Source organism: Aythya ferina, assembly GCF_964211825.1.
Source record: "Aythya ferina genome assembly, chromosome: 2".
NCBI classification, from domain to species: Eukaryota; Metazoa; Chordata; class Aves; order Anseriformes; family Anatidae; genus Aythya; species Aythya ferina.
The window spans coordinates 53,707,820-54,284,535 of record NC_140297.1 but is presented as its reverse complement, the minus strand read 5'-3'; the positions used below and the strand labels follow the sequence as shown (position 1 = coordinate 54,284,535).

At 38.6% G+C, this 576,716-nt stretch overlaps 3 protein-coding genes and 2 long non-coding RNA genes across 19 annotated transcripts; 1 reads left to right on the top strand and 4 right to left on the bottom strand.

Annotated features, from left to right (window-relative positions):
* Window positions 1-226,321: 226,321 nt before the first annotated feature.
* Window positions 226,322-473,702, bottom strand: TNS3 (tensin 3). Of its 7 annotated transcripts, none has more exons than XM_084510042.1 (32): window positions 473,374-473,605; window positions 406,270-406,381; window positions 391,690-391,727; window positions 374,523-374,561; window positions 360,849-360,890; window positions 345,707-345,756; window positions 344,703-344,874; window positions 340,026-340,076; window positions 338,654-338,776; window positions 336,460-336,524; window positions 333,534-333,617; window positions 331,052-331,164; window positions 329,843-329,903; window positions 329,642-329,717; window positions 324,434-324,563; window positions 323,412-323,477; window positions 321,063-321,167; window positions 300,783-302,042; window positions 281,233-281,405; window positions 280,805-280,919; window positions 280,634-280,717; window positions 252,336-252,507; window positions 249,117-249,760; window positions 248,406-248,492; window positions 245,392-245,523; window positions 242,825-242,920; window positions 239,559-239,636; window positions 238,062-238,139; window positions 233,821-233,989; window positions 232,407-232,475; window positions 232,225-232,251; window positions 226,322-230,460 (listed from the first exon to the last, which is right to left on the bottom strand). In XM_084510042.1, exons 1-32 carry the CDS (start codon window positions 473,458-473,460, stop codon window positions 230,316-230,318), a joined length of 4,743 nt encoding a protein of 1,580 aa, XP_084366168.1. In that variant the 5' UTR covers window positions 473,461-473,605; the 3' UTR covers window positions 226,322-230,315. The 7 variants fall into 7 exon arrangements, with proteins under 7 accessions (XP_084366168.1, XP_084366170.1, XP_084366169.1 ...); XM_084510044.1 differs by lacking the exon at window positions 473,374-473,605 and adding an exon at window positions 455,062-455,077; XM_084510043.1 differs by lacking the exon at window positions 473,374-473,605 and adding an exon at window positions 438,637-438,789.
* Window positions 473,703-477,923: 4,221 nt separating this feature from the next.
* LOC311432035 lies at window positions 477,924-516,619 on the bottom strand. Of its 6 annotated transcripts, none has more exons than XR_014689788.1 (4): window positions 516,495-516,619; window positions 510,853-514,303; window positions 486,581-486,699; window positions 477,924-478,602 (listed from the first exon to the last, which is right to left on the bottom strand). It is a non-coding gene; the product is annotated as an uncharacterized lncRNA (long non-coding RNA). The 6 variants fall into 6 exon arrangements; XR_014689793.1 differs by lacking the exons at window positions 477,924-478,602; window positions 486,581-486,699 and adding an exon at window positions 508,762-509,487 and having other exon boundaries at window positions 510,853-512,989; window positions 514,040-514,303; XR_014689789.1 differs by lacking the exons at window positions 477,924-478,602; window positions 486,581-486,699 and adding an exon at window positions 506,565-508,424.
* Window positions 516,620-528,210: 11,591 nt separating this feature from the next.
* Window positions 528,211-535,638, bottom strand: HUS1 (HUS1 checkpoint clamp component). Its single transcript, XM_084510054.1, has 8 exons — window positions 535,304-535,638; window positions 534,898-535,025; window positions 534,130-534,306; window positions 533,409-533,516; window positions 532,441-532,515; window positions 530,328-530,427; window positions 529,487-529,618; window positions 528,211-528,556 (listed from the first exon to the last, which is right to left on the bottom strand). Exons 1-8 carry the CDS (start codon window positions 535,353-535,355, stop codon window positions 528,474-528,476), a joined length of 855 nt encoding a protein of 284 aa, XP_084366180.1. The 5' UTR covers window positions 535,356-535,638; the 3' UTR covers window positions 528,211-528,473.
* Window positions 535,639-538,620: 2,982 nt separating this feature from the next.
* ICE1 (interactor of little elongation complex ELL subunit 1) lies at window positions 538,621-570,640 on the bottom strand. Of its 3 annotated transcripts, XM_084511457.1 has the most exons (21): window positions 570,542-570,609; window positions 570,331-570,374; window positions 569,629-569,668; window positions 568,006-568,040; window positions 567,507-567,525; window positions 566,607-566,718; window positions 565,530-565,606; window positions 561,057-561,094; window positions 559,334-559,416; window positions 559,024-559,063; window positions 558,880-558,936; window positions 557,739-557,828; window positions 557,596-557,649; window positions 551,351-551,703; window positions 546,008-550,759; window positions 544,999-545,167; window positions 543,574-543,734; window positions 542,642-542,832; window positions 541,207-541,313; window positions 540,398-540,496; window positions 538,621-539,485 (listed from the first exon to the last, which is right to left on the bottom strand). In XM_084511457.1, exons 6-21 carry the CDS (start codon window positions 566,682-566,684, stop codon window positions 539,304-539,306), a joined length of 6,531 nt encoding a protein of 2,176 aa, XP_084367583.1. In that variant the 5' UTR covers window positions 566,685-566,718; window positions 567,507-567,525; window positions 568,006-568,040; window positions 569,629-569,668; window positions 570,331-570,374; window positions 570,542-570,609; the 3' UTR covers window positions 538,621-539,303. The 3 variants fall into 3 exon arrangements, with proteins under 3 accessions (XP_084367583.1, XP_084367582.1, XP_084367584.1); XM_084511456.1 differs by lacking the exon at window positions 570,331-570,374 and having other exon boundaries at window positions 569,629-569,687; window positions 570,542-570,640; XM_084511458.1 differs by lacking the exons at window positions 557,596-557,649; window positions 557,739-557,828; window positions 558,880-558,936; ... (8 more) ...; window positions 570,331-570,374; window positions 570,542-570,609 and adding an exon at window positions 555,560-555,618.
* Window positions 561,101-565,521, top strand: LOC311432878. Of its 2 annotated transcripts, XR_014690398.1 has the most exons (4): window positions 561,101-561,977; window positions 562,287-562,354; window positions 562,877-562,931; window positions 563,333-565,521. It is a non-coding gene; the product is annotated as an uncharacterized lncRNA (long non-coding RNA). The 2 variants fall into 2 exon arrangements; XR_014690397.1 differs by lacking the exon at window positions 562,877-562,931.
* Window positions 570,641-576,716: the final 6,076 nt, after the last annotated feature.

The window sequence follows — 576,716 nt, the reverse complement described above, 5'->3', positions numbered from 1 at the left end:
TTAGGGAAGTAGCAGGCACAGTTTCCCCTAGAGGGATGCAAGAAGATTCTGGATGGGGTATTGGGGATATAACCTTCTCCGAGGAGCTCTCGGATGATCCTATGGGACAACTCAAAAGTTTTTCCCTACTATCTTCAACAGCAACAACATCCCCCAGCCCTTCTCTGTCACTTCTAACTCCCCTCCCTTCCCCGGTCGAATTTAGTTTAAAGCCCTGGTAATAAGTCCAGAGAGCTTGCTCCCCAATACTCTTGTGCCCCATTTGCTGAGCCAGAGTCCATCAGCAGCCCACATACCTGGCTTCTCAAAGGGCTGGCCAAGATCATAAAACCCAAAGCCTTGGTCCAGACACCATCCCCTCAGCCAGTCATTTACCTATCCCGTTCTCCTCCTTCTTTCAGGAGGACAGATGAGAATACTACCTGCACCCCCAATCCCTTCAACATCCTTCTCAGGAATGCAAACTCCTTTTTAATATTACTCATTTTTCTTGTTGCAGCTTCCCAGGGATGATAGATAGCTAGATAGGGCTTTAAACTAGAGTTGAAGGGGGAAGGGGATAAAACCAGGCACGCTGGTGATGAGCTAAGGGATGGTGCACTAGAATTAGAGGGACTGTGTGCCAGTGAGGCCCTTCAGTCAGCTCCACAAGGTGCTGTGTGTATGGAAGCACATTTGGAGTACTTCTATACAAATGCACACAGTATGAGGAATAAAATGGACGAGCTAGAAGTCTTGGCCCAGTCCCACAGTTATGACATCATCGGCATAAGTGAAACCTGGTGGGATGAGTCCTGTGGCTGGTGTGCTGCAATAGATGATTACAGGCTCTTCAGGAGGGACAAGCAGGGTAGACAAGGTGGCGGGGTGGCAATGTATGTGAAGCATGGGCTGGACTGCATGGAATTTCAAGTTGGGGATGGCAAAGTTGAGAGCCTCTGGTTAAGGATTAAGGGATGAACAAATAAAGGGGATGTCATTGTGGGAATCTATTACAGACCACCCAGCCAGGACGACAACACCGATGAATTATTCTTTGCAGAACTAATAGATACCTTGAGGTCAATTCCCCTTGTCCTTATAGGAGATTTTAACTTGCCAGATGTCAACTGGGATCACCACACGGCTGACATGAGCAAGTCCAGGAGGTTCATAAAGCACCTAGATGATAACTTCTCGGTGCAGGTGCTAAGGGAGCCAACTAGGAAAGGTGCCCTCCTAGATCTGTTGCTGGAAAACAGAGAGGGTCTTGTGGCAATGCAGCAATTGGCAGCCGTCTCAGTCATGGTGACCATGAAGTGGTTGAGTTTAGAATTTATGGTGACAGAAGGAAAAGTGCCACCAAAACTTCAGCCCTGGATATGGGGAAAGCAGACTTCAGGCTGCTCAGGGAACTAGTCATCAAGGTACCCTGGGAAGCTGCTTTTGAAGACATTGATGTCCATCAGTGCTGGTCAATCTTTAAGCTCTGCCTCCTAAAAGCACAAGATCAGGCAATTCCAAACTATCGGAAGGCAGGCAGGTGGGGCAGAAGGCCGGCCTGGCTGACCAGGGATCTTCTACTTGAGCTTAGATGGAAAAAGAAAGTGTACGGCTGCTGGAAGGAGGGTCAGGCAATGAGGAAGGCATACAGGGATGCTGTTCATGTTTGTAGGGAGAAAATTCGTGGGGCCAAAGCCCAACTAGAGTTGAAGCTGGCCATGTCTGTGAGAGACAATAAAAAAGGTTTTTTTAGATATGTTAACAGAATAAGGAGAACCGAAGAAAACATAGGTCCAATAATTGACGGGGAAGGTCTCCTCACAGACAATGACATAGGCAAAGCAGAGACATTTAATGCCTTCTTCACCTCTGTCTTCAATGCTGATGATGGACTTTGGGACCCTGGTTGCCCTGAGTGGGAGGACCATGACAGTGGGAATGACAAACTTCCAACTGAGCCTGAACATGTGTGGGATTTGCTGTTCCACCTGGATCCATACAAGTCCATGGGTCTGAATGGGATCCGTCACAGGGTGCTTGAAGAGCTGGCTGATGTAATCGCAGGAACACTCTCAACCATTTTTCAATGATCTTGGGAATCTGGAGAGGTCCCAGTAGACTGGAACCTGGCAAATGTTGTCCCAGTTTTCAAGAAGGGTAAGAAAGAAGACCCTAGAAATTACAGGCCTGTCAGTCTCACATCAGTGCCTGGTAAAATTATGGAGAAGATGATTATTAAAGTTATTGAGGTGCACCTGGGGGACAATGCAGTCAGTGGTCCCAGCCAACATGGGTTCATGAGGGGTAGATCCTGCCTAACAAATCTGATTTCCTTTATGACAAGATCACCCATCTAGCTGACCAAGGGAAACCAGCTGATGTGATCTTTTTGGACTTCAGCAAGGCTTTTGACACAGTTTCCCATAGGATCCTACTGGACACAATTTCCAGCATACAACTTAAGAAAAACATCATACGATGGGTGAGCAATTGGCTGACGGGCGGGGTTCAAAGGGTTGTGGTTAATGGGGCCACATCAGGCTGGCAGATGGTCACTAGTGGTAGGGCCAGTCCTCTTCAATGTCTTTATAAATGATTTGGATGTAGGACTAGAAGGTGTTTTGAGCAAATTTGCCGACAACACCAAACTTGGAGGAGTTGTGGACTCTGTTGAGGGTGGAAAGGCCTTTCAGAGAGATCTGGACAGATTGGAGGGCTGAGCAATCACCAACCACATGAAGTTTAGCAAAGGTAGATGCCAGGTCCTGCACCTGGGACGGGGTAACTCTGGCTATACGTAACAGACTGGGTGATGAGAAACTGGAGAGCAGCCCCGCAGAGAGGAATCTGGGGGTTGTGGTTTACATCAAGTTGAATATGAGCAAGCAGTGTGCCCTGGCAGCCAGGAAGGCCAACCGTATCCTGGGATGCATCAAGCACAGCATCGCTAGTTGGCTGAGGGAGGTGATTGTCCCTCTCTATTCTGCGCTGGTCTGGCCTCACCTCAAGTACTGTGTGCAGTTCTGGGCACCACAGTACAAGAAAGACATTAAACTGTTGGAGAGCATACAGAGGAGGGCAACGAAGATGGTGAAGGGCCTAGAGGGGAAGACGTATGAGGAGTGGCTGAGGGCACTGGGCCTGTTCAACCTGGAGAAGAGGAGGCTGAGGGGGGACCTCATCGCAGACTTCCTTGTGAGGGGGAGTGGAGAGGCAGGACCTATTCTCTGTAAACACCAGTGACAGGACCCACAGTGTTAAAGAACAGTGTTAAGCTGAGGCAGGGGAAGTTTAGGCTGGACATGAGGAAAAGGTTCTTCACCGAGAGGGTGGTCGCACACTGGAACAGGCTCCCCAGGGACGTAGTCATTTCACCAAGCCTGTCTGAATTTAAAAAGTGATTGGACTGTGCACTTAGTCACATGGTCTAAACTTTTGGATAGACCTGTGCGGTGCCAGGAAGTGGACTTGATGATCCTTATGGGTCCCTTCCAACTCAGGATATTATATGATTCTATGATTCCCAGGACCCAGCCTGAATGACAACAAGAGGATAGTAGTCCTCTGATTTAGTGAGTTGTAGCAGAGCCTTCCTAAGGTCTCTGACACATGCTCCAGGAAGACAACACACCTCTCTGGAGAGGTTATCTGGGCAGAAAATGGGATCTTCTGTGCCCCCCATCAAGGAGTCCCCAGTCACTAAGACTCTCTGCCTTTTTTTTTGTGGCACTGGTTTTGATGCAGTGCCCCATCCAGCCCCACTCCTTGTGCTTGTTACTTCCCTCATCCTTGACATGCTTCTTGGGGCCCAGGTTCCAACCAATGTCCAGACTGTCATCCTTCTCCTTTTCCTGCCCGAGAACCTTGAATCTATTACCCAGGGACACCATGGGGATTACTGGCACCGTCAGCGTTTGAGGAAGATGCCTCCTGCTTTGAGCTGAGACGAAGGTCCAGCCCCTTTCCTCTTGTGGACGGTCAAGCCCTCTGTACTGCAGGTGAGCAGCTGGATTGGCTACTACCCCTTGCAGGGACTTAGGAGGGGGCTGCTGGGCCTCAGTAGGGGCACGTTGACACTTCCTATCCACCTCCCTCAGAGACTCCCAGGAGCCCCTCAGGCTGCCAATTTCTCACTGCAGCCTGGCCATTTCTTCAATCAGTTCCTTGAGCAGGACACACCTGCCCCCACGACAGCCCTCTCTTCCCTCAGGAACCAGGGGGCCTGAGATTCTGAAGCTCTCCACAGTCTCTATTCTGGACTGCCACCTCACCCCTCAGGGGATCCACCTGGGTGCCCATGTGAGGCCAGAGAGGCCACATCCCCTCAGTTTGGGTTACTGCCACTGTGATTAAAAGGTAGAGTTCCCAGAGGAGAGGAGAGGAAGAGGAAGAGAGGTGGGAAAAGGAGGGGATCCTCCCTGCCCCACCTGAACTGTCTGAGCTAACTGCCAAAGTCTGTCCTGTCTAGGCGTCCTGTTGGCAGCACTCCTGGGTCGTGGCACTCCCTGGGGACTGCTTTTATACCACAATGGGGCTGGCTGCTGTCACCCCTTGCTCCGCCCTCAGCACTTCAGTGCCCGTGGTGGTACAAGCACAGCTCCTGCCTGCGAGGGGGTGAGGGGGCTGGTGCTGCGGTTCTGACCAAACGGCTCTGTGCCGCTTTATTGGGGGGAATTTTAGGGGTTGGCTCCATTGTCTCCCTGCCAGGAGCCCTCGCTGCTGCCAATTCGCATGAGGTCCTTGTTAAAATGGCGGCAATGATGAACTTGGTGGGCTTTTTAAAGCCAGTGTTGTCACCCCTGGCTCAGCCATCAGCATGTCACTTAAAATTATTACACTCTGATATACTCTGGCATGAATTGTGTACCTATACTCTTTATTTTCATATTGTTTGTGAGGATAAACTATGTTCATTTACAATTCAGTTTTATATGAATTGTTAAAAAAAAAAAAAATCTGTAAAAATGGACAAACTGTCGTGTTCCTATAGAAAAACCTGTCTTTGCATAAGAGTGCTACACCTATCTGAATGTAGAAGCTGATATGTGTTTCACAGGAAAACATATTAGTGTTAAAACTGAACAAGGTTCCAGTCTTCGACTTCCTTGTTCTAAAACTTTCTCTGAAAAGTCTGGAGCTTATTTGCCTTCATCTCTTTTCATTTAGCCTTTCCTCACTATTTTTAACATGCCTACAGCCTTGTAGCTTGAGAAACTGGCATTCTAATTGTCATGATTCTGACACTGGTTCATTTTCTTTTCTATTTTATTCTCCAAAATAGAATCACATGTGCCTGTAACATTTGCTTTCATTAACTTTTTTGGTGCTTAAAAATGTAAATACATCAAATATTTTAAAGAAGTACAAGTTTAGGATTACAAAGGAACAGAAGTTTGTCTGAGAATCTAACATATTCATAAAGCTATGTGAAAGTGTTGTCATGAATATGAAAAAATAGTAAGAACAAAAAATCTCTTGTGAAAAAATCTTAGTGAAAATTTTCAATAATTCAACCACCCTTTTCATGTTTTCTACCACTGCAAATTTTCAGTTTGGTATTCAGGATGGAATTGCAAATACTATTCCAGTTTTGTACTAGAAATTGAAGAGACATATCTTCACTGGCCTTTTTGATCATTAAAGATCCAAGCACTGAATTGGATGCACTGAATAAAAAGCAGAAAATATGTACATATTTATAGAAATGATGAAACACATGCATACATCCATTTGTACTGTGAAACAAACTATGTCAAACAGTGAGATGAAAGTCTTCAATCAGTCTACATGGAATCAACAAAGTAAATGTTTATCCAACTAATGAACTTGGTAGCTAAAACAAGAGCATTGCCTTGAGCTTGGCAAAAAACAACATGATGACAAAGAAATAAAAGATGAAGTGATTCTCAGGCAATCCAAGAAACATTTTGTTTTGATTCAACTTGCTTTTGTCTCATTTTCTCTTGTCAGGAAGATAGTCATCTGTTTTTGGATGTTCTCCAGCTTCATTTGCATGTGGTTTCTAGAAAAAGGAAAGTCCGATGCTTTTCAGATGTCTATTTTACAATGGTAAAAGTGCAGGCAATTTATTTAGTCCTTGGTGCCCATGTCTTTTCTTTGTAAAGCATTAAAATATATGCTGAAGCCATTTTTTTGACCCCAGAATTGTTATTATTTTTCTTATACTTAACCAAAGACAAAGCAAAAAGACATGCATGTGTGGATGTGTGGAACATATAATAGTTTCAATAGAAAGAACTTGATCTAAAAAAAAATATATATGATTTTTTTCTTTTTTATTCATATATATCAAACCAAAAGCAACCCTTTGTGCAACTCCAGAAATTATTCAAGAAAAGATCTCTGAACTAATGTGCTTAACTTCTCTCACCTGTGCATAAAAAGGGAACAGAAGCCAATCTCAAAATATTTCTGTCATTTTTGCCAAGTCACTTAACAGAATATGCAACAGGGTGAAAGGATAATGCCATAGCTAATGCATTGACTTTTTGTGTTTGTGTTTATAGGCACATTAACAACAATTGCTTTGAAGCTAAGAAAATAATAGGTAATTTTTGTATCATTTAGAGATGACTAAACTGCTCTCTGATGAAAAACAGCAACAACAACAAAACACTAAAAATTAATACTGTCTCTATCTAGACTCCTACTCTATCAGATGTTCCCTAAAGAACTCTCTTGAACCAGATGGCCTCACTAGAAGTTAAAAAAAAAAAAAAAAAAAAAAAAAGACATTTTAGTTCAACAGCTGTGATCTGTTGATCTGGAAGTGGTAGGAATAGGAGGAAAGGAAAATTCCAAAGTTCACAGAGGTCATGTCTTTGTTTCGAGATTGTAAGCAGATATCCTTATTAACAGCTACCATTTTAAGCATTTTGGTAGTTTTGCCATCTTAAATACTTACAACATTGAATTTTGTTTTCCTTGCAGCTAATTCAGTAGCAAAGATATCAGCCAATTTAAGGAAAAATGTTTCTTTTAATCTCTTAAATGTTATATCCTTTTACATACTGTCTGATAACAACAACAAATCTACAGTAATATTTTAAAATTATTGAGACTTGTCACTACACATTTTTGCAACCAGCTCCTCTTTAAGTATCTCTGCAAGGTTACAAAGCAAAGACATTGCTTTCAATGTCTTGCAAGTGACATTTGTATTCTATCAGTACAGTGTCTGCAAAAGATAAAACCCAAAATGTAATAAATACTTTCTCATGTTTATATTTTTTCTCAGCTATAATTATAATAATGATCTCCTGTCTTATTAAAGTATCAATAAAGAGATAACTAGGCAAATATCATCTGTAGTCTGAGCTGGAAAGTTTGTTTGGCTCACCTTGAAGGTTGCGGAAGCTTTAGCACTATTTACATGACAGTAACGCATGTTTTATATGACTGTAAAAATCATTTACAGTCCAGAATTTAAAGTACAGAACAAATGTTCAGTACCAGAAGAATGAAAGAGTAAAAGTGAATTAAGCTTGTTCTATCCTTTTTCTGAGGTTGTTTGTTTGTTTGTTTGTTTGTTTTCTTTATTTGTAAGGAAGATCATAAAAAGACAAAGTCACATGACGTTGCAGAGCAGGAAAATGGACATGATGCTTAAGAGAAACATTTGATCCCTAAAATTCATGACACTAATGCTCTTTCTGCTGGTCGCATGAAATCCTGTGATTACAACAGCTTTCATAAAAGGAAAAAGTTTTTGCTTGCTATAGTTAGAATGAGGAAATTAAAATAAAATAAAATAAAATAAAATAAAATAAAATAAAATAAAATAAAATAAAATAAAATAAAATAAAATAAAATAAAATAAAATAAAATAAAATAAAATAAAATAAAATAAAATAGGTCAAAGCCCTGCCTCAAAATCTGAACAATCTACCAAAGAAATCCAAAATATTTAAAAAGAAGTTTGGAATTACTGATATGAAATACTGTAAATAAGATGAGAAAATTTAAACTGAGACGTAGTTAAGTCTTATGGAATTTTCATTTCTCAAAGAGTCTTGCCTTAGGCTAACACACATAAAGTCACTCATTGTTCATTTAATCTTATCATTACTCATTTAATCTTAGTCCTACTACTATGCATTCCAAGAATTTTGTACCCTAGAGACTTCTTTGAGCTTTTTGCCCAGCTATGACAACCTCATCTGCTTCATCAGGAAACAAATACTAAGTAATGTTACTTACTATAACTAACATATTTCCATATTAAAGATTCAAAACTCCTTTCAATTTTTGCCATTATGTTCATGAATTAACAAAATGTTTATAAATGTCAAGAATTTTTCATGTTACATTTTTCATCACTTTTTTGATGATTTTCTAGAAACAGAAAAACAAATAAAAACTCATGGAGAAAAATGTACCAAAATCAGATGAAAACCTTTTGTGAAGGGAGCCCGATGAGCCCAAATAATAGCATGGGTGGTTTGCAATAGTTTTCCTTTTAAAAATAATGTCTAAAACCAACATTTTTACTGATGAGATTTTTGAGATTGTAAGAATAAACCTAGTAATTCCTACTTTGTAAATAGTTTCCAAAGAGTAGTAATAACATTTATCTTAAAAATTGTACTGAGGGTTTTTTCATTTTCTCTCACACAAAAATCAAGCACCTGCAGAAACTTGATCAATAAAAGCCACTTGCCTTTTGTCTTGATGCATACTGTAATTTGAATTCATAGAATTAATATTTTTTTCTTTTTCTCTTGATTCATTTATGTCTACTCTAAAATTATTTTTTAAGCACTTGACCTGCTTCTGCACTCTCTTTTCACTTACTTTTGTACAATTTATTTTGGGGTAGTTTTGTTAATTGTAATAAAAGATATTTCTTTGTCGTCGTTTAACCCATCAGGCAACTAAGCACCAGACAGCCATTCACTCAGTCCCTGTCAGTAGAGATAAATGGATGGGAGAGAGAACTGGAAAACGGAAAAAAATAAAGACAGCATAATAAAGCAATAAAGGAAGGGAAAATAATGAAAAGAATTATGATAAGGGAGTATACAAAGCAAGTGATGTACTTAGCAAATTTTCAGCACATATTGACTGATGTCCAGCCTGATCCCAAGTCACAGCCAGACCCCTCAGCCATTCCCCCCACTAGTTTTATTTTTATTGTTTTGCACAATTTGTTTTGGGATAGATTTACTAATTGTAAAAAAGGATTTTTCTTGATTTCATTTTCTTTAAAGGAAATATTTATTTATTTATTTATTACCTCATTGCAGTTTACAACTTCCTCACGAGGGGGAGTGGAGAGGCAGGTGACCTATTCTCTGTAAACACCAGTGATAGGACCCACGAGAATGGTGTTAAGCTGAGGCAGAGAAAGTTTAGACTGGACATCAGGAAGAGGTTCTTCACCAAGAGGATGATTGCACACTGGAACAGGCTCCCCAGGGACATAGTCATTTCACCAAGCCTGTCTGAATTTAAAAAGTGATTGGACTGTGCACTTAGTCACATGGTCTAAACTTTTGGGTAGACCTGTGCAGTGCCAGGAGGTGGACTTGATGATCCTTATGGGTCCCTTCCAACTCAGGATATTATATGATTCTATGATTTATTTATTGTAAATAATACAAAGCCACAGGCACTATAATGGCATGTAGGTTTTTTATTACTAATACTCCTTAAATGTGTGCATGAACATATTGGATGTGTCTTTAACTCAGTTTAAAGTTCAGGTAATTAGCATAAGTGGGGTTTCCAGCATTAGTTCTTAGCTCAGTCTTGATTAGTATCCTATCTTAACTTAAGTATTCTACAAGGACTGATCAGAAATGCTGAGAAATGCTTAAAGATTGAGCTACAACATTCAGAAAAAAAAAAAAAAAAAAAGACAAAAAAAAAAAAAGCAGGGCTCTTGTGAGTTAGAATAGCTGCACAGTTTGAAGGTTAAGGAACCCTGCTTAGGTTCTTTGCTCAGTAGCTGACAGGCTTTAATTCGCATTGAGAAGAGCAAATCTGCCTCTTTCTAGTCCTTTGACTAGTCATTTAGGCTATTATCAAGCCTGTAATTTTGCAGCTGTTTGCTTTGATCTTATCTGATTGGAAAGAAAAAACAACAACAACAACAAAAAACAATAACAACAAAAAAACTACTATTCTCAATAATACCAAACACACAGAAATAAGAATGCTACATCTGTGTACTGACACAAGACCGTAATGAAAGCCAATAAAAATCTCAAGACAGATAGTGATGAATTTGAGTTAGACAGTTTTAGTATACAAATAAATGTTTATTTATCTCTACTAAGGCAGGAATCCCTTTTATGAGTGGATTACAACAAACAAACAAACAAACAAAAAAACCTTCTATATTACATGCATAAGGCCATCAATTTAAAAGTGGTGCCTATATTCATTATTTAAGAACAGTATCTAAAACCATGGTTATATAATAGTTAACTTTCTGTGCATTTCTCTAAGTCAGTTCCAAAACAACCTAAATCAAATCTTTCTAAATGGTCTAAAAGAGCTATGTAACTACTTCATTTTCTCAAATCTAACACTTCCAATAACCTCTGAGTAAATCTTTCTAGCTGAAACCTGCAGCTTTTATAAGCATTATTTATTAACATAGTACCTCAATATAAAGTAGCTTAGTAGATCTTTCCTACAGGAACTCATTTTTCCTTTAAGTTGTGACTCATATGCCTTCTGCATTTTCTACACCACTTTCTGGTATTTTAAAGAAGTCCAAACCCCCCAAGGGCCATTAAAATTTCTGCTTCTCTCAAGATCACGAAAGGACTGGTGGGAGATGTGGTGGTAAGTTGTCTTGGGCAGAGAAACCAGGAAATGGTAGAGTTCTCTACCCTGGGTGAAGTCAGGAGGGCCGTCAGTAAAACTGCAACCTTAGACTTCTGGATGGAACACTTCAGGACACTGGTAGGGAGGGTCCCCTGGGAGCCAGTCCTGGAGGGCAGAGGGGTCCAGGAAGGCTGGACACTCCTCAAGAAGGAAGTCTTAAAAGCACAGGAACAGGCTGTCCCCATGTGCCATAAGATGAGCTGGCAGAGAATAAGACCAACGTGGCTGAACAGGGAGCTTTTGCTAAGTGTCCAGGGGAAAAGAGACTTTATGTCCGGGGGAAGAAAGGACAGGCAATTTGTGGAGAGTACAAGGAAGCTGCCAGCATATACAGAAAAAAGATCAGGAAGGCTAAGGCCCAGTATAAGCTCAACCTGTCCGCTATGGTTAAGGATAACCAAAATGTTTTTATAAATATATTAATTGCAAGAGGTCTAAGGAGAATCTTCATCCTTTACTGGATGCAGAGGGGGAACATGACTACTGAGAATAAGGAAAAGGCTGAGGTTCTTAATGCCTTCTTTGTATCTGTCTTTACTAGCCAGACCACTTATCCTCAGGGTAATCAGCCTCCCCACCTGAAAGTCTGGGACAAGGGGCAGAAGAAACCCCCCACAGTTCAGGTGGAAACAATTAGACATGCTGCTCCACCTAGACTGTCACAAGTCCATGGGGCCAGATGGGATCCACCCAAGGGTGCTGAGGAAATTGACAGATGTGATTGCTGGGCCACTTTCCATCACCTATCAGAAGTCTTGGTAGTAATTGGAGACTTTCTAATGTGATGCCCATGTATAAGAAGGGTGGTAAGGAGGACACGGGGAACTATAAGCCTCTCAGCCTGACTGGGGTGCCAAGAAAGGTGATGGAACAGGTCATCTTGAATGCAATCATGCATCACATGAGGGACAAACAGGTGATCAGGCCCAGTCAGGATGGGTTCATGAAAGGCAGGTCCTGCCTGACCAACCTATGACCAGGTAACCTGCCTGATGGATGACGGAAAGGCTGTTGATGTAGTCTACTTAGATTTCAGCAAGGCCTTTGACACGGTCGCCCATAGTATTCTCCTGGAGAAACTGGCAGCCCATGCCTTAGACAGGTATACTGTTTGCTGGGTTAAAAACTGGCTGGACAGCCAGGCCCAGAGGGTAGTAGCGAATGGAGTGAAATCCAGCTGGTGACTGTTCACGAGTGGTGTTCCCCAGGGGTCAGTGTTGGGGCCCATCCTCTTTCATATCTTTATTTGTGATTTGGATGAGGGAATTGAGTGCACCCTCTGTAAGTCCGCAGATGACACCAGGTTGGGGGAAAGTGTTGATCTGCTGGAGAGTCGGAAGACCCTGTAGAGGGACCTGGACAGGATGGGTCAATGGGCAGAGGCCAACAGGATGAGGTTCAACATAGCTAAGTTCTGGGTCCTGCACTTTGGCCACAACAACCCCATGCAAAGCTACAGGAAGAGTGTCTCAAAAGCTGTGTAGAAGAAAAGGATTTGGGGATGTTGACTGATGCTCACCTGAACATGAGCTGGCAGTGTGCCCAGGTAGCCAAAAAGGCCAACGGCATCCTGGCTTGTATCAGGAATAGTGTAGCCAGCAAGACCAGGTGGGTGATCATCCCTTTGTATTCTGCTCTGGTGAGGCCACACCTTGAGTACTGTGTTCAGTTTTGGGCCCCTCACTACAAGAAGGACATTGAGGCCCTGGAGCACATCCAGAGAAGGGCTACAAAGCTGGTGAAGGGCCTGGATCACAAGTTCTGTGAGGAGCAGCTGAGGGAACTGGGGTTGTTTGGTCTGGAGAAGAGGAGGCTCAGGGGAGACCTCATGGCTCTCTACAACTACCTGAAAGTAGGCCTCTTCTTGCTGATAACTGGTGATAGGACTAGAGGGAATGGCCTCAAGTTGCACCAGGGGAGGTTTAGGGTGGAAATTGGGAGACATTTCTACTCAGAAAGAGTAGTCAGGCAATGGAACGGGTTTCCCAAGGAGGTAATGAAGTCACCATCTCTGGGGTTGTTTAAGGAAAGGTTGGACATGTTGCTTAGGGACCTGGTTTCGTGGGTGACACTGGTAGCATGGTGATGGTTTGACCAGGTGATCTTGGAGGTCTTTTCCAACCTTAATGATTCTATGAAAAGTTCTTGGCCCCTAAAAGTACTGGTGACTAGGTAACCCTCACTCATCAATTTCTTCCACAGTTAAATAGTCAGTCACACTGTTATGTACACTAACTGGTTAATGTCTAGGTACATTCAAGGAGGGACTTTCTGTAGGTTATGGTACTAGAGGTTCTTCCAAGTGAATTAATGTGCAGGTTCTTCCAAATGAGTTAACATGCAGGACCCTCTTAACACTTTTACATTCAGTAATGTTAAACTTTTTTCTTGCTGTCAGCAAGCAATGAGCTGCAATAAGATGAATTCAGCACTTAGAAAAATTATTTGTAGCAATTGAAATAGGTTGGCACATTTTCTGTTTTCAATTAAACATTAATATTCAAATCTTAACACAAACCAGATGTTTTGTTGTTTTTTTTTCCTTAACCTAAAATTATTTTTGGTGGGCTGAATTGGCTCAAAGCTCTTAGAAATATGGTTAGGCAGACTAAGAAGGTAAGAGACTACTAGTATTGCAATTTCAGCATAGGTAAACCAAAGCAGATTTTTATATGAATTTCCAGAAGTTCTATCTACACAGTTCAATTTTATGCAGGAAGGGTATATTTCCTATTAAGTAAAACAAGATTGCATTCAAAACTACTGTTTCAAAACTAAAAGCTTGACAGAAATGCCATGATTTTTAAATCTTATTTGCCTTCCTACTATTTCTTCGCTTCCTTTCTCTATGTTCAGTAATGCTCTACTTCTGCCTCCCAGTTATTTTCATCTACTTTCAGCTTACTGTCTAATCCCCCATTATATAACATCTCCATTTTGTCTCTTGTGCTGGCTTCCGTAACCAAATGACCTCCGTTTCTTTCACTGACTTTGCTCTAATAACCTAACTAGTGTGACTCAGTTCTTTATTGCCTTACTGTTTATAAGGAATATTACAATTTCCAGTAATATTATCACTTTCTTGGATCTTTTCCTTATTCTCTTACACAAATGTGTATCACCTAACCATCAGGTACAAGAGCACCTCTTTATCTATCCTCTAATAATTCCTTATGGCGTTCCCACTGCTCTCCTTTTTGTCTTTTTCCCTCTGTCCACACATTCTCTGTCCCTTGCTCAGAATGGATTCTCTTATCTCATTTCCTAAATACCAATTATTAAAATAAACTGTACACTCCATAAGTCTGTTTCTTAGATCAGTTGGTTTTCTTTGTTTGTTTTTTCCCTGCCAAAATAAATAAATAAATAAATAAATAAATAAATAAATAAATAAATAAATCCTAATCTACTGGTCATGCTAAGAAAAACCCATAGACACTGCTACTTGCCTCTAATATCACAGAATCACAAAATTGTCTAGGTTGGAAGAGACCTCAAGATCATTGAGTACAACCTCTGACCTAACACTAACAAGTCCTCCATTAAACCATATTGTTAATTTCAACATCTAATCATCTTTTAAAGACCTCCAGGGATGGTCACTCCACCACTTCCCTGGGTAGCCCATTCCAATGCCTCACAACCCTCTCAGAAAAGAAGTTCTTCCTAACATCCAACATAAAAAAAACCCTGTCACAACTTTAACCCATTCCCCCTCGTCCTGTCACCAGGCACGTGGGAGAATAGACCAACCCCCACCTCACTACAGCCTCCTTTAAGGTACTTATAAAAAGCGATAAGGTTGCCCCTGAGCCTCCTTTCCTCCAGGCTGAACAAACCCAGCTCCCTCAGCCACTGCTCGTAAGACTTGTTCTCCAGGCCCCTCACCAGCTTCGTTGCCTTTCTCTGGACTCGCTCGAGCAACTCAATGTCCTTCTTGTAGCGAGGGGCCCAAAACTGAACACAGTACTTGAGATGCAGCTTCACCAGAGCTGAGTACAGGAGGACAATCACTTCCCTAGACCTGCTGGCCACACTGCTTCTTATGCAAGCCAGGATGCCGTTGGCCTTCTTGGCCACCTGAGCACACTGCTGGCTCATATTCAGCCGACTATTCACCAATACTCCCAGGTCCTTCTCCGCCTGGCAGCTTTCCATCCATACGTATATGTTTATGTGAAATAAACTGAACCTTGCAATTGCAAAAGCTAAGTTAATACACTTTAAAATATGCAGATGTGTGTTATTTATTTTCTCTCTTTTGACAGACAACTTTTAAAAATAAGTTTATTTTTATAGTTCACAAGAAGCCACACACAGTATATATAAGGGACTTTATATATATAAGGGACCTTTAAGGGACTGGCAAAGGAACTTTGTGCCAAATTCGTAAATTAATTCAAAGTTAAAACTTTTTTTAATTCAAATTCATAGCGCTTTTTTTTTTTTTTTTTTAACATACAAATGAAACAAACATGGAAACTCCTTTCTGACTCTCCAGATAGAAGAGATTTGCATGAGCTTAGCACAAAGAATTTGTTATGTTTACTGGACCTAATTAAAATTTTTAGCTTTGCAGTATTAGGATAGAAGATGAGGAAGCCTTCTGCGTTAGATTCTTGGTAATTCCTGTTTCTAACCAGGCTGTAAAAATCACAAGAACAACATTTTATTGTTGGTTTTTGGCCAAAATTATAAAATATAAAGCTTTTATAGATCTAGGGAAAAAGTAATACTGGATTCTCTAAAAAAAGATACATTGATGTCTCCTATTAAAAAAGACAAGATTGTATTTAAGACGGTGTAAAAGCCTGACAAAAATGCCATGATTTTTAACTGTTGCTTTACTTTAACATCTTGCTTTATTTAATATACTCAATATTATCCTTCCAGGAGACAAAAATCCTCATAGATTTATAACAAAGAAACAAACAAACAAAACAATAATAAATAAATAAATAAAACTACATCAAACCTTCATCAAGTTCTGCTTCCATTTTCATATGTGGATACATATTCTGAGATCAGAAAATACTTTATAAGTGTTTGAAACAGATGGTAGGAAACAGTCTGACCCGAGATAACAGGAGGAACATTGGACTTTCTGCTCTTAGTACTAGTTTTCACCTGTACAAATGAGAAAAGCAAACTAACCTAATAATTCACAAAGAATTACCTTATCAGCAAGTGATCTGGACTGTATTAATGTTTTTCAGACTTGTAGGAAGAGAAAGGAAATAAAGGAGATCCTAATCTAGAGTTGATTCAGATAAAAATATTTTAGTCAGATTAGGAAGGAAAGTTTTACTTGTGTTTGTTCACATGATGAAGCTTGATTTCTAAGGATCTCAAGGTATTGAAGCAGTTATCTAGGCTTCCACTTTAGGAAAACATTCTTTGTATTTATAATTATCATATCATGATTTCTTTACTATTAACATAGTCTCTAATTTTTTCTTTAATCTGCCTTTTAATATGTTAATACTTTCAGATGTGTTCAATTTTGTTTTGGTTTAATCCAGTCGGCAGCTAAACACCACACAGCCGTTCGCTCACTCTTCCCCCTCTCTTTCTGGGATAGGGGAGAGAAATAGGAAAGTGAAGCCTGTGAGTTGAGATAAAGACAGTTTATTAAGACAGGACAAGAATAATAACAATAATAACAATAATGATGATAATAGTACTACTACTAATAATGTGTATAAAAGACATGATGCACAATACAATTGCTCACCACCCACTGACCAATGCCCAGCCTAACCCCAAGCAGTCCAACCCCCTCCTCCCAGCTAGCCAGCCCTATATGAAGTCTGATGGTATGGAATACCCCTTTGGCTAGTTTGGGTCAGCTGTTCTGGGTCTGCCCCCTCCCAGCTCTTGCTGCACCCCCAGCCTGCCTGTTGACAGGACAGAGTGAGAAGTTGAAACATCCTTGGCTTGGTGTAAGCACTGCTCTGCAACAATTAAAACATCAGTGTGTTATCAGCACTCTTCTCATCCTAAGCCAAAACATAGTATTCTACCAGCTACTAGGAAGAAAATTAACTCTGTCCTAACTGAAACCAGGACAAATCTTCAGCCAGAAACTCAGACCAACACGTGTAACATCAGATTGCATTAGCATGAAACTTCTGATGCAAACACGTTTGCATTCTTTGTGTGTATTTGCAGAGAATAGATACCATAGAACAGACATACAAAATGCTATTTATCAATATTTATACTAGACGCTATATTTATACTATAAATATATAATGTTACATTTATATTTATCAACATTATCCTTGACTTAACATTTATATTAGACACATCAACATTTATAGTAGACGTTTATACTAGGCATCGATATTTATACTAGGCTTTTGGCTTTCTCAAAAAAAAAAAAAAAAAAAAAAAAGTTGAGATCAAAAATTAATCTAACTGGATTATTGGAATGCCTAATAACACTCTGAAACTATTAGTCTGAGGAAACAGCTCAATGGAGCACATAAGAATTCCACAGATGTGAACTGAGATCAGCCAGAGAAGTATGATGGAGGGTGGGATCAGTTCTGTGCGTTAGAAGTTCTGTTGGAACTGGGAAACCTCTTCTGGAAGTGTTTCATAGGATAAACACAAAACTATTTCTTTAACAGATTGTATATTCTTTCCAGAATTTAAAACCTAAAATTAATGGAACGTGGATAATAAATATAATGGCAACATTGGAAAGGATTCTCCTAATGCTAATATGGCATTGATTGAAAAGTATATAATGTTCAAATCGTATAAAAAGCATTCTCACCCTTCTATTGTATTTTGTATTGTATTAATTTAAGGCTGATGTTTTTCTGTTACTTAATCTGGTATAAAATATTAGTATAACAAACTATTCATCTCTAGTTTGGACAATATTAGAAATTAATAGGATTGTTAATTGGGGTAAGAAAGAAGAGAATAGGAGGCAGAAAACGAATTCTCAGGTTGGTATTTCTTCCTAGCATAATACCAAAATATTGCCTTAATTGTATTGCACTCTTATAAGGAAGATTTACTGATACACAAGAATGTTCTACCCTGCATCCAACATAAGACTGGAGACCCAGCTGTGCTGGACATGGAATAAAAGAAATATTAATTTTCTTGGAAAAAAAAATACGAGTACAAATGCAAATAAATCCTGAAGTCACTGCAGCTATTTAGAATATATTGATGATAGCCGATTGCTTTTGAGCAAGTACAAGATGCCTAGGAAACATGGGTTATATAGCTATATCATTAGTATCCTAGGCACAATTTTGTTTCAGATTTAAGAATGAGATATCTGACTATTATACTTAAACAAATGGGAGAAGTTAGCTTGTATAGAAATTTTTCTCTAATTTTCCTTCATTTTTTTAAGGGGAAAACAAACATTAGAGGAGGTCTGCCTTTGTTATTTTGAGTTGTTACACTTATTAAATAGTGTAAGCACTGTGTAAATAGAAATTGAAAAAAGGAACAGAGGGAGAGAGAAATAAAGGGAGAAAAACAAACAAACAAACAAACAAACAAAACAAAAAAAAAAAAAAACAAGTACATTAACATAAATGGCAGTCCTGTTCCCTTATTTTCGTGTTCAAAACTTGACACAATGTTCCCTGAGAAGACAAGCATATTGGTTTTATAGGACTTCACCTTTATGTTCTTCCATTAAAGCAGTAGATGCATTCGTATTTGAGGTGCATGATTTTGTGTTGTCCTCATAGCATTAAAGAAAACTTTCAATTCCCTGGAAATAATAATAATAATAATAATAATAATAATAATAATAATAATAATAACAACCCTTTTAAAATGTCAGATAAATGCAAATACAAATATAAAATGCAAAATATGAACGTAGACTGCAGTATGCAATACAAGTATGAAATTTGGCTCTGAATTTGCTAATTTCATATACCCAGCCAAAACGCCTACGATACCAGTGAATGTAGAGAAGGCTTAGAGGGAGAGCTTATAGCAGCCTTCCAGTACTTGAAGGAAGGCTATAGGAAATCCGTGGAGGGATTCTTTATCAGGGAGTATAGCAGTAGGGCAAGGGACAATGGTTTTAATCCAAAAAAGGTGAGATTTAGATTAGACATTAGGAATAAATTCTTTTCTAGGAGGGTGGTGAGGCACTGGAACAGGTTTTCCCCAAGAAGTTGTGGCTGCCTCATCCCTAGAAGTTTTTAAGTCCAGGTTGGGTGGGGCTTTGAGCAACCTGGTCTAGTGGAAGGTGTCTCTGGAATTAAATGATCTTTAAGGTCCCTTCCAATCCAAACCATTCTATGATTCTAAGGTTAATTTTATACTCTGATAATCTTATATTCTGATACTATGTCATTATATGATGAAATGGTTTAAAGAAATTCCTGTCCTGCAAATATACATTTTCTAGATAAACATGCATTAATGAGGCTGGTTGAAGTAGGGACAATTCTGGAGAAGTAATCTACTATGTTAATTAATGTTTCCTTTCCCCAAAAGAAAGAGTTACACAAGTTTGTTGTTACCTGAAGCCCAGGATAACAGTGCAGCTTTGTAGAGTCAAGATTTTATATTTTGATGTTGCACCATTCATATATATATTATACACTTTCTTGTGCCAAGTAAATCATATAAATTGTGTTTGTGACCTTCAAGCAGATGTCCCATAGTGCCATTGGTCAGCTCCAGAGAACTGTTTCTTTCCAAATGCAGGCTAGAAGTCATTTGAAAGTCATTCTGTTTCTGTCAGTTTACCTGCATGTAAGGATAACATTTCAAGAATAAGTCCTTTGACCTAATACTTTTGGCTGAATTGATTGTCTTCTGGGAAATATCACTCTTTAATTGGTTATCTATAGTGTTCTGAACTCTGACAGATCCTGGAACTAGCATCAGAACAAGTTCAGTCTAGATGGCACTAATGACAACCTTTTCTCTTTTACCATTTGCCATTTTATCAGCACCACAGGTAGACTGATTGTTTATAGAGGTATGTACTTGTTCTGTTGCTGCTAGAATTACAAAAGGAAAATATCTTACCATCAAAATTCTCTCTTACAGTCTTCTTAGAATTATTAAGGTATTTATTCACTTACCACCTTTATTAGCATGACATCTGGAAGAACTACAGAAATACTGATGTCTAATGTCTACAACTACCACAGCTAGCAGTACATTCACACCTCATTCAACACATAATCTTTTCCTTTTGGAAACTCTGAGCTAATAATTAGTGATTATGATATTTATTCTCGATTTTAGTATCACATAATAAATATGACCTTTCTGCCTACCTATGAAAAAAGCATTGGAAGTTAGTTTCATTTCATTTGATCCAGGAAACACTAGCATGCAGGGGATGCCAACAGAAAGATTGCCATAGAAAATACACAGCATTTTTCCTAGTACCGTTTGTTCTTTTGTTAAACTGATAGTCATCAGACATCAGACATCTAGAATTGGCAAGACCAGCTGCCTCACAGGCTAAATAATGTCTGTTAAAGAATCATTTTCAAGACAGAATATAGTCTCTTCATCCCACTATTCTGTCTTTGACAGAAATATCAGATGTTATTTAGAGAAAATTTAAGCCTGGACCCCAACATTGGTCACTCACTCATACTTCACTGTGGTATGTGATTATGGACCAGTGCATCTAAATCACTTCATGAACATAATGATACTATCTGACCTACCTATGTCCTTTTTTTCCTAATTTTGTGGAATTTGGTTAACAACAGTTTTGCATTCACTTCATTCACTGCTTTATGATTTTCTACATCTCAGGCACATCCTCACAAAACTTTTCCTCCCTCCCCCTGGACTTTTAGTCACACTAAAGAATCCCACTCTTTTTAGTATCCTCTCATTCCCTTGCCTTGTTCTGTACTTTCTTTGACTACTGTTCTGAAAATGAGAACTGCAAACAGTACCAAAAAAAAAAAAAAGGTGCATTAAAGTTTTAAACAGGCTAAAAATTATGGTTTCTCTTTCATACTTTGTAGGATGACATCCAATAGTATTTCAGGATACTGAATATTTTATTGGCCTTTCTGGCTAACACTACATGTTGCACAGATTTCAAAGAACTGGAACTGATTGTTTCAGGCTTTCATTCCTGGTTTGTAACTGTTATTTCCAAATTCAGCATAGGGCAATCATACTTAAATTATTTTCCCCAACATGCACCTTCCTACAAATATCTAAACTGAAGTTCAACTGCCACATTTCTACCTGTTCATTCATTTCATAATTTTCTTCCAGCATTCCTCACCATCAGTGTGAAATACCTTAGCTTCCCTTGCAGCTCAGAGATTTCACTCTGCACTCCCTTCTACAACCAACTGATGAAAATGTTGAACAGAATAGCATAGCACTCTGGAAAAAACACCACTGATTCTTCTCCACCCTGAAATGTGACCATTAAACCCTGTCTTTCATTTTCTATCCTTTCAACAGTTTTCCATACATAAAAAAATCCATTTTCCCCCTTCCTGCATCTATTTGCTTTCCTTAATCATCATTAGGTGACTTATTCATTACTTGTGGTTTCACAGTTGTCTAACAGCTACATTTTGATAAATCATAGATGTATTTACTTCACTAAGTTTTATACCATTGCATACAGTAGTAGTATTAAGCTGCAACTGTTGTATGAAGTTCTGTTAAATTCAGAGTTTATTAAAAATTACCATGTATGCCTTACAGAATCACAGCTGATTTCCTCACAGTCCAGTAACTGAAGGGATGATAAAAAGTCACACCATAAAAATATTTTTATATTTTTATGTAATACATTAGAAAGGGATATTAACAAATATACTATGAATACATTAATATCTTCATTATAAATTCAAGTATTGCAAGGCAAGAATAACAACTTTTCTAAAGCACATTTATCATGGAATCATAGAATGGCTTGGGTTGGAAGGGACCTTAAAGATCATCTAGTTCCAGCCCTCCTGCCATAGGTAGCCAAGACCCCATCCAACATGTCCTTGAACACCTTCAGAGATGAGGCATCCACATCTCTGGGCAACTTGTTCTAGTGTCTCACTACCATTACAGTGAATAATTTATTCCTAATGTCTAATCTAAATCTATCCTCTTTTAGTTTAAGACAAGTGGTGGAGTCACCATCCCTGGAAGTCTTTAAAAGACATTTAGATGTAGAGCTTAGGGATATGGTCTAGTGGGGACTATTAGTGTTAGGTCAGAGGTTGGACTCGATGATCGTGGGGTCTCTTCCAACCTAGAAATTCTGTGATTCTGCGAAGACCATTCCTCCTCGTCCTGTTGTTATCTGCCCAAGAGTCCCTCTCCATCCTTTTTATAAGACTCCTTTAAGTATTGAAATGCTGAAGTGTGGACTCCCCAGAGCCTTCTCTTTTTCAGGCTGAACATCCCCAGCCCTGTAGGAGAGGTGCTCCCACCTTCTGATCATCGTTGTGGCCTGCCTCTGGACTCACTATAACAGGTCCTTATATTTCCTGTGCTGGGGGCCCCTAACCTGGATGCAGAACTCCAGATGGAACCTCACAAGGGCAGAACAGAGGGGGAAAATCACCCCCTCAACCTGCTGGTCATGCCTCTTTTGATGAAGCCCAGGATGCAGTTGGCCTTCTGGGCTGCAAGGGCACACTGCCAACTCATGTCGAGCCTTTCATCCATCAGAATCCCCAAGTCTCGCTACACAGGGCTGCTTTCAATGAGTTCTTCTCCCAGTCTGTACTCCTGTCTGAGATTGCCCCAACCCAGGTGTAGCACCTTGCACTTGGACTTGTTGAACTTCATGCAGTTCATGTGGGCCCATTTCTCCAGCCTGTTCTAATCCCTTTGAATGTCATCCCTTCCTTCTATGACATGAACTATACCACTCAGCTTGATGTCATCTACAAATTTTCTGAGGATGCACTGGATCCCATTGTCTACAACATTGATGCAGATATTGAAAAGCACCAGTCCCAAAACAGATCCCTAAGGGACACCACTCATCACTGGCCTCCACCTGGACATAGAACCATTGACCATTACTCTCTGGATGTGGCCATTGTGGCAATTCCTTATCTACCAGATAGACTACCCTTCAAATCCCTATCTTTCCAATTTAGAGATTAAGATGCCATGTGGAACTGTATTAAAAGCCTTACAGAAATCCAGGTAGATGACACTGGTCAGTCTTCCCTTGTCAACTGATGCAGTCACTCCATCATAGAAGGCCACCAGATTAGTCAGGCACGATTTGCCTCTGGTGAAGCCATGCTGACTGTCCCGGTCCACCTCCATGTCTTATATGGGTTTTAACATTGCCTCCAGAAGGATCCATTTCATGATCTTGCCAGGCACAGAGGTGAGTCTCACCTGTCTGTAGTTCCCTGGGTCTTCCTTTCTACCCTTTTTAAAAACACAAATGATGTTTCCCATTTTCCAGTCACTGGGGACTTCATCTGACTGCCATGATTTTTTGAATATGATGGAGAATAGCTTGACAACTACATCAGCCAATTCCCTCAGGAGCCTGGGATGGATGTTATCAGGCCCCATAGACTTGTAGTCGTTAAGTTGCATCAGGAGGTCCCAAACTTGATCTTCACTTACAATGAGTTGGACTTTGATCCCCCAGCCCCTACCTAGAGGTTTGGGGACTTGAGAGATGTAGGAAGCCTGACCACCAGTGAAAATCGAGGCAAAGAAGTTGTTAAGTATCTCAGCCTTCCCCACATATGTTGTTACCATATCCATTTGTGAGAGTGGGTTTGATCTCCTTAGTCTTTTGCGGCCAATGTGCCTGTAGAACCCCTTCTAGTTATTCTTTACATCCCTCTCCAAGTTTAGTTCTGTCAGCGCCTTGGCTTTCCAGATCCCATCCGTGCACCTCTGGACAGCATCTCTGTACTCTTTCCAGGGCACATGGACCTGTTTCTATTGTCTGTGCATTTCTTTCTTTTGCCTAAGTTTGACAAGCAGGTCTTTGTTGAGACATATGGTTTACCTGCCTTCCCTATTGCATTTATTGCATTTATTGCTTGATTCTATTGTTGTCTAAGGAAAAAGAGTTGCCATCTCTGATAAGAAGCTCTGTCCCTAAGGACTGCGTCCAACAGGATGTTGTCCACTAATTCTTTGAACAGCTGGAAGTTAGCTTTTCTGAAGTTCAGGGTCCTGACTTTGCTCTTAGCCAGGCCCATATACCTTGAGATCACAAACTCAACCAGGGCATGATCACTGCAACTCAGGCTTCCTCCAATCTTAACCTCTTTAAAGAGCTTCTCCACATTGGTAAGCATCAGGTCCAGTAATGCTTTTCCTATGATTGGTTTGTCTAATACCTGGACAAGGAAATTGTCCTCCATGCACTCCGGAAGTTTACTGGATTGCTTACTGCCTGCCAAGTGGCTTTCCCAGCAAACATCCAGGTGGTTGAAATCCTCCAGGAGGATAAGAGCTACGTGAGCTATGGTTCTTGTAGTTGGAGCAAGAAGGCTTCATTCCCAGGTTCCCCTTGGACATTTATAAGAAATGCATAGCTTGCATTCATATATGGAAATATAATCATATAGATGTCATATACAACCTGTAAGAGTGAGCAATTACCCTAATTATGGCCAAAGTAAAATGTACGCCGAAGGCTTCTTTAGTAAGAAAGAGAAACTCCAGATAATTTAGTGCAACTTGTAGATTACTTTTCTGATTCTATAAACAAGAAATTAAATTTTAAATTCAAGTAATTAGAGTTCATGAAAATTATAAACCAATGGTTTCTATTGAAGAATATATTAGGTAGCCATAATTGTTTTCATTGTTTAAGATCTTTTATTTTATTTAATCTTTGTTAACTGATGACATGGCATTTGTCTTAAATATCTTGTACTGTTTTTACCACAGGACTAAAGATGTTCCATCCAACCTCACTAAAATAATGCCAAGTGGGCTGCATCACATAGTTTTCGCAATCAGTCTCTCTCTTCTGCTTATTTGAACTGTTGCAGAAGCCTTTGAAATGAAACAATGGTAAATCCATGCCTGTGGAATTAAATCCATGCCTGTGGAATTTGAATCTGCCCTTATATTTCAATACTGCATTAATAATCCTATTTTAGAAATTCTAAATGAGCCTACTTTGACCAAGACAAAGCCTCAGCCCTACTCCTTTGACCATAAATCTCTTTTTAACATTATTTTTACTTCCAGAATTATAGTGTGATACTTAGGACTGCAGAGAAGTATTTGCCATACTTATTTGCACACAGTGTTAATTCACAGGAACTTGGCTGTCTCATCTGATTTCTTGTATGCTTTGTTTTCCTCTGCACTAGAAGTATCCACCAGTGATTTAACATTTCCTGTTCTTTATATATAATATGAGCTAGTTGAAAATGCAGAGGAATATAATGGGATATGATTAAAAAAAATTAAAAAACAATTTTTTTATGTATTTTCCATGACAATTTATTTGAGAACTGACTGAAATAAATGTATTACCGAAGAGTAAAATGTATAGTTAATGAACGTTTTCTAGATTATCATAACATTTTTATAAACATAGAAAATGTTCTGTCATAAGCTAAATTCTTTCTATTTTCTTCTGAAAAAAAAAAAAAAAAAGGCAAGCACCATTCATTTCCTATTCTGGTAGTCAGAACAGTACTATCCTTTTAGTTTCCATGTTCAGAAAAAAATTTATTTTCCTCGATAACATAACTACAGAGTCAACAGAAATATTATTTTATAAATCTAACCATCTCCTTTTCCTCCTTTTTTCTTCATATTCTGTAGTTTATAAACACACTATCTCCTTCACACTTTTTCTCTACTCTTTCCCTAATAGATGTACACTTGATGATTTCTTCCTTTAATTCACAGCTTGTTTATGCCAAATACTTTTTTTTCCAGACAATTATCTACTTTAACTGACTATTGAGTTTTCTACTTCTGATTTAATACTACAAAAGGACTTACGCCCAGAAAATCTGTGCTTTATCCAACTGCATTAACTGATCTAATAAATAGTGTGATGTAAAATGTAGAACAGTTTTTCTGTTTAAAATCATCAAAGGCATTTTCTTCCTGGCCTTTATCAAAGTATATGTTCTAGATTTTTCATGGAGCTTTAGAATCATTAATATGTTCACAGCAGGTTTTGTTTGTACCAGTTATACCTGCACTGACATTAACACACAATAAAGCAATATAAAAACACTGGGAAAAAATAAAAAGAAAACATTCATAACAGAATTCTTATTAATTAATACATAAAAATACAAATTCCCAACTATCTCTGATTTTAATTTGGTAGTTTGAACTATTGTCATTCCACTATTTATGCCCATCCCATGATTTATTAACCATGTCCATCATAATAGATTAAAAATTATAATTTAATTGAACAATCCATAGAGTACTACTATACTAAGGGTACTACTTAAAATTATGACTGTGAAATACAGAAGAATGACACAGCATGCTACTCCAAAAGGCTTAATCAAAAAGTTTTATGATAAATGAAATTAGGTGGCAATGCAAGCAATTTGAAGGCACCTATAGAACTGCAGATCAAGCAAATGTTTATATGCATTATGAATGCATGAAGTACTTGTATACAGCCACATTTTTATTGCTGTCATATCTAAAGAAATATTAAAAATTTTAACTTTGAAGTTTGAAGACTTTCATTTTCTTTGAGCCCTGGCAAAAAGTAACGAACAAAATACAACAAACCATTAAAGCAACTGTTTTACGTCTGCAATGCTGATTTACATCAAGCAACTATGAAGAAAACTAACTATCCCAGACAAAACAAGGTCACACAAAAACCTTAGAGATATTTTTAACCTTGATTAAAGCATCAGTGACACTGAAATCAAGAGGACCTTTTCCATACTGGTAGTTATTTAGATGTTAGCATTATGCTTTCCCCACCTAAGGGCTATCTTTAGCCCAGATGTTCACTGTAAAACTAACTGCCCCATAAAATATTTGAGAAATCTTTAGTCAATTCCTCAGTAACAGCTGCTAAGATTTGTTTAACAGAATGTGTTATCATCACTTTTTTATAGCAGAGAAAATTGACTTTAAGATGAAGTTGAATATCACAACTGAGAAGCCGCTGCTTCATGAAAAGGATAAGTGAATATAAGGTGACTTCAGCTTTCCAAGTACTTAGCATGATTATAGAATCATAGAATATTCCCAGTCGGAAAGGACACACAAGTCCAACTCTGAGTCCCCAAAGGACCACCCAAAAAATTAGACCTTGTGTCTGAGAGCATTATCCAAACACTTCTTGAACTCCACCAAGGAATCTAGCTTAACTAGTTGTTTTCTAATTCTGGCTTTTGACTACGCAGTGACAAATGGATTTGCCTGAAACCTGGAAACAATTTACACTTCCTCTGTTTACACTTCCATTTAACTGTTTCATACACATAGCAATTCAATAAATATATGTTTCTAAAAGTCATGTATGATTTCAGTACCCTCATTCTCCTACAGAAATGACAAAAATTGATAAGCAATGACAAAAATTAGAATAAATGATTTGATGACCATATGTAAGCCTTGCAAAACTGTTGACATATTTTGTAAATTCTTTAATTATATACAAAATAGGAACACCAAGGTTCCTTTAGTTTCTCAGTAGGTCTCTTCTGTTCAATAGGACTATAACATTATCATTCTTCCTAGAAAGCAGAAATCTCTCTTACTTTTCTTCTAATTAGTCAGTCAGTACCAGGAGCTGAAACACAGCAGTGATAACAACTGTCTAACTACTATACAATCAAAAGTAAATCCTATCAATTGTAATTGAAGATACATAGATTTCTTTTCATAGTTAACATATTTTGGTACTACAGAGTACTAATGCTGAGACACAAGGATTCAGAGATTCAATTGCCAAAAAAGCAACAGTCATGTGTTCATAGTCCTGAAAAGTAACTTAAAATATCATATAGTCTGATAGTTTAAAACTGCAGACTCCTAAGAATATTCCAGAGTCACCATGGACCTTGATGTAGTAAAATCAAATCTACTGATGCTAAGGTTACTGTTGTCATATTCAGTTCTTCCTGTGGAAGAAGGGCCACAAATTAAAACCACAACCTAAGGCAACTCCTGCTCCTTTTTAGGTCAAAAAATACCATCATGATGTTCGGTGCAAACAATGTTAATATTTTATATATCACATAGAAACTTCACACTCCCACTACCTCAAACATGATATGCCATAATATATTTTTTGTTTTGTTTTAAAGGTGTAACCTCAGAAATTCAGTGACAAATCTGAGGATTCCTGCTTTATAAAGAGATCCTCTTCAAATAAAATCTGCTTTTGACCAGTGACCAGAAGTCAGTAATTAAGATGTCATACAATAAACATATAGCCTTGGAAACAAAGTTATCACTGCCTTACCAGCAGCTCCAGTTGTTGTTAACCACAGTCACACTTTTTAACATGAAACAATGTGCAAAGATTTTTGCTGTAAAGTTTATAATTGAAGTGTGCAAATGTTATGTACCAAATACAATGCATTCTACTAACATGTTTTTTCTTTTAAAACACAAAGAATTAAGTTAAAAGTGGGAACAGCTTCCAACCACTGATATGCCATGGACTCAGTTAAACCAATTACTTAGTTTACAATGTCTGCAATGCATTAGAATGTAATTGGAAAAGATTGCCTAGAAAAACACAGTCAAATGATAAACTGCATTAACCTAATTCTTGTGGAAGAGACATAGTGTTTGGATATTATCTTGAGTTAATAGTAAATCAGAGACTTGCAAAAATTGGAAAAAGCCAAACAGATACCAACAACTCCTAAAGTCCACCTGCTTCTCCACTTTAGGTTTTGTAAAACAGGTTGCATAAATCTGAAAGGTTAATTAAAAATCCAGTAGCAGCAGGTTTATGCACAGCAAGACAACTAATTACCATAACTTCCCCATCTGCAGATGTAGTCCAGAACTCTTCTCAGCTTGGCATTTACTCCAATCAATTAAGAAAGAAAAACAGACTACCATGTTTAAGCTCATTTTCTGCTAACTCAGGAAGCAGACATAAAGCCCATTATGCATTTTCCACAATCTTACATATGTTACTGTCCCTCAGAATGCAGAAAATACTTCTGACTAAACAGAAACTGTGACAATCAATTCAACACAGGAGCTTTTTTTTTTCCTTTTTTTTCTTTCTTAGTATGCCTGAAGTTATCCCAAAGTAACAGGGATAGTAGTAATTGAAGAATTACAACCAACTTTCAATAAGCTTTGTTTCAGAAGTTTGTCAACTTCTGCTGGAGAAACATCATCATCCCTCACATAGCTCCTTATTAGCATTCTGGCAACTGATACATGGTATTTCCTGATAAAGTCACTATTAATGATCTACAAGGTTTGTTCAAAAATTAAGTGCTGGCTACTCTTAAGTGTTTCCACATGTTTTGTGCGAGGCAGTAACAGGATAGAAAAGTGTCATTCTGCTAATAAGCTCAGCTCTCTCTAAACATTGGGAGTTTCACTTTCACTGACCAGAAAGCTTAGAGAATACTAGAGGACTGGCATTAGAAATTGTTATATAAATGTATCTTTGAATGTAGGTCTGAATTTAGTTTACCTTTTCAACATACATGCAAGAGCTAAGCTAAGAGGAATACAGGAATGAGAGAAAGAGGATTCCTGATTCCCTTAAGCTTTTTTTTTTTTTTTTTTTTTCTTCCTTTTACAAAGGCCTTAAATACTTGGGAAATTCACTATGTCATGTATACAAGTGTTTTCATATTAGATCACTATTGTTACAGAAAGATTCATAGTGCTACTGTCACAAAAGCTACACTACAGGAACAAAGAGTACCAGATTCTAGATTCCATGCTAGGAATTGCTACACTAGGCCCAAGAAGACAGATTCAAATTCATGCATCTAACTAAAGCTACAGTTTAGAGGCACGCTATAATATTATTCCTATAATATTATGATGGTGAGCCAAATTGCTGTTGCATGTGATGAGATCCTCTGATGATGATACACCTAGTGTAGTAAATACAGTTGGAATAAATTCAGTCTTTGTTTATTCCCAGTTTATATAGAATATATATAAAACACAGTCCCATAACACATTAAGTTGATAAGGAACAGTAAAACCCCTCAACTGCTGTGACTTGTTAATCACAAGCCCAAACTACTGCTTGCAGTCTAATTTCTTTTTTATTAGTAAACATCTATTTTTTCTCTAAAAATAACTCATATATTTTCTATAAGTTGTTGAATGTCATATTGTCATATTTCAAATCAAAATAAGCCTTTTGTGCCTTATCAAACTTAATTCTTTTTCAGTCAGACATATTTGCATGGAATCCAAATCCATTGCTCATATGATATCAAAACTTGCTATAAAACTTTAAATTTACAGTATATCATTAGATTTAAGATTAAACAAACAAACAAACAAAAAAAAAGATTTATCATTGAGCAGTACTTAGCACAAAAAAAAAGCAACATTAGTATATGATCTTACTGTAATTCTAACTCATGTCCTAAGAGCCTAATGATCTCTAGAATGTTATTAAAAATGTAAATATTCCTTTGCTGTGAAAAGCCAACAGATGGATTAGCAGAATCATAAAATAACTGACTTTTCAATGCTTTTCTAAAAATATCTAAGATAAATTCTGCTTTATGGCATCTTTTCAAAAATGATTTGAAGTATGCTGAAGAGTAAGCCAGCCAACTTTCATTAAACTACTGTTCTTGTCCTTTGCATAAAAGCTGTATGCTACAATCTTTCTTCCGTTTAACTCATCACTTCAGTGACAACTTCTTTTGGTCTGTACTGAACAGACTGGAGCATTACAGAGACCCACATTACATTGTCTAAGAATTCACTGTCATAACATTCTCTAAAAATTGTATCTTCCACTGGCACTGTAGCTCTGGAAATAAAATTAACACCTTTTGAAAGAAGAATATCTCTTTAGCTTGTTTTTCATGGAGGAAAGAAAAGGCAAGAGAGAAAATGAGTAAATTCCCACCCTTTGTCCTCATTCTTTGTCAACTGAGAATAGCTGTTTGGAAAGGACAGGCAAGACTTTCTGGAATTCTCAATATTCAAACACCATCAATTTTTTCCTTTATCAGAACACCTTGGAATATTCAACATTTAACTAACAGATACATAACTGTGCCTCAACCAGTCTGCATTGAAACTCCTTGTGCACAGCTGGTTTATTCTGTTCATGTCCAGGTATATATTTTGTTTTATTGAAAGATAAAGCCAGTTAAGTTTACGTGGATATATGATTGCAACCTAACTTCACAACTCTTGGTTTACACTGATACAAACAGAAATTGCTCAATTAAATTTAATCAATTAATGTCTTCTTTTATATTCAGTGCTCCTCTAAAATTAATTAATATTATTTTACTAGATCAGGTAAAAAAAAGCCCCACCTAACTTGGCCTTGAACATTTCCAGGGATGGGGCATCCAAAACGTCTCAGGACAAACCTATTCCATTGCCTCACCACCCTCCTAGTAAATGATTTCTTTCTTATATCTAATGTAAATCTCCCCTCTTTTAGTTTTAGTTTTTCAGTTTAAAACCATTCCCCCTTGCCCTACTGCTACATTCCCTGTTAGAGTCCCTCCCCATCTTTCCTGTAGACCCCTTTAAGTACTGGAAGGCTGCCATAAGGTCTCCCTGGAGCCTTCTTTCACTAAACTGAACAACTACAACTTTCTCAGCCTGTCTTCACAGAACATGCCTCAGCCCTTTAATTATTGTTGTGGCCTTCCTCTGGCCTCACTGCAACAGGTCAATGTCTTTCTTATATAGGAGACCCCAGAGCTGAACCAGGTTGGGTCTCAAGAAGGCAGACTAGAGGGGGAGAATCACCTGCCTCGACATGCTGGTCATAATTCTTTTGATGTAACCCAAGATACAATTGGTTTTCTGGGTTGAAAGTACACGTTGCTGTCTCATGTCAAGCTTTTCATCCATGAGTACAATCAAGCCCTTCTCCACAAGGTTGCTCTGAATCCAATCGTCTCCCAGTTTATATTCATGTTTGGGATTGCCCTAGCCCAGGTGCAGGACATTTCACTCAATCTTCTTGTTCCTATGGCCCCACCTCTCAAGCCTGTCAAGGTCCATCTGGACGACATCCCTTCCCTTCAGTGTGTTGACCACACCACACAGGTCAGTGTCATCAGCAAGCCTGCCAAAAGTGCACTCAATCCCAGTGTCCATGTCACCAACAAAAATGATAAATAGTACCAATCCTAATACAGACACTAGTCATCACTGGTCTCCACTTGGACATCGAGCCATTGACCACAACTCTTTGAATGTGGCCATCCAGCCTGTTCCTTGACCATCAAGTGATATGTCCACCAAACCCACTTCTCTCCAATTTGGAGACACAGCTATTGTGCGGGACAGTATCAAATGCTTTGCACAAAATGGTGTAGATGACATCACATGCTCTTCCCTTATCCACCAATGCTGTAACCCTTTTATAGAGAGTCACCAGACATGCCAGGCATGATTTTCCCTTAGCAAAACCATGTTGGCTGGCAACAATTACCTCTTTGTAATTGTTGTACTGTTGTGGTTTAACCTGTCCTGGAGCTAAGCACCACACAGCCATTAACTCACCCTCTTTCCCCCACCCTCCAGCCCAGTGGGATGGTGGAGAGAATCAGAAAAAAGTGGTGAAAGCTTGTGGATTGAGATAAAGCACCCTCAGTAAGTTCGCAGATGACACCAAGTTAGGTGCGTGTGTCGATCTGCTTGAGGGTAGGAAAGCTCTGCAGGAGGATCTGGATAGGCTGCACCGATGGGCTGAGGTCAACTGCATGAAGTTTAACAAGGCCAAGTGCTGGGTCCTGCACCTGGGGCGCAATAACCCCAAGCAGAGCTACAGACTGGGAGAGGAATGGTTGGAGAGCTGCCAGGCAGAGAAGGACCTGGGAGTGATGGTTGATAGTCGGCTGAATATGAGCCAGCAGTGTGCTCAGGTGGCCAAGAAGGCCAACGGCATCCTGGCTTGTATTAGGAACAGCGTGACCAGCAGGGCTAGGGAGGTGATCGTCCCCCTGTACTCAGCTCTGGTGAGGCCGCACCTCGAGTACTGTGTTCAGTTTTGGGCCCCTCGCTACAAGAAGGACATGGAGGTGCTTGAGCGGGTGCAGAGAAGGGCGACGAAGCTGGTGAGGGGCCTGGAGAACAAGTCCTACGAGGAGCGGCTGAGGGAGCTGGGCTTGTTCAGCCTGGAGAAGAGGAGGCTCAGGGGTGACCTTATCGCTCTTTTTAGGTACCTCAAGGGAGGCTGTAGCGAGGTGGGGGTTGGCCTGTTCTCCCACGTGCCTGGTGACAGGACGAGGGGGAATGGGTTTAAGTTGAGCCAGGGGAGTTTTAGGTTAGATGTTAGGAAGAACTTCTTCACTGAAAGGGTTGTGAGGCACTGGAACAGGCTGCCCAGGGAAGTGGTTGAGTCACCATCCCTGGAAGTCTTCAAAAGACGTTTAGATGTAGAGCTTAGGGATATGGTTTAGTGGAGGGCTGTTAGCGTTAGGTTGGAGGTTGGACTCGATGACCTTGAGGTCTCTTCCAACCTAGGAAATTCTGTGATTCTGTGAAAGACAGTTAATTAGGACAGAAAAGAAAGGCTAATAATAATAATAATAATAATAATAATAGTACTGCTAATAAAAATGTCTACCAAACAAGCGATGCAGAGTGCAATTGTTCACCACCCACAGACAGATGCCCAGCCTATGCCTGAGTGGTCCCCCCCCACCCTGACCAGTCATCAGTTGGTAAAGGTAGGCACCATTAATTGCTCAGCATACCATATGGTATGGAATATCCCTTTGGCCAATTTGGTTCAGCTGCCCTGGTTCTGTCCCCTCCTAGCTCTTGCTGCACCCCTTGCCTACTCACTGACAGGACAATGTGAGAAGCTGAAAAGTCCTTGGATTAGTGTAAGTACTGATCTGCAATAATTAAAACATCAGAGTGTTATCAATGTTTTTCTCATCCTAAATCCAAAATACAGCACTATACCAGATACTAGGAGGAAAATTAGCTCTATCCTAACTGAAACCAAGACACTTTTCCACGTGCCTTAGGATAGTTTCCAGAAGGATCTGCTCCATGATATTTCCGGGCACAAAAGTGGGACTGACTGTCCTGTAGTTCCCTGAGCCTTCCTTTAAAAATGAGGATTATGCTTCCCTTTTTCCAGATACTGCCAACTTCACCAGACCACTACAACTTCACAGATATGATGGACAGTAGCTTTGCAACTTCAGCTGCCAATTCTCTCAGGACCCACAAGTGCGACTCATCAGGTTACATGGACTTGTGCACATTCAGGTTTCTTAGATAGCCTTGAACCTCATCCTCAAGTTTGCTTGACTGTCAAGTTCTAGCACCTCATACCTGGTGTGTAAGGGTAGATGGCAAGGTGAGGTAGGCAGGGAGGGGGCTCACCTACCACCCTGAGCAGAAACATGCTTCCATTCTCCCTCTTATCCTAGGTCCCCTCCTGCTGCCTGGTGGTCTGGGGGAACCTTTGTCTTTTGTGTAGTGGCTACCTGGTGGGATAGGCAAACCTTCATTTCTTGTGTGGTGACTGGCTCATGAGTCTGTCTCAGGGATGGTAGAGTACATTTCCACCAGTCAATTTCCTTCCCTGCATGAGCTACCACACAAACTGCCATGCCACGCCCTAACTGACATCAATATTTTAAGTTGGCTATTAATAATAGACTTAACTAACTCCTTCTAAATGTTTACATTTAAACTGACTTCTCTACTCTCAGAAAATAATTGGGAAATTTGTTTTTTCATTCTCTTGAAGAGTTTAATCAGAATCCTGATGTCATTTGCCTTCTGAATTCTAAAACTATTTTAATGTACCTCTCAAATATACCTTCACTTTACAAAATGTCTCAATTCAGACTTTATAAGACAACTATTGTCCCAGAAACAGAGCAAAACAACTGGGTTACAAATTATATGAGCTAAAAACAAGTATTTTTCTAGCATCTTAAATTTTCTAGTTTGTTTGTTTGCTTTGTTTCATTTTTTCTTTCCTGAATGTCCCACCTCTGCATGTGAGCAGACTGGAAATCTGTTTTACATCTCTTACACTTGGACAGAGATTGTACAATAGTGCAAAAACCTCATGGTGCATACATTGCCTCCTCCTCATCTGCTCCTTGAGACCTGCTAAGGCCTGAGGAACTGGTGCAGGGTGAGGGGAAGAGGGGCCAGCAGCAGTGGAAACCCCAGGCAGGCAGTAACACTTACTGGAATGATCTCCCAGCCCCCGCCTCTCTCTCTCCCACTCCTCTACATCTTCCCTGGCCTCTCCAGCCCTAACACCTGCACCCTTGAGTCCTGGCCTCCACAGTCCTGACACAAGCACAGGCTTGCAGAGAAAGAAAGCCTACAATGTGTGCAGTATAATGAGACAGATTAAACAGTTTCCAGAGTAATCGGGATTTGTGTACACTTTATACTGCAACATTAGAAGACTGTAAGTACTGTACCACCTCCCAGAAATATTTATTGCTTGGGGTATTGCTACAAGTACTGTTTTTAGCAAAACTTACTGAAGAGTTTACTTTGCACTGACAAATGTTAGTTGTTATGCTAAAATCTGCTATGCATGCTTATGTGTAAAGCCACTTATTGCTCGTATTTCTCTCTCATCAAATTTTAAAAAAAATTACTATTGTCACAACATATTACTATTTCCAAGATTAATAGACAAATGTTTTCTCTCATACTCATCTGTACAGTTTATCTGTTTCATTTAGTACACCAGTCTAAGAAAATGTACAAAATTAATGGAACAGTTGGACTCATATGTTTCTGTTGTTGTTATTGTTGTTTTTTTCAGAGATGTGACATTGTAATTCCAGCAATTACATGTTTATGCTTTTGGACATGCTATATCTTTCTGCTATCTTTACTTGTCTTTACATTTTTTTAAAAGGATCTGAGCCTGTTGCAAATGTACAACAAATTTCCCTAATACACTTTAAGCTAATAATAATTTGTGATCTAATGTGATATTGAACATTGTCACACACATCACATAAAATTACTGGAAATAAAAATAATGTATTAATTCTTATTTCACAAATAAAAAAAAATAAAGTTATTCATAAAAGAAAAAGCAAGTTACTTTTATTGGGGAAAAAAAAAAAAAAAAACAAAACACATTTTGTTTTGACTTTTCATCCATTTCTATAGAAAATATATAATTGTGGCTACAGAGAACTATGCAAAATTGCAAAAGAAAAAAACAACAACAAAACCCTTATTGAACACAAAATAGTTGTATTTTTAACAGGAAAAGTGCCTTATATTAGGTCACACAGAATTTTGGAAGTAACTGTTCAACTTTGTATGTTATTCATACACCATATCATCTCCATCTGATGCCACTTCATACAGCCTGCAGGATATTTATTTAGAATTTTTCTATTTCTATATTGTGAAATACTATTTTTGTTATTGAAGAAGCAGAAAAAAGGCATACTGTGAAATAAAACTGGACACAAAGGCTGTCCACACAGTCTATTCCTGTGCTGACTAATGCAAAAAATACTCAGCCAAAACATAAAACACTCATATTACTTCCCTCTCTTGTCTTTATACGCAAACAGTGTTCCGTGTCCGTGACCTCTTGGTACAATGGCACAACACCAAGAACTTTGCATGTCATTCTGTCAGTCTGTCATGCTCACATATCATAATATCAGAATAGAATGTTCTTCAGGGTTTGCTGAATTTGTTCATTTACCATAGCACCTTTCCGTGACCAGTAGGTCTTGACTGCATTTCTGGCTGCCTTATTAATACAAGGCTATTTGAATCTCATTCAGCTTTTATGTTATTATGTGCTTGTGTAGGAAAGAAATGGGTTGCAAATACAAGGTATTCCAGATGTCATCTAAAGAACGTTGAATAAGAGTAACAATCACTTTTGTTGGTCTATGGGAAGATACTTCTGTCAGTAAAACGCAGAAAGCTGTTAGCTTTCATTGCTGCCAAAATGCACTGCTGAGTCAGGTTTAACCTACTGTCAGGTTTAGCTCACTTGATAAGTAGCAGACTATTGGTGGACAATAGGTCATTTCCAGCAGAGCTGTTACTTAGCTGGTCAGTTACTAGCACTACCAAGCTTCATTGTTTCTCTTTGATATCTTTATCTATGATCTGGATGAGGGCATCAAGTGCACCCTCAGTAAATTCGCAGATAACACCAAGTTAGGTGCATGTGTCGATCTGCTCGAGGGTAGGAAGGCTCTGCAGGAGGATCTGGATAGGCTGCACCGATGGGCTGAGGTCAACTGCATGAAGTTCAACAAGGCCAAGTGCCGGGTCCTGCACCTGGGATGCAATAACCCCAATCAGAGCTACAGGCTGGGAGATGAGTGGTTGGAGAGCTGCCAGGCAGAGAAGGACCTGGGAGTGATGGTTGATAGTCGGCTGAATATGAGCCAGCAGTGTGCTCAGGTGGCCAAGAAGGCCAACAGCATCCTGGCTTGTATAAGAAACAGTGTGGACAGCAGGTCTAGGGAAGTGATTGTCCCCCTGTACTCGGCTCTGGTGAGGCCGCACCTCGAGTACTGTGTTCAGTTTTGGGCCCCTTGCTACAAGAAGGACATCAAGGTGCTCGAGCAAGTCCAGAGAAGGGAGACGAAGCTGGTGAGGAGTCTGGAGAACAAGTCTTATGAGGAGCTGCTGAGGGAGCTGGGGTTGTTCAGCCTGGAAAAGAGGAGGCTCAGGGGCAACCTTATTGCTCTCTATATGTACCTTAAACGAGGCTGTAGCGAGGTGGGGATTGGTCTATTCTCCCACATGCCTGGTGACAGGACGAGGGGGAGTGGGCTGAAGTTGCACCAGGATTTTTTTAGGTTGGATATTAGGAAGGACTTCTTTACTGAAAGGGTTGTTAGGCATTGAAATGGGCTGCCCAGGGAAGTGGTTGAGTCACCATCCCTGGAGGTCTTTAAAAGACCTTTAGATGTAGAGCTTAGCAATATGGTTTAGAGGAGGACTTGTTAGTGTTAGGTCAGAGGTTGGACTAGGTGATCTTGGAGGTCTCTTCTAATCTAGATGACTCTGTTCTTTTCTGACATGCAGGCATTGACATACATAATGCTTGTCAAAGAAATGCCCCAACAGTCTCTTGGTCAAGGGTCAGAAAAAATATGACTATATTTAATATTTTAAGATAATTTTTTTTAATATTACTGTACTACAATTCAATGACTATATCACAAATAATGTTTCTTCTCAAATTAAGATGATAAAATTGAGGTGAAATAAAGTACTTTTGTAACAAAAACCATTTCCAGTATGTCCTGGTTTCAGTTAGAACAGAATTAATTTTCTTCCTGGTAGCTGGTGGAATGCTGTGTTTTGGCTTAGGATGAGAAGAGTGCTGATAACACCCCGATGTTTTAATTGTTGCAGAGCAGTGCTTATACCAAGCCAAGGACACCTCAGCCTTTTGCTCTGTCCTGCCAACAGGCAGGCTGGGGGTGCAGTAAGAGCTGGGAGGAGACAGACCCAGGACAGCTGACCCAAACTAGCCAAAGGGGTATTCCATACCATCTGACGTCATGCTAAAAAATATATAGGGGTGGCTAGCTGGGGGAGGGGGCCGGACTGCTCGGGGTTAGGCTGGGCATCGGTCAGCGGGTGGTGAGCAATTGCATTGTGCATCACTTGTTTGTACATATTATTAGTAGTAGTACTATTATCATCATTGTATTATTATTATTATTATTATTATTATTATTATTATTATTATTATTATTATCCTGTCTTATTAAACTGTCTTTATCTCAACTCACGGGCTTCACTTTCCATTTCTCTCCCCCGTCCCAGAAAAGGAGGGGGGAGGGTGAGCGAACGGCTGCGTGGTGTTTAGCTGCTGGCCGGGTTAAACCACGACAGTCTTTTTTGGCGCCCAACGTGGGGCACGAAAGGTTGAGATAACGGCAGATCTGACCAGAGTGTGTTAAACTAAAATTGGTATAAGTATTAGACCTGCTTAATAGTCACTTGTCATAATGCTGATTGCTTTAATCTCAACTCTGCTGCGCCTGTTTTCCAAATTGAGTATTATAGCATGTTATTTTCCGTATGTGCTCTCTGTCATGTTGTTTATCCTCTCCGGGCCCTGGTTTCAGACCATTATGGTACTGTGTGTTGTATCAGTGGCTTATGAGATGATGAAATATCTGGCCATGACTCTAACCTGGTATTTGTACTCAGTAACATCTTCGACTCTATACTTTGGAAACTGTATTTTGGAAACTATTAGCAATTATATCTGTTGCCTTTTTTCATTAGGGAGTCAATCTGTGGAGGGGAAAGGGGAAGATAATTTTTCTTACTTGATCACTCTCCCTTTCTCCTTCACCACCCCTGTATCCTCCTTGATCACTCTCCCTTCCTCCTTCACCACCCTCTTATCCTCCGAGTTTATTACAATAGCTCTCCAAGATATTGAATATTCTTGGGATACTCAGACCAGCATAGTCTTGTTGTTCTGCCTCCTGAATGCACTTCAGATTCTGCTTAAAGTTAAACAACTACTTAGGAAGCTCATCCGGAGATCTGCCCGGAGGCAGTATAGTTGTGGGTGGCAGGGAGTATGGGAGGATATGGGCAGGCATCTAGAGCAGTTGGCACCCCCAGTGTTTTGGAAATTCACCCCTGAACAACTGCAAAATCCTAAAAAACTGGCAGAATGCTTGAAAAAAAGGTGTCACGATTCTGGAAGTTCCAAAGTAACACAAATCATTGTAACGTGCTGGGGCCTGGCTCATGCCTATCGAGCTGCCATGGATACTGCTATCAACTTAGTGACAGACCCTGTGGCTACTCCAAGCCCTGTGACAGATTCAACGGCCACTGTGACCCCTACGGTGGACTCTGCAGCCGCTCCAGTCCCAGCTTCTGCAGATGCTCGAATCCCAGCTCCTGCAGCCACTCCAGTCCCAGCTCCTGCAGCCGCTCCAGTCTCAGCTCCTGTAGCCGCTCCAGTCTCAGCTCCTGCAGCCAGTCCAGTCCCAGCTCCTGCAGCCGCTCCAGTCCCAGCTCCTGCAGCCGCTCCAGCTCCAGCTCCTGCAGCCACTCCAGTCCCAGCTCCTGCAGCCGCTCCAGCTCCAGTTCCTGCAGCCGCTCCAGCTCCTGTAACAGGGTCAGGGAAACGAGCTGTAGCAGTGCAAGTTGACCCTGCAGAGGGTATTCCAACCCCTGTGGCAGACCCTGTAACAGGGTCAAAGAAACAAGCAGTAGCAGTGCAAGTTGATCCTGCAGAGGGTATTCCAACCTCTGTGGCAGACCCGGTAACAAGGTCAGAGAAACGAGCAGTAGCAGTGCAAGCTGCCCCTGTAGAGAAGGTGAAAAAATGGTATAGAGATTCAGGTCGTTTAGAACGCAGAGAGTCTTCTGCCAAATCTAGGTATAGAGACAACGGAGACGACGACGACGCTGGGCCATCAAGGGTTCAGGAGGAGGAAGATGAGGATGCCGAAAAATCAACAGTAACTACCCGAAGCCTAAACGAGCGTGAGTTACGAGATGTGCGAAAAGATTTTGGCCACTGTATAGGTGAGCAGCTTGTCACCTGGCTGCTCAGATGCTGGGACACTGGAGCCAATTGTGTGGAATTAGACGGCAGGGAAGCCAAGCGACTGGGATCCCTTGCTAGAGACACGGGCATTGACAAAGCAATTGCAGATGGAGCACAATCTCACAGCCTCTGGAGGCGTCTCCTCTCAGCTGTGAGGGAAAGGTATCCCTTCAAGGAAGAACTTTTATGTCTACCAGGCAAGTGGACCACTATGGAGAAGGGAATCCAGTACCTGAGAGAATTAGCCATACGGGAAGTGATTTATGAGGATCCAGACCTCAGACAAACATCCAAAGATCCAGATGAAGTCAGGTGTACACGACCCATGTGGCGGAAGTTTGTACGGAGTGCACCATCATCATATGCCAGCTCATTGGCAATAATGGCCTGGAAAGAGGATGAGGAACCCACAGTGGATGAAGTGGCTAAACAACTCCGGCAATACGAAGAAAGTCTCTCCTCTTCCTTACAGGCCTGTGTCTCAGCTGTGGAGAAACTTTCTGAAGAGTTCCACCAACTTAAAGAGAATCTATCTTCCTCCCCACCTGAACCAACCAGTGTCCAACGACCGAAAGAGAACACCTGGGAGAAACTTTCTGAAAAGGTTCACCAACTTGAAGAGAGATTATTTTCCTCCGTACCTGTACAGAGCAGTGTCTCAGCTATCAGGGGTAGTCGTTCATCCACAGAAGGAAGACGATATGGTGGGTACTCACCCCGTGCCACCCTGTGGTTTTACTTACGAGACCATGGAGAGGACATGAGAAAATGGGATGGAAAATCTACCGCGACCCTAGAGGCACAGGTACATGAGTTGCAAAAGAAAACAATCAGGAGAAAGGGATTCTCTGAAAAGTTTGCTGCTCCAACTTCCAGCAGACAGTCCTTCAAACACAGAAACGAAGAAGATTCTGACCAGGATTAGAGAGGCCCTGCCTCCAGCCAGGGGGAGGAAAGGGATAATCGAGTTTATTGGACTGTGTGGATTCGATGGCCTGGCACATCAGACGCACAGAAGTATAAGGCTTTAGTAGACACCGGTGCACAATGCACTATAATGCCATCGAGCTATAAAGGACCAGAGCCCATCTATATTTGTGGAGTGACAGGGGGATCTCAGCAGTTGACTGTATTGGAGGCTGAAGTGAGTCTGACTGGGAATGAGTGGGAAAAGCACCGTATGGTGACTGGCCCGGATGCTCCATGTATCCTTGGCATAGACTATCTTAGAAGAGGATATTGCAAGGACCCAAAAGGGTTCCGGTGGGCTTTTGGTATAGCTGCCTTAGAGACAGACGGCATTAAACAATTATCTACCTTGCCTGGTCTCTCAGAGGACCCCTCTGTTGTGGGGTTGCTGAGGGTCAAAGAACAGCAAGTGCCAATCGCTACCACAACTGTGCACCGGTGGCAATATCGCACTAACCGAGACTCCCATCCATAAGCTAATTCGTCAATTGGAGAGCCAAGGAGTGATCAGCAAGACTCATTCACCTTTCAGTAGTCCCATATGGCCAGTGCGAAAGTCTAATGGTGAGTGGAGACTAACAGTGGACTATCGTGGCCTGAATGAAGTGACGCCACCACTGAGTGCTGCAGTGCCGGACATGCTGGAACTTCAGTACGAACTTGAATCGAAGGCAGCCAAGTGGTACGCCACAATTGATATCGCTAATGCATTTTTCTCCATCCCTCTAGCAGCAGAGTGCAGGCCACAGTTTGCTTTCACTTGGAGGGGAGTCCAATATACTTGGAATCGACTGCCCCAGGGGTGGAAACACAGCCCTAACATTTGCCATGGACTGATCCAGTCTGCGCTGGAGCAGGGGGAAGCTCCTGAACACCTGCAGTACATCGATGACATTATTGTGTGGGGTGACACAGCAGAGGAAGTTTTCGAGAAAGGGAAGAAAATAGTCCAAATCCTTCTGAAAGCCGGTTTTGCCATAAAACAAAATAAAGTCAAAGGACCTGCACGAGAGATCCAGTTTTTAGGAATAAAATGGCAAGATGGACGTCGTCAAATCCCAATGGATGTGATCAACAAAATAACAGCTATGTCTCCACCAACTAACAAAAAAGAAACACAGACTTTCCTAGGTGTTGTGGGGTTTTGGAGAATGCACATCCCAAATTACAGTCTGATTGTAAACCCGCTCTACCAAGTAACCCGTAAGAAGAATGAGTTTGAATGGGGCCCTGAGCAACGACAAGCCTTTGAACAAACCAAGCAGGAAATAGTCCATGCAGTAGCCCTTGGGCCAGTTCGAACAGGACCAGATGTAAAGAATGTGCCCTACACTGCAGCCGGGGAGAACGGCCCCACCTGGAGCCTCTGGCAGAAAGAACCTGGGGAAACTCAAGGTCGGCCCCTGGGGTTTTGGAGTCGGGGATAAAGAGGATCTGAGGCCCGCTATACTCCAACTGAAAAGGAGATATTGGCAGCATATGAAGGAGTTCGATCTGCTTCGGAGGTGGTCCGTACTGAAGCGCAGCTCCTCCTAGCACCCCGATTGCCGGTACTAGGCTGGATGTTCAAGAGAAGGGTCTCTTCTACGCATCATGCAACTGATGCTACATGGAGCAAGTGGGTTGCACTGATTACTCAGCGGGCTCGAATAGGAAACCCCAGTCGCCCAGGAATATTGGAAGTGATTATGGACTGGCCAGAAGGTAAATACTTTGGGATATCATCAGAGGAGGAGGTGGGTCGTGCTGAAGAAGCCCCACTGTACAACCAGTTACCAGAAAATGAAAAGAAATATGCCCTGTTCACTGATGGGTCCTGTCGTATTGTGGGGAAGCATCGGAGATGGAAGGCTGCTGTATGGAGTCCTACACGACGAGTTGCAGAAGCTGCTGAGGGAGAAGGTGAATCGAGTCAGTTTGCAGAAGTGAAGGCCATTCAGCTGGCTTTAGACATTGCTGAACGAGAAAAATGGCCAGTTCTCTATCTCTACACCGATTCATGGATGGTAGCAAATGCCCTGTGGGGATGGTTACAGCAATGGAAGCAAAACAACTTGCAGCTTAGGGGCAAACCCATCTGGGCTGCTGCATTGTGGCAAGATATTGCTGCTCGGGTAGAGAACCTGGCTGTGAAAGTACGCCACATAGATGCTCATGTGCCCAAGAATCGGGCTACTGAAGAACATCAAAACAACCAGCAGGTGGATCAGGCTGCTAAGATTGAAGTAGCTCAGGTGGACCTGGATTGGCAGCATAAAGGTGAATTATTTATAGCCCGATGGGCCCATGACACCTCAGGCCATCAAGGTAGAGATGCAACATACAGATGGGCTCGTGATCGAGGGGTGGACCTGACCATGGACGCTATAGCACAGGTTATTCATGACTGTGAAACATGTGCTGCAATTAAGCAAGCCAAACGGTCAAAGCCTCTTTGGTATGGAGGACGATGGCTGAAATATAAATATGGAGAGGCCTGGCAGATTGATTACATCACACTCCCTCAAACTCTCAATGGCAAGCGCCACGTACTTACAATGGTGGAAGCAACCACCGGATGGCTGGAAACATATCCTGTGCCTCATGCCACCGCCCGGAACACTATCCTGGGCCTTGAAAAGCAAGTCCTATGGCGACATGGTACCCCAGAAAGAATAGAGTCAGACAATGGAACTCATTTCCGAAACAATCTTATAGACACTTGGGCCAAAGAACATGGTATTGAGTGGGTGTATCACATCCCCTATCATGCACCAGCCTCCGGGAAAGTTGAATGATACAATGGACTGTTAAAGACTACATTGAAAGCAATGGGCGCTGGGACATTCAAAAACTGGGATACGCATTTGGCAAAGGCCACCTGGTTAGTCAATACTAGGGGATCTGCCATCCGAGCTGGACCTGCCCAATCAAACCTATTACGTACTGTAGATAGGGATAAAGTTCCTGTCGTGCATGTAAAAAATATGCTGGGTAAAACAGTCTGGGCTACTCCTGCCTCAGGAAAAGGCAAACCTATTCGTGGAATTGTTTTCGCTCAGGGACCTGGATACACTTGGTGGGTGATGCAAAAGAACGGAGAGGTCCGGTGTGTACCTCAAGGAGATTTAATACTGGGTGAGAATAGCCCATGAACTGAATTGTACCATGTTAATTACTATATAATACTGTATGTTATCACTACCATGACTACTATAGGTGACTAATTAGAATGTATGGAAAAGAGTGTAACCCGAGCATGACATAAATGGTATGGAATAAGGGGTGCATCATTTTGTACATATTATTATTATTAGTACTATTATTATTATTATTATTATTATTATTATTATTATTATTATTATTATTATTATTATTTTCCTGTCTTATTAAACTGTCTTTATCTCAACTCACGGGCTTCACTTTCCATTTCTCTCCCCCGTCCCAGAGAGGGAGGGGGGAGGGTGAGCGAACGGCTGCGTGGTGTTTAGCTGCCAGCCGGGTTAAACCACGACACAGTAAAAGAAGGCTACACCCAAGGATGATGAGAACTGGGGAACGCTAAAATATATTCTACCAAAAAAAAAAAAAAACTGTGCTGTTTCCATGGGCCAGGTAATGATTCAATGGATTGGATGGCAGGGAAAATGTAGTCCTATTGACATTAGCCTGATTAGAGGTTGAATGTCAGTGTTTATAGAATTTTTAAATTCTGTAAGTCACACTTAAAACAGCTTCTCTTGTTTTCCCAAAATGCAGAACTTTTTTTTTTTTTTTTTAAACTGTATTTTTGCTTATGTTTTCCTCTATGGAGTGGTTTAGGGAAAGATTTAAAAAAAAAAAAAAAAAAAAAAAAAGAAGGAAATTTTAATAGTTTACCATTCGTTTTAATCTCAGTCCCTGCTTTAAAAAATCACTTCTTTGGATTCTTTGGAAGAGCTCAAGAGTTCAGTCAGTACTTTTAAAAAAAAAAAAAGAAAAAAAAAAAGATAACTGTTATGCTAGTTCTTAATATTTTGATGAAACTTTATTTTTTCTTGGGCTTACCCTGACAGATATGTTTACCTAGCTTTTTCTTTCAGAGAAGGCAAGATGATACAGATGACCTGTAAATTGAAATACAATTAACACATTATTATATCTGAAGTTTTTCCACTAAGTACTGTTACACTGCAGAAGGTCGTTATGTGGTCTGAATACCACCTTAGTAACCTTATCTGATATTTTATGAGGAAAAATAAATTTGGTGCACAATTCAATTAACAGACTGGTAAAAGATAGATACATTCTTAGATTATTAGCCAACAAATTTCTATAAAGTAGGTCTTTCCAAGAAGATTTGTTTTCATATTTTAATAGGATTATAAGTTATCAATAAAGATGAAGAAATAAAGTAAAAGTGACATACTTGGATTTTGTAAAGGTCTGTTCTATAATGATTCTTTGCCTGGATATTGTAATGGTCTTTGACTTTATGCCACGTGGCATGTGAATTGAAAATTGTCACCACGGAAACAATTAAACAAATAATAATTAAAGATATCTTAAGTAGCTGAATAAATCTCAACAGAACCCAAAAAGTAAACAGCAAAGTCAAAAGAAGAACAAATGTTACATTTTTAGTGGGATTCAGTAGAAAATAGAAGTCAACATTTTTATTCAGGAATCGCAATAAACAATCTTGCTAGTGATCTTTCTGGACAACATAGAATAGCAAACCAACAAAGAATGTGTGAAACAGGTTAAACACAAAATATTTTTTGTTTAACTTGATAAATCAGACACTCTAAAACAAACCAACAACAAAAAAACTATCTTAGAGCAACCAATGGGAGATCTTAGATCTTTAGAAAAAGAAAAGAAAAGAAAAAAAAAAAAAAAAAAAAAAAAAAAAGAATGCATAAAAGAAACTATTTCAACAGTGATTCCCTTTTTTCTTGGCCATTGAAAGTAAGATAACCTATTTTCAGAGCTCCCTGGGCAGGATATTTTCAGTTGTCTAAAGGATTTCGTATACAGTGAAATCTAGAATGCTACATAGAAAACAATTTCTCTTGGCCTTTAATTTGAGTAGGAGCAATGTGGAGGACCTTGCTGTGTTTTTTAGATACAGAAAGGAAATTTATATCTAGAAGGCAAACAAACAAACAACTTTACTTTTGTTTATTCTTATTGAGGCATTTTCTTTTATTCCTTTTGTACTGTGTGGGAAGTTTATAAAATCCATTTTATCAAAATCTGGCAGATATTCAGTGTGAGCGAAAATACAAGAGGGAGCCATTCAGTAGATTAGAAGTCATCTCCAAATGTGTGGGACAGGACTGGGACTCTGAATGTTACAACAGAGAATCTCCTTCTTGAGCCCTTGCATAGGTATCAGTGCTGATGCTGGCAAACAGGGAGAGATGCTGGCAAAAACTCCCCTCCAGACAGTATAAATTATGGAAGAATGGGTTATTTTAAGTGACTTCCATTGCTTAAGCATATTCTCTGTTGTCAAATGCATATTTTGTTCTTTTCTACCTTCCCATGGTGCTCAGTGCAATAGAGGATCAAATTTCAAAGTAGAGTTAATTGAATAATGCTTGTTGGTCTGTTTGGTTTGGGAAATCATATTGAGATGTGCAGTTAGAACCAGTATTCTGGTCCTAACGAGGAATACTCAAGAACTGAGTCTCTCATTAGAATAAATAAAAATACCTCTGCAATTAGCAACAAATATCAGTCAGATATTGGAATATCAGTCACTATCCTTCTTTATTTACCAAAAGCTCAATTCCTCCTTTGGAAGGAGAAGCAGATGTGCAGAAATTAAAGACTGTGATTGAAATTTTCTTTCAACCTAAAACACATTTAAAATTTGCAACTAAATAGTATTTTGTCAATTAATCCTACTTATTAGAAGGAAAGGAAACTGGGAAAAAATAACAATGGTGGACATTTATCTAATAAATATCTATGACATCTGTTTATTATTGCCCATTTTTTCAAATGGTTTTGCCATATTAGATCAAAACAGGAGATTCTTTCATCCAGTTTCATGTTATATAAAGTGATTGATGCCTCAGAAAGATTAAGGGAAAAAAAAAAACAGAACATAAAAAATGTTCACTATGTAGCTGTTTTATAGAACTTGTTCTGAATAAATGGGACATTTTAATTAATTTAATTAATCTAATTTAGAGAACTAATTCTGGCTGTAAATTAATTTTCTTCTTTTAGAGGATCACATTTTTTTCCCTAGTGGAATGGGTCTCCCCAGGTACCCAAGATTCACTCAGAGAGTCAAATCTTAATTAAAGCAGTGAGAATTTAATGGTAACCATGTATCAGCTTGAGCTGGGTGCCTCCAAGGAGAGTCCACACTCAAAACTTTCCCCGGGTTCTTATACCCATATAATCTTCATTTTGTCAGTAAATAGGGCTACATCAGGGTGATGGACAGTCACCAGTGGGGTCCCCTAGGGCTCCATTTTAGGACCAGTTCTTTTCAATGTTTTCATAAACTATTTGGATGTAGGACTAAGTGTTTTGGGTCAATTTGCTGATGATAATACACTGGAAGGATTGATTGTTGACTCTGTTGAGGGTGGAAAGGCCTTGCAGAGAGATCTGGACAGATTGGAGGGCTAGGCGATCACTAACCTTATGAAGTTTTAACAAGAGCAAGTGTTGGGTCCTGCACCTGGGAAGGGGCAACCCTGCCTATACTTACAGACTGTGTACAAAATGCTGGAGAGCAGCCCTGCAGAGAGGAATCTGGGAGTTTGGGTTGACAGCAAGCTGAACATGAGCCAGCAGTGTGCCCTGGCTGCACTGAGGGCCTCCTGTATGCTGAGGTGCATCAAGCATGGCATTGTTAGTTGGTCAAGGGAAGTGATTGTCCTACTCCATTCTGCACTGATGCAGCCTCACCTTGAGTACTGTGTGCAATTTTGGGCACTACAGTACAAAAAGGATGTGGAACTATTAGAGAGTGTCCAGAGAAGGGCTACAAAGATGGTGAAGGGCCTAGAGGTGAAGACATACAAGGAGTAGCTGAGGTCACTTGGTCTGTTCAGCCTGGAAAAGAGGAGGCTGAGGGGAGACCTCATCATGGTCTACAGTTCCTCATGAGGGGGAGTGGAGGGTAGGCGTCAACCTATTTATTCTCTTTAGTGACCAGTGATAGGACCTGAGGGAATGGCATCGAGCTGTGACAGAGAAGTTCAGGTTGAATACCAGGAAAAGATTCTTCACCACGAGGGTGGTTGTGCACTGGAACAGATTCCCCAGGAACATAGTCAGGGCACCAAGCCTCTCAGAGTTTAAGACGATTTTGGACTATGATCTCAGTCATATGGTCTGGATTTTTGGGTAGACCTGTGTGGAGCCAGGGGTTGGACTCAATGATCCTTATGGATCCAACTCGGGATATTCTGTGATTCTATAGTCCAATCAGTTCTAAACATGTATACATTTTGTTCCTTCAGATTTGTAGTTCTTTTTGAAGGGGTAGGATGGCTTCTTTTATCTCTCAGGACAGGATGGCTTCTGTTATCTTCCAAGGAGATTTCTGTTATCAGGGCAGGCTCTGATCTGGTGCTGCCCTTGGTCAACACATTCTCCCTTCCCCATTGGCGCCACCCAGGCCACCACACAATGTCTTTTGCTGTTGCCCAGTTGCCACTCCATACCAGTTTCAGGTGATGCAAAGCTCATGCTATGGTCTAAGGATTCACAAAATTTATTCTACTAATGTGAAACAAATCCCAAATTCCTTACATACCAGTGGCTTGTTTCTTTTTCAGTGTTGTAAACTGTCACTGAATCAATAAGGAACAAAAAAAGTATTACTAGTATTTCATCTTGTTTTTTCACTACCTTAATCTATAATGAATCTATGTTTGTTGTTCTCAAAGGCTTTTCAAATGTTGTGTGTATGTGTTATGTAGGTTTTTGTGTCAGAAAAGAGAAAAAATCCTGATTTTTTGTGGAAAAGAAAAAAAAAAAGAAATAAACTAGAAATTCTTACATGAAATAATCACCACCTACCTGATATTTGGCTTATTTCACAGAATAACTGATAATATTTCAACACAAAATTAAGTGAAAAGAAATTGATAATTCTGTGTTAAACAATTAGCAAGATAATTAATACTAGTTGAACGGTTAGCATTTTGAACATAAAAGTTTTTATATGTTAATTGCAAAATTGACAATAAAAATAGAAATGCAAAGATTCAGAACTAATATTATAAAAGTCTTCCCAATTTAATTACAGTTTATCTGGAGTAACTACTTTCAAATAATGTTCTCCAAACTTTCATTAATTTTCAGTTAAATAGAAATGATAAAACTCTGCAAATAAATAAGAGTTTGTAATTATACTAACTTCCTTGAGATGCATGCCTGGAAGTCTATTTTCTGTAAAAAAGGAAATAGAAAGTACAAAAAGAAAGTCAATTCTGCCTGTACAAAACTCACCATCTGCACTTATCTATGATATATGCAAGACTTGAGCAACACTTGTTGATGTCTTGAAGCATGAACTAAAACTCATCAGCTGTAAAATTTCATTTGTGCTTTTTATTATTATTATATTTTTCAATAAATAATTGCCATATTTGTTTCATAGCTTGAATGATTTTTTTTAGAATGGCAAGAATATGTTGAAGAAATGGTTAATTTCTTCAGGTTGAAAGGTTGAAATAAAGAGTTGCTTTTTTTAAAGCTTACCTAATAAAACCAGATTTCTAGGAAAATATTTGAAATAGTAAGTAATTGGCAAGGGGCAATTATCTCATTGTCAGTGTAAAAGACTGCTAATATGGTAAAAGTAAATAAATAAGATAAAAAATTAAACCATGATTTAAAGTCACATAAAATTAAACATCAGTTCATGATACCTTATATTTATGAAAGTGTAAATTCTTACATAGGAAGACTTTTTCTGTATGGCTATAGATGAGCTCATTGCTTATTTTGACAATGAGAATGTGCAAGCATTTATGCTGAGCAAATTTTAAAAGTTCCTCTTCAAGACTGTTGAATTCTTTGAATTCAGCTTTGTATTCCTCTTCTATTTTCTAAAAGCTTGATTCTAATATTACAAAATTGAATCATATAAATTTTGTAATACAACAATAACAAAATATAAGTTACATCCTCTGTTGCTCAATATTTTGCTAATTTCTCACACTTTCATTGAAAATATGTAATATATTAAAATGTGTTGTTTTTTTTTTAATTAAATAAGCATCTAAATCACAAGCTGATCATAACCAAAATACATAGTGAAAATACATAATTTGTATCCTATTGAAGAAAAAGAATTTACATTATTTCACGCTTGCTAATTCACAACAAAAATCACTACATCTTGTTTTGGTTTTATTCTTATGATTCATGGAGATATTCATCTGTAGCACAACATTGCTAGAATTTTCTTAACCTTGATGGGAAATGATTGTTCTGCTCTACTCTGTACTGGAACAGCCTCACCTTGAGTACTATCTGCAGTCTAGAGTACCACAATGTAAGGATAGAAAGCTGATAGAGAGTGTCCTATGGAGGGAAACAAAGACAGTGAAAGTTATAGAAGACAAGATCTATGAGGAGTGCCTGAGGTAACTTTATTTGTTTACACTAGAAGAGACTGAGTGGGGGGGAGGGGTAACCTCATTGCGGTCTACAGCTTCCTCATGAGGAAGGGGTTGTGCTTTAGTGACTAGTGATAGAACCCAAGGGAATGACATGAAGCTACATCAGGGGAGGTTCAGATTGGATATTAGGAAAAGGTTCTTTACTGAGAGGGTTCAAGGAGCACTGAAACAGGCAAATGGTAGCAGCAGCAAGCCTGCTGAAGTTCAAGAAGTGTTTGGACAACATTCTCAAACATATGGTTTGATTTTTGATGATCCTGGGTGAAGCCAGTCTTGATGATCCTTGCCTGTCCCTTCCAACTCATGTCATTCTGTGATTCTATGATATACACACATTTACACATTTACATTATTTAATTTATCTGATCATTAAGTGATTATGTCATCACAGATGACAAGGATTGAACTTGTGTTTTATTTTTTTTTCTTTTTTTAGTAGACATCATTTGTCTTTTGCAATCAAATGTATATTGCAAATAATAGTAAAAATATATATAAAAATACTGATTTTCAACCATTTCTTAGTCAATTCTTGTACTGGGTTTACATGGCAAGATTTTGGTAGCAGGGGACTGCAGCGGTAGATTTTGTGAGTAGATTTCAGAAGGTGTCCCATGTTAGAAAAGAGCCAGTTTCAGCCAGCTCCAAAAGGGACCTGCTGCTGCCTAGAGCCAAGCCAATAAGCCACATTGGTTGCACCTCTCTGAAAGCATATCTAACAAAGGGACAAACTGCTCCACACCAGCAACCAGGAGAGTGAGGAGTGAGAAAAAGCCCTGCAGACACCAAGGTCAGTGAAGGAGGGGGAGGAGGTGCTCCAGGTGTCAGAGCAGAAGCTCCCCTGCAGCCTGTGGAGAGGCCCATGGTAGGCTATCCCCCTGAAACCCGTAGGGTACCACGGTGGAGCAGATTTCCATACTGCAGTCCATGGAGGAGACCACAGTGGAGCAGGTGGATCTGACCTGAAGGAGGTTGTGGCCTATCAAGATCCTCTGCAGGAGCAGACTCTGAGGGGAAGGAGGTGCTCCAAGCTCCAGAGCAGAAGTTCCCCTGCAGCCCATGAAGAGGAGCCCATGAAGAAGCAGGTGATCTGAGGGGAGCTGCTGCCCATGGGGGACCTGTTTTGGAGCAGTTGGCTCCTGACAGTTGAACCCCATGCTACAGACCCATATTGGAACAGTTCTTGAAGAGCTGCAGTCTGTGAGAAGTCCTTGTGGGATCAGTTCGAGATGGACAGCATCCTGTGAGAGGGACCCCACGTGGAATAGCAGAGAGTGACCATGAAGGAGTGGCAGAGACGAAGTGTAATAGACTGACTGCAACCCCAATTGACCATTCTCCTGTGCCACTTGGAGGGAGGACTTAGAAGGAGGGTGTTTTCATTATTATTTTTTTTTTAGTTTCTCACTGCTCTAGCTTGTTAGTAATAGATAATAAATTAATAAATTTATTTCATAAATAATAAAGCTGACAAATAAATAAACAGTGATTATTTTGTAAAATAAGGCAAACAGATGTTTTATGTCATAATGTTTGTTATGATAAAGCAATTAATGAAATTAGGTAGTCCTTGTTATCTTTCATCATTAAAGTGTATTGTCTAAGAATTCATAGATCCTTAGTGTCTCACTCACATGAGTGTATCCCCTAGAATGATATTTTTATTTTAGGCAGCAATTAAGCACCAAAAACTTATTTAGGAACATTCCTTGTATAAAGTATTCCATAATTATTTCAATATGAAATGAAACAGAAGTGTATGAAAATTTTGCTTCACTAAGAATTCAGCTGTATACATACAGATCCTCTAAATTCTGAGTAATTCTTTAGCCATAACAGCTAAGCTGCATTCTGAATTTGGAAATCACTTTGGTCGTTTAGGTGAGAAAAGTTATTTAGGTCAGAGTGGTATTCCCTAAAACTCTTTATTTCAGATCATAGACACTATAGACAAGCAAAAAGATTAACTGAATATTTGTGTACATTTAAAGAAGTGTGTGAATTTTGTTTTGTTTCATAACTTACACCATATTTTTTTCATAACTTACATCATTTGTAGGTATTGACCAAAAACTACTCACATGGAAAGAAAGGAAGAAACAACGGGAGGAAGGAAGGAAGGAAGGAAGGAAGGAAGGAAGGAAGGAAGGAAGGAAGGAAGGAAGGAAGGAAGGAAGGAAGGAAGGAAGGAAGGAAGGAAGGAAGGAAGGAAGGAAGGAAGGAAGGAAGGAAGGAAGGAAGGAAGGAAGGAAGGAAGGAAGGAAGGAGGGAAGGAAGGAGGGAAGGAAGGAAGGAAGGAAGGAAGGAAGGAAGGAAGGAAGGAAGGAAGGAAGGAAGGAAGGAAGGAAGGAAGGAAGGAAGGAAGGAAGGAAGGAAGGAAGGAAGGAAGGAAGGAAGGAAGGAAGGAAAGAACAACCTTTAACAGGTATACAGATATAGATTTAGGCGTTAATGCAAGTTATTATTTCTGGAAAGTTAGAAAAATAAAAAAGGATTTTTTTAAATCAAGGAGTGAAAGGAACATCTCAAATAACACTTGGAGTTGTTTCTCAAGTCACCAGATCTGTAGGTGAGAAGATTAGAACACCTCTCAGTCCTTCGTTACAGGAATTATCTAGGCCCAAAATAAGTACCTGATCTGGGAAAAAAAAAAAAAAAAAAAAAAAAAAAAAAAAAAAAAAAAGAGAGAGAGACAGAGAGAGAGAAAAGAAAAAGAAAGAAAGGAAAAAAAAAAAATAACACCCAATGTGTCTTTCAAGTTTCACAGGGAAGATGTAGCTATTTTGAGTTAAACATATCTTATAAACTGAACACCTAGTTGTTAGTGACAGAAGTTCAAAACTGATATATTTTAAAGAGTCAGCTTTTAGAGCACAACTGCACTCAAAAGAGAAAGAGTTAATCAAATTTGTTCATGGGCTTTTCCATGTACTCATTTGTACCGCAGGCAGCAGTTATTGCTGTTAGTGTTACCATGCTGTGCCTTGTTATTCATGCTGGTGAAATTCATTCCAGCACACAAACACAAGGATACATGCACCATCTGAAGCACTATTTAAGACTTTGTGGTTTAGAACGAGAGCATTTGTGGGCCCCATTCAAGATGATGTTTTTCATCCTGGATGGTAAACACATTTTTGAACAGAAAGCATCTGCATCTTATACTAAGCTAGTGACAGAATTTCTGCTAACTCCTTGAAAATATAAAACTGCTTTTGGCGGGCAAAATATGGAAGCCATAAAAAACTGTGTATACTTGCAAAAGACAAAAATGTCATTCCAAATGCAAGTAATAGTTGTTTGGAATTATCAGTGTTTAGCATCAGTTAGTAGTTACCCCAAAAACTGCAGATGTTAGATGTTTGGAAAGGGTCATCAACCTAACAGAAAACTTGTTAATTTCATTAATGAACTATATATTAGTCACCTTAGTGTGTTCACTATTCACAGAAACTAAGACAGAAATGCATGACAAGATAATATTTTATGCTGCAAGATGTCATCACGATGCAATAAATAAATAAATAGATAAATAAATAAATAAATAAATAAATAATAGTGTAAGGTATCAGACTCAGAGTAAACTCAGAGCTATCATTTTTTCTGAAATAATTTGCTGATGCCAAGACAGTGTTTTCATTTAGCAATAATGAAGAGAAGTGCAGTTTAGAAATCAGAGCAGAGGGCCAAAGAGAATCTGAGGAGGGCCAAAGAGAATCTCCATTCTTTTCTGGATGAAGGGGATATGACTACAGAGGATAAGGAAAGGGTTGAGGTTATTAACGCCTTCAATGCACCTGTCTTTACTAGCCAGACCACTTATCCTCGGGGTACTCAGCCTCCAGACCTGGAAATCTGGCACAAGGAACAGAAGAAACCCCCAACAGTTCAGGTGGAAACAGCTAGAGACCTGCTGCTCCACCTGGACTATCACAAGTCCATGGGGCCAGATGGGATCCACCCAAGGGTGCTGAGGGAGTTGGCAGATCTAATTGATGGGTTGTTTTCCATTATCTATCAGCAGTTTTGGCCATCCCAAGAGATTCCAGATGACTGAAGACTTGCTAATGTGATGCCCATCTAAAGAAGGGTTGTAAGGAGGAGCCAGGGAACTGTCAGACTGACCTCTGTGCCAGGAAAGGTGATCGAACGGGTCATCTTGAATGCAATCCTGCATCATATGCAGGACCACCGGGGAATCAGGCTCAGTCAGCATGGATTCATGAAAGGTAAGTCCTGCCTGACCAACCTCATCTCCTTCTACGATCAGGTGACCTCCCTAGTGGATGACGGAAAGCCTGTCAACGTAGTCTACCTAGACTTCAGCAAGGCCTTTGACAGAGTCTCCCATAGTCTTCTGGAGAAGTTGTCAGCCCATGGCTTAGACAGGTACAGTCTTTGCTGGGTTAAAAACTAGCTTAATGGCCAGGGCCAGCAAGTGGTGGTGAACGGAGTGAAATCAAGCTGGCCATGAGTGGTGTTCCCCAGGGGTCAGTGTTGGGGCCCATCCTCTTTAATATCTTTCTTGATGATTTAGATGAGGGAATTGAGAGCACCCTCAGTAAGTTTGCAGATGACACCAAGCTGGGGGGAAGTGTCAATCTGCCAGAGATCAGCCTGAGAGAGAGACAGAGATCAGAGATCAGGAAGGCCCTGCAGAGGGACCTGGACAGAATGGGTTGATGAGCAGAGGCCAATGGATTGATGTTCAACATGGCTAAGTGTGGGGTCCTGCACCTTGGCCACAGCAACCCTATGCAGCGCTACAGGCTTCGGGGAGAGTGGCTTATTGATGCTTGCCTGAACATGATCCGGTAGTGTGCCCAGGTGGCCAAGAAGGCCAAAGGTATCCTGGCTTGTGTCAGGAATAACGTAGCCAGAAGGACTGGGGAGGTGATCATTCACCTGTACTCAGCTCTGCTGAGGCCACACCTTGAGTACTGTGTTCAGTTTTGAGCCTCTCACTACAAGAAGGACATCGAGGCCCTGGAGTGTGTCCAGAGAAGGGCTATGAAGCTGGTGAAGGGTCTGGAACACAAGTCTTATAAAGAGTGACTGAGGGAACTGGGGTTGTTTAGTCTGGGGAAGAGGAGGCTCAAGAGAGGCCTTATGACTCTCTACAACTACCTGAAAGGAAGTGGTGGGGATCTGGGGGTCAGCCTCTTCTCACAGGTAACTAGTGATAGGACTAGAGTGAATGGCCTCAGGATGCAACAGGGGAGGTTCAGGTTAGAAATTAGGAGACATTTCTTCTCAGAAAGAGCAGTCAGGCATTGGGATGGGTTGCCCAGGGAAGTGGTAGCATCACTATCCCTGAGGGTGTTCAAAGAAAGGTTGGACCTGGTGCTTAGGGACATGGTTTAGTAGGTGACATTCATAGTAGGGTGGTGACTGGACCAGATGATCCTGAGGGTCTTTTCCAGCCTTAATTATTCTATGATTTTTCAGTTCTTATATACTTTCATGTTAACAAATTAAAAAGCAAAGTAGTACACTCAGCTTGGGAGAAGGCAAGATTATCCCTAATGTAAGATTGTAGTCTCAGTATCAGAAATATTTATTTCTTTTTGTTCCTCATATTTAAAACCACTAAATTATTGGACACTTGTAAATGGAACAATAATTTAATAATTAGGAGTGAAAAATAACAGAATATATCACCTAGGTCTTGATTGTGATTTCTGTGATGTGTTATCTGCCATATCTACAATGATGTGAATCTCAAACTGTAGTCACTATTCACAGTTAATGTTTTCATAAAAATATAAATCTATGCAAAGGTTGGAACAGGCACTACTATACTTTAGTAAGTGTAGTAAGTACTGCCTATGTACATTATAAAGGAATTCCACTTTTCTGAACTATATTTTAATGCCTTTCCATTTTAGGCATTGTTCTAAGTCACCTTTGCTTAGAGAAAATTTAGAAGACAGAGAACTGTTTTTCTGTGGATTTTTTTTCAAGAGCTATTTAAGCAAAAATAGTATCCATAAATAGCTAGGTTGATTCGTTAACATAAGGAGCCTGAAGTTTAAGCTCATACAGATCATATAAGATTGATATGAAGTAATATGACTAAGGTTTCAGGTAGGGTACAGGGAAGGGTGTATAAATGTGAAAGAGAAAGGGAATAAGGAACAAGTTTATTCTAAATGAGGTTAGGAACTTCTACACCCATCATAGCTTTTTCATTGTCTAATTTAGTATCAGACTTGTAAATGTTGCCATCTGCCAGCACCATTCAGTTTGTTTCCCCATTGTTAAAAAGAGGAGGATGGACGACATTTTAAATTCCCACACACATTTTACTGTGTATTATATGATTGTCATGTGCCTTTTGGAATACCAGTTGGACTCTCAATAGGATGTCCTCCGCCCATATGTATACAGACTGCTTTCAAATAGTTAAGTATTTGTGATACAGTGCTTCCATTGCTGATTATTCCCCGTTATACAGTACTAATGATTTTTATAATTAACAGTAAATCACACAGTATTATAAACTTCAGAATCCTTTGGAAGTGTTCCTATAGTTGCTTGGACATCAGACATAGATTTATAATTTGCAACACTTTCCTTCACCACCTTTTAGAAACCACAATTATATTCTGCCACTGAGGAAGTTTTTATTTCAGCTCATTTTCCTAGTTTCTCTTCGAACTTGAGTCTCTTGTTAATTTCTCATTTTCTTCTATAAATTTTATAATGGTTTTGAATTTGATCTCCAGCATATTCCTTATCAAAAATAGATCCAATGGTGGAATCTTCCGAGTTTATTTATGATGAACATGGATGTAAAACATATATTTTTTTTCTTCCTTTGTTGTTCACTAGGTCTTGTCAAACTTTCAACGTTTTCTCCTCCTAACATTTTTTAAGAGAATGTATTGCTTGTTTGTTTGTCCAGCCTGTTGTAGGTACTAGGATTTAGATTCAGCAAAACATAGATTAGGATAGATTTATTTATTTTTTTAATTCCTCACATGTAACACGTAAAGAAATGCAAGCTTTCTTACCCCAGATTTTTAATTTTTGTAAGGAGCTCCATTACATTAAAAAAACTGTTTTTCTATTTTCACACAAGCATGACTTAAGTAATGTCTATAACTCTTATGTTTTGATTGTTTAGCCATAATATTAGTCTGTGTCTGTTTTAAAAATGTGATATTATGAAACCCAGAAAGAGCCATGATGATAGCATTCGGGTTTTTAAGGTCTGTCTTTCAAACAACACACTGTATGGGTTTAGAGGTGTTTTAAAGGCAGTAATAAAACTCAAATGATTTTGCATTGGTTTGGCAGCCAGATAGGTAGCTGCCCTAACTTCTTATCTTGTCTCCTACATCTGGCAAAAAAGGAAAAAGTCATCAGGATTTCACAAAGCAAGAGTAGCCTAACACTATAAAAATTGTCATGTCATGTACAAGCATGAATCAATATGTACTCATTCACAAAGTATGGCATAGATATTCTTTTCTTTGGGGGTTTAGGCTCCATTTGCCGTGTTTGAGTGTACACTTCAGTATATCTGCCTGTGAATACTATTCTTTTGAAACAGATGAGCAAAAAGATGATCTCAGACTACCAAAATCAGTGTCCCTCAGAAGAGATCTTACAGGCTGACAGACTCAAAATAAAAACCTTTCAATGGCTGGCCTTACAGGTCAGAAATATTTTGAAGATTGTGAAATAACCACAATATTTATTGTATTGTATTGTATTGTATTGTATTGTATTGCATTGCATTGCATTGCATTGCATTGCATTGCATTGCATTGTATTGTATTGTATTTATTTACTATGGAAAACCACTCATCCCTTTTGCATTTCTGGAAATTGTTCAGACACTTCAGAAATAAGAGAGCAATTTTTTTTGTGTGTGGTTTTGTGCAGGGGTATTGTAGTAGCAGGATAAAAGCTCTCTTGGATGTTGTTGTATATTCTGTTATTTACATATAATCTGTTCTGTACACACAATAAACCAAAACTGTACATTTATGTGGCTTATGTGGCAAGATTTTGGTAGTGGGTGAGGTGGGGTGGCTGCAGGGGTGGCTTCTATGAGAAGAGTCTAAAAGCTTCCCCACGTTGGATAAAAGACAGTTCCAGTTAACTCCAAAAGGGAAATGCTGCTGGCCAAAGCTTAGCCAATGAGCGACACTCGCTGCACTTCTGTGAGAGCATATTTAAGAAAGAAAAAACCTGCTGCAGCATCTGGGGGGAAGGAGTGATAAAATGTTCAGAGAAACAACCCTGCAAACACCAAGGTCAGTGAAGAATGAGGGGGAGGAGGTACTCCAGGTGCCAGATCAGAATATCCCCTGCAGCATATGGAAAAGGCCACAGCAGAGTAGGCTGTCCTCCTGCAGTCTCTGCCCCGTGGTGGAGCGCACACAAGAGCAGATGGATATATGGCCTGAAGTTGCCTGAAGTCCTTGCAGAGACCACATGGGAACAGACACCAGGCCAGAACTGCAGTCCATGCAGAGGAGCCTACACACAAGAAGATGACCCATCAGGTTCTGTAGGCCACAGGGGACCCATGCTGGAACAGTCTTCCTGAAGGACCTGACCCCATGGTATGGACACATATTAGAGCACTTCTTGAAAACTACAGTTTGTGGGAAAATCCACATAGGATCAGCTTGTGAAGGACTGCATCCCATAGAAGGGACCCCATGCTGGAGAAGGGAAAGAGTGTCTCTGCTGCTTCTTCATGGTCAAAGTGTTATGGATTATCTACAGCATTCATACTCAATTCTCCTGTGACACACAGGGAGGACACAACAACACTGCACTTTCCTTTATACTTTGTTGTAATGCTGTTATCCATCAGCCTATTTTTCTTTTTAAAAATCTACATTTAATTCTTCCTGATTTTTTTTCCAAATGCCAGTATCATCCATCCATATTTTTTGTATTACTGAATGTTTAAAAGTATAAGTAAGAATTTATTCAGTGTCCATGGAATATAACTGGAAACCATAGCAGACTGTTGAAGAATTTTGGTCTATTCCTCTTCTGGAACTGCCATAGAACCATCCCCTGATGTGATGAACACACTATGGGAAGTGAACAGAGTTAGCAAATGAATACATAAAATGTTTGTTAATCAAACTTCTAAAATCATAAATATTGAAAAGATTTTCTTCTTTTCCTCTCTAATTTTTAAATTAAGGATAAAAATATACTGTATACAGACTATTTTTAAGAAAGGTGTAAAAACTTCCTTATACATAGTGAAGAAAAAGGAGAATAAATTTCTGATACCTCTATTACAGAACAGAAAGCCAGAAAAAGAAATTTCTTAATTAGTTAATGTATCACTAAGTTGGAAAAGACTTCAAAGAACATCTGGTCCAACCATACCATCAGTATTACCCACTAAACCATGTCCCTAAGAGCACCCTGTCCAACTTTTCCTTAAATACCTCAGGGACAGAGACTCTAACACCTCCTTGAACAACCCATTCCTATACCCGACTACTGTTTCTGAGAAGAAATGTCTCCTAATTTCTAACCTGAACCTTCCCTGGTGCAAGTTAAGGCCATTCCCTCTAGTCCTATCACTAGTTATCTGCAAGAAGAGGCCAACCCCCACCTCCCCATAACTTCCTTTCAGGTAGTTGTAGAGAGCCATAATGTCTTCCCTGAGCCTCCTTTTCCCCAGACTAAACCCCAGTTCCCTCAGCTACTACTCACAGGACTTGTATTCCAGACCCTTCACCAGCTTCATAGCCCTTCTCTGGACACACTCCAGGGCCTTGATGTCCTTCTTGTAGTAAGGAGCCCAAAACTGAACACAGTACTCAAGGGGCAGCCTCACCAGAGCTGAGTACAAGGGGAAATTGACTTATTGCTTTTCATTGAGACTCAGTGCTGTTATTCTTCAAAGCATTCCAAATGCTTGATTGATTTTCATAATTTCTTTGAGATCATATTTGAATACATGTATAAATTAGAACCCATGTGGATAAACTTCTTTTAATTATTGTTATTCAATACAATCCATAAATCAGATCTATATGGCACTTTATAACCAACTTGAAAAATTAGGTTATTCTTTGCTACAGAAGAAAAAATAATAGAAATCCTCTGTTGCTATCCTGCGGTTTATGAGCACGTTTTACAGTATAATTGGATATAACACTATTTCAGATGCAAAGCCAGACTAAATCATATCAGCATTAGAAGGAAGACTTGACAAATCCAGACAGTCCATGTTACACATATCTGGACATTACATTACATTTCCAAGCAACGGGGGACACCAGTAAGCTAACAAGCCTGATGACTCTATTTACAGCGAGCCTAACCTACTTATAACAATCTGTAAAAGGGAAAAAAAGTATTGCTTATCAATCAACACGTTTCTTATTTATTAGCAGTACTAACAGTGTCCTACAATTTCCTTCAATTAAGGAAATGAAACCCACTTCCAGTCCCTAGAGCCTCATGTTTATTGCTATATTGAAATATCAATTTTATTTTTTTAGGATTTTTTTTCCAACATTCTGAAGGTAAAATTCTCGATATTCATAGTTTGCTTTGGCTATAAAATCAGTGAGTATAAAAAATAAAGAACTATTTTATTTCCCTCTAATTTTGGTTGTCTATAGAATCCAGAATTTACAAAAACTTGGGTAACCAAGCTCTTAAACCCTAATCTCTATACATTTTAGCACTAATACCTGAATTTATGTATCGTATCCTAGATACCTGGAATATACAAATAGAAAAAAAATACAGTTCTTTCATCTTCTTTTTTCAGTTAGACCTCTGCACTGTTTCTGGAATACAAATTTATTTTCAGTGCAACCATGCAGAAGAGCCTGACTAAAGTCTTGCTGAAATCTAGTGCTAATTTATTACACCAGGAAAAAACTCGGCTATTGAAAAATTGTAGTGTGATCACTAGTTAAATATCATTTTGTCCTCTACCCACAAATGTTAATGATAATGTGCTTATAGGTACTAAAACAGGTTCATTACATATACAGGTTCCCCTCTAATGACAGGGCCACAGAAGAATATATGTGGATCTACAGACTAATAGTCTCTTGTTCTTATCTCAGTGTAGGAGGATTACCCTTGCTTCTTGTAACCTGGAGTCTCACATTAAAAGCTAGTTTCATATGTAAACTGTTCGAAAAATACTCACGTGATTAATACTACCAAGATCTCACTCTTAAAGGCCAATCTTATTGCTTAGTCTATCCTGCCTCCTGCCTACAACCTCAAGTCTCCTGGAATGGACACAAGTCAAATGAAAATAAATAGGTAAATACAGCCATACTTTAGCAAATATGAAGCATCTGTTGAGACTATAATTTTAATAAAGCTTTTTTTTTTTTTTTTGGAGGGGGGGGGAGGTGGGGGAAGTGGGGAAGTAGCAGGTTATACAACTGCCAAAATAGACCTACATCTACATTGTTAAAATGCGCCCTGATGTGATTTTGGAAATGTCCACATGGTGCGTGAGGAGAGAAACTGTAAGAGACTAAGAGACTTTGAACAAGTCAGCCTAAGTACCAAAAATGGATGTTAGTACATCAGTTAAAACAATGCTCTGTCTAGAAGTCAGCTCGCCTGGGAAGGCAGATTTCCAGACTGTTTGAGGCTTCTGTTTTTGTGAAGTGCTACCTGATTCACATACAGATCAGACGTCTCTGCAAAGCACAATACCCTTTAAAACAAAAGAGAAAAACAAACAAACAAACAAAAAAGTCTTTTTAAACAGCAAGCCTTATAGAAAATATCCCCTCAAATTTTTCTGAAGGTTTTGAAAAACCAAATACTTCATAAAAACCTTCATGTTTTTTAAACTTGGTAAAAACTGTTTTACAGATTTATTGTATGGCTTGTTCAAAACTCTTCTTTTTTTTTTTTTTAGTTTCTCAGACTTTTGTTCATATTATGCTAGCAATTGGGCCTAATTTACATTTGATTCTGAAGTACTTTTGCCAGTCCATCTCTGTCATAGATATAACTCTAATAAGACTATCATAAGCATAAATTCAAATATGAAAAGTATTACCATAATATTAAGAAAAATATGCTTTAATTAAGAAATACCATGTGAATATAAATGTATGACTTACTAAGGTACAATAAACAGGTAAACACTTCTTATGTATGGTTATGGTAATTTTCACTATGTACAGTTTGTAAGCACATTCATTCATGCCTTAATTTAGGAGCATAATTGCTTCTAAAACTTGAAATTGCTAAGAGATTACTTTATTCATCTGTTTCAGTAACTACATGTCCAAATCACAAGATGTAATTCTAAAATCTTTAAAATTGGCCCAGAGATCTACAATAGGAGTAGTTGCCATTAAATATGGCAAGCTTTTGTCCAAAATATACCCTAAACATGCAAAGAAAATATTTGCATTAATAATTAAATTATGTGCTCACATGTCATCAGCTTCTGTTAACTTTAACATTAATCACAAAACAAGGAAAAGAATATCAAGACACAGTAGCCTTGCAGCACAATATTATTACTGTTTATTTATTTTGACTTTTACCCACAGAATAGAAGGAATTACAATCCTTTGCTCTGATTACTTACTGGTGATCATGAAACTAGTGATTCTTATAATCACATCTTCCAAGGCAGCCAACAATAGTTTCCAGCAAAGCTAGTATTTGAGACTTGCTTCTCTATGTCCTATAGATAGGAAAAACAAGCGAGTTTTCCACCATGGTCTGACGACCTTTGCCCTGTGCTAACAGAGATCTAATTTCTAAATCTTTGATTCTTGTAAGAGAAATCTGGACTATCTTTAGTGCTCCTTCCTGGAACGGGCTCATCGCTCTTAATCCTAATGAAGTTGAACTGTCACCCTGCTTCTCAACAGTTCCACCTAGATAGTGTAAATGACTCCCAGTGGAGGAAATTGAAAGTTTCCCTTTCCCCAGGTTCTGTCTAGGAAAACTTGGCATGTTATGTTGATGGTTTCTTCTATGTGTTAGGCATTGCAAGGTTGAGATTAAGCTTCAGTATGGAACCAGTTTCAACACACATTTGATTTGTCCCTTCCATTTCTGAAGACATTTAAAATAAGAAAAAGAAAAGAAAAAAAAAAAAAAGAAAAAAAATAGGAAAACTATAATACATATAAGCAGCTAGTATTAAAAATGTGCAATTGGCACATCTCTGCGAGTGCAACTGGCAGAGAAATTTCAACTGACACCAGAGAGAGCTACTACGTATCATTTGGGCATATAATAAACAATCTAGAATGGTGGAGATCCCTAAGAAAACAGGTGTTGTCTTGTTGTCTTTCATTACAATTCTGAATTTGTTTTAAATTTTCTTCATTGCTTTTGCAACTTCATAGCATCACTGAATGGCTGAGCTTGGAAGGGACCTCTGGAGAGTCCAACACCCCTGCTCAAGTAGAGTCACCAAGAGTCAGTTGTCCAGGAGCATGTCCAGGGTGCTTTTGGATAACTCTAAAGAGGTATTCACAACCTCTATGGGCAACCTGTGCCAGTGCTCCATCATCCGCACAACAAAGAATTGTTTTATAATGTTCAGAGGGAACCTCCTGTGTTTCACTTTGTGCCCATTGCCTACTGTCCTATATGAGGCACTACTCAGAAGAGCCTCCTTCTTTGCACCCATACTTCGGGTATTTATATATATTGATAAGGTTATTCCTGAGCCTTCTCTTGAAGCTGAACAGTCCCAGTTCTCTCAGCCTTTTCTCACAGGAGAGATGCTCCAGTTTCTTCATTACCTGGTGACTCTTTGCTGGACTCTCTTCAGAATGTCCATGTCTCTCTTGTACGGGGAAACTCACAACTGGACACAGTACTCCAGGTGTGGCCTCACTGGGACTTCCTCAACCTACTGGCAATACTTTGCATAATGCAGTCCAGGATACCATTGGACTTCTTTGCTGCAAGGTTTAGTATCTGTTTCATGTTCAGTTTGGTGTGCAACACGGCTCCCAGGTCTTTTTCTGCCAAGCTTCTTTTCAGTTGGGTAGACCACATTAGAGCATGGGGTTGTTCCTTGCTAGGTGTAGGACTTTGCAATTCCCCTTGTTGAACTATAGAAGATTCCTCTCATAACATTTCTCCACTAATTCATTTCTCATTAATGAAAATATTAAACAGGACTGGAGCCAGTATTGATCACTGTGGTACACTGCTAGTTATTGACTAGACTTTGCATCACTGATCATGCCAATCTGGGCTCAACCATTCTTCCAGTTTTCAACTGATATCACTGTCTACCTACCCAAACAACAACAGCTGGGTCTACATCAACAGCTTGTCTACAATCTTATGGAAGAACATTTTAAAGGCCTTACTGAAGCACAGAAAGACAATATCCACTGCTCTCCTACTGCACTACTCCTCTACTGCCAGGCCAGTCTTTTCATTGTATCAAGTTGGTCAAGCAGTACTTCTCCCTGGAAAATCCATGACGAATACCCCTGATTATTTTCTTGTCCTTCATGTGCCTGGAAATGGTTTCATGATTATCTGTTCCTTCCCGGGGATCAAGATGAAGTTGACTGGCCTGTAATACTCTGGGCCCTCCTTCTTACAATTCTTGAAGATAAGAGTGGCATTTGCTTTCCTCCAGTCTTTGGGCACTTCTCCCAGTCACATGAGGAAGCAGCAGCAGAAAACAAAACAGTTATTCTCTACTTCCCATCAGCAAACAATGTTTGGCTACGTCCTGGGAAGCATATCATCAATATGTATAATGGTTGCTTGGGAAAACAGACGTTTTCATAAAAAGAGTCCCTCCTTCCTCAGCTTTTATTACTGAGTATGAATGTCAAATGGTATGGAAGGTCATTTTAGGTCAGCTGTCCTTGTTGCATCTACTCAAAACCTTTTCCCCTCCCCCAACCTAGTTTTTTTTTGTTTGTTTGTTTGTTTGTTTTTGTTTTAGTTTGTTTGTTTGTTTTTGTTTGTTTGTTTTGTTTGTTTGTTTTTGTTTTAGTTTGTTTGTTTTGTTTGTTTGTTGTCTTTTTTGTGTGTTTGTTTGTTTGCTTTTTGAGTGTTGGGAGAGACACAGTCTTGATGCTGTGCCAGAACATCTCAGCAACAGAAAAAACATTAGAGTATTATCAACACTGTTCTAGCTACTTGTGTAGAGCACAGCACTATATGGGCTGCTGTGGGAAAAGTTAACTCCATCCCAGCAAGACCCCATACAGAAGCAGTAAATTAATTCATTGTTTTGCTTTGCTTGTACACCCAGCTTTTGCTTTACCTTAGTTGGTTTGTCTTTATCTCAACCCACAGATTTCCTCATCCCACCATGACAGGAGTGAATGACTGTGATGCTTAGCTGCTTCCTGGATTTAAACCCCAACTGCCCTTTTTTGGCACCCAATATAAGGCTTGAAGGCATCAAGCTGATGATTGATTTGGAGTGTGGGGTGTGCTAGACCAAATTTATAGAAGTTGTGGCTGTTTTGATGTTAATTTACATGCCGTGATGCTTGCTAAAGGGCTTGCTTGCCTTAGTGTATATCTACAAGAGTCTAGTGCTTCTTAGGGGCTGATTTTGCTTCTGCTGTTTGCTGTACTTCTTATAATCTTATTTTGCTGTGCCTAGGAATGCTTCGATAACAGCTATTGCCATGCACCTGAGCTGGAAGACAGCCAGGTCATTGCTGTTTCTATGCTGCTCTATGGTACAGGCTGGAACTCTGGAGTGAACTTGAGTCAGAGAGACTGTGATCTGTGGATACATCTACATGGGAGCATTTACAACTTAAAGCATCTGTGGACACAGTTAAGTCCACTCCAGAGCACGTACACTACACTTTGAAGCATCTGTGGCCATGGATAAGTGCTACAGGAAGTATACCTTATAGTGGTGTGTCTGCAGATTAGGCCATGCTGGAACACCTCTAAGTGTCTGTGGTCATGGATGAATCCACAACACAGCAGTTGTCTGAAGGGATTGTAAAAATCAGGAACAAAAAAAGAAAAAAAAAAAAAAAAAGGAAAAAAAAAGGAAAAAAAAAAAAAGGAAAAAAAAAAGATTCAGCAGAGAAAAAGTGATATCACACTAACGAGATAAGCTGCGATCAGAAAAGAGAATCCTGCAGAGGTGGGATAGCATTTTTGGGGGTCTATTTCCTTATCTTGTGTAACAACCTGAGAAATATTGGGACCACTGTTTCTGGTAGATGGGGGAGGAAAGGCATTAGCCTTTCCTTAACCCCACCAACTCCCTTTCAAAAAGGTCTTGGGACATGGGCTAGGAATAATTAGCGTACAAAATGAGAGCTTGGGTAGGGATGGATTCATAAATAGCACAACACATAGTGGCCATGTGTGTACCCACCACCATGGCAGACATGACAAGAACTGGACCAGAGATGTTTCTGGAACCTGGGGTGGTGATCCAAACCTTTCCTTTCCTTCTACCTTTCTCACTTACTCTCTGTCTTATTTTCTCTCTTACTTTCTTTCATCGTATGTTACAGGCCGTTCAGCCCTTTCTGAAAAAAAAAAAATAATAATAATAATGTTTAAATAACTCCTGTTATAAACAATAAGATTTAGTTTGTGCCAGAATAGCTTCTGCCTTCAATAAAACCTATCAATCAATCATTAAGTGTTATGTCACCTTAATTTAGTCCAGGGGTACTTTGAACATCGGAGGCCTCTAAGTGGGTCATCCAGGATGTCTCTCTCTGTGCCCCCAGAGGGATGTCTGAAGAGATTGTGGCCCTTGAATAAGTCCCCTCTAGAGCAGGTACAACTCAAAGCATCTGTGGCCTCTTGTTTGTCCGTAACATACAAGGAGAGTCTGAGAGAGCTAGGCCTATTTAGCTTTGAGAAGAGCAGACTGAGAATGGATCTTATCAATGTGTATAAATATCTGAACGGAGGGTGTCAAGAGGATGGGTCCAGATTCATTGCAGTGGTGTCCAGTGACAGGACAAGAGACAACAGGCACAAACTGAAACACAGGAAGTTCTATTTGAATATGAGAAAACACTTTTTACTGTGAGGGTGACAGAGCACTGGAAAAGGTTGCCCAAAGAGACTCTGGAGTCTCCTTCTCCAGAGATATTCAAAACCTACCTGGATGCAATCTTGTGCAATATGGTAACCTAGGTGACCCTGCTTGGCAGGAGGGTTGGACTAGAGAATCTTCAGAGGTCCATTCTGACCTCAACCATTCTGTGATTCTGTGATAACATAAGTGTTAAAAAAAAATCCATTTTACAAGTTGATTTAATTGTTAACAATGATAGCTGTTAAAAATAACTTTTTTTTTTTTTTTTCAAAGTATGGAAGGATGGTTCTTGAAGACTCATGTTATTTGTATACCCATTATTAATTAATTAATTAATAGGAAGCCTTAACGACTGCAGTAACATTTAGTATCATGCGAGGTTTTTTATTATTTGGAGAATTCTGACTAAATGCAGAGGATCTCAAAGCATTCTTTTGTTGCTGTCAGTGTTAGTGTAAAAAAATGTTAGTAGAAAAAAAAAATGTTCAGTCCTCCCAGTTTCTGTTTTGGATGAGAAGCCATGTATAGGCCACTTCTAAAGTATTCTCTAGCAAATGAAAATATGACATTACCAAGAGTGAGGATGTCCCTGAATTCTGCCTGTGATGATTGTTCCTTGAGGAACAAAATTGACTTGTTGCACTGTCTCTTAAGAACTTAATTGATTGGAAGTAAACTCATTTGCAATGACTAGAGATCCATCTTGCAACGCTGCTTTAAGGATAATGAATCCAGTGAGTTTAGGAATGACAAAATCCCATATTTAATGAACAAACCATATAACCTGTAAATCAAGCATCCATCATTATGTCAAACAAATCCCTGAGTTCCTATTAAGTGGATAGTCCACCACCTTGCCAGTTAAACATTTTTTCTCGGCTTTCTCTTTTACTCTCTTTCCTCAGAATAAAAGATTTCTGTGAAATTTTAACCTTTAGATAAAAACAGAGGCAACCTTGCAGCACCCTCCTGTGCTAGCAAAATTTCACCACATAAACCCAATACACTAAACTACTTTTACTGGGAGATGGTTTCTTTGATATCAACACTAGACAAAGATGTACTCCTTATTTTATAGTGTCTTATTATCTTCAACTAATGAATTCTCTTCATTATTAAAAATGTAGTCAGCCAACACAAATTAATAATGTCCACACATCAGATTATGAAGACATTTACTTTATAGGATGCTTACTCAAGAAGATGAGAGTGGTTCAGCCTACACAAGAAATTCCAGTCTGCAGATGGTTCAGGTTTTGAGCTAAAGTCAGTGAAGTGTTTCCAAGGCTAGTCATATTGTCACTCTGATCTTTCTCTGTTAGATTCGTATTTATTGCCTTACAAACACAATTCTATTCCATTTCTGCTATCTCTGAGGACAATTTCAGCTACAAGGCTCTTTCTCACATTATGAATATTTTTAACTCTCCTACGTGTTGACAAGGGTCCTGGTATAAACATCTCACCTAAGGAAACAATTTACAATTTACTTTACAAGAAGAAATTTACATAACACATTCACAGAAAGAAAAAAATAAAAAATTAAAATTAAAAAAAAAAAAAAAAACACAAAAAAAAAAAAAAAAAAAAAAAGAACATAACAGAAGGAGAAACAAACCCAAGGACTGATCAGTCTATTTGCCAGGCAACAGTTAGGGGTTATAAAGCTCACATAGGAGTAATTAAGGTTGTGGCTACATGACTGGGGCACAATAAGAAAAATAAAGCAAAATAAAACAAAACTTCAAGCCTACCCTGGGAAAACTGCCACAAGAGACAATTCAACATATGGTGTAGTTCCAAGTAAGAGGACTGAAAAATGATAGTTCTAAGCTGGTATGGGTACAGGGGGGAGGGGACAGATTGTTCTGAACAGTTTAGACCACACAAGAAGGAGAATATGGGATTTCATAATTTTACAATGCTTAAAATAAAAATAAATAAATAAATAGGTATGATGTCTTTTAAAATTGAATCAATCATTCATTATAAACCCTCAGAAGACTCTGTATTATTCCTAGCTGAGCTCATGAATCAACAAACAAATTCAACAAATACCATCTTAAACTATATATTTAATTGCTATAAAGACAGCTATGTAAAAGCTATCTTGAAATATTCTAGGCTTAGCAACACTGCTTAATGCATGAACTGTCTTGTGTTAGTATTGATATTGACACAATTCTGTAAGTCTTCTTAGAAAAACAGACTGAAAAGTCCATCTATACACGTTCATGAAGGCAAAATTTTCTTGAGTTGTAATGGAAGATTACCCTAACAGTAAAACAAACAAATTATTTTCTATTCTCTATACTTTTACTAATTTGAAATAGTTTGTGGTGGTTTTATTGCATTTTCATTTTTTTCCTCAGGTGATTATTTTAGTTTTATATTTATTTTCCTTAAGTCATTATTTTATAAAACAAAGACAAAACAAAACAAAACAAAACTGTTCATATTGTTCACGTGTTAGGAGAATGCTCTACCCAGAACAGAATCTTTAAGACATATCTTTGGAAGACTTTCCAGTTTAACAGTTGACTTTTTTTCCTTGTATTTCAAATTGTTAATTGAACTTAATGCATCTAGGACCTACTGAGCTGACTAGTAATTATTCTGACAAAAGCACTAAAGATAGGGCTTTATAAAATACCAGGATGCTTGGCAGGAAAATAGGTCAAGTAATAAAATTAATTTTCCAGAAACAGAAATGGTCTCTTTGGTAAAGACTCAAGTACTTGAAGTTATAATCTAGTCTTGTCCATATTCTTGTAATTTAAATACTAAGAGTCATTGGCACTTGAATTCATCACAGCCAATGGTTGAATCACTAGTCAAACTGACTGTGAGCATTGAATTTACAGATTAAGTAGAGACCTGTTGAAAATAAAATGTGCAAATGTTCATACCTGCATCCCTTCAACAGCAGAACGCAGCTGTCAAGATCTGGTACATTAATACCAAAGCCTCTGGATCAGAAAGTCCAAATTTACATAAATTCAGTAGATGGACTTAAAGAATACTTCCTCCTTTCTTACAAAATTTCAAAGAAGCACCGATTTGTAAATAAAAATAATAATTTCTTAAAAATATTTAAAAGATAAGAATATAATCTTTTATCAAATGATTATGAATTGCAGTAAATAATTATATTCAAAGTTGGATAACAGAAAAGTCCAAGGATAAAATTGAAAAGTTCAAAGACCAAGGATCCATGTCCATAGATACTTAAGGCAAGAAGAGGAAAAAACCTACCTTCTTTTTTAAGATCAAGTGAGAAAAAATACATAATTCTTTATTCACTGTCCAAGTTTTCCTCAGGTACTGGTGTTTTCAAACTCTGAATTCTGGTCAGAACCAATTAGAGAAGTCAGACTGCACTAAGGGATGTGGATCAAGGATCAACAGCAGAATAAAGAGGATGGAGTCCCAATTTCAGTATAATACCTGGTATAAAGTTATATATAATACCAGAGAACTCTGAAGATGTGCGTAAATGTTCTTTTCCCAATCACAGTCACTTTTGCTCATGCTAAATAGATATCCTCCAAGAACGATATCAGAAAAGAAGCATTTTTTTTTTATACTTAGTGTAATATTTTTCAAGTTCTTTCTTCAGCTGTATTATCAGAACACTATCTAGAACATTTTGTACAATATTCTGAAAACTGTTATTTTTACTCTGAAATGTTTCTTAGAAATATATGTTTTTGAAACAAATTTCATCAGAAAAATAGTATGTCAACATGATTGCTTCCTCTCAGTTTAATTATTCAATTTGTCTGAATTTAATTTCAACAACTCAGCAATTTCAAAGCCAAAAAATTCCAAAAAACTGTTCAAATTGAGTTGTATAAATATGTGATTAATTTATTCAAGGTAATACAAAAATTCACTTGCTCATCTGTCATCTTTATTCAATTAAGAGTCAGAATCTGCAGGTTTTTTACATATTAGATTTTCACTAATAATTTAGCATATAGGACACTTAAAGTTTAAATACAAAATATAAAAGAAATATAAATTACTAACTTCTCAAAAGTACTACTGAATGCAGTTTATTAAAAACAAATAAACAAATCTAATGTCACATATTTTTCATGATTTAGGGAAGAGGGAGGGAAAGCTACTTGCGGCTAATTGTCCAAATCAAGAATTAGACTTAAGTGTTGCCAGGATGAGTCTCCCAAGTCCTTATGCAATATATGGGGAAGAACAGAATGTTCCTAGAATAAGATTTGTTAAAATCAGTATACTCAGTTGTCAATATAAATATGGAAGCACAATGTGGGCCTTAACTCCTAAACTTCTGTGTTAAGGTCAAGTTAAACCCTCACTGTATCTCCTGGAGTCTGTTGCTTAAAACTATGAGAAATTTATCCACATCCAATCTTATAAAGGAGTGGTAGTGATATAATAGGATGCCTAATTCGATCTCACTCATTCACTCACTCACTCACTCACTCACTCACTCACTCACTCACTCACTCACTCACTCTCGGTCTCTCCCTCTCTTATAATTCCTCCCTCTTACCACATAACACAAACTGTATAAACTACTTGGAAACATGGACCAGAATCAACTAGCCATACCAGATGAATGATATAACTATTAGGCTCCAGAATGTAATCTTGTTAATAACTCCTCTTATTAAAGAAATACAAGTTCTTAGCTTTATGTTATCACTTTCATTTAAAGGAATGTCATCCTGTTGCTTGACACTACTGTTCTGCATAGAATTGCCTTTCTTTTTTTTTTTTTTTCATGATGTGTTTAATCAAACCAATCATATTATCAAAAATGCATGAAACACACACTTCCTGCAACCGTGTTTTTAAATTATAGTCAATACAGCTGTCAACTTTTATGCTGATCCCAGGGCTGATATGACTTCAGAAACTGTGAGCACAGTAGTAATATGAGTTGCAATATGGCTTCACCAGGGTCTTAAACAAAATGAAAAAGCTCCTACTGGGTTGTAGGCCCACCTAGCAGTTTAACAGAAAAAGCTATGGACATCAAAGTGTTCTGCAGATGGTTTAAATGCAACACTAAACAACCAACATTAAATTATACCTTAGTTTTACTTTATGGTCCAGTTCCTTCTACAGCTCTGAAACCCTCAGAAGCAAATTCTGAGAAGCAAATCCCAAGAAGCAAATCCTTCTTATTACCCAGTTACTATTTTCTTTCTCTATCTGAGGCTGGTGGCTACACCTCCTTTTTCTCCTTAGCAGACTATTTATTTTATTGTGTGTTTTTGTTATTTTCAGGCTGTACTCCTCCTCTTCTCTCTCTAAGAAAATAAATAGATAAATAAATACATGTTAATTTTTTCCTATGGCCTTATAGAGAAAGACCTTTGGTGGACTGATGGCTCCTGTGATATGCCTGGGAACAGGCAGGGCAGGGTATTGTTTGCGTTTCTCCCACCTGCTATTGTCTCTCTGTGCTACATTGTGGGTATACTTTTGTTTTATTTATTGCATAACCTGTCATTTTCCTAATGCTGTGATATTCTGAATCTGGACTCATAATCAAAGATAACATTGACTTCCATTTTTTTTGTTTCCAAAATTTCTATGAGTTAATTGCTTTCAGAATACCAAAGCTGTCTGAGTACCCTCGATGATCAAATTTCATCCCAAACAAAACAAAACAAAAAAAAATCCCAACCAGCATGTCAGTGATCATCCAGTACCACCCTGGAAAAGAATTAGTCACTTATTAATTTACACATATGAAATGTATTATCATTCTTTTCAAGCACTTCTCTCCCAGCACCTTCTGTTATGAAATCATTTCCAGATGTCAGAGTCATCAGCATTTTGTTTGAAATACTACCTGCAGAAGCATGTGACTTGCAGGCAATAGCATATTTACAGTCTCTCATCACAGGTAACCTTGTTTACTTTAATTGTCTTGAACTTCCACATTCATTTTTCTCCTCTCTGAAGACATCATGACTAGCTCAGTTTTGATGTGTTGCTTTGCCCTTGGCAGAACTCCAGCCTCCACCACTGCTCCACCATCCTTACCCTGATTCTTCCTTCAGTATAGCCAACTGCAGTCCACTGTACACCATGTTTTCATATTGTAGGAGTCATTCATTCTGTCCCAAATCATATTCAAGTTTTTACAAGTTAGCAAAGAAAGCAATCTTCTTTTCAGTCAGGACTGAACAATTTTATGATTTAAAATGAAAATTCATGTTTCTTAAAACTGTATTTTTATTTCACAAATTCAGCCTACATTTACAGCTACTACAGACCTCTGACTTAAAAGAATCTCAGTGGAGAACTTTAAATGTTATCTTTTCTTTATGACCCTCCTCACTATAATCCCACACAGGCTTTTTACAGATCATTTTTCCTTGCTTCTTTATTTTTTGATGGCTACAGCACCCACCAATTTTCCAGAAAGTAACTCAAGCTTTATATTTGGGTAAGTCATCATAGGAATTATGCTATGGGTAGGAAGAGAGGAATTAGATGTTAGAGAGAACAGAAAAATAAATAAATAAATAAATAAATAAATAAATAAATAAGAGAGAGACTGCAAGTGTCACATTTTTATTTTAAAGAGGAAAGTTGTTTTGTTTTTTTTTTTTTTTTCCCTGACCTAATAACCTAATACATACCACTTCCTTTAGCAATTACCTGAGACACAGACCTTTCAATATAAAGTCTGTTACATTGTTACAAATTGTTATACCCAGGAACAAGTTTAAAGAACCTCATTTCTTGGAGCATTGTAATCAGATCATATGAGGGATGGTTTTATGTATCCATTTATATAAAAACCCAACTCTAGCAACCTCCACTGAATGTTATATTTCACATTCCCTGTGTAATATAACATTCACATTAGCTTGCTCAGGCTAAACATATGTCATGGTTTCATCTAGGATAGACTTAATTTTCCTTCTATTAGCAGGTATGATGCTGTTTTAGATTTAGGATGAAAATGACGTGTTGATGTTTTAGTTGTTGTCGAGCAGTGCTTACAGCAAGTCAAGGACTTTTTAGCTGCTCATAGTACCCTGCCAGCAAGAAGGTTGAGGATGCACAAGAAGCTGGGAGGGGACAGAACTAGGGCATCTGACCCAAACTGAACAAAGGGATATTCCATAACATATGACTTCATGTTGAACAATTAATATGGAGTGGCTGGGGGAGGTGGAGGAGGGGACACCAATTCTTGGGGACAGGCTGGGCATCGGTGAGCAGGTAGTGAGCAATTGCATTGTGCATCACTTGATTTGTACATTCTATTATTATTATTATTATTACTATTGCATTATTATTATTTCTCTTTCATTTTATTTTATGTCCTATATTAAACAGTCTTTATGTCAACCCACGAGATTTTACTTTTTTTTCCTCACGATTCTCTTCCCCATCCAACAGTGAAGGGAGCAGTAAATGGCTACATGGTGCTTAGCTGTCTGCTGGGTTAAACCACAACACTATATTCAAAACTGAATATAGTATAGTCTCTTACATTTATCCTACATACTGCCTATGCATTTATGTTTTTTCCACTGAGAAATCATTTTTGATTAAAATAACTTACTTAAAGTACAGAATTTCTTTGAAAAAATGTCTTATATTTAATGTGAAATGTGTTCATCTGATTCATGTCAATACAGAACAATGCTAGGGCTGCATGGTATGATGAATGTGACCTTACATACCCTTGTACAACCACTGGTCTAAGAAAAACAGAGTGGTTAATGTATATGGTTCTTGTATCTTGCAAAGGAATGTTTTAGCTATTCACATCAATAGAGAGCTTGAAGGGGAATGTATTTGTAGGCTTTTTCTTAAAGTCTCTGATATCTGGGGGAGGTTCAGAATAACTGCTAACTATTATGACTATTGCATGGGACACTATGCAAGTCTCTGATATCTGGCCAGAAGATTAAGGAGAAGGCGAAAGCTGAAGAATGACTAAAAGACAAAGCTTGCAGGGGACACTGCACAAGTCTCTGACATACAGCCAAGTTGGACAAAGGAGAAGGACAAGAGGGAGGAAGACTATGAGCCTTCAGCACGAGAGACCCCCAGACTGATATGCATGCTCCAGTAGGAGGGTTTGTATTCCTGAAACTAATTATAATAACCCTGTTTTTTTTAGAAGTAGTAATGAATATGTATTAGTCTAGGAGCATAAAAATCGGCTGCTTGATGTAACTGGTGTGCGTCTTGGTGGTGCAGAGATTCCTGGTGCACCCGGCACTGTTTGCTTACCTCTATTCCTTTAATAAATTGTAATCTTTGATTATAGTCCTATTTTGAAGACTGAGCCATTTATTACAGTTAACTAAAATGAAATTTTAAATTTAATATTCTTTTTATCATAGAAAAACCTGATAGAGCTTATTTTTCTCTTTTGTATTACAAACGTGACAGATGGTCAACTAGTCATAGTAACAGATGCAGTCTTTAGAATTTTAACAAAATCCACCTTTTTTTTTCCATGATGAATATAAGTGAAATGGAAAATAAGATTCTCCTTGAGACTTAGTTGGATCATAGATTACATTAATTTAAAATCTAAACTTTGGAAAAAGTTTTATTTATTCAACAAAATACAACTAACGGCTTCATGAAAGGGCAAATTGTGCCTGACAGAACTGGTGAATAAGGGAAGAGCAATCGACGTTATCTACTTGGGCTTTTGCAAAGAATTTAATGCTAACATCCTTGTCTCTAAATTGGTGAACCATGGATTTGACAGATGGACCACTCACTGGATAAGGAATTGGTTGGATCATCACAATCACAGAGCTAATGGTTCAATGTCCAGGTAGACACCAGTGATGAGTGGTGTTCCTCAGTGGTTGGTATTGGGACTGGCCCTATTTAACGTATTTGTTAGTGACATGGGATAGACTGCACTCTCAGGAAGTTTGTCAATGTTCCCAAGATGAGTGGTGCAGTTTACATGCATTCCTTCTACAGGGACCTTGACAAGCATGAGAAGTAGGCCCATGCAAAACTCATGAAATTCAACAAGGCCAAGTGCAAGGTCCTGCACTTGGGTTAGGGAAACCCCAGGCAGAAATACAGGCTGGGCAATGAGTGGATCAAGAGCAGCCCTGCAGAGAAGGACTTGGGAGTATCAGTGGGTGAGAAACTGAATATGACCTGACAATGTGCACTTGCAACCCAGAAAGCCAACTGTACCCTGGGATGTATCAAAATAAGCATGACCAGTAGATTGTAAGAGGTGAGTCTGCCCCTCTACTCTGTTCTTGCGAGATTGCATATAGAGTACTGCATTCAGCTCTGGGGCTTCCAACACAAGAAAGACATTGAGCTGTTAGAATTAATTCAGAGGGGGGGGCTATGAAGATGATCAACATTCTGATGGATAAGTTATGATTATGGAAAATGTACTGAGATCTTATTACATGGATAATAAATTATACTCTCATTATATGGATAATGAATTATACTAAAAGATTAGTTTTAAAGCACAAATAATGTCTTGTGGTAGCCCTGAGTTGGCTGTGAAAGCAAAGAGGATGACTGTACAAACAGGTGTACATGTATGTGTCTTAGCAACTTGTTTATGTGAGAGAAAAGAAAATCTGGTTGGTTTGGTTGCATTTATTGGTGTGCTGTCTGTTCACATGACCTACCCCCTACCCCCCAGAATAGATTTATCCCTTTCACAAGAGTTTTTCTATAATAAAACATTTTGTATCAGTTATACTGTTGCAGAAGATGTGCCACCATCTGTGAAGATTTTTGACTTCTCTAACTATATACTAAATTTAGTTCTAAATTTATGCAACATATCACTCTAACACTCTTAAAAAGAAATATTTGAAAGAAGTTGTTAGAAAAAAAATAAATAATTGGAATTTGCTCATCATACAATTCAAGATCTAAAAAGGTTATAAAAGACAAGGGGACTGTTAATAATGTACCTCTTGTAGCCCTTATATTACCTTCAATTCAGATTGTTTTAAAGGCTTACTATCAGAATCTCAGTCCTATTTTCATTTAAGACTGTGACTGATCTTTAATTGACCTCAGATGAAAAAATAAAAAATTAAAAAAAATAAAAATTGAGCCTACAGTTAAAATATTAATTTAGAAGGAAATAAAGTGAGATGGAAAGTCTGTTTCCACAGAACATCTCCCACCAAAGAAGGCCTTTCCCCCTAGCGGATACAGACGTTGTTTTAAAGAGAGACATATGGTCATATCAAACAAACATTCTAAATATAGTGCTAAAAGGCAAAAGAAACAGGAATGTATGACAATTACATACTTGCAATATTTTTTGTTGTTATTGTTGTTATATTCTTTTCCCCCTTATGGAGGAGCTTCTAAGAAAAAGAACAATGTTTCCTGTAATTTCTTTGCATGTAACTTCATCATCTGCAGCTGCAGTTTTAAGGAAAAGGCAACAGATGCATAGTCTTGGAAGCATTACCTAACTAGAACAGCTGTTTCATAAAAAAAAAAACTTCAGAAATGTAGTTGCTCACTTCAAGAAAAAATACACCTAAACACAACACAGACTTTGCTTAGTCCAAAATACTTCAGCAGTATGTGCCATACCACTGCTAGCCCAACTCATTTTGCAAAGCATCAGCCTCCTGACATGAGCTTTGGTCCTTTCATTTTTCATCCTATGAAGAAGGACTCCTACAACTTTTGCATCTATAAATGCTGGAAATGTAAATAATTGAAAGGCTGCAATTAGATGCAAGCCTGGGCCACATCATCTGAACATAAATTTTCCTCAGGCAATGGGAGAAATTAGACACCTGACTTTGGTTTTGGCTTGTCCTGGAGCTAATGATAACATTCAGATCAGGGAATGATTTTCCTCATAACTCAGGTGTGATGACATTCAGGAATTTGGTTTAGTCAGGAACTGCAAAGTAGGCCAGACCAGAATGTAACAGTTATGGCTTATCAAATCCAGATTCTAACCTCCATCTGCTCTGACAAACAGCTTACATATTATTACAAATTATATTTGAGAGTGCCTTCAAGCAGAAAGGCAAACTTGTCACTTCCCTCGTCCTGGCAACCACTCTTGCAGCAAGTTTGTTGTGGGAAACTCAAAATTTTTGGAGTGAAGCATGTGAGCTGCCACCTCATTTGCATGACACCTGATCATGGGTCTAAGGATAACCACAACACCAAGCCTCTCTAAATGGACATTCAAAACAAACACAATCCTGGTTAGCAATGCTGAGAAATATACCTGTATATATATATATATATTCTTGCACTGTCTTGTGTGCCTGAGGAGCTCAGAGGTAAACAGTTGTGTGAACATCAGAATAAATGAAGGCTGACTTTCAATGACTTTGTTGAATGACTTTTTAACAGCACTGTGTTCTGTGATCGCACCATTCATTATGGATCAAAAAATCCAAACGGGGAAGAAATGCTGCAATGTCCCACCCACATGAAAAGTTGTCCCATGTCAATTCTTCCATGTCTAGTAAGCAGAGAGCTTCTATGGGTGCTTTCTTTCAGATGATGAATAGCCTCCTACTTTCACAGACATCCTGAATTTGAGCATGCAGACAGGATGGTATAGGAAGAAAAGACCAAGAAAAAAAAAAAATAGCTCAGGTGGGAAGGGACATTAAAGATCATCCAGATCCAACCCCCCCTGCCTTGGACAGGGATGCCACACACTAGATCATGTTACCCAGGGCCTCATCCAACCTGGTCTTGAATACCTCCAGGATGAGGCATCCATAACTTCTCCGAGCAACCTGTTCCAGTGCCTCACTACCCTCTCAGTGAAGAACTTCCTGCTAACCTCTAATCTAAAACTCCCTTATTTTAGTTTAAAACCATTTCCCTTGTCCTCTCATCAGCAGCATGAGCAAAAAGTTGCTATCCGTATTTTTTATAACCCCCTGTAAGTATTGAAATGTTGCAGTGAGGTGTTCCTAGAGCCTTCTCTTTAGACTGAACACCCTCTGTTCTCTCAGCTTTTCTTCATAGGAGAGGTGTTCCAGGCCTCTGATCTTCTTCATGGCTCTCCTCTGCACCCACTGTAACAGATCAACATCTTTTTTGTGCTGGGGGCCCCAGACCTGGATACAATACTCCAAGTGAGGCCTCACAAGGACAAAGTAGAAGGAGACAATCCCCTCCCTCAAGCTAAATGGACACTCCTCTGTTGATGCAGCCCAGGATGTAGTTGCTTGTCTGGGCTGCAAGCATGCACTACTGGCTCATGTCAAGCTTTTTGTCTATTAAAACCCCCAATTCTTTCTCTCCAGGACTGCTCTCAATATGTTCTTCACCCAGTCTGTACTCATGTCTGGGATTGCCCTGACCCAGATGCAACACCTTGCATTTGGACTTGTTGAACTAGTTTCATAAAATTCTTTCATTGGTTTGCTCTTTCAATCAATGTTCTCTCTTCATTTTCCAGCTACGGTATATCTTATATTTCATTTATGAGGAAATTTTTACTGGTATGTTAATATGCTGAGACCAAAGCAACATATTCTAACACAGTTCTGTCATTGACTTTCTATGTCATACAGAGTCTTATGCTAACATTTCTTAAAATCACATTTATTCTTTAGCAGGAATGCCAAACACTGCAATCCAAATTAATCCAAATATTTTGTAGCTACCACTACAAAGCAAAATATAACAGTTCAACCAACTAGGCAAAATGGCAGAGATCTTCTTTTAGTAACTATTTTTTGAAGGGAATTGTTTTCCAGTTTCAAGGGCAGCAACAAATTTGATGTAAAGCAGACTTGCTGAGACTTTGATTAAAAGGTTATGGTTATCAAAGAGCCTAAAATGGACAGGTTTTTCTACACTGAGACTCAAGTAATCTCCACTTTATCACATACTGCATTTTAGTGTTATACTGTGATTAATTTTATTGCTCTCTTGTTCAGTAAACTGTACCACAAAAGAAATAAAAAGTGACTGAGTAGAAGTTAGTGATCTTGAATAAAAATTATAAGCCTTTGCTCCCAAATTTAACTTGATTTCCCTGTACTTTCTTTCTTTCTTCATTGTACAAGTGAGGCTGTCTTTCACTGCAGAAAAATTGAGAAACAAGTAGTTTACATAAAGTCAATAAGAATATTTAGAGCTTCTTAGTTTGGCCTCTCTGTTGATAAAGAAAAGAAAAAAACTTCTGATTCTATCTGCATGCATATATACCACTTCTATCCATCTGGTAAAATGTCTGCCCAGATGTTTTACAAAATCTATTTGTCTACAGTTTTTTTACAGTATTTGTCTACAGGCTTTGGGGACCACAATTCATCACATAAATACTCTGTAGGAAACAAATAAGACTCTCATGATAATGTAGAAACTTCTGTAGGTTACTTTACAGTATCTGGGCTGAAATAAATAAATAAATAAATAAATAAATAAATAAATAAATAGCAACAAATATTTCTTACTGCATGCTCAGAAGTCTTGTAAAGCTGAAACATTTTTTTCCCCACAAGTTTCACAATCATTCCATGGTTTCACAATTTAATGACTAAACTGTCCTACAAATTACAGTCAAACATTATCCCACTTACACAACTGAATATACTGCCTTACTCTGAACAAACCTCTTTTTTCCACTCAACACTACCAGTCATTTATAGGTCTTTCTATGTTATCTGAATACAGCAACCAAAGTCCACACAGTTTCTCATATCCAAAACCATGATCGTAGGCCTGAAGGTATACCACTTTGGATAACTCATTTAAGCCAAGACTATCTCTTTAAGTCAAATTTTCAATGCAAAAAAAATCAACTTTTTGCCTGTGAACTAATCTAATTAACTGTACATTGATCTGCACTGCTCCCTACTGCTGGCCAAAGAAACTTAGCATTATTGTTTTTGAATATCTTCTTTCTTCTGACAAAGAACTTAATGCTCATAAAACAGTGTTGTGATCTGTTACATAGGCAGGCCAACACCTTGGTACAGCATCTATCAGTTAAGAAAAAAATGGAATATATTTCTGTCAAAAAAATAAAAAGGTACATTTTCATAGATACACAGAATCACAGCTTCATCTAGGTTGGAAGAGACCTCCAAGATCACCTAGTCCAACCTCTGACCTAACACTAACCAGTCCTCCACTAAACCATATCCCTAAGCTCTACATCTAAACATCTTTTAAAGACCTCCAGGGATGGTGATTCAACCACTTTCCTGAGCAGCCCATTCCAATGCCTAACAATCCTTTCGGTAAAGAAGTTTTTCCCAGAAAAAAACTTCAGACCAAAAAATTTCAGACCAAAGAGGCTTGATGCTCTTTATATGATTACAAACTCACCCATGACATTTTTGAATCTTAGAATCAATTTTGCAAGGAGCTAAAAACTGTAAAAAAATATACAACCACCTTTTTGTGGGACAACAGAAATAAGAGATGAAGTCTTAAGAAAAACAAATAAAATCAGTACACAACTTAAGCGATTATTTCATATGCAGACAGTCTCCTCTTGAAATCTGATCTCTGGGACCAGTCCTAACTTACTGAGTTGCCTGAAGTGGTTTTGCCTCAGGCCAAGGATTATGGATTGGGCCTTGAAAAAAGTTTCTGAGAGAGGTTCACTTCCTGGCTTATTTCATTGCAGATTGGAAATAAACATAAACAAAAGCTGTGATGCTTCAAGTTCCAAAGCATAGGCAAGCCAAGAATTGTATTACTTATTCAACAGCCACTGTTGAATAAAAAAATAAATAAATAAAATTTCATCTCTCTGCAAATGAATTCTTCAGTTCAGTTATTCCCAAAAGACACTCACTTTAGTCTCATGCCTTTCTGATACTCTGTCACAAGGTAACAGATCCTTCTTACTTTTCTCACTCAGCATTGTCTACTCTTGTCCTTTACTTTTTTTTTTTAAGAACTGTGCAAAAGGCAGTTTAGATTAGATTAAGAGGATAGACAGGCAAGGAATTGATAACAGCTGTAATTCTTGCCCAAGCAGATTAATTGTGCTGTTGGCAATACTGATGCATATGAAGAGGCCTTCCCAAACAGCTGCATGGCAGATGCTAAGAGACTGATGTTGAGTGTTTCACCATGTGGTAAAAGATTCACTGTGACTTCTCATACAGCTCTGTAGGAACACCTCTTTGGTTGGATGCAAAGATCCCCTTGGGGCTTTGGGTGGTAAAAGAAATAAATTTTCATCACTACCTCTACTGTAGTGACTTTTAGCTTCCTGTAGCAGATGCTGAATAGAGCATAAGAAATAATTTGTCTATGGTATTTTCCCTCTTTCTCTTTTGTGGCTTAACCTCTATGCACATTGAACTGTCGTTCTTACAGCAGTTGTTTAGTACCACCAAGTCCTCTACTACTTGTCATAAAATTGTCATAAAATTACTCTTGCTGTCTTGAAGTGTTGAAATTAGAATATGGCAAACAGAGAGGAAACTAAGGCGTATTATGTTTATAGGCCTTTCATATTGTAATTCTCTGATAAATAATCTGGATCTCACAGTTTGGTGATTAATATTTAGAAGAAAAACAAAAAGAAATTTTGAATTATTTGTTCCAGATAATCATGATCCACCAGTGCTATGAGAACTGTTCCTTTCCTTGCTTCACTTTGGAGTTCATAATCTACAATTTCCAATAATGTACTCATATGTCAACAGGTAACAAAAGCTTTCAAACTCTTTTTTTAAATCAAATATATATCAAAATATAAAGTTTAATTTGTTTATGTTTACCATGTTAAGAATATATTGCAACTATTTACATTTATTTCAATGAGCAGCTGTTTAACAAAAATAGAGTCTTTAACAGACTCTATGTTCCTAACTGGTTCTTTCAGTGAGCGTAAAAAAATATCGGTAGCATATAGGATTAAGTTTTCATTTTTTTAATTTTGTTTTGTTTTGTTTTGTTTATTTAATCCAGCATGACTTTCTGAAACAGTAGTACAGGAAATAGAGTTCCCTGAGGAAAAATCCTTATTTGTTAATAGATTATCTTTTGCACATGATACCCTGGCAGAAAGCTGCACTGAGTTTTTCGGCTAGTATCCTGATGTAGATCTCTGATCAAGTCTTTGAGTTGCTGTGCTTTCATTGGCAGTACTTAATCCTGTAAGAGTCAGTCAAGTCACTTTATGGAACATTTCTTTGGGATGCGTGGTGGCCTGTTGTAAATTGGTCTGTTTTGTGGCTCATTTCATTACATTTCTGTTTCATTTATACTACATAAGAGAAATCAAGTCACGTCTTTTTGTGTTAAAATTATTCTCTATCCATATTCAGAATGGAAGAAACAGGGAAAAGCTATTATGTTGTTCTAGAGTTTCAGAAATAAAAATAACAATCCTCAAATGAAATTGGTTTTGACTTTGTCTTTAGTCTCATCTTGCAAAACAAAGAAAACTATTTTCTCCTATAAAGAAAAAAAATCCAGACCTCTGAAGCAGAAGGTATTCTATATGCGTATAAAATGGCATTAAAACTATTTTATATATCTATATAATATATAGATATAGATAGATGTAGAAACCGTAACAGTTTAGAAGTATTTGAAATCTACATCCAAATCTCTCTTTAGTCTCTAAGCTGAATCTGATACTCAAATGGAAAGAAATTATACTGTCTTTGCCCAAAATGGGTCCAATGGTAGATAACGAAAAGATGAACTCCTCACAGAACCAAAGTACTCTGAGAGAACAGTAGCAGCTGAGGAATGGCTTTAGGCCATTCAACCTCAGTTGCATCCCAGTTAACAGCTGTGCAAACCACAGAATTTTTACTTCCCATGGGTTTAATTTTTTTTTTTCTGTTTTGATACGTTGTTTATATAAACTCATATGACTTTTGATTCAAATGAATCTCAAAACTCAAGAATATCCCTCTTCTGATTTCACCTGCATCATGAATTATACACTTTATACAAGTTTCATCTCAAGAAAAATAAAAAGGCTTATCCCTGAGAAATTATTTTAAGAGAAAATATAGTTGACTGCTCTGGAAGTCTGAATGTATTAAAACTTTCCAGAAACAGCAATGTTATTGCTAGGTGCTGATGTTCATTGGTAAAAGACCCAAGACTGCTCCCCTTAAAAACAGTATAATTTCTTGAACTGAAATCGTAAAGCCAGATGAATTCAGAAATAACTATTACAAATGACTGAAAGTTTTAATTAGAAAACACTTTGGGTGTGACAGCATTATTTTTCCAAGATCTCAATACTTAGCAAATAACCAAGAAAAAATAAATCCTTTTCATGATTTACATACACCATCAGAAGTCAAATTACATGTTTCATTTATAAAGGCATAAAACAGTTAATTAATTATGTTATCTGCTGAATGGATTGCTATGCTTTACCAATGCTTTACTTTTTATTTTTCCTGCATAAGCTTGCAAACCAATCCTTTCCAATTTAAACTTCAGTACATTGATCATGCTTTCACGTGTCCTTATGTAACACCTATCACGATGAACTACAGTTCAGTCTGATATATTAATATAATACACATCTTAGTAAGAGTGCTGGTCCAATTTGCATGATCCAATGATTTGCATTTTAACATCTTCTGAAGGAACAATAAGTAGCTTTTTGAACCCTACTTGACCTGGCTGGCTGTTAATAAACTGTTTTTCAAATACCACTGTAAGTACTTGCTATAAAGTAAGTCCCGAGTCTGTCCAGAATTCCTACTGACTCTCAGAAATTGCCTCTGAAGTAATACTGGGGACAATGTAGCCTTCCTTTTCGCTCTATTTAGGAGCTGAAAGGAGCAGTCCGCCATATGATGTTTTTACACCCTGGAACCCAGGATTCTCTAGACAGCTAGCTCAGGACAGCAGGGAGGGAGTTATTTCTGTCTGTGAAACTTTGTTTGTAATTGGAACTACCTGCAAATGACAGTGAGAGAGGCAGACGAGACTTTTTGTCTAGTCCTACAGTTCATCACCTTCTAGGTAACGTGGTTTGAATGAAAGATAAATTCTCAACCAAATCTGGATTCTGAACCAGACTTAAATTATAAAAGGAATGTGCTCAGTCTTCTTGCTTTGCAACTTATTGCCAGCAAGTAGTGGACATACTAAACCAAGTGATTTTAAACATTAGGAATATAAGGAAGGAGACTGTGGGTAATGCCTATGAACTCAAGAGGACATAGGTGATAAACTTAAGCTCACATACCATACATGAGAATGAATGGAGAAAAGACAAACACTAAGCAAGCATGCAGAATGAAGGTAGAGAAAGAAACATGATTATAGGCAGACATGCTGCGAACAGAAATGAATGAAGATCAGTGATGGAGCACGATGATGCATGAAGGAAAGTTCAACTATTTGATGTGGGGAAAAAAAAAAAGAAAAAAAAAAGGGGGCAGGGAAGAGAGAGAACTGAGCAGATATGCCAAGAATGAAGAGAAATAAGGGAACATGCAGAAAAGCTCAAGCAAAATGAAGAAAAATGGAAAAACAGAAGCATGGTGAACGACTCCCAACAATTGCTTAAAACATACAGCTTCTCAGAGAAAAAGAAATACAACTTTTTTTTTTTTCAAAGCTTAAAATTTAACTTAATATAATATATGATCAAAATCAAACTAAGTCTCAAGGAGGATCTTATTTTCCATTTCACTTATATTTATCATGGAAAAAAAAATGTTGGATTTTGTTAAAATTCTAAAAATCGTATCTGTCACTATAACTATCTGACTGTCACGTTTGTAATGCAAAATAGAAAAACAAACACTACCAGGATTTTCTATGATGAAAGAAATATCAAAATAAAATTTCATCTTATTTAAATATGACAAATGTTTTTTAAAGCAATTCTGTTGTTTAAGAAGTTTATTAAGAAAAAAAAAAAAAAAAAGACTTTTCAGTGTCAAAACAAGATGTATAGACAGTAGAGGAAGGGTTATCCCTGCTGGGAATATTATAGGGTACTTTTGTTTCCTTCAGCAAAGTTCTAAAGACTAATTCATTTTAAAATGTTTGTTTTACTGTTTATTGTGAATTTTTGCTTTCCTTTTAGTTTTCTGTAGCTAACTGAAAAAAAAAAAAAAAAAAAATCAGAGGAGATAACGACACATACCCAAAGCCAAAAATTCAGATTCAGATCAAGACCTTCACTGCTGATGAATATTTTGATGCAGCTTAATGAAAATTTTATCTCTAACTGAAAACTGCTGCTGTAGCTGGCATGAATGGTACTTTCTGTTCCCTTTTGTTTGTTGAATTTAACCTTGTTAATTAAGGCATGCAATATAAAAAGGAATTGATAATAAAAAGAATGTTATGTTACAATTTGTATAGAACTATAATTTTCATCTGAAGAAATAATTAAACAGATTCCCAGATCAAAATAAATGTTACATCCTCCTTTTTAATAGATAGAAAAGAAAGCATAATTGTTACTCTTCTTGTTTTAAGAGGAGATGCATTTTCCAGTTTGGGATTACAAGAATGACTACTGTGTGCTGCAGAACATCATTTGGTATGTCATTGACTCAGATTCATAGGTCAAGTCTGTAGATTTCAAAGTGTAACACTTTGAGAAACATATCATGTGAAAATGGCATGAGAACCATAGCAAAAACCTTTCAACAGTATATGATATAGAAACATAGAATCATAGAATCATTAAGGTTGGAAAAGACCTCAAAGATCATCTGGTCCAACCATCCCCATATCGTCGATATCACCCACTAAAACATGTCCCTAACCGCCATGTCCAATATTCTCCTAAACACCCTCAAGGACAGTGACTCTACCACCTCCCTGTGTAACCCACTCCAATGCCTGACTACTCTTTCTGAGAACAAATTTCTCCTAATTTCTAACCTAAACTTCCCCTGCTGCAACTTGAGGCCATTCCCTCTTGTCCTATCACTAGTTACCTGTGAGAAAAGGCTGACCCTCAGGCAGTTGTAGAGAGCCATATGGTGTCCCTTGAGCCTCTCCTTATACAGACTAAACAACCCCAGTTCCCTCAGCCGCTCCTCACAGGACTTGTATTCCAGACCCTTCACCAGCTTTGTAGCCCTTCTCTGGACATGCCCCAGGGCCTCGATGTCTTCCTTGTAGTGAGGAGCCCAAAACTGAACATAGTACTCAAGGCGCAGCTTCACCAGAGCAGAGTAGAGGGGGATGGTCACCTCCCTTGTCCTTCTGGCTACATTATTCCTCATAGAAGCCAGGATGCCATTGGCCTTCTTGGCCACCTGGGCAAACTAACAGCTCATGTTCAGGTGAGCATCAACCAACACCCCCAGATCCTTCTCTTCTGCACATCTTTCCAGACACTCTGCCCCAAGCCTGTAGGGTTACATGGGTTTTATCTATATCTTTATTATGGTTTTATTTGCAACTCTCCTTCTCATCATTTATTTAAAATTTTGGTCTGCAATTATGAATTTTTACATTAAAAATATAATGCTTCCTTTATATAAAAAGATCTCCAACACAATTCTTTTCTTTGCTTTATATATATATATATATATATACATGTATATATACATATACATATATAATTATTTTTTTCCTCGATGAGAGTCTTAACAAAGAAATCAAGCATCTGTCATATGGAAACAAACACCCCTAAGACTAGTAACAATGGCAGTCAGCAACAGCAACAGCTGCTGCACTCCAAGAAAAGTTCAAGGCTTGCCAGATCCCAGGAAGTGTTTGAGGCAGCAAATGAGCAGTCCTGTTAATGAGTCCAGCCAGCTTGCTGCCCAAAATGCTCTTGCTGCACTTGATCAGGTGCACCTCATCCCATGTCAGCATGCCTTGATCTCTCATAATCACACCTAAGATTATAAAACCTGAAAACCTGAACAAGGCACCAGCTACGCAATCATCCACCTCATCTGTTTGCTGCCTCCTCCTTGGGTCCCAGTCTCCAACTAAAAGGACTTAGAAGAATACTACTTGTGCTCCTGATCCCTTTAGCATCTTTTCAAGGGACATAAAGTTTGTCTCTATATAAAAGAGCAGAATGGGTGACAGTTCACTGACTTAACCAAGCTTGGTAGCCTCTTTGTGATGTCACATATATGGGCCCCAGGCAGCAAATGGGCACCTCAGTACCTCTCAGAGGGGAGACTCCAATTACTAACACTCTCTGTGCTTTTTTTGTGGCAATGGTTCTTATACAAGTGGTTTGCTGGTCCACCTTTTTGCAGTTGCCCTCATGGGTCTTGACCATTATCATTGTTATTGTTGAAACCCTCTCTTTTTCTGAGCCCCAGAGCATCATATCTCTTGCATAGGGGTGCTTCAGGGGCAAGGGGGAGATTCTTCACTCTGCTCAAAGCAGAGACAATGGTCCAGCCTCCCTTGTCTTGCAAGTCTGTTGATTCATCCAGTTTCAGGTTGGAAGTCATTTTACTACCCTCTTGCAAAGACTTAAGGCAAAGCTGTTGCACAGCCCACACCAGCGCATGATACCATGCATCAATCTCTTGCTCAGATTCCTGGATGTATCACAGTCTGCCAAGCTCCTCTTGCAACCTGGCAACTTGCTCAGAGAGTTCATCTATCTGGTCACACTTGCACCCACGACACTAACTCTGCCTTCTGGCCCTAGGGGACCTCCAGATTCTGGAACTCCCTGCAACTGAGGGTCTGGGCAGCTCTTTCAATCCTTGGGAGGTCTGTTTGAGTAGAGGTGTCTGCTGCAGAGGTCTTGGCCCCTCTTATCTGAGTTTCGGTCTCAGCCCAGCAGGTGCAACACATGGACACCATTTTTGCCTCACTGGAAAGCCACTTCATGCTGCTCCCAGAATAGAGGGTCTACTTCCCACCCTTCCTGCTTGCCCTGCCTGTGTGAACTGCTGTGCAAACTGCTGCACCATGCCTGACTGACATGCCGCTCCCTGTTTGCCTGCTCTGGGTCACTTGTGCACCTTTGTACAACAAATGAGGGGCAATCCTGGCTCTGTGTAAGCCTCATCAGCTGCTCTCTCTAGGGTTGCTGAGTCCTGGCAGCTCCTTCAGCTGCCTCAAATAGCTTTGATGCAGGAAAACACCTGCGTGCTGCAATCCCCCACTCTGCTGCAGAATGCACCTGCCCCAGAGCTTCATAGAACTCACCCTGTAGGACGCACCAGTGACCAGGAGTGCCACAGCCAGGGACAAGGCAGTTTGTCTCTGCCAGAATTTGGGGCTTTATGATCATGGCACAGCCTTTGAGACACAAGGTCTGTTGAGGCCTGACGGGAAACACCTCTCTTAAAGGGGGAAATATTTCTTGGCTATTAACCTGGCAAGATTGAGTGAGACAGCTTTAAACTAGGATTGATGTGGGAAGGGGATACCACTAGGAACAATTAAGTTAAGCCAACAGAAGGTACAGAACTGTCATAGTGGCAAGGCTAATGGGAGCATCTATGCCACTCCAGGAGGCACTGGGGGTTTACAAGCTCATCTGAAATGCTTGTATGCAATATAAGGAACAAACAGGATGAAATGAAGGCTTTGGTCATTTCCCAGAGATATAATATCATTGATGTTAGTGAAATTTGGTAGAATGAATCCCAAAACTGGATTACTGGAGTGGAGGACTGTTAAGGAGTGACAGGCAGGGCAAGTGAGGTGGAGGTGTTGGCACAGTATATAAGGGAGAGATTGGATTGTACAACTCTTGTAATTAGGAATGATGAAGTAGAGAGTCTCTGGATGAGGGTTAAGGGGGTGGATAGCATATCAGATGTCATTGTGAGTGGCTATCATTGTTGATGATAGCATGTATCAGGCTATAGGCAGTTAGGAGAAAACTCTGGATCAGTTTCCTGTATCCTTATGCAAGATTTTAACTTCTTGGATATCAACTGGAAAAATCATTTTGCTGCAGCAAACAAATCTGGGAAATTCTTAAAGTATGTTGAAGATAATTTCCTATCACAAACACTCAGTGTGCCAACTAGGAAGCATGCCCTCCTAGATCTGTTGTTTGAGAATAGAGAAGGCTTTGAGGGAGATGTAATGGTATGTGGTAAATCTTGGCCACTGTGATCATGAAGTAGTTCAAAATCTGGGGTATAATGAGAAAAAAAAAAAAAAAAAAAAAAAAAAAGGTCATCAGAGTTGACTCCCTGGATTTAAAGAGAACAAACTTTAAGATACTCAGGGAGCTGGTTAGCTGTGACCTCTGGGAATCTTATTTAGGGGTTTTAGGAGTCTTTGAGAACTGTCCATTTTTTAAGAACTATCTGTTAAAAGCACAAGAGCAGGCAATCCTCTTGAGATGCAAGTCAAGCTAACAGGGCAGAAGACTGTCCTGTCTGAACAGAGAACTCCTAAAAGAAATCAAGCAGAAAATAAAGTGTTTAATGTCTCTAAGAAAGGTCAGGCTTCACAGGGAGATTACAGAGCTGTAGGTCACAATTCTGGAGAGAAACAAACAAAAAAAAAAAAAGAGAGAGAGAAATAAAAAAAAAAAAAAAAAAAAAAAAAAGCCAATGGAGTGGTGACTTTCCATTTGTGGTGACCAAAACTTGGGCCAGCTGTATCAATTAAATGTTCATAAGTCCATTGGGCCTGACAGGATTCACCCTGGAGCACTAAGGGAGGTGGTAGATATAGCTGGACTCCTCTCAACAAATTTCTGAATGTCTTGGGGGTCTGGGGAGGTTCCCTGTGATTGGAAGCTAGGCAGCGTTATAGTGATCTACAAGAAGGGTATGAGAGAAAATCCAGGAAACCACAGACCTATTAGTCTAACCTGCACAGTGGATGATGGGAAGGCAGTGGATGTAATCTTTCTGGATGTTAGTAAGGCCTTTCATACTGTCCCTCAAAGTATCCTTCGGGACAAGCTGTCCACCTGTGAGATAAAGAGGTACACACTACAGTGGGTGATGAACTAGCTGAAAGGTAGGGCTCAAAGGATTGTAGCAAGTGTGGTCTAGATGGTGATTGTTCACATATTTAGGTTTATATGATAAGGTTTTGGTAACAGAGGGCTGTGGGGGTGGCCTCTGTCAGAAGAGTCCAGAAGCCACCCTATTTTAGATAACAGTCAGTTCCAACCAGCTCCAAAAGGGGCCTGCCACTGGCCAAAGCTGAGCCAATGAGTGTTGCTGGTTGTGCCTCTCTGAGTGTTTATTTAAGAAAGGAAAAAACTGCTGTACAAAAGCAGCTGGTAGAAAGGAATGAGAAAATATATGGAGAAACAATCTCACAGTCACCAAACTCGGTGAAGAAGGAGAGGAAGGAAGTATTCCAGGCGCCAGAGCAGAAGATCCACCATGGAGAGGACCATGGTGGAGCAGGTTTTCCCCTGTGGTGTACCACAGCAGAGCAGGTCTTCACACTGCATCCTGTGGAGGAGCCCATAGTGGAGCAGGTGGATCTGACTTGAAGGAGGCTGCAGTTCATGGAGAGATGACACAGGAGTGGACTCCAGGCCAGAATTGTAGCCCATGGAGAGGAGCCCACAGTGAATAAGGTGATCTAGCAGGAGCTGCTGCCCGTGGGGGAGTTTGTTGAAGCAGTTTGTTCCAGAAGGATGGATCCTGTGTTATGGATCTATATTGATACAGTTCTTGAAGAACTGCAATCTGTGGGATGCCCATGTAAGATCAGTTTGTGCAGGACTGCATCCTGTGGAAGGGATCCCACAATGGAGCAGAGGAAGAGCATGAGGAGAAAGTAACAAATTGTTATGGACTGAATGCAACCCCCAATGCTCATCCCCCTGCACTACTTGGGGAGGAGGTAGAAGAGGATGAAGGGGAGTGAGGTTGGGGGTGTTAGTTTGCTTTTAGTTTCTCACTGCTCTAGTTTGTTAGTAATAAGCAATAAATTATATTAATGTCCCTGCATTGAGTCTGTTTTGCCAATGACAGTAATTGTTGAGTGAAGTCCCTATCCTTAACTCAACCTTTGAGCCTCTTTCTATCATATTTTCTCCTTTTCATTTGAGGAGGTGGAATGAGAGATGTTTGTAGGGGAGTTTAGCCATTGATCAAGGGGAAACCACCACAGTTCACTGGTAGTGTTCCCCAGGGCTAAATTCTATGTCCAGTTCTGTTCAACATTTTTATCAGTGATCCACATGCAGGAGTTCAATGCATCCTTAGCAAGTTTGCTGATGATACTAAACTGGGAGGTGCTGTTGACCCTTCTGAGAGATGACATCCCTTGCAGAGGGATCCGGATACATTGGAGCATTGGGCAATCATCAATGGCATGAAAATTAATAATGGTAAATGCTGGGTTCTACACCTGGGATAGTGTAATGTCAATCACAGGTGCAGAATGGGAAATGAGTGGCTTGAGAATAGCTCAGCAGAAAGGGACCTGGGATGTTGGTTGCCAGTAGGCTCATCATGAGCTGGGGTATACCCTGGAAGTCAAGAGGACAAACCGTATTTTGAATTTGGGGGAGCATTAAACACAGCATAGCCAGCTGGTTAAAAGAGGTGATTTTATTTCCCACTTTATTTAGCATTGGTGTAGGCTCACTTTGAATATTGTGTACAGTTCTGGGCTCCACAATATAAAAAGAATGCAACCCCCAGTCCAACCCCATTAAGGTTCTTGAAAGCATCCAGAGGAGGGCAACAAAGCTGATAAAACAGCTGCAAGGCATGCCTTATAAGGAGAATCTGGGGACACTTGATTTGTATAGTTTGGAGAAAAGGTGGTTAAGAGGCAATTTCCTGAGGAGGGGAAATGGAAAGAGATGTGCCAGTCACTTCTCCCTGGTAACCAATGATAGAACCTGTGGGAATTACACAAAGCTTTTTCCAGAGGAGGTTCAGACTGTCTATTAGAAAAATAAATAAATAAATAAATAAATAAATAAATAAATATATAAATCTTTACCTTGAGGCTGGGCAAAAACTGGAACAGGAATCCTAGAAAGGTGGTTGATGTCCTATGCATATCAGTGTAAGAGGCGTTTGGATAGTACCCTTAATAATATGCTCTAACTTAGCCCTGAAGTGGTCAGGCAGTTGGACTTGATCTTTGAAGGTACTTTCCAACTGAACTATTCTAAGGTCTAATTTCTAAAAAGCAACCCAACCTCCACCTTCTTCTTTCTAAAAATAGTTCTTGATGCATCTGTGTTTATGTGCACCATATTTCAAAGCCATCTCCAATTTCTGATGTTTCCAAGATTGCCATTTATTTGAAAAGTAAAAAGTAAAAAGGAAAATTAATATATTGCAGGTACTTAAATACATAAATACCTGCCCATTTGGGCTGTAAAGCACTGTAACTGTGTTTTATATTCGACACCAGAAAGGCAGGGAGTAGAAACATACAATACTAATGCATTTTGTGTCAGGGCCAACAGATGGGTGATCTTGAGGAAGATAACTGAATGAGACAACTCCCACAACATTACAGCATTCCTTTGAGAACAAAGAATTGGATAAAGGTAGTGCTTGTCCCAAAAGACAAAAACTCCATACTTCAGGGTTTAAATTAAGTACCTTACTAATACCATCAATGATTTGAATAATAAAATGCTGATTATGCGCTTAATATTATTACCTCAGGATGGGAGAAAGCATGTGAACTGCAGAACAGAATAGAATTCAAAATGATTTGGGCTAACTTAAGAAATGGTCTGAGAAAGAATAGAATACAATTCAGAGGAGACAGATACAAGGCACTATTGTTATACAGAAATCAGAAATATTGAGGGAAAATAACACCTGTAAGGCATAAAGGGCTGGTTTTACAATGATCATGGGCAAAATGACAACACAAGAAGCATAATCTCAGATATATGTGTGGATACATAGGCCTCACTTTTATCAGCATGTCTGATTTTGTGCAATGTGCTTAAAGAAAGTGCAGATGATATCAAAAGTCCAAAAATAAGCAACAAGGAAAGGTTAAATTGTTAAAAAAATATGACCCACAAGACAAGTCTGAAAGAAATTTAAAGGAGAGGGAGTAGAAGCAAGACAATAATTATCAAATCTAGAAAAGGCTTCCACAAAAAGTAAGAAATAATGTCTTTTTAATTTCTGTTGTAAAAAGGGTAAACTGTAATGGATTTAATTTGATGAAAGAAAGTTCTATGTTAAACATTAGGAAAAAAAAGGGTGAAACACTGGAGCATATTGCCTTGAATATTTATGTTGTTCAACACTAGAGGCCTTTAAGAATACATTAAGTTAAAATTTATTAAGTTAGACTACATCACCTTGAAAAATAAATATTTTTACATTTTAAGAGAAATAATAAAAATAAGTCAGTTTTATACAGATGAGAGTGGAAAGCAGATGTTTTCCCTCCTTCTTTATATGGTAGATATGATGTTTTGAATTCCAAAGCTCAAGTCTATCCTGATTAAATAAAAATAAAAATTAAAATTAAAAAAAAATAAATAAACATGGACATACAAATACAAATTCATCAGATTACTTCCAGCCAGAAAAGTTTTATACTGTGGAAAATTGTTTAATTTTCTGTTGTCTCAGCATCATTCTTAAAGCAGTACATTTTAAACGATCCTTTTTAACTAAAGAACATGCACATAAAATTAAATTATGCACAGATATCATTTTAAATCTTTCATCATTGCCAATCAAATCTGTTGATAGGCTGCTGCTAACCTTCAAAAGGTCTTAAATACAGAAAGGGCATCTACAACAGAGATTATATAAAGATGAAAAGTTGATAGATAGTTATCTGACTTCAGTTAAAGTAATCTAAATCACCGAGCCCTGACAGTTCTTTATTCCCACCTCTTTCTTCAGCTAGATAAATCTGGACACTAAAAGTGAAATTGCATACACTATCCTGATCAAAGCTGCTGCCTCCTAAATGTTTCAGAAGCCCTCAGAAACAACTTATTGTATCCCTATGCTTTGAACAGGAGTTTAGTTCAGCTAATTATGGTCAAAGAGTTGAAATAAGTCATTTTATTCCATAGATTATATATTTTTTTTTTCCTAATATATTGAGGGGAAAAAATCCTACGTAATTCACAATATTGTTAAGCAGAGTTTATACTGTCCCCCTGTACTGCTGTCTTTATTGGATAAACTAAATCTTGTACTGGGTAGTAAAGAAGATATTTTACACTGAACAATATACAAAGAATGTCTGTAGGTGTATACTTACAAGAGAGTAGAATATGATTTGAAAGATTTTCATCACTAACAGAGGGCCTTCTTTATGCACTCATGTCTTGGAAAATGTTTCTCTCTGCATTATCTGTTTCATTTACTCTACATTTCCAATAACAAACTAAAAGAACTGCTAAATTTCTTCTTCTGACATGGTACTTAGGAGAGGCAGAGAAAATGACTAAAAATTCTAAAAGTTCTAAAATAATTTGATTGCCTACTTGAAAATCAGAAGAGCTCTTGTTTTCACACTGACATTTTACATAGCAAGGTTGAGAAATCTGAAGTTGTAAAGTCTGAAATTAAAACATTGGGATTGTTCTTCAGTTTACTAGCAAATTAGGGGATAGGTTAAAATCATGAAATTGGCAATCAAGGTAAAACTTTCTTGGATGAGGGTTTTATATACGAATGCAATGAAGCATAAATGAATATATACCAAACACCACATTGTTTTGAGCAACCAGTCTTTCAGTCTTTCTGAAAGAAACAATACTATCCATTCATTTTATTCAGGTTTCTGATAAGTATATTAGACCTTGTCAACTAATGTGAGCTTAAGTGATAAAAGCTTGTCTACAAACCCACAAAGGAGCACCAAGAGGTAACGGTAGGTGCAGAAGGAGTCCGAATAATTCCCTGCCTTGCCTGTTTTCAAGACCATCACAAGAGTTATCAGCCCATCAAAGGCCTGTCTCCACAAGATCATGGGAAGACAAGAGCAATATGGTAATACAACTTGCAGCCTCAGAGAAGGGATCACCCTTTCTGGTCCTCCCCAGGGCTGTCCCAGTAGAGTCTCTGTTCCAGTGTCTAAGTATGAAACCTACCATGATGGGTCAACCCTGGAATGTCTTTTCAACCTTGGGTCATAAGGGAGACTGGAGCAAACTATGATCTGGATGCCAGTCACTGTGCTGCAACCAGGGGCAGAAGAATGCATATGCCAGGGTGTCAACAACTGGAGAAAGAAAAGTTAGTGTCAGCTTCTGGGATGGGACCAAGTGTCAGAGGCCCATGAGAAAGCGTGTCTCTGGGGGTAAGACCACAGGAGGAGCTTGCTACCAGAGGGACTGGGAGGAGTCCTGACAAATACTGGATATGGAGAGTCCATAGTGTGTGTCTCAAGCTTGAGACCACAGAGAGGGGGATTAGCTATGGGGGCATACGCTACATGCATGTACAATCTATACCAGCGTCTGGAGTGTGGTTGTGTCCTCAGAAGGTCGACATGCCAGTAACTGGGGAGATGGATCCAGGAGAAGCTACTCAGAAGGATAAGGCCATTAGTACTATCTGGGTATCTCTGGGTGCTATGTGTGATTGTCCATATTAATCCGTGCAGTTAGTCATGTATATATGCAGTGTATACATTTGTCCATGCACGTGTGCCTAAAGGGAATACATGCTCAGCCTTGCTACTGGTTGTATATTTGGCCATGGAATTTTGAAAATTAAAAAATACATATTATTTTTTTATATTTTTTAGAAACTTATGCTGCATAATGAATGACTTCATGGGGAGAAAAAAATCAAAAAACATGAATATTTCTGAACCCCAAGTCTCATTTTTCTCTCTTTAGAGAGATAGTGGATCAACCCTTTTGTCTCTCTCTCCCGCTATTTCTTCCCTTTGAAACAGACAAAGCTTACATCCAGTATACATCTGTGCTTCCATTCTGATTTTAATTTGATTTGTTTTTGACAAAACTTTAGTCCCTGCCTCAGTATCTATCTACTAAAATAAAGACAAGTCTCCAAATCAGAAGTTTTTATGGGAAATATTCATGATTTTCCCTTTACTTAAGAAGTAAACATCCTGCATATATCAAGCTTCTAATTTTGGATGCCGTTCAGAGTATGGTTGATCCAAAGAGCCTAAATCCATGTCATGTCCTATTGGGCAGCAAAGGCTTAAATGATGGCCTAGCTTAAATGATGGCCTAAATGGTTATCTCTGTACATGTTCTCCTCCTTCTCCCAGCCTTTAAATGTAATTATTGACATACCTGGGTTAAAATCAGCTAACAGCAGAAAAAAAATAAAAAAATAAAAAATAAATAAATAAATAAAATAAAATAAAATAAAATAAAATAAAATAAAAATTAGTTTTTTCTTCACACAACTGGCAACAGACTTGCAGATCTTTTTGCCCCTGAATAACATGGGTTTGAAAAAGTTTTCATGGGTAGAGGAAGGGATAAGACAAGAACTTAGTGAGAACTACCAAACTAAAACAAGGTTAGGACATACCCACAAATGGAGAGAGTCAGAGTTTGGAAGAGTACTTGGGGGAAAAATCTTAATTACTTTCCCATTTCATTCTGGTCCTTAACACAGAGTGCTCCTAAACAGATTATTGGGGGTAGGGAGAGGTCAGAACTGAAGATGTTAACTTCTGAGTCCTCACTCAGCCAAGCTAAGTCAAAAAACTAAGTCAAAATGTCTTGTGTCAATACATGGAAGCCTTCAGAAGGCAAGATGAAATAGTAGACTTTTCAATGAAAAACACAAACTGAAATTCTAGTAAGAGAATCTTAGTTGCTATGACTTGTAAAAAGTGCTTATATTTTCGTGCTCTGGATAGAAAATACCACACAAAGCAAGTATGAAGTATTTTAAGTATTGTACATAGTAAAGTAGCCATTATGTAACTCATGCCAAGTAACATACGTTTTGTAGGCTATAGACAAAATGTGACCATAAAATTAATAAAATATGTACATTTTCACCTAAACAGATGTATTACCATTATTACCAAATATCTATCAAAGTGTTTGAAATGTAACTTTCTGTCAAAGTAAATATTAACTTGTGTAGTTTTCCATTTTACTTAAGAAAAGTCATGTGTGTTTTTGTTTTAGACATAGCTGTATAAAGCTTTGTTCTATATATGTATACATACCTATGTGTGTGTTTAATTGTCAGATCTGTCAGACTGCAGTCATCTTTCCAAGATGCCCCAGATCCTGACACTGAATGCAAAGTCAGCAGAGAGAGAGAGATTCTGGATTCCTGTCTGCAAATGAGAATTCTCTCCCCCACCTGCCTGCCTGCCCTCTACATGCACTCTGCTTTTACCAGAGGTGATAAGTTCTAGTTTCTCAGATACAGGATTTTTTAAGTGCAAATAAATTCTAATAAAAAATTCCACCCATTTATACCTACATCAGGAAAGGTGTACACACACAATATAGCTCTTAATTTCTACTGGTAAAACAGTGAAATGAAAGCTATGAACTTGATCAAAGTGTGATAGAAATACTAAGTGTATTCATGCATTTCAACAAACAGAATATGAAACTTGGTATTTAGAGTATAATCACAGAACTGAATGTGAATTTTGCTATATATTTTCATAACATTAAAATATAACTAACCATTGAAAGCAGTAAGACTGATTATTCAGTGAACAGAAATTATGCAGGTTTCCTTTCCCTTTCTATCTGATGGGAAAAAAAAAAGAAAAAAAAAATACAAGAAGCACAGTGCTTGGAAGACTTTGCATGCTCTCCACAAAAATTTAATTCTTGCTGATGTTTGTCAGTCCAGTTCCTAAACTGAAATCACTCACCTTGACTGTAGGACATTTCACAGTCACATTTTACACTGTATGTGTGATGAGAATCATAGAAGGGTTTGGGTTAGAAGGGCCCTTAAAGATCATCTGCCTGTCACTGGCAGGGAAGCCACTCACTAGATCAGGTTGACCAGGGCCTAATCCAGTTTGGTCTTGAACACCTCCAGGGATGGGGCATCCACAATTCTGGACAACCTGTTCCAGTGCCTCACCACCTTCTGCGTAAAAAATTTCTTCCTAACATCTAATCTAAAACTACATTCTTTTAGTTTAAAGCTCTTGTCCTGTCACTACACTCCCTGATAAAGAGCCCCTCCCCAGCTTTTCTATAGGCCCCTTTTAGGTGTTGGAAGACCTAAAAAGGAGCCTTCTCTTCTCCTAGCTCCTTCAGTCTGGCTTCATAGAAGAGGTGCTCCAACCCCTTGATCACCTTTGTGGTTTTCCTCTGTACTCACTCTAATACTTGTACAACCTTCTTGTGTTGGGGGCCCCAGAACTGAATGTAGTACAGCAAATGAGGACGATTCATGATTCCCACAGTATGCTTCCACCCAAGCTAATCAGTCCCTATATCTGTTTCCTATTCTCAGCAGGTCAAGATATTCAGGATATATTTCCTGTAAGCAACCATTGAAGAGGAAAGGTTCTTCTCTTCTGTGCAAGTGTAAGTATAAAGCATGTTTCAGCTCCCACAATTTGAAACAAAGACTGGAAATTAGTCATCATGCAAATAGGCTCCAGCTGCATGTTTTTTTCAAGTCCTATGTCACTAGAATAATTGAATCATTTCAGTTCCCAGAAATGTGGTAAAAATTAGTCTGGAAGGAGGAGAGACAAGAACAAAGAGTGGAAAAAAAATCAAAATCAAAACAAACACTGAGAAGCTGTGACCAACAAAATTGAGCAAAAGAAGAACTAATGGACACACATATTCTTTAGTATGTAATGAAAGTGACAGTGATGATAGAACATATATGATTGTTAATTCTGCACTCCTAAAATGTGATGGAAAATTCTTGAAATAACAATCCTTGTTAGATTCAAAGTGTGATTGGAAATCTTGATAATTACTCGAGGCAAGGATCTTAGCAGTAGTCTATTATACCAAAACACAAAATCAAACATGATGAAAAAATACTCCTTGTTTGACACCAGTAAATAAATAAATAAATAAATAAATATCAAGCCTACATGGAAAGAGAGAAGTGCTGTACAAAGTGAACATCGTGTGATATTTAAATGTTTCTAACAGACAACGATAATATTATTACAGATATACCAAGGTGTAAACACAACACACAGACACATCATTAAGAGAGTATGCACAGATTTGGAAGGGGAAGGGGCAACAGGGAGTCTGATGTGAAATTACTGGTCCCAAGCTGCAAGCACAGATGTACAAAGAATAGACAAACTATCCATTCTTCTAATGTTTCTCTCTTCTTCGCTGTGACAAGAAGAAGCGTTTAAATTTACACTATTTGGATTCTGTGAAGTTTATATCTCTATGCAGTTGAGTTGCCTATTTCTCATAAAAATAATTTGTGCAAGAGTCTGTAAAACTAGAAATCCTGCTTTAAGAAAACATCATAAAATAAACAGTTAGGGAAAAAAATCCAAAGTATTTTATGATTTGTGAACAGTGAATCACTGTTCATACAGGGTAGGAGAATGTATGCCCAGAAGTATAGATTCTTATAAAATGAGAGTAATGGAAACTCAAAATTATAAGCCTAAAGTTCATTAGCTTTTATTTTTAAAAGCATTTTTCATATGAGGTGTTCTCCATATTAATGCTTTTTAAAAAATATATTATAATAATAATAAAAAAAGGAAAAAAGAACATAACAATACTGTAAAATGATATTTGCTTAAGAAATGCTGAGGAGCTGAACCTGCAACAATGCAGAAGCCAAAGCAGCAGAAGAAATGAGTGAAGGAACTCAATAGTTTCTTCTTTTCTTCCTCTTTATTTTTGTTTGGTTGTCTTCTGGTCATATTTAAAAAATCCAGACTTGGACATTAAAACATTCCATCATGGCAAAACCAAGACAAGAATATTAACTGAGATATCTGGTTTATACCTTTCAAGTATGCGTAGAATATCATCAGCCTGAAAAGCATGCCTTTGGATATGTACTGCTTAGTTTACCTGCCATATCTTTCCTCTTATATTAATTCTGATTTTCTGGTGGCACATATGTGGTAAGGCACACTGCTTTTGGGGGGCTTAAATTGGGCTGAAGCCTAAGAGAACCTATCAAGAAAATATCTGCAACCACTCCAGGAATGACTCACTGAGTCTTAAGGCTTAAAATCCTTACACTGTAAAAACAACAGACTGCATATGCCATTGGTTAAAGGGATATATTGTTCTTACCAGACTGTTCTTAGTACATCAATGACAATTCCTCAAAGAGAACATGTGGAGCTCCAGCTTCAACGAACAAAGTTAGAGGCTAGAACTGGGCAGGAAATGGTTTTACCAGTGTACAAACAAACAAACAAACAAAGAATCAAAAAAGGAACATTTCAACATTATTCCACCTCAGGATCAGAAAAAGACTGACATCATTGTGAGTTCTGGCAGCTCCACCCCACCCCACCTCCACCCAGGTCACTCTGCAGTCTTAGAATAAACTAACTGGTTCTTGCCATTGATACAAGTGTAGTGAGTTGGGACAATAAGGTACTCCTTAACTGTACCTGGAATTCCTGCTACCCAAATTGTAGCTCAACCCAGAATGTACCAGAACTGTACAACCAGTAGGGTATTAGAATTCTATCAGTGGTAAATAACATCAGAATTACCCAACCTGAATTGTGGCCAGGATGGAAAAATGCTGACTAAAGCCAATCATCTTGCAGTCCTATAAATATTGGTCCTAAGTAAACAGTCCCTTTGAACTCTCTAGGACCATAGCAGGATATGACCTAGGATCTCCCCCTGAGGTGGGAGAGGGCAAGACTTTTCAAAATTCATTGATCATCTGCTGTACATACTGATGCAGTGGAAAGTGAACAAGTCACTAGAGGCCTGACCTCGATATTCAATGATTCTCTGCTGAATACACAAATGCAGAGAAGTGTAAGTAATTCACCATAAGAGGAAAAGTTCTTGAGTGTGCAACTGAGTTCAGAGATCCCCAATACCTTCTTGTACAAAAATCCCCAATTCTCTGTTGTATGGAAATCACTAATACCTTGCCATAAACCTTGTGTGTGAACTTTGCCATTTACAAATCTTTAACTAAGTTGCTGTCTTGATTGTAGCAAACACAACTGAATTAAGTAGGATAATGATTAACACTGATGATTAACTGCTGCCAAATATATATATATATATATATATAATCTAACATGTCATTTGCCATAAAGGAATTAAATCTTAAATTGCTGATACATCAGACCCTTGTAAAAATTTCATCTACAACAAGAGTAAGTCTCAGAAGGCCAGACAGGGGAGATCTGAAGTACTTACTTATAACTCTGAAAACATAATTTAAAAGCCCTGTTCTGCCTTATTCAAATCAGAGACAATAAAATAGGTTTCTCAGTTCTAGGATGACAGATAACATACAATGGTTGATTATCTTCATCTCTCCTTCCTCTTTGCTTTTAAAAAATGTCTAAAAATGACAATCCCATCATTGTTACCCTGAGGAATTTTATGGACAAAAGTGTGAATAAAGGAGGTATTTTTTATTATTAAAAATAAGAAAAATAAAAAATAAAAAATGAAATGAAATGAAACGAAATACAATACAATACAGTAAAATAAAATAAAATAAAATAAAATAAAATAAAATAAAATAAAATAAAATAAAATAAAATAAAATAAAATAAAATAAAATAAAATAAAATAAAATAAAATAAAATAATAAAATAAAATAAAATAAAATAATAAAATGATAAAATAAAATAGAGAAAGTGTCAAACATTAAGATTCCCTACAGAAATCATACACTACTCCTTGCCTAACAGCCTTGTGGGAGATATATACAGCAGTAGTACTCACAATACCATAAAAAATATAAATAAACATGCCCTATTACAAATTAGTCTATACAGTATCTCAATCTAGTTTCAAGAAAAAAAAGAAAAAAAAAAGAAAAGTATTTTTAAATAGAATTTATTTCCTGTGTTAGTTATTATTCCTTAGTATCTTTTCCTCATGGATAAATGAGGACTTGAAAAAATCAGAACCATAAAATACTTTCTAACATAAAAGTAACACTTATATTTTGCTTTCAGTGAGGAAGCTGAAGCATGAAATGTTACCTAAACTCATCTATTTCTTTTGTTTGAAAACAGCTATTAAAACTATATTTAATATTATATAAGTAATATTATATCATATAATTATACTAGATAATTATAGCTAATATTATAGAATTAATTATATTATATTTTCTGAAATTAAGCATTCACACCTTATTGTATGGGCCTAATAGTTGCTTACAGGTAGAATTTTACAATACTTGGCCATCGAAAGGTTGGTGTCTTTGGTCAGAAACAGAAACAGAAACAGAAACAGAAACAGAAACAGAAACAGAAACAGAAACAGAAACAGAAACAGAAACAGAAACAGAAACAGAAACAGAAACAGAAACAGAAACAGAAACAGAAACAGAAGAAGTATTCCCTTTAAAATACTCAGTTTATAACACACTTGACTCTATTCACCTCAATAGTACTATTGTCAAGTAAGGTATTACCTAGATTTCTGTACAAGACTAAATCCACTAGACAAAAAGGCAGTGGGAGGAATTAAACATTATAATAAATGTTTGCAACACTATATTTAAGTAGATAATGTTTCCATATAAGAGGTTTTAGCCTTCAGTTTTCTAAAAAATGGACTTGCTTGAAAGTACACTGTTATCCAGAAAAAGCTTTCCATTTAATAAATGTTATGAAGTTTATGCCACCTTTAGTAGGAGAATGTAATATTCACTTCTTACATGGCACTGTATATATATATCTATATCTATATCTATATATGTATACATATATATATACTGTATATATATATATATACAGTATATATATATGTATACATATATAGATATATCTATATATATATATAGATATGTATATATATATAGATATATATATATATGTCTGTATAACAGATAGTGAATACTTAATTTGTAAGTATTAGTTTAAATTTAGTTTAAGTAATTTTTAATGATTTTTTTTTTTCACTTATTGAATTAGGAAATGAAACAAATCATAAGAAATAAGTAAAGTTGTGATTATTTTTGAATGCTTCTTTTCCCTAAATTCTTTTTAGATGTCAGTTGCTTATTACATCTCTTATTTTTTCAGTTGAGCTGATAACCTGGTGATACACTATTGAATTTTAAACTAAATCTAAACCAACAGTATATGAAGAAATTTAAAAAGTGATCTAACTGAAGAGAAAGAAGGAAGGTTTTTATTATATTGAAGATTCAGCTAGTGAAACAGAAGTATCTTCCCTAGAAATGTCAGAAAAGAGTATCAAGTTGGTCTGAAAACTGGAAGTATCAGAATTAACATTTGCTATCTTTGGCCCTTATCTTGATTATAACCTTTCTTGCAAATTTTAGTCTTTTAGTTTTCTAAAAATTATAATGATCTCTAAGTAAATTTCAATTTATTGAAAGAGTATTCCCCTTACCCCCAAACAGAAATCCAGATCAATTATTTTTAATTTCTCTGATATTCGGTAGATTTCTTTTTTCTTGACATTATTGCTAATAGTCTAAGCAAATTAACTGAAGCAATCAAGCAAACAAGCAAGGGAAATGGTAACTTACTAGTCATGGTTAGGAAACTCAAAGTAAATGGATTCAAAGAAGAAGCTTGAATCTGACAAACAATAACAATTATCTTTATATACTAATGCCAATAAGAATATAGAGCCCATAGGTAAATGAGCATTTAAACATAGGAATGAAGCAATATTAAAGGAGAAGTTTTGACAGCATTTTCTGCTATGTGCCTTACAGAACAGCAAGTAGAGCATTTTCTAAGATAAGAAATACATATTGGCGTTTCTCCAGGTTGAAAAAAAAAGATCTGAATCATGGTTGAATCATGGTTTCATGTCTGGGATAAGCAGGACAGCCCCCATAACTGGGCTGATACATGGAAGATATCCTGATGCTAGCACATCCATGGTATCTTCTGACCATTCTGTGAATTTTACACAATCCTTTCCTGGTCTTTTTATGCAAAAACATTCAAAACCAAAGCAAGATGACAACACTGAAGCAGAACGTTTTTGTTTTTTTCTATACATGGAAAGGGATTTTTGTTTGTTTTTTTGTTTTTCCCCCTGTTCAAACAATTTAACTCAAACTGATTTTTGGAACATTAGGATTTCTCACCTGTGTGACTAATTTACTGAAAAAAAAATATAATAAAATAAAAATCACTGTATTGTCTTTCCCCTTTATTAGCCAGAGATAATTGTCAATAATGATCATTTGAGCTCAGCTCTAAAGAAACATGTAAACAAACTTTTGTACGGCCCTTCTAAATTTAATTTCAAAGATATAATATACAAGATCCATGAAAGAATCAACAGTGGAAGCCTCCATAAATATATTTTAGTAAATATCAGGCTCAGACATAAAGATCCATCATTCCATAAAAAAGTCTCTGTTAGGCTCATTAGCTGTGAGGCTTGTGTGAAATTGTGAAATTCTCTTTGAGAAGGTTTAACAAGCAGACTTTTCTTTACAGGTATATGTGAAGAAGGCTAAGAATACTTGAGAGGAAAATATACTGTTGCACAATATGTGTTAAGTGTAGAAATTATGTTAAATGACATTAGAAGAATATGACTCCAAAGTGTTGAAGATGAATGTATTATATTTATATTTGTAAACAAAATCATATCGTTGTTCAAAGTCTGCTTTTTGGAAATACATGGTAGCAGTTTTACTTACACCTCACCCCAACTTCATGAAGAATAAAGGATTTTGTGGTCACTCTGCGCAAGACAGCTCCTGACCACCACAACTCCCACCAGTTCTTCCCCGTTTGTGAACATCAAGTCTATTGGGGCACCCCTACGGTAAGCTCACTAACCAACTGAGTCAGGAAGCTATCTTCCACGCAGTCCATGAACCTCCCAGACGTTTTCCTCAGGGATGCATTTTATTTCAAGCATATGTCTGGGAAGTTGAAGTCTCCCATGAGAACAAACGCTGGCAATTGCGCAACTTCCGCCAGCTGCTTGGGGAATGTTATGGATAATTATCTAATTTGCAGTTAGTGTACACAGTTTCACTTTATATCTTCCTTCCCTGTGCTTGCTATGTGGCTTTTGGCAGGCTTACAAAAGATATGACTCAGCCACTGTCAGCACATTTCTTTATGAGTTAGGAATAATTGATTAGGAAATAAGCTTGAATTTAATGAAAAATCTTAATTGATTACTAATTTTTAAATCTTTTTTGTTTGATGTGGTGTTAGCAGGGCACAATATGAGAAGTTTCCAAATAATAAGGAAGCATATGCACAATCCTCAGGGGTAGGATGGGAGGGGAGGGGGGTCATGAAATACTTATAACTAATTAAAATAATTTTATCTTGCTTCACTGGTGACTCAATTTTTCAACACCCTACTATACAATAGATGATTTATTTTTCTTACTTATTTTAAGATTTTTAAAGATTTACAATAAAGTGCCCCAAAAAAGTAATGTTCCTGTGGACTTGGTACTCCATAAACACAACAGAAAGTTAACATCACTTTTGGGTTCTATTCCTTCATGAACAGTTGCCCCAAAATTCCTGAATGACTCAGATGTGCATAGGGTTAAGTACATGAATACCTGTTTAGAATACTGGCCATTTTCAGCATTCGAAAGCAAAAGATGCATTTACCATAGACAGGACAGGACTATGGTTAGGTATCCTATAGCATCCTATCACACCAACAAATATTACAGAGTTGGATGAATTTCAAAATCCCATTTGTGTAGCCTGTGCTAACCTGATCATTCTACACATTTTTATGTATTTTTATGGTTAGATAAGGGATTCTTTCCAGCACTATTTATGTTTTTCTTATTATTATCATCACTATTGCTATTCATTTCTTATGGAGGGAAAAGAAGTTCACAGAGTTTCTGCCTTTTCTTGATGCTCTATAACCTCTTCCTATAGCTTCTCTGGTACAAATGTCTTTTGGATGCTCAAAGAAACTGTGCTACTGTTTTCTCAAGCTATATTCTCTGATCAATTAGTGTTGTCTGTTATTCTCCATGAACCACTGACTGATTGCTAAAAATTCCTCTTTCCACAAAGCATCCACTTCCAATAGCATTTCACAAAATCTGTGAGGAGAGGAGAGGAGAGGAGAGGAGAGGAGAGGAGAGGAGAGGAGAGGAGAGGAGAGGAGAGGAGAGGAGAGGAGAGGAGAGGAGAGGAGAGGAGAGGAGAGGAGAGGAGAGGAGAGGAGAGGAGAGGAGAGGAGAGGAGAGGAGAGGAGAGGAGAGGAGAGGAGAGGAGAGCAATATTTTATAATAAAATGCATCAGTTAATGAAGATGGCTTAATTTTCAGTTTCATATAATTAAAATTCCAGCTTCCTTAAAATACACATCTCAAATGCAAGATTTAGCTTTCCCCTATGTCTTAGCTACTGCAGTATTCATCAGTACCTCTTCTAAAGTATTTGCAGGTCTCTGAAACGTCAATCTTTTTGACAGGACAATAGGTAGCACACGTTTTGTTTGATTTGTCAGCTAATACCTTTGAGCCAACAGTGCTTCTTGCAATAATGAAGTCTAAGATTGACTTGCATTTTAGAGAGGGTTCTTAAGAAAGTCTCTCTCCTTTACCACTGCAGTGTCTATAAGCTCCTTTATATTTGAACCCAGTGGCCAGTAGTTTCGAAATTTAGCGTTGAGGTGAATAGCTACAAAAGAACAAAAGAATAACCTGTGTCTTTTTTTCTACATTTTATCTCCTGAGAAAGAAATGGGTATTGCAAGCGTGGGTAATTATAGAAATGTCACATCAAGATATCGTGCTTTGATGTTTTAAGGAAGAGTGAGGTATAAAAAATTGGTGTATTAGAACTCTGACAACAGTGCATAAAGGCCACCCCTCAGTCAGCATATTTAAATGCAGGATGCAGCTAGATTTTTTTCTAAATAAAAGCCAATAATGCATAGCCTGCTGGAACAGATAAGAAGAACTAACATGAAGAATATACAGTTATGTTAAAAGTACTTCAGTTTCTCTGAACTGGCTTTTGAGTTTATGCATAAAACATCCCCTTCACTTGAAAAAAAATAAAATAAAATAAAAATCATGACTAAAGCTGTATTTCAAATTAATCACTGATGTTATCAACAGAGGGAATCCTTACAGTTTAATATATATGAACTGGGTATTTCTGAGCTGCTCCTTTCAGGTTCTCTATTCCAGTAAAGGAGAAAGATCCAAATGTATTACAGGAAGGACTTTATAATCACTCTCTAGGACTCAGTCCAATTCTTTCACATCACGGAATACATCATCAAATGTTTACAACATTCAAGGTTAAACAGAAGTGGAGAGTTAGAGTTTATCACAGAGATCATCACAGGTCTGTGGGATTGCATAACCTATAAATAATTGGATTAATATGTGATTTGTTAAATGCTATAAGCATTCAAAAAAGCTTTTGGTGTAAAATATGGACTCTACTATAGAATACTGTTGAATAATCTATTTACCATTTACACTTCATGGATGGAACTGGGAAGAAGAAAATTAGATCAGAAAAGTTGGGCTTTGTCCGTCACATAGCTTTTTTTTTTTTTTTATGTTCCACTTGAACAGAAAGCTCCCTATTTTTAAAATGATTAAGAGCAATGAATTTATCATTTCCCTCAAACGTAGTTGGTGTGTCATTGCCTCTGACTGTATCATCCATTCTACATGTGAACAAAGAGACACACCCAAGGAATTACTTTTAACTTATCAATTAAAAGCAAGGAATTGGAGATGGGAAAAAGAGCTTACAACACAGGAGGAAAAAGAATGGAAAAAAAAAAAATGAAACTGAAGGTGAGCAAGTGAGAAAAAAATATATTGAAAATGTAATTCTATGGACAAAATACTTGAGCCAAGGATTAAATAACCAATTGAAAGGAGGTTTTATTTAAGGACCAGATAACTCAGTCTTCATCAGGGAAAATGCAAAGGCAGAGATTATACCGTTGATAACTGAAAGGCACCTGGACTGAAAAATAAATAAATAAATAAAGGATGCTGTTGAAAACAGCAAAAAAAAATGAGAACTGGATAAAATGAAGGTCTTAGACATGATTGGTGGGGGAACAAGTAAGATGATATAAATTGGTCTCTTTGGTGCAGAGAAAAAAAAGCGTATTAAATGCAAACAGCCTGTCCAAAAATGAGGGGGCAAAAACAGGACACAAAACTAGATGTTGTTACCAGAATAGAAATCACCCATACATAAAGAACCTTGTCATAGAGCACAGAATCATAAAATCATAGAATGGCTTGGTTTGGAAGGAACCTTAAAGATTATCTAGTTCCAAACACTCTACCATGGACTAGGATGCCACCCACTAGATCACATTGCCCTGGGCCTCATCCAACCTGGCCTTGAACACCTTCGGGGATTGGAGCTTCTCTGTGCAACCTGTTCCAATGTCACCCTCCTGAGTGAGAGAGAGGTTGTGGTGGAGTTAAGCTGCCTAGTAAGGTAAAACCAACACAGAGTTTAAAACCATTAACCCTTGTCCTATCATTATCTGCCAGAGGAAAAAAAAAATAAAATTATATATATATATATATATATATCCATCTTTATTATAAACCCCCTTTAAGTAGTGAAAAGCTACAATGAGGTCACCCCCAAGCCTTGTCTTTTTCAGGTTGAACAGCTCCAGCTCTCTCCGTTTCTCTTCATAGCAAAGGTGCTCCAGTCCTCTGATCAATTTCATGGCCCTCGTCTGCGCCCACTGTAACAGGTTCACATCCTTCATATGCTGGGGACCTCAGACCTAGACTCCAAGTGGGGCCTCACAAGGGCAGAATAGAGGGGGACAGTCATCTTCCTCAAGCTGCTGGCCACCTGTCTTTTGAAGCTGCCCAGAATGAAGTTGGTCTTCTGTTCCCTTCCAGCCCAAGCCATATGATTCTATGGTTCTATGATTCTATGAAAAAGAAAAGAAAATCATCTTAAGAAATTCTGTCAATTAAGCAAACAGAGCAGATGAAAATCAATGTGAGTCACTAGAGAAAATTGTTGCCAATAAAATTTAAAATAATAATAATAAATAAACTGAATCAGAAAATCACAGAATGGTTGAGGTTGGAAGGGACTTCTGTGTGGGAGTGTGACCATGGGGGGTCAACAAGCCCCATTGTTGGTGATAACATTCGACTCTTAACAATGAGGCCATGAGGAACGTAAGGAGTTTACAAGTAAGAAAGACGGGTGATTCAGAAGACAACTTGCTGTCTTGGACTGCTTGTTCTCCAGCCATCAAGACATGGAAGTTGCTGAGCATTTGCTGTTGCCGGGCAAAGTTGTTAACCAATGAATAGTTAGTGGAAAAGTACTGCTGTAGAGCCAATGATATAAGAAGGGAGACTGTCCTCAATAAAAGAGAGTTGAAGTTATTGTCATCAATAAAGAAGTAGAAGTTATGGAGCCTCAAAGACTCCTAGCCTCTGTGTGGTCATTACACCACACCTCTGGAGGTAATCTGGTCCAGCACCCCCACTCGAGCAGGTCTGCCTAGAGTCAATTGCCCATGACCATATCTAGAGAGTGTTTCAATATATCTCCAGGGAGGGAGATTCAGCAACATCTTTTAGATATCCATGTCAGTGCTCTATCACTCTCACAGTGAAAAAATGTTTACTGATGTTCAGAGGGAACCTCCTGTGTTTCATTTTGTGCCTACTGCCTCTTGTCCTCTTGCTGGGCAACACACAAAAGAGCCTTCTCTGTCTTCTTTGCACCCTCACTATATACATTGACTAGACCCCTCCCGAGTTTTTTCTTCTCAAGGCTGAATGGTCCCACCTCTCTTAGCTTTTTGTCATAGGAGAGATTCTCCAGTCTCTTCACCACCTTTTTTGCCCTTCGTTGAACTCTGTCCAGAATATCCATATGTGTCTTGTACTGGGGAACCCAGAACTGGAAACACTACTCCAGGAGTGACCTCACAAAGGCTGAGTGGAGGAGAAGGACCACCTCCCTCAACCTGATAGCAATTCTTTCTATAATGCAGCCCAGGATACCATTGGCCTTCTCTGCAACAAAGGCACATTTCTGGCTCACATTCAACCTGGTGTCCACCAGGATCCCCAGGTCCTTTTCAGAAAAGCTGCTTTCCAGCTGGGTGACCCCCAGCATATATTACTAAATGGGATCCTGAATGGGATCCCACGGGTGCAGGATTTTGCAGTTCCCCTTGTTGAAATTCATAAGGTTCCTGTTAGCCCATTTCCCCAGCCTGTTACAGTCCCTCTGGATGGCAGCATGAGTCTCTGGGTATATCAGCTGCTTCCTCCCAGTTTTGTGTCATCTGTAAATTTAATGAGGGTACACACTAGCCCATTGTCCATATCATTAATGAAGATGTTAAACAGGACTGGACCCAGGACTGACACTTGTCAGTTTTTTACTGGTCTCCAGCTAGAGTTTACACCACTTATTGCTACCTTTTGGGTTCAACCATTTAGCCAGTTTTCAATCCACCACACCCATCTATTCACCCAGCCTATACTTCAACAGCTTTTCTCTGAGGACCATATGGGGGGTGTTAAAGATCTTTCTGAAGTCCAGTAAGACAATATCCACTGCTCTCCTTTTAACTGCCAGGTCAGTCATTTCATCCTAGAATTTTATCAGGTTGGTCAAGCATGACTTGATTCACTATGGTGACTATCCCTGACAATTTTCTTGTCCTTCATGTGCCTGGAAATAGTTTCCAGGATTACCTGCTCTACCACCTTCCCAGAGACCGAGGTGAGGATGGATGGGCTGTAGTTCCCTGAGTTTTCCTTTTTGCCCTTCTTGAAGATAGTAATGACGTTTATTTTCCTTAGCCAGGTTGGATAGGGCTATGAGCAATGTTGTCTAGTATCACGTGTCCCTGCCTATATCTAGAGGGTTAGAATTAGTTCATCTTCTGTTCCAACACAAACAATTCTATTATTCTGTGATAACAATTTTACCTAACAAAATTGTTTAAACATGGTCTGTTAGTATCAGGTCCTTTTTAAATATAAATTCATTTCTACATTAAAAGCAGCACTAGAAAGAGCCAACACTTCCTACAATGTCTACCGTTTCTATTCACTGTTGATCTTATGATCAAGAAGGGCAGGAAAGAGGACCCTTGGTGTATCAGGTTTATGTGGAAAGGTTTTGGTATCAAGGGGCTTTGGGGGTGGCCTCTATGAGAAGAATTCAAAAGTTGCCCCATGTTAGATAAGGGCAAGTTTCAGCTGGCTCCAAAGGGACCTGCCGCTGGCCAGTTGTTCGCACCTCTCTGAGAGCATATTTAAGAAAGGATAAAAAAATGCTTCTACACAGCAGCTGGGAGATAGAGAGGAGTGAGAAACAGCCTTGCAGATGCCAAGGTCAGTGAAGAAGGAGGGGGAGTTCCAGGTGCCAGAGCAGAACTTCCCCTGCAACCTGTGGTGAGGACCATGGTAAAGCAGATTGTCCCCTGCAGCACAGTTCCACACTGCAGCCCATGGAGGAGACCATGGTGGAGCAGGTGGATCTGCACTGAAGGAGGCTGCAGCATGTGGAGGATCCCCACTAGCGCAAATTCCAGGCCAGACCTGTAGCCCATGGAGAGGAGACCACGCAGGAGCAGGTGACCTGGCAGGAGCTGCCACCCATGGGGGACTCAGGTTGGATCAGTGTGCTCCTGATGGATAGACCTCATGGTACAAACCCATATTTGGAGCAGTTCTTGAAGAGCTGCTGCCTGTAGGAAGCCCCCACAAGGATCAGTCCAGGAAGGACTAAATCCTGTGGGAGGGATCTCACACTGGAGTAGGGGAAGACAGTGACTGTGAAGGAGTGGCAGAGACAAAATCATAGAATCATAGAATCATAGTGTTACAGACTGACCATAACATCCATTCCCCTGTTCCCGTGTGCCACTCAGGGAGGAGGAGGTGGAAGAGGTTGGATGGGGGAAGGTTTATTTAGTTTGTTTTTGTTTGTGTTTTTGTTTGTTTGTTTGTTTGTTTGTTTGTCACTGCTCTAGATTTTTAGTAATAAGCAATAAATTTTATTAATCTCTCTACACAGTCTGTTTTGCCGATGATGATTATTGTTGACTGATCTCCCTGTCCTTACCTCAACCCTTGAGCCCTTTTCAATATATTTTCTTCCTCTTTCCCGTTGAGGAGGGGAAGTGAGAGAGCGGTTTTGGTGAAGCTCAGATGCCCAGCTGGGTAAAACCACTACACATGGAATTACAGATGAGCCAACCTCACCTCTATCCTTGGGAAGGTGTTAAAGCAGGTAATTTTGGAAAACATTTCCAGGCACAGATGACCTCCAGGGATCTCTTCCATTTTCAACCATTCTGTGATTTTTCTATGTACTACAATTCTTTGAAGCCATTAACATAGCAAGCAGCTCAGTTTTCTCTTAAATGATTGCAGGAAATTGGAGAATAACTAAATTTTAAGTCACTATTATACCTTCAGTGAAGCAGAACTCATGAAGAGCTTGAAGAGAGTTCTAAGTTTACTGCGTTAATCAATCTATGAACTTCTATTTCATAAACATATATGAAGCTGAATCCAGTATATAGATTACCTTACGCAAATTACAATTACAGGTATTTAATTGGTTTCACACATATAATTTAAAAATTACGTATATTAAAAATAAAAAGTTATTTTCCAAAGTAAAGACTAAATATTTTAGTTTCCTTGAGAAACTTTCTAAAAAGTCCAGATCTTTTCTTTTTTTTTTCTTTGATCTGGTTATGATATATGGAATACCAAATGAATTATTTCAGAACTGTTTGATATTGTTATCTTTTCCATTTACAATGGCTGCTGATCAAAGTACCAAACAAGGACATTTTGTACAATATGGCTTGTCTGAATTACAACTTGTCAAGAACCAAAGTAACTCAAGATATGATTTCTTTCTCTTTTATTTTGACACAGTCTTGTAAATAGCTTATAGGACAACAAAAATGCATGTTGTTTCCTGAAGTTAACAAAAGTAATCAATTTAATATAAAAACAAGGAAGTTTTATATCAAAGATCATTACAGTTCCAACAGAAAAAGTATACATAAATATGGGTAAAGTAAAAAGTAAAAGTAAAAATTAAAGCATACATAAACTTCAATAACACACTCTTAGGAAGCACATCTTAATCAGTAAGTTATCTTCCTGTGTCACTAACCTGAATTAGCCTGGAACCTGAAAATATATTACATAAGATGCTGATGAAAGTATTACATTTTCCTTGGACAGACTTTTAAGCATATACTAGAAAAAAAAACTTTCTAGTTCTATAGCCCAATATTCTTTGGAATTTTTGCCCTATAGAATTCCCTTCATAAATTTACTGAGTTCCATCTTGAAAGCAGACACTCCAATGAGGAATTAACCTAATTGCTTTACAGTGAGTTTACAACTTTGCTGCATTCAATTATTTTAAAAATATTTTGTAGAAAAATGCATTAGTAGACAGTTTGCTTTTTGTGTTCTTTTTTTGTGTTTTTTTTTTTTTTTTGTGTGTTCTTTTTTTGTTTGTATCCTTTAGCTTAAATCTCTTTCTCTTATGTTGTATGTCCCACTAAGGTTTTTTATAATCCTCTCAAATATATCCCCCTTTCTAACTCAGTTTTGCCAGACCAAACAAACCAACAATGTCTGCTCTAGTCTTTTACTATCATCTTTCCATGCCCTTAAACATTCTAATAAATACAGCCATTTCAGTCATTCATCTGGCATGTATTTTCTACAGCTTTTGCACAGCCTTGAATAGCATTATTCAATTATTATTATTATATATTTTATTATTATATTTAATTAGTATTATTATACATTATTATACAGTCTTTCTAATTTCTGTTAGAATTATCTTATCCTAAATCACTTTTTCATGGCTTTCTTCTCTGTATACTCATAATCTGCATTGAACACACATTATTTTCTTATTAGTTGCTTGTGACTGTAAGCTTACAGTAGATATCCTTACTCCTAGCCTCTAAGAATATGGCTTTGTGCTATCCTGTCTTAACCTATTTCTGTTATAACAATCCTCAAAGTCATTCAAATTATCTCCATGTACTGTAGCCATTTTAATCAGAATGAGTTAACAAAACAATTAAACAAGGCTGTTTGCAAAACTCTTACTTCAGGTTCATTATCTATAAGCTCATCCCAGACTGTGTTCAAGCCAACTTCCAACGCTTGTTAACTTGTGCCAACATAGTTCCTTTCTTACCATTTTATTACTCCCCATCCTCAATTTTGTATGTGGCACTGAATGCTGGACACATTAAGAAACACCAGATAGAAGTCTAATTTTGACTTTTTTTTAGCAGGTTTTTGTCTACATGATCAGACATTTTAACTGAAATAAGTTTATTCACCATATATATGGTGGTTTACAACTAGTAAAGTTGTACTGTTTTTTTTGTGTGTGTTTTTTGTGTGTTTTTGTTTTGTTGTTGTTGTTGTTGTTGCTGTTGTTTGTTTGTTTGTTGTTGTTGTTTGTTGTTGGTGGTGGTGGTTTTCCTTTTTTTCCTGTGTTTCTTTTATGCCTTTAATAACTTACTTTCATAATTGTTCTGAAATTTTGCATCTTACTGAAGTTAGAAAAATTTTGGTATAGTTCCTGGGTGATATTATTTCTCTCTCTTTCCTCATCTACAGTGCAAGTACTGATTTTATACTTCTCTAATTACTTTTGAGGTGATCAGCTTAAATGCAACTTCTGCCCTTCATTCAGGCAAAACATTATTCACAAATAACATTTTTACACAGATTGCTTTGTATATTAATATTCATTTTTGAATACAGCAATTATCAGGTCTTTCTATAGGGCTGTTCTGTTCACTAGAAGGAATATGGTAAAAGTCCATTTTGTCATGATTTATATCTCTTAGAGCTTAAGAAACTGAAGTACTGAAGGTACTTTGCTGTTCAGAAAAATACTTTCCACTTAGAAAGCTAATTTTTAATAATAATAATAATAATATTTGTTCTCAACACCTCTGTTTATATGTACAGAATCTATAGAAGAGGCAATAAGTAAATGGGGTGACCACCATTCCATGTCTAAATCAGCTTTTTCCTTTAAGTCATTTTCAAAAATATGGAGCCAAAAGAAGTAACAGGAGGATTCATACAAAAGGCCTTCTCACAGTCAGCGTGCTGATGATGACTCACAAGTATTAATCTATTCAGACAAACTTCACAACCCTTACATTTTGTCCACTGATCCAAATCTCTTATTAAAATTAAAAATAAATAAAATAAAATAAAATAAAATAAAATAAAATAAAATAAAATAAAATAAAATAAAATAAAATAAAATAAAATAAATAAAATAAAATAAAATAAAATAAAATAAAATAAAATAAAATAAAATAAAATAAAATAAATACTCTGCTCTTGCAGAGATTGAATCACTGTTGCCATAACAGGGAAAGGAAATGCATTTTTTTCCTTTACAGAAATGTCATGCCACTAATATCCTTTAGCTGGAACTCTTTGTAACTCTCATATATGTAGTATAGTTGATGAGTAAACACATAAACAATACTACAATAACCAAGCCTATCAGATTGCTGCTGATTTTATAATTTAAAATTTTCCAAGAAAAATTAACCAGAAATGTGACCAAATTTTTCCACAATATCCAGAAATTACTCTTAGCTGAACAAATAAAATACAGAAGAGTCAAAATTACTCAGAGAACCAGTGGTTTAATCTCTGAGAACCATTAAGACAGTAAGTGTAACCTGTTGTAATTCACAGCAATTTTATACTCAGTCTCACAAGTAAGTAACCTTAGAAATCCCTTAAATCATTTGAAATGTCTTGAAATTTATTCCTGTTCCTTTCCTAATAAAAAATAGATTGGAATAAGAATGTTTTCCTTAATTTTCTCCAAGATAATATTTTGCAGGTTTTTTTTACAAGATCATAGAATCATAGAATCATAGAATATCCTGAGTTGGAAGGGACCCTTAAGGATCATCAAGTCCAACTCTCGACACCGCACAGGTCTACCCAAAAGTTCAGACCATGTGCCTAAGTTCACAGTCCAATCTCTTCTTAAATTCAGACAGGCTCGGTGCAGTGACCACTTCCCTGGGGAGCCTGTTCCAGTGTGCAACCACCCTCTCTGTGAAGAACCCCCTCCTGACGTCCAGCCTAAATTTCCCCTGCCTCAGCTTAACCCCGTTCCCGCGGGTCCTGTCACTAGTGTTAATGGAGAAAAGGTCTCCTGCCTCTTGACAACCCCTTACGAGGAAGTTGTAGACTGCGATGAGGTCTCCCCTCAGCCTCCTCTTCTCCAGGCTGAACAGGCCCAGTGACCTCAGCCGTTCCTCGTACGTCTTCCCCTCCAGGCCTTTCACCATCTTCGTAGCCCTCCTCTGGACACTTTCCAACAGCTTCATGTCCTTTTTATACTGTGGTGCCCAGAACTGCACACAGTACTCGAGGTGAGGCCGCACCAGCGCAGAGTAGAGCGGCACAATCACCTCCCTTGACCTACTAGCGATGCCGTGCTTGATGCACTCCAGGACACGATTGGCCCTCCTGGCTGCCAGGGCACATTGCTGGCTCATATTCAACTTGCTGTCTACCACGACCCCCAGATCCCTCTCTTCTAGGCTGCTCTCCAGCGTCTCATCGCCCAGTCTGTACATGCAGCCAGGGTTTCCCCGTCCCAGGTGCAGGACCCGGCACTTGCTCTTATTGAACTTCATGCGGTTGGTGATCGCCCAGCTCTCCAACCTGTCCAGATCCCTCTGTAAGGCCTTTACGCCCTCATTTGAGTCCACAACTCCTCCAAGTTTGGTGTCATCAGCAAACTTGCTCAAAATACCCTCTATTCCTATATCCAGATCGTTTATAAAAATATTGAAAAGTACCAGCCCTAAAATGGAGCCTTGAGGGACCCCACTGGTGACCGCCCGCCAGCCTGACGCAGCCCCATTTACCATAACCCTTTGGGCCCTGCCCGTTAGCCAATTGCTCACCCATCGTATGATGTTTTTATTTAGCTGTATGGTGGACATTTTGTCCAGTAGGATCCTATGGGAAACCGTGTCAAAAGCCTTGCTGAAGTCCAAAAAAATCACATCAGCTGGTTTCCCTTGGTCCACCATACGGGTGATCTTATCATAAAAGGAAATCAGGTTAGTTAGGCAGGACCTACCCTTCACAAACCCATGCTGGCTGGGACCAATGACTGCTTTGTCCCCCAGGTGCGCCTCAATAAGTCCGAGAACCAACTTCTCCATGATTTTACCAGGCACTGACGTGAGACTGACAGGCCTGTAATTGCTAGGGTCTTCTTTCTGACCCTTCTTGAAAATCGGCACAACATTTGCCAGCTTCCAGTCTACTGGGACCTCTCCAAATTCCCAGGATCGTTGAAAAATAATTGAGAGAGGTTCCGCAATGACGTCCGCCAGCTCTTTCAGCACCCGGGGATGAATCCCATCCGGACCCATGGACTTGTAGGGATCCAGGTGGAGTAGCAAATCCCGCACACGTTCAGGGTCAGTTGGGAGTTTGTCATCCCCACCGTCCCGGCCCTCCAGCTCAGGGCACCCTGGGTCCCGAAGCCCATCATCGGCATTGAAGACAGAGGCAAAGAAGGCGTTAAGCGTCTCTGCTTTGCCTACGTCATCGTCTGTGAGGAGACCTTCCCTATCAAGGAGCGGCCCTATGTATTCTTTAGTTCTCCTTTTTCCATTTACATATCTAAAAAAAACCTTTTTATTTTCTCTCACAGACACAGCCAGCTTCAACTCTAGCTGTGCTTTGGCCACTCGAACTTTCTCCCTACAAACACGAACAGCATCCCTGTATTCTTTCCATGACGCCTGGCCCTCCTTCCAGTAGCGAAACACTCTCTGTTTCCGCCTAATCTCCATTAGAACGTTCCTGGTCAGCCACGCCGGCCTCCTGCCCCGCCTGCCTGACTTGCGATATTTTGGAATTGCCTGATCTTGTGCTTCTAGGAGGCATCTCTTAAAGAGTGACCAGCACTGGTGGACATCGAGGCCTTCAAAAGCAGTTTCCCAGGGGACCTTGCTGACTAGTTCCCTGAGCAGCCTGAAGTCCGCTTTCCCCATATCTAGGGATGAGGTTTTGGTGGCACTTTTCCTTCTGTCACCATAAATTTTGAACTCAACCACTTCATGGTCGCTATGACCGAGGCGGCCACCAATCACCACATCTCCCACCAGACCCTCTCTGTTTTCTAGCAACAGGTCTAGGAGGGCACCTTTCCTAGTTGGCTCCGTTAGCACCTGCACCAAGAAGTTATCATCTAGGTGCTTCATGAACCTCCTGGACTTGCTCGTGTCAGCCGTGTGGCACTCCCAGTTAACGTCCGGCAAGTTGAAGTCCCCCATAAGGACAAGGGGAGTTAATCTCGAGGCCTCTCTTAGTTCTGTAAAGAATAATTTATCGGCGCTATCGTCCTGGCCAGGCGGTCTGTAATAGAATCCCACAACGACATCCCCTTTATTCGTTCGTCCCTTGATCCTTACCCAGAGGCTCTCAACTTTGCCATCGCCGACCTGAAGTTCCACACAGTCTAGCCCCTGCTTCACATACATCGCCACCCCACCACCTCGCCTACCCTGCCTGTCCCTCCTGAAGAGCCTGTAACCATCTATCGCAACACCCCAGTCACAGGACTCATCCCACCAGGTTTCGCTTATGCCGATGATGTCGTAGTTGCGGGACTGGGCCAGGACTTCTAGCTCATCTATTTTATTCCTCATACTGCGTGCGTTTGTGTAAAAGCATTTCAAGTGCGTCTCCTTACACTCAGCACCTTGTGGATCTGACCGAAGGACCTCACTGGCACACAGCCCCTCTGATTCTAGCGTACCATCCCTTAGGTCTTCACCGGCACGCCTGGTTTTAGCCCCTTCCCCCTTCGACTCTAGTTTAAAGCCCTGTCTATCAGCCCTGCCAACTCCTGACCAAAGATCCTTACCCCTCTCCGAGAGAGGCGCATCCCATCCGGTGCCATCAGGCCCGGTGTAGCGTAGACCTTCCCGTGATCAAAGAAACCGAAATTCTGCCGGTCACACCAGTCTCGAAGCCACGAGTTTATGTGAAAAGCACGTCTTTCAGCTTCGATCCCCCCTATCGGAAGGACAGAGGCAAACACCACCTGCGCCCCTGATCCTCTAAGATAGATGAATAGTACTGAATAGAAATCCATATTCAAAATTCTCCCTGCATTAATTTGTAAAACAATTTATGTCTCCTTAGACATAGTTTTCTGCATAATTCGAAGATGAACCATAATGCAACTCCATTTAGATATTTCTGAAAACCTTTTCTTCCAATTTTCATTTTACTGAAACTTTTCCAAAATATAACTGATACCCAAAATAAAAGCATGGTGATAAGCCAGCTCTAAAGCAATATGTTATTTGACTATGGGACAGACTTTTAAAATTTGGATTTTTGCAGACAGCAAAATTAAAATTCTATTCTGTGAATTAAGCATAGGTCTGAATATTAGGAAATGTTACAAAAACATCAAAATCAGACATATACTATAAACTGTAGAAGCATATTGCCTATAACATTTGTAAAAATATTGTGTTCTGTTTGGTTTCAAACATAAGAAATAAACAGAGCATTTGGTAACATCTATTCACTTAAATAAACATTTAATTTATTATCCTCAATTTTTAAGACAGACACACAAATTAACATTAAGCTCATTATTTTGGGATATAACTACTATAAGACATGGTCTAGTGGGTGATATCGGTCATAGGGGGATGGTTGGACCAGATGATCTTTGAGGTCTTTTCCAACCTTAATGATTCTATGATTCTATGATTTCTAAAAGCTTCTTTATGAAGTTCAAAATAGTGAAAATAAAACATTTCCAATTACATTCTAGCATTTTTTTTTATTATTTTTCTTTTCTGTAATGTCTACAAAAGTGCAGATACAGAAAAGGACTGGAACATACATGTCTGGAAAACACTGTTGGGTAAGTATTGTGCAAATATGTAATAAGAAAAAAATATTTTCTCATACTTCATTGGGCATAAGTATGCAATTTGTCCAAAGACATATTTTACATGTAAATGTACTTCAACAGATTTTGCATGCTAAATTGCAAAAAAAAAAAAAAAAAAAAAAAAAAAAAAAAAAAAAAGCTTTTATTTCTCATTTTATTCAGCTGGCATTATTAATGACAGAGGTTATAACAGCAAGCTGAATCAAACTCATATTACCAGTTGTGGGTATTTCATTTGTGACGTTAGAGCTGTTTGGTTAAACTCAGCATCTCTTCATGGTATGGACTCAAAAATTCTCTATTCAGAAATTTTGCATTTCAGAACTCTTGTTTAGCTCTGATTATAATATCTTTTTACTTCTGTGGCCCTTGCCTAAGACATACAGATTTATACATACACACACATTCACACAATTATATATATTCTTTTATATAGTTTTTTACTAGAAAAATGAGATATTAATGTAAAAATACAAAGATATATTTATGAATAAATACGTAAAGCCATCACTCATCATTTTTCTATTTATTTTCTGCAGACATTCCTCCTTGCTTCTTATCAGATGTTGTCTTTCCAGTATGTACATTGTATTTCTTTTATTTTTTGTGTGCATTATAGCTACATTAACTGAACTTTCTTTATGAATTTAGGTTTAAGAAATGACAGTAAGATATCTCTATTCCAGATTTTTAGCAATTTTTAAAGTCTGGTGAGCACAATTTATGACGCTGCGGATTTTATCAGGATCAACATAAACAGTAGTACCGAATTTAATCATTATTTTACAGTAATGATTATGTAAACTACAACTAAATCTGAGTTTATAAAAGAAATATTACATTTCTTTTCTATATTGATATGACATTTCTAAAACCAGCTGATGTCAAACACAAGTATGCGTTTCATAGATAAGTTGGCAAGGAAATATTCACAGATAAACATATACAGAGCTCATGATTTTGTTCTTCGAGTATAAAGTTCTTAGCATCACTGTTCTCAGGTTTGATGCAGTTTATATGTAGATCTCCTCTGGTTAGTCTAAAATGTTGAAATGGCTAGCTATAGCACTTGATGATAGAGAAAAGTAGGGTTCCTCGATACTTTGCTGCCATCGTGTGGCTGCTGAGATAAATAAAATCAACTTTCAACAGCCTGTCTGGAAGTCAGAAAAGCCTGGATACCAAGATGATGATTAATAATTTGCCAATAAAGTGAATGACTGAAATATATATATATAATAAAATAAAATAAAATAAAATATAAAATAAAATAAAATAAAATAAAATAAAATAAAATAAAATAAAATAATAAAATAAAATAAAATAAAATAAAATAAAATAAAATAAAATAAAATAAAATAAAATAAAATAAAATAAAATAAAATAAAATAAAAAGTAAAATAAATAAAAAAGAATGAGCTGGTTTTTAAGTCACTGCCCTTTCTTGATAATACGACAAATGTTATGGCCCACTCCTTTTCTCTACATGTTCTCTCTAGGACACCAGTGTTTAAGCTGTGCCTGCTCCAGGTAGCATTTATTACCTCTTCAGCTAACAGAGGCAACAGAGGCAAGTCTGGCTTGCATTCAGTACCTTTCAGCGTGAAGCCCTAAAGAAAAAGTTCTCCAGTAGAACTCCTTCAGTAGTTTGGTCCTTAGAGCAAAACCAGACATGTCAGATTTTGGTGTCATAATATTTACCCCAATGAACCTAAAGCCAAATAAAGCAGCCAATTAAAAAATGATAAAGGACAATAAACTATGGCATACCATATTCTGGCCGTACTGAGTGTTATTAATACCAGCCATGGTCCACTGTACAATATAGGAGTGAATAAATATCACCTAATTTTCAGTACTTCCAACTATCATGGATAGACTTTCCTCCATGAAGACTGTTGATCCTATTACTCATCTTTAAAAATAATAAAATAAAATAACAAATCTCAAAATATAAAAATATGAAGTTTATTTCTATGCCAGTGGTGGCATATGAGTCCATGGAGACTTTCTTCACTGAACTTGGAGGGAGATGACCAAAACCTGGAGGAAGATTTGGTTAGACAGAAGAAAAAATTATCTGGAAGAGGTATGAGAAAAATGGTCTCTAAGAAAATAGCTTGGCTGTGAACTGCAGTTAAAATATGCTATTTTCTTAAGAAAGAACTAACTTAGTCCTCAGAACTATTTTCAAAAATTGTTATGTAGATTGTGGTATATGACAGTGTACTCATTAATGACTCATTACTTATTTAACAATTCATAATGCCACTGGGAAGGGAAGATAGCCTTTTACTCTTCTGCATTCTCTTGGGTGTTTCTGAGAAATTAAGAATTTATGAATGCCAATCTCTGTACACTATTTCTGTATAGTGTTACTTGGCTTCCTGATAGATTATTTTGGCAGTTGTACGAGCAGATTTATGGTAGTTATTGGGTCTGTTTTTTCAGTGAGGCTCGTGGCAGAGGTGACCTTGTCCTTGAACACAACTTCTGTCTCAGAATGAAAGTATATATACAAGATTGTGTCTGGTTTATGTATTTATTTATTGTATGCATTCTTATTATATACAGATAAGAAATACACCATCAGATTGATTATTTCACAAGTACTCAGTTGGACTTGTTAGTGACACTGATAAACACAGGTCTTGGGAAAAGGGGAGTGGAGCAGCTTGCTCTTGTTTATCTCATTTACAAACTGTGGATGGATGTCTGCAGCCTTGGTATGAGAGGTTGTTGAAGGAGGGAGTCTTGTATTTGTGGGTCAGTCCTGTTTTGGCAGAACAGAATCTTGAGTGCCCAGAGTGAAACCTTTTGCTTTATTATTTGTAAAAAGAATATTAAATACTGATGAATAGTAAATGAATATTGAATACACCCCTGAATATAATAATGAACTTAATAAATTACGTACTAAACATATGACAATAATACTAAACTCCTCATTGAAATCATACTAAATGTCACCCCATGGAGGGAAGAGATAAGGTTAGGATATAGAAGAATATTAAGACAGTGTAAAAGAAGAAAGTTATTGTTAGGGAAAAAAAATAAAATAATTAAAAAAAAAAAAAAAAAGTGAGGAAAAAAGATGAGGGGGGAGGGCAGGAATAAAGAAGAAACTAGAGACCTAGAAAAGGCAGTCATCCTCCACCAAGACAGGGCCACCTTCTTGGTAAACTCTGTGCCTTCTCCTTTTGGTGAGGAATGCCATGGATAGTGCTTTGCTAGCAGTATTATCACAGATTAACACCATTGCTGAAAGTATATTTATCAATGGCAATTCTGAAGTTATCTGTTGCCTTATTAAACTTGTTCAACTTTGTGAAACTGTCTTAGAAAAAGCCCTTAACAGGGCTCTGAAACAGGCAAACTTTGGACTCTGATTAGTCCCATTTAATGTGACATCCACAAAAAAAAAAAAAAAAAAAAAAAAAAAACAAACAAAAAAAAAAAAACCTTCAAGATCTTCAAGATGCAAGCCAAGATGGAAAAAAAATTAACCCAGCACACAATTTGTCCATAGCTTCTTTTTAAAAATATTCCGTGTTCCTCACATTCATTAGAATATAGTTTTCAAGGAAATGATCATTTTCCAGTCCTGAATTGACTTCTGGACTCATTATCTGTAACCAAAGTGCCTTGTAAGTGGTTTAATTGTGATTATATTTGATACAGTGCCAGACTTCTTGAAGGCCTCTGAAAGTAATTGAAATACATGATAAATGTTTGCAGCAACAGCAAGAATAGAACAAAATCCTTTACTTTGTACAGAGGAAGTCTGCAATTGTCACTTGCCCTCAAACCATTTTTGCTTGATATTTATAAGGATTTAGTCTTCTGCTCATAACTTCATAAAAGTTTTTTTGGGGGGAAAAAAAATAAATAAAAATAAATAAATAAATCTTTATATTCATCTATACTCTATACTCTGTACTGTCAAAATAAAAATCCTTCCAGTCCTTCCAAAAATTAGCCTCTTGTTTAACTGTGGTGTCTGACAGAAAGACTTTTCTTTTGCTCTAAATTTTTACATGCCCCACTAATGTTCTTCTATAGTCTAGTACTACTATAGCCTCTCAGTGTTATTGATAAAGACTGCTGTTGCCTCCCTTGCATATATTATCCAAGGTACACTGGATTGGAGTGGTTATGTTTTACTGACATTCACTGGAATGCCTGTGAATAAGAGATCCTGTCAGGAGCTGCAGAGTCTCATAGGAGTAAGACACATCTTTTGCATATTCCCCCTATAACCAGCAACAATAAAGAAACAAGTAGAACATTGACAGGGAGATCATATATAAACAGAAAGACAAAAAATAATATGCAAAATATACTTCTTCACAAATGGATAATCTAAAGCTAACAGCAGAAATGATCAAGAGAGTGTGGTAGAACATTAAACCTGGAGACTTAAGAGAGGGTGAAGGTAACAGCTATGAGTATGGAGATGATAGACAAAGTAATGTACACATAGCCACTGCTGAAACTACACGATGAACAGACAACCTGTTAAATGGCAAGAGGTAAAGGAAATAATATTTTAATGAAGTCTTTATGTTAATAGGTTACAGAGAGAGTCATGAAACTTATTTATGTTGTTGATCTTACTTAAATATAATAAAAAGGAGGCCCCCTATCTAAGCTAGAAGAAATAAATGTTGTGGAAAAAAAAAAAAAAAAAGTGGGTATTACAGAGCTGTTAACATGATATCTGATTTTTAATATATATATATATATAAAAATTTGTTTTAAGAAACAAAAATATTAATCAAAAACTAGAAACAGGAAAGATTAAAGGGAACATTCTGAACTACATTCCAGGGATCAATGAACTATGTGAAGCTGAATTGAGAGAAAAAGACAGAAAATACCTTAAAATGCATTTCCTCTATTAACCAAATTTCAGAAAGAATGTGGTATAAGCAAACACTCAAACAAGTGTAAGTATGGAAAGCCTTCTACAGTACTGATGATTAGAATTATTTATTTAAGAATAATCAACTTTTCATGATGAGATCCAGCAGCAAATATAAAGGAACGTGTGCTTGATTTTAAGCTTACCATGTCATAGAGGAACAAGGATGCACCATAAAATTTAAAAATAAGCAAATTATTTCTGTTTGTAAAATATAATTAGACTGGTGACATTCACATTTCTAGAGGACTAGAAAATCTAATTGCACAGCTGTCAATCTTTGGTCTATAAACTATATCCCCAAGATTAGAAAGAAATCCCATAAATGTTGCTTTGTTGAGAAAAATAAGATTCGTCATTGAATTTTTCATATTGATTATTATCCTACACTCCTCTGTCTTTAATTTATACAACCAGAGTTGAGTTGATACCTATGCTTACAACTGACAAAAGTTATGCATTTTAAAAATTGCATTTACTGCAACTCATTTCTGGTCATTCTTTGTTAATGGAAGCTCAAGCTAACTATTCATGTTTTCCATCTGGTTTATAGCACAGTTTGGAGCTGCAAAAGTCTCAAGAATACTTTGCTTGATGATTAACTGGCAGTCTTCCAAGTGTATTTAATAGTCTTCCAGAGTATTTAATTAAAAACACAGTCATCCCATCAGAAAGAAAAAGAAAGTAAGTGGGATTTAATAGCTAATTAGAATGCTCAATTGACAAATTCAAAATTTTTAAATATTTCCTCCATACATAATATTATGTCTGCAGACACTGGCTATACTGTTTCACCTAAGGTAGTAATCTAACTTAACCTACATGTATTTTTAAAAGGACAGCATTTCCTGTAAATCACTTCATCAGCTAGTTGTACAGTAGCTGTACAACTAGCTGATTGTACATTGAGATTGTACAATGTAGTTGTACATTGAGAGTTCTAGTTCTTCAATAGATTTAAGTATGCAAATAGAAAAAAAGAAATAGAAAATATTAAAAAAAGAAATGAAAGAAAGACAGAAAGACAGAAAGACAGAAAGAAAGAGAAAATATTAAAAGACAAAGCTTGGAAATCCAGTATATGTAAATTTGTCTTCTTTAAAATGCTGTTCAAGATCTGCTGGCAAAGTTGTCAGACAACATATCCACTTATAAAATCTATATAAAGATGAAAACAACTGTTAACTCTTTTAGCACAAGTATATTATTACATTTACACTGTAAAACTATGATATGTGAGAATTTGTTTCTCACCATCCCCCTTTCTATGTCTTTCAACACAACAGCTTGAATATCCTAGGTTTAAAACAAATAATAATAGTAATAAAAAATAGCATTGAATGTAAAAAATACAGACACCTAGATTTGGATAAAAGTTAAAACCCCAGTAAATCTTATGTTGTTGCAAAGATTATACATGTATATGGTCTTCTGCTGACAATTTTAGGCTTTATCTCACTGGTGTCACATTCAATATTTTCCTTAAGTAAAGTGGAAGAAAGAGGAGGGAAAAAGGGAAGAAGAAAAAAGAAAAAAAAAAAAAACTTTTTTAACACAATTCAAACTCAATAGCCCATTTTCTATCTCTTGCTAGTGACAGGAATCATAAGATTTATTATGAAATCCAACTTCAAATAGTCAGTTTATAGTCAAATGGAAAATAAAATGTGTTTGACCCACACCAATGAACTTCATTTTATCTTTGGCCTCTGCTGTCATCTAACCATAAAGAAGAATGTACCTAGCAGGAAAAAAATATCAATTTCAGCCCAATCAAAAACACATGCAATGGATGTTATTCATTTAAAACACCAGAAAGATCCATATTAGTTGCTTGTACTCATTCCATGTAAAACTAAGTAAAACTTTCCAAACTGTCTGAAAATACTGCCATTACCATTGATTTCATGTCAGGCAATTCATTGGATTAAATACATAGATTTGTTCTGTAGTCAAGTATTTTTTTCCCTTTCAAAGACATATCAATGTCCAGACATTAAAAGTTAATATCATTTTGCAGACAAAAGGGAAAGGAAAGGTATTTCTACTCAACATGCTTGGAAAATCACCATCATTTCTGACATCCCTACTGGTATTAACAGATGTCAAAAAATGAAAGGAATATGGAAACTTTTCCTTTAATAAAAAAATAAGCACTGTCAGACACTGAAGTGTCAAGAGGCAATGTAACAAAATGGTAAATTAAAAGGAAAAATACCTAAGGCTAGATAATTCTCTAGCCTTGGAGGGAGGGGGGAGGGGGCAGGAGGTGTTGAGTGACATCTTAATCCTTAATCCTTAAACAAATGTTTAAAAACTATTTTCAAGGTCTCAGGAAGGTAAGCTGCTTACTACTAAGTCCAGAAAAAAAAAAAAAACGAGAACTGTGAGGTAGGTGAACAGTGAAATATACCCATAATTCAATAATAAGTGTATATTTTACTTTAATTCTATCATCTGTGGAGAGAAAGAAAAAAAAAAAAAAAAAAAAAAGAAGAAAACTAAAAAAAAAAAAAAAAAGATATTTTTAACAGTTACTTCCTGATATTTCAGGATAAATTTTAAAGGACAACTCTTATTTTTATTGACATATACATGACTCATAAAATTGTATGATTCTTCGAAATGTTAATTTCAACTCTGGCTACCTAAAACTGATTTTACACTAAACATGTCAGAAACTACTAGAAATGTACATCACTCCTTCAGCTCTAAGAAATTCAAAGTTAGGTGTATGGCAGTTTTAGTTATAACTCAGTTCAACAGTCAGGGACTTGTGACATTAAAACTAAATTGAAGCTGTTGGCTGGTTTACTTTAACCTCAAAAATAATCTACATTGTAGTGTAAAATGAAATTTTTCTCAATTGAAAACAAGTAGAAATAACATTATTTTTTCTTCTTATCTTTCATTGAGGAAGATACTTCATCCCAGTATTCCAGAACTTTGGCCCCAGAAACTCAAACTCATGAACTGTTCAATTTTACTCAGTCTACTTATAAAAAAAATATTTCTCCATAGGGACTTAATTATATAGCATCTGTCCTTCCTTCTAATTAGTAATTCTCTATGAAGATGGGCAGTCCTAATAATTTCATTACATTAAAAAATATATATAATTCCAAGCAGAAATGTTAGACTTGCTATGAGAGCCGTGCTATATGTAAATGCATTTCTTTTTCTTAGATGGTTAGACCTGCTCTGTCAAGGTGTGTGAGTCTTCTTTTTTGGCATAATTAGTCCATTCCCAGAGAACCTGTGCTGCAGTAACTATTATGCAAATGTAGTTTTATAATAAAGCCTTATTTTTTTCACCAGATTTCAGGAGAAGTGAATGAAAATTCTATAGAAACATAAAAATATTTTTTTCCAGGAATACCTGCAGCTACTAAAAAAAAAAATGATATTCAGGTTTTGCTGTCTGAGGAATAATTTCTTTAAATATCAGAATGTGGTAGAATTTACAATTAGTCTGTCATCACAGAGTCTTGCAAAGCTCTAGCCATCACTGGGATTTTCTGCACATCACTTGGCATCCATCACTTTGCACCCCAGAACACTGACAGATATTTCATTATTTCAAGTGCCATCAGGTATAAAGCATGGAAATAAGATGTTTTACCCAATAGAATCAGTCTCTCTCAACAATAAGTCACAATATCTGATGAGTACTCTCTTCACGGGAGAATCATCCCCTACGGAGAGTTGGCCATGGTCCTTTTAAGGATATGGGTAAAGATTGTAAGGGATATGCCTTTAAACTGTTGTAACCTGTGATTTGAGCTGCATGATATAGGAAGCACTATAGCAGAAGCCTCTTTCCTCTTGCCTTGCCTTTCTAACTTAACCCTCCCTCTCTTTCTTTCATTGTATGTTACAGGCTGTTCAGTCCTTTGTAAAACAATGGGGCTTAACTAGCTCCCATTAACACTTTCTGGAATAACAAGTTAAATAGCTCCTGTGATAAACAAGAAGATTTAATTAGTTTCTGCCGGAATAGCTTCTGCTGTCAATAAAACTTTTCAATCAATCTTTTGATGTTATGTCACCTTAATTTAGCCCAAGGGTACTTTGAATATCAGAGGCCTCTGAGCGGGTCATCCGGGATGGCTCTCTCTGGGCTCCCCTCAGAGATGTCTGAAAAGACTGTGTCCCATGAGTAAGTCCACTCTAGGGAAGTTACCCAAACCCTCAGAGGCCATGGATAAATCCATGACACAGTAGGTAGACCTCTCAAAGGACTGTGGCCCATGGAGAAAGCCCTACTGGTGTAGGTACACCTTAAAGGGATTGTGGCGAATGGAAAAGGTTTGTTAGGCATTGGAATGGGCTGCACAGGGAAGTGGTTGAGTCACCATCCCTGGAGGTCTTTAAAAGATGTTTACATGGAGCACTTAGTGATATGGTTTAGTGGAGGACTGGTTAGTGTTAGGCCAGAGGTTGGACTAGGTGATCTTCGAGGTCTCTTCCAACCTACATGTATATGATGCTGTGATTCTGTGTTTCTAAAGCAGCACACTTCCATCTCTGGAAGCCCTCATCTTCATAGAGAAATTCAATTTTGTCCACTGACTCAGAGATTTCTGCCCAGAAGTCAAGCCTAGACAACAGCATTCAGCTTGTGAAGAGCAAACTCCTTCCTCATCCAGAAGAGAGAGAATTCCAGCAGCTGCAGTGGTCATGGTGCTGGCCCATGGCCAGAGCTGGCACCCGTCCCACTCCACTCTGTCCTGCGCCACTCTGGGACTACAGTGGCGCCACCATTGCCACCACCACCACCGCCATTCCGCCGCCGCCTGGCCCAGAGGTGGTACCAAGTTTCCCTTCCATCAGGGTGTCCGAGGCTGTCCTGGAATACTGTGTACAGTTCTGGTCTCCCCAGTACAAAAAAGATAGGGATCTTCTGGAAAGGGTCCAGCAGAGGGTAACAAAGATGATACAGGGCCTGAAACATCTTCCCTATGTGGAAAGGCTGAGAGACCTGGGTCTGTTCAGCCCTGAGAAAAGAAGACTGAGAGGGGATCTTATTAATGTTTGCAGATATCTTAAGTGTCAGAGACAGTGAGATTTGGCCAACCTCTTTTCAGTGGTTTGTGGAGACAGGACAAGGGGAAATGGCCACAAAATGCAGCACAGGAAATTCCACACCAATATGCGAAATAACTTCTTCATGGTGAGGATGATGGAGCACTGGAACAGGCTGCCCAGGGATGTTGGAGAGTCTCCTTCTCTGGAAATATTCAAGGCCCATCTGGATGCCTACCTGGGCAACCTTTTCTAGGGAACCTGCTTTGGCAGGGGATTTGGACCTGATGATCTCTTGAGGTCCCTTTCAACCCCCACAATTCTGTGATTCTGATATTTGTAACTGATTTAAAAATATGTAAGTGTGTCACAGCATTTCCAACAAAGAACTCAGCCCATCTGTGCAGATACTCCCCATGAAAATCCAAAGACTATTTTGTATAATACTAAGTCTTTTCCTCTGAGTAAGCAAAATTTATCAAACACATAAAGAGTCAAGATAATCCATGAAATAAAATGCAATTGTTAACAATGATGAAGATTAAACACTAAATGGTTAATCAAGAGAGATGATCAAATTCAACTTTCACTGCTCATACATTAGGTTGCATAGTATAAGGCTAAATTCACACAATTACTGTAAGCCTTTGTGTGGTTTATTGCATAGATTGACAAAAATAGTGTTCAAGTAAATTTAACCTAGTAGTAATGTTATTTCCCCTGAATCTCTCATAGTGAATACAACAGTTGAATGTCAGTATAGAAGAAAGCATTTATATCAGGACCTTAAAAACAGCATAGCCAGACAGTCAGAAGAGGTGATTCTCCCACTACATTTAACATTAGTACTGCCTCACCTTAAATATTGTATACAGTTATTGGCTCCACAGTATAAAAAGGATACTTGATAGCATCCAGAGGAGGGCAGCAGAGCTGGTAAAAGGGCTGGAAAGCATAAGGAGAGGCTGGGCATAATTGGTCTGTCTAGTTTGGAAATAAGAAAAGCTAAGATACGACCTCTTGGCTCTCTATAACTTCCTGAGGAAGGGGAATGGAGAGGGAGGTGCCAACCTCTTCTCTCTGGTAATGATAGAACCTGTGGGATAGAACCTGCGGAAGTCTTTAAAAGACGTTTAGATGTAGAGCTTAGGGATATGGTTTAGTGGGGACTGTTAGCGTTAGGTCAGAGGTTGGACTCAATGATCTTGAGGTCTCTTCCAACCTAGAAATTCTGTGATTCTGTGATTCTGCACCAGAAGTTGTTCAGACTAGGTATTAAGAGAAAAAAATTATCATGAGGATGGTCAAACACTGGAACAGGTCCTGGTGAGGTGGTTGATCCCACTTGCTTGTCAGTGTCTGAGAGGCATTTGGATAATGCCCTTAATAATATTCTTTAACTTTTGCTTATCCCTGAACTGACCAGACAGTTCTACTTGATCATTTTAGGTCCCTTCCAACTGAATTATTGTATTCTATTCTATTCTATTCTATTCTATTCTATTCTATTCTATTCTATTCTATTCTATTCTATTCTATTCTATTCTATTCTATTCCATTCCATTCCATTCCATTCCATTCTTTATTATATATATTATATTATATATTCTAAAAAATGACAGCCCTGATCTCAGAAAGAAAGAACAAGGACTAGAAAGCAATCTAAGGAAAGACAAAGCAACTGATGAAAAATCGGACAGGTAAGGTAGACTGAAGTCAGTACTGGAAAACTAATTGAACTTCATTACTATAGCAAATAAGTTATATCGTTTATTTTTCCTAAAACTGGAAGGCCACATGAAGAAATCTTTGGGGTCATTTTCAGAATGGGTGTTATGGAAATGTTTAAGCAACTGATTTGAATGTTGTCTGAAGTTATAAAAGCTAAGAATAAAAATGGAACAAGAAGTCAACACTTTTTTGCTACATAACTCTCCTGTGTTCCATCTCATGATGCCAGTTAGTTATTTATGTTCTTAACAGGTCAGGAATGCAAATCCAGTCTGGGTAAATTTCTTTTATCATAAGGAATATTCAATGCAATTTCCAGGACTCGTTTGCACAAGCCCAGGGGAGCACAGGGATGCACAATGTTAGGCAGAAACACAAGTGAAGAACTCCTGAAGAAGGAAGACCTTATCTGGCTCCTTCCTAAGGCTGCCCCAGTGGACCCCTGCCCCAATTTCATGGATGATACCCATCATGATGAGTCATCCAGAGCAACTCTCTAGATCACGTTTTGGACTAAACGGGTTGATGCATTGGGGTGGGACATACTATTGGGTGCAGAAGTAAAGCAGTTCAAGAAAGCAGGACTTATTCTGGGATGTTTAGGGGAGGAACAAAAGGTGGGAAAGGGGAGGGGTTTAGGTGATTTAGGAGAAGCTCAAGAATGGGAAAATAGAAGGGTAAGGAAATTAAAAGGACTGTTCATATGTAAATAGTGGTCTGGTCAGTACACTCATCTGGCCATGTCCTGTGTCTGATCAGCACAACCTGTCCTGTCTTCTTGTTAAATTTCTTTCCAACTCCTTCCTGAGTGAGGGGCTCTCTATTTTGTGTGCATGTATATGTATGATGCTGTGAGTGCAGCAACTGGAGTTAGATGACAGGTTGGAGGACCCTTGAGTCCATGGTGCTAGCAACTCAAGCAAGTGCAGGAGTGAGTGGGTAGTCAATAGCAATGATCAAGCCTGATTAGCCAGAAATTAGGTAGCTTTGGAGCAAGAGGGTGGGTGCATCTGTAAGGGCCACCAATGGTTGTGAGAGTGTCTGTGTATCTCTTAGGGCTAAAAAGTATAGTGGAGTTGGCTATGGGACTGTGGGAGTCTCAGTCAACTCTGGGTGTGAGAATGCTTTTGTCCCTAAAGGGATAGGGTGTCAGCTACTGGGAACAGGAAAGTCCTGGCCAGTTCCGTGTATGTGTGATGGTCAGTAAAAGCAATTAGAGTGGGCCCATGGTCTCAGAAGCTTATATGTCCTTGTGCCAGCAACTGTGGAGACTGGGATCCAGGGCCAGTTAGTGGGCAGATTGAGTGTCTAAGCCCAGCTCCTGGAGGGATGCACTTTGCACATATGTACAAATATGTTCATGCCGGTGGACTTCCATCCTGCTCAGTCAGAGAATGTAGCTGGATGAGGCCATTCATTCTGTGTTCATGTGAATTCTCTGAGTGTCTGTCTGCCATTTGTGAGGCCAGCCATATATGTATATAAGTAGCATATACATGTGCTCTGTGAGCATGCATCTTCTGAAAATACATCTTCTGCCTTGCAAACGGACCTGGGGATGTGGAGTAGCCTCTCATCTCTTGTGCTGTTTCATCCAGCATAATGTATTTTCCTCTAACAAAGATGGCTCATAAATAAATTTAAGGCTGGGAACATTGTGTTGGTTCTCCCAAAAGTAAACAAATAAATTCAAAATCTCAAAAAAACATTCAAAATTAGTTATTGGAATAATAGACCAAAAAAATGCTTTATGTCCAAGGACTGCAAGAACTTGGCCAAAGAACATATATATATGATATGTATATATATATACGTGTGTATACATGTATATATACATATACCAGTGCTATATATATATATAAAATAAAAATTTCTTTGAAAATTGCTCACTTTCTTTTAAAACATTCAAAATAAGGTTGTATAATTTCAGGTCTAATTTTAAGAAATAATAAATTCCCTTGTAACAGAAACAAACATTTATCTGGCTTCCCTTTGCTAGCTTGTTTAAATCACCTAAGATCATCATGCCTATCAAAACATTGAGCAGCTTGTAGCAAGTAACTCACAAATATACAAAAAGTATTAAATAGTCTGAAAAATATACAAAAGCATAATGATGGGCTTTCAGATATACTGCTTAAGGATACGGAGCCACAAATGAGCTTCAGTAGCTGGGTGATTTATTGTGTTTTTAAAATTCAATTGCATTTAATAACATATCGTAAAAGTTTTGCGCAAAAGAAAAGAATTGAAGATTAAATGTATAAAACTGAATACAATGTAAGATCTTGGTGCTGCTTAAGCTTCAGAAAAAAAAAATCATATCAATGTTCACATATGGAAAGTAGATTTCTCTGAAAAAAAAAAAAAAGCTTTTAGGAAAGTCAAAAAAGATCTTGCTTTTGAGACAACACAGTACTTTGTTAAGAAATCTCTAAATGGTGAAGTAGACACACACACACACACACACACACACACACAAGACTTTCAAGAAATAAACAAAATGAAAGAATAAAGATAATAAAGATACAACTTTATTTTCCTAAAGAATTGGTTGTTGCTTTAAAAAGTGGTACTTGAAGATTTACCAAAAACCTCAGTTAAAAGGAAAACAGCAACTCTTAAGAGGCAGATTGATTTAAGCTAGCAACTATACATTTTATTTTTTTACTATTTCAATATTTAAATTATCGAAAACATATTTAGAAGTAGAGAGAGTTCAAAGAACATACATAAAACTAATCCAGAGATTGGAAACACACACTACAGATCTCAGCTTATTCAAAACAGAAGGCAGAAGGGCGATTTCATTGTTACATATTTAAAGACAAAGCATTTCAAAGGGGAGATTCTTTAGTTCTGTTGAATGTTAGATTAAAAAAAAAATGCTTGGCAGTTAGTATAATGCGAAGTACAAGAATTTTCAGCTTTTATTAAAGGAGTGATTCTTGGCAAGGAGGTCAATGAAATGTTGGGAAAAGTAAGTGAGAATAGTAATGAATCTATCATCTAACAGGGATCGTTTCAAAGAAAAAATAGTTTTCTAAACTACATCATGTGACTGGGCCAGGAAGAACTCTATTCTGAAACCACTGTCTGTGGTGTTCAAGTGAATGAATCAGTAGATTAAGATCACTTACTTCATTTCAGCAGTCTTTGGATATTAACAACCTTTGGCACATAATAAAATTATTATTATTATTATTGTTGTTGTTGTTGTTGTTGTTGTTGTTATTGTTATTATATTATATTATATTATATTATATTATATTATAATTATTATATTCTAATATAATAATAATATAATTATAATAATTATCGTATAATGATAATGATAATGATAATGATAATAATAATAATAATAATAATAATAATAATAATAATAATAAAGCTTTGTGGCTTTAATGTATTATCTTGGGAATATTCCATCTTCCTGAGAAATACTCTGACTTTCGCATTTTTGGTTTTGCCTTCTCCTGAGCATATCAGCAGGATATTAATGGGACTGACAGTCATTGTCTAAAACAGAAAACCCTATTGTGCTTCAAAACATTGTTTCTAACTTACGAAGTCAGAAGGAACTGACTTTAGAAAGGCAGTCCCCTACTGCACAGAGTAACAATAACTTGTAGAAAGTCAAAATGTATGACATGGTCAGTCTTGCTTTATTTTTCAACTATTTTAGCTGAGCTTTGTAGCTATTTCTCTTAAGCAGTTGCATGGCAGAACAAACTCTCAACATCTGGATTTCTAGAAACTGGCTACTTTATGATAGTTGGGAACAGCCCCAGTCTTTTATTGTTGCACTAGCTTAAACAATGATGCACAAGTGAGATAATAAATAAGTAATAAATAAGTAAGTAATAGAACAGAAAATATGTCAGTTACTGAATTTCTTCACAACAGACTTCCGCAAGAAAGCTGCTAACTTAGCATTTACACAGGCTTTTATACACTTATTCTGCACTTATTCTGGGAATACCAAGGACTTAAAGAACTGCAATGACATAGTCTTTGGCCCTACTGTGCTGAACAGTGGCATGCCTCAGTATATATAAAAAAAGATAAAGCTTTGGTGACTCTACAGTATACTGCACCATGAACATTAAAAGTCAGAGCTGCCTGTTTTAACATTTTCTAGGCATTAATTTGATGAACATTAAATAAAAAGGTTTTTTTGTCATTATGTAAAATTAATCAAAAGCAATATAGATGTATACATGTATGTTATGTGATACGGATATAATTGTGTAACCATAATCTTACCTTTCCAAAATCATCAGTAAGGCATAACCATAAAAGCAAATGGCAGAGAAAGTCTTTCACCTTCAGCTAAATTTGTTTTTCATGAGTAGGAAAATAATTTTATAAAGTCACAGTGTAATTGCTAATTATTTTCGACATTATTTTCTACAATATAGGCCAGTTCCTGCCTACTGTAATTTAATAAAAACAGTCTGTTTAAGCCTCTAGCAATTTCTTCTTCAATGTTAACCATGATGATGTTCTTGAAATTTTGTTTATATTTTAAATTGCAGAAATCAGCTCTCTCCAACTCATTCTTCTTCTGTCTCTAATCAAACAAAAAGACTCATTTCCTCTCTCCAATAGTGTTCTTCTTTTACAACCTCCATAATTATCCTAATAAAATAAAAATTCCAATTATCTTAGGGCAGAAGATTCACAGACCTACATTTCTATGTAGGACTGTGTTTTCTTTTGTTGTTGTTTGTTTGTTTATTTGTTTGTTTGTTGTTGTTGTTGTTTTTGTTTTGTTTTGTTTTCCAAAATGAAATTCTCACTCTGTTTTTCACTGTCCTTTTGTCTGTACTATGGAGAAGTCTTTCTAACTGCTGTCAAGTTAAAATAGCACAAAGGCTTATGCTGAATGTATGTAGTGATGTGAAAACAAAAAAAATACTTGTTGGATGGAAAATTTTTAATCCACAAAAAAAAAAAAAAAAATAGGTTCTTTAATAATCTTTCAGAATATACTTAACTTACCATAAACAGCATCTTGAGCTCCACAAACGATGGCTAGCCAGTCATTAGAAAACAAACCAACAAATAAACACACCTTGTCCTTACCTTAATTCTACTTTCTGCGTCCCTCTTCTTCAACCTGCTTTCACAGCAACCATCTTTTAACCAAAATACTTTGCAAAAGACAGACTCCTTAATGACAGCCATTCTTCAAACTCAACTGGGCTGCCATAGAGCAAGAGGACCCAGCTGTATTCACTAGCTACATACTGCTTCTTCTGCATTTTGCATTGACTTGTAGTCAATGACAAACCTGTTTGAGAAAATATCCTCTGACTGGTCCTCCTCTCACGCCAATAGGAAAACTTTGAATTATGCAGGACTGTTGGCTGCCATTGGTTTGGCCGGTTAAAGACAGAAATTGGATGCCACTGAAATAATAGCTTTGTGCATACACCTATTGTTGTCCACAGCTAACAAAGGAAATTATTGCAGCAGGATTATTACTAACACAATATTGAAAACAAAAGTACAAGTAGCACCACTTAATTTAACAAATCGAATTCTAACAGCATTTTTCCCTAGTGCTGAAGTGAAGATTCCAGATAGTAACAAAACTAAACTAAAAATATTGAAGTTAGACAATCTGGAATTATATCACAGTAAATACAACTATATATAAAAATATACAACTGTATATACAAATAAAACTATAATATTCCCATTATACCTTGTCATTAACTGCTTTGTCATTAGCTTTGTGATATAGAAATAATCTAGTTTATTTTCAGTTGCCATCTGGATTTTACAGTCTGTATACTATTTTCAAAATAATATATGAATACAATTGATTTTAAGAAGAAATAATAAGTTTCAATAGTTATGTCTGTTATTATTGTTTTTATAATGACTTCTCATTAACACATGTCTAGAACTCATATGTTTATAAATAACAGCAAAGATTATTGCTGTATTTTTTCAGGTGAACTTAGATTTCAGCCAATAAAACTGCACATTTAAAATTCCTTGCTCCCAGTAATAAATTACATGGTATAGATGATAAAAATTCTATGAAAAATATATATATATATGTATATATATAATATTAAAGACATAATATATTCAGATTTCTTATTTTGTCAATTTCAGTCTTGAAAAATGTAACCACCTGGTATGAACTAAAGTTTATTTCATGCATTAAACTTACTTCATGTATTAAACTTCAATTGCTATCACATAGCTGAGTTTCATGTATCAATTTTTTATTTTTTTTCCTCTTAAAATCATTTCTAAGTTTGATCTGGAAAATTAGAATCAAGTTCAACTTGTCATTTAAGACGTACTTGCACCTCTTAAACTAAAGACTTGTCCTTATAGTTCTTGTCTAGTTGGATTTTTTTTTTCCTCAATAATAAAGCAGAAACTTTGCAAATGCAAGTATCTATTTATTACATTGCAATATTCTTAACACCTGGAATGCGAACATTATTCTGAGCTATATCAAACAGAAAAAGTCAATGTAGACATAGAAGCTGATTCAGAGCCCGAATGCTAGCACAATTAATTTGATGTTGATTTCTCTTTTGCAAAGATGTACAACAGAGCTTAACTAGGTAATTTTCTGGTAATATTCATAACTTCTGGTTGAGTTGAACTATATCATTTTAGAAACACATCAAGCTTCTTTTGACCTAGTAATACAGAAAACTAATACTTAATTAGTCAAGTTGTTAATTAATTCAGTGAGAAAAGAAGCACACTGTTTCTGATCTCAGTTGCTCAATTTCAGCTTTCAATTAAAATCTAACATATTCGTTCACTACTACCAGAGCTTTTTGTTTACTGTAGGTGCTTTTAGTCTGTGGTGAGGGCAGCTCTTAAAATTTAATTTTACCTTTATGTCAAATCCTAAGGTATATCTTGTTAGATCCTGAATATTTGTTGTAAATCTTCAGCTAAACCTTCTCAATTTGTCATTAGTATTCCAGATATTTTACTGGCCAATTAAAACAAATACTACTACAACAAGATTAATTAGTTTCATTTGTTTAGTTAAACTACATCAGATACAATGTCAGACATTAAAATCAAATATGAACAAAATGTTTACACAGATTAGGAAAACTGATTAATAGTCATAATTAATTTCTCAGAGTCTTCAGGATGCTTGCCATCACTCTAAAGAATTAATCAAAAAAAAAATGCATTGCACCTAGTTCAACAGCTATTAAACTTTTTCTTTTAAAGTAATATCAATTACAACCAGTTGTATTGGTAGCTGTGAAAGAAAAATTATGCTCAAATGAAGAAAAATTATGCTCAAAGGAGCAGAAACTGTCATTCAGAGTAGGCATGCCATGCTAAATTTATTTTTAATCTCAGTACAGTGCTTTCAGAGAAACAATAAAGGTATACCTAGTAAGGCAAGCGCGTGTTTCAGTTTTCTCATTGAATGATAGATGCGGATGCAGTACTGGAAACTTTAAAGACAACAGAAACACAAGAAACTTCATGTTAATAAAGGTTTCAGTTCAACCTAGGAGGAACAGAGAGAAATATAATAATAATAAAAGCTAAATATTTGTTGAGGTAAAAAAGGCCATAATCTTTATTTTTGAATTATAAATAATGGATTTTATTTTATGTTTTGACATGATATGTCTTCATGTTCCTTATAGAAGACAAATATAGATCTGCATTCATATGAGAAAGGTGTAAAAGGTAAGATCTATTATTTCTTTACAGTTTAAAAAGTAATATAAATGTTCATCTCCAATGAAATTGCCCAGTGATGAAGCTAATAGTCTGGGTAAAAAGTATTCTGTCTCTGCAGACATGAAATGCAACTGTGTCCAGCTGTTACAGTGTGATGTCAGGAAATGCCAGGCTCCCCAAAATACCTTTAAATAGCAGGGTCTGGTCCATATGAGTGATAGCAGATGACATATTTCAAAGTTTATATGTGCGAATCTCAATGAGGTAATTTTTAAGTGAAGGTAACTGAGAACAGACTAGAGAAGGATATACTTATTTAAGAAGGCAGAAGTTGGGTTGCAACTAAATTTTTCATTTGTGCTAATTAACTACTTATAAATACACTTTTTAATTCACACAGATTTAATAAATCCAGAGAAAGACTTAGCTTACCTCTCAAAGAATTGCTGCAAAACTATATCTTAACAGACTAGACATGCATTTGTACGGCCCTAGCTCTTCCAGCACAGTCCTGTACTCTCCTCTGCTGTCTGTCTCTTTTTGGCTGTTAGATGCACCGCCCACTGAAAAATAAATTAGTAAATAAATAAATAATCGATCAATCAATCTTTCCTTTGCCAGGAAAAAAATAAAAAAATAAAAAAATAAATTGTTTCTGAAAATAGTACCTGAAAACAAACAGTGCCAAATAACTAAACTAGAGTCTTGTAATCTTCACACTAAAGACATTCCAGTCTGGAATGCAGGTGTACAGAAATATTTTCCTTATCTAGTCTGTATTAAGACATTCAGTCTTTTCAGAGTGCTGTTAATGTCTTTTTACAAAGTCCAGAGAACATTACCAGTTTGTCAAGTACCAATCTGCTGTGTATCTTTTATTCATGCAACTTGAAATGTACTTTTCTACACAATATTCAGAGTTTATTTCACTTATTTTTTTTTTTTTTTTTTTTTTATTCAGAGAAATTATTTCATCTTAAATACTTTTAAAAATGGATTCAGCAATAAAGGCACTTGAGCCAGTACTGCCTGCTTAGTTGGGTTTGGACATTTTATGATGTTTCCTTTTAGCAGAAAATCTTGGACTAACTTCTTATCCATAAAGAAAAGTCTCTAAGATCCAGTTTTTCTTTGATGCATGGTCCAAAACATAAATTAAAATTTCTGGGCTTCTTCAGTATTTCAGTTTTCTATTTTTAGCCTTCAGTATTTAGTTAAAATACCACATAACAACCAAAAAACATACACCAGCTCTGCTAATTTGACCTCTGTGTGTTTATGGAAGCAATTAAAAATAAAAAATGTGTTGCATATGGTCAGTCCTTGCAGTTTATGTCAAGCTAAACTTTCTGCTGTCATTTTCTGACAGGATACAACTAATTTAATGGTGTCCTACTAAGTTACTACAACGAAAAACAGACCACCAAAAAGATAAATTTGAGAATGACATGAGTTTTACATGAAAATAAAGTTCACTTTACCTTTGCAGATGTCTGTATAAGTAAGGTCTACCTGAAATACTGCAGATTGTGTGGAAAATTGAGCTTGTACATCAAGCCATTTAGCTGAGACTTGAACATTTTAAGCCAAACCTCATCTGCACATCTACAATCAGTGAAAGCCTATGGTGGAGTAGCTCTTTCCCCAGCTCAGCTATGGTTAAGATTAATCAGTGTCACATTATCCCTCTACTGTCAATAGGTAACAGGCATAACAGGTGAGTATGAATAGGCACTCCCTGATCATGTCTTGGACTCTGCAGCCTGCATTGTAGTCTGCACTGTAGTCCGGTCTGGGAACTACCAAAACTGTATATTCTGAAAGGTACCAGAAATAAGGAAGATTGGTGAAATACTAAACTTGCCTTACCTGAACTGTAGCCAGAATGGAAATGTACTAACAGCTAATTGTCGTGTGGTCCTAAGCAAAGTGCCCCTTGTGCTCCCCAGGGGTCACAGTGGGCTGTGACCTTTCATTGCCCTGAAATAGCTGGAATGCTTCTCAAGGCAGACTCCTTGAGATTCAAAGATCATCCATTCACTGTACTCACAACAGAGAAAGGTGAGTAGTTCACCAAAAAAGGGGTAAGTTTGTAAGTGCATGACTGAGTTTAGAGTTCCCCCAATACCCTGCAGTAAGTCTCATGTGAACATTGCTATTCTTGAATCTTTCAATTGTACTAAATTCTATTGCATAGTTGTGTTAAATTGGTTGACGACTAAGTATTGTTAAGAATCACAGAATCTAATCTTGTGATTTACCATATAACATGAATTTTAAATTGCTGTTGAATTAAATTTGTGTAAAAATCTATACATAACAAATCCACACACTGCCATCAAAATTTACACATTTTAATAACCATTTAGGCATTCTTTTGTGTATAGACTTGAAATCTTCAGGCTTCCATGGAAACACAATGCTTCATGAAACTGTAAAGTACAGAAATCTGCCTTAAGAACCAAAACAATTGAAGAAAGAAACAATTGATTAAAGAAAAACTTTAATGAAATTACTGTAGTATTTGAGACTGTCACAGTGAAGCCATAATTTATGTTAGGGTCAGAAAAGCATTCTCTAGATGGGCAATTAAGAGTTTAAATCTTTTCTAAAGAAGATTTTATTTGGTTGTTGATGTTTTGTTTGTATTTTAAATAGAAAGGTTGTACAGGTTTTGAAAAGATAACTATGAAAAATTTAGTAGTTTAAGACACCATATTTGTGCTTATAGTCTTATTCTAGACATCAGTTTGAGGACCATATATATTTAGACTTTCAGTTTTTCTCCAGACAACATATTCACTTTGAAGATGTGTTTGTGTGAATAAAGGTTACAGAATTAAACTCTGACTTCTTCAATATACTGACATTGATAATAATAAAGTTATTATCCCTATTACACCACAAAAATACTATTTTTTCTTAGATCTTGCAACTTCATATAAGATATTCACCAATGGGAAAGCTGCCTTTGCATTCATTTTCACATTATCTGAAAAAATTCTGAGCAATTGTTCCTAATTCACAGTCCAAAACTCTGACAGATAATTATTTTTAAAACGTTTTGAAGTCGTGAGTGTAAACTATAGCATTAACTTGAAATATTTCTTATTTCTAATAGGTCATTGGTACACTAGACATTAAATACACTTTGCCTAATTTACCATGCTTAAATGCATTAAAAACCTTTTCTAAAATCCTAGGTTACACAGAAATTCTGTCAGAACTCTAAAGAAAACTATATACGTGTGTCCTGGTTTTGGCAAGGATAGAGATAATTTTCCTCCTAGTAGCTGGCATGGTGCTGTGTTTTGGATTTAAGATGAGAATAACATCGATAACACACTGATGTTTTAATTGTTGCAGAGCAGTGCTTACACCAAGTCAAGGACTTTTCAGCTTCTCACTTTGTCCTGTCAGTGAGCAGGCTGGGGATGCAGAAGGAGCTGTGAGGGGACAGAACCAGGACAGCTGACCCAAACTAGCCAAATGGATATTCCATATGGCATCATGCTGAACAATTAATATGGGTTGGCTGGCTAGGGTGGGGGGACCAGCTGCTCAGGGATAGGCTGGGCATTGGTCAGCAGGTGGTGAGAAATTGCATTGTACATCACTTGTTTTGTATACATTATTATTATTACTATTATCATTATTGTTGTTATTTCTCTTTCTTTTCTGTCCTATTAAATTATCTCAACCCACAAGCTTTTCTTTTTTTTTTTTCCACAATTCTCTCTCTCATCCCACTGCAGGGGAAAGGTGGGGTGCAAAAGTCTATGCACAAACTTAGCAATGTAAAATGATTTTTATTGAGTCTCCTTTAAAAATTACCAGAAACTCTTTGGGGCCATATAATGACTTCCACCTGACATACATGTATTAGTTATTCAAGGCTTAAAGAACACCCAGTGCTACCTAAAAGATAAAAAATATGGACATTACCTTGAGGCAAAGAAGTTCTTCTTCGGAAATGACACAGTGGCAGAGACAAGGATGAACCCCGCTAAAGAAGATGCATATACTGGGCGGGTGGTTGATTATTGACAACTCTCTTAAACTGTTTCTGTATTGGTACAGCCTTCTTTACTGTGGTAGAATTAGTCCTAAATCAGTTATCATTGCAAAATAAGAATTAGACCTACAAAAAGAAAGAACAACAACAAAAAGTCAAAATATCAGATCTGACTAATTCTCCTTCAATCATTTTGAGATTAAGAAAGAATGATTTTTGAGAGAATAACTACTTATAACAGCATGTGGTCTGCCTACTATTAAATTCCTTAAAAGCCAAATATGTTTCTCCATGATTTCATAATAAAAATGGATTTGGCATCTTCCAGCAGAAAGAAATCCTTCTTCCACCACAATTTGCCCTGAAATCTTTGACTTGTGAAGTCTGTGGACCTAATATGTCATCTATTCTTCAGCAATATCATCTCTAAATAACAATTGCTCCCTCTTCATGAGAAATTTCTTTATTCCCGCATAAAAAAAGTGAGAAAGATAAAAGTGTTCTTTGCCTCAATGCATTAGCATTATAATTAATTCATCACTATACTACCTAATTCATCCAATCAATGCTTTCCTCTTAACTCCAATACTCAAAGATTTGGAAGATGAGGAGAAAGGAGGAGGTCATTGTGAGCTGCTAAGATTAACTGAAACTGCATTTTTGTCCCTAAATTTTCTTTCTCTCGGTCTCCCAGTATATACATTATTTGAAAGAGTTCAAAACTATTAAATAGAAAGCCTTCCTGTTCTGTTCAGAATACTGAAAAACAGGAAAGCCATCCATAGCACAACCTCTGATTTCTTGCATCTGCTGTTACCTTGGCTCTTTTTTCCAACAACATCTATGATTGATTTCCCAAAAGTTAAAAGTAATTTTCTTGAAAAGCATTTCACACAATTGGTGAGAATAAAACTTTCATTCCTTTCCATCCATCCATAGGATTTGAGAGGCTTCTGTGGGCATATCTAGGAGAGCCAGTTGAAGAACCTCACTCAGCTGTCCAAAGAGGAATATCCCCCAACTTCCATCACTCCAGTTCACATAGAACAGACATCTCCTTGAGCAGTTTAAGCTAAAGCCATGTTTTTGTATATCCTATAAAGTAGAATTGTGTACAAAAAAAAAAGGTGCTTCCCCTAGCACTTATCATAAACTTGATACCAATCTGCACAAAACTTCTTTTGTACCAGCTGAAGCAATTGCATGACTGTGTGATGAAATGGATCTACATTAAAACTTGTCACAAGGACAGGACCACTTGCTTTTTGCACTGGTCTCACTGTTTGTTTTTGAATGTAGTTTCTCTGCTTTCCAGTTAGTCAACTACAACTACTCTGGGCAGTTTGATAATGTCTTGATTACATTCTCAAACCATGGTTTCAGATTCCAAACATATAATGGGATTGAATTGTCTTGCACCAATATAGTGGGCAAAAATATGAGTTAAGTTTTGGGGGAAAATGAAACAAACTCCTTTAAAGTTAGCTATGAACTGTGTGATGTTTTATTTGTAAAAACAGTTTAATGACATTAAATGACATTTTTAAAGTAGGTATATTGTGCTTCCTGAACTTCTCATGTTCTTCACCCTGTAACATTAAAACATGCTATGAACATACTGTACACTACTATTGTCCTTAAATGATGACTGGATGATTTTCACAAATGGGAACAAATTGTTATCTGATTGCAAAGATGATCTCAATTGTGGATGTGATTCCTGCTGTTAGCTCACTTGGAATGTTCTTGGCTGAGAGTCAAGGTCATTCTGATCTTGGCAAAGCTAAAAAAAAAAATAAAAATGTCCATTGTCTTGCCTGCTCTTATAAAGTGAGAACACAATTTCTTCTGAATGCTGTGAGTGATGCTAACTCATAATTAAGTTTCATTGAGTGTAAAACTGCTTATGTACAGTATAATTAAAGGCAGCCTTACTAGGACACTGTACTGGGTTACATGAGACCTGAGGCTCTGCTAACACTTCTTGAAGGCAGGGCTTAACTCAATATAATGTGGTTTACGAATGCTTGCATGCAGTAGAATCTCAGTCTCATTGGAGACCTTTAAGTGTTACTGTAACATAGTAAAGAACAACAGAAATAATGTTTTCCACCATTTTGTGGCATTTACATTCTGTTCTGAATCAGTATTAATAAAAATAAGTAGTCCACTTATGGGAACATGTTAGCTCTGACATCACTGTTATTCAAAAGAAAGGCCAAGATAGAAAACACTTATGCTAGCTCATAGAGCTTTCTCTTCTCTTCTTTTTTTTTTTTTTTTTTTTTTTTTCAAACACTATGCAGACACAAACCAAAATCCTTAAACATCCTTAAAAATCTTTTTAAAAGGGATAAGCTATAGACCCTATATAAGCTATAGACCCTACCCCCCTCAATACCATGCAAGTTTGACAATTGTTCTGTCAATCATTCATTGTCGTCGTTTTCACTGCTGAACTCAGCTTGTCCAGGAAACCTCTGGTTCTCCTGCAGTTCCAGTCTTTTTGAAGAATTACTTTTGCTGTGCAAGTTGCTGACTAACCACGGCATATTTGAAGGAAAAATGGAAGCAGCTTACAGGCCCTACCAAGAAGACTAGCCATCATCGTGAATAGCATATCACTTTCCTCTGGGGCAATTGAGTGAAATAGCAGGTTTGGACAAAATAAGTATTCCTTTAGTCTCTGTAGATAGCCAGCAGTAGCCCATTTTCAGGTACTGAAAGGTAGAACTTTGCAAATCTTTAAGCTGCACCATCAAAACTAAAAAAAAAAAAAAAAATAGCTTTATTATTATACTAGTTCACATTATATTTTGATACCATGGCTGAGGAAATCTTGAAGGAAAATAAAGGTTACAGCTTACCTATTTCTCCTTTAAAAACACCATTTAACTTGGTAGAAAGGAATTACATTTGTTAATTATTTTTTTACACCTACCATTGAAAAATAAAATTTAGGGTGTTCAGATTACTGTTGTTACAACAAACAGATCTACAGGTGGTTTATGTGGTTTCTTTACATTTATGTAAAAGTTGTAAATTTTGTCCACAGTTAGCTCTTAAGTAACTCTCCCTCAGAAATTCTGTCCTGGTAGCTAGATTCAGTTTCACTTCCTCAGCTTTTTTTTTTTTTTTTTTTTTTGCTTTTTTTTTTTTTTTTGGTTTGGTTTGGTTTGGTTTGTTGTAGTTTGTTTGTTTGTTTGTTTGTTTCCTAAAGGCAATAAATTACAAAGGGATAAATGAAATCTCTATCAGATCAATTGGCATCAGTTCACAGTTCATCACTGGAGAAACTAAGGTGTATAGTTTCAGAACTGTCTAACTGTAAAGGACTTCAAGATAACTAAAAGACAAAATGAAAGCTAAAAAACATTGTTCTTTCCTCAAGTCCATGTTACTTGTTGCTGGGATAAAGGCTTGCTTTGTATTTAAAATTTCAGTATAGTAAAGGGGATTTATTTTCTTTAACAAAGATTGGCTTCTAGACACATGTCCAGGTACTGATGGTTAATTTAATTTGTATTTACCTGAGCACATTCTTGAGGAAACATCACAGATTGTCGCAATTGCAGGTCTAAGTCTGGACTGTGATGATACCTTTTTCTTCGGTATTGTTCTATCAGACATATTCCAAAATTAGAACCATTATGACTGTCCTACACTAGAAGACAAATCCTATGTTTATTAGATTAATTTTAATTTTACTGTACCTCAAAAAAATGTCATATGAAGTATGTTGCTACTTGTCTCTCACCTTGTGTTTTGTTTTGTTTTTCCAGAAAAATGGCAAAGAAGAAATTCACATAAAATCTGCTAACAACGAAACAAAGAAAAAAATTTCAAAGTCTTATTGATGAAAACTACAGCACAGTTTCTTGAAGTTAGTTTTCATTATACATATTCAGTTATTAGAACTTCATTCTTCTCTTGAAGAAGACATGATTTTTTTTCTTTTCCAAAACGCATTCCAAATATTGTGTTGCTGGCTTCCCCTCATAGCAACAAAAGGTGGAAATAGCATAAAACAGCACTAGATTTGTCAAAAAAAAAAAAAAAAAAAAAAAAAAAAGGATGCAAAAAGAGTTCTTAATAAGAGGAAGAAAAACAGTGCCTCTCTGTGACTCGCACTGCAATATGTTCTCTGCAGTTTCTGCAGTTGTAGGGATTTCCAGGTTTAGTATGTTTCAAAGTATGAAGCTTAAATCAATTTTGGGGAAAAAAAAAAAAAAAAAAAAAAAAAAAAGGTTTAAGTATATTTTAATCAATATCAGTCTTGTAGAAAAAAAAAAAAAAAAAAAGTGATTCGATGAAATTTAAGGGGAAAAAAAAGAGTACGAATATTCAAGAATGCTTGTCATACACATTTTCCCTATAAAGATAGGAAATAAGAAGACTTTCATACATGCAGAAAAACCACAATCTCTTCAGTGATGCATAGGCTTCTAAACAACAAAAAAAGGTGCCTACCTTATGATTAGATCACACTTTTTTTTCTATTTCATGCAACCTCTAAGCACTTCCAATGATTTTCTTTGAAACCAACTAAGCAGAAAATTAATTCTACAGATCAAGTAGTACAAAAAATGTATTTTGTACTCTGAATATCATCCTTTTATGCCAGGCAGTATGAATTACATTACATGAAGTAAAATCCCTGGCTTCACCAATATTAATGTTTCTGGGAATTGATTTTATTAATAAATATGCATACCATATATTGCATAATAACATTGATAGCATAAAAATGATATTTGATAATGATAAAGTAATTGAGTTTGGTATTGATATTATTATATTGTGGACGTTTTTGGTGTTTTTTTTTTTATACAAAACTCTTCAGCCTACACCATTATTTTAAAGAAATTTTAGGTGACAGAAAAAGGCTGGAAATTAACATAAATCTGAGAGGATATGTCAAGTACATATTGAACAGTTGACATTTTTCTTTGAGGCTTGCCAGTATTGAACTTGCATAAAGTAGTCTACAGGCTGCCATTTCTTTAAAAATAAATAAATAAATAAATATCAAAACCAAGCAAAAATAATTCACATAGCTCTTTCTGTGATTTCTTTAACCATATCCAGTATTAAAGCAACAGCTACTGTTTGTCAGACTAGTGTGCCACTGAGGCAGGATTCAAAAGTGCTTCTGGAAGGTATAAACTAGGTTTCAGATCAGAAGAGGTGGAGTTTGGTGACCTCAGCATGGTGCTGCTCCTGCCTCAACAGCAGTACAGAAAGGAAGGAATTAAGCTCATTTGGGAAATAGCCTGATATAAAGTAGGCTTTGAGCTTTGATACAACTATACATTAACAAGGGGGAAGCAAAGCCATTTGCCATAGGTGCATTTTAGCAAATATCATGACCATGTTACTTTTTTAGAATACAGAGAAAGTACTTCTAAGTACCTAAGATCACTTGCTGGTCAGTGAATGGATTAGTAAAATGATATATAATAAACTACAAAGCAAAGAATGGTGTGTTTTATGAAGCAGTTTGCTGGCTTGGCAACTTAAAATAGTAGCTCTCACCACCAAAATTTAACCCTAGAGCACTCAGCAAAGCCCAGTCTTTATAAACAAAATTATTCAGATACTGAAAAGAAGTGATGACACCTTCCTTCAGCCTAACACAACTGTATTCTTAGGCTGTATTTAGCTCAAAGGATTTAGTCCTGTTTTGCAGTCCTTCCCTCTCCTTTTCAGGCTTTCTTTGTGAATTTTGCTTCCTTTGCACACTTTCCCCATGTGTTTTTACCTCTATTTCTTTGTCTTTCCATTTCCATGTTATTTCTACATATCCTCTCTTTAAACATCTGAGTATTTTCTTACTATTTGTATGGAAGAAAAGAAACTAGATTTTACAAATAACAGAGCCAGAAAAAAACAACCAGTAATTTTCCCGTACTAGTTCCAAAGGTTAGTGAAGTATGGTGGGTCTAGAGAATTGTAAGTCTGGCCTTGGTACCAGGCGAGGTTATGGAACAGAGTATCTTGCGTGCCATCACACAGCGTGTATGGGACAATCAAGTGATCAGAAGAAGCGAGCATGGGATTATGAAGGGAGGTCCTGCATGGCCTGAATACTTCAAATCATGCTTCAGATCATACTTCAGATATTCATATTCCTGAAGGATCTGAATGATAATGGGCCACATCCAATCACATGACATTCAACAAGGCTAAATGTCAGGTGCTTCACTTGGGTCATAACAACCAAATACAAGTAGTACAGGGTCGGGTAAGAGTGGCTAGGAAGTTGGCCAGCAAAAAAGGACCTGTGGGTGATGGTCAACAGCCAGTTGAACATGAGCTGACTGTTTACCCAAATGGCTGAGAAGGCCAGTGCTATCCTGGCTTGTATCAGAAATAATGTGGCCAGCAAGACAACAGAAATGGTTGTCCCTTCATACTCAATACTGTTGAGATCACACTTTCAGTCCTGTGTTCAGATGCTGAGTGTCTCAAGTACGTGCAGAGAGGAGCAACAAAACTGGTGAAGGAACTCGAAAACAAGACATATGAGAAGCAGATGAGGGAACTGGGTTTGTTTAGTCTGAAGAAAAAAAGGTTGAGGGCAGATGTCATTGCTCTGTATAACTACCTGAAAGGAGGTTGCAATGAGGAGGATGTTGGTCTCTTTTCTCAGGTGGCAAGTGATAAAGCTAATGTAACCTCCCAACCTAACAATATTTCATTAAAATTTGACTGCAGGTACCACAATTATGCTGCCTACGCTTACAATCTGTCAAAACTACCTCCTACCCTTAATTCTAGTAACTTGCACAAGCCTGACAGAAATCCATACAGCTGAGTTCATTACAGGTTAGCAAGGGGAGAGAGGGTTATCTCATATTCATCTACCTAACTTAGAGAATTAGAAAGAAAATAATTGCAGGCTCCTTATATAGTCTTTAAAGTGGGAAAGGATTGGCAGTTACACAGGTGAACTAATTGCCTTATAATTTCCCACTAATCGTACAGGTTAACTGGACTCAAACACTTAAGGATCTTAAGGTGAATCACAATGCATATTTTCAGTTTGTTAAACTGGGAAAATTCTAAATCCCGGTAAATTAGATAAGTGGAAAAAAAAAATCATCTTTGCCAATCAAAAATCAACCCCAAATTTGCACACAACTACAATATTCAATGAATTTGATTTATACACATGCGCGCATACACATACTTATAGTATTGTCCTTTATCCAGATTTTTAAAAAATGGATTCTGGGAATATTCAAAGATTAGTAGGTTTCTTCAAATGAGATTGCAATTTTGGATCTGCTTTGAATTCATACAGCAGACTTCAGTCTGACTTCAGAAGATTTTCAGTCTTCTGTCATAATTTAGTTTGGGCATTAGTGTTGCTGTTTAGTGGTATGTCAAGAGCTGTAAAAACATACAGCAACTATCTTTTTTAATGGTTTGTATAAGATAAAGAAATATTCAACAACCCTCAGATGAATGTCTGGTAGCTAAAACTCAGTGGGTTTACATTCAGATAAATTCTGATATTTATTTCTGGTAATCTCTAGATTTGGGTGGTTGACAATGTTTCTTAAAAGCTGTTTTTCTTCTAGGATTTCCAGTTCTTTGTGGTTTCCCCAAGCCAAAAATAGACTAAAGAATAACATTTCTGCAAATATTTCAGCATTTCCGTTTCCAGCCCTCGTTTAAACCAGGAAGGGCAGAGGCACAAGAAACTGAATGTAAGAAACAAACAAAATAAACCTACAGTGCACTTTTTCAACTGTAAAAAGGTTCAATTTGAGGTTTATATGAAAGTACAAGTTCATTCTCAGTCTTCAGTTCTAATTCTCTTAGGTGCACTTAAAATAAATAACATAGTATATGTAGAAATTACAAAATATATATATATGCTTAAGATACATAAAGATACTAGCTTATAGAAAGCAGAAAGCATTTGCAATCTCATGCTTCACAGAGGTCCTAATTGATTTAGACATGGCTAAATCTCAGCTATTCTTGGGAAGGGAAGGGAAGGAAAGGGAAGGGAAGGGAAGGGAAGGGAAGGGAAGGGAAGGGAAGGGAAGGGAAGGGAAGGGAAGGGAAGGGAAGGGAAGGGAAGGGAAGGGAAGGGAAGGGAAGGGAAGGGAAGGGAAGGGAAGGGAAGGGAAGGGAAGGGAAGGGAAGGGAAGGGAAGGGAAGGGAAGGGAAGGGAAGGGAAGGGAAGGGAAGGGAAGGGAAGGGAAGGGAAGGGAAGGGAAGGGAAGGGAAGGGAAGGGAAGGGAAGGGAAGGGAAGGGAAGGGAAGGGAAGGGAAGGGAAGGGAAGGGAAGGGAAGGGAAGGGAAGGGAAGGGAAGGGAAGGGAAGGGAAGGGAAGGGAAGGGAGGGGAAGGGAGGGGAAGGGAGGGGAAGGGAAGGGAAGGGAAGGGAAGGGAAGGGAAGGGAAGGGAAGGGAAGGGAAGGGAAGGGAAGGGAAGGGAAGGGAAGGGAAGGGAAGGGAAGGGAAGGGAAGGGAAGGGAAGGGAAGGGAAGGGAAGGGAAGGGAAGGGAAGGACAAATCATAGAATGCTTAAGTAGGACCTGTGTAGGATCAGTGCATAAGATCTGTATAGATAAGACATGTTTTTCAGAAGTGTTTGAAGTTGACTGAACATTAAATGATAAAGTATATTTTAAAAAATCCCCTTGGCATTTTTTTCTGTATTGTTTTCCATGAACAAAAACAACAAAAATAACCTTAAAAAATAAACAAGCTGCTTAAATAATGTACATTATAGATACTGACTGTGTATATAGACCAAACAAATATAAAAAGGAGAAAGTGTTATAATGATGATATCTAAAAGAGTTTAAAGGAAAAATGTAGTATAAAATATGCTAATTAAAAGGAATCAACATCAGTAAATTCATTCACTTATTGGACACACTAAAAGGACTGCTATTTATTTTAACATTAACCTGTTAATTGATAGCATGAAGTAATAAAGGTCTCATTCTGTTCTGGGCTACAAAGAAATACTCATTTTCTTCCTGAACTTTTAAACTGAAGGAAATCTATTTCCTGTTTGGTCTTAATGGAATGTAACAAAAAGTGCTGGCAAAAACTAAGTTATGCTAGGAATTGCATGTATTTAACAGGGTTTTAAGAAATTGCAGATGCTAAAGTGTTCAGTTACAATATAGCTGGATCTTGGCGGTGATGTCAAAATTAACAGCTAAATTAAAATGTAAACTGTTTAAAATCTGTGTTCCCTTTACTATCAGCCATATAAGAAAGTTTCCCATATTTTTCTGTCATGTATTTTTTCCCAAAAATTTCACAATGTGTTGCAAAATGTTCCTTTTATTCCACACTAATTTGTTTATAGGAAGGAAGAAAGGAAGACCTGAACAGCAAAAAGGCACTGCAGACAGAGTAATATACCAGTAGTACTTTTAAAATAAATAAATAAATTAAATAAAAATAAAATAAAAATAAAAATAATAAAAATAAAAGTGATTTTGTATTTAGAACTGTGAAGAAGTGAACTGTGAAACTGTGAACTATTTTGGGTTAGGTTGGGTTTTCTTAGCACTCATCCATTTTCAGTTCTTTTAGTACTTTATAACATATGCACATACAGGGTCTGCTTCTCACATTTCTTTTTTTAAAAAGTGGGGTTTGGACAAAATGAGTCCAATTTAAGCTCTAATACTTGCAAATGTCTGGACATATGCTTAACATTAAATACATGAATTTCCAGATAATCTCATTCAAATCGCTTGGCTTATTCTCAAGATTGTGGTGAAACACTTACATAAGTGTTTACAGAATCAGGACGCTATACTCTGAACTGTTCTGCATGCTCTTGTGACATGCAGTAAATACAGTTCTAAAAGGGGTTTTGCGTATTAGTTATCTGTACAAGGACATTTTTAAGCATATTACCAAAAGGACACTAGAGATAGACAATACATGGGAAAATACTGATTTATAACTTCATACAACACAGCATAACAATAATAATAATATCTTCACAATTTAAATTCTAATATCTATCATAAGCAACTATTTCCTGTTTTCTAAAATATATTTATAAATGCAAAATAAAGTTATGAATTAGTCTTTGAGAGAAAATATATTAATTTTGCAGTTAAAATCTGAAATTAGAGACAGAATGGGTGAGGGCTTTTTTTTTCTTTTTTTCTTAATTCAGTTCTTTGATCAGAAACAATTCATGAAAGGTGATAAAAAATAGGCATTACACAATAGTCCTGGTATGAAGCTAACTCATCCTGAAGTTGGTAGCCAGGATATTGTTAAGTATATTTTCTGTATGACGTTATATATATATTAAAACACAACTGTGTTACAGTATTCTGGGAAATGCTGGCATAATAATCTCAAATATATTTTCCTGTTAAAATTACCATATACATAAAATAATGTACACATGCACAGAAAATATACACCAAGAGAATAAAAAAGGAGTGTGTTTGTCATCTGCCCATGTAGATGTAGTTGTCTCCCATTTTAGGAATAATTATGTACCTCCTCACGCCTTTCGGTCCAAACTGGTATACTTACAAGTTTGAGTTCTGTAGAGGTAAGTTTAATTTGTGCTTTGTAACTTCAAAATACACTTCCAAAAGTGTATTTTTTTTTGTTCCAAAAAATGTTATAGACATATTAATTCATTATGAAAAACAAGATCACTAATCTCAAAGGGAAAACATTTCTCCTAGGAACAGCTATGGGTTGTTCGGCCTGAAGAAGAGGAGGCCCAGGGGTGACCTCACTGCAGTTTTTCAATACTTAAAGAGGGCTTATAAAAAAAAATGAGAGCAACTTTTTGCTTAATTAGATAATTACAGCACAGGGGGGAATGGTTTTAAACTAAAAGAGGGGAGATTTAGATTAGAGGTTAGCAGAAAAATCTTCACTCAGAGGGTAATGAGCCACTGGAACAGGTTGCCAAGAAAAGTTGTGGATGCCCCATCCCTGGAGGTGTTCAAGACCAGGATGATTGAGGTCCTGGCCAAACAGATTAAGTGGGTGGCATCCCTGAAATGACAGGGGAGTGGAACTACTTGACCTTTAAGGTCCCTTCCAACCCTAGCCATTCTATGAATCTATGATATGATTCTATGACTATACCATTCAGCTTAGTCTCGTTTGCAAACTTGCTGAGAGTGCACTCAATCCCATTGTCTATGTCGTTGATAAAGATATCAAGATAGGACCTGGGAGTATTGTTTGATAGTCAGTTGAATATAAGCCAGCAGTGTGCTCAGGTGGCCAAGAAGGCCAACAGCATCCTGGCTTGTATAAGAAGCAGTGTGGCCAGCAGGGCTAGGGAAGTGATTGTCCCCCTATACTCCGCTCTGGTGAGGCCGCACCTCGAGTACTGTGTCCAGTTTTGGGCCCCTCACTACAAGAAGGACATGGAGGTGCTTGAGAGTGTCCAGAGAAGGGCAATGAAGCTGGTGAGGGGTCTGGAGAACAAGTCCTACGAGAAGCGGCTGAGAGAGCTGGGATTGTTCAGCCTGGAGAAGAGAAGGCTCAGGGACAACCTTATTGCTCTCTATAGGTACATTAAAGGAGGCTGTAGCGAGGTGGGGATTGGTCTATTCTCCCACATGCCTGGCAACAGGATGAGGGGGAATGGGCTAAAGTTGTGCCAGGGGAGTTTTAGGTTGGATATTAGGAAAAACTTCTTTATTGAAAGGGTTGTTAGGCATTGGAATGGGCTGCCCAGGGAAGTGGACCTCTACCATCCCTATCACCATCCCTGTCCCCAGTCACCATCCCTGGAGGTCTTTAAAAGACATTTAGATGTAGAGCTTAGTGATATGGTTTAGTGGAGGACTGGTTAGTGTTAGGTCAGAGGTTGGACTAGGTGATCTTGGAGGTCTCTTCCAACCTAGATGGTTCTGTGATTCTGTGATTCTGTGACATTAAACAGTACCAGTCCAGGAACAGATCCTTGAGGAACACCACTCATCACCAGCCTCCACCTGGACATAGAACCATTGACCACCACCCTTTGTATGTGACCTTCAAGCCAATTCCTTTTCCACTGAATGGTCCACCTTTAAATCCGTATCTCTCCAATTTAGAGACCAGGATGTCATGTGGCATCATGTCAAAGGCTTTACAGAAGTCCAGGTAGATGACATTGATTGGTCTTCCTTTGTCAACTGATGCAGTCACTCCATCATAGAAAGCCACTAGATTGGTCAGGCATGATTTACGCTTGGTGAAGCCATGCTAGCTTCCTCAGATTACCTCATTGTCCTGCATGCCCCCTGACATTGCTTCCCAGAAGATCTGATCCATGAGCTTTCCAAGCACACAGGTGAGACTCACCAGTCTGTAGTTCCATGAGTCATCCTTTTTACTCTTTTTAAAAATGGGAGTGATGTTTCTCTTTTTCCAGTCACCAGGGACTTTGCCTGGCTGTCAGAACTTCTCAAATGTGATGGAGAGAGGTTTGGCAACTACACCAGCCAATTCCCTCAGCATCCTGGGATGCATGCCATCAGGTCCCATAGACTTGTATTTGTTAAGTTGCTAACACTCTTTGCTCTTTTGTGGCACTGGTTCTGATGCAGGTGGTTGAGTGGGCCAACGTTGTACAGTTGCCCTTTCCTGGGTCTTTACCATTACCCACACAGTCTCCTTCTTCTAGCCCTGGAGCATTGTATCTGTTGTGTAGAGGCACTTCAGGGCAAGGGGCAGATTCTTACTCTACTCCAAGAAAAGATGAAGATCCAGTCTCTCTTGTCCTGGGAGTCAGTCAAGTTTGTTGGTTCAGAGTTGGAGCTAGCTTACTTGCCAGGACTTAAGGCAGGGCTGTTGCTTGGCCCATGTCAGCACATAATGGTATTTATCAATCTGCTGTTCAGATTCCTGTATGCTACATTGCCTGATGAGCTCCTCTTCTAACACAACAACCTGCTTTAAAAGTTCATCCAGCTGGGCACACTTACATCCATGACACCCACCTATTCCTTCTGGACCTAGGGGGACTTCAGATTCTGGAGTGCCCTGGAACTGAAGGTCTAGGCAGCTCTTTGGTCCTCAGGTCTGTTTGGGTGTAGGCATCTGCCCAGGGGAGCTGTGACCCCTCTGTCTGGGTTTCAGCTTCAGCCCAGCAGGCAAACACCATTTCTGTTTCAGTACAGGGTACCTTCCTCTGTTGCTCCCTGATGAGAGGAGCCAGCCTTCCATGCACTGTGTGCGCCCTCCCATATGAACAGTAGCTCAAACTGCCATGCCACACCACGCCATACCACGCACTGGCATGAGCTGCCACACAAACTGCTGCATCACACCTAGATTGCCCGCTCTTGGTCACTCACACACTCTAGGGGCAGCTTTTATATGTGGGGGTGGCCGCTGCTGCTGCTGTTGGCCCTGCCCAAGCCTTGTCAGACAGTTTCCTGAGGGTTGCTGGGGGCTGGGGGCTCCATCCTCTCACTAGGGTTGCCTCAGTGCAGGAACCCCTCTGCAGACCACAATCCACTGCTCCACTGCAGAATGTGCCTGCCCCAGTGCTGATTGCCTTGATGATCAAGTTTATCTGCATATTTCATGTGATGTTCCTTATGGGATTGTTTCCATGACCATCTGTGTTTAAGTAAAATCCCCACCCCCACCCCTCAGAAAGCTTCATAAACCAGCCCAAATTCCTATGGAACATTTTCAATTGACCATGCTATAGAATAGAAGAGTAATGTTTTAAGACAGTCCAACATATGAAGAGAGAGGAAAAAAAGAGGTAACGTCTGTGGAAACATTACACCCCTCTCCAATTTCTGAATCCTACTTCACAAATTGTAAAATTTATCTTGGGGAAAAGTAAGCACTGAAAAAAAAAAAAAAAAGAGCAGTAGAACAAAATAATAATATTAATAATTGTTATTATTATTATAGGTAGAAATGTCAAAGAGCAGTGAGAGACCAGTGTCCTCCACTGCAGACAGCTTCATGTAATGACAAAATGAAACAGTCTGAGGAATCTCTTGGGAAAACTAAGGGTCCAACTTCCAGCTGAAATTAAAGCAGGTAGTTCATTGTAATGAATGGTCCTTTTAACCAGCTGTGTATCTCAGACATATCCTTGTTATGTACTTACTTTATATACTTGCCATGTGCATAGTTTATAGCACTTCAATATTGCAGGATCATCCACCAACTCCAAACCTGCCAATTACCATTAAATATACTCTGCCAAAACAACAACAAAAAATTCATACTGATGTTCATCAGAGGAGAAATCACCACACAGAATGATATGCAAGTGTCAGTTTTTCTATAGATTGAACACCTAAATGAAGAACATTTCTGAGTTTCTAGCTGAACCATATAAAAAATACCTTATCATGGAAGGCAGAACATTTGCAGCTCCCAGATGCCACCAAATAAGTTCCCAGTCCCAACCTGAGCTTCTTCTGTACAATCTGTCAAAGAACCACCTAAATGTGGCTTTGATTACAATGATGCATTAAGATGCATCATTTGGATATGATGAGGTCACAAAGTGAAGTTCAATGTCTTACCTGGATATTCTCATGCTCTTAAAAGTCAGAGTTTCTGTCTCCACCAGTCTCCAATCCTGGATAGAAATAGGACCACACTTTCTACAGGATTTATGGCCACTCTGGCACATCATTCATACTTCCTCTTCAATTGAGTATTCCAGTTCTGATGATCAAGCTTAGATCTAACTTCATTCCAGGGCAGATTTCACACAATTGTTAATCCATGCCTAAAATTAGCCGCTGTATTAACTGTTTAGTCTTAGTCCTTATAGAGGATGATTTAAGCACATGTAAAGTCTGGATTGTGGTTAAGTTTCTCAGTATATTATTCCCAAAGACAACAATTTGTATTTCTCAGCAAACTCTACAATACAATAATCTTTTCTGCAAATACTACATTGTGTTTTGAAATTTGTCTTGGGAAGTATTCTGAGTTTTCTGCTTACTGCTTAGTATTGTTATCATCTGTCACTATTACTGCAAACTACAACTTCACACAAAAACATGGTTGTGTACCAGGAAGTTCTGTCATATCACTTCATCATGGGACTGCTCCTATTTCAGCCTTACATTTGTGAGCCTTGAAAAACATGGCATTCATAAAAACTACATCAAGTACTGCTATCAAATTGAAACCTATTTTTCTGCAGCCATCCACAGAGACCTGGACAAGCCTGAGAATTAAGATCACATACATTCATAAAATATTCCAAGTTGGAAGGGACCCACAAGGATCATCAAGTACAACTCCTAGGTCTGCACAGAACCACCCAAAAAATCAGACAATATGTCTGAGAGCATTATCCAAATGCTTTTTGAACTTCTGCAGGCTCAGTGCTGTGACCACTTCCTGGGGGGCCTGTTCTTGTGCCCAACAACACTCACAGTGAAGAACCTTTTCTTAATATTCTTGACCGAACAACACAACAAGTCTTATAGAGAGCAAATTGGCACATGATAAATGACTTAGTTCCACCTCACCAATAGTAAAATTCTGGTATTCAGAAATCTCTATTTAGATTATTAGAACTCCAGTTATCGGACAGGTCAGCAGGCCTGGACCTCTCTCCTTCCCAAGCAGGGACACCTCTTTGGTAAGGCTCCTGCTTCTGACTCTGTCAGATGTTACCCAGGAAAATACTGATAACTAAAATAGTGAACTATGAACTTGAGCTTAACTCATTTATTGCAGTAAGTGAATTTATCAATGCTAATTCCAAATCTATTTGTTGCCCTGATAAATTACCTATCTTTTCAGCTTTTCAAAATTGTCTCAGTGAAACTGTCTCTTGCATTGGCAGGCCTCTGAGATGGCAAACATTAACTCTAACAAGTGGCTGAACATAACCCTTTAGATATGAACTGTTGATAAAGTCTAGGAATAGGATTGGATCCAGCCTCACCTATGCTCCTCTTTAAGGAGTTTAGAAAGCAAGGGGTTCCTTTCTGAACTTCATGACTCAATGGGAGCGCCTCCCTTGACCATATACCCCTAGCACAATACATGGGAAGGGACAACTTCCCCTAGACCACATTGTTCAAAGCCACATCCAACCTGGCCATGAACGCTTCCAGGGATGAGACATCCACAACTTTTCTGGTCAACTTGTTCGAGTTCCTCACCAGCCTCTGAGTAAAGAAGTTACTCCTTATATATAGCCTAAGTCTATCCTCTTTTAGTTTACAACCACTACACTGCCCCTTGTCCCATCACTACACTTCCAGATGAAGAATCCCTCCCCATCCTTATTGTAGGCCCCCTCTAGGTGCTGGAAGGCCACTCACTATGAGATCTCCCCAGAGCCTTCTCTTCTCTAGGCTAAACAACCTAAAGTCTCTCATCCGTTCTCCACAGGAAAGATGTTCCAGTTCTCTAATCATGATCATGGCCTTCCTCTGGACCCGCTCTAACAGGTCTATGTCTTTCTTATGCTGGGGGCCCCAGAGTTGGAACACAGTAGCCCAGTAGTCTCAGGAGAGGAAAATGGGAGAATCACCTCCCTTGACCTGCTAGCTACACTTCTTTTGATGTATCCCAAGATTTGATTGGCTTTCCAGGCTAAAAGCAGACATTGCTGGCTCACATTCAATTTTTTGTCAACCAAAACCCCTAAGTCCTTCTCTGCAGGGCCGCTCTCAATACGCTTATTGACTACCCTATATTCATGTTTGGGATTGACCCAGCCCAGGTGCAGGACCTTGAACTTGGACTTGGATTACATGTGGTTCACACAGTCCCACCCCTCAAGCCTGTCAAGATCCCTCTGGTTAACATCTCTGCCCTCCAATATATCAACTGTACCGCTCAGCTTGGTGTCATCTGCAAACTTGCTTAGGGTGCATTAAATCCCACTGTCCATGTTGCCAACAAATATGTTAAATAATACCTAATATGTTAAATAATACCCAAATATGTCTATAATACCCAATATAGACATCTGAGGGACAGCACTCGTCACTAGTTTCCACTTAGATATCAAGCTATTGACTGGAATTATTTGAGTGTGACCATTCAGCTAATTCTTTATCCACCAAGCAATTCATCCATCAAATACACGTCTCTCTAATTTAGAGACAAAGATGTCATGAGGGACAGTTTCAAATGCTTTGTATAAGACCATGTCAAGCCCTTAATCAGGACATGTTGGCTGTCACCAATCAGCTCTCTGTTTTCCACATGCCTTATCAGAGTTTCCAGGAGGATCTGCACCATGATCTTGCCAGGTATAGAGGTGAGATTGGCAGGCCTGTCATTTTCCAAGTCTTCCTTTTTTCCCTTTTTTAGAAATGGGGGTTCTGTTTCCCCTTTTTCAGTAACAGGGAACTTCACTGTGCTGCCACAACTTCTCAAATATGATTGCTAGAGGCTTAGCAACTTCATACACCAGTTCCCTCAGGATATGCATATGTGTCTGATCAGGTCCCATGGACTTGCACACATTCCAGTTCCTTAGATGGTCTCAAACATTATACATCCACTTCTGTACTTCTCAGAGTATGCATTGCATAGCACATGCTACCTATATCAACAGTACATTATTTACATATATGTATATAGTACATTATATATATATATATAGTGCATTGACAGAAAACGTCAGTTATTAGAAACTTAAGCAGACAGGAACATCATTTTTCCAATAAAAATGTGCCATCCTTTCTCCTGTTACATAGAATTACCATGGGACAACAAAGACTCCGTTAACCCATCTGCCTTTTGTATTCACTCTCACAGAATGGTAAGCTCTTTTCTATAAGTTAACAAATTTATAAGAATGGATGATATGTGCAGGATAATCTCTAAACCTGTTTTCTCCCTGGGCAGGTTTAGAGTACAATCTAATTCCGTTTTTAGAGCAAATAACATTCCTGTGGCTGGACAGCACAATGTCCAAGGCCAAAATGTATTTCAGAAGAGGAGGTAGACTAAGATCCCAAAACCAAACTATTTTAATTTCAAAACATAAAAGGAAAGGAGACCACATCAGTGAAATAGCTTAATTGAGAAGCAAGTTTCCTGAAACTGTAGCTTGCACTGTTTCAACTCATCTATATTTTTGATTTTATAAGAATCCCATTATTTCTATTACTTTCCAGTTCTCAATATTCAAATAACTTATCCTGTCAATGTATGTCTGCATATAAAAGAATGAGAAAGTCCCTATGCTTGATTTTATGCAAACATGCAGAAAATTCAAGAATTTAGTATATGACTATCCCAGACAAGATTTTAAGACAGATCCTTTGCTTAAAGAGCGCAATATACTGCACTCTAAGCATCAGCTGTGTCAGCAGCTTGTTCCAACCGTTACACAGTTTCAATGCAAAGGCTCTGGATATCACAAGGCAGATTTCTCACCTATGTTGAAATTATTTCCTTACAGGTTTTTTTTTGAGTTACTGTAACTGAGGTGAACTGCCAGTAGAGGAAAGTATAACTTTTAGACACACTAATATCTCACATGATGTATAAAACACCTGTAAACATAAAATTAATTATGTTAATGTGTGGGCAAATGGAATACATATAGACAATTTCTGTTTTTCCACTTTTCTGGTATTTCCAGAAAAGAAATAGAGCTTCGTAGAGCTTAGGGATATGGTTTAGTGGGGACTGTTTGTGTTAGGTCAGAGGTTGGACTCGATGATCTTGAGGTCTCTTCCAACCTAGAAATTCTGTGATTCTGTGATTCTGTGATTCCATCTTGTAACTATTTTTCACTTCAGTAACTATAGAACCATACAGGTAACTAAAGAAGTTTTTTTTTTAAAAAAAAAAAAAAAAGAAAGAAAGAAAGAAAGAAACTATACACAAATAAGGCAGGGCACGATGGCTTCACATAGGCTAATTTTATCATGTGAGTACTAATTATGTTACATCTATGGACACCTAAAGAGCAAAGGCTCTGTCAGAAGACAAGTCAGAGTTTATATCTCACTTGAGACAGCTGGAAAGCTTGGTTGTTTTGCCAAGGTTCAGCCACAGTGATCAGCTCATACAGTTCACTGAAAGCTCTAGAGTGGTCTGTTTTTTAAAATTCAGACTTGAATTTTGAAGTGGCATAATTGACCAGATCTATTGTGAAGGTACAGTTTCATCTCAGTATTTATGCGGCTTTAGGCATCTTTCTTCTCTATCCTGCTTCAGGCTACTTAAGAAATAGAAAACTCTTCTGTTCTGTATTTATTTATGCTTTCAGAATAATTCAAGAAGAGAAAATAAAAGATATAAAGGGACGTGCATCAGTTATTCAAATTGAGTTTTAATGTTTCAGAGTTCAGATCATGTTTGGGTGAGAAAATGAGGATGGGAGTTCTTGTACAAAGCAAACATAGCTAAATCTTCCCCTTTACTTAACTTACGTTTTGTTTTACTTTATTATTTTCTTTAAAGCAGTTCTCATACAGACTTCCATGGAGAATGGCTGACACCTGTGGACCATTTCAAGTCCATCATAGATCTTAAAGTAGGATCAGGCTAGTGAAAGTACAATGTCTGTACCTCATATGCCTCCAGAAATTTGGTGCATACTGTTTATTTTTTATTTTGCTTTCAGTGCTGAGAAGTTGAGTCAGAAAGCATAAAATACTGGGAAGAAGAATATGCTAACCAAGCTCTTTTCCCAAACTAAATATACTATGCATTTCTAGGTTGGGTTTGTCTCTCTCCACCATTTTTTCCCAATTTCCCCATATGCCACCATCATCGAGTACCTCTAACCTAACAGCAATTTGCATCAATTTGCAAGAGTTTTACTTCTCCCCATTTTCTACAAACAAGAGCAGGAAAAGAAAGTAAGCAAGTTCTCGATCTAGACTCTCTACAAAAGGGGTTAAGCCAACGTGTGTCATGTTTGTTTGTTTGTTTGTCTTCCCTGGAGGAGTGCTCAAATACTGAGAACATACAGCTAAAAATTTCACACATCGGTCAGTCTGCAGTGGATCAACTTCTACAATGTTCAATTCATGCTCAGACAGGTGCTGAGTGGTAGAAGGTTTGTATGCCAGAGAAATGTTTTCCTTGGCACTTACCCACACATTCCCAATTCAATCTAGCATGTTTTCATGCGGGACAGAACAATAACACATTGCACCAAGAAGCCAGCCAGTTAGCCATGAAAGATTGGCATTTACTAGAAAAGCAAAACAGATTTATCACATAACCTTGCTCCTAGATTCAGAACATCGGGGGGCGGCGGGGGGGGGGGGGGGGGTTGGGAGGGGGAATCTTCTAGCTGCGCTTTGTGTTGTCTAATACTTTCTGTCTACAGAGCTGTTGCCTCATTTGTTCTTGCAAAAGGCATCTGTATGGAGGATAATTGATGTTATATCCTTCCATCAGAACATGAATTCTGCATTGTCAAACGAAGTAGCAAGATGTCAAAAGAAATATCCACTGTAGTGAGCTTGCCAAATACTAGCCCGAGATTGGGAAAGACCTAACTAATTAGTAGAGCTTCACACCTACCATGAAGGAAGTGTACAAATTCAAAACAATTTATTAACAGCGGTGAGAGAATTATTGGATTCACCAGGATGAAATTTGTCATCTGGCTAAGTCCATGTGAGTTAATCTTATCAGTGATTAAAGTTGTGCTTTCAAAAATTATATAAAAACAGACTGTTTAAACAGTGTCAGAGCCATAATTAATCTCAGAATTTGCATTCACTGTCTTGTGTTTGGTGGTATGCTTTCTATGTTTTTTGTGTTGGTTTTTCTATTAAAGTTAAAATGCCATGTATATACTACATCCCTTCTGCACACATTATGGGGCAGGGAAGATGGGGCTCCTGGGAACAGAACTGGAAATACATAACGTCTTGAAGCTTCAGTCTCAATGTGAAGAATTTGCAGCAGTTCAACTTCAGTAAGAGTTACTGAAGTTACCCTTCATGGCTAAAACATCTGCTCACTTGAAGAAAATGTGATTCCCTGCAACAAATGCTTACCTCCATGGTCATGCTAATACAGGATAAAAAGAAATTGGTGAACAGTCTTGCTGCATTAGGTCCACTTTGTTATGGAATACAATACAACTTTCTTGCTCTTAATTTGAAAGACCTTTTAGAAGATCATATACAGAGGAACATGGAGAACAAAAGGAATGAACTAGCAATGTTTTTAAGAGGTTTGCACTGTCTTATACATACCCCACATCTTTCTTCATACGTTATGATAACCTTACCTTTTAGCTGAGTCAGTTATGAAACATATATACTGTAAAAATATAGATATAGCTCCAAATTACACACTTTACACCTGAATTTTAAATTTGTTTGCATCCAAAGATTTGAGACTAGCTATAACCAGAGGTTATAGGGTCATAGAAAAGTTCAGAAAGGCTGAGAGAAATGGGAAGGTTAGCTGACAGACTTTTTAAGACCACAGGGTTACATTTAGGGCTCAAAATACAACAGTATTGTTCTATTAAAAAAAAAATAAAAAATAAAAGCCAACACCTCCATACAGAAATTTGGATTCTACTATATTACGGTTCAATATGTCATTCTGAGATTCTCCCACAGACTATTTATACTACAGCCTATATCATGATTTCCAACAGCCTAACAAAAAGAATTCCATGTGATTTCTTCCAGACTTCTTTTCCAGATAAGAGATTGGGCCCTACTATGTGCTAGACATAGTTTTCATTAAATATTTTTAAAATCCTGGAGGAATGTCAACACCCTGAGACTCTTTTGGCCTCTTTCACTTAAGCCAATTTACTTCTCCCTCAGATTTTTCTAAACCAATGGAAAAACCAGGCAAGGAAAAAAAAAAATCTCTTTCTCTGGAAGCAACACTTCTGCAATCAGCTCTCAGTACCATAGGATGAAGCACCAGGAGGGCACCAGAAACCTTTTATATATCTGTAGAAAAAGCTGTACTTTCTCTCCATCTATCTGCAGTCCTGAACAGGAAACCAATGGATAGGCCAGGAAAAATGACAAGCAGATTGCACAAAAGCAGAAGCTGCAGGGCTGGCTCTAGTATTTTGCTACACCATTTGAAGTTTTGAATTGTGCTCTCCAATGAAACAGAAGAATATTGAAACTTCTGAATGTTTTTACAAAATAGAGTTACATTGAATGATTATTTATTTCATTTTACATCAAAGGAAAGACAGATGGATCATCTGACAAAAGGAAAAGATGTGTGAGAACTACCAAATTGTTTAGGAAAATACATTACTTCATGACTTTGTAAAATTTACAAACAAATAAGGAAAAATGTACTCAAGTGTTCTACTCTTTATAAAGTTATTTTAGACTAAATTAAATTGGGAAAAAAAAATAGAAAAAAAAAAAAAAAAAAAAAAAAAAAAAGTTATGCCTTCCTGCTAAAAAGTAACAAAGATTTGCAAGTTATTCAACAGATTCCTGAGCAAAATATTTTTTTCCCCTGAAGCTATTTAATAACTTGGATAGTAATGTCTGTTAGTGCACAAACTTTACAATTCTTTTGTACCTAATCATTCTCTTTATAAATCAGATTCCCACCCTTCCTATGTAGAAAAAATTTTCAGTCATCGTTTTTTCTATTCATAGGCAGATAGTACAAGGTATTGTACTGCTTCTGTGATAGGACATGCATAGTCTACATATTAGCAAGTGGAAAATAAATCAGAAGTTTCTCTTCTGCTGATACTTTAAAATAAACTAAATACAGAAGAGTGATAAGTTTAATTCTTAAAAAAAATATTTCAAGTGTTCTGAACAGAACGAGGTTCACACAGGGGATCTGCTTACTGGTCTCTTCAGCAGTTACTGCTGCATCTTAATCATGATGCCTTGCCCTCCCCATGCCCCATCCTGGCCGCTGCTTGTTCCTCATCTGGGGAGTCCCTACCAGCTATGCCTTGGATATGGAGCCTCAGGAGAAGTGAAAACGTATGGATGTTTTCCTGTTGTCCTCAACTTCCTCTTTTCCTGACATAGGAAACTTCATGATTTAGTCTGCATTACATAGGAAGTCTCAGTCTCTACTACTAGCAAGTATACTCTATGCACATCAGTTCCATCTATCGACTGCTGTCTTAAACTGAGAGAAAAGAAATACAAAGCCCATCAGTTCTAAAGAATGATAATGATTATTCAGAAAACAAAAATAAATATATATATATATAATAAAAAAGAGAGAGAGAGAGAAGGTACTAACAAACAAAGCAAAACTATGAACAGTGAAATATGGTTATTTTTAGTTGAAAGAGTAGCTGTGTTTGCAGATGAGTAACACGGTTGTACTAAATTTCTAATGCTATATCTTGAATTTCTACAGTGTAGTTATTTCTACCGCCAAACATAAGAATGAAGTGACATAATTGAAGGCACAGGGTGGAGAGCTGGATTTATAGGAAAATAAATAAATTCAGGCTTAATAAATCTGTTGTCACTTAAAGGATTTGTATTTGTAAATTACGTTGGGTGAGATATTTAAACTGATATTACAACATGAAAATGTATTTGTTTTTGTAAGGGGAATTTCAAATGTCCTTCAACAGATTAAGCACATACTTTCCACTGAAATCAAAGTGAATTAGATCCTAACCTTGTTTAGTAATTCTGAATCCCATGCATGAATAGTAGGTACTTACCACTTTTGAAAATATGAGCATAGGGAATTTTTTTTAATTCCCTTTTGGCTCCTTAAATCAACAGCTATTCCATTAATTAATCCTCTACTTAGACCTTTCTAAGATGCAGTACAACAAATCCTAGTATCTTTGGTATTCTACATTTCCAACTAGAAATTGGAAGAATGTAGCCATAAATAGAAAAGCTTACTTAAATTTTTGGCACGCTTGCAAAGATTATAGCACTTACTTCACATGCTTTTTTTTTTTTAGGATACAAGCTTTTTTACTTTTTTTTTTCTTTTCCTAGAAGAAAGCTGTTCAGGCCAACAATTTTCTAATGCATGATAGACTCTCAAGCAAGTCATACTACTCTCAAACAAGATATACTTTTTATTTTCTTTATTAAATATATGGTTTTGAAAAACATGCAATTAAATCCAAGCATTTCATTATTATTTTTCCAGTGCCATTAAGCACACTTTCATTACATAAATATTTTTGCAATAAATGCTCAATTTTTTTCTCCTTGTAGTTCAATCAGCACGTATGTTGGAGGGCAGGGGGATCTCATTTGCTTCTCATTTATGATGGTGTTAGCACAGTGTAACAACATAAATGAGAGATAAGTTAGAGTTGATTAGTTAGAAGCCATTCAGCCAGGGCAGTTTTAAATCAGTGCAGACTGTGTTCAGTTTTGGGCCCCTCGCTACAAGAAGGACATCGAGGTACTTGAGCGGGTCCAGAGAAAGGCGACAAAGCTGGTGAGGGGCCTGGAGAACAAGTCCTACGAGGAGTGGCTGAGGGAGCTGGGCTTGTTCATCCTGGAGAAAAGGAGGCTCAGGGGCGACCTTATTGCTCTCTACAGGTACCTCAAAGGAGGCTGTAGCGAGGTGGGGGTTGGTCTGTTCTCCCACGTGCCTGGTGACAGGACGAGGGGGAATGGGCTAAAGTTGCGCCAGGGGAGTTTTAGGTTGGATTTTAGGAAGAACTTCTTTACCGAAAGGGTTGTTAGAACAGGCTGCCCAGGGAAGTGGTAGAGTCACTATCCATGGAAGTCTTTAAAAGACGTTTAGATGTAGAGCTTAGGGATATGGTTTAGTGGGGACTGTTTGTGTTAGGTCAGAGGTTGGACTCAATGATCTTGAGGTCTCTTCCAATCTAGAAATTCTGTGATTCTGTTATTCTGTGATTCTGTGAAGAGAGGGGAAGAGGAGAGGGACGGGGATGCGGACTGTTCGTAGCTGGCTTTGGAACTGTAGGAGTGCATAACAATGTCTGAGGTTGCTTTAAACTTATTCAGAATTCCATTGTAGCTAGTGTGGGCTTTATTATCCTTATTCAGAAACTATTTATTGAACAATGTGATGAAAGCATCCTATAGAAAGTAACTTCCCTTCTGGTGATACTCAGGTTTTGTACGAAAATGCTCAATAGCTTGGTTTTCATGCCATTTAGTAAGCATTATTGACAAATTAAGCCAATTCAAAATACCTTATAGCCAGACAGAGAAACGGCAATAGAGTCTAGAAGATGGTAGAGTAGAATTTAAATGTTCTATATCTGACTTTGGCATCTTATTGAGGATAATGGGTAAAAAGGAATATTTGGGGGGGGGGGGGGGGAGGAGGAGGAGGACTGTAGTGGTACTGAATCCAGCTTTTGATTCGTTGCTTTTGTAAAGAATGCAAGATATAATTCCTCACAAATCCCACAGAAGGACCTCATTTTTTAAAAAATAATAATAATAAAAAAATCAGTTTTCTTAGTTTAGCAGTTGAAAGTGTAGATCAATAGGACTTTCTTAAAATTAAGAATTATACTGGTTCTATAAAAACAGAGGATGTTTAAATTGGCTAAAAGTTATTTTCCCCCTCTTTTACATTCTCCAAAATAGTAGCGACATTTCAACAGGCCTCATATTTACATGAAAGCCAGGATATTAAAAAGCTGTAACAGAGGGAAAAAATGAAGCTTTATCTACATACATAGTGCAACACTTGTCAAATGTTGAGTGGTAGCCCATTTGAGGCAATCCAGTTCAGCTGTGACCAATTCTTAGCCATTCCACTGAAACACAGATAACACAGTTGCAAGACCAGCATCTCTGTTCCAATATAATACAGATTCTTTTTCCTGTGAAAATTAATTAGACAGAAAACCAAATATGCAGAAAATATATAAACTTTGTAACCTCTGTTCCCTGACCACTGCCCCACACACCCAATACACAAATAGCTCTATGCTGTTGAGACATTTGCCTTAACTACTCACACTTCATATAGCAATACGAGCAGTCACGTGACATAACACACTTAATGGCAAGGCCCAATGCAGCAATTAAGCTGGAAATATGTTCAATTAACTCTTTGAACATTGTGTGTGCAGTGTTTTCATTCACAGTAAGAGAGAAACACAGCACAGTAAAGCTTTGACTAAAAGTTAAAGCTAACTAGAGCAATGGGAAACTCACAACAAGCAGAGCAGTTCTGTTTTGAAAAGCAGCTATTATACAATGACACTTTCTTGGCAAGAAATTGGAGCTGTTCCCTCTTTATATGAAAGCATATCTTCTTATTTCTGTAATAAAAAAAGAGATACTTATAAGTCATGTGCATAGAATATTTGTATTTTACCCCCCACCGAATACAGAAGGAAAATTAATGGGTGAACCATGTAATGATCTTCAGATAGGAAGCACTTAGGGTAACATTCAATACTGTGGTAAATTCTCTGTTCTCCCTCAGCTGCTCACTGTGACATCCAAACAAGTCACCTAGAATACTAGAGAATAAAAGCAGAACAAATTAAGCCATACATTGCACAAAGAGTTCATTTTCTGCCAATTCTGTTTGTTGTACTTCACTGAGGATATCTTCAGGCATACAGTACTATGTGCTATCACACAGCCCTCTGTCCAACCTTTATAATGGTAGTAGATGTACAAATATAGCCTCTAACGTTGAAAAAGCACTCCTGATCATAATAAATGCCTGTGTGAGAGTAATCAAGATGCCCATTAAAATCAAAATTCTTGAGAACAGTCTGTGTGAAAATATCCCTTGGCTTCTAGCGTTTCAGGACAAATATAAGTAACATATTCCTACATAGGCATGAAAATATATGTTTTTTCTCCTCAGTATTGTTGTATAAGGGTTGTTATTCTGCCTTGCCAATGACCGACCAAATTACTTACTAATCTCCTGTTGTGGAATTAATGTGTTTAATATTGATTAGCAATAACATGTGTGTGTATAGATATGTAAATTTTAACAGAAATCAGAGTGGTCTAGTGTCAAAAGTGGTTCCAATACACTAAGAAGATGGATGCAGCCTGTCCTATTTCTGCAGAGATTAGCACTGGTTAAATCCTCCCTTCCCTTCCCTTCCCTTCCCTTCCCTTCCCTTCCCTTCCCTTCCCTTCCCTTCCCTTCCCTTCCCTTCCCTTCCCTTCCCTTCCCTTCCCTTCCCTTCCCTTCCCTTCCCTTCCCTTCCCTTCCCTTCCCTTCCCTTCCCTTCCCTTCCCTTCCCTTCCCTTCCCTTTTTCTATAAAGGGAAACTGGAGAAAATACCAGGGTTGCTCAAATTACCTCTTGTGCATCATTAAAGGAAATGCTCTGAAGTATGGACCATGATAACATATTGATACCTAGGTAAGGACGGTATGTTTTGGCTTTACTGGATTAAAATAAATAAATAAATAAATAAATGTTTTCACATCCAAAATAGGACATACAGCAGCTTCTATTAGTCATTAAAATTTCCTTGAGCTTGTCTATCATGTAAGGTCTTGAACATGATAATCAGAATATTTCTATCATGAGAACAATGTAGCATTGGTATTCAGGAATTCAGGTTTATATTTCCTAGAATTCTTCAAGTCTGGCACATAACAGTTATGCAATGACATGGCAGTCTAGGAACTAACACAGAGATAATGCAACACATGGTTATACATCTGGGACACAAGTGGAAGGCTAAGAAAATGTGCATATCCAGATACTAACAAGCTAAGCAAGCAAAGCAAACAACATCCACATAAAAAGAAAACTATGACAAGGATAAAGAAGGCTATGCCAGATTTTTTGACAAAAACCTGGATAACATCCCTTCAGAATAATTCTTGGCATGAGAGGTATCTTTCTATCAAGGAAACATCTAAAATAGTGAAGCATGTATATAAGTGAATTCTCAGAAATTTAACTATGTAAAAAAGAAATGTCTGCATATTAATGTAATGTTGATGATAATTAAGCTGAAGTTATTTATCCACTTAAGTTTTAGATGTACAGAATAGATTCCCACACTTCTATGATTCTTAAGGATATTCAAAAGATAATTCAATTTTTCTCTTTTTTCAATGTAAAACACAAGTAATAAAAACTGTAAACTGGGGTATAATAAAGTTAGTTAGTTTCTGTTCCATACTGCTTCAATCAGATGCTTTGAAACTATTCACAAATATTAATACCAGGGTTTAACTTTAATAAAGTATGTACCCAGGTCTTAACTTTAATAAAGTATGTAGCTCTCTGCTTTGCTGTATCAGTACTTCAGTACAGTAAGGTAGAAAAGGTAAAAAATGCACACAAATCCCATTGATTTTGGCACATGAAATTCTACATTCTTCAAAGTACAGCATACAGGTAGGTTGAGTGAAAGGAAGTAAAGAAAAGGAAGGAAGGAAGGAAGGAAGGAAGGAAGGAAGGAAGGAAGGAAGGAAGGAAGGAAGGAAGGAAGGAAGGAAGGAAGGAAGGAAGGAAGGAAGGAAGGAATAGAAATAGCCGGCTAAATCTGAAGTGGATTATTAGGACCTTGAAAAGCCCTTCAGAATAAACTGGCTAGATGGAGCACTGAAGTAAATATTGGTGAATTGGTTGTCTGGGTGACTTCCCAAAAGCTCCTTGCTCTTGTTCTAAGGTATCCTACAGTTTAAAACCTCAGATTTTCATTTATTTTGTTGGAATAAGAAATACATATAGAAATCTAACAAAACTGTAAGTACAGAACCAGAAAGTAAATCTAGCAGAGGCCATGTAGAAATAAGGCAATAAAAACAAATAGGAAATACCATTCAATACAAAGAAATACATAGAACATAGTCAGCATACTGAGAACTTATGCGGAAATTGTATAGGTACATCATGGATATCATAAATTTGGGTCCATCTACTGGCATTATATCTTATTACAACTTTAGACTGCACTGTATTGTACAGGATAGATAATGATTTTATGGTGAACTAACACATACGTTCCTGATTACATTAAAAAGTAATTTAGTTTGACCATTATTTCTGAATTCAAGATTCTTGAATTAATAATCAGGAATGGTTAAATACACTTACAAGAAAGCACAGAGATTCTTGATTGTTTTTTCTTTGATTTTTTTTTTTTTTTTTTATCACAGAATCACAGAATTTCTAGGTTGGAAGAGACCTCAAGATCATCGAGTCCAACCTCTGACCTAACACTAGCAGTCCCCACTAAACCATATCCCTAAGCTCTACATCTAAACGTCTTTTAAAGACTTCCAGGGATGGTGACTCCACCACTTCCCTGGGCAGCCTGTTCCAATGTCTAACAACCCTTTCGGTAAAGAAGTTCTTCCTAACATCCAACCTAAAACTCCCCTGGCACAACTTTAGCCCATTCCCACTCGTCCTGTCACCAGGCACGTGGGAGAACAGACCAACCCCCACCTCTCTACAGCCTCCTTTGAGGTACCTGTAGAGAGCGATAAGGTCGCCCCTGAGCCTCCTTTTCTCCAGGATGAACAAGCCCAGCTCCCTCAGCCGCAAAATATAATAAACTTTTACCACGACTCTTTGGGCCCAGCTATCCAGCCAGTTTCTAACCCAACAAAGCGTGCCCCAGTCCAAGCCAAGAGCAGCCAGTTTCTTGAGGAGAATGCTGTGGGAAACGGTGTCAAAAGCCTTGTTGAAGTCAAGGTAGACCACATCCACAGCCTTTCCCTCATCCACCCAGCGCGTCACTTTGTCATAGAAGGAGATTAGGTTCATCAAGCAGGACCTGCCTTTCATAAACCCATGCTGACTGGGCCTGATCGCCTGCTTGCCCTGCAAGTGCTGCGTGATGACTCTCAAGATAATCTGCTCCATGAGCTTCCCTGGCACTGAGGTCAAAAAGTTTTGTTTTGTTGTTTCTTTGTTGCTATTTTTAAGGATAGAGGCTATTTCACAGTTGCACCAGTTTGGCAAATTTCAAGACGCAGAGAGAAAATGAAAGACGGTGCTATGTCTTTCATGCAGCATAATTATTATTATATAAGTGTAGCTTTTTGCTGTATGTATCTCAAATATATTCAGAACTGCTGCCTCTGCTACAGCACAAACTGTTAGAAAGAACTATGGTTAATGAACGAGATTTATCATGCAGCTAATTTTTAAAAAGAACAAAACAACTGTTATTTGCCAAACAGGATGTTGTGGTTTAACCCAGCAAGCAGCTAAGCATCACATAGACATTCACTCTGGGAGAAAATTGGATGGGGGGAAAAGCAAAAGCATGTTGGTTCAGATAAAGACAGTTTAATAGGATGGAAAAGAAAGAGAAAATATAATAATAACAATGAAAATAGTAATAATAATAATATGTACAAAGTAAGTGATGCACAGTGCAACTGCTCACCACCCGCTGATCAATGCCCAGCCTATCCCTGAGCAGTGTCTCCCACCTCCACCCAACCCCAGCCAGCCACCGTATATTAATTGTTCATCGTGACATCACATGATGTGGAATATCACTTTGGCCAGTTTGGGTTAGCTGTCCTGGTTCTGTCCCCTCCAAGCTCCTCATTCATTCCCAGCCTCCTCATGGGCAGGGCAGCATGAGAAGCTGAAAAGTCCTCAACTTAGTGTACATGCTGCTCTACAACAATTAAAATATCAGCATGTAATCAACATTATTCTCAAAACACAAACCCAAAACACAGCACTATACCAGCTACTAGGAGGAAAATTAACTCTATCCTAGCCAAAACCAGGACACAGGAAAAAGAGGAAAAAGGTGATGAGTTGGTTCTTTAGGTATGCCTGCAAATCATGGTAAAACCGAAGTATTCATGTAAGTACAAACTGATATAGGATGCCACTGCAAGTGAACTGAAACTTAAAAACACATACATAAATCTTAAAGTAGCTAAACAGTAGCTGAAGTAGCTAAATATTAAATTAGCTAATGGTTTGGTTTGGGAGGGACCTTTAATCATCTAGTCCAACATTGTAGCATGGACAGGAACAACTTCCTCTAGGCCAATTTGCTCAGCCTGACCTTGTACACTTCCAGGAATGTATACATCCAGGGATGTAAAACATCAGCAACTTCTCTGGACAACCTGTTACAGTGTCTCACTGTCCTCATAGTAAAAAATTTATTTGTTAAGTCTAAACTATTTCTACCCTTTTTCAGTTTAAAACAGTTACCTCTTGTCCTATTATTGCAGGCCCTGGTAAAAAGACTCTCTCCAACCTTCTTATAAGCCCCTCTTACATATTGAAAGGTTGCAATAAGGTTTCCCTGGAGTCTTCTTTTCCCCAAGCTAAGCAACCCTGATTCTCTAATCCTTTCTTCAAACAAAAGGTGTTCCAATCTTCTAATAATTGTGGGTCCCACCTCTGGACCCACTCTAAAAGGTCCATGTCTTTCTTGTGTTAAGCACCCTAGATCTGGATGCAGTACTTTAGATGGGGTCTCATAAAAATGGAGTACAGGGGAAGAATCCCCTTCTTTGACCTTCCAGACACTCTTCATTTCATGTAGCCCAGGCTTTCACAGCTGCAAGCACCAACTGACAGCTCATATCCAATTTCTTATTAGTATTCCCAAGTCCTTCTCTGAAGAGTTGCTCTCAATCAATTCATAATTCAGCTTGTATTGATATTGGCAATTGCCGCAGCCCAGACTGAACTTCATGAATTTCACATTGGCCCACCCCTTAAAGTGTGTCAAGGTCCCTATGGATGACATCCCTTCATGCTGTCTTATCAACTGAACCACTCAGCTTCGTGTCATCTGCAAACTTGCTGAGGGTGCACTCAAGTCCACTGTCTATGCCATTAACAAAGATACTAAACACTACCAGTCCCAATACAGGCCCCTGAGGGACAGCACTTGTCATGGGCCTCCATCTGGACACAGAGCTGTTGACTGTAACTCTTCAGATTCAGCCATCCAGACAATTCCTTATCCATCCAATAGTCCATCCATCAAATCCATACTGCTCCAATTTAGAGATAAAGATGTTGTGTGCAACCATGTCGAAGGCATTACAGAAGTCACAGTCACTTTATTGTAGAAGACTATCTAATTAGAGAAGCCCAAATTGCCCTTGTGGAAGCCATGTTTGCTGTATCTAATCAACTTTGTCTTCCCTATGCAGATCCTCCCTAGGAGGATCTGTTCCAAGATCTTCCTGGGCACAGAGGTAAGGCAGACTCGTCAGTAGTTTCCAGGGTCCTCCTTATTACCCTTTTTAAAAATGCACCTATTTTTAGGTAAGAGGTTTTCCTTTTCTCCAGTCCCCAGAGACTTCACCTGATGGTCATGATTTTTCAGATATAATGGACAGTGACTTAATGATTATATTACCAAATTTCCTCAGGACCCTGGATCACACCTCATCATATTCCAAGGTCTTGTGTATGCTCATATTCATCAGGTGGTCTTGAACATGTCCTCTTTACAATGAGAGGGACTTTGTTCCATAAGTTCCTGCCTTGAGGTTCAGGGACTTCAGCGATGTGAGAAGACTGATTACCATTGAAAACTGAAGCAAAAAGCTGAGTACCTCAGCCTTTTCCATGTCGGTTGTAACTTGTTCTCCTGTTTTCATTATCAGGAGTGGGGCAGTACATTTTCTTTACCTACATATCAGTTATAGTGGTGATGTATATAGACACCAGAGCAGATAAGACTAAAGAGAAGCAGGCAGAATAAGCAGAAGAAGAAACAAACAAGGACCACAATCAAGTGTATTTTGCTGTACCTCTTAAAGCTGAAATTACCTCTCACATAGCTACTTAATTAGGTAAACCAAGTCAATTCAACTATGCCTTCAATTTTGTAGGTGGACAAATAGGAGAAAAGTAGAATGTACTTCCAACCACGTTGAAGCAAAGCAGAAACAGCAAAACATCTATTGATAATATCCTCCTGAAAGGAGGCCAAGAGCTCTTCCAACAGTAAATTTGGCAATGATGTCTGCATAAAGATCGCTGAACTTCTGCATCATATATATGACATTAACAAATTGCACTTTCTAACTGATACACAGTATTTAATATGTTGTGACACTGTTTTTGAAGTGTAACATTTACCTCATAGAGAAATGTGTTACCGCTCTTGAATTCATAGGAGTGGAATAAGCACTGGTATTTCTGCACTGTTGTCTTATGTTAGGAGTAACTTGTTTCATAAAGTGAATGGCAAAAGCTGGATGCTACCAATTTGAGTGCAGATGTGCAGTTACAAGAATTCACCCTTCAGGAGGAAATCAGAATACCTTCCCAGATATCAGATGGCAAACAATGAAAAACATTTTAAATGACTTAGCTATGCATCATTTGCAGCACAGTCTAGCAGTCAAAACTATATTATATGAAGCATAATGAAAGGTCTAATGAAAGGTCACTCTATATATTTCAGGACACAAACTAAAAACAACATTTTTCCACCACCATTTTGGCCAATTAAGTATATTATTCTATGTAGCAACCCAAGTTCTCTCAACATTTTAAAGCATGAAAACCTGAAAAGCATAAAAACCTATTTTATTTAGTGTTTTTTCTTCTAAGCTTCAGTTGTCAAAAGAAAAAATAAAAATGAAAACTAATGACTGATGAAAAGTCTTTCTCCAGAAGAATACAATAAACAGAGATATTCTCTTAAAGAGCAATATTCTCATTAGAATTCATATATGTTTAGAAATATAAACATTTATCTATATGTTTAGAAATACTTATAGCACTACTTGATAGTGCAGGAAACTGCTAAGATATGAGAAATATAATCTAGAAAATCATTTTGAATGTAGAGCAGAGACTTTTTTTTTTTTTTTAACAAGGTCATTTCAGTCTGTTTTCTATATATCCATATCTATCATTGTAACAACTTAGCAGATGTTGTGTGGTGTCTGAAAGCAAAATAACAATGCAGTATGAAAAGTCTCAGCAGATCCAGCTCAGAACATGTACGTGGATCAGTTAGGGGAACTCAAGCTCCAAAGCTGAGCTAGCAATGTGGTGCTATTAAACTAATAAATATCATCTTTCAGGCATGTACTGTAATAAGTACATTACATACGGTCCTGGAACTATTTACAATGTCTCTAGTTTGCATGTTCCAGGACTACACTGGTTTGCATAAGTATAGGTGTGTTTAAAGAGTTGATAAAATAAGACGAAGATGCAGATTTGCTAAGTCTCACATGCCTAACTCTCATTTTGATACTTAAGTCACATGTTTACCTCTCACTGGAAGTTACAAATCCTTTGTAGAATAGTAGGCCTAGATGATCATGAACTACTAGCAGTGACCAGTGGTCACTGAAGTATGTTGAAAAAATTAACAAAATTTACTCCATTTATTTTACTGTGTGGAAGTAGAGACTGATCTATACTGAGGTTATAAATCAGCCATAAATCAGCTATAAATCAGCTGTCACGATAATTGAGTTCAAAAAAAAAAAAAAAAAAAAAAAAAAAAAAAAAGCATGCTAAGAAATACCTGCCATTAAACCATACTTATTCAAATTTTTTGAATGTTTTATTCTCAAATATTAGAAGCAGAGAAGTCCAAACTAATATACAAACATAATAACCACCTAATAGAGAAAGTAATTGTGAATAAAAAATTCATGGATCCACTCTTTCCATCCTTTCTGTTAGTTATTCTGTTACTTATTCTGCAGGAGTGCACAGTCCTAATTCCTACCAGATACTGCACATTTGGATATTCTCACAATAAATGGTTACCCTCAGAAATATACATTAGACATGGTTTGAGTGAGAGGTCCTCTGGCAGTAATGACATTGAGTGAAATTACAACAAAAAATGATGCTTTCCATGTATAGCCTAAGGCATCACTTTTGTGCATTACTTCTTTTGTTCATTTTACGCTATTCATGGATCATAATTTAATGCATGTTTGCCCATACTAAGTTCTGTAGACTACAATTCGTATTCTAAAAATATTTCAGTCTAAAGCAACATTCTTGTTTTCTGACCAAAAATTTGTGCTCTCTTTCTAGGAAAATACTCTAAGCTTCTTCCAGTCACATGCAACTTAATAAACCCTACGACCTAACTCACCTAAAACTAGTATAAATTAGATGTCTGAAGTATGCAAAGTGGAAAAAGGGAATACTAAACATATTGAATAAGTTGTCATTTACTCTAAGTGTATCTTCTATAGTTGTTAAATAAACCTGTGTACAACAATACATATCTCTTTTTACTTCCTTCCTGCTACTTGCTGGCTGAGAACTACCACACTCTTACTGTGGGACAGCATTAAGTCAGTCAACATTTACCCCTTTCACCCCGCAGCTCACCACACAGACTTTCAAACTTACAGAAGTGTATTGTGTGGGGGTGACAAGCTCTTGTCAAGGGAGACTGTAGGGGCAGCTGTCGTGGTTCCGCTCGAGTGGGCAGCCGAGCTCCACCACAGCCGCTCTCTCAGTCCCCCTCCTCAAAGAGGAATGGGGAGAAAATATGTGAAAAGGGCTCAAGGGTTGAGACAAGGATGAGAAAATCACGCAATAATTATTGTAACAGGCAAAACAGACTCAGCATAAGAAAATAGTAAGATTTATTGCCTATTACTAACAAGCTAGAGAAGTGAGAAACAAAGGAAAAAAAAAACAAAAGCACCTTCCCCCCCCATCCACCCTCTTCCACCTCCTCCCCCCGAGTGGCGCAGGGGAACGGGGGAATGGGGGTTATGGTCAGTCTACAGCACTTCTTCTCTGCCGCTCCTTCTCGGTCACTCTCGTCCCCTGTGCTGTGGGGTCCCACCCACGGGATGCAGTCCTTGATGAACTGATCCGGCGTGGGCTTCCCATGGGCAGCAGCTCTTCCAGAACTGCTCCAGATATGGGTCCATACCACGGGGTCCATCCCTCAGGAGAAAACTGCTCCAACCTGGCTTCCCTACGGGCAGCAGCTCCTGCCAGGTCACCTGCTCCTGCGTGGGCTCCTCTCCACGGGCTACATGTCCGGCCCGGAATCTGCTCTGGCAGGGGTCTTCCACAGGCGGCAGCCTCCGTCGGTGCAGGGCCACCTGCTCCACCGTGGTCTCCTCCACGGGCTGCAGCGTGGAACCCTGCTCCACCGTGGTACTCCATGGGCTGCAGGGGGACATCCTGCTTCACCATGGTCCTCACCACAGGCCACAGGGGACTTCTGCTCCAGCGCCTGGAGCACCTCTCCCCCTCCTTCTACACTGACCTTGGCACCTGCAAGGCTGTTTCTCACTCCCTTGACTCTCCCAGCTGCTGTGCGGCGCAGCGTTTTTTTCCCTGTCTTAAATATGCTCTCACAGAGGCGCAAAACAACATCGCTTATTGGCTCGGCTCTGGAAAACAATGGGGCCCTTCCCAAACATGGGGCAGCTTCTAGATCTTTCTCACAGAAACCACTCCTATTGCCCCCTGCTACCAAAACCTTGCCACATAAACCCACTACAGCAGCATCTGTGGAAAGAGTCCAGGGACTGCCTGTTCAAGCCAGACCCACCAGAGAGGCCAAAACTTAGTCCACCAGCACCAGTTGGTGGTGCCTCTGTGAAAACATGTATAAGAAAAACAGAAAATATCACAAAGAGAAAGGAGGAGAAGAGAATAAATGAATGAATGAATGAAGGCAAGTGAAATATAAAGGGAACAACACCAAAGACAAAAAAGGAAGAGGAGAAGGAGGAGGAAAAAGTGGTGGTGCTCCATGTGCCAGAGCAGAAATTCCATACAGCCCATGGATGACCTGCACCAGTGCAGACATTCACTACAGCTCAGAGACAGCCCTACACTGGAGCAGATGGATATGCTTGAAGGAACAGCAGCCTATTATACCAGGCAGGGCTTATACCAGAGCAGATTTTCTTGTCAGCAACTTCAGCCCATGAAAAGGATCCAGCTGGAGCAAGGGAAAAGTGAGGATGAAAGAGCAGCAGAGAGGAGCTGTTATATACTGAGCACCTTCCATTCCCAGTCTTCTTGTACACCTCAGGAGTCTGGAGTGAAGGATTGAAGTTGAGTTTGGGAAAAGGGGGAAGAAAAGGTATTGTTTTAATTTTTGTCTTTGTTTTCCACTTCACAAATCAGTAATTATACCTTTATTCTAATTGGCAGTCAATTAAATTCATTTCCCCAAGTCAAGTCTGTTTTGCCTGCAGCAGTAACAGGTAAGCAATCTCCCTGTCTTTATCTCAGCCCACACGCTTTCTCAGTCATTTTCTTTCTCTTTTCTTCTCTCAGTCCCAATAGGGGAGGGGATAAGAGAGTGAGAGGAGGGTGAGGGGGGGGAGCATGCAGCTAGGTGGAAATTTGGCTGTTACCCAAGACTAACCCACAACATGAAGTCATAAGCATGTTTAGTTTCACTGCTATATTTACAAATCATAATCTTCTCTTACTAGTAAAAGAGTGCCACACTGGGCTAATCTGTACACCAAGACTTCCATCCTTATTCATCATTATAGTTACACCATTGAAATAAATTAAAAATATCTAAATAATAAAAACCAAGAAGGTAGGTATAGCCAGCCTGAATATGATGCTCCTCTGCATGAATACAGTACTACGTAGATGTAATCTATAATCAGCAGTAATCTGAAATCTATAAACTGAGAGATTAAAAAAAAAAAAAAAAAAAAAAGAAGAAGAAAAAGAACAACAACAAAAAAAAAGACACTTTTACCCCTCTCAGTTCTCATAAAAGAAAAGGGAAAGAAAAGAAGGATTTTATTGTGGAGTAGTTTTAGTCTGGCTGCCTAGACTGAGCAACCACTAGTGGTTAAAGTGCTTTAGGTGTACCTCTGGAGTACCTCGTCAGATTTAGCTTTAACTGGAGATGGGACACAGACACAGACACACACGAAAAGTAGTTTATACAGTCCAGGATGTTAAACTAAATATTTCAGGATGTGAACCAAAATATTTTAAAGTGGGATAGCAACTGGGAGATAAAGTGCATTCCTGATGCATTCTTAAACACTACTATGGTTTTCATTCAAGGAAAATTAAAAGGAATTCCAAGAAAAACAAAAACCTGCAGCAAAACAGGAATGCCACTTATTTTCCATTTCCTTATATGCAATTCCAGCACAATTAACTTAATGAAATATATAAGGTACATTGACAAATCCTTTCTCTTTCATCCTGTACCACATATGCTACATTATTCTTGATACTAAAGTCAAAAATTCCAGTGTATTCTGTAGTTTTCATTCCTTCTATTTCCTGACACTTCCCAGCTCCCTTTTAAAACAGGTAAATAACTACTTAAGTTACATGATGTGTGAAAATAACTATCTTACTGTGATAGGAAATTAAGAAAAAAAAATGTAACAAATATTTACATAAGTATGATATATTCTTATATATATGTATTAAATTTGTCTTTGGGTTCCTTCCTAGATGGTTTATTCCTCCTATAACCTAGTATTACTAATTTCACCAAATATTTTCCAACCACAGTCATTCAAGCAAATTAAAAATAAATACCTGTATTATGCAGCAAACTTGAATAATGGACATCCTGTACTCATAGTACAGGGGACACTTAGGAGCACAGCTGTTCCTTCTTTCATAAAATTTACCACTTTGTTGCTTAAAGAACATTAGTATAGCCAGTATACACAAAAATACATTATAGTATCCATGATATGCAAGTGTCAACAATCATGTTACACAAAAGCCTGCAAAGGTAATTAGTCTATTTCCCAAAACATCTTATCTTGCAGTCACTGATAGGTCTGGAAACCTTAGCTCTAAACAAATGTGAACTACATTTGTGAAGTTTAAATAACAAATCAATTTATTTTTGGCTTTTGCAACATAGCCACTAAGTAAAATTTAGCATCTGTAAATGGTCTCTGTGTCCTAGTGAATGGACTCAAGTTAAGGAGGGGAGCCTTATGGTTGGCTCTTCTCCAAAGCCTGAGGCTTCAGGCTACATTCCTGGGATCTGCTCTCCGTGGACTCTTTTTGGCTACGACTAGGTAGTTCTCTGTTAGAACTGATGGCACCAAATCAATGTCCTTTTCATTTTACTTGCTCTGCTTTCTTAACCTCTTAGAGCTCAAAACTCAGAGATGTCATATTTCATTCCAGCTATATATCATTCTGGTAATTTCCCATCGATTAACAAATATGCTTCTAATATTTACTAGTGGTCCTACCCTAATCCTCACATGTATTTACCACTTCCTGCCTGGCAGAGATGGCAGTGTGATCTGCCCAGGGAGTAGAGCAGACATGTGCTCCTGGGTCAGCTAACCTGGCAACTGTAGGACATAAATATGAGTAGACAAAAATAGCACCACATTAGAAAAAAAAAAAATCTAAGAAAAATGTTCTAACACACCCTCTTAAGGAATTGGTGGGAGAAGAAAAAAGGGGAGAGTGGAGGAATCCTTTCTCCAGCCCCTACCTCTCCTGTACTCCCCAGTGTTTGAGCAGAATTTGAGGTATAAGGTAGTCACTAAGTCAGTGATACCACACCTACATTTATTTAGAGGGAGACTGTATGATTCCTTTAAAATAAAACATATGAATATGTGACTGATCCAACTGAATAAAGTTAAGGTTAGTAGTAGTAGTCGTAATAATAATAATAATAATAATAATAATAACAATAATAATAATAATAATAATAATAATAATAATAATAATAATAAAACAAAATGTATTGCTGTTGGTAACGTTGATTGACACTTGGTTAGGAAACTGCAGACTTTCAAAGTGTTAGAATCTGAATGAAGTAAGTGCATTGCAAACCCTACATGCCTTAGTTGCACAGGGGAATGAGGTAGACATAATTCCTGCTAAAGAGCCTCCATTCACCCTGAAGAAGCTAGTGCTGTTTCTCTGGCAATCCAATTCCAAGCAGACAAAGGTGGCAGCCATGCACACACATCTCCCTGAGCACCCATCACTAGTATTAAACATAGGATATGAAGATTTCTGAAGAATAAGGGTTTTATCCTGCCTAAGGAATATAAAATATGAAACCACAAAGCTACTCTTAAAACTTGACTAGGAAAACTTGTCTAAAAGCATGAATGAATAGCAGAGCCAAAAAAGCAATATGACCTCATTGCCCTCTACAACCTTCTGAGGAGGGGAAATGGAGAAGAAGGTTCCAACCTCTTCTCCCTGGTAATCCATGACAGGATGCACAGGAGTGGCACAAAGCTGTACTTGGGGACTTCAGACCTGATATCAAGAAAAATTTCTGTGCTGTAAGGACATTCAAACACTGGAACAGGCTTCCTAGCAAGGTGGTTCATAACCCACAATTGTCAGTGTAAAAGAGAGATTTGGATAATGTCATTGGCACGCATTAACATTTGATTGATTAGCCCTGAAGTAGTCATCCAGTTGAACTTGATATTTGTTGGTACTTTCCAACTGAACTATTCTAACTTTAATTCGAACATAGGCCATGATTCAGAAAGGCTTCCAAAAATTATGAGGACAACTTGTAATTCTTTATTAGTCATTCTAAATCAAGACTATGGCTCAGATCATGTATGTGACAAATTATTTCACTTTAGGAGGCAATTTGAAACAACTTAAATATAAAAGGGCCAATTATAAAGAAGTCCAGGTTCATGTAGCTGTTAACATAAGAACTCCAAATTTCTCCTGGCTGATAATGAGGAAAAAAGGCCAAAATTCACATGGAAGTGATAGGACTAGCTCTTTATATAGAATAAATTACATAATATTGATAAAATATAGTTATGTGTGAAAATTTAAGGGTTAGACAAATTCAAGAAAAGCTCTGGAATTTGTTGTGTTTTTTTTTTTTTTTTTCTTCTTTATACCTAGAGTCCAAATTTGGAAAGACTCATAGTAAAGCAATTTTCATACTCTCTGTTGAGGAGACAACAATTTTTTTTCCTCTTACTTGCCAAAATTTTCAAAGAGTAAGACTAGAAAAAAAGAAAATCATGGAGAATACATGAACTTATTCCAGTATTTTATGATGTGATTCAAATACATACATATGTATCTCCCTGAAGCATTCAAACATATAGAATTGGAAGTGAACCAAAATATTACTTTGAATAGGGTGATTGGCTGAAGTGATCAGTCAGTGCCTTCTTACTGCTTGTAAAAGCTACGTAAGGAAATAAAATTCATGCACACCTTTCAGTCTGTCTTCTATGGAGTAGCATGGACACAAAGGCAAAGGCAATCACTCTCACTAGGTTAAGTAACACAAGGTGGAAGAGCTACAGGCTGTAGCAAGGTGGGGGTTGGTCTGTTCTCCCACGTGCCTGGTGACAGGACGAATGGGCTTAAGTTGAGCCAGGGGAGTTTTAGGTTAGATGTTAGGAAGAACTTCTTCACTGAAAGGGTTGTGAGGCATTGGAACAGGCTGCCCAGGGAAGTGGTGGAGTCACCATCCATGGAAGTCTTTAAAAGACGTTTAGATGTAGAGCTTAGGGATATGGTTTAGTGGGGACTGCTAGCGTTAGGTTGGAGGTTGGACTCGATCATCCTGAGGTCTCTTCCAATCTAGAAATTCTGTGATTCTGTGATTCTGTGAAGTCTGCAGGTAGGAGGCCTGTGCCTCCCAGAGCCTCACTAGACACTATTTAGTTGCAACTAATTCCTGTGCTTTACTCATCACAATGCCAGTTCCAGAGTAAGAACTATCTTTCCTTACTACAATGTTTTCTATTGTTTTTTGTTCAGAGTGAACTAGCACTAATGGGATCTGTTTCTTTTGAAGTTTCTTTAATTTCTTATTTCACTAATATATGATTTAATAATTAGTACATTCTCTTACATAAGGGAATATATCTGACAAGAGAGGCAATTGTTTCAGAAGGCTTTGTAGTCACTTACTTGAGATTTGGCACTGGAAAAAACATGTAAGATTCTCTATGAATGGGTGACACCTACTGGAAAAAATAAGCTTTAAAAATATATATCCCCTGGAATTCCACAATCTTACTACTCTAGAAAAATTAATTAAGAAAAAAAAAAAGAAAGAGAGAGAGAGAAAGAGAAAAAGGAGGGAAGAGAGAAACAAGAGAAAAAAGAGTAATGAATGGGGGGGAGCAGAAGAGAGGGGAAGAGAGAGGAAGAGAGCTGAGAGAAAGAGAGGAGATGGTGAAGAGGGAAAGAAAGAAGGAGGGAAAATGAAAGAAAGAGAAAGAAAGCAGAAAAAAGAATGAATGAAAGGGAGGAGAAAAGGGGGGAGAAGGGGATGGAGGAAGGGGGAAAAGGAGGAGAAATAGGGGAAAGGCAGGTGTGGGGAGGAAAGGGGAAGGGAAGGGGAGGGGGTGAGAAGGAAAGGGAAAGTGAGAAAGCAAAAGCAAAAAGCAACAGAGACTGTGAGAATGCAAAAGCAGGCAAGAGCAAAGAGCAAGGGGGAGAGAATACCAAAGCAAGAAAAGAAGAGGAAGACAAGGAGAAGAAAGGGGGACGAGGGTAGAGGGAGAGGGAGAGGGAGAGGGAGAAAGGAAGAAAGGAAGAAAGGAAGAAAGGAAGAAAGAAAAAGAACAAGTGCTGTGTTTTTCTTCAAAATCCTCACTCAAATCAAATGAAGTTTATACTGAAAACAATTGAGATGTCACTACACTAATCTCCCAGTTTTTCTGTTTTGTAAGAGTATTCTACAGAGAAGTAAGCAAAGACTGGAGTTACGTTTCATGAAGGAATTTAAACTTTTCAACTATAGATTAATTACATTTTAAAATTGATTTTGAATTTCTCTTGGAAAGAGAAGGTTTCTTCATTTCCAGAGTAGGTAGCCTGGTGGGGTGCTATGGAACAAACATCTTTGTAATCTTCGGTAACGGCTTTTACCCTGAGTCTGCACATTTAAATCTGCTTTAGATCTATATATCCAACTAGAAAAAATATATATTCTACTATTCCACAAAGCACAAATAGGAAGAAAGAAGAATGTAGCAGTCCAGTTCTGCAAAGAAACTGCCAGACAGGTATGGCATCTAAGTGCCAGAGGTGGAGTGAAATCAGGAAGGTCTTCCCAAATCTTCCCTTCTCGAGCAAGTCCAGAGAGGGGTCTGGAGAACAAGTCCTACGAGGAGCAGCTGAGGGAGCTGGGATTGTTCAGCCTGGAGAAGAGAAGGCTCAGGGACAACCTTATTGCACTCTACAGATACCTTAAAAGAGGCTGTAGCAAGGTGGGGGTTGATCTATTCTCCCACGTGCCTGGCGACAGGACAAGGAGGAATGGGCTAAAGTTGTGCCAGGGGAGGTTTAGGTTAGATATTAGGAAGAACTTCTATAAGGAAACGGTTGTTAGGAATTGGAAAAGGCTGCCCAGGGAAGTGGTTGAGTCACCATCCCTGGAGGTCTTTAAAAGACATTTAGATGTAGAGCTTAGTGATATGGTTTAGTGGAGGACTGGTTAGTGTTAGGTCAGAGGTTGGACTAGGTGATCTTGGAGGTCTCTTCCAACCTAGATGATTCTGTGACTCTGAAACTCCCAAACTCTGCCAGGTCCCATTGGAACCCTCCTCCTCAAATCAGTCTAAACAGAGCTCTGGATGTAGTTTACAGAATTAAGGTGTTACCATGGCAGTAAAACACCCAAAAGCACTACTTAAAGTAGTAAATGTACCAATGTACCCTTTCCACAGCTCACATTAGCAGGCACTCATAGTGACACCACAACTGGTAATTAACAAATTAACAAAGGTGTTCTTCAAAAAAATCTTAGGTAAAGTCTTAAAAAAAAAAAAAAAAAAAAAATCCTCTATTTCCCGTTAGTTGCCAAAATAACTCAGAAGAAACAGTTGGCCTCAGATGTCTAATGCCAAGAATTAGGACCATAATGTTGAACCATCCTCAAGGAGCAGCTAGATTGCCAGCTACATAAAGGTGAAGTCTTTAGCTGGTATACATTGATTAGAACATGCTGAAGATTGCTGTGATAAAATGCAGTCCCCCAGAAAGATATGTAGCATACTGATGTCATGCCTAAGGATAATTCATGGAAATGCAAATGACCTTACCTAGGATCTACCTGCTCAATATTTTTTTAGGCAAGGAATACATATACTTAAATCTTTCTCTATATGAATCCTCCAAGAGCTCCAATGGGAATAAGCCAAAAGACTAATGACTATTTTATACACAGACTCTTAGTGTTTCTTTGAGTGCATCATGACTTTGTACTGCTTATACAGTTCTTCCTAAGAAAGTCACAAGTAAATAATAGGTTTCAAGAAAGATATGAAAATCTTTGTAAGCTAACTGTATTGGACTAGGAAGAACAATAATAAAACAAGTTAGCCCAATCATTAAGCATATAGAGTTGATTTTATTTTGTCTAAAGCTCTTTGAATGCAGCTCAGAAAATTCATGTATATCATACAGTTCATGATTGCTGTTCATTAGGCACTGTAAAAACAAGTGCTCTTGTGTAGCAAAGCAAATTTAACAATCTATTATGACTGTATTCTGTTATGTACATTAGAAGTTATATTATCAGCACTGCTTTTTATTAGTATAAAAATCCATTGTTTTAACCAAAACACTGCAAGAGCTAAAGTTCATTTTCCTGAATCTTTACCATACATGTAAAGCCTGGAACATTATGGGCTTTTAAAGGGAAGTCAATATTTTGTGGTAATATCAGTTCTAAAGAGATGATCTCATGACTTGAACATTGCAACTACAAAAATTAAAGAAAGAAAGCCATCCATTAAAATAGTGCCTTGTTAACAATAATAATGTATTTAATAAAACTTCAATTCAAAAAAAAAAAAAAAAAAAAAGAAGGATTGAGGGAACTACAGGTCAGTCAATCTCACATTTTTGCCTGGCAAGATCATGTAGCAGAACCTCCTGGACACTATGCTAAGGCACATGGAAAATAAGGAGGTGATTGGTGACAGCCATCATGGCTTCATTAAGGGAAGATTGTGTGCCTGATAAATTTGGTGGCCTTCTGCAGCAGGATTACAGCATTGATGTATAGGGGAAGTGCAACTGATGTCATCTGCCTGGACTTATGCAAAGCAATTGATACTGTCCCCCATGATATCATTGTCTCTAGACTGGAGAGACATGGATTTGATGGATGGACCACTTGGTGGGTAAGGAATTGGCTGGATGTTCCCACTCAAAGAGTGGTGGTCAACAGTTCACAATGTCCAGGTGGAGATCAGTGATGAGTGGTGTTCCTCAGCGATCAGTATTGGGACCACAAAGCATTTTTGTGGTGACACGAACAGTGAAATTGTGTGCACCCACTGCAAGTTTGCCAAGGACACCAAGCTGTGTGTTACAGGCAACATGCTAAAGGGAAGGGATGCCATCCAGAGGGACCTTGACAGGTTTGAGAGGTGGACCTGTGCAAACCTCATGAAGTTGAACAAGGCCAAGTGCAAGGTCTTGCAAGTGGGCTGGGGCAATCCCAATCAGAAACACAGGCTGGCTGAAGAATGGATTGAGAACAGCCTTGAGGAGAAGGACCTGGGGCTGTTGGTTGACAAGACGCTTGATGTGAGCCAGTAATGCGTACTTGCAGCCCAGAAAGCCAACCGTATCCTGGGCTGCATCAAAAGAAGTGTGGCCAGAAGGTCAAGGGAGGTGATTTTCCCCCTCTATTCTGCTCTCTTGAGACCCCACCTAAAGGACTGGGTTCAGCTCTGGGGTCCCCCAGTCAAGAAAGGACATGGAAGTATTAGAACCAGTCCGGAGGAGGGCCACAGAAATGATCAAGGGGCTGGAACACCTATCCTAGGAAGACAGACCGAGTGAGTTGGGGTTGTTCAGCCTGGAGAAGAGAAGGTTCCGGGGAGACCTTATAGACCTTCCAATACCCAAAGGGGGCCTACAGGAAAGCTGGGAAGGGACTCGTTGTCAGGCAGTGTAGTGAAAGGAAAGGGACTGATGATTTTAAACTAAAAGAGGGTCAATTTAGATGAGAAATTATTCACAGTGAGGGTTGTGAAGCACTGGAATAGATTGCTGAGAGAAGCTGTGGATGCCCCATCCCTGGAAGTGTTCAAGGCCAGGTTGGATGGGGCTTTGAGCAACCTGATTTAGTGGGAGGTGTCCCTGACCATGGCATGGGTGTTGGAAGGCTCTGGATGATCTTTAAGGTTGCTTCCACCTTAAACCATTCTATGATTCTAAGAAAGAAATTGAGTTGCTCAAGTGTGTGCTGAGAAGAGCAACAAAGTTGGTGAAGGGTCTCATTTAGATACAGGTAGAGCATCTGAGGAAACTGGGACTGTTTAGTCTGGAGAAAAAGAGGCTGAGGGCAGACGTCATTACTCTCCATAACAACCTGAAAGAAGGTTGCAATGAGGAGGGTGTTCTGTTTTCTCATGTGACGAATGATAGGACAGGAGTAAATGGTCTCAAATTGCAACATAGGAAGATTAGACTGGATATAAGGAAGAGTTTAGTCAAGGAAGAAGTGGTTAGGCATTGGAATAGGCTGCCCAGGTAAGTTCTGAGACAAAAAAAATCAAGACTAAATTACCCCAGGAATGTTCCTGGCAAAATTCAGAGTCATACAAAACAGTTGAAAAAAATAAAATTAATAGATAAATAAGTAAAGTCCTTTTTTTTCCTCACAAAGTTAAATAAATTTAAAAAAAAAAAAAAAATTGTCTTTTTCAAGGCATTATCCTTTGCATGCTTCTCTGGCAAGGATTCTTACAGTTTCTTTTCTCCTATTGTTTCAAAAGCAACAGGCATACTATTACAAGCAAAATGCATTACAGTTCATGCCTGCCTAGGCCTCCACTGTGCTTTACTGACCAACCATGACCTCTCAGCCACTGTTCCACAAACGAACAGCAGTACTCTGCAAAGCACAATGAGAACATCTGCTCTGCTGCTGATAATTTCACAAATAGCATTAGGGAGAAAATAATTATTGCACATCGCAAGGCAGGGAAGGAGAACTGTTTGTTTGTTCTTCTAAGCAGTTCACTTTCAACATAGTAACAGTGAGATTCCTCTAGCCACTAAGGCTTACTTGTCCACCTCCAGGTTGTGTTGAATGACTGAGATTTTACCTCTGGATCAAGCAACTCAAGTTTAAAATGTAATGTCCAAGAAAATATCTTCACCAACTTTTATTTTAAAAAGTCAAATGGTGTTGTACAGAGGGAGAGGGAGAGGGGAGGAGTGTTTGAAACTGGAATGGTTTAACTAGGTCTCAATAAAAATTTTCCCTAGGTGACAGCTCTTGTATCTCAATTTCTATAAATACAATAAATGGCTCTACTCTTAGATTAAAGACATATTTGTAGTATCATCATTGAAAAGTGTTTTGGAACAACAGCTACTCACATTTGATTTTTGGTTTTGTCTTTCCTTTGTTTGTTTGTTTGTAACGTTGTTATTTAAGAAGTAAAGTCACATCTTGTCTTAATCTTAGATAGTAACATCATGCCCAGATCTTGGTAACAGATATTTTATTCATATTGAATTAGTTCTTCTTGGAAAAGAGAAGAAAAGGCCATATTCTTAGAGAATAACTATGATGAACTCTATACAGGCACACACAGAAAGAAAACACTGCTTTGGGGAGAAAACAGGCTGGAGAGGGTTCCGTCAAATACAGCAAGGGGCACATATCTCTGCTAGTAGAGATTAGTGGAGGCAGAATACACCTAACCTCCTTCTAGAGACTAAGGACATACAAGGGTAGTAAGTAACCAGATTTTCAGAGAGGCTGGGGAGTAGGGGCTTGTTTTCTTTTCAAGCCAGGCTTGTGTCACCAGAAGTGCCAAGGAGTAGCAAGAGGGACTAGGCACTGAGATGGTTACCCTTGCCAACAGGGGACCACCCTGCAGGCGTGAGGTAGGCAAATGAAGCTACAGGCAGGTAACAGGCCCATCTTCTTGTTACCAAAGCTCACAAGCTTCAACCCAATCAAGTGAGTCCATCCACCACTCCTTTGAGCATGAGCTCAAACTATCCTTCCTTTCTTGCACTTTTGCTCCACAGGGTGTTGGCAAAGACCTTATTAGCCTTCTTTTCAACCTTTCTCTGTGCAACCTGGACAACCCTTTTCACAGCTCCTTCACCTAGCTTTTCAGCACCACCACCAGAGCCCACACCAAGAGGTGAGGCCATCACCAGCCCCAGGAAGAAGGACCAGTTACTTCCCATGATCCCAAACCCAGCTACTGCCTCCTCCCTCTGGAGTCATGGCTGCATTGAAGCCTCTGATGTGCCAAGGACAGTTGCTTCAGTTGGCTTCCAGAGACTGTGGCACATCACTATGATAGCTGCACAGTGTCAAGCTGTCCCATACAGTCTTGGTCAGCATTTAATGAGAAGAAAAATACCTGTATATTTCCTCTTCAGGAGAAGCCTTTAATATTTGGTCATCATATGGAATGGTAATAGACAAGAATAGATAGAAGAGGCCCTCCCCTTTTTTTTTCCTATTAATATCATGTCAATACTACAGCTAAAAACCATAAGCCCAGACAGAACTGTTGTTTATATAAGGAGACAGCAACCCTTTTCCTAGGTTCACTGGTCTACAACCCTGAGATTTTACTACTGAGTAGCAGTTGCTAAACAACTAGAGTTGAACCTCCACACCTATGGTTTAAAACAAAATCGGGGGGAAAAAAATAAAGAAAAAAAAAAAAGGAGACACACACACCACACACACAAGAACAAGAGAAACATGCAGCAACAACAACAAATTTCCAGTACTTTTCATCCTGCTCTAAACTAAAACTAAATATGCAAGATCCAAAAGGGGAACATCTGGAAAAATAAAACCTCTAACACGTGTTATGTATTTTGCTTAATCTATCTCCCATATGTGATGCAGTCAAGAAATCAGCTAGTACACAGTATGGGACTTGGCAGTAATCTAACTACTAGCTATAACTCTAGTGCTGGGAATACATCTATCAAAGTATTAAACAGGACTATAACTTTCATTAAGTGGCAAACTGGAATTTATTTTGAAGGTTTTAATTTGTATTGATTGTAACTATACTGTAAAAATTCTAGAATTAATTGGAAATAAAGCTGTAAAGAGCCTTCTCACTTTACTTTTAATTACTCTGTAGAAAGAAATGCTGGAACTAAATCAGTTGCAGTCATTGAACAACTGTTCATGAGAGCAAGCCACAAAAAACACTGTCTTTTTCAGAAAACATCCTTCCTGTATGAGCCAGTACACTTTTCATCTTCTCCCTTCTCCCTCTCCCACCACACATACAAAAGTCAGTCTGATATCAGCAGTTTGGTGCTCCATTTTCTTGCCATCCACAATGGCATTTCCCATCCCTTCCCCATATCATCTAATGCCAGTGGAAAGAAAAAAAAAAGAAAAAAAAAAAAAAAAGTCTCTTAAAAATGTAAGTGTGACATAATCTACCAGTAGCATTCCTAAAAATAAAGGTATAATAGTCAAAAACTTATTTAGAGCATTTCCTTTTACACAGGATCCATTCAGTCTTACTCCCACATTGAGTCAACTGAAACAAACATTAGGAAATGCTGTCGTGTTATAATGTTTATTGCTTCTTATTGTTGTGGAAAATAGTGGTTTAGAGTTTTAAATTATGATAATGATGCTGTAGCAGGTAAAAGGATAGCTACTAAATAACAGTTAAATCCAAACCTCAATCAAGACATAAATAAATAAATAAAAGCATTTTTCTAGTCCTTCCAAGTATACTAAAAGAAGTATTCACAGTAAGACATTGAGTTACCATGATCTCACATATCTTACATAAGCTGCTTTTTTTTTTTTTTTCCCAAAACAGAACAAAAACAAAAAATGGTCTTTCTACTGACCATAAAAATCAGATGAGATCCCAGGTTTTAACATCTCGCCGAACATTCAGACTGCTTAAATCACAGTCCAATGCTTCAACATCTACCCCAACTTTGCCTTTAAAACCACAAGGACACAGAACCTCAAGTAATAACCAGGTCATCTCTGTTAAGTACTGCAAGCTGAATGAAAGTTAGTCATAGTTCTGCATTCAGGTTTCAAGAACCGGAAAAGATGAAAGGCAGAACTACTCCCACCCAGCTTAGGCTGTTCTTAGGCTTCACCAGCTGAACAGCATACCAGCTAAGAAAGTTTCCATCCTTTATCTTCCCAATATCAGAACTCAGAAGAGCAGAGAAGGAAAAAATTACACAGAAAGGTTGTTGTTTTGGCTCAACAAACAAGACTGTGGGGTGGAAGCTCAGGTAGCACTCAGAGAGCAGCTGGGTGCCCAACATCTCCAAACTACCATTTATTGACAGGACAGGATCTAGGGATCTGTAGGATGAATGTGTAGCCAAAAGCAGTAATTAGACACTGCAAAAACAAGAGAGCAGTAGAAGAGAAGGAGGGAAAAAAATAAAGAATAAAGAATAAAAAAAAAAAATTAAACTAAATTAAGAGAGACTATGTTTTCCTTACTGCTATAATCAATGAAATGCAAAAGCATCTCTTATCTTTTTGCTTTCCATGAACCATTTCATGTAAAAACACATGTAGATGCAGAAATGGAGAGCCCTTCTTCACCACAAATCTAGATCAAGCTTTTTGGGCTCAAATATTCTATTATTCTAAACAATGCCATTATAGTGGATCCATCCCTTTAAATACTCATTTTTCCTGTCTATGTACTTCTTAACTCCAGCTGGAATTAAAGCACGAGTATAGTACCAGATCTTTCAAGAAAAATCCTAATTTCATAAGATCTTCAGTATCTATACTAACTTGCAAAGTAGAAATTCTATAAAAGGTGTTTGAAGATTCACACAAAGCATGTCAGATCTTGCAGAGGGATCAAAGAAACAATCCCTGATCAGACATTAACAAACCAGGTATTAAAAATAAGGATTTTCTTAAATTTACTCTCTATAAATTACTAGTAAGGTCTTCTGAATCATATGACTTAAGATACCTATTTTTAAGACTAAGTACTATTTGTTTCTCCTGTGTTTAAAGTTGGATGCCTTTTATCAGTCTTGCTAAATCCATGCTTATTTATATGTCTTTCAGATATTTATAAAAAGTAAACTATGCATTTCATTGAAACAAAGCCCTTCAAAAATCAGTTCTAAGTGAAATAAACAAAATCTTTCTCTCGTGGAATGCTAAGGAAAAATATTGAATTTCTAAAGTCCACATTTATGCATACAGCTGTTTCAGAGGGAATTACTACAGAAGTTATTTCCTCTATGCACAGATCATTGAAGATATTGTTAATGCATGACTTACAGTGTTGGGTTTATGTGGCAAGGTTTTGGTAGCGGGGGGCTGCAGGGAGAGAGCCTCTGTGAGAAGAATCCGGAAGCTGTCCCATGTAAAATAATAATAAATATTTAATAATAATAATAATAATCGCCACATTTCATTAGAATATCAAAATACTATTTTGGCTTAAGTGAAGAAGAAGAAGAAAATCTCAGCAGTTAAAATAAAAGATATACAAAAGTCTTAAACATAATTCTCTTTCTATAGTTGCAGCAAATAAAGCACCGTACTCTCTGGCCCCCAAAATATATTTCTCCTACCTGAAAGGTCTTCACTGTTCATTCTGTTCTCTTTACACCAGACTGACAGATTTTTTTCACAGAACTACTAAGAGATCCCTCCTGTAAAGCCTTCTATATCTTGCAGGCTTTCCCCCAGAAGAGCTTCCCATGCCAGAAGAACAAGCTGTCTTTCCTGCAGAAATGTCTGCATAACTTTCTGTGCCCAAAGAGAACCAAGCAAACCAAGAGTACAATCTATTGCAATATAAATTACTGCTTATGGTGGTTCAAGTGACTACACAGTTGAAGTGTCAGAATGTCATCATAGGCCTTCTTCTGGGCCTTAGTCCATATGAGAGAACATTTTATAAACATTTTAACAAAGTGAATACAGGTTTTCAGACTCCATGCAGTTTCTGTGTAAAATCCACATCAGAGATCCCGAACCATGTTTGTTTCACAGTCAAATGATTAATTGTGAGTTTCACCTTTCCCTCAGACCACTTCTGCTGCAACAGATTGTATGCAACAGTATTCCTGTACTCAAGATAACCACTGTAATGAAATGTTGTTCTTCACACCAGTGTAATCTTTCTGATCTTAATATCAGTCACATTTACTCAGACTCATAGACAACTTGAAATTTGCTTTTTTTGTCAAATTATAACAACTGTAATTGAATGGAAAAGAAACAAATTCATGATGTACAAATATTAATACAAAAAAAATGTATTTTAAGGAAGACACCCATTTAGAAACTAAACAAAAAGATAAGGTCTTTTCATCTGTCTTGACATTTTCTATGATGCATAGACAGTCTTACAGTCAATAAAAATATAGAAAAATATAAAGATACCCTACCTGTACTGAGGAAAATAAAAAGAAGTCCAAGAAAAGATACAGAGGAAAAAAACTGCAGCTATATACACAGCATAGACAAGTAAACTTGCATTAATAGAACTATGGCTGACAATACTGCTCTATATGCAAGGGACTTTTCAACTAGATGAAAAAAAGCACAACAAAGTCAGTCAGCTGATGGCATCTGAAGTGTTAGGAGGCCAGCTGAATGTTATTTACAGTATAAAAATATTTACTTTGAAAGTCAGTATATATTACTTGTTGCTGGAAAAAATGGTAGAAGTTTTAAATGTGGTAGTTGCTTAACTTCATCTCTGGCTAAGTCACTTAAAAAACCTCCCTGGGAATGAAAATTAATCAATTAAGACAAAGATTGTAAAAATTCAGGGCCTTATTCTGAAGAGTGCAAACTCACCAGGATCACTGACTTTATTATTGTAAAGGTTCGGTAGGATTTGATTATTCTTCAGGATGTTTGTTCATCATTTACAAGCATTTATGTAAGCTGTGCTGTGGTGCTAGTTGCACAGAAAACTTAGGTGAGGTACAATTAATATAATATAGATCATATACATCACATAAATATATCATATCATATCATATCATATCATCATATCATATTATATATATAAAATATCATATGTATTTATGTATTATGTATCACATAAATATATCATATATATCATATCATATTATATTATATATATCATATGTATTTATGTGATGTATATGATCATATAAATACACCAAATTCATCACATATTCACATATACATCATATGTGATGTATATGATGTATATAAATATATCATATATATTTATGTATTTAGCAAAGCTTTGTCCATACTAAATCCATGTTGCAGAGTTTAGCAGAACAGTTATGTCAAAACACAGTTTTCAAAAAGCCCTACTTAAAATAGAATGTTATGACTTGTTATTTGTAAAATGAAAGTAAAATAACTAGGTCTTCCCTCTAGTATATCCAAACAACCTGAAAAAAAATAGTGAAAAAAAATAGTCTGTAGTATGCGAATAGATCTCTTCTCAATTATATTTATCATTTCCTGACAGAAGCATTGTGACTGTATTTTACAGTGATAATATGTCACTGCTATTGTGTAGTTTTGCTGTTAGTAGCAATGTTTACTACTCTCCGTAATATGTTTGCAGTTCGATATTCTCACATTTCAATAAGACGGTGATTTTACAATTACATGGGAAATCTTTGGACATGGTCATAGATGTGGACAATCCTATTCTATGTCCCTGGATTCAACCCAAGCATTAGGCCCTACATATGTCACAACAATTTGACTCTGAGACTTCTGAAACTACGTCCATTAACTAATCTGTGAGCCAGAGTAGATTTGGGGAAAACGTGTTTCAATCCTGCATTCAGCTGGTGTTTATTCTCTTTTGCACATAGTAAATCTTGGAGATATGTTGCCCTTTTGCTATAAAATTGCAAAAATATATTGTTTGAGGTATCAAAAATTCTCAGCCACTTTTTCCTCTGAAAAACAAAAAAGGCCTGAACTTAACACTCTTAAATATGGTTCTGCTCAATGAATTTTTTCCATCACATATGGAGACAAAGTAACGTCTTTATAATAAAAGATGATCTGCCAAATAATACCAGTTCTGAGAAAGTATTTTTAAGTGAAGCAAAATATTCTAATCACTGCTGTAGTAGCTGCCTCGAAAAAAAAAATGCCTCAAATCAAAAGATCTGTATCACAGAATATGATACCATGCTGAGATGTCCAAGTTAATGCCAGTTAAGCTAGCCACCAAAAACAGAGCTGATGAGGCCAGCAGGAGTACCATGCTGACATATATATTTAGCTATAGACATTCAAGCAGGTACCACTGCTTTGTACAGCACTGTGGCTTACAGACATACCAGGTTTTTCTGGCACCTTCTCTAACATCTCTATCACAGTACTGCAACAAGTAGATGAGGACAAAGGTGATACAGGACAAAACATATAGAACAGCATATAGAGTAGTTCTGTTGGAAGGGATCTACAAAGATCATCAAGTCCTAGTGCCTGACCACTTCAGGGCTGACCAATTATCTAAATGCCTCTTGAACAATGACAGGTATCAACTGCCTCATTAGGAAGCCTGTACCAGAGTTGAAGATGGAAAAGATTTCCAGAGGCAGTGAAAGGAAAGATAAAACTACAACTGCCATGGAAACAGGCAGAGCAAGACCTTGCAAAGATAAAATAAGTGTCTTTATTTCATCTTTTCTCAAACCTAGGCAGCTGCTAGTGCACATATCTAAGCTAAAGTCCATAGATTTGCTCTGCCTTTAGACCTGGAATCAGGTTGCTCCTGCCAGATGGCTGCAGAAACACATATACTGTAGAAGACAAGGCTAAAGGGAATTTGGTAAAGAGGAAAAGAGGCCCAATTCTTTTGGGTCTGGAGAAAGAGAAATGATACTGGTGTCTGGATCTGGGCACAGTAAAGATTCAGGAAAAAATGCTACTTGTTTAATGGCTAACAAAAAGTTAAAAGGACTGAATAGGCAGCACTTGCAAGGGAAAATTCACTAAAGCAATAACATGTATATTTAATTCCTAGCCCTGGAATACTGTAATTCTAGCTACTCCGGTGTTTGAAAATTATGCATTTGTAGGTGGATTTGATTTGACTGCATGTCAGAAATTATTTTCATGAGTTTATGAGTATTCCCACAGCAGAAGCAGATGTAGCATAGAGGAAAGCAGAGATGTCTTCATTTGGAGGCACTTTTTCTTTGATTTCTTGGGAAAGAAATAGAAAACTAAAAATAGAAAGTAATCCAGAGGACAGAGAAGAGTAACTGACAAGTGTACCTTAGTAGCAGTGGAAAGGCATATATTAAGAATAATTTTAGAATCTAAAATTCCCACATATTTTGAGAAAAGTATTGTGGAATTTTATGTCAGATTATAAACTCCTCAGTCCAGTCTACTGCTTTACTATCATTCCCATTTGAAAGTTTTCCCAAATACCTGACATTAATCTTTCCTGCTGCAGTTTAATTCTACTAGACATAGTCCAGTTTGCCATGATCTTGGATTTCCTTTCACTTTGAACAAGGTCTTTGCATATCTTAAGACTATTTTTCCCTCCTGTGAAGGCTTTGATAAATCTCTGTTGCTCTTCTCAGAGTTGTTGCCAGCAGAGCTGCATCCTTCTTGAAGCATGGGAAATAAAAAACAAAAAATAAGATATAGGAAAGATGGGGGGAGGGCAGGACAGAATTAATTTATAGTAGTCCTGAGTGTTAGGGTTTGTTTTTTTGTTTGTTTGGTTGGTTGGTTGGTTTTGTTTGTTTGTTTCTTTGTTTGTTTTGCAGGTTTTTATCTCCAAACTTAACCAGATTGGTCTTTATTCCACCACAGTAAAATCATGGAGACTTTCAAAATTTTAGCGCTATATTCAGAAAAAAAAAAAAAAAGTGTTTAGTGAGGGGAAAGAGCACTTTCCTATTTTACTTTTTTGATGGCTCTGTACAAGTCCATTATATCTAAGCATTGTTTGCTAATACAGTGCCATCTTCAGCAATTTATAGAGCACAACTTTCCAGCTCTAGACTTCAAATCGTAACATGCAGAAAGGTAACGATCATAAATCAGCTGGTCTAGTATTAAAAATTTGTTCAAATTCTTGCAGTGCAGCCTGAAAAGACAGATATATACATATATATAGTGTGTTTATTATATAGATATACACACATATATATATAAACACAGATGACAGAGAGGTTGGAAACTTATAAATCAATTAGTTAATGATCATGAGAAAATTGTTCCCAACACGCAGTGAATTTTGAGCTACTTCAGCTCTCAAGTTGTCAAGTAGAGATGCCAAAACAAGGGTTTTGGCACAGCTTTCTCACGGTTGTTGTTCCTAGTTTTGGCCTTATAGCCAGTAAGTATCATTTAAAGTCTCTTTTTTCAACCCTTTTTTCACTAGGGACCCTTATCATATTTCCTGGAACTACTGTGCAGGAAATGAGAATTGGTAGTTCTTATTTCTTACTAAATACTTCTTTTTATGTCTGTTCCTTATGAATTATACAAAGTATGAAATATCTTCTCTATTCTGTTGTTTGTAATAATTATGAAATAAAATTAAAAAAAAGTAGCTCTTCATTTCTTCAACACATTTCAATTGATCGATCATGTTGAAATTTACCTGATGTCTAACTGTGTATGTATTATAAAGTGCCAGCGGGGAAGCATTTATCTAGCCCTGTCTTTATCCCAACTTTACCCCAGCGTCATCAATGACACCACTCTTCTCCTAAACAGGCTCACAGAACGTAAAATAGTTAAAATAGAAGACTTGTGAAATACTAGTTCTGAATGTTCTTAACGCTCTACAAGACTACAAGGTCTCCAGCCAGTTATGGAGATGCTTTTACGATAGGCACTGTAGAAAATCACTGAAGATTCAGTGAGTTTATTATTCAAATAGACAAGGTCAGCAAAGACTGAGAAGACAAATGACTGATGTTAAAAAAAAAGATCTGCAGTTTTACCAGAAATAAAAATCACACTCCAGTCCACACTGCAATCTACACTGAGTCCTTTAAAAAACATGTGAATTGCCAAAGATTAATCTAGTATCTCATCAGTGAAAAAAAAAGTTTATATCATGTTTCAAAATGAAGGTTTGCTAAAAGCCTTTTTGCTAATGAAGCAATTCACATCCAAGTAACATCATCACTGGTATCATTACAATCATGACAATCAATAGGGAACACACATAATGTTGAACACGTGACTAAATTGGAATTTTCACATAAGGCAGTACTGTACATATTCATACCAAAAATGTATTCTCCTCAGGGGCAATCTGAAGTACCAAAGAAATTTTTGTTAAGACTTTTTCTGTCTTCATCTATTGTAAAAACATCTGTTTCCTGAAGCTTACCAACTGTTATCATAAGGTAGTGCTTGAATTACATGTTTAGAAATAATAGTCGAAATAACAAATAAATGAAACCAGTTATTTTTTCATTTTCCCATATATATATATATATTGGGGGAAAAATATATAATATTATATTTTATATATAATATCATTGTAAAAATTATTATTAATATATTATATAAATATACATTTTATAAATATATTATTATAAAGATTAGTAATTATGAACATATTATACTTATAATTATAATTGTAATTATAATTATATATGTTATATATATTATTATTATATATGTTATGTGTATATATATTATACATATATTTTATATCTATATTATATATAGATATTATATATATATTATTTATATTATATATATATATATATATATAGGTTTATCTTTTCAAGGAATAGCAAGTCCTCTATTTCATAGCATTCTACCACCATGTGAACATCTGTCAGTAAAGGCCTATGTCTCCAATGTCAATTGGCCCTGGAATTTATCTGTGATAAAACTCTATTCACTAAAAAAATCCTCTGAAAACGTCATTGAAATTAGGTAAGACCTTTTGGCAATAGTTTAGGATATTATACTCCTGAAAAACAGAGTTGTGTATAAAACCAGCAGAGTACTCTTAACAACCACTATACCTTGGATAGAGAAGAAAATAAGATCTTATGAGGATGCCCACAATATCTTCCTTTTAAAATAAATATATATTTTAAATGCTTGCTAGTTTGCCCAAGGTCATTCCAAAGGGAACAAGAAGAAATATTCCTAAGTATTTTATGATCCCCCTAGGAATCAGCTCTATCTGGCAGAGGGAGCTTAGCTCTATCCAGAGAGGAGAACTCCAGAAGACAGGGCAATCATTTCTAATCTCTCTACTCAATTAGATAAAAGAATTGTAATGAGAGAGCTCAAAAACTGTGTCCAGTTCATCTCCCCACTCTATCTTGCAGGAGCATGCTACAATCAACTGCAAGAGCAATATACACTCTTCTTTCTCAAACAAATTAATGACACCAGAATAAAGAGTCTCATTTCATTCAAAAAGTTTCTGCCAAAAATATGAGACAGTCAAGAGTCCAACTGAGGTGTCACTATACCAGTGCGTGCTCCATGAGTAACAAACAGGAGAAGCTGTTAGCCACTGTCTGTCTGGAAAGCTGTGACCTGTTTGCTGCCACTGACACTTGGTGGGATGAATCACATGACTGGAACACAGCAATTGATGGCTGTAAACTCTTCAGAAGGGACAAGAAAGGAAAGGTTGGGGATTACTCTCTGTATGTAAAAAAAAAAAAAAAAAAAAAAAAAAAAAAAAAAAACAGAAAATCATGGAGCTGAATTATGTCAATAGTAAGTGTCTAGTCAAAGATGACTGTAAGTGAGTTGGGAGAGCAAGATAAGACTGAAATAAGAGCTCAGCAGAGCTCAGCATAAAAGCTATTATGTACTAGATATCTTCAGTGAAGGAGACGTGAAGCACCAACAATAAACAAACTGTTCATTTTGGAGAGGCCCACTGTACTTCAGGTCACAGATCTGGAAGGCAGAGTCTCACTGTAGATGTCAGCTGAAAAAATCATTTGTTGAAAAATTGGAAAGAAAGAATAAGAACGCAACAACTGAAATGTTTCAATTTGTTCATGTTTGGGTAAGAAACGATAGACATCCCCTTGGATGAAATGTATAGCAGGACACTTTATACAGCATTAAAAAAAAATGTAGTGTTGATTCTACACTGGCAACAGAGTAGATTGGAAGTCACAGAGCAGCTTATATTAACTTTATTGTGTATTTTCATTTTTTTAGAGTGGAAATCATATTTACTGTCTTCCAATATTGGTGTTTGATTTACTCTTTTTACCAGAGATACTATAAATTAAAGATGGAAAAGACATTAGTCTGTGTACAGTCTAATAAGTTTTCATAATCCTTTTCAAAACAGCAGAAATTTTTTTCACAGTTAGTTCTTTAAGTCTCTAGATGATTTGGCCATGACTTCTCTAAAGACTGCTGACAGTTGGTGTTTTAATCACTGTAAGTGAGGTTAATATGGTCCTATCCCAGAGAACATTAGCCTTTATATATGTATCTACTGACCCTTCAAAGTGATGTTGTGTCTCAGACTCATGTATCAAAACCAAGCCACCGTTGACCGAGACTCACCCTTATTTTTGCTATAAGAGATCACTGACTTCTGACTCATATATCAGCTGCTGAAGATTTGTTTGTTTTTCTCTTTGCTTCCCAAATGCTTCTTGGATGTCTGCAAACTTTGCCTTCATGTTGTTTATGTTTTTCTGGAAATCTGTTTTCCTACAGAGGCTTCTAAATCAGTCATCATCTGTTCTTTCCCAGATCGTTGTGTTTTGGGACAGAAAATTCAAATAGTGACCTGTCTGCTGCCAGATGTAGGATATCACATTATGAGTAGCACAGGGAAAAATAATGCACAGAACCACAGATTTCTAAGAATTTCAGTCACTTATTCCAGGAATAATATTTTTGGAGTACACTACACTGAAGTTGTGACCGCTGAGTGCTACATTTGTTGACATGTGCTCACAGCATGAACAACAGTTCTACAAGTTGTACATTATTAGATCCAATCAGTTTGTCCACTTACTAAGTGATTTTCTATGGTTTGTGTCTGACATAATCACACCTTGAAAGGCCATTGTCCCACACTTGTTTCAGGCCCCAAATCAGTCAGACCTGAAGACAGCCCTGTGTCCATGACACTCCATTATGCCAACCAGGACTCACTAAAAATCTTTTAAGATCTTTCTCTGAGTTTCTGCAGGCGAAAATGAATGGCAGCACAGTGATGAAAACAACACAGCAATAACAAAAGACACATAGATAAACAAATCGGATTTGTTTAATATTACAAAAACGGTAGTAGAAAAATTGTTTGTTAATCCTTAATGAGTCAACAGTATCAGCATGCAACACACGCTTGTATGATGGATTAATTAAAACTGAATCTGATCCCAGAGACAGGGAAAGCTAGAATCTACTTATTCATTGTTCTCCTTTCTTCCCAACTACATATTACACTCCGGGAATATCTGTACAATCTAACTGTGTTTTCAGAAATGGTAGTTTGCTGTCAGTTTTATCTCCCTTATGTTGATCCCTGAGGTTAACCATTTCAAACCCATGAAATCTGGCTACTGTATCTAATGGGGGACTCGTCCTGATGGGGGACTTCAACCACATGGATGTCTGCTGGAAAAGCTACACAGCAGGCAGTAAGCAATTCCAGGAGACTCATAGAGTGCATTGAGAACAACTTCTTGCTTGAAGTATTAGACAAACCAATCAGAGGAGAAGCATTACTGGATATAGTGCTTACCAATGCAGATGAACTCATTAAAGAGGTTAAGATTGGAAGCAGTCTGGGCTGCAAGACCTGGCTGAGGTTGTGATCTCAAAGAATAAGGGCTTGGCAAACAGCAAATTCAGGACCTTCCGAAGTGTAAACTTGCAGCTATTTGAAGACCTAGTGGACAAAATCCCCTGGAACACTATCCTTAGGGACAAAGGAGCTGAAGAGAGCAGGCAACTCTTTAAGGATGCGTTTCTTAGAGCACAAGAACTCTCCTTCCCTTTGTGTAAGAAAGCGAGCAGAGAGGGCAGAAAACCAGGATGGCTGTGCAAGGATCTGCTGGTCAAACTGAGGCACAAGAAGGAAATGCACAGGCAGTGGAAGCAGGGACATGTAGCCTGGGAAAAGTTCAGAGATGCTGTCTGGATGTACAGGGATGGGATCAGGAAAGACAAGGCACAGATGGAACTGAGCTTGGTAAGGGATGCAAAAAATAACAAGGGATTTGATAGATACATTGGCCAGAAAAGAAAGGCCAAGGAGAACATGCCCCCTCTGATAAACAATAAGGGAAAATTGATAACAATAGATGTGGAGAAGTCTGAGGTAGAGGCAACTTCTTTGCATCAATTTTCACTGCCAGTCAGGCTTCCCTTTTTATGAGTCCCTGAATGTGAGGGCTGGGGGACTAAAGTCCCACCCATTGTAAACAAAGAGCAGGTTCAAGACCACCTGATGAAATTGAATCACAGAAGCTTAGAATATCCCAAGTTGGAAGGAACCCACAAGAATCTATCAAGTCCAACTCCTGGGTCCGTAAATGACCACCCAAGAAATCAGACCATGTGTCTGAAAGCATTGTCCGAACTCTTCTAGAACTCTGGCAGGCTCGGTGCCTTGACCACTTCCCTGGGGAGTTTGTGTCTGACCACCCTCTCCGTGAAGAAACTTTTCATGATACCCAGCCTGACCCAGCCCTGTTGCAGCTTCAAGCTGTTTCAAGGACAAGTCTTTGGGTCTTCAATGTCGGCCCAGGGTCCTGGGGGAACTGAACAAGCCTTTCTCCATAATATTTGAAAAGTCCTGGCAGTCATATGAAGTCCCTTGTGACTGGAGAAAAAGGGAAGTAACACTCCCATTTTTAAAAAGGTTCAGAAGCAGAAGCTGGGGAACTACAGACTGGTGAGCCTTGCCTCTCTGCCTGGCAAGGTCATGGAACAGTTCCTCTTGGAACTAGTGTCAAGGCACATGCAAGACAAGGAGGTGATCTGAGACAGCCAGCATGGCTTCACCAAGGGCAAATTGTGCCTGACCAATCTGGTGGCCTTCTGTAATGGAGTGACTACATCAGTTAACAAGGGTAAACCAACAAACATCATCTATCTGAACTTCTGTGAGGCCTTTGACACAATCCCACACAACATCCTCATCTCCAAATTGGAGAGAGACAGATTTGAGGGGTGGACCATTAAGTGGATAAGGAAGGAACTTGAAGGCTGCACCCAGAGAGTTGTGGTCAATGGCTCTACATCCAGGTGGAGGCCAGTGATAAGTGGTGTTCCTCAGGGTCTGTCTTGGGTCCAGTGCTTTTTAACATCTTTATCCACAGCATAGACAATGAGATTGAGTGTACTCAGCAAATTTGCATATGACACCAAAATGAGTGGTGCAGTTGATAGGCAAAGTTGATAGTGCAGAAGGAAGGGATGTCATCCAAAGAGACCTGGACATGCTTGAGAAGTGGGCCCGTGTGAACCTAATGAGGTTCAACAAGTTCAAGTATAAGGTTCTGTATCTGGGTCAGGGCAATCCTGGACATGAGTATAGACTGAGTGAAAAACTCATTGAGTGCTGCCCCTAAGAGAAGAGCTTGGGGATTCTGGTGGACAAAAAGCCTGACACAAGCCAGCAGTGTGCTCTTGCAGTCCAAAAGGCCTACTGCATCCTGGGATGCATCAAAAGAGGAGTGACCAACAGGTTGAGCGATGTGATTGTCTCCCTCTACTTTTCCCTTGTGAGGCCCACTTGGAGTGCTGCATCTGAATTTGGGGCCCACAGCACAAGAAGGATGTGCTATTAGAATGGGTCCAGAGGAGGGCCATGAAGTTGATAAGAGGGCTGGAGAACCTCTCCTATGACGAAAGACTGAAAGAGCTGGAAATGCCAACCCTGAAGAAGAGGGGGAAACCAGGGGAAACTTATTGCAGCTTTTCACTACTTAAAGAAGGCTTATAAAAAAGATGGAGGGCAATTTTTTGCTCAGGCAGATAATGACAGGACAAGGGAGATTGGTTTTAAAGTAAATGAGGGGAGATTTAGATTATATGTTATGAGGAACTTCTTCACTCAGAGGATGATGAGGCACTGGAACAGGTTGTCCAGGGAAGTTGTTGGTGCCCCATCCCTGGAAGCATTCAAGACCAGGTTGGACATGGCCCTGGGCAACCTGATCTAGTGGGTGGCGTCCCTGCCCATGACAGGAGAGCTGGAACTACATGATCTTTTGGGGTCCCTTCCAACCTAAGATGTTCTATGATTCCATGATATCCATAACAACCAGATTAATTTGAATAATACAATGATCTTATTTTCATAATACTCTTTCAAAATAAAGAACATTTGATTAATTCTTATGTATGCAAGCAGGGAAAAGAAACCCAAAGAGATCACTGTTTTATACATGAAGTTTGTAACAGAACTTAAAGCTGGCTTTCTGCCAAGCCACTGTTATGAACCTGAATTTCATAAACATCCTTTCTGCTCCCTATTTATAATCAACGGTATAGCCTATTTACATAGTTAGCTTTTATAATGTTTGAGGTTGATCACAGACACAGTTCTTCCCACCCCCACCCTTTGCTGCCATGACCACACAAACAAGGACAAAATATTTCCATTAGATGAAGCCAAATTAAGAAACACACAAACAGGCATAAATGAGTATGCTTTTGACTTGCTCGAATGGACTGTCTCTGGATGGAAAGGTGAAACAACATCCACCCTAATTGGCTTTGGCATATGAACGTCTCACCTACACTCATCTATTCTGAAGAAGTAAAATATGACATATGCCTATCTGATGTTCATTTGCTCACACGCCTTGGTGTGGAATTCAAAATTTCTAGAAAAGAAGCCATGATTTTTTTTTCCTGTCCTACTAATTTATGCACACAGAAATGTAGATGACTCTAATTGTAGTGCATACTTTATATACTAATTTAAAATAGCATACACCAGTTTTGTTTAGCTACCTGAATTTGAATAAGAAAAAAGATGGAATATTTTTATTGAAAAAAAACAAGGCAAAAAAAGCAAGTGTGTCGGGATTTGAATTTACACAAAATTACCCAATACAGTCTTATTGCAAAGAAATTCCAACTTCTTGGCTTATGCCAAGTAACTTTTTTTTGGCTTGCTTTTTGAAATAGTATCTATTTTAAAGTAATATCACGCATTGGATTCATATTCATTCTGCTATTTCCAGTAATTTATTTTTGTTGACATATTAGAGGTTTATTTCCTTACTTAATTAATAGTTCTTGTGAATAATATGGTTGGCAGCTTCTGTGTTATTTGACAGTTATATTAGGACTAGCTAGACTGCAAAACTTTTCCTGTGGTTATTGATAGTTTTCTTTTATATAAAGTTTTTTTTGGGAAAAAAAAAATGAGTAGCTGTGGAGGAGAAGAATCTGCGTGAGTAATATAGATGTGCTTCTGCATATGTAATGTAGGATGAAAAGATTCAGGTTTTTATAAGTATTTAGGTTTCCAACTACACAGATTCACATCAAAACACTGTAAATAGTAAAAATTTTACTAAGTGATTCTGCATATAGAGCTATTAAAAGCTATCTTTTTTATATGTAAGTTTCAGACAAGTTATTTCCTTCCTCTCCTTCCTCTTTCCTCTCCCCTACCTTTGTTTAAGAACAGAAAAAAAATCACTAGGTCTCCCATATTGAATGTACTGTCTTTTATTGAGTTAGCTCTAAGCTATTTCTGACTCTTTGCATGGCATACTCTATGTCATGCTATACTCTCTAAAGCCACAACCAGTGATGATAAGTGGAGTTCATTTCATTATATTCCGAAGCAAGAACCTATATAGATCAATATTTCAGTTTTTAGAAATACCCAAGTATATGTTTTTCAGGAGAAAATGTTACTCTTTTACCGAACACTTTTTAAACAATTATTTAACTGGCTGTTAGCCAGATATAGATCTGAAATAGATAAGTTCTTCATATGTTGCATTTATTAGCCAGGCAGTTCAGGATCTCCACAAATAACCATATATCTGTTTTATGCTGTGAAATTGGTACTTAAATGATAATATTTTGTTTGACTCGATGAGAAAGTATAAAAACTGCATCCAACTTTGTCTATGATATTCTTCCAATTATAGAAATATTTGATATTTCATTCATCATAATAAAGTTCTTATTTTCTTTGCCTGCTTAAAACTTTAATGAGAATTTCTTAAGTGGGGCAGAGGGAGCCTAAAATATATGCAATAAATGTATCACCTGTCTGTGATACATTTATCCCTGTGATATTTTTATGGTTTGCAATACTACAGGCAGACTAAACTATACTCACTTACACTTGAGACGCTGAAATAATACCTTATGACTCTAAATTAACTTAAACTACACAAAATCAAAATTAAAGTCCTATTTGGAGACATCGGATCAAACCATTGGGACAAAATTTAATTGTACTGCAGATCATGTTCATACGTGAGCTACATGGCCAAGATGTTATGTTCTACCCTTAAACTTCATAGCTCCTCCTGACTCAGCCATGAACATTTGGCTATATTTCTGATGACTAAATCACTGCCTTTTCAGTGATTCTTAGGAGATTTTTTTTAATTCTCAGGAGATTTTTTTAATTAACAAATACATTCTTGCTTCTATGACAACAGTGGATTCATAGTATTGGTGGAAAGGGTTTTAATGCTACTGCCTCATCTGAACAGATACGGCTGTCATCCCAAAAACTTCTAGAAAACCTTGAATATCTTTGCATTTCTTTTTATACTTTAAACCCAGTTTATGATGTTTGTAGGATAAAAAAAAAAAAAAAAATGAAAACAGTGCTTATTCTGAGCAAATCACCTCTCCTGTCATCTCCTCTATGTTACCTAAAAATACAAGTTTCATCTAATTTTTACTTTCTTTAATCCTCACCATCATGACTATTCCATCTCTGATATACCTGAATTTGGTTCACTTCTATTTTCTTCCTCCGTCTTTTTCTTTAGCAATATAATCATATGCAGTAAAATATAGTCTCTCCTCTCCCAAAGAAGCTCACATTTAATGTGACTTCCCTCAAATTTAAATAAATAAATAAATAAATAAATAAAACAAAACAAAACAAAATAAAATAAAAATCTTTCCTTATTCCTTCCTAAACTCACAGAAAGAATACATATACTGATGCTATTTTCCAAGTTAATTTGTGTACTTCTCATACTTTGCCTTCTATCATTTACACTCAGCTAAAACTAATCTTAGTCTCTGCTGTCTCCTTAAATCCAGTTTAAAACTATTTAGACAATGACTTCCTTATTCCACAATTTCTCCCTGGCCATCACTTTTTTAAACTTTGCCTGTTATGTCAAAAAGAAGCTATCCACACCATTTCTTATTCCATTGCAGAGGGCAAATTCATTGGAGAGGCCAATAAAGCCTTTATAGCTTACTCTGCACCTTCATGTTTGGTCTGGACAAAGAAGCTGCATATACACATAAAAAGCGAATTTTAAACATCTTCTTTTCCATAAGGCCTCCAAAGATAACCTATTTGTGTGTAAAAGTAAAGCTGACATTCACACCCTAACTGCAGCCAACACTGAGGTCCCACCATTCTTCAATTTAAATTGTTACATTAGGAAGAGAGCCATGTCACAGCACAGTCTTGTGCCTGCAACATACTATATCAGCTAAAGAGTTTGTGTCTAAAACCAAGGTTATGTGGATCCTGATAGTGATCTTGGAAGGAGATAGAACCCTAGTGCTACTAGATAGTTTCTGGGGGACATGCAAAAAGAACTTTTAAATAAATTATTATAGTAAATGCTAAAATAGTAAAATATGTTGAATAGTAAAATATAAGTCAATGTTAAATAGTAAAATATAATAATTTTGTTTAAAGAATTCATTATAATAAATGTTTGTTATTATAGCCAACCTAATCAGTGGAAACTGTTGGAGCAAAAGAGAAGATTAACATTGAAAATATAACAGGAAAAGACATGATGTGTTTGCAGGATGTTGTTTGTTCATTTGTTTGTTTGTCTGAACTTTGTTATTATTATAAGCAGGTGACCTGTTCTGGGCTATGATGAAATCCACCTACTACACAATCCTGGAGAAAGCCACCATTTGAAGAATGCATTCAGCATTGCTTTAGTTCCATCATGTTCTGTGCCAAATCAGAGCTTCAGTGGACCCCAGCCAGTTTGTATTCAGCCTAATACTTGAACCAATTAAAAGTTTAATTAATACCATAGTCGAGTGTTCTCACCCCAATGTAAAGCACATTTGCAAAGAAGAATCATTTATTTAATAACTATCTTTTCCACAAAAAAATACTGTTTTAACTGAAATAATTAATTTTAAGATGCACCACACCTTCTGTTTTCAAGTAACCAGTGAGACAAACTATGTTACTTAACATAAATAAACATTTTAAAATAAAAATACGAATCGCCATAGATAATACTGACATAGGCTTCAGTTCATCCTGAAAGGTGAAAGCTGATATCTCTCACATTTGTATTCTACTTGCCATTGTATAATTGTAGAATCTTCTTGTTCTTTCTCTTTCATTCAGGAAGAGGTTATTCAGGTATTCAGAAAAAAAAAAAAAAAAGAAAAAAAAAAAAAAAAGGTAATGCTTGTGCACAGTTTTACAAAATAAGACACACAAAATGTTTTACAAATTAAATCACAGAATGGTTGTTGCAACAAGGGACCTCGAGAGGTCATTGTGTCCAGTCCACCTGCTAAAGCAGGGCCACCTGATGTTCAGACGGAGCCTTCTGTGTTTCAGGTTGTGCCCATTGCCTCTTGTCTGTCACTGGGCACCACTAAAAAGAGCTTGTCTCTGTCCTCTTTGCAACTTCCCTTTAGGCATTTATATACATTGATAAGATCCCCCCCAACCCTCCTCTTCTCTAGTCTGAACAGTCCCAGCTCTCTCTGACTTTGTTCATAGGTAGGATGTTCCTGTGCCTTCATCAGCTTTGTGTCCATACATTGGACTTTTTCCAGTGCATTCATATCTCCCTTGCACCAATGAGCCCAGAACTGAACACAGCACTCCAGGTGCAGCATAATCAACACTGAATAGCATCATCTCACTGCCTTTTTATTTGCAACTCTTCCATTTCTGCTAAATCCATTTTAAAATTAGATTTCCAACTCTGTCTTCAAGATGGAATAATCAACTCTCCAATCTATTAGTACACTATAATTCTTTCATTGAACTGGTTTACAAACTGCCATTTCTGATTGCTGCCATACATTGAATAGGTATTTCCACTGACCTTCCTACAGTGTACTACAACCGTGAGCACTCAGACAACATTTACAGCTTGTCCAAAACCAATTAGCTGAAACTTTCTTCTGGAGGTATTAACAAATTGATTTCTACATTGAATTTAACTTTCTGTAGTGATTTAATGTATGACTGGAGAAAACCATGTGTTCTAATGGCTGGAACATGCCCTGTATTAGGCACATTTAAGTGAAAACTCAATATGAAAAATAAATATAATCTTCTGTGATTTCCTTTTTTGGCACATTGTAGTTCATTTCACCAAGTGAACAGTATTTTTCTAAACCATTAATATTTTCCAAAAATTATATATAAATAAAGTCATTTTCATGCATTTTATACTCCCACAATGCTTGCCTTTGATTCACTTTTTAGAGAAAGGATTTAGTAAAAATGATAGATACTTTAGTAAATGTTGATAATACTTCTAAGCTGAAATGGAAAGCTGATTATTAAATCTTAACTGTTAGGCAAATAGGAAGAAAATAGTACTTTATTACCTATAAGAACCAGTTCAGACTGCTTGATGCAGCTTGTAATTAATTTTTGATTTCAAGCTTTCACATAGAAATAGGCATATTTATGTAAAACTAACTATCTAATAAATATCTTTGAAGACATCTTCAAGAAAGGTGATCAACCTCAGCTCTCAGGAAAAAATTTACTATTAAATTAGTTTTCTTCATTTTCAAAACAGTCTTTAAATACAGAACTCTTAAAAATAAATAAATAGGTGTCATACTACTAGCTTATAGATGAGAAAGCTATAGGAAGGAAGGAAGGAAGGAAGGAAGGAAGGAAGGAAGGAAGGAAGGAAGGAAGGAAGGAAGGAAGGAAGGAAGGAAGGAAGGAAGGAAGGAAGGAAGGAAGGAAGGAAGGAAGGAAGGAAGGAAGGAAGGAAGGAAGGAAGGAAGAGAGAGAAAGAGAGAGAGAAAGAAAGAAAGAGAGAGAGAGAGAGAGAGAGAAAGAAAGAAAGAAAAAAGAAAGAAGAAAGAAAGAAAGAAAGAAAGAAAGAAAGAAAGAAAGAAAGAAAGAAAGAAAGAAAGAAAGAAAGAAAGAAAGAAAGAAAGAAAGAAAGAAAGAAAGAAAGAAGGACATCAATGCACCTGAAAGGACATAACAGAGAGGATCAATAAAAATATTAGAAATCAGGAACCTTTTATGTGGAAATTTTCCTTCCAGTGCACATATCTGATGCTGTAGCCTGTTCGTTCTCTGTTAAAGACTGACCCACAGTCCCCTGAAATGAATGGAAATACTTCCACTCCAGTCCTACCTGGAAATCACAGTTTAGGAAAATCATCCTCAACCACACAGAATGGGAAAAGCTGGTACAGCTTCAGCAGTACAATATGTGCAGCCTGCTCACCAAAGAAATATCCACTGATTTTTACCACCACCAAGCAAGTTTACTGTGGCAGAAACAATAGCAGCAATTAGATGCAGAAATATGTAAGTGAAAAGGGATAAAATCTCTTAAGTGGCAACTTGCATTATGGATCCTAACATTTGTTTCTATGATTCTTCTGGAGGAAAGAGCAAGGCATTTGGAGATGACCATATGTAGAATGTGAAGATTTTTGGTTTCACTGTCTACAGCAAGCAGTAGAATTGTGCATTTCATCCTCAGGGAAAAAAAACAAAAACAAAAAATAAATAAATAAATATATATATATATATATATATATATATATATAAAAATTAAAAGAACGAAAAAAAAAATATATATATATATATATAAAACACAAACATTACCAAAGTTGGCCATTGGTAGGTAAAATGCCCTTTTCTAGTCTGTAAGGCTGAACTGCAAGTAGCATAAGCAAGAATGGATGGAGAAAACTAATGCCTAGTGAAGGGTCTGATTCTCCCAAAGGGTCAAAATATTTAAAGGAAAAGGTTGGATCCAGTGCCAGCAAAGTTGTATTAATCACCTGAGTTGCTGCAAGCTGAAAGTCTGCACTAACTGGTTTTAAACATTATTGACCTCCATTCTAGAACAAATCCAAGTCAGCCAAAGTTCCCTAGTGGGGAAACCAGCTGTTACATCTCATTCAAACACTCAGATTTCTGGCTAGGGATTTCAGCCATATGTGGTCTTTTTATGAAATTTTATTGGCATAAAAACTTCTAGTAATACTGCTTTCTCCTGTCAAGTTTTTGCAAATTATTTATTAAACCATTTTAAAATTTATACAAAATACTATTTGTAACTCCTTGTAGCTGATGACATGATGTTAAGGCTCAGCTAAAGGCATAGCCAAGTGAGTAACTATAGTGGAAAGTGATTTGGCTTCAGAGAGTGTCCTGGCAGAGGAGTAGCTCATCAAGGAAGCAACAGCAATTCTCCAACTGGGAGGTCAGTACAGTGCAAACAATGCAAAGTTCAAATCCAGGAGAGGATTAGGAAAATGTCCACTAAAATAATTTCCCTGCATTTAATAGAAAAGGAGAAAAAGAGGAAGAAGCCTTGAAGTGGCTCTGAAAAAGTGTCTAATTCATTGAATAATTGAAACTAAGTTATTTTAACCTAAAACATATGTATGGCAGTGTAAATACATAAAAATGAAATCCAGCTTATGAGGCACTGTTGTACAGCTGCAAGACCTGATTTTGATGTTTGCTCTGTAGCTATATTTTCATCAAATAAATTCTTTTCCAGCATGATCTCCCTTCTGTACTACTGTTATTTGGGTGAAGAGGAACCCACAACAATCTACAATACTCCAGTCTGCAGCATATGAATACAAACCAAATAAAAGTCCTTTATCACTTGCAAATAGAAATTTTGATATTTTTTTATTTTATTTTATTTTTTGATAAAGGCATATTTGTACCACATCTTTTTCAGGTTTGGACTTTTCATGTGATAAAGCTGGAAAATCTCCATTTGTGCATCTACATTTACGCTCTAAACTCATCTTCATGGGTGAGAGTAGTCACTGACAGTAATTACAGTAATTACAATTTTGTAACTCACTGCTGTTTCTCTCTTCTTATTTCTTTTGAGAAAAGAAACAAAAGAAAGGCAGATGTTGGATTCTTCATAGGGAAGGAAAGTGTTTACAGTAGCCACAAGTAATTTTTTTCAAACACATTTGTAAGCTCCATAGCTACTATATGCAGCTCATGATATCAAAAGACTTACTCTGACCCATGTACATAGCAACTACAGACATTAGAAATGAAGTAGGTGGGTACTATCCATCTAGTACTGATTTGATGGAGTTTTCAGAGCAATCTTTTGCTTCCCAAGCATAAAGGTTCTTTGGGATTCTTAGCACCATTGCCACTGTCCCAGTCTGAGGCATTTTAACCAGAACGAGCTGGCCTGCATAGTTGTGTGAAGTTATCAACTTGCTGATTGAACCACACAGTGATAGTGGCTGACTTATTGTGTCTCCTATCTCTAGCAATTGCTTTCAGCTGTCAGTTTGCCAGATGGAGACTCTACTTGCCAGCTGTTGGCTGCCCATTGGCCTATCCACTCTGTGGCTCCTTTACAAACTGCATATGAATTGGTATAGATATGGCTGACATCATGTTGTGCAGCTAGTAAGACTGATCTAAGTTCCCCAACTTGAACACTGCCTTTACCTGTTTCATTTTAGTTGAGCCAGGGGAGTTTTAGGTTAGATGTTAGGAAGAACTTCTTTACAGAAAGGGTTGTGAGGCATTGGAACAGGCTGCCCAGGGAAGTGGTGGAGTCACCATCCCTGGAAGTCTTCAAAAGACGCTTAGATGTACAGCTTAGGGATATGGTTTAGTGGAGGGCTGTTAGCGTTAGGTTGGAGGTTGGACTCGATGACCTTGAGGTCTCTTCCAACCTAGAAAATTCTGTGATTCTGTGATTCTATCTAAACTTTGTCCTGTGGCTACTTGTAAAGCCATGGCCTTATATTTCCACTCATTATTTTGCCTATTAGATCATGCATCAGTGAGCTATACCCCCTTAAGGTTACTGCCTTCCTTCAGAGGAAACACCTACTGAATCAAAGATGGTTTGCTTGGTGGGATTTGCAATAGTAAAGTGCTGTTTATATCTTTCTGCAATTTAGATACTTTAACGTTGCCTTCCATAACAGGCATAATTTCATTGATACCTTCCAGATAGGCAAACCACTTGTGGACTGTGGATTTCATATGCAGGTGGTACCATACCCTTGCAAACTATATCTAGGAGATTAAAAGGACCTCGAACAACCACACTCTGTTCTCTTATCTGCTCTGCCTACTTCACTGCTCACACTAGAGACATCAAGCCATTTTCAGGATCAGAATGCCTCATTTTGTTGTCATTGAAGGAGCAGGAGATAAATGTTATTGGTCTCTCTGGTACTTCTGGTCCCTTTTGCTACAGATTATGATTGGAACTGTGCTTACTGAATCCCCATTCTACAAGGATAAGGTTGGTCAGGTGTAAGGGACTTAACTGTTGAAATAACCTCAGTTTTTATTAATAATTCTAACTCATCCTTGTGCTGTTTAGTCCAGTCCCATGATTTCCCTTTTCTAAGGAAATTGTATAAGGGACAGGCAATGATAGAAAAAACAGGGATACATTTATGCCATTAGCCTAAAGTTCCCAGGACTTGCTATAACTCCTTCACACTAGATGGATTTTGCCCCCACTCAAATATCCCCAGGGTGTCTGGAGGACTACAAGTGGCTCCTTTAATCCACCAGGCTCTCAAGAACTTAACCTCTTCCATGGGCTCCTGACATTTGACAGAGGAATGTCTAATCCCAAAGCTGGCAATTTTTTCTCATACACTTTCCATGGCATGTCAGACTTCCGCAGCATTTTTCCCTCCTATCAATATGTCATCAATGTATTCAATGTCCAGTGGACTGGGGTTTTCTGTTAAAACCTTTCCCAACATTTCCCAAGGCACTGTGAGCAATAGTAGGGGAAAATTTAAATCCTCAAGCCAGCCTATTAAAGGTATAATGCAATCCTTTCCAGGTAAAAGCAAATTGAGCCTTATCATATTCCTGGAGTAGAATCATGAAAAGCATATCAACAAAAATAAATATAAAAATAAAATATATAAAAATAAAAAAATAAAAATAAAAATAAAAATAAAACAAAACAGTGAAAGTTGCTATCCATGGGTATGATGCTCCCTGAATTTGGGATACTAGTTCTGCAATATTTGGCACAGTGGCAGTTAACTGTGAGCTATTGTCATTCAATCACTTATAATCAATCACAAGCCACCATTGTCTATTTGACTTTTACTGGCCAGATAGAAGAGTTGTAACAGGAATGTGTGCGGCTGATAATACTTCTTTCTTCCAAGTCAGATGCCACTATGTCAATGCCCAAATGCATAGCTGCTAGTAGAGAGTACTGCCTTACATTATTAATTTTTGATGGGGGAAGAGGTACAGACAACTCTAATAAATTTAAAGATTTAGTCTCATCTTCTTCAAACCATGCTATCCCATGAAACTCCAGACTGACCCATTAGGGAGTTTCCATGTTCTGCCATATAATAAATCAAACCGTAAAATACTGGTATTAGCAGCACCAACCAATATTTCAGCATGTGTCAATTTCTTTTCACCTGGGAGCCACAAGGTGTTTTCTGCTGTAGGCATTCCTTTACGACTTCAGCAATCCTTGTACACATTAGCTTACTGTGACTGAGCTTTATATTTAAGTCGTCTGCTGTTTTGTTAGTAATAACTGACATCTGTGCTCCTGTGTCAATAAGGACATTACAAAAATCTTCTTTGGTCCTATAGGGATGGTAATGAAAGGTTCATAGTGTATATCAAAGAGATAACACCCGCTGAACAGGGGTTGCAATATCAGGGGGCTCATTGTCCTGCCCAGGGATGCAAGATTTTGTCAGTGTAATTGCTAAATCAATTAGATCCTGTTGTGGGACTGAAGGCATGTCTGATTTAACAGAGTTAGTTTTACATTCCTATGTTGGTCTCTGGCCCTTTACAATTATGCCATCTGCTGGGCAGAAAATTTTAGCTATCTGCAAATGCTTTGGAGGAACCTGGGACAGATTTTGGAAAACACACTGCCTTTTACAGCATTTTTAAAATTTTGTTGGGAAAAAAAAGGATCAGCCGTGGCACTACTAGAAATGAGGAAGAAAGGGTGACCGTGCCCAAGGGAGCATGAGACTGCCACCCTGACCTCACTGCCAAACCTTTCTTTATGACTGCTAATCTTCAAAGGTTAAGAGAAAGCTTCTAAACAATAATTGGTGAATTAAAACCATCTAAGCACAACTCCAAGTGCTGCCAAGAACAACCAGTAAATTAAATACAAAAAAGTTCACAATAGAGGGTTCAGTTTACAATCCAACCATCCTCTTCCTATTGCATACTCTCAGTTGTAATGAAGGCAGATGAACCTGAGGAAAAGAGCTGAGATGAATAGGAGTCATTTGACAGCCACTGAGACTACCACTTGCTCTGAAGTTAAAATTGGTTTTGGTTCTGTCATCAGCTTGTGTAGCCAGACTCCTTAAATTTTCCAGGTTTTAATTTCCCTCAATTTCATATGTAAAACAATATAGTACAATAGCTATATATATATATATATATACACACATATATATATATATAATAGTACATGTCCATGTGTATCTTCTCTGATTCTGGGTCCTCAGTTAGCATTTTGATTACACAGGGGTTGTGGTGATATTGATTGTGGTTTGGTAAGCATACATGTACAGCAAGCCCCAGCAGGTTGCAGTGATTTGTATCTCTTTGGAATTGCCAGGGGGATGACCCGGCACCTTTTTTCAAGCATCCTGCTAGTTTTTTAGGTTTCTGCACTTGTTTGGGAGGAAGTTCCGAAGAACTGGTGTTCTAGGTGCCTGCCCGTCTCATCCCATGCTCCCTGCCACTCATAAGTGTACTGCCTTGGGACAGATCTCTGGAAGGCATTCTTAAGTAGTTGTTATTAATTGTTCTAGGAAAATATTTTTGTTGTTGTTGTCTTTAAAGATTAAGATACATGACAATATATGACTCGTTAAGTGTTATTACATCACTTCCTACAGTCATGAAGAAAGAGGTGAATGACATTAGCTACATGGATGACTCCATGTCCTATGTACCTGGTGAAATATGTACATGCATCCCCTCATAGTAGATACCCAGACATTGATAGTAAATTCCCTTCATCTCATAGAGGATGCCATGGTCTTTCAGTGCCTTTCACAACTAGATTTGGAAAGAAGAAGTTCCAGCAGATTTTGTAATGCCTAAATTCACTCCATGTGTCCAGCATTTAGAAATTGTTATTGAAATTCAAATACTGATTGGTCTTAAAATAATTTCATTACAGATTTTCTTTAGACATATATTTGTAAACACTTTTGCTGTATTATGTGTTGTTCATATTGACAGGTCTTTCACTGAAAATTTGATTACTATCATCTTTCTTTGAACAATTAAGGAAAGTAAGTTACTAAGTCTTGGAGCACAAAGAAACACACAAACAAGAAATGGTGGCCATCTCTTCATTGAATTCCAAGATGCTCAGCAGTACTGATGATTCACTGTAAAGAAGAGGAGTTTTCAGCAGTATAACAGCACGTGTGTCATTTGCCTGTGTTAAACTGAATCCAGTCCATTCAGGTACAGGTTTTAGGTGTCAAAGTACTTTACAAGATAGCGTCATATAATCATAGAAAAATAGAATCATAGAATGGCCTGTGTTGAAAGGGACCTCAAAGATCATCCAGCTCCAACCCTCCCCTCCCTCCCCCCACCATAGGCAGGGATGCCACCCACTGATCAGGTTGCTCAGGGCCTCATCCAACCTGATCTTGAACATCTCCAGGGATGTTCACCCACAACCTCTCTGAGCAACTTGTTTCAATGCCTCACCACCCTCTGAGTGAAGAATTTCCTCCTAACCTCTCATCTAAATCTCTCCTCTTTTAGTTTAAAACCATTCCCCCTCATCCTGTCAGTATCTGACTGAGCAAAGAGTTGCTCTCCATCTTTTCTGTAAGTCCCCTTCAAGTATTGAAAGGTTACAATGAGGCCTCCCCAGATCCTTCTCTTCTGTAGGCTGAACAGCCTCAGCTCTCTCAGCCAATCTTCATAGGAAAGGTGCTCCTGCCCCTTGATCATCTTTGTGGCCCTCCTCAGGGGGATGGAGAATTCTTGCACTCTAGGTTCAATGTTTCTGTAGTACTTGTGGATGGAAGCTGTGAAAGAGAGTTATTTTGTTTTAGTGAGTTTTACCATGAAAAATAAGACAGCTTATGGGACAGCAAACACAATAGCTGAAGCATTCAAACTACAGTAACTCCTGAGGTTTACGATACATAGCTCAATAACCGGCTAAATGCAGTATTACAGTTTTGCCAGCAGGTGGAAGTGAGGTTCATCTTTCAGATCATTGCTTGCAGTGAAATTCAAAGAGAACTGAAAGGCCTTTGTTGTTCTAGCAAATTGAAGTGAGAAAAAGAGTGGTTCTTTCCATCATCATGTTGTGAAACGCTGTGAAAATTTTACATTTTCAACAAGAATATGTAAGAATATTAACTATGAGGACATCAAAACAATTCTAGCCACAATAATAGTGCTATGAGGCACAATAAGGTAGTTGTTAATCCTGGTGAAAATCTGAACATTTTCAAAGTTCTTATTTGCATATTTCACGCACATATGGTAATAGTTATTAACTAAGAAATAGAAGAACAAAAAAACTGCTCCCTAGGAGCTGCCCAGGCATCCCCATGAAGCTGTTTTACTGTGAGCTGCATAGCTACAGCTCTTTCCCAACATTTCTCCTTGTCCCCCACCAGAAGATAAGAAATAGGTCAGATCAGGAGGAGACAACAAAGCAAAAAAATATATATCAAAACTTCTTCTACTGATTTTTTTTTTCCAATTGTAAATATTTGACAGAAGAGCTTGCAAAAAGGGAATGCCTGATTCACAGGACCAGAAATTCCAGGGATAATTTGAAAGTCAGAGTCATTACCCTGACACTCTTCAGGCACACCCAGGTCCACAGTGGAGTTTACAGATATGTGAAGAGGAAATACAAGCTGAGTTGCAGTGTATATTGTAGGTATCCTGTAAGCAGTTCCATATACAATGTTGCAGACACTCACGCTGTTATCAAAGGTCTCAGGGCACTTTGCCTTGTGTTGCCATAGAAGTCCTGGAACTTTGAAGCTGAGCTCTCGTTTTTAAAAATAAGCATGTTTCTAACACTGAAGAACTCTTGAAAATTCAAAGCCAATTAAATAAATAAATAGGATAAAAAAGCAATTTCTGAGACATCCTTATGATTTCTCGAGTCTTCATTATTTTTCAGTCCTCAGGGACAGTAGTTTTTGTCAACAATGAAAGTCTCTTAAGTCTCTTATATTTTCCTCAGTGGCCTGTTTAGATCTCCCAATGTATTTTAGAAAGTTTTTCCTTTTTTTTTTTTTTCTTATATTAACTCTATTACATTGACCTAAATGAAAGGAAAATCTTTAGCCACCCATAAGTTTACAAGAGTAATATAATAAGAACTAGCAATGCTTATGGTATTAAAAGAAAGAGGTTAAAACTCCACATATACTTCCCCTTTTCACTACATTCCATTTTCCAAAAAACATTGGAAATTCTGCAGCCCCCTTCTTTTCTACACCCAAACTTAACATGCTTTTCCACAGCACAGCTGGCTGCTAGCTCCCCTTCTAGGCATGGTTTGCTTTCTCTCTCAGCACAGCCAAAAGGACCTTGTGGAGAGTGACTAAGTTTTTAAAAGTTTTAAGTGCACAAATCCCCATAAATCCATACACTTCTTAACACAGTCCGTTGCACCTTGGTTTAAAAGCACCATGCTGTGATTAAGACTCAGGCAGACAGACTAGGCAGTTCTCCCTCCCATGATGCCAAAATTCAGTGCAGGTGAAACTTTGAGCCATTGGTGGTGCCCTGGCTCTCACATTTCAGTCCTCTTTGGCTAGGGTAGCTGCTCAGCCAGGGAATCAAATGCTGATGCTGAGCCTGGCCTTGGGAGAAGCTTGGACCTCAAATGAAAGCACAGAAATATCTGGAGAGCATGATAATAGCAGTCATAATACAGAAGCATCAGTAGTCTGGGCTTATTAATGTCTCATGTCCTCTAGTCTGACATGAATACAACAGGAAGGCCAAGTTTCTCCACTCTCCTTTTTATTTTTTTTTTAAATATAAAACATCCTTTATTTTAATGTCCTCCTCTGATGGATCAGAGAACCCATGTGCTCATGCCCAATGGCTATTGCAGCACAGCCCTCCCTAGCCAGCTTCAGCTGCTAGTGAAACCTGCTAGTCCTCAGAAACGGCAAAAAAATGATAAATCTATTTTTCCAGATCATATCCTGGAGATATATCTGGGAATACTGGACAAGTTGGATAATTTTCAGAAAGTTTTGACAAATATTTCTCGTATTCTTGGGCCAAGTGGTATACATACACACAAATACATTCAGACTATATGAGTGAAATTGGAATGTGTTAAAACTATGATTGGTTAAAAACTGGTTAAAATCCATCACTCTAAACAGCTCTGGAATCTACCCAACATGTACAGAGTGCAAAAAACTCCAGAAACCTTCAGTCTCAGCTATTGACATTACACACAGGAGGAGTGGGTAAAGGTAGACAAAGGTCTTGATTTTTCAGATGCATACCCCTACACCTTTACTACCCCCTCAGAAATCATGGGAGCAATTCATAAATTTAACATAGTATTAATGCTTACAGACCTTGTCCTCAAGGCATTTGCCAACTTGTAGCATATTATTTTAGTTTATTGACATGAACTTCAGACTGGATTTTTGATGCAGGAGCCTATATTTTTATACCTGATGAATCATCTCCCCTTAAAAAATAAACAAACAAACATTGCTAAACAAAATATTGTGAGGCACTTTGTACTGTTTCTCTTCTGTGGTGATTTCAGACATTTCAAACATTCTGTCTCTCTCCATCACTTTCTAAAAATCTTAGCTATTACAGCTTAGCAACACATTGCATAAGTCTGAAGACATACTTGCATAATCTTACCAAGAATGCAGCTCTTACAAAAGGACTTTGTGAGAGAGCATACGCAGGAAAATGTATACAGAGGCTGGATGCCTCTTGGTGAACTGGACTGAAGTTCCAGTACAAAGACAAACCCCAGATCTAACAAAGCAACCAGAGGAAATGGCAAGCAAATTCTAAGATCTTCAAGAAGTTATTCAAACAAAATGAGTCACAGGAGTCCTATGTTATCATAAAACATAACTAAATGTTACCAGTTGCGATACAAACCATGTTTGTTCTGCTGCTTCTGAGGAAGTTATGAGTGGCTCCAAGAAACAACCCAGAACAAATAAAACCAAATATCGAATCTGGATGTTTTCAAATTAACAAGACAATGCAAGATAAAAGACGTATTTAATATGAACAAATTCATATCCTCAAGTCTTGGTGCATGTATGTACCATATACTGCTGGTTTGTTGCTGCATTATCAATACCACCTTTTGGAATTGTTTAGGTAGCTCCCTCCTAAGGAAAGAGACTGGCACATGTTGAGTGAATTTCCCCAAATAAATTCGTCACAGACTTCTAACTGCTAATTCAAATGCCTGGCACTCGGTATGAAAAGAGACCAAAGAGGTCAAAAGTTATGAGAGAGCTCTCACCAGATCACAAGAACAATGATTTCATCTAACAGCTACTTTTTGGGGAGATGAGGAAGCTGGCCTTTGTTACATGGAGCAAAGTATAGGTATACGTGAGAGTATGACTGAGAGTTTAGGGCTCAGCTATGAGACTGTTTTTTAAGTATTTTTCTATGCAGCAAGATGTTTTGGTGCTGGGAAACCTCCTGCTGAAGTCTGAGGGTCTGCTCTCATCATCTGTATATCCTAGCTGTATAGCTTGTGCCAGTGACAAAGTTCTGGTGTTTATGATCATGGGATCTGTAAATCAATGCCTGCATGAGAGAGATGGGATACAACTCTTTAAGCAGGGCAAAGGTATTTTTTCCAGTAGGATGAGTGCCTTTAAAAAGAGGGTTTTACACCAGAAATGAGAGGACACAGAGAGAACTACCAGCAGCCCTGTGAGGGAGTGATGGACAGGGTTGATGACAAAAGTGCCTGAAGTGATGTGATTGAAAGATATCACAAAATCAACAGAACAGAGCTGGTGTGGGGTCACCTCCAGCATGTGAGCAAGGAAGTGCCTACAAGGCACCATTACGGGGAAACCCCAAAACTCTTTCTGGAAACTCAGCACGCTGGGGGAGCCTCTCTAGGGTGCCTGTATACTAATTCAAGCACCTTGGTGAAGCCGATCTTTTCAGTAGTGCCCAGCAAAAGGACGAGAGGCAACGGGCACAAACTGAAGCACAGGAGGTTCTGGCTGAATATGAGAGGGCACTTCTTTACTGTGAGGGTGACAGAGCACTGGAACAGGTTGCCCAGAGAGGCAGAAGACTGAGGGTAGCACTCATTAACGTGTATAAATATTTGAGGGAACAGTGTCAAGAAGATGGAGCCAGTCACTGTAGAAGGGTGGTGAGGCACTGGAACAGGTTGCCCAGGGAGGCTGTGGAGTCTCCTTCTCTGGAGATATTCAAAACCCACCTGGATGCCATCCTACACAATCTTCTCTAGGTGATCCTGCTTGGCAAGAGGGTTGGATTAGATGATCTTCAGAGGTCCCTTCCAACCCTGCCCATTCTGTATTTCTCTGATTCTGTAAATTAGTTGTGAATAGAGTTAAAATGAATATTAAAAGAAGATTTTTATGCACTGGAGCAAAGAGACCCCAGAGCAGCCTTCAAAGTGGAGCAATACCTGTATATGTGTGCACAAATATATCTGAATTCAAGAATGGAATTTCAATAGAAAACTGGACTCTGACACAGAAGATCCACTGTACTATAGTTTACTTGTCATCTGTTCCACATTATAATGCATTCTGATAAATGACTTTGCTATTAATTCTCTAACGTCACACCTACGCATAAACCTCACAATGGTCTGTAGCAATGAATGACAGCCAAGCATACTTAATGAAAAATTCCTGCCAGCCAACACCTCACAGAAAAATGTAGTAGCATGATATACCAGAGTTTATCACTCTCAGAAATAATCCTAATAAAATATGTATATAATTCAACATCTTCTATGTGCGGCTGATGCACAGATTTTGTACTCAGATAACTCTTTCAGTCAGGGCTTAGATACTGGTACCCCCACTCCACCCACCCACACCTCCCAACCTCCACTTCTCTGGAAGTTTTTCCAGTGTAGTCATGGTAGAGGAACAGTGGCTACACTGGCGTCATTTAAATGGGTACAGACATCTCAGAAGGTGACATCATATATTCATCCTTCTTATAATGAAATACACAATGCAGGCAAAAGGCACTTTTGTATTATTTTAAAAGCAAAAGATCTAGGAAAATCACATGCTCTGACTAGACTTGAGCAACTCAGACTCCACAGAATTTTGTGGAGTCAGATTCCTGAACGAAATCTGTAAAAAACAAAGTTACACCCTTACTTCTGCATGCAGCCTGTTCTCACTTCATTAAGATTTCTGTCGTTAATTGGTTTTGAATGCAAGAAAGTAATTTTATTTTAGAACAGACTGTCCTGTAACATTGTATTGTGCAATTTCACTTTCATAATTTTATTATAATCTGAATATCTGAAGAAAAGAGAAAATGACTATACAAAGAATTTATAGAACATTCATTTACATACTGGAGACCTTTTGCTGCTTTACAGTTTGAAGAAAAAGACCCCAAAAATCACTATTTTAGAAGGTAAATACAAGAAGGAAACATAAAATTTTAATGATAATGTTGGATACATGGGAACCATGTAATTAAAAACATGACACTTAGTATTTTTGTAGTATAACACTGTACGATAATAGTATATTTAATAAGCAGGTTAATAGGAGCCTGGCTAAATACATGTGTCAACTTGCTGGCATTAGTCATGAAACTGCATATACACATCTACCAAAAACCTTGGAAAGCAAGTGCTGTATTAATTATTTCATCTTGTATTTGCCATGAACATAAGTTTCATGAATATCCGTCTACATACACTACACAATGGTACATACTGAACTGTTTTGCTTTCTGCAATTTTTAATTCTTTAAAAAGCAAAAGCATGTGACAATTTACCATCCAAAGGAATGCATAATAGAAAAACTCCCTTAGAAACAGGGCAACTTCTTTTTCCTACTTACCAAATAGATCTGAACTCCCAGAAAACACCACCAAGAGTGGCAGCATTCATTTCCTCATGTTCCTGAATTCAGCAGGCCTTAAGAACACATAAGGAATAAAAAATAAAGCCTCAAATGGAAATGACAATATATGGGGAAAACATATGCTATATTTTCAGCCCAAAGGTCAACACTTGGTGTCTAATAAGACACGCTGAAATTTAAATGTCACCTACAAAAGTGAAAAAATATAAAAATTTCCTTCTCATTTGAATGCTTACAGCATATCAGATTTATTGCATAAAATTTTTCTACTAGGAAAACTGACAATCTAATTGAGATGCCAGCTGATTAAATTCACTGGGTTCCAGCTGGCTGACTAGATTAGGCAATTGGGTTCTCGGTACACCAGAAGAATACTAAAAGGAAACTTCCCACGTTTCAAAAGAATCAAATTTCCTAGAAATAAGAACTGCATTTTTGGAAAGTACATAAACACCATTTAAATAGCGTGGATAGTACATAAACACCATTTAATACCTCTGTGTCAGAAGAACAGAATTATTTGGTAAAAATCAGTGGCACTTGCCTTTGTTGCTTCAATGGTAGCTACAATGCTTTGGATTGCTTCACCCTTCTGCAACACCCAATGCCCACTGTTACTAATACGCCACTTCCCGGTCCAAATACATTGAACTTCAAATCCTTAACCTGTCTTTTCTGTCCCATCCTCCACCCCCACCCTACCTCCAATATAGTTATTTATACAAAACTGTTAACTAAACAATTCAGTAGTATTTTTTGCTGTGGTCACTGAATAATGTTTCCATGGTCCTAATAAATCAGGGAAATCAGGAAGAAAGCTATTAATGAAAAACAGATCATCATTTATACAAGTGTACTTTACATAAACGTAGAACAAACATAGTTCAGATTGGTGGAACATTCTTACCATACAGCCTAGTGTTTTCCACTTGGTTTAGCCATTATTTAGGAAAAGAGGATGACAGGATTAAATACACAAAGTGGATACAGTTACTAGTTAACCCAGTGCCTCATGCATCCAGTACGCTCAATTCAGCACGTCACTTTAAACCTTAGGTTATTAACGTAATGTTGACTACCACACATGAAAGAAACAGAGGCAATGAAACTTTCAGTACTGTTACTCTGCAGTTGCTTTATTACCCTCAGTTCTGATATGGAGGTCTAGAACTGTTCTTTTGTGAATGGGAATTATACAGAAGACCTCCTTGTGAAAGCTTACCTTCCTTGTGAAGATTTCCGCTCTAACCTACTTTATCCATTTCCTGTAATTTATCATTGCTGTAAAGCTAATTAACATTTTGTTGTGCATTGAAAATTTGGATTTGTTTAGAAAAATATACAAAGATATGTACAGGTGTGACAGCTGTACAAACTATGAAACAAATGATCTCAAGAGATGGGAGAGAGTAACAAAATAAATTCCTTCTGGATCTCTTGTCTCTATAAAGCATAAAAATAATTCCTACAGATTAATAGAAAATTAAAAACATAGCCCCAAAAGTTCAATAAAAAGGGGACTAAAAAAAAACATTTACATAAGTATTCAAAGGGGGAACAAATGTTACTACCAAAATAGTATTACAAGGAGACATGGAAACAGGTAGTAGCTTGTCACACAGTAAGACAAAAGTCAAAATATGAAACTCTATTGTCTACAGCAAGGCACATGCTATACACACTTTTACTTATGTAAAATACTGCGAAAGGGCAAAGCACAACATTCTTGTTTAAGGATATCTACATGATATATCAAGATCTGAGATTTACTATAAATAATTTGGTACCAGCAAAAATATATAAATTATAAAATTTTATTTGTTTTTCCCTCATTTTTATCCTGCAATTATTAAAACACAGTATCTTCCCTTAGCTCTTAGTATAAAAAATACAGAAAAAAAACAAACACAGAATACATTTCCATGCAACTGATGTGTTTTTTCTGCCACCTCTTCCCTATTTAAAATGATTCAAGTTAGAACTGCCCAGCCTTGCTTACACTAAATACAGAGCAATCTCCCTGAATATTCCACATTGCTGTTCCTTTCTAAGCAGAGATCAACTTGCACAAGCCTTCTTTTCACATACATATTCCCCCTCTTCCATTCAGTTCCCATCACTGATTCACATAAAGATGAAGACTATAGCAAATGGTCTCCTCAGACCATCATTCTCTCAAGAACATGTTTGCAAGGCGTATAGCTACCATTGATGCAACTATGGCAAGTTTCTTTGTGGAGGTTATATGAAACATTTGCTGCACTAAAAGGTAGCACAGTCTAGTGAGTGAATATTTGTGCTCCAATAAGTGATGAGAAATCGCATGTGAACATATATTAGAAATCCTTCAGGAGAAAAGCTTTTCATTTATGCTTCATTCAGGTATGGGCTACATGGGTTTGGGTGGCAAACAGCTTCTTTTGCTCTGTCCTTTGAAATAGAAAGAAACAAATAATGCTTTGCTAAGTAAGAGTCATCTTCAAAGAAAAGACTGAACTCTTGCAAATATAATGCAGAGAGACTGTCCTCTGCTTTCCTTCTTGGGTATAACATTGCCGCTGAACAGACTTCTTCTCACAGCACTTTCCTTCAATGAAGTCAGCGAAGAGCTCTGAGTCAGCACTGGAAGGGTGTTACATCTTCTTCTGCGATCCGATCATGACCTTTGATACAAAGTTCACAATGGCGCTGGCAGGTTGCTCTGGATCATGCTCTGCAAATAGGTGGCACACATTGTCTGTGGCGCTGCCTTGCTTCCTGGCAACAAACCCAAATACTCTGCAAGGGCAACAATCACACTGTGTCAGAGAACAGACAGACATTGTCTCATTTCATAAAGCAAAAAAGATACTGTAGAAACCAAAAGCCCCAGGACAAATGCACAAATCATATTGCATCTGACGTAAAGGACAAGGTACTGTGTGACAGCTAAAAACAGTGGTCCAAATCACAGAATGGTTTGGGTTGCAAGAGAACTTAAAGATCACCTAGTTCCAACCTCCCTGCCATAGGCAGGGACACTTTACACTAGACCAGCTTGCTCAAAGCCCCATTCAACCTGGCCTTAAACACTTCAAGGGATGGGGTATCCACAGCTTCTCTGGGCAACCTGTTCCAGTGCTTCACCACCCTTGGAGTAAAGAATGTCTTCCAAATATCTAATCTAAATCTACCCACTTTTAGTTTAAAGACACTACTCCTTACCATATCACTACACCCCCTGACAAAGAATCCCTCCCCTGCTTTCCTGTAGGCTCCCTTTAGGTCCCAGAAGTGTGCTGTAAAGTCTCCTTGGAGCCTTCTCTTCTCCAGGTTGAACAACCCCAACTCTCTCAGCCTCTCTTCATAGGAGAGGTGCTCCAGCCCTCTGATCATCCTCATGGCCCTCCCTTGGACTCATTCTAATACTTCCACGTCCCTATGCTGGGGGCCCCAGAGCTGAACACAGTCCTTCAGGTGTGGTCGCACAGGAGCAGAGTAGAGGGGGAGAACAACCTCCCTCAACCTGCTGGCCACACTTTCGATGCAGTCCAGGATACGGTTGGCTTTCTGGGCTACAATCCCATATTGACAGCTAACGTTGAGCTTCTCATCAACTAATACCCCCATATCCATTCTCTGGGCAGTCTGTATTTCTGATTGGGATTGCTCCAGCTCCAGGACATTGCACTTAGCTTTGTTCAGCTTCATGAGGTTCACATAGGCCCTCCTCTCAAGCCTGTCAAGGTCCTGCTGGATGGCATCCCTTCCCTCCAGCCTATAATGTCACCTGTCCCTACTCTCCCTTTAATACTAATCCATGGACCACACCAGCCAAATCTGAAGCTCCTACCTCAGTGGCTCAGGATGGCCAGAATCAGGTAAGCATACTATCCCCTTTCTTCTACTCTTTCTGGTTTGCATCATGTCTTGTTTGCTGTCAGTGTCATGCTACCAACTCTGGAGATATATTTAAGCTGACTCAGTACTGCTGTTCACTTACCTATCTTTGAGTTGGGGCATTTGGTGTGGTAAGAGGTGTGTGTTGGTGCAAGTAGAAAGGTGTCAGGAAGGAGACAATGATGTTGGTATTTAAATGAAAACACTTTTCAGTCCACTGATAATTATACATTTATGTCAGACACTAGTATTGTTAGGATTGTTTTCATGTATGTGCTTTCGGGGGGGATTTTTTTTTTTTTTTTAAAGCCAACAGTCTGTGTGAAACAAGTAAGCTTCAGTTACTTTTAGTGGCTAAGTGACACTCAACTGAATAGCAAATGGCTGTTTTCATTTCTGAAACTTTACACAAATCACAGATCTGCAACGTAAACAAACCATGCTAAGTCTGGTTCCAACCATCCAACCATCACTTAATTAGGCTATAACTTGCAGAATTGCTGATGAACTAAATTGAGTCTAACTGCAATGGACAAAGAGTTTTACCATTCTGCTTTCCCTTCTCCATCTGTGACAAAGGTAACTAGAAAACTTACAAACTGATCACTGTAATGATATTCCTAAAACATTCAGTTACAAGAGACTCAGACAGGTTCAACTTACTTTGCAGAAAGGCCATCTTTCATCCATCTTGACGTCCATAAGAAAGAAATGAGAAAAAAATAAAAGAAAAAAAAAATTGAGAAATAAAATGACACTTCCATTAGTTTTTGTTGTGTGGGGTTTTTTTGTTTGTTTGTAGATAATACAAATAACGCATTAGAAATAGTACTTGTCTTGCTTACTTTCTGTCTTGTGGATCCAAGGCACAGAAAATAACAGTGTTGGCTGGATAATGTCGCCGAAAGAAGAGTCTGAAGAGGAGGAAATAAAATATTTTAGAAATAGTTAAGATGTTTAAAATTTAAAACAATAAACAGATCTGAAAAATCAACCATATTTAGTCTATATTTAATAATGGCAATATCTTTTATTATCTCTGAGTCACAGTTTTAAAGCCATATGAGTCATAGAATGGTTTCCTTTGGAAGGGACCTTAAACATCATCTAATTTCAATCCCACTGTCATGGGCAGGGACACTTCCCACTAAATCAGGTTGCCCAAAGCCCCATTCAACCTGGCCTTCAACACTTAGAGGGATGGGACATCCACAACTTTTCTCAGCAACCTGTTCCAGTGCCTCACAACCCTCATTAGGAAGAATTTCTCCCTAATATCTCATTTAAGTCTGCCATTTTTTAGTTTAAAGCTTTTACCTATTTCCCTATCACTACATTCCTTGGTAAAGAGTCCCTCTCCATGAACTGCTCCAACCAAATCAATCCATATTTAAAAGAGTAACTTTAAGTTTTGGACCATAACAAATCCGACCCTTAAGCAAAGAAAAAGAACTAGAAGTATGATTTTTTTTTAACCGCTTATATATTATATCAGTGGGAAATACAGATTCTTGGAACTTGTGAATTATTTGATTATATTAAGATTCTAAATATAAGGATTCCTAGGTTTTATGATTTAAGGTTTTGTCTCTGATCTGCTACAAATGGTTTTAGAACCCATGGAACTAGGAAGTCTCGCCTTTTTTTTTAACCCATAATAATTTCCTGTCATCCCTCCACTATAATGATCAGTTTTCAAATTGAGATACTTTTTAGTAGCCCTAATAGCATGCAGTACAGAGTGAATATAAATTATTTTTTTATCATAGTAGTTCACATGTACTAGGCTATCCAAAGTGCTATTTCAAACACTGGCAATACACAGTGTCTGCTCAGTCCAGCTCTGTTCAGTTATACTGGTGAAGGATACTGTGAAGATAAATTACTTCACTGAATAGACTGAGTATCAAATGCTCCAAAGGCATTACTTTCCCTTTTTCTATAAAATAACTACAATGAAAAAAAAATGCCATGGCAAAGTAACCTTCCAGAGACAGAAACTGCCATGTGGAAGAAATGCCTACATCTTAAAATATTCATCCTCCAGTACTGCAGGCTTCTGGCAACCTCGAGGGATAGCAAACATTGTTGTTCTTTATGCAATCTTAATATATGATTTAGTCTTTAATTATACTCCGTAGTCTCCTAATCTATGATTAGTCTCTGAAACAGAGACTGCAGAAAATAACTAGAAAAACAACAAGTGACATTTGTTGGAGACAAGGACAGATACTCTCTCCCCATTCTTCTTTTGCTTACTTTCTTTGATTATCTGTCAGTGTGATTCCCTGTGCAGACACCTTGAAATGGACAACAGTTGAGATGGGAGAAGGATCTTGCATCAGCGTCAAACTCAAGGCTTTCTGTACTGCCTGATAGCCTGTGAGGGACTCCATCTCCACCGAATTCAGATACCAAACATTACACGCTGTAATGAAAGATGAGAAAGACTTTGGGAAGTCATTACATCAAAGAAAGCAGACAGGAATTTTCTGAACACCACCAAATAAAATGGAAAATTTCCACCTTTACAAAGTGAACACAGAAGATTGACAAAAAAACAACAAATCTATTTGTACTTCACCATGTCTCACTGTTGCTTCATAGTTTAAGATGATAATTCTGGAGTTCGTTTTTGGAGTCTTTTACTGCCCCGTTGTTCTTAATTCAGTTACAACAGCCAATGAGAAAATATATATTTTCTTCAGTATAAATTGATACATTTCACACTTTCAAATTGTGCTTGTTACCTTCAAAGAAAACCATTCACTTGTTTAGCAAGACAGTAACAGTCTTCTCCCCTCAAAGAACTGAGGGTTGCTGCAAAATTCATATCTCAGTAATTCCATAGTGCTTTGTATGTTCAGTAATTTTAGGGCAAACAAAGCAACTTCCAAATTGAATTAACTACTCAATATATTAGGTTGATTCTTTACCTCTGCATGCATTTATTTTAGGAGCCCTTTTCTTCTCCTACAGATATTAGTATCTTCTGGTGTATCTCTATAAAAAGTAGCTCACTGGTTTCTAAAGCTACCAAACAGTTAATTTATTTTTTAATCTGGCCTCAAAACAAATCTGCAGTGACCAATAGGGCAGTAAATATTAATATTATGTGGCATTATATAATAGTACTATAATACTGTATCACAATATACAGTATTATACAGTAAAAATGACATACAATATTATATAGTATTAATTATGAAGGTTGTATAGTATTAAAAGAAGTATTTGCATGATTAATTACTTCCAACTTGTGTGAAGTCGAAGTTACAAGCAGATTAATAACATTTTTGAAATTGAAAAGTTCTCTTAGTCTTATTCTACAACACTAGAAATAATTAAACACTTACATAACTGAACACTGATACCAACAGACTTTGTGTTTTGGTTAAAACATCTGTGTAAGGAAAGAATTTACAACTCTGGCAGCAGGTGTGTGCAAATTACTATGCTATTATTCGATTAATTATCAGTTTAGCCTGGCTTGCCAACCTTACTGTGAAAGCAAAGATTAAATGAAAAAGTTCCTCTTTTCATATGGCTATTCTGTAATTTGATTAAAGCCTTTTCTTATTACTATCTACATGAAATACACAGCTGGACACCGACACTTTCAAAACAGTTAGGCAATCATCAATTTGCAGACTGCATAAGTGTAAGTTTGATTCCAGCATGGCTATTAGCCCAGTAACTTCAAGCTCTGGAGGTTGTCAGTGAAAGAAGGGATCCAGAGATTTGATTTATTTGATTTGTAAGTGAAAGGATTTGGAAATGTATTTGTGCATTGGCGTGCTAGTTTCAATAACTTTGTCTGAATCAATCACTATACACTTCATACAGAGAGGCCTTCATCACTAAATTGCATACTGCCATGTCTACCCAAACTTGTGAATAACATTCCAAACCATAAATTTTCTTATTCTCACATCATTACTGTGTACGTTTGGTACAGACCTAAAAAGCTCTTCATTAAAGCTCTGAGCTTTTTCCACCAAAGGAAGCTTGCCTTGTTCCCCAGCCACGTTCCTCACCCCTTTTGAGGCTCATATAAAGGGTTTCACTTCCTTTGCAACAGCCATTTCACTGCTGTCAAGAGACCTTCTACATGACCTAGCCAACCTTGCTGTCTAGATTGCCATCAGTGTGATAGCTCAAAAGCAGTCAATAAATACAGTAGATTCCTTTACTAGCATAGCACAAAAATAGTAAATTGTATCTTTTTCTGAAGTTCTGGAAAGTGCAAAAATGTCAGATTAAAAAGTAGAGTACAGAAAATGAAAGATGGTGAGAAAGGCTAAATATTTCTCACTTCAGAACATCATGTACAGTCTGATCTAGACAGTTGATGGGTTATCAAATGACAGCAATCCCACAGAAACTGTATTCAAAGCTAGAATGAAAGGAAGATGTTTGTATCTTTCCTGTAAAATTGCTGCTCTTATCTTTCACGGGTGGCATTTGTAGTCATGTCTGTGCTAGCACTGATAGCTATGCAATATGGCCAGCTTGAGTATCCTGTGCTACTTTTATACTGGGAATGTGCTTTGTCCAGAACACTAAATCCCTTCACTCTACTAGTGGAAACAGATATGAAGAATTTGGACTTATCTGAGGCACAAAATTTGGCTATCAAACAGGAAAGTTAATAAAACAAGGTCTGTTCTGGGGAAAAGCCACTTATCTGTATAGTTGTCACTCTCTGAGATTTGTAGGTTAGCTTCTGCATTTAGATAATGATTGGAAATGCCTATTAGGTTTTTCAGGCAGCTATATAAATCATCATTCTAGGAAAAACATTTTTTTTTGCTTGTGCAGTGAGAAAAGGGTGAGGTGGATAATGGTATGGAAATGTTTGGCAGGGAAAAACTGCGTCTTATTTGACTAAACTACAGGTGCCCACACAAGCTTATATGTTTGGACAAGAAATAGTTTACATGTCTCAGTGAGGAACTCGACAACTGGAAAGCTGTTGACTGGATAGGGATCTCTGAAACACAGAAAATCAGTGGGAAATAATGTGTCAAGGTAAAAGACTGACAGTATCTCCTAGCTATTTTACCTAATCATGTTCCAACTCCTTGTTTAAAAACAAAACCAACAAGACAAAAAAAAAAAATGTATATATATATACACTAAAAAATATATATTCCCAAATGATCCATGATTTGACAATTCCCATAAGGAGTTACCTGAATACTGCCCCAAATGGTGTAAGAATTATTTCTTTTTCTTTTTATTTGAAAAGCCTTGCCAAATAGAAACCAGCATTTCTAAAAGGATAACTTGTGCCCATTTTGCTGAGTTTTCAAGAGGGTAAGTCTTTTAATTCATTTTCCTTGGCTTTTACACTGTTGGCTACAACAAACACCATCAGCACTGTTAGACGGAAAGGCCAACAGGTGCTCATTCCTGGCATGGCATCACTAAGGCCAGCCATTGCCTCAAATGCTTGATTAGAGCATTTGAAGTGATACTGCAAATTTTTAAGTCAAATTGCTGAATAAGCAAAGAGCAACACGCACACTCTCTAGAACTGCTCAGCTTGGCAAGTGCCCCATGCAGAAGCACCCCAAAATAGGTTAGGGCAATGAGGCAGCATTCTGATAAAGACACGCCTGGCTGCTACATTTTTGATTGTGGCTCCACTTGTAGGCTAAACTCAAGGAAGAGTGTCAAACATAGTGTATTCGCCTGCTGTAATGGGACTAGATCACAGAATCATAGAATCATTAAGGTTAGAAGAGACCTTCAAGATCATCTGGTCCAACCATCACCCTACTACCAATACCACCCACTAAACCATGTCCCCTAGTGCCATGTCCCCAGCATCACATCATTTGGTGGAAACTTTTTCAGGGCTCTTCTGTTATATCAATAAAAGCATAGCAATATAACTTAATTTGCAGAACGGATACTGCAGTATGCATAAGAATCCATAAAACAGCATCCAGTGGAAAAGGCACTGGATATTTCCTAACAGCACGCATCATCAAGCACATGGCAATGTTTTTGGTTCTTCTGTTTGTTTGTTTCAGATTTATTGGTGGATAAGCATTTTTCAGTAGTGTTTTTTACTTCTAACTTTAACCCTACTCTAACCCTACTGAACACTTTCATTTGTTGCCATTTGCAGACCTCATAGTTCACGAACTTTTACAGAACGCAGGTTGAAAAAATCTTCTCAAAGTTTATCACTATGAAATTAATGTCACTGCTTCCAAATTGCTGTGCTGGAATGAACCCAAGAGTACCTCAAATTGTCATGGGACACGCAATGGGAAAGCAGATAGAAGGTTGCACAACTGAGAAGGTAGTTGCAGAAAAGAGAAGGAACTTTGTACATATCCTCACAGTGCCCTTTACACTTCTGCACAGAACACTAAATATAACTGTTCTCTTTAATCATCCTTCAGTCCAGTCTTAGCATCAGTTTTTCCCAGCCTGTAAAATATAACACTTAGTGACAGTCAAATGCAAGGAGAAAGTTTACCAACCTGCACCCTGTTTGAGAAGTTCTGTTGCTGAGTTTGCAGCAGTCTGTGGAGAAGTTTCTGCTATCTCTTCCAATGGATCTGAGAACAGAAAACACTATCCATGTTTGCACTTGAATAGACAAGCAATGCACATGGTCAAGTATGAGTCTAGCTTTTGTAAATGTGATTTCATGTACCAGGTAAGTCTTGGCCAGAAACATTAAACAATCTTGTACCTGCATCTATAACCACACATGCCATGTGGCTTTGTTGTTGTTTTTCTTTGTTTGTTCATTGTTTTTGTTTTGTTTTGTTTTTGTGCTGCATCATTTTTTACCCCCAGTGCTGCAGGAGAGATGTTCAACATTTATTTTCTAATAGTCACAGACACAATTACATAGATATGCCAGAGGTACAGAAGTGCTACCACATTACAAAAAACTATTAAGAACTATATTGCCTCATAACAACCTTGAAGTTTTCAAAATAGTGAGATTTTAATTATGTAATTTGTATATTTCACAGTAATTCAGGTACACATTTTGTTTCTGAGATTAAATAAATTAATTGTCTTTTGATTTGCAAGACAACAACATCATTCTTTTTTCTTCATTCTTATGTAGAACACAAATATCTAAACTGTAAAGGCAGCAGTAGAATACTTGCCTTTAAATCTTCTGTTAAAATTAGTGAGAAAACTGTACATCTGTATGCTATTTCAATTATATAAAAGTGTGTAAAATATCTCCCAGTGCTGTATTTAACATTACATATACTGACTTTGAATACATTCAAATGAGGAAGATATCCAGGACAAGGCAAAAGTTTCAGTTCTATACCTCTGCCATAACAGTAAGAGCCAAGGAGGACAAGAACAAGCCTTACAGAGAGATCTCTGCACATACATACCACTGCACGCTTTTACACTAAAAGATTTCATTAATATATTTGCATGAGTCAATGCTGTGTTGGAGCACTGACATATGATCTTTAACAAAAGCTTGAAGAGTTCAACTGAAAAGAGCAAGGATGTTTCACATTTCAATAATACATCTGGTGTTAACTTCATGTGGGAAAATAGCAGACTGAATTATGGGGAAAGCATAGGTGTATTCTGCTGTGGTCTTAGAGTGGTTTATGAAATCATCATTACCAAAATTAGAATTATAGTCCCATGATACAATACAGGCTCCTTGATTATTTACTTAAACAATATTTGGACCTGGGTAAACTGCTACTTCCTTCCTGCCAGCATCATACACAGAACTTTGTCATTCACCTACTTGAGTTCCCTGAAGCCCTGGGTGGTAACCCCAAGCTGCATGAGTGATTACATCTAACCTCATAGAGGTGCAATTTTATATCTGAGAAATACATTTGTCTTCCTACATGATAGATTACTGTGCTAAATTCTGTGACTCTCGTATGACAATGATTACAAAATCATAGTACTAGTCTGCTCACAACTTTGAAGCAAAGCCTTGGCTGAGCATCTCTTCTGTACTATAATAAGCATACCTCTGTCTGGGATGAGGAGCTTACAGGGCAATGCCAGTGGAGTAATGGAATGCTGGTATACCAGAGCAGTCAAACTCCCTGTGGTCAGAAATTAACAAGATACACAAGATTAACTTGGTGGACAAAAATAACACTTAACAGTTATGCTGGCTTCCAAATATTTTATCGACCAAGCCCCCATCCCCCTTCACACACACATACACAAGTTTCCCTTAAAAATACTTTCTTGGCACCTAAGCCAAGATCTTTTTTGCTCAACTTAAGTGGATTTGTGTTCCCCAGCGCTGTCCCAGTTGTACGTACTTAACTAAAGTCATTAATCACAATCATACAGTCCCTTTCTTTGCTTAGATGTATTACTGAAATCCTAATCTAAATGTCTGCTTCAAATGGAAAAAGTGCAAAGATGATACAAACAATAACATATGGATGTCAGTAAATTCCTTTCAATGCTCTTAATTTCTGCTACGGTTTAATGTAGCAAACATAGTAAAACCTTGTGAAGAAAGTAAGAGCACAAGGGGTCAATGCTATGCAATGAAGAAGTGAAAGAGTGAGGAGCTCTACTTCTTAGCCACCCACCTTCTGTTGTCTAGTGCTTTGGCTACATGTGCCTCTATTGTATATTTATAAAGGTATAAAAGATTGCCTAGACAAAAGCTCCCCCACCCAATGCAACAATGATGTACATAATATTCTCTATTAAATTCTTTCTTTTAATTACTGCCGTAAACTTTGATATTTTTTAACCACTTTTACCATTCAGACTTAGCTTCAATTAAAATAACTGTTAGTCATCCTCATCATTAGCATGTAAGACCATATACCCTGACAAAATTCAATACATCTTTACTTCAAATAGAATTAGTCATTTTACACTTGCACGTTTTATGGTAGAAATTCCTTCACAAATATATTGGGTGTAAATGGTAAGGTTTGGTAGCAGAGGAGGGCACAAGGAGAGGCCAGAGCTGCCCCATGCCAGTTCCAGCTGGCTCCAATGGCCCCACAACAGGGCATGGATGAGTCCCTCAGACAAGCTGTTGGCACCTCTGCAGAAATGTATTTAAGAAAGGGCAAAAAGAGCTGCAAAGAGGCAAGGAGAGAACAAAAGGAGTGCAATACAGCAGAAGGAAGACCAAGGTCAGAGAAGGAAGAGAAGGTGCTGCTCCATATGCCTGATCTGACATCCACCACACTGCCATCCATGGATGACCCCACACCAGAGCAAGTGGGTATTTTCTGAAAGAACTGCAGCCTATGGAGAGCTCATATTGAAGCAGATTTTATTTTCCTGAAGGATGGCAGCCCATGAGAAGAACCCATGATCCAGCAGGTGAAAAGTGGGAAATGGCAGAAGTAGCAAAGAGGAATTGACCTATTGAGGTCAACTGAGTAGCAAAGAGGTACTGGCCAAATTCCAACCCCATCCCCTCCTGTTCCACCTGGGGTAGGATGGGAGTTGAGGAATGTGGGATGAAAAAGCGAAATTGAGTTTAGAAAGGGCAGAAGGAAAGGTGTTATTTCAATGTTTGTTTTTGTTTCTCACTACGTGAATGTACTGGCAATAAACTAAATCCATTTTCCCCAAGTCACACCTGTTTTCTCACTGTAGTAACTGGTAAGCAATCTTCCTGTCTTCATCTTGACACACGAGCTTTGTAATCCTATTTACCTCACCTGTCCAACTGAGAAGGAGGGATGAGTGAGCAGCTGGATTCTGCTGTTTACTATAATGCGTAATGAGCTTTTATTGTATTATATTACATAGGCTGAAATGCCATAATGCACTTTTTTCTATGTGAATGTCCCACTCTGTTGTCATTTTAGCTATACTGTATAAATATAGTACAGGTCAAAATAAGGCAAAGGTCCTGAATAAATAAGGCCCTCAAAATTCATCTAGCTAAGTATAGTGGGTTTACATGGCAAGGTTTTGGTAGCAGGGGGCTGTAGGTGCGACTTCTGTGAGAAGAATCCAGAAGCTGCCCCATGTGAGATAAGAGCCAGCTCCAGCCAGCTTCAAAGGGACCCACTGCTGCACAGAGCTGAGCCCATAAGCAATGTTGATTGTGCATCTGTGAGAGCATATTTAAGAAAGGAAGAAAAAGAAAAAAAAAGAAAAAAAAAAAAAAGCTGCTGCACAACAGCAGCTGGAAGAGTAAGGCGTGAGAAACAGCCTTGCAGACCCCAGGGTCAGTGCAGAAGGAGGGCAGGAGGTGCTCCACGCACGCAGCAGAAGTTCCCCTGCAGCCTGTGGAGAGGACCATGGCGGAGCAGGCTGTCCCCCTGCAGCCCATGGTGTGCCACAGTGGAGCAAATTTCCACACTGCAGCCCGTGGAGAAAACCACAGTGGAGCAGGTGGATCTGACCTGAAGCAGGCTGCAGCCTGTGGAGAACGGAACTAGAACAGACACCGGGATGAACCTGCAGCCCATGAAGAGGGGACCACACAGGAGCAGGTGACCTGGCAGGAGCTGCTGCTCTTGGGGGACCCAGGTTGGAGCAGTTTGATCCTGACAGATGGACCCCATGGTATAGACCCATATTTGGAGCAGTTCTTGAAGAGCTGCTGCCTGTGGGCAGCCCCTGCAGGATTGGTTCAGGGAGGACTGCATGCCGTGCGAGGGATCCCACATTAGAGCAGGGGCAGAGTGACCGTGAAGGAGCAGCAGAGGCAAAGTGCTATAGACTGACCACAACACCCATTCCCGTGTTTCCCTGTGCTACTCAGGGTGAGGAGGTGGAAGAGGTTGGAGGAGGGGAGAAGGCGTTTTTGGTTTCTTTGTTTCTTCACGTCTCTAGCCTGTTAGTAATAGACAATAAATTTGACTAATCCCCCTAATGTTGAGTCTGTTTTGTCTGTGACAATAATTGTTAAGTAATCTCCTTACCCTTATCTCAACCCTTGAGCCCTTTTCATCGTATTTTCTCCCCTTTCCCTTTGAGGATGGGGAGTGGAGCAGCTGTTTTACTCTGCTGCACACCTGAGTAAAACCACCACACAAAGCTATCTGCAGCAATGTTGGTAGTGGCTGATAAGCGTGACAGCTGGAAGCTTGAAGTGCCAGAGTGTCCTGCACATATTCTTAAGGTAAATGTGTACAAGGCTGCTATTACAACAACCCTGGAATGGATTCCTACAGAAATCTTCAAGACTTGAGCAAAGTATTCTCTCATCTCCACTCCACTGAAGTCTGTAAAACATCTCTGTCAAACACAAACTATTTCCAATTTCTGTGTCCCTGTGATGCACAGTACTTACCAAAGTATGGTTCATTTGGGCATCCTTTCAAGCGCACCCCCTTCTGAGTGCATTCAATCAGAAAATGCCTTACAAGCTCATTCGACAAATCTCCAACTGTGTTAAAAAAGAACGAGAAAGGGCATGAAGAGAAGCAAGGAACAGAGTAGTCTCACAAATTAGCAGGTCTTTATGAAGCAGTTTTCCACATTAACACCAAATGTTTTATACAAAGCATGCCAAACACATTAGAGCTGCTCTGCTGCAAGATTACAAGATGTAGTAAAAAGAGAATTCTGGGGAAAAAAAATCAAACAAGCAGATAGCTCACTTTAGATATTCAGTGGAAAATCTTCTAGTATTATTATGGACTGACATCCAAATATGCACTGGTATCCCAGCTACAGAGAGGAATATGAATTTGGAAAACTAATGGCTAGAAATTCTGGTGTACTTGCGAATTAGAAGAACTTGTATCCAATGTGACAAGGGAGTAAAAGTATGACAAAATACTCACATTTCTAGTGACAGGACTGAAAATTTCTCACAGAACTTTCCAGATCAAAACAATAGAAGATTTAGCTGTACATGCATAATGATGCCAAGTCTCTCAATGAATTTTTAAGTTTTAAAATGTTTTGAGTTTTACTCCAAGCCTTTGCTCCTAAGGCAACTACATGAATTATGGCAATTATATGAAATACTCAGGTTTTTGTATCTCATTAAAATACAGTTTTTATGTCCCAAGGCTCTAAGACAAATCTTGAAATTGTAACTGGGATATAATGAAGAGATTTAAAGAATAAAAATTCCCTTGAGATTTACCATTCTTTTAAACATATACATTAATTTGCATACATATAATTAAGACAACTTCACTATTTCTTGAAGGACTAGTTCATGGTATTTCACACCTGCCTACAAACTGGAGCTCTTTCCAAGCAATGAAAGGGTTAGTTTATAGCAATAGAGCAAAGCTGCCAAATCATTCAAACCTCAACAGAAGAGCTATGAATAAATGCTGCCTTTGAATCTGATTGTATCAGCCATCTGATTGTCCAGTGAACACATATCCTCAAAGGCTCACTTTCAGACTAATATAGATGAACACATTAATCTGGACAGCAGAAACCTATATGCAAGCAAGTACTGCAGAGTTCACCGTTTCAAACAGCTTACCACTTGCCATTATTTTCATACAATATTAAGAATAAACGAATATAAAAAGAGTAGTTAAGCAGTGGAATGGGTTGCCCAGGGTGGTGGTGGCATCACCATTCCTAGGGGTGTTTGAGGAAAGGTTGGATGTGGTACATGATTTAGTGGGTAATATTGGTTGGTAGGGGGACAGTTGGACTAGTTGATCTTGGAGGTATTTTCCAAACTATGATTCTATGAGACTGAACAAATTCGTGCCCTCCAGGATGAAGCAGTAGGAATCGAAGCTAAATATCACTGAGGGTGAACTGGAAGAGTACTAGAGTCTTGATTACAATTTTCTTACCACTTACCTGTAGTACAACTAACATAAACTGGCTCTTAAACACTAGTAGAGCTTGAACTTTCATGTCTTCCTGGATTTCATTGATCTTATAAGAAGAGATTAATAAAAACACCTACAGCTATTCCATTTGCCTCCTTGCAGTTGCTATCACCAGTGCACCCCTACCGTCTACCTCAAATTAGACACTGCAGTGGTTCTGTTGATGTTGCTTGACAACAAAAAGAAGTATTATATGACAATTTTTATAAGAAATCTCAAGATAACATATGAAGTGTAGAGAATTCAAAAATGTTATTGTAATACAAGTGGATTGCTGATGTTGCCACTTCTCTCTGAGTAAGCTTTAAATCTTAGCAAAAAGAAAAAAAGAAAGAGCAAAGCACACTTCCACACTAAGATTCAGTGCTTTCCTGTGATCTACATTTGCTTATCCCCCCCCGGCAATGAAAATCACCCCAATTCCTCACCCCATTTCCTTTCTAGTAGCACCAATGAGCCAAGAACACTACAGATACTGCTTACTGGGATCCCATAGATTGATTTATGCTTTCCTTGTGTTCTTTTCATTTTAGCTTTCACAACTATCAGGCACAAGTTATATATGGAGGCAATAGAGCTGGGAGAATATACGTATTTCATCACTTCTTTTAAACAACTATCATCTTTCCTTAGGGAACCTCCTAAGATTTTTCTATAACATTGAACTGTCTCAAAACAAAATCCTGGGGTCAAAAATATTCAACATCCCAGCCAAGTGAAAGCTCTGCATGATCGTATGAGGATGAAACACAGACTTCTAATTTCTAGGGAGGACCCATTACAGAGATGACGGTTTTTGTGTCGGGTTGGTAAGGTATGATACATGTGCTGCCACAATATACATACATTCACAAGCCATGGTCAAACTGAAGAACAAACATCTTATCCAGTCCCATTCAATAAGATACTAGTGCCAGGAACTAAATGGAGCCTGTAATTCAAGTTGCACTTACTGTAAGTAGGAAGATTCCTACTGATTAACACACAGTAATACAGACTTTCTAACGTGTGGTTTGTTAAAGGACAGATAGAAGGCATACAGTACCTTTCTTATTTAACTGCAGAACAGAAGGAGGTGGTGTAGCAACTTTCATTGCTAGCCCATAGGCTCCCCGGAAAGAATGACTGTCTCGAACAATGAATGACCCAGGCTCCTTGTCCTTGAGAACAGCAATGGCTGTAAAGAATTTTAGAGAAGAGAGAAAAACATTTCCAAAACAATACACACACTCAAAAATTACAGGTGCAAATCTATAATTAAAAGAAGAGTAAAGAAAATAAGATCCTTTATATGTCTCCACTGCTGTAGAAGAGACTATAATTGAACGTATTTGGGGAGATCTGACTAAAAACATCTCATGTGAATTTCATGGATACTTATTTCAAAGTAAGCCTGAAATACAGATCCCTAGTGACTTTTTTTAACTGTGAAAGATGCAGGTTCTACCAGGGTTCATGCAATCAGTGCTTCCAGAAGAAAATGCTGAGTAGTGGTAAACTGCTGTTACATTGACAAGTCAACAGATTTCTACCACCCACTAGGCTACAACTGATTTTTACACAGTAGCTTAAGTTGATTTTTACACAGTAGCTTAAATCTGTGCCTCAGGTCAGTGCCTGCACACATGTAGTTGGGATCACTTGGAGCTGTGAATGATACAACAGAAATGATACAACAAAATTGAAGCTGGAATCTGAATAAACACCAAAGGTCTGTGCATGAGTTTTCATTTGCTACATGCTTTTCCATTTATCAAGAATACCGTGCAAACATTAGTTAACAACTACTGTTGCAGTACTGACCTAGGTAATCAAGTCTGATACTGATGATCATAAGCGATACTGATAGCCACATATGAACTTTCTGGCAATGCAAATGCAGCTTCAAGCTGACAGTGCTGATGTAAGCTCCAAATGAAATTTTAGGTGTAAGTTCATGGCAGACAACCCTCCCTTAAAAAAGTAAAACCAAATCAAACCAAAAAATAAATGCCACGCACTAAACTAAAAAAAAAAATACCTGACACTTATACTTGGAAAATGTACTAAAAGGTGAAGAGATTAAATATGAGTTTTGTCCCTTTCTTTTTTTTTTTCTGATCTCAGTGACCATATCAAAGGAAATGCAGCAAAATAAGAGCAAAATGACAAAAACTACACCTCAAGTATGTGCATGTGCACACACAGCCCAGGCAAAGAAAATGTGGCCCTATTCCCAATTTTCCTGGCCCCATGTTGTTTCTTTTTAAGAAAAAAGGGCAAGCTGATTCCTGTTTACATATTGTCAAATTGTTAGAATCATGACAGAAAGCACAGCATTTTAATTCCCAGGCTGAACAGACAACAGTGTATTTCTTTTCTTATGTAGCTTCAATAGTCAGAGGCCATCGGTTCTCATCTATAAACAATGTTTCTGTCTCTGCAAAGTACTCTCACTCTATTATGTGTTTTAAAGCAAAACAGGATGAAAGTGGGTATTTGCTCTTCGAATGTCCAAACACTGAAACACTTTACATCTATAGTCTGTGATCTCTGCTTGAAGAATGATACAAAGTCTTCCTAGAAATCATTTGCAAGAAAACTGCTCTTGTTTGGCATAAGTCTGCTACAGACTAAAATCTAATAACCAAAAATCTTAACCTCACTTTTAAAAATGGATTTTAATTGGTAAAAGAGGCATACTACAAAGTTGGGAAGATAATTGTTTTCATTTGTTCAAGCAGCTAGGTTTAACATTCCTTTACGATCTAGTCTCCTCTTTAAATCCACATCAAGACAGGAAACTGTTTCTGCCCATTTGCAGAGCACTCAGTGCTCATTATGGGTGGGGAGCAGAAAATGGGAAGGAGAGTGAAATGAAACAAACAGTGAAACATGATCCAGAGGTGAATAAATAATCCATTTTCTATGACCTTTATCCTCCTAGGCTCCTATTTACCACCACATTATAAGGGGCATCCTCACAGTCTGAGAAAATATGAACTAGACAGACACAGCAATTCATCATCTGCCAATAGCTGAAAGCTATTTGGTTTTAGTTCCAAGTCTGATGATGTAAAATTCCTTCCCAATGCAGAACTGCTTTGACATTTTCCTTTTCAACAACTTCATTTTAAGAATCCCAGATTAAAATGCTTTCAATAGCTTACTAAATGCTACTCAGTATAGCCCAATATTACAGTACAGACACAAGGATGGTCAGTCAGACTGACTGCATTTACAAAGCATCCAAAATACTTTATTTACATATGGATGCAGGGTCAAAGTATAAGTTTCCATGTATTTTCATACATGGAAATGTTTTCATGTATTTTCATACATGAAACAAAAACTTTCCCCTCTCATTCAGTAATATATCTACATATAGATGTATCTATATTGTACATCATAAAGATGTTATTCCATAGGAGTGTTATTTTGTGATCTTTAAGAAATAATGTATGTCACTTGCAGCTGGAAGTGAAATTTAGGCTACAGAACAACTGGTAGACAAGGACTGCTCTCAACCTATCTACACAGGGCAACACACATGGCTGAAATTATGCCAGAACATCACATTTGTACTCAAACGGTTTCTGAGAGCAGCAGTTGTTTGTTATTGAATCATACATGCTTGCTACTCCAAACTCTGGAGGGCTAAATAGTTTTGCCAGGCACGCTGGTGAAGACTCACCGTAATATTAGATTGTATTAATAGAGCATATTCTGCTCAGATTTTCTTTCAGCATACCTTAAAACAACTTCCATCGTTGTGAGAAGGCAACAGACAAATTAGTTTCTCAGTAAAGCACTTTTGCAGAAGCTACCACAGGAATACTCAAATTACTATGTAGTTATTCAAGTTAGGATAATAATTTGTCTGAAATATTTGAATGCCCTCCACTCTCAAACTCTGCCTTTGGACAAAATAAATTGAAGTTGTCTTCAGCCCTTATAGATTTTGTATTTCTTTCCGTAATTATTTTAGATGTCTGGTAGTCATAAAAAAAAAAGTAAGACACTTTCACCAACTAGCCTTTCTGCAAGTATATGCCTCAGAATATACATCAATTGTTATACCTTGTTCTCTTGAAATATCTGGTTTATACCAGAACTTGGATGTGTCCTGGACAAATTTCACAGTCACATGTTTATCCGTTGTGTTTTCTATAAAATAAAAGGGGAAAGAGAAGTTAAGAAATTTTCTAAATATAAAAGCATTTTTTGCCTTTCTTTTTAACTTCCAACCACATTAATAATTCTAAAAACTCATGATTAGAAGGACAACAGAGAGGAACTTTGAACTGTTTTAGAACCATACGTTAAGACTCCAAAAGCCCTCTTAAAGGTTAATTTTGCAAAACCTAAAGAATATGAAAAACTTTTACATTTATAAAGCTACACCAAATATAAAGTTTTTCAGTGGGACCCAGTGAATACATATCAATATTTGTAACTATTCTTGACATGAATATAGCAAAGATGCGCAAAGAAACCAGCCTTTATTAAGAGAGGTTGGACTGCATACTCCTTGTTTGTGGTTTCACAGCTCAAAAGGTGGGCTACCCCTGGCTGACAATTAAGGAAGGGCAGAAACAGTTCTGCAGCACTGTCCTCAGAATAATACATCTAAAACCAATGAAATGGTGCCTCTTATTGCAAGCATTCAAGTCCTTTCTGCCATTTTTATTCTGGTGGTTTTTTCCCCCTCCTCATTTTAAAAATCCCCTAAATGGGAGCTAAACTCATACAACTCAGAAGTATTTTGCATTTCTCTGATGCAGAACCTACCTGGCACGAGGGAAGTGCTTAAAATTTTTGAGAAATCTGGGAGGATGTTTGGGAATGGGATGCTGATTGTACTTCCACTGTGGGGGCTAGAGAAGCCACTTGAAGAAGGTGAGACAGAGGTGAAGGAACGGTCCTCTTCAGAGGACCTCTTTTTCTCTGGAAGAGGTGGTTGAGAATGTAGGTTCCCTCCCAGGTGCTGATGAACCGTATTGTTTTGACTATTGTGTCCAGAGGCCACTGTAAGAAAGTTTTGTGCCAAAAAGACATTGTCCTCTGCACTTGCCACTGATGAGCTCATGGTTTTAGGAGAGATGCTAGTGTTGGCTATGAAAGTAGCTTGTTTCTCCTCTGGAGGGGAGCTACAGACCATGTTGCCCCCACTGTAGTTCCGGTAGGCCCGGGCACTGCAACTGTTAGCAGGTTCTTGTTGCTGTTCCACTGGCGATTTCTCCAGGCTGCTCCGGGTGACAGCTTGCAGTCCTGGGGTTTGGAAATGAGACAAGAGAGAACCATCTTGCACAGGGTGTGAAAATTCCGAAGGCACAAGGTAACTTCCTGTTGGCCTGTTATTTCCCATTGAAAGCTGGAGCGATGGGGAAGATTTAGGGCTGCTTTCAAGCCAATGACATTCTTTTGTAGGAGAGCTGTCAAAAAAAAAAAATCAAACACAAAAATAATAAAACAGCCAAATAATTTTCCTAAGAAGTCACTACACAGTCCATACTGTGGTCATCATTGAAAGCAATCACTTGCTCACTGAGGTACACTTTGAAAAAAAGAAAGATTTGGCAATACAGCTGGAACAAGGGACTTCAGCCCCACCCTGATCATTCATTTCTTCAATGTAGTTCATTAATTTCTGCCTTATCTCACCCTCCATCCAGCAATGCTGATGACACCATATCTGCGCTTGTACTGTAAGTCAGGCCACCAAATTCAGCACTGTTATAAACACTCCTGCCTCCTAACTGAGAGAGTTACTTTTAATATGAATTGATTCAGTGAGACTGTGTACAACATTGCTTCACAGACAGAGGTCCTGGAGAACCTCCATATGGTGACTTACAGCACTGGCTGAAAAAGAGCAGTAGGAGGCTGTTAAGCCAAGGCTGTCATCAAAGGCAATGACAAAAGTTTATGGAACAAAACTGACACTACCACAACAGATCTTACATGCAGAGTCTCTTATGTTTATTTTAAAAAAGGGGGGAGAAAGGGAAAGGGGAAAGAGGGAAGAGAAAAAGGGGAAAAGGGAAAGAATGCAAGACAAGAGCTAAGGACAGAGTTGTTCACCATCACACAGTAAGTGAATAAGCATGGTAAGAACACATTCCACAAGACCCAACTGTTAGATCAGGCCCCTTTCTAATAAAATTTATCTTGCAAGCAGAAGAGAAGCAAGTCCAGTGGTTAATTTTTGCATATGGAAACAACAAACATAAAACAATACAGAGAGCGAGAAACACTTTTCCAAGCTTCTGTTTGATTGATGAACTTAAATGTTAAGTATTTATATATTTATTATTTATATAGACAATAGTAAACATTATATTATTCTACTGGATAAGAGTTCCACCTGCCCAAGTGAAGGATAACAAATATCCTTCTAAACACCACAGACTATGCTTCTGACAAAACCATCTGATGAAAGTTTAAATTGGCTTCTTTCTTCTGAAAGTGAGATGCCCCTTTAATTTTGGCTGAAAAACATTATCAGCAATATCATATGTAAAGAGAGAACAAACCCATTTTGAGATAGAAAGTGAAGAGAACTGGCATAAAAATTATAAAAAATAAAAAAATATTTTAAAAATTATAAAGAAAGTTTTAATTAAAAGTGAACTGTGGAAATGGATACCAGTAGATTTGAACGGATCCAAGTAGGAGGACCATCAAAAAATGGAAGGGGAGCAAAGGGCGGAAAGGAACCATTCCAAAAGAAAGAAAAAAAAACACAAGCTGTAGTTATCAGCTAGATGAAATGAAAAGCAACAGGAAAAATAAAACGCCTAAAAAGAAGGGAACAAAAAATTCTAGATAAAGTTTAAGGAAGGAATGCAAACTTGATAATGACTGCATTGCCTGATAAGCTTGTAATTCATATCCACTTATAATTAAATGTCAAATTGGCTTCTCCTCAGAAAATACTAACATACTTGATACAGAGCAAAAGAGAAACAAGCTACTGGCATGTAAGGAACTCAGGTAGCTATTGTTTGACATTAGTCAGGCAAATCTGGTGAAGCCTTAGGCCGCAGTATGAGCTCCCATAACCTGAACCTGTTACGTAGTGGTGATTGAGCAACATTTTGTGTGGTTGGGGGGTGGGGATGTGCTGACCAAGGACATAGCAGAATGAGAGCGTGCCCCAGGAGATAAGAGAAGATATTATGCTCTGCAACAAAGAATTGCCAGTCTGAAGTAACATAATGTATATGTGTGAAGAACTGATTGGACCATAGTGGACAAAATTAAGATTGTATGGGTGTAAGAATCCAAGTAAAGTCTTGAGTGGGGTCCCTCCTTGGAGGAACCCAGCTCAAGCTGATAAATGTGTACCATTAAATTCTCACTACTTTAAATATGAATCAACACTTTGAGTGAGTTCTGGATGCCAGGTGCAACCCACTTTGCTAGGGGAAACAACAGGATCCCCTAACAAGATTATTATGATTCACAGTCGTAATTACAACAGGAAACTTCTTTCACAGTCCAAGTACTGACTCAAAATGAAATTAATTAGATAGGAAAACATATAGAAATCAACACACTTAAGTCCTTACTGAGAGTTTGACACATCAACCAACAGCATTCCAAATACTTACTTACTGTGAAAAAGGAACCAATTATCCATGAAAAGGTCAGTTAGCCACAAAAGAATGTTGTTGCAGAGTGATAGAGAAGGAAACATTATCAGCTGTAATAAAACACCCCTTCTAATAAGTAAATAGAAATAATTGTTCATGACTGACCACTGATAGTCCCTATTCATTTTTGTATTCCTAGATTTTCTTTAAAACCACATGTGCCTCTCAGACATATAAAAAACATCTGTGGATGTGTTAACTTCCAGATGGTGGGCAACAACATAATCACATATCACAACCAAACTCAAAAGTTCTTGTACAAATGCTCTGCAATGAACAAGCAAGCATAACATCTTCGCTGGCAATCACAATAATGAGAACTAAACGATCAGGTCAGAGAATCTTTTCCTACCTTTCTCCCACCGGGATAGAACTGTTACTTGAAGCAGTACATGAAGATGCTAAACACCGCTGAAAGGAAGGATCCATCTGCATGTTGGACCTCATCAAAGCAGGGTTAGCACCCATGGTGCTGTCAGACATTATCATAGAGTGGTTAAGGGCTTCTTTGTAACTTTGAGATTCTGCAAGAAAGGAAACAAAATACAAGACAAATTGAAAAACAACTCACATTTTTACAGGCCTTGTACTGCCTGAAAGTGTTTATAAAATGACCAATTTTGCTTTTAATAAAACTATTTTTTACGTTTTAAACAGTAACATTTTATTTCACAACACTGATTGCTGAAAACATCCAGCAGGAGAACAAATGGCAGAGGCAAGTTGTTCTGCATTCCACAGCCCGGTGTTAAGACAGAAATGTCTGTTCACGTTTCCTACCTAACTATATACAGCATGCACTTTAACAGCGAAGTGATAAAAAAACTGGAGGGTTATTTCAGCCCAACCTTCAGCCCACTGCTGAATGGGGCAGGGCACTCAGTGGCAAATGACAGGAAAGGCCAAGGTACTCAATGTCTTCTTCACCCCAGTCTTTCCCAGTAAGCCCAGCCTTCGGGAATCTCAAGTCCCTGAGATATAGAGAAAGTCTGGATCAAGGAAGACTGACTTGGATAAGAAGGACCAAGCAAGGGAGCATTTAACAAACTGGATATATGCAAGCCCACTGGGGCCTGATGGTAGTTCCCTCTAGAGCTGAGGGAGAAGGCTGATACCATTGCAAGGCCAATGCCACTGCAAGGCCACTCCTGATAACTTTTGAAAGGTCATGACAACTGGGAGAGGCTCCTTAAGCCAGTCTTTATTCATGTTTGGGATTGCCCCAACACAGGCACAGGACTTTGCACTTGGCCTTGTTGACTTTCAGGAGGTTTGCACAGGCCAATCTCTCAAAACTGTCAAGGTCCCTCTGGATGGCATCTCAGAATCATGGAATCACAGAATAGGCAGGGCTGGAAGGGACCTCTGAAGACAATCTAATCCAACACCCCTGCCGAGCAGGATCACCTCGAGCACATTACGCAGGATGGCATCCAGGCGGGTTTTGAATATCTCCAGAGAAGGAGACTCCACAACTTCTCTGGGCAACCTGTTCCAGTGCTCTGTCACCCTCACAGGAAAGAAGTGCCCCCTCATATTCAGCCAGAACCTCCTGTGCTTCAGTTTGTGCCTGTTGCCTCTTGTCCTCTCACTGGGCAAAACTGAAAAGAGATCGGCACCATCCTCTCGACACCCTCCCTTCAGATATTTATATACATTAATGAGGTCTCCCCTCGGTCTTCCCTTTTCCAGGCTATACAGACACGGTTCTCTCAGCCTGTCCTCGTACGACAGGAGCTCCATTCCTCTCATCATCTTCGTAGCCCTGCTCTGAACTCACTCCAGTAGTTCTACATCCCTCGTGTCCTGGGAAGCCCAGAACTGAACGTAATACTCCAGGTGTGGCCTCACCATGGCTGAGTAGAGGGGGAGGATCACCTCCCTTGACCTACTGGCAACACTCTTCCAAATGCAGCCCAGGATATCATTGGCCTTCTTGTCCACAAGGGCACATTGCTGACTCGTTGTCAGCCTGCGGCCCACCAGGACTCCCAGATCCCTCTCTGCAGAGCTGTACTCTAACAGGACACACACACACCAGCCTATGTTGGTGCTTAGGGCTATTCCTCCCTAGGTGCAGGAACCTGCACTTGCCCTTGCTGATCTTCATGAGGTTCCTGTCAGCCAAACCCTACAGCCTGTCAAGGTCCCACCCTATCTCTTCCGCCCAACATGTCAACTGCATTACTCAGGTTAGCGTCATCTGCAAAATTCCTGAGGGTGAACTCAATCCCACTATCCATGTCAGCAACAAATACGTTAGATAATACTCGTCCCAATACAGACCTCTGAGGGACACCACTCATCACCAATCTCTGCACTTGGACATTGAGCCATTGACCACAACTCTCAGTTAGACCTTCCAGCTGATTCCTTACGCACTGAGTGGTCCATCCCTCAAATCCATGTCTCTTCATTTTATAATCAAGGATATTGTACAGGACCATATGAAATGTTTTTCAGAAGTACAGGTAGATGACATCAGTTGCTCTTCCCTTTTCCACCAGCACTGTAACACCATTGTAAAAGGCCACCAAATTTGTCAGGTTTGATTTGCCCTTAGTGAAGCCATGCTAACTGCCACCAATCTCCTCTCTGTTTTCCATGTGCTTTAGCATAGTTTCAGGAGGATCTGTCCCATGATCTTGCTTGGCACAGAGATGAGACTGACTGGCTTGTAGTTCCCCAGGTCTTCCTTTTTTCCCTTTCCTAAAAACAGTGGTTATGTTTCCTCTCTCCCAGTCAGTGGGAACTTCCCCAGACTGGCATGACTTTTTAAATATAGTGACCTAGCAAATTAATCCACCACTTCCCTCAGGACTATTCCCTCAAATCCCTACTACTGAAGAGTTTTATAAAGGAACAATTTATTCCTTTTCTTTGCAGGTGCATTGCTATAACTACTCAAGCTCTATGGAGCTTGTCATTTAATTATTCTGGCATACGCTAAAAAAATCCAAAACCCTTTCACATATGCTCATGTTCAATTGCACTATTTTCTACCTCAGAGAAGGCCATGCAATATGATACTGCATGTGCTTAAGCATCTGAATAGCTTCATACACCTGAATAGTTCCAATCACCTCAACATCTGCAAGACTGGAACCAATGAGGAGACCACAGATGAAACAGTCTCTACTCTCTCTAGAGTACTAGATACACTTGAAAAGATTGATGTGGAGAAGAAAAACAACAACAAAAAAGACAGCTAGAGAACAACTCCAGCCCAACGAAGACTAAAAATAATCTTAATTTTTTCCATAAGGAAATCATTCTAATGATGTAAAAAGAAGGAAGATTCTCACTATTTCTGTGACCTCCACTGAAGCAAGTCCAAAGAAATCTTTTCAATACTTTTCATGGCACAGTCTGTCTCTGCTATTATTCGAATCAGGACGATGGAAGGTACTTAAAAGAAATGCCTGAGATAAGAAAACCTGCAAAACAGTGCTCTGTCTGAAAACCATTTGAATTCCTCACATAGCACACATACTGTACAGAGCAACCACTTAACTGGATGAGGAAAGCATTAGAAAACTACCAAAATGTCTTTAACTAGCATTAATTAGATCCATGCCAGCCATTAAAGTGAACTTTAAAGGAAATGCCTACAGAAATGGGTGTGGTGGGGAAGAGCTAAGAAAATCTGAATCTATAATAGTTCAGATATATTGTATTCACTCTCACACTGGTGCAAACACAGTCTTAGGCCATATTCCTGCTGAAATCAGTGGTGCTCCCAAGTATTATAAAGACTGATGTTAAGCCATAAACAAATATTTTAATATGTAATAAACAAGTAATACTTTGTCTTAACTATTATCTGAGGGAACAAAAATGGTTACTTGAACGTGGGTTGGTCAAACTAACATTGTATGCCTGATGAGCACTTGAGCCTCCCCAGTAATGCAACCTTCCATAGACTAAAAGCAAATGGATCTACTGAGAGCTGCATCTGTAAGGCAATATGTCTTAGGTGCAACTGACATCTCATTTATGTATGCGAACCTGCAGATGCCTCCCAGTTATACTACAGGTTGAGACAACTCTGTTACGATACAGGAGAGGATAAAGCATTCCCAGCAGGCATGGGGATTATGACCACAGGCTTAACTCCATATATATTTTTTTTTTATTTCAGTCAGTGCCTCTATACTTGTCCCCTTGGTATCAGACTGTGTGGGGTAGTCATTGGACTCCCGTTACAAAGAACCTGGGGGCAGAAAGGGACGGGGAGCTAATTATGAAATAACTTAAAATCTTCTCCCACTGTTATGCAATCTCAAGTATGTGCACAAGACTTAAACCAAAGCATTTATACATAGCAAAGTCCTCTCCTCCCACCACTTAGGCACTTGCTTAAAGATATGAACGAAGACGTGACTCTTCTTTGTTTCAGGCTTTGGATTGTCACTATTACCTTTACATCACTGAAAGCTGCATGACAGAAAGACCACTGACTGAATGCTGACAGATACAGCATTTCTTTTCATATCCAAATTTTCACACATGTAAAAGATTAACAGTGAAAAGCCACAGGCAGCCAGGCATGTAATCTGCAAAATGAACGCGAACTCTGCATAACTATTCCCAGGCTAGAAACAAATATATCTGAAAGGCACTTATCATGAAAGCAGCTTTGTTTATATTTCAATTAAAAACAAGCTTGCCAAATATTTCAGCTATGTCCTCTCTATTGTCTGATACAGAGTCCACACTCACCAGTCAGCTGTTAACCCTTTACTGTACAAGCTTATAGTTTCTACAGGATTTTTTGTATGCATGGTACAAACTCCTCTGGCATGTTTGCTGCAATCTACTGGTGCTTCTTGCTTCAGATCCTCTCAATCTACACTGTTAGGTCTGTTAGAACACTGACAATGTAAAAGTGCAGGTCCCTACTAAAAGAACCGACACACAAAAACTAATATCATGTTCGTGTCTCTTTAAACGCTGAGGTCAAAATACCTACAATTGCTGACACTGACGATCAGCTTTACAGACAGAACCTAAGAGATGAACAGCACTCTTTGCATCATACATTGACGAAAAGGGACACTCAGGAATAAAAACAAATATTATTGTGACCATATGCAAGTTAGAAGGTCCAGCTTGCTATTCAACCATCCCACTTAGCAGCAAAGGGAAAAAAATAGTAAAAGTTGCAAGAATCTTCTATTTGTAAGCAGCTCTTGGATGTACCCAGGAGAACAGTGATATGAACGTAAGATGTTATAGATTACTACTTGAATCCACTACATGTCCTATCTTAAAAGAAGAAAAATGAAATGTAAAAAGTAAGAGAGAAAGAAAGAAAAAAAAAAAAAGGAGGAAGGGGAAAGGAGAAAAGAGGAAAAAAAAGGAAAAAAAATAAAAAATTAAAAAAGAAAAAGGAAAAAAAAAAAGGCAAAGGAAAAAAAAGAAGCAGAGTGGCTTAACCCAAGCCAGGGTCCAGATAAAAGGTATGTAAAAGCATTCCTTTTTCTCTTTTCTTGTAGCAGCTGAATGGCAACATCACCCCACAGCTTTTGAGAAAGTAGTCCGGTAGGGAAATCAAAGAGCTGTCATTCCATTAGCATGCCTCGTATGTTAGCAGATCCTCACAGAATCTCATCTCTGTATTCCTTTTGGTTCAAAGGTGATAGCTAACGTGCTCTGAATGATTTTAAAAAATACAGTCAAAATCCTCAAGTTACTCTAAGTCACTGTTCTGCTCCCTACAATACGAGCTGGCCTCCCCCATACTAGCTCAAGGCAGCATAAAAATGAATGGACACAGAAAAGCACGTTACTCTAAAGCAAGCCAAAGTAACTGAACCACTACTAGCCTTAAAGAGCTGCAGAAAAATAAGCTTTGTGAAATTTACAAGCATTGCACAATCTCTTCTGTCCCTTGATCTATCCTTTGATGGCTTGCTTCATCAATGATGTAAAATTCCAGCCTAATGGAAGATGTATCCAAAACATTCCCTGTACCAACAGCCTCATTCAAAGGTTCCATTTCACCGTTCACATGAACAGCTGATGAAACAATTCCTTTAGACAGATTTCCTGGCAGAACTGAAGATACTTACAAGTGTAATGGAAGAGCTGGTGCAAGATGTCTTCTCTACCCAATGTAAGTAATTTCTTTTTTGACTGACTGCATTCATGGAATCATAGAATGGCTCAGGTTGGAAGGGACCTCAAAGACCATCCAGTTCCAACCCCCCTGCATTAGGCAGGGACACCTCCCACTAGATCAGGTTGCTCAGGGCTTCATTTAAGCTGTTCTTGAACACCTCCAGGGATGGGGCAACCACAACCTTTCTGGGCAACCTGTTCCAGTGCCTCACCACCCTCTGAGTGAAGAATTTCCTCCTAAACTCTCATCTAAATCTCCCCTCTTTTAGTTAAAAACCATTCCCCCTTGTCCTGTCATTACCTGATTGAGCAAAGAGAAGCTCTCCAATTAAGGGTAACAGCAAAAAATTGCTCTCCAACAAAGAAGGCCACATTCTATAAACTTGGTATTTCTCATTCACTCAGGACTCACCTTGGACTTGTCCTACCAGACAAGCATTCTCAAGACACTCGTTCCTTTGAAACACTTCTGAAAAATGTACACTGTAATCCCCTGCATTCAAGAAAAACTCAATGGCACTTTGGAGCTTGACATCGAGCTAGCTTCAACTACAGTTTGGCACTACCAACTTTGGCACTACCAACTACTCCACCACGGTGCTGAGCTGTTCGTCTCTCCTTCCGACATCTAGGGAACTGTAAGAGTTTCTGTGACAACAGTCTCTGCTGATACAACTTTATTTTATTCAGGACACCAAAGGTCAGATGATTGCCACTTCCCTTTTACAATATTCATTTTTATTCTTCATTAAGCCAAGTTATTCTGCCATTCACCTGAATTTCTTGGCATAAGATTTAGACTCAAGTCAGAGCTGAGGTACAAGGAAAGGTAAAGCAAGAATCCAAAAAAACTCCCTCCAGTATTAAGCATTAAAACAACATATCCAGAGACATGGTAGATGCCTCACGGTTTGAATTATATCAGTAAGGCAAAATGTACTGGATGAAGATCTTAAGCACATATTATGAAAAAGGTTCATTTAGGTATGTTTCTTTACAAATCTTTAAATCTACAGAAGAAAAAAAGTGGAGAAAGATTTCTCTGGGAAAAGCAAAAAAAGACCAGAACGGAATTGAAGAAAGTTTTAGTATACCCAAGGGAAGAAATTCAATTATTTAGTTCCTCCATCTGCAGGAAGTTCTCTTAAAGATAAAAGGCCCATGATCATATGAAAGGATGTAGAAAAGAAACAATAAATTAAAGGAAAAAAACATCAGTAAGCAAATTACAAAATTAATGACACTGAGTAAGCACAATTTTAGCTTTTCTACAGAAAGCTTGAAGGAAAGATTACTTTGAAAATCATAGTTTCACAGAAAAAAAAAAAAAAAAAGTAAAAGGAAAAGAACTTTAGTGGAAGAGAGGTAAGTATTGACATGCAAAATCCAGTGACAACTAGCTGGACTGGACGAAGTGAAAAGGAGTGCACAACTGTAATCGTGACTAGGGGGTAGCAGAAGCTTATGCTACTATGTAAAGCCAGAAAACCTGGAAATGGTGAATTTATGACAAAAGGATTTGGCTTCCTGTAAAAAGAGTTCCTCCAATGGATGACACGAGTGCTAAGACTTCCTTTTTGTGAAGCTTCTTAACAACCTCTACAGGGCTCACTGGGAAAAGCAGAATTAAAACTCCTGCATATAGAAAAAGGAGACAGCAAGATGGTCCACCATTAAGCATGGTTCTTCTGGGGAAGCCATATTGCCTTTCATCATCTCTCCTTCTGCTTTTCCAAATGCTAAGGTGCCAAAATTAATAGGAGACTGAGATAACACTGAAACTCTCTCTTGCCACCTGCCTACCAACTTTAAACTACCAACTTTACTGAAACTTTTATATTTTGTACTTGCCATATTCAGCTTTCAATTTCACAAAAATAGACTGAATCAGATTATACCCTTACAAAAAAACAACTTTGGTCTCACAGTTTTTTTCCTTTGTACAGAGCACATGAAATAGGACAAGAAACAGGCTTCAGTGAAAGATGCTTAAGATCTTTTTTATTATTTCAGCTGCCAGGGAAGAGAATAACTTTATTTCCTCTTTTGCATAGTATGTGCTACCCTTCCCAACAAAAGTTGTTCCACCTTTCATTCAGAGCTAAATTTACCCAATCTGTTGGCTAGCGAAATTCTACCATTACTGTTTTAAACACTGAGAACAACAGTTTCAAACTCTGAGAACAACAGCTTATTTACTGTATTGCAATTTTTTTGTTGCTATTGTTGTTGAGAATAGTTAAACATAAGTACACTTAAGCAAGCCTGAAAGCAAAAACCCTGAAAACCTCAGGCAGCAATGCTTTTCCTTTCATTGTCTGAGAAGGTGAAGTTAACTGTTTTATGCTCTTCACAGTTTTAAAACGATATACTTGGGGGTTTTATATTTTAGAAAATAAGTGTCTGTTAAGAAACCCTCCAAATAACTTGTAGACTGAGATAATGACAGTCATCATTAGTTTATCTTTTGCCTCAGGATATCTCCCCCAAAATCTGCAGTAACCAAATGCTGAATCAGCACTTTGTTACTTTGCTCCATTGCCATGGAGCTCTGAGGAAGCATGCGAATGTGCAACACTTTCTACAAATCTACTTTATTAATAAACTGGACTTTATAGCACAAGATCACTCAGATATTTCACTGACTTAACAACAGAACCCCTGCTTTTTCCAGTATTTCTTCAACTCTCTAATTTAGATGATTTAGAAAAAAATAAATCATCTTAACTACTAACAGTTTTTGTCTCCTTCTCAGATTTTTCTTTTTTGACTTTCTTTATCTTAAAAACAAATTCCTATTAAAGTCTAGTCTAAATCTATCCTCTTTTAGTTTAAGACCATTCCCCCTTGTCCTATTATTATCTACCCAAGTAAAGAGTCCCTCTCCGTTCTTTTTTTTAAGACTCCTTTAAGTATTGAAAGGCCACAATGAGGTCTCCCCAGTCTTCTCTTCTCCAGGCCGAACAGCCTTGGCTCTCAGACCTTCTTCATATGAGAGGTGCTCCAGCCCCTTGATCATTTTAGTGGCCCTCCTCTGGACCCGTTCTAACAGCTCCACATCCTTCTTGTGCTGAGGGCTCCAATGGAGACAAAATAGAGGGGGTACAATCACCTCCCTTGACCTTCTGACTATTCTTCTTTTAATGCAGCCCCAGATGCAGTTGGCCTTCTGAGCCGCAAGCGTGCACTTCTGGCTCATGTTGAGCCCTTCATCTACCAGAACCCCCAAGTATCTCTCCGCAGGGCTGCTCTCTGTCTTCTTCTCCCAGTCTGTTCTCATGGCTGGGATTGCCCTGACCCAGGTTCAGTACCTTGCACTTGGACTTGAACCTCATGCGGTTCACATAGGCCCATTTCTTCAGCCTGTCCAGGTCCCTTTGAATGGTGTCTCTTTCTTCTTTGCTATCAGCCACACCACTTAGCTTGGTGTTGTCTGCAAACTTGCTGAGGGTGCACTTGATCCCATCATCTGCGTCACTGATGAAGATATTGAAAAGCACCAGGCCGAAGACAGACCCCTGAGACCTGCTCATCACTGGCTTCCACCTGGAACCATTGATCACCATTCTGTGGCCATCGAGCCAGTTCCTTATCCACCAGATGGTCCACCCTTCAAACTGTATCTATCCAATTTAAAAATTATGATGTCATGTGGGACTGTGTCAAAAGACTTACAGAAGTCCACGTAAATGATATCAGTCTTCCTTTGCTGACTGATGCAGTCACTCCACCATAGAAAGCCACCAGATTGGTCAGGTATGATTCACCCTTGGTGAAGCCAGTCTCAGATCACCTTCTTGTCCCACATGTGCCTTAACATTGCCTCCAGAAGGACTTGTTCCATGATCTTGCCAGGCACAAAGGTGAGGCTCACCAGTCTGTAGTTCCCCAGGTCTTCCTTTCTTTCCCTTTTTAAAAATGGAAGTGATGTTTCCCTTTTCTAAGTCACCCGGGACTTCGCCTGACAGCCATGATTTTTCAAATACGATGGACAGTGGCTTGGCAGCTACATCAGCCAATTCCCTCAGGACCCTGGCAGGCATGTCATCAGGCTCCACAGACTTGTAGTTGTTAAGTTGCATCAGGAGGTCCTGAACTGCTCTTTGCTTACAGTGGGACGGACTCTGCTCATCCAGCCCCCACCTAGAGATCTGGGGACTCATGAGATGTAGCAAGCCTGACCAGCAGTGAAGACCAATGCAAAGAAGTTGTTAAGTACCTCAGCCTTCTCCACGTCTTTTGTTGACAGTTGTCTGTCTTCATTTGTCAGAGGTGTTACTCTCCCCTTAGTCCTTCTTTTACAGCCAATGTACCTGTAGAATCCCTCTTATCCTTTGCATCCCTTGCCAAATTTAGTTCTGTCAGTGTCTTGGCTTTCCTGATCCCATCTCTGCACATCCAGACAGTGTTTCTGTACTCTTTCCAGGGCACATGGCCCTGTTTCCACCATCTGTGCATTCCCTTCCTTTGCCTAAGTTTGACCAGCAGGTCAAACTGAAAGATACAAAACAAAACAAAGAGGTAACAGACAAAAACATCTTAGAAAATTCTCACTAGAAATCAGAAAGTGTTTTGTCACTAAGGGTAGTACAGTATTGGAAGAGGTTTCCAGGATCATGGTGGAACCTACATTAGGAGGGGGGTTCCTAACTCAAAGCCAGTACAGGTGTTCCTGTTCTTAGTCACTGGTTGAATTATAGACAACTAAAGGTACTTCCCAACCATCTTTTCTTTCTTTCTTTCTGTGGTAATTTCTTCCTCATGCTTAACAGTGTATCACAGTCATCTCTAAACTTTTTAAAATTGCTTACCTCTATTAATTAAAAAAAAAAATCACACACCTGCAATATATGTATATGTATTTAATTATGAATTGCACATGTACTACTGAAGTTCTGCTATTTCCCTCCCATCCTCCAATTAATTTTGATTGTAGAATTGTTGTTGTTGTTCTGCTTTTTGTTTGCTTGATTGTTTTTCATATAGGAGCTGGTTTTGGCTGTTCTTTATGCACATTCATAAACTATTCTTCACTGTTGTCTATGTTTGTTTAGAAGGAGTACACTTCACAATTAAAAAAAAATATATACCACCACAGGGTCAGATGGTGTTGAGTATCTTTCCCCCTCTTATCAAAACCTACGAATAACAACCAGGATTACAACTCCTGCAACAATATAGCAAAACCATGCTTGTTAAAGAAAAGACAAAGTTACTACTGCTTGGAGATTCTGTTAATTTCTATTTGAGTGGATCAACTCTCTTTGCAAGTAACCAAATCAGATGGGCAGAACTGGCAGGATAAGGGAACCTGTGAAGATGGTGGCTCTAGCATACACATACTAACTTTGCTGCACTAGCAAGGCCAGCTTCAATTTCTTCATTTAATAGTACTGACAAGAATCTCAGTGGTACATATTATGTGCTTGGATATTACAGAAAACATAATGCAGGATCTGACAACCTGGAAAATTAAACAGCATATCTGGAGAGATGGTAAAGAATTTCTCAGATGTTTCTTTGGTGGAAGAAATAACATGTTTAAAAGCTAGAACCGAAACTACTAATAAGTAAAGGTAAGCTACACTGCTGTACTGGAGGCTTCTAACTTCATGCAAATACTTCTTGTGTGCATTTAAAGAAAATAAATAAATAAACAAACAAACAAACATTCTTGTCTTATGCCTAAAGAGGACTGCAAATCATCTCTGCTGCTCTTTGAGGAAATATCCTTGGAATAGCAGCTCTCCTCTTTAAGTACTAGGTGAGCAAGGCTGTCTCTGTGACATCTCCACAAAAGTTCCTGTCTTTCTAGCAAGATGAATGACAAGAGTGGGTATTCACTAGCTAGGATATTCCTGTGTTACAGCAACTTCTACCTCCCATAACGGCCCCCAGAGGCTCCTGCCAGTAACAAACAAATGCAACCCCCTGAAGCTGTGCCAGGCGTGAGCTTATCTCCAGGCAACCCCAGGATCAGGGAATTAATTGCACTTGCCCTCTGCCCCTGTCCTCACAGAGATAAATATTACTAAAAGGATGATTTACCAGACCCCAGTTTTCCCCATGCACAGTCCCTACCCTGAAGATCTTACTCTCCAGCATTTCTGAGGAAGTTACCATTCCCCTGACAGACTCTTAGACTGTTTACAAATGCTTGATATCATTGACTCACTCAAAAATACTGAAATATAAGTAAGTCATACTTGCTGAATGGAATTTGCAACACATCTTTAAAGCAGTAAGATCTGCATCATGCTTTTCTGAAGTTGTTTATACTAATTTCAGTTTTATTTCCCCAAATGGTACCAGAAAAAAAGAGTCTTCCCTAGGGACTAAAGCAACCAGTTGTGCGTCTTCTCGCATATTTTAAAAGATCTTGCAGATGCTCTGTTATTGACTTTAAGCATAGTTTTGCTGTCTTAGGAATGCAATTCATCTGTTGAAGCATCTCCTCAAGTCATCCAGGTCACATGAAAGCACAGAGCTTGACATTTATAAAAACACTCTTTAGGGAGAGGGAGCCACTAATACAGCTGTCAGTCCATAATGCATAAACAGGAACACTACCATTTTGCCTTTAAGTTCAGCAGATCATCCAGTCATGAACAAAAACAAACCCAACAAAACTATTAGGGTATAATTATTAATATGACTTTTTTTTTTTTTTTTACAGCAAAATAATTAACTGCCATTAGAGTCAGTTCCATTCTTAGTTTATCTCATAATGGATTTTCAGATATTCACATTGCTGTATAGGACAATTAGCATTAAATTGTAGAAGTTTTAGAAGAAAAAAAAAATCCCTAGGAATCATAAGTGTACTAACTTAAAAAAGAAGAGTACTCATTTTTCAGGCAGAATGTTCTGGAAGAACAAGCACCCTTCAAGAAAAAAAAAAGAGAGGAAAATGCTTGCCCTGTTCTTTGTGCTACCAAAGTTCATTAGGAATTAAAATTGCTTGACATGTGGGAAACACAGGTCTGGGGTGTGTCAGCAGAACTGAAAAATGCAACTCCTCTACTGGCAGATCCACTGAAAAAGACAATTAAAAGGGGGAGGAGTGGAGCACAGCAGAGCAAATGTCAAGTGAACAAAGGAAGGACTGAGTTCAGGATTGACTTTCTGACATTCTTGGAAAGCAAGCACCAAGACTCAGTGAAATTTTCAGTTTCATGTATGATCCTATCTACTGTGCTTAAGGCAGAAAAGAGGGTCAAAGAAAGTTTCAGTTCTGCATTTCTCATCTCAGTCCAGTTCCCTGGTGCTAGCACCAGAGAGGTCTGAGTATGCAGCTTTTGATGTCTCAGGAGAACCTAGCAGGAGGAACGGAAGCAATCAAACTAATGTTCAGACCTTAGACCAACCGTCTCACTTCGCCCCCCCCTTTTCCAAAATACTGCACAAATGTGTAGTACAACCTCTTCAACCTGTTCGCTTTTCTGGAGTCACTTGCTCATAATAAATGTCCAAACAGCTCATTGCAGCCTGAATACCAAATATGAGGGCTGCTTTTTAGATTTGAAGTAGGATATCTATACCATTTTTGCTTTAGAACAACAAAAAAAATATTTTTTTTTTCAGAAGCTGCTTTTAATAGCCTGAAATTTAAACTGATCAGAACAAATTCTATTCAGCTAATCTTCAGTGTTCAGATCATTGTTGTAGCAGGACTGAAAAGTGGAGCTATTAGGTGTTTTTTGCTCTGCCTCTTAAGCAACCAGCAACTCTCCTTTTGGGGATGGAAATCCTTCCATGAATATCCACTGCTGCTGGCTGAATGAAAAAAATGTCTTCATTAAGGCCATAAGAATCATTAAGACCCTTTTAAAGTATTCTGATGCATCCTGCACATCATACCATGCAACAAGTTGGTTGCTCTAGGACTGGAAAATTCAGATCTGGACTAAGAAAACAAGAATATTTTAAATCTAACAAAGTACTGGCTGAAATAGAAGAATTACTCTGCCAATGCTTGTGGCACAATACACTGTTTACCTCATTAAGCAAGAAAGCAAAAAAATATGTGAAATTCCTCATTCAGGAAAGACTTTTCATTCTGCTGAAAGGAAATTCAATGCCACTATAATCTTACTAGAAACTCCTTGGAGAAGGAAAAAGAATCAGTCTAGGCAAAGCTTTTTTAAGGAGTCAGCAATTACTTATGTTTCCCGGCAGTCCCCTTTTTCCCATTTCTTCTAATAAAAAAGAAGAAGAAAAAAAAAAAAGTCCCTCCCTAACAGAAAAAACAGCTTCACAAAGATCTCGAGTCGCCTGCTTCATGACCTGTCACTTCATTAAAGATCACAGGGAAAAAGCTCATACTGACAAAACTCGGTGTCCACAAAACTTTGTAATTTCTCTGCAGACTCCAAACCTTGCTACTTAACACACAAGGCTTGATTCTTTCCCCAATTTTTTTTTTCCTTCAAAGTTTGTTACCAACATAAAAGCACACCACATGCAAGCAAGCCCCACCCCACCCACAACTGCACAAATGAGCTCAGGAAACTCTTGCAGCACACTGCATTATAGACAGAGCTCTATCACTGAATTGCCAAAGTGATATATTTTTTTTAACCCCTATCTTCCTCCCCGCACACACACTTCACACACACAGTGCGGACTCCATTTCACTCCCTACAGCACAGACTGCGTTTCACTCCCTCCTGCGCAGCACTAAGGCGGCGGCTAGCAAAACAGAAGCCCCACAAAATCAGTTTTCTGACTGGGGAAAACAAACAAGAAAGAGGGAGAGCAGGAAACTACGAACCTACCTATGGAAGCCATCATGACAGAAATTCTCTCGCGAAGCGTGGGCTGTGCACAAACTTTTTTCAGGGCAGAAAAAAAGAAGAGCTTCCTCCTATTGAGCCGATCGTGCTGCATTCTTTCTGCAGCTCAGAAGAGCACAGCAGCCAGGCGAGCTCCTCCACCGCGGGGAGGCTCGGGAAAAGCCATTCTCCACATCAGAATACCAATCACTCTGCTCTGTGCATTACAGCTCCACAGCAAAGAAGTTTCCCGTGTCCGCATGGAAAGAAAACCAGACTCACTCTAAACAAAGCCATTCATTTGAAGACGGAGTTCACTCCATCCAGACAGAAAATAATTCACTGACCGTTCCGGCTCGCATTGCTGCTCGCTGTTCCTGCCAGCATGCCCATTCAGTGTACTCATGCTCTGGTAACTCCACCTCATTTGAATTATTTATTTTTTTAAAACCTCCCTCTCCCTTCCCCCAGACTCTCACACTCACTCACAGCAGACTCTAGCACGCAAGGCGCTGCTCCCCAAACACTTCCCAACTTGTTTCCTCGGTCAGCTTACAATGCTCACAGTCCTTTTCTTGACAGACTACCGGCAGACAAACCACAGGGGGTTGGTTGGCTGGTTTGTTTGTTATTAGGCTGATACCCATTCATGGTTCCTGTACCATTTAATTTGACCTCCCAGATTTGTTTCTTTCAGAGAGAGTTGAAATTGAGGATCTAAGTGCTTTTTAATGTGGGCAAAGGCCAGCTGCCGTATAATGCCACACCAGCTCACCACTGATAAATTTAGTATGCAGAGCTCTGAAAAAGTTTGACTCACTTCCCATGCCTTCTTTGACAAAACACCATGTGCAACCTTGCTGTACTGCATTCAGCATTACCCCCCATCATTGTTCAGTGCAGGTTTTATTTACAGGTCAGGAAAATGAGTGGAAACACTGCAGCACCAGCACGGGCAGCACGCTTCCTCCTCAGATTGTTCTTCAGTGTCCCAGGGCACCAGATTTTCTGAAGGGATGGCTACAGGAAATGACTTGATATGGACAGAAACAAATACGAAGATGTAAAGCTTTCCTGTTATGAATTACTCAATTGCTTTCAAATTTCTAACAGCAACATACTTGCAACATGCACACTAAACCATGCTGATAGCCTTGAAACACACAAATCAGCTTGATTACAGAGATGAATACTGGTAAATTAGGTAATATTCTGCTTTCTGCCATAGACCAAAAGGTACACAGAATCAAACTACTTTTTTATAAGAACATTCACTCCTGCCACTTATTTTTTTTCATAGCAGCTATTCATACTAAACAATTTCTTAATAGTAGCATTCAGGAGACCAAAACAGCAAGTACTGATTGTGACAGACACCATAGTATCAGCTAAAAATAAGGAACAATCCTTGTCACAGAGGCAGAACAGGTTATTAATGCAGCAGTCCAGTACTGCCATTAATTATTTTGATTAATTTATTCTACAACTACACTTTCTCTTTGTCTTGGATGTTTCTTGGCAGAGACAAACACATTGAACACTCTTCAAACTCCTATAAACAGTAATTACTAGAGAAAATCTTTCCATAGAAAGCATTCCTGGCTTTGCATAAAAAGCACTGTATTCACAGGAAACATTTGGATGTCCAATTTCCTTCCCGATTTTCAAGTCTGAGAATTTACACTTGCTGAAATGGAACAGAACATGAACAGTAACATTTATACATGATAAGAATTGTTTGAGAAGTGAAGTGAAGGCTTAGTTAATGAAAAAGCATTCATTTCCAACGTAATGTGTAAGTGTAATATAAGTAAAAACTAGGTGATTAGAATTACATTTGAGACAGTACGGATGGTGGAAGGGCTGTGGAAGAAGCAGAGCTTTAAATAATTCAATAAGTGGTTTTCCTCCTCTAGTCATAAGAGATATTCCAGGAACAAATTCTGAAATGGCAGGAAAATATATTTCACTTTTCTGAGGCCACTAAACAAGAAGACCATAAATAAATATCACCTTAATTCACACGCTTTTAATTATAGAATAGAGTAGTTCAGTTGGAAGGGACCTATAAAGATCAAGTCCAACTGCCTGACCATTTCAGGGCTAAGTAAAAGTTAAAGCATGTTATTAAGGGCATTATCCAAACGCCTCTCGAACACTGATAGGGGCATAATCCATCTCTCTAGGAAACCTGTTCTACTGTTTGACCACCCTCACGATAAAAGAATTTTTCCTACTGTCCATCCAGTCTGCACATCCACTGCACTGCTTTATGCTATTCCCTCACATTCTATCATTGGTTACCAGGGAGAAGAGATCTGCACCTCCCTCTCCATTTCCTCCATTCTAGAAGTTGTAGAGAGCAATGAGGTCACCTCTTAGCCTTCTTTCCTGCAAACTAGACAAACCAAATATTGTCAGGCTCTCCTCACAGGAGAGGGGGGTTGGAACTAGATGATCTTTAAGGTTCTTTCCAATCCAAACCATTCTATGATGAGCCTGCCTTTCTGCCCTTTTATCAGCTTTGCTGTCCTCCTCTGCATGCTTTCTTAGTATCTTAGTATCTTATATCCTTTTTATATTGTGCAGTCCAGAATCGCATGCAATACCAACACTAAATAAAGTGGGAGAATCACCTCTTTTGACCAGCTGGCTCTGCTGTGTTTAATGAATCAAAATGCAGATTGCCCTCTTGGCTGCCAGGGAGCACTGCTAGCTCATGTTGAGCCTACTGGCGACAAGCACCCCCAGATCCCTATCTGCTGAGCTGCTCTCTAGCCACTCATCAGTCTGTATCTGCCTGGCATTACTCTATCCCAGATGCAGAACTTGTTGTTTTCCTTTGTTTGACTTCATGCCATTCCTGATCACCCAATGCTACTAAACTGATCGCTCAGACGTAGCCCCACTCGCTACAACCCTCTAAGCTCTTTCTATTGAGCCAGTGTAAGATGAACCTGTTTATCTCACAGGTGGACAATTTGTCTAGAAAGATACTGTGAGGGACAGTATCAAAGGCCTTACTAATATCCAGAAAGATTATGCCCACCTCCCACCAAGTGGATGACCTTATCATAGCAGGAGATGAAACTAAGACGGGACTTTCCCTTGATGAATCCAAGTTGTCTATGCCTGATAACTGCTTTTTTCTTTGACTGACTTTCCATATCCCCCAGGACAATATTCTCCATAATTTTTTTTTCTACGGACTAAGGTTAAACTAACATGTCTGTGGTTTCCTGGGTCTTCTCTCATGCACTTTTTACAGATGGGTATAACACTGCCTAGCTTCCAGTCAGTAGTGACCTCCCCAGACTCCCATGAACTTTGGTAAATTATTGAGAGGGGTACAGATATAATACTCACTAACTTCCTCAGTACTATGGGGTAAATCCTGCCAGGCCCCATGGAATTAATGAATGTTCAGCTGATACAACTGTTCCCTAACAAGTTAGGTGATCACAAATGGAAAGTCCCCCCAGACATGACCCTCCGACTCAAGAGGACCAGGCAACTGAAGATCTATAATTAATATGAAAAACTGGGGTGAAAATAGGCAAATACCTCCATCTTTCCCTCATCCCTACTTGTTAGGTGACCATCTGCTCCAAGTATTTGTGCAATGTTTTCCTTGGACCTCCTCTTGTTGTTGACATACTTGGAAAAGATTTTCTTGTTGTCTGACACCACAATGGCCAGTGTCAACTCAAGTTGAGCTTTAGCTTTTTTCATTTTCTCCCTGCAGATGTAAGCTGCAGCTCTGTACTCTCCCTGTGAAGCCTGATGTTGCTTCCAGAAGACATAAACTTTCTTCTTCTACCCTTACTTCAGGAGGAGTTCCCCGTTCACCTAGGCTGGACTTCTGTTCTTCTTGCTTGACTTACCATACAATGGGACTGCCTGCTCCTGAGCTTTTAAAAAGTGATTCTTGAAAAGTGACCAGCTCTCATGGAACCCTAATCCTCTAAAACCACTTCCCAGAGGACACCATTAACTAGCTTTCTGAGTATTTTAAAGTTTGCTCTTTTAAAGTCCAGGGTGACAACTCTGCTAACTTTTTTCTTCTTACAGCAACAATTCTGAATGCAAATTACTCCTCTCCTACTTGGCTCACTAAGTACTTTTGACCAGAAGCTATCTTCAACGCCCTTTAGGAATTTCCCAGACTTGCTTGTCATGGCAGTATGATATTCCCAGTCTGGGCAGCCAAAGTCTTCCATAAGGACAGGGGTAACCAATCCCAAGATTTCCCCTAACTGGCTATAGAACAGCTCATCTGTGTCATGGTCCCTGGTGGGCAGTCAGTAGTAGACACCCATGACTGTATCTGCCCAGCAATGTACCATTCTCCATCAGACAACCTTAAAGGAGGGTTGCTCAGTCACAGCAACCCTCAGTGCTCAGCCCTCAGTCACAGACTCAGCAAACCCCATGATCTGTAAACAAATGGTATACATTTACCCAGCACTCTCACAACAGAAAGAAATCTGGGAGTCAATCACAAGTCACTGTGCATTTCAGATTTAGTGCTATGTGTCTGAATGTGAATAGCTTTATGATTTTTTAAAAAAAACTTTTATGAACTTGCTTAACTCAAGCGTAGAAAAATACAGAATAAATTACTTTTTCCTCTTGTACAAGAGGGCAGAAACAAAGAGAATAAAAGTAGGAGAACAGAATCTTAATAAATAAATAAATAAATGAATGAATAAATGATAAATATGGCCTTTGGGCGCCTAATTGGGACTGAACGTGTATTTTGTCTACTTCCTCACACAATACTGGCAGTTCTGTAATTCCAAAATTACAAAACACCTTGGATTTGTGAATGCAGCAGACCAGACCTTCACAGGTACCTAAATATGGGATCATTTAAAGACTTCAGTTGCTCTGAAGAGGTATGCTCACAGCTGTACTTCAGTTTTTAGAGCTTTCTTCTACTGTAGCCTTCCCTTAAACTACATGGATTACTGTGGCACATCACAGTCAACAAGTGCAACATCACAGTAAGAGGTCTGGCTCTGGTAAATTTTACTTCATGTAACCACAGCAAGGGAAGCACTTGTTCCCATGGATGTTTGTTACCTTAAGCTTTTCCAACCAAAAGGACTAGTAACATTTCATAAAAATGTTACCATGTGCATTGCTAACTAGCATCAATAGGCATATGTAATAACAATCCGTATCGGCCAGACTGCTTCCTTATCCAATCTTCTATTTCTATTAAACTGATGATAAATTTCTGCCTATTGCTTATCTTTTACATCTTCAGATCAAGCATGAATCAGTGTTTTTAAGGTTCTTCTTCCTTTTTATCTTACATATATGCAAGATATTATTCAAATATACTTTCAAGAACACATATGTATGCAGTTATTCCATTAAAACATTTAAAAAAAAAAAAACACACTTGGAAAAAGTCCTTCAAAAGCTTTTCTTTTGTAAAGTAATCCATGATTCACTGGCTATTAGAGAACAGAAAAAACAACAACCCCTAAAGCCACCAGTGTATCAGGATTTTTTCCAAGTTTAGTTGAAGAGGTGCATCTGCTTTGAGACTCTAATCAGAAGCTATAATACAGTAGAGGCTTGTATAAACATTTTTTTTTTTCACAATAATTTGATTACATAAACATTTCTTTGACATTTACAACTTCAGAATTATTCTGTTTATCCTGTCATCTGAATGTTAGAAGTGATCAGCCCTCATAGACATGAGTGAAAATTAAAAGAAAAGCTGCTAAAAACCTTTGGAAATGCCATAATCTTTTAAGATCATGGGTGCATAATCCAAGAAAAATCAGTTATGCTGGACAGCAAATATAAAATCTTAAATAAAGAAATAAATCCCAAATAATGCTACTGCTTTATTTCAGAGAAAATGCCTCTGGGCTAGAGCTACGAAGATGTTGGCTAAACACTTCATGACTAAACTTTCAGACATATTGCTGCTGAGTGGAATTCAAAGCACCAGGCCACAAGCCTGGATTTGCCATGTAATAGATGGGGCACTTTTATAGATGAGGATAGATGGGGAGCTTTGAAAGAATCTTGTTAATTTTGGTCACTTAAGGCTAGGTTACAAACACAGCATACAGGTGGTTTTATGCAACTGTAGAAAGTTAGCTAACAATTGCAGGCTGAAGGAGTATTTTTACACGAGCTTCACCATTACAGACTTTAAGTACTTTATTTATAGAGACAGCCCTTTATCCTCTATCCTATTCATGTCAGTGGCTTTAAAAGAATGACTACAGAGCTGTCAAGACCTTAGTGATCATATATAAACCTAGCAACAAAACTATCACTGCATTCAAGCCAATATTTACTTTGCTGGTTGCAATTTTGTTGTCCACTGAGTTTACAGTCCTCAGTACTGAGCAGATTCTAAGGTGACAGAGCTGCGACCATCACAATGGTAACACACTGTTATTTTGGTATTCTTTTCTAACTAGCCACGGGCCTTTTCTGACCTGCTTTTATTCTCAAGAGTAACTCAACCTGAAATTTCAAAAATTTCCACGTCTTCCTAAATGACTTCTGAAAACAGTTCTTTGAGATGCAGGTATTTGCAAACCTGTTAATGAAACTGTTTGGTATGCTGCCACTGGTGCTTAGCAAAGTTCCAAATAACATTGATTATTTGCTCCTTGACAGAGCAAATATAAACTAGAATGATATTGCCAGAATAAATATCACATACAGAAGGAGAGATTTTGAACATATTTGACATTCTCTGTTCTGTTTTGTAATGTTTTCCTACACTTCGCCTTCTTTTTCAAACATTCTTCATTACAAATTCATTGCCAAAATATTTGTGGCAACTGAATACAGGCAGGCAGAGTTTTCAAATCAACTAGGCTGTCCCTCAGGCATAGAAATAAATGGTAAAAAAAAAAAAAAAATCTAGGTACAGCAGGAACTTTTTCACTAGCATTATACCTTACAATTTCTTACAGCAGGAGCACAGAATGAGGTCTGTATTAGTTATGTGGTTCTCAGCTTTCACGTAGAAGGACAGTTTATGCATACCCCACTGAGTAGGCGGTTTTATTAACTCTCTGAGTGGGTCATCTCCCAGCTGGGAGTAAAATCAGTTTACAGAAACTTACAACTAACAGGCACCCTTGAAAACCACGGAATGAAAGGTATTAATAGTACACTCTCTTTTAACCAAATATAAGAGTAGCAAAATGACAACACTGAAAAAAAAAAAAAAAAAAAGAAAGCCAAAACTGATGTGTAATCTCAAACTACCTTTAAAATACTGTAACTAGCATTTTGCAGAACAAAAAAATAATTTGCTTTCCATTGGATAATCTTTTGCTGTGACCTACAGTAAGTGTAGAATGTTCTATATAAGTACAGAATAAAAGCATCATCTTAGGCATCCCATCACAGGAAACTAGGAGCTACATCTGTTCACTGCATTCCATACAGACAGGAACCTGAGCACTCAGAAAAAACACTCATTGGTATCATTTATTCAATTTTTTTCATTAATGCAATATAAACTTTTCTGTCATTTATATGATTAATCTTTCTGAGTTTGGTGAGTAAAATACATATAAATGAAAACTCAGCTTGACTCCAACAATTAAAAACATCTGAAAGAAAGTTTCCTTCACTTTCTTACGGATTTCATTAACTTGTTCTTCATTTATCTTCTAAGGGTAAAAAAGTGTGTAAGCAAAAATGTCAATACAATAAATGACAGTAATAAGAAATCACAACATTTTTCAGGCTTTTTAAGTGATAAAACTGTCTTGCAGATCTATTCACATGAAATACTTTGACTGAAGTTTGGCCTAGGAGTACTTGAAGTCAAAAAATAAAAAGACAAAAAATAATCTAAGTATTCAATGCATGTCGGGAAAAAACAGGGGTTGGGGAAAATAAAATTGCTAAGATGTTGTTCAAAAGCCATCCTCAGAGCTTGTATGCTACATGAAGAAGCCAGGCCACACTCATGCCAGACATGAGAATGGAGGGGGGAAAAAATTAATGTACCTATGGTCCCTCAAGGATCCAAAAGTCATCGGGGGTGATGGGTGGGGGAGAATCTCATACACCAGGTGTTTAGAGCAGAAGGCGGCGGAAGAAGCGAAGAGGTGAAAATAAGTGAAAGCAAACTGAAAAGTCCAAATGGTATTACAATAATTGTCTGTTTCAGATACAAGGCTTTTTGAAAATAAGTAAGTAATATGCAGGCAACAGAGAATAACCTAAAGCCTAATACTTAAATCCAAAACTGTAATTGTTTATTGTAAACATCTGTTTGTTGGACAAAATGCCTATGTAGTGAACAGATATATAGAACAAAATGAAGCACCACTTCTTATGAAGAAAAATGTTGGTGATCATCCTCCTGAGTATGTAACTATTTTTGCAAAATGGTAAACAAACAGAGGAACACAGAGAGAGAGCGTGCAAGTAAGTGCTCACCATGTAATTTTGGTGCAATTTACTTGCACCAAAAATTTTACCATTACAGCAAGTACCTTATGCAAAGTCAATGTATTTTCACTGACCATCTGTAACACATGAATTTGCCTTATGTTCAACATAATACAGGTCACATCAGACCCCGTCCCTTGCAGAAGCTTGGCTCTCTGATCTTTTAGAAAATTTTAGCATGAAATATTGCTGTTCAAGCATCAAAAGAATTTCTGATTCTGTTATCAGATACAACACAGATTGCAACCCAAAATATATTAATGATCCAGAACATGTTATCAAACTACAGTATCCAAAACCAATGCAAGGTATTGCAAGGTATTGAGTATACAATGATCTTTCAATGATCAATGATCTTTGACAATGATCTTTATTGTGTAAATCCAGTAACAAGAATTACACCTTTTTGTCAGCTTTGACATCTCTCAGCAGAAGAAAACACATTCATATTGTGTTATACTACTGCTTCATCACATACCATCTTCCATGGACTTGGCCCTTCCTAACTTTTTCTGTTCAGGTAGATTGTATTCTTCATAGCAGTAAAGACAAGCTTTAAAGCAGTAGAGACAAGCCATGACATAAGCATGCCAAGGTCAACTGCAGGACAATGAAAAACACAATACAAACCTTGTCACTCTGCCTTGTAGTAAGCATCATAAATTTCTTGTCTCTGCTTCTAATTTTTATTGCTTATAAATAACATCAATATAAATATACATATATATATATATTTATATTTTTTTTTAAAGGAAGGAAAGGCAAAAAAAAAAAAAAAAGAAAAAAAGTGCACCTTTGTGTTCAGGAGGACAGAGTTCATGACAAGCATCCACTGAAGTGTTTGCACTCATGTTCTAATCAAAGAAACCCATGTCTGGAAAAGTTACATTCATATCTCAGTGTGGACTTCATTTAGTTTTGGACAGTATACCTTATATAAACAGTGAGGGGGAGGACAAGGGGAGAGAGGTATGAACAAGTATTACATGATTTTTTTTCATATCGTGGAGAAAGCTTTTGCTCATCAGAAACTGTGAATTTTTCCCTCTAACAAATCAGTATCACTTTTATTCCTTATGCTGTTAACCCTGCTAACACACAGGAAAAGTTTTCATTTCAAAACTTTAGCTTTTTTATCATATGTAATTAAGGAAAACGTTTCATTTCCCTTGCAACTTGGTGACTGTAAGAAATGACAAGCAGGGTATAACAATATAAAATTACAATCAGCAATACATTTTTCAGTAAAGGACATCTGTTAGGTTGAAGTTTTACCTTTCAAGAATTTATGAAACACTCAACACTCTATTGGGTGATGTAACAGAATAAGCCTACATTAGTCAACAGGGAAGAATTTAGAATAGAAGTGTCTCTGTCAGATAAAAACATAGTATGTGTTAGAAGAACAGTGGAAATACATCAGTGTCTGATCTTGATTAGCTCCATGACATCACAAGGAGAAAATAAGACCTTTTGACAAATTTTAGAAAAGATGCAGCTTGTATGCGTAGTAAAAGCTTTGAGTACAGTACCTGGGTTAAGCTCGCTGGCAGGTATGAAAAGGCCCTACACACGCTTGAAGGCTTTGAGATTCCTCAAAAAAGCAGAAGTGCTATCGTTCCACCATATGTACTGGTTGAACTACGCAAGAATACTTAGACTGTTTGGAGAATATGGAAAAAACAGGATGTCAAGTCTTCTCCTTGCCAGTAGTACATGGATAAAGCATTATAAATAATCTACCCTTGTTCTATGGAACTCTGGCTTCTGCTGCAAGACAGTGCTTTTTGTGAATGCAGACTTTCTGCAAAGCTCTGTTTATGCTTTGGCCATGGCTGAGGAAAGGGCAGCTTCTCATGTCCAGCCTGAGGCGTGAAAGGCAGGAAGACTCTGAACTGGAAGGCGTGGTGAGACAAAGTTCAGTTCTCTGGCAGGCAGCTTGCTTGTTGCTTCTATATACAAAGGAACTTCAATTAGCTGTACCCTGTCTGAAACAAGGGAGCCTTTATAAGCTTCAAAATGGCCTACAAATAGTGCTTCTGTTCTTTCACTGATGTATAGTACTCTCCCATGAGATATACAATGGCTATTGTGTTACAAGAAGAGCTGTATCTGGATTCTATCTGGAGCCTGCATTATAAAACTAGCCAATTTATAGACTGCTCATGTTTGTCTCAAGAAACAAGGTGCCTTTCAAAAGGTAATTCAGAATAAACTCCACAGGTGCCACAGTACTTGCCAGTTACGTAAAGAAAGAAAAATGGTAATTGAACTATGACAGCAAGCAACACACTGTACCAGCAGCACTTACAAGAAGGAACTGCACGCCTGAACACAGACTGAAGAAGGCTTAAACTTGCTCACTTCTGAGAGGGAACAGGGCTCTGAAAAGGAATTCTGTTTCCTCTAGCTGATGTAGACGGAATGTCTCAAATTCATGGAAAGAAAGAACCATTACAACATAGGTAATGAAAAGGAGACACATTATGTAACAGCGCTGAACTGACTTGTCCTAACAAAGCAGCTTCACCAGGGAAGAAAAGGAAGATGTCTAGGGCTAACAGAGAACCATTTTATACCATGCTTTGTCAGGCTACAGTGAAGATAGTGCCCTTCACTTCAATAAATACTTTAAGAATAAGAATTAGATGTGTTTGTGATATATGGTACGGTGTACAGCAAAAATAACTTATAAAAGATCCGATAATTTTGTTATTTGATATACAGAGGGATTGGATGCCACTGTAATTCTTGAATATAGTATACACATTTATTCTTTTCAAATGTGTACTTTAATACTTTTCTAAAGTAGCAAAACTACTGACTTCTAGTCAATGATTCTGTCATGATATGACAAGCATTAACTACACTGAAAGCTATTCTCTACAAGGAAATGGGGAGGAAATAAGACACTAATATACAGAAAGACAATAAGAGATTTGGTAACCAGATGATACAGCATCCTCATTACTAACTTAGAATGCAGACAAGCAGAAAGGCTAAAATGCAGAACAAAACAATTTATTGTTCAAGGGTAATCTGAACTGAGACAAAGGAACAATCTCTTAATGGCAGAAATTGAGATTCAAGACTCTATGACTCCGAAGTCTGCAATCTGTTGAAAATCTCTGGAGAAGTCAGTATGTTTCCCAACTTCTACCCAAAAAAAAAAAAAAAAAAAAAACAAAAAAAAACCACAAAGAAGGAACTTAGAAGATGGGTATTGTTGCAAATGTACTAAAACTTAGGACTGTTAAAATTATTTGCAAATTGCATGATATTATAATAATTTTTGTTGCATGTGCATTACAACAGTCTCAATCACAGTAACAGCAACTTTTGTTCCCTTCAGTTCCTTGCCTTATTTAACACACAAAACATAATGGTCTTGCTCTGGCCATGAACTAGGGATTACCAGCAGATGTACTGAGAAGACTCCTTTTTGACCTCTTGCTAAAGTCATGAAGCATTCCGGTATACTTCCGCTTCAGTTCTCCTAAAGGAGCAAGCTGAGTCCCTCAAATTAGTGGACAATTACCACCTGAGTGCCTTTCCACGCTTCAGTATCCTACTTGTAAGACAGTATCAGCAAAACAAGAGAAGATAGCACTTGGAATTAAACATGGCAATCACCAACAAAAGAGAGAACTACACTGAAAAACACTAATTCCTCCACAATGTGTTCTAACTCTTGAGCAACAGCAATGGCAACCATTTAACAACATGTTAAATCTACAGGAAAATAACTGCAGGTAAGGAAACTGTATTTGATTTGCTGATGCTGCCCTAAGGACTACATCTACCCTAACCATTTAAAAGTTAGGTAGGTTGACTAAAAGGCAAAGCCACAGCAACTGAATGATAAACAGATGTCTCTGAACTGTGTAGAAGATTGCTTTATTACTGAAGATAGTTTTATTCTGTGTTAATGTTATTTAATTTGCTAACTATTAAATAAGGCAAATTAAACTGAAATGCTTTTTTCAAAGTTAAAGACACAACAGTATAACTATTGTTGCGTCAAAATTCACCACAAAATTTATGTGAAACTCTACTATTGCGATCCTACATGAGACAACAGACATAGTCTACGTAATAATTCATATATATAACTATATAGATGTACATGTATATAGTTTTATCATTTGAACATCTTCCAGTGAAAAAAATTAAATGAATGCCTGTGATTTTTATTCAGGTTTTGAAGAAATTATGTTGGCTTCTTTCTATGTCTAGTACGTTCTGATATACTCATGTGAAATACTGGTTTTGTTACATTTTTTTTAAACTTATTGTTTTAAAATAATTGAACATTGAAAAGGTGACAAGTAATTTTTCATATTCTTTTGGAATAACTGGAGTAATGGAATAATTTTGGAATAATTCCTTTGGAAATTTGGGAATTTAATTCACACAAAACAAAATAATAATGGAATAAAGATGGAAAATTATCCATGCACAGTCTGTGAAAATAACACATGAATTTTGACTCATAGAGGACACCTCACAAAATACATACAATTGTATTTTTAGCAGAGATTTATGGTTACAAATAAAATTCTTTAGTAGTAATTTAAAGCTAAATCACACTAACTTATTAATTAACACTTATATAATCATCTATTACCAATGACTTTTCTCTTCTTTTGCATTTACAAACTACTGTGGCAAAAATAAATAGATAAATAAATAAAAATCCAGAACTTTCATTTGTTTGGTGAAGCATCTTCTTAACTTCAGCATAGCTATTGCCCAGCTGTATGATAAGCTTCATTTGCACAGCAAGATGGCAACATATAAGTCAATATTTGGTAGGAGGTTTCCTACTAAAAATCAAAGAACTCAAATCTACTGACAGTAGTATTACGATACTATCAAATAACAGCAATGAGATCTTTGAACATTTAGACTACTCAAGCATACAGAGAACAAGAGCAGGACATCCTTAAAGCACTGAACTCCATTTTCTCTTATTGCCATGATGCAACTGCCTGATTGCTCCACACTGATTTTGGACGCTGAACATGAACATGTTCAGAATGAACATGTTCATGTTCATGTTCATGTTGGAACTTCCCTGTTGGAAGTTAACATCATTAAGTCTTTTTGGAATAATTCTTCATTGTTTACTTCTTTTTGATATGATCAAAATACTACTGCTAAATTCTACTTATCTGACTTGCATGTCTAAATTTATCATGTGTACATCCTCTTTATAAAAGAATAGCCACTATTAAGTTCATTGACATCATACACAGTTCTGTTTCAAATTAGTTAAGTAGTATGGGGATCTTACCAGGACTGGTTCTGTACAGCTCAGATGGGCTGCTGACCTTTAGGCTGGAGACAATCTGTTGATGGTGTAATGGGGGCGTTTTCACTAGGAGAGAAGGAAAAATACAGTTTCTCTTCAGTAACAGATAAAATATTTTAATAAATAGATAAATAGATGCAGACATATCCTTACCATATGGTGTCTCTGGTGACAGTGGAAAAGCTGGTGTAGATGGGACAGATTCATTTCCATTTTTGGCCGAGAAGATTCCCCCATCTATTTCATCTTGGTAACATGTCACAGCCATCTAGAAAGGGCACAAAAAAAGCAAACTTACAATGTGAAACTTTCCGCTTAGCCTTAGAACACAGAAGTTTTCTTAAAAATTTCTTCCATTGTTCCAGCACAGAAATCTTAGAACATTAAAATCATGTAAACGTATACAGAGGACAAAAGAAAGACAGCCTTAAACACTGAATTGCATTTCTAAGGTAACTCTTATTGCCACAATGCAAGTGGCAAATTACTTCATGTTGATTTTGGGCACTGAACGTGAACATTGAACTCCCTATTGACCATTCACTTCATAACGCTTTCTTGCAAAATTCTTCATTGTTTACCTCTTTGGTCTCCCCTAGAGGAATTAGTGATCCTGGATTTACAGCCTGGTCAGCAGCAGGAGACTTCATCCATCCACATCTGCTATACAGTGGCTGCCCAGGGAAATCATTGTCATACTGTCCAACACTTAATTTTCTGTTCCTTCCCACTGTTGCATCATCATCTTGTGAACCTGTTGATGACAAACAAATATGTAAAACAATTAATACGTCAATCGCTTTTTTTCATTTAGAGTTATTAAAACAAATGCCTCCTGTGGCCCCTTCAATGACTCCATTCAAGGATGCTCATGAAATAACCGGTTCATAAATGCTTTATAAAACCACACAGGTGGGGGAAAAAAAAAAAAAAAAAGCCAGCTGTGGTTAGTCTTGCTGTCAGAAGCTGGAACATATCTGCAGTACACTTGGTTCCAGTGGAGTGAAGCTACATGTTTTGCTGATGCTCATTTTTGAGAGGTTCCTTATGCCTGATGCCACTGGTCAAGAATGTCAGCAGGGGCCGCTACAGGCAAACAAATGGGAAACCTTTATCTCCAGCCCTAATACAGCAGGTTTCAGCAGTAAAATCATAGCTGCTTTCCTGCACTGCATTTTCCCAGAAAGACCAGGTTTTTAGCTGTGTCTTTATAACACAGACCTTGGACCTTATAAATCCAGCTCACTGTACAATTTGTGACACACAGTTAATGACAGAAATTAGGTATTAGGTATACACGGGAGCTGCAACATTTTGGATTCTGAGGAATGAAGCACAAAAGATTAAGCTAAACCAGAATAATCCAAGTTATTCAAGGGCATGAAGCAGTATTCGTTTTGAGCATCACTATTAAAAGAGTGTCACCAGATACAGCTTTATGATTAGAAACACTCTTTATTTAGCCAGACCATGAAGCCATAACAATATGAGTCAAAAGCATGCCCTTCATCTAAAACAGAGAGAAAAAGTGTTCAGCTTCCAAATACATTCATTTTACGATCTGAAGCAGTCAACAGAAGCCAAAACATAATTGCAAAATTGTAGATATTTATTGCACAAATAGGTATCTGCATAGGATAACAGTTTTCATTCAAGATTAAAATATACACGGGGATTTCAGCTTAAAATCCAACATACTTAAGTGGTTCTTCGTTGACATACATATGCAACATCCTGATGAATTTGCTAGTAATTAGTAACTAATCTAAATAAATTAAAAAAAACTATAGGCACTTTCAAAAATCTTGCTGTGCTACACTCAAAGCCACTGTGATAGTAACTACTATTAAAGCCAATATAAATGAATTAATGAATTAATTAAAACTGCTATTCACTTCTGGAATTTCCAGGGCTACTGGGAAACAAATGAATTTGTTCAGTCTCACAGAATCATAGGTTGGAAAATACCTCCAAGATCACCTAGTCCAACTGTACTCACACCACCAATATTACTCACTAAACCCTTCCCCTAGTTACCACATCCAACCTTTCCTCAAACACTCCCAGGGATGGTGATGCCACCACCTCCCCGGGCAATCTGTTTTAAGCCTGAAATGGTTTGAATTTAAGAGATGGACAACGAAGCAAAGAAGTCAACAACAATGACTTTAGCTTAGTTTATTGGTTTCACAAATGTAGTCAGAGTTCTTCAGCGCTTTCTCACTTATTTCAACAGATGACTAGAATTTTTAATTTAAAAGATGTCTTTTACAGTGAATAAAGTGTCAGGAGTCAAGACATACTAGAAGTCACATAATTCATTTTTGTCCTTGTAACTTAGCTTGAAGTTTTGGCACGACTTCAAAAATAACCCATGAGCAGATATTTATTCTTTTAAAAGCATTTTGTATAGCCTCATTTCTCTTCTTTGCCTTGTGAAGTACAAATATATTTGTTTCCCCTAAGGAACAAATAGTAACATTCCAACAGCTTTTCATCAGAACTGCATCAGGCATTTGTTTTGTCAGATGGTTATCATTGCATCAGTGGTACAGCTAACAGAAGCATATATGTGTACATATATATATTTATATATAGTTTAAACCATAACCAACTGCATAAATTACAACCAAGCTGGAAACCCCTTACAACAGGTAATTATGAAATCAGATTTAAAAGAAATGCATGTATCATCATCTTGTTGTTTACTCCTTAATAAAGAGCTCTAAATCACATTATAACTTGTGTGTTCCTTTTGTCCATGAAAATGTGCAGTCGCCTTTAAAAACTTGAGTATTACTTCAGGCCACTCAAACAGTTTACCCTTCTATTCTGTGTAAGTTTTCTTGAAAGAGTTTCTTTTTTCTCCTTTTGAAAACAAAGCATTGTCCCTTACGTCCCTTGGAAAAAGGGACAAGTAATGTCCCTTTTGGGAAAGATGTTGAAGGGACCAACAGTGCAAGTAGTGTTCTCCTTTGTCCTCCCAGTTAGTGACTGGGACCTAGGAAGAAGGAGATGAACAGGTCAAGTGAATGAATGGCGAAGAGGCTGGTGTCGTGCCCAAGGTTTGGGGTTCTATGACCTTGGACACACCTTTGATGGACCAGGCATGCTGACACTGGATGGGACACCGCTGTCCAGGTGGGGCAAGAGTGTTCTGGGCAGTAAGCTGGATGGACTTATCAGGAGGGCTTTAAACTACATGGAGATAGTGGAAGGGGATGCACTTCTGAGTGAAGAAAGCATACCTGAGAACACCATCATTCTAAGTAACAGCAGGGAAATGTTTGTGAACTGTCCCAGTGTAAGGGTTCTAGAAACACAATACGACCGATTGTCAAGCTGAAATACCTCTATTCCAATGCATGCAGCATGGGAAACAAGCAAGAAGAACTAGAAACCTCCTTCTTCATGACTGTAGGAAGTGATGCATTAACACTTAACCAACCATACATTGTCACGTATCTTAATGTTTAAAAAATATAAATCCTAGAACAATTACTGTGATTTATTTTTTTAAGATCATGCAGTCAGTCTTTAAAAAAAAAAAATCTAACTGCCTTCTGAATTGTATGTTAAGTAAAATCATAGAAAAATACAATGGTTTGGATTGGAAGAGTCATTAGAGATCATCTAGCACCAATCCCCCTGCCATAGGCAGGGATGCCTCCCACTAGACATGTGCGGTGCTTAGCTGCCTGCCAGGTTAGATCACAGTCCTCCTTTTGGTACCCAATGTGGGGCTCAAAGCATCAAGAAAAATGACAGATCTGACCAGAGCGCGTTAATACAAAATTGTTATAAGCCTAAGATCAGTTTAATAGTTGCTAATTACAATGTGGATTTTTTTGATCTCAAGTCTGCTGTGCTTGTTTTCTGAATCATGTTGTATAGCACATTGCTTACTATATGTGTTCCCTGTTGTGCTGTTTATCATTTCTGGGAGCTGGTTTAAGGTTATTATTTTGCTGTATTGTGTAACACTGGCTTCTGATATGATGAAGTTACTAGCCATGAGACTAATTTGGCATTTGTATTCAGCATTGCCATTTGCTCCATACCTCAGAAACCATCTCTTGAAAACTATCAATAATTATACCTTTCACCTTTTCTCCTCGGGGAGCCAATCTGTAGGGGGAACAAGATGGAATATATTTCCCACTTCTTCACTCTCCCTTTCTCCTTCACCTCCCCTTTCTCCTCCAGGCTAGTTATGATGGCTCTTCAAAATTTTGAATATCCTTGGGATATGGAAACCAGCATGTTCCTGTTGTCATGCAACCTAAATGCACTTCAGGTTTTGTTTAAGGTTAAACAACTACTTAAGAATGCCAGTATCAGTCAATCCTATATGCAAGACGAAACAATGGAAGAGAAAGTCAGGTCGGGGGTGGGGGGTGTGAGCAAATGGCTGTGTTGTGCTTAGCTGGCTGCTGGGTTAAACCACAACAGGGATACATGCAACCCTAGAGAGATCCTTTGTGTGGTAAATCACAAACAGGAATTATGTTGGCTTAGCTGATGACTTGAACATATTATGGAAAGAGATCTGAATATCTTTAATACATACACATATACATAAACATGTATTATACATATTTGTATGTGTATGTATCTTTTACATAAATGTCATGATGCCAAGGAGAATTAATTTTATTACAGTGGTTAATATTTATTCATTTTATTACAGTGGTTTTCTGCCCCATCAACAACATTCTCATCTTTCATGCATATAATCCATAATTATATAATATTATTCAATTATAATACTTATACAGATTATAATCTATAATCTATAGCTATATGTTTACCTGTTAAACTTATTAGGTTCTGTGTGTACTAGTTATTTCTGCTGTGGAGATGGAGATGTAAACTCTTATTCAGAAGTGCACTTAGACTACTTAGACTGAAGGTCTTCCTTGCTGCACTCAGCAGCTGATTATACTTCTGCTACTTCTTTGCTGCATGCTAATCAGTGCTTAACAATGTGACACTGACAGGGCAGCTGTTGTGTGACAGCTAGGAGTTATGCTGCTGGTTCACATGGGCACCAGTGATGCAGCCAGGAGCACTCTGAGGAGAATCAAGAGGGATTACAGAGCCCTGGGAGCAGCAGTAGAGGACTCAGGAACACAGGCAATCCTTTCATCCATGCTCCTGATCAAAGGGAAAGGGTTTGAAATGGCCAGTTCGATGTAGCAAACCAACAGATGCTTACAGGACTGGTGCCACAGGCAGGGCTTTGGCTACTTAGACCATGGGACTGGCTTTGAGAAGCCTGGGCTGATGCGGTCCACCTGGGATTAAAGGGAGGGTAGGGACAGGAGATATTACAGAGGGGGGTTTGCTACAGGCCACCTGATCAGGAAGAACAGGCGGATGAGGCCCTCTGTAGATAGAAGCAGCCTCACATTTGCAAGCCCTGGTTCTCATGAGGGAATTCAGCCACCCCAATACCTGTTGGAGGGACAGCACAGCCGGGCATAGGCAATCCAGGAGGTTTCTGGAATGCACTGATGACAAATTCCTTCTTCAGGTGACAGAGGAGCCACGGTGGAGAGGTGCTAGTCTGGATCTCATTCTCACCAACAACTAGAGAGGGGCTGGTGGGGAATGTGAACCTCAAGGGCAGCCTTAGCTACAGTGATCATGAAATGGTGCAGTTTAGGATCCTGAGGGTAGCGAGGAGGGAGCACAGCAAGCTCGCTACCCTGGACTTTGGGAGAGCAGACTTTGGCCTCTTCAGGGATCTACTTGGCAGAGTACCATGGGACAACACCCTGGAGGGAAGAGGAGCCCAAGAAACTTGGTTAATATTCAAGGAACTTCAAGCTCAGGAGTGATCCATCCCAACAAAGAGGAGGTCAAGCAAAAACACCAGGAGGCCCACATGGATGAGGAAGGAGGTCTTAACCAAACTTAAACAGAAAAAGAAGGCCTCCACAGGACAGATAGCTTGGGAGGGATACAGAGACGTTGTCTGAGCAGCCAGGGATCAGGTTAGGAATGCTAAAGCCTGCTTAGAATTAAATTTGGCCAGGGACATTAACGGCAACAAGAAAGACTTCTATAGGTACATTGGTGATAAAAGGAATGGTTTCAAACTAAAAGAGATTTAGATTAGAGGTTGGAAAGAAATTCTACACTCAGAGGGCAGTGAGGCACTGGAACAAGTTGCCCAGAGACATGGATGCCCCATCCCTGGAGGTGTTCAAGATTACATCAGATGAGGCCCTGAGCAACCTGATCTAGTGGGTGGTGTCCCTGAGTATGGTGGGGGGGGGAGGTTGGAACCAGATGATCTTCGAAGTCTCTTCCAACCCAAGCCTTTCTATGATTCTATGTTTCTATGATTCTATGATTTTGTGATAACGTATTATACAAAAGATTTCAATAAGCCATAAAAATAAACTTGTTCAAACTGGCTTTAAATGCTGTGGTTTGTGGGGGGGAAAAAAAAAAAAAAAAAAAAAAAACAGAAAGAGTATGAGAGTATGATGCATTCGATCACAATAGGATGAAAATGCTCTGGAGTCTCTAGATTCTCATATTACCCTGGTTACCACTACAAATAAGTGAAAAACATACTTGACAGTAATTTATCCCTTGAATAATCTGCAGGCTCCATAATGTACCATGAATAAGTATTTGCTTTGCTTTAGTATTAAATAATTCTAATGAGGGACTAGAACTATTAAATCATACTATTATGGATTTTTGTAAATCAGATTAAGGACTTTTTAATTTATAAGGACTCAGTTTACATTTACAGATACACTCTATCATTTTCTGGTTAAGTAATGCATTGGAGTAGTGTTTCAAATAACCAAAGTTTCACAGTAAAAACTACCATTACATTAATATAAAATTCCAAGAGATAATTCTTAACTTATTAACTTTTATGTTTACCATTACAACCTAAAAGGCATTGGAGCTTAGAAAGATGTAAATAGGAAAAGGTGGTTGCAGGAACCTTCTGGTAAGTGATAAAATCTTTTTATAGACATCTCTGTTGACTGAACAAAAGATTCACATTCAACAAAACAAAACAAACAAAAAAGTAGGAAACTCCCTTACATTCCTATTCCATCACAAATAAAATAATCACAAATCAAATTTTATAGGTAAGATAACTCCTTGATTTGTAGTTATCACTCAAGTAGGCAAGTATCTTTAAACTTGTAGTCTCAAGATAACAAAGATGGGAGTGGGTTCCCATTTTTTTCCAAATTTATATCTTTTTAATCTCCTCTTTAGTGCCACTAACTCTATACTGTGGACAACCAGAATGCAGTTAAGTCACTCTTCACAACAGAAACACAACTGATTATATAAAACTATACACTTAACCTGAAGCTGGCAAGAAGGAAAACCAACACTAGTGCTTCCACACAGGCCTCAGAAGGCTTTCATACAACACTGAAATACTCTTACAGAAGGAACAGAGATCTTCTCCTAGTGCTAGTCACCCAGTACTTTCTCTCCTGTGCAGAGTATTTTTGGTTGAGACTACTTTCATTTCGTGTGTACTGCTTGATCAGATAAAGTCCCAATGTTGTTAAGACCTCACAGTTCTATCAAGTCAAACATATTTTAAAATTATGAATGTTCCAGCAGTACCTGAATGTGTTTTTTGTAATCCACATAAATGCAGCTTATCAGTACATTAATCTAATAGATGCATAAAGGTCATCCCACCTTCAGAGGGCTAAAACTTAGTTGCTAATTTCAGAAAGTTTTTTAAAAAATAAAATAAAATAAAATAAAATAAAATAAAATAAAATAAAATAAAATAAAATAAAATAAAATAAAATAAAATAAAATAAAATAAAATAAAAATAAAATAATGAAAAATCTATCCTGATAGCCCTTTTCTAGCAGGACTAAGGACACCAAGTTTCATAACATGAAATATTGAAATGAAAAGAATCTTACATTTCAGAAGCTCAGCCAATTCCTTGTTTATAAAGTGGTTATCTTATGTTCATTCAGTGAAAGATAATGATCCAAACAGCTTCCCTTTCCATGATAAGATACACATGAGTCTGCAGCTAGTTGGAAAGGAATGCTACCAATGCTAAAAGAATTTTGGAGTTTGAGCCCCAACAAAGCCAACTGAAGGAAATAATAACTTCAACAAGTTTTAGACCAACACTTAAAAAATTGGGTTATTTTTCTAGGAAAATTTACAGTCTCTGAAGTGGTTTAAAAGTAAATAATCAACAATGTATTAAATTTCTCCAAATTGTTTAACGTTATTTTTTTTTCTGTTGGTTTTCCTTGTCAACTATAAACCATAAAAATATTCAACACTAGAAATAAAATTCATTTGACCCCTCTCATAAATTCTTTGGATGGAAATTCACTGATACAATTCCTACTACAAAGAAAGATGGAACAAGTCATAGTCACGTAAATGGTGATTAACAGGAACTTTTGTGCAGTCAGTGATATAGTATCCTCTACTCCACAAATGAAATAAGAAAATGAGTCTTCAGAAACACAGATTGTGATTTCTGTATTCCATATGCTCTTCTTTTCCACCAAAACTCTTGACAGTGTCAAAGCCTATTCAACAGAAATCAGACCATCAGGAGTTATTGCCATGTAACACACTCGGGAACTTCCATTTCTATACATTGTGGATACCACCACCAGCACCTAAACTCTCCCAGTCTCTCTCCAGAATGCATATGAAACATGATGAATTGTTATAGCATTGAAATATAAACGTTAGATCTTGTCAAACTAAATATTCGAATTACAATTACTGTCATCTTCTCTGGATAGAGAGCTTAAATAACGTTAGTTTCTCATTTAACTTTGTTTATTCCACAACAGTATTTTTGGAATATTATAGTCATTTCAACAATGTCCCTTTCACAAGACACAAAAGGTGACATCAATAGTTTTAAGAAAATCTGTCAAACATTTAAACCATGTATATGCAGCTTGTGTCTGAAAACCCCAGGTCATTTGAGAAGAGAAAAAAAAAAAAGAAAGAAAATTTTCAGAACTCAAAGAAACAAAAGGAAAGCTTACTAGTATACATATATTTGATCAATCAACCAACTAACGCAACTTAACAGATTTAAAAAATAATACCCACAACAAATAACAGACTCTGTAGACAGATGACTTGGAAATCATTCCTGTGTACAAGTATGTCTCAGACAGCAGAATATAGAGAGGAACAGACAAAGCAGAGGCACTTCAAGTGAGCTTCTCACCATAGCTTCAACTTATGGGACAATTTAGCATGACATTAAACAGGATCATCCTGCTCAACTCACAGATCAATAAAACTCTGTTTTTTCTCAAGAAAGGTACTGTGAAAACTCCCACAGTGTTTTTCCAGTGCCCCTTTCACAGGCCTTACCATAGTCATGAAGGTTGAAATAAGACTCTGGGAAGAATTATGTTAGCATTGCAGAAATTCCAGATGCTGTTGCTTACAAAGAATTTTAGAAAGACTTGCGTAACTCTGTCTACTATTACCATGAAACATGGGAATTCAATCCAACCGGAGGATTAACAATTCAACAAGAAAAAAAATGAAGTCCTTAAGTTAACTTTTAATAGAGCAGTGTTTAATGATCGCCCCACATATTAAAAAATAAATAAATTACCAGAACAATATCCAAATCGATAGTGATTTCCTTCTCCGGAACCATTTATCTTCTATGAAACTCAAGATTTTCATAGAAGACTCTTAACGATCAAGCTTTCAAGACAGCTTTAGACTTAAACCAAACTATTCCATTTTAATAATGTAGAAACAGTTTTACAATCACTGTTGTAAATTTAAATAAAACATAACCTCTTTAAAGATAGACAAAACTTGAGCTAAATGCTGTGTTGGAGAAAGGACAAGCAAATGTATGTCCAGCTGAAACAAAATGATGTATTTTTGATTGTACAAAAATACAGAATACATTCAGAGAACATTGTTTCATGAAATATATAATATAATGTCCTTTCAACTGATGGCTGGACGTGAAAATTTGCCTCCTGCCTCCAGTCTCTTTTAAATTTCATCAGGTTTAGTGGCATATAAAGGATAAACTTCTCACTCAGCTTTGTTATTTTGCCAAATTCCCACTTTGACTCCTGTCAGAGCTCAATAATCTAGACAGCACATGGTCAGTACATGAAGCCGGCAAGCAACCAGGAGTTTGTCCTGCTTGGATAAGAAATACCAGCAGATAACATGCTGCTAGTCTCCTGCCTCCCTGCAGAAAGGTTTTGGTGAATTCACTGGCATCCCCTTCCACAACCACTCCTTCTGCAAATTGATTCCGGCACTCTGACTGCTTAGTTGAGTGAGGAAATAACTTGTTATTAATCCAAAGAGAAACTATAGCATAATGTTCCAACTAAAATGTACTTCCTCATCTACACAAAGGATCGCTGTACTGATCAGTGAGCTGCATTATCTTCTGAAAATAAACCTACACTACTTGTGTAGGTTTAAAACAAATAATCGGTACGACTTTTATGTATTAAACACCAATTATGCCCAAATGTTCAGATCCCTACCTCTACAGGAACACTGTTTCAAAGGGATTAAGTAGAACAAAAGCTGATTGAGTAGTGTCTGATAACTTCAGTGTCCTAACCTTTCTCAAATGTAGTAGGAAGTATTATTGCAGTCATAAAAATCTCTTTGTTCTCAAAAAAAATGTCCCATGTTTAACAATAGTGAGTAAGCAAAGTATTGTTTTTGCTTACTTAGAACTGGAAGTAGTCTAGGATTCAGACACTTGATAACCCAATAGTCTTACAAGCAAATTAAATGATCTGAACTCTACCCCAAATCCACGTAGGCCATTAAATCTTTCTGCACAAGACAGAGCAGCTTCATACATCTGGACACTTTTGCTTCCTGGCCCTTCTACACTGTGCCAATTATGGGTGTTACACCTCTTGCAAAACTCAGTCATTTCTCTACACCCATAGAGAAATGTCATAATTATGCTACTGTCAGGAACACATCCTGGAAGTTACATGACCGATAAATATTTCTGGAGTGAAATGAACATGGCATAAATTGACTAAAAAATTACAGTGCTGCTAAATGCAATTACAATTCAATTTTTAACTTTAGCTTACAAATTAGTTTAACTAAATGTAGTTTAACTGAAACATTTGAATTCAAACTCCATTTTAAACTAAAAACCACATTTTTTTTAACTGTATTTCAATTAAAAACTGTCACCTCAGGTCTTTCAGGTAGACTGGTTTGCTCTCCCATGGAACATAACAGTGAATGGAAACATCTGGAATAGTTCAATGCTTTTTAAAATTATTATTTAATAAAGTAAAAAAAAAAAAAAAGATTTATTTCCTTCTCCTCCTCTGTCTGAAGCATGTAGATATGCTGTAGCGTAATTTATGAAACCATAATTTGAATCATTTTCAAAGATTTATTTTTGATAAAGTAATAACCTCTGAGGATATTGCAGATGTTTAGCCACCTTGTTATTATTAATTTTCCATGTCATCTAGAGACGTAGGGATTTTCTTGAGGGAGGGAAGGAAGACGGTTTTGTCCACTTTAATGCAGTATTTATTAGCTGAAAAACTATCTAGTCTCCTGCAAAATATAAGACTGTAACAACTGTATATCTGCATTGCACTCACCACATTAAGGACCTAAGGATGTTTTAAGGCAATATATTCAAAGGAAATTATAACTCATGCATGCAAAAGATGATTAGAATTAGCTGAGAGAAACAACAGAACTTTGATCTTATGGAAAAGACAGCCCCTCCCTTACTCATGCTCACTTAGACAGACATTTATCTCTTAATCATGGTGATGGAAACAGGCTACATGTTTCTGAAAAGTAAAAGTAAAAACATATTATTCATGCCATTACCCAAAAACCTCTTGAACACTGATGGAAATGGGGTATCAACCACATCTCTAGAAAGCCTGTTCCACTGTTTGGCCACCCTCACAATAAATAAATTTTTCCTAATAACCAGTCTGAACCTCCCCTGATGCAGCTTTGTGATACTCCCTCGTGTTCAGTCATTGGTTACTAGGGAGAAGAGATCGGCAACTCCCTCTCCATCTCCTCAGTTTTCTAGGTACGATCAAAAAATTGTTTTAGCTTTCCTTCCCTACATCTTAGCGACAATACTTGTGGTAAAAGATGGCTGGTTAGAGGAAGCAAGTCTTACAAGTGATCTCTAACAGTAGATTAAGATCATACATTACTAGACACGAAAGAATATGCATAGAGTGAAGTAAAGAGAGAACATAAAGTTGCAGAGAAATTTCCTCAGGCTGCATACTTTCCCAAAACTGAAAATGAAGAACTACTGCAGCACTGTATTATCTCTACATGGTATTTTCATTTACTACCAGAAACCCCACCAAACTCATCTTTATGTAACTCAGCTCATGTAAAAGCAAAAATTATAATTTCTTTCAAAAACAGAGCACTGATTTACCTCTGACAAGCTACACACATAGCACTGAGTGAAAAAGCTCAACCACTGTTCTACATGGTTCATTAAGACACATCTTGCAACATTAAATAAACAAACAAGGATCATTATCTACTTCCTCCTGTTCTCAAAAACAATGAGCACTTAAGCCAAGACTTCATTTTGGACAGAATCCAGAACACCATTACAAGAGCAGCCAGTACTTTGCACAATTTTATTTATAGTTATGTGCCACATTTTGACAGTTCATTCAAATGCCAAAAGTGCATCAATTACATAAAAAATAGCTGCACATGCAAGTCCATATACAATCATATACATCCAGCTGTAAAAACTGGGCCAGATGTGCCAGTGAACCAGCAACAATTTCACCAAAAAAAATTTCGAAAGAGGGGATTATGAAAAACACTTCAGGGAATGACAACTGTGTTGAAGAACTTTGCTCAGTCAAGTTTAAGGAAATAGTTCACTTTTTTTTTTTTTATTTTTAAACAGTGAACATTCTGTAACACATACTGTCAAAAGATAAACTTGTCAAGGATACGTGTGTATAAAAGCCTCTGGGAAGAAGTGTGAAAGGGGTGGTAGCTGCTTATCTGCTGATTCTGCAAACAGTGCAGAAACATACAAGTGAACAGAGGCATGAATGTGCAACAGTGTGCATTCTCACTTCACACACATTTATTTGCCGGGCATTGAAAATAGGTACATGAAGTCTAAGGACATGGATTCTCTGAACACTCATGCTAGAAGGATGTAAAGGAAGACCTGGGAAACTACAGGCCAGTCAGTCTCACCTCTGTGCCTGGCAAGATCACGAAGCAGCTTCTCCTGGAAACTATGCTACGGCACATAGAAAATAAGTTGGTGATTGGTAAAAGCCAGCATGGCTTCACTAAGGGCAGACAATGCCTGACAAATCTGGTGGCCAGTTCTATGACAAATCTATGACAGTTATAGCATGAGAAACTGGCATCATCTACCTGGATAGTGCAAAGCATTTGACACTGTCCCCATGAAATCCTTGTCTCTCAACTGGAGAGACATGGATTTGATGGACAGACCACTCACTGGGTAAGGAATTGGCTGAATGATCTCACTCAAAGAGCTATGGTCAATGTGCAAGTGGAGATCGGTGACGAGTGGTGTTGTTCCTCATCAGTCAGTTTTGGGACTGGCACTGTTTAACATTTTTGTGGGTGAAATGGACAATGGGATTGAGTGCACCCTCAGCAAGTCTGCTGATGACACCAGGCTGTGTGGTACAGTCAACACACTGGAGGGAAGGGATGCCATCCAGAGGGACCTTGACAGGCTTGAGAGGAGGGTCTGTGTGAACCTCACAAAGTTGTACCAGGCCAAGTGCAAGGTCCTGCATGTGGGCTGGGGCAATCCCAAGCAGAAATACAGGGGAAATACAGCAGAAATGCTGGGGAAATCCCAAGCAGAAATGTGTGCTTGCAGCCAAGGCAGCCAACCATATCCTGGACTGCATCAAAGGAAGCGTGGCAGGCAGGCTGAGGGACATGATTCTACTCTACTGTGTTCTAGTGAGACCCCACCTGGAGTCCTGCACTCAGCTCTGGGGCCCCCAGCACAAGAAGGACATGGACATATTAGAACGAGTCCAGAGGACAGCCACAAAGGTCATCAAGGGACTAGAGCACCTCTTCTATGAAGAGAGGCTGAGAGAGTTGGGGTTGTTCACATTGGAGAAGAGAAGTCTCCAGGGAGAACTTATAGCGGCCTCAAGGGGGCCTACAGGAAAGCAGGAGAGGGACTCTTTGTCAGGGGGGTGTAGTGATAGGACAAGGAGTAATGCTTTTAAACTAAAAGAGGGTAGATTTAGATCAGATATTCCAAAGAAATTCTTCACTCGGAGGGTGGTGAGGCCCTGGAACAGGTTGCCCAGAGAAGTTGCACATGCCCCATCCCTGGAAGCATTTAAGGCCAGGTTGGATGGGGCTTTGTGCAACCTGGTCTAATGGGGCCCATGGCAGGGGGGTTGGAATTAGATGATCTTTAAGGTCGTTTCCAACCTAAACCATTCTATCATTCTATAATTCTAGAAACCAGATAATCCTACTACTCTCTCGTTATTTAACACTCAGTTCAGGCACACACACAATGCATCAATCCCATTCATCTCCACTAGTTTGTTATTGACTCAACTCCAATTAGTGGATATTTCCATTCAATCTCAGCGCAGTTCAGCCCTGATCTGCCAAATCCCTCCATCACACGTCAATTAATTCTCTCTTCTCTATATGCATTAGGTGAAGGACTGTTTGAGTCACAGGGCATATGGCTTACCCTAAAACTCGATGGTGTAAGACTGATCATCACTGATCAGTAGTCAACCACTGTTTTGGTTATGGTTATTTCTTCATCTCCATGTCAGCAAGCATTTCTTTGTGTTATCAATTACACCTCCTGTTGCTGAAGTAGTGGAAACAGCTACTTAATTGCCTTAGTGAGTATCCTGCTCAGGTTAATTCCATAAGACTACTCAGAGGTTAGGTAAACCATATCTAGTACGCCTGTGCTCTTTTACCACAGATTGCTAACGAACAAGGCATTACTGTTATTTTATGCGATCATTTACCTTAAATGATATGGTTTTGTGTTCTTTCATATATAGCATATTTACAGTCTTCCACTGAGGGAAATCAGTGTTAACAAATCTGGAGAAGATCTTCCCATGAAACTGTACATTAGTTTGCTCCCCAGCATGCAGGAATACACTTTTGACTTTACCAAACACAGTGAGTTATGTTTTTACCTGTTTTTATTTTTAATTCTAGTTAACATTTACCACTCAGTCCAAAATAGAGTAATTCTGCTGTTTCGAGGTATCTACCTATTTTCTCATACATGTATAGCTGAGAACAGCAGGTTGCTTTTTCAGTATTCAGTGATATGGCTAGAAGAATATTGTGATGTTTGGATTAGACTTCTAAATTTACTCTTTTGAAGTGCTGTGCACAATTTGAAACAAAATATCAGAACATCTGTGTTTTACAGTCAGAACTACAACTGCCATCTAGATTCAGAGGAGACATGAAATGATACTGGCTATTGCATCTAACCTATGTAACATGGAATTTTTCCTTGCAACTAGAATGCTCCGTTTCCATCAAGAGATGATGTATCAAGGGCAAAACACTCCAGGTCTTCCTCATTCTTAATATTCATTAATAGTCAACCTGCTTTTCCCCCAATTTGTTTTGTTCACAGTATGCGTAAATGATTTCTTATACAACAGCCAGGACAAGTCCAGATATGTAAATAATTCCTAAAGCAAGGAAAACCAGAATGTTCCCAGTTTCAAGCAGACGTGGCAGCATGCCACATACAGATTGTTTTACCTTCGGAACCATGGGCAGTTTTAAAGTCAAGTTCCATTATCAAGTGAATGGTACTTGAAAAACTCAAAATAGAACATTTTAGCACTTGACTTAAAGGCAAACTTAAAAAGTTATTATTATTGTAGTAAAGCTATACGAAGGAATATTTCTTTTAAAAATATTTTCTTTAATAAAATGCTGTTCTTTATGTTACTTACTTCAATACCACATGCTGAAGCACATGCAGAAAATGACAGGGGAATAATCCTGATCTCTCCAACTTTAGTCTTGGTGCTAATGCCCTAAAATACCAAACTGATCTGTCCCTTAGCTTTGCCCTAGCGTTAATCATAATTTCCTAAATGTGTTTAGTAACACGAAGGAATAACTGTGTTCCCCACAGTGAAGTTCCTACAGATCAGGTTCTATCAGGAAAATATCAGTATGCAGTTTCATGATACACCTATCTATGTCCTATCTATCTAAAAACTGCTAAAATGGTCACTTGCCTCCCTGCCTCTATCTGTGTCCTCAACTCTCTTTTTGCACACATCATTTCATGATCTGACACAGAAATAAACCAGAAGAAAACCTTCAAACCATCAGATGGACAAGATAATCCAGCACCCACCACTGCACAGTTGCCATATCAGACGCACAGATGAACAGAGCAATGCATACCCCCAGACTGCAGAAGCAAAGTAAGGCCACCCCTCTTGGGAATTGTCTGCTGCATTGCAATTAGATTAGACACAACAGCAAATTGCTTTGTTAATAATACTCAAAAGGATCAAAGAGCAGGCAAAGGACATTCAAAATTGCTGCTTATCACTCAAGAGCAAGAGACACAATTTTTACACAATGGAAACTCCTCTAGACACTACCAACACTAGCTGCAAACAATGGTCTTTAATCTTTAATGCACTCTGCTGCCTAAAGGTACTGGCTAAAGCCAAATATCTAAATCCTTACTAACCCTGCTCTCTACCTCTTTTACCAAAATATGTCATCCTGTGAGTTAGAAATCATTGCAAATGATGGTGGTATAGCTTACATCTCCAGATACCTTAACTAATAAACCCTTTGCACATACCTTCAAATTAGGAGCTGCAGCAAAAGAAAAGCACCCATTCAGTTTTGCTGTGTTCAAGGAAACAAACTATAACTTCTCAACATGGACCACCACCAGGAAATATCAGGTAAGAATATATAAGGCTTTTTGTAGCTGCCTCAATCAGATCTTATGAGTCTTGTAAGTTTTATACTAGCACCTTGTTTCAAAGAGACTACTAAGGCTAAAAGTTGCTACTCAAAACTGGCAACAGCGGCAGCATAAGGCCTTGAAAAATCCAAGGTAAATAGTAAAGAAAGCACTTAAGAGTTAAACTTTTAAAGGGTTTTTTTTTTCTAAACATAAATATCCTAAGTTACTAGAAATATGACTAGAATGAGGCCCATAAATCTCAATACGACAAAGCTAGCACTAGAGGCCAACACAGGCCTTCAGTCTTGCATTCTATATCCTGGATTCCACACATTTCAGGCTTTCTGCAATGCTTAAACTGTAGATGCAGTTCATTCATCTGTTTTTTGGCCCTAAAAATGCATGGGTAACCCTTTACTTGCCAACTTGCTCCTGAAGTCTCTAATGTCAATGAAAGGCTTTGTTATGAGCTTCAACAGAATCTGATTTCAGGAGAGTTAAAGTGTGAATGAAGTACTTCCTCCAAGCAAAAAATTAAGAAATGACTTAAAGATCCAAATAACAGTTTATTCTGGTTTTGCTAGACGAGGTATACCTAATATGCTGAAATAAAAAATCACACAGAGATACTCTGTGTGATTATAAAACTGAGCTGAGGTTGGATATGGCTGCACAGTTTTGGTGTTTGAGTTCAAAAACTGCACAACTGTTAGAATAATGTCAGGCTGAGACATCACATTTGCAGACAAACTTACCAACTAAAAATATTTTGTTTTGTTGGTTTTTTTTTGCTAACACAGAGTGCACTAAATTCCTTTCATGCTTGCAGAAAAGCTGCTTTCCAGCCTTCCATAAGGTGACCAAATTAAAGCATACTGGCATACTGGGCCCATTTAAAATTTGCCAGTTATATTTCTATTAGATCTCACTAGTAGGAGCACTGAATGCTGACCTGAAATATTTGGCCTAATTATCTACTATAAAAAAAAAAAAAAAAAAAAAAAAAAAGTAACAACAACAGCAAAAGCAGTGTCACCAAGTAATTTCATCTAGCTTTTTGAAATGGCGTATCAGAATTTCAACATCTTTTCTAACAAATTATAAAGGAAGACTTAAATAGTTATTGGCACTAAGCTACACAAAATTGAGGAGAAATTCTTAGGAAACCTAATGCATTTAGTAATTAGCCTTATATACCTTGAAGCCTGAGATCCTTATAAACTCTTAATCTTCGCTCTATTTGCCTTATAAGAAGAAAAATATATGATATAATTTCTTTTAAACACAATAACGTGGCCAAGAGAGATGTTAGCATTTCTAGAAATTAAAGCTGGTACTTCCAGCTTTGTGCTACGTTACATGTATTTTGTTAGCCCTGGAGGCCAAGAAAGAACTTTCTTACACTTCCAGGCTGCTGTAGCCTTATGCAGCAAATAAATCTGATATATCTGAACACTTTTCAGTGGTTGACCTGCTCAGAGTTTGGTAGAGTTCAGAACAAAATACTGGATGGAACACTGCTTGCAAGTACTTAATTAAATGAAAGTGCATTGGGAATCTTATCAATGTACATTAATACCTGAACTGAGGGAGCAATAGGACAGAGCCTGGCCTGTTTCAGTGGTGACAGGACAAGAGGCAGTGGGCACAAACTGAAACACAATGAGATTCCAACTGAATATCAGGATTTTATTTTTTTTTTTTTAATATTTTTTTTTAACCATGAAGGTGACCAAGCTTGTCCAAAGAGATTGTGGAATTTCCCATCTTGGAGATATTCAAAAGGTGTCTGGACATGGTCCTGGGCAGCCTGCTCTATGTGGCCCTTTTTTAAGCACAAAATTTGGTATACTACTGTATAATAAACAGAAGATTTCTTCTGCTGGAAAAATCTTGTTTTCAATACTTGTGTATCAGCTAAGCATTTGGAAAGATTCAATACAACTACAAACTGATTAATTTAATCCCGTAAGAGTTACAAAACATATACTGCATATTAAAAACAAACAGTGAAGCAGCTTACATATTTACTATGGATTTCTGGACTTCTTTAGTCCTCAGTTACCCTTCTAAATACAAAGTTGTAATTTCACCTCCTTTATGAGAAATCACTGTTCTTGTTCCTTGTGAGGCTTGCACACTAACAGAAACCACGTGCTGCACTTAGGCATGGTCACCATCAAATAGTTTGACATAACCAATTGGGCTTGAGCTGAAGCAGCTCATTTGTGTTCACAAGGCCACAGAGATGTTCTGGCATGCTGGCTGATCTTACAATCAAATCCCAGAGAAACAAGCAAATTTTTTATTATATCAAAACTGGAGGTAGGAAGAGGGAGAAGAGGAAAGTAAGGGAAGTGGATATGTTCTGCTAGAGGAATTAGAACACACAGAACTTCAGACCATGAAAGCAAGACCAGAAAAAGCTGGTCACAAGTTTCAGCTACAGCATTAATGAAAGGTTTCAGTTGTCTTATACAGAGATAGCAGATGGTAAGCAAGCACTGCAACTTCTGTACTTCTCAACAGAACAACACTTCAGAAATAATATGTTTTAAAATACCTCACTGGCAAAGATCACTATATTCATGAAAGTATTGTGCAGAAATTTAATACAAAAGCATTACGCTAAATTTGAAGAGCAAATTAACTTTTTCTCCTACCTTAAGTGGAAATCATAAATAATCATAAAAAATATATAAAAACATCAAAAAAATATGAAACATTCCACTACAGATACCTTTTAAAAATGTCTCATGTAGTAATGTAGAATTCACACAGGAATTCTGCTCCCCTATCCTCTTAACTTACAGCAGCAAAAAATGACAACTGATGATCTGCAGGTTAGAATTTGCTGAACAGTACTTTTCTCGTGTAAAAAGCAAGTATCCAAAGGCATTTAATAATCTTCAAAACCACATTTTTTAAAATCAGCGTGATTCCATAATGGACTGTTATATATCAGGATATCAGGAAGAACTCCTTGATAATCATCCTGAAAGTTTAATTCTTGATCTGAGGTCCTACAGCACCATATCAAGAGTAGATGTGCTGGGAAAAACACTTCAAAAACTATTCAAAAGCATTCAAACAGTATTGCCATACAATATTCAACAGCTTACCATGCTGGGAGGGATTCCTGTTTATGACCTCTAATTTCTCATGGAAGCCAGGGCTCCTGCCAAGCTCTTCCACACCCACATTAAGGCTGGTGAAACCATTTACTTGATCTGTGTCCCTGGTGACAGTGTTAATGCGGGTTGGGATAGGTTCAAACGTAGGGTCTAATTCCAAGATCAGCCTGTTCAGTTGTTCAATAGACTGATCAATATCCAAAGTTGGAGAAGCTGGCAAGTCCCCTGCATTCACTCTGAGATCCAGGCTATTTGCATCCCTCTGTGACACCGGCCCCAGCTTAAAACTCTCATTGCTAGCATGTTCTGCAGCTCCGGAAACACCTGGTATACTTCCTAGCCCCCTCTGCACAGCATCTCTACTACTGGGGCCGTGTGTTGGTGTGCCTGGAACTCGGGACTGGCTCTGGACATTGCCTGAATTCTCCACCGTGTTATGAATGCCAATCCGCATTTCATTCTCTGGGACAAAACCATACTGGTGAGCAGTGACCATCTGCTGCTGGCGAACCCAGGTCTGAGTAGAGTAGTTACTTGGGCCATAGGCTTGAGGCTGGGGTGAAACTGAAGGATTCCTTTGCAGTTGCTGAGTTGACTTCGGCTCAGTGCTTCCAAATGATCTCTCATAGAGGGGATCCACACCAATTCCCAGGTCTGGGGCAATAACACCGTGATGGTCCTCCCCAGTGTTACTTCCAAAGCCATCTGAGAGAAGGGAGTTCTGACTGCTCTTGTGGCAACTCAGATTCCCTAGGTGGGTAGATTGCTGCCCCTCTGATGAAGACAAAGTCCCAATGCTGTCCACACTGTGAAGATCATGATTAGGCATTTCGTCATCCAAAATATCAGTCTCCCTGTCCTTCAGTTTGGTGTTTCCATTCACATGAACCTGAGCTGGCACTATGTGGCGAGTCCCATTGTACTTGCTTCCAGCATCAGTCATATCTTTGGTGTTGCTGACAGAATCCTCCAAACCAAAGCCACTAAGTAGCTGGTCCAGTTCTGCCTTCTCTTGTGGGCTCAGCCCCCGTTTGACGCCTGGCACAAGGCGCTCCTCGGTTTTGTCTGTCCTGATGGAAGCTGTTGAGTGTCCCGAATCGCTGCTGACAGACAGAGTATGGTCACTGTGATCGGGACTGCTTGTCACAGGAACACCCTGAGCAACACCAGGGATGCTGCTGTCTGAAGAACTCTTCTTTCTTACTTTTGCATACAGACTGCCATCAATAGGACCTTGGGTATGCAGCACTGTGGAGAGATAAGAAAGGAAGAGAGAGAAAAAGACAAGGCATTATATAAGAGCATGTACGGTACATTATGCCATACCACACTCAGAAGTACTGCTAATACTAATGGTATTGTTTCTGCAAACCTCAATTGGCTCTACAAATTCTGTATCAACAAATAGCATTGTCTTCCTTCATTTTTCCATTTACATTTCAGTTTATAACAAAATTCTTGGTGTAAATATAACAAGCCATTCATCCATATTCTGGATGGTGAAATGCTTAATTGTGATCTTACCAGGCCATGATGAAATGATGTTCTCTCACACTGTTTTATGTCTCTACAAAATCTTCAAACTAATTTGAAGAACTGCCAGAACTTTGAGAGGCAGCTACCATGCACTCCATTCAGAGCAAGAATCATGCAATCACTGGTTCATTCATTTACATTTCATAGTCTAAATACACTATGAAAAATCATTTACTATTTTTTTTGGTGGTACAAGGGAACAACAGGATTTCAGTCAGAGCTGCAGTCCTTAGAATATACATAAGACCTCTTCAGAGAGGCATGCGTAAGCCTGTATCGGTTAAGACTATAAAATCTATATACATGTGGAGGTTGTGGTATGCACTTCATGTTTCCATTTTTAATTAGTGAGGCCATATTCCCTCAAGAATCAGAATGTAACTCCTTTCTCAACGATGAGGAGAAGAACCTAACATTATATCTGATCTCTGAGGTACCTGCTCCTCTAAAGTTTATGAATAGCAGCTCATAATAAAAAGAGGCTAGAACTTCTTTTTCTGTTTAGAACATCTTAGAAAAATATAGCAATTTTATAGGAAAACGCATCTACTTGGTTTACTAAGGATAGTTGTTGGGAACAGACAAATTCCTGCTTCCAATTACTTACACACAATTAGCACAGTTCAGTGACTTGGTTATGCACAGAACTGTGTGAGCCAGGTCTCACCTTCTTACAGGGCTAATGAAATCAACTGGAAGGCTTTGCTGAAGTAACCACTGGAATGGCTTTTGATCCTAGGACTGACATCCATGATCCCCCCTGCCCTGCTTCTTGCTGTCTACAGCAACTTGTCCCATATTCTTGAATCTTTCAAGCTGCAGCCACCATTCCTCATTCAAGTGTAATACATCTTAATAATTTTTCAATAAGCCACAAAAAAAGAATGCAAAACATACAGCAAGAAAGTCAAGAGCACCACAAATTAGAGATTAGACTTTCAGCCTCTGGACTGACAGCCTAGGTACAGACAGTCTGGACTGTCTGCGTGCTTTATCACATATGGAATATTTTAGACATTATACTTTACCACTAACAGGATTAGCAAACATATACTTTATAATAACATATATGAAATACATACAAAATGGGTAATTAAAATTGTTGAGAAAACTTTTTTTTGTCTGCCAGAAAAAAATCATAAACTTGACAAAAAATAAATAAATAAACATAATCCACAATGAGAACAATCTCTTCCATGTTATTTCAGTACTACCAACACTGGCAATAGATAAAACCACAGTACAATGAATAGCGATTTCCCTCTGGAGCATTTTAAAAGCTCAAGAGTTTATTTGAATCCACCTTTTTATCTAAACCATTTTTTCTCACCTCTGACTGCCAGGGTTATTTAAAATGCCATCTTGACATCATAGACCAAGGAAATTAAATTAAGTCCTAGGAGGCACATTCTTACAATGTATGGAGTAATACTTTATCAGATTTGCTTTTCCATCGTCCACACACATGACAAAGCTTAATTCAACTTCAGGTAGAGTATGGCTACTGGGCTTTTCCTCAATGATGAAAATGAACAGAATTCTATTTCTTACAAAAACCTGTAAGAGTAAATATTTCTAGCCAAGACAGCAAAATGAGTGGTTCTACTTCCAAAGGTTTTTTTAATGCTCATTTACAAAAGCATTTATATTAAGCAGAATTTTCTGAAGAACTTTTTCCTATTCATAGTTTAAGAATTGTTTGATAAAAAGAAAAACAGACCATTACAACTTAGGAACAGATAGGATTTTGTCAAAGGTAACCAACAGCTTAGTCTCCATCTGTGGCAGTTTCAGAATCAAAAGATTCACAGAGAAACCAATGTATCAACTCTAACACACATTTTCAAAATACACTTAAAATCGCACCACAGTGTTTTTGACTTTTTCTACAGGCAGAGTCTTCAATCAGTTTAAATGCTTATACATTGGAAGTTATAAGATAGGCTTAATAGATTTTAGCCAATAATTAAAGGACAGTTTTTTACTTTTTAGGGACTAGGTACTATGACTTGCCTATTGTTGACTTTTAAATTAGCACATCCAAAAGACCAAAAATATTCCTTTACAGAACAAGTCATCTGGCTAAGGGAAAAAGAAAGCAATTCCCCTTGCAATAGAATTTGTCTACAGGTGAAAGTAGAAGTTTCCTAAATTTATGATATAATGTGTAAATTCCACAGTGAAAAGAGCTGCTATGCATTAGGTCAAATATCAGTGTACAGGTATTTTTAAACAGTATTTATGAAAAAAAAATACTGTAGCTAAGGAAAAGACAGACAATTGACAATTTCTCAGACACTTCCACGCTGTGATTTCTCGTAAGTTCTCACTGCTGCTAGGACAATGAAGCACTCATGGAGCTTCAGCACAAAAGGACAGAAAAACTTTCATATGGCATTATTTAATACAGTTACCACAGTAAATTGAAAAAAAAATAAATAAGCAAGCAAAGTGGTAAGAGTAACTATTAGGTGGCATTTTCTTCTCTGTGTGGTTAGTTTTGAGTTTGAAAAAACAGAAAAGATAACACATAACACTGCTTTGATTTGAATACTTGAATATCCTGACACAAAACAGACTTGAAGATGTTACAGGTTTGAACTAGAACATGGTAACATAAATATAGCACTAGTACTCTTTCAAGAAATCTTGACTTTTTGATTATCCAAAGCTAGGCTATAAATCCTTCACACATGCTAGCCAGCCATAAATACCTCACTCCAGATGAAACATTTGAGCACACACATTTAGTTCCCCATACAAAAATGTTACATACAAAATCGTTCAACTTTTCAAGTACAATCAGAGAACCTAGGAAAGTGACAAAAAACCCTTCTGCATTTGCCTTCACTTGCCCTCCAAGTATCATTACACAGCGCCACAGCACAACAAAAGTCCAGATGAGAAAAGTGCCAGACTGCCAATGGACTGTTGATCTGAAGGTCAAGCACATCACATAAATATACTATATAATGAAGTATATATTTTAGATAGTGTGCATGTTCTTTTTTCACAGCCTTTCATAAAAAAAAGAGGTTGAAAAAGTTGGGGTTATTTAGCCCAGAAAAGAGAAGACTCCAGGAAGACCTTATAACATCTTTTCAATATTTAAAGGGGGCATATGGGAAACATGGGAAGGGACTCTTTATCAGGGAGTATAGTGACAGGACAATGGGTAAAGAGTTTTAAAACAAAAAAGGGTAGGTTTAGATTTGATATAGGAAAGAAATTATTCACAGTGAGGGTGGTGAGGCACTGGAACAGGTTGCCCAGAGAAGCTGTGGATGCCCCATTGCTGGAATAGTTCAAGGCCAGGCTGGATGGGGCTTTGGGCAACCTAATCTAGTGGAAGTTGTCCCTGCCCGTGGCAATGGGGTTGCAACTGGATGATCTTTAAGTCTCTTCCAACCCAAAACACTCCGTGATTCTATGATATTTGTTCATAATACCAGGACAAACTATTCAAATACTATAACCTTCAAAATACAAGGTATTTACTAACACCTTAATTTTATAGCTCATCTTTTGCTCGATCATAATTTTGGAATACCTCTGCACTAGGACTTTCCAACTTTGCTTTACCCTGGCTTTTGTCCATGTTTTTCCCCACAAAGTGATATCCAACTTATTTGCAAATGTGAAGCTTCATATATAGTGAATATTTTTGGACCAAAGAAAATTAGAAAATATACTCGCAAAGCATAAATTTATTCTCTTCACCTTGATAAATAATGGCACTGCAGAGGCCTTATGTATTCAGTACCTCTTCTCAATGCACAGCTCAGTCCCTACTCTCATTTTTCCAAAGGAAGTACCACTCTGTAAAACATGAGAGTAATGTAGCTGTCAAAAAAACATGGGAAGTTCACAAGGGTGGAGACCTAAGTAATTCTGGAATTTAGTTAAACAAATTGAAGGGGCCCACTTTCTTTCAGTCTGACTTCTCTTCCCAGGAGGTGCTCCAATACACTGAATTGCCCAGGCTGAAGTCTGGCAAAATCCACACACTGAATCTGAAACACACAGACACACCAGTATCAGGAGCCCCCTTATAAATAGCCTCAAAGCGAAGGCTATGTGAATATTTTCATTCCCATACCTTATACACAAAGAGCAACTTACATAAAAATTAGAAGCTGAAATACCAACACATACCCAATTCAGTGGCTTACATCCAAGTCCATGTTTCCTGGCAATGCCCTTCTTGAAATCCAAATACCTGAAGGCAGACTTGTGAGTAAAAAGACATTTCAGTCTTCCAGCCCAGCTTGTCCCCCCAGCTATCCCCTGTCTATTCACCACTTGTGAACACACAGACAAATGCAAGCCACCTATGTAAACACATATACCACAAATTCAACAAGAGCCATTATGACCCAGTCCACTTGAACATAAAGAAGGTTGTAAATATACAAACCTTTGCACACTGTTTCATTGTTCATGTTGCAGCAGGAAATATTACAGGAGATTTGGATGTTTTTTTTCAACCTCACAAATAAATATTTCTCTCTTCAGGCAAATATGGACAAGTCCAGAGTTGCATTCCTCCCAAGTTAAATCCTTTTCTGTGCATTTGTCTTTTCCTTTCTCCCTCCCTAACAAACACAGGCCCTCATGCCTTGCAAACTCTCCCCATACAGTTCCTATAAAATTAATACAGAAATACATGTGGTCTGTATTTCCAGCTCCTGAACCACAACAACACTTCTTACCTCTTTACTAGGCACATTCATGAACTTTCTGCAATAACCAATCAACAGCTCATTTAAATCAACTAAAACTCTCTAAGCAACTGTATACTGAGGAAATACAAGAGTTAAGGCAAACACTCCAGCTTAAAAAGGCAAGAAATGTCTCAACTCCTGCTGTTTGAGCTGCAGATGCTGTTCCTGCTCGTGGAGGTAAATAAATGATTGTGCTAAAGAAGCATGAGACTTCTATTAGGAGAAAAAGCAAATGAAAATGTAAACACAAGGGAGGAGCGGGAGGGGACAATCAGGTTCAGTGAAATCTGAACTCCCAGAGGCAAAGAGGAATACAAATGCCTTGACTGAAAAGGTAATTCAGTATACAAGCTATTTCCTTACACTGGTCCTTTTCTCAGTCTATTTGAATATCTAGTGAAGCCAAGCAGGTTTCAATTTTCAAATCATTTAGCCACACATTCATGATTGCCTTGCAATTGCCTTTTTCCTGGAGCATGCAACTTTTAGAAAATATTGTTCTTCTGTATTGAACAATCAGGTCAGCCACTCGCATCACTGAAGTCTTCAAAAATTGTGCGTTATTGGAGTTCTCAGGCAAGAAAAACTTTCTGGAAGTCCTGTGGTGATTGCGCTTATTTTTATGTAGCAGCTGCTGCTCTCAAGCTCCCACACGCTGGCAGGCATTGACTCCTTCTCTGTCTCTGGAATGAATCAGCTCAAACTAGGGGGAGCAAGCCTGTTAGTTACTCCTTTAATAACAGCTGTATCTCACCACATGGCAGCCCACAAACTTCTGCTCTAAATATTCAAAATGTGTGCCTGCATCACCAAAAGACAGCCATGCCCCTAGACAACATTCAATTTTTGTTTAAGGGACTTTCAATTCTTTAATGACTTCTCATTTGAACAAAGGATAAAAGTAGCTCTCATATTCACAAAATACATCTACCTATTCATTGATTATGAAAGAGTCAGAAGTTAAGTTCAAACCCAATTCCAAAAAGTACACGCTTTCCTGTTCATGTGTTGCTGTTCTTACAAATCTGTAAATGGCTGCACATTAAACTAGTCAGGAGTCTGATAAAAGACACAAACCATACACACAGGCTATGCAGACAGCACTCTCTGAAAACCAGAGAACTGTCTGTCTGTTCCTGGATTACTAGTAGGACAATACAGAATCTTTGAAAACTTCTGAAATTTACCTCAAAAATGTGAAAAGAAACAAAAAAAAAGGCATATTCAAAACTCAATATAAATGGATTAGTCTGATACAAGATGCAACTTTTGTTTTGGTCTCACTACATTTTGTTTCACTGTGAGAAAAGAAAAAAACAAAAATACGATGCCATTCCTTGGTTCAATTGCAGGCCTCTTCTGCTCTTTTGTAAGGCTACAGTTTGTGTGCTGGTGATCTTAAACCCTTAGCAGTCAGCAGGCTCGAACACAGAGCTGCAACACTAGTTAGAGTAGCAGAAGAAACCTGGATCAGGTAACATCAGCTCTCAACAAATTAACCTCTCTTATGGAGAGTTTACTTGCAACTGATTAATTCAGACAGACCTGTAATGCTGCTGTAATTTTATTGTCTTAGATGGACAGCTTTAGTGGTACTCCACAAAATCACAGCAAGAATGCTTTGGGAATTCAGGCAAGCTCTGAACAGCTAAATGTCTGTAATTGGAATTGTGTGGCATTATTTTTGTAATGGAGAGGTTGCAGGGGTGATTTCTCTTATAAGGGACCGAGAGCTGCCCCAAGTCTGATTATAACCAGTTCCCGCAAGTTCCAAAAGGAACATGCCAAAGGACAAAGCTGAGCCAATGAGCAACACTGATTACACCTCTGTGATAACATATTTAAGCAAGACTAAAACAAAAACCAATATAAAAAAACACTGCAGCTGGAAGAGAGGAATGAAAATCAGGTTAGAAACAACTCTGCAAGCACCAGGGGCAGAGAAGAAGGAACGAGAGGAGGTGCTCCAGACACTGGAGCAGAGATTCCCCTACAGACTGTAGAGAAGACTAGGGTGGCACATGTTTTTCCCCTGCAGCACGTGAAGAACCACAGTAAAGCAGATACCCACACTGCAGCCCATGGAGGACCCCATACCAGAGCATTTGTTTATATCCTGAAGGAAGGTGTAGCCCCTACTCACACAGAAGTAGGCTCCTGGCAGGAGCACGCAAGGGAGCACACACTGGAGCAGGTTTTCTGCCAGGAACCGTGGCCCATGGGCAACCCACAAGGGTGAATTCTGTTCCTGAAGAACTACATCCCATGGAAAGTATCCATACTAGAACAGTTCTTGAAGAGCTATAGACCATGGGAAGGACACACATTGGAATAGTTCATGGAGGACTGTATCCCATGTGAGGGAGACCCCATGCTAAAGCAGGGGATGAGTGTGAGACAGAAGGAATACCAAAGACAAAGCGTTATGGGCAGGTTGTAATCGCCATTCCCCATCTCCCTATACCAGTCAGGGGAAGGAGGAAGTAGAAGAAGGGACTGAAGTTGAGCCTAGGAAGAAAATGTATGTGTGAGTGGGTGGGTGTTCTCACTGTTCTGCTCTATTGTTAATTGGCAATAAATTAAATTAATCTTTCCCAAGCCGAGTCTGTTTTGCCCATTACAGTAATTTATAAGTGATTCTCCTGTCTTTACCTCAACCTATGGGCTTTTTTCATCATTTTTTCTCCCCATCCAGCTGAGGATGAGTTAGAGAGCACCCTGGTGGGCACATTGCAACTAGCTGAAGTTAACCCACCATGACATTGCCATGGACATCATAAGAAAGATGGTCTTAAACCACATCACTCAACTTTTTTTTTTTTTTTTTTTTTTTTTTCCTGATGATTTGTCTGTATCAGTTCCAGGCTTCCTGGGCCTCATGACTCTGCAGTACTGAGCGTTTCTGTTTCTGTACACAGAATGTACACATCTGAGGATATTCAGATTACTGGGTGTGCCAGTCAGGTCCATTTCAGGTACAGGACATTTAAATTCTGCAAGTTCTATGTTTTCCAATATAGAGCTCTTTAAAACTTTTATGCTGACTATCAGAGTACAGATGATGCCTGATCTGGCACTTGGATCAGCAGAGAAGGGTCATGCAAATGAACTGATCACAATGAACTAATAAAAAGTTCATGGGGGGGAAAAAAAAACAAACAAACATGGATCAACATTTTCAATCTGTATCAGGTTAGGCCTTCACACTGTCTAACTGTGGTGCTTTCTTGAATTTGGAAAGCTAAAATCACATTTAGTGCAACTCTCAAGCCGTGATCTAAGAAGCAGGCCTGAGTCATTAAATCTTACAAGGCTGCAGGATGAATTCTTGGTTCATAAACTTCCATGTGGAAATCATGTAATCCATTTTTAGAAAGTTTTGAAGACAATTGTATTTTGAAGATAACACAATGGACTGGAGAAAAAAAAAAAAAAGAAAAAATTATGAAGTCATTTTCTACCACTGTTTTTTCCTTCCCCTGACTATCCAAGACATCCAAGCAAATGTTGACATTCATATGAGTATTCAATTTTAAATAACTATTTTTCCAACATGAAGTAGCAGTAAGTCAGTCATCAGGAAGCTGCTTGGTTTGCTATGTTTGCCTGTCTTTAACAGAAAAATAAAAAAGGATGAAGAAAATCAGAAAGAGGCATGTACCACAAAAATCGCGACACTTGGAAAGGAAAACAGCCAAGAGAGTTGGTGGTAGGAAAATGCTAACAAGCAGGACCATCGGGCTCACATGAGGTCCTTAAAGCTTAAATCTTTTGAGAAAAAAAGGAGGGGGCATCCAACACTTTACAGAATTCTTATCATTAGCAAATGCTAGTGTACATTTCCCAGCCACTCATAAGGGTCACATTTGGACTTCAATGATTTTACTAGTACTCTGGAGTTAGAAAAAATTGCTTCACAAAGCACAGTTCTAGACCAGAACACACACATAGAAAGCACAATGCACAAGGGAGTTCAGTGTACATATGCCTGGCTGCAGGCAGAGAGAGGGAACTTAATTGCTTCTCTTTCTGATCTTAGGACAGTCACAGAATAAGCAAGCAGGAAATCATAATTTGTACTAAAGTATTTTCAGTTCATTTATTTGATTCATTCTTTCATTCTCTGCTGCTGCCATACTAACTCTACTGCCAGGCAAGTAAGCTGTTATGAGAAAAAAGATAACTGATACCTAAACCATAACGAGAGTTATTTTTCCTTGCCTAGTGAAGCTAACAGGTAGGATGTCTCATTGTCTTCACAAGAGAGAGGCAGAGCTGTTCAGGAAGCAGCTGCAGGGAGGGAACACACAACTGTGGCAGAGATTTGCCTTTCAGGACTCTTTATTTAACCTTTTAAGCAGACTGTAAGGTCGGGTTGAGAAGAGCTTCTTCCTGAGGTATATGTGCATGGAAGGAGATAATTATTTGGGCATTAATGTTTAAATTAATGATATTAATAACAATAGACTGCAGTTGACGTGACTAAGAAATACGCAGATGTGAGAAGGTAAGTGCAAGTATGCTCAAGAACCCAAGGTGAGAAACGCATGAAAAAGCAGTGTTATGTGGCCCTGAGATAACAGCTGTTGGAAGTTACGTAAAGAGAGAACATTACCCATAGTCACATGTGTTATCTTCCTCCTAGTTTCTGATTATCTGAATCCTTCTGTGCTAAAGAGAGGTCCTTTGCACAGTTTTATAAAAACAGAACTGCAAAAGATAGCTGAATGTACCAGAAATGCCCATTAAACCACTTGAATTTTACCCTCTGCTCTTTGGGTCTGAAAGTCTAATTACTGCCTTGACAAGTGGCTAGTAAATAACATGCTTGGTATAAGAGCACTGCCTACCATCAAGATATGATAAAAATTAATTGGAGGACATAACAAAAGCATTTTTAAAAGCAAATAATTGGCTCTGCAGTAGCTTTGAAATTACTTGACGTGGGCAACCTCTGCTTCAAATAAAGCCATGGAATTTTAAAGATAGTGATATCGGGGTGAGGGGGAGAAACCTTCACAGAAGGAAAAGCAGAAAAGTTACTGGAGTGCATAAAAATAGGATTTGAAAAAATAAAATGAGGACAAAGGAGTTCATAGGAAAGAGGAATGAAAGTACAGGCAGTAAGAGGCAGGAGGCTAATGGAGAAAAACAGAGGCCTGGGGAACCCTTCTTCTAATCTGTTCTTGTTTTCAGACATAAAAACTTTCAAATTTTTTATTTATTTATTTATTTTTAATCTTAGCTATAGCAAGCCTTCTCTGATAGTTAGCATCGTTTGGGGCTTTTTGTTTTCATTTGAGACAAATTTAACTTAAGCAGGACATACAGATTGTATCTAACAAAATCAGTGTAGGTAAAATGCACCTAATTCCTCATTTCAGACACTGACCTATTGATATGCTTACCATCTGGGTAAAACCAAAAATATTTTTAGTGCACACAGAGCTTGACAGGCCAAGTGAAGCTGGAGCTCAGCTTAGCACTTAAGTAAATATGCAAGACTTTCAAAAAGGTGTTCAGGATTCCTCAAGACATACTCTTAAAGAAAATAAGTCACTTTGAATCAATAAGCCCTTTGAAAGTCCAGCCCTTGACTGCATTTATCTATCATCTGCTAATTGACCTATCTAAAGTGCTATGACTTTTTGTTGTTGTTGTTGTTGTCATTCAATAATTATATAATAACAAACAAACAATCAAGAAAAACATAAACATGGACATAAGAGATTACAGACTGGAATGAACTTAGTTAATCAAGCACAATCTTAAAAACACCTGCATGAACTTGACTCATTCCTTAACATACAGAGGCAAAGAGTATTTAATCCATGTATTTCTGTACTGGTTTAATCAATGCTCTAATAAAGGAGGATCAAAGGGAGAATTACAGTGTACCTATTACGGCACAAGTGGAAATGAAAACTTGCAATCCTGTGTTTATATTCAGTATTACTGGCATACAAAACAAACCACTTTATATTAATTTATCTCCAACTTATTGTTGGTGTTTGCACTGGGTTTACATAGCAAGGTTTTGGTAGCCAGGGGCTGCAGGGGTAGCCTCTGTGAAAAGAATCCAGAAGCTGCCCCATGTTAAATAAAGGCCAGTTTCAACCAGCTCCAAAGGGACCTGCCCAGAGCTGAGCCAAGTAAGTGATGCTGTTTGTGCCTCTGTGAAAGTGTATTTAACAAAAGGGGAAAAAAAAATAAAAATTAAAAACTGCTGCAAAACAGCAGCTGGGAGAGTGAGGAGGGAGAAACAGCCTTGTAGACCCCAAGGTCAGTGAAGAAGGAGGGGGAGGAGGTGCTCCAGGCACCAGAGCTGAACTTCCCCTGCAGCCTGTGGGCAGGACCATGGAGCAGGCTGTCCCCCACGCAGCCTGTGGTGTACCACGGCAGAGCAGATCTCCACGCTGCAGCCCATGGAGGAGCCCCCGGTGGAGCAGGTGGATGTGGCCTGGAGGAGGCTGCGGCCCATGGAGAGCCCCCGCAGGAGCAGGCCCCAGGCCGGAGCTGCAGCCCGTGGAGAGGAGCCCACGCAGGAGCAGGGGGCCTGGCAGGAGCTGCCACCTTTGGGGAACCCATGCTGGAGCAGTTTGCTCCTGAAGGATGAACCCCATCATAAGGGCCTATACTGGAGAAGTTTGAAGAGCCTGTGGGAAGCCCATGTAGGGCCAATTCTGGAAGGGCTGTATCCCATGGGAGGGACCCCACGTGGAGCAGGGGCAGAGAGTGACCGTGAAGGAGCGGCGGAGATGAAGTGTTACAGACTGACTGCAACCCCCATTCTGTGTTCCCCTGCACTGCTCGGAGGGGGGAACATAGAAAAGTGTGGATGGGGGAAAGGTGTTTTTAGTTTGCTTTTAGTTCTCACTGCTTATCTCCCCCTTTCCTTTTGAGGAGGGGGAGTGAGAGAGCGGTTGTGGTGGAGTTCAGCTGCCCAGCTGTGTAAAACCACCACAGTCTCATGATTAAGAATAACCAAATTTAAAATAAGAAATTATAACAGTCCAAAGAAGAACATACAAAATGTTAAGAAATATAAGACATAAGCTTCCTCAAAGAAAAACAATCAAAAGCAAACATTCCAAAGCATTTCAGATTTTGTTTCAAGATGCCAGCATTTTATAGGGCAAATTTTTCTATTTTCTACAAATGTTTTTATTTTGCACCGTTGAACAGGAAAGAGGGAAAATTGTTGTAGGACACCTTGTTATCCCCACCTTCTAACAAATCTCTCATTGTCTCAAAGAATACTGCATCCAGCTGGTGACTAAAAGCTGGAATTACCTTTTATTCACTAACAATTTATTTTTCAGCTTCACTCATCACAAATGGCATCAAACCAGCTGTTTTCTTTGGTAGGCATCTGCATTCCTTTTAAGCTACCACAGCCAAGCAATTTTGCCTCAGCCCTTGAGTTTTGCAATCCTGAAAGGCCCCTCCGGGAAAACACATGTTTAACTGCATGAGAGGGCACCTCCCTATTCAATAGCTATTTACTTTGGGTTGAGAAGGAGAAAAAATGGCGATAAAAGTCAAACACCTCTTCTAGTCACATGACATAGGTGCATACCAGAATGTTGTTGATTGCCTACCTGGTGACACTTCGCAGACACTTTTTTTTTCTTAAAAGAAAATTTGTGGGAGCAGGTCAGTGTATAAACTGCTAGAAAATTTCTTATACAACAGTCCAGAGACATAGGAATTTGAATTCATTTTGCCCTACCCTATTTAGCTTGAATTAAAAACATCCTTTTGTTTCCAAAATTGTTTCTTTTCTAATTAGCAAGCATTATTAGCTAGCCAAGCCAGTTTGCTAGGAAACAAGCAGCAAGGTTCATAATAGAAAGATGGTTCCAGTCTTGTAAAGACTTGCTGAAAGTCCTGCTCTTGTCATTTTTAGCAATTTGTAACATGTGCTCATGTTCTTTTCTTTCCACAGGCTGTAGAGTTGGCAGACAAAAGACCGCAGTGGGATCTAGCAATCATTAGCAGAAGTGAAATGTCTTAAAATGGAATACTGAAAAAGAATTTTGTGCACTTTTGTTGTCAATCCACTTAATTCAGTTAAACAAAACAAATAACATTTTAGACAATTATAACCCCTTTGATGCTATCAGTTTTATTCATCAGTAAAACAACAAAAAAAAACAAATGCCAACACCTTATCTCAACAAACTGAATAGTAGACATAAATAGCAGTACAGCATCCCAGTCACACACATCCCATGGTCATCACCTTAAAACAGAGTTGTTCCTTCATGGTAGATTCATTCTCTCTAGAATAACCTTAGTGTGCTATTAGGATATTGAGAATAAATCTGAGATAAAGCAGCTTTCGACACCGCAAAAAAACCACAGCAGTCATCTTTCCTTTTAATTACTCATATTCCCTAGCAAAAGGAGTTTCTGCTCTTTGGCAATACATATAATTTTTATTTTAATGTATCTGATTTTATTTTCAGAACACCTCAAAGCCCAGGCTGTACTGGGATCGTCCTGTGATTTCCACACAAAATAATGGTTCCTATCCAAAAGGGGAGTTGCATTTTCAGCAGATTTTAAGTGTTTGTTTTAACAATATCATCTCTTACCTACTGTATAAATAATCCTGAAAATGTATTAATGTGAACTGGAAAAAAAAAAAAAGTTCTATTAATACATTTTATTAATGTATTAATCAAGGAGGGGGAAGAAACACATGACACAATACAGTGAGTATAAAGCACATGAAAAGTTTTCCAGGAGGTAGAAGGTGGGAACACTTATTTCCTTCAACATTCCCTTCCCATAAAAATTACTTCATCTTTATTTACCACTACTTTCCCTCTCCCTTTGAATACCTCCAAAAATATCGCAAACAAACTAAATCTCCCAAATTCAATTTAAATATAAAGGAGTGTATATGACCTTTGCAATCAAAATGAAGACAGTGAAGTGTGGCTGAAAATATGTGAACTACAAAACTCCTGAAAAACATGATTATCAACTGGAATGAAAACACATTTAAATTTCTTGAAATAATAGAAGGTACTATTCATTTGTTACCACAGGTTGTAAATTTCTGTCAATGCAGCAAACGAGAAACCTTCTGTAAATCTACAAATATATCCTTTATGGTACTTGCTGCCTTAACACTGCAAAAATAGGAGTACTCAGCACAACCAAAAATCATTTCTGTTCCTACCTGCCCACAAAATACATTTAAGACTTGATGAGTACCATGACTTTAAAACCACAAGAAAACCAATGACAACTATCTCAGACTTCTACATGGCAAGAGGAAGATGTTTCAGTTCTTGTGGTTTCAAATCTTACAGTCAGCTGCAGGGTTTTAAATCCACATAACAGAAGTCTCTGTGCAAATGTACTACTTGAGGAAGAAGAAGTTTGATACAAACTCAGAATTAAAAACTAATAAAATCTTCAATTTATTATGGAGGACTATTAGTGCAATATATAACAGACAGTTCTCAAGTGATTTAAGAGAAACAGCATTTATGAAACAAAATTCAACTAATTTATTGCTTCCCAATAGTCAAAATTCCTGTACTGTTAAGAATAAGGGATAAAGAACTAATTCCAAAGAGCAAGCTAGCCTTTCCATATTCAATCCAAGCATACTCAACTTTATTATCATCACAGGGTTTAAGGTTACTTAAAAAGCAATCGTTTCTGTCTGCAATACTGTATTACACTAATAAAATAAGATAGACTCATGGAATCATTAGGGTTGAAAAAGACCTCCAAGATCATCTGGTCCAACAATCACCCTACCACCAATGTCACCCACTAAACCATGTCCCTAAGCATCAGGTCCAATCTCTCCTTGAACACCCCCAGGGACAGTGACTCCACTACTTCTCTGGGCAACCCATTCCAATGCCTGACTGCTCTTTCTGACATGAAATACTTTGAGTACCTATTTATTTTTTCATGTCCTTTCATCTCTTGTTCTTTTGCTAACAATGCCGAATAAGTGTAGGATTGCAAAAGAGATAAACAGCTTTCTTTTTCACTATTTTTCCATTTTAACACACTGAAAATAGCTTGGAAATAGCTGTTACACACATACCTACAAAGGAAACCATGTGCACTTCAAAGAGTTTGGCTGTAGCCTTTCTGGCCACCTTGATTTGGAATTTCAAAACTCTTTTTGAAATGAACAAGGTGCATAACTGCAATACAGGAATACTGTCACCTTCATGTTATTCCTACTGAAATTCCCATAGAAAGCAGGCAGAAGTAAAACTGTGAAGTCCAGTTCCTACAAAAGGCCAGGAGTAATGGAGTGGATCTGAAACAGGCACCCCATGAGACCCGTCCACATTTTAAACGTGTCACCACTGTCAGGCAGACTTCCAAATGCACCACATCCTATATCTGAGGTATGAAAGAGTTTCTTTCTATGACTTCATGATTGTAGCTAAAAGATCCACATGCAAAGCTTCTTGACTTTGCTCACTGTCTGGATATGATATTAGCATCTCCTGTTAGTGGTCTCTCACCTGTGGTGAAAACCAGGCTTCAATACAATCTTTTAATGCAAAAGCATGATATTGAACAACTGCCGCAAACCATAAGAGAAGTCTGTCCTGTTGTAAGTCCTAAGTAAAGGAAGACCTAAGCAAACTGTGTTTACCTTGAATGGCAAATTAGGTTTACCTTTGTTTTGAATACAGATTTCATCCTTAGGAGAAAACATAGCTGTTCCCTTGTGCATATGTTTTAGCCACTCTTGATCTTTTGCCAAAACTATGCAGAGACAGATGCTCTGCCTGCAATTCCATTGTTGAGTTCCATAGGTTCACATTTATCCTGCCTCTTAAATGTTTGCTTGAGGAAAGAATATCTGGATACATCTCATGTTTTTATGGTGCATTCTCTAGCTTCTCTAGTGACTTCTCTACAGATGCATAATAAATTTCTCAATATCCATGCCAACATATCATATTTATATTGCATCTCAGGTAATTGAAAATATATCAAGCACACAAATTACCAAAAAAAAAAAAAAAAAGCCTATTAAATAGCATATATGACTTCCAAACATCAGGAAAACAAGGTAATTGTACTTTTGAATGGTCTATGATGAAGTCTTCTATATAAAGTCATTAAGATATGAGCAACGTACTGTTCTGTATGTTCCAACAATGTGCTGCCTAAACATTTATCTCTGCTTTCAATTTCCTGTACTGATGTAGCTACTTATAATACAACGCATGAGGATGGGAAGGTCAAATCTGTCTATCCAATGAATCTTAGCAGCTAAAATATTTAACATCAATTCACTGTTTGCTGACAGTTATGTTTACACAAAGTAGGGGATAAGAAAGGAAGCACATGCCACAGAAACATCCTGAGCACTGCCTCACTGCCTCCTAAAAGCACAGGATCAGGCAATTCCGAAATATCGGAAATCAGGCAGGCAGGGCAGAAGGCCAGCCTGGCTGACCAGGGATCTTCTTCTGGAGCTTAGCCATAAAAAGAAATATGTAAGGCTGCTGGAAGCAGGGTCAGGCAACATGAAAAGACTACAGGGTTGCTGTTCGCATTTATATGGAGAAAATTCATGCAGCCAACGCCCAATTAGAGTTGCAGCTGGCCAGGTCTGTGGGAGACAATAAAAAGGGCTTTTTTTTTAATACTTAAACACAAAAAGGAGGACCAGAGAAAACATAGGTCCACTACTTGACGGGGCTGATCACCTCACAAACAAGGACATAGGCAAAGCAGAGACGTTTAATGCCTTCTTTGCCTCTTTCTTCAATGCCAATGATGGGCTTTGGGACCTCCTGTGCCCTAAGCTGGACAACTATGATGGTGGGAATGATAAACTCCCAGTCAACCCTGAACGTGTGCAGGATTTGTTGCTCCACCTGGATCCATACAAGTCCATGGGGCCAGATGGGATTCATCCTAGGGTACTCAGAGAGCTGGCTGACGTCATTGCTGGACCTCTCTCAATTATTTTTCAATGGTCTTGGGAATCTGGAGAGGTCCCAGTAGACTGGAAGCTGGCAAATGTTGTGCCAATTTTCAAGAAGGGCAAGAAAGAAGACCCTGGTAATTACAGGCCTGTCAGTCTCACCTCAGTGACTGGTAAAATTATGAAGATGATCCTTGAAGTTACTGAAGCACACCTGGGGGACAATGTAGTCATTGGTCATAGCCAACAGGGGTTCACGAGGTGTAGGTCCTGTTTGACAAATTTGATTTCCTTTTATGATAAGATCAACCAACTAGTTGATCAAGGGAAGCCAACAGATGCAATCTTTTGGGATTTCAGTAAAGCTTTTGATACATTTTCTCATAGGATCCTACTGGAAAAAACGTCCAGCATACAGCTAAGTAAAAACATCACACAATGAACAATCGACTGATGGGTAGGGCTCAAACGGTTGTGGTAAATGGGGCCGCATCAGGCTGGTGGACAGCCCCCAGGGCTCCATTTTAGGGCCGGTTCTTTTCAATGTTTTCATAAACAGTTTCAATGTAGGACTAAAACATGTTTTGAGCAAATTTGCTGATGATACTAAACTGGGATGGATTGTTGACTCTGTTGAAGGTGGAAAGGCCTTGCAGAGAGATCTGGACAGATCAGAGAGCTGGGCAGTCACCAACCACATGAAGTTTAACAAGAGCAAGTGCTGGGTCCTTCACCTGGGACTGGGCAACTCTGGCTGCACGTACAGACTGGGGGGAGAAACGCTAGAGACCAGCCTCACAGAGAGGGGTCTGGGGGTTTTGGTTGACAGCAAGCTGAATATGAACCAGCAGTGTGCCCTAGCAGACAGGAGGGCTGCCTTCCATGGAGAGGAGCCCACAGCAGTGCAGAAGGTCTGGTGGGAGCTGCTGCACGTGGGGGGCCCGTGCTGAAGCAGGCTGTTCCTTAAGGACTGTGTCCCACATATTCAGCCCATGCAATTCTTCTTCTTCTCCCTTCCAATCCCTACAATTCTGTGATTCTATGATTCAAGAACTGATGTTTGTGGGAAGCCCACACAGAATCAGTTCAGGAAAGACTGCATCCTGTGGGAGGGGCCCCACACTAGAGTAGGGGAATAGGACGAGGAGGAAGGAGCAGCTGAGACAGTGTTAGGGATTGAGGTAGAAGAGAGTGGATGGAGATGAAATGCTGTTTTTAGTTTGCTTTTAGTTCTCACTGTTCTGGTCTGTTATTATTTGTCAATAAATTACATTAATCTCCCTGTGCAAACTCTGTTTTGCCCATGATGGTAATTGGTGAGTGATCTGTCTGTCCCTACCCTTGAGCCCTTTTCCTTCATATTTTCTCCCTCTGTTCCTTTGAGGAGGGTGTGAGAGAAAGAGGTGTGGAGGAGTTTAGCTAGCCATTGGTGTGAAACCACCATAGTACTTACATGAAGACTACATCCATTAAAATCACAATCACTCCCTCAGGCAAAGCATCAGGAAAGCATGCACTCTAAAGTCAGAATATGAAGGCTGCTATTGGAAGCTTTTATCTTCTGCATTTACCAGCATATTACAGAAAAAAAAAAATCTAAAGAAATAAAAGGACACTTCAGAAGTTGGCATATTTATAAGGTAAAATTTGCAAATATGCACATCTTTGCCCATTCATTTATCTATCATTTTACAGACTAATGCACCTCCTGTAACATTCCAGATAATATAGTAAGCACTCAAGGCCACATCATTTTGTTCTTAAAATTCCATATTAGTAGTCAAACTAGAAGCTTTACAATAAAAACTTTTTAAAGCTAGTTTACAAATAAGTAACTCATACCAACCATTTGCAACTCAATCCAATTCAATGTATTAACAAGAATCTCTTTTAAACAGCCTTCTTTCTATGGAAGAGTAAAGAGCCACTAAGATTAAAGAGACAGTGGTGGACAGCAACTTAATTCCGCACATCAGTGAGGTGGCAGTAGGTTCAAGTAAATGATATCTCTTTCCTCTCTTTCAGACACTCTTGCACAGTTGCCAAAGGTTTTGCCTTAACAGAATTACTCACCTTCCCCATCAGGGCTCATATTTTCATAGGAGTCCCAGCGTATCAGCGGGTCTGAGGTATTGTAATCAACTGTCACTCCATGGTCGTTCTGAAGGTGTTCACATCCTAAAAAATTAACATCTGTTTGAGACAAAAATCATATCTGAAATGATATATACACACATATGCATGTGGCCTTCTGATAGAAGTCTGTTCCTGCAAATACAATACCATGTTCTTAGATTGGGAAGAAAGATTATATAAACCAACTAAAAATAGCCTAATTTATGTTTCATTACAGAAGGAACAAGCACAGAATTTTATCTTGAGCTTCTTGTTTATAATGTAGCTCTGATAACTTGTATCAGCCCCAAAACACCATGAACACAGCTGACCACACAGCCCTACAGGAAGACATCATAGAGCTCTGTGGCTGTGTCTGGAGAAGCATGTTCTTAACTTGTTTTTAAGAAGTACAGTGTTATATGGATGTTGTGAAGCTTTCAAAACAAGGATGGTTAACATTAAAAGGACAAGAATACCATGGTCCTAAACCTTAACATGAAGGAAGAGAAAAAGCCACATTTGTCTCAAGCAGATTTAGGAACCTTGTTACTTAAATATTTACATGCCTAATTCTCCTAGCAACTGCATCCTTTCCTAAAACTTGTATCACAAATTGTTATTTTCTAGGATATTGTGTTCAGTTTTGGGCTACCTGATACAAGAAAGACATAAATAAAGTGAAGCAAGTTCAGGGGAGGGCCACCAGGGTAGTTAGGACAGAAAGACTTGCCCTGGAACGACAGGTTGAGGAACCAGGGCTTCTTCAGCCTGGGGATGAGATGGTTTGGGGTGACCTTACAGCAACACCCCCAAAGGCTACTGAGGAGACAGAGCCAGGTGGGTGCAAGGTGGGAAGATAAGAAGGAACAGACATAAATTAAACATACAGAGTTTCCTTATCTTTAGGAGAAAAAATAGTTCACTATGAGGGCTGTCAGACACTGCCCAGAATCTGCCCAGAGAGGTTGTGATGTCTCCATCCTTAGAGGTTTTCAAGACTTGGCTGGATATATGCTTTGGCAACCTGGACTGATCTCACAGATGACCTCGGATTCAGCAGGAGGATGGACTAGAGATAACCTGCAGTTATTCTATAATACTTTCAATGTGGAAAAGTCATTTGCAGAAACTGTAAACAAGTATTTCCAAAGTGAAATCTTCTTCCTAGACAGTTAGGAAGACAGCAACTGAAAACTAATTTCCAATTACTTAAAACCTTACATTCAGACAACTTGGAGCCTGCTAAAAAACACAGATCTGATTTGCCCTCTAAGGCAGATTTGAAAAAATTTTGATAATTTTTCAGCCATGTAAGGTGACCTCTCTTCAAGCATTTACCATCCAGAAATGTTCAGATCCAGCTGTGAGTGTTTATTTATAAAGCCATTTTTTTTCTTATATGACTTTCCAGCACGCTAAGTAAGATCTTCATGTTCAGCTAGATAGAATCCAGCTTCTTATTGGCTGCTACCACAAGTTTTTAAGTGATCAAACTGGTGAAAAAAATGAAAAGGAAAACATGCAATTCACAGGACGCCTAACAGGATTATGTATGAGACAGACAGTTCAGAATACTTAGTTTTCATTCAGTTTCAGGCTGAATCCATACTTTTGGAAACACTGCAAAATGAGTAAGAACAGATCCATTAACAGATTAAACTGCAATATAAAGCATGATCTTAAGTTCTTCTTGCAGGCAGTAATTATCTATGATCTTAGACATAATAAAATAGAATATATTCTGGAGGCATACAGGATATACCCACAAGCCAACTTCAGAGCAGGCACATCTCCAAGGAAATTTTAACTACATCTCCTTATGCTAAATTATAGACAGTCAAAACTTCACCACTTCAACAAAAATAATCAGTTATAACAACATCCAGAAAAAGTTATGGAAATGACCACTGCTGTCACTTATACTGGGTCAAGCTACCTATACTGTACATGTATACTGTGAATGTTTCATACAGACATAAAAATGTTTTCTACTGGTTGTTAGCAACTGTTGTTGTATACCCTTAAAACAAAGTCAGATAACTCCTATGCGGTGTCTTCATTAAATTCTTCACATTTAAACCAAAAACATAAATGTATGTTTACATACATAAATGTACGTAAAATATTACATATTTCAATGCTGAAGTTGAATTTCCTATCTTCTAAAAGACAAGTGAAACAAGAGAGAAAAAAAGTTGTTTTGTTTTGTTTTGTTTTTAATTTGTTGTTGTTGTTGTTTTTAAGTATACATTTCAATGTGGTTTATATTTAAGCTAAGCATTCTTTTTTCTCCTGTATACTCACCTTGAATTTTCTCTGGGGTTTCTGAAAACACTAATTCCACTTTGCCATAATCAGGGAAACGGTCATCTGAAAATAAAAGCTAACATTTCAACAAGCTATCTCCCAGGAAAACAGTTCCAAGGCACTCATAAATCAGAATTGTCTATAGCCATTAACACACGTACTCTTGTCACTCTTCTCACCTGGAAATCTAGTGATTTGTTTCTAAAAAAGCCACACACATTCTTTGCCCCATGTGTTCTCCAGAAAGGACCAAATAAGTGTCAGTTGGAGTTCTGTTTACTTCTAAGAAAGTCAAAAACAGAAGAGCTGAACCACCCCTAGTCTGTGGCTATTAAAGGAAGACACACTCAGGAACAAAGTAAAATTGTTCTGTATATTGGCTAAATTGCAATGTTTGACCATAAAGGTTTTGTACAGGCACATGTTGCAGGAAAATATGTTTCATTTTAGTTTGTTAGTAACATAGGGTGTGGAAGTTATAATCCTGAAAATAAACATAAAAATAAAACTGAAATAATCCTTTGGAAAATACAAAGAGTGACTTGAGACATTTTCAAATGTTTACGAAAACTTTGCCTCCACTTTTGGATACCTATTCTGAAGCATAATAGAAGTGTTCCACATTCAAGCAGTCCAGGTCACAAAACCAGTACCAGACTTTATAACTTATCTTCAGTGACAAGAAAATGCTTCAGCATATTTCCTGCAATCGTGAATAAAAGAGTCATCATTTTAAGCATGTCTGTTGTTGTTAAAAATATGAGAGGATGAGTTAAGGACTATGAAGCAGTATCTGTATAATTTTGACAACTTAACTCACACGAAGAGCTTTTGTTCTCATTAAGGGCTTACGTGTGTTACAGTGCTATTAAAATAACGCAAAGTAATCTCCCTCTCCCTGAACAACGGGATGGAAAAAAATCCTTTTGAAAACAGATTCTGAAGACTATCATCATATGCACAAACATACACTTGCACCCACACACGTAGAAATCTAACCAATCACAGAAGACAAGTACCTTTGTTGGCATTGTCCAAGTCCTCTTTACTAAACACCAAGCCATGTCCTTGAATAGCTCCAGTGTGAAACTGAAGGCGAAAAATCACATCACGAGTAGCTGACCGGTATTTTTTGTGATAACACTTCAGCTAGAAAGAAAGAAAGTAACGTGTAAGAAAGCAATTTTTTGAAAATTGGAACAAATTTATGTGTATGCATTAAGTATCAATAAACCAGACTCAGTGCAATTGAGTGCAGACACCACTGATATGCTTTATTCAATCCTTTAAAATTATACAGCTCCAAGGCAAGATAGTTCAGGATGTATAAATATAAATAGTTACTATTTTTATCACTATCAGTCACCAATCAGTAGATTACGATTCAGAATCACAACAGTTGTCATTGCAATGTTGGAATGCTGACTTATATCCGTACTTCTTCATGGCACCCACTAAACTAACGTAAAGCTAAATTACAGCACAGACATTTCAAGATAACTACAGAATACACAGAGATTTTAGAAGCCTTCTCAGAAAGCCTGTAAGATGATTACATTTATTCTCGGACTTTTTTTTAAACCTACTCTAGTGATGATAGGATCTTGTTTTATGTTACTGTTGGAAGTTGGCAGTAGTTTTGACACCTAGGCTAGAACAAGACAGAACTCTGAAAAAATTGCATTTACTACAAATTTCAATGGCTAAAGGTGAACATAATACAACTACTTTTCAACACCACCCTCCCTCAGATCACTCCTATGGATATTTCACCCACCTATTCTGAGTCAAATGTTATACGTGACCACTAAGAATTCTTACAGGAATACATTAAAATTTTGGTAAACTTAGTCACAAGACTGAAAGGGATCTCAGTATTTTGTAATAAAGCAAATGTTACTGAAATGCATTAAATAAAATAAAATAAAATAAATCTCCTTTTTCTAACCCAGACTGAAAAAAAAAAGAAGATACTGAATAACTGAGGAGCAAACAGTTATTCAAACTGAAGGGAAGTGAAGTAATACACAAAAGATGTAGGTGTTTAAGAGAGATGATTTAGAAAATTTAGAGTAAAACATAGTTATGAAATTCTTCACACTACAGGATTTTAAAAGCCTACATAAGCTTTGCTCTGTATCCTTCCTTACTCTACCTCTCTGATGCCTTAAATTCCAGAATTTCAAAAGCACTGACGTGGTGCATACAACTGATACATTTCAGACCATATTCCAGTTTAAGATTGTCTGGTTTGTCTTCCTGCTGCCAAAAAAATAAAGCACATACAGAATACCAGACACAAAACTGAAACACAGTGATAACAAGGTTCAGTTCCTCACTTAGACACAGATTTTCAGTGTAACCTCAGACAAGTGCCTCATTTTTCCCATGAATACTTTAGAGAGATTGTGAAGAAAACTCCATTTTGTGACTGTGTAGTAGTGAGCTTATACAAAGGCAAGTGGCACATAATACCTATAGCTGTGCACAGAAAAGATGGAAAAAATGAAATGAGGTTTGGAAAGAATTCAGAACTTTTCCACAGTGACATTCAGGGACAACCAGAATATCTAACATATCATCTTCATCTAACATGAAGTCAACCAAGCAATGTTTTCAGACAAAAACAAATTCCATTTTTTAAGTATAAATAGTGTAAATACCCAAACACACTTGGAATGATCACTACAAGCTTCCTGGCATTTATCAATACATTTACAGTATCACCTCTTCAAGTAAGTACCATGAAGAGGTAATTCTTTTTTCCTGATTTGTACTACTGCTTGGTATATCTTACAAGGCTAAAAATGTATGTTTACAGAAGACTCCAGTATGAAACACAAAGCTTGCAGGTTTACAATAAAACACTCCACAATTAGAGTTCATTCAAATTGCATTCTCTTAATCTAAACAGAAACAGAAGTAGGCTACCAACAGTTCTAATCAGGCACCTTTATGATGAGGATAAGAAACAAACTGTATGTGGCTTTCAGCTTTGAGAAAGCCTTCCAGTCTGACCCCTGCCTTTGGATGATTTGGATGTTTTTACTATTTCAAAAAGCATTTTAAGTTTGGTTGGAGTGATATATTCAGATATGGTAAATACAGATATATTCAGATATGGTGAAATTGTGACCCCAGGAAAGATAGTACTCTCTTGCTGTTGCCTTCAAAGAGCTAGGAGATTTCACCTTCAAATTTAACAGCTCCATTATACCACTGCCATGAATGAGACAAATAAAGACAAATTGATGCAGATAAAGGATGCAACAGCAAATAACACTGTACAGATCCCCTGTTTTTTAGTGTTAGTAATGTAATCTGCTTACTACCTTACTACTAAAGAGTGCTTGCTGACATTCTTTCAGGTCTCCAAATTTTGTATTCAACCAAATGCTGAATTTCAGTTGATGTGCATATGAAATGAGTTACATACTACTTTTCTACTCTTCACATAACCAGAAGTCAGCTGCAATAGCTTTGGGTGTGCAAAAACATCTGGTTATCTGATCACCAGTTAAAAACATAGCTGTATAAGCAACAGCTGATTGTACCTGAGATTTTTTTTCAGGTATTCTCTATGCAAACCACATATAAGAGCTGGAAGGTTCTCTATGGAAATAATCATTAGTTTATCTAAACATGAGAATTTGGTGCTGTTTATTTCTTTGTATTTTAAAAGTGAATCTCCTTTAACATAGTGGTAACACTGGGCGAAGTATTTTAAATGTTGCTTTACATTCACTAAAATGAGCAAAGCATAGAAAACCTTGCCTATTGAAGGGATGTATTTCCTTTTTGTCCTACATACCTAACAGCATAATTTCATTAGAACCATAGACATAAGTCAGTCCCTTAAACTGGCAAAATCTAAAGCCAAAAAAAAAACAGCTGGTATGTTTAATTAGAGAATAAATTACCTCCCATTCTCCATTATGCCCAGCAACTCTATGTAAAGGAGAATCACCATCATAAAGGATTAAAATTACAAGCTTGCAAAGTGAAAAATGAACAGAAGGGGGATTTAAGAGAGCCCCTGATGAGAGATATCAGAACTAACCTGCTCCAAAATTTATAATCAGCCTGAAAATAACTGTTATAATTCTATTTAATTTTAATATATAAACAAAAAGAAGCTTGAAGAAACATCAGAACTTCTTTAAGGTTATATACATTCCCTCCCAACTTTGCGTTAAAGCATTATCTTATCTCATCATTCTTTATTTTAACTCTTTAAACAGTAACATTGTTTTTACAAGTGGATCATACATGACAGTTTCTGAAGATGCAGAAAGCTAAATATCTAAACATGTATCCTCTAGTTTATCAAGACTTTTGGCCTTGCACAGTTGCAGGATTTACCCAGTATCTACTGGTTTTTGCTTCATCATATTTATAAAAATGCTGAAACTGTGTCAGTTCAGATAACTTTCTACTTTCTAATTCAGACCAACGGTCTTCAAGAATTCTAATTTAGGATGTCCTAAATCACGTATATAGAATTGTTCATGAAAAACTGGCCCCTCTTACTATCATAACAGTGTATATAACAGTAACTATCATAACAGTATATAACAGTGTACATCTAAACTTAGGATGCCAAAAGCATCATTTAGCACTCAGTATACTTAAAAGTCTAACTTTGAATTCTGACTCCATTACCATCTGATGTCATATTCAGAAATTAATACAAACTAGTGTAATATGCTGGGAAATACCTACATGCATTACAGATGTCTGTGTAGCTTTCCAACAACTATGGCTATCAAAACATACTATTCACACTGTGTTAAAAAATTCTCTAAACATAAGACAAACAAGTATGTATGTACGTATGCATGTATTTATTTCAAACCCATGAAGTTCAGGCAGTTAAATCTTCTGGAATTGGAGGCAAGACATCTTATAGATGTTTCTTTTCCTGAAACCACAAATGGTTTTGCTTAACTGTAGCTAATAAATATTTATGATTAAATAGAAGTCTTTATTTGGGAAATAATATCATGCTGAATAAGATGCTGGCTTGTTCACAAGAATGTCCTCCAGTAATAGCATGGGATTAATGCAGTTGCCCTCTTTAAAAAGCATTAGTGAAAAGCTCATTTTTCCTTTTAAAAACACTTTTGAGATACAGTGAATTTCTCTTAGTTTGATTTCTTTTGTGATATATTCAATTTGCAGTTGGCATCAACAGTGCTCTGATGAGTAACAAATATTCCTGAATGTGTAACTGTCCCAAACCTCCAGAATATACCAATTGATACCAGGATATTTTGAAATTTTTTCTCTTCTCCATTTTTCAGTGAAAGCAAAAAAAAGATCAATGCACTAAATTGAATGGGGAGGGGAAGGAATAAAAGGGTAAAGGAAGGGAGGAGGAAAATAAAAATATTATCTCAAAAAAAAAAAAAAAGAAAGAAAAGAAAAAACTAAAAGTCTGATGCTCTTACATAGAGGTACAACATTTCTTAGTTTAAAAAATAAATAATATAAAAAACATTCTGAAACCTACCAGCAATATATACCCCAAGAATACTCTTTCTGACAATGTACATTCATTGTCAGATTCATTTGACCCTATCCTCTTAAGTTTAACAAATTGAAAGGCACATCAACTATCTTTCTTTACTTTCCCTATGCATAACTGCAAATGACAAGCAAGAGAGAAGGCAAAGAGCTTTAAAATGATAGTGTTGCAATTCAACCACAGTTATACTTTCTACACAGCAAATTACACATCAATTGCTTTCCAAATACTGCTTTTACTCATAGAATCAGAAAACATTTATTTGGTTTTACACCTTTCTGAGTCCCCATATAATTTAAAATTAGTCAGGTATTTTCCTAACAGGATATAGTTTCATAATTGCAGATCTTGCCTGCAAAGTTACAGGACAAGGACATTCTAACACTAAGTTACAAATACTCCCCAAGGCAATTTTGGTAATGAAGACAGCAGAACATGAACTACTGCACTTGGTGATGCTACAAAATGGAAATGCTAGGAATAATTGTTTTGGCTCCTTAAAACATTCTAGTCTGAGCTTTATAGGATCTTTCTTTCATATGAAAACCAAGGATGATAAATATGTTAACTGAAACCTATTTTATAGCATGCCTACAACTATTTTCTCTTTTTATTTATTTATTACAAGAACGCAAAATAGAAGAGAGACTATAATCTAAAAGGTATAGTACTAGACTTTCATTCCGTACAATTAACTTACCATAATATCACCCTTCAAAAGCTGGGCTGGCTCTATAGCAATGCAGATTCGGCTTTGATTTTCTGGCCCTACGCTACTTAACAGAAGAGAAAAGAAAATATAAATGGTTTAAAGAAACAAACAAGAAAATAAGATTATGTAATTCTGCAATTGCAAGAATTAAAACGTATTCAAGCATAAAGGAAAATGCCTAAGACTTACTATATTCCAGATGTATACAGTGGTTGCATAGCTTGGTATAACTTCAGAAAAGGCCGACAAGCTGAAAAAAAGTCAACAAAAAGGACTATTTCTGTAATTATTTTCCTTTTATCTCAATCTTACAACTAGGAAATTTCATGCTGAAATTCCAGTCATTCCACACTGCACAAAATGACACACAAACTGACACAATGTTGACTGTCAAAACATCTTTCCAAACAAAACTGTCTTTTCCTTGAAAAAGTGTATGATTATATTTTATGAAAAAGTTGATTTTATTCTGGTCTTCTTCTGGTCAAACTAGTTCTGAATAGGGGAGGGGATTTTAAAGGATTCTGATGAGAAAAATTAGAAGGAACACTTTGTTCTTTTGAAGTGTCTTTCTTCTTTCTTTCCCACTTTATCTGGTGGGAAGCAAAATAAATGAGGGAAGAAAGAAAATGGACAAAACTAAAACAAAACGCAAAGCAAAATAAAAAGCATTTTCAAAATGTAACAAAATATTTATTCTACAGTTTTATTACAAATCTAGTAAGTACTTCACATTTCTTACTACAACTAACAATATTCTTTCTTTATTGAAAACAGACAAATTTTAGAAATATAAAACACATGGAGCATCATAAATTTAAAATGGAGCATCATGAATTCATGTTGATGACATTTCATAAGACAGGTGCTATGTAACTCTTGGCTAGAGAAAATAAAGAGCTTTACCTTTACCATGCTGTTACCAATTTACCATGCTGTTAAAGCTTTAGCACAGTATCTTGGTTTGAAATTTTAACTTTAAATTTTTCTTTAAAGCAGATCACCTCAGAAGTGCACCATGTCCAAATAACTATCCTACAGAAAACCCAGTCTCTACAGGAGATTTCCTCTCTAAAGAAGTTGTATTTATGATCACGTTTGTTTCCTATAGAAGGAGGAAACTAGACTATGAAACGATCAGGTTCTCAGCTCCACTGCAGGAACTGAGAGCACAACTATTCACAAACTAGGCATCATCTTTTCATTTAATAGAGGACAAAAATTTATTTCACCTGTTTTCATTTTGTATTCTTAGAACACTTCTCCTCATTCACTTACTAGGAATTTTTAGACTGATATCAAGGATTGATATCAAATTCAAGTTTTATGCAGGATTTTTAGAAAGGTCCAGACTGAAAAAAGGCTCTACACATGGATATGAAAAGAGAGGTAATTTACCTCCTCCAGCATCAAAACTTGGGATACCATGGAGAATAACATAGTGCAGGAAAAGTGGGGTTGTATTCATTTTCACAGATCCAGATAGAAGGCCACTTAGAAACTGCACGTATCTAAAAAGTAAAAAATTTATCTGTATTAGATAAAATCAGTAATGCAACTATATGGGGGAAACACATTCTTTACACTAATATTTCTAGTCCATGGATACTAAATAGCATTGTGACATTACACACAACTCCAAAAGAATAATCTTCATAAAATAGCATGAAAGGATGCTTTAATTCACCAAATTAATAAATACATGGCTGTTAAACTGCTACTGTTGATGTCTTCATTTTAGTTATATACATCACTATAAGAAAAGGACTAGCAGCAATAGTGATGTCGATCATTTCAGTAAACATTTTTATTTGCAACTGTAGGTCTGAACTGGCTTGTACAACAGCATGAAATGAGCACCACATCATTTACAGCGAAGCACACTTCATTCAAACAAAAGCAACAAGTGCCCACATCAGAAATCTTAGCATAAAGGCTAATGTGGGCAAATAAGATCTTTATATTGAGAAGTGCAGCACCGTAACAACATGAAAATCATTGTACTGCTGCTATTTAATACCTGTTTTGATCATAAGTTCACAAACATGTACATGCAAGTGAGTATTACTGCAGTGCCTGTTACACATATTCCTCTTAGCTCTTTAAATAAGCAAAAGTCTCCATAACTGAACACTTACTCCATGCTTCAGGTAACAACCATGCTCCTGTTAACAACCACAACTAAATATATCCTGCTCAGCCATGACATCTTTACTACCCCAGAATGGGGTTTGTGGTGGTTTAGAATAGGTTCCTTATTATGGACAACTAGCAAGGCTCAGTGTATTTTGAAATATTAAGATTACTACTTTGCTTTTTGGGTTCCTCCTTATATCTTTCTGAAAATATTTGGTTACAACTGAAGCACAGATTTAAAATTGTCATACCTATAGGACAAAAGCCAGTGGTAAAACATCTTACCAGTGACATCTCAATCTGAACATTTTCTCTCTACCACTACTTGTTTTTAATGATCCCAAAAATTCATCTGAATTCTTGAACCCCATTTCCTAAGGCAGTGCACTTGAGATGCTTACGGGTATTTAATTTCTAAGAAGTGTGTTCAAAGATTTATCCTGAAGATTTATATTAAAATTTTAAATATGAAGGCTATGTATCGGCACTTCTTATTCAGACAAACCTCCAGTGGCTTATCTGAAAGAAAGTATCCATTCTAGGTATTGTCAGAATGGATTCCAAATAGGATTTGTAGCCTATAGCATGATTGGTTTCCTTTCCACTGTTAAGAGCCTCTGACTAGCAGCTAGACAGAAGCTAAGTGGTATTTAGAGTGACAAACTTAATGGTCAGATTTATTTTTTTTAAGGACAAAATAAGAAAATTTTTCAAAATACAAATAATGGGTGTATTTTCAAACTTTATCATTTTGTTATTCACCTAAATTATACCTGGTTATACATCAACTGGATTTTAACAAGGACATTGCTAATTGATTAGCCAATAATAATTTCAAAGAAAAGGGACATTAGAAGAGTGATTCAGGCCAGTAGCTCAACAACATAGGGTCAAAAGTCATTATAAAATTAGCCAGAAACATTGCAGAGCTGGTCTTACCTTTATCTGCAATAGCCTTACTACTACTGCCAGATCAGGCAAAGGTAGAAAAGTCCGGGTCCAATAGGAGAACAGTTTTGCAAACGCTTTGGAGAAACCCCTCTGTTCTTACAGGGAGTGTCATTTCAAAGTACATGCATGCACATGTATTTTGAAGACTGTAAAGGAAGCTCAATTTCAATACTGCTGAGCAAAGATGCTAATTCCATCAGTCAGGAGGTGAACTGAGACACCACAGAGGAATTAGGTATGTCTCCTCAAAGAGGGTATAGATAGGGTAAAGAGATCAAGATACTACCATTATCTGTATCTGGTAAGGAACCACTCTCAAATCCTTATTATTAAAATACAAGATATATATGCAGACCTAAAATTGGAAAAGAATGAAGCCATTAAATTTCTGTTTATGAAAAGTTTATTTGATGTCTAGTGGCATACTGTGTTATGATTTTTCAAGTGAAAAAGGACTATGCGGGTCACCACATGGGTTCAAGAGGCAACGTGAAAGCTTTTCTTATTTAGGAATGAACAGAACCAAGTGCCTTTTGTTTGTTATTTTTTGTCATCTAATTACTAACAAAGCCTTATCCTTCTAAAAGCTACTGTGTACGGGCTGATTTAAACCAAACGTGAACAGTAATTATTGAATCAGTCAAGGAAGATTAACATAAGATAAAGTGCTGACAATTCAGAAGTCACTGGAGGATCCTGTGGAAATAGCCTTTACACAGCATGTGAGGGAGTAAGTTATGGGGGCAGAAGATAACAATGACATTTCTTATTGGTATGAATTAGAAATAAATACCTTTTTTGGGACGGCTGCATTAAAGCTGAAACTTTATCATCAAAGAATTTCTTCATAGCAAATCTGTCTAGAGCTTGATCAGCACTGACAAAAGAGAGACACAGAGACACACTGTTATTCCAGTTCGGGGTTATCTTGGAAATTCATCAGGTTACTGCTTGAAATATGCCAACATCGTTGGAGTAAAAAAAGAATTAAATGAAAGGAAAAGAAAGTACCACCTAACTAGTAACCCTAGCACTTACAGGTCAGACAAGAATGTCTTTTTTTCTTTTTATTTTCCTGCTGACACCTTCTTATTCCACACCTTAAGGCATTTTTCTTCCTGAGGCAAAGCACCCTCTCCCTTATTCAATTAGCTGAATTGCGTATTTCCAGCACATTGTAATGCAATAGAATTACCAAAACCAAGCAGCTCAGGTTGCAAAAGGGATACTTGCCACAAGTTCTTTAATGTTAAACAGGTGAGTTCTCTCTCTCACATTTATTCCCTTTTTAAAAAATCTACAGCAACACTATGAAGGTGAAAACCATTATCTAGCTCTGACTATAGTTCAGTACATGAGGTGCCATGGATGCTGGGCTAGAGGATCATTTAAGCAGTCAAACAATTCATTCAGTCTTTGTTTCTTCTACCCTAAGCCACTAATGGAGCAAATGTTTTAAATAAAAGTATCAGTCTTTAGAGAAGAAATGATCTGCATCAGTTAACTACAAACTCTTCAAACATACACTTAAGGAAATACATTTTAAAAAATAAACTTTCTTCCATTCTATTTCAGAATAGAAATGGTTCTTATGCATGTCTTCTGTGTCTGTGTGAAGGAAGGCAAAATGATGTATATAAACACACTGTTGGCGCCATGCTACCCCTCTGAAAGAGGCACATGTTCCTCCAGACATAGGCTCAGAAAATGTCAGAACGTCTCATCTCCAAAGGATGATATTACAATGCCAATAATGATGGTAACATTATACATACATCATGAAGACTAGTCTGCTAGAATAGGGTACAGTGTTATGATGTTTATGTTGTATATTTAGTATTAGAAAAGCTGAAAGACTAGAGATAGTGTTTAATGAACCAGTAGACAAATATTAGGATGGATACAGATCACTTTTTAAAAAAGCTATGAAAATAAGTGTCATAGAGCTGATGATTGGACTTCAACGTCTATGTCAAAATGGGTGAACGCATTTTATAACAGTTGTATGCTGTTAAGATATGACAAGATCATCATGTGAAAAAAAATAGGAGCAGCTGAGGGAACTGGAGTTGTTTAGTCTGGAGAAAAGGAGGCTGAGGGGAGACCTCATTGCTCCCTACAGCTACCTGAAAGGAGGTTTCAGCAAGGAGGGATGTCAGTCTCTTTTCTCATATGAAGCAAGGAAACTGTTTGAAGTTGCACCAGAGGAGATTTAGATTGGACATTAGAAGCAATTTCTTGATGGTTAGGGTGTGAAGCATTTGAATGGGCTGCCCAGGGAAGTGATACAATCCCCACCTCTGGAGGTATTTAATATATGTGTGGACCTGGCACTGAGGGACACAGTTTAGATGGGACTCAGTGGGTCAGGCTGGTGGTTGGACTTGATGATCTTGAAGGTCTTTTCCAACCTCAATGATTCTATGATTCAAAGACACTAAATCTCACAAATGAGCACATACCAATATACATACCATACATCACCAATACTATTTTAACCCTATAAAGATAAGAAAAATGCAGAAATGTGAAGCTTTTTATCTGAGATCTGTTTGCCCAAGTTAAGTTTTACTGCACATTAGTCCTTCCTAAATGAGAACATCAGATATCTGTAACATATAATCCAAACAGTTTTGCAACACAAAGCATTTTTCAGTAAGCCTAGATTTTTTTTTGGTATGTGCATACAAGCAATTGGAAATTTTATTTAGTGTGAGGAATCCGAGAAGTCTTCTCTATGAGTATTGTTTCTGACACAGCAGCCAGCACACTCAACAGTAGCATCTAAAATAATTCCTGCTTCTGTTATTTTGCTGTGTTTTGCTTCAATTTTGATGAGTCACTCACTCTCCTAAAAAGAGTCACTCACTCCTCTCCTAAAAGCTAACTGGAGGAGTTCTGAATTTGTTTTGTAAAAGAAGACACCTTTCACCACTACAGTGATGTAGTTCACATCTACAGTTCACATCCAGATGTTTTTCTGTTATGACATTAGTAAAATGTATTTATAGGCAGGTACCACCTCATACTGGAAAACAATTTGATTTAAAAGTAAGATACATTTCATCCATTTGACAGCATTTATCAATTTTCATCTTTATTGACATATATTGTTAATTTTCAGTTCATAATTTGAGGACTCTCTAAGAAACAGTTGAAACAGAGCAATCAGACTCCTATTGTTTAAACTGACTGAAGACCTGCTCCTGCAAAATAAGATTCAGATTATGTCATAAACTGCTTTCTGCACTTTGAGCAATGTCTGAGAATTCCCTGTTAAAATATTTGTTCTGGATTCTAATAACTATTTTCCATATGTACTTTAGGAATAGTTTCTCATGGATTCAAGAGAAACAACTTTAGGGATGTGGCAAATGGATGTGTTTAATAACTTAAAGATTGCATCAGTATACAAAAATGGTTTCAAACATTTCTTCATTCATCTTGAAAGACCCTTTAGATAACTTTTACACAGAATCATAGAATTCCTGATTAGAACAGACCTTTGATCTTCACTTAGTCAAACCTTCTGCTGAAAACAGAACCACAAGAAAACTGCTACTTTAAGATGTGCTCCAAGATTCCTGAGAAGCCCGGCTAGCAAACCTTAAGGAGGGAATTGAGCAGCTCCACAATTACAAGACAACTTTTTCTGATCTTTTTCTAATTGTAAAAAATGCACAATATACATTCATTTATTTCCATTATTCATAGCTTACCTTGCAGAAACATTGGTGAAGTGCATATACGATGATATGACTACGCCTATCCTTCCTTTTCCTCCCTGTATTGGGAAAAAGGGAAATGATAACTTATTTAATCTATACCGCATATCATTGAACATTGTTCTGCTTAAGACCCATGCTAAACAAGAACTTTAAGACATGCATCTCCTGTGTTGTTTCAATGGTAGTATTCATGGACATAAGCTTATCTCTCTCTACTGCAAGGTGACACGAAAAATGCTAAACATGATTTCTATACACATCTGTCAAGTCTTACGTGATGGAGAGGAAAGCTTGCACACATGGATGCCAACATCACACAGAGCAAAGCCTGTATCTAGCTGTTCTGCAGTGATGAATTTTTCCCATCATGTTATTTGCATTAATCGTTGTCCTCTGTGCTCAGCAGCTCTCGCACGCAGTGGAAATCAGTTTAAGAGGCTGAAGACTTACCTGTATCATACTGAAACTTTAACATAGGAACTTTAATTCCTAGCCTGTGTTTGAAAATATCACTTAGCAAATGACTTCCTAGCTCTTCGTTCATATCCAAGAGCTGGGTCCTCAGGTGAACACATTAACTCCTATATATGCCTAGCCATAATACTAAGTTTTCTTGGTATTTTTTTTAATGTTAGATTCATTACTTTTAATAGTTTTAAACTTTTAATTATTTCTTAAACATGCATTTAAAATGCTATCTTTTCATACCAAAACAAGGCAATAAATATTTTTTTTTAAAAAAAAAGAACAGTAGTAAAGGGTTCTATCAATTATTTTATATTATTCTTTTCAGTGATCATTTAAGACAAGTCTAGACAATGTTGCAACTTCTGTTACGAAATGTTATAAAATACGTATTTTGGAAAGCATATGACCTCTGACAGGTCTTGTCATTTTTACCTCCTTGACCCCACAGCGTCTCAGACTTACAACTGCTGCTTGTTTTTCTATGGAGTATTTAAAAATGTTATGGATCTTATTAAATAGTTTACATGACTTAAATTCAGTACAATTTACCAAGTGGTAATTCTCTCTGATTTCATAACATTCTCAGACTCTCAGCTGACACAGGATAGCTACACCTATTTTTGTGTTTGGAAATATTTAAGTTATTACCAGGAGGTATTAATCAACTATACACTACCAATTCGCAAAAAAAAAAACCATAGGAATATTTTGCCTCCCTTTTTTTGTCCCATGTATGGGCCATTCTTCTGGCTGCGGTCCTGCAGCTAGTAAGAATTCAGTAGTGTTTCACACAATCATGGCATTCTGCCTGCAAGAAATGGAGGACTGGCGACTATACAACTTGACCTGAAGAACACCTACATTCTGTTCAAAGTAATATCTGCCTGCAATACAGAGACAGATTTGTCTTATATCACCAGCACAACTGCCAACTCAGTTCTGAATTTATATTATTTATTTTTAATTAAGGCTTTTCTGTATTTCTCTTCATTGTGAGCAAGGAGAAGAAGCAGCACTGCACAATAATAGCATTACTGTATGACATTGCAATTACCCAGACAGTTAGAACCTGTCTCGGTCCAGGAGGTACTTAATATCCTCATTTCCTACAACCATACTATTCTGTAAAGGGATGATGAACTATTAGTCACTGTGCTATATTCAACATTGTTGGACATGTTTTCCAATACAGACAAAAAATGTGGTCCAGAAAACAGTATTATGTTGTGCCGGTAATTGCCTGAACACCCACTTCAGCATACTGAAAGCCATCTGGACACTTAACCTCTGTTGATCTGCAATGTGGACCCAACTAACAAGTCAAGCCTGTGAAATGTTGCCTAGCTTTATCCAACAACAAAATCCATAAATGTCACAGAATTTGAAATTCTTCTGAAGAGTTTGCCATTGAGCTGGAAAAACTGAAGAATCTTAGTAAATTCACAGAAATAGCACTGACTACTGAGTTTGAAAAAGCAAACTAACATAACTGCATGCTATACTCAGAGTAGAAGCTAAAACATTAGTTACAAAAAGGAAGAGATAACAAGCATGTAGGGTCTGTAGAATAAGGCCTACTTAAATCAACTGAAGATTTGGCACACCGTTTGCAACACTGAAAAGAGCAAACTTTTTTTTTTTTTTAAATGAGTAAGGACAACCTTTTTGAGAATGATTTCAAGCTGATAGTCAATGAGTACTCCCAAAGCTCACCTACCTTGCAATGAATCACCACCACATGTTGAGGATCATTGTTCAACCACGACTCCATAGCCTTACAGATGGTGCACACTTTATCAAGAGGTGGTGCATGGAGATCAGGCCACCCCACATCCATAATCTGCAGTTAAACAAATAACATTAACAAGAGTCACCTTTACGATAATACTCCGTATTAAAATTCTAACTTCTGATGGTTAGGAGTCTCCTCTCTTTTTCCAACCCCTGGGAATCATTTCATATTACATTTGAATGCCATGATGTAAATACATGTTTACGTGTTTCTTAAGGGGAAGTAGAGGGTAACTTTTCTTTAAAAAAAAAAAAAAAAACACTAGAATTTTGTAAAAATTAAAAAAAAAAACTTTCCCCAAAACCCACCAACCACCGATACATCACAATATTTCTGAAGATCTTAAAAGAATTTTCAATTAAAAATTCAGGTATTTTATAATAGTAAAATACTTATAATGTCAAAATTAGAACAAAGAATGTTGACTGACCTGAGCAAATATTTTGTGATTATTTTTATTTAGTTTGCAATTTCTTTTCTTTTCTTTGTGTACAACAGATTTGATTCTTTCATATTTTCTGTTTAACTTTAGTCACTATATAATACCATTTACTCAAACTATTATATATGTATTTAACAGTAACAATATTGAACATATTGAACATTAACAAAAGCAGTAACCATGAACAACTTAAATCCTTTATGATCAATAATGTACTCACTAGGTCAAAATTAAGAGTCCGTTTAGTATTCTTCTCTGGCAGCATATGTAAACCTACTACTATGAATGTACATCTGTGCTACTCAGACTTTATAATAGCTGCTGAAGAGCAACTGCATTTCATTTTATACAATAAATACAACAGTGAGAAGGGAAAGGGTATGAGGAAAAGCAAAAGGCATTTATAGGTCCTTTCCTTATGTCTCTATTTTACAAAGCAACTATGAAAAGACAACACAAAAGGAAAGCTCATATTTGAATTAAGTTCACTAGCTTCAGCCATTACGCTTTATGTTACAATATATAACCCCTAGTATCCCATGAGTGCAAAAGAAAAGCATGCTTGGAGCAAAATTTACTTCACTCAATAGGAATTTTCCAGTAGCCACAACAGGCTACTGTGTGTAAAGTCTAAGAAAACAACAGAAACAGCTTTGTAAAGAACAGATGTAACGGGCACAAAACAGAACTTGGGGGGAAATAAAAATACAGAAGGGAGGCATATGTTTTTTTTATGATCTTCCAAAAGGTATCTTACTCTGTATCAAGGCTTGTATAGCTTCAAGGCTTATCATGCCAATTAAGTTCTATTTAACGGTATAGAAAAAGAGGCAGGTTATGGAAGTGAGCCAATACCTTTGCATTAAGCTTGGTAAGGTCATATCTCTTTTCGGAAAGGTTTAGCACCTGTTCAGAAAAAAAGAAAATATATCAACCATCAAGACTTCACCGTTTATGTAGTAAGTCACTGTATTTTAAACAGATGATTATTAGTAGAAATGGCAGTGGTAGGACTTCAGGTTTGCCTACTATTTTACTGAATTAAATTAACATTTAAAGTCAGGTAACATTAGCAAATGTAATTTAGGCAATCCCTATAGTAAACTCAGTTATTATATGATGAAACTAAATGCACACTTCAAAAAAGGGCAGTGAAACTGTTTACATTCTATTTATATCGTTTTATTTTAGTTGTGGGTATACCAAGAGATCTGGACACTGCAAATTTACTGTAAAGCAGATTCAAAAGTTCAAAAATTCAAAAGGAAAAGTCCAGGTGGTTATGAATTACGTATTTGAATTTGAGCACTGGGCATGAACAGTCTCAGCAAACAAGCTAAGAACTGAGTAGGCTACATTAAATCACTTTGAAGCTGATGCCTGCTCTTCATGGACAAAGGAGAAGCAGGAAGACATTATACCACCTTTAGGAAAAATTACAGTTTTTGAACAAGAATTACATCCAGAGAAAGGAAAAAAAAAAAAAAAAAAAAAAAAAAAACATAACTAACATGGTATCTAAGAAAACTGCTTATAGTTTAAGTTGCATAAGGTTATGGAATCACACATGATATTGACCATAAAGGTCATTCATCACTTCAACTGACCTTAAACTCTGAAAAAAAGAAAGTTTAAAACATCCATATAAAATTAGGAACACAGTCTTTATTCCAATAATCTGTCTGAATTTTAAACAGATTACTAATACAGAGCTAAACAGCAATCAAAAATTCATATATGCATTGTCCATACTATTTTGGATCAGGAAGACGTATCAACATTTGAAATTAAGACTACAGTTATTCTTCCAGAAGGACCAACTGTATTATTAATATGTATATATACATATATACAAGTGCTGTTGTGTGAGAACTTTTCTTTATCCCTCTATCTTGTATTCATATTTAAGAACAGTTTGCAATTCTTGTGTGTTATCATACACATTTTTTCATGATGGATATGTCACTGCGATATCAGGTGCCAAACTCAAATCCTAAGATGTAGCCAAGTTCCTGTCAACCTATACAGTAGAGATCAAACTGAGATGCTACAGTAGTTGTCATCTCGGAATGGAGACCAGAAGACACGGATCCAACATTTCACATGAAACAAAAGAAGCGTTCACTAAAGGCTTTCAAGAGAAGCATATTCTGCAAATAGATGTAAGTGGAAGATAAATTGCATTCTTTTTAGCCCCTTTTTGGTATAATCAAGGTATAGGTACATAGATTTTGTACAGGAAAGGTGAGCATTCTATGAAACTTAAATGATTTTTCCACGCATTTTAAGACCTCATCTAATGAATAAAAAATGAAGTAATATTAAGCAGCTGGGGAAAAAGAAGCCTTTTCTTCTTATACACAGCAGAGAGGAAACCCCTTCACCCCTATATGATTTAAACCTGAACTGTGAAGAAACTTGAACTAGTAAGGTAATATTAATTCTCTCACTCTGCTGAATGCTCGGCAACAGAACAAAAATATGGAGGCCTTTTAGCACAAAAAAAATATGGAGACTTTTACAAAGATACTGAAGTGTCATACGCTTGGTCTGCTCTTTTATCAGATGACCACAAATACAAAACCTCAGAATGGAAAATAAAAAGAATCAAACAGCATGTGGCTGCAATTTTGGAACATGAAAGATGTACTGTGGTCAAAACAACATTAAGTACTAACCAAGGAACAATTCACTAGTCTGCAGCCCATTCCATTAAGGAGAAGAGACTGGGAGAGCAAGCAGGCAAAACTGTTCCACCAAGTGGGACTGAACTTACATGCTGAAGTTAGCACAGGCCTCATATGGAGGATAATGCAGGGCAAAGAGGAACGTGGCCAAAACACGACATGAGCTAAAATTAACAAATAGTTCCAACTAGGAAAACAACAGCAGCACGCAAGCATTATCTTATCATTTACATAAGCAGGACCAAGAAAATGCACAGCATTTATATTGGCCTAACCAGTAACAAATGCTAACATATGCTAAAGCTGCAGGGTAATCACTGATTTATATATTTATTTATTTATTTATTTATTTTACAAATCTTCACAGTGGGTTTGAGGGTTTTTTTTTGCTTTTCTAGAAGAACTGAACATGAATTTAGACAATAGTATTTACTACCTCATTCTTAATGTGTACACACATCTAACTAGAGTGAATTAATTTACAGTAGTTTACTCCTCAAAGAACTCTGTTACCTTTCAGTCACTGTAGATACAAAAATACCACTGGAACACCCAAATACAGCAAGAGAGATAAGGTAACTTGTTCATTTATCACTGCTATAAATTAACATCAGGAAAACTGCTTTGATAATCGTAACTAATAAACACTGAAATAAAAATTCTTAAGTGACAAACTGATAAACAGACAAACTGGTAACATTTTGTTGTTGTTGTTGTTTCTTTTGAAAGCTAAAACTATCTGAACAATTGAGCACCACTCCTTTCCTACAAGCACAACGCATGGCAAACTTTTGTTAAAATAGCATGACAAATGTATTACTGGTAAAATTGATTAAAACAGAAACATGATTAATTTATTTTTGCAAACTGAGTTTTTCAGTTGACAAAACGATTATGTCATTTAAACTGTTTATGTTTGCACTAATTATATTTTGAAAGTGCTGGTGAAAAACAGCATTCATTTGTAGCCAAGCTTTTGAATCTTGCATGAAAACATGCCTTCCTTTGCAACCAAGAGATCATTTTATTGGGGAATAAAAGGATGCTTTATTCTATCCACTAAATCTCTTTCTATGAAATGGCTGGTTTTTTTCAAACAAACACAGTTCTTTGGGTGTTCCATTACCCCTTCTCTGTTCTCATTATTGACTATAGCAGCAACAATCTACCACATACAAAAATCCAGAAAGAGAACAGCTAGATAAGAAACAACAAATGTTGATTTATAGTATAGTTTCTGCTAGCTCAGGCCCTGACCAAATGAAAGAAGAAAACTGTTCTCATCAGCTTCAGTAACATTGCTTACTTGTAGGTGGTGGTGGTTTTTCTGGTTTTCTTTTTTTCTTTTTTTTTTAATGTTTCTTTTTTTTTTTTCAATTTTTTTGTTTGCTTTTTGCTGCTATACGTATGTCTCTCAAGCAGACTTAAGGGATCTTTGAAACATAAGAAACAACAGATCAAGTTTAAAAATGAGATCTCTGGCTCTATAACCTGGCTATGATTTTCCAGGTTATTTTAAAAATTTGCAGAAACGTTCTTGAACAGAGGGAATCAAATTTTCTTTTGACCATGTCTTCAGATTTCCAAAGTACTGGGTACAGATTTTTTAAATAAATAATTAAACTCAGATCAAAACGTTGCAAGAGAAATTGACTGCAATCCCACTTAAAGAGAGGACATCTCCTCAACCTAATCTCTCTCACTTACCATACACACAGAAGATTTTTGTAATACAGTTATTTAATGAGATTTAACTCTAATGAGACTAGAAGATTATTTCCCACATACCAAAAATATTTCTGTCATATGGGAAAGGCCACTCACAACAGGTGAATTGGAAACCATAAATCTTTGCATCCAGGTCACCCTCACACTGTTAGTATATTGTACCTTACAAGCTACCAGCACTACGTGGAATGGAAGGAAGGGCAATAAGGTGGCATTCTAAGAACATCAGACAACATTTTAAGTATTACAGGTATGTATCTGTTGTCCTCAAGACATCTATGACACCTCTGTTTGTGAGCAAAAGATTGTATATTTAAATTGTTAGGTGGACTCACTCTGTAAACCAATTTATGCAGTTAGTAAAGTTTCTGCTCCTGAAGCTGTGGAAATTTGATTCTAATAGTTTAAGCATGCTGACTAAAAATAGAAGAAAAAAACGTAAATAAAATACTGGCCCGGTTTTAAATTCACATTCACAGAACAAGCTGAGACAATACATGTCATAGGTTACAGATACAGTAGGGAAAAAACAGCACAGAAGTAACAGTTTGGATCATTACTTAAAAATATTCTGCACGTAGAGCTCATTTGAGATTTGCTCACAATCTAATTTCCTACAGAAAACTAAATAGCAGGAAAAATGCATCTAAATCAAGTTAATGAGAAAGAGTTGGACCAAACAGACAAACTGTAACCCTATTACATATACCAGAGACAGCCCAGGCATGATGGTGAGAGACCATTAGATACCCAAGCTGAGGACCCTGATTTAACAGATGGCTAGGAAAGAAAAACACATTCTACGTTGCAGCATATAGATCTCTTAAAAGTATACTTTGGACAATTAAAACAGTATGTGCAATTGTTCTGTAGCATTTGAATACCTACAATCAAAATAGAGACTGCAGTGCCAACAGCAGAAAGGTATTTTTAATATCCTTATCCTTATCTAACAGATTATAACATTACTGAAAATTTTGCTCTTGTTTATAAAGCTGTAAAGGTGGAAAAGAGTTTTTAGATGAATGACTTTTAGTTTATAATGGTACATGTAAACCTACAAGTGGTCTTCCTGCAGGACAGAAGAAGATGCAGCACTTAAGACAGACATACATACCAAGTAATTATCACCATGTTTGGATTTGAGCATTCGTGTTACATCTTGTAGATTGTGGAGATAAGTTTCCTCAGAACAGCTAGCAGGGAAAGATACAGCAATGATCCGTTCCGTGATGTAAGTGAGGTCAAGTTCATAGCCCTCCTCCATAATGTGATCAAAGTCTGCACTTCTGTGAAGAAATTATACATGGCAGTTCAGAAAAAAGCAGCAGAGTATATTAATGAGAAGAAATCGCAACTTGGACTGATACAGACAGCATTTCATGTTTGCAAAGCTTTCATTAAAATTACAATTTATTAAACACCTATAAAGCTCAAATTCTTAATTTTAGTCTGTAAATAGAGGTAGCCAAAAATCAGAGTTCTTCACATCAAAACTATAATGAAAAAATCTCTACAACCAATAGTGTAGAAAAGCAGTAAGATGAATACAATTAACTTTCACAAACACTAGTGCAAGAAATGTGGGAGTTAAGACAAAGAAGAACAAAAACAAAAATCCCCACAACATACAGATACTTATGGCTGCACAGGTCTCTTTCTGTAGAACTCTACAAATGCTTTACAAATTAGTAGATTCACCAGTGGTCTGTAAAACATTGCAGATAGATACCATCTTGAAAACTGTTCTGAGAAACAGTGAGGTAACTCCAAAACCAGTCCCCAAACTGTAACAGACACTAATATAATACAAATAATTGTACAGGTACAATTATGTACAAATACTGTTTCCTTTACCTTCTGCTCCTTCCCGCAGTTGAGGGTGAAACCAGATACCTTACCTGATACCTATATCCTTCCTAATAGAATAATCAGAAGACGATAGTCACTAAGTTAAAAGTAAGCTCTTCAAATATGCCCGGCTTTTATCTCACAGAGGGATAGTAAAAATTAACTTTGCACAGCTGGACATGTCTCAGAGAAAGCTATCTCAAAAATCTAAACCACAAATAACGTGACAGCACTTGACACTACTAAACCAAATAGTAAAGGAATACCTACTGTGATCCCTTGTCACAACTGAAAGAGTTCTTCGAAACACTGCTGGAATTCTGGAACAAATAAAGCAGAGGGGTCAATCCAGTAGCTTTCTTGCTGCATTTATGTCAGTGTTCCTGCTTCCCTCCCCCCCCCCCCCCCCCTCCTTTACTACATCCCTACTGTGGAAAACTATTACAACAACAGGATAAGAGAGTAGCATTTTATGTTTTAATCACAACTGTAAACACTGTGGTTATGAACCAGGTTATGTCCAACTCTTCATGCAGAACATACACGGACTCACTACTACCAGAAAAGTAATGGTTGTCTAACATCGTTGAAGTCTTTGGTAACTCTGCACTATGATTAAAGCGGACATTCAACAGATTTCTCAGAAGCTGGAGCTTGAATCAATAATCATTTTGTCACTTCTTATCAGAGGAAGCTGCTATGTGACTGCTCATTCAGATTAAAGAGAGGTTTAGTCATAACATTTATCAGGAAAGGTAGAAGCAATGGATAGATCTATGCGACCAACAAAGACCACGGAAGTAGAGGTGAAGATGTTCCCCTAATTTCTTTCTACTTACAAAACCAAAATTAACTGAAAAACACACTGAAAGCTTTCTCATGGATTTCAGTTTTTACCTATTGACTTACTGTAGCACTTCTGATGTATTATAGCCTTCACAATCCAAAAAAAGGGTTGAGTAAAAAGAAGCTGAAAATACCAATAAGTTTCCTTATCTTTTGTTGTTCTATTTAAGTAAAGACAAGAATTCATGGAACTGGGAACAAGCACTTCAGTGAGGCACACCTTTTGCAATCAGGTGTACTTGTTTAAAATTTGCCAGAACAGCTCATTTCCAGAAATTCTGGAAGGAAACATGCCAGTCATGTGTTTGTATGCATCCTAGCTTTTGATATACAGTGCCACTGTGTGGAAAGTTTTAAGGCCTAGCACAAGTTTTGGTATATATTGTCCACGTAGCCAAAACAGACAGGGTTTATCAGTTTTCCAGCTCTTGCCCTTCCACTATATGAGCTTTTCTGTGCGTTTTTCTGTGTAGTAAGTATAAATTCAGGGCAGGAAGATGGATGAGGTCTTTCTCTAATGGAGTTACTGATGCATGATATTAAAGTGAACTTCTGATTTTCTGTATAAAAAGATGTATCTAAATGTAAAATTTGTTGTTGATGGTTTTCTTATTATTATTTAGTGTTAGTGTAATAATAGCTGCCCGTTTTTCTGAAAACCTATTCTGGAAGGGTTTCTGTCCCCTCTAGGTTTCTCTGTTTCTCTCATTACATACAAAGGGAACTTAGGTGACTACCACACGGGTAGACTGAGTCAATGGAGTCACTGAGAGAGCTAAAATTAGGTGAGAGAAACTCTATCACTAAGGTTCATGGAGGAGAAAATTGTTACACTCTTTAATGCATAGTTAATCTTACTGAACAAAGGGGGGTACAGAAGTCATACTAAATTCTCCTAAAGCAAAATGACTTCAGTTCATGCTTCTGCTTAGACTTGCAGGACTGTTACTGGAATACATTGAGTATATGTTTCGATACTTTCATAAGAGAATCAGTTGATAGGTATTCAGGTTTGCAGTCAGAAGGCTTAAGCGTTGCATGGTCTCAATAGCTGCAATACTCTCATCTGTCATTATTGGTTCTCTTTTACGCGAATACTTTGATTAAGCATAAGAAACTTCCCATGGTCTACAGATGGCACAGAGAACTACTAAATTTTAGTTAACCCTTCAAAGATTGTCTTGTACATTATATGTTGACTACTGTCGGCAAATGGACAAACAGTTGTTGGCTCTTGTTGACAAATGGACACAGTTAAGAACACTCCCCCTATTCTTCTGCATGTTCTCTAGGTCCTAGTCACTTCCTCCACTCCTCCATGTCTTGATGCTAGTGATGTACCCTCTTTTTTTTTTTTTTTTTTACTTTTTTTCTTTTTTTTCTTTTTACTAATTGTTTTGTTTACTAGTTGTTAATGACTACACCACTATCTTTTCCCCTCACAGAAAAAACATTTAGTAAAATCCAACAAGGAATCATAAGAATCATTTAGGTTGGAAAAAATGTCTGATATCATCAAGTCCAACTGTTTACCTCGTACTGACAAGTCTGCCACTAAACCGTGTCCCTAAGCATCATATCTACACGTCTTTTAAGTATCTCCAGGGATGGTGACTCAACTACTTCCCTGGGCAGCCTGTTCCAATGCTTCACAACCCTTTCAGCGAATAATTTTTTCCTAACATCCAGTCTCAACCTCCCCTGCTGCAATTTGAAGACAAGAAGTAATGCATGGCATGTCAGAGAGGCAAAATGATTGCTGAAATACCTTTTTAAAGGTTTTAGTGAAACACACACCATATATACACACACCTAAATGTGTTCTCAAACGCATGAAGAAGCTGTAAGAGCATTTCTTTCAAAAGACAATCTGTAAATGTGAGCCATATCCTTCCATGCTTCTGACTTAATTTAGGTTTAATAGCCAATTAAAACCAATCTTGAACTTATGTAACTGTCTTTCATTTTTCCATCAATCATCTCTGTGCTATTTCGGGTTAATTTCACTAATACCAATGCATTCCTCTTCATTTAGAACCAAAACATTACATATCTAACAGCAGAATACCAGTTTCACCAGGTACAGAATAGAGATGCATAGGGAAGACCACACATAAAGGCAAAATCAACTCCATCCATGGCTAGCCCTGCAAGACAGCAAATAGAGGATAGCACCTCCCAGGATCGATGATCGCAAAGAAATTCTTTCAAAACTAGATCTGATTTTAATTTTGTGTTGAGGAAAGGAACAAAAAATAATTGCTCAAAATGAGGTGTTTAATTACTCATGGATAAAAAATCAGAGTAGTAATGAGCATAGATCCAGTGGAAACAGCACTTCTTCTGTTGCCAGTAGGGCAGACCACCTCAATGTTATTTGTCCTTTGAGTTTTTCACATGTTGTTTTCCCCTGTTTCCCTAGGACTGCCTGGCAATGCAAACAATATAATCAGTCATTTGAGAGGTAGAGTTCTAAATAAAGAAAACTTCTTCGTTTTACCTACTCATTCAATTTTAGTGACTTTTTAAATATATAACACACAGATCAATCCCAAATAATTACAATAAAAAGTTATCCCTAGTAAGTGAAAAGACCCTTTTGGTGAGATAAATTTAGCTAGTCATTCCACGAAAGCCAGAAGCGGGAAGCAATTGCTTTTCAAGTGACAACTGTCTTCTCTCCAGGCACAGAATGATTCTATTGGGGAACAAATTCTTTGTATGTTACTGTGTATTACTGTCCTTTTCCGGTGAAAATTCAAGCCATCAAGTTCTTCCTTTTCACATCCTCCTTGCTCCTTTTATCATCTTTGGCACCTGCACCCAGTTGTGGGTTCAGTGCAGAGCCTGCTAGGCCAACTTTCTCAATAACGCAGTTCTCAGAAGAGACCACCCCAAGGACCACCAAAAATTTGACGCAGAAGCTAAGAAACAAGCCCATATTTGATTCTACATCATTTTCACCAGATCACAACAGTCATCAGAAGGTAAATGTCCCAGCATAGCTTTGCTCTACAGATTCAGGAAAAAAAAAATCATTACACAGGTACAGTACAGGGCATCTGACATAGGTATGGCTGCAATGGTAGCATTGAGTTTCCAGACACTTTCTGCACTAGTCCAGAGCAGAAGGAACACAGAAATAACCTGTAATAACCTAAAATAAAAAACAGAAAGAATAAGAAATAACCTTCCTGACAAGCCCGCATCCCCTCCCTATGAAGAAAGCCTATGAAAAAAAGGCTGTCTCTCAAGAGAAAAATGAGGATTATAAAGTTAAAAAAAAAATCATGGCTATAAAAAATGTTTTTAAAAAATATATCTGGATCTGTATATGCATATATGTATCTGTACATCCTTTCAAAATCTTGAATACAACTTTGATGAATAATAGTTGGATGATGATTAGTACACACTTCATAGGCTAAAACCCTCATTAGTAAAGTCTCAAAGAACAGACAGTTTATGGAAAGGCTAAATGGTGAAGGGTGATCAGTTTTGCCCGGATAAATTCATTTGTATAGCGTCAGTATAGCGCTTTACTATTTTTTATGCAGCAGTCTGGAAAAATCAAAAACCTATTGTGCAAACTGCTGGTGTCCAATACCAAAGCAGAACTAGACATGTGGGCCACACGTTGGGTCAGAAATACCAGATGTCACAATGATTTATCTGGTTTGAGATAAGGCAGTCTAAGGAATGAAAATTCAAATGACAAATCATTCAGTAGCCTTTTTCCAAGGCCATGCTTCTGGCACTGAGGAACAGTAATACAATGTCTGCTTAAACGCAATCTCAGCAGAATACAAGACCTACTGGATTCAAGGACTGGGTTATTTTAAGCGGCTGATAGCTCTCCATGAACTACATGCAGTTCTGAGTAACAGCATTACTGAAAACTCATGCCTGCAGGACTGGATATGCATTCATCCAGTTCATCTTCTCTCTCAGGCGTCTTCTTGGAGTGAGCACTAACAAGTGTAAGGAAGGGTCAATGAGCAGAAACTACAGCTATCAGAAATGTTAAGTGAAATGCAACTTAATGGGTGATCTGTAACTTAAAGAATCAGGGCACATTTTGGAAGAATGGCAGACTTATTTGTGATATAAATATTTTATTTATTCCTATTTTTAATGTTGATATAAACACCAGGCAACTTGAATCTCTATATAAAATTAAATGCATTTTACATAGCTTTTAATTACCTCACGAAACTTTTCGCCACATAATTGTTTGAAATACCACCAGTTCAAAGAGCCAAAAATACAACTATTAATAGACAGATAATCAAGAGAACTGAATGCATTTTCACAGAGTCATAGAATGGTATGGGTTGAAAGGGACCTTAAAGATCATCTAGTTCCAATCCCTTGCCACACCTCCCACTAAATCAGATTGCTCGAAGCCCCATTCAGCCTGGCCTTAAACACTTCCAGGGATGGGGCATCCACAGCTTCTCTAGGCAACCTGTTCCAGTGCCTCACCACTCTCACTGTGAAGAATTTCTTTCTTATATGTAATCTAAACTTACCCTTTTTTAGTTTATAGGCATTATTCCTTGTCCTATCAGTACCTCCCCAGCTTTCCTATAGGCCCCCACACTCCCTTCAGGTATTGGAAGCCTGCTATAAGGTCTCCCTGGAGCCTTCTCTTCTCCAGGCTGAACAAAGCCAACTTTCTCAGCCTCTCTTCATAGAAGTGCTCCAGCTCCTTGATCATCTTTGTGGCCCTCTAGACTCATTCTAATACTTCCATGTCCTTCCTGTGCTGGGGGCCCCAGAGCTGAATGCAGTCCTCCAGGTGTGGTCTCACAAGAGCAGAGTAGAGGCAGAGAATCACCTCCCCAGCCCTGCTGGCCATTCTTCTTTTGATGCACCCCAGCATACAGTTGGTTTTGTGGTCTGCAAGAGCACATTGCTGGCTTATGTTGAGCTTCTCATCAACCAACACCCCCAGGTCCTTCTCCTGAGGACTGCTTTCAATCCATTCTCTGCCCAGCCTGTATTTCTGATTGGGATTGCCCCAGCTCACATGCAGAACTTTGCACTTGGCCTTGTTCAACTTCATGAGGTTTCGCACAGGCCCTCCTCTCAAGTCTGTCAAAGTCCCTCTGGATGGCATCCCTTCCCTCTAGTGTATCGACCACAATATACAGCTTGGTGTCATCAGCAAACTTACTGAGGGTGCACGCAATCCCATTGTTCTTGTCACCACAGAGATGTTAAATAGTGCTGGTCCCAATACTGACTCCTTAAGAACACCACCTGTCACTAATCACCACTTGGAGGATGAGTTGTTGACCACAACACTTTGAGTGAGATCATCCAGCGAATTCCTTATGCACTGAGTTGTCCATCCATTAAAGCTATGTCTCTCCAATGTCAAGTCAAGGATATCACAGGAGTCAGTGTCAAATGCTTTGGACAAGTCCAGGTAGATGATGTCAGTTGCTCTTCCCCTATACACCAGTGCTTGTAACCCCATCATAGAAGGCCAGATTTGTCAGGCACAATCTTCCCTTAGTGAAGCCATGTTGACTTTTACCAGTCACCTCCTGATTTTCCATGTGCCTTAGCATAGTTTCCAGAAGGATCTGTTTCATGATCTTGGCAGGAAAAAAGGTGAGACTGACTGTCCTGTAGTTCCACAGGTACGTGGAACTTTTTCTCCTTTTTAAAGGGGAAATGTATTTATTGAATTTTAATTTTATTATTTTTAATTATTTATATTTATTATTTATTAAACAATACATTTAAAATGTGTCCTTTTTCTCCTTTTTAAAAGGGGGTCATGTTTCCCCTTTTCCAGTCAGTGGGAACTTCATCAGATTGCCACTTCTCAAATATGATGGACACTGGCTTAGCAACTTCATCCATCAGTTCCCTCAGGACCCTTGGATGCATTTCTTCAGGTCCCATGGACTTGTGCACCTTCAGGTTCCTTAGATGGTCTCATACCTGATCTCCTCCTACACTGGGAGGTCCACCGCTCTTCTAGCCTGACGTTGTCTTCTGGTGCTTAGGCTATGTGGTTAGAGCTCTTGTTGGTGAAGACTGAGGCAAAACAGTCATTAAGTACTTCAGCCTTGTCCACATCCCAGGTGACCAGGTCTCCTGTTTCCTTCCAGAAAGGGCCCACAATTCCCACAGTCTTCCTTTTATCACTGACGTACCTAGAGAAGACTTTCTTATTGCCTTTAATGTCCCTGGCCAAATTTAATTCATGGGGATGGACTTTAGCTTTCCTAACCTGATCCCTGGCTGCTTGGGCAATGGCTCTGTATCCCTCCCAGGCTACGTGTCCTTGTTTCCACTCTCTGGAGGCCTTCTTTTTCTGATTAAGCTTCGTCAGGAGATTGTTGTTCATCCATGTAGGTCTCCTGGCATTTTTGACGGATTTCCTCTTTGCTGCAATGCATCACTCCTCACTGCCGTCAGGATCCTGAACTCCACCATTTCATGATCACTGCAGCCAAGGCTGCCTTTGACATTCATATTCCCCACCAACCCATGCTTGTTGGTGAGAATAAGATCCAGAACAGCACCTCTCCTCGTTGCTTCCTCTGTCAAAGCTATTTTAACAAAGTTATCTATTTTAACAAAGTTTATGATAATATATGATTATATGACAATATAATATGATAATATTGTACGATAATAAGTTTATGATAATAAAGCTTATGATAATATTTTCATTCTCTAACCATTCTCAAGTTCTCTAACCTGTTCTAAGACATAATGCAACAGTTTTGTACACTTCGGGGTACTGGAGACAGGACAATGAAGTACACCAGTCATGTGCTGTTCCATGATTATGACTCCTACTGTCACAGTAGTTGCTTTCAGAAGCTACATGGAAACATCGTTAGATGTCTTGCATGAGAATTAAAATTTGCATAATCTTTTGTCTTCTGGTTTTAGAATGATTCCTAATGTGAGAAATTAAAAAAAAAAAATACGTATTGTGAATATAAATGGTTCTCTGTTACTATATTCCTGCAGGAAATGTTAAAATAAATAAGACTTTGTTATAATTGATTCTCTGAAGACAAGTTTTTTAATTTCTACTGCAAATAGCTTTTTGGCTGTACATTTTATTTTTGTTCTGTATACTGCATTCTGTAAAAGTAATCTGTTCACTTGTATAGTATAAAAGAGTCAAGACAGATGTGCTCCCTGCAAGCAAGCAGCAGTGTCTGCAGAAGTTACAAATCCCAGCTTGCTCTCTCCCTGCTAAAAACCAGCTTGACTTTTAATCAATCACGGGAGCCGTTTTGTTCCCATGATTCTTCCCCTAAACACAGCAGTCAAGATAGGCCAGGCTGCCCTAAACAAGTTAACTATGGGACTCTGTAATTGAGTTTTCGGGCACTTGTATTTGGAACTCCCTCTGCCAGTTTGATGCACTAACAAAAAGTCAACCAGGGCAGGAAGACCGTTTTCCAACTCATTTAGGTTCAGAAGAATGTCTCTGCCCAAAGCCTCAAAGATCCTTGTATAACTGGGTCTTCAATCCATCTTTTTCACTTCTCTGAAAATCTGAAATTCATAGCAAAGAAAAGGCACAGAAAAAATTGTTTCTACTAAGGGAACTTCAAGTGAGAATACTGAATGTGCCCAAGTTCCATACTCAAGTAAAAATGAGGCACAACTTATGTTTATATTACATGGCCAAACAGCCCAAAACTCCCACACAGGCACAAACAGTAAGGGGGAAAAGAACACAGGAGAATAGAAGTTGGGAATGACAAGCACTATCAAAAGGAAGTCTTTCCCCAAAGCCTGGGGTGTCCTTACAGAACCACTTCATCCCTCTGCCAACTGAAAAGGAAAGACCCGAGAGAGCATGGGTGGAGCTGAGTAAGACAGCCCTGTCTGCTCCCTGCATAACAACCAGTGCAAGTAAGAAAACTAAATGGATGATGGTAGTAGGAGACTTTTCCTGAAAGGTAAAGAGACACCCAGGCACCCATTTGCCTATTTGATCTGCTCTTGAGAGAAGTCTGCTGTTTGGTAGGGGCCCATATCAGGGATGTCACCAAGAGACTGTCAAGCCTTGTACAGCCTAAGGACTATTACCTACTGCTGCTGTTTCACATGTGCACCAGTGATGCAGCCAGGTGACTGCACAAGTTGTGGGTGTTCCATCCCTGGAGGTGTTTACGGCCAGGTATCTTTGCCCATGGCAGGGGGGTTGGAATTAGATGGTCTTTAAGGTCCCTTCCAACCCAAACCATTCTATGGTTCTATGATTTTACCTCACACACAATTTTACAGCTACACATATTTCTATTTGGAAATCCATAGCACTTCTGAACCCTTAGTTCTATAATGTCAAGATTAACTATTCATACTGAACTTCGTGAAGTTAGCAACTAGCCCTAACCCCTACTATGTAATACACAATACTACAGAGAAACCCTGCTTAGGTGAGTTAGTCATGTCAACACTGGAATGTAGCCAGGATACACAGCAGCCTCTTTCAAGTCATTCCAAAATCGTTAGTGATTTGCATGTGCCTTGCAACATTGCGACTTTTATTTTAATGGATAACTAATAAGCGTGCGGAAAACCACCAGAAAAGTTAAATAACAATTGGAATGTCTCACTATAAGCATTTCAGGAAAAGGGATAGTAATTTATTTATATGGGAGTAGTTTTTAAAACAGTTGGGCTAGCTGGACATTTCTGAGTAGATGGTGGGAGTCTTTCATACAAAGAATGCTTCAGCAACTCATCTCTTACAAATGACAAATATTGCTTGGCACCGGAAATAGCAAAGGGAAAGGAATTCACAGATCCAACATGATGAGTCTGCAAAACTGTTTGCAGCGTGTTCCTGTTGTTCTTGCTAAAAGCTGCAAAGCTCTGACTCTGGTGGCATGGTAAATTCTCTACACCAGCTAGACACTCTTAATCAGTATCGAGCTATGAGACATTTTCCAAATGCCTCAAAATATTACCATTTTTTGATAACAACAACTGCACTGTGTTTCTCACTCCTCAGCAGAAGGTTTGGTATGTTAGCCTGAATGAAAAGGAGCTGACTAACGGGAATGAACAATAAAATTAAAATTCAGGTAACTCTAACATTACAGATGTCCTTGAAGCAGCATCATACTAGCCACAATACACACATTGATTACAATATCTGTAGGTATGATCTTTTTCCTTAGCTGTTAACATACAGCTGTCTTCTGTGGTTAATATATACTGCCTGGTAGCAATGAGTGATCTTTCCAAATAATTTTCCTAAGTCTCCAGTGAGATTCAAAATGTTTTGGTTTCTCTTCCTAATCTTTAGCCTCTTATTTTTCTCCTTTGCTCGTTATTTCAACTTCCTGCTTTTCTCATTCAGGCACACGCTGTACACTAATTCAATGCAAAGAAGGCCAGAGTTTCTCTTTTAAGAGCTAATCAAGATACAGACCTCATTTCTGACAAATGTAATTTATTTCACACTCTTCTCTGTTGCCCCGTTTCCCCCTTTTATGCAGGAAGAGTCTCACACTTCCATGTTCTCTGTTTTTTTTGTTTTGTTTTTTTTACTCTTTTTGAGTTAATTTCAGATCAGTATGCTCAGGCTGCAAATGCATGAAACTGCTGGCACACAGCAATGCCGAGACACGGCACCAGTCTGCAGGCTCCTCCAAAGGCAGATGACAATGGTCTGTTTTGTGAGCCTAAGAGAACCAGGTGAGTTTGATCTCACCAGGAAGCAATGTGCGTATCTCCCTTAATACAGACCATTATGTCAAAACTAGACAATGCACAGCACTATATTATATGTTATTGTATTAGTTAAAACAAAAAAGTGATGCGAAATACAGCCAGCTCATTGTATCTGCTGACAACAGATGAATGTAAGTCACAATGCTGCTCATAGGTAACTCAATAATAAGGCTACTCAGAGGGAATATCTAAAAGGCTACGATCAACAAGATAGAATTCACCCAGCAAGGGAATCATCCAGCAATCACTCAGAAAGAAAATTCACCAACACTCGATACTGTCATTTACTATTTTGGGAACCAGAGAAGCAGAAGCTTTTCAGAAGAAAACTAGCAATCACAAGGTGTTTTACTGTTCTCCCTTCCTAAGGCTGTGTGACACTGGGAATACAGAAAAAGCCAGGGGAAATGCATTTGACAAATATCTTTTACAAGGACACACCATATTGCTACTTCCATCACCTCTCCTCAGATTAACTTAAAGCTGCTGCAAAGATGACTTTTATACAACTTGTAAGGAACCCCTTAGCTTGCACACAGAGAAAGCAGAAAATATAGCAAAGGTAGCTTTGCAAGCCTTACGTAGCTAGATTTACTTCCCCAAGGAAGTAAAAGTCCATATAGCAAGAAGTGAGTTCTACACACTTCCACCATCCCTCTTCCATGACATTGCCCATATGTAAACTTTCACCCAAGGCACAGTTCTAATCTTACAGCTGTTTCACATAGCTCTCTACAAGACCAAAGTTCCACTGCAAACATAAGGGAAACTTACTACGTCTGTATTTAAGTATTATTACGTTGAGTATTATGTAAGGAATTTACCTCAACTGACTGAAATAATACATGTGTTCCAGCTCTGGTTGTAGCACAGCTTCATAATTACTTCAGAGGTTTGAACAAGTTTCCTGAATGAATACTATCCACAGGCAATTCAATTAAGCACAGCAGACACAACAAGGTATGCAACAAGAAATATAAATTACTACATTAATTTACACCTACTACATTAAGGATGAGGCTCTGCAGAATTCCTGTACAGCACAGCTCAATGATACTTAACACAAAGTTCATGTATGTGTGCTCTATTTCCTAATTCTCTAAAAACAACAGTGGTATCTACAGTGGAAAGAAAAGAACGTGGTGGCAGAAGAACAGATCAGAAGTAGATCTCCTGAGTTTGTCTAACCTTGCTGAAGATGCAAACTGAATCAGATATTCATCCATAACTTAGCCCTTTACTAACAGAAAATTACATGTGCTGATGGACAGAATTCTTGGAAAGAGACAAATCACTTCTGTCAGCCTTTACTTGAAACAAGAAGCCTTGTTTTCTTGTTTTTAATATGTCAGTATTAAAATGTAACAAAATTTTGGCTCTGACACTATCTAGAATTCAAGCCCGAACTTCTATGTTGATGTTTACACAGCTTTCCTGTAAAGCAGTAGGGGCTGACGTTAGAAATATTTTTTAGTAGCCACATTGCTGGGAGAAAGCAATAAAACTTTTCTTTCCTGGACCAGATGTTACAAAACAAGATGGAAAGGAGATGAAAGAACAAAGAAACACCAGAGCCAAAGAAGGCTCAGATGGGTTAAAGCAGTCTCTTTCAATTTCATTAATACAACAAAAAGAAGAACAAGAATGTGTGATGTTTTCACACTGTTGGCTAGCTAAGATAAGCTCTTTTACAACCATTCTCGTCCTCCCCCTCCTCAAAGAAACAGGGGGAGAAAATATGATGAAAAAACACCTCATGGGTTGAGATAAGGACAGGGATATCACTCAGCAATTAACCACTACAGGCAAAACAGACTCTGCATATGGAGACTAATATAATTTACTGTCTATTACTATCAGGCCAGAACAGTGAGAACTAAAAGCAAACTAAAAACACGTTCCCTCCCCCTATCTTCCCACTTCTACTTTCTCCCCCTGAGTGGCACAGGGGTACAGGGAAGGGGATTTGTGGTCAATCCATAACACTGTCTCAGCTGCTCCTTCCTCCTCACCCTGTTCCCCTGCTTCAGTGTGGGGTCCCTCCCACAGGATGCAGTCCTTCCTGAACTGATCTTGTGTGGGCTTCCCACAAACTGCAGTTCTTGAAGAACTGCTCTAATATGGGTCCGTACCATGGGGTCCATCCATCAGGAGCACACTGCTCCAACCTGGGTCCCCCATGTACAGCAGCTCCACCAGACCTCCTGCTCCACACCATGGCCTCCACTCCACAAGCTGCAGTTCTGGCCTGAAGTCTGCTCCTGTTGGGGGCTCTCCATAGCCTACAGAATCCTCCAGGCCATATCCACCTGCTCCACCACAGGCTCCTCCATGAGCTGCAACGTGTAGATCTGCTCTGCAGTGGTACACCATGGGCTGTGAGGGACAGCCTGCTCCACCACAGGCCCCTCTGTGGGTTGGAGGGGAACTGCTGTTCTGGTACCTGGAGCACCTCCTCCCCCTCCTTCTTCACTGACCTCAATATCCGCAGGCTTGTTTCTCTCACATTTCATCACTCCACTCTCCCAGCTGCTGTTGTGCAGCTATTTTTTCCTTTCTTAAATCTGTTCTCACAAAGGCACAACTAGCATCGCTCAACTTTGGCCAGTGGCAGGAGGGAGCTGCAGGGTGTGAGCTACAGTCATGGATCACAGAACCAGAGCTGCAACAGCCCCATCAAGGCACCACCTGCATCTTGCCACTAACACATAGCTTGCCACTAAGACTGTCTTCAAAATTGCTAGCTGTGCATGAGCTACCACATGTACAGAAAAAAAAAAAGGGGAGGAGAAACATCTTTGCTTGTCTAGTAAGCTACCACTACAAAGAGAAACCTCCAGTGTGTTCAGATGTAAAAAAATTAAGCTAACAACTTCCTACTAAAAACAACAAAAAAAAAGATTTTCCTCACAATATGTCTCATTATTTTGCTTCACATTTCTTACATTAGAAACAGCTATCAAAACCAATTATTCACATGCATGTAACAAATAAGTTTGTTCTGTTCTGTGTTTTTTTTTTTATTTTTAGGTGATTTGTCTAAAAAGAAGAACGAAGCAAATAGACAAAATTTTGTCACTAGGTATTTTAGCTGTTTTCAATAAATATGATCTAGTAACTTAAAGATTACTGCAACTTTACAAGAAAACAGTGGATAATAGTATGGATCCAGTGTGGATAGAGAATACTTTGGCTGTACAAAAAACATTATTGCCACCCTAAATAAACAAACTATACTACTAACAACAAAGTCTTTGTGATGGTCTCCTGCCTACATAGGTAGTCAAGGATCAGAATTCTTCACAGTATGCAAAGAGCGACACCAGAAGAAGCCTGCAGCACTGAACCACAGATGACACTAGAAAAAAGTGCAACAAGCAAGACAAACACAGTGAAATAGATGCTCATTTATTGCAGTAGAGAGCTGCTCTTTAACGATCAATTGGTGAAGGCCACATGTCTTTTAAGTCTTTACCCTTGCTCCTTTTTAAATGCCAACTTCACCTTTACAGCGGTGAATCAAATACCTGCATCACAGTTAACAGATAGTTAACTATAGTTATCTACCATGATTTATTTCAGGATCAGAGAAACCTGGCATCTCTGATAAAACATAACTGCAAAGGTTCTCAAAAAGACCTTTGTTCCTTCCTTGTTTTACTTATTTCACAGAAATTGTGCTAGAAATATATTCATACGTGATACCAGTATTAAAATATTGAGTAATTCCCATTCGCAGAATTTTCTACATCACTTAGAAGACTAGGTTCTATTGCACTACAGTATATATATTTACTATTTCTTGTACCACTGGAACTACACCAGCAATAATAACAAAGAGTTGGTAAAGAACATCTAATTTGTTTTGTATATAGTGTGGCACATTTGAACAAATAAACACAAAAAGATTGATTACATATTGACCACAATAGAAGAACTTTAAACTGTTCTTGCTGGGAAAAAAGCCTCTTGAATTCCTAAAAGTGACCAGTCTACAAACATTTTAGTATTTCTCTTTAATTCTCCTCTGCTTGACTTAGATAAAAGGAACTGTTATGGTTTTGGTTTGGATAGAGTTAATTTTCTTTGTAAAAGCTTGTATGACTCTGTGCTTTGGATTTTTGACGACAATAGCAGTGATAACAGAACAATGTTTTTTGTTCTTGCAGAGCAGTGGTTGAACAGAGTCAAGGACTTCTCTTTTTCTCGTGCTGCCCTGCCAGTTGCTGGGAGGAGAGACAGCCAGGACAAACTGACCAAAGGGATATTCCATACTGTATGACATCATGCTCAGCAATAAAAGCCGGGGTAAAGGAGGAGGAAGGGAGCACTTACAGAGTGATGGCATTTATCTTCTCAAGAAACCATTATTCGTGATGAGCCTGCTTTCCTGGAAGTGGCTGGATATCTCCTTGCCGATGAGAAGTGGCAAATGAATTCCTTGTTTTGTTTTGTTTGCATGTGCAGCTGTTACTTCACATAGTTAACTTCTTTATCTCAGCCCATGAGTTTTCTCAGATTTATTTACCTGTCTGATTCTCTCCCTTATCCCACCTGGGGACAGTAAGAAAGCAGCTGTGTGGTACTTGGCTGCCTGCCATGCTTGAACCACAACAAGATCACAAAGTTCATTTCATTGTTCATGCATAAAATGGGGGAGGTGGGGAAGAGAGCACATAAGGAATCCCAGAGACAATTTTACACAGTGTAGAAGCCAAAGAGCATGCCCTGAAAAGGGCTAGCATTTAACGCTTTGTAAGGATGTAATAAAACGAGCAATAACAAAAAGGAAAATAGCAGGCCAAGCAAAAGAAAAATAAATAAAATTACTTACAGTTCTGGTTACATGACTTTTAAAGGCCTCAAAGTTGTTTGCCTGCAAAATGAGAAAAATGCACAAAATGGACTTTATTATTCCAGATAGTTAAAATATAAGAAATCTCCTTCTAACATATTCACACAACAACAAAAAAATAAATGAATCATTCAGAAGTACACATACATTCTACAGCATTAACAACCAAACTATCTTTCAAACAGATATGGAAAACAAATTGATTTTACATCATCAGATGTAAAATTTGGATTAACATCATCAGATGTTAATTCAGATTTTGTAAACCAACGTTCTGAGGGTGCTTTACGCCAAGTTACAGAATACACAGAGAAAGCTATGCTGTGCATTCCCTCTTTTATTTTTTTCCAATTTCTCATTCTATGCTTTTTGATGGAAAAGAACACTTGTGTGGGTTATTGATAAAGTGAATTATCTTGGCTCAGTCTTTAAGTACAATGTAAAATCTGTTTGCGGATTTAAAACACATTAAGTTGTATCTGTTGAAATTTAAGGCAAACCTTTTAAGAAGTTTAGCCAATCCGCTAATAGGAAAATCTAACTGGAAAAAAATAACCACCAGAAGTACAACCATCAGTACATGCTTTTTTAATTACGACTCTCCAATTGGCATGAAATTAACGTAATGTAATAGGGAAGTACATTGGCAAGATTGGGTAAAAAGACCTCAAGTCTTGCTTTAGACTTCAACAAGGGCAAGATTTGGCATTTCATAAAAGCAAATAACCTAGATTAGGGATTTCACCATGCAGTATCATGTGAGAACAACAGAACTATTTCACCTTGAAAAACACTCAGCCAAATGAAGTAACACTAGAACTAAATTGGTGCTATATAAAACTGCACCAAACTTCAGGATGTTCTGTTCCACACGTCTAGAATGAGAGGCTACTGTGCATAAAGCAATATATAATGTTTAACAACTTAGAAATATTACTTCCAAAGACAATTTCAAAATTTATGAGAAAAAAAAAAAAAAGTTTCACTCAGAAGACACTGAAGCATTCAAACTGCCAAGACAGGTTGTGGATGCCCCACAGAATGGTTTGAGTTGGAAGACATGTTAAAGTTCACGTAGTTCCACCCTCAACCCCTCCATGGGGGATGCCTACCACTAAATCAGGTTGTGAACGTCCTCTGGTTTGCACAGGTCCACCACTCAAGTCTGTCAAGGTCCCTCTGGATGGCATCCCTTTCCTCCAGTGTATCAACCACACCACACACCTTGGTATCATCAGCAAATTTTAGGTTCCTTAGATGGTCGCAAACCTGATCTTCTCCTACAGATCATTCCTCCAGTCCCTGCCCCTTTTTCCTCTGGGACTTGGGCTATGTGGGTAGAGCACTTGCCAGTGAATACTGTGGCAAAAGAGCTGTTCAGTACCTCAGCCTCTCTGTGTCAGTTGTAACCAGATCTCCTGTTTCCTTCAGGAGAGAGTCCACATTTCCCCTAAACTTCCTTTTATCACTGACATTTATAGAAGACCTTCTTGTTGCCTTTAACATCCTTGGCCAGATTCAATTCTATCTGGGCTTCTGTTTTTCTAACTTACTCTCTCTCTGGATGCTCAATGTCTCTGTATCCCTCCCATGTTATCTACTCTTGCCTCCACCCTCTGTACATTTCCTTTCCATTAGTGCAGCCAGGAGCAACTTGTTCATCCATGCAGGCCTCCTGGCATTTCTCCCTGACTTACTGTTGGGATGCATCGATCCTGAGCTTGGAGGAGGTGATCCTTGAATATTAACCAGTTTTCGTAGGCTCCTCTTTCCTCCACGGATTTGTCCTATGGTACTCTACCAAGCAAATCTCTCAAAAAGGCTGAAGCCTGCTCTCCCAAAGTCCAGGTCTGTGAGCATGCTGTGTAGGTAGCTAGGTAGGTAGGTAAGAAGGGAGGAAGTCATATCATGTGTCTAAGAGCATTGTCCAAATGCTTCTTGAACTCTGGTAGGCTCAGTGCCATGACCGCTCCCTTGGGGTTCCAGCATAGCATAGAATGAATATAGAATATCCCGAGTTGGAAGGGACCCATAAGGACCATCGAGTCCAACTCCTGGCACCACACAGGTCTACCCGAAATTTTAGACCACGTGGTTAAGCGCACAGTCCAAACACTTCTTAAACTCCAACAGGCTTGGTGCAGTGACTACTTCCCTGGGGAGCCTGTTGCAGTGTGCAACCACCCTCTCGGTGAAGAACCCCTTCCTGATGTCTAGCCTGAACCTCTCCTGCCTCAGCTTGAAACCATTCCTGTGGGTCCTATCACTGATGACTAAGCAGAATAGATCAGTGCCTGCCCCTCCACTCCCCCTCACGAGGAAGCTGTAGACTGCAATGAGGTCTCCCCTCAGCCTCCCCTTTTCCTATTTTCCTCTTTTTTACATCAAGTTTTCACTTCTTATCCTAAACTCCTCTGAAGTGTTGCAGAATGCCAATTTAACAGCTGTTTTTTCTCCAGAGGTGACTACATTTTATTTTAGCAGTGGATGAAGTGATCCCTGTTCTGTATAAAATTTCTATGTGAATTTTTCAACCTTGTGAAACTATTTCTGGACTCTGGAGGATAAAGATACAGATGGAATGTTAGTTGTAATGGTAAAGCTGTTATTACAGCTGTGGTCTAGCTGACTGCAATTTGTAACAGGATAACAGGATCATAGATTGGTTTATTTTATTTCATTTATTTTGTCATTCCCCCCACCACCATCTTCCACTAGATCAGGCTGCCAAAGCCCCATACAGCCTGACCTGAAACGCTTCCTGGAATAGCAAGGAGGAAGAGACAACCCCTGAAGCCTGAGGTACCCTTGCAGAACAACTTCACTGCTCTGTGGACTGAAGAGGAAGGATTCATTATATCATGAGAGACACTGGCCCTGACACTAAGCCAGCTTGATCTTCTCCCTGTGTAACAATTAGTGCAATCAAGAAAAGGCGATCAAGAAAAAGTAATAGTTTTAGGTGACTCTCTTCTCATTTGCCAGCCAGAACCACTCTCAGGACAGGTATGTTGCCCACTAGTGACTTTGCCAAGAGACTACTGAAACTTGTACAGCACACAGACTATTCCGTCCAATGCTCTTATTTCATGTGGGCACCAACACCACTGTCAAAGAGCAGTCCAAAGTACGTCATGAAGGAATACAGAGCCCTTGGAGCTGCTGTAGGAGGCTCTAGATCACAGGTGGTCTTCTCTTTAATCTTGCTGGTCAAAGGAAAAGGCTTTGAAAGGACCAGCTGAATCCAGCAAATCAATGACTGGTTGTGGAACATGTGTCATATCCAGGTATTTGACTTTTTAGACCATGGGACCCTGAGGAACCTGGTCTACTGGGGACTGATGGGACTCATCTGTCAGAGGGAGGGAAGAGCATCTTTGGCTACAGTTTTGTCAAGCTGGTGAAGAGAGCTTTAAACTAAAGTTGCAGGGGAAGGGGAACTCAACCCACCCAACTTTTATTGGCAAGCATCAGCACTAGATGCCCAGGATTCTTCCCCTCTCGAGAGACCCCACCTAGAGTACTGCATCAAGTTCTAGACTACCCATCACAAGAAAGACATGGACTTGGACCAGGTCCAGAGGAGGGCCAGCAAAATTATCAGAGGACTGAAATACCTCTCCTGTGAAGAGAGGCTGAGAGAGTTGGGATTATTTAGCTTAGAGAATAGAAGGTTCTGGGGAGAGCTTATTGCGGCCTTTCAATAGAGGGGGCCTACAAGAAAGACAGGGAGAGACTCTTTGTCAGGGACTGTAGTAATAGGACAAGTGGTAACAGTTTTACACTAAAAGATGGTCATTTTAAACTAATCATATGAAATCATTTACTACAATGGTGGTTAGATACTGGAACAGGTTGCCCAGTGAAGCTGTGGATGCTCCATCCCTGGCAGTGTTCAAGGTCAGATGGGATGGGGCTTTGAAGGTGCCCCTGCCCACAGCAGGGGGGCTAGAACCAGATGTTGTGCAAAACATTCAATGATTCTTTCTGCTGAACCACCTTGTTGACCAACTTAAGGACAGTGAAGTAACTTACAGCTTGGTAGATGTTAAAAATAAAATTTAAAGCAGCACATACACACTCAGGAACACGTTTCCCCATCCTAGGAATACCAGCATTTGCCCAAGATGGGTACCCCAGCATATGTGTTGACAAGTACTCCAACATACCTACATGGCCACACAACTCCCCCATGCAGACATCAGTAGCATTACCAACTGAAAGCGTGACTCTAAGACCTGCTGCAAGAACAATGTTTTGACACCGAGCTGCAGCTTTTCAATTGTCAACTGTTTTTTTTGGCAGGTCACTGATGTTCATTTTCTCCCTCGCAATGATTCCACCATAGCAAGGAAAAGAAAATAAACTCCTATCTAACAAAAAAAGCAAAATCTTATGATCTTAAAAACTCAATACCGAAACTGTGGAAGTCCTCCCCCTCCTTCCCACATCCTTCTACTCCAATTTTCTCCACATAATTCGACAGGACTTGAGTCCTATTCGTTTCAGGTACACCATTTCCAGTTCCTCAGTTCTTTCCCACTCAGAAAACACAGTGCAATAGGCAAAAGACCTGCACCATCACATGGAAAACATGACTGCAAGCTAAAGTACCTCATTAGGTCTCGTTTTGTTATTAATGTGAAAACATTAACATAAAGCAAATTAGATCAGGATGACTTCTGACGTAACAGTGAACTAAAATTGAATGGCATCCTAGAGACTGAACATTAGTTAAGCAATGAATAAACATGACCCACTGCTATACGATAAAATAATTGGACAAAGCATCATAATTTAACATAGAGGATCATACTCATTTGCTTCACAGTTCTGTCTGAAAACAGGGAGTCCACGCATAGCTGTGCTTTTTAAAATTAATGACTATTAGAAAAATTTATTTTGAAATTAATTGTACTGAATTTGTTGTTTTCTTCTGAAAGACAGATTACTAGTCCTCCATTGTGCTGTAGTACTCAGTCATACAGAAACAAAGAAAAAAATTATATATATATATATATATATATATATATATATATATATATTAATGTTTGGCTGGAATGCTCTTCAGGGATGGCTACCCTTCTTTCATTTTACACATTCCAATGTAGACAAAGCATTTCCAAAGATTAATTAAAAGCAGACTCACAAGGGACATGAGATCTGTCACTCTCACGACAAACTACATGTGAAACAAGAAAATTATGCAGAACAGAAGAAACCTACTCTGGAGCATGCATTTTCCTTTTACAGCATTGTCAAACACAACCTATTTGCTGCTTAGTAAAGTCAAACAAACTTGAAAAGTTTCTATGACAACTTAAAACTAATGACACTGAGGAGTTTGAAACACAGATAACACATTTAATTTCCCTGTAGCTAAAATAAAGCTGGGAAGGAAGAAAGAAGCGTATTATGCCTTGCAAGAACATCATGCTGCTGGATTTAGCTGGCATGGTGTATAACGTCACATTTCTGGAAAGCAGATGCTTCTGCCCTCCCGGAGTACCATATTCAGCAGGAAGGTTAGAAATCAGTTTGGAGAAAATAAGCAAGCAACATGCACTCTCCCTCCTGGCAAATATAATGACTGGTTTTTGAATCTCATATACACTGCACAGCTCAAATCAGAAGTACTACTTTTAATTATCTTTTGATTTTTTTTGTATTCAGTCTGATTCTTTGTCCCTTTTATGGCTAATATATTTATGAACAAGTCATTGACTGCCCTTTAAACTTTTTTTTTTAATCCCCTACTTTGCAGACCCATGTGGTCCATGGTCTTAAACTAATAAGCACCTGAAACATAAGAATAAAAAATAAAACCCATATAAATGCAACATAGAGTTGCCCACATCAAACCCTTCTGGAGATCCATAAATTCAAAAACATTTGAAAAATAATCAAGTCAAGTGTTTCAATTCGGACAGCAGCTCACAGGTTTTGTCACAAAAGTGTCTCATCAGTCCCTGCTTCTGCTTCCTATGGCACTGGGAGAATATGACACCAATGAATCAAGAAAAATAAAAAGCTTATTAGTTCACAAATCTGAAAGAAAGGAAGAAAAATCTCAGCTCAAATCTTAATAAGGCAACACTGAATAGCAAGAAAAAGCCATGTTTAAAAAAAAAATCACTGCACCTTTGCTTACTCATCGGTTCAGCAAAGCTATATTACCAAAAGCAGAGAAATGTTATTTCCATAAAGGTTTCTCCAATGTCCACTTATTTCTTTTCATGGGGACACAGCCATTATGGCCCTGGACAGTGTCAAAGCAGGAAATGAACAGGAAAAATAAATAAAAAAAAAATCCACTAAATACTCCTATCCTTTATCAACAAACTACAGAACAGCACAGTACTTTTGCATTCCTCTTTCCATGATGTACAGCCATTTTCATGAGTCAGGCAGTTACAGCATGGAACAGTTGCTGGAAGAACTGTTCTTGTGAGATTGAGGAAGGGAGACCAGGAAGATGATAGCAACAAGGGGGTCTGATAGGCTGTGTGTCCTTTATCTCCACCAAATCATGCTTGCTACGTGTATCGTGCTGGATTTGTGTACTCTTCATCGGTTCTGTGAGCTAAAGTTTAGATGCAGTAAATGGGGAAAAGAGTCCCAGTAAATGTTTATTTTCCTAGTTTTCCACACCTAAGATTTCTATTCTCCTGCCTGAAAGAAGAAAGAAAAAAAAAAAAAAAGATAACCCAGAAATGAATTAGCCATAAGTTACAGAAATATACCACAAATCAAACCCACTTGATTCAATTTTCCTGTGAAGCTTTTACTGATTTAAGCCAAAAACCAAAACTGCAGCTGGCAGAGCAAAGTAGTTGCATGTGTCAATTCCCAGTTCAGCTTAGTCATTGTCACTATATTGCAGGATATCTGAAGGTTATACCTGCTTAACCCAAGTTAACAATCTTGTATTTTCTAGTACTTAGATCCCACTTAAAATGAAACTGGAGAATGCAATCCTCCATCTACACGGCCAGGCCTTCCCAACAGCACATATGGTAATTCAGCCTCAGATTTCTCGGAAAATCTTTTGCAAGCTCACATTAACAGGAAATGGGCTGTGCTCCATGGGAAGAACAGACTGCTTCACTTTTTTCTTTTTTTTTTCTGTGAAGATGCATGTAAAAAGGAAATGAATGTGATAAGGATAAAAATACACTTTATTATGTCTACTGACCTGTCTCAGTCAAAGCATCTGGGGAGGATTGCACTCAACAGTCACCATGGTAAAAAAGAACAGGAGGGTTTTGCTAAAAGGAACTTATTTTCTTTCAAACTGCTACAATACTGAATTTTCCTGTTTTCTGTTCTCCTTTCTTTTCCCCATATACGCTTGTTTCATTTTTTTCTCCTTTGTATCATTATGCATTTTCACCAAAATTCACTGCTTAGAAAATTCTTCTTAGAAAATGTTGCCACACTTCACTTATAAGCGAAGGTATCAGAGTCTCTACACTACCTCACATCTCAAGTAAAACTGAGATACGTAATTAGTATGAAGGCACCTAACTGCCTCTGTGATGCCACCACTCACTTCTTCAACAAGGAAAACAGAACTAAGCAAAACAAACAAACCAAAAAGAGAAAACTAGAACCCCCCCTTCCCCCTCCCCCTCCCCAATTTGTATCAAAATGGCTGAGCTTCCACTGTAGCAAGATAGTTAAACAAAATTCAGTTTTAAATGATATTACAATTAAAGATAGGTAGCTGGGAAAGTGTCCTCTTAATCTTTCCATATTGCAACAGCTCATTATGGAATGTGATGTTTAAATGGCAGCACTACAGCTATGAAGAACTTCTTGACAAGCAGTTTAAAAAAAAAAAAAAAAAAAGAAAAGAAAAAATAGGGTGTAGAAGTTAAACATGAAATTTCTCCGGTAAAGATCTCTACTTAACTCTGCCTTAAAACTGAGATGTCATGCAGTGATAAGGACCATTCAACAGACACAGTCAATTTAAGATAAGAATCTATATTATGTTAAAGAGGTTCAGGCTTTCACATCACATTTCATTAATGCAAGACATGGAGCAGGACATGTGATGGACCTCTAAGGAATTAAGATTTCATTTCCTATATTCTTTTTAAAGGTACATGCCATGCAGGATGAAAAAAAAAAAAAATCAGTAGAGGAAACAAACTTACTACTCTCTTGATGCACCTTAAACTGTCATGGAATACTTCCCAGAATCAAAAAAGGATCTCAAAATAATAACCTTTCTTTGGCTTTTCTTTTATTTTTATCTTTTTAAAATAATAAATAAAATGAAAATAAGTTAGAGCTTCAAGGTTAGGACCTATCCCTTCCCTTCTTTTTGTAGTATTATAAACGAGATTTAAGAAAACATGTACTTGTTAGGATTCTTTTTATTTAAAAATGTTGATTTTTTTTTGAAATGTGTTGATCTTATTTTCTATCCTTCAAAAATAAGATCCAACAGTTCCAGAAAGTCAATTTAAACAGAGTTGCCAACTTTGATTTTTAAGAAATTTTAGGAGAACTGTTACATAGGTTCATTCAGTTTTTGGATACAAAAACAGTGCCCGCAGCATTTTCATTTATTTATTTATTTAAATCTTTCAGTCTTCCTACACATCTCTGGAATGAAAGTCTATAGCCACAAGTAACCCATCAAATAAAATGAAGGGCATCAGAATAGCTCTTATTTTGCTAGGTACTTGATTTGAATTAGTAAAGTAGGACTAAAATCATCCCCCTTTCTCTGGACTAAAGACTGTATGTGACAACATCAAGCAAGTAGTATTTGTACACATAGCAGCTTGTTTATATTTTAGCACCTGAAGTTCCTAGCAGCTGCATTGGGTTAGTATATGAGGGTCCTGATGTCCTTACAAAACTTCAAGATACGTGGCTCATGAGAAATGAAAAGAAAGGATCGCTTTGGAAACAGACATCCAAGCTGAAAATAATCAATAGAATCCACATTCTGAAGAAAAAGAGCATCTGTGAATTTCATCTGTCTTCAACAGTCTTCCAGCAGCCATGACACAGAGTTTAACTACACTTCTTGCTATAACCCACATTAAGAGCAGCAATACAGGCAAGTGGCTAATTATATGTAGCAGTAATTTAGAGTGGGCATATGTATTGCTTATTTATATGAGAACTAAAAGGTTGGAATTCCTTGTCTGGACTGAATGAGGACAAATCCACGTTTCAGTAGAGAGTTGTAATGCAGAAACATTTTAGTTACTTTGACCATGGTACTGCCCTTCCTGATTATCCAAAGATCTCAACTATTTGTCCTTCATGTTCTCAGTATTCTACAGTCAAAATACAGGAAACTTGCTTATGGCTAATATGGTCACAAGTGATCCTACTTCAGAACAACAGAACTCTTCACTAAACAGACAGTTACATTCTTAGATTAGGTGTTGTGCTATGTCACATCAAAAGCAAAAAAAAAACCACACCAGTCAATCTCACTCTCAGTAATAAGTATATAATGAAAATAGAATCATAAAACGGCTTGGGTCAGAAGCGACCTCAAAAATCATCTAGCACCATCCCCAGTCATAGGCAAGGATGCCACCCACCAAATCAGGTTACCCCATACAACCTTGCCTTGAACACCTTCAGGGATGGGGCATCCACAACTTCTCTGGGCAACCTGTTCCAGTGCCTCACTACCCTTACAGTGAAGAATTTCCTCCTAATGTGTAATCTACATCTATCCTCTTTTAGTTTAAGACCATTCCCTCTTGCCCTATCATTGTCTACCCAAGCAGAGTCCTTCTCCATCCCTTTTATAATAGCCCTTTAAGTACTGAAAAGCCACAATGACATCTCCCTGGAGCCTTCTATTCTCCAAGCTGAACATCTCCAGTTTCTCAGCCTTTCTTTGTAGGAGAGGTGCTCCAAGCCCTCTGATCATCTTCATGGCCCTCCTCTGGACTTGTTCTAACAGGTCCACATCTTCCTTGCGCTGGGGACCCTAAACCTGGATGCAGTAGTGCAGGTGAGGCCTCACAAGGGCAGAGCAGAGGGGGGCAATCATCCCTCAACCTGCTGGTCATGCCTCTTTTGATGTGTGTTGGAAGAAGCCAGGTGAAGGCCAGGATGCAGTTGGCCTTCTGGGCTACAAGCATGCACTGCTGGCTCATGTCAAGCCTTTTGTCCACCAGAACCCCCAAATCTTTCTCCACATGGCTGCTCTGAATGAGTTCTTCTCCCAGCCTGTACTCATGTCTGGGATAGCCCCAGTCCAGGTGCAGCACCCTGCACTTGGACTTGTTGAACCTTATGCGGTTTATGGGCACACTTCGCCGACCTGTCCTGGTCCCTCTAAACGGCATCTCTTCCTTCTTTGCTATCAACTGCACCACTTAGCTTGGTGTCATCTGCAGACTTGCTGAACATACACTAGCTCCCATTGTCTACGTCGTTGATACAGATATTAAACAGTACCGGACCCAAGACAGACCCCGAGGAACACCACTTGTCACCAGCCTCCACTTGGACATAGAACCATTGACCACAACACTGACCCACTTACAGTGGGAGGGACTCTGCTCACCCAGCCCCCAGCTAGAGGTCTGGGGACTCAAGAGATGTGGGCAGCCTGACCACCAGTGAAGACCAGGGCAAAGAAGTTGTTAAGTACCTCAGCCTTCTCCACATCTGTAATTACCAGTTGTCTGCCTTCATTTGTCAGAGGTGGTATGCTCTCCTTAGACTTTCTTTTGCAGGCAATGTACGTGTAGAATCCCTTCTTGTTATTCTTTGCATCCCTCACAAAGTTTAGTTCTGTCAATGCCTTGGCTTTCCTGATCCTGCACATCCAGACAGTGTTTCTATACTCTTACGTGGCCCTGTTTTGACCATTTGTGCATTTCCTTTTTTTGCATAAATTTGACCAGCAGTGCCTTGTTCTGCCATGCCAGTTTCCTACCTTCCCTGCTTGATTTATTACATATGGAAATAGAGAGCTCTTGCACTCTAAGGAAAGTATCTTCAAATAGTTGCCAGCTCTGAAAATATATTTCACCTACAGTTTTGCCTGCAATAATATTAAACAGAATTCCAGTTGTGTTTGTTTTTTTTTTCCTAGAACTAGTGAATGTTTAATTCAGAGACCAAATAAATCTCTGGCTTCATCTTTGTCAGTAAACTAAAACAGGTTAAGCCACTTTCTTCATCAGTACTGCTCAACCACGAGCAGGTCACAGAGTACTTTGGGCCCACTGTGGTGGTTTTACTCAGGTGGGCAGCTGAGCTCCACCACAACTGCTCTTCCACTCCCCCACCTCAAAGGGAAAGGGGGAGAAAATACAATGAAAAGGGCTCAAGGGTTGAGATAAGGACAGGGAGATCACTCAACAATTATTGTCACGAGCAAAACAGATTCAGAGTAGGGAGATTAGTAAAATCTATTGCCTGTTACCAGAGAAATGAGAAACAAAGGAAATAAACTAAAAACACCTTCCCCTATCCACCTTCTTCCACCTCCTCCCCCCGAGCGGCTCTGGGGAACAAAGCACTGGGGGTTGCAGTCAGTCTATAGCACTTCTCTTCCACCGCTCCTTCACAGTCACTCTGACCCTGCTCCAGTGCGGGGTCCCTCCCATGGGATGCCATCCTTCCCAAACTGATCCTGCGGGGGCTGCCCGCAGGCAGCAGCTCTTCAAGAACTGCTCCAAATATGGGTCTATACCATGGAGTCCATCCATCAGGAGCAAACTGCTCCAGCTTGGGTTCCCCACAGTCTGCAGCTCCTGCCAGGTCACCTGCTCCAGTATGGTCCCTTCCCCGCAGGCTACAGCTCCGGCCCAAAATCTGCTCCAGCGGGGGCTCTCCACAAGCTGCAGCCTCCTCCAGGCCACATCCACGTGCTCCACTGGGGGCTCCTCCACAGGCTGCAGCGTGGAGATCTGCTCCACCATAGTACTCCATGGGCTGCAGGGGGACAGCCTGCTCCACCAGGGGCCTCTCCACAGGCTGCAGTGGAACTTCTGCTCCAGCACGTGGAGCACCTCCTCCCCCTCTGACCTTGGTGTCTGCAAGGCTGTTTCTCCCAAGGCAGCTCTCCCAGCTGCTCTTATGGAGCAGTTCTGGTGTTTGGTGGTTTTTGTTTGTTTGTTTGTTTTGTTTTGTTTTTCCCTTCTTAAATATGCTCTCACAGAGACACAAACAAGATCACTTACTGGCTTGGCTCTGGCCCACAGCAGGGCCCTTATCTAACATGGGGCAGCTTCTGGATTCTTCTCGCAGAAGCCACCCCTGTAGCCCCCACTCTAACAAAACTTTGTCACATAAACCCACTAGACCCAGATTAACCAGCACTGCCCCATGTTCACTTTTCACGTAAAACATGTCCAACTGGAGTTATTGATGGTAATGACTGGTAACATATTCCACAAGTTGCTGCAGGTTTAAAATTGTTGCTGAACCACAATGACAAATTTTCCCTGTCATAACCAATATTTAGGTTGTGTACACAACACAAAACAATGAGCAACCACAGTTGACAATATACATCTAATACTGTGAGCTGCAGACATAAGAAAGGGCTGCTTTTCTACTTTCAATTTTAGGAGTAGTGCCACACAGAATCCTCAGACTGTCATATGTGTTAGTTCATAGAAGCGGCAGGTCAAAATCAGGAAGGACCTTCTATACATTCGTATTCACATTACTAATAATACTATGAATCGCTGATTTTGTTTTCCAGCCTTTCTTTTAAAAGACAATAATTAAAAGAATGAACCAACACTTTCATAGTACCTTTTTAGATAACATCTTTACCTGTATTTTGCCAGGAAGGAAATCAAGACACAAAAAATGTGTTAAGTGACTTGCCGAATTCACATATCAAGGCAGAAATGAGATGTAGAATCCCTAACTACCAATGGCTGCATCACATAACTACAATACAGAGTTCTCAGCCAACACTGGGAAATCAGCTGTTGACTGCCTAGTTCTAGAAACGATACTAGCAGGTGGCAGCACTGGTTCAATAAATCACAGTTACATAACATCCTCCAGAAGTATTTAATGGGAGCTAAAAATAACCAAATTCAATTACTCCCACCTGAAAAGGCCTATCTTTTTTTTTGAATTCCTATCCTGAGCAACCATGGATTAATTTCCTCACTTCCACCACCAAAAAAAACAAAACAAAACAAAATATAGGCCCTAACCAAAGGATCCTGTTTGTACTTTCAAACTGATATGAGACATCTACACATTAAAACAATTAATGGTTTGTGGGTTTCCTGATTTGTGTGTGTAAGTGTTTGGTGTATGTTTTTATTGTTGTTTTGTTTGTTTTTTACACACACAGACAAAAGGAAATAAGGTAGTAAGGATAACTACATCAAGTCACTGCTTCATGGACATATCAACGAGTTCATTTTAGGAAGAATCCTGAACAGCAGAAAACACTTAATCTAGCAAATCCTTAAATGCCTTACAAAATTCTCAGTAAAATAACCCAATTGCTTCATGGGATAGGGCACACACTAATAAGCTTCAAGATTAGACTTTTTATTTGCTGTGCACTCAAAGAGGAAAGTGGATGGTACAGTACTGACGAAATTATAGACAGCTACAGGAATAACCTATCCTATAACCTAATAAAACCTGATGGATATCGCTAGTGCCAACAATACTTACCAGTTCGTAGTTGCTCTGAAGAAAGCAAGGTGTCACCACCTAGAACAAAAAACAGTAATAAAATAAGGAAAAAAAATTTCTTCTTTTGCGAACAACCTAAATCTATTTATTGAGATCCCTCAAATACTGTCAAATCTAAGCAGAATCAAGGGGAACTAAGCAGACCAGGTGTATCCTCGGCCAGGAGTGTCCTTGGCTGATCTTGGCTACATTGCTTCCCCTCATATCCCAGAATAGTTAAAAAATATCGTGTGCTTTGCTGACATACTGTAAGCAGTGAAAAAGGTTCAAGGGTAATTCCTTCCTTCACGTTACATATGCAGGGAAGCATGAATGGCTTTTTTCACCACCACTACCCAGCCTTTGCAGCATTCTTCCAAGATCATCTCAGTTTTAATTAGTAAGTAACTATTCTGCTTTTTAATGAGTCTAGAAATCAATAATTCCCATTATCTTTTCTTTGCGCTAAATTTTGTTATGGGATGTGGGCTGAGCAGAGCAAGCAGAACAGATATTTTGTGGACTAACATAATTTCAGAAACTTGGCTCCAAAGACCCACAGACATAAAACTGCAAGCAGGCTTTGAGGCAAGTAGATATATATTATGTTCTCTCTCACCTGAAAATACTTACATTCATACAATATATACAGTAACAAGTTAACTTCATAAATATGTAGAGTTCCCTGAAGTTAAAACACTTCTTAACATGTTCTATATACATCACAAAAAGAACTTTGAATATTCAAAAACAAAAAGAAAGCAAGGAAAAGCATGACCAACTAGGATTATGTAACGATCTAGGGAAAGCAAATACTCATTTCTTTCTACATGTCATACAGCAGGCACCCTCAGACATCACACATATAATTGAATGACTGTGGCTCATCGATTTACTCCATTTAGATGAGCTTCAGTAACAGTAATCAAGAATGCTCACTTTAACAAATACTTTGAGGTTAACCCCAAGGAAAGCAATTTCTTTTAATATGTCCAATCTCACACTTATAGCTTTCCTGGACAGGCTCACCTCTCAGACAGCGGCGGGGAGCCAGAAACTCTATGACAACATCTGAACTACAAAGGGAATTTTCTCTAAGGAATTGAACTGTCCTATCAGCTCTCAAGGCACAGTACATGGAGTGGTTTACAGAGCAGGAGCATAACACATCATTTATAATCCTTAATAAAAAAGTATCACAGAATCACAAATTGTTAGGGATTGGAAGGGACATTGAAAAATCAACTAGTCCAATCCTCCTGCCAGAGCAGGAACACCTAGATCAGATCACACAGGAACACGTCCAGGCAGGTTTTGAATGTCTCCAGAGAAGGAGACTACACAACCCAGCTCCCCAGGCAGCCTGTTCAAGTATTCTGTCACCCTCACTGTGAAAAAGTTTTGCCTCATATTTAAGTGGAACCTCCTACATTCCAGCTTGCACCCATCTGAAATGTATTTGAAGAAGCCCTTTCTGTTGTCCTTGACCCCTCTTGCAAGGTTTAACTCTAAGGAGGCTTTAGCTTTCTTAGCTGCATCCCTACATCCTCTGACAACAGTCTTATATTCCTCCCAAGTGGCGTGCCCCTCCTTCCATGATCTGTAGATTCTCCTCTTCCACTTCAGTTTGCCCAGCAGTTCTCTGTTTAACCATGAAGATCTCCTGGCTCCCTTTCTTGACTTGCTACCTGTTGAGATGCTCTGATCCTGAGCTTGGAAGAAGCAGTGCTTGAATGCTAACCAACTATCTTGGGCCCCTTTACCTTCAAGTACCCTGTCCATGGGATTTCCCCTAGCAATTACTTGAAAAGGCCAAAGTTGGCCCTCCTGAAGCCCAGGGCTGCAATTCTGCTCAGTATTCTGTTCCTGCCACCTGAGATCCTGAACTCCACCATCTCATGGTTGCTGCAACCAAGGCCGCCCTCAACCTTCACCGCTTCAACCAGTCCCTTCTTGTTAGTGAGGACAAGAACCAGCATCACTCCTCTCCTAGTTGGCACATCCACCATTTGCACCAGGAAGTTATCATCAATGCACTGGAGGAACCTCCTGGACTGCAGATGGCTGGTTGAGTAGGCCTTCCAGCAAATGTCAGGGTAGTTGAAATCTCCCACAATAACCAAGGCCTGTAATTGCAAGGCTGCTATCAACTGCCTGTAGAAGGCCTCGTAAACTTCCTCATCCTGATCAGGTTGCCTGTAATAGACACCCACAACAGTATCCCCCATGCCAGCCTGCCCCTTAATTCTCACCCAAGACTCTCAACTCTTTCTTCATCCACCCCTGGACGGTACTCAATACACGTAGTTGCTCTCTCATGTAAAAAGCAACTCCAGCACCTTGCCTTGCTGGCCTGTCTTTCCTGAGAAGGACATACCCATCCATGACCACATTCCAGTTCTGTGAGCTGTCCCACCACGTGTCTGTAATTGCCACCAGATCATAATCTCCTGACTGAACATGGATTTCTAACTCCTGCTTATTCCCAGTGCTACATGCATTGGTGGACAGGCACTTCAGGGAGTGAGCTGAGCACGCCAATTTCACCCTAGGGGGGGTGGGAGGCCTCCCAGTCTTCATTAATGCTAGAACACTACCCCACTGGTGCAAGCCCAGCTACAGCCCCATCCCCCTCTGAATCTAGTTTAAAGCTCTCCAAACAAGCCCTGCTAATTCCTGTCCCAGAACCCTTTTGCCCCTGTGAGATAAAGCTTTCATACATATTACTGTCTGGCCGGGGGTCTTATAAAACCAGTTATTATCAAAGAACCCAAAGCCCTACCTGTAGCATGAGTCACGTAGCCAAGCATTTATGGACTATTCTATTCTGTCCCACGTCATCACCCCAAATTGGAAGGAGGGAAGAGAAAACTTATGCCCCAGACTCTTTTCACCAACCATCCCAAGGCCTTGAAGTCTTTCTTCATTCCCCTCAAACTACGGGATGCAGCTGCCTCCCCGCCTATCTGGAAGATCAGGAGCAAGTAGTAGTCTGTCAAGTGCACCAGGTTGGGGAGCATCCTGGTGATATCCCTGATCTGGGTTCTACGTAGACCGCAGACTTCCCTACAATGAAGGTCAACTCTGCATATTGGGCCCTCTGTTCCTCTCTGAAGGGAATCTCCTACTACAATTACCCTTCATTCTTTCTGACTGGAGGCAGTCTTGAGGCACGGTGTTGACTGCCTACGTGACCTCATAGGTGGGCTTTCCTCCACATCCTCACCAACCTCTCCTTCAAGATCCAGGGCCTCAAACCTATTACAGAGGGGCACCTGGGGAAGCGAGTTAGGTAGGGAGGGGGGTTGCCTGTAACATTGAACTGGGACTCGCTTCCAATCCTCCTCGTCTTTTTGGTTCCCTCCCTCTGCCTCATAGTGACAGGGCAGGAGCTCCACCATCCTGGCACCCCCTGGCATGCTTCTCTCTGACATGCAAGGGAGTTAACTCCACCAGGCAATCTCCTGCTCACACGCCCTGATGCTCCTTAGTCTCTCCACCTCCTCCCTGAGCTCAGCCACCATGGTGAGCAGACCTTCCACCAGAAAACAGGTGGTCTGGTCTCCCCGCTGCCCACCCCCGGCAGTGGCAGGCTGAACAGCCTCATCTCTGGGCAGGCCCTGTGTCTGGGTCGCCACAGCCTTTTCTGAGTGAGCCCTCTGCGTAGTGGACACCATGGTAGGTTTGTAATCTCTCAGACTGCCATTAGTTGGTGCAGAACTCCTGCGCCTTGCCACACCAACAAACCACTAGAATAGAAAGACACATCTAGTCCTGTATGCAGCACAGACAAAAAGAGGCAAACCTGGTTACACCAGAACAAGCCACTCGGGTCTTAACTCTCAGAAATAGCTTTTAACCAGCAGCATGGAAGGGTTGGCATCTCCACAGACGGGTCCTTACTTGTGAAAGAGATACACTTCTAATTCTCAGCTGTAGGTAAAATATTACACACTCGTGTAATAATTGGAACTGCTGCAGAATAAAATTGTCATCACTGGATCACATAAATATAATCTGTTTTATCCCTTCTCTCTGCTGTTAAACTCTGTTAAAGGATCATCTACTTCCCCATGACTAACCACAATACAGCTCTCCTATAACCTCCTCAATAATTACAGCTGACTCACTGCCTAAGAAAAAGCCCCTTTATTCTGACACAAGAGCACTAGGGACATTCACTGTCCCTAAAATAAATTAAATAGAAAAAATAATTAAAAAAAACACCTTACAGTGATTTTTTTTTTTTTGGCAGATCTGTAGCACCTTATTCAGGCAATTCACCCAAACACAGGGCTGTGAGAAAATGGGAGCTAACACAAGGGTCAACTCTTCTGTAATTATTTTTCCCCTGAGTTTCACTATGCCTACAATGCCTGTACATTAACCTGACTTTACAGATAGACTCCACTTTCTTCTGGTTGCAGGTCTTGCACTGTTTCTTTGTTCTCACAAAGATCAACAACCATGTGAGATGGTACCACTCTGGGCCTACCAGTCACATAATACCCTTCCCAGTGTATACAGCAACCTCTTTGCCCTTGCACACTGTCTTTTATAACTATGTTGTCACTAAGCTGCAGATCACTCAAATGCATTATTCACAGCCAGACTTGCGTGTGCTGCTACTCTTTTCTAGCTACTTGACTTAATGCAAGACACACTGAGCCACCCCAGGCGCACAGACCTTTTGTCTGAATGCACATGCACAAATAGCATATTTCTTCTCAGATGAAGGAAAACAGTCAAGTATCCTGATTTCAGTTCTACCAAGCAGTTTCAAGAAGTTCTTCTACTGTTAATTCAGATATAGGTTAAAAGCAAAGTGCTGACGTGTTCACAGGGAGGCTATCATGAGGTCCAGACAACCAGAGTCGAGGTTATATGAATTGCCCTAATTCTATTTCCTGGTTTGCAAAGGCTTGAGATGTGCTAAAATTAGCATTCAGAGGAAAAGTATACAACTGAAAATCAAAATCGCAGGCTTCAATTTAATACAAATCTGGAGACCAAAGAGAATGTATAAACACCTCATTCATTGGTTTAAAAACTTACACATACAACAAGTGCAACAACTGTGCAAAACAATAAATTTCAGATTTTCTTGAGCCCTACTGAAGCTACAGTTAATTGTAAAAAAAAATAAAAAAATTACAATGAACAAGTTTGTCAGCTTTCAATAATAGTATTTTTATTATTGAACAAAAGATACTGGATACATTACTATAATATTTCATAGTTCAATAGTTCAGCACGAACAAGATGTATTTAGCCTCTACACTTCTACATGTTCACTTATTAAAAAGGAAAAAACAGAATCTGGGAAGTCCCAGTGTGTTTCTTAAAAATAGGTACCTCCTTCATGCCCAGATACACACATGCATATAGACACATTAGTCTACCCACATATAACCAGGTAAATATCTGAAAGCCAAACCACCTGTCCTTGTATACATAACACATACTGAATGAAAACACCTTCCTAGTGTGGTACTTCCAGAATCAAGTTTTGCTTTGAAAAGGTCCTGTACTGGTGGAAGAAGATTTAAGATAATCCCTCTGATGAAGAATTCTGACTCCAATGAATCTGTGGGTAATTTTCCTACCTACAATTGTAACACCAGTCACATGAGTTAATGAGTAACTGAACAACATGAGATAAATGTCAACTCAAACAAGAAAAAATGTCAACAAATGGCATGATACCTGGCACTAAGGAAGTAAAATATATCCCCGCTTGTTTTAATGGAGACACAACCAGTGCCCTCCACTGTTTCATAAAAGGCCATTTTCTTGGATATCCTATAGTTACATGTCAGTACATTTTTCACTTCCAGATGCATCTTTTTTTGTATTTCCCTTATTTTTCACCTTTTTTTCACAGAAGCAAGTGATCTTCCAGAGGAAGAGGCATCTTCAAAGAATGAGCCAAATATTATCAAAGCTGCATTTCAAAGTCCAAATCTGACACTATTAGACTACTATTTCAAAGCATGCAACTTAACCATTTAACTACAATGACTACAATAACTACATTTAACTACATTCTCCCAAGCTACAGTTTTAACAGGTAAGAACAGCTGGCATTTCTGCCACAACCTATGTGGAACAAAAAAGGTGTGCAGAAGGAAAAATCTTCATCAAACAAATACGTGACCTAAGTAACCTATCCATTCTAGTTCACTACTAATACAGTTCACTAAGCTTTTCACAAAATTGAGGAAAAAGGGTGAATAGAAACACGAAGCTAAGGAAAAGCTCTAAATAATGTGCAGCTACAATTATGTTAGGAGAAGTAATAGCCTTTGTACAAATAATAAGTTCATGGACATTTTTAATGTGCATACACGCATGTGTGTATGCATATAGAGAAACACCCCGTATGTGTATACAGAGGCACCCTTTCCCTTCCTTCATTTCTCATGACATAACTTTCTCTTAGCTGATAAGATACTACAGCCTGCAAGCAACTTGCATTCAGTACAGACAATAACTCTTTTCTCAGGACAAATGACTAAAATGCAAGACTTTCTCAGTAATACACCACAGAACTTCATTTGTTCTTAACTACACCCTTTTCTTCTCCCTTCCTTCCTCCTACTGACAACTTGCTCACTTTTATACAGCAACAACAGGTAAAATTTAACAAAAAAAAAAAACAAAAACAAAAAAAAAAAAAAACAAAACAGCACTAAGATTTGGCTCTGAAACAGTTGGTTTATGTTTCTGCATATTAATGGAGTTTCACTGTACTAGGTTTCATTTCAAGCCCTCCAGGGCTGGTGAAGGGACAGACAACTTTTAGTTCCATCTTTTCCGAAGCTCTGTTTCATAAAGTCCATGCTGTGAGTTAAAATACAAATGGATTCTTATTAAATTCAAACTACCTGTAGTCATCATTTCACCCTGTGCAACTCCCATGCTTGCTCACGAGTTTCACTGCTTCCAATACCTGTCTAACATCTGGGAAAGATATATTTCAAAGGGAAGTATTAAAGATAACATGACAGCAATATTATAGCATAATAAACATGTTAAAATAGGGAGTTTTTTGTTTGTTTTTTTCTTTTTAATAGATACTACAGAGAAGAGGCCAATGTTGTAGAGGAGAAGGATTCTAGAACACAGCAATGGCAGACTTTTCTACTCTACATCACAGAAAGATAAAGACAGAAGTCAAATGTCAGCCTAGTTGGAAAAATAAAAAGGTTGGTTTTGTTTTTCTGTAATTTGGTTTGTATGTCCCTAGAACTGAAAACCAACCATTGCAGGACAATTGTTTGCACCTCACTAAGGGCAGTTTAATGCAAAAATACATACAGCCCAAGGAGAGAGAGCTCTTTGAATCAGGCAGCCCAAGGATATATGCAGCAATCTAGCAAATGCTTGATTTCAGTCTGTGACAGAAGGTCTGTAAGAGTCATCCAAAAAAAGCAGAGTAACCTCTCCAGCAGGAAACTCACAGAAATCCTTTGGGAAAAAAAACACTGGGGCACATTGCTCAGCAAGCTAAAGTAGTCTGAAGGGTTGAGGACTAAGGAGGAACCTTTCAGTTTACCACAAAAAGTATATTCTCAAGTTGTAAAGAACATACCCACTCTAGCAGGCTTCAGTTTCTCTGAGAGTGGAACCCTTTCTGGAGGCTGACAAAAAGGCACTTGAAGTGCCTGTATTTTGTTACGGTATTTCTGACTTTCTTATATCACAATCCTGACTTTCATATACCTCTGGTCATTTTAACTTAGATTACAACCTTCTTCCTTTTAAAATATATGTTGAGTATAAAACACGCATGTTCCAAAGGTATCCAATTTTACAGCTGTTCAAAAGAGACACAACAAACTGGTACCGCGCTGTGTTAACTGTGGGAGGTATTTTCAATGTTTTCTTCAGCAATACAGAACAATACAAGGGAAGCAGCCTTTTAGAAATAATTACAAGTAAAATGCTATGAAATGCTGTGTTATCACATAGAGATAACAAAAGCAAATTCTAATGAAGCCTGGACATTTCAGCTTGCTGATACAAAACAGGCAGGACTTCCACTGGCATGGGGTTCATAACCTTCAAAATACATAGTACTCAGTCTCTATGTGTTTCCAAAAAACTGTTGTTACTCATGTTGGTGTCTGCAGTTCAGTTTCCATTCCTTCATAAAGTCGGTAAGGCAACTGCTTGCAATCTAATGCTGGCATTGCTCCACTTTTTGGAAATGAATATTGCAAGAGGGAATTCATCCAGTTCCAGGAATATACAGTCTTCACCACTGCCTCTAGCCACAGCAACATATTGTGACACAGCAATGGTTATATTATACCTGCTACCAAATTATTGCCACTGTTGATTTTCAGTGTACCATCCAGGATGTTGTTACTGCCTTTAGCTCTAACAGCAGAAACAAAAGCTATGGCTCCTACATAAAAGCTAAGAGCATCACATACAGTAGTGGTAAGCAAATTTTTAAAAAATAACTCAAAGAACCAGGTGGTATATTCTGGCAAGCTATGCAATTCCCATTTCCCAGAGACAAATATGGAATGAGCTATATAGTGTGCCATGAGAACAATTCCCAAGCAACAGTAATGTAAAATGCATCATTCCCATGTTCATTGATACCACTTTAAAAGGCTGAAAAATGCTTACTGCTCTTAAAAAAGTTATAAGGCATGTTACAAGGATCAGAACTAGGCAGAAAATAAACGGACCAGTGAAGAGAACTGAGATCCTTCATAAAATCAACCAAAACAGACCAGTATTCAAGGCAAGGAAATGAAAAACAAGCAAACAAATTCTCCTAAAACATCCTAAAGTTTTCAAGTGGGAAGTTCGTATCTGTCATGAAAATATAGCCTATCCAAGTTTTGGTGGTGAAGGAAAGCAATAGCTTTTGTAATAAAGACTGCAAGGAAACAAATCTTGAAATTATAACAGGTACCAGCTGGGTCTTACATAAGAGCCAGTTTTCTGAAACAGTTAAGACTAAATGAGACATATCTAGAAACACTAGTATATTCTAAAATACTTTTTAATTTTTGGAAAGCCCCAGAAAGTTAACTGCCAAGCACACAACCCTCCAGCACAGCAGTTCTGCTACTTACACAATGAAAGGTTTATATCCATAAAAAGCAATTTCAAGTCCTCTTGCCACTCAATAGCTTACAGTTCTGGTCGAATGAGAAAGCTTATTCATTAAACAGTTCATTACAGTGATAGCATAACCTAACAGAGGGCAAAATACTGCTTCTGGGGACAATCAAGTAAAATCTAAAGACCACTTTGAGCCACAACTGTCAGTTACAGCACTCACAGATTAATCTAGGACTTCAACTGCAAACATTTTATTCTAGTCCAATGCTAGACAGCACTAAAAGCATGCATGGTAGTATAACATGTTAATTACTTCCTTTGAGGAAAAAAATCCCTGAGGTCTTAAGCTGTACTGAATGTGTTCTGATTTACCGATTCCACAAAAATGTGTCAGCCACAGAGGTTCACACAGTTGTCTCCTGGAAAAAAACATGGCACAAGTTTTCATTTAAGGCCTTGATTCCCTCTGCCCAAAATCTGAGAGGGTTAAGGAGAAATTGTACTCTATTCGTGCAACCAAATTAAAAATATTTAAAAAATAAGAAGAAGAACAAACAAAAAAGCTTCCAATGAACCCTCTGAGAAGCAAAGTCACCACTATTTGGTCCACTGCTGCTATGGTAGTGTTAATCTACTCTTTTAACATAGTAATTTTGCAGTAAAGACTTGACAGCATTTTGCTGTTCTCAACAAAATAATTTTCTGCCAGGTTACTCATTTATTTTTAAAACAGAGTTTTACTTCAAAATCACTTAAAAATTAACAAACACTGAGTATTCAGATGAAAAGTGTCCCCGGAAAAATGTTTTTCTGAGGAATTTTGACATATTAAGCTGTAGTGTTCAAAATGCAACTGAGCATAAATATGAAGCGAGATTATAAAGTTAGATATAGTAGAGTAGTACTTTGAACTGTCAGTTCCTGCCCAGTTGAGTCGAGCACAGCTGTCTCTTTAAAAATTATTACACACTGACATCCAACAAATCTGGTTTCTACTCTAATACTTTATTGTGTTAAACACTCAAAGAGGAATTCTCCCCATCCTTTTGAATAGCCATGCTGAATTCCCTCAACAGCAAACTGGTGCAGCATGCAAATTAGACAGGAAAGAAAGAAATAATTATTACCCTCAAAAAGAGAAACCTCTGGCAATAGTTTGAGAACTGGTAACATTAAAGATGTTCTTTTTCCAAACCAACCAAGTATCACTGCTACCGTAGCAGCAGCAACCTTCCCAATAGTTTCAGTGAGGTAAACGAAAATATATCCAAGATCTAATATTAGCAGCAACACAGTAACCCTGGCAATCTTAGCCACTTTGTCATTTGAACAGAAAGTGCCTCATCTCCACCCGGAAGAGTCCAGCTTGTTTACTTGCTTCTGCTGTCAATCCTTCCCTGGTTTCACCTTCCTAGTGAACTAAAAATACAATAAAACTAACAATATAATGATGATTATTTTATTTTTTAATAGTCCCCCTTACCTGGGACTACGTGTCAAAATGCTCTCTCTTACAGCATTACTGGAAGTCTAGACAGGTTCTGCCTTACATGCGTTATGGCTTTAGCAGTTAGAGAGTAACTCTCTGTCCCTCTGGACTGCCAAGGGCCACTGATTCTCTTCATGGGCATGGAAAGTATCTGCCTTCATGCCCACCCTCTACAAGAGTGGGCCCAGCCTTATAACCTTAATACAGTACTCACAACGTTTATTCACAAAACAATTCAGGAAGCACCCATGTGACAAAAGACATCCAATCATTCTGAGTGCCAAAACAGTTTGGGCTTTAAATCATTAAACTGAAAATAGCTAACAAATAGTAGTCATTCCCCTCACATACAAACTATTTTCACAAAACACATTGAACATGTATACCAGGACCAAAATCAGCTGTCACTCCTGCATTATTTTTATTGCTGTGATTGCTGTCTTCCTCCCCATTATAGCATTTCCAGTAACATTTTTACAGTAATTCAAGCTATATATATTTATTTATTTATATACTTTTTTTCATGACCGTCTTTCCTTGCCTGTTAAAAAGCCTAAGAAAGGAAAAGATCAGCGTGTCACAATGAAGAATTAGGTGGGATGGAGGACAGCTTTACTCCAAAGCCTCTGAACAGTTTAAGCTACTGCTGATCAAAGAAAAAGGGAGATCAGGGTCAATGGAAGAATTGCATCTTCTCAAATACAAATGCCAAGAAAATTATAATAAGCAAAACTGTGGCTTTTGAGTAATGTAACATGACAAAGTGTCATGTCAGTTTTTATCTTTTACAATTAAAACAATTTTGGTGGCTTTATATGTGATAAAACCCTAAAAACATGTTATACATCTATTATTTCTCTATGAAGAATAAACTACAGAATTTGAAAGTCATAAAATATTTGGTCTAGCCTTAACAGCATTCGAGTGGCACACTATAGTTCAGAAACCAAGTCTGAATATGGATTTTAGACTCTCAATAAAAAATCTTGAAGCTTTGACTAAATATGCACTCCACTGAGATGTCTAGATAGCTAGAAAGGTGAAGAAGGAAGTGTGCTGAATAAAACCAATATTTAATTAATGCTACCAGAACTGGAAAAAGCTATAGAGCCATCTGCAATAATATACTGGTTTCTTTGAAATATGAATTCAGACTGACAAAGAATGAAACCATATTATGAAAAGAAAATAGCTTCTTGGCTTAGGCATGGTAAAAAATCTTCAAGGTTGAGTTAAGGATATATGCGATGCTCACTAGGAAAGCTGAGCCAAGGCTCAAGAGCTGGATCATACTCTACATCATTACACACCTGATCCAGCAAAAAAAGAATTGAGCAAATCATGGAAGCATTAAGGTTTGCAAAGACCTGCAAGATCATCTAGTCCAACCATCACCCTGCTACCAATGTCACCCACTAGACCATGTCCCTAAGCACCATGTCCAACCTTTCCTTGAACACCCCCAGGGATGGTGACTCCACCACCTCCCTGGGCAACCTGTTCCAATGCCTGACTGCTCTTTCTGAGCAGAAATGTCTCCTAACTTCCAATCTGAACCTCCCCTGGTGCAACTTGAGGCCATTCCCTCTACTCCTATCACTAGTTACCTGTGAGCAGAGGCTGACCCCCAGCTCCCCACAGCTTACTTTCAGGTAGTTGCAGAGAGCAATAAGAACAAACGCCTGAGACTCCTCTTCTTCAGACTAAACAACCCCAGTTCCCTCAGCCACTCCTCACAGGACCTGTGCTCCAGGCCCTTCACCAGCTTTGCAGCCCTTCTCTGGACATATTCCAGTACCTCAATGCCCTTCTTGTACTGAGGGGCCCAAACCTGAAGACAGCACTCAAGGTGTGGCCTCACCAGAGCAGAGTACAGGGGGATGACCACCTCCCTGGTCCTGCTGGCTGCACTACTCCTGATACAAGCCAGGATGCCACTGGCCTTCTTGACCACCTGGGCACACTGATGGCTCATGTTCAGGCGAGCATCAATCAGCAACCCCAAATCCTTTTCCTCTGCACAGCTTTCCAGCCACTCTGCCTCAAGCATGGAGCGTTGCATGGAGTTGTTGTGACCAACAACTGGACCTGTCACTTAGCCACGTTGCACCTCATGCCATTGGCCTCTGCCCATTGACCCAGTACAACACCAAACTAGGAATATGTATTGACAGAATATGAGAACATTCCCATTACGCATACAACCATGTGTCTTCCTATTAAGATATGAACTTTTCGAGACTCAGAGCAACAGTGCTCTCATATCCCAGCACTGCCAATGCAGTGAGAAAGAGGCCCATTGCATACAAAAGAGACTGAGAAGCTGTACCTGAGGTCAAATGCCTCTGTAAGGCCCTGTGCACACCAGTATCCTTGATGCTGTACTAGCAGAGATGCAGCAGACAGCTTCACAAATAGCTTATGAAAGTTCAGGGATTTCTTCAGAGGACACTGATCCACTATCCCCCTTACGGCAAAGCCCATTCACTCATAGCTCTATTTCCCCAAAACAGGATTAGATTGCTTCAATCCTGAGTAACCCATCTGCTGTTCACCTAAAAACAAATTTGCCTGGGAGACCTGTTCACATATTTATTGCTTCCTACATGAAAGTACTTCCTGACATCTGTTCTGAATTTGTGGATGCTTTATTTCCATTAATTTACCCCCACCAGTCATGCCCCCATACCTCCTTTCAGGGCTAAATCGCAAAACAGTAACTTGACATAAATGAATAGCTCCCTTAAGATTTTATACCCACATGTCCACTGTGTTCACTTGTTTTTGGCTTACCCCCCTCACACACAAACAACTATAAGACAGTGAAGTTTGGGCTTTGGGGTTTTTGTTTGCTTTTAATTAATCTTGCCTTTATAGCTCATCTAATTTTAGTGCTGGTATCTGCATCATCTAGTGGGTTTATGCTACATAATTTCAAATGTTATAATCTTCCTGCAACTGATTTAATAGCACTGTGTGCAACAGTCTGAATTTGTGTAATCTAATATTTACCATCTTGTTTTCACTTGTCTGTGTAGCTTCTTTTTTTTTTTTTTTTTTTTTTCCCCCACAGTGTTGCCCTATGTTTTGAAATATTACTACAGTTTTGCCTGCGTTTCTTTCCACTATATTTGTCAGGGACAAGAGAAAAACCCTCACAGAACCTATTCAGGTTTTAGAATAAAACAAAGCAGGTGATGTCTCAAATGATTCCAAAACTTGGTTCTTCCTTCATTTGTACATTCTGATAAAACTCTGTCTATTTATTTTCAGGTTTGCATAAACTTTATTTTAGTGGCTGATTTATATAGCTTTTTTTTTTTTTTTTTTTAGTTTTCATGTAGATGCAATAACGAAGGAATTCTTTAGACAAACTCTTAAAACCTGCATAGTAGTGCTGCCAGTGGAAGGCCTGAGCTGTTGTTTTTACCTAAACATGTTTACAACATTAGCTGTTTTATTATGCAGCTTTATCATTAGACTTGAGCATAATGCTTCTATAAACACATGACCCCAGCAGGCTTTCAAGTAATGCTTCACTCTGCTGATGCATATTTTTTTTTAAAAAAATGACTACAGGATGTCAGAAGTGAAGGGTCTGGAACACAAGTCTTATTGCCTGAGTGGCTGAGGGAACTGGGGTTGTTTAGTCTGGAGAAGAGAAGGATCAGAGAGCTTATTGCTCTCTACAGCTACCTGAAAGTAAGCTGTGGGGAGCTGGGGGTCAGCCTCGTCTCGCAGGTAACTAGTGACAGGACTAGAGGGAATGGCCTCAAGTTGCACCAGGGGAGGTTCAAGTTGGAAGTTAGGAGACATTTCTTCTCAGAAAGAGCAGTCAGGCATTGGAATGGGTTGTCCGGGGAGGTGGTGGTGTCACCATCCCTGGGGGTGTTTAAGGAAAGGTTGAACGTAGTGCTTAGGGACATGGTTTAGTGGGTGACATTGGTAGTAGGGTGATTGTTGGACCAGATGATCTTGGAGGTCTTTTCAAACCTTAGTGGTTCTATAATTCCATGATTCTAAGTGCAACATTCTTTGTTCTCATTCCCTTCCCTTTCCAAATGCTTTTCAGCTAAATACTAACACATTTTTATTTGGGGGATGTTCAACTAATATAGTTATTTTCCATAAGCTGCGAATGGGGTAGCTTTATTGCAAATGCAGAGAGTAACACTTGTCTTGGAATTAAAACATATTCTAGGGAAAAGAGGTACTGGAGTCCATGATTCTTTTTCCACAGAATTGAATCTGAATCAGTGTATATAATAATGCCTATTACTCAAGGGTGCCTGTAACATCCTTAGATGGTCTTAATATATTCTCAGTCCAGCTTAAAAAGCTATGAGCACCATTCCTGCCTTCATCCAATAACCAAATGAAAATACAGATGCCATGTTAGGCAATAAAAGCTAAAATCAGATCTGAATCAGGATGACCACCAATATAACAAGATTATATAACATTATTCCAGACAGCCAACTGTGGCTTCATATAAGTAGTCATAAAGAAAACATTTCCAGAAAAATATTGGATATAAGCTACTTGTTGTCCTCCTGCAACTTTGAAAATCAGAAAAAAAACTCTAACCCTCTCATATGAAATCACTGAATACTCAATCAGATCTTGTTCCCGCAATCTTATTTTTCTATTGTAATACATACTAGTGATTTATTTTCAAATAGTTACAAAACATATATATAATATGAGCATCTTGATAACAGTTATGTTATTATTTACTTCCAGCACTCCATCTTTTCAACACTCAACACTCAAATGCCTGAGAGCATAAATACTAGTTGAAATACACTTTCCTGTTTACAACATAAGGTACATGCATGATCTGATTTGTCTCCAAAACAAGTTTAAAGAATTTCTTACCACAGCCTCCAGCATCATTTCTATACTAACACTGCCGGAAACTAGATCTATGTAGCATATACACAAGTTAACCTGCAAGCTACCAGTGCTACCAACAAACCAGGTTCTTCCCCACAGAAGCTTGTAGAATTCCAAACTGCAAGTCCTATTTGAGGAACCAAAGCTAATATGCAAGAAGATATCAATTATATCATCTGGTCTAATAAAACATACTTCTTTCTACAAAACTGTTTCCCTTCTACTTCTAGACCTCTAATTCTACTAATACATAAATTATAGAAATAATCATAACTATTACTAATCATTAATAAATGTACATTTAGATTGTAAATACCTTGCTTGCAAATTTAATTACAACCATTTGCATTTTACCATGTTATTTCATGACCAAAGGAAAAAAAAAAAAAAAATTCTACTTTTATTCAGCACACCATGTAACACAATGATTTTGAAACACATAAGTACCATTTTCACTTGAAATGGGAGACAGTCAACCAACTGACCCTTATGTTTACCAGAACTTCCCCAGAGGGCCTGACAAATCTCAAGCAGAATTCTTTCTTGAATTTATTCATATTTCCTGGAAACACCAAAATAAATCCTTACTCAAGGTCAAACATCAAGTCAACAGCACAGGAAGCAGGAATAGATCTGTGGTCTCTAGAAGCTAAGTGCTCTAATTATAAAAAATGCTGTCTTCATGTAAAGCAAACACTGGTCAGTGGTTTTAGTTAAAAACAGAAAATGTTATCCCGATAAGATGGCTCTAGGAAATCAAAGTAAACCCCTCCAACATTTAGGCTGCAACGGTCTATGTAAATCAAAGATGTTCAAATCTAGGGATGGGGGATTTTTAAGTCATCTGACACCACGGAAGTACCTTTTCAGTCGTTTCTGTATGTTATGAATGAATCGTCTGATTTTCACCAGCTGAAGAATAGCCCTTTTGCTTTTCTATAGATTTCTGTTGTCTTGACACTCTGCATCTCCATCTTGATATTCAACATCTACATTCAAGTCAGTTTTAACTAAAACTCATTCTGAGCTTTGAAAACACAAATGGGCAATGACAGTTGCCTTGAACAAAAGGCCAGCAAAGCCCAGCATGAAACAGACAACACTAAGAAGCAATAGAAACTGAAAACAGCTTTGTTTTTTTTGTAGACTATTGGATAAACTAGGAGGCAGAACTGGGTATTTCCTTGTGTGAAAGGGATTCAGAGCTTTTTTTAAAAATTAAGAATCTAGTAATGAAACTGAACTTGGTAGATGTAATCTAAAGCAGGCACTGAAAATAAGTTAATAATATGTTTGTATTTTTCACAGTCCAACACCAAAAATTTGCCTTTAAATCTCTGTTGCTGTAAAATTTAGATGTATAGCCAATTCACTCACTCATTTTTTCTTCCCTGGTGTAACCATGTGGTTTGTATTTCACCCAACTAACTTGCTGTTTTCAACTTGAAACATGTCCTCCTATGAGAGGAATGAGAAGTTTAACCACTGTTGCAGATGTTTTGACTACACAAAAACCTGTTTTGTTTCTTATTAAAGTCAAGAAAAATACCTCAGTAAAAAGTTAGTCTTTTTTTGACAAAAAAGCATCTGATTTAATCATCATCATATCCTTAATTAGTTGACACAGCTTTTGTAGTCTAAACTTCAAATACATGCGGATCAACAGCAAGTATAGAGGAGAATAAATATGCTTACCTTCTCTTCACATTTCCTGTGGCAGGCATATTTGCAAACTAAAACAAAAGGAAAGAAAATATATGAGTAAGAGAGTGGGTGGATTCTCCTTTCAATTTTTTTAGATCAACCTTTTTACTAGAAACCCAGCCAACCTCAGGTTATAACAGCATATTTAAAATAAAACAACTAAAACAAAAGGCACAATACACTTCGGTTTTACTCTTTACTGTAAGGGTATCTACATCAACATTATCACATTTGTGCATTCTATTAGTTTATGATAATGTATGTCTGGTTAAACTTCATGGGCTGATGATCTTGTCTTCTCCCTTTACAGCTGCCCATACGCCAGAAGCATTACAATCTTAATACCACAGAGAGCAAGACCAAATTATTCCCAATGAAGCCTGTGAACCTTAGTCATATCAGCAATTCCAGAGACCAAAGAAAAGCAGGGTTACTCCCAACTCACAAGTGACCATGTCTGTTCAGAGCTTAATTTCTGGTTATGAAAAAAAGCTTGCACAGTGCTGTAAACATTATCTGCAAAAGGAACACTTGGTTTCTTTTAATTTTCTGCTGATATAACAGCAGGAAAGGATGACTTGTACTAGCAGATTAGGTTCAGAAAACAGCATTCATCTTAAAAAGCAACCAGATGAGTGAAGATACACGATGTAATACCATAATGCCCAGAATCTGACAGAGACTGGTTTCAAGAGATTTTCCATTCTATGCACTTCTTTCCTTACTCTGAAACCTGCTCCTTTTCATGCATTGTTCGTCATTTGGGTTACTGAGCGCTAAACTGTATTTTAAATTCAGTGAAAATACAGTTATTCAATCTCCAAGATCAGTAAGCAGCAGAATACCACATAGGTTTAGCTGGAAGTTTAATTGGATCCAACCTTAGACCACTAAAGCTGAAAGCTATACTCATTTCTCATTGCTTCTACCAAGAGAAAGATACTCTACAGCCTGACTCAATGGTAAAGGCACGAGTACCAGGATGTGAGTCCAACAAATACGCAGCCATAACCATTTCAGAATCAAGTGCATTGTCTACTGGATGAAAACCCCTCATGTTCCAGTCACTTCTCATGTCAAACTCTAAGGCTTATTGACCCATTTTCTTAAGCAATCTTGTACGTGCTATGTTCATTTAGTTTTTCAAAGCATGAATTAAGGAAGAGTAGTGTAGTTCTGGGTAAGTTGAGTCCACAGCACTTAGCAGGATCAAGATTCTTTAACACAAACATTTATTAGTGTTCATACAAATACATTTCTCTATTAGTATTAGTAATGATTGATAACCATATGCTACTTACAAATGCTACCAACCTTAAAGCAAATGGAGGATGGTTTTTAATCAACAAGGAAAAAAAGTCTTGCATGGCTGCACAGAGCATGCTAAATTCATTAAGCAACTTCACACAGACGTAGCATACTTAGGAGATTCTGTATTCTAAACCTGCAGGATTTACTTTGACATTGTAAAAGGCTAACAGATGTTCTAAAAATATGCATCTGTACCATTTATTCTACAACCTACTTTAATATCTCATGTGAAACAGTGAAACAAACAAAAAGAGACAATTAATACTGTGCTTTGAAAGTCTTCCATTTTTAAAAGACAATCACAAAAGGTAAAGAATAAAACAGGAAATATGTCCAGAAGCCCTGACATTACAGATGAGTGTCTCTTGTTTTCTTTACTGATGCTTATGCCTTGACGTCTGGGAGATAAAATGAAATTAAAAAAATAAATAAATAGCAGCCTCCATGATTTTGCTACTGGCTTATGCAAAACCAAAACATGAATGTCAACAACAATAAACAATACACAAAGTTTTTATTAAAAATGCAGATAAAAAATGCAACCATTGAGTTTATCCAGTTTCTATGTACACCAAAAAGTCTGATAGTCTGTCTGCTCTTACACACCTAACAGTACTACTGTCTTTGGTGGGAAGAAACCACTGAAGTCAGACATGAGTTAACCTTGAACAGCAACTGCAAATCTCATAAGCAACAACAACAAAGTATGGCATAGGAGCTCCATGCATAAATAGAGGGAGAATACAAACAAAGCACTGCTATCTTTATGAGATTCAAAAGAAACAAAGTAAAGCCTCAAGAAGTAATCAGCTAATATAGATCAAATGGAACCTGAACGGAAGCTCAATCCAGCATTTCCATGGATTAGACTAGTTAAATCATTAACTTATCTCCCTCACTATCTAATAAAGCTAATGATGATAATAAATTGGATAAAAATAAACACTCCGAAATGAAATCAGTGATTGCCCAGATGCCGGGAGCAAAGTATGCCTTTGTGCTAAGAAGCAGAAAGGAGATTCTCTCCCTTCCATCTTGAGTGAATGTCAAAGTGTTCATTGCATACATAGTTCCTAACACTCATACCAGCTACATCCTGAGAACAGAAACTGATCCCCAAGCATTAACAGATCCACACACCAATTCCCTTTTCCTGATAGATCTGAGTTTTGCTAGTAAATCCCTGTCCAGAGCAACAAAACTAAACACTACTGAGCCCATTATGACAGACCTTTGGGGGAATTAAACAGATGCTCAAGTGTTCAAAGCATTTCACATCATCTACACATGTCCCAGTGAGGCACAGCAAGCTTTACCTTCACTACACAACAGGGACAACTGAATCACACCTACAGAACATTTACATGGGGTGAATGAATAGCCAACATTAGAATAGAATCTGTCTACCAGCACTTATCGCTGGACCGTATCACAAAACCACGTCTTCCTAAAGAAGTTCAAAAAGCACTCAAGGAAACATTCCAAGTTTTCATTTGCTGGTAAAATACTCTTTCTACAGACATAAAGATCTAAATAAATACTTGTAAGTGTTTACACGCATACTTACATGTCTCTGTTTATACCTGTGTACACAAATACATAGATGCATATATACACATGTACACTCCAAAAACACACAAGTCTTGTTTTTAATAAAAACACGATCACTTGCTAAAACCAACTTAAAAAATAACAAGCAACAAAAAAAAATACAAAAAAAAAAACTGTTAGCATAGAACACTGCTCTAGAATTAACAGCTGACTAGAAGTATTCTCTGGATCACTAACCAGCAGCTAATTACCAATCTTTAGGTAATTCCTACCAAGAACTTAATTGCTAGTGTGGTACAGTCATGAGATAAACCTAAAGAACGTTTCTAAGGGAGAAATAAAATTAATTTAGAGTACTGTTAATTTTTCCTTCTGCTTTCTGATGTCTCTCCTATTTCCACATCATCTCTTCCTAGGAAAAAAAAAAATAGCTTCAAATGTTAGTGAGATAACAGAAAGCGAGGTAGCAAGAAAACACCAAAAACAGGGTAGAGGAAGCACACAGGCACACAGAGAAAGAGTGAATGTATCGATGGCTATGCTCTGGCAGTCACAACTCTCCAAGGATCTAAGCACAGAAAACTTAGTGGGGAAAACTGCTGTTGCCAATTCAGGTACATCTTTTGCAGTGCAATTCCTATAGATTTATATGCTGTAGCTGTTAACAACAGTGATATTACCTTTCCAAAACCAAGCAAATTAAATACTCACCCACAGAGAAGAATCAATTCACTTGGTATTACTTAGAATTTATGTTGTCACAGTTAATGCTACTATTTTGCAGAACTATTCTCTCTGGATGGTAGCACTCCTGCAGCCCAGCATTATTTTTGATTCTGCCCATGCGTTTATGGCACTTCCAAAGAGATGGACTGCCTCAGCTATAAGGCTTCCAGAGAGACTGAATCACTTTTCAGTATGCAAACTGTTTTTCCAGAGAAGTCTTGAACATTAGAGAAGCATTTTCATAACACTTACATGGCAAAAAAAAAGCAGTAATACGCCACAATCATGTAAGCCCATGCCGTTTCAATGCAAAAGATATCTAATGCAAAAGCACATAAAAAACTGAGCATACTCACAGCACATCAATTATTAAGGAAAATATATCCAACTTACAGTTAAAAGATCTCAGCAAACAACTTCTACCAAATGCTGGCATTCTTCAGGCAAGTCTTACAAGGAAAATAGGATTTGGCTTTTTCCAGACTACAGCCCAAGTGTTTTTGAATTTAGAAGTGTATCTGAAACAAGCTGAAGGACTCAGCAAGGGTACTTCAGCAATGCTAGTTTGGTTCTTCAGCTCAACAGCTGAATGTCTGCTTCCCACACATCAGCTCTCACCAAATACGACTTTCCAAGTTTTTGTTTAAGGTTTCTGGCATTAGTTCCAAGAACAACTGTCCCTAGCCAGCTGGCAATGAAATGGCAGCCAAGCCATATTTAGGCTATTTACTACGCTTCAAAACATTTCCTAAACAATAGCGCTGAGAATCTTTTTAAACAAGAAAAAAAAAAAATCCTATGTATCAAAATGAAGATGTGTTAACTCCTGAAAGTTAACAATACCATTGCCAGGATAAACATAAAAGGATAAAGGTAGTTAATCATATTTTTCAGACTTACGATCCAACATCTTCATGAGACTAAAGTTCTGTTTCTTACATTTATGCATTTCAGATGCTCTCTGTAAACCAGTAACAATGTATTTACAAAATAATAGAATACTTCTGTACACTAACCACAGAATAATTTATTATATACCTAAACTGCTACAACATTGTAGGCTACAGTGGTATCACAAGGACAAATAGCTCAAAGTTTTCCTTGTGTGTGACAAGGGTTATACACGTTATCACATTTTAGCATTACTGAACTTATAATATTGGTACTATATAGACATACATTCTGTCACGTTCTACATGCAATGAATATTAGAACATAAGTACTTTATGAGACTAACCTCACACTTAACCTCAGCTTTTATCATGTGGTTTTCCTTTTTTTTTTTTAATGAATTCTACGACACGACAATTCAGATATCCTCTTAGAGGCACAAACTTGCATATAAAGCAAGCACTTAATTATTAAACAGTTATGTCTCTTAACTGAACACCAAGAAAGAACACTTCCACCCCCAAAAAAAAGCTCTTGATATTAATTTTACCTTCTTAGTGGCAAGTAATAAATTAGGATACTGGATCACAGGCCCTGCTGCTTGAAGAAGGAATTCTTTCCCTCAGCATCTGCAGTTCACCTTTGCCAATATATGCACACGCTGTTACAGCTTTTTTTTTTTTATTTTTTTTTTGACAGCAACTTAGGAGTCCTTGATGAGGAGTCCACAACAAATGGAATCTAATCTAATCCTATAAAAAGATTTGTATCATTAACATTTAGTTTTTATAGTTCCCAATGCCAGTCTTCTCTGCTAATACCACTGAAAGATCAGTGTCATAGCGCAGCAGGAGTGGTAAAGCCTACCCATATTAGTAAGTAGTCTAGCAATACCACTGCTGACTAATACCTCCCTCATGCAGGAAGTATTTTGCAGAAAAACCTAGGTCTGTCATTGGTTCTGAAGAAAACATGTTAATTGGGAAAAAAAAAAAAATTTCAAGATGTTCTGAGAAATGCATAGCAAGGCTGCCAGGACAGGGTTTTCTCCAGGCAGAGCATAGTAAAGAAAAACATTTACAACTAACATGTCCCAAGTGGCAGAGAGAACTGTACAACTAGCTAGCTATTTATATTTTTATGAGGTTTTAATAACACTAGACAGATTATTAGAAAAAAACTCTTGCACCATATTCTTCTGGTGTTCCTACCAGCTCTGCAGCAATTCACAATAAATATCTAAAATGAAAGCAGTATGAAAAATAAAGAAATCAACTGCATTGAAAAGATGACACACTGAAGAAGAAAAAGTCCTATAGCTGGAAATACTGGGCTTTAGCCACAAAATGAAACACTTATTTTTAAGAGTCACATGCCAAAGATGTTGCAAGACTAACCAGCCCCACTACAGCAGCAACATCTGCTGGTCCATTTCCTATGCCACAAATATCTTCCTGTTTTCCTCACTTGGTTGTTTTTTGTTATAGGGTTTTTTGTGTTTAAATATTCAGCCAACCATCGTCTCTTCATCTTAATATTCCTCCCAGCACTTCATGCCAGGGACTGTAGACATTGGTTTTGAACATGAAGCCTAAAAGACCATTACAGGAAATAATGTGCAAAACGTCAGCATCTTTGACTTCAAGAAGCTATACAATGAAAATGTTGTGAATGAGCTCTCCTGCAGAGGAAATATTCCTTTTGCTTTTGCTGACAACAGCAGTGGAAAACTTTTATTAAGAGAAAAGTAGTTTGGCACTGTTACTGCAATATTATGGCTGGTTTTTACCTTTACCCCCATCATCTTCCATCTTGCAGGAAAAACTGTGATCATCACGTTTCCTGCTGATTTTGCTGGGGAATTTATATTGTTACAGTAACATATTTACAGTTAAATTGTCATTGTAGCTACCTCCTGAAATATTCTGGCTGCTGTGGTTTAAGTTGTTGTTTGCTTTTATTGTTTTCTGAGAGAGAGAGGGAGAAAGAGTTTTGTTTGTTTTCACTGGTGGTGACTTCGTTTGCTTAATTTCCATAGATTCTGTTACAATGGCAGAATGTTAGCACAGTGAAGATGTTTAGATATTTTTAAGAATTAAATACTCAAACAGCATTTTTTTAATTTTTTTTATTTTTTATTATTATTATTATTTTTATCTTTTTAAGCTACAAATGGCTAATCAGGTAGGAAATGATTAAACCTTAATCCAGTCTAGAACTGAAGGTTTTTTTTTAGACCTCCTCCAGACAACCCCATGTTGCAACACTTCATCCAAAAAATCCTTTTGACCAGATTATGGTTTACCGTTGCCAGCAACCAACATGAAACAAACGGGGGAAAAAAAAAAAAAGAAATCTGGACTGTCTCCAGACAGTGCAAGTAATATTGCAAGGTCTGGGAAGCTTGCGTGCTTGCTCATTGTGGATCTTGAAAACATATCCTATGTAAGTTATGCTAAGAGCGAGGATCAGTTTAAAATGGATGACCTTCAGAACAAGAAAGCTAATGTTCTGTAGAACTTGTTCATTATGTGAATAAGACCTAATATGCCTGCATGTTTTTATTCACAGCTGTTCTTAAACTCTTAGAGCAAAAACAAGTCACAGAAACCTTCAAGAAGAGAAAGCCTTATAGGCTATGCAGAAGTTAGCACGATACTTCAAGTCTTTATGCAGTTGTAGGCATCTATTTTGCAAGTGTTGTTTTTTTAATCATATTAATGACAACAAATGGGAACTCTGCATAACATCAGCTAACAATTCCCCTTTACGTATTTACAGGGTTCAAACCTTGAATGTGTCTAAGCGGAGTTATGTCTGTAGCCCAGCTTAGTTTCTTGAAGCTTACTTCATGTACCAGAACGAAATACTCAGCACTGTTTGCAACACATGTATTTGCCCATCTTTGCTTTATTTAAATCTTATCTATATTATTTTTGGCTATTTTTTCTCCTGTTTAGTGTGAAGTTTTAGCCAAATGCACCAAAACCTACTTTCAGTGTCCGTTCTACAAAGGGCATATTGTGCTTATCACACTGGAAATACACACTGTAGTGAAAGTAGCATTTCATTTCTGGCTGTTGGACTTCAGCAGATAATTCTAATTTCAGTACAAATTTACCGTTAGGAATTTTTGTCTTCAAGAGGGCTAAGTTTACAAAACCGTAGCCACACTAGACGACATAGCAGTCATCAATTTTCCAATAAAACTGTGGAGGGGAACATGTCCTTTTTTACTTCAAATTTTTTTTTTAATTTATTTAACTGTAATGAACAGAAGCTGTACCTCTTCCCCCAGAAGGGAAAAAAAAAAAAAAAAAAAAAAAAAACCTTTGTGGTTTGAACCTTACCTTTAAAATAAATCTTATAACCACTGACCAAATTCTGGTGTGACTAACTCAGCTTTTATCACTGAGGTAAAGGAAGATGGGACTCATGTTTTCACTACAGGCTATTTTCTCAAATGTGATCTAATACATGTGATGCAGTTTGCTTTCAGTGAACAAGAAACATTCCACTAGATGTTTTGCCTTAAAAAATAATATATATACATATATATATATATATATATATATATATATAAGTGAGTAGGAAATCACCTTAGTAAGTTACCTTACTTAATTTTCTGCCAAAATCTCCCACACGTGTTCCCACACACACTTCCCACTGTGCTAGCAACAGGATGCCAATTTTGCAGCTTCTCTCATCTCCATAGATGGATGTGTTTCAGTAAGGATGCTTATGTACCACTTGTGTAGGAATTAAGTTCTACAAACATTCCTACTGGTACCCATCCAAAATATATTCTCCAAACCAGTACGTTCATGGCTAGGTTACATCAACAAAAAGATATTCAGTTCATCTAAACTAACATGAATTACTTTAAATTCAAAATGTAATGTATGGAATGCTTTGCATTGCATGCAAAGCCTCACTCCCAGCATGTAGACGTGTTAATGTAATCATTAACTGGACAGGAGGGGTGATTCATCAACAACAGTGTTTAAAGTGTTTCATTTCATCATTTCATTTATCAACGGTCTTACAGCTAGAAAATAACTACTATGTAATCTAAAACCGTTCATATTTTCCAAATTTGTATCGAAGTTTTTAATTAGCCAGGAAAAATCTTTCTAGAGACTGAAAAGATTCAGGTTATCTAAAAACCTCTCGTCTTTTCTATGACAAATTGTCATTTGGTTACAATACAACAAACCTAGGATGAATTATAATACAAAGAAAGCAGATGAAAATTAAAAAGAAATAAAAATATATACATTTTTACATCTATCAAACATAATAGTAATACAATCAGAGAAAATAGAAATTCACAAGGAAAATACACAGAAATTATGTAGTTATGACAGCTTATTTACAACTAAAGTAAAATGCTGAATATTTGCAATCGAGGGTAAGTAGTTAAAAAACATCAATTTGCCCTTTGGTCAAATATGCAAATGTGCGTAACTAGGATGTTTATTTGCTCCACCCTGATCTAAATTAAAATGTAATGTAGGGAAGATGAACACATCAAACCAGCTCAAAAGCCTTCAAGTTTGAGGTAGTGCTGAAAAGGCATAAGCAGTCACAGTTTACTCCACAATGTGCATGTGCTGTAGACATCAACTGCCGATTTCCATTTCTTACTAATGAATAGCTGCATCAAACAGACAGCCCAGCTTACAACTATGTTTAAAACAGCAGCTCACCCCCTTTTTCAAATCTTCCTTTCCTTCTTGCTACTGTTTTGTAGAACATGTTAAAAATCAAATCAGTAAAATTAGGCATGCTTTCCTGAGGGGGACTAAAGTATACAACAACGGAGTGACACCAGCATTCAAGCATGCATTCCAGTCAATCATTTATTTTTCATAGGAAATTTTTAGGCATTGCATTAATAAGTGGTCACTACCGAAGGACACATTTTGCAAGACTGGGCCAAACACCTACCTGAACAATGGCTGCCAATGAATAGTTATCTGACCAGTTGTTACAACACCCAGTTACCGCTCTCTTCTTGCAACAAGTATAGATGACTCATTGCTACATAAAAAGTAACTACTACATAGTGACCAATATAGACCTTTCCCTTCCTTCATTTCTCATGACATAACTTTCTCTTAGCTGATAAGATACTACAGCCTGCAAGCAACCTGCATTCAGTACAGACAACAACTCTTTTCTCAGGACAAATGACTAAAATGCAAGAAGACTTTCTCAGTAATACACCACAGAACTTCATTTGTTCTTAACTACATGTTTTTCTTCTCCCTTCCTTCCTCCTACTGACAACTTGCTCACTTCTATACAGCAACAACAGGTAGAATTTAACAAACAAAAAAAAAAAGCACTAAGATTTGGCTCTGAAACAGTTGGTTTATGTTTCTTCATATTAATGGAGTTTCACTGTACTAGGTTTCATTTCAAGCCCTCCAGGGCTGCTGAAGGGACAGACAACTTTTAGTTCTATCTTTTCTGAAGCTCTGCTTCATAAAGTCCATGCTGCAAGTTAAAATACAAATGGATTTTTATTAATTTCAAACTACCTGTAGTTATCATTTCACCCTGTGCAACTCCCATGCTTGCTCACGTCCCACAGTTAACTATCAGACACGGTTTAGTGGGTGATATCAGTGGGAGGGGGATGGTTGGACCAGATGATCTTGGAGGGCTTTTCCAACCTTAACGATTCTATGAAAAGGTACCAAGTAAGGATGGTAGATCTGCCACATGCTTGCATCAAAAAAAAGGGGGGGTGGCATACACAATTTTATTGAGGGGCTCCTGACAACTGCACTCAGAAACCTGTAGAAAATTACTGCAGCCAGCCTCAGACATGGATGTGCCACAGTCATCGATGTACCCATCTGGGGAATATATTCTGGAGAGGTCCCAATAAGACGTGTTTATAAAATTAGTTCATTGCCCCCTCCCTTCTCCCCTCCCCCAATAAAAAAAAAAAAAAAAAAAAAAAAAAAAAAACACTCTTGTCAATAGCTTGGATACATGAGAATTTTGTTTTCCTCCTGATATTTCAAGCCATTTATTGCAACAAGTCAATGAAGTGCTAAACTACATTGGCACGTACTGTTAGCTTCTTTATTTGAACAAAGCTATTAAACACTAGGTTAATACAAAAACTTGCTCATGCTTATCAACCTGCGATCTGTTTACAAGACAAATGGTAAGCCTCTTAACTGAATCATGAAATGGCTGAGGTTGGAAGGGACCTCTGGAGGTCACCTGGTCCAACCCCCACCCCGCTCAAGCAGGGCCATATCCAGATGGCTTTTGAATATACCCAGGGAGGTAAGCTTCAAAACCTCTCTAAGCAACCTGTGCCAGTGCTCAGTCACCTTCATAGTTAAACACACACACACACACACACAAAAAATTAAAGGGAACATTCTGGTGTGCATTGCCTGTTGTCCTGTCACTGGGCACCAATGAAAAGAGGCTGACCCTTGCACCCTCCCTTCAGGGATTTACATGCATTTATGAAATCCTCTCTGAGCCTCCTCCTCTAGGCTAAACAGCCTCAGCTCTCTCAGCCTCTTCTCAGAAAAGAGGTGCTGCTGAAGCCCATCACCTCTGTGGCCCTACGCCGGACTCTTCCCAGTATGTGGCTCTCTTGTACTGGAGAGCTGAGCACTGCAAACAGTACAACAGGTGTACCCTCACCAGTGAGGAGCAGAGGGGAAGGATCACCTCCCTCAACCTGATGACAATACTTCACATAACGCAGCCCAGGATACTGTTAACCTTCTTTGCGAACAGCAAGGGCACATTGCTGACTCATGTACAATTCGATGTCCACCAGGACACCCAGAGGTTTTTTCTGGTAAGCTGCCTTCCGGATGGGTGGCCACCAGCACATGCTGGTCCATGGGGTTGTTCCTCCCCATGCAGGACTTTCCACTTCCCCTTGTTGAACCTCATGAGGTTTCTGTCAGCCCCTTTCTCCAGCCTCTCAAGGTCCCTCCGGATGGCAGAATGACCCACTGGTGAATCAGACACTCCTCACAGTTTTGTGTCATATGCAAACTGGCGGAAGGCACACTCTGCCCCATCATCCAGATTATTAATAAGATGTTGAACAGGATGTTGTGGTTTAACCCGGCCGGCAAATAAGCACCACAGAGCCATTTGCTCACCCTCCCCTCTCAGTGGGTTGGGGGTAAGAATTGGGGGCAAAAAAAAGCAAAAGCTTGTGGTTTGAGATAAAGACAGTTTAATAGGAAAAGGAAGAGAAATAATAACGATGATAGTAGTAATAATAATATGTACAAAACAGGGGAGGTACAATGCAATTGCTCACCATCCACTGACTGATGCTCTTCTACAAGCAGTGGTCTAACCCCACCCCAGCCATCCACCTCATATTAATTAACATCAGCCCATTATCAACATTATTCTCATCCTAAATGAGAAACACAGCAGCATACTAGCTACTAGGAGGAAAATTAACTCAATCCTAGCCAAAACCAGGACACAGGACTCAACCTAGTACTGGCCCTGAGGGCTCTCCACTCATTAGTGGCCCACAGCTAGACTTTGCACTACTGACCACTACCTTCCAGGCTCAGCCATTCAGTCAGGTTTTGATCCACCTCACTGTCTGGCCATCCAGACCATATTTCAACAGTCCTTCTATGCTAAACATCTATGAGGATAAAGTGAGGAAAAGCATCAATGGCCTTACCGAAGTCCAAGTAGACAATACCCACTGCTCTCTCCTCAGTTGCCCAGACTGTAGAAGTTTGTTGCATTGATCAAGCATGACTTCCCCTTTGTTGAATTCATGCTGACTATTCCTGATAATTTTCTTGTCTTTCATGTGCCTGGAAATGGTTTCCAGGATTAGCTGTTCTATTATCTTCCCAGGGCTCAAGGTGAGGCTGACCAGCCTGTATTTCCCTGAGTCCACCTTCCTGCCCTTACTGGAGACAGGAGTGACATTCACTTTCCTCCAGTCCAGTTTGAGTAAGTATTTCCTGAACTGATCTTCTTCCACCAAGGGAAACTTTCTTGCTCCAGCTTTTTCCCCTCATCTCTAGGACCTGAGATTTCTGAAGGCTCATCTTGCTAGTAAAGACTGAGGCAGAAGGCATTCCATCATCCTTTTCCATGCCTTGGGTAACCTGGTCCCCGTTTCATTCAGCAATGAGCCCACATCTGCCTTAGTCTTCCTTTTGTCACCTATATAACTCCAGAAGACCTTCTTCATCTTTAACATCCTTGACCAGATTCAATTCCATTTGTGTTTTAGCTTTCCTAACTGCATCCCTGAATGCTCAGACAAAATTCCTGTATTCCTCCTTGGAAAGGAGGAATGTTTGCTTCAACGCTCTGCGTGTTTCCTTTTTGTGCTTGAGTTTGGCCAGGAATAATTTCTTCATCTACATAGACATTTGTGCCTTACTTCCCCCATTTCTTGGGATGGACTGCTCTTGGGCCCCTCTTCCCTCCAGAGCCTTATCCCATGGGACTCTTCCCAGCAAATCCCTGAAGAGGCCAAAGTATACTCTCTTGAAGTCCAGAGTTGTGAGCCTGCTTTTCATCTTCGTCCCTGTCCTCAGTATCCTGAACTCCAGCAATTCATTGTCACTGTAACCAAGGCTGCCTTTGACCTTCATATTCCCAATAAGGTTCTCCTTTGTTGGTAAGAATGAGGTCCAGAAGAGCAGAACAGTAGGTAAGGATGCTGACATGGCTTTTCTGAATTTGAGTCTTCCAGCTCTGGGCTATAAGGACTCAAATCCACAGCAACCTGGCAAACATTTTTTTATTCCCACCCCAAAGGCCCTTCCCTTCAAAAGTATAGTTCTTTCCTGGTACACTGTTTCTAACAATAAACCTGATTAAGAGGGTCTTAATGCTCTACTAAGCAGGTTTCTTTCTAACAATACTAACAATTTCTGCTAAGATTAAAACAATTAAATCCTAAGAACTTTGGGACCAACCTCCAGAAGGAGGAAAGACATTAAAGAAGTGAATACTCTGGAGTGGCAACTGCCACTTCTCTGACAAACGTAGTGCCGAACAAGTGAGGTATTTTACATTTAATTGTTCATCTGCAAAATCTGTACCTTAGTTCAGCATTGCATGTAGAAGGAAAAGCCCACATTCCTTCCACATTCGGGTCTCCCATCTCCTTCTCTATCCTTCAGAGGAGTCCATTTAGGATTGGGAGATGGTGCTAATACCACTAAGCAAAAAGAGTAACTACACTTCAGATGAATAGACGAAAGCATCCTCTTACTAGGAGGTAAACCATGCATGCAGAAAGCAGAGAAACTGTTTAACATGTAACAACAACAGTTGAACTGACTAAATCAGTACAGGGAATTAAGACCCCCTTAACCCTCAACAGCTTACAGAAAGGACCTACTGAGCTTTCCCATTATTTACTTCTGCCTAAGGTCTTTCCCACAGGTATCCCATGGAGAAGAGGCAAGTATGTTCAATTCTACAAAAGAAGGTAGAAGAGTGAGGAAAAACAGCAGTTAGGAGTGGGCAACAACACCAGAGACAGCTGTGTCTCTAGTTTCTCAATCAGGATAAGGATCTCTTCATTGTTACTCTGAGTGATTAGACTGAAGGACTAAGGATTACGCAGAGCATAATGGAACTAGAAAAATTAAGAAAAAAAAAAAAAAAAACAGATGGCTGCTCTTGTGAATTTTAGCAAATTAATGCAGAGAAAAACCTTCATGCCTCAGTGACTCTGGGTCACTTTCTCTTTCTCTGTTGGAGGCTGAATTCCAGAGGCATCTGTCACACACTGTGCACACATCACTCACTCACATGCTCTTAAGTGCCTGCACAGGCATTGGCTTATTCTGGAACCTGCCTGCCTAGCACAGTAATAAAAGCACATAATTATACACGCCCAGCTACATACTACAGCTCCCTCCTCCCAAAAAACAGGGCACAGTATTGTACAAAGGAAGGAAGGAAGTCAAGGTAACGATTATATTTAGTCCAGGGGGTATTCCAGAATCATGGATCCTTATAAACTTTAACATTGATATAAAACTAATTTATTTTATACAACAAGAAACTAAACAGATAACATCACGTGTTACTCACCCCTGCACGAAATGCCTCGGCTATCAATTACTTGTTTGCAGATTCCACAAATTTTGAATTTCTTAAAGGACTTTTTTTTGAAGGTATGAGACCTTGATGCTGTTTCTTGAGGCTGAAAGCAAGGGGAATATAATGTCAGACTTCCCTCAATTTTTCAGTAAATGAAAAGTAGCAGTAGCATATCACTAGTAGTATAAAAGTAGTATCAAAGTGTGTTTTCCACTTCCTCTCTTTCACAAGCTTTCAGTTCTCAAGTGTGAGAAGCAACAGCATGCGAGAAACCTATCACATACCAGTGCAAAGACACTGCAACACATTTTATGTCTTAACTCTCTATGACAATCTTCTACAAAGAAATGCAGAATAATCTCCATGAACAGCCTTCATGTATATAAGACCTTGGCTCAGAAAAGTTGTATTGTTTCAGTTTAAATTGGTTAATAATAAGTGATGCACAATGCACATGGTGCAGTGGTTATCATGGTAACCAATGAAACTTACATTGGTACAAGATAATTTGCACTTTTCATACAATAAATAAAACAAGAAGCATCTATGCAAGCTTGATTTCAGCACAGATTATTAACTTTAAAATTAATTTTGCTTCTTTCCTGCATAAGAAAAGTACACTAGCTTAAAATTACATCATTTACACAGTGTGTCGGAGTAACTGAAATATATTAAAACATAATAATGAAATCTCTAACTGGAAAGAGAACAGCAAAAGTTAATACCATATATGCTACCAGTGTCATATAGCTTCTACTATCTATGAAACATTTAGGTAACACATTAGAGGAGGCTACCAAAGTCTGAAACTGAGTCAGTGCCTCCTCTGGAAGGATGTAACAACCTTTAGTTTCATTGGCAGTCTTCTAGAAAACAACATTAAATTTGGAACTGAAGCATAATTAACCTTCCTGTTTCTTTTCTTGCATTAGGAAGTATCCCAGTAAATCAAAGGCATCATGTAGAGAAAGGCAGTACTTCACCGAATGGACATACCCACTGAGGAAAGTAACAGTAGTAATATAGTAACTATAGGACAAAACAAGTCCCACATTTAGAAATACCAGTGACATTTTCAAAAATAGAAATACTTCCCCAGACTATGAAAATCCCCAAGTGATTCTTTGTTTCTAATTTTCACTTCACATTTCATGGAATCATAAAATATCTCAAATTGAAAGGGACCCAGAAGGATCATCATGTCCAACTCCTGACTCCACAGAAGACCACCCAAAAAGAAAGAAAAACACCACGTCTGAAAGCATTCTCCAATTGTTTCTTGAATACCAGCAGGCTTGGTTCCATGACCACTTTCCTGGGGAGCCTATTCCAGTGCCTGACCACCCTCTTGGTGAAGAGCCTTTTCCTAACATCCAGCCTGAACAGCTGTCCCGTTACAGCTTCATGCTGTTCCCTCAGATCCTGTCACTAGTCACCTAAGAGAAGAGACCAGCACCTCCCTCTCTGATCACTCTTGTGAGGAAACTGTTGGCGGTGATGAGGTCTCCCCTCAGTCTCCTCTTCTTTAAGCTGAAGAGTCCAAGTGACCTCAGCCACTCCTCATACGTCTTCCCTTCTAGACCCATCACCATCTTTGTAACCCTCCTTTGGACACTAATCGTTTTATATCCTTCTTATATCATGCAGCCCAAAACTGCCCACAGTACTTGAGATGAGGCCAGAACAGTGCCTAACTATAGATATAACAAGATATCTAACTAGATATAGGACAATCATTTCCCTCGACAGGCTATCTATGTTGTGTGCGATGCATCCTGAGATACAGCTGGCCCTTTTCACACCTAGAACACACTGCTGGCTCATATTCAACTTGCCATCAACTAGCACCTCCAAGTCACTTTCCGCAGTGCTACTCTCCAAACTCTCACCTCCACCTCAACACATATTTTCAGGATTACCCAGTCCCAGGTGCAGAATCCAGCACTTGGGTTTGCGAAGTTTCATGCAGTCAGTGAATGCCCAGACCTCTCATTTGTTAAGATCTCTCTAAAATGCCTCTCCATCCTCGGGGGAGTCAGCTCCTCCTAATTTAGCATCATCTTCAAACTTAACTGCAGTCCTGCATCCAGATCATTTACAAAAAACATTGAAGAGAACTGGCCCTAAAACTGAAACCTGGGGGACCCCACTAGTGACTCGCAACCAGCCTGATGTAACCTTATTTGCTATAACCCTTTGCACATTGCTATTCTTAACTTCAGCACTACAAAAGGGCTTGTATTCAACACTTCAGCTGCACTAAGCTTTACTGTCCAGAAGCAGAAAGGGGTCTCCCTGCACACAGGCAGGCCAGATCCCCACAGTGCAGTTTTCATTCACACATCTAAAGTTTTTAGGAAAGATTCAGTGTGGTGCAATGAGTTACATGGGATTTCTTTGTGGCTTTAACTAACATGGCCCTAGGCAAAAGGTTTAGTTGTCTCTAATAACACCTACAACACAGCTGCTGGGCAGACATAGGAAAGGCCACAAAAACGATGCACCACAGGACCCTGGCACTTCTGCGTGCTGCCTCCACAGGGGCCTACCCCAAACTTTATAGGAGCCCTTAGAAGCAGCAGTAAGCCTGGAGTAGGCCTGGGTGCTCAGAGGCACACGTGCTCCAGAGCAGATTTTGGCTCTGTCTCAAGCCATGTTCACCAGTAGGTACAAACAGTTAGTCTAATATTAACAATAGCTTCAGGAAATGTTGGTCCTAGCCACAGCGTAAAGCCAAGATAACTAAAGTACTGTCAGAAACACCAGGGTAGAAATTACTTAGACTGAGAGAATAAACTCAGGCTGGACTCCCGGGAAAATCTTTCTACCACTTAATTAGCAGAACTTACTGAGGGAAATAGCAGAAGAGTCCTTGTCCTCAGAGGCATTAGATGAAACATTTGAGAAATAAATTTGAATTGTAATTGCAATGCATCATTAGATACACATATTTCAATCACAAACCACAGAATCTAGAGTCACAAATTCCCTTATATCCCCTATTTATAATCCTGCTGACATTTGCAATATGCTATGTCATATTGAATTGAAAGCTGTTGTCATAATTATAATTGATATTAAACCATAAATAAAAACAACAGCTGAACTCCAGCATTTTGTAGAAACATATCTAATGGCAAACAAAACTTATTATTTTCAAAAAATTTGCCTTGGCTTTTTTTTTTAATTTGAAAATATGGAGTGTTTCTGAAAAGACTAAGATGTCTAGGAGGAAAAGTGTCACTACTGTCATTACAGACAAGTCATGCACCCTAGCAGGTTCAAGCACTATGCCCAAAGATCTAAGAGGCCCTCATATCCACAGCCTCTTCTGCACTATGAATTAGCAACACCACGATCTCCACCAATATTCAGAGTTGCTACAGCTTCTCTGCTTTATAAATATGGATACACAAATAAAAGAATTCTCATTTTAGATTTTATCCACCCTTCTTGCTTCCAGAGTTCTACTTCTGGGTAACATTTACACAACAAGTCTGCAGCTCCCTCTGAAAGGCACAGTTCTGCACAGTTTGCAGTTATGAAGAAATTTATGGATAAGCTTGCCAGAAAGTTTATTCTACATCTAGACCTCCTCCCCTTATTTCCTACCTCACAAACACGTCTTTGCAAGCTTTGACACTTGCACTGTTCCAAAGCAAGACAACTGTCCCAAGAATACATTAAATACCAGTTTCTGAGCAGTGAACATGGGTCTTGACATTAATTGATCAGTTAGGCAACCTGACTGCTGCATTTATAATGTAAATAATTTGTTTTCCTCTTCGATGTTTTGGAAACACAGCTTTTGCATCTGAATTAGAAAATGTGGATTATTTGTTCGTGACTGCTTATTCCACTGTTGGATCTCCAAGGAGTTCAATTAAATAGCTCATTTATGAGATTCAGCACTCAAAGCTGTTTACACTAGAACTCTACATAAAGTGCTATGAAACCTAAGAGAGCCGAGGCCACGGTTTCTATGTCATCACCTGGTACAGCTTCTTCAGTTCTCCACTAAGGAGAATACCGAAGAGAAAAAATAAAATAACCACACCAGAAAACAACCACGGGAGGGAAGTGAACAAGTAATACTCCTTTTTTCACAAGATGCAAGGCTGGAATCTAAATTGCATGTGACTGTTAGGGGGAAAAACTGGAACAATACAGTGCAGAACCACAGGTTACAAACTTTGAATTTTTGCCTGAGGAAGAGACTAACTGCGGCTGGTCTCAATTGTTAACATTATGAGATGTCTCTGAAAAGGAAAAACTCTTCTGCTTACCACACAAGGAAATCAAATATTTTTGGCCATGCTCTGCTCTCTATGGTATACAGAAATCCAGTGAAGTTGAAAGTTTATCCTATACTTACCTCAGTGTAACAGAGCAGACTGTGTAAAGATTTACATTGGCATCCTCAGCTCTGATGAATTTCAAATGCTCAACACTGAGCATTTTCATTATGTAGCAACACATGGATCATCATCAGGTTAAAAAAAAAAAAAAAAAACCTCACAGCAAGTCTCTCAGAGCTATGCAAGACTCTTGAAGCATTCTACATTTTAAGAAAAAAAAAAAAAAGTGGTTTAAACAAAAGACCCTCTCCAGATTTTGATTAAGCCACTACTGACTAAAGTAATCAACTGTTTTGTTGGTGAGTATTTTTGGTTGTATTTTGGTTTTTGTTTTCTCAAAAACAATACAGCAGTTCCTCACTGACAGGGACTTAACACTGGATTATTACATGGATGGAAGATGCATTCACAATCTTATTCCCAAACATTGCACCAGCAATTAATTACTGAATGAAGAACAGAACCAACCAACACTTCTTTAACTCCAAGCATGTAGACTCCAATGGTGATAATGGTTGATTCCTCGTGAATGTAGTCACAAGACCTAGATCTTTAAAGCATGAAATAGATATTGTAAAATTAAACCTGCTCAAACCATCTTCAAGAAAAGGATATATATACTAATATACTCTCTATATATAAAGTACACACACATATATATATATATATACACACACTCTTGCTCAATACAAAAAACAAACAAACAAACAACTACAACTTCTAGAAGAGTAGTTCCCTCCAAAGTTACTTAGGCGGTGACTAAACTATGAGGAAATATAATTTCACTTTAAATTGCCATTAAAAATAATCAGAGTTTTTAAGTTAGTCCACATAGGGAAATGTTAGTCCACATAGAGAAAAAAAAAGTCAAAATCTGTTTGTACATTATTTCACTACCTACCTCCAACACTTCCAACAATTCATGCCACATATTCTATCTTAGAGAAAATTACAAACAAAGCACCATAAGCTTTCTCTACGTCCAACTCTACTGTTGAATTTTACATGGCCTATTAGAGCCCTCTTAGCACAGCATGCAATTATATAAAGCAAAGATTCATATTTTCATTCACTTCCTGCCCATGGTCAAGCTAATACAATTTCCTTTTCTGTGTCCTCTCTCTAAATAACTTACCAACCAGTACTACAATTTCCTGGGATTCTCTTTGTGCACTATTTTACTCTCCATAGTAGCTTTAAAACCATGGGCTAGTAAAATGATTATTCCTATTATTTTAAATACACAGGGGCAGGGGGAGGTTGGTAGCAGTGTATTAGAGAAAAGGGTATTTTAAGTTGTTATTCCTCTGCAACTGTGACAGACACGGGTCCATTGTTGCAGCAAACTTCCAGGTCGGGGCAACCTTAAAAAAGCAGCAATTAAAGCTCCAGAAGCACAAACTCCCTTTCAAGGGCTCTCCTTCCCTACCACCTTTCAGGGGCTCAGCAACCAAAAGGAAACTTCAATTAAGGGATGACTGAAAGAGGTCTTTATGGAAAGGCTCAGCCCCAGTTACAAAACCTTTGCAAAACAAAGCCACACACACACACACGTATATATACACACACACACATATTTTTCTTTAACATAGCTCCAAAAATAAATCACATGACTACAAAGAAAAAAAAAAAAAACACAGAACAGCTAGCTGAGGGGAATGCCAGAGTACTCATGCCCTACAGCCCTTTCTATTAAGTTACATGTGACTACAGGGAAATAAAAAAAAAAAAAAAAAAAAAAAAAACAACCAGAACAGCTAGATGAGGGGAATGCCAGAGTACTCATGCCCTACAGCCTTTTTATTCAGTCACTCAGTTGCTTTTGCCACCTTTCTATTTCCTCCCCTCCCGTGAATCCCTTACATGAATTCAGTGCAGTTACTAAGCTTAGAGATCCAGCTGAGAAATCAAATTTAAAAATCCCATCAATTTACCCACAGTTCCCGTTAACTAACATCCCTTTAGTGAATACTGATGAGACAGGAAGTCACACTCCTCGGAATGTAACAGTTGGTATTATTAATACCTCAAAAGAGTTTACAGTTTTTCTCCACCTCCCCTTGTGGTAAACAGCATTTTTAACTTCCTACTCCTAAAGCAATGTTCCACATTTGCTGCAGGTTTCTTTATCAGAGTAATATTTATCAGTGTCTACCATGCATACAGGCCTAATAAGAACTTTTTGGTAACTATAAAAAGTGACTATGGCAAGTTTTACTCAGAAGACAGGATAAATATACAACGAAGAATTAAAAAAAAAAAAAAAACAAACAGCAAACACTCTTAACACATAAAAGAGCTACAGAGAATTTCATATAAGAGTAATTTCTTGGAGAACATACTATTGCTCCAAAAGTAGCACTTATTTTAGCCAAATGACACTAAATTAACACAGTATCATACACAGTGAAGTACATGCAAGTACCACCACTATATCACTGGTATATAAGTTTTCCAGAGTGCACAATACATAGCAAGAATATGGGATAGTGGCCAAAAAATAAAAAAATAAATAAAAATAAAGAATTTTTACAGACTAAAATATTGCATTTCTGTCTCACCCACATTCAGAGATTATTGCTGTAGTGGTGGACATAGTATAGACACACACGGAAAATAAAATGTACACAAATAGCTAGTCATACCACTGCCACTACCATTTACTATTACCAAGTAACTTCACAGGGACTGCAAAGAAAGAGTATTTGTTCAACACTGCATTTACACCCTATTTCTTCAAGGTATTTAATCTTTAAAAAAACAGTAGTAGCCTAAGCTAGAAAAGAGATCTGAGTTAAAATAATGCAGCCTGAGCTGGCAGTATTCTTCCTAGTATCATCTGCTCAACTCCATCTGAGTCACAAGTCTCATTATGAAGACACATGGAGATGCTGACAAGGAAAAAAAATGTCTCATTGAATCAGCTGAGTTCACTTTCAGTTCACATCAAGAGGGGAAAAAAATCCTATGATTTGGTGTTACAAAATTGTCTTACTGTATGAGCATAAGTGGCAAAATAACAGAAAGTTACAGAAAAATAGCATTGCTCCCCCCTCCTCCCCTGTTATACTGTTTGGTGCTATCATTTTAGCAGCAGAAGCCTTTGCAATTTCTCAGACAAAAGGTATCAGGTGTCTTTATTGCTGTAAAAAGAAATTATGCCAAGATACCATGATTTCAGATACCCTTTTCCAGATCAAACCTAAAAACAGAAGGTTTTGTTCAAATGAGCTTAAGAGTACTCATGTAGCTTCAAAGAAAGGTGACAGACGTGCAAAGTCCCTGCACTCAATGATTACTCACCACATCAACAGCCAGCTTTAGAAAATATGGCTTTAAACATAAGGTATGGGTGTTACGCTGACCCAGAAAGGCATGTCACCTACCAAGCAAGCACTTCACTGCTGTGTCAAAGGGAGACAACATTCAAACATCGCAAAACAGCCCAGCCCTGATCTACGTTCCCCTCCCTCACTGCACCAGCCACATTGGAAAGATCATCCCCACCCAGTCTTCCTATATCCATTAATAGATACTGGTTTCCACTAGAGTAGAAAAGGATATGGTGCTGACCATATGCTCAATGTGAGTCAGCAGTGTGTCCTGGCAGCCAGGAGGACAAACTGCATTTTGGGGTGCATTAAACACAGCACAGCCAGCCAGCCAAAGGGGCTGATTCTCCCACTATATTCAGTGTTGGTGTGGCCTCGCTTTGAATACTGTGTGTAGTTCTGGGCTCCACAATATATATATAAAAAAAAAAAAAAAGATACTTGAAAGCATCCAGAGAAAGGTAACAAAGCTGACAAATGGGCTGGAAGGCATGTCCTATGAGGAGAGGTTAAGGTTGTCTAATTTGGAGGAAAGGAGACTAAGTGGCAACCTCACTGCTCCCCACAACTTTCTGCACAGCAGAAGAAGAGAGGGAAGTGCCCAATTTCTTCTACCTGGTAATCAATGACAGGGAGTAAGTGAATGGCACAAAGCTGAGACAGAGGATGTTCAGACTGGATATAAGAAAACATTTCTTTATTGTGAGGGTGGTTAAAGTGGAACAGGTTTCCTAGAGAGGTGGTTGATGCCCCATAGTTGTCAATATTCAAGAGGCAGCTGGATAATGCCCTTACTTAAACTTCTGGTTAGCCCTGAAATGGTCTGGCGGTTGGACTTGATCTCTGTAGGTCCCTTCCCACTGAACTACTCTAATTCCACTACTTCTGCCAAGTCTTTGAACACGCTGGTACGTTATGCCCCTACAACTTCAATGGCAGAAAGTTCCAGGAAGTCATACTCCTTGTTGTCTAAAGCACCTTCATTTGAGCATTTTAAAGCAAACTCCCACTAGTTCTAACAAGCGACAGTTCCTGCACGGTGGTTTTGCATGACTAGTTCTGCATTCAGCTTACCTAACACGTTTATGTTTCTGTAAAACATTGATCATATTCCCCAAGAACTTTGTTTTTCAAACTGAAGAATCCCAGTCCTTTCCTTTCTACCTCTTCACAAAAATTGGCTGCTACATCCCCTCGAACATTTTAGTCACCCCTTTCCATACATCCTCTCCTTCTACCATAAATGTTTGTATAGGCAGGAATGAGCTATATTCAGGTTAAAGTTTGCAATTAAAAAAAGAGAGGATAGATTTGCTCCACGTTTTGTTCAACTAATGTACCCTAGCATACAGGTCTCTAGATCTAGATTTTCATGCTTTTGTTTCTAGGTGCCACAAAAGACACTGACCATTAGCTGAATGAGAAATTGTACTGGCTCCTGTACACAAAACAAAGCTCTTTTACTTACACATCTGAACTAAAAAAGGTAAAAGCTGAAAAGACACAAAATACCACAAGATGCCATAGAGAAGCAATAGCACAAGAACAGTTCGCCATCGGATTCTGGAATAAGGGACTGCAGCTTTAACAGCTGTATCAAGTGAGGAGTATGGAGCTGTGACTAAACACAAAAGCAACTTCACTGCCCTAACAAGAGACAGGACCTATGCCACCTGCATTTAAGTGCAATTCCTTCATAAAAAATACATTTACTTTTATCATTTGTAGACAGTACACTTTTACAAAACGCACTGGCCCAAAACAGGATCACATCTGTAAGACAGCTCTTCTTCATCCCCATTACCCCTTCCCCCCTCTTCATCTACCCACCTTGGAGGGGGCCCTTCATCTACATCATCAATTCCATGTGCTCCTTTCAAAGCTTTAAATTCTTAACACAAAGCCGTATCAGATAATTCAGCTTTCTTTGAAAGATATTTTCCACTGGAAAGCAGAAGGAACAGGAGAATAAAATGTTTGGACACAACAGATGATCAAATAATTCTCTCTCCCCACTAGCTACCTCAAAAATTCAACACAACATTCCAGTATGTTTTCATGTCTGCTGTTTTTCCAGGCAGTTTCAAGTCATACCCCTTATGACCTGGCTGAGATTCCAGTCCAGCAGACAATAGGCCACGGTCTGCCTAGAGGTGGGTGACAACTGTTGAAGAAAAACAGCACACAAGCAGGTTTGAATGTATGCCCATTGGCAGCCCCAATACTCGTTCCAGTAGGACACAGGCAAAGCAGTACACTTGCCGGAGAAAGGCAACAAAATGTTGTCTTTTTGTCCCCAGATCTTCACTGCTCTCCTTGATCCAGCTATCCCTTACGAATCAGCCACCTGTACAGAGCAGAAGTTCATTCCCTCTCCCCTCAGCAGGAACAAACAGGGGCCCTTGGTCACTCTTCATTCTTAGTGTAAAACAGCTGCAGATCTCACATTTTTCCATGTCATCAGCTCTTCATATTTTGTGTTTCAGCACCTTCACTTCATCAGTGCGCATGAATCTCTACTAGTGGAAAACACATTAGGAGAAAGATGGAAAGTCCATTAGGACAACTGTTACTCCAGACACTGGAAAACTTGTTGTTTTCATCTCACTTGCAAACTGACACTTTGTTCTGTGTGGGAAAATACTGTAAAAAGGAAATGCCTAAAAGCAGCAAAGGACTAGGTACATAGTGAAAGTTCAGTGTTTGTCGATGGTTCTTATTCTTTTATTGGTTAAATGAATTGGCCTTGACAACTCTGATGCTACAACAATCTCTGCATAATAAAAGCAGAGAAAGACATACGAAGACTAAATCCACTTTTTTAAATAACAGGGGAAAGGGCTATTTTTGAATATACTTGGCTCATCTTCATTTCACAAAAAAAAAAAAAAAAAAAAAAAAAAGTGTTGAAGGACATTAACAACAAGTCCAAAAGGCATGAGGTGTCTATCCTTGAAAAGCTGACAATTAAAGTTTTGTTCTTTTAAATTATCTTCACCTCAAAGACCTAATCAAATCTCTTCCAACTGTATACGGATTCTTGCAGGCACATAAAAACATTAAGCACACAAAGTACATGCTTCCACACATACTCCCTCCATCTCAATAGTCCTTAGCAGATCTGTTTACAACAGAATCACAGAATCATCTAGGTTGGAAGAGACCTCCAAGATCACCAAGTCCAACCTCTGACACTAACAAGTCCTCCAATAAGCCATATCACTAAGCTCTACATCTAAACATCTTTTAAAACCTCCAGGGATGGTGACTCCACCACTTCCCTGGGCAGCCCATTTCAATGCCTAACAACCCTTTTGGTAAAGAAGTTCTTCCTAATATCCAACCTAAACCACCTCTGGCGCAACTCTCACCAGGCACATGGGAGAATAGACCAACCCCCACCTCCCTACAGCCTCCTTTAATGTACTTATAAAGAGTGGTAAGGTTGCCCCTAAGCCTCCTTTTCTCCAGGCTGAACAAGCCCAGCTCCCTCAGCCGCTCCTCGTAGGACTTGTTCTCCAGGCCCCTCACCAGCTTCGTCGCCCTTCTCTGCACCCGCTCAAGCACCTCCATGTCCTTCTTGTAGCGAGGGGCCCAAAGCTGAACACAGTACTCGAGGTGCGGCCTCACCAGAGCTGAGTACAGGGGGACGATCACCTCCCTAGCCCTGCTGGTCACACTGTTCCTGATACAAGCCAGGATGCCGTTGGCCTTCTTGGCCACCTGAGCACACTGCTGGCTCATATTCAGCCGACTATCCACCATCACTCCCAGGTCCTTCTCTGCCTGGCAGCTCTCCAACCATTCCTCTCCCAGCCTGTAGCTCTGCTTGGGGTTATTGCATCCCAGGTGGAGGACCCGGCACTTGGCCTTGTTGAACTTCATACAGTTGACCTCAGCCCATCGGTGCAGCCTATGCAGATCCTCCTGCAGAGCCTTCCTACCCTCAAGCAGATCGACACACGCACCTAACTTGGTGTCATCTGCAAACTTACTGAGGGTGCACTCAATGCCCTCGTCCAGATCATCGATAAAGATATTAAAGAGAACTGGCCCTAGTAACAAGCCCTGGGGAACACCACTAGTGACTGGCCTCCAACTGGACTTGACTGCATTCACCACGACTCTTTGGGCCCGGCTATCCAGCCAGTTTCTAACCCAACAAAGCGTGCGCCAGTCCAAGCCAAGAGCAGCCAGTTTCTTGAGGAGAATGCTGTGGGAGACGGTGTCAAAAGCCTTGCTGAAGTCAAGGTAGACCACATCCACAGCCTTTCCCTCGTCCACCCAGCGCGTCACTTTGTCATAGAAGGAGATCAGGTTCGTCAAGCAGGATCTGCCTTTCATAAACCCATGCTGACTGGGCCTGATCGCCTGCTTGCCCTGCAAGTGCTGCGTGATGACTCTCAGGAGGATCTGCTCCATGAGCTTCCCTGGCACTGAGGTCAAACTAACAGGCCTACAGTTCCCCAGGTCTACCCTCCATCCTTTCTTGTAGATGGGTGTCACATTTGCTAGCCGCCAGTCGACTGGGACCTCCCCCAATAGCCAGGATAAATGATGGAAAGCGGCTTGGCCAGCTCCTCTGCCAGCTCTCTCAGCACTCTTGGGTGGATCCCATCCAGCCCCATCGACTTGCGTACATCCAAGTGCCGTAGCAGGTCGCCAACCATTTCCTCGTGGATAGTGAGGGCCACATCCTGCTCCCCATCCCCTTCCACCAGCTCTGGGTACTGCGTATCCAGAGAACAACCGGTATTGCCACTAAAGACCGAGGCAAAGAAGGCATTAAGCACCTCAGCCTTTTCCTCATTTCTCGTCACTAAGGTTCCCCCCACATCCAGTAAAGGATGGAGATTTTCCTTAGTTCTCCTCTTCGTGTTAATGTATTTATAAATACGTTTTCTGTTATCTTTAACAGCAGTAGACAGATTGAGCTCCAGATGAGCCTCAGCCATTCTAATTTTGTCCCTACACATCCTTACAACATTCTTATAATCCTTCTGAGTGGCCCACCCTCTTTTCCAAAGATTATAAAACCTTTTTTTTTTCCTAAGCTCTAGCCACAACCCTGTTCAACCAGGCCGGTCTTCTTTTGTGCTGGCTCATCTTTGGGCACGTGGAGACAGACCGCTCCTGAGCCATTAAGAGCCATCCCGAGCCATAAGCCCAGCCTTCCTGGTTTCCTCTGCCCTTCAGGACTGCGCTCTACCAACCAGTGTCCTGAACAGCTCAAAGTCTGCCCTCTGGAAGTCCAAGACAGCGGTTTTACGGGTCCCCCTTCTGACATCGCCAAGAATAGAGAACTCCACCATTTCGTGGTCACTCTGCCCAAGACAGCTCCCGACCACCACATCTCCCACCAGTCCTTCTCTGTTTGCAAACAGAAGGTCCAGCGGGGCACCTCCCCTGGTAGGCTCACTAACCAGCTGCATCAGGAAACTACAGCAGCAAATGTACAAAGGTCTGCAGCAATGCAACAATCCAAACTCTCCCATGACACAATGCACTTAGGTATAAGGCCAAATACTGAAGAGCTACCAATAGCTGTCTTATAATAACCAATTAATGATGTGGTAAGTAAGAACCAAATAGTAACAGCAACAAAAAGCAAATAATAAAGTTACCAAAACCTGCAGAAAGTGAAGAAATGGAGAACAGAAGCAACAGAACAGGTCAGAACCAGGCTAGAACAAGGACAGACAGCAGCAGCTGTGCAGCAGAGTAATGAACAGGAAGAACAACTGAGAGGGATGGGGATACATATCAGTAAATCAACCACTGAGAAACTGAAAAAATATTATTAATAGCAATACAGTGAATTACTTGAGCAATGTCATATAGGCTAGATGTGTTACACAACCTGATCTTTCCATTTTACCCTCAAACTCCTGCTTCAGGCAGGCATGCTACATTAATACATAATTTGCAGGTACTGGCTAACATTACACAGAAGCATGTAAACTAATAGTTTGCACACCTTGTATGCATGTGCATTTATCAGCTGCTGTACTAAGGAAGCATGCACACTGAAAGTATATGTATCATGGAACTATCAATCATCAGTAAAAATCTGCCTTTCTAATATTTTCCTACCCAGCAAGCCTGCCGTTTAGTTGTCATTCCAGTTGAGTACTTGAAAAGTGATTAACTAACAATGGTTGAGCGATACCTAGCACTACAAGAGAGTCTCTTAGAACTCAAGAACACTCAGCACAGGCAGTTCCTGGTACAATCATCAACTTCTCTCATGTGCCAAGAAATCCAACCCAGACATTGGCAGTCTGAGCCAGATCCCAAGCTCCACCTCTTTCTTCTCTCTAGTTCTTCAGCAGCACAGAGAGGATGTCACTAAACAGCAATTGCCCAGAGGTACAGCTGTCCAAAGAGCAGGAAAACCCACTGCACAGCTACTGGCTGGTTCTGGGCCAGCATCTCCCACACTGCAGACCAGAATATTTTAAACCAGGAGCAACAGGCCAAGGGGAGACAGCAAAATAAACATCTCTTACTAACACTGTTTTGTATTTTTCCTGGTGTTCCTGTGTGGTCTTGTCAGATGAATCTATGGGAACAAGCTGATGAAAAGAGCTTTACCTGAAACCTGTAGATTTTGTATACCTTTTATTTACTTTCTTTTGATATTACGAGATTAGTTGTACCCACCACTCTGAACATGCATCTCTCACAATGTTTGAGAAGTGATAACAGTATACTAAATCAAAAAGTCTTTATCGTACTCCCCTATAAGTATTAACCAGGGACAATACTGTACAGAGTCTATGCTCACCTAAGCCCTAACAAGTTAAAAATAACTTTAAGGGAGCAAAAGATAGTAGTAGTTAGGTTTGTATTTTCTGAAATACACTGACAATTTCTGAAAATACCTAACATCCCTCCCATTTTGGTATGGGTATCAGTAATTCTATCTATTTCTGCTGACCTGCAGATTTGCATACTTAAAATTTCCAATTATGTTACCATTAGCTCCGCCTTATCATTGTAAACATTTTTAAAATCAACCCAGTTACACCCCTTGTCTGTCACGATGGTCTCCACCTTTCCAATTAGCTTTTCCCACTCAAATATTAACCCATAGTCAGAACACAAAAAAATAACTTGTCTTCATAAATGACACCAACTCTGGTCACTGCCTAGCACAGAGTGCTACTAACTGGGAGCTCTGTTTACTCCCACCCAGCCAGGAAAAGATTTGATGCTACTGGCACAAGTAGCTTCATCTTTGATGTCACATGAATGAACCAGGATAATGTAAAGTTACTTAAGCACAAGGATCACATTAGGCTACAAGATTCTAAAGCTCTTGTGGAAATGGAAACCAAATACAATAGACGTTCACAAAGCTATTATACAGTGCCTGCTCTGTAGCTGATTAACTTGCTCACTCATCCAAGAATAAATATTTAAACCATTATGTTGAGAAAAACAGTTACATAAAACACAATTGTTACCTAACTCAGACCTGTTCCCTTCTTGTAGCCCAAAATGACTACTCGCTTTCAATTTCCAAATAACTGTCCCAGTAATCTCCCTGGTGCTCTAACTGGGATTATACAGAAAATCTCACTAAACTGTATCAGAATCACAGAACAGCCCAGGATGGAAGGGAACTGAAACATCCTGCCCAATCACATCTTGAAAACATCCAGTGACTGGGAGGGGGGAGGGCATAGATTGTACGATTTTTGTAGCCCTTTCCCTCTCCTTTACAGGGAATGTACAAGTTCCAAATTTTCCACAAACATACAAAATTTTGTTGACCAAACAACAGTCAGAACATGTTCTCAAGAGCATACACAAGAGAAATGCAGTATGAGAGAGAAATGCCTCTTGGTAACATTCTTTCAGCAAAAATTTATAATCCCTTACTTTTGCCATCCAAACAAACCTGATGCCTCCAACCATAAAGAGGGGCCTACTGCCTGTATGCTTGTTTTTATTCGTTCATTTTCATTACACACCAGGCTTTAAGGCAGTACAATTGTTTATAGTCTGCAACCCTCAGCAGCAGAGAAACCACAAGGAATTCACAGATGTGATTACCTTCTTCCAAGTTAAAAGCATTACTTCAGAAACATCAGCATATAAATATAGGCAGAAGTGCTGAGGAATGAACATATCTCGGTTTGACCACCAGCCAACTCTCCAGATGAACTGTTGTCAGCCTGGCTTAAACAAAGGGTTGCTTTAATTAGTCAAATATTACTAACTGACAGGGCAAATTCCAAAAATACTTCACTACAATTAGAAATCTCCCCCTTCCCCCCCCCCCTTAATTAAAACAATTTTTAAATAGCATTTAACCTCTGCATGGCTACATGTATATGCTTTAAGTATACCCACTTCTCTTTTGTCTGTCAAACAACAGTTACGTAAAACTATAAAAATATTTCCCAAAGCACCTGGAAAAGCTTCCCGACATTTTATACGATAATCGTGGCAACGTTTCATTCCAGTCCTGTTCTGTTTCAGGTCCCACTGGGACTGAAGCTCTTCCAGTCTGTTTCTGCATCTAGTTTAACACAAGACCAGAGGGGGGAGAGAGCAGGGCAGAGGGGGCAGGCAGAGGAAAGCAAAGCACGGAGCAACTGCTCAAACCAGTTTTCAGTTCACATTAAGTTCAACTCACACCTTATTACTATACTGTATTTACTGCAGTTTTCACCTTCCTCTAGCTGCGATTATTTTTCCATCTTTTCACTTTCTAGAAACTGTTTGGTTATTCTTTGACCACCTTGGACTGAAAAACAGGTCTGTTTAGCAACCTAACAGGCCATAGGTCAGCATACATCCAGGAGACTCCACCCTGTCCCCACACAGTCCCTTACTCATTATTCACATATAGTATGCAGCCACCACCATGTTGTGTTTATGCATGATAAAACCTTGAACTGCAGAAGTCGAGATCAGCCCTGTCTAATTTACTGCTGACAGAACAGGTAACAAAACATTAGTACCGGGACCAGATCCTTTTAAACAAAGGAATGTTGTCATTCTGCAAATAAATACAAAATAGAGTTCAGTGTTTTTTTTTTCTTAGAGGAAGCAATAAAATCCTTAAAAGCTAAACCAAACCAAACCCTGGAATTCAGCAACCTGAACTACCATACTCCAAATACCCAAGTATTAAAAATAAATCTTTTCCATGCAAAAAATAAACATATACAAAAGACACTAATTGTTTAAGACCTGTACAACAAGCACAGATGCCCTTTTTGGTCTTCCTGCTCACTTGTGCTGAACTATATGACAGAATCAAATCCTAATCTCAGTTCATGGATGTTTACATTCAGGGAACGTCTCATATAAACTAAGAACTCCCCTGTGACCATATTCAGTCACGGAGAGACAGCTAAACACAGCTATGTGCTGACAAAGAGGCAGACTAACAGAAAACTTCAATTTCATGCAAAACGTCATGGCATTCCAATTAGTCTGAAGATATCTAGACACAAATACAGATGGATCAGTGTCCATTTCTTAAAGAATCATAGCTCAAATAAGAGCTCTGTATCCATGCTTGCAACCTGTATTTTTCTTGCATTCTCTCCACCCAGTCTGGAACTCCAGTTCAGCAGACAGAGAGAAATGTCTTCCTGGAGGCAAGAATGAACAATCTCTCCCCAATTACAGAGCCATGTGTGGGCTATGAGCAATTTTCCAAACATAAAAGGAAAGAGAGAGTTTGCTATGTATATTAACAAGCTAAAACAAGCCAACCTGCAGATGTAAGGGATCAAAGTGTCTATTTGAGTCACCTCAGAATTAATCCCCTGCAAGAATGTCCACCACTACCCCCAGCTACACTCCCCCCTTTTTCCCTCCCAGAAGGAAAAGTCAAGATCGAAGAATGCATCCAGCTCTTTTAGATGAATACAATACTCCACAGAACACACGTGCCCTTCTCTTCTCTTAAAAACATTATGTTCTTCCCCCTCCCAGCACGCACATGCAGATAGCTAAGATACGGTTTTATTCCCATTGTCTATCAAGCACAATACCATGTTTTATTTAAAAGGTTCATGAAAAAGCTTTCACTGCAGGTTCAGGTTGAGAATAGCACCTGCGTCACACAGATACGAACGTCTTTGAAAAACGTTAAGGCAGCAAAAGCAACATTCATTATCTGCAACACAAATGCTTTGAAGCAAATTTGCTCTAGGAAACAGGAAAAAGTGATTGTGAGAAGTTAAAAACATTAGAAGAAGCAAATACAAGCATTTTAACAGGCAATTCGTAGTGAACTTCAAGAATATCATTCAGATTTGAGCTACCTCCAGTAGACTTTATTTTAGACAATACTTCAGTTAAGTATCAAAAGGGCATCTGTGATATCAAACTCTTCTACATCTTTCTTTTATGCAAGCTGAAAATTCAGAGGCCTGAAAAATAACCCCATTTTATGGAAAAGAGCACCACATTCTTCTAAGAAAGCCTTAACAATCTCAGTGTTATCATAAACGGCCTGGTTCTCTTCATACAGAAGTATCAGAATTTTATTTATTTATTTTTGCAAGAAGTAGTAGAAACTTTAAAAAACATTTCTTTGCTGTGTGAGTGACAGAGCACTGGAACAGACTGCCCAGAGAAGTTGTGGAGTTTCCCTCCTTGGGGATCTTCAAAAGCCATCTGGACATGGCACTAGGCAACCTGCTCTGGACAGCCCTGCTTGAGCAGCAGGGTTGGACCAGATGAGCTCCAGAGGCCCCTTCCAACCTTAACCATTCTGTGATTCTTGAAAAAGGAAACCTACTGGCTGACTGGTTTGCAAAAGGCTTCAAGAGTGACATTAACACTGCCAAATCTCACATCAGAGTACTGACTAGATAAAGGAGTCAATGTTACTGGGAGCTTACAAGCAAATCTATCATATTAACCATATTCTGCACACCAGACCCACTATACTAACGAGTGTGTGATTTGAGAAATTGCCACTTACAAAACTTCACTCATAAGCAACACCAGTTGCTCCAGCAGCTCATGAAACAACATCGCAAGTTGTGCCAGGCAGTGTTAACAGAATGGAAGTAAATGGTAACAGGAGCTTTAGTTTCAAATCCCACCTGTAAAATCCATCATCCATGGGCTTTGAAGTTCTCTCATTTCATTTCCACTCACAAGTTTGGCACTGACTCCTTTGCAGAGAGACTATACACAATCAGATAAAAGGGAGACAAAAACCACTTCAACAATCATCTCTCCATTTTAAGAGTGTCATATACAGTAGCTCTAGATACCCCTTTTTCATCCAGACCACAGATAAAAGCAAAAGCATAAGGACTATAATTCTCCTTAGGCTGCTCAACAAAACAGAAGAAGAATACATCATAGAAAGTTCAAGCTCCATTCAAGTCCATTTTAACCATTCCTTTTGGTAAATTGACCAGGCACTGAATGAAGACTGTGCTTTTACTTCATATAAGCCACAGAAAAGCAATCAGTGATGCCCTGACTTATATACTCTTTCAGAATCTCAATTAACATACAATAACTTAAAACCAGTTATAAACATCAGAGTTAACCATACGCCCCAAAATAACAAATGGACTATGGGCCATGAAACTTCTGACTGCTGCAAAGAGCTATACTCCATCTACTTAGATTAAGATGGCAAAAAGCTTCTCAGAGGTAGCAGGTAGACTTTATTCAAATAATGCACTCATAGCTATTAAAAAAAAAAAAAAAAAAAAAGGAAAAAAAAAGATCAGACCTTTGTGTCAACAGGAATTGCACAATGCAGAATCGTAGGACAATTCAGACTGGAACAGACTGCAGAAGTTTATCTAGTCTGGCCTCTTGCTCAAGTTTTTTGGTTCAATAAACATTTTGACTTTGAATATAAAATAATTTAAGCGACTTGCACACAGAAAAGTTTGCCCAGCAAGAAGGAATACAGAAGTATTGAGTAAAGAGAAGTAATGACCTAGTATTTTTGGATCTTGGAAACACCATGAGTTCCCTGCCTCACCACAGACCTCTGAGTTACTGTAAACAAATAGCTTATTTTTTTCCATGCAGCTGTGCATCACCTCTAAAATGGAGATACTAAACTTTGCAAGACGGGGATGACATGAAGCTAGGTACCTTTCAGAAGTAAACTGTCCAGATACCACAGTAACATATAATGTAACAGACAGAAAGGAAGATTAATATATCTGTGCATGAACAAGCTTGAAATGGCAACAGTAATCCAGTTTCACTGCACTTATAAAACGAAGTTAGCAATAAATTAAGATGTATTCAGAGGACTTGTTTCTAAAATCATAACACATTTTTGGAAGCACTGTTATGTACATAAATACTAGAATTAATAGATGAAAAGCTTCCCTTTCCCCACCCCCAGCCCCTAGCTTATATATTTCCCTCCTTCTCCATTAGAAAGTTTTGATCATTTTGGTAGGAATTAAATTCATATACAACTATTTTTGATAAATCCATATCTTGTTGCTACAGCATGGGTTTTCAAATACAAATAATAAACAGGAATACAAAAAGCATGTTGAAATACTTCTCCAACTGATATACACCTTAAAGTCAATTAACATATTATACTTAAAGAGTATCTTGCTGAAGTCAGACTTCATGTCTGTATGCATACATTTCCTCTGTCATTGGCACACACACATAGTTTATTCATTACAAATACATCACCCTAAAAGTTAAATCTCAATTCCTAGCAAATAAGAAGAAAAAAAAAGCCAAAACAATCAAAAATGTCCTCTGTATTCCTGAAGGACAAAACAGTTAATGCTAAATATGTTATTCCTCTTGCCAACTCTTAATCTCCATCAACACAGCGGTATAATAACACATGTAGATTCTGTGGTCCCAAAGTGATCTCAACTGTTGTGCTTTGCAGGAACTCTACATTCAAAGACCCATGTGGGTTGAAAATACTACCCCAGTAGTGCTCTTTCCTTTCTTCTCTAGGTCTTTTCATACCACTTGAAGCAGGAGTGTTTTCATTTCGCTTTTGCTTTCCCACCAACCATCTCTCTCCTGAATACCTTCTCTCTTGCTGAATGCAGCTCATCAAAAACTGTGACATCTAGGAAATTGTCTTTGCCTCTAGACAATGCACCTAAAGCTGTTAAAACCTTGGTTTATGTTCTAGTGACCTCAGTTGGGTAAATCCACAATTTTCCCAATCATTACATTTCTTTCTCAAATAATTGATCCAATTACACTAGAAGTAATGCACATAACAGCCATATGACACTGAATTTGCAATGAATCATCATGTAAGCATATGATTACACTTCCTTTCAGAAAGTGCATGAGAATTCAAGAAATTCTGAATACAGTAATTCAGCTAGACTTACATTTGAACTGGAAACTCCCAAATCTATCAGTATCTATAGAAAATTCTATCACCATGGTAAACAAACAAAACTGGTGCCAAATTCTGTGTCATTCAGAAATCAATGAAGCAAGTTCACCATTTTTATGGGAGCTGTCATATGCTTCATTTCCTTCACCACTTTCAAGTACAACCAAGGGAAAGATTCTGACCGCTTGAAGAGTCCTACTTTTCTGAAAAGTTTCTCACTCCTTGGCCCTACAAGTCTTCAGAGCATTTATTCACTAGGGAACAACTTGAAACAAATGTAACAGTACCCACAAGGGTAAGCCAAAGCACATAAACCAAAATGTTTTCTCTGCAAGCAAACTGCAAGAGAAGCATCCATTACCTTGAAAGACTCAAAGAAAGAAGTTGTTCAAGGATGTCCAGGAAATTAATGAAATTCACAGTAGTCAGATTGGAAGCTGAAAGCATAGAAACACGATTCAGAAGTACTATCAGGCTTCAGAGTTCATAAAGAGAAAACAGTTTCTCACTGGCAAGGGCCTGACTCTCTAGAGATAAGGCATTCCAGTTCTTCCAGAAGTTTGAAAGGAATCTCAATTTCTGCCACTTTAAAGCTTGCTTCTCTTATACCAGCAAGACCTACAGCCCTGCTTTAAGCACAAGATACATAATTCCATATGGTTAAGTAACAATGGGTATCTCCGTGCAGATTACAGCTGAGAACCTGAAGTTGCTCTCCAAAAGCTAGGAACTCTTATTGCCTCCAGGAAGACAGAAAATGAATCCCAGAGAGACCGAGGATCAAACTCTCATTGCGTATCATTTTAAATTTCAAGCTATGTTACCGATGACCATATCTGAATGAGTCACTGACAAGGAGAATATATAACAGCAGTCTACTTTGCTTGAATTTCAGTCTGTGCTCCAAACATTACTCATCACATTCTTCTATCAAAATATATTAAACTGAAGAAAAGACATTACTCACATTTCATACCAGCTCAGTTTAACCATTATCTCAGTTGAGCAGAATACTATTTTAATAAAATCTCACATCTCCAGGGAACACAAAGTTTCACTAAAAGCACGGACATACGGTACTAACCAGCTCAAATGGGTGATTACACAGTGTTAATTCATTGAACAAGGGATGACAAGATGTTTTCCCCTTCCCAAATAAGCAAAATCCATTAAAAAAAAAAAAAAAAAAGTTCTCAAAGATGCTTCTGATTACTTACCAGCTACTTCTGGCAGCATCTTTCTTTAACCACAATATTATGAAAGTAGTCAGGAATTGTATCTTAAAACTAGGCCAAGAATCAACATTTCAGGCCTTGTTTTCCTCCGAACTACTGTTCTCTACTTGCAGATTGCAGATGTCACAGCTGATTGCCACCACTCTTCCCCAGCTAGTTCCCAAGTTCTATTTCTTGGTGAACTGGGTCTGGCTGGGATGGAGTTAACCTTCCCTGCAGCAGCCCATACAGTGCTGTGCTCTGCATGTGTAGCTAGAACAGCACTGGTGTCACAGCAGTGTTTTTGTCTATTCCTGAGCGATACTGGCACAGCATCAGGACTCCCTCCAACCTCTTCCCAAGAGCCAGCGGGCTGGGGGTGCCTAAGAGGTGGGGAGGGGACACCACCAGGACAGCTGACCTAAACCAACCAAAGGGATACCATACGATGTCACACTCAGAAAAAAAAGAAAATAAAAAAAAAAAAAGGTGGAAAAAGGGAAGGAGAGGGGAGGAGTGGGCTCTTATTATGAAAACGTTCTGTCCTCCCAATGGCTATGCATATTGAGGCCTTGCTACAAGGACATGGTCAAGCATTGCTCATTGGTGGGAAGCAGATAAAAAGTTCTTTCCACTCTCTCTGTGCTTCCACATGGCCTTTGCTTGTTTTGTTTGTTGTGTGTTTTTTTTCCCCTCCCCTTTTCCCTTTAGTTAAATTATTTAATTTCCCCTTAAATATTTTTCCTTTAATTATCCTTATCTTAACCTTTGAATTGTTTTTTTTTTTTCTCCTTCAAGGCCAATGGGATGGGGTTCAACATGGCTAAGTGCTGGGCCCTACACTTTGCTCACAACAACCACTTGCAATGCTACGGGCCTGGAGAAGAATGGCTGGAAAGCTGTGCAGAGGAAAAGGATCTGGTGGTCCTGATTGATGCTCACCTGAACACGAGCCAGAAGTGTGCCTAGGTGGTCAAGAAGGCCAACAGCATCCTGACTTATATCAGGAATAGTGTAGCCAGTAGGACCAGGGAGGTGGTCATCCCCCTGCACTCTGCTCTGGTGAGGCCACACCTCAAATACTATGTTCAGCTTTGGGCCCCTCAGTACAAGAAGGACATTGAGGCCCCGGAACATGCCCAGAGAACGGCACTGAAGCTGGTGAAGGGCCTGGAGCACAGGTCCTGTGAGGAGCGGCTGAGGGAACTGGGGTTGTTTAGCCTGGAGGAGACTCGGGGAGACCTCATTGCTCCCTCCAACTACCTGAAAGGAAGGTGTGGGGAGTGGCGGGTCAGCTTCTTCTCAAAGGTAACTAGTGATAGGACTAGAGGGAACGGCCTCAAGTTGCACCAGGGGAGGTTCACATTAGAAATGAGGAGACATTTCTTCTTAGAAAGAGCAGTCAGGCATTGGAACAGGTTGCCCAGGGAGGTGGTGGTGTCACCATCCCTGGGGGTATTTAAGGAAAGGTTGAACATGGGTGGGTGACAGTGGTAGCAGGGGGAAGTTTGGACCAGATGATCTTGGAGGTCTTTTCCAATGTTAATGATTCCATGTTTTCTCTTTTGAGGAGGGGGAAGGAGAGAGCAATTGTGGTGGAGTTCAGCTGCCTAGCAAGGTAAAACCACCACAGTAGCACTACATCCTTCAGGCCACAATCAGAGCTGGGGTGCCTCATGAACTACCCTCTCTCTACCCTTCAGGAAAGATGAGGTTGTTGACAGTCTTTATTCCCCTAATGTACAAAAAGAAGGGCTATTACCTCCTCAGGACAAAATGAATATCTGCATTTCAAAGTAAAGCTGAGAGCAACAGCATGCACAACCACAGCAAATAGTCAAAGTGTTACAGTTGTACAGAAATAAAAGATAAAAAACAGTATTTTTAAAAAATAATTTTCTTCAAAATTCCTTTTCACAGCAGAGAAATGTATCTGAAAAACGAACACTCAAAGCTAAAGACAAAGTTTGTGCATGCTCCTCTTGCACTTCATGGGGGATGGAGTTCTGGCTGGTTTCTGGCATTCCCCTAGAGGCTCCAAAGGGACCATAAGTCCCATGACACTCTTCAACTCTAAAAACAAGAACATTGCTCTAAAGGAAAGCCACTGTTTCGAGAAACTCCTGTGCTTACTGAAAAATAAAAAAAAAAAAAAAAAAAAAATCACCACAAGTGAAGTGTATCCCATGAGGCAGCAGAAGAGTATCAGCAAAGGTGTTTTTTTGTTTTGTTTTGGAACAAAATTTTTAAGCCTCAAGGGCTGAACTCCATGGAAGAAAATCTATCTGGAAGCTTACATTAAAAATATTCCCCCCTTTCCATAATCAAGCATCTTGAAAAGTATATGAAATTCACTACAGACAGACGGACATTCACATAAGACTCAAGCCTACACACATACATATGTTACACATCTCACAGACAATGGAGCGGCAGGATGACTCCAAAATATTTTAAGTAACCGCGGTACATAAGGGAAAGAAATAACATAGTAAAGGAATACTGCTATCCATAAAAATACTACAGAACACGACACACTCTGCAAATAACACAAAACAGCTGGATTCAAGCTGCAGCAAGGCCATTGCTGAGCATCTGCTGAAACAGAACACCTGCAAGATTTCATAAAGCACAAAACACAGAACTTTTTGAAAATGACTTCAGAATTTTATTAAGCCAGTCGCTTCTTTCCACAGTTATATAAATGAAGTGCATAAACTTGACAATATTTACATATCATGTTTTACTTATGGATGGGAGATGCACTTCTAAACACAGAAGTGTATTGCTCACTTTTTTAAAAAATACCATCTTCCTTTCCACAAACCTAGTCAAAGAGCAGCCAAGATAGAGCAACAAATTTTTTGATACTTATAAAATTAGAGCTCAAAAATACAACATTTGATCTAGACAGGAGAAAGCATAGATGAATTTTAACAAATAAATTAATAACAATTTGTGTTATGGCTGAAATCTATTAATCTAGAAACGTATTAGCTAGAATACAGACCACTACTTAAAAACTACATCCTCCCCACAGAGTTTTGTCATATATGCCTAAATCTGTTTAATCTCACTGGAAATGCCAGATTTCCCAGAAGCTGCAGGAAAAAAAAAAAAAATGTTATATATATATATATATATAAAAACATTAGTTGTACATGATTTTTTGACCTCCCAAATCAAATCCACATCAACTAAAAAGAAACTCTAAACGTTTAAAGTTGCTGATAGCTGCAAGAATACTAACATACCTCAGGAAAGTTTTGTTTTTAAATAGCGAGACACCTTGTGTTCCAAAGTATTTCTGAGTTTTCTGGTTGTGTTTGTTTTAAAAACACAAATTGGTTCAATATCAAAATCAACAACAATTAATTTAACCATACCCAGGTTCCAGGCTCCCACTTCTTGACCATAGCAACAGGCTGCATGTTTATAAATTAAAATCAAACAACTCCTTCGTCAAACCCAAAGGGAACAGCGTTACCAAAATCCAGGCAGCTGAAATTTCTTGATATATACTTCAAAAATAATAAAAGGCAAATTACCCATACCCTGGCAAAAATACAATGTCAACAGTCCAAAAAAAAATTACATTTGGATTGCAAACACTGTAGGAAGGCCCAGATACACAAAGTAAACAAAACCTGAAACACATGTTCAGGAAATCACATGTTCCCAGGTGTACAAGCACACAATACCCCCCAGAGATATTCTTTGCTCTTGGAGTATTTTCAGGACATTGGCTGCATCCTGTAACAAGCCACTATCATCTATTAACCATTAAAGCTAAACAAATACAAAAGCTTGTGTGCACAGAAGTTGTGTTTCCATGCATATTTCCTTTGCAATTTGGGGAAAACTCACATAAGGCTGTGAACACAGATCATGTCTTCCTCTTTACTAGCCCCAGGAAGGACAGAAAACAAGGATGCCCACAATGTGGTACAGATCAAAACACTCATAAAAAAAGGAAACCCATTACAACTGGGTGTTAAAAAGCAATCCCACCTCCAGAAGAAACATCTAGTGGACTAATCTTGGTATCAAACAACCAGGAATGCTTGAGCTATGCCAGACCAGAAAACCTGCCTCTGTCAGTCTCTCCTGGTGCAGCTCTTGCACTTCACACTGAACTACCTAACTGGCAAAGGGAGAACCAGCACACACAGCATAGACACAAAAGACCACAGGACCTTTAAGTCAGGACACTCCTGATGTGGAAGACAGGTTCAAGCTCCTACTCTCCTTCGCTTCCACGTGTCAAGATGGGCATCCCACAGTGCTATGGTATCTCCATGGCTCAGCATATACTCTTTTACTAAATGAGTAAATGTATTTACTAGTCTCAGATCCTAAAATCAACTTTTTTCCCCTCTCCTTCCCTATGAGATGCCTTCCATTCCCCCTCACTCTCCCAGATACCAAGTTTTCTCCCTGATAGCAGCAAGTCATATTCACTGGCCAGTACAAATCCAGCTGCTGCCCTGTGGGGAATAGTTGGCCCACAATTTTAGGACTTAAGCTAGCCAGCACAAAGGACTGCAGCTCACAGTGGACAATAGGAGAAGGTAGTCACATCTGCAAGGAGCAGAAGCAGCAGCAACCTGGTACTGAGCAGCAGGCACAGAAGGTGCCACACAGCTGTCTAGGCTCTCCTCATCCCCTCCAGCAGAAAGGTGGCAAGCCAGATGGAAATGCCCCCTGGGCCATTTTCAGCAGCAACCACCTGCTAAATCACTAGAACAGAAACAGAACTGAGGCTTAAAAAAATAAAAAATGTATTAAGCAGAATTAATCCAGTTACTTAGACAAAAGCGGCCTAATCTGGACAGGAGGAAGCCTAGCAAAAAAAAAAAAAAAAAAAAAAAAAAAGTTTGAGATACTTGCTTGCTTAGAGAAAGTGCAATGGGTTTTACTTTTTAAATTGGTGCAAAGGAACACTGCCAGAGAAAAGATTTCTGCACAGGTCCTCATATTCACCACGATTATATTACGCAAAAACAGTCAGCCCTCAACAACTTACATACTAGTACGTTTTTTTCTTTATCATTTTTAATTTTAATCTTAACTTTTCAAATTAATTTTACTAGTAGCAGCTGCAGAAAAAGAGAGACTTCCTATGGAGGAAGAAAAAGAAAGCCAACCCATTCTACTTCAACTAAAAAGACTGCTTTAAATACATTTCTTCTGCTGATCAGTGGGAATGTATTTTACAAAATAGAGTCTGGGAAATGGTAAGCAAAAGGGTGCATGGTACGTTGAAAGTTTTATATGTGTTCTGAAGTTTTTTTCAACAGAAGAACTACACATTCACTTACATTGCAGTATTCTAGTTTACCCAACTAAAATTAACTCAAGGGAAAATAAAGAACAGTGTTTTAATTGAAAATAAAACCATATGCATGTAGGTTAAAGTCATCATCATACACTTTTTCACTATCCACAAGCATACAGCTTTCAGTAAACTAAAAGGAAAACCCAGATGCCCTCAATTCTTTTGTTTGTTTGTTTCTGTGGTTAAGGTTGAGAAAATAGCACCCCACCCTTGTCTTTCAGTATCAATCAATCCAAGTAATCAATCCAAGAATACTAGATTTAAATAAAAAAAAAAAAAAAAAAAAAAAACACAATTCTAGAAGTACATCCAGAATACATACACCTAACAGACCACCCTCCAAACACCACCACTCTTTTTCATTCTATAAAAATCACAAATAAGTACAACACCAAATGAATTAAACAACCTCTTTCTGTTATACCCAAAGCTGGAGGAGTGAAGAGTGTCCACATAGCTTAAAGACCTACAAAGACAACAGCATCTTCTCTTTCCCTGGCTGCTTAATTTCCTCAAATTCCACTGGAAGCAGGCTGCATCAACACACCTGCCCATTAGATTACTGCAAATCAATCTGTCACCTTATGCCTCCAGCAATTCATTATTTTAATTCTGGTATCACACAGGCCTGTACCCTCAGGGTAATTAACCTTGCATGCGCAAGAAAGGGAGGGAAGGAAAAAGGGTGAACACCCAGTCCCTGTGAAGCAAGACAATGTTAATTTTGTATCAGTGTCAGATCACTACAATACATGCCGCAGGCGATGGAAAATCTGCCTTAATATATCAAGCGCATGACAACCGCAACCCACCCACCCCCAAACTTACCAAGGCCTGAGTATGCAAGTCCAGTTTTGTTTCTAACCAGTGCAAGGAAACAACTTTAAAAGCACAGTTGCACAATAAAATACAACAGATTATCAATTCAAGTAAGAAAAAAGAGAGATGGGGGCTTACATGGATAAAGTGCGTTATCATTATCACCACAGACTCTCCCACATTTCTATAAAGACAGTTTAAACTTAACTCAACCTTCTTGTTTTTTCATTTATCAACTGCAGCCATTTCTGTTTATTCTGCCATTCCTGACATTGTACCAAAGGATTAATTTTAAAAGTTGAAATTAATACAATGAAGTACACCCCTGTCGGAGTGCTATGGATGTTGCAAGGAGCAGACTGCTCTATCCCCAGGTGTGAAATACTATCTTCCAGGCTGCTTTTCTGGAACTGTTTTCACTCATGAACTTATGGCAGGCCCCACTTTGGGAACACTGACCAGCTAAAACTTTAATAGCTGTGACATTTCCAGGATGCTTGCTTCCCCCAACCTTATCCTCTGCCCCTCAGTAAAATAATTTGCTGCCAAACACCTGCAAACGCTTGCAAGCAAATCCCTGTCTTCATGTAGGCCTGTGGTCTAAGAAACAATTAACCAATTCCCAAGTCCAAATTGATTTTTAGGGAGGAGGTACAGTCACCTGCTCACTTCTGCCTTCCAGCCACAAAGGTACAGAGGCCAGGAGAAACAAACAACAACAACAAAAAAAAAAAGCCAGAATCACTAGCTCCTTGTCCCCTGCCACTCCTGTTACACACATCCTCTTTCAGAGTCTCCATCAAGAGCAATTTTCCAAAAGAAGGCTCTTCAGGAATAGCTCAGGTGTAGTTGATGTACAAAGACACTCATTTGGCTTTGGTCACTTCTGGATGCCTTCAGGCCTGTATTTGAGCTTCCTGTATGGGAGGGCCAGAAGCCCAGGGCAGACTGACCTGCAAAGTTTCTTTTCTAGGCTTCCGTCCTTTGATGCCAGTCAGGCTTGGTCTATCAATCCATCTTCATGGGAAACAACAGGATTTGCTCCATGGTACTATTTTACTCAAGCAACTCATTTTAACTCTTAAACCATCAACATGAGGTAATTGAATACCTTACTTAACATCTGGACAAACACTCCAGAGAGACCTTACCAACTTCACTCAGTGACTCAGCATAAGAAAAAGCAATTACACTGCCCATGCAACAATATTTTAGGTTGCACTTGATCAGCAGAAAGTACAGCCAAAGTTGTACTTACAGGAAACATATTTGCAGAATATACACAGCACTTTTCACAACACAATACAGCAACAAACAGCAATGTGCAAGCTGTTTCAGGAGCTTCCTCCCTCACCCTCCCCCTGAAAAATAAAGCTGCAAGTTTATGAAAAGTCTTGCCAAGCTGATGCATAGGGCACATTCAGCACTCATCGCTATGGGAAGCATTGTACATCCTTAGCAGGTACACAGTAGAGAATCAGGATTTGTTCAGTATGTGAATGGGTAACAACTTGATCATTTAACAGGCAGCCTCAGTAGGAATAAAACAGAACAGTAGGCCCTAAAATTAAATGCCTAAACAACCATTATAGTTCCTGTAGTATGTTTAGCGAGTTCTAGATTAATTTCCTTCTTTTGCAAATGTTTCACCACATTTGTTTTTCCCCTTCGTTACACCTGCTCACTAATTTTAGCAATGCTTGCTAGTTTCCATCTTTTTTTCTTTTAAGAAAAAAAAAAAAAAAAGTATGTTTAGGAAATATGCAAGTAACTATACTAAATAATGTCTTACTCAGTTAAGCCTCACTGATACACAATATTGCTTCACTCTCTGTCAGTTTGGCCATTTCCAAAAAATAAGGATGGCACAAAAAAGATATGAAACTCTTCATCAGCTTGTCAGAAATAAATTTCTGTATTATTCCAGTCTTCTGCACTATTCAGAGTCTCAGTGATACTACACCTTCTTCCAAACATAGAACGTGCAGTCAAAGAGACAGATTGTCTCTTAATACATCTAGGGGATATACTCTAGTCATCCTGCAAAGCAGCACAAGCAGCAAAAGAACTCAAAACAGGGAAATTTTTCTGTATCCAGATGTACTTTATGCACAGCCAGGAAACAGGAGCGGGCCAGAGAAGGTAATGCCTACACTAACAATACCCCCAAAATACTACAGTTGTTCAGTAAAACAAAGTGTGAACTGCAGAGAGGTACACAGGGTTAAGTCAGAAATTGCAAGAAACACCGATTAAACCATTTGTGGCCATTGCCCACTCTAAATAACAGTTCCTTGTGGCACACACACGTTAAGAAATTGTATGTTTTTGTTTAATCCATGGAATACTCTTGGCAACATAACGCTAAGTTACTACCGCATGTATTTCCAACAAATTAAATGACTGAGTAAGCCTTCCAATAAACATTAGTTATTAGAAGTAACCAGTTTAATTACAACAAACAAACAAAACCTTTTGGCTATTTAAAATGAAAAACCCACTATTTGCAGTACTTCAGAGTTTCCATTTTACAGCTTCAAAGTCATCAAGAATCTCATTAATTCAAGAAAAGGTCCCATTTAACCCTTTACTGAATACTTTTAGCCAATTTACTGCAGCAGCTTCTTTTAAAAATTAGCCAGCTTAAGACATCTGTAATCACTCATGGCATTGAGCAGCATCCAGAAGTTTCCTATCAAACATCAAATAACAGACCCCAAGTCTCCTTCACGTAGCCTTCTATACCTGTGACTCCCACCACTGTTTCATTTCATACCTAGTAAAAGGTAAACATGGTGATTGCAAATGGAAAGGCTGCTACCAGATGCTCCTCAATGCAGAAAAATTATATACCACCTAGCATATAAAGAGCATTCAAATAAATAAATAAATAAATATATGCAAAATGTGGTAATGAACAGCTAATTCTAGGTTTGGGACTGAAATGTTTTGTTGAGGCACAACTCCTTGCCACTCAGAAGGAGACCATGCCAACTTCGGAGATTATGACTCTGGAGTAGGAACCATCCAAACAAATGCCAAAAGCTGTTCATGACGTAAGTTGGCAGAAGAAACACAAGGATCCCAAACCCGGATCCTTCGGGTTAGTAAGGAAAGCGTTCATAAATAACTAGACAATTTGACTTTTTCTTTCTGTCAGACAGCTGACAGCTCAAGACAGCGACGGCAAACCACTGCAAACAGGGAGAAGCTGGCCATCAAGAGACATCTGCGTTAGCACCGAAGACAACAAGCTACTCCCTTCACCACAGACGACAAAACTTTGTAGTACGGTGGGTTCAGGGCTGTCCCAACACGGCTTCGGGTTCAACACCCCCGCGGGGAGCCGCCCGCTGCCATGCAGATGTTCCTTCCAGTCGTTTCCGCGGTGGTCCTCACGAACAGCCTGCAGCAGCAGCGCTCCCTTCCCCCTCCTCCCCAAACCCTTCAGGGCTCCAGCAACTTTCCAGGAGAGCGCCACACGCCCGGGCGCTGCTCCTCAGCGCGCTGAGAACCCCCGGCGCTGGTTCAACAACCCCAGCAGCACCTCCCCGGCTCCTGCCGCCATCCCGCCCTGCCCTGCCCGCAGCAGCTCCCCGCCACCTTTGCCCCCAACAACCCTTGAACCCTCTCGCCGAGGGACGGGGACCCCGAGCCCTCACACCTGCCCCAGCCCAGCACCCCCCCGCTGCCAGCAGGCAGGCCCTGGGAGGGAGAGGGGGGCAGCAGCCGCCCCAGCCCGGCGGCGCACGGCTGGGGACAGCCCCTTTTTCCCCTTTTTTTTTTTTTTTTTTTTCTCCCCTTCCCCTTTTTCCCACCCCAGCGCGGCCCCAGCTCCCCTCTCCCCTCCGCCGCCTCTGCTCGCCCCCCGCCGCCGCAGAGCCCCCTCGGCCGCCCCGCCGGGAACAAAGCCCCGCGCAGCAGCGCCGCGGCCGCCCATGGTCGTTACCTCGCTGCCGCGGGGACCCCCTCGGCCGGTGGCGGAGCGGCTCAGCTGGAGGACGGGAGAACTAATCTCATCTCAACTCATCCTCCCCACAACCACCACCACCCCTCCTCCTCCTCCTCTAGCGCTTCACACACTTGTTTTTATTTCCTACGGTCCCTCCCGCCGGAGAGGAACCTCCAGCGCCCCGGTTAAGGCTGGGGAGGAGGCGGGGAGGAGACGCGTAGCACCGCTCGCGGCTTGGGGGCGGGGGGCGCTGCCTATCGGGCCGGGCCCCGCTCCGCTGGGCTCCGCCGATACCGGGCTGCCTCGGCCCTCCAGGCACCCTCGGGGCCCCGGGGCTGGCCGGCCCTGCGCACCCTGCCTGTGCCTTGAAAGTTTTGAGCCGAAGTGCAAGGCCTCGGAGTTGCAGTCCCGAGGACGCGAGCGCTTCTCTGTGCCCCGGCCGGCCAGCCATGGCTGCCACAGGAGGGGAGAGAGCTTGGAGCCGCCGGCAAACACGTGCAGAGCAGCTACAGCACAAAAAGCACACGGGTGCTGAGGAGTCTGCGCCATCCGCAGCAGCTGAGGCTCCAGGAGGATCCCCCAAGTCCCATCTCGGCTACTCCCAAATGCCATAGGTCCCCTAGGTACACACACTGCTGACACGCATAATGTTGATACACCAAGAACTACCTCCTTCTAGAGGTACTTCAAGAAAGGTCCTTCAGCTCCACACCTGGAGTTTCTGCAGGATCCACAAACCAGCACTGTCTTCTACCTGCTGGATCACAGCTGCTGCCATCTGCACGATCTCAGATGCCACACCAAACAGCCAAAGAGCATGCTAGTTTCAAGTTTCTTGCACAATACTTATATATTCACTGAAGTGAAGATCTAAGTGGAATTAATAAGATTGAGATGTCTAATGCAGTTCATGCTGTCAGCTGGTAACTGGGGCCTCACCTGAGGGGTGCATTCACATCATTAGAAACAAAAGAAGGTATTTGAACATTTCTCTTACGGCTCGGACCCCATGTAAACGAGCAGTGGCCATACTGACGTGACACCTTGGTACCTTCTTTTCAACAGCTGAAAATCCAGAAACAAACTCATGGATACAAATCCTAAGCAGGAACAGATACCTTACGTTGACAGAGGCAAGGTTTACAGCCCATTCTAGCACCAGGCATTTCCTCCTGGCTGTTTAGGCAGTAATACTGTGATAAACACTGGCAAATCCCTTGCCTTGAGGAGGAGGAAGCACCCCTAGAAATCCCAGAGCTAGGCTTTAAAGCTCAAATGTTGGTCTGTTGCGATGCCTTTTATTATGGGAACAGGCAAACAGGTAATCCTATGGAAGGCACTGACATTCAAATATTGAATATATTTGGTATATTGCTATCTCTGAGAAAGTAATGTAACAAACACTGGCCAAACTAAAACAAACTAGTTCCCAGACATGCTTACAGTCCCATTCGGACAAGACTATATGGTATTGCTAGGAAAGCCTGACTATATTTTAAAATAATAATAATAATAAAGACAGACAAAAATCTTTAGTATACTTTTTAAACTTCTTCTATCCCTTTGTACCAAGTAGAGAAAGAGAACACATACTACAAATCTTTTAGATGTGCAGCCCACTGTTCTTAAAGACAGTTTCTCCTAAACTTTCTGCTGAAACAATGCCATCTGCATCATCCCACTCTATGCGTCATATGTAAATAATACCTAACGTATCCCTAAATTAAGCCAAGAGACTCTGGTAATGGGATCGATCACTTAATCAGCAGTACACACAATCAGCACCTCCAAAGCCTCACAATATTTGGTGTTTTATTCTCAAAGCCCCATCACGTGGATCATTTTATTACCAGAAAATTTCACTGGTCCTTAAAAAAAAATAATAATTAATTTTAAAAAAAGGATTACAATCAGTTGCAGACTTTCATGTGAAATTTTTAAGGCCTGAACCCTTGAAATTATTATATTTAAAAAATAATTATTATATTTTTAAAAATATATTTAAAAATCTACTATTCTGTGATTTATCACTCTGACACATGACTTTGAAATGCTTGAACTTTGGCAATACTTCATATATATGCAGACATCTGCTTCTAGATGAATGTTTTTACATATAAATGGCACTAGCAAAATATATATATATATTTATTTTTGCATACCACCTGCAATGCTATGTGAAGAGTCACTGTCAAACTGTCAGGAAGTTTACATAGGGTTACTGCCACAGCACTAGGTTCGTGTAACTGTATGTTCTTTACATTTTATAACACACAGCCTTTACAAATATTTCCTTATATGTTTAAATCCATAACTATCACTTCTATATTCTGAATTTCACCCCTTCTCCCTGTACTAGGAATAGGGGGAAAATACAAAAGGAGAGGAAAAATCTATGTTTGTTTTAAAGTGCGTTAAATGTATCTGAACCTGCACAAAGGTGTAGTCTGACTAAGTTAAACACTCATCTTGGATACACACTGCTGAATCAAGGCATCTGCTGTGTGAAGGGAGTTGCTAAACTAACCTAACCCAAACAGGCTAGTGTTGTACTTTAATGACACCATGAATACTTTAAAAAGTCCAATGAATGGAGTAACAGAAAATATCTGTGTGACACATATCTTTTACACGCTGACGGTCTTTTGCTCCTGATTTAGAATGGTGTTTTATTCTTAATGTATCTACAGAAGCAGCCAAATTTGATAAATGTTTCTGTTACCCAAATAAAGCTTTTAAATCAGAATGCAGAGAGACTGCTTACTTGATCATCACTGAGCCAAAACTAACCATAGAACACTTGTCAACAAACAAGAACCTGGAGCCCAAGCTATGTAGAAAGGTATTCAGCACTATTTACCTGCTACTCTTATGTTTAAATATCACATTTCCAGACCAAAACAGATTTTTTTCATGTGCATAAAATATATACATTGATGATATATGCTATGTTTATAACTACTCTTAAGGCATACAGATGCACATCTGTTTAGTGCTGAGATTACTTCACAGTTACAAACCTTCCCTTCAGCAAAGCTCCTAAACTTTGGTACCAAAGAAAAAAGTAGGCCACTTAATACAAGTCTGTAATCTGACTTCAGTGTCAGAGATTATAAAAGAATAGTTTATTTGGAGCTTCTGTAATAGCTTTAAGCTATGTAGCATCAACAGTAGCATAAGAATTGACAGCACTTCATAAATGTCTCCCCAGCAGCTCTGCATTTTGGTTTGAACAACCACTAAACCCCAATCTGTACTACAGGCTCACTATTCTTCATGCAAGACTTGTTTTGCTATCATACAATTTTACCTTTCTTTTCTAAGGCCTTTTCCTGTGATAACAAATATAGTAAAGTTTTACCTTTCAGCTAGAGAATTTTAGAATGGGTGAATTATAAAACAAAAACAGGACGAAAAGTACTTCATAGAAATAATAATACAAAAATCCCTCCAGATGGTAGTACAAGAGACCATTCAATTGATCAGCTCCGATTTTCTTAAATCTGACATGAAGAAAAACAATCTGTTCCTTCAGGAGAACAGAACATTTGTGGTTTGTGGATTGCTATGCAAATAAAAAAATAATAAATAAATAAATAAGGATAATCAGTATCTCAGTACTGCAAAATTTGCATTATTTTCCCACATAAGCAGTTTACCAAGTTTTCTTCCAGGGGCATTTTCATATACATCTGCAAGTCAGGCAATTTCTGGAACCTATTGTACTCTTTTGGAGAAGACTGATAGGAAATTAATTGAGAAACTAACTGAGAAACTAACTAGCTTAATCTTAACAAAAGATAATAAGAAACAATTTCAGACTTAGCCAGGACTTCAGGTCTTAACATTTTTTCCATGAGCAATCAGTTCAAAAAAAGCACAAATTAACAGTGCTCATGTTTTCATGTGCAACAAGAAAAAGTAGGGTTCCATGATAAATAGGCTTTATTGTTTTCTTTCATTTTCAGTAAAACAAATCCATACAGCTGTGAGCACCAGGCTCATGTTTCACATGTTTTCAAGCCACCACACCAACTAACCATATTTAACCCCCTGTTATATGTTCTAGGAATCAACCCATATGATCTGTTTTCCAACATCGACTTCCTTGTAGGGAACACAATGTCTGTGATAGTCAAAAAGCTCATGTTAACTCTGTTGGCTCATTAAACACACTAGTGGTGTGTTACAGGTGCAGCAACAGGAAATATCAGTATAAATTGACCTTCTGAAACATTCAGTTGGTATGAATGTCAATATGAGCAACAAAAGAGAAATACAAAATCTCCCTAAAACATATGAATAACACAGTCCAGACCTTCAGTGTACTGAGGAAAATTTACCTTTAATCTAATTATCATTTGCTGCTCTGATTCTTTATGAAACAGGGATAAGGACAAGTATCTTGCACAGTATCTACAACATCTTCTCCTTCTATTAAAGTATCACATTTTCATAATAAACAAATGTATTTTTGCAGGTTATCTGCTTGCCAGGCAGAAGGACATGTGTACATTGCCCACTACAGGATAGTATAGGCATGCTAGGACTACACAGTTTTTAAGGTAGACTCATTTACATTATGGTGAAATGAGTAGTATACATGCAAATACTCATGTCATCCAATACTTAATGCCTGTGATATGACAAACATTTTCCTGGCACTTAACATTATCTGACAAACTTTTTGCTATTCTCCAGTTTCCTAGAACTGTTCCTCTTTTTTTTTTCTTTTTTTTTTTCTGTATTTTTCAGAACAACAACAAAAAAAAAAAGCATTGAGAAAAAACTACAGTGAGAACCACTACATTTGGCAAGTTTAAAAGAGAAATTGTAAAGACTGTAAAAAAGCTTCTGATGCACTATAAAACTGGTATTTTATATAACATATGCTACCATTGCTATATTCCAGAAAAAGTTGGACTCCAAAATATGCTTTCAACACAAGTCTGGTGGTACTGAGTGAGGCAAGCCAAGTGTTGATACAGTTGGAAGGAAAGAGAATTAAATGAAAAATAATACAGTTGCTGCTTTTTACTCTTCACAGAACTCAGTTCCTCTCATAGGACTTGGACAGAAGTTCTACCCATAAGGATCAGTTGCACAATCCTACAAACGTTGTGATGGAAAGCAATGAAGAATCAAACACCGTGTATCATAGAGTCAGCGCAATGTGACTGGAAGTTTAGTGCAGAGCATACAGTTGCTGAGTGGCTACTGAAAGTTCAAGAAAACAGAGAATCAAGAATACGATGTCAAAGCAGGCCTTACCAAGCCTCAGTGCATCATTCTGTGTACCCTTAGCACTGATGACTGCCTTTTCCATGGCAGCTTCAAAGTGATATATTCCTCCCTCCTCCACACAGCAAGATAGAATCCGGCTCAGAACAACGTACAGGGGATTTTTTGCGGGGGAATCACCCACATATTCCATAGTTACCCACTCTAAACCACTTAGCTGAGCAATTACACACCTCCCCCAATGCATGTATGTGCTCAGCTCCCTGTGTTCAAGAGACTGAACTCCCTGAAGTTTCCCCACTGAACTTCTGGAGACCTTGCCAGTGCTTCACAGCATATTTCTCTGGCACCAGAGTCCTACAGCCTTCTGTACTCTGTCTTCTGACTGGTACGGCCGGTGATCCTGTGCCTTGACCATGGCAAACAATTTTGCTGTTTTGTTTTGTTTTCTTTTGTTTTGAGAAAACAGCTCTGAGACAGAATCTGCTGTACATGTTGTGTGCCTGTGAACAACATATATATATGTATGTTTGTATGTATAGTACTGCATAGCCTGGGCAATATCAAGCAAGACTTCAGTGTCCTGTGGCCCAAGTGAACAGAGTGGGGACCCAGGTGGTTTTCTCCTCTAGCTTGCCAGGTGGAAGCAGAGGTGGGGGCAGGAGTTGACGCATCATGCAGACTAACACATGACTAGTGTCAATGACAGGGCCTTGACTTCTATTATCATGGAAGGTACTTCAACAAATACAGGTTACTGGGGAGAGATGGGCTCTACCTATCTACTAAAGGAATGAAAATCTTAGTACACTATGCTTTAAACTAATGAGCCTGGAAAGTGGGGCCCTAAACCATGAAACACACACACTCACGAGCAACAGGATAGAAGAGCACACCTACTGCAATGCCCCTCAACCCCAAAAAAACATTCTGTCAGAAAGGTGAGGCGGCTGAAGGCCCACATAAAACGCCTCTATACAAATGCACACAGCATGGGTAACAAACAAAAGGAGCTGGTAGTCACTGCCCAGTTGGAAAATTAACATTTGATTGCTGTCACAGAAATATAGCAGGGTGAATCACATGATTGGAGTGCTGCAATCAAGAGCTATAAACTGTACAGAAGGGACAGTCAAGGAAGGAAAAGTGGGGGAGTTGCCCTCTATGAAAAAAAAAAAAAAAATTGCACAGAGCTGTCTTTGAAGAACAGCAACGACCGGTTGAGAACTTATGGGTAAAAATTAGAGACCAAGCCAAGAAAGGAAACTTTGTGGTTGATGCCTGTTACAGGCTACCCAATCAAGGAGAGGATTTTGATGAAAAGTTCTTTCTGCAGCTTCAGGAACCATTATAATTCCAGGCCCTGACCCTGCTAAGTAACTTCAGCCACCCTGACATCTGCTGGAAAAGCAGCACAGCAAACAGCAAGCAGTCCAGGAAACTACAGGTGATAAATAGCACAACCAGAGGAGATACAATGCTGGACCTGTTGCTCACCAATGCAGAAGAACTTATCAGAGAGGTCAAGACTGGAAGCAGTATGGGCTGCAGTGATCGTGCCCTGGTAGAATTCTCAATCTTGAGGGTTACAGGATGGGCAGAAAGTAGAGTCAAAACCCTAAGTCTCAGAAAGGCAAATTTTGGGGTGTTTAAGGCACTAGTGTGTGAGATACTTTGCGAAATTGTCCTCAGAGATAAAGGAGCAAATGAGATCGGGGTGATAAAGATATTTTTCTTGGGAACAAAAGCTCTCAATCCTGACATGCAGTAAGTTAGGCAGCAGAGGCAGAAAACCAGTTAGGCAGGGGAGAAGTTAGGCAGGGGAGGCAGAAAACCAGTCAAGACATCTCAGTTAGTTTAGATATTTAGGAAGAAATTATTTACTATAAGGGTGGTGAGACACTGGAACACATAGCCCAGAGAAGCTGTGGATGCCCCAGCCATGGAAGTGTTCAAGGTTGGATGGGGCTTAGAGCAACCTGATCTAGAAGGATTTATCTGTGCCCATGACAGGGGAGTTAGAACTGGATGATCTTTAAGGTTCCTTCTAACCAAAAACATTCATTGATTCTATGATTCTATACACTAATTTTTAGTGGAGATGGGTTGATTTCCTTGAATCAAGCAAGAAAGCAAGCTTCCTCCAAGTGTGTGCATGTGCAATTGACCTCCCAGTCATGGTCCACTAGTATCAGTTATCAAGTGTCAGTGAAGCCATACAATTCCTTGCAGATGAGTAACCACAAGTTTATATGCCCGTTTAGACCCTCTGTGGACTGCAGGCTAGCTACCACTGATTTCAAGAATATATAGCCAGAGGACTGGCTTTTCCTTAGCACACATTATTTGAAAATAAGATTCTTTACATAAGGGTAAGTAGAGCCACACTCTTTAAATATGATTAAAAGGAAATTAATTTCACCAGGCATTTCCTTATAATTATCCCTTCTTAAGCATAGTATGCCGTCTCCGTAATACATAAAACCAATAGCAGTGGCCTAAGGAGCCTACATCTTTGTCCAATGACCCCACTATTGCCTGGCTCTTTTTTACAAGCCTACATACTATTTCCAATTTAAGGAAGTTGCCTTAGCTTCCACTAAAATGTCAGCTGTACAAAAGCAGTGAGAATTTAAACAGCTCATCTACCATTCACTTAGAGTGTAGGGCTTGTAGTCACTCTTCTCAGAGAATCTGATGTCTGCTTTCTAATTCAATGGCATAATTCAAAGAGGAGCTCCTAAAGAATAAAACCTGACCTGTTAATGTACATTATGAAAGGGAGATACAACAAGACCAACCTTTCTGTAAAAATATCTTCCTGTGAGTTGACAGATGTCTGCCTCCAGGGGGCAGGCACCAAATCCTGTTTTAAACACCTTTCCCCTTCACACTCCAATGTTTATAAATAATAAAAATAGCCCTTTCCTCCCCACTTTTTATCAGATGTGGAGAGGGGGAGATGCCAATTTCAATTTTGGGAAGGGCATACATTGTCCAGGGGCTTCAGGAGAGTTGCAGTTACATAAATGAAGCCACAAAGAATTAAGAAAAAACTCTCCCAATAGCTGTAACAGAATAGAACAAAGAAACAGCATTACTATGTGTGAACAAGAGACACAAGCAAGTCTTTGTGTCTTTCCAAGACTTCCATTCAACTCTGCAAGACAAATAAAAACTCCTGGAGTAGAATGAGAAGGATGAAAAGTTTTGGCATAGCAGCAACTACAAAATACCAGGGATCAAAACACCTACTTGTGCAATACCAAATCTCAGCACAGTACCTGCCAAGAAAAATTTAGGATAGAAGACAAAAAATTCTTTCATAGAAATTTTTATCATAGGGATCAAGAATGTTTTCAAAGTTTAACTGCATTTTTGGTACTCATATTGTCCTATTGTACTCAGCAAGGGTCAAAACAAAACAACTTCTTACAATTCAGCATTCCCAGCAGAAGGTTCTGAAAAGTTGCTTTCTGCCTGCTTGTAAGTTTATGCCACTGTAATACAATAGAGACAGCAATACTATTCATAGTAAGTGGCAGGAAGCACTGGCATGAGCTGTTTCTAGATCCATTGAGGAAGCCCTTAACTTATTGGGCCGAGAGCTTGTGCTACCACTGACTTGTGCTACCTAGCACTTTTGATCCACTTATGCTAACACGGCTTCCTCTTACTAATTTGGTTTACACCATCCCGAAGTTCAGACATCTCACCTACTTAAACATCATCATCCACACAGAGAGAACTACTCTTACCCTACACAGAATCACAGAATCATTCGGGCTGGAAAACACCACTAAGATCATCTAGTCCAACCTTTAACCTAGTACTAAAGTCCACCACTAAACCATACTACTAAGTTCTAAATTTACATATTTCTTGAAGACCTCCAGGGCTGGTGACTCAACTACTTCCCTGGGCAGCCTATTCCAATACTTTCAGTAAATAAATTTATCCTAATATCCAATATATTTTCTAGTGCAACTTGAGGCCATTTCTACTCATTTTATCACTTGGTGCTTGGGAGAAGAGATTGATCCCTACCTTGCTATATAGCCTCCTTGTAGAATATGATAAGGTCTCCCCTGATCCTTCTCTCCTCCAAGCTTAACCTCAGCAGTTTCCCATAAGACTTGTTTGCCAGGCCCTTCACCAACTTCATTGCCCTTCTTTGGACACACTCCAGCACCTCCATGTCCTTCTTGTAGTGAGGGGCCTAAAAATGCACACTCTATTCAAGGTGCAGCCTCACCAGAGCTGAGTACAGAGGGACAATCACTTCCCTAGCCCTGCTGGCCACACTATTTCTGAGACAAGCCAGAATCCCATGTGGCCCCATAGAGTTGCATACATCTAAGTGGAGTAGTAGGTTGCTAACTATTTCCTCATGGATTATGCTCCCCATCCCAATCTACCAGCTCAGGGGGCTGGGTACCCAGAGAACAACTGGTCTTGCTGCTAAAGACTGAGGAATAGAAGGCATTAACTACATCAGCCTCTTACTCATCTCTTGTCACTATGTTCCCCTCACATCCAGTAAAGGATGGACATTCTCCTTAGTCCTTCTTTTCTTGTTCATGTATTTATAATATGTTTTATTGTCTTTAACAGCATTAGCCAGATTAAGCTCAAGCTGGGCTTTGGCCTTTCTAATTTTCTCCCTGCACAGCCTCATGACATGTTTATAGTACTCCTGAGTAGCCCACCCCTTCTTTCAAAGGTCATAAACTTTCTTTTTTTTTTTTTTTTTCCTGAGCTCTAGCCACAGCTCTCTGTTCAGATAGGATGGTCTTCTACACCAGCTCATCTTTTAGCATGTGGGGATGGCTTCCTCCTGCTCCTTTCAGATTTCCTTCTTGAAGAGTGTTTCAGCCTTCCTGGACTCCTTTACCTTTCAGGACTGCCTCCCAAGGGACTCCACCAAAAAGCTTCCTTAACAGGTCGATGTCTGCCCTTCAGAATTCTAGGGTGGCAGTTCTACTAACCCCTGTCCTTATTTTTCCAAGAATCAAAAACTCTTATTAATTCGTGATCATCGTGCCCAAGACAGACTCCAACCTCCACATCTACAAATCCGTCTCTATTTGCGAGCAAAAGGTCCAGCAGGGCACAGTTCCTAGTAGGCTCACTCAACAGCTGTCAGGAAGTTATCTTCCACACACTTCAGAAACCTCCCCAACTGTTTCCTCTCTGCTGTGCTCTATTTCCAGCAGATATTTGGTAAATTGAAGCCCCCCACGAGAACAAGGGTTAGCAACTGCGAGACTTCTCCCAGTTGTTTGTAGAATATTTCATCTGCCTCTTTGTCCTGGTTAGGCAGTCTGTAACAGGCCCCCACCATGACAAATGCCTCATTGGCCTTTCCCCTGGTTCTTAACCATAAGCACTCAACCCTGTCATCACCAGTGTTCAGCTCTAGACAGTCCAAACACTCCCTAGCATACAGGGCTACCCCACTGCCTCTCCTTCCTAGCCTATCCCTTCTGACAAGTGTGTAGCCATTCATTGCAGTGATCTAGTTGTGTGAGCCATCACACCATGTTTCTGTGAAGACAACTGTCATAGTTTTACTGCTGCACAGTGGCTTTCCAGCTCCTTCTGGTTGTTGCCCACACTGCGTGCATTGGTGTAGATGCACTTCAGTTGGGCTAGTGATCCCATCATCTTTTTGTGGGGAGAAGCCCTAATTCCTGCATGACCATTCCCAGGCATTTTTGTCATTACTAACCCTTGTGCCTTTGGTGCCACATAGCTCTCTATCTCCTACCTCAACCGGGGCAGTAGACCTGTTGTTCTTGATGATGTCCTTGCTAGCACATCATCCCTTAAAAATTGTCATACCACCCCCCTGCTTGTCTCTGTCCAGCCTGTTTTTATCCCTTTCCCCCTTCAAATCTAGTTTAAAGCCCTATCAGTGAGGACTGCTAATTTCCAAGCAAAGATCCTTTTCCCCCTTAGAGACAGGTGAACCTCATCCATTCCCAGCAGGCCTGGTGTCTTGTAAAATGACCTACAATCAAAAAAAAAATGAAGTCCTGCTCGTAACACCAGGCTTGGAGCCAGATATTGATTTGCTGGCTCTCCGTTTTTCACCTCGTCAATCTCTGCAAATAGAGGTATTGAGAAAAATACCACCTGTGCTCCTGACCCCTTAACTAGTTGTCCCAAGGCCCTGAAGTCTCTTTTGATCGCCCTTGAACTCCATCTTGAAGCTTCATCATTGCCTACCTGAAAAATCAGTAACAAGTAATTGTCCAAGGGACGAACCAGGGCAGGAAGCTTTCTCTTCACGTCCCAAATCTGGGCCCCAGGGAGGCAGCAGTGGGAAGAACCCAGAAGCTGCCCCATGTTAGATAAAAGCCAGTTTCAGCTATAGTGCTATAGACGGACTGCAACCCCCATACCCCTGAACCGCTCGGGAGGAGGAGGTGGTAGAGGATGGACGCGGGGGGGAAGGCAGTTTTACTGTCCCAAGAGCAGGACACACTGTGCAGCGGGACACATGGGGCAGCGTGTTCGCCCGGGCACTCTGCCTGGGAGGCTGCGTTGCTTGTGGAGGGTGCCGAGCTTCGAGATGCCCAGGCTCCTGAGCTCTCCCGGCGCTAACTACTGCCCCGGGCCCCCTCGGCTCCTCCTGGTCCCTCCATGCTCCGAGGGGCCTCCCCTGTACGAGGGGGCGGGAGGCGGCCGCTCCCGGATCCGCCCGGCCTCGTCAGCCGCTCTCGCGAGGGCGGCCCCTGCCCCGCCGCCATCCCCTGCCCGCCGCGGGGCGCCTCTGACCCGGAGCCGAGCGGCTCGGGGGGGAAGGCAGGGGTCTCCCCGCTTCTTCTGTAACACTCAGTGCTGGGGTTCTCATGAGAAAAAGTTTTAGAAAATGAAACTTGGTGAACTTCTAGGATTCAGTTTTAAGCAGTCCCCATAAAAAGACAAAACAAGCAAATCGAAACACGCCAGAGACTGTGTTTTGAACTCCCCCACCCCCCCCGAGTTCATGACTTCAGAGACCATCTGAAGCTAAGTTATCAGGCCGACATAATGCATGGTAGGAGTAAGTTATGATATGAGCAGCAAGCATGTCAAAGATATTTTACACTTAGCATTTTAACAACCTTCAAGAGGATTTGTCATCCATATTCTGGTAACTTCTCTGAGTGCACATAGCTAAGAAAGTAAAGCACTTTGGCCTATTCAAGGAGGGTTTCTTACTATTGTCTCAGCAACCAGGCAACCACTGACCTTTAACAATTCATTCATATTTCTGCCTCGGGATAAATTGTGTGCATACACACACATACTTGTACCCTTTAACCAGATTACACAGAAGCTGTTCCCCAAAGGAACAAGATAAAAACACATCATTGTTGGCAAATGTGGCCACAGAAACCTCGAGTGTGCACATCATGCAGTCTTAACTCCTGTGCCCTGCAGAACTTTATTAAATATTGCTCTGTAATCTATAGGTATAGAAATGGAAGGGAGGTCTCACATTCAACACTTTGTAATGGCATACCTGAAAATAAGCTTAAGAAAGAGAATGCCCTTGTTCAAAGGAAAGTTACTTTTTTTTCCTTGGATAGGATCCCAGGTTAAGGTTTAATCAGCAGTACAAGCGCTAGTATCCTAGTACTGTTCTGATCAGGTACTTCCAACAGCAGATTGATGAATAGAGGTTAATTCTACCATCACAGACTCAGCCTTTTCAACCTTGTTTAACCATTCTGATGAAGTTTCAGCATTCTGATGAAATTGTGGAAAAGTCAAAAATGCTAAATAAGCATTGTTTCGGTTGTGTTTTCAGTAATTACTGAACAGCTTTCTTCTCCCTGATGGATAGACAGGACAAATGCCACCTACCTCAAAATGTGAATCATTTGCTGTCTCTAATAATCAGCTAGAACAGTTAAAATAGAGTAAAATTACTTTAAGTTTTACAGTAAAATAAAGATTCCAACAGTACTTTTGCCTGTTGCCTGCCTGACCTTTATCAAATGTTTAACAATATGAGTTAATTATCATGAAAAAAGATACAAGCGTTTAATTTATATATACTCCTTAAAAAAAAAAAAAAAAAAAAAAAAAAAAAAAAAAAAACTGGCATCTGAATTGCTAAAAACTGAGGTTTTTAAACATGTCTATGACAGAGCATCCTCATGCAAGTTTGGCAGACTTTTCTGGCTCAGCTTTGGCTGTTCATTTATTCCAGAAGCCACCTAGCTTACTAAAAAAAAACATGTGCTTGATTAATGCTTATGAAAAGCTGTAATTTCACAGCAAACTGTAGTATGAGAGGTGGCACATACTGAACATTTAACTGCAAGAAAGCATGCTATGGTAGTCTTGCAAAATGCATTTGTATTTTTTCTTTTATTTTTACCGTGGTTTCCTAACTATTACTTATGAGTACAGAAATCTACATGCTTTAGACCTCTGTCTTTAGTTTCTTCCCTAGCTGTTTTTTAATTTGGTAACTTCAATCCTGGCCAAAGTATAAGAAGGCCTTATGATAGTTCCTTCGATTTTCCTGAAAACAGGAGTTAGTTGGAAGATGAAAACTATATAGCTTCCATCAAAAGAACACCATCATGAAAGCACATCCCTATTTATAAAAAAATCCATTCAGGAGACTGACCCCAAGACTAACACACAAGAAAACAAATTTAATTATTTTTGCTGCTTATAGAATTCGCTGCTTGTTTTAAATGCACTTGCTACTTATCTTCCCTCCTTTTGTAAACCAAAGGGAATTCAATTTAAATACCACCCCACTACAGTAAAGAAACACAAGCTTCAGCATCGGAAGCAGAAAAGAGAAAGAAAAAAAAAAGGGGGGTTTGCCAGAGCTGGATTCAAACTTAATGTTGTCCTTAGGTTGTAAAAGGGATGCATATTAACAGCACAGTTTTGCCTTTCATGGACCGGGCAAAAATTTGGCTTCTACCTCCCCCTTCCTCCTGACAGTTGTTCTGGAACATACCACGGCACAACTTTATTAATTGCCCTACTCCTGATCAACAAAGGTTTCTCCCTACCTGTCCTGCCTTACTATCTTTCCCTCAGGATCAGAATGGCACAGCTAGAAGTTGGGTGAAAACCTGGGAGAGTATGTTTAAGACAGCTGAAGTCCTCAGGTTGATCTCTGTGCTAATAAAAATTATCCCAGTTTCTTTTTCTTCATGTTCTAAGCAGAAGTCAGCATTAAATAGCATACTTTGAATGAAATCTGCACTGCCTATGTTTGTGTGTTACATTGACCAAGACTGGCAAACTACAAGCACACCTGAGGAAAGAGCTTTTCTGTCTCTCATTCATTTCCTCTGTATTATGAAAATACTATGACATTTGAGACACAAATCATTCTCTCAGTGCTGAACGTGCCATCTCTAATGTTTTGCTGCTCCTTTTCTAGTGCCAGGGGAATTGAGGAATTGTATTTTTAATTCAAAATATATAACATTCAATAATATTTTGAATGTTGATGAATTGAGGACTGTGTCACCAGACTCACAGAAAGCTACAGTGAACCACAGCAGAGATGAACAGAAACCAGCAGATACAGACTCACTTGTTTACGGTTAAGTATGGCCTTGGATCCCAAGGTAGGGAATGAGAAGGGCCCCAAGATTAACGGTAGTGTGCAACAGCTTCTTCAGACTGCAGAACACAGGCTTCAAAAATGTCACACATTTACTGTACAACAGAGTCAGCTTGACAGCTGACACGATTTACTTTATGGAGATGGTTTGCTTACAAGTTAAAAATCAGCAGTAAATCGAGCTGAAAGAAGTAATAAAGCAGGCATGACACAGAAGATCTTTATGCTTGCATGCCATTCAGAGTCAATTCCCCTGATACAAGTCTTTCAGCAGTGCTGCAGTAGAGCTTGAAATGTCTGCAAGTGTGATTAAAAGAAAAGTCAGGCTCTTCAGCATGTGGCACTTGATCAAGGGTGACCTCCATCCCCAGCATAGCCAGCTTTGATTGCACTTGAAGAAAAGAACACTTGGTAAAAACAAAAGGAGGATATATTACAACAGCTACAATTACCACAAATGTTTCTGTTCCAGGAAGGAATTTTTTATTTATTTATTTTTTAAATAAAATTGCTGTTCAGGTTGCAGTTTCATAGATGCTAGACCTTCTCCTTGCAAGCATTTCATTTTCCGCAGAAAAACTGGCAGGTTAAATACACTCCTCTAGTAACAAGCATCTTTAAGATAGCTACAGGGCACAGAGGAGCTATTTACAAGCCTAAGGAAAATATATTTGCATTTTTTGTAGTGATGTGTTGGTTTGGGGTTTTGTGTGCCTTTGGGTTCTATTGCACAGGCATCCCTAATATTGTCATGTCCTGATTTACATAACCATTATCTTAAATACAGGTGGTTTCCATAGGATTGTGTTATAGATTTATTATTTTGTTTTCATTACAGTAAGTAATACAACATACAGTCATCCTGAAAAATAAGGATAAGAAAGAATGCAAAAGGATACACAGGGAAATAAGAGGCAGTGATGACTAGTTAAGGAAAGTTAAATGGATTGAATAATAGTGAAAGGAGACCAAATCATGAACATTTCATGGTAACAACTATGAAACCATGTAAGCATGTAAATATAGCTTTAAAAGAAATCTGGATTAATTAGTCCTATAATAAGGAGCAGATAGCATTTAGATGTATTTTTAAAATGCACACTTCCTCTGAAAACTTCAAAATATTTCCCAGAAATGACTCGGTACTTGGGGAAATGTCTATGAACCAGAAGGGATGGTAGTGACCTCCAGTGGCGAAAGCAACTGTTGGTCTTATGCTTTACAGCCAGGGAAGGTACCATTATAATTGAACTTTTCAGTCTCTCCTCTTTCAGTCTCCATTACAACACTGGATGATACTAGGTACACTAACAATACAAAAAACACCTGTGCACTTCTAAATGTATACATTGGTCAGGGCCTCTAATAAAGATTGTCAGATTTTTATTGCCTTCAGGATGAGGTCAGAGCATTTGCATCTAACAGATTCTTCAGGTGATGTTCCTCAGAGCAACAAAACCCACTGCCACAGCTTTACTCAGCATGAGGGTCAGCATTTAAGTCAGCTGGCTGTACAGACAGGACACAGGGAGCAGGGGGTTACAAAAGCACACTTCAGAAGTGTTCACAGAAATGGTTACACAAACCTTCAATATGGAGGATCCAGCACATATGCACAAATTTCACATTTTGCAGACTTCATAATAAAAATCTCAGAACACAGGCCTGGAATCATAAAGAAAACATAGAAAAGGCTTTTTTAGCTAGTGTGTTTCAGAATTTGTGCTAGGATGTACTGCGCATCTGCAACTGCACATTTAATTTGTGCAGTTCGGTCTTCAGAGACACAGAGGAGAATACCAAATATTTAGTCCTAAGGCCATACATTGCTGTAAGTATTCTTATTTCCTATGTAAAATTTTATTTGTGTACTTAACCCTTTAATTTCCCACTGAAATATTCTAAGCATTTCTACTTTTTTTTTTTTTTTGGTGTTTTAGTTTTTCAAATATACACAATAACCACATTGCTGTTTTGTTTTAGCTCAGCCAAAGCAAACGTCACCATATACTTTTGGCTTTCCAAGTAAGAATGTACACAGAATCAGTTGAACCTAGACCCTGTAATGGTCCCAAATACCCAAGACTACTTATAGCATTTTAGCAGAATTATCTATGCTCAAGCATTTTCCTTACCCAGAGATCCCTACTCAGAGGCTCAAGATTTTTACAGGGAAATAAAAATAAAAGTTCATAATCCTCTATTTTGTAACAACAGGGACTGAGAAACACATGGAATGGTAGAATATCTCAAGTTGGAAGGGACCCACAAGGATCACAGAGTCCAACACCTGACTTCACAAAGGACTACCCCTAAAAATTAAACCATATATATGATATCATTGTACAAACGCTTCCTGAACTCCAGGAGGCTTGGTGCTGTGACCACTTCCCTGGGAAGCCTGCTTCAGTACCCAAACACTCACTCAAATAAGAACCTTTTCTTACGTTCTGAGCTTCCCCTGGTGCAGCTTCATGCCATTCCCTCAGGTCCTACCGCTAGTCACCAGAAATAAATCAGCACCTCCCCCTTTGCTCCCCATCATGAGGAAGCTGTAGAGCACGATAAGGTCAGCCCTCAGCTTGCTCTTCTCTGAACAAACCAAGTGACCTCAGATGCTCCTCACACATCTTGCCCTCTAGACCTTCCACCATCTTTGCTGCCCTAACACCTGCACTTATGGATAGTTTAGTCAGCTAAAAGTTGGCCTTCAAATTTGTTCTGTAGTCAGTAGTAGCCAATCCCAACATGGGTTGAATGAAGCCTAGATTCTAAATAGACTAGAGGAATAACTTTTAGATAAATATTAAAGTAATCTAATGCATGCATATTACATGAATTTATGAAGCTTGTGGTAGGTTCTTCTTCTTGATTTTTCATCTTTTTCTTCCTCTCCCCTTTATTCAGTGTTATCCACCGTCCCCTTAATTTCCTCAGCTACTTCTTTTATGTTTCATTTTTTCTACTTTGCAGCCCTTGCTTTCTCATCCAACTCCTGGTTGTTCCTGTTCAAGATCTCCTTTGTTCTCTCCCTTCCCTTTTCAATTTTCACATGCAAATCATTCAATCCTACTTCAGTTTCCTACTGTATCCTCTCTTTATTTCTCTATCCCAATCACTGAAGTCAAAAGAGTGATCAAGCAGCAGCTTTGTTTCACAAATGGGGTAGGAAGAAAGCAGAGGGAACGGTAGTTCAATTTCTCCTTCTCTTGGGAGATGAAAAGAGACTCAATGCTGAGACTACTTGCAAAGCTACTAATCAGTATTTTGACCAGTAAAATCTCTTGCTGTACAAACCTTGTGATTCTTCACCAAAGCTCATATAGGTGAAGTTAAAGAATGCAGGATGCACTAGGTTTGTTCTCTAGCTCCTAATGCCAGAGGACTATAAGTAACCATAAAATCTGCTTCCTTGGCATCTGTAAGTGTGTAAGCCACGTTTACATATTTCCAAAATGACAGCAATCAAAATTGTGTGTTTCAGGAGTGCACTACCTTGCAGGCAGATGAGGAAGTCACAATTGAGATACTCTTCCTGTAGAAGGTCAGAAACTATAGTTTTGACAGCTGAAAAGGAAGGAATTAATTATTTTTCTCACTAAAAAAAAAATAAAAAAAATTAAAAAAAATCAAATCTGCCACAGAAGTATGCCATTTTAAAGAAAAAGAAATCAAGAATTTATAATAAAATTAATTAGAAACTTAATGGGATTTGTTTACTCCTTCTGATTTGTGAATATATTGTAGTTCAGTGTCCTTTTTTTCCTTTTCCTCTTTTCTTAACACAAATCAACTTCTTAAAACTGGAGTATCCAACAATTGGGTAAAGGGTCCCAGTTTCAGCAAATCTTTTCTCAGGATTTCCAGAACCAGTTTCAGAGGATATCTTTTAACTTCCTGTAGCAACTCACTTGTGCATCACAACAAGCAATCTCGTAGCAAATGTGTGCGGATTGCAGCAGGTGGAGAGAAAAACTGAATAGGAGGAAGGCAGCAATGTGACTTTTTTCCTTTGTTTTTCTCTGACAAAACTGTCATGTCCAGCTGTTAGACCTAATTCAATCAAACTTTCATATTTTTTCCATGGTTATTTCCATGGCACCTGCCACTGCCACACGGTTTGGTTGGAGCAGATTATATCACATACCAAATTAGAATCACAGAATCATTAAGGTTGGAAAAGACCTCCAAGATCATCTGGTCCAACAGCCATCCTACCACCAGTATCACCCACTAAACCATGTCCCTAAGCAACAAGTCCAACCTTTCCTTAAACACCCCCAGGGACAGTGACAACACTTCCTCCCTGGGTAACCAATTCCAATGCCTGACTACTCTTTCTGAGAAGAAATTTCTCCCAAATTCCAACCTGAACCTCCCCTGGTGCAACTTGATGCCATTCCCTCTAGTCCTATCACTCATTACCTGCGAGAAGAGGCTGACCCCCAGCTCCCCACACCTTCCTTTCAGGTCCTTGTAGCAATCAATGAGGTCTATAGAATCATAAAGGTTGGAAAAAAACTAAACTTAAGCAACACCTTTCAGCGCCTTGCTCATAAGCAGCCTTTGATATGCCTTTATTTGAGCTTACAATCGCACTCATAATGACTGTTAAGGCAGCAGTCACCCCTTTTGAGACCTCACAGAGGTCCCACCCTGGCAGTCCCAGACTCATCCTGTCCAGTCCTGGTGGGCTGCAGCTGGCGGATCTGCCTGACCATGGCAAGGGGACAGCAGCAGAGTGGGCCAGGGGAGCACTCTCCGCATGGCTATGCCCTGGCCACACTGCCACCACTACCCCTACCCTGCTCACCCTTCTTGTCCATCAGCCACATGAAGAATCAGGGCATGAAGCCAATGGGCCCCCCACATTAGGCCAAAATGCGTTGCTTTTTGAAAATTACAAATAATAATGATAAAAAATAAACATTAAAAAAAAAAAGTCTAAGAAGGAACTCACTTTAATACAGTCTTCAGTGGTCCTATACCAAAAAAAGTAGGCTATAACCCAAGTGAGGAGGACAGATAAGTATTACCTGATATTACAAGTACCAGTCTAGTCTACAGGTTACACACATACAAAGAGTTCTGTTTTACCTGGTGGGGTCAGAAGATGGATAGATGGCTTCAAAATAATAATAACATTAACATAATAATAACAACATCAAAAATAATAATAATCAGATTTTTTTAAGTAAAAAGTACTTGGATTTCAAATTCACTGAGTACCTAACACCAATACATAGCCCGTGAAGGAGTCAAAGTAAGGTTCTTCTGTAGTTTCATTTAAAAATAAGATGTAAATCCAATATCCTGATGCTGAATTTTGATATTGGAGTTTCTGATTCCTAAGTCTGGTATTCAGTATAGACATTATACACCATGCTATTTGGGATATATTATAGAACAAAAATAGATAAGCTAAATCTAAGACACATGTAAGGAAGCATATTAGCTCATTGAAAAGGTCTTCCCTCACCATGAGGTGATAATCCCCTTTTGTCTCTACCAAAACCTACAATCAGTACTGCTACATTTGTCAGCCAACCTCTGCCTTTTTTCATGAAAAAAGGACTGAAATAACACAGAAAAATGACACATTATGAGGCTAAATCAGGCCCCTATAAAAAGTCCACTACTCCTTCATGGTTCTCTGAACAGAATCCTGGAACCATCAGTTTTAATTTATTTAGAAAAGCAAAAACATGACTCAGGAAAAAAAAAAAAAAAAAAAAAAAAAAGTCAATAACCCACACTATGCATAAAGCAGTGACACTTTACTACCCCTCCTTTCCTAAGTAATTTCATTTCTATAGACATTAAAAACTTATCTTCGATGGAAGTACGACATATAGTCACTAGCGTCTTGCTGAACACCCTGAACATTTCTGCAGCTCCTACACTCTGTCAAGTCAATATTAAATCTGGAAGGAATAGCTTACAACAGAGCAGGCAAAAGTAATCTAGAAGTTGAATATGGAGAGCCTTTTAAAAGTATCAGAATTATTTACACACTAAATATTTTTTCAGTAAGGATTTTTTTGGTTTGTTTTCTTAAAATGTAGCTTAAAGCAAAAACACTCCCCTTCAAATAAGAAAGTAGTGTTAATATTTGGATTAAGTCAGATTTAACTATAAATTCCTCTCTGTTCCAGAATCCAATTATCCTCTCAATTAAAAGCACAGTATAAGAGGTGGGGAAAAAAAGACGCTTCTGTAATACGATTTTGAAATTTTTACCTTATATACTAGAGGGAGTCAGGTTTCTTAGCATCTAGGAGAATATGATCCACAGACCAATATGCAGCTTAAAAGCCTTGTAGAATGTGCAAGTATTTTCAGAAAAATGCTTTCAATGTACTCTGATTTTCAGAGAGTTTAGGGGCACAATATGAAAGTAATTTGAAGTGTACATTTCCCGGTGACACCAGGAATATTTTTCAGCCTTTTATTTTTTGGATTTCTTGGCAAGACTTCCTCTCTAATCCTAGCTCTCAGTTTCTGAAAACAGCCCAGAGTGCCAACAGGATTTTAGAAGAGGAATGCCTTGTGGCAAGTTTTTTCTGACTTACTTCAGGAAGAACAAAATGTGCTTCTCCACTCACCATTAGTCAGAAATGGAATTTCAAAGAATTTGCAGGAATCCAGCAGCCAACAGTCCATTCATCTGTGATTTGATACTCATTCAAGTCAGGGTCACAGTTTCATACTAAAAATTCACCAGCTCTAATCTTTCTTCTCTGTAAACATTGACTGAGAACACACACTTTTGGGATGAAGCTCCAGTTCTCATATTTGCCCCATCAATGTTTGACAGGTTAAGCTGGTTTTAGTTTAGTCACATCTGAGATATGAAGGTATTGAAAGCAAGAATTCAGTTAAGCAGCAATTTAGCTCTAAAAAGTTATGGTCATTATTAATCAAAACAATGAAAATAGCATTGGAATGCAACTGTAGTGTTACTGACAAGAATTATTGCTCCTTATTTATTTCTTGCTTTTATTTTTTCTAATAAATTATAACATATACATTCCTTAATGAACATCTACTGCATACAAAAGCAACAGAGAGAATGAATATTGTACAGAAATTATTAAATCTATTTCTTAACAGCTATCACTTTAAAGTATTTTGTAGCAAGGTTAATGATTCTTATTTTCTTTTTCTCACCATTTTTCAGCAAAAAGTTACAGCTATATTTTTAAATCCTGTAAACTAGTCTGTTACAGCTGACTATCTGAGTTGGAATTAAAAGGAGTTTAAAACAATTTAAACTAAAAATACTGTTCTCTGTTGAGTTCCACGTAATTCAGAGAACAGTTCAGGCTTGTTTCAAGTCTACTAAGCTTTCAAATGATGTTCCAATATTGATATTCTGATAAACTCAATACAGCTTCAGAACACAAGAAGAACCGAGCAATGGTGGAATCTCAGAGTTGCTTAAGGCACAACTTCTGCCCTTCAAGAAGAGCCTCTACGTGTCAAGTTGGGGGCCATCCACAATAAAACCAAGAACTTAGTTCTAGTCAATAAATTCTACATTTTGTGAATATTTAGAGTGAATTGCCTTTCAAGATATATTGCAATTGAGAAGTAAGATGAAATAAGCAAAATGTATTTTTGTTTTCAAAACATGATTCTTCCATCTTTCCTTTTAGGGATGTTCAGTGCATTCATTAATCCCAGCTGATACTTTAAAAACTTGTTCCTTTTTCTGTGGAGAAAACTGCAAAGTGTCATGGTTCTATGACAAAAGGGCTATCCCATCACACTTTTTTTTTTTTTTTTTTTTTTGTCAGCATTCTTTTTGTCTATATGATCACATCTTGAAAGTCCTGATATATGTAAATATGTTCCTAAATGCAAGTTATTTACAAATTAGGGCTGAGGAAAGAAAAGCCATTGCCATACTGTTCTGACATGATTCCACAACTTTTGCCTTTTGATCACTGTTTTTAAAACACCTCGACTCACAAGTTTTGTTCAATTTGAGCCAAGAGATTCTCTTCTGCTCCAAGATGTGGACACACTTGGTGCAACTAAAACTGACCACAAGTCAATAGGAAATAAGTCCTTGAAAAGCTATGGGTCAAGTGTCTCATGAACAGTTTATGAAATGCATTATTTTCTGTCAGAGTAACTGCAAACCTTAATTTCCTCCTATTTAGGCAGGTTACAACCACAGGGCCTCAGGGTAACAGGATCAGTCACCAGACTTAGCTCTGCACAGCCTCAGCCCTCCTTTAATTAGCACTGTTATTGGTGCATGGTGCTGGAAGGGCCAAGCAAAGTGCTATGTTCACTATCCTTGTTTTGATGTGCCTATAGATTTTCTTACAGTGTTTATCAAAAGCACTTATGAGCAATGTATCACTTTAGTCTGCTTAAGCACAAATGCAAAAAGTAACAGTTGCAAATACTTTCAAGAAGAGCTGAAAATAAAACCCTTTTTTGAACTGCCCACTAAAATTACAGCTGTATGAAACCCAGGTCAAAATCCCCAGGTTGAACTCTGCACTCATCTCCTTCAGTATCATCTCTTTCTCTCTCGCCTCTTTCCCAATGCCCTTCCATGTCTAGGTCCTGATGCCACTATACATATACTTAAATAAAACCCTTGGATCAATGTATTCAAAACCAGGACATGATCACTGAATATGTGCACTGAAATCCCATGAACTGACGTAACAATAAATCTAGAGAGAGACTTCATAAATCATACTTGGGAGCCTTCAAGGACAAAGACCCAAATGGTTTTAATTTCCTTTTAAGTCATGGCCATAGTTAATACCAGATTCGGCAGGAAGCAGGCATTCCATGCCTGTTGGGCTTATACGGACATGAAAAAGAGTTTATACTTGACATTTCCTTTAAAAACATAATGAAAACCTTTTGCTCTTTCAAGTCCCAAACTTGTATTAGTTTCTGAGAGTCTATTACTTTAAAAATGCATTTGTTGGCTCTGATTGCTTGGATAACTGTCAAAAAAGAATTAAGGGTAGGCTCTTCATTAGAGTTTTGCAGCTAGATGACAGAGAAGAATGAAAAACAAAAGCAAGATGCTGAACTGCACGTTTATTCTCTGCCCTCCTAAGGTCTGTTTTTGATAAATAAGAGGTCATTTATGACACCAACCTCTGATTCTTCACTGGCAGTACTCCATCAGCTAGGAGAAAGGAAAGAATATGTAGTATTTCCACACATCACCCCAATTCTCTTTTGTGTTTTTTCCCCTGTAATGTTATACACAGCTGTCTACCTGGTGCCTGAACCAAACAGTCAGACAAGTATTGGTAAAAGCAGAGATCCAAAAGCAGTTTCCTCAGGTGCTTCAGTCCATTTTCTATCAGCTGTGATCTGTACCCTTGCTACATACGTAACAGAGGGCTAAAACCTCCACAGTGTATCCATAAATACATTTGGGTTAGATCAGTGCTGCAAAGGTTTGTGGATGACAGTTTTCTCCATGCAGAAGGTACAAAAAGGCCAAGGCTAGGTAGTTATGAGATGAGGATGCAGCAATTTAAACAGAGCTCTTGCAAGATCTCACAGTCAAAAAAAATAACCAACCTGGCTCCTCCACTATAAAATCTATATGGGAACAAAGAAGATATGTCTTGCTCTATAGGTGTCAAAGCTCCTTAGAAATGGCATGGCTTCATACTATGTGTAAGGTAGCATATACAAAGGCGTAAATCAACTGTTAAGAAAGCACAACCTAAGGAAATGAACAGCTATGTGGTGTGCTCTGTCATGATCATGATTTACTTCTTTATATTGCATTACTCAAAATTAATACACCAATGGTCTAGACATGCTGTCAAATACATTCTGAGGTTTAAAAGTAACTTGAAATGTTAATAGTAACCACTGTGGATATGTGTAGACATTCACACATACTCACACATACACAGGCAGATATGTGCTGGTTATTTGTAAAAATATTTTTAAACCTAAATTCTTGCTACAGAAACTGCTTATATTCACACCCAAGGAGTAAAAGTGCAATTAGGATTATCATTAAAACTTAACTGTCTAAGAAGTGACAGAGGCATCCTAGTTTTAGTAACTTCAAAGGGGATCTAGGACCTTAGTAACCTTTCTTAAAACACACTGAGTCCAAAATGTTTTTAGAAAACGCTGTCACCTCAAGGACATACTGCTCTTCTTACATTATCAGCTGGCTCAGGTTGGAAGCCAGAAGACATTAGGACAGAGTAGGGGTTTAGCCATCTTCAGAGAGGCAGGGATGGACCTGGGCTAGTGGGAAGATCTACACGCTAAGTAGAACAGGAATGACAAATCCAAGGGTTAAGAGCAGCACTTCCAGGGAGCAAAGCATGCACAAAGCGGGTCATTACATAGGATACATGAATAAACTCTGTTTTCAAAAAGCAGTTCAGAAATACCAGACTTAAAACCCCTGATCATAACTTGAAGTAACTACCCTTGCCATGGCAAGTTGTAGGGATTTGAGTCCTTACAAGAAACTGTAATGGATAGTTGATAACAGGCAGAAATCTCAAACCTTTGAGATAAAAACACAACAGCCCAGGAGTGAATGAGAACAACTATTAGCTTCAGGTAGCTTAGGTGTCATTCAATTTTTCCTCTCCAGATCTGGAACAGCTCTGATAAAAAATAGTGGTAGTTAACTCTCTCAGATATTTCACATTTACTTTATTTGTGATAGTTGTAACAGCTATTCATTCCCTTGATCCAAAAGGGAAGACCCATAAGGCAGTGGCATTTTCTTTTAGTTGTAAATAACTTATAATAATGAAACAATAGCCAGGAACCACTTATCCGGAATGCAATATTGACATACAGTTAAAGCACAGATTACAAAATAAGGTGGTTGTTTTTTTCTGGTTGGTTGGTTGGTTGGTTTGGTTTGGTTAAGTGCCCTTTCACCATTCCATTTATTTTATTACAGCCAAGATTTAAAAAAAAATAAATAAATAAAACAAAAGTGCTGAAGAAGCATGTTTTGACAGAGAGTGAATTATCTGCAAAATTGGAATGCAAATGACTTAAAAAGCTGATGTCTGAGATCACCATATTCTTCATCTGAGAATGAAACTCTAGGACTCTAGATGCAAGTTTTATTTTGTATATCCTACGATTTGTGAAGGCAGAAGCATTCTCAGCTATTATCACAAAATCACAGAACGATCAAAGTTAGAAGAGAGCTCTGGAGGTCAACTCATCCAACTCCCTTGCTCAAGCACAGTCACTTTGAACAGGTTGCCCAGAACCACATCCAGATAGCAAGGAGGGAGACTTCACTAGCTCTCTGGGCAACCTTTTCCAGTGCTCAGTCACCTGCACACTAAATAAACATTTCCTGAGGTTCAGAGGTAACCTCTTGTGTTTCAGTTTGTGCCCACTGCCCCTTGTCCTGGCAATGGGCACCACTAAAAAGAGCTCATCTCCATCCTCTTTGCAACCTCCCTTCAGGTATTTATGGACATTGAGAAGATTCATACCTTGAGCCTCCTCTTTTCTAGGCTGAACAGTCCCAATCCTCTCAGCCTTTTTTTTTTTTTTACAAGAGAGATGCTCCGGTCCTATCATATTGGTGGTCCTACACTGGACTCTTTCCAGAATGTCCAGGTCTCTCTTGCACTGGGGGCAAAAATGGACACACTACTTCAGTACTGAGTAGAGAAGAAGGTGAATCAACCTCTCTTGACCCATTGGTGATACTTTGTCAAATGCAGCCAACAATACTGTTAACCTTCTTAGCAACAAGCACACGTTCCTGACTCAAACACAATTTGGGATCCATGAGAACCCCCACACCATTTTCTGCCAAGCTGCTTTGCAGACAGGTGGTCACCAGCACATACTGGTGCATGAGGTTGCTCCTCCCCAGGTGCAGACTTTGTACTTCCCCTTGTTGAACTGCATGAAACTTTTGCCAGCCCATCCCTCTAGTCTTTCAGAGTCCCTCTGGATGGTGGCATGGCACTCCGGAACATCAGCCAATCCCTCTAGTTTTATCTGCAAATTTACCGAGTGTGCACTCTACCACATCACCCAGACTATTAATGAAGATCTTAAACATGACGGGACCCAGTATTGATCCCTGAGATACACTGCTAGTGACTAGCCTCCAACTAGGCTTTGCAGCACTGACCACTATTTTCTTGGTCAGCCAGTTTTTGATCTACCTCAAGTACTCCCTGAGCTAATTCTCTTCCAAACATACATCTTTCTTGCTCCAGCCTTTCCCCTGGTCCCTGAGATTCCTGAAGGCCAGTGTTGCCAGTAAAGACTGAGGCAAAGAAGGCATTCAGTACATCAGCTTTTTCCTTGTTTTGTGTAACCTGGTCTTCTATCTCATTCAAGCAATGTGCCCACATCATTTTCCCTTGACTTTTTTTTCTTCTTTTTTTGTCACCTACATACTTACAGAAGACCTTCTTTTTTTTTTTTTTTTTTGACATTCCTGACCAAATTCAATTCCATTTGTGCTTTAGCTTTCCTAACTTCCCCCTGTATGGTCAGACAATGTCTCTATATTCCTCCCATGCTATCTGCTCTTGCCTCCACCCTCTGTACGTTTCCTTTTTGTGAGTTTGGCCAGGAGCTACTTGCTCATCCACATAGGCCTCCTTGCATTTCTGCTCATTGGGATGGACCATTCTTGATCTTGGACGTGCTGATCCTTGAGTATCAACCAGCTTTCTTGGGCCCCTCTTTCCTCCAAGGCCTTATCCCATAGGATTCTTCCATACAGACCTCTGAAGAGATCGAAGTCTGCTCTCCTGAAGTCCAAAGTTGTGATATTGCTTTTCACCCTCCTCCCTGCCCTCAGGATCCTTAACTCCACCATCTTATGGTCACTGCAGCTAAGGTTACCTTTGACTTTCCCATTCCCAATAAGACCGTCCTTTTTGGTGAGGATGAGATCTATCACAGCACCTCCTCTCACTGGCTCCTCTATCACTTGGAGGAAGAATTTGTCACCAACACACTCCAGGAACCTCCTGATTGCTTATGTCCTGCTATGCTGTTGCTCCAGTAGCTATAAGGGTGCAGAAAGTTCCCCAGAGGCAACATGAGTTTGTTGCTGTGTGTCTGCAGGGGGCCTCATCTGCTTGCTCTACCTGGTCAGGTGGCCTGTAGAAAACTCCTACAATAATGTCCTCCCTTTAATCCTAATATGTAAACTCTCAGTCAGTTCCTCATCTATCCCCAGGAACAGCTCCTCCCCTTCCAGATATTCCTATGTATATCCTCTATTCACAAAGAAGACAACAGCCCATCCTTCCTGAAGAGTCTGTATCCTTTCATTGCAACACCTCAGTCATAGGAGCCATCCCGTCACATCTCTGTGACCTCAATAAGGTCATAGCCCTGCAAACATACACAAACCTCTAACATTCCCCATATTGAGCGTGTTAGTGTTAGGATCATAAGAGGTACACCCCAGCATGTTGTGTTCCTAGAAGTGAGTAACTGGCACCTAGTTCAAGCACCTGAGGTTGAGACACAGTTTTCTGATCCTCCGATGGCTAAAACAAGGTCCCATTTAGCTCTATCGAAATCAGTTGTTGCCTTGGCAAATTTAGACCAAGAAAATATTTCTGAATAAAGAAGATAAGCAAAGGCAATTGATAGAAAATTTCATTGAGAGATCCAACTACTGGAAGAAATAAAACAAAAAGAAGTCTAAGTTCCAGTATTCACTAAAGAACCATTTTTTTATTTTTCATGTGTTAATGCATGAAAAATCAGGGTTAAATATGTGCAAAAATCTATACCAGGATACATCACAGATAGTTTCACACCCAAGTATCATGGGAACAAGTAGACAAAGCAGGGGAAAAATGAGGGCAGTTGGTGAAAAAGCTGTTTTTGTAAGGACAGTTGAGAGAATGCAACGATGCAAAAGGAAATATCTAGTAGTTATATCCTGGGAGGAATATATAAGAGGTCATAATGACAGGTATTATTATGCTGGTTTGTCCCCCCACCCAGGGGGTGCTGGAATGTAGTTCTATGATGACCAGCACCAAGGGGATTAATGAGTAATGAATCCTACACATTCCTAAACTTTAATTGAGCCAAATAGTTAAATAATCTTTAAAACTTATTTAAAAAAAAAAAAATCATATGAGCATTTTATTGTATAAGAACAGGTTTAGAAATTGTTTAATGTTCAAGCGCTTTATTGAATTAAGAACTCTGCTGCCAGTGCTAGTACACTCAACCACGGCAGAATCATCAGAGATGGCTCCTTAACCTCTTATCTATGAAAAAAACAGAGAGAAGAAGGAGAGGAAACGCTGTTAATGTTTTACGTTTTCATGAGAGAGGATGGAACTGGTCCGGCACCAGTGGTACTCAAAAATTTATTAAAATCAGCAGGAGCTCTTTCTACTGTTGGAACCTGCACCAGGCCTGAGGAAAGGAAGAAGGACCAGATGGAATGAAGAAGAAAAAGGAAAAGGAGTATGAATCTCATTCCACATACCATAAAAGAACTGACATGTTTTGAATAACAATTATGATACTTTAACCATTGCTTTGGGTGATTACACAATTCCATCACTGTTATGCATTTTTAACTGAAAGTTTTGTGCAAATAAGCTACTTAATGAAGTGGTGAGGTGACAGAAAGTATTTAACCTCTCTGCTTTTAACCAGCTAGATTTGAAGCAGATTGCACCTACTTATAATCTACACATTAATTTCTCCCTCACTGTTCTCTTTGAGACTTTTATTCTATCAGAATTATGGATATTCAAAGGCTGTCCAAGACCTAGGAAACCTGTTTATTAAAATAGCCCACAGTACTGACAATGAGTTCTCTTTTAGAAGGATAAAATTTAGCATACATAGTCTGTGGGAAGTAACAATTCTGAAACTATAAAGCTGCAGCCATGCTCAAGCTAACCCACAAGCTCTAAGATAAATAAATAGATAAATGTTTTCTACTGTAAGCTTCATGGGAGAATTGTTCATCTTATGGTACATCAGTTGAGGGCATAACTGAGCAATTTGGGAAACTTTATCTTTTCTACTATTCACATAATAGCCTTCTAGAAGGAAAAAGTGGTTTAAGTTCTTCTTTATTTATCAGTTCCTCTAAGCAACTATTTTGTTAAGTTTTAAAGATGCCTTTTTTTCCCCTAAAAAACCTTTATTGCCCTCCTGCTGAAAATCACTATAAAACTGGATTGAAGTGACTGAAAACTATCTAGCTCATTTTCCAGATGACATCTCACAGCTGTCAAACAGAAGGCACGATACTGAAGTGAAGATGTAATTGCTTCCAGTAACAGACATTACAGTTCAGCATAACTTCACCTGTCTGAGACCACCTGGTAAACTCACTGATACAGCAATTAAAATTGCTCAATGTTTTTGAAATCCATTTTGTTTTCCCCTTTCTGGGTCATAAAAAATTATATATATATATATATGATGATAGACAACTTGCATTGAAAGAACCAGCCATTGTGTTGAAAAAACTTGAAACTAATTTCAGTCCCTACTGTTACATAGTCTGAATCAGAGAAGTTCTCATCTTCTCCAAGATTCTCATGTACTTAAAAATGTTTGCAACAGAGACACCATTATATGAATTAACCTAAGTGGCATGCAACCTGCACAGAAGATCTAACATTGGCAAAAAATATATTCTTAAGGATTCTTGTTTTATTCTTGACTTTTCTGTTGCATAAGAACATAAGAAAATGATGCTAAAGACATGTGAGCTTGTGAGCACTTTGGGTCCATGCTGTTATTTGCTTAGTGTTCAATCCAAAACTATTTAAAATATTTCTTCCTGGGAAGAACTAGTCTTCATGCTATTCTTCAGATCTGTACAAATAAGTATTTAATAGCAGAAGCCAGAAAACTGCTGGGAGAAGATGGACTGTTAATCTGTGTAATACTGGTGACTACACTAAGTAGTGTAGCATCCTCATATTTGCGTAATTTCACCCAGACAGAGATATTAAGATAAAATATGGAAGCCTACTGTACAGATAGGATAATATGGAAAACAGATGGTCTGAATGGATTTCCTTACTTTGCACAAGTGCCTTGATTTTGATGGTGACAGAGTTATATTTCTTCTTAAAGGCTTATAATGATGTTGTGTTCTGGACTTTTTTTTTTTTTTAATAAAATGGTACTGATAATATGCAGATGTTTTATTTGTTGCTGAGCAGTGCTTGCACAGAGTCAAGGACTTTTCTGCTTCTCATGCTACCATGCCAGCAACGAGGCTGGCACAAGATTGCACAAGAAGCTAGGAGGGGACAACTGACCCAAACCGACCAAAGGGAAATTCCATACCATACAACATCATGCTCAGCAATAAAAGCTGAGGTAAAGAAGGAGGAGAGGGGAAACTCTTTGAGTGATGGTGTTTGCCTTCCCAAGAAACCATGTTCCAGTTGGAATTGGGATTGGAAATGGCTGAATACCTGCCTGCTGGTGGAAACCAGCAAATGAACTCCTTCTTTTGCTTTGCTTGCATGTACAACTTTGGCTTTATCTAGTAAGCTGTCTTCATCTTAACCCACAAGTTCCCTTTTACCTGTCTAATTGTCTCCCCAGTCCCATCTGGGGAGAGCAAGCAAGCAGCTGTGTGATGTGTAGCTGCTTAGGAGGGTTAAACCACAATGAATGGAAATTCATTACTTAAAAAGTAATATGCTTCAGTGGAGAAGCACTAGGCTGAGAATCAGGAAACCTTAAGTCTTTTATGTTGCTTGCTGAGTAACTCTGAACAAGTCACCTTACTTCACTTTGCACTTCAGTTTTCACTGTTGTTTGTTAATACTAGATAGCAAGACTGATGCACTTTATAAAAAAAAAAAAAAAAAAAAAAAAAGAAAAAAAGAAAAAAAAGAGAGAGAGAAAGAGAGAGAGAAAACAGCAATGCAAAACACAGGCGTTCTGTACTGTAAAATGTTATAAGCTGTAAAAACACCAGTCCTTTAGTTGAAATGATCAGAAACTATGCAAACAAGTATCTATCTATCACACTCAACATCCCAAAAGCATGCCAAAAGTTGCTGCTCTGAAGTCTAACCTCACCAATGTCCCCAGGATTATACACAAGAAAAAATAAATTCAAAGATGCGGTTCAAAAGCAGAGATTAAGATAATGCATTTTCAGGTAACACTGGGATTTGCTCAGGAAGTATTGCCTAAAGAAACTGAGTTGGGGTGAATGCTGACATTCAGTCCTAACTCCAGTCCAGAAAGAACTGGGAATTCCATACATACTGTCACAGCAGCCCCTCACAAGAAGCTGACTAACCTCCCAAAAAGGAGACCTAACCAAAAGATATCATCTCAAACCTGTGGTATTAGTGCCAATTTTAGGTTAGCTTAATTTGATTTCAAGAGGAAAAAAATGCTTGTCCTGTATAATCATACTAGAAAAATCTATACCTCCTTCAAAAATACAAAGCAAACAAACAAGCACTTTCGAAAACAAAGTCATGAAGTCAAATTTATGTTATTTTCTCCTCAAATTGCATTAAGACTTCTTGGCATATTCTGAGGCAGTAAGCCTAATATCACAATTATTTCAACCACCCATCAGTAGGAAATCAGATAGCCTGTTGTATAATTAAATATCTTTGTGTTGGAAGACATCAAGAGAAATTCAGTAACATGGAAACATCATATTTTAAGCTGTTGTTTGTTGACTCCTTTTTCATGTTCCAGATGTAAAATAGAGCCAGTGATGTTAATACATCCTTCCCATATGTTTTCTGTTCCATAATAGGAACATAAATTGGAGCCTATGCCAGCTTTGTAGGCTACTCCATCATTTGAATTCATTTTATAATCAATCTTTTGAGAATTATTGGCTCAGCTTCCCCTATAATTCATACTAATTTTCGAATGATGAAATGTAATTGTTTTCAGAGGGGAAACACTTGATTTATGCTGATATATGAGAAAAGAATGCACACCATCTATTTAATTCAACTCAGTATTTTATTTAAATCTAATGTCTCTCTCCTCCTCCCAGCCTACCTACCTACCAATACCCATAACCTCCTAAAAATGGGTATCCCTATTGTCTGGTGCTAAGGAAAGTAAAACATCCTGATATCTAATCTAAATCTACCCTCTATTAGTTTGAAACCGTTACCTCTTGTCACTGCACTCCCTGATAAACAGTCCCTTCCCATCTTTCCTGTAGGCCCCTTTTAAGAACTGGGAGGCCACTGCACGCTCTCCCTGGAACCTTCTCTTCTCTAGGCTAAATAACCTTAACTTTCTCAACCTGTCTTCATAGGTGAGGTTCTCTAGCCCTTCAGTCATCCTCATGGCCAACCTCTGGACCTGCTCTAACGGTTCTATGTCCTTATGCTACAGGCCTCAGAGTTGAGCACAGTACTTCAGGTGGGATGTCACAAGAGCAGACAATCCTGGAATCCTGGTCCTAGCTGAGTGACAAATTAGTAATGTTCCTTCTAGCAAAGAATATTGCATGAAAATCCTAAAAAAAAAAAAAATGTCACTGATTTTTCTCCACATGACAATATTATGATTTTTAGGTTTAATATTAGGTTGGTAAGATCACAGTGTAATGGTTCTTTATCAAGAGATCACTAGAGATCATTGGATATGCTTTCAAATGGAATAAAGTTCCTTCTTCTAATTCTAATTGAAGGCAAAGAATACAGCCCTTTAAAAAGTCACTTGACTGGAACTGAATTCTAGCCATCTTACACCTCAGAGGAAAGCAATTCTGGCAGGAAAACACCAATATTTCCTTAGCAGCTTTTTATAATAAAATTGTTATTTGACGATCCTTGGTTTGAAACGTCAGACAAAAGAATGATGGAGATAGTTTCACAGAGCGTACAAGAAATAGTCAAAGGGGAACTGAAACCAGTAAAGATTATTTAATGCATGTATTCACACTTTACCATGTGTGTGGTATATTATTCATGAATTTCTGAAAAACTAATCCTAAAGCATTTCAACATGGTATGTTTTCAAAAGGGAATTGAAATGAGAGAAGATACTTAAGCACGTGAGAGGGAGACTACTATAGTATGCAGAGCCCAGTTAGCAAAAACATTGGAACATATGCTTAAAATTAAGTTAAATCTGTTGCTGAATTGATTTTTTTTAGAGGTAACTCAGAAGGAAATGCGTCAAACTTCAAAGGTCCGGAGGTTTGCTTAATAAACCAGAAATAGAGATGCCTGAATGCGCCTCTGGAATGAGTTGTGCGGTACTGAGACTCTCAGATAGTGCTCTACAGAGATTTCTGGTACTTTCAATTTGCAGTTGTGCCTGAGAGGCTACTATTTTGGCAGCTTCTCTGGTTTTGCCGAGTTATAAAATCAAAAGTAGCCTGTGACTTCAGATCAAATGGGTTTTAAACCAAAATTATTTAAAGTTGATTGAACTTTTCATACCCGTGTAAAGCTGGTAAACGTTCTTCAGGATCATCAACCCATCCTCAGTTTTGGACTTATCTTTTCCATAACTGCCCCAAAACGCCATTTAGGTGCACATTCCAGGACGATAGTGAACATTTACATCAGCGTGAACGCGAGCGCTTCCTCCGGTGTCACCAAGCGGCCGGTATCGCGACAGAGCAGCACTGCCGGACCAAGCTCTGCACGCTCAGTACCCGCTCCCAAACCACAAGGGCCACCAAGATGCTGCGTGCGCTCACCCAGGTGACTGCTACCACCCAAGTTACCCACCACCAGCGCCGGGAGGTGCGGAGCAGCCTCGGGCCGGCTCCCAGGGGCCAGCCCCGGAGCCCCGCGGCGGTGGCAGCCGCCTTCCCCCGGCCCCTCGAGCACGGCGCGGGGCGGGGGGGGGGGGACTGCAAAACCCGTCCCGATGCCCCTGCTCCTCGCAGCGGCTAGGAAGCAAACCCCGCGTACCTTCACCATCGTCTCGGCCTCTTGTGGGGGCGGTGGGCGGCGGGGCAGCGCGCTCCCTCGGCACGGCAGGCTCGCCCGGCCGCCCATGGGGCGCCCCCGCCGCCGCTCCTCGGCCGCCGGGCCCCTGCCCTGCGCTAACTTCGGGCTCCTCGCCCTCCGCCGGGAGCCATCGCCACCCCCGGCACCTGCTCGGCCGGCAGCTGGGTGTGCTGAGCCGGGTTGGCTGAGCCCGCTTTTTCCCCTCGGAGCTGCTCGCGGAGGTCCTTCCCTGCCTGCTTCCCCTTTTGTTGCCGGGCTCTAGGCTGACCACACCGTGCCCCCTCCGAGGCCAGGGGAGCAAATCAGAGCCGGTGCTGGCTGGAGCTGCGTCTCCAGCTGGGGAAACAGACTTCCCTTGCCTGGTGGGAGGGTTTTTTTTGGATCACTGAGTGGTATGGATACAATAACAAAGAAACTAATAACTCACGAAACAGACTGTTTAAGAGGGTGCGCCGTCTTTGTGAAGGAGAAAAGCGAACTTTCCAGCAATCTGTCACCAAGGCAAAGCTGATAGTGCCGAAGTAACTTGAGAGTGAAAAATAGGTATTTAAAGTCGACACTGAGAACGACTTAGAAAACAGAATTGCAGAAGGGGAGAACCTACAACAACGTCCCTCTTCTTTGTGTAATCTGCCTGCCAGCTAATTAATTAATTATTTCCTTTTAGTTTTTACCTAAAAAACTTATTTTTCCTGACTGCAAAAGGGTGCGTACTGCTAACAGGGCAGAAAGGGTAACCAACGATAACCATGGGATGGAAACACAGCACTGTAAGCTTAGAGATAGGTGCTCTCTTCCATCTTTGCCATAGATATTTGATATTCTGTGTAATATAGATTTGCAGAAGCGTGCTGTAATTTTGCACATTTTAATTCTCAGATCTCCAGCTACAGAAGAGACTGCTGCATTGTCAACAATGCTAAGAATCTGTAGCTCCCACCAGGACCTAAGGGTGTAACTCTGGATAACTCTTGCTACTGTAATTATGGATTGTGGGCAAAACTTTCATCTGTGTTCTCTATGGGTTTCTAAGTTTACTCCTCTGGAAAAAAAAAAAAAAAAAAAAAAAAAAAAAAAAAAAAAAGACCAAGTATAAGTCAGTGCTTCCTTGCTTCTCAGGGGTCCTGAGAAGTTCAAACCACATTTGCCTGATTCTCATGCTGTAAAAAGATGTCTGCAACAAAACAGCAGTGAGAGTTCAATATCTATTTCCATACATTTGAATTTCAGCCGCAGAATCTTAAAATAGATTTGGAGGAACTGGGTCGATCAGTTTTGTTTTTTTCTCAAGGAGTAAAAGAGATAAGAAGTCATTTTAAACATTTATGTGGCGATAACATCTGGCATGTTAGTCAAAACTATTTTATACAGATAAAAAGGAAAATAAGTTAAATTATTTTTAACTCTATTTTTATTTGTTTCTTCATCTTGGTTGTTCTGAGTACTTGGCCCCCGTTATGCAAAGCACTCTACTGATAGAGAGAGACTTAAGTCATTTTACTTCATAAAATGTGTTGCTCTTCTGCATGAAGGAAATGAAGGAAATCAAGTATATGCTTTCTAGTCTACACGGGGTCATTTCTAGGGTGTCAGCTCATTTTCACTGTATAAATCTTCTCGTGTTGTTCTGTTGTCCGTCCTCCCCCCTGCCTCCAATTGCTTAAACTCTGTGTTCAAAGAGCCTGAATGCAGAAATGGGTAAGTTCTGGAGGGCAAGGAATAGATTAGGGGAGAAAAGGTCACTGCACAGGAAGAGCTATTCTTAGATAACTTGAAGGTCTGATGTTCTCATATATGTTTTTCATTGAGAAGTCATTGTGAATGATGAGCTGTATTTGAAACATCCCAAACTGGCTGGTCATTATATGGGAAAGTGTATGTGTAGGTGACTTTTACAACCTAGTCAAAAGCAACCTCATCAAACTAGCAGTTGTACTGGCTTACCCGCTCCAAGGGAAGTTCATCCTGTGTTCATTGACTGATCCACAAATAAAAGGTTGGAAGAACTTAATTCAGTATTGTTAGTTTGACAGTATAGTAATAACTATTTGTAGGTCTGAAATCCCTCAGGAGAAAGTAAATGTTATACATCTGGAAATGCCAACCTCTTCTGAAAGAATTTTCACTGCTTTACCTTAATGGAATTGTCACTTCCATTGCTTTAGTGCTTCAACCCTATTTTTAATTACTGACGTCTTGCAAAGCTTAGCTAGTCAAGCCAGTGCTTCGCATGTCTCTTCTGCTTGTTCTGATTTAAAATAAACAAATAAACAAAAAACAGTATATTTTTGCTCAAAATCAAAGTGGAATCAAGTATCTAGTTTGTCCAAGCATTAGAAGGGGACAAGGTCATGCTTTCTGGTAGATAACATTAAGCTTATGGCTGTCTTGACTAGTGCCACCATCTCCTTTTGCACAAAGGTTCTTCAGCTCTGCAGTTCTTCGGTTCTGCAGCTGTACAGCTTGTCAGTTAATCTGGCACAGAGTTTTATTACACTTTATTTAACAGGGATACCAAACATCACTGTGGAACTCAAATAACAAGCTCCCTTCTGGATTAGTCCTTAACTCTGACACCCATGTACAAAAATATTCTGTGGTTATTTCTTTCTTTCATGATTAGAAGGAAATTTGTTCCACAAGATGGTGACCCTGTCCTTGACGTGTGAACATTCTCAATTTCCATTAATTGGAGTTCAATGAGCTCATTATCACAAACCAGAACCAGTGCAAGAAAAGGGTGTGTTTTTAAATAATATAGTAAATATGGTTTTATTTAAAGGAGTGGTAGGCGAGTATTAATGACCCATCATTTTTTGACTAAATGTGAAAGAAAGAAAAATTTTCCTTAAATGTTCAGTCCCACACCTTCTTCCATAATTGTTAGCAGTTAGAAAAGATAGGCTTCAGTCTTGTCACAAGCAAAACTAGAGAGAAGTTGGAGAGGAGTGTGGAGAAAGAAATAACAATAAGAATGCACAGACATGTAGTGGATTCAAATTAACCAAGTAACTCCAGCTGAGACATAGGTCACTTCATAATGACCACAGCCTGAGGCAAAGCTAACATCAAGTCTGCCATCAGCTCTCTGGGAAACGCACCAGTCTGGAGTCATTAATGAAATTATAGCCAGTTATTCAGCGCTAGAGGAATTACTTAGGTAATATGAGCATTCTCCTTATAGCGACATTATTTTTACTGAGCAATGTAAAAATGGCATTAATTTCATGACCCTGCTTCTATGTTGGAACATCAACAGAGAAAAATGGATTACAAAGCAGTTATTCAAAATTCCTTGAAGAGCCCAGGGAATTTTTAGCATTGTTGCACTGGAAACATGAGCAGCTCCTGCACACATTGTCAGGGTTGTACAGTTCTCAGCCTTCTGCTCTTCAAATGTTTAGCTTCCCTCTGTACTGAATGGTTTTGTTGTTCCAGTGTATGGCTGCCAAAAGATTCCCATTAGCCTTAGCAGTATGCGTTAAGGGACTGTATCTTGTTTTTCAGATTATCTGGACATAAAATATATATATATGTTTTCAGAAGAAAAATGGGAACCATTTCATTTTGCTAGGGCTGATAAAAAATAAGTATTAAGTAGGAGAGATCAATCAATGACAGCTTTGAACAGAGCTCAATCAACAATATTTTGTGAGAGCACTAATATATTGCATGTAATGCATAGTGCCTTAAATGGCACAGTCTAAAAGCCAAGCAAAAATTAGAAGAAATGAGCTCTTCTATAACTCTTCACATTTTTCAAAATCTACACAAACAGTACTGCTTGTCAGGAAACAGTATTGTAGGTAGTATCCAGTTCTAAAGACTGAAGAAGCTAAATAGTCTCTTCTCTAGAAGGCAAAATGGTACCTTAGATATGCTGAGCAGTACCTAGACCCTCTGACACCAGTGGCATGACAGAGATCATAGAATCAAAGAATGGTTTGGGTTGGAAGGAATCATCTAATTCCAACCCCCCTGCCATGGGCAGGGACACCTCCCACAAGGCCAGGTTGCTCAAAACCCCGTCCAGACTGGCCTTAAACACTTCCAGGGATGGGGCATCCACAGCTGCTCTGGCACTGTTCTGGTGTCTCAGCACACCCTGAGTGAAGAATTTCTTTGGAATATCTAATCTAAATCTAACCATCTTTAGTTTAAAACAATTAGTTGTTTTCTCTGATAAAACAGAGAAGTTCCTCTCCAGCTTTTCTGTAGACCACTTTAAGTGCCAGAAGGCCACTTACAAGGTCTACCTGGAGCCTTCTTTTCCCCATGTTGAATAACCCCAACTCCCTCAGCATGTCTTTGTAGGAGAGGTGCTCCAGCCCTCTGATCATCCTCATGGCCCTCCTCTGGACTCACTCTAATAGGTCCATGTCCTTCTTATATTGAGGACCTCAGAGCTGAACACAGTACTTCAGGTACTGAAAATTCAGTGATGTGACACACAAGCTCCAAATCTGATAGCTGTGTGTGAGCAGCACCAGTGCTAATAATTTTCCAGAATGTTTCTTTTTCATTATTTTTTATTATTTTTTCATTTTTTCCTGGGAAGGAATATAAGCATGCAGTTGAGGGAAAATCAGGTTTGTCACGTTTAATATTTCCAGACTCAGTGCAATAATCTTTTAATACTCACTTTTCACAGAACCACAGTGTGGCTGAGGTTGGAAGGGACCTCTGGAAGTCATCTGGTCCAACCCCTCCACCTTGCTCAACCAGGGCCACCTGTAGCCACTTGCCTAAGGTCATTTCCAGTCACCTTTTGAATAGCTCCAAGGAGGAAGATGCCACAACTTCTTCAGACAACTTGTGCCAGTGCTCATTTTCACAGAAAAAAAAAAAAAAAAAAAAAAGTTTCCTGATGCTCAGAGCATACCTCCTGTATTCCAGTTTGTGCCCATTGTCTCTTCTCCTTTCATCAGTTTCTACTGAAATGAGCCTGGCTCTGTCTTCTTTGCACACTGACATCAGTTATTTGTATATATTGACAAGTCCCCCCCTTAAGCATTCTCTTCTTGAGGCTAAATAGTACCAGTTCTCTCAGTCTTTCATCTTGTGTGAAATGCTTCAGTCTTCTCATCATCATCAGAGCCCTTTGCTGGACTCTCTCCAGTATGTCCACATCTCTCTTGTACTGCAGAGTGCAGAACTTGACACAGTACTCCAAGTGTGGCCTCACCAGGACTGTGTAGAAGGGAAAAATACCTCTGTCAACCTGATGGTGATACTTTGCCTCATGCAGCCCAGGATACCTTTAGCCTTCTTTGCTGGAAGTGTACATTGCTGGCTCATATTCAACTTCTTGTCTACCAGGGATCCCCAGGTACAAGGGGCCCCGATCATGTATTAGTGCCTCCTCTCTATGTACAGGATTTTGTGCTTCCCCTTGTTGAACTTCATGAAGTTCCTGTCATGGAACATGAGGTTCACTATTTCTCCAGCCTATCAAGATCCCTCCGGATGGCAGCATGACCCTCTGGTGTATCACCCACACCTCCCAGTATTGTGTCATCTCCAAACTTGTTGGGGGTACACTTTGCCTCATCATCGATATCATTAATGAAGACGTTAAACACAACTGGACCTAGTATTGGCCCCAGGGTACACTACTAGATACTGGCCTCCAAATAGACTCTGTGCCACTGATCACCACACTGTGGGCCCATCTATGCAGCCAGTTTTCAATCCTCCTGTCTTCTAGTCCCACCCATACTACAACAGGTCATTTGTGAGGATCTTATGGGAGGCAGTGTCAAAAGCCTTACTAAAATCCAGGTAGATAATAGTCACTACTCTCCTCTCATCTATCAGATCAGTCATTTCATTGTAGAAGCTTATTAATTTGGTCAAGCATGGCTGTCATGCTGGCTAGTCCTGATGATTTCCTTGTCATTCATGTTCCTTGGAAATGGTTTCCAGGATTAGGTGCTCCATCACCTTCACAGGGATCAAGGTGAGGGTGCTGCCTCTAATTCCTTGGGTCCTCCTTCTTGCTTGTTTTTGAAGATAGGGGTGACATTTGCTTTCTTCAGGCAGCTCTCCCAGTCACCATGGTAGTTTAAAACTTATCAAGAATGGCCTTGCAATGGCATGAGCTAGCTTCCTCAGCATTCATAGATGCGTCCCATCAGGGCCTATGTATATATCTCAACAAATGCAATTATATGCTAAACTGGTTGACTCTAGTACCAGCAACATTTTGTGTCATTAGCAGTACAGAGCTCTGCCATGGTGGGGCTGATACCCTGGCTATCCCACTCAGGTTCCAGCTATGAATACACTGTGAATGTGAAGGAGATGGAATAAAATAAGCCTGGTTCTCATCTTTAGAAACATACATGTGAACTATATATTTGAGCCAGAAATTGGAATGTTTCTCAAGACAATCATAGCCTCTTTAAATTGTCAAAATGTCTTTAATTTCTCTATTCCTCTAATAAATAACATTACAATTGAGATACTTTTTAAAAACTGTTCTGAGCTTTGTTTAGAAAAAGCTGTGTGAAAGCAATTTCCATCAAGAACAAAGAACTGTATCTCCATGATCCTGGGCCACAACTTGAGACCAGCATACGCAAATAAACTAATGCCTGTGGTTTGTTTTGGTGAAAGAACTGAACAAACTTCATATGTTGAAAAGAAACATTCCCTAGCCATTCTCTGATTTCTATTCCCTGTCTCCACTAAATTCTCCTTTTATACCTCAAAGATAAAACTTAACCAAAAGAATTTTCCCCCAAGGGGGCTGCAAAAGATGTCAATTATGCTGCTCTGCTATTCAGCTGAAAACACACACACACACACACAAACAAACCCACCTTCTCCTGCCCTGCCACCCCTGCTCTTTCACCCCAAGCCAAAAATGTGGGAGGTCGAGAAAAGAGAGACAGATGTGGCAGACTTAACAACCTCACTATGTCTGGGAAATAAAATGTAAATACATGTGTTTTATAGTTCCAGTATACGTGCCTGGAAACATTAGTAAGAAAAGGGGGCTATGCTAAACCATTTAAACTGTCCCCCATACAGTTATGTCCTTATTACTGCTTTGCACTCCATAACACTCCCACCCCAAAGAAAGCCTCACCCTGAAAGTAAATAAACTAAGAGCATTTTCTTTTATCAAAAGCCACTTTAGGGTGAGAGACACACATCAGAAAGAGAAAGAGAAAGACAAATGTCTGCATAAATCCTGAACTGAATGACAATTGTTTAGGTTTTTCTTTTCTAAATCAGCTTAGTTATTTGTTAAAATTAAGAACACCACTTAAAACTTTGTTATAATGATGAAAATATTAGGCTGTGATGGTACCTTGAAATTAAAGAAAAGTTTAAAGAGCCCAAACACATTACATAACTGTGCTAGATTTCCAACAAAAACATACAGCCGGCTAATGTCTGCAAAATTCCACGTTTTTTTAATATGCTCTGTGGGGCCAATTTAATATTTTCCAGACCCTTCCTCTCCTTGCTAAAAGAACAGCAGTGAAATACCAGGAAATGGTCTTCAGCTGCTGTAATGTTTTCATTTGCCCAGTGACAGAGCTTTTGAACTGTTCTCCAGCGCCTTTGCCCCAGCTTTCTGGTGTTTTTGGCATTCCAGGAGCTGGCAGGTGACTAAAACTTAATCTCTGTCAGGTCTTTATTACTCACAGCTAAAGTTCACTCTGCAGGTTACCTTTAGAAAAAAAGATGCATGCAGAGAACTGCTCTGCAAAACTGGGGACAGTCTGTACAAGCTCCTCCCTTAAAGAATCCAATAAACTTTCTTGCAAGTCTCTTTCCTTACTCCTAAACATAAGACCAAAACCACCTTTCCTCCTAAGCATATGATCAAAAACAGCAGTTCTCCTAAGCATATGAGGAAAAAAAATCCCCCAAACAATTGCTTTTATATACCGAAGGAAAAAGAAAAACTGTGTTTAATATCTTTATCCTGGTATTTTTAAACTGAAATATTTGGCCCTACTCTAAGGCATTTAGCTTTTATGGACTCCCATAGTTTGCTGATGAACAGGTGATGATGAATATGCAGATCCAGAGCAGCACCACTAATTGGCTCAAAAATGTGGGAAAAAATGCATAAAATATAGGAGGAAGATGAGAAAAATGAGATTTTGAAGTAAAACAGACGTGGCTTTTGGTGAACAAAGTATATACGTTAAATTGTAGGCCCCAAACTGCAAGCGCTCGTATCTGCATGTAATGTTGCTCTTGAAGTAGGAGCCAGTATTAGCTATAAGCAACAATGGTATTGGAAATTGTTTGCATATTCGCATATCTTTTGCAAAGATGTCAGCAGGCTTCTTGATGTGAACAGCAGAAAAGCCACAAACAACAGGTTCTGATTAACTATGAAGGCTGCAACCTTAACCTTTGAAAGGTTGCAATTTCTCTTTCAGTCACCTCAGAGTATAGCAGCAAGTTTGCCAGTGTTACTCTTTCTTTCTGCCAAATCCCTCTCAAGATTGATAGCTAAAGAGGCCAGGAGAGGCCATGCCTGCTCCAAACTTTGCCATCTTCGAATAAATCCCTGCTTGATGCCAAGTCATCACCTTTGTGTGATGTAGTGCTTAGGGACGTAGGTTAGTGGTGGGTTTGGTAGTGTTAGATAGTGGCTGGACTTGATTTTAAAGGTTGTTTCCAACCTAAATGATCCTATGATTCTGTCTTTCACTTTCCCAGAAAGAGAGATGGAGCAAAGAGATGCACCCTGAACCAAACACTGCACCCTCGTTAACTCATTCAGTTCTTTCTAGGGAACCAAACCAAGTGCCTAACACATTGACAGCAACGTACCCATGAAAACTAAATGTTTTTATGTGAATGCACATGGTAGCTCAAGGGATAAAACTTCTGCCCCCTCCAGTTTTAACCTTGCTTTTTCCCAATTTATAGTTTTGCATGTAAGTTCCTTTGACTCATGCAAACCACTGTGGTTGTATTGTTCCTCTATTCCATGTGCTCCTGAATTCTCCCACATCTCATGCTTGCCCAATGCAATATCAAAGAACTTTAATTGCAGAGAAAAAAAGCTCAAAATCAGTTGACTTAAGGACACCAAGAGACTATAGCAGGCTCTTAATTAAAGATGAATGCACTAAGCTAAAAGCAGCCTGTGACTTTTAGCTGTTTCAACATAGACAAATTTCTAGCACGGTTAATATGTTAGTGAGCAAGTTTTGCAGAAAATTTAGGAAAGCAATTGGGATATGCTTTGAAGTCACACAAACAAGCTCCTCACACCCCCATAATCCTAGAACTGCTAAAATCACATGACAGATCTGCAGCCTGAGGCATTTACCAACCCCTACTAGAGGACAAAAGCCAACAATGCTTTAGTTACTTTATTACCAACTATGCCATCAAAATTTCTAGGACATAATCAAACTTACATTGTATATATGTAACTCATTATTTCCTCTACTCGGTCTCACTACATTTGCCAGTTAGCAAAATGTTTAGGTTTTTTCATTTGTTGAATGTATGTAACTAAACAAGCAGGCTGTGTGAAGAATGATTTTTCATTCTCACATAAGCTAAATTTGAAATTCTAAAGGGTAAGTTCTAAATTCCAAATCAAGACAAAAACTGCTATGTTAAAAAAAAAAATCCATTAAAAAAAAATGTATACATCCTGTGGGATGGGTCTCCCAAAGCACTTTTTTTTTTTTTTTTTTTTTTCAGCAGAAATAAATACTGTATTTTGGTTTTGATTTCTTAATTCCAGATAGTATAGTCAATGCAAATGAGAAGTCACTTCAAAACTAAGAATTTAAAATGCTGAACTTTAATTCAGAAAAAAAAAAAAAAAAAAAAAAAAAGTTAGAACTGGAGTTATGAAATCAAAATTCCAGAGAAAATGAACTACTTTTATTAAGCAAAACTGAGAGCAAAACTGTGTTAAAGTTTTATCTTCTAACGCTGTACAGAATATTTCATTTCTTCCCTTAAAATTTTAAGAGTAAAAAGACAATAAAAATCATCAGTTGTAGGGGACCTACTTATTTGGGGGTGCGGGGGAGATTTTCTGCAGCCAGCCTGTGTCTACAGGTAAAACAAAGAAATAATTCAGATTGTGAAAGAATTTGAGGTTCTTTTGCCCAACTGGCATAAACCACAGGTGTTAATTTTCTTGAGAAGTCACGCCATAATTATAGCAATGCCACTGAGATCTGAGAAGTACAGCTGGTTGCAAGTGTCCATATACATCCCATAATATGTGTATTCCTATAATACATTTACATACGCATTTCATAATATGTACATTATATGTGTATAAATACATAATATAATACAATATTCCTGGCAGGCTTCATACTAGGGTGTCACATCTTGCATCCCTTGTTCCCCCAGAGGCTCACTGAAGTTTCATTGAAATGTAGAATGACCAGATTCTGAGTGTTTAGGTATCTGGCTAAGTGCAAATAGTAAGAAACATATGGAAGTGAGTTTGTATTTCTTCATTCTGTTGTCATCAAAGATAGATTGGGGTCAACCACCTAAGACTTAATCCAATAGCTAACACAGAAAGTGTTTTTCCTGCATGCCCATATTTAAACAAAGTGGAAAAAAATAAGGCAATAAAGCCACTGAGTTTGCAGAATATAGCCTTGTTGCAGCTCTTCTTCCAGTATCTTCTGAAGATATCTTTGTAAAAGATAAGATAAGTAGTAAAACGATTATAGAAAACAAAAAATATATATTTTTAAGGAAAAATGTATATGCGTATTCATTGTTTTCTTCTCAAAAGTTCACCAATTCATTTTTCTTACTGGCCATAAGTAGATACTTGTAAAACTTTACCACTTCTTGGTGGTTTAGAACTTCTGAAAACTGTATCACTTCTTAAGATTAAATTTTAATCATCCTGAATTTTGCATTGAACCTGTGTATTCTCTTACCTGATTTCATGAAGTTGTCATACTACTGCAGTATCTTTCACACAGAAAACACAGTTAAATTGAATTAATCAGTGTTTCCTCAACACTCTGAAAATTCCAAATTATTCCAAATGACATATATGTCATATCAAATTATTCCAAATGACATATATATCATATATATATGTATATATATAAAATAATTATTCTTCCAAATCCTTCAAGATCCATCCTTGTGGAGCTTAAAAATACTTTTCTAATCTGTGTAGCCCTGTGAGCTGGAGAGAGGATGAGAAGAAGGAAGTTCAAAGGTGGGGATTTTTGCTAGTTCCTTATTCCTGAAGACCTCAATCACCCAACCATTAGGGTGTGTAAACATTTGTGTATATACTCATGAACTAGTGCGTCTATGAATACATCAAAAAGAAGGTGATGCTAGCTAGCATTCTGTTCTGCGGTGTCAACTGGAATCTAGTTTACATGGTTTCATACCTTCAGTGGTATTAAAAAATGCAGCTTTGCTATTTTCTATAATGTGCAGTTTGGTAGTATACATACATTTCCAAATTCATAAACAGCTGCTTACAAAGGAGAAGGATAATCCATTTTGCATGTTCCTAGTGGATGACAAGAAGGAATAATGGATTTAGGAAGCAGCAGTATAAACTGAAGTCAGTAATTAGAATGAAATTCCTACTGAAAAGGGTGTGCTGGCATAGACTAGATTGCCAGAGAAATGGAAGCTGCTGGAAGCCTTTAGAAACACATCAGCCCAACATCTGACAGAAGCAGGACCCTAGTATTCCTGCCTGGAGGCAGAATCTGACCTGCAGAGAGTAGCTTCATCTCTGCCACACTTCCTCCTACTGCAGGCTGCACAACATGCTCCTTCAGGCAGTACTGGAAAGATGGGATACTAAGAATATTCCATCCCCAGAGAATTATCTTTGTCTTTGTGAGGAAAGACTAATCCAGGTCTCCCATTTCACCTATTCAGCAACGGATGTAAAAAGACAGTTTTGTTCCCCATAAAAATATAAGGATGAGACATGCAGTTACCTTATTAATGGGAGCAGCCATAAAAGTGATCAGGCTATAGCAGGAAAAATAATGACAGAAAATAGCTGCTAAAACTCTAACAACAGAATATTCTTACCAGCCTGAAAACTGCTAGCCTAGGAACTAGGCCCATGAAACAGGAGCATCCTTGAAAAGGCACAGCTGGCCTCTTTGAAGGTACCTTCTGGATACCTGAGAATGAGAGATATCCTGAGGATACCATAAATAGGTAAAATCAAGGAAGAGCAGCAGTTTATCATCTGAAAAGGTGAAAATTCTAGTGGGGGCGGGAATTGGTAGAACATTTTGAATACATATATACTTGTGCACGTAAGTAATTGATCGTAATATATATATATGTATATTTATACACTACATACATTTTCTGCTATGTTACTGATTGCTGCCATACTATTGATATATATATATATATATATATATATATATATATATATATGCTTGCTTTCCTGATAATAATTTGGAATATCTTGATATATATTTGCTTTAATATTCATAGGAATATTAAGGAAATAAAGCCTCTGAGTTTGTGTATATTACTCAATACTGTGAACTCACTGCCATGACCTCTATATAACCTGAGGGTAGCCATTTAGGTCATGACAATTATGAATTTCAGTTAAATCATCATAAAACAGATTGGATATCATTCATTATGTAGAGATTGTTTATCGTTTGGTTTGACAAAGCCATCCGCTTAACCTTCATTCCAAAGCTCTAAACCAAAAAGCAGCAGTTGAATGTCCTGTAGACTAAATATATTCCTGTCAGAGCATGCCAACACTTGGATTTTCCCTCACTGGAATAGTAACCCTACTGATGATTTCTCATGGCAGTACCTGTCCTATAAACTGCCTTTAACATTTACTGAGCTCTTCACTCCTGGAAGATTTGAAATCAGAAAAGAGATTTTTGGTGCACTGGTGCTGAAAGTATGTATAGTAGAATTGAACCATACATTAGTCATTTGGGGATAAGAGTGTAAGGAATGATATCTGAGGGGAGGGTGTCAAGAGGATGGAGCTGGTCTCTTTTCAGTTGTGCCCAGCAAGAGGATGAGAGGCAATGGGCACAAACTGAAGCACAGGAGGTTCTGGCTGAATATGAGGGGGCACTTCTTTCCTGTGAGGGTGACAGAGCACTGGAACAGGTTGCCCAGAGTAGCTGTGGAGTCTCGTTCTCTGGAGATACTCAAAACCCACCTGGATGCCATCCTGCATAACATGCTTGAGGTGATCCTGCTTGGCAGGGGCATTGGACTAGATGGTCTTCAGAGGTCCCTTCCAACCTTGGCCATTCTGTGATTCTGCGATATTGCAGTCTGGAGACAAAAAGGTAAACAAAACTAAAGGGCATGGGAAGAGAACAACCCAAAGGAAGAAAATATGATCTGTGTAATTTTTTCTTTCCTACCTTCCCACCTTTTTTTTTTTTATTCTTACATATACAGAGTGTTTACCAGAGAAGTGAAGGGTGGACATCTGGCCACCTACAGAAAACTAGCACAATATCTGTGCTACAACAAAGTTTTCCTTGCAGCTCATGTGACATCAATTTTGGCTATTGTCTGTACTGTAATAGACATAAGCCCTCTGCTGAGGTGTTTTAGGTTAAGATGAAATTCATTCCAGCATGAAAAATAAAAAACAGACAACCAGAGGTTTCAAGAACCCATCTGCCAATACTGAAGACATGTCTAAACAAGACAAGAGACCTGATTTACAAAAATGACTATATAATTGGTTCTTCTGTTGGAACGCTATTTCCAGCAGGTCACAGTGTCACAGAATCACAGATCGCAGAATCTAATTGTGCAGATGCATGGTCATGCCAAACCTATGTTGCAATACTGTCGTCAATATCATTTACTCACAAACATTTTGTTGTTCACAAAGAGCTAAGATGTACAGCTAGGTGCTCCAGACCACACATACAGAGTATCAACAGAAAGATTCCTCTACTTGCTCCCAGAAAGAGTAAAAACAAGTTATAAAAGATTCATGTGAAACATGGTGATGATTTCAGAGAGGAAAAATTATATGAGATCATAACAGTTCATAAAAGAATGACGTCCGTTTGCAGGAATACCCTAGATCATGATGAAAGAATCAGTGGTGTTTTCAGGTATTTTTCAGGCAAAACTAAATCTGTCACTTTTGCCTTTCTAATACACAAAAACACAAATATCCCAAAGGCATGAGTCTTAACCATAGAAAGTTTTAATAATAAATGTCACATTTGTGTTCATCTGTACAAAAGGTCAACTCTCAAAGGAAGCAAGTAAAAAGTACCTACTATAAGTGAAACACAGTGTATAAAAACTATGGTAAACAAAAGATGTGAAAATTCATTGTTCCTTTTTTGACATCTTTTAGGTTTACTTTTATGAAGATTACAACATCACCTTGTGCTTATAAGCAACTGTTCTTAATTTGCAAGAAACTGTAAGCTGTTTTTGATCTCCTAAGCAAAACAAGAAGTGGCAAGCATTTAAGTACTCAGAGCCATATCTCCTCTTGCCTTTTTCCTCACATTTATATATATTTTTTTTCCTAAGTAAAACCAGCAACCTTTTCCATCCTAATTGCAAACTCCATGGGATTCTCTGGCAGGGAGAACAAATTAAAAGCTGTGTCACATTGCCTTCTGAACATCATTCTGGGCATGCCCTGCGGTTCAAGCTGGAATGGAAGTTAGAAGAAAATAAGGAGAGGAAGGAAGATATAATTGCTCCACTTTACCATGTAGAAGTTATAGATGGAAAACCAGTGTCTTATGTCCTAATTAGAAGTTGAGGGGCTGTGGTCATAGGGTATTGCTGTGAGAGGTTTTGTTCAAAATACGGTTAGGAAAGAAGAAACATACAAATTTACTTATACTTGAACAAATACAACAGAAGTTGTTGCAAAATATTATTTGAAGAAGGTTTAATATAAAAGACCAAATCAAAATACGGCACAGCAAACTCAGCCTTGTAACGTAAACACATAGTTATGTAAATCTGGAAGTTCTGTTTTTGTTGCTGTTGTTATTGTTGTTGTTGCTGTTTTTAAAGTGAGGGGAGCCTGCATTTAAAAGGAGATTTCCATATTCCGGTTGACTGCTGTTTGATGAGGAAAATACAAGGCACAAAATTTTGAAAATTGCATTGACCCTTTTTGCCTTTATGTTGGTTTTCTTTTCAAACACAGAATGGGGTCAGAAGCATTACTAAACACAGTGGAGTTTGTATTAAGTAATGTTTATTCCTGCAACTTAAAAGTAAAGGGAAGCTGTTCATGGTAAAGTAGACCACTGCTCATCCCACTGCTGTACTTTCCCAACAAGTAGTTTTGTGTGGAAGGTAAACATTTAGAAGCTCTGAAGAAACACTGTGGTGTTTGCCCTTTTAAATCCTTAAATTAGCTCTTTGTAAGCAAAATACAGCTTCCCACAGTTAGTGGCTTGCCAGAACACACTGAATCTCCTAAAGGCAGCAGAGAAAAGAGATAGAATCATTCATTCCACTACATGATCTCTTCAGGGATCTTTCATCCATATATCTGGAACTTTCTTAGGGATAAGCTTAAGAAAATAATGGGATCATTTGAACTATGCACAGGAATATCGAAACCATATGTATAGCTGCAAAAAGTCCATGACCACTTCCCCCCAAAGTCATTGTGGTTTCCTCAAAACAGTAGAGCTCTGAAAAACCCTACAAACTTCAAGTTTGTATTATTAATATATTAATATTATTGATATAATAATATTAATATTGTAATACTTGGCTATAAAGGATTCTGAATGCTTCCCTAATGCTACTGATGCCTGCTTATCAGTAGCATCAGGGAAGCGTCCAGAATTCTTTATAGCCAAATATTATCATCACCTGAGGAAAGATTAGGAAGTTATCCCACAGTTCAATTAAAGGAATTAAAACAGCCTACTTTTCACAAGTCCTGTGAAAATTTGGTGCTGGTTTCTTTTGCCAGTGTACCAAGACCTCCTCCTAAAATGCTAAACAAAGCCATCATTTGATGTTTATGACTCAGGAGACCCACATTCCTTCTTTTTCTAACACCTTTACAGTGCTTCTGCTAAAAGTGTTTGGGAGGAGTTACACACTGAACTCATCCGGTTAAAAGTTACCATAAGAAGAGCTTATTTATTTATAATCCAATTAGATCCTTGATCTGCTTCACACATACCCTCACCTGCAGCTGTGTAAAAGGCAACACAGGACTGGGAATGAGAGGCTAGAGGCAAGGGCTGATAAAGCCAGTAGTGCTGTCAAACAAAATGTCTTTGGGAAATGTACTAGAGGATATCCCTTATAATTGAACACCATGAGAAAGGAGACATCTCTGGCACAGGGATCAGCCTCTAGTCTGTGCTAGTTTTGCTACCAGAACTATTTGGTTCATCCCAAAGAGGGCCAAGGAGCATCTCCACCCTTTACTGGAGGCCGGGGGGAACATGACTACTGAGGATAAGGAAAAGGCTGAGGTTCTTAATGCTTTCTTTACATCTGTTTTTATTAGTCAAACCACTTATCCTTGGGGTACTCAGCCTCCTGAACTGGAAGTCTAGGGCAAGGAGCAGAAGAAACCCCCCCCACAGTTCAGGTGGAAACAGTTAGAGACCTGCTGCTCTACCTGGACTGTCACAAGTCCATGGGGCCGGATGGGATCCACCTGAGGGTGCCGAGGAAGTTGGTGAATGTCATTGCCAATCTGCTTTCCATCATCTATCAGTGGTTGTGGTCATCTGGAGAGGTCCCGAATGACTGGAGACTTGCTAATGTGATGCCCGTCTATAAGAAGGGTCATGAGGCAGACCTAGGGAACTACAGGCCTCTCAGCCTGACCTGGGTGCCAGGAAAAATGATGGAATAGGTCATCTTGAATGCAATCACACACCATATGGGGGACAACCAGGGGATCAGGCCCAGCCAGCATGGGTTCATGAAAGGCAAGTCCTGCCAGACCAACCTCATCTGCTTCAATGACCGGGTGACCTGCCCAGTGGATGAGGTAAAGGCTGTTGATGTAGTCTACCTAGACTTCATCAAGGCCTTTGACACAGTCTCCCCCAGTATTTTCCTGAAGAAGCTGGCAGCCCATGACTTGGATGGGTACACTCTTTGCTGGGTTAAAAACTGGCTGGACGGACAAGTTGAGGGAGTGGTGGTGAACTGAGTGAAATCCAGCTGGCAAACAGTCACCACTGGTGTTCCCTGGGGGTTGGTGTTGGGGCCCATCCTCTTTAATATCTTTATTGATGATTTGCACAAGGAAATTGAGCACACCCTCAGTAAATTTGCAGGCAACACCAAGTTGGGGGGAAGTGTTGATCTCCCAGAGGATAGGAAGGCCCTGCAGAGGGATCTGGACAGGTTGGATCATTATGGTTGGACCAGATGATCTTGGAGGTCTTTTCCAACCTTATTTATTCTACGATTCTATGAAAGGTTAGCGAGAATGAAGAGTAACACCTGTACCTTGTGGATGATCAAGAGATGGAGACCCAGAAAATGAAGATACACTAAGATGACATCATATTATGCCCCTTTCTTTTTGCACCATTGTCTATAGTCCTCTGTTGCCAGCTCTCAGACAGGTAGATGGCACGTCTGTAGAACAGCATTCAGGTTCTTGCTCGGGCTTTGTTCTGAGTCTGGAATAACAGGGCTCCACTCAAGGACACAGGTGGCTCAAAGAGGCAAATAAATGATACTCAATGTGATAATACTGAGTGCTTGAAATCACATCTAAAAGGCAGAGGTGTGTTTCCTATCTTCATTAGTTGTGTGGACCAGTCTCCAGTTCTTGCTTTCAACAAATAAATTTCAAAATCCTTTCCAATATTATACACCATCTTAATGACTTCTTACTGGCAGAAGTCTGCACATTTACCTGAGCTTTTTAGCCCTCTATAGACACTGGGATTTAACACTGGAATGTATTTACTTTGCAGTTGCCATTGACTGAAGAGCAGTTCAGCTGAAATACAACACTTTGATTCAACCATATTGCAATTTCATGAATCAGCCCAATGAAAGTGTCTAGATAGTGGTATGGGTTTGACCTGGACAATGAGAGCTGACAGGCAATGCATCTTAGAAGTTCTTATGTGAAAAATAAACAGATTTTTCTGAAAGCTTCAAAATAATTACAGAGCATGGAAGCCAGAAAAAGGAGTCTAAGATGCAGTTTTATTTTCACCCATGACTAATAAAACTGGGCAGGAGGCTATAATAAGATAAACCAGACCAATTAAGATAGGTTTATAGCAGGAAAAATATAGAATCATAGAATCATAGAATATCCTGAGTTGGAAGGGACCCTTAAGGATCATCAAGTCCAACTCTTGACACTGCACAGGTCTACCCAAAACTTCAGACCATGTGACTAAGTGCACAGTCCAATCTCTTCTTAAATTCAGACAGGCTCGGTGCAGTGACCACTTCCCTGGGGAGCCTGTTCCAGTGTGCAACCACCCTCTCTGTGAAGAACCCCCTTCTGATGTCAAGTTATATATACTATATATATATATATATATATTTATATATACTATAAATATACTTATATACAAGTATATAACAAGGAAGAAAATGGACCTTATGTTTTACCTTGGTGATGGGGCATATCCACCTCTCATTTTCAAATGAAATGTCTGCTTTGGGGTTTTGTAAGTGGTGCATAGACATTTGTGTTTAGGCAGATGAACTGCTTCTAGAGTCTGCCAAAGTTACATGTCATTCCTTACAACCTACTGTTGGGCTGAGCGGTAGATCTATTTGCCACATCTTTTTACAAAGCAGGCAGTTCCTGTTGTTAAGGGGGAAACTCTCCAAAATAAAAGAAGGATGTTTGTACTAATCAGAGAAAAGGTGTTTCAGCAGAAGTGTATGGGAACTCTTGACTGGCTCATGACTGGCTGAAACTAGTCTCTCTTTATCATGAGAATAACATTTCTTAATAAATAAATAAATAAAGCTCTTTCTGGGATTTGAACATCAAAAGAAAAAAAATCATAAATTCTTAACCACATACTCAGGAATTCAGTGTTCCAAAGACCAGATAAGAGTGATCAAGTGCTCCATACACTCTAAATAAAAATAACTTAAGATCATATGTACATTGAAATATCAGTAAAATGAGATGGCAGCATTTTATAGTACACTCTAATTGAAACTTCTGAAGCTCTTTCACATTCTAATTTTCTTAACAAATGCTTTGTTTAATTTAAGGACCAAATTAAAAAACACTTTAAAAAAATAAATATATTTATGTCTATATTTATTTAGAAGCTAATTAATGTTTATGAGAAAGGACCGTCATTTCCTCATTATATAATATGTTGCATAGCACAGTCTTTCACTGGAACCTTTAAGTCTTTTTAAGATCTAAGAAAAAGAGTAATTATAAGAATAGATACTCTTACGAATGTATCCAGTCTATGTAGTTGCAGAGGGGGTCTTTGGGTAGAATTGGGTATATCACTGTGATGCTGCACAGGTGAGAATCTAGTATTTCCACTAGTATTTCCACTAGTTTAAGTGCATTCTGTATCCTCATTAAGGGCAACAGAATCTCAGTCTTACATTTTCTTGTTCAAAATTCTGAATACCTAAACTATAATTAAATTAGTAACTAGATCTAGACTTTTGAAAAAAATATTTCCTTGCCTCACTGAAAGCCTGTGCATTATGCCATACTCTTTTTTTTTTTGGACCAGGATTAATTTATTTATTTTTTTTTACTTAAACATATGGTAAAAATACTGACAATTTTGGCTAGAAATTACAGATAAATCTTTCATCCAGTTGCCTACAGAAAGAAACAGTATCAGCGTGGATAATCACTGTCTTCTTTATAGACCAAACTAAAGGTTTTAAAGCTATGCAGGCTACACTAAATGACAATCAGACATTTAGTGAAAAGCCGTAAGTAGCTAATTAATGACAGGGCTTGATGGGTTTTCTCAACACTGCTGTCTTTTAAGAAAAATTGGACCACCAATCCAGATAGCAGTCAAGCACGTGAAAGAATAGCTGTACTATTTTAAGTACCAATGAATGGGAACAACATTAAAGCTAATTAAGAAAAGGATGATAAAAAGTATTCAAATGAAGCTCTAAGCTGCTATACTATGAAGCTGAAAGGGCTAACCACCAGGAATCTTGTGCAAAGAAAGCAGTGACCACACTGAAAACAGGATCATGCTCCAAATCTTGAACAATTTTTCCCATTTGTTTATTTCTACTGATGTCGGTGGTAAAGCAGAAATCTGATCAGAACTCTTAATCTCCTGCTTCCTCTTCTTGCATGTTAATTAGACATAAAGTCAATTTCCATTTACATATTTTATGATACTTACCTTAGTTTTATTTTTCTTGCAGTGTAAGCCACGGATTCTTTCAGAATATTGTAAAAGCAATTTTCTGAACATAGAGGTTAAGACCCAGCCAGCCTGAATGGAGTCAGATGAATCTAAGCTTTCCATACCTGTTTCCTATGTTTACTCAACTAACAATGGTCAATGGAAAAACGAATAAACAAAACTGAGCTCAGGATTGGTGGCATCTCTCTTGCACTAGAAGAAAATGGGGTTCTGTGACCATGTATCCTTGCCTCCCTCAAGGACTATCAGAGTCACGTAGTGCATGGCTGGGAAACTAGAGCCGAGGGGACTACCAAGCAGCACTAACTTGCTCTAACACCCCTGCTGCTGAAGAGGCTTGAGGCAAACAGATTTTCTTTAATTTCTTCATGCCACAGGACTGACTTTTAAAACATCTCACAGACCACTCCTGAGTGGTTATGAATTTTCCCTTGAATGTTCAGTATCCTAACATATCAAGAACATATTTTACATCTGGTAGGACTACTGGTACTGGAAGGAGGGCAGGTCAGAAATCTTATGCCAGATGATTTCCTGATAGAAAACGTGTATTTTAGCTTTGCTGATTTTATCCAGTGCTGAGTAGCTTAGAATGAGTAACTTTGCTTTAGACTGATTTGACCTAAAGTACAATATTTCTACTTAGCAAGTGTTTTATTTCATGTTACTTTAATGTTAAGCTGCTTTTTTTATGTTGATGCATTGGCACACAGGAATTGTGCTTCAGCTACCCAATGCCTCAGTCCTCTTTTGTGGGCTGGGCACTAATATCCAGAAAATATCTCCCATGAGCTGCAAGAAATTCACAGTAGGTTCACTCCCACCCAGCAAGTTTTACTGTCTGGATTTTCTAAGACAACTGAAGGTCATAGCCAACTTGTCAGTCTTGTCCAAAATTCCACACTGAGATTTTGTGGTTGGAAACTCATACTATAAATCTAACTGAGAAGTCAAGCTTCATGAATATTTTTCCTCCTCAACCCAGCAAACTATTAAAACTTTTTCTCAAGTTAATGGTGCAGCAAAGCTTAAAAGTTTTCTTAAACAAAAAATGTGTGCTCAAACTTCTCTGTTTTCATCTATTTTTCATTAATAATAGTTTCAGGACAATTTTTTCACAAGCATTTAGTACTTCTTTAACTCTGATCCAGATGAAGTCAACAGGGCTTTTACTAGTAATTTCCACAACAGTAGAGTCATGCCAAAATGGAATATATTTGATCAATCCTCTGCTACAAAAATAAGCTATTAAGCTTTAAGAATCTGTCTAAAGAGTAGAAAGAGTTTAAAGCATCACATTTTCTAAATGGGACAGTTTGTTTTGAGCTTTTCAGCTGTTTTTCTTTTCTTCTTGTAATGCCAGTTAAAACCGGTCCTCTCTCTTTCCAATTTACTGTTCAAACATCCTCTGGAAAACGAACACAGAGTCAGAAAAAAATCTCTGGGCAATTATCCTGGCTACAGACAGCCACAATGAAAGCACAAGGGGTGTGATAGCTGGGACAAGCTCCTTAAGAACAAATTGAGAGAGTGACTCTATAATATTTTGCCAAACCATAGAGCAGCCCCACTTCCCCAGCACTTCTCAGTGGTCCCATGATGCAGCATAACTTTTATGTGTCTTAAAGATTCCTATAGTCTCACAATACCTTTTTTGAATATCATTACTGAACAACTCACTTTCCACTTTCCAAAGGTCTAGTAAATAACTCTCTGAGAAAAAAGAAAAAAAAAAAAAAAAGATTGAATCTTCTACGGGCAAAGGTAACTTGGAATAATACCCTCAACACCATCACTTTTTAGTTTCTCCAGCTGATGTTATGTGTTGGTTTACTTTGCATTTGGAAAACCTCAGTGCTATCAAGAAAGGGAGAAAATCTTTTAAAACACCAAAAGCAAGACAGTAAAATAGAAGTAGTGCTAAAATCTCTAAAACAGTTTAAGCAGCCTTCATATGTGTTTTAGCCATTCAACAGACTCAGGGTACAAGGCTACACTCAGAAGAAAGCCTTTGGCATATTATAGAGATGCACAGATTTCAGCAAATTTGCTTCAAACCAAATTACGACTGGCAACTTTTTCCAAAGGCTCTTCCACTTGCTCTTATTGTTGAACAGCCTGTTCTCACCATTTGGCATCCCTGCACAGTTAATATATTGTCTGTCTAGTTCCATTATACAAGTTCCCGTCAGGTCATTTTCAAAATTTATAATGAGTATTTCAGGCTTTGAGATGTCATTTATTATTATTCATCAGTCATAAATATTCATTTGGAGAGAGTGTTGTATGCCATACAAGGTACCATTGCTAGAGTCCATGTCTGTTCACTTTAAGAAAAATGAACTGAAAGAATATATATATATATTTTTTTTTTACCAATGTCACAGCTGTTTATAAATTCTACTGGAGGCAGGCAGACTAAGGAGAGGGATGAATGCTCAACAGAACAGCCTAAAATACCAAAGAGCCAAACTTGGATTAAACACTTGGCCTTTTCTGTGCATCTCATGATCAAGAAGGACAAAGAATACTGACCATTAAAAAATGTTCCATAAAGCAAAGAAAAGCACAATGCCTCATCTTACGCAGTTTAAACCATCTTATGAAATGTGTCTCATCTGGAGATCTGGTGCTTTCCCTTTGCATGTTAAAGGTTTGTATGTTATTGTACCACTTTTTTACTGAGGCAAATCAATATTTTCCACGTTGTTTAAAGTTGTGAAAATCTGAAAGTTGAATCCAAATATTACTGATCTGTTAGAAGAGTTATTGTTATTCTACAAAAACAATCTCTAGTGAAAACTTCTTGAAGTTTAAATTTTTTAACAGAAAAATTAAAACACACTCCCATTGAAATCACTAAAAGGCATGAACCTAATTGAATCTTGAATCTTATTCAAGTAAAATTTTAACTTATCTGCTTATCTTTTGATTATGGGATGTTGAGAAGAAGACATTGCTTTTTTTTTGTTTTGTATTTAAATACCTCAGACATATCCTTCACCCTTCTCAAGAACATCTGCTTCCTCTCTCTCTGTCTTCACAGGTAAGCCACTCTTTTGACATGTTAGACTTACAGTGATCCATCCAAAAACTGCTTTTAAATACTATAGGAGAACATAATAAGAAATATTTGAGAGAAATGACAGCAGGTGTTAGTATGGGTAGTCCTCATCAGGATAGTGCAGACATTCAGCAAAAATCCATTTATTATGTTGATTGTAGATGCTGACTTGGTTTTAGAAAAATATAGTCATGCATCTGAAAGAGCAGTTATACATGTACTCTTTGGAAGTGGAGTGGCAAGGCCACTGGAAAGGCCTTAGTTTAAAAGAGACTCACTTGAGAAGTCTGGCTAGGCCAGTAGCTAAATAAGTACTTGAAATGACCTGCTAGCCTGCCAAAATACTGCCTTTCCAGCAGAGTAAAAATTATTTTAATGCCAAACACATGAAGGGTAAGAGGCAAGAGACAAGTCTGCAGTCCTGAATGCAAGCTCAAAAGACGTCCCTTAGTTCTGCTTGACAGCAAGTAGGAATGATAGCTTTTTCTCACTAAACACCATCTGAAATGCTGAGAGCACAGAAAAGAACTCCCTTTTCATTTCTCCTTTGACCCTATGCAAAGCTGCCAAGTGCAATCTTCCAGCCTTGCAAAGTACAGAACTGTGGGTATAGTTATCATATTAAGTATTAAGTAAAAACTCTCATTTAGGACTTATGAAATGTGTACACAATAAGCCAAAACTAACAAGAGTGAAATATAATGGGATACAACCAAATCTCTTCATATGTATTTAATCAAAATGTATTTGTTAAAAAAAAAAAAAAAAAAAAAAAAGTCTTTATTAATATATGTAAATCTGTCTATAGACTGAAAGCATCATAGTTTCTCTCCAGACTACTCTTTAAATCAGAAAAGGAATGAAGAAAATAGGATTGTGAATGTGAACTGCAGATGTGAATTTGAATAAAGTAAATTATATGCATGGATTGGAATATAATTAGATGAGATAGAGGAAATGATGCAGGAAAGAACAATCATTTCACAGAAGATGATCTAATACAGAAAGCAGATTAGAACCTTCTCCAAGAACACACAGGAAGTCTCTGGCAGAGCCAGCACATGAACCCACAGTATATAATTCTCAGCACTTCAACCACAGGCTCATTCTTAACCATTGAAGAATCTTTTCTCAAAGCTATTACATATGCCCCAGTTAACCCATAAACTTGCATGAAAGAGCATGGCTTGTATTTGCATTTCTTTCCCAATAAGCTTGAATATGTTTCATTCTTATGGCAGACACAAGAATGATATAACTACCAGTGTTTAAGTTAAATCTTTTCCTCAATATCAGGCCTATGGGAGACAAAAGAATGAATTCTTCTGTAAGATAAATATATATATATATATATTTTTTTATTATTATTATTTTTTCTGACTGGCAGACCCTGTAATTAAAACAGTCACAGGAAGGAGGTCTCTCTTCTTTCAGAATAGAAATGTGTACAAATTCAATCAAAACAAACAAACAAACAAAAAAGCATAAGCTATGCCAAATAGCTTTTCTGAGGCAAGTATCAAGACTGGTAGAATTATTTTTAGTAGAGAAAATGTGTTAATTGTATTTTCATTGTGCTAAACCTATGGGAAAAAAAATGGATATAGAGCAAAATAAAAAAAGCATGGAGTATGTGAGAAATGAAGGAGGCAAGTGGCAAACCACATACCACTTGATATCTAGAAAATAATTTAATTTGCCTTAAAAATGTTCTGTGCTTGACTTGCAAAATTCCCTAGAAGACTTTTCAAACATAAAAAGAGGTCTCTGGAAACAAACAAACGGATTTCTAATTCTGCTTATGCTGTATCTGTCACGAACCTGTTAATTAAGTAAAAGCAAGCAGATCTTTCAATTTCTTACAGCTAATAGGTATGAAACAACCTGATAGGTCAAGGCAAGGCAGAGCTAATTTTCATGTGGAAGGCAGCAGAAAGTATGTGTGTTTAGGGAAGGGATTTCTGCTTCAAAGTGACCGAGAAAGATGACACTAAAACAGTTTTTGGCACTCTCAAAGAACGTGTTCCATCTGATGGGAAGATGCTACTCACGTATCATATAAGAAAGTGAAAATGGTAATTCAGGTTTGAAATCAGTTTTTAAATGTATTTTCCTTTCCCTGCTGTGTTAGGATTTAGTTTTGTTTTCTGTCGTCCTTTCCAGAGTTATAAATTTGATAAAGTGTTCTAACAAAAGCTGAATCTTCACTCCTTCACTGTATTCACACATTGTCTTTAGTAAGTCTGCATCTATCCCTTCCTCATAAAATAAAATGCTTAGAAAAGTCTCAAACTCATGAGTATAGGCCTGCAAGGATTTAAAGACACTTAATTACTTCAAAGTCAACCATTTATCATGACGCTATTTCTTATTGTTGTAACTTTTCTGGAGGGTGCCGTGGCTGTTTTGGCATTATTTTCCTTCTTTTTTCTTTTTAACTTATGTCTGTTCTGACTGCTCTCCATAAAAGGAGATCAATGAGTGTTATTTAAATAGCTTTGTAGTTCCTCATGGCTGACTAGCACTTCCAGAACTCCAGACTCTCTTGAAATGCAATACTTTCCAAGTTTCATAACTGTTTTGTTTGGTTTAGCTCAGAATTTAAAAAGTTCTGAGAAGCAAATCACTCAGCACAATGCTTCCTCCTCCCAGCTTTTGCACATAAAGGCTGAGGGAAGAAATGTTTAGGTATTTGATTTAACTTTTATATTTCTCTTCTGTGATGATAATCAGTAAATGCCTCCAAACAACAAATTCCTGGTATCAGAAATGGTGTGGACAGAAATGGTGTGGAACATTGTACACTTTTTTTTCTTTTTTTTTTTTTTGGGGGGGGGGGGCGTTACTTACTTTCCTGAGCTCTGCTAAAGGCATATTAACATGCTCATGTTGCAATCTCCTTTAACTCTCTTACTCAAAGCAAGTGGAAAATACCTTTTGTTCTTCTGCCTCGTGCCAGCTCTGCAGTATAACATTTAATGGGAACTGAGACAAAACTCAATGTAAATGGGGGCTACAAATATATGTCTGAGTACACCCAGCTTTCAGTAGGGAAGTTGCATGAAGATAAGCTGAGGACCAATTCTGTTATACCACTTTATTAAATAAGGTGTTTCTGGGAAGAAATTTACTCATGAGGTGTACCACTACAAAATTAATCCAATTGTGGTTGTTTTTTGTTTGTTTGTTTGTTTTTGTCCTTCCTATGTGGTCTTTATAACACTATCAGAGATGTTTGGGATTGCTATCCAGAATCAAACCACCTAAATAACATGGGAAATCTTGCAGTCCTACTCAGGACTAGCCAATACATTGTCATGTGTGACAATGTCATCATCAGTGTTTGAAAACTGCAGCCACATGGACTTCTTTGACAACTTCTGTGGCAAACTTCTGTCTAGCATGAGATAACCAGCTGGACAACAGCAAGTCCTGGAGAACAGCAAGTCCTCCTCACTATTCCTCCAATACTCATGCTCCATGCAATATTCAGCAACATTTTCCCAAACTTGAAAATTAGTTTGGTACCCCTTAATTTAATAAAACTCATGTCTTCATCCAGTATTGGTACAGGCACAGGAAAAACAACTTGTTCTTTTAGTCCATTCTCCTATTACAATGTAAACGTTTTCTTCTTCTCCATATATCTATATCATTATCCATCAACTGGTCTTCACAGTCCTCTCCAAATTCCTTTCACAGTAAATGAAAGCAGAAACATTTCTCAACCCTGAAAACTGAAACTTTGCCTTAACAAAACAGTCCTTTTATTACCTGAGGCTTCTAATTTATGTCTTTGGGCCATTACATGTGACCTTTGGGGAACCGCAGTGCATAGTTTATACCTCTATTAGTGCCCAGTTGAAAAGCTGACATTCTCCCAGAGTCTTTGCACATATTTATTGACCAAGTGTTGCCATATATTAAAGTGTTCTTATTCTATTGCCATCTGTTGTGACATTGTTTAGGGCCTTTGAGCAATTAAATACTACTCCACACAATGTTTGGTCATGCAAAGAAGCACATGTTTTTCTACATGTTATGAAAGTCTCTTTCTATTGTATTTTGTTCTGTATCTTTTGCCATGCAACCTAATGCCTGTGGAAAGGAATTTTTAATTTTTTTTGTAGAGCAGGAAGTTACTGGGGTAAAAAAAAATAATTTTAAAAAAAAATGCAGAATTATTGCCTGAGAGCATTCTTTTGTACTACTTGTTCTTAAAATTACTTTGGGAAACACATTTCTTCCATGGAGACTTTGCAGAGGGATCTAGATACAATGGCGTATGGATGATCATCAAAGACATGAAAATCAACAACAGTAAATGCCAGGCTATGCATCTGGGAGTATGTAATACCAGACAGTTACAGACGGAGATGAGAGATTAGAGAGCAGCTCACAAAAAGGGATCTAAGGTTGTTGATTGACAGTTGGCTCAGCACATCAGTAGTGTGCTCTGGCAGCCAAGAGGGCAAACCGCATTTTGGGGTGCATTAAACGCAGCACAGCCAGCCAGTCAAAAGAGATGATTCTCCCACAATATTTAGCATTGCTCCAGCCTCACTTTGGATATTGTGTGCAGTTCTGGGCTCCACAATACAGAAGTGATATTTAGATACTTCCAGAGAAAGGCAACAAAGCTGGTAAATGGGCTGGAAGGCACGTGCTATCAGGAGAGGTTGAGGACACCTGGGTTGTCTAGTTTGGAGGAAAGGAGACTGAGTGGCAACCTCATTACTCCCTACAGCTTCCTGAGGAGGAGAAATGGAGAGGGAGGTGCCTCTCTTCACCCCAATCTCTTCTCCCTGATAATCAATGATAAGATATGTGGGAATGGCACAAAGCATGTTTGGCTGTTGTGTTGACACTTTTCATGCCATTTTGACAACTATTATTTTCAATGGATAACACTTGAAAGAAAGCACCTAAGTATTTGAATCTGTCGCATCCTTGCAAACCAGCAGTCTGAGGTACCCCAGGCTGACAGCACTGAGGGAACATCTCTGCTGTGCATCATTCTTGGTCAGAGTATTGTATGAGATTAAACATAGGAAGTATAAAAACATACATACATAACAAAAACAAAGTACCAGGCTTGCTGCATTCATTCTGTATTGAGGCAAGTTGCTTTACTCAGCTTACAGTATTTATGAGTATTAATAGTTATTCCAGGGCATAATAGGACTGATTCATCATTGCCCTGGATCTCTGGTGGCCATTTACACTGGGAAGTGCAAAGTGTAAGGAATAATGAAGCATGGACGTATTTGGAAATTAATTCTATTTTTTTTTTTCATTTATTTTTTCAAGCTCTTTATTTTGCACTACATAGGGAAACCGAATTAGTCAGAACTAACTCTTCTTTCTAGACAGGACTAGCCTTTAAACACAATCAACAGATTGTATGGCTCAGTTTTTCTAGGACTGTGGGAAATAGCAGATTTGAATTCAGAAATTGATTTCCCAGGAGATACCTGAACATATTGTCAGTACTTACGGCTTGATCATTTAAGAACACCAGTACTTCTAAAAGTGTGGACTAGATGATCTCTGAAGCTCCCTCCCAACCTCAACCACTGTGATTCTGTGAAATACTTTTCTTTTGGCCTGCTATCACCTTGAATCGGGTTAAGCTTTACCATGGAAAGGCTTCAGAACAACAGAACAAAAAAATACTCATCCATCTGTACACAAAAATCCCCCAGAAAGACACAGATACTCAAATGCATACATCTGATGGCTCTGGTATGTAACTCCTATCTCTGAGCTTCATTCAGTAAATGCAATATATGGCAGGAAGCAGCACAGATGCATTGCCAGCTTCCTTCTCATACTGAATCATATATGTCTCCTGAAGCAGCCAGAATTTTCTACACAAAACACTTCCTTTACCTCTCTGGCCTCTGTTTTTAAAGCTGAGCAGGAAGTCCAGCTAAGGGGTTTGTGAGGTGCCTTGTGCTCAGGTGCCCAGTGGGCTGCCATGAGCACAGGGGACTGTACTGGGACTGACGCATTGAGGGGGAAAGCACTGCACTACCCTCTAGGAGATCTTCTGCACCTCCTCCTCCCATTGTTTCTTTCTATCTGCACTTAGAGATGTAATTGACATCTTCACTTTGATTTACCCCCAGCTTTTCTGAACAGAACGGTGGAAATGGTGTCAAACAGGGGCTTCTAATTCCCACCTGTTGCCACATAATCATGGAAGCCCTAATGAGATATCAAGACAGATTTAAATACATTCAGTAGAAATTTGCCAGACCTCTTTTTGCACAGACATAGATGTATAAACACATATATCTCTAAAGCAAACAAAGAGTAGTTAGACTTGCCAGTATTCCAGCTCCTAAGGAAAAGGTTACACAGAGAGATCTCTATGTACAGAGGAGCTTAGATCTCATCATACCATGCTGTATCTTTGCATGCTGTGTACGACATGAAGCTTAAAAAGGATTAACGACACCAAATATATTTATAAGAAGAAAACAACTTAAAAAAAAAAAAAAAAAAAAGAAGAAGAAAAATGATAACTTCAACAAAATATTTTTACTGTCACTTGTTGCTGCAATAGCATCTTGAAGGTACTAGGGAACCGTTGAGTTACTTATTGTATACCCACAAATTAAAAAACAGATCTTGTTCTTTGCAGTGTACAATCTCAAGAGATTAAAAAATAATAATAATAAATTTAAAAAAATCATAGTGATATAAACAAGCAGACTATTGAAAGGACAGGTAAGGAATAAGATGGATAACAAATATTGATTTGTGCTGTGTGACAGATATTTTCCCCCACCACTTTCAAAATAAATTGTGTCAGCATAAAGCTTAAGCAAGCAGCCAGCATAAAAATATCTTTCTGCCTTTCTACAGAAACATTTCTCAAGATTCTATTTCATTATTTTACTTTGCTTCTGTTATAAATCCTGTGATAACTGGTTTCTCATTTACCTTTCTATAAAAAAATGAGAATTTAGTAAAATGGGACATCTTTCTATAGCTTATTATCTAACATGCAGAATTTTAATAGAAAGTTTCATCCCAGCTCTCCGCTTCCATAGACTGATCCCAAAAAATCCCAAACAAACAGATACCATAGACTGGTCCCAACAAAAGACCTCTACACAAAAGACACAGTATTTATCCTAAGGTTTATAAGACTCTACTGGTTCTGTCACCATTATATTCTGTAGGCTTTGCTCATAAATTCTGGATTAAGGTTTTTCAAAAACACTGAATCCATTTGAAAAAGGAATATAGTTGAAACTGCCAGGTTTAATTAGTATTTTGCTGTTGTAGTGCTGGGTTCAATAACATCCTATTCACAAAGGGTGAAAGAAAGAAAGAAAATCACAAAAAAAAAATACACAACTGATATGACTAAGATTACTGTAATTACTCTACTGTCATTGTACTATGTCTAATTAGACAAGAATTGATGGAAATTTTCAATGAATGTCAACTACATTACCATGGGTTGTTAGTATTAGATATACGGGGGGAAAAAATCGTGAAATTAAGGATGTCTTAGCCAGGGAGTGTGAACTTTGCCCTTTTAGTGCAGAGCTGAGATTACAGAGTGACAGTAATCCCTCCCATTTCCAGCTACACACACAGAAGCCTGCAGTACAGTATAAAATTTCTGGGAAAGGGAACAGGAAAAAAAATGAGGATGAGGCAGATAATTTTGGAAAGGGAAAGAGAGAGGAATTTGTTCGTAATGGTAGAGGTGTGGAAAATAGTCGGGCTGCCAGTCTTGGGGACAAAGTTTGGGAAGTAGATCCTTTTCACTTGGAAATGATGTATGCAGTTCAGAAATTTATTTCATTTCTGTGGACTTCACATCGCTAAAGCAGAAGACTCAGGAAATGTCAGCACAGGTACAAGCCTCAGGTACCACTGTACAAAGAAGTAAAGCCAGCTAATGGGATTTGGAGGTTTCTAAGCACGCTGTCACCTGAACCTGATGATGACCTGTGTTTATGGCTCCACCAACCCATCTGAGACAGATGCCTGCCTGAGTGCCCACCCCTCCTTGAGATACAGAACCAAATGGGTATCAGTTCAGAGGCACACAGACACAGATTTATAAAGAAAATGCAAAACACATTTGAATGAGGCATATTGAACAGCTCTGTTGACAGCTTTATGTTGCTCACATGGAAAGTGCCCAGGTGAGAGATAATATTCTGATCATGAGATCACTACATAAGTGAAAAAAGCCATTTAGTTACGTAGTTCAGGCATGACAATATATTCATAAAAACTCTGTTAAGGCTTTGAAGTTTCAGGGAATCACAGTTGCAGAACCAACAAACTAAGCTACAAAAAAAACTGTGAGGAACAAGCTGGAAGGAGAAACCTTTTCCAAGTAAAGTGGAAAGACAGAGATTGAGACTATGGGAACGAGAGAATCCACACGGAAAGTGGTTCAAAAATAAACACTGCTAGACTCATTAAGTGTTGCTGGTTTCACTAGTAGCCATATACACAATTCAAGTGTTAGTCAATTTTAAAACACAATATGAATTTCGTCTCTGCAGAAATGTTCTGTTAGCAACTGTACAACCTGTGCAAGATCTGACACTAAAGCCTTTTTATTATTAAAGCTTAAATATTCAAAACTGATTTAAAAACTAAGGCAGTCTTAATCCCATACATTTGAAGGCATAGTACTACAGGAGAGTGATATGTAGGAGTCAAATAGATTAAAAAAAAAAAAAAGTTTTTATCATTAAGCTTGTTCTCATTAAGCCCTATGTTTTAGGCTTTCATCCCTCAGGTCTGAATTTTTCCATTGTCACCTATTGCTGATGTTCAACAAGAAAAGAAGAATTCAGTCCAACTGTAATTGTCTAAAATACTCTTAATATCTATACAAGAATAATCACTGACTAAATACTATGAGAACCAATTAGATTTGACCTAAGTCTCCTTATAGCTCTGTTGTAGTTACTTTGGCTAGAGTGGGTTTGATATTCATAATCTCCATAAAGCACTCCATAGTACATATATACTGACTAAATAGCAACAATTTTTCATGCCTTAGGCTCCTTCTACAGTAGATCCCCAATACAACCACTCACATGTGATCTTTGTGAGGAACACTCATGAAATATGACTTCGGGGAAGAAGAACATGGAAAAAGAAAAGAGCTTTCTGTCTATATCCTAAAAAACTTAATGACATCTTTACCACTTATAAATAATTCAGGCTATCTATTTAGCATGTTAAGATCTTAATGTGTGGCATGGTTAACCAAAACTAAAAGCATGAGAAAAAACTCTCTGCCTTCATTCCCATCACACACAAACATTTGAACAAGGGAAAGAGGAAGATGTGATCTAGAAATGATAAACTGCATCTGTAAATCATCAGAGGGAATCCATCATCCTGCAGTTCAACCACCCATCTCAACAAATTGGCCCCATACATGTCACAGAAATACAGTACAAACAGAGGAATGATGAACAGACCAACATTTGTAAAAAGTTATTTATCTCTTTCCCTGGATTTTATATTCAGCAAAACACATTTGGTGTAAAAGAACAACATTCTGCTTCAGTTTTCTGAAGTAACAGTATACATGCAGAACCAAAACAGTATTCCCATAACTAAAAAAAAAAAAAAAAAAAAAAAAGTTCCTTAAATGTAACTTCAAAAAAATTCACTTAGCCATTATTTAGAACTCAAACTTATTAAGAAAAGAAAATATTTAAATCAAGGGAGGAAAAATGTATTAAAATGTATTTATAAGGTTATTGTGAAGGAAATCAAACAGACTTGTCAGAGATTATTTCATATTTAAACCTGACTTGAGATGTAAATTTTTAGTTATGAGCTTTTTCCTTTTCAGCAAAGCTTTCAAATATTAGAAGGCTGTGGAGACTGTGATTGTATTTTAAGCATTTGGATTTAGCCTTGGCTATCAACTCTCCTCACTAACAACACTTCAGCAAGACATGGCACCACATCCAAATGAGGAAAGGATAGGAGGAATAACTGTAAAAAGCAGCCACGGAAAATGGAGATCAAGTCTGACCATGCATGAAGCGTGTCCATATCTAGTATTTGTAGGGTGCTTTTTTGAAATGTGACTCCAGCTCTAGAGTACATAGGTCTCATGCAACTGCAATATCAACAACATAGCGGAAATTGCAGAAATGTGCAACAGCCCTCAGACCTTTCCTGCCAGATTAAATTTGACCCTTAGCCAAACTCTGAGATTGAACTCTTGAAATCAACTGGAATTTTGCTGGCAACAGCAGGAGCCAGACTTTCACCTGGTCAAAGCCCATGGGATTAAGGGAATGAAGATCTAGGGGATGCAACTCAGATGAAGCATGGAATTAGTTGAATGTAGGCAGATTTCCTTCATTTTACTGGACAATATGAAAACAGAAATAAAGACCAATTCCATTTCAGAATTTCTTGAGAAAATTTATAACTTCATCATCACTGGGACGCATACCACTTCTGTGTAAAACTGGGGTCTATAGATGCAGCCAAAGCATAATCTTCTTGTAGAAAAGGGAACAGATCACCCAGCCTGAACACCAAGTTCTAAACAGTGAATGCTCAGCAGAGTGCTTAAAATAAAATATTGCAGAGAGAACCATAATATATAGCATTGCTACATCTGTAGCCAATAGAAGAGTTTGGTCTGAATCACTCCCTTAAAAAGAGAAAGGGTGCTTGCAGCTGCATAGTCTCAATCGAGGCCCCGAGGATCTAGAGTGCATTCCTTTTTCCCTTTGTTGAAAATGGCCTCAATTTGACGTACTTCCAGGCATGCTGTAAAAGCTTTCACTCGATGGGGGTGGGAATGGTGGACATTTGGAGACAAGAAGGATGGAAACATTCTTCTCAAGTGTTTCTCTTTCTTATGCCAGCTGGCTGAGGGGAACTCTTACACCCAATGTAGTCGCTGAAGGCTTCTGGCTGGCAAATTAATTTGTCTGTAGGATACTTCAGAACAAATCTCAAGGAACACAAAGGACTGGCACAGGACTCTTTACAATGTCAAAGATGAAGAAACAAATCCAGTTCAGGGAGCAATTTTTTAAGCAATTTTAAACAGCAAAAAAAAAAAATTAAAAGATTACAGACAATTAATAGTAATGCAAAGAGAATTTAACACTACAACTATAAAATCTTGCCAGTGAAGCTTCCAAGCCTATTTTATTTTGTCAAAAAAGATAAAGATATGAATTGACAGTCTGGAGATACAAGATGAGAACCAAGAGAAAGTAAAAGGATAATGAGGATCTCCTCCAGTTCATCGCACTGCTTAGAAGCAGGGGATTTTCCCTGGGATTTGGTCTTTGTGTCCTCCTAGTTTTACTCCATCTCACATGAGTAATATGGGCAGAACTCCAAACCCATGACACAGTACAAGGAATGATTATTCACTTAGGCCAAGGGAAAAGTCAAGCCCCTGAATTAGGACAGACAGTAGCTTGGACTAAGAACAACTTAAGCATCTCTGATCCTTTTTCTAGTATTTCACTAGCAGCGTCTTTCTTTACCACTTGGGACCTCTGTGTGGAAAAGCAGCTGATCAATTATTCCATGTCTGGCTCTGTCAGATACTGCTGTATAGTGAAACACACATAAAACTCAGTGAGAATTTTTATAGCACTTTTTAATCAGTTATGTCCTGCAAAAGCCTGAGGTGTGTAACCTCGGGTTTGTACCTTTTTGGAATGTAAACACCCACTACCCTACAGGTAAGATAGTATAGACAGACACTAGAAGAGAAAATGCTTTATTAATGCACTGGTAAGTTGCAGGGACCTTGCAAAGAACCAAAGCCCTAATGCAGGTCTTTTGATCTCCTAAATATCTTTTGAGATCTTCCAGTCTGGGGGCAGGACTGATTTCCTGGGGAACTGCAGGAACTTCCTGTGATAGGACTTAGGGACAAATTAATAAATTTTTTAATAAAGAATATAATTAAGAATAGAGTGACATGGTTATATACATGAATGGAATAAATCTCACAGTTTCTGACAGGTATGCTTCTGTGCAACACACCAGACGATTTTTTTTTTCATATAACATTAGCCATTTTCTATGTCAGCAAATCTATGCTTGAAGATTGAATGTATTATTCTATCATTTTCACAATATAGATTGACATTTATTAAGTTTAACGGCAGATTCAAGCCTGTCCCAGGCTCAGTGGAATAAATAACTTTGATTGTCTTGCTACTGACTATAAATCATTAATAGCCGAATTTCTCAATCCAGGGAGCTCCCGTTTGCAAGGCAGCAATGCAAAACCCTGTATACAAAAGGATGACTCTGCAGTAAATCTTTGTTTTTCCTCAAACTTGGCCATCTTTTCACCTTGATTTGCTGTGTTGTTTCAACATTGATGCTCTCAAGAATGATTTCATTTGTTTATTTCCATCACTGTCCATCTTTCTGGTTTTTGTTTGGTCGTTTGTTTTTGTTTTTCCTGGTGATTCTTATTCTTTATGTATCTTCTGTGCTAATAAGTACAGAATATTCTGTTACTGTGCATGAACTGAGCAAAGGAGTACTGAAGTTGACTGCCAAGACACAATAGTTCTGAGAAACTCAGAAAAAGATGTAGCATTAATCTGCTTTTGAAAACAGGGATAGCCAATATGGGGAAGTTGAAGTACTCATCTTAAATCATGGGAAAATAAAAAAAAAAAAAAAAAAAAAAAAAAAAAAAAAAAAGAATTAAAGCACTGAATTATCATCACTTTCTTTTCTCTCTCTCCACAAAAAAGTTTTTTTTCTGTCTGCTTTTTTCCAAGTTACTCAAGGTTTCCCTTACTGAATGTCTACAGAAAGAAAACATATATATATATTTAAGAGCCAGCAAAAATATTCTCATAAATCACACCAAGAGGTTAAGCAATCATGACAGAAACATGATGGGACCAACACAATCAGTCATGAAAAAAATGAGTTATGTGAATTAAAGGAGACAGGAAAGATTTTAGGTAATGGGTACAATAATATTAAAGTACTAAAGTATTACCATTTTCATTTACACCTAAATATTTAAAAAAAAAGATCAGGATTTCCATAAGAAACATGATGCTATTAACAGTATCAGCTGATTTACTAGGAAGAAAATTGTCCATTTTGAACTTCTAGCAGTTCCCAATTTATTGTTAAAAATCATTTTATGTTTATTAATGGGAAAGCAGCTGTAGTTAAACAGGAAAAAAATTGTCTGTTGTAGAAGCCACTCAAATGCAGTGCATTACTCAAGCTGCATTTAAGACAGTGCAAGGATCCTATTCTGAGCAACTTTTGCAAAGAAATAAATTTGTCCTGGATAGGAACACAGTATTAAAATCTCCTTAATTGCGAATTGAAAACCTGCACTTTTAAAGTCTTACCCGTTTGCACTTTTCTGAATGGCTTGTTTGAAATGTCATGCCTCCTGCTGATGTCTCTTTATGGCCTTAGTAAGTCATCACAGCAAGGTAAGAATTATTCCCTTTACTCTGGTGTTACCGTAAAAGTCAGTCAAAGAAACTCTCTAAGACTCAATTCCCCTGCCAGCTGGAGTCCTCCCTGCCACTGGCGTTGTTCCCCTGACAACTTTCTCACTCATTATCCGATTCCTCTGCCCCAGAGGGCTCACGCCCATGATTCTGAGGTCTCTGCCTCAACTCCAGAGCTACTAACGTCTCTACAACAATATTAAATGAGTAGTAAGGAAAAAAAAAAAAATATATATATATATATATATATATATATATAAAATCCAAGTAAACAAAAACAAATATGTAGTTCCAGTACCCAAATTCCCAAATTCCAATATCCGAGCCAAAATTCAGTTAGCCAAGTTGGGGACTCCAACACTGTTTTTAAAACCAAATGGGGAAGAGCAGGCGCAACGGGGACTCTGACCTCCCACAACCAAACAGAGACTCAAACCCCAGCCTGTGTCTTAAACCCAACCCTGTGTAGCTTTTGGTGCATTTTATAGGCAGGTAACCAAATTTTCCAAAAGAATGCCTTTGTACTTACAAAACAGTGGTCTTCGCTCGGGGGCTCTTCAGCCTGGGGATCGGGGTCCTCTCTGAGAATCCCTCGGTGCCAGCTGAGGTTCCACAATCCCAGGAACTGTTGAGGCTCAAGAGATAAGTCCCATTTGGGTTGCCAAAACTGTTACCACAAAGTCTGTCAAAGAAACTCTCTAAGACTCAATCTGGAGTTTAAGAAAGCAGGCAGTCTTTAAATGGGGTGCCAGACACACAGGGATCGCTCCACCTAGTATGTAGGCCAAATTGTCCAAGTTGCAGGGGTTACATACAATCAAAACATACAGAGTCATTAGATTCCCGAGAAATAACTAACATATTCATACTATTTCTTGTAACTCGTTAACATATGTAGATGTCCCTGACACATGTGCAATTGTTTCTACTGGAGGTCTCCAGTGGTCTTTGGTAATCTTCCTTGCTACATTCACTGCTTGCACCCAATCCTTGCACATGCTCAGCCCATCTTGGTCTGTCTTACCTTGTTGTTCCAATTTAGGGGTGCATATTAAGCTAAGTCATTTACATATTGAAAGACATGCACAGCACGAGTTCCCCACATATTCTTTACAGGCACATCCTCCAGGCCTAGTTTACCTTGCCCTCTTACCCCGTCCTGAGGTACAATTCTGTACAGCCTTACAGGTAAGGCTGACTAGTGAGTAAGGTAGCATCAGACATACAAGGTTTCTAGTTTTCCTTCTATCTAACTAAACATAGTAAAATATTACAAATTTGGTTCTTTTATTCTATCACAAAGACAACCATATGTGCTTCTGACTCGGTATCACTGGTTTATAACAAGCTTGTAAAGTTTAAGATAATAAATCAGCTTTAGCTTCCAACAGGATCCATCAGGACGTAGCCATGTAGGTACCTGAATCTGGCAGCCAAATTCAATATATGCATTTATAATATATACATTTTGATTTTTAAGCCCACCTCCTTTGTCCTGAAATTAAATGGAACCTGAGACAAAAAATAAATAAACAAACAAACCACTCAGGTGGTAACATTGTCCTGGTTTTGGCTAGAATAGTTTTGCTCCTCTGGTATGGTGCTGTGTTTTGGATTTAAGTTGAGAATAATCCTGACAGCACACTGATGTTGCACTGATGTAGCTGTTGCAGGGCAGTGCTTACTAGTGTCAAGTCAAGGACAATTCAGCTTGTTATTATAATGCCCTGACAGCGGGCAGGCTAGGGGTGCAGCACAAGCTTGGAGGGAACAGAACCAGGACAGCTGACCCAAATTAACTAGGGGTATCCCATACCATATGGCGTCAATTAATATGGGAGGGCTGGCCAGGGTGGGGGGAAACCACTGCTTGTGGACAGGCTGGGCATCAGTCAGTGGGTGGCAAGCAATTGCATTGTGCATCACTTGTTTGTACGTTCTATTATTGTTGTTATTATTATCATAATCATCATTATTTCTCTTCCTTTTCTATCCTATTAAACCGTATTAATTTCAACCCATGAGCTTTTTTTTTTTCCTCCCAATTCTCTCCCCTATTCCACTGGGAGCAGGTGAACAGTGCTTAGCTGCCTGCTGGGTTAGACCACAACATCTACACCAATGCAAAATACCTGCCTCCTGAAATAAAAGCATGCAGAAGCCTCAGGAGGCTCCAACTGAGACAGCATGGTGCATGCTGCAATCTGAGACTCCTTAGAAGTACAGCTCCACATCTGTAGTTATCAAACTGCTACTTCTGCTGCCAAAAGGGAGCAGACAGGCAGAGCCCTGCACACAAAGCTGCGGCAGACACCTTCCCCTGTACCTGTTTCAGGCTGGGCTCCAGTAAAGGCAGAGAGCTCTCCGGTGGGAGCTAACTTCTGTCTGTCCTGCAGCAGCAAAAACTAATCCCTTGCATTACTTACCTCAGGGGGCACAGACTAGTCTCTGGGGGCTTGAGGAAAGCCCACTCTTCTATGCCCTGGTCCATTCTGGGTGGTGCAGGGTGGTGGGTTCAATTTCTGCTGGCTAATCAGTTGTCAGCCCCCTCCCAGCCTGCCCAGCTTCATCAGCCATGCCCAGGGACTGGTCAGCTCCCTGACTCCAGGCAATCCCCTGGGCATGTCAGATGTCACCACAACTTTCCAACACATTGCCAAGTGTATCTGCTCAGGAGACAAAACCCCAGGTTAAATAAACCACAGTAACCAAATCAAAATTTAATGAGAAAAAAAAAAAAAAAAAAAAAAAAAAGCAGTAGTGGCATTTTAATGAAGAAATCAGTAAACTTGCCAAATCTTTAAGTATACTTCACAATGAGTCTAGATTTTGAATGTTTTTAGGATCTCCACGAGCCTCTTATTAAGTAAAATTGAGCGTGCAGATTCAATCCAGGTACACTTTCCCTTTTTTACACATGAACACTCTCAAAGGAGACAGTTGATGAGCAGATGTTCACTGTCACAAGTGCTTTTGATACTATCAGAATATGTAATAAAAATAATAACTTAATAACATAACATTTATTGTAATTAAAATCAGCATTAATTTCAGTATTCCCTAAAATTGGAGAGCTTCAAATCAAGATGCATGTCTGAGGATTCAGAAGGATGGAGTCCTCAGTATTCCTCAGACTGATCCACTGGGTGGAGTGAAATTGAAAAGAGCTTTCTAAAAGTTGGTAAAGTTCATTGGGAACAGCTGTAATTTATAAGATCATCAGACAATAATATCTGAATAAGTACAATGTTCTCAACTTATCTTGTTTACTGAATAAATAAATGTGAATTGTCTACAGGTGTCTACATTTTGAGAGGTGACTTTAAATACTACAATCAGGATCATGCCAAACTATGGTGCAGCTGGTATTTGAAAATCGTCACAGCACAGGAAGAAATTGTCTGTTAACATCACTGTTTCAGATGGAAAGCACGCCTGCAGGACTGGACACGGAAGCAATTTGCTTTGAAGCTTCTTTAGTCTTGGACTCAAAGCACACAGAGAACCCACAGCAAGCCCACGCTGTCAACTGCAGAGTGGTGTTGTAGTATAAAGTATAACCAAAGTATACCTTAACCAGCAGGACCAGACCTGCACAGTGTCAGTTGGTGTAAAGAACCTGGCATCATCGCTATGCATATTTTAACATATGGCACCTGGGGACAGACCAAACACTCATTTATTGCTAACACACATGTACATGTATTCCTACTTACTGTCATTCAGAAGGAATCCAGCTGATGTATTCTGAGGCCTCTGCATGATATGAACTGAATTGCTGAAATAACAAGCTAAGAGCAGGTTTGATTCAAGGGCATCCTCCTGACCCAAAGAAGGAGACTCATTTTCCTGTGGAATTACAGGTGTTCAGGGCATCACAGAACTCCCTTGGCACTTTGGACACTCAGGTGTCATAACTGTAGTAGTAATTCTTCAAGAAAAGTGTAGGTTTTTTGAAGACAAAAATTATTTTCCAGCCACTATTAGACAAAAAAAATCAATAATTTTTAATTTAATAATTTAATAATTCTTTCCTAAAGATTAGTGTAGCTTTGTAGGAATTTATTTTAAAAAAAGCAATATGAAGTTTTTTTTGTGTAGTACCAACATAAACTTGATACGTAGATTTGCCTTTGTTTGTCTATTTAGTAAAACAAATGATCTGTCATTCAGCCCCAGTTGGTTGAAACAAAACAGTACATTGCTGGCTGATGCTCTACAGCACAAGAGTGAGTTTTATGAAAATGATTTGTGTGCACATCTGCTACATCACACAACCAGTAGTACTGGAGGCTGTGGATAAAGCACAGCAGGCTGGGTGCAAAGCCCCTTGCGGGGGGCTGGAAAATATGGAAGACAGAATGTCCAGTGAAAATTAGGTAAAAGGCTCCCTCTTTACCTCTTAAGCTCAAAATGTGAGTTTTACATCTCATTTAGAAGATGACATCATTATCACCGGAGAGGGATAATGGTTCAATTGAAGATCAGCCAAAGGGCACATATTGAAAGCATCAGAATCACCTCCTGTGTCACCTTAAATTTTCCTTGGAATTCTCCCAGCCCATCCCAGTGAGAGTTTAACACTGCCTGGGCTATGGGATCTTTATAGCCCAAGCTGACTGTGATAGCGATGTTTCAGAGAAGGCAGATTTAGAAGATAAAATGCATAATCCAAGACAGTAAGAAAGGAGTTTGCTCTTCTTCTTAATAAGCACAGAATTTCCTGTACTAAACCAAATTAGTAAGGGATTTCCATCTGGGAGACGGTGCTGTGCTTTATCCATGTTATTCTAACAGTCAGATCACATATTTACAGTCAGAATGTGGCCTGAATACTATCTACAATGAAAGTTATGCTTTCTGTTTGCAACAAAACATAGTCCTCTTCAGGACATAATATGTTGCAATAGTACTTCTGCCTATTTGAACGTTTTAGTTGCCATCATGTGTGGACCATTGCTATTTTTCTTGTAAGACAGAATAGAAACAGGTGCTGCTGCTGAAAATACTTGTTCCTAATGTGTCTTGAACCTGTTCTACTTGCTTCCGTTTCACTGAATCATTATCTGACACCGATAGCCCCCAAAACATTTATGTTTCTCTGGATAGAATTCCTACCCTGCCTATCCAATTTCTACGTCTTAGGTCTTCTTAGTCTATAAATAGCTAATCTATTTTGAAGGAGCATAGCTAATCTATTTTGAATTTATTTTCTAATATTTGGATATATTACTATTCACATTAGGAATAGAGTGCAGAAAACTGTTATCATCCCTAATTTTAGTAAACATTACATGGATGGTCCCTGTGGAAAGGGCAGAGGCACATGCCCTTTACCAATTAGTCCATCTGGCTGGAGAGTAAGATAAAAGAGAGCTTAAAAGATAGCTGGGAAACTTTGCCTTTACTGTCACTTCTTCTGCAGAAGGAAATACTAGTTGCCTTCTGTCCTTATTTCTATGAAGAAGCAGACTTTCAGACTCTAAAACTAGCCCTGTCAACCTCCTATCACAAGGACTAAGTCAAATATCAAGGAGTACTGTACAAATAACTTTGACTGTTGTGACCAAAGTGATACCACAGCTGTAGTCGGTATAAATGGGCACTGGCATACAGCTTCAAGGACTGCACAAACAAAACCTGTCATACAAATGGAAAAGCCATTGGTAATCGCAGTATGTCTCAAAGTGCAGGGGGGTATCACAGTGCTCATGTCTCATGCACTAATCTTTACTACATCTGTAAGGGGGGATATTACTACATTGTTAGAAAAGAAATCAGGTATTTCTGAAAGACTCCTTCATAAAAGGAAAAAAAAAAAAAAACACATGTATTCAACTGACAAAAATAAATCTTGTACTAATTCAATTTCAGACTGAAAATTGGGTGAAAGAGGGATGGGATTTCTCCTTTATAAATGTATTAAAAGAATTATTAAATTTTATATGATATCCATTTGATGGTCCATGTACTGTAGTTTTCTCTGAATATAGCATCACATCTAACAGAATTCATGCATTTGTGGAGTCTATTGCCAGGATGGGGATTTTATTCTCTCATTCAGCTTTCAGGGCTTGTTAGATTGCTTGACAGGCTCTTGCAGGAACAGTCGGTAATCTTTTAAACTCTTGAATACTTCAGCCCCAAACATCAGCTCCAGTGCATGCCTACCTTTGGAACTTGGCAGTCAACGTTGGCATCTGGAGTGTTCATTCTGGTGGCAAGAGCCGGGATGTGGCAACAGTTTTGTCTGCTGGGTCACTACCACAGGTACCCAGGACAACAAAGCCATGGGGTACCTTCAGTAGCATCATTTGGAGTTCAGAAAAAGAAAGAAAAAAAAAAGAAAAGAGAAAAAAAAAAAAAAAAAAAAAAAAACAGTAGGTAAGGATTGTAATGGTGAAAAGTTACATAAGCTGCTCCCACAGTTAATTTCTGATTTAGGACCGTATAAAAAACCACAGTCTTCCTTCTTTCTGGGAAACCATTAAAAAAAAAATAGTTACAATGTTGCAAGTGAAAAGGCAGGAAAAATATAAATAACTTCACAGTATCTGAATCTATTAGCAAATCTCTAAAAGGGCCAAGGATCTGTTACATTCCAGTAAAGTCAGAGAGACATCCACCAGTTGCAGCAGGCTTTTATCAGACACTTAATGCACACCAAATATTTAAAATGGGACATTCCATTGCTCTACAGTGTATCCCTCATACGTCAAATATATAAATAAGTGCTTCACAACAATTTAACAACACCATTCCCATACTTATGTGGAAATAACATGTGCCTTTTGTTACTTTAATCCTGAGATGCTGAAAGCAAAGGCAGTCTGTCTTAAAAAGGAAAAAAAAAAACTTTTTCTCTGCAGATGGTCTGAGCAAATGGCACACATCAACTTCTCGGTAACAGAAACCAGATGTAGAATGGCCATCCAGTCCTATAAGCTTACCACCAATTTATGCTGAAGAAATTACATTAAAAGGAATTTCTGGAAATGTTTAGAAATTATGTAATTGCCATCTAAACACAAATTTTAACTCTTTGTTCCTGAATCGTTCTTGAGTGGATGAGTGGGTACAGCAGACATAATAAAACATAGTAGAAATAGCCATTTTTCTGAAACACTTCAACAGCTGGTTTAAACTTACTGCCTTTTTGAACCAAACGATTAGGTCATGGAAAGAAATGAAACTGACTTTCTAGACCTTTCTAAGGCTTTAGATCTTTGAAGAGAATCTAAACCTTTCTGGCAAAGACACGCAGCAAATAGCAATGCTACATGCTTTGGATAGGAATGCTCACTAAAAATGGCTGCACACAGCAATTTACTGGGGTTATATGCAAGCAAAATCTCTTACTATTTACTGTAGCTTGTTAAAAATAAATTCAAAATAATACCATCACTTCTGCTTAGGTAGGTAAATAAGGAATGTGCACAACTCTTTCCTACCAACATGAGTATGCTGAAGAGTTGGTTTATAAAGGGATCAGGCAATTAGCAAAGCATTTGGTCACAGTGTTTTTGAAGCAGGTGGTAGTTCTGCTGAAAAACACAATACATGTTTTAAGGAAAGGAGAACATATTTACTGGAACTTAGATTTAGACTCAGCTATTTTCACTTGTCTGGATGTCACTGCTTCTCTGTCATACCTGAGTTTAAAGATCCCAGCCAGCCCCTCCTGCACCCGCCACTAATTTAGCTTTTATACGTTGCTTACATTCTGTAATGCAAGTAATAAATGAAGATATATTGAACCTCCCAATAAAAACAGGATCTTCTTAGAAAGGTAAACTAAAAAGTATTATCAATATAACTTCTGTGGTATAAAAGCTCCATGCGGCTAGCCATTAAATGAATAGCAAAAAAACTTGGTCCTGCCATCCATTTTGATGCTCTTTAATCATTCTACCATATAATGTGGCCATATTCTCAGTTTCTCTTTGTGTTTGGATATTTCCTGTAGGGTTCAATGGAACTCGATCTATATGGACATGAGCTAAATCTTTCCTCCCTTCTGTTTCTTTAGAGAATCTAGATACTTTCTGTTTATCATGTGATAATAATTTATAAATAGTGAGTTTTAATTCATTCCAGCTTTCTTTGGTATAAATGCCTAAGACTGATTTTTTCCAAGCGATTTGCATAGATCAGGCACATAATGAGCTTGGATTAAGAATAACTTGAGTCTCTAGAACTTGGGTTAAACTGCAGGTCTGACAGGACAACTGTAACAGTCTCACAGGGCCTTCAAAATCTGTGAATTTGTACAGCCTACAAAGAAGTCTTGTGGACTGCTTTGTTTTGGGACATTTCTGAGGCAGAAGGTACAAACTTCTTCAATTTCTGTAGTTCAACTTAATTTTACTTATTTCAGCACAATTTTTAGTTTGCATGGAAGCATGCATCCAGATCTGTTTATAGAATAAAAACATTTCAGTTTTTCTGGTCTATTCTCAGAAAAATGAGTCTACAACAACAACAAAAAACAACCTGCATTCTCTCTCTCTCTATGGGAAGGTTTGGTGGATTCGCTTCCTCCAGGTTTAGTGGCTGCATCTCAGTCAAAGCTGAGTGCAAACAATTTGCAGAGAGAAGCAGTTCATGTCACCCCAATGTCACCAACATACTGATGTACCTTTCTGAAGTGCCTGTATATACTAATGCACACACTATTGGGAATAAACATGCTAAGACAGAGAGCCACATGTAGTTGCAGGGCTATAATCTTGTTGGAATCACAGAGACATGGTGGGATGGCTACTATGACAGGAGGGTTGCAATAGAGGAAGGACAAGAAGGGAAGATGAGAAGCAGAAGTCACCCTTTATGTGAGCAAACAGCTGGAGTGCATGGAATTCTTCCCAGGGTGGAAGAGGAGCTGAGAGCTTATGGGTTAGGATTAAAGAGAGGGACAGATAAAAGTGACATAATGTCTATATATGTGGCCACATATTTGGCTAGACTTATATATCTGCTACAGGCTACATGACCAAGAAGAATAAAGAGACTGATGAAACCCTGTGGGTTTCACACTGATGGCCAACTGAACTCCACCACACCACTCTCTCACTCCCCATCCTTCTCAAAGGAAGAAGGGAAGGAGAAAATATGACGCAAAAAAAAAAAAAAGGCTAGTCCTGGAAACCATTTCAAGGAATATGAATGACAAGGAAACCATCAGGATTGGTCAGTATGGATTTACCAAGGGGAAGTTATGCCTTACCAACTTGATAAGCGTGAAATGACTAACAGGCGAGGGGAGAGCAGTGACTACACCTGAAGTATGGCTTTTGAGACTGTGCCCCCTAAGATCCTCACAGACAACTTGTTGAAGTACGGGCTGGCTGGGCAGGCAGTGAGGTAGATCAAAAAACTGCCTGAATGGCTGATCCCAGAGGGTAATCATCAATAGTGCATTGTCTATTTGGAAGCCAGTAACTGGCCCAGGGGTCAATACTGGGTCCAGTTGTGTTTAACATTTTCATTAATGGCCTGATTAATGAAATGATGACTCGATGGGCCAGAGTACACCCCCAGAAAGTTTGCAGATGACACAAAAGTGGGAGGAATGGCTAATACACCACAGAAGGTCATCCTGCCAACCAGGAGGACTTTGAGAGGCTGGAGAAATGGGCTGACAGGAACCTCAAGAAGGGGAAGTGCAAAATCCTGCACCTGGGGGAGAAACAAACCCATGAACCAGTATATGCTGGGGGACCACCCACCTGGAAAGCTGCTTGGAGGAAAATAACATGGGGATTCTCATGGATCACTAGCTGAACAAGAGTCAGCAATGTGCCCTTACAGCAAGGAAGACTAATGGTATCCTGGGATGTATTTGGCAAAGTATTGGAGCAGGTAGACGGAGGTGAACTAAGCTGGTGTGACCTTAAAAGGAGACAGTGAAGATTAAAATCGGCTTCAAAGAGGGATTTAACTGAATAAGCACTGACTAAAACTTTTTGACAAAAATTAAAGATGAGGGACAACAGGAAGTTGCATTGAGAGCGACCTTCAGTTACCTTCATGAGCTGTTGCTGCTGCTGAAATACATGCAAACTCACATTTTGATCCCACGTCTCCCCACAGTTGTCTGTTGAGCCTCCTCTAAAGTATTTAAGATACCAAAGTAGATTATGATCATAATTCTTGAAGCATTTACCTCTTAAAAATTTTTGACTGTTAACTGCCTGAGCAAAAATATTCCCAAATTCCCAATAAGGAGCATGAAAGAAAAACACTGGTGATTGAACTACCCTTTAAAGTCACTGTGGATCTTGGCACAGATAAGGAGCTAGGCTTCTGCTTTGACCCATCATTGACCCTAAACTCCGCTAAAAAAATCTTGCCTTTTTCCTGTAATAAATCTGACAACTATCAGCAGGAGGAAGATGAAATTCATCCCCTCACTTTAACTCATTACATGACAGAGCTCCGCGATTTAATGATGAGAAAATTGTGAATAATTATCCCCAGCATTTCACTGACAAGACCACAACAGTAGCACAAATCAAGTACAAGAAACTTTCCAGGTATTCAGAAGCCACTTTTTTTTTTTTTTTTTTTTTTTGGGGGGGGGGGGGGGGGTGTCTCACAGTACAGACATGTTAGCATAAAGCTGGAGGAGGACATCAGCAGAACAAATTTCTTTCTGAATCAACATAATTTTCTTCTTTGGGACTACAGAATCAGAGAATCATTTAGGTTGGAAAAGACCTCTAAGATCATCTAGTCTGACCTTTAACCTAGCATTCTCAAGTCTAACACTAAACCATATCTACATGTCTTTTCAATACCTCCAGGGATGGTGACTCAAACACTTCCCAGAGCAGCCTGTTCCAATGCCTCACAACCCTTTCAGTGAAGAATTTTTTCCTAATATCCAATATAAAATTCCCCTGGTGTAACTTAAGGCCATTTCCTCTTGTCCCATTGCTTGCTACTTGGGAAAAGAGACCAACCCCACCCCGCTACAACCACCTTTGAGATGGTTGTAGAGAGTGATGAGGCCTCCCCTGAGCCTCCTCTTCTCCAGGCTAAACAACCCCAGCTCCCTCAGCCGCTCCTCACAGGACTTGTGCTCCAGGCCCCTCACCAGCTTCATAGCCCTTCTCTGGACACACTCCAGCACTTTGATGTCCTTTGTAGCAAGGAACCCCAAACTGAACACATTATTCAAGGTGCAGCCTCACCAGAGCCAAGTACAGAGGGACACCACTTCCCTAGTTCTGCTGACCATGCTATTTCTGATACAAGCCAGGATGCTGTTGGCCTTCTTGGCTGCCTGAGCACACTGATGGCTCATATTCACATGGCTATCGATCAATATCACCAGGCTCCTTTCTTCCAGGCAGCTTTCCAGCCACCCTTCCCTCAGCCTATCTTTTTGCATAGGGTTGTTGTGCCCCAAGTGCAGGACCCAGCACTTGGCCTTGTTGAACTTCATACAGTTGGCCTTGTCCCATCAGTCCAGTCTATCCCGATCCCTCTGCAGAGCCTTCCTACCCTCAAGCAGATGAACACCCCGCCTAACTTGGTATTGTCTGCAAAATTACTGAGGATGCACTTGATCCCCTCATCCAGATCATTAATAGATTGTTGAAGAGAACTGGCCCCAGTACTGAGCCCTGGGGCACACCACTCGTGACCAGCCTCCAGATGGATTTAACTCTACTCACCACAACTCCTTTGACCCAGCCACTCAGCCAGTTTTTTACCCAGAATGATGTGGTAAACTCAGAATGATGAAGTGTCAAAAGCGTTACTAAAGTCTAGGTAGCAAATATCCACAGCCTGTCCCTCATCCACTAAGCACGTCACCTTGTCATAGGAGAAGATCAGGTTAGTCAAGCAGGACCTGCCTTTCGTAAACCCATGCTGACTGGGCCCAATTACCTAGTTGTCCTGTATATGCCACATGATAGCAATCAATATGATCTGCTCCAAAACCTTCCCTGTCATAGAAGTCTGACTGACAGGGCTGTAGTTCCCTAGGTCCTCCTTTCGGCTTAGAGTAATAATCCTCCTACACCTTAGTAAATGAAATGAAATTCAGGTGGAGTGTCCTGTGTGTGATGGGATCACCATGCCACCAATGTGAAGTAGCCAAATAGAAGTTCATTTGTCAACTAGTCTAGTCGCGAGGAAGTGGTTTCATGTAAAAGAAAAATCCATATGAACAGGGTCACTGCAGCCCGCTCTCTGCAAACGCATTCATCCCCTGCAACTCACAACCTATCATCAAATGAAGGAAGAAGTTTCTGTGGTCATTCCTTAATGAAATATTGGCAACACATCACTGAAGTAACATAAACCATACTCCAGAGAGTTAATCACTCAATCTAACATAGAGGCCCCTCTAAAGGGAGCCCGCTATCTTCTGTGCTGTTGCAGTCTTTAAGGGCCCAGCTGCCCATCTGATGGAAATTTCAATTCCTCTCACAGAAACATAATGATTTTTAACAGTTGAGACTTCAGCCTTAAAGAGTCAGATCATGAGCTTGCAGAATACACGAAAATGCTCAAAACCACGGAAAGGTAGCTCATTCAGAGGCTTTCCTGAAGGCACTCTGATATGATGCATATATTGTAACTTCAAAACACCTTGTCTGCCTCCCAGAGACAGAGAGACCGTAAGGAAGACAGCAAAGGGTCTCTGTAATCTCTCTTGTTTTCTAAGACTCCAAAAACAGCATCAGTTACAGATACAGGACATTCAACTGTTATCTTATCCTCTGGCTGACTCAAGCACTGAAACTGCAGCCCAATGCTACCAGCCTGCATGGATGGCTCGAGCTCAGAGCCCTGCATTGCATGAAGTAGGCCATTTCTGACACAACTCTGAAAATTATTTCTGGAAAGACTTGGAATTAGCACAGCTCCATGGCGGAGTTTTAATGAGCCGTTATGATCTTACCTTCTTTAAAAGTAAACATTTGAATGTCCTAAATGGGGGTGCCTCCCCAAAACAATCCAAAAAAGCTTCTTCAGAGTAGAATGAAACAAAGAGTTTGTCATATGTGTTCCATGTCTCCTACCCCCACATTTCTGAATGCATCCCTCCCATCTAAAATGCCCTCTTGAATCTGACTGTCAATCCGAATGACCTCTGGGAAGACAAGTGTTGCATGAGACAAGCACTTCACCTAGAGTCCCAGACCCTTAAAAGAAGCTCTGATTCCATTGTCTCAGAAAAAAAAAAAAAAAAAAAAAAAAAAAAAAAAAAAAAAAACTGGTAACAGGGAGTCTGCTTTACCTTGCTAACACAGTAGCCTGGGCCCAAGGCTCCCGCAGTAGATCCAAGTGCTCTGCAACTTGTTAACCTTCAAAAACTACCACTAAGATTAATTTTGCTCTAGTGGAACTAAGTGCCCTCCATCATGCTAATATTTAGTCGTGCTGAAATCACATGGGCTCACAGGCCCTGCAGATTAAACAGCTACAATTAGGTGGGTAGAAGTCCAGCCCTACCCCCCACAAATAAAAACAAAACTGCATGCAGATGGCATGTTGATGTTTGTGTCTTGATCAGAAACTACAGAAGCTACTGGAAATTCAAATGTCATGATTGGAATTTGGAATTTATTTTCAGCTTCCAAAAGAAAAGTCACAAACACCGTCTATAGAGAGGGGTCCTGTGCTGCTGGGAGACGACGTACCTGTTCTCAATGACTGAAAGCCAGATTTTACATATGGCATGAACCAGCATAACTCCACAGATTTCAGATGAGCTAAACTACTTTATGCCAGCTGAGAACTGGCCACTATAATGAACAAGTATGCCCGAGGCACACAGAAGTCTCAGGCCTATGCACAAATTCTTCCATATTATGTCACAAAATTAAAAAGATCATTTCTTGAGTTGCTAGAATGCTTTTAGGTTCTTTGAGGAAATACTGAGATTTTTGACAGCGATCAATTTTGATCACTTTGAAAGTGGTAATTTTTTTCTAGCAATTACTGATAGTTATTTTGAATAAAATAGAGGCTGAAGTTGTTTCCAGATTTCTGAGAACGTTACGAGCACATGCCAGCACATGACTGGACTTCACTTAAAATACTTTAGATCTGAGTATGATAACTTTTAACATGTTTTGTAAAACAAAACTTTTTGTTTTTTCCCTTTCTGTTCATTTTTGGAAAAGACTCCTGGCATTTGACTGATTATATTTAGGTGTCCTACAGTTTCCGTTTCTGGAAGTTTATCTGATTTGTGAATATTAGAATAAATTACTTGGAGATCCTGCATGGCATCCTCCACAGTTATATGACACAAGAGTAAACCATACAAGCTCATATAGTACAGTCTAAGTCTAGCAAGTGTAAGAAAATCAACTAATTAGCCAACTACTTGTTACAAAACGTGAGGAAGTCCAACATTACTTTACTAAACTGCAATAAATTGTGCCCCTGACTGTCATCTATAGTACATCACGTGGTGACACAACTTGAATCAATTAATTCTATAAATTAAATACATCCGCCCTCACACCTAAGGAAAGAAGAGCCAAACATTTATGACACCAGCTTGAACATATTCACAGTTTGTTATCCTGATTATTCACTGAGACTTGCCAGTGAATAAAGATGTCCCTGGGTAAATACATACAAAGCAAAGGCTAGAGTTTAGATTTACACCTCACTCAGAGAAGTTAAATGCACCAGAAATCTTTCGTGCATTTGTCATATATTGCACCCAGCCGTGTGGTACGAGTTTTTTCACTTTACTGAAGAAGCACTGAAGCACAGAGAGGCTTAAGTCCAGATCCTGTAACCTATTTAGCTGCTTCATCTCAGCTGAGTTCAGCATCTCCCAGGATCTGTGGCCTAAGTGATTTGACAGAGCAATTTCACAGCTCTCTACTACCCTCTGTTGTTTACTTTTTCAACAAAAATTTTGCTCTTTCTGAATTGCTGTGGCATTAGAAAAATTAATATTTGCAAACTCTTTTTCTAAATCGGAATAAAAACATGGATTGGCAGTGTAGAGTGTCTTCTGAAAATGAGAAAAACAAGAGAAAATTATAGGTAAGTTTTTGTACCAATGCACTGACACACACAAGCAAATGCTTTCTTGAAGGCAGAGAAGTTTTTGCTACCTACTTCAGCGAAGTTAAGGGTTTAGCTGATGGCTGCAGAAGTGTTGTTTAAAAGACCTGAGTAATGGCTGCAGAATTTAATCCTATTAATGTAAACAGGGAATCAAAATTCACAACATTGTAATAGGAAAATAACAAACAACATGAACTTGGCTTAAATATTTCCTGGTGATCTCAAATGCCTACCTTGTAAGACAGAAGTCTGTTTTGGATGGTTACAGAAGGTGTCAGACGTATTCATTTTGCCAGACATTATTACTTTTTGCTTCAAATTTATAGCCTGGCATGGATTAATGGAAGATAAAGAGAGTCAAAAATCAAATCAGGACTCATGAAGGGCCTGATCACCCAAGACATTTCATTCCACAGGAACACTATGTTTTCAAAGGTTCATTACCACTGAAAAAATAGTTAACTGTTTCATTTCAAAGGAATACTGGTTATTGAGTGTGATCACTGATCTACAAACATACTAATCTTTTATGCTAACTAAGCTAATGGAGATGATGAAAGAAAAAAGATTTCTGCCCAAGTTTCTTCTCACTTTGGATGGTGGGGTAATGTTTGACTGCACCAATGTATATCAAATACTGGTGCTTAATCTGTACGGCCCAAGCCAATATATCCCTTCATTTACTGGAACACTGAAAGACACACAGCAAGGAACACGCTCCAGAGACATCCACAGAATGCATTTTAAAAGATTCTGATTAATCTTGTGTTTTGTTTTGTTTTAAAGATCAAATAGTCTTGACAGGAATTCAGTTTTCAAAAGAGCCCAGTGTTTCCTCCTTTTGGAGGTGAAAACTCAATCATTTCATTTAAGAAAAACTGTAATTTAACAAGGTGCAGGTTGGGAAAGACACCCAGTAGACAATGTCACCAAACACTGTATGCTAAACAAATGAAGAGCTATATAAACATTTCACAAGATAAAACTAATTGTTACGCTTTTTGCTAGAATCCTCAATAATTATGGTAAAGCTGAACCTGGGCTATCACTTCATAGTGCAAAGACTTGTTGTCTATTTCTGGCTGGGGCTGCTTCCTCCTCCTGCAAACACCCTTCACACAGGTATTCAGATCTAGGGAGATTTACTACTGTACAGAACACTAACCAATAACACCTCATTACTTCCCGCCTGGTCTGCAGCTATCCGATGTCTCTTGTCTCTTGTGTTGGCAGAGGGATCGTATCTAAATACTGTACTCAGAAGATATAAGGTAAACAGGGTCCTGGACAATGTTTGCACACAAAAATTACAAGGCAATGATTTTCAAACTTGTCATACCTTAATTTGGTGTTCTAAGGCATTTTTCTAAGTACAAGCATGGGATAACATTCTACAAAAGAACTAGCCTCAGTTGGACTCCTTCCAGTAGATCTCTCTTTAAAACCATTCCTCCTTGTCCTATTATTATCTGCCTGAGCAAAAAGTTGCTCTTCTTTTTTTTTTTTATAAGCCCCCTTGAAGTACTGAAAAGTTGCCATGAGGTCCCCACAGAAACTTTCCTTCTTCAGGCTGAACATCCCCAGCTCTTTCAGCCCTTCCCCATAGAAAAAAGGAAGCTAGCGACCCAAGTCACAGTTCACCTGCAGAGGCCCAGATCTGTGCTGGATGTACAGTATTGCCTTCGGGCTGCTTTGGGCATTTGCCAGGGCTGCAGGACAAACTGCCTGCTCATTGTAACATAGGAGGCCTGCAGGCATCTCCCACTGGTTACCAGGGACTATGCTACCTAGATTTCTTTGTCTTTATCTAAACCTGCAGCAAGAAGTTCCCATGTGAACATCCTTTCTGTTGGAGGGATGTATGGAGTTGTTTTCTTTTAAAAAAAAAAAAAAAATCCCTTCCAGGGATTGGATCTGAATAGCATGTTGCACGCTGGTCAGAGGCCTGTTTGAATCTGCACAACCAGCACCTGAAGAGATGTAAGATTCTCTCTACTAGCCTCTCCTTCTTTATGTTAGTAGACTGGTAGATATTACTCCTTTTTCTCCCCATTCTTATCTTCAACCTCTGATCTTTTCAAAGATTAAAAAACAATGTACAGGAAATCCAGCATGCATGCATCTTTAGACTTTTATAGTATGTAACAACAAAGCAATACTTGAAAACCATCATTAACTTCTCCTGGCAAGACTGCTTCTAAACTTCTCTTTACAGCTGCATGCCAGAGGAGTATTATTTCCCTACCCAAAAGCAACAATTCTTTATTAGTATCCCAGATCCATCACAAATACAAAAAGCTTCAATTCCGGATTATATGTTCCTATCTCCTACTGCAGTTGTAACTGAAATACATGGTCAAGACAGAAATCTCTTCTAAAGCATAATTCAGCTGTAGTTCATCTCAAATATCAGGATAACTAGAAAATTTATGTGAAGTTTTCTACTTTCAAACTTTTGTCACTGAAGCCAGAGATCTTGTAAAATTGCTTCTCAAGTGTGTCATATAGTGGACCTCAAAAATTATGGCTTAATGGTCGTCTGATGCTCAGTGCTGCATAACCTTGAGTTAATACAAGCAGTGAATGCTTTCCTGACTGTACCATGTAGTAATATCAAACCTCAAGTTGTTTTCTTTTCTGAAGGAACAAGAACACAATCTGAATATCGACAAGCTAAATATCCCATTCGTCCAAATATTCCTAATAAAGAAAGAACAGCCCCCTTCCTTGCCCCTTCTGGAAGCTGACTTATGTACAGGCACCAATGTTAAGGAGATGAACACTTACACCTGAAATTTCACCAGATTCAATGACTCAACAGCACAAGTGTCAGTTGGTTAGAACAACTGTATAAAGCGTGTATTTGACTAAATTGTTTGATTATGTCTTACATTTTACAAAATGAACAGTGATCCTTTTCCCCCACCTAACCCCATCTTATAGAGGGGGTACAGTAACATTTACAGAGCAAGCAGTCTATAATCAAAAAATAAGTGTCAGGAATTTATATACAACTCAAACAGGTAACACTGATAGTTCTTTTCCCCCTTTGTGCACAGAGCCTCTGGTTCGAAAATGACTGTGATTCTGAATCATTCAGGCAAGTGCTGGAATAAAATACTGAAGGGAAACATCCTCATGGAGCAAGATAAAGTGGACGATTCTCTTACTTACAATATCTGTAAAGAGAAAAAACACAAATCCAATTTGAAGTATGGCAAATACTTTAAAATGACATCCTCTACAGAATGCCACCATAAGAATACAATATTTCTACCATATCTGATACAGGATGCAATTTTAAAGTATATTTTGAAGTAAAGAGGATGACTAGGCATATCACCCAGTAGTATTAAAGTCCTTGAAGATCCATGAAGAATTATTAAGAGTCTATGGAAGTTCATAACAAAAAGGAAACGTGATTTTAAGGCATGTAGTGCCCTGTAAGGCATGTAATATTTTAATTCGATGACTTAGTCTTCTCTGGGAAACTAAGTGCCTTAGCATCAGCACTAAACTATAATGCAGAGATGTTCTTAGGAGGTCAGAAGGCCTTGGGAAAGGCACGGTGAGTTATCAAAATAGAATATAAACCCTGCATGGCTTCTGCTTAGGAAGAACACACTGTTTCTACGGTTAGAAACATCTGCTGTGTAAAAAGCATTTTGTTATTAGAATTAATTTGGTGCTGGACATAAGAAAGCACATGAGGGAAACATTTTTTTAAAAAAAGTCAGTAAATTCATTTTTCCGGTAGAAACTAAAGCTTGAAGAATTTCCAAAAAAATATTAACGTTCTTAAATACAACAGTTTAACTTCAAAACAAAGATGAAAAAAAGGCACACATGACCGGTCAGTTCAGATATTCCAACTTGATACTTTTAAAAGGTCATGACAATGCTTTTTAGTGTTTGTTTTTTTTCATCTCTTTCCAAAGCACATAAGGGTTGAAGCCCACTGACTAAAACCAAAAATATTAACAATTCTCAAGCACAGTAAAAATAGCCAAGTTTTAAAGTGACAAAAAGAGAGATGTTCTCCTATGACTACAAGGACAGCAAACCTCCTCTCCTTAACTGGAGTTTGCAGACAGAGCTGTTGAACTTACTGCACAAGGCTTTTGTGGGATTGACCTGCTGTCCAGCAAGCAGCTGCTGCAGCTTCTTGATGTCTATGCGTGCCTCAGCCATGCTTTCCAGATCTCTGTCTTGAGCAGAGCTTTGACATCCATCCTCTGATGCTGGAAGCAAAAGAACACATCACTTAGTCAAAACATCAGAAGGGATTTCAAAACCTGTAAGGACACACCTGACAATCACTGAACGGTTGATATTCAAAGGGACTGTTTTAGCAGCAACAGCAGTGCAAGGAAGCTAAAACTCAGTTTTTTTTTTTTTTACAGATTGTCAATGTTACTGGAAGAGATTCCCCACATAAATATGGAATAGACATTGGCCACTTTCCTTTTTAAGATTTCATTTGACGACTTCAAAGGACTTGATGCTATTTTGTAAGTGCTAAGAGAAGGTAAGTACTATTATCAGCATCACACTTACATAATGAGACCAAACAGTAGGCTCAGGGGAGACATTATTGCTCTCTGCAACTACCTCAAAGGAGTTTGTAGCAGGGTGGGAGTCAGTCTTTTTTCCCAAGCAACAAGCAGTAAGACAAAAGGAAATGGCCTCAAGTTGCACCAAGGGAGATTTATATTGGATATTAGGAAAAAATTCTTCACTGAAAGGGTTGTGAGGCATTGGAACAGGCTGCCCGGGGAAGTAGTTGAGTCACCAGCCCTGGAGGTATTCAAAAGACATGTAAATGCGCACAGGGACATGGTTTAGTGGTAGACCTGGCAGTGCTAGATTAACACTTGGATCTTTAAGGTCTTTTCCAATCTAAATGATTCTGTGAAACAGACGTAAGAAGTAAGAAACAAGGAAACTTACCCCAGGGAGGATTTCCCAAGTTTTTAAAATGTGTTGTTACAGATACCAAATCAGTTTCTATTTTCAAATTCATTTCTCCGTTCAAGTTTGCTTCAATCACCTGCAATACAATCAGTTTTAGGAAAGCCACTTCTGCACTGCAGAATTACAACGGAATAAAGTGCTCCTCTGTTCAAGCTTCCTGAAGCGCTTCAGTGCCTTCAAAAGCTCAATTGCACTTTTTGAACGTGGTTCAAACATCCCAATGCTCAGCTACAAAATACATTTCTCATCATTCCTGTGTGAATGATCCCAGACCATCTTTCCTGAAATTAGAGCAAGAGAAATTCAATCTCTCTCCAGTACTTTTAGAACAAGTACTGGCTTTGGAAATTCATGTGCTGGACAAAGGCTTTAGAAATAAGAGACTGAAATTGTATAAGATGAACATTACTGCATGCCCTTCCAGGTTTTCAACAAACAGAAAGACACATACACAGTCCATACGATACGCACAGAAAATGGGATGAACCAAGAGCTGATCTGCAGTTGCTTTCCCAGACTTAAAAACAGACAACAACTGCACCAGAGCAATGACTCCAAGCAGTACTATGGACTGCTAGAAATCCTGGAAAAATGCTGAAAGCCTTCAAATTCTATCCTGACAAAGTGTCCTACCAGAAGAAGATTATATATGATCTTACATGAATCCTAGGCAAATCAGGGGATTCCTAACACACATCTAAGCACTTCACTTCTGTGATCAGAAGAATTCTCAATACTTTATAGAGGTTCACATGACAACCAGAATTACCCATGGAAAGGGAGATGCCCACAGATGAATGCTCCCACACAAGGGCCAATTACTATTTGAAAGACCTTCTAAAAGCCATTTTTGTAGCTCTGATCTTGACCATATTTACTATCAGGATCTATGCATCTAGCATAAATATTTCTGACACTTGATGTTTTTGATATTTAATAACAGAAAAGCTTGTAGAGACACAAGTACTTTGCCATCTCCCTTAGAACTATCAAAACTATTTCCCAGAGATTTACTTACTTTTGACTATAAACATATTTTGGAGCATGAGGTAAGGAATTTAGGAACACGGTTATGCCAGTGTTAATATACTACCTCCTCTGAGTGTTGCTGCACACTAAAGATCAATCCCATCACACAGCCACCCTGTGTGCACTGCTTTGTTGTGTGTGATCATGTACACTGAGGATATGGGAGGGAAAGTACACTCAGAGTGCGCCCAGAAGGCTTACAAAGGAGAAGAGTTTGAAATGCTTTACTCTTCTATTTGCATGATGATTGCCATTTGCAAAATTGCCAGAAAGCCATTGTTAGTTTTTCAACCCTTCCAAGCCTTGTAAGACTAAGACCTACCCAATTTCAGGATTCTCAGTTTACAAAAAAAAAAAAAAAAAAAAAAAATCTATCAATCAAAATTGTTACAAATATCCCCAAACCAAACTATTCCAAAGCTCTATACCTACTTACTCCCTTTAATGCCAGTAAATTCTGGTGACTGAGAGTAATTAAATTAAAAAGAACAAAAAAAATCCCTTTTCACACCAACTGCAGTGTTTCTTCCAGTGGAAGGTCTACCCGCACTCCAGAAACCCAGGGTGGGCTGAAAGCTCACCATGTCAGAATCTAAAGCACAGGTTGACACCCATGAGCCACGAGAAGGATTTCCTCTAAATCATACCTCAAGTTCACCAAAAGGTCATTTCAACAGACATGTAACACAAGACTCACTAAATAGGCATTTCTTTAAAGAAATCACCTGGAAAGTCTCCAGCTAGCTTCATGAAAGACTACAATTTCTTTCCAGCTGTAAAGAGTGGCTTGCAGGAACACGGTATCATGTTCTTTCTGGAATTCAGTACAAAGAGCACCACATTCAATGAAGTCCAGGACAAGCTCTTCAGCGTCAGTCCTAAAATAAATCCCATCATTCTCTTCAACCCTTGCACAATCTTCAGGTACCTTTGGTTCAACATCTGACTCATCCAAAAATAAAATATAAGACAGGGGCACCAGTTTGGGCAACAGGGAAAAGTGCTACGTCCAAGATAAAATGACATCTGTAGGACAACGACTTGAAGTGTCTTAACTTACGATGCTATGGCTGAGATTCTTCATTCTCTCCACAACACTCTTCATTGTTTTCAGTGCTGGTAGGTAAATACTGACCTAGGAAGACACAAGAACTGCATTCACACCGGTATTTCATGTGTGAGTTAGATGCAATGCCTTCATTTCTCCCTTCAGTCATACCCTTAGATTCCTGAGTTATGTACTGAGCGCACGAAGCACAATATTTAACTAAAATCTTTAAGTGTTTTAGGAACAGAACTCGTTCCCGTTATACCAACAGGGCATTACTCTAGCAATTGCTTCACACATACTATCCCAAGTCTGTGTTCAAAATAAAGCACAGACAATTTCTGCAGATCAGATTCTCACAGGAACCTGCTAAAAGTTAGTATAGCCAATCAGTTTTGAAACTGCATCAGTGTCAACCTGAAATAACAGAATACAATGCATAGTTTCTACTGTGCCATATGTCTTCAAAATTGAAATAATCTTAGCTGTAGAGGTAACATACATCCCTAACCTCAAACAGTAACTCATTTGCACAAAGACCTTTCCTTGCAATTCTGCTAAAAGTCAAAAAGGATATAGAATGAATATATAAAAAACAAGAAGAAACACATATACATTCAACTCTGCCAGGTAGGCCATGAATTACAAATATAACAGATTATTTGGGCTACTTGGTACCTAAGCAGTTGATTATATGAAGTAATCATATGTGTGTTTTATGCTCCTGTCTAAAGCTATGCAAGTCCTTTGCTCCTTCCCTGTCCCACCCTGAATATCACAGCAACAATCAGTAACTACCTGCTCTGTTTTCAGAGGTTCTGAGCTCTTTTTGTCAAGACAGAAGCCATGTGCCCTCTCCAAACATCTAGCTTCCATCCTTCCCTTTTCTGCTCCATCTCCTCTCCAAAACCCACTGGCTGTATACTCCACCACAGTAGCCACCTCCCCACTCCACAGTGAATATAAAAACAGAGGCTTACATCAAAGTCCGGCACCCTGGGCTCTCTGAAGTCATTCCATAATCTTCTGGGAATAACCTTCACAGGAATGTCATGTGTCACAATCCTACTGCTGCTTGATAAGGATGGCTTGAGGGAGAGAGGATGCTCTTGAAGTTAAAAACAGGACTTGAATTCTGCATCCAAGTTTTTCAGATCCAGTCTAGGAAATACTAGAACCAAGTGCCTCAGACACCCGGTTCCAATTTTCCACAGGTCCCCTATTACGCAGGCTTCGCTTTTGAGTAAGGATGAAATTGCAAGTCATGGCTATTTATGTGCTATCCTTCAAGTTAAACAGGGAAGATGTGTTAAAACCAACAAAAAATCTGAAGTGCAGTTTGAAATTGAATAGCGTGACAAGCAAAAACAAAACAAAGAGCCAAAAAATACACTTAAACCTCCTGCACCTACAGGCTCCAATGAGAAGGCAATCATCCACAGAAAATTTAGAGGGTGAATAGAGAAAAGGTAGCAGGTGACAAAGACATTATAAAAAGATGTCTCAATCACATGGTTTTCATTCTTCTTCCACATCTTCCTTGTCTTTTGGAAAATACAAAGCTGGTTCTGCGCGCTACCAACCATGATGGCAGGAAATGCCAGTAAAATGGAAAACAGGAAGATTTTTCTTTCTTTAGTTTTATAGAGTTACACCAAAGCTTTTACTTAATAATGATGATAAAAGCATTGTTGCACTTACTAGCTCCACAGAAACTTTGAGACAAGGACAGTGTTTGTTAGTCAACTTGATCTTCACTGCCTTAGCACTCTGGGCAGTTTTTAATGCTCTCGACAGGTTCTCAGGTGTGAGCTCTAAATAGATTTCATTGTGATCCGCAGCCACTCCTTCCATCTGAAACTCGTCAAAGAAATTCCCCTGCAAGTTTTAAAAGTTGTGAAATAAAGCAAATTTAAAAAAAAAAAAAAAAAAAAAGGAAAGAAAAAAAGAAAGAAAAAAAAGCAAATGAAGTGGGGCAAGTTTGACTTAGCAGACCTTAACTTTAGAAGCACATGCTTACAGCAGGTTTCCTCTGCCCAGCACCATGTGCAGGAATCAATACAGGCTGTGTAAGGATGAAGGCCCATTTCTTCAGAGCTAAACCCATTAACTTCAGACCCTGCCCTAACACACGTAGGTTGTCAAAACATGGGGTATTAGGGATGAGTTATGCTCAACTATTTCCAGTTCTGGGCAGGATCTTGTGGGCCAGCACACACTGAAGCCTTACAAAGACGTGACAACCCAGGAACAGTGGTGTCTAGCCCGAAACACTGGGCCTGCACAACTAAAAGGCAGTCTTGCAAAACAGAGCACCTTGAGAGACCTGAGACACCTCGGGTAAGGGCTGTAGTTGGAATCAACACTGTGTAGAAAGGACCCAACTGAATGCTCTGGTTTGCAGTGACGTGGAGTTTGTGTTTTTTTTTTTTTTTTTTTTTTTTTTTTTTTTAACTCCCCCAGGCTTACCTGGCACAGCTCGCACCACATGCTGACCCCTCCATTTGCCACCTTATCGCAGAGGATGAAGTAGAGCTTGTCCGCGGTGAGCCGCAGCGTGCAGGTCTTCGCCAACCTGGCAATGGTGTTAACGACGCCTGTGGAGGGAAGGGAAATACTACAGCACCAACTGCTTTGCTGGCAGGGGGATAAACCCTTAATCCCCAAAATCACATCTGACACCAGAAAATCCCAGAAACGCCGAGGGGATGAGGGGGAAGAAAGCGACCTCACGCTGCCCCCCCACCCCCGCTGGATGGAGCCACGGCCTGGGCCTCAGCGCGCCTGCAAAGGGGGCCGGCGCACACAGCCCTCCTCCCTCCTCCTCCTGGCCGGGTGAGGCTGGCCGAGGCACCGCCGAGCCCGACACACTCACGGCTGAAGTTGTTGAGGCAGGCGAGATCCACGATCTTAGCCCGAAAACGCATGGCAGCGCTCCCCGTCCCCCCCGCCACCGCCCGCCTCCGGCAGCGCGGCCCAAGGCGGGGCCCAGGCGGCCCCGGGCGCGGCTGACGCGAGGGGCGGGGGGAAGGAGGGCTCGGGTCTCGCCACAGCTCGGCGTGCCCTTGGCAAAGCTGTGAATCCAAATATCTGGGTGGTTTCTCAGCCCTGTTGTCTTTGAGGGGTTTTCTTCAACGCCCTGCAGCAGAAAATAGGGGTAACCCCAGCCTCGCGCCCTGCCGAGGAAGGGCCGGGCTCAGGCTCTGCCTCTAGGGGTGTTCCTAAGCTTAAGTGATCACAAGGGAAACAAGCAACAGTCGTGGAAGGAAGTAGTAACCCTAAACATAATCCTAACCAGAAATGCAACTCTAAACTTAATCCCCTTAATTTAAACCTGAACCCTAAGCCTAACCCAAAACCTCAACGTTATCTGAAACCCTAAACCTAACTGTAAATCCTAACCCTGAAACTAACATTTAACTTAATGGCTAACCCTAAACTTAAGCCTAAAACTAACCTAGGACACTAAAGCTAAAACTAAACCTAACACTAACTCAAACCCTAACCTCAACCCTAGCCACTAATCCTAACCCTTACACCTAAACCTAATCCTAACCCTAGCCTGAACCCAAATGCCTAACCCTAACCCCAAACCCTAATGCTAAATGTAAACCTACACCTAAACATAACCCAAAACACCAAACCTATCCATAACACTTAAGCCTAACCCTAACCCAGGACACTAACCCAAGCCACACACTACTGGCTAAACCTAATCCTAACCCCAGCTCAATCCTAACCCTAACTGTAAACCTAAGCCTAACTAAACCCTAGCTAAGCCCGAACCCTAACCCTAGACCTGAATCCTAACAGTAGAACTAAACCTAAACCCCAACCTCAACCCTAATGGCTCACCCTAACCATAACAGAATCAATCACAGAATGGTTGAGGTTGGAAGGGGCCTCTGGATGTCATCTAGTCCAATCTCCCTGTTCAAGCAACCTAGAGCACATTGCACAGGATCACATCCAGGTGAGGTTTGAATATCTCTTGTCTGATAATTCCAACCTGGTTCAGCCTTGAAGCTTAAGTTTTCTCAAAACAGGATTTTTACTGTTTTCATCACCTAATGGGTTTGTTGCTCCTAGTACATCCCCTAAAGGTATTCAGGCTCCTGTTTACAGCTCTGGGTGGTGAGGAAGCAATTAGTGCCCAGCTTCTAGGCAGAACTGTTAACTCTTTCCTTGCAGAGCAGATAAGGCAGAGCACGGCAAAGTGGTTAACCCATTCCTCACACACACAGTTCAGTGCACGTGAAGACCCGGAAGGTTTCTTCAATCTCAGTTCAATGGATGCAGATGCTGCTGTCCCCATACATAGGTCTAGCCTGCGGTGAGGCTGAGTACGTATTCCAGAGATATAGATACACACCAAGTCAGCCACAGTAGACCAACACAGACAGAGTCGTGCCTTTACAAGGAAACACAAACAGCATTCATATAAATATGAACACGGACAGTGAAGCCATTTTTCCCCCTTTCATCAGGATTAAAGTTTCCTGTTGAAAACATACACAAACCTTCACTCTCTAGATTTACACACAAAATACATTCACAGACCTTTCAAATATTAACACGGGTTTTAAGTCTGTCAAATAATCATGACTTATCTGTTACCTTAAAAGCTGGTTGATTAAACTCTCTAAGACTCAAAATGGAATTTTAGAAAGCATGCATTTTTTAATTGCCGCACTGAACACACAGGGGGATTACTCCACCTAGTGTATGCACGAGTTGCTCAACAACAAAGGCTATATGCAATCAGAATACACACATTCAGTATCTTTCCAAGAAATAACTAACCTATTTATACTATTTCTCAGAACTCATTAAAATATGTAAACATCCCTAACACATGTACATTTGTCTCTACTGGTGGTCTTTCGGGGTCTTCTGGTGGTCAATGATAGTCTTTCTCACTGCTTTCACTAGTTAAACCCAGTTCTTGCACATGCTTTCTTATCTCTGTTCTTTCTGACCTTATTGTTTCAACTTAGGCATGCATACTAACCTAAGTCATTTACACATCCAAGGACATATGCATTGCATGAGTTTCTCACCTAATCTTCTGAAATATCCTCCAGGCCTGGGTCATCCTGCCCCCCATTTTGAAACACAAGTCTGTATGATAAAGCTGACTAATTATGCAAGTAAGGTAGCACCAGAGATATGCAGTTCTATCTAACTATGCATAGCAAAGGCTTGGCCTATCTGTTCATAAAACATTTCAGATTTGACTCCATTGTTCTATTAGGGAAAAAAATACAAAAAAAAAAAAAAAAAAAAAAAAATTTGTTCTTTTGGCTCAGTATCAGTCAAGTCATCAGCTCAGACCTTGGGTGTTTCCAGATGCAGGTCTCCTCTTACTCACCAGTTTGAAGGTCATTAGCAAATTACATGTATACACAGGACTCAAATTAACAGGAGAATAATGCTTTGTCTTTCTTTTTCTTATTAAACTGTCTTTATGTCAACCCATGAGTTCTTGCACTTCAATCTCTTGTAATTCTATCTCTTATCCCACTGTGGGGGTGGTGGCGGTGGTGTGCCTGCAGAGTTGAACCACAATAATCAGAGAGAGACTTTTCTCAGTATGGTGGATCTGAGTGCACCAACAGGCCTTAATTGCACTGATAAGCGTCACTGTGGATCTTCGTCCACCTGCCTCTGACCTATCTCCTCAAATCAACACTACAGTTATTTCTACTTCAGCCTCCTAGATTGACCTTTTAACCTCTTTCTTCCTGATACCAGTCTAAACCTCCCCTGGTGCAACTTGAGGCTTGTGTCTAAATTTCATGTAGATACATCAGGCATTGGTACAACAGGCAATACCTAAAGCTGTGCATACTCTGTTGAAGACAGCAGCATCTAGTCAAGCAGAACTGCAAGAAGGGGAGGACTTTTCTTTCTTTAATGAGAAATTAAGTGTGCTGCAAGGCAGACCCTCAAAGAATCATGAGCTCTATCAACAAGAGCTGGGAGCCTGCAGGTCAAGAAAGAACTGGGAAACTGCTGAGAGGAGCAAGAAACAACCTGGTCCTCAGGTGCCAAAAAGTTACAAGAACAAGAAGACACTGTGAAGTGCTTGCTGCAACTGACAATCCTATTGAAACCTGTGTTCAAAATGTAGTACTTAAGCTAGAAACAGTTTTCTCGGTGTGTTATTTAAAAAGACAAACAAGAACACAATGGTGTTTGCTTCTTTTATTATGAAAGATATAAAAATGCAGAGTGTAGTGAATCTATCCTTAGAAATTGAAACTTTTTCAGGACCAACATTCTATTTACATATACAAAATTCCCCAAGTGGAACAATATCAAATGTAAAAAACACATTATCAGAATATACCACATATTTACAAGTTCAGAGCTTTCATATCTCTGTTACTATAAATGCAGTTGTTACACAAGAGGTCAATTCCAACATGCTTTACACAAGTATTTTAAATTAAGCAGATGAGACTACCCAAGTAAAATAAAACAAACTGGGCAAAGCTCTGCTATCTGAACAACTACTTTATACATACATACAGTACAAAATAACAGAGCCAAGTTTTCAGCCAGGCTTTATCTTCTGTTGTAGCAAAATGCTCATGCTCCAAGTTGATTGAAGAAAAACAACAGAAATAGCTACTGGTTGTTATTGAGATCAAACTAGAAACCTCTCAAGAATCAAAAACATACTGGCTTTCAGATCACTGATGAGTCGTTAGTAAAAGCAAGCATTTGTATTCCTTTTAAAATTCTCCCCTCAAACAGAAAATATAAACAAAATAGTTAAGCCACCACTTTGTATTGTTTTTAACTGGAACCAATTACTGCTTAGTAAAATAAGGCACTTCTTCCTTCAGACCAATAAATTTCCTTAGGTTTTAGTGTAGCTCCATTTTACACAGAGAAGTGATTTCAGCTAAGCCACTTGTGACAGCAGAAGGGATGCTGTTAAGAACTGTTGCTCTCCAAGCACTGATGGCTTCAACGATACCTACTGGATTGCTTGAACCCAAGTCACACAGTGAGTATATGGCTGCCAGCTGCACGCCCCAGGGAACATCTGCAAAAAGTTAAAACAAATCAGCTTCTAGAAATTTGAATATACAATAATTCTGAGAAGAAACATGAAGCTAAAGAAAACATTAGTTCAAGAACTGGAATACAAACATTTATTTTGGGGATGTCTAAAATGTGAAAGTAGCAAGAAGACAATCTTAACAAAAATTCTGTAGCATTTCATTTTATAATAGCATTTTCCAGTTTTCTGATTTCAGAGGATTTTCAGTATTCAAAGGGCAAAAAAGATTTGAGTATTCAGTGATTTTACTCTAGTTCTAGTCCCACCTGATCAAGATGGTATGAAAATAGTCAGGTTTACACAAAGACAGACAGACACTTAAAGATGCATCCCTTCCACTTACATGGAAAAGCCTGAGATTGAAAGGCAGAGTAGCTAAAGGAGTGGTTCAAAACAACTCCCTAGCATCAACCCATGCTTCACTGCAAAATTTACTTAATATGCAGAATAATTTAGCAATGCTTTTTTTTGCCTCACTTTCTCTCAGGAATTTAGAACATCTTGCAGGCCCCTGTCTCCCAATACAACAATCTTGCTAGTAGCAAACCCCAGCACAAACTGTTCAGGTAATAAATTAACTATTCCTGCTTATGTCAAGATCACACATTATATTCTCAGAAGCAGCTGGTACACCGTTAGGTGAAACAGCATAATTTCAAGTTGGCTGAAACTACCACAGAGTTGTTTCCCGCCTGAAAGAGAAAGTAATAGACAGGCTTTGTTAACTTTGGAAGGGCCAAGGACTCAAACTGAAAACTGTTCTTTTTCACACTAACATAAAACTGCACAAAGCAGGCTGTTTTGGCATTCTTGACCTAATTTGTGTGTTTTGTTTATACTGGCAGAAATTCACATTGCAGATTTTATGCTGAAGTTTCTCTAAATAGACATTACCTTCCTCTTTTGCATGATGTACAAACAGTGCAATTACAGAACTAATATTCTTCACCGCAGAAATATAACCTTCCTTCAAACCTATTTGGCCCAATCGACCTGAAAGATTTAAAAATGGGGGGAAAAAAAGGTTACTATGTATCTGAGGTTTAGACAATCAACTTCCTAAATTTTACGTTCACTGTCTGTTGAAGTGCCAATATAAAATCCAAATTTGAATTACAGCTGTCTAAAAATTAGTTGTCCTATTCCTCTTCTGACTAACGACACCAAGGCATTTTTCATCAGACTGATAAAAACTCCTGCGGGTTTACAATTTTTAAGAGTAAAACTCAAAGAACACAACTTGTGTTTAACAAACAGTATTATGTAACTTACATACCAAAAACATCTATCTGAAACCAAAGTTTATTTGTTTATCCTGAATGCAACCTAGATACCAAATAAAGGATTTTACCTTAAAATCGCATCAAGAGGTATTATGTTACATATAAAGTCTTATTTTATATACTTTGCTAAAAGCATATATAGCTAAAAATAATTTAATTTTACATACATAAAGCATACATATTTACTATCACAAAATCATAGTGACATCTCATAACTTAAATATATGATTTTCACAGGCTGAAAAACAGTATCTGTATAAGACTGTAACAGTTTTGCTTTTTAAGGTGAAATTTTTTGAAGAAAATTAAAAAAAAAAATCAAAAAAATACAAAAATGCTTCAATTTATTTTCCAGGCAAAGTGACGCTTTTAAAGGTCATACATAAACCAGAAATTCAATCATGAATTTAGATTACTTACCGATTAGCCTGAGTGTCAATGCAATAATACTATCAGGAATAGACTGTGCAGTTTCATGCTCTTTTCTCTTCTTTATCCACTTATCCATAGAAGGCCAAAGCACTTTGCTGTGAAGAAATGAATTAAAAAATCTGATACTGCATGAAGGGTTGGCACAGAATATTTATACAGAAAGAAACACAAATGATTCTTTCATTTACCATGTATTTGTGTAACTCCACTTGCATGTTGAATCCACCCTCAGGCGAAACCAGTAACACTACAAGCATCTACAAGTCTCAGTTATATAAAGACTGTTTTACACACAAACATTAAAAGCTATCTTGCTGGAGGAATCATTCCTGTTCAGAATATTCTTTCTACCCATCTTCCATTTCCTTGCAACTTTCTGCATCTCTACATAAAGTCAAGAGGTTACTCCACTAACTCACCTGTATATGGAACCACACTTCTTCCAAAGGTTACATGAGTCATACAGTCATACATCTTGTATGACTGAAAATTAACAATTTGTATGTTATAAGTAGGATCTGGTGCTTGTTTTTAAATCTGAATGGGCTTCAGACAAGACCTTAAAATTATGAGACCATCCTTAAAATTATGCTGATAGACTTAGCAATCATTAGTACAACTTCACACAATCAACTCTGTATGACTTCGGTTTAAGTGACATACCTTGAACTGAACCTAGTATAAATTTTGAAAGTGTTCCACTAAAAATAACTTCTGTAGCAAGGATTTTAATGATTCTAATAAGTTTTTCACATTTACTTCATATTCAACAATTAGTTTATGTGGTTGTTAAACCAATGCCTTATTTTGGGAGATTCTACTAGTTTATATAGCATATTCATACAAAATAGGGACTGTCAGATCAGTGTACACATTAAATTGCAGTCTTTCAAACCAAGTTAAATATGTCAGCAGGTTATGCATTGGATTATAGGGTTCAGAGAAAACGTAAGACACTGGGTTGAAGTATTATAATGGTTTTAGAATTGAGATCAGACTGAAATCAGGATAGTATAATAGTGAAATGCAACCATACTCCTTTTCAGCACTGAAGTAGTGCTGTTCGCAGATCAGAAGTTCCACCCCCATTTTTTAATGACTGAAAAAGAAAAGCTTTTTAAAAAAATGATACTAAAATCAGAGGAAAACAACTATGCTGCTCACTTTGACATACAGTACATCCCAAAATCTTTCACAATTGTTCACATATAGCTATTTTAAAAGCAACTCTTTATTAGAAAGGTTCTAACAGGACTAATTCCTTGAAGTAGTACTCCAATGTCCTCCATTTGCTCACAGGTTATGAAACCTTCTTTTCTAAGTATGTATGCAATATTTCATTATGTTCAAAGCTAAGCTGCAATGTTTCAAATTCAAAACAAAAGCACAGAAAAATGTCTGAAGGAACTGCTTGCCACAATACCTTATGACATTGTCATGTGTCCAATCCCACTTGAGGTTAGTGCAGAGTAGGTCAATAGCAAATATGTACTGCCAAGCATCTTCATTCAGATCTTCTCCATATCGTTCGCTCTGCTGAAATTCTACTTTGGGACATGACTGCATTTCTAAAAGCAGGTTTGAAGTCATAATATCGGCATCTAAAGATGAACTCTGGAATTACAGAAGGTGATTACTTTAATGCATGAAAAGTTACCAACCCAGAACTGCACTCTTTACAAATACTAGATTCTGACTGTCCATAGCAGCATTGGAGTTCATCTTACAACACAAATTCAACTTTGAGCTAGTGTTACCAGAAGCAAACAAATTAAAAAAAGTACACAGAACTCAAATTTTCAAGTACTCAATATTTATCTTGATGATTTTAGAAAAAGTGGAGTTTGGGAAAACACACACATAAACACAAACCCTACACCCATTCTCTTCTCTGCTCCCACAGTCTGGGGATTTTTGTTTCTCTTGATGAAACTTTAAGGTCAGAAGAGCCCTTTTACAATGCAAGAAAATTATATCAGTCCTGCTCATTTCTAAGCAAAACAAAACAAAAATGACCTCAATAAACATTAAAATTACAGTTCCGTCGAGTGATACAATTCCCTGGTCCAAGAGTACTCCAGTCAAAATTTTAAAAATAATAAAAACACTTTAAGTGTTTACTAGAGATATTAGTATTTAAGAGGGAAAACAAAAAAGTGCTGTGTTCTGATAGGGTTTAGACAACCACAGGAAGATAGCCTTAAGTAGCATTAGATGTGCAATTGTACAGGCTCCATGGGAGATCCACTGAGCATCTATCTTCACACCTTGCCTCAGAAGATTCTTGATTTGATACAGCCAGCAAAGGAATGAAAACAGACAAAAGCTGATATTGACAGTGAAAGCAGAAGTTACCTGCTCCCAGCTGAGATAAGCGCTGAGACAGGCCAGGACATCTTCATTTGCGCTCCGCCTGATAACTAATTGCATGGCTTTGTTAACTGCACCTTCGAAGAAAAATATGTCAGGCCATATATTTGTGATGAATAAAATCAATTTCACTGCATCTGGAAAGCCTAGGAGAAAAAAGAGAGAGAGAACAATGTAAGTTTTTAACATACAAAAGCAAACAGAAAATACACGCAGACATCAAATGCCAGTACACTCTACAGCAAGGTAACAAGGAGGGAAGGTACAGAAGTCATGTAAAAACTGCAGCCCAGTGAGGTGGAATCATACTAGCACACCCCAGTCCTGATATTAAATAATGGAAGGGAGGAGAAAACAAACAACCAAATGAAAAAACAAACACCTTCCCCATTGTAATTCCTTTTTTTCTTTTTTTTTCTTCCCCAAAAAGAGTGTTTTAGTCAGTAAGACAGGCATGGTTACACTGGACTTGGCTGCATAACAAAAGTGCACACAGTCCTTTTCCCTTTATTCTTACTGCACTTTAGTTCACTAACGAGAGTGGTCTTGGAGCACAGAAACTGGATTTTACAGTGACTTTAAATTTATCTTGGAGTTATTTAAGTTTATCTTGGAGTAAAATTTATCTTGGAGTTACTTAAGGCAGAATACCTGAAAGAAGAACAGAAAAAAAAAAAGGATGGACAGGAAGCCAAGAAAACAGATGATGTAAATCTAAGGAAGTAGCACTGACTGTTTATAGTCAATGTGGCAATTGTGTAGCTGGAATTTAGCTCACTTGTGTTACCTAATGAAGGAAAAAACTTTAAAATGAATGCATTAGTAATCAAAATAAAATAATTGAATTATAAAAAAAGGAAAACCTTCAAGATGTGTTTACAACCGTTCACATTCTAAATAAAATGAAACCACAGAAAATCCACAACAGAAATTTAAGCAATTCAAAGTATACAACAGAAAATCATTCAAAGTCTGCATTTAACAGTTTTACTGAAGTTCCTTTTTCTTTTCTTTTTAAAAATCGAATGTGTTTTACGAGTCAGTGCTTACTCAGTAAAAATAGCAGTAAACAAAAAGTACAAAGTTCTCCGGAATCACAGTATCATTTTGGAGATGGCAGGGCAAACATGAAAGTACAGAGGATCCCAAAGTAAGTATTGAAAAATGAGTGGACTAGTAAGAGCACAGGTGATCACCAAGCTGAGATAGATGTAGACAACTGTGAGACAGAAAATTTCTTCTGTAACAGTCTATATTTTTGCAGTATAGAAGAAAGGTCCAAGGAAAACCTGCCTTTCACAGGAAGATTGTCTTTGTTCATTTGCTTTTACAAACCTAATTATTCTGGAACAATAAAGCAAAGACAGACAAAATGTTCAAGACGCAAGACCACCGAGACACACACTATACCTTCTTTAAGTAAGCTGTAGCAGAAGAGGCGGGCTCTTTCCAAATCTCCCAGCTGTCGACAAGTTGCTGTATAGACTCGACAAAGAGCCTGGTTGAAATTGTAATTTGAGGCTGTTTTCTGAGCCTTGAGTTTACTGAGAATAACATGCAGCAACGACTCAGCTAAATACTATAAGGAACAAAAACCAGTTGTTAGACTGTACTATATTTGAGAATATTTAATAGCATTATAACAGAGAACTGCTTGTAAGAACATTGTTTGCATCCATATAAGAATACACATAATTAAATCATAGGCAACCAGCAAATGAAATAACAAACCTGACTAGCAACTTCAGTAGTAACTTGCTTCTATCAAGTTACCATGTTTGGCAAGTCCTAAGAAAGGTGACAGAAGAACTCGGTAGACAGCTTCTGTGGAGAACTGACAGATCATTATTCTGATCTCAGTCTGCCTAATTACTTTCAGGAATTGAAATGGGGTAAAATGCTGCTATGCGACGCTACGAGATTTTTTCCAATAAAATTCATTTGAGCAACCTGATGTATAATGATAATCAAGGTAAACACTGAATGAACAAGTACACCAGTAGTATATATACAATGCTGCTTTGTGTTTTCTTTTTTAGTGAAATAACAAAAAAGACCCCCAAAAAATAAAATCAAACCTCACACCTTTAAACAAAAAAAACTTCTACAATTGTTAATGCTATCCACTACAAAAAATGTGGTGAAAATAAAATACATCTGCTTTCCTGATGAATACATAAAGCATCTACAATTGCAGTTTTGCATCTTGGACACCACTGGCCATTAACTTCTCGCACTGTCTGAAGCTCTCTATTTTGTAATGTTTATACATTTTTAGATATCTGATAATCTTTCAAGACTGCACTTTGCCACTGCAGGTTGCCTGACCCACTGAGAATTCACCTAGCACATACTTAAACTCTTTTGATCTGCACAGAAGTCACTGTTAAAATGCAAAACTCAAAATAATGCTGCTTACCTTGTTTTTTACACCAAATTCACTGACAACTTCTTTCTCTTCATCTCTCATCACTGGAATCTTTGAGATATTGCCCACATAAACATGACTTCGAATAACTGGTAACAAGTCAAAGCAGGATTCAGCAATTTTCTTCAGTGCCAAATAAACTTTCTGGCAATCAGAATCAATAACCTTCTTTACTGGTAAAGATGCTTCTAAACTGGAACTGTGTGCTGAATCACTGATTTCACAGCTCTTGCCATGGAAATTCTCCTGTATTTCAGAGCTTGTGTTTTGATCATTTTCAATAGCAGCAGTATCACCGGGCTCCAGCTTTGGTGGTTCCCTGTCTAATCTCAGTCTTTTTGCACTTCTAGGCATAGATATTGGCAATAATGTCCTTTTTTCAGGATGATTTGATAAGCCTGAAACCAATTGCTGATTTTGCACATTTTTGTCTTGTCTACTGTCAGATTTCAAATTGCTCCCAGTTTTCACAAAAGCAGTTGATGTGGATGCTATTGCTTTGAACCCACCTATTTGAGCCACAGGTCCTGGCAAACTCTGGCTGTCTGAAAGGGCACATCGGTTTAGCTGAATATTGCCTTTCAGGATGTTTAGTGTCCTCGCCCTTGCAGATAGCTCTGGGTACATAGTGTCCAATATTTTCACAGAGTTCTCCTGAGGGGCAGCTGCAGCAGCACCATCAGCTGCACACAGAGGAAATCTTCCAGGGACGGGAAGCGCGTGCTTTGGAATGGAAGTACAAAATTTTAAAGGTGACGAGAGAATCCTTCTACCCACTGCCATCTCTGAAGGTGATGGAGGGGAAAACAAAAGGGCAGATTTGACGGTTGGAGTATCTCTCAACGGAGACATTAGAGGAGGAACAGGGGTTTCACGTAGTGGGGATATCAGGTCATCAAGAGGGGAAAGCAAAGAGGATCGATCAACAGAAGACATCACTGGGGTCATGGAACATGCAGCTCTTGGAGGAGTAGCCATCAAAGGCAGGAGCAGTGGGGGTAGAGGAGGACCCATCTCTTGCCTGATTTTATTTATAGTCTCAGATAAGCATTTTGTTGGCACAGAAGTATCAGCATGTGCAAGAACTGGCTGAGTTATTTTAACGTCAAGGGTGTTCCTTTTTCTTTTACCTCGAAGCAGTTTTTTTGATAGCCTGCCATGCATTACTTGGACAGCTGCCTTGGTTGAAGCACTCAAGACTTCAGATTGTTCTTGCCCTTTGCAGTTCAATTTATTGGTCTTTTTGGGAACAACATCCACACAAGACTCTGACTCCAACATACGTGAATTCTCAAATACCATTTTTTGTGGCATAGAAGACTGACCAACTGTTTGAGAATTGCAGTCTACATCAGACAGGGCTGGATTTGTAAGATACTTGAGAATAAAGTTTTTCCTACCACTATCCAGGAAGCCCTTCCAAGTACAAGTGGTACGACAGAAACACGAAGGCTGCAAAACACCTAACATAACATTAGTGTTGCTTTCTTCTGAGTTGCAAACAGCACAGTTTTGATTATGATTGTATTCTTCAAGAACTGAGATGCCCATATCAACACTGTGTGGTAGACTTTGCTCTGCATTTGACTCAAGCTTTTCACAACCATTTTCTTCTACAAAATTGCCAAGTGCTAACATTCTTGTACTTAGTTTACTGTTTTTTACAGGCATTCTGTAAGTTTCTGACAATCTGGTTAATATCTGGCATATTGGTAATGTATTTTTTGAAGCACTTGGCATCAGAGGTCTTCCTTTGGATGCCCCAGTTTCTAACAGATCTTCCCTACTGTCATTCATCCATCCAGCTACCCTGAATTCACTAGTACCCTCAGCATTTTCAGAGGCTACTAATATACACCCTCTTTTCAGAGAGGTTAAGTCTTTGGGATAAACCTCCCCAACCACATTTGACAACTCATTTGCAGTATTTGGAGAGTCTGTTTCACAGCATGTATCCATACCCACTATAGTACCTGCTTTTAGATGACTATCTGTCACAGTATTTCCTGGGCACGTTGTTGAATGAAGTTCACATACTTGGTTGTCAGCATCAACACTTGCATCATTTTCCAGAGTACTCACTACAATTCTTGTTGAAGTTCTCAGGTCCTTTTTGAACATGGGAACACATTCAGAATATTTCACATCTCCAACTTTTTGTAGAGGACAGTCCTTCTCTTCAGACACATTGCTCTGCTCTGGGATATCAAAAGCATTTTTAGACCTTTTTATGCTGTCTTCCTCACATGCCTCAAAACTATTCAACCTTTTGCTTTCCTCCCCATCTGTCAGTGAACCAGTTCTAGCAGGATCTGGATTAGCTTCCCATGTAGAAGTCTTGCATTCTGATTCTTGACAAACAAACTTTTGGAAGCTCGAAGTATTCTTATTATAGGAGTTTACATGCAAAATTATTACTTTAACAGATGCCTGAGGTTCTTTATCTACTGGCAGCTCCTTTTCACCTGAAATTTCCATTTCATTTTTGGGTATGTATTCCCCATCAGAGCAGTGGTCCAGTTCTTTGCCTTCCTCAAAAGTAGATGGGATCTCAGTATCCTTTTCAAAGCTTTCTAGAGAACTACAAAATGGACTACCCACAACACAATTTTTATCTCCTTTGTTTTTCGATGTATGAGAAAATTCAGAATTTCCTGTGAAATCACTTTCAACAAATTCGACAACCTTCTCAAGACTGTAATTTAAATTACGAGTCACTGTGGATTCCAATCCATTCTCTTGGATAGGGGAATCTGTATCTTCAGAATTCATACAGCTTGTCTTCAAGTTCATTTCAGTAGACAAAGCCAAGCTGCTATTAAAACCCATTTCTGAAGTGTGCTGGCATATGATCTCTGAAACATTACTTTTCTCCTTCACAACATTGTCTTCCCAGTTAAATGAACTGGAACAAGCCTCTATCACTAATTCCTTGCTTTGCATGTTTAATTCCACTTTTGTTTCATCACATTTATCATTTTCACTTATCAAGAACTGATTCTGAGGTTTTGCAAATTCTGTCTGAGCTGTAAGGTTATTTTCTACTACAGCAGATCGGATGGTATCTGCTTCTTCTAACAGTTTACTGCTCTCATCTACAAAATCTTGATTAACTTGGAATTCAGTCTCTTGAGATTCAAACACTCCAAAGTTCTGAGTTTTGGTCAACTCACTGTCTAATGTACTGCACAGGCTTTCAGCTTGTTTCATTTCACCATTTCTTTCTGTAAATTCTAACACACATGATTCACACTTAGCTACACTGCTTTCCGCATCAGTAATGCATGTCATCTTTGGTACTGCAAGTATAATTTTAAAGTCTGACTTCCCTTGGAAAAAAATATTGTAATCTTCTTCCTGGTATGGTTTATCTTTTAAATATTCCCCTTCCTGTACCTCTAGTAATTTTTCATTTTCTGCACTATTGAATAGCTCAGATGATTTAGCTGTTTCAAGAACACTTTCTTTGTTTACACTCATGGCTAGTTCAATAGATTCGGGTCTGGTTATATTCATGTCTTGCATTTTGAGCTCTCCATCATCTTTTGGAAAGCTGATTCCTTCAACAGTAGATACAGGTAAATAACATTGAGAGACTTGAGCAGTTTCCAGTTCATGTTTTCTGTCCATATCATGTTCTAGTGTATGCACACATTGTTCCTCCAGTGTCTTTTCACTGTCACGTTTTATTTCAGAGCACTGAGAGTGAGCAGAACTCTCCGTAGCTTCAGTGTATGCCTCAGTCTCCAGACTTATTCCCTCACTATCACACTGCATCATTAGGTCTTTAGGACATTCTACTTCACAAAAAGATTCAGAACTACTGAAATCAGACAATACAATTTCAGAGAGTTCTCCCTCATTACTAGCCTCTGCACAGAGCCCTTGCATCTGTGTTGCAGCTGTTATTTCCTCTCCATTTATCACTGGTTTTATGCTTTCCTCAACATCGCTTGCTGTATTAGCTACCTTGATTACATCTTTGGATTCATTTTCAACCACTTCATTCTCTGCCAATACATCAGATTTCTCCTCACAGTCTGTACTTTGAAGTACAACGATGCATTGTTCAGGTGGCAAATGAGTAACATTTGGGGGAATGGATACTGCCCTGGGAATTTCGCTCTCTCCTGATGATCCATCTTTTTCTGCCTTCATTAATTCACCATACTTTTCATGCGTACCCTCATAACCACCAGCCCCGATTAAGATCACATTCTCCTCTGTTTGCTCTACCTCACTGCATCTGTCTATCTGATTCTGCAGCTTAGAACTGTGTAGCACAAAATCAGTTGAAGAGGTCCCATCTGCACTGTGCATTTCCTTGTTATCTCCTTTCTTTTCCTCTATGGCTTCCAGTTCATGTGCTGTTGTTTCAGTTAGTTCTGTCTCCTCTGTTTCCATATTCACAGAATTCTCCTCCAAACAATCTTTGTTAGTTCCCATGTTTGTAATTAAAGTAGCAGCTTCAGCTTGCTTTGTTTCAGCATCTCTCCCTTTCTTGCTCAACATCTCTGGATCAACATGATCAATCTCTTCATTCCTACTCCCGTTATGTGAAATTTCTGCATCAAGACTATGTCCACACGTTTTGTTCCATCTGTTACACTCCTCTTTCAAGCTGAATACATTGCAACAATTTTGAGGCTGAACTTGGTTTTCTTGTAAAATAGACTCCTCTGCAGAAGCACTGCAATCAGCTTCTTCACTGCTGGAACCCGTGACTTCTCCAAACAACATATCCTTTAATGAAAAACACAAAGTTAATTTTTCAAAGCCCAGTATCACTTTTAAGAGCTATATTTTTCTAAACAAATAGGCTCCTGGCCCTGACAGGCATTGGTTTTGAGAGATTAAGGCTGATAACAGAATTACATCCTTCTCCATCATTGCTCTTCATACTAAACACAAAGCACCTTTGTGAAAATTGAGACCTCTTTGCCTACCTACTGACATTCTAAGATTACTGAAAAAATAACATTTGAGTAGGTTCCCCTTGAATTTCAAGCTGTAGAGGTTTACTACAAAAACCATGCTTATACCCAACAAGAGTTGGGAATGTAGGTCTGTGACATCAGGAAAAGATAGCAGTTGAGACGTGGCTGACTTTGTTTTAAATTTACTACAGAAAATTATGGTTTATGCCCTTCCACAGACAGTGCACTAGAAAGTGAAAAAGTATACATCTAGAGCTAAATACTCATAGAGAGATCCTTTCAGTGCATCACTGTAAGTACCACTGATACACAAAAAAGCTCAAGAATATCAAATTGTTATTCCTGCTGTAATTATACAACCAAGTTAATGCCAAGTCCGACAAATCCTGGAACTCACCTGTTCAGCTACTGGTGAAAGCTGTACTGGAGAAAGTAGAGCAGGGAGAGGCTTGACCCAGTTCAGTATATCCATCACGTTTCCACCCGGGCCCTTTTGCTCCTGATCAGAGAAGTCTGAACCACTGTATGCCCCATCTGTCCGCATTGTCACAGGTACAGTTTTATCCTCACAACCTTGCAGACATTCTTCAGCAGTCCCGTTCTCAAGATGGTCAAGTCCAAGAGGCTCAGTATTCACATGATGTCGCAGGGCTGTTACAGAATTGTGCTTCCCAGCACTTTCTATTGAAGAATAGCAATGTAGTGTTTTGCCATCACGTTTCCTGATCTTTTGATGGTTTTGTACAGCTTCTATGACACAAATATTAAGAAATTAACACATTTTTTCTCCCCATCTTTCCTTATAGAGCTAATACACCATAGTAATAAGGCTGCATTACCATCTTTTCAAGTGATGTTCCCTCAGACAAGTAGTAAGAAGCACTTAAGAATGCTTTCAGAAATATTTTCCATACAGAGATCAGATGTTATTATTTACAACCAACTTTTTTTTTTTCCCCGTGAAAAAGATGTAGATGTATGTAGGTACAAAGCACTCCCACCCAAAAAAAAATATTTTCCAACTTCAATCATTAAAACTATTCTCCCCAATTTTTCCTACCAGGGAGGGCCATAAGACTGAGGGTCTATCCAGCTCAGTGATTTATTTCCAGTTTTAGCCCAGTTTATTTCCAGTTTTACTGATGTTCAGAAAAAGCAACACAAGCATTTGCCAATCAGGATGTAACTCTCTGCTTAAAGCAAGCAGCAGCTTTGAGCCAGCAGCTGCACTTTCGTATTTCAAGGATAATGTGCAGGCCAATGACAATTATATCCTGCCATAAACAGAGTAAGGGAGTTCTTAACTATATACCTGGCTTTATTATTAAACATGCATACATTTTTAAAGCATTAGCTTTTTAAATTTCTGTCTGCAGTCTACTCATGCAAGATTCTGTCTTTAATGACATAACCTACTTTAAGCTGGACCCTTAAAAAAACCTTCCTAAAAGTGAGTTGTTTTTTTTGTGCATGTGTGTTTGTTTTTTTAAGGACGGGAGTTTGTACCACTTAGAGAAAAAACAATACCGAGAGATTCACAATCGCATCAGTTTTATAAAATTATTCTAGCAGCAAGAAAGCATGTCCAAATGCTCTCTGAGATTCTCTGTGCTACACTTTTGTTTTGTTCCTTTTCAAACCACGTTTTATTATTAGATGGTAATCCATTTTTTCTGTATGCACACAAAACATACTGCTCCAGGGAAGTCTAAACAGTAAAGACAAAGAACTTGTAATTCTTATACAACATTTGGATATGCTATTTTTTTTGTGTGTACACAAACACTATTGGACACAGCAGTGGCAGTATCCAAGCGAGAAAGAGATCAAGAAATCTGTGTATGTTGACATACCATTACATGGTATAAGGAACAACACATGAACAAAATGGTTTTAAGAGAGGATACACTGATTTAATTGGCACAACTTGACCCCTGCTGGAAAATTAAAATAGAATAGTGTGTTTCATTATTGCTGTGCCTATTTCTCCACTGCTAGAACTTACAGTAATACTCATCAAGCAGCACCAAAGGTAGTATCAGATTTGAAAGCACTAATTTAATTCCACAGGTGAAAACACACCTCCAGTGATCTGTCTCCCAATAAACTTTAAGCACGTTCTAACATGGTAGCTCTTACTGAATGTTTTAGTAGAAAAACTGATCAAAAATATATTTCCAAGATTGCTACAAAAGACACTAGGAGGAAAAGAGGACAATTAAGCCTTATGAGCCTTACAAGGCCAATTTCCTTAAAGATAAATGAGCTCTGATATTTCCTTCAGTCAAAGCTACATCTTAGAAGTTCTAAGATCATACAGCGTTTCATAAAGCTATTTATAAGCTATGGTCACATAAAGCTTCCAGACGTTTCTCATCTCATCATGAAAAACATATTCCCTTTTCTATTTGAGTCTCAGTAGATCATGCATGGGAAAATGAAACCCTTCACTAGCAAGAAGAAAGAAAAGAAGAGTCAGAAGGTAGTTTTCTGTATATAGAAGATTTCTCATGCTCCTTTGTGCCGAACAGTTCTGAGCTCTTAAGTTCCTCCACACTTTAGAGGGAAGAAACACAGAGTTTCTTATTCCCCCCCTAGAACAACTTCAATTAGACAAATGGGGAGTTTACGTTGAACACTGAACTACACAATAGTACTGAGTATAAGGAACTTTACATCCCGACTATCCTCACACAATTTGTCATGTGCCTACATCAGGGCCTAGAATATTGATCCATACCATCCCCTGAAAAGCTCCCTTATTTTAAAGAAAAAATTTTACTTTTCCAAGGGAATCTCACTCATTCACAGTGCCACTTATCCAAATGATTAAGTTTTGTCCTCAGACCTACAACTTGGAATCTAGCAGCTTCAAACTCTTTCATTGCTGCCTTCCCCCACTTCTGAGAGAAGGTTAAGATTACTTTGAACTGGAAAACACATCAAAAGCTACCACATGCTACTGTGAAATAAGTCTTTGATGGATGATGGAGAAAGAATAGAAATAAGCAATCCAATGCTAACATCAAGTGTCTTGGAACAAAATAAACTGAGTTTTGCAATTCAAATATTTGTTCCTAATTGTCCACATTGCAGGACAATTGATTACATTTTCTCACAACCCTAGATAACAAAGTAAATTTCTGAAACAAGATTTCTTTTCCTCTCAAAAAGAAGGACCAGTTTCCAGAGTAAGATGCTGGATTTTTTTCTCACAGTAATCCATCCGTCAAATCACAGAATGGTTTGGGTTGGAAGGGACCTTAACAATCATCTAGTTCCAATTCCCCTGCCGTGGGCAGGGACGCCTTCCACTAACCCAGGTTGCTCAAAGCCCCATCCAGCCTGGCCTTTGAACACTTCCAGGGATGGGGCATCCACAACTTCTCTGGGCAACCTATGCCAGTACCTCTTCACCCCCATAACGAAGAACTTCTTACTAAGATTTAATCTAAATCTCCCCTCTTTTAGATTCATAGAAGACATTACTCCTTGTCCTATAGCTACAGTCTCTGACAAAGAGTCCCTCCCCACTTTTTGTGCAAGCCACCTTTATGTACAGTAAAACCACTATAAGGTCTCCCAAGAGCATTCTCTTTTCCAGGCTGAACAACCCCAACTCCCTCAGCCTCTCTTCATAGGAGAGGTGCTCCAACCCTTTGATTATCCTCACAACCCTCCTCTGCACTCGTTCTAATATGTCCAGTCTTTTTTGTGCTGGGGGCCCCAGAGCTCAACACAGTGCTCAAAGGTGGGGTCTCAGAAGAGCAGAGGGAGAGAATTACCTCTCTCAACCTGCTCTTCATGCTTCTTTTGATGCAGTCCAGGATACGGTTGGCTTTCTGGGCTGCAAGCATGCACTACCAACTCATATTGTCTCATCAGGCAACACCTCCAAGCCATAGAATCTCTTCTGGTTTACAGCAAAAACTCATCACTATCAGCACAGTGTTTGCAAATGCCTGGCAGTAGCAACTGCATGCTTTTCAAGGACAAAGAGCAGTATTTCGCTGACAAAAATAAAAAATAAAAAATCCCTCCACAGAAACTTTCTAACATTGACAAGCCTCAATTTTTCAAATCTTCTCCAGTTATGTGAGTTTTAGGGTGTTTTATACACTTGCTATTCTTTATAGTTATAAGCAGTATTCTAGTTTTCAATACAGCAAACTTACACACACATACATATGAAACAAATAATTAGGGAGAACACTGCAAACCTGAAAGTAACTGCACAAGGCTGCATTTCCTAAAACGATATTATCTTGAGAGGTCTTCCTATGGTCTTACAGATAGAAATGAGGTCCACTTAATAACTCACTCACATCATATGGACTTTAATCTCAAGGTCATAAAACATACACAGGTCCTTCGGGATTCAGTCTTATCTTTGTATGTTACATTTAATGCCACTACCTTGTATCTCCTGTAATCTGGTATTAAAGCAGATACCAAGGTACCTCCAAGATGCTCCTTTTCACCCCTGCTCTTAACATCTATATGCAGCTTCTCTGCTATCCTGGGATCCAAACCAAAAGGAAGATCAGATAAAATGGGTATAGCTCTGTAGCAGGCCAGATTTAGCTCAGAACCCTGTTGTACATACTACTTGAAGAGACTCAGCTCATCCCAGACGTGGTCTTCCCATCTTCCCTCATCTCCTCTCACCATAAGCCTGCATACAAACAGTGCATGTTGGAGAATCCAAATTAACAAAATCTTCAGCATTGGGCTGCAAGATTCTTCAAATGCTTCTTCACATGCCTGCTCTAACTGTAGATGGCTTCATTCTCAAACTACACGGGAAACAGGTTTTCAAATTTATAAAACAAACAAACAAACAAACAGGAATGTCCTATTAACCTCAAATTATGGTCTAAGGTTATTGGTCTGATGTTCAACTGCAGGTATGGCCAACTTCATTACTGGAAGATTTATAAAAGTATTACCAAAACCAAGACAAAATGCTTTTAATTTAAATTTGGCAAAACCTCGTTGCTTTCTGAGGCTTTCACAATGGTTTGTTCCTTTGTAAAAACATGAATGGAAAGCCTGATAAATCTTGCAGTTTACATATATGTACACGTTCTTCAAAGAAGTTATTCAAAGTGGTATCATCTTTGATGGAACAGAGAAAGCTCTAATTGTTACAGATATTTTACAAAACATTTGACTGTACAAAAAAATCAGCCATGGAGTTATCTTCCTAAAAGGATAGATCCAGACAGACAGAAGAACTGACATTCTTGGGGAAAAAATACTTCAGCAATATCACCAGCAAGTTGATTTTCTCTCTAAGATGAAACTATGTCAATGTTGGACAAGAACTTAGGGCAAAATCATTAAGATAGGTAATACAAATCCAAGGTAATGGCCACTGAAAGACAGAATAAGATGGCTGTCCTGGGCTTCAAGAGGAGAAAAAAAAAATCATAGTTCTCCTTTAGAAGATGTGAATAGGAAAGATGCAACAGGAGATCTGGAATCTGAAGTTCTCCTTGTGGTGGATGAGAAGGGGATCTGATACCCCTCAGAGTTGATTTTGCTTGTCATTTGATTGAGCCTTGATCAAGAAATCAAGTTCAGGATATCAGGGGACAACTGTCTAGCTCAGTTCTGGAGCTTGAAGCCACAGATTTGCTGCATTGAATTGGTCGGGATGAAATTGATAAACTGGCTTAAGATACTGTCCTTATATTTTGGTACCTCCTAAGTCAATTCCTTTGGAATACAACCTAAAACCAGATTCATCAGGGTCTAGACTTGTAGCAGAGTTTCAGATTTAATGGGGTGGGGAAACAGCACAATGGTTCACTTTCAAAGCTCTTAATAATGCAGTGTACTTATTCCATACAGTATCTCTACAACCTGAACTACAGAAAAAAAAAAATGGTAGAGCAAATAAAAGAAAAATTAAAGATTGATAAGTACACTCTGGAGAGGCAACTACAGAAATATCAATCCAATTGCAAGCTCTGGAGAGGCAACTACAGAAATATCAATCCAATTTCAAGGTATCTATTGCTCTTGAGGGCAGAAGGAAAACAACATCTGTTCTATGATGTTAAAGCACTGAGGTTTTTTCTCAATGTGTATATGGATAACTGTTCAGATTATTTTTTAGAATTATACTGAGTATTTTGTTACAAAATTATACATTATGTTGCTCTGTATCATGAATCTGAAAATTAATGCACCATTATATAATTCAGGAAGATATGAATGAACAAAATAGTCGTAAGAGCTTCTTAAATTTTACAATGTAATTATGTTACCATGTGTTTGTTTAGGACCAAAAAGAATTTATCGTGCTATAATAACTAAGGTACAAACATGAGAGGTATGTTTTGACTACATTGACTATCAGCTGCTTTGACTATTTCTAAGAATTTGATTTCTGAACTGTAACAGCAGATTAAAATTGGGTTTTGTTTATAAGAGCAATGTAGCATAACTGGCTGTTCAAATTAAAATTTGCAATTATTTTCAAATATTCTATTCACACATGTACTTGACCAGACAATCACAAATAAAAGTATTTAAGTCTATCCAAAAAGTGTTACACAAACAGTACCCAATCTGATGATAAGGCTACACCCAAGGAATTTGCATACTAACGCATTTACATTTACTGGAACCTACCTTCTGTAATAAACAGTCTTCTTTTTTCAGGCCATGCCTTATCCTGAGCAGAAGCTGAAGAAAGAAGGTACCAATATTTATTTATTTTTAATTAAAAAAGAGACAGCTTCAACAGAATTCCAATACCTGACATGACATCTCACCCAAGATAGGATCATTTTCCCGCTTCTCTCTTTTTCCTTTTGCACTGTCAATGCACATCCAGAGTTCTTCCAACAAGAATTTTATTTTTTCTGTTAAACAAAATGTTTTTATAAATTGAGGAAAACTTCAGTGGCTCAGAGAGCCTAGATTTTTTTTCTTTGTTCTTACTCAAAACACAGACATGCCTACAACTAAATATACACAAAAATTAAGACAACTGGGCATTTTAGCTTGCGAGGAAGAAAAAGAACTAAATTAAAAGTTAAATGCTGAAATTGGATTCCAATTCAGGACAATCCAAAAGGCAGCAAAAACATGTGAAGACCCAGAAACAACCAGAAGGTCTACTCTTTTTATAGAATTTTAATTTTCGCAAAAAACAAAATGCAAGCACTGAAAAGCAGGACACGGAAAGCAGAAGTTTGTCTTTTGCCTGCAAATAATCTTCAGAATTTTCTAGACAATATAAAAGTAGTATTTTAAAAAGTGTAGAAATACAAAAATATGGTTGCTTAAAGCTTGGCCTCTATCTGCCCTTAGTACTTTAGAGGAAGTTTTGAATCAGTTAGCTCCATTGTGCCATTAGGTTTGGATAATTTGTAGCAGATATTGTACATCATTACAAATAAATAAAAAATAGAATAGTATAGAAAAAAAACTATACATCCTGGCTTTCCACTTGAATTAGAGAGCCCCACACAGACTTTGTAACAGATTACACTATCTTGTCTCTTTTGCTTTGCATACTTTTATGATGTTGTTGAGCTGCAAGACAGTGGGATTGTTTGTTTGTTTGTTTGTTTGTTTTTCAGTGTTTGCATTCTGGTTTATAATTGCAAATCAAACTGCTGTGCATACACATGGGGTAGACCGTAGTCATTTTAATGAATCAATTATCTTTCTTATTGCAAAAGTTAAAATATTCATCTATTACATTCTTCCCTCAATGGCATATATTTCTATCAACTACATCTACTCTTGACAACAGAGGATACTAACAGAATTGCTATAAGAGTGTAACTCCAAGAGCTTCAAATGCTTTAAAAAACCCAAGGAAGAGAATAAGCAATTTTCCAGAAGTCTTACAGTTAATTCATAATGGTTTGGTCTGCATAGAGACAGGCCTTGCAAAAATCTTACCTTTGTCAATATCTGTTTTAAGATCTTCACTTGAACTCTGGGTCTCTGCATGTTTAACTATTGAGAAGTAGAAGAGAAAAGGAAGTGTTCAAATGGAATTGTTAACACACATAAATCTGAAGGTAATCAAAACTGAGTACATACCCTTTCTGCACTTCTCTTTAAGAACACCATCAAGTTTTCCCTGTTAAAAATAACTACTGTTAATTTTTCATTCAATACTCAGCTTGTAGAAAATGACCTAAATTACCATGAAATCTAAATCTACATTTCAAATGTCATGCCTCAGTTTCAAAATTCACCATCTCTTAAGGTGAATTGCTATGTTTATTTACTCAATACCCCCAACAAATGAACTTTCACTATTTCAATGTCTGTATTACAACTTGCTTTTTTTTTTTTTTCTTCCAGAAGTACTCAAGAAAACGACACCTACAAAACAGGAAAGTCTTACCTGTGCCTTCTTTAGTTCCTTTTCAAGCTTTTTCTTTTCAGATTTCAATAGTTTAAAGTCCTGACTATGTTTTGTTGCAGCCTCTTCAAAAGAGAGAACCAAAATTCCAGTTAGACACTAAACAAAGAAACTACTTTAACTACTACTGGTTACTAGTTTGCACATCATATTATGAGAAAAAAAGGAGCATGAAAAATGTACTGAAGTTTTATTTTAGCTCATCAAGACTTCAAACGTTAAGCACAACTCATACATGTATCTTTTCTCTATCTGCGTATCTCGTGTTCTAAACTACTAAAATACATTTATTGCTTTTTCAACTTACAGGCAAGAAACAAGAGTGTTTCACATTGTACTTAAGAACAACATACACTAAGTAAAAACGGGAGCAAAATTAGGAGTGAAGTCAATGTTTTTTCACATGCTTCATTCTGTTACTTAGAACAGAGGTTCTGGTTCAAAGATGAAAACACTACAGCCAACTGCATTACAAAATGTAGGTAGCACTACTATAGGTAGCACAGATAGGCATAGAGTACTCTAACTCTCAATATCTAGCATCAACCTTGAGAGAGTGCAAATGGGTGGGAATAAACAGGCTATAGCAGATAAGTGAGGTTCTTGGGGAAATTCATAAGCCATGGGGATGCTTGAAAGAGCTTTGTGAAAATCAGCTTGGTGACTTATATGCAGAGAGCAAAGAGAGTTGGAACCTGTCTGCTGACCAGGTCAAGTCACAGAAGACAACATCCCGAAGAGAAGACCATTAAAAGGCAGATCAGGTGGTAGGCTGACAAGAACTAATCATGGGGAAAAAATCAGGACTGACAAAAGATAAACCAGCCACTAGAACTGGGAAAAATACAAACTATCTAACAGTAATATGTTGTAGCTCTGCCAGAATTTGCATTTGGGGCTAGAAGGTATAAAAACCTTGCTGCCATGTACAGGAACTCCAAACTACCTGTACTTTCCAGTAGGATTTTGGGGGCTTCTAACATTAAGACACAAGTCACTCAGTTTGTTGTGGCCAGTTAACAAAAAATAATGTTTTAAGGTATATGGATATTTAAACTGTGGTAAGCACAGCTGTACCAAACCAAACTGAAAAAACAAAACAACACTGTAACTGCCAGAATATTTACAAATCAGCAAATATGTCAGGATCACTACATCTTTAAATATGAATATAAATACAAGTAGAAGAATCCTATCAAGATTATTGGTGCACCGGAGCACTTGCCCTGTGAAGACAGGTTCAAGGAACTACACTTGATTAGCTTGAGAAGAAAAAGCTTTGAAAGGATCTAAGAACAGCTTTCCTACACCTACAAGGTATCAAGAAGACAGAACCAGTACGTTCAGTGGGCCATGGTGGGAAGATGAGACATGAGAGGTTCTAACTGGTGGTAAGGAAAAGCTTTTTCACCATGAGGGCAACCTGGAAATGGATCAAATTGCCTACAGGTTGGTCAGCTTACATCCTTTAAGGTTTCCTTCAAACTTGATTTACACAATGAGCCTGATATACTCTATTGAAAATATTCTGCAGAATGGCGGGTGTATTTCAGAGGCTAAGCAGCACAGAGAGTACTGACTTGTCTTGCTCCCCGGGGCCTCAGAGTTAGTTTTTCTTTAACTTTTTCAATTGCTTTTTTGGATGCAAAAGGAATCAGGAAATGGAACAGGATGACAGCACTGGTGACACAATATAGAAAGTTACCTTCAAGTTTCTTCACTTTTGCTTCCAGTTTCTTTCTCCTGTTAAAAAGAAGACATTAACAGATCATTTTTTGAATAGGATAACGTTGTATGAAAAAGCACCAGAAAACCCATGTAGCCATTTCAGAGAAAGAACGCTTCATAAATTCAGGGCCTATGAGACCAATATGCCCCTGAATTTGAAAACTTAAATCAGCAGCATGCTGATGACATTCTTACAACAGCCACATCTGTTACAGAGGCAGTCTGCTCTTTTCTTAAGTGAGTCAGTCTGCTAATCCAGGCATATAACTTCAGCTACAACTTGTAGCAACAAAAACATCCTGAGAAAACTGCTTTTGTTTTTTGTTTTGTTTTGTTTTGCATTTCTGTGATGTAATGATGCATTGGGTTTACTTGGTAAGGTTTTGGTAGTGGGACAGGGTGACCTCCGTGAGAAATGACCAGACATTGTCCCCATGTCAGACACTGCCAGTTCCAGCCAGCCCCAACACAGACTCACTGCAGGGCACAGCTGAACCACACACTATCACCTCTGTGATAACACATTTAAAAGAGTGAAAAACACTGTGCAGCAACCGTGAGAGAGAGGAGTAAGAAAAATCTGACAAACAACCCTGTGGACACCAAGGTCAGTGAAGGAGGAGGGGAGGGAGGTCTTCCCTGTGCTGGAGCAAAGTATTCTCCAGCAGCTTGTGGAGACCATGGAAAAGGAGGCTGTCCGCCTGCAGCCCATGGATAACTACACCTGAGTGGATATCCACATTGTGGCCTGTGGGGGACCCTGCAGGACTGCATCCCATGGGAAGGACTCAAAATAGAGCAATTCTTGAAGAACTGCAGCCTGTGGAATGGATTCATCTAGGAGCAGTTCACAAAGGACTGTACCCCATGAGTGGGACCCCACGCTGGAGCACATGAGGTATGTGAGGAGGAGGGAGTGGCAGAGAAAGAGTTATGAACCGACCATAACCATTCCCTATCTCCTCTGTGCCACTTGTGGGGAAAGGAGGTAGAAAAATTAGAAGTGAAGCTGAACCTGGGAGGAGAGGGGTGGGGAGACAATGTTTTTAGTTTTGTTTTTATTACTCACTACACTATGCTGCTATTAATTCAATTAATTTGCCAATAAGTCTGTTTTGCCCATGATAATAATTGGTGAGTGATCTTTTTGTCCTTAACTCAACACACAAGTTTCTTTTCACTGTATTCTCTCCCTGTGTCTTGTTAGGAGGGGGGAGTGAGACGGCAACGTGGTGGGCACATTGCAGCCAGCCAGGGTCAACCAAACGCAGACAGGTTAGTCTTATTCCTTAAAAACAATTAAACTTTGTTTATAATCATTAGCAATGACATCCTCGGGAATAGTCTTCAGCATCACTTATGTCCTATGGATTCTTGTTCAGAATATCCTATTGTTTGCTAAATTCAAAAACAAAACCAATTATTCAGCCTAAACTTCTTAATTCAGCACTTCCAACCCCACATTATATGCAAAACAAACAGAACTGGAAAAAAAAAGAAAAAAAAAGTACACATACTGCCAATGCTCACAGATCACTTTGATGAAGATCAATACTGTTCATCCATTCCTCACATTACAGCTTTTATAACAGACTAAGATTTGCAGCCTTAGCCCTTCAGGATGTGGAAGCTTTAATCAGCATTTCAGATGTTAACTGGAGGGCATTTGAGAAACCACTCAGAGAACTAACCAACTAACTAATTATCACCAACTAACCACCTTTGGAATGTTTAGCAGTAAAAGTACTTGAACTTAAAAGACAGACTGATGCTCTCAGGCCTTTTCTGCCTGAACAGGGTCATAATTAATTCTCCTTATACTCAGATGACTGCTTCGACAGTCAAGCCACAGGTGAGAATTTCATAAAAAATAATCATTTTAAGACATCTTTGAAGTGCAAAAGGAAAAAAAAAGGGGGGGGGGAAGATGTCTTTCAAAAATAACAGGTAACGAACTTACAGTTTTCTGTAGGTTGTCTTCTGACAAATGCACAGAAGTAATGCATTTACAAACAGATAAGAACCTGAGTAACCAGACAGCCAATAAATGCCAACATTTTATCATTGCAACTATATTTGCCATAGAATTACTTTTATAAGTGCTTTAATTACCTTTTGACTTCCTGTTTTCACCAGTTATAATTATTAATTATTTTTTATTACTTTTATAGTGGTATACTAATTTTATCAATCTATGCAATTATATAAAGAAAAAAATGTTAACTCTAATAATTAAAAAAGCAAATTTTCTAGATGATGCATTTGGACAGAATTCCTCTTATGCTACACAACTCAAGCTCCTCTCTGACCTTCAAGATGCATGCACATCTTCATCTGACAGAATGCTACGCTAACAGAAATTGCATTCAGAAGAATACATACAGTATTATAAACTACAGCAAATATAATGTGATTATATTTACAATACTCAACAACTAAAAATAAAAAAGGAAAAAAACCTGTGTCTGTCATATCTTTTTTTATCAGTAGAGCGAATATGAACTTTTAATTAAATGAGCAACCTTACTTCTGGAACAGACTTAGTTTCGAACACTTCTTTCAAATCTCCTCTACAGAAATGATTTCATATTGAGAATCTTCTTAACAGTGGACACGCTAGATGATTTATCTCAAGTTATCATGGTTCTTGTAACTTCAGAAAGGAATTACCATCCTTGTAAGCATTCAAATCTCAACTAAACAATGGCCTAAGCAACCCAACTTTAAAGCTGGCTCTGACTGGCAGACTGGACCAAGGGACTTTGGAGATCATTTGATTGTTTTTAACCTAAATTATTCTACAGTAACTGTAGATTAACATTCACTGTATGAACAATTCACTAGAGTTCCACTTGTGGAGTGAAGAAACCCAGCTTGCAAACACATGTGATTGACTGCTAAAACAGCCTCAACACCAAATGTGCATGAATTAGCTACAGAATCACAGAAGAGATCACCCAGTTTTGTGTCGTCTACAAACTTGCTGGGGGTATGCTCTGCCCCATCATCCAGGTCATTAATGAAGATGTTAAACACAACTGGAACCAGTAATGGCCCCTGAGGTATACTGCTAGTTACTGTCCTCCAACTAGACTTCGTGACACTGGTCACCACCCTGTGGGCCTGTCCATTCAGCCAGTTTTCAGCCCACCTCACTGCCTGTCCCATCTCTCCCAAACGTCAACAGATTGTCTGTAAGGATCTTATGGGGGGACAGTGTCAAAGGCCTTACTGCAGTCCAGGTAGACAATAGTCTCTGCTCTCCCCTCGTCCATCTGGCCATCAGAGAAGCTTGTCAGGTTGATCAAACATGACTTCCCCTTGCTGAATCCAACCTGACTACACTTTCTTGTCCTTCATGTGCCTGGAAATGGCTTCCAGGACTAGTTGATCCACCACCTTGCTGTGGATCAATGTGAGGCTGACCAGTCTGTCTGATCAGCTCCTGTGTCCTCCTCCTTCTCACCGATATGAGTGACAAATAGGGGATAGGATATGTATCTATATTGGCAGGCTACATTGCCTGGACACCCGGGTTGTCAGTTTCCTCCTGAGATTAAGTCAACAATGCTCTCTGCTGCTCTTAAAATTGGAAGATGTGTTATGAATTCCTTCAAGCTTACAGAACAGAGTACTTAAATGTGCAAAAACGTGCAGTCTGGCAGAAGTGGCAACAAGAAGTGACAACAGTGACAGACTGCGTTTACAATCTTTTGCATGATAGGAGCTTGCTGCTGTATTTGTGAGTACCATGTGCTTCACAAGGCATGAAAGACACAAGAATATATCACATGAGGTTCTCAGTGAATGCTCCAGTTCCTCACTCATCTCTGTGGCCCTTCACTGGAATTATCTCCAGTACATCCATGTCTGTCTTGTACTAGGGAATCCAGGACACGGTAGTCCAGGTGTGGCCCCACTAGTGCTGGAAAAAGGGGAAGAATCACTTCCCTAAACATGTTGGTAATAACAAAATAACTTAGGAACATCAAAAATGATAGTCTTGAGTTCCTTCAAGGAAGGAAAAACCAAAGGAAGGAGTAATCAATGAAGTCCCATTGGGATGCATGCTGGAACACATCAGAAATCAAAGCTGACTACAAGAAGTAGCAGAAAGTAAGCATTAGTGTTAATAAATGTGAAGCGATGTACATGGAGGAAAGTTACTGCAACTACAAATTCACAACACCCAGCTGTATACTGGCTGGTTCCCTTTTGAGTTTATAAGGAGCTTTCCAAACAACACTGAGAAGTCACAGTTCCCTTCCACAGCTGATTTAGAGGCTAGGACCATTAAAACACAACTAGACAAATTATTTACAAAGTCCATCAACAGCTGTAAGACATGACAATCACGCATAAGCTCCAGCTAAGGAAGCCTCTGAGTGACTTGTTATTGGAAAAACAATTTGTTAAAAAAACAAACAAACAAACACAGAGTATCACTCACACAGCATCGCTTTTTACTATTTCTTCTTTAATTTTAACATATTCCAGTTGACTCTCCTGATAAATCTTGAGAGAACTCTGTGAAAAAAAAAGAATGCACAATGAAAACATGTCCTTATGAAGGAGATGGAAATAAATATAGCATTTTAACTATTCTAATGAAAACAGCTGCAAAGCAAAAAAAGTGTATCCAATGAGAAAAAACAATAAAAAAATTAAAAAGTCATGTTAACTTGCATTTTTAAAGGTAAAATTTATAGCAAGAATATATATATATGCATCTTTTGAGTATGTGCTTCCAAGACCTATTTGGACTGTAACTCAAAGCTCAAGTCAAGTGCACAGCTACTATACACCATCATATACGTAACCCTACTTCTGAGCAAATTCCATCAGGACATCAACTATCAATGCTTGCTGAGGGAAGAAAATTTAAAGATAAAAGTCAAGTCTAACACAGAAGAAAAACTATGTATAGTGACACAGCAGATGTTAATTCTCTACTTTATATCGGAATTAAACTATAAAAGGTGGTGGGTTTATTTTTGGCAGAAGTAATAGTTAATGTCTAGTAAATATCTGTATTAAGGGGAATTGAACAGTCAATTTTTTTTCTGCAGAAGACTAGATTTCAATTTAGACATGGGAGAGAAATTAGGAATAAAATCAAGTAGCTAATAATATAAAAGCGTATGTTCAAAACTGTAAAAGAAGCAAAGCACTAACTATTCTGGATAGACTTTCTTTGCACCTTTTTACCAGTACACATCATGGAGAATTAAGTAATCTAGTAGTACTGAAACAGAAATACACAGGAATTTGACTATACCTCCTTCCTTCCTAAATAATGAAATAAAAAACAATATGATCAAAAATCATAGGAACTACAGAAGCCTGAACTTTTTCCCTTATCTGAAACTTGCTAAGGTTTAATTTGTTTTACCTAAAACCAGAACTCCCTATCCAACAAGCTGGAAGTAACTGGGCTCATTAAAACCTGCCTCATTAAGATGAGCATTAAATATGTTTATTTCCTTCAACAGAGTAAGTGCAAGTTATTTAAACCTTACAAGCACACCTTTTTCTCTTCCAACTCTGCTTTCAAGGAACCCAACTCTTCCTGGCCCTTTTCCAGAGGCAGGATTTTCTGCAGCATCTGCTCCACTTGGCAACGTAGAGCAGAGATCTCTCTGAAACAGGAAATGTTATTTAAATTTTTTAAAACTGCCAAAAAATATGTGCACTTTTAAAGCCTAAACTCAGTGTTCTGATTCTTCAGGCAAACTTCCAAGTATTTTGCTTTTCCCTATGGAAAAAACCTCTGACAGATACCCAAACGCTTTAAGAGCCTAAGTGTTCTCATTCTTCCATCTAACATTTTACATTCAAAGAATATTCAAGATCTGATTTTGAAACATTAAATGGAGCCTAAAGTTGAAAGTGGGCAGACTGCCTGCACTACACAAGAGTACAGCCCAGCTACATACACTGAAGCATCAGGAAAAAGTGTCTCCACGGAAGCAGTGTCACAAATTTAGAGCAGAGTCCAACCATGGGACTTTTCAGCAGGCAGGACACGAAGTCTGTAAGGATGATGTGCTGTCTTTTCCTCTATTAATAAGTAGAGCAAGTAAGGGTACCCAATCACAAACTCTAAGTCAAAATACTTCAGGCAAACAGGGTCTCCCCAAATAGGCTTATATTTAACCACCACCAAAAGACGAGCTCTGCATTTCCATTCAGTCATTTCAGGCTCTTACGCACTACAGTGCCAGGAGAAGTATTTCACACATGTACAAGGCAGGGCAGATTTCCCCCCTCAAGGGCATCTTTGCTAACTGTGGCCTAAGAGGCATGCCAAAAGAAAGGACCAGTTTAATAGTTCAGTGTAGACTGAGAACCATTGCAGCAGACAACTGAAACTGTCCAAGACACAGAGAACATTGAAGATATAGTAAACAGTTCAGATCAAACTTACCTTTCAGCAAACTGAAGCTGTAATCTCTTGTTAAGGTTGAAATTTAAAACAGTCTGCCCTACTTCCTTAAGTATATTTCAGTCCAATTGCCACTTGTAAACAAATATTTAATAATGACTTCCACCCAACAAGCGAATTATGTGTTTGTGTTATGTCATGTATTTAACAAAAACATTTCCGTATGTTGAAGTGAATAAGCAGGGCTTCTTCTGCTTGAAAAAAAACTGAGTCATTATCAGCAATGCACATTTGAAATAGTCCACGTTAAACCATATATGAGACACACCCAGACCTTAAGTACATAAGCTTAGTTCCAAAGCTCTATTTTCTTTAATTCTCCAGTCTGTTCTTTACTAGAGAGGCACCCTCTCTTAAATTGAGCTTTAAATAAAAACCCTCAGGCCCCCTTATTAGAAATGTTAAAAAATATACTAATTCTGTGAAAGAAATGATAAATACACTAATTCTGTAAGAAAGCTTTTAGAAAAATAAAGGATATCAGTGCATTTCTGTTGATACTCGGTCAGCAAACGACTGCAAGAAAAACAAAACATTAGTCATAAAAAACAACTGTACTAGTCACTTTCTCAGATGATTTCAACAATTACATCCTAAGATACCTTTCCTTTTGCTTTATAGATAAATGCAGGAAATAAAAGATTGGTTTGCATTTTCTGATAGAAGTCAACATAACCCTTTTGTTTCATCAAGCCACTCAAAGCTCAAATCAGACTTCTTTAAAATGAAAATACAACCAAACAGCTAACAATTAGATGAAGCTAATAACTATTTTCAGCTTTCAAAAAAAAAAAAAAAAAAAAAAAGAAAATAAGAAAGGAAACATACTATTTGGGTAAAGATGGTGTGTGTGTATATATATGGGCATGTATGTGTCTGTGTGTTTACATATATATGTATGTATGTATATGTTTATCACCAACGTAAATCCTAGTTTCCAAACTTAAAAGAATGCCTTCCTAGGAAAGAATGGAAGAAAAATAATTCAAAAGACTCTAAAATGCTTTAATATTTACACTATTCTCCTAGAAGCCATTGGAGTATAACACCTATAACATCTATTCTGACCCAAGGTGTACGGTGGCCCAAGGGATAGCACCACGGACAGCTATTCCCTCCTTTCTTCACGTTTTACAGCTTTTAAGAATGGAGAGAAGAACGAGGATGAGAACAGTGGAAGTTACCTCTGCGCAGAGAGTGCTGCATTACTTTCTCTTGCAACAGTTAAAGAGTCATCAAGTAAGGCAAAAAAGAAAGTGGCTGGGCTGCAACTAGGTAGAGCAGAGGTAAATCCCACAGGACCTGAGTGCACAGGCAGGATGAAGGACTCAAAATTTCAGGGTAGGAAAAGTAATCTATGAAAGCACAAACAGTAAAGGAGTTTTGAATAAAAGGGTCTCAGTTAAACAGTGAGGACTCTCTTAAATCCTTTCTGGAAACTAGATTAGCTAAAGCCAGATTTACATTTATCTGGGAAAGGGTACTTAAGAAATAAGCCATAACCATTAGGAGACATGGCAAGGATATCACGCCATGATATGAATGTATATGTAACATGTTTTATGTTGATGGTTATTGAGAAGTGGAAGCAATCCCAGAAGAGAACTAAGGAAACATTTTAGAACTAAGAAAACATTTTAGAACCTTATTGTTCTGACCGTCATACAGCCTCACTTTTACATATTCTGATATTTCACTCCAGCAGCATTTCATACCTGAAAAGATTAGGTTTTCTTGAAAGGGTATGTATACACCTGTGCTTAACTTTTGGTTCTCATACTACACGGTCAGCAACAGACAAAATGAAATAAGTCCCTTCAAAGAGCTTCTTCTGCTAAATACCTGATCATAATAATAAATAAGGTACATAGCTACATAAATATATCCTTGTTTTTGCTACTACTACATCAAGATGTTTTAGGGAGAATAAAGAAGCCTTTAAATCTAGATTTAAGATCTGTTACTGAAAAAGTTACTTGCATTTAGAGGATGATTTAGTTTTGTGCAGTAATGAATATCTACATCCCACAAAGCATACTTGCCGTATTACTTAAAGAAATTAAGAACAGTAACAACAACAATACACTCGTGCAATTGTACTTACTCGCCATTGATCAGTTTTTGCTTCAGTGCAACTAATGCTGCTACATATTCATTTATATTCTGTAAGGAAGAGTCTCAAGTCGGTAAAGAAGTTCCACACCAAAAACAGTACCACACGCTGCAAACACCCCCTGACCTGACTGCTGCTGGTCTACACAGAACAATAATCTGGTTTTGTGACTTCTCTTACAGGATAAATTTTCATTTACTAAAATATGTGTCAACTTTAGGGTTTGTGTACAAATATATATATAGAATGTAGACTCCGCATGGAAGTATGCATGCTTAGATGAGGCCTTACTATAGTAGCTCTTCAAACTCTGCTTTTGTGTTGGATTATATACAAAAATCACTAATGCTTTTTCTCTCAAAAGTGAAATTAAGCTTTTTTTTTTTTTTTTTTTTTCCTCTCAAAAGTGAAATTGAGCTTTGGAGGAGTATTTCCAGTGAACGGCATCTAGTTCATTCAAGGTTACAGATTTCCCAGCCTCATCAATTGTAGCAACTCTAGGTGTGTTTGAACACCTATGAACCCTCAGCTGGGCCTTCTCTTCATCTGAAGGGGAAGCAATGATAACCCAAAGAGCTACGCTATATATGTGTGTATATATATATAAAACCCGACACTCTGGTTTTAAAGCGCTTTAAGGAGCGGCGGCGGGCAGCCTCCTCCCACCGCACCGAAGCAGCCTGGAAAGGATACGACGCAAAATTCGCTAGCAGGTCCTCCTAGCCATGCCGCAGAGCCTGCGATGCAAAGACACGAGCCACTTTTCCGCCGCACACCGCACCGCACCGCATCCCCCGCCGCGCCGGCAGCCCCCCACACCCCACCACCACCACCACCACCACCCACCCGTCCCTCATCCCGCAGCCCGCCCCGGGCCCCCCGGCTCCATGCCGGCGGCCGGTACCTGCTGCAGGACCCCGCAGTTGGCGCAGCCCCCGGTGGTGGCGGTGGCGGCGGTGCCGGCCGGCGGCGGCGGCGGCGTCTCCCCCGGCATCATGGTGCCCCCCGGCCCCCCGCGCTGCTCCCGCCCTGTCACAGCCGCGACGCCGCCTCAGCGAGGACCCAGCCGGCGCTCCCCCGCCTCCACCGAGCGGCCCCAACGCTGCCTGACTGGAAGCTTCCCCCACGGTCCCTCTCAGAGCTTTGTCGTTAAAGAAAGAAATAGAAGGTTGGAAGGACTGGAGTCTGTGAAACGCCGTTGGGTTTAGTGTTTCCAAGCATCGTGAGACAAACTTAAGGCTGGTTTTCGTCTTTAGTTGATTACATGGAGGAGTTGGTGATGACTGTCGATACCTGTGAATAAAGCCGCTTCCTCGTTCTGACAGTAGTAAAGAACTCGGGAGTATGAAGTTCTAGTTTAAAAATAAATAAAAATAAAAATAATAATAAAAATAAAAAATAAAAATAAATGCTGAAAGAACATAGCAGAGAACTGTTACCATTTACATAAAGTCCAAATGAGAACTAAGAGAACGAAGTAGCCAGAAATAACTGTTGCTGGCCAGAAACAGCAGACAGAGAACATTGTATTATGGGGGAAAAAAAAAAAAAAAATTAAATCTGTCTGTGTGTTGCATTTGAAGCACTCAAAGCTGCTTGACTGACAGGTGGCACCTGCTCGCAGATTAGGCCAGCACTCTCTGAATTTCTCCTGTATTGGGTTCTTTGCAAAGAGGTGGAAAGTATTTCAGTGTATTATGTTGTACCTCTTTCAAGACAGTTTCAGGGTTTCATCAAAGTGAAGTTGATGAAAAATTCCTACTTATTTCAGTGGATGTTGGTTCTTGCAACTTATACACCTGATCTGAAGTTTTCCCGAGAAGTTGCTCAAAAAGTAAACATTTAAGCTAACTAGAAAATTTTCAACTAACAAATTCTGGGATTAATAGAATCACAGAGTCAACTTCTAAGCAAGGCTCCTTAAAGATCACTGAAAGAGACGATAACAGAAGGCAGACAGCAGAGGGGTAGCACAGTTGCCAATCCCCTAGTCTCTCTGCTTTTATGTTGTTGGTAGTTTTCCTGCCTTTATTTTACCAATGCAAATTAATCTATCAGCTCTGCTGGGAGTAATGCTATTAAGATATTCTCCAGGAATAGGTACACAGCTGTTCAGGGATCTCCATTAACCAGGAGTGGAACGAGTTTACCAAGAGACAGACTAAACTTGATCAGGCCCAATGCAGTCAGGAGTCAGCCTGCACACACTATCCAAGCAAAGCCTCAAAGTACACACTACTAAGTATCAATACTAACTGATCTCATGTGCAAGTGTACAGTATGATCCACACACATTTAAATTAGGAGACTGGTTAAAAATCACAATAGCTAAAATAATATTTAGCTTAAACCAGTTATACTTGTATACTTGTGTCCTGATCCCGAAGTTCTTCAGAAGTGAATTAAAAACACCAAGCTAAAAATGTTTTCCCTTTAAAAAGCTGATTTTTTATTTTTAAAAGAGGTACCTTATACTTCAAACCTTCAGTCAACCTCTACAAATGCTAATTATCGTAGCTACTGTAAGAAGCAGCATGCTTTAGAAGAGAACGCAGAGTCCTCTACCGTGTGCTGAGTCATTCAGAGCATCCATTTGGCATTTCAGTTTAGAATCCAGAATAAAGCCTATGCATTATATTCCAGATATTCCCAAAATAAAGACACGCACAGGCAAGTAATAAAATTGTAACATCATTATGTCTGAAAGGTTTGTGGATGCTGATTGCACAAACCACAAGTTTTTGCTTTCACAGAATTTTAAATAAGTGGATACTATGCTTATACCTTGCTGTTGGTCCTTCTTTAGCGCAAGCTGTGCATGCGGAAATATCTTCTGCACGGCTTGAAAAATATTCCCTGCTGAATTTTCAAATGGGTGATAGTGCTCGTCCAGGTGAAGCCACAGTCCTCTTTGATGCTGGAACAACCTTCTTCAGAGCCGTAAAAAAATCCTTTGCTTTTATTTTAATAGAATTAACATCTAGTTGCAATTTCTCCCTACTTGCATATCTCTGAGCATAGCGTTGACACAGAGAACACAGCACAGCTTCAACACATAAGCACTTTATATCTGCACCACAGTATCCTAATAAACAAAAAACAAATGTTACATCAGTCAAGGCCCAGGTTTACAATATGCAACATTTAAAGAATTTGTAATGCCAAAACCAAACAGGTTAACAGGAAAGTGAAAGTGGTACCGCTCTGCAGGGAAGTTTTGTTAGGTTGGTCACCGCCTGCTATCCTGTGCTTATGAAGCTGAAGCAGACTCCTCATTAAAACTATACTCTTGAGGAAGATGCCCCAAAACCATTCAATGTTCTCAGACAACAAGAAGAATGACAACAAAAAATAAATAGGTGAAAGCATTGCTATGAAGGCGTGCCAGCTGCCTCATTGACTAGTTGTGCAGCAAGGCAGAAGAGCTTGGGTACTGCCTGGTACAAGCTAAGATTCTTTAGAACTTAGTCACAAGCATTAATCCATTTTGTTTTCAGTCTTACCAATGCATTTCTCAGCTAGCTCATCAAGCAACATGTCCAGTAGCTTAGGGATCCAGCCATGAGTATGAATCTTGAAAATTTCTTTTCTAGCCTGTAAACAAAATCAATGCATTTTATCTTGTGCTAAGTTTTCCTTAAAAACACCAACAAAAACAAACAAACCAAAAATCAAACAAAACAACAACAAACAACAACAACTGTCCATCAAAACCCCTCACATATTAATACACTTTTCTCATTTGCTAAACTTTCAAGTATTTTACAGTTATTTAATATACACTCTGCATTTTCAACAAGGAAATTTAATATTTCTAAATACTAAATTTAGAAATTTTCCTGCAATGAAATTGCAGGAACCTGCAATGAAAGAAAAGGCATTTATAGCTCCAAAAATAAGTTTCCAAACTATGAGACCTAACAACCCAGAGGAAAATACTGTAATGAAAAATTTATCCAGAAACAGGAACAGGCTCCCCAGGGATGTTGTTATGGCACCAAGCCTGTCAGAGTTTAAGAAGTGTTTGGACTGTGCTCTTAGTCACATGGCCTGAATTTTTGGGTAGACCTGTGTGGGGTCAGGAGTTGGACTCGATGATCCTTGTGGCTCCCTTCCAACTCAGGATATTCTATGATTCTAAAAATATGTGACATTAACCAAGTTGGAGAACAATTTAGGAAAAAATGAGGTTGACTTCTTTGTTATGTTTTCAGTGTAATAATACATTAAAATGTAAATTTTCAATATATGTTTTTCTTCCTTCTGTGTTTGCCTTTGACATACAACCAAGACGACAAGCATGGGGTAAGCTGCTCACAAACTCTTTATAAAGTTCATACTGTTTTTTTAAGTGTAAGATTAAAAACCACCACCAACAAAAAAACAAATGGTGTCTCACTTTTTATTGATATGTATCCAAACAATACAGATGAAAGAAAAAATTATGGATAGTACACAGATATTTGGACACATGCTAGAAAGCCACATATTAAGAAATCTGAAACATACATAAGAAAAAAAGACAAAGGGACTGCACAGTTAGGTATTTGGTATCATTAGGTGTTGCGTATGTGATGTGCCGTAACACAACAGCAACACATCCTGCTGCCTATTTTATAGCAACTGATCCAGAATTTTATTTTCAAAAAATTAAACCTTTCCTGCCTTATCCTTAATTTAAAAATCTGTCAAATTCATGGAGAAATTTTTCTCTGCTGGTTTGAAAAGGTATCCATCATCAAATAGAATATTGCTTTCCATTTACTTAAGTATATTTACCACCAGCAGTATATTCATTTTTTATGAAATAAGCAAATATAATTATTTCTAGGTCAGTAGGAAACAATTTATTCAACTAGAAGGCTTTCTTGTAACTAGCTTTTCATATTAAAATGGTATTCTCTGGTATCAGTAAGATTGTCATTGTCAGAAGCAGGACTAAGCTTTGCGTTAGGAAGTTTCAATATGCAAATCTTGCTTTGCTTCAATTTGTGTTGTTTATTTTTAATAGCCAAAATCTTATATTTGTGGAAAGTGTTTCTCCCACATACTTTCTCTAGGGTGTTAATTCTATGAAAGTTTCTCTAGGGTGTTAATACTATGAAAGCCTCTTGAGGTGCTATCAGTAAATTATAAAAAATACCTCCTGCACTAAAGTAAAGGAGGTTTACAGGTTTTTAAAGCACTTAAAAATACCTCCTGTGCTAAACTGCACTAAGAGGTGTCTGAAGGATTTGCATTTCATATACAGGTGTGTTTTAAGACCTTTATGTAATGTGCAGTGGAATAAGAACACCACAGATTACTTCAGAAAAATATATTCCAAATAGCTGAAAAGGCACGTTAAAAATTTATCAAGTTTTCAGCTATTTTATTTTAAAAAGAGGTACTGGGAGTATTTGAAAGGTGTTCAAGTCTACACTTTCTCTAAGCAAATTTTAAGAGATTTGTTAGGGTGCCTGAGTAATAACAGTATGCATTTAAGAAACCACAGTATTTTGATGCTTAAAGCATTCCTTAATATTGATACAAGAACTCTAGTGATGTGAGATTCTGGTTAAAGGGAAGAAAAACAAGTGAGAGGGATATCAGGCCAAGGAACTTCATTTATATAATTTATTAACGATCATTCCAATATTCTTTCTTATCTTTTCAACTGATCTCACAACAAGTAAGTTAAATGTTTTCATTGTATTTTTCACTACATTAAACACTTTCAAATGCTTTAATGATATCCAAATGTTTTATCTGATGTCAAAAAAAAATTAAGTTAATAATATTACTCAATGGATATGTGCCAAGTCCACCCAACCTTGCTTTCATGATATGCAGAGGGACATAGTATGCAGAATTTCTATGCAGTCATTCAATGGAATCTTGTTTCAGTTGCTCTTGCTGATTTCAGATACTTGTGTTTATTCCCCCATGGATAATCCTGAGCAGTCTAATAGGTCTCTAAAGTACTTCAGATCTCTAGAACAGAAACAGAGGCAGATAGAATTCTTTTCTTCTCACTAAAGAGACAAACTTCTGGGTGGAAGTGTAATCTATTGAGCTGGTACTTCACTTTTACTTGCCTAAGGAAAATCCCTATCCCCAGTGCCCCAGGGTGCAGCAATAGTAAGGAAACAGCTCATTTGGGAAAGACTTGAAACAGCTTTTTTATTTAGACATTACCAGGCAATTATATTATCATTACATTGTTATAAATAATATTACAGTATCATGTAAAAAAAATATGCACCCATGGCCTTAACTTTTCTGTGTGGCACATTGGGGGTGCACACTCAGATCTTCCAAAGTGACCGTTGTATTACTAATATCATCTGTACACCCCACCAGTGTGCTTTCTTTCAGCTTCTAACTTCTTTGGACCATCAAAGCAACCAAACTTGTGAGGTCAGGTGCAGCTTTATCTTGACATTTTACTTTCATTCAATGCTGCTTGGCCAACTGTACTGCAAACAATCTTTTATTTGCTATCAGCTGTAAAAGGATGGTAGGGTCAGTCCTCATCTGATTCCTCCCTCTACAAGTTACAGATCTCTAGCAAGTTACAGACCCCCTCCCACTCCTAAATACATTACTTTCCAGAAGGTTTATGTAAGTCATTCTTTGTACAGAAGTCATTGAATGCTTTTGATCCCCTTTCTTACTGCCCTTTCATAAGCCTTTCCCCATATTTCCATATACTTTTTGAGATGGAAGAATTAGGTTTGTGCATGATATTTATCAGTTTATACACTGTATTGGTGTTTTATCTATTTTATTCTTTACTGCTTTCTTAGAAGCACTTAAGAATGAAATTTGCTTTCTTTTGCACTACTGGGCAAAGAGAAAAGATTTGCATACAACTACCTGTAATAACTTACAACAATTCAAGGCCCTTCCTTTTAAATATGAAGATGGGACTGTTTCATCCCATATGCACTACTTTACATTTAACTTTCTGGAATTCCATCTGCCGTTTTTTGCCCATACACTCAGTATCCTAAGACACTTCTGCCTGCAGTTCTTCTCATTCTGCCATTGCCTACGTTTCCCTAAAAAACATTGTACCATCAGCATACTCTGACACT

What these genes read in the sequence shown, in the direction of transcription:
- TNS3 (XM_084510042.1), bottom strand. Translation starts at nt 473,460, where the DNA reads ATGGGCGGCCGGGCGAGCCTGCCGTGCCGAGGGAGCGCGCTGCCCCGC. An exon ending in TTACCAAGCTTAATGCAAAG is followed by an intron (nt 338,777 to 340,025) that starts GTATTGGCTCAC and finishes GTTTAACTGCAG; the next exon opens with ATTATGGATGTGGGGTGGCC. An exon ending in AAGTTTTGATGCTGGAGGAG is followed by an intron (nt 329,904 to 331,051) that starts GTAAATTACCTC and finishes ACTTTTTTTCAG; the next exon opens with CTTGTCGGCCTTTTCTGAAG.
- HUS1 (XM_084510054.1), bottom strand. Translation starts at nt 535,355, where the DNA reads ATGCGTTTTCGGGCTAAGATCGTGGATCTCGCCTGCCTCAACAACTTC. An exon ending in TCAAAGTTTCTGTGGAGCTA is followed by an intron (nt 533,517 to 534,129) that starts GTAAGTGCAACA and finishes CTCTCCCTCAAG; the next exon opens with CCATCCTTATCAAGCAGCAG. An exon ending in TCCCACAAAAGCCTTGTGCA is followed by an intron (nt 528,557 to 529,486) that starts GTAAGTTCAACA and finishes TTCTCTTTACAG; the next exon opens with ATATTGTAAGTAAGAGAATC.
- ICE1 (XM_084511456.1), bottom strand. Translation starts at nt 570,634, where the DNA reads ATGATGCCGGGGGAGACGCCGCCGCCGCCGCCGGCCGGCACCGCCGCC. An exon ending in TAAAGAGAAGTGCAGAAAGG is followed by an intron (nt 558,937 to 559,023) that starts GTATGTACTCAG and finishes ACTTCTCAATAG; the next exon opens with TTAAACATGCAGAGACCCAG. An exon ending in TAAAACAGATATTGACAAAG is followed by an intron (nt 557,829 to 558,879) that starts GTAAGATTTTTG and finishes TTTGTTTAACAG; the next exon opens with AAAAAATAAAATTCTTGTTG.